The sequence below is a fragment of the Poecile atricapillus genome, chromosome Z, assembly GCF_030490865.1.
Source record: "Poecile atricapillus isolate bPoeAtr1 chromosome Z, bPoeAtr1.hap1, whole genome shotgun sequence".
Taxonomy (NCBI): domain Eukaryota; kingdom Metazoa; phylum Chordata; class Aves; order Passeriformes; family Paridae; genus Poecile; species Poecile atricapillus.
The window spans coordinates 28,682,698-29,176,155 of record NC_081289.1 but is presented as its reverse complement, the minus strand read 5'-3'; the positions used below and the strand labels follow the sequence as shown (position 1 = coordinate 29,176,155).

The following is a 493,458-nucleotide window of genomic DNA, read 5'->3' as shown; positions in this document are numbered from 1 at the left end:
GGGGTAGGAAACAGCAGCTGCCTGTCCCAGCTGCTCCTCAGCAGCCCCCCAGTGCTGCTCACATGCAGGCTCAGCCAGCTGAGGACACAAGCCAAGGGGATTCCAGGGAGCCCCAACCCAGCACGAGGAACTGAGCAGCCCCTGCTCTTACAGCCAGGGAGCTTTGAGACAAACCACTGCAGCAGGACCTGCCCTAGTGACAGAGGAAACAGAAAACAACCACGCAAGAATCACAGCTTCTCCTAGCTACTGGATCTGTTCACACTCTCCAAGCACAAATATCCAAATTTTTCCCATATGGAGTTTTATCTGGACTTTTCTCTCCCCTGGGTTTTGCAGCCAGTTCCTTTTTCATCCCCCTGCCCCCCTTGCTATTGCTTTGAGCCCCTAGGGAACACTTACAGTGCCAAGGGCTCCTCTTGCAAATCATTCAACTCCTCCAGCCTGCGTAGAAAGAGTCTCGAGGTGTCCTCTGTCCTCCAGATATACCCTGCCACCAGGTGACATCAGGGCATCAGCCGTGGGCGGGCACCTACACGGCAGGGGTGAAATGGGGGGAGCACTGTGAGACCAGAGATGTGCAGGCACAGCTCCAGCAAGGTCTGGAGGAGCAGCAGAGCCTCGGCACACTCCTGAGGGGTGATGTACCCCTTTCTGCAAGAAGGTTGTGGCTTCTCTGGAGCTTCTGGGGGGACATCTCTGGAGAAGCGAAGAGAAATGCAGAAATAACCTGCCCTTTGAGTGGTGCTGCTTCTTGGGAACACACGTATCTGCACGTGTCAGGGAAGGGAGGATTCCCTATCCCTCTCCTGGGCTGGTGAATGCCTGGAGGGGTTTCCAGTGAACTTCTTAGAGGTGCTGGAGGGGTGAAGACACACCTTACAGAGGGATGCATGCAGCTAGCCCAGTGTCAACAGGGCTGAGCCCGCTCAGGGGAGTCACAGGGAATGCTGCTGAGATACTGCCAGGGCTCAGGTGAAGCAGATGGGAAGGCAGGGGGAGAATGGGGAACCTTTGTGTTGCAGCCAGTCACTCCTGAGACCCAAGGTGTTGGGCTGAGGTAACAGCAAGGTCACAGCTGGGTACCAGTACCATTGTTACTGTGAGGGGCCCTCAGAGGTAGAGCTCAGCCCGTGCTCCAGCCCAACAAAACCGCATGCATGGTAATGCACGCTAATTTATACCGAGTCCCTGGTATCTCCCATGTGTTTTAATAGCCTGCTGTAACTGCCTAGAAGATCAGTGTCAGAGATGTGGAAGAAGTTGGTGGAGTCTCAGGATGAAAAGAGAAGGTCCAGAGTCCTGCAAAAAGGTGCTGGAAGATCATCCTCATCCTCAGCTGCAGCAGTGCCTCAGTCATGGCCTGTAACAGTCTGGCTGGAGCTATAACCACAAGGCTAACAAGCCTCAGGGGCTCTTGGCACTGGTGAAGCACCTTGCACTTACCCACTTCCCCTTGCTGAGTATCCACCTCACTACACAAGGTCAGGGCTGGCAGGACTGAATATAATCCCAGTGAATGGAGTGGCTACCATCGGGAGCATCAGAGCAACACAAGGGCAGAAGGAAACCAAAGTGTGGGGTTGTTTATGATGGATGGGATTTGTCTTTGGGTGAGGTTGCAGGAGGGGATTTTGGAGCAGCCATGCCAGAGGTGTGACTGCATGTGACCAAGAAGGGACAGTCTCTCACTGATGGGACAGACCCTGGCAGTGAACACCTGGCCAGCACTGCACTCACTGGTGCTGAGCAAGAGTCCCATAGCTGAGGCCTCTGACCTTTCAGATTGCTGAAGTTAGGCAAGAAAAATCCTTCAATTCTTAGCTTACATTAAAAAAAACCCAAACAATAAGGTCCTAGCCCTTGAGTGGGCACTGAGAAGCTGGGAAGTAAATCCTAGATGTAGATGAGAGGCTTTCAATCTAGCAGAGAAGGAGCAAACACACCTACATCCCCACACATTTAAGACAATCACACAGCTTTCAGAGGCTTGTGCAGTAATTTCTGGGCACAGGAAGGAGAACGGGGGCAGCATCGTGTTGGCATCCTCTCTTCCCTGTGATGACTAGAGCTTGTATACAAATGTGTGGAGATTGATTGCACTCATCCTCTTCTGACAGCAGAAGTGATTACTGTGGGCAGGGACCTGCTTGTGTGGATATAAAGAGGTGCAGCCTGCTGGCAGCAGACTCACTCCCATCCCCGCTGCTCATTCCCATGCCTCCATCTGCTGCAGACAGGTTTCCAGGGGCTCCCCCTCCCCTTCTGCCTTTTTCTATGTAGGTAAAGTTGCTGCAGAAATCAGCTGTAGAGCCCTCTACTCCTCTTTCCTGAAGCTTAAAAATTTACATATGTTCAGGCTGTTTGTTTTCAAAATACTCCCTTTGTTTTCCTGTTTTTCCAATGAAATCTCTCGTTTCCCTTTAACAAAAGTGGACTGTGGGAAAAAAATTTCCATAGTGTCACATGAAGATATTTTTTTTTTCCACTGACAAAACATGACAGAAACTCCCCAAAGGGCCCCACTTCTCATGTTCTTTCTTATCTCCCAGGATTATCAGTTCTCTCTCTCCATCCATCCTCTCTCTCTTCCCCTCACAAAGTGGGTGGTGTTTACTCTGCAGAGTTGTGGGTGCACAGCTTCTTTTCAGAGCAAGAGGCACCTGTTCCATGTTCGTGCCTGGCTGCCCCACCACATGGATGACAAGTCCTGCCTAGCGAATGAGTACCCAATCCCTGTCCCTCCCTACCCAGGCTTTTCTTCCCCAGAAAAGCCAGTGCCAACTTTTTTTGCCACAACAGTAGCCTTTTGATCCAGACCAGAGCTGACCAGAAACCAAGGTGTCCAGGTGGTAGCAGGAGTGCAGTCCTCATGGCCTCAAAGGAAAGCTCAGGAGCTTCATCACCTCTGGCCAGATTACATTCTGTTCCAAGGAATCACTTAAAAAACATCTCCAAGGTTTCTGACCCTATTTATGAGCTGGTGTAGCCATGGAAACAGTAGTTATGCCAGAAATAGCAGCTCACTTGAATGACAAAGAAAACACAAGTTTACAAGACAGTGATTTTTCCAGAGGCTGACTGAGCTCATGGGACTGTGGGAGGAAATCCCAGCTGAGGCACAGACTCAGGGATGCAGCTGATAAGGGCTGTGGTTGGTGTGGGCCACAAAAACTGTTGAAATGTGTCTCTGCAAGCTTGTGCCACAAGCTTGAGAGACTTTGTGCCTTATTGATAGAGATTTGTCACTTGCCACAAAGATACACCTACCTGGAAGTGAGCAGAGAATTGACCAGGCAGTAAAAATGTTGGTTTCCCTCCTGAAGACAGGCAGCCTACCAAGTGCCTCTGGATCCCTAGTGAGGGAACCATGGAAGGATCTGGATTTAGAATGGGATTGTCTACTGGTCTCACAGAAGATCAGTGAGGTTGTCATGTCAACAGTGTTTTGGTGAGAAACTCAGTGTAGTAAGGTGCCTGCAAATGAGAACACACATGCTATAATCCTTCTCCTGAAAGGCTGACCATGTTCCTAAGCCTCACATCGTTTGTGCTAGTGTAAAAAAGAGAAACAGATACAGGGGATAGAGCTTTCCCTGGCACAGATATTTGGTTGCTTGAATACATGCAAATCAGTCCATCAAAAATGCAGAGAAGAAGGCATGCTCGTGGAGAGTTTTATCATTTTCCTTCAGGAAATCTTACATAGTTATTTTGGTGTCAGGATTGTCATCTGTAACAGCCTGCAATAAATGGGGTGTGCTGACTTTGGGAATCTGTGCCTGCTGCTGGAAACAAAAGTTATGTTCAGTGTCACTGAACTCAGCTTGCAGAAGAGCCTGATCTTGATACTCATTTCCACTCATTCCCTGGAGGCTTCTCTGGCAATAGGGCAGAAATGAAAGAGGCTGAGGTCTATTTTTCCACAACCAGGGCTCAAGAGGAACATTTCCATGACCAACCTTTAGACAAGGGTCCTTTGAGGAAATAAAAATCAAGTGATAAGCTTTTGCTGAGCTATCAGCAATGGGCCTGTCTGTGCTACAAACTAGGTATTGGGGACATAACTAAGTCCTCCAGCCAAATGGTCATTGCCAAGCCTTTCTCAGGAAAAATGAAGTCCCTGCTTTTCTTATTCAGTCAAGGGCGCTCTACTCGTGTATGTCAGAACATCATTACAGGCTCCAGGCTTCCAGGCACAAATGCTTTAGGACATTCTGGGGCTTTTTATAGCAGATGATATAAAACCATGTAGTCTGTCCTACACTTCATTAGTCACCAGAGTTATATTTTCTTCTCAGCAGTGAGTCCGGCCGTTCTTGGAACAAATAACCATGTCTTAGCATCTCACACTCACGAGACTGTTATGTTAGCTGAAACCTTACAGAAACCTTTCCCTGATCATGGGCATAAATAAAAGGAAAACCAAAAGAATCCTCTCCTCTCCCTCTCTTTTTTTTTTTTTTTTTGATAGCTCTTTTCACCATCAGGTTTCAAGAGAGAGAACCACATCTTTATCGTTCATATTGGTAAATATAGAGGAGATGGTGGAGAGAAAGTTCACAGACCTGCAGATGAGACTCAGCCGTGCAGGCACCTGCTGAGGAGACTGATGTTCTTGGCCATGCAGCACAAAAAGCTCAGTTATTCCTAACTGCTTTGTGATTCATTGTTTCAGAGCATCCCCGTGCTCATGGCAAAGTTGTCCCAAGGGAAAGCAGTATCATTAGTGAGCATCCTCTCTGTGCACTAACTTTGTTTAATGTCTGCATCCAGGCTGTTGGTAATGACACAATAGCACTGACTTTGCGAGATCATTTTAAAAGGCATCCTTTCTTTCTTATTTTCACTCTGCCCACAATTAAGATATCTGCTTTTTCATTTACAAGATTATTTTTCTCCTGGATAAAATTCACAAAACAGGCTCAACATTTATATATTGAACCAAGACTTAGCATTTTTTCCTTTTTTATCAAACCCATGTAGGTAATCTGGTTATCTATGTACCTGCTTTAAATCAGAGCTTGTGGTTGCCCTTAAAAATGTACCTGAATCACAGGGTTTCCACAGTATCATCTCAAGGGTCTTATTCAGATTTTTCTTTTCTCATAATTGATTCCTTCTGTATGAATTGCATGCCATGTACCTGTGAACGGACATTAAATGGTACTCTAGCACTCTCTAAAATGATCATGCGTTGAACTAAACAGAGAAGTAATACTGCCTTTAAAATAAAAAAAAAAGTGTGTTTTTATTTAAATAGAAATCAGATATTTCCAGAGCTTTATTCAATTTTAAACAGTGAAGCAAATGATTCAGTGTCACTGGGCTAAGAAGAAACTACACACAAGTCAGCTCCAGATGTCTTCTTTCCTGACAGCTTCTTTTCTCATCTTCTTTCCTTTTTTTTTCCTTTTTGAATGATTGATTCTTTCTCCTTGGCAACCAGCAACCCAATAAAGGAAGGCTTTCCTAAACATTTTGGTAAAATGTTTCTTTCTTCTTCTTCTTAAGGGGGCACATATCTTCCCATGGCTTTCACACCATGCAACAGGCATTCTTCTTTCCTCCTCCTACCACATAAAAGCACTGCTGGGTAATCTCATTCAGTTCAGCCCTTTACCACCATTATTATGGTTTTTTTCATGTAACAGCTGAGGCTTTTAGAAAGAAATGATTGCTTCTGGGGAGCATCTCGCACTCTCCTTGGGAACATTTGACTAATGGGCAGAGGAGGCAGCTCTTCCTGCTCCATTATAGTGTCTCTTGGGTTGCTGCTCACCTCCTAGATACATGGATGCTAAATGCTCTAGCTGCCATGTGATAGCAGATCCCTGGTGGAAACAACTGTGGAAAGGGATGAAAGCTAGGGGATGAAAATCTGAATCAATTTTAAAAAAAATAACAAATCTTCTCCTTTTGTTGCTTAGGTGTACTGCTAGTACTAAGCCTTCTGTTTTTCCCTCAGGATCTTGCACAAGTGTACAGCTTAATGTTGTAATGTTTGTTTGGTTTTTTTTTTTATTTTTAATGACCTTTCCCTGTAAGACTCCAACAATTTTTTATTTAAATTTGGATTCTCTACACTCTTGTTTCCCACTGGAAGTACACACCTCTACAAAGTGCATCAAAGCTTCTTACTGGGAGGCTGCTAAAGATATTTCTGTGCCAAGGACCTGGAATTGCAGCTTGCTTTCTGGTCTGGTCAAACATCATAAACACACCATAGGAAAAATGAATTGTTTAGGAGTCATCAGTGCATGTGAAGCGTGCACATATTGCACAAAGGATGTTCTGACAGTTTTGTGTACACTAAGATTTATTTGTGGAACACTGACAGCTGATGGTGTACTTTGACTGTAATGCTGGAAGTTATTTCTACAAAGAAAAAGAAAATAAAGGCAAAGAAGAGAAAGAAAAAGGGGAATTTTGCCCCACTGTGAAGGGCAATGACGGGGTCCCATAGGAACATCCTCCTCTAGGACTCTCCAATGCTGCAGGTGATGGCAGTGAAAATGACCAGTATGATGATTTCTTGCCATGCTTCCCGTTAGCATGATACACTTTTCATCAAGACCCACTTAAACTCCTGTGGGTTATTTATGGGTGTGTTTCTGTTAGATCTGGGAGGAGACTGCTCATCATGTGCAAGTGTTGCACATCCATTGCTTGTTAATGTTCTGTGAATATATAAAACTGGATAATATTTACCGAGAATCTAAATAGCCATTGGCTCTTTTGTTGAACACCACGTTTGTTTTTCTCCTTTACACACTGAAATCTGCAATACAAGAGAAAAAGAAGGAGTGGGAGGAACAGCAATTCTCACACCAGTTCTTCCGCAAGAATCCACCATAATAACACTGTGGGGGTTTACGGAGGCAGGGCTGCGAGAGCAATAATATGTGAACAGCACAAGTGCAATAAAGGAAACACATTGCCACAGAGAGGCTGGTAATTATTGTCTCATGGCTTCCAGAGATGTTATATAGCTGCAAGCAGCATGTCCTGAGCTACAGGCAAAGCACAAAAGTACATGAGAGTTAGCCAGAGGCTGGACACAACCTGACTAGAAGCCATAAATTCCGGTATGAAATCAAGTTCCTTGTTGAGAGTAGTGTTTAGCACAGGAATGTCAGGGTGCAGCTGGCAAGGGAGATTTCCCAAGGTCAGCAGAGGAGGAGAGGATGCCACAGCTCTCCTAATTTAGTCCCAGCTTCAGCTCTGGCTGTTTCAGAGGAAAGTCACAACACAGGGAGGAATGCTTGAATAAATACCTCCTAACACCCTGCTTGGTGATCAGCTTAGAACTGAGATTTGATTACACTTGCTGAGATTTGACCTTACATAACCACCTGTTTTCTGAGAGGTCCTAAAATAATCCAGTCTCCTTTTAAATCCAGCTCTGGTGGGTGACTTCTTTAGGACACCTTCACCTGCAGAACACTGACTTCTGCCATGGTACCTCGTGAGGGATGGAGAGCAAAAGCTGATCTCCTGCATGCTAGGCTCTGGAGTGCAGGGGATGCAAAGAAGACACCCCTGCTCCCCGATGACAGGGATTGTCTTCCCTTCACAGGCCCTGTCCTCTCACTCACCCCCTCCCACCAGCTGAGCTTTCTCTCTCTCTCCTTCACTGAGCTGCTCTGTCCATCCTCAGCCTTTCTCAGGCTAGCCTCTGGAGGAAACTGGCTCTGTTTTGCCCCTACACTCACACTCCCAACCAAAATCCTTTTCCTTCCTCAGACTAGACTCTGAATGAAGCTGGCTCTGTTTTGCCCCTACCCTCTCATCCCCAATAAAATCCTTTTCCTTCCTCTATCTTCCTGTTTCCCTTGCTCTCTCAGAGGATTGTGAAGCGACATGTGAAGTCTTTGCACACCTTCAGGCTTGTGACAGGGGTTATGGGATTAGCACTTTAACAAGCCTGAAAGCTTCTTAGACAAGCATTAAATCTCCAATCTCTCCATCTTTCAAAGAAATCACTTCTGGAGGAGCTGGAGAGATGGAGCACACAGTCATGTTTCAGGGGTCAGCTCTTCACCCAGCTGAGAGCCCCCAAGCCCAGTGGCTAGGTGGTTTGAAGCGATTCGCATGGGATTTGGGAAACCCAGTTAAACCTTTACCAGGCGCTTTGCTTTAGCACCTCAAAGTGCCTTCTCTCTCCTTGCTCTCCACGCAGAATACTGACTCCCTTGCCTGGCATTTTATCTAGCCTCCATGTCTTTCCTCCCTTCCCACCCCAAGGCCTGCACACCCCTTTGCAGCACTTTAAAAGGGGTGAGTAGCACCAGGTAAGAAGAAAAGAGGCACCACCCCTCCTAGGCACAACAGGCTCAAACTTGCTGACTTTTAAAGCCAATCCTGGGGCAATTTGTGCCTGTGTTTTATTCAGAGGGGATGAATTCATGCTGCATTGGCCATATCACACTGTTCATCCCACTTAACTGAGAGTCAGAGAAGGCAGTGCTGGGATTACCAGAGCTGGGTGCACTTCGTGGTGCAGTGAATGCTCCCCTAGATGGCATGGAAAGGACTCATGTCTGAGCTCCCTGACCTGTCACCTTGCCCATTCCCATCCCCTCGTGACTGCCTCAGGAGCAGATTACCTCCTCCCATCTCTGCAGGGAAGAAGATCTCTGCATGTAGTGAAGGACAGCACCTGGGGACACCATCCAGGGGACACCCATGGCCAAAACTGACACTTATTTTGCAGCACCTGCTGACGTGAATTTGCTGAACCGTGAAGTTGTCTTCACAGCGTGTCACCTGTAGCTTTCCTGGAGACTGTAAAAAGCTTGAGGAGGAGGCAAAACTCATGACAGTGACAAGATTCAGCAACATTATTCATTAGAGAGAAATCAAACTTAGTAACACTATGTACCGAGTTCAGTGAAAATACAAATTAGTAGTTCCAAAACAAATCACTTTACAAGAGCAGCACTAAAAAGTAATACTCTGTTGAGCCTCCTAAAATTACAAAACTGGATCCCTACCTGGACTGAAATATCTTTTTATTTTTCCCCTCAGAGCTTCCAGCCTGGAAAATTTCAGCTCCAAATTAGACAGTTTTGGAGATTACAAGTAGGTGAAAATAAGAAATTCTAACAGGTGAAATTTTTCTGGATTAGTCACTTCTAAAGGTCATAAAGTAGTTCAGTTCCTCAAACGCAGTGACCTGTTCCACAGAAGAGGGAGATGGCATTTAGCAGCACAAAGCTGCAATGTACCACCACTGCAAAAAATTCAAATCCAGAAGTACTGGACTGGCAGCAATCCAAATTCAAATAGGAAAAAAATGCCTAATTTTTTTAATCTTACAATTTCAAAAAAAGTCAAGGTTTATTATTTCCCATAGGGTGCTACAGACATATATGACTGTTGGGAGTATAGGCTCTGTAGTTGAAGGATAAGCATTTATAATTTTGCATAAACTTTTTGAAATAAACTTAGACACTAGCAGTTGATTACAGCTATTAATGTGGTCTACTAATTGTACAATCAACTGTTATCAGTGGGGTAAAATTAAATAAGACTTAATCATAGTATTTTAAGTAAAAAATATAATTTTCCGACTAAGAACGTATTTGAAATTTTACCATATGTTTTGCAGTAAAGCAGGTACACTTTAGCTGTTGTCCCTGCCTCCTTCTGTCACAGAGAAAAGAGCTGGCTGGGGTTGGACAACGCCTGCCAAGAGATGATCTTCATGGCATGGCATCAGTTTGTCAAAGACGAAATACTCAGTGGTAGAGATTTGCTTTCAGCGATGTTCTGCTCCATTGTGGTTCAAACCTTTCCTTTCTTCCAGCAGAGCAGTGACGTGGTTCCCCAGCAGGATGCTGGATATTCTGACCCAAAGGATCTGGCTTCTGAGTTCCCATCTGCTTGGCACGGTGCGATTCCAACGTCTGCAGCTCCTTCTCACACTGCTTATCAATAGGAAAAAGAGGCACAGAGCAGTTACATGATGTCCCCACAATCACATACTGACTAACTTCTAATTTAGGAGTAAAATCTGTTTCCCCTGCATGCTAGGCAGATGAACCCATACATATGGGTACATCATATGAATATGGTGCACATACATATGGTGGCACACAATTACACATCCCTATACCTTTATGCATAGTTGTGGATAAATTGATCTTAATGTATGCACACATGCATTTAGAAATAGCGTGTAAAGAGCTACACAAAGGAACATGCAGTCTGGTGTTTCACTAAAAAGAAACCCACAAAAGAGAACAAGCTAATCTCGACTATGCCTCAGCAAGGATGATTGCAATAACACTATTTAAAATTGCACTGTATGGTCGCTAAGACCAAGGAAATTTCAAACCAAGCCATGAGTGAACAGTAACCTCAACCCACACCTCCTCCCAGCTCAACTGTGTTCAGTTTCTAAGCTGAAATCAGAGAATTAGTCCAGACAGCAAAGAAACCAAGACAAGAAGCTGATGTACAAGACACAGAGGCTTCCTCAAAGATTTCCATATTTAACATATCCAACTCTTCACAGTTTTCCCAGGCCAAGACTGCTTATATGAACAACATGAGCTGCCATAACATGGCACTGTAGTTGAAAGAATTTGTTCTGTCCTTTCCTCATCCCCATCTCACTCAGCCACTGGTGCTGGCATAAAGGTTTAGCCACATTTGTCTGTTACGAACAAGTACAGGTTTTGTCCATAATGAACAACTATCTGGGTTGAAAACTCACCAATATATACTTACACATTTGCTTACATGTTTTTTTTCCCCGGCACCATTTGAATTCATTTCAGTACTGTATTCAAGTCAGGTTCCTTGTGCTGGCTCAGGGGAAGGGTTAGTGTAGCAGTGAAAAAAAGTGGCAGAGAATAAAATCATTTTTCTTGATGTGAAACTAAATAATGGAAGCTTGAAATGTTTCTCAGGCTTTAGCCCCTGATAAATGGGAATCCATTGTCAGACAGACATATGCTCTGTTTTTCCCTTGAAATTTATGAGGTAAGAATCATTGTGCCACCCACAACCTAAATGAATGCAATATCTGGCTGGAAAAATCAGTCTCCCTCTTCTGAGATCTGAAGAAGACCCCCTTTCCTCAGTTGTTTACAACCTTTAAAAATTTGTGTCCAATAAACACTTTTAATGGATATGCGGATCCTGGGCAGTGAATGTAAGCCCATTGGCAATAGATATGCTTTGCTTATTTTGCTGCTGCAAATGCATTAAGAGCAGTCTATCAGTCATTGCAGGCCCAGATTTGTTGTTTGCAAACCGATGATCTAATTTGTTGTGCACTGAGGACTATGTACACGAAGGATGTATGTGACTGATGAACTAAGTGGGCACTCCATGAGGGGCGAAGAAAGAGGAAACCTGCTGATCTTTCAGAAAGTAAGCGGTGTAAAATCTTCTCGATCATTTAAACAACCCTGGGAAACGAGAGCTTTTTCTTCCTGAGGTAGCTGATCTTGGAACCTGCTCGTATGACAACGGCTTGGAGTTGGGAACAATAAGCAGATTAAGTGCAGCAGGTAGCAGGAAAAATGAGGTTCGTAACAACCTCCATATGCAATACTCCTTATATTCCCACGTTCGCGGCAATACACGACCCGATTCTCCGCATATTTTAATCGGTATAAATCAGCGCCAGTTTTTGAAACCGACCTTAATTACACCAGGAAAATAAACAAAATAAAAGCCTGGGGAGAAAAAACAAAGCTATCACCCCCTCGCTGCCAGGCACAGCAGCCCTCACCGAGAGCCCGCAGCCCGGCGAGCACTCTGGCCGGGCTGGGCTCGGCAGACAAAGCCCCGTGCACCTCAGCGCAGCAGGAGCGCGGCAGACAAAGCGGGGCAGGCGGCGGAGCGCCGCAGCATGCGGGGCCGCGCAGGGCTTCCTCTGCTGGTGGGCTGCTGCTGCCGCCGCGCTTTGCTCTTTTTTTCTTTTTTTTTTTTCTTTTTTTTTTTTTTCGCTGCGTGTGAGTGTTATTTTTTTTTTTTTTTTCCTCTCCTCACCAACTTCCTTCCTGCTCCAACTGCCAGAGCCCGAGGCTGAGCGCTGACAGCAGAGGAGGACCCCGGCCGCAGGCGCCGCTCCGCCGGTGAGTGCGAGGGGCGGGCGGGGGGCGCCGCGCAGGGACAGTGGAGCGGGAGCAGCCCCGGCTCCATCCCCGCCGGCGCCGCGCAACTTTGCGCCTTTGCCCGTGCCCGCTCTTGCCCGGGAAGACGGGCAGAGCCCTGCCTGCACCCGAGGGGGAAGTCAGGCTCGGCGCTGCGGTGGGGCGGAGGGGCAGGGGAAGAAGGGAAGAGGCCCCCGCGGACCCGGGCTGGCGGCGGCTGTGTCCCTGCCGAGTGGTACCCGGCGCTCCCCGGGCGATGGGCTGTCCCCGCACCCCGGGGCTTGGGGTGGGGAGGCCGGGGCTGGGGGCGCTGCTGAGTCCGGTGTGTTTCTCCCCCATCGCGGAAAATTACTTCCTCCCTGCTAAACCCTCTTCCTGGAGATAAGCCCTCGGCCAGGGGTTGGTTTGGATAAGTGATGGGCAGATGGAGGGCAAGTAAAGTGCTGTCCCTCTAACACCACTTTTTGTTCCCCGTGGAGGCATGGGGGGCCTGCCCTCCACCTTGTCACTGCCCCTTCCTGCTGCAGGTGCGAGGGCAGCTGTCCACCTACGGCGCAGGCAGAGCCCAGCTACGAGGCGCTCACCCCTCTCGCCAAGGCGTGATTCCTTCCTTGCCCCCTGCAGCCATCCCTCTCTAACAGGGATCCCTAACCCTGCCTTTGCCCTCTCCCTCTGTTTCACGGGTGCTGCCAGGCCTCAGGGGTGCAGGTGACTCAGGAGTGTGGGCTAGGGCTGCAGAAATGTGAGAAAAATGTGGCAGGGCAAGACGCCAGCCACACAGATTTCTCCTAGCATGGTATAATGAGTTAATTTTCTCATTTTATGAGGCTCTTGTTCTGGATGGGGGGGGGGGGGTCCATAATAGCCCTTGGCCTGGGCAGTAGCACAGAAACTCAGGAACCCCGACAGCAGCATGGTGTCTCTAGAGAGGCAGAGGTGCCTGAGCTCAGGAATGTGTCTCAGCTTGCAGAGGGGACCAGCTCTGGAGCTGGAGCAAGTAGGGGCAGGAGCTGCTGAAATGGGAGCTTTCCTCTTGGTCACCGCCTGCCTTGGAGTTTGGCAGGAAGGCAGCGTCAAGTCCACGGCTTGGGGAAAAATGCCAGAACTTGGTCTGATCGGTGCCATCCTGAGATGCCTGTGAGTCAGAGGTTGTTCATCCCAGACAGCCTGGCTGGTTCTGTTCCCTGCAGGATCTTGCTGTTGGCATGGCAGGTTGTCTGTCCACCTTTCTGGGAGGTTTTCGGAATCTAGAAGCGTTCCCCTTCAAGCGAGCCACCCCCGCGGGCTGGCAGGGACGGTCTCTGCAGCATGTGTGATGCAAAAGGAAGGTCTGAGGGATTCTGAGGGATGAGGAGCAAGCAGCTGGTCCAGTCCTGACTTTGCCTTTTCTCTGCATGTGGACAGAGATGCCTCTTTCCATCTCCTGTGTCTGACACTCTCCTGTGATAAAGGACAAGAGGTGGACATGGGAGGGTGGGAGTGGGCAGGCACCTCTGGTCTGTGCTTGTATTGGTGGCAGATGCAGCCTGGTATTGTGAGAGAGCTCAGGTCAGTGCTCAGACCTGCAGCTGGAGCAAGTGGAAGGCAAGACTCGGCAGTGGCTGTCATGGCTAATCACAGCCTCTTCCTGTGCTGAATGTGGAATGGCACTGAGGGGATTGTGAAGCTTTCTAAGGTGCTGTGCTGGGGCCACAGAGTGGTGGAGCACGTGTAATTGCTGCTTTCAGGAGGGAGCTTTTGGTTTCCTTTCTCCTGAGGACAAGTTCAAGGGATTTTCCTATGGGCCTTTCCTATGGTACTTGGGTACTTCACAGTCCTAGATCTGGGCATGAACTGAGCCAGGGTTATTCAGCTGCTGGGACCTGTTTTTTTTCCTATTTGTTTGGGTTGAGATTCCCTTTTATTTTCCATCTGTCCATTCTGCACTAGCTCCTCACTCACCACAAAATTGCAAAGTCGTCTTGCAATGGCCATTTCCAATTAGAATACCTGACTGAATCTTCTTGTTTGTGTGCTGCTCAGTCCTCTGTTCCTTTGCAACATGCCAATGTACCACTCCTTGATTATTTTTCTTCCCTGTACTGGAATTGCTCTGAGAGGTCTGCATACTGCTCAGAGTTGCCTGCCACCACTTGCTGATTCACCTTGAACAGTTGTTTTCTCTTTTTTTTTTAATTTTTTTTGGTGTTTCTTTTCTATTTTAATGAATGAAAAAACTATCCCATTAGCTTCCAGTTTAACTTTTGGGAGCAGGGGCAAATGTTAAGGCCACAGCTGCAGAGAAGGACAAATGACTTGTTTGGAAAATTTCAAATAAGCAAGCAAAAGGGGACTTTTTAGTAGGGACAGTCTCAAAGAAGGATAAGTGGAAGTGAACTGAATGATCTGAGTAGCTTGACCGAATCCTCTTGCTGCCAAAGAACAAGGAATGGTTTGGCCATTTGTGACAGCTGCCACTGTACCAGGGCACTGCTCTGGTTTTCAGCCTTTCTCTGAAGAGTGGGAAGGTGGCTAGGACCATGTGGCTGGCTCCTCGAGGCAGGCAGCTGACTAAGGGGCACCTGGCACAGCATTGCTTACCTCTCCTGCCTGTCTCCTGTTCCCCCATCCCATGCTCTGGCTGCCCATTGGTTGCTATTTCCCTGCCCTGGCTCCCATTTGGGATGCCACCCAAGCAGTTTGGCTGCCCTTGTGCCGTTCCTCGGTGTGTGACCCAGCCCTGCTGCCCTGCCTCTCCCCTCCGAGAAGCACCACTGGAGCGGCTCGGTTATGCGTGGCTGTTCTGGGGTCACCATCACTCTTCCTTCCTCGCTGGGAATGAGTCCTGATCGCTGTCTGAAGGGAGCTGATGGTGGGAGCACAGGGAATGCCAGCCGATAGACCACCCTGCCCGCTTCCTTGGGAGCTTCAGCTGACTTGCTGATCTGAGGAAGTGGCTGTCAGGTATTCGATCTTTCTGTGAAAGGTGGCTTTTAACCCATTATGAGAGGGTGAACGAAACATCTGTCCTTGGTTTTATTCGTGTTTCTCTGTGCTCCAGCGTGTGGCGGTGGCTCTTTGTGCGAGATTGCCGGAGAGCACCGAAGCCTTGTAGGATGGCTTGTAATTGCAGGGTTGCCGGCCACAACTGTGCTGCAGAGTGGCTGTAAATCACTCTGGTTTCAGCCTCTGCTCCTGCACCTCCTCCCTGGGAGGGAAGAATGGTGTAGGTCTGCGTGTGCGCGTGGTGCCTGCAGGGAGAGAGGAGCGGGGGTAGAGGGGGATTGTGTTTGAGCCAGAATATCAGCACAGCAGTGTCTGGATTGCAGCTGGTCACCGTCGCCATTTGCCTGTAGGAATCCCGCTGCCTTCGGCACTGGGTGGGTCCCTGCCTGTCAGGGGAACTGAGGCACGCTGTGCCCAGAGCGAGTGCCCCCAGGGACACTACTCCCACCCACAGCAATCTCATTGACTGCCCCCTCCTCTGTCACCCAGACCGAGTGACCATGACTGAGAAGACACAAGAACCTCATGTAGAGGATGATGATGATGAGCTGGATGGGAAACTCAACTACAAACCTCCTCCCCAGAAAACACTGCAGGAGCTGCAAGAGTTGGACAAGGATGATGAAAGCCTCGCTAAGTACAAGAAGTCCCTGCTGGGAGATGGACCTGTGGTAGTAGGTAGGCTGAGGGACGCTGATAGGGAGGGGATGGGGAGATGTGCTGCAACAGTGTGCTGTGGGGATGAGGCAAGGTTGCTTCAAAGATGAGGGATCTTGTTTGGCCAGGGACATGCACTGCTTGTGCAGGACTGGGGATGGACAGATGGAAAAGTGCATGTAAAAGGAGCACAGAAGATGCTATGGGTGTCAGGAGTTAGGAAGATTACTGGGGAGTGCTGGCATTGGAAGAGGATTTGTGGTGGGAGATGTATGGGTCTCAGAGGACTTTTGAGGGGTTAGGAACATGAAGGGGTCAGCCTATGCTGTGAGGTGGTCTTGTTGCTCAGAATGATCTTAAGAAGGAAGTTTTCTGTGGCGGAATGATCACCTCTAGGTATTGTGATGGAGGCCAGAGGGATCCATGTGGAAGGACTGTGTAGACATGGGGTCCTATTGTGCTAAGGAAGCCTGGCATTACTGGATGTTTCATGAAATGCAGTTTCTGCCTGGCAAGGCATCCCTGTTTCTTCAGTGTAATTCCCCTTCGATTGCATTTAATTTTGCAAGCTGACAGCTTCTCCCTGACTTTTCCTACCTGCAGACCCAACAGCTCCCAATGTGGTGGTCACCCGACTCACTCTGGTATGTGACTCTGCTCCAGGACCAATCACTATGGACCTTACAGGTAGGCACAGGCTCTGTCCTTCGTCACAGAGGGGAACAAGCCAAGGCCCTGGCATGCTCCAAGTTAAAATAGTTTGTCCTTGGGATGCTACAGTGGGTTTTAGAGGAGTTCTAAAGTCATCTTAGCCTTGTTTCTTATTTTAATATACACATATGAATAAAAAAGAAGGAGATGTAACAGAGGAAAATACTGAGGGTCTTTTTCTTCATCTAGACTGCTCTAGGAGCTCCTGGGTTTCTCTTGCCATCTCTGCTTGTTTCCTTTCAATGAGACTTCATGAGCACAAGGGATGTGCATACATTTGGGTAACAGGCTGTACTGAAACTTCAGAACCGAGCAATACTGCAGTTCCGGCTCCTGGGGACATGGGGAGAGAGCCTTATATGGGCTTTTCTGCAGAGAGAGGAAGCTGGGTCTGGAGGGGCAGAGAGGCTTCCTGTTTGCCCAAAACCACGCAGCTTTCCAAGCTGGGCAGGAGCTGTGAAACACACTCCTCTCACCCAAGCCAGGGCTGGGCGTGGATGGAGCGTACACACACTCCTGCATACACTCAGCAGCCAGTCTGTGCATAAACACCTTTATCTATATCTGCTCATACCTGTGTTTGTTTAGGCATTATCTTCTGTGGGCACAGATACATACGAACACCCAGGAATTTCTGTGTATTCGGTCTCACGACACAATCCTACACAGATGTCTGCATACTCATTTTACAGGTGTCATCCTTTGAAGGGATGCTCACCTCTGACAGCAACACCACCCCCATCTTCCTCCTGTGCCTGGTCTCTCCTCGCTGTGACACCTTTAGCTGACGGCTTGATCCTCTCCTTGCAGGTGACCTCGAAGCGCTCAAGAAAGAGACCTTCGTATTAAAGGAAGGGGTGGAATACAGAGTTAAGATCCACTTCAGAGTGAGTTGTTTTCCTGCAAATTGCTTCTTATCAGTGGCTAAGGCCAGTCAGTGGCAGTCTATCAGATAACTAGAGCCAGACAGCATGCGTGCCCAAAAGCTGAACGCTTGCAAAGCTCCCCTAGTTTCAGGTGTTGTTTTACCCAAGGGATGAGGTATTTCCAGGAAATCACTTCTGCTGGCTCACCCCTTGGAGGAAGCTGGTTTCTGTTTGCTCACACTGATAAACATCAAGTGGTTTAAAAGCCAGATGGGTAGTTTTGGCTGAGTTTGGTTTTGCTTTTCAGCCACTGGAAAATCTTTACTTCACACTAAGTGGAAATGAACAGGGAGGAGAAGAGAAGCAAGAATGGCTATTCATGAAATACTGATTCAGTCAGTATTACTGGGCTTCATGTACACATTACATTAAAAAGATGTAGTATTGTAGCATTTGGCTGAAGATACCTGAATTCTTCAGGTCATGATATACCGAAATGGGCTCACTTCTCCCTCACTCCCATTAATCAGTGTGTCAGCCATTTCTTCTGTTTACAGCTGAAAATGAAACTTGGCCACTCTGCAATGTGGCATCCAGCACAGAACTGGTCATCTCTGCCAGTGCTTGCTTCACAGCTAGGCTTGGAAGAGAAGTCAAAAAGGGAAGAAAAATAATTCTCCTGAGACAGACAAGGGAAAGTGTTAATATTGTGGGTTCTGTAGGGCAGATTTCCCTTTTTCTCTGAGGCTTGCTGTGTCAGAGATGAATGTCCCACAATGCTCTCCCCCAAGACACCTCCACCTCTCTTGTGCTCTGAAATATTTCCATCTGTATGTGTGCCTTGTTGACCAGAGATACCTGAAGCCAGACAGGTTATTCTAACTCCCTCAGTTCCATGGCTGGTAAGGGCTCGTACTGTGTGAATTCTACCCTGGGATGTAAAAGGATCTGTCCATCCTGTTTTCAGATTGAGTAGTGTCCACTGTGGGAGGGTGGTGTGTGCTGGAGGGGAGCAGCAGTGGATACATCCAAACTATCCATGGGAGATTTGAGAAAAGATTATGAAATCTGTCTCTCTGTCTTTTGAGAAGAAACTTTCCAGCTCCCCATGGAGCTTAGAGGGCACCTAAAGCTGTCCACCCGTGGGGGCTGAAGGAATGACTAGTTACCCATGTATGGTTTCCAATATTAAAATTATTAAATGGGAACTCCCTGCTTCACTTTTCTTTGTTCTCATCAGCATGTCTTGAGAACCTTAGTGATGTGCTCCAGTCAGCTTCAAAGTTGGGCACAGGATGGGGAAGTGCAGGAGATGCACAGAGGATGCTAAAGGTCTCCAGGTACCTATGGAGAAGTGTTAGGGACCTGTACAATGTGCCCTGTGCTGAGGCTCCCTTCTGTAGGGAGCCAAGATGAGTATGTCCCTGAGGAGAGGGAAAATCACCATGTACAAAAACTCCTCTCTTGACACTTCTGGTTACTTCCTGCAGGTAAACAGGGACATTGTGTCGGGACTGAAATACGTGCAGCACACCTACCGGACAGGGGTGAAGGGTGAGTAAGAGCCCTGCATGCCCTGCACAGCACTGCTCCTACTGTGTGTTCCATCTTCTCTAAGAAGTGTTCCTGCAGCTCTGGATGGGACAGAGGCTCCCTTGGTCCTGAGTCCCACCCTATGCTAACACTCAGGAGGTGACTTCTCAGCAGAGTGCTTCACCCAGGACAGCGGTTTCATGTTTTGTGCCAACTCAGTATGAGCCAGCTCTGGTACCTGTACACCACTGTCTGCAGCAGCCAGGTCTGCAGAGACTTCACTTAGTGCTTGCCACAGACTGCCTCTCCATACAGAGCACTTCTCCACCCCCTGTGCAGTGGCTCAGCCTGTGTGGAGCTTCCCACCCTCTGAAAGTTCCTCAGAAGCACTTGGTAAAATTCAGACCTGCTCTATGAAACTCCCCATTATGTGCAGGGCCCTGTATTTACCCAAGGGTTCTCCTCAGTGCTGCTCTGCTTGGAAAAGGCAGAGGAAAGCCCCGTTTTGCAAACACACACACCCCACGTGCATTTTCATGCTACCATCTCTAAGGCTTCAGCATCCTGTTCAGCACACATAACTGGTGTCTTCTCACCAGTAAAGAGAAGCAGTGGCAAATCAAAGTAGCTCTTGAGCCATATGCTGGTGTACTCACACCCTTCTAGCAGCCAGAATGTTCAGGTTCCTCCCAAATTTGTCTCAAACTGGGACAATCACATCACATGTGAGGGTGTACAAACTGAGTTGCCTGTTCACCTGCCCATCCCTCCATGTTGTCCATCCAGCTGTCCTTATGCTTCACTAACCTGCTTTTTGCACTGATTCTGCTCTCCTTTGCCGACATGGGCTGCTCTTTTCTCCCCCATCTCCTTTCTGCTCCTTTCCTCATTGCTTCCTCTCTCCCTTATCATTCCCATCTGAGAGGCTTATTCCCTGTGGATTGTTTTCTCCTAGTGGACAAAGCCACGTTCATGGTTGGCAGCTATGGGCCGCGGCCAGAGGAGTACGAGTTCCTGACACCTATTGAAGAGGCTCCTAAGGGTATGCTGGCTCGAGGCACCTATCACAACAAATCCTTCTTCACGGATGATGACAAGCATGACCATCTCACCTGGGAGTGGAACCTGTCCATCAAGAAGGAATGGACAGAATGAGTTCACCCAGTTTGCCTTCCCCCTTCCCATCCCCTTGCCTCCTGCACCAGTCTCCAGGTGGGCCATGCCCACCACTGCTCCTGCCTGCCAGCATGGCTGGCCACAGCCCTGGCAGCCCTTCCCTGGCTGCTGGGGCTCTGTGCCAGCCTCGGTCGATGCACAGCCCTGCAGGTGGCCTTTGCTGCTTCTTCCGATACACTGAAAACAGCCCAGTCGTTCTCACCGCCACCCCATCATGACACCACTTTGGGTTAAATTGGGAAGCATCTCCCTCCCTCTTCCCCAGTACTTCCTCCTGTTGTCCCCATCTGTCCTGTACCAACTCCAGTCCTGGAAGTGCCTTTTCGAGGAAACACGATCACCTGGCAGGGGCTGACTGGTCCCTGGAAAATCCCTATCTTGAGTTACACTTGCCATGTGCTCTGACTCATTGTAAAGGGTTATTTACCTCCCGCAATGGTCTCCTGGTCTGTATCTGGTGCCCTACCCTGTTAAAATCCATCCTTGTGCAGGCAAAGCCAGTCAGGGGGAATGCAGCTAGATGCCGTAACAAGACTTCAGTGTCTGAGAATAAAACCAGTTTCTTTCTTCTTTTCTGCATGAGTGTCACATTCTTTTCTAGAGCATGTTTCTCAGTGATGTGTATGTGAAGAATGCATTATAGGAAAAGGCTAAAGAGCATGTTTCAGCAGGGAAATAGCCCTCCTCCTTCAAAACATCAGCCTTATTCTATAAGCAAATTACTTCAGAACTATTTCCTTCAGGGATTTCATGAATCCTTTGAAGCCCAAGGCCTGGGCTGTGATGGGGGTAGACTCCAGGGGTAGACAGCCCCCACCTCTCATTCCAGATGGCAACTGTATGAGCCAGGGAGCTATAACATACCCTTCTCATGTTAAACACTTACCGTAGCAGCCACAGGGACATGCACAGGGACGCTTGCATGTCCCTGTGCATAGCCACAAGGACATGCAAGAGTTGCATGTCCCTGTGGCTAGCCTGCTGGCCAAGCACAAGGGAACATCAGCCTCCGGGATCCAGCAGCTGGAGATGGATGTTCTTAACCTGTCTAGGGTGTCTGGTCACAAGGGTGCAGGGCAGCTGCGATGTCAAGTGCTGTGGGTGAGGACACACCACCAGCAGTGTTGCTGCAGCTCTCCAAGGCTGATTCCTGCACAGCAGGGAGGGGCTTTCTCCAGCCAGTTATCTCAGGAGCTGAAGGCTTTGACCTGGACCAGCTGCTCTCTTCCCACCACCCCAGGAGAGGTTGTGGGTCCCCACAGCAGCTGACGTGTCTCTTGCTGAGGGGAGGACCGGAGCAGGGTGGTATGGCGAGGAGAAGGCAAGCTGGTACCATGGGCACATGCATCTTCCCGTGTCTCTTTGCTGTCCTGCTTACCAGATGCTCCCCAGCAGGATGTGCTGGAGGGAGTGACTTGGCGTCCCACAGTAAGTGAGCTTTCTTCCTGCCTTGGGGAAAGTCTGGGTCTGCTGCAGGGAGTCCTCCTTATCCAAGGTATGCTGCACAAACATTGCGTTGAACTCGCAGGAGAGGTGTGTGGGCGAGCTTGTAAGGTTGGGATGCTTGTGTGTGTGTTGGGGGGCTCCTCTTTGAGCTGCTCCTTGGGTACACTGCCCAACCCTGACCTTTGCTCTGCAGGCACAGCCAGCACTACTGAGAAACCTGTCCTGTTAAACAACGTTGCAGATGCTGAAGCCTTTGTCAGCGGTGCAGAAGTGGCAGTCATCGGGTTCTTCCAGGTGTGTTCACAGCACCTCCCCTCTGCCAGCTGTGAGCTCTGTCATCCCGCCCTGATGAGAGCATGGGCTTGGATGTGGTGTAAACACCTGCCAAAGGCAGCTCTTGTCCCAAAAGGTGCTGCGCCTGTGACAGGAATATGGAGGGATTTGGTGATGGGTCACAGAGAGAACACAGGGAACGTGCACAGGTCTGTGCATGGAAAAGGAGATGAAGCAAGGGAGGAAGATGAAGGAGGTTGTAGAAGCCCTGGAGCAGGAGAGAAGGAAATGCTGCAGGGGAAGTAACAAAGAAATGTGCATGGTAGAGGAACAGTGTTGGTGAGGAGTGAGTAGGAACATCAGTTATTTGCTGTAGTCAGCAAAGACAGAGTAAGGCACTGCCTGTGTGATAGGGATGAGGAAGCCAAGTCTCAGGGAAAAGTGATAGTGCAGGTCCGCTGAAGTCCACCAGGGTTTGGGCTCAGGCTGCAGCCTCTTTGTAGGGAGAACATAGGCATGGTCTCTGCCTCACTTCTTTGTTCCCCAGAGCAGACATCCTTGAGATCTGTCTCTTTTTACTAAATTCCACTGAATTCAAAGGTGAGTGACAGATCTGAGTCCTTTTCCTCCCCAAATGGCAAGAGTATTTTTCCTTAGAAAATAGAAGGAAAATATTTATTGAGCTACAGCACTGTAAAATGGAGGCTTCTTTAACAGGATCCTTATTACTTTTAAGGTCCTCAAATTGCACCTTTTCCCATGTTTTCTTTGAGCTCCGTTCTGCTCTCCTGTTGCCCACGCACTGCCTCATGTCAAAGAAGGCTTCAGAGCCTTCAAAAAGAGGTCCTTCTGCAAGCACTTTCCTCCTTCCGCCCTGTGCCTGGGGCTGGAGGGCAGCCTAGGGAGGGCAACATGCTCTTGGTATAGAGAGGCACCCCACAGAGTGAGGAGCGGTGGTGCTGCCTGTGCAGTGCGGGCAGCAACAAGTCTGTGAGCGCAGGAGGCTTGTGCCCCAGGGGCCTTGTAAGCGCTGATCACACAGCACCAGCCGCCTCCAGCTCGGCGCCCGCAGGCAGCTGGAGCTCCTCGGGGCTTGCTCTTGCAGCGCTGAAGCTGTGCAAAGCAGCCAGGCAGTCTGCACAGGCAGAATGGAAGTGCCGAGACACCTCCTTCCCCGGGGGTAGCTGGCTGGGCTTGAGGCAGAGCTGTACCCAGAGCCCCCTCCTGAGCTGCGGCACGGACACGGCTCCTTTTGTCTTGTGCCACGGTGACCGCCCTCCGCAGGATCGCATTCTTCAGAGCCAGACAGGACTCTGAAATCGCAGCTGCCGGCAGCACGAGGCAGCAGCCAGCGACATCTCGGGCATTCAGTGCCTGAGGCACGACAGGGCTGCATTTGAACGGTAGATAAAGACGTATATGTGCCATGAAGGCTTGGCTCTCGGCCTGAAAGTATATTCATCCAAATAAAGTCCACGTTCTCCGCTCACCATCAGTTATTTCTCTGCCGCAGCCTTTCAGTTCACTGCAGTACGTGGCTCGGCAAGCCTCCCGTGCAATGAGCACGGCCTCCCTGACTGGGAGCAGCACGCCGTGATGGAAACCTCGCACTGCTCCACAAACCCCGCGTGTCTCTGGGAAAGGGCTCGGCCTGATTAAACCCCAGGTTTCCCAGGAAAGCTCCAAAACTCAGCGAGATTATTCCCACCCTATGCTTTAGAGCTCTCAACAGGGCGATGTTGATGCACTGGCATTTCCAAAACAGGTCATGAGAGATGTTTTTCTTTGGAAGGAACAAAGAATTTTGTTTTCCATTCTCTCTGGGCTCATAAACAGCGGAGCTGACAGTTCAAACTAAAAAGAAAAACAAACCGATTTCCAAACAGAGACCATGTCTTGAGAATTTATATCCAATAAATAGAAGCATCAAAAATACATCACTGAAAAGTTGGGAATGGGAGTAGCAAGGAAGGCTTTAATACAGGCAAAGGCTAGTAGTAGTTAATACTCTGCAGGAAAGAGAATGGACCTCAAAATATTGAGAAATTGCACATTTTTATCCTTTAATACACCTAAATGAACTCCTTTTTTACAGGATGTTTGTATCCTTTTAAAAGGAGCCACAGTACTGATAATGCAAGGTGTTCAAAACTGTAACCCCCTGACTCTAGAATCAAGGTGGGCTTAAAAATTATGACGTTTATATATAGATTTTAAAAACACACTCTCTCTCTATATATATTTATAAATATAAATATACACACGTATATATATACATATACACAGACACACATAAATATATATATATATATGTATAAACGTGCTACACCAGTGTTCTGGGTTTGTTCCCTCCATTCTGAGTGCCCAGGGGCTCAGCACCATCCTGGCGGGTTCCCGGATCCCGGAGCATCCCGCCCGCACAGGCGGTGCCGCGGGGACCGAGCAGCCGGCAGGTGGCGCGCTCGCACCGGCCGGGGCCGGTGTCGGTGTCGGTGCCGGTGCCGGTGTCGGTGTCGGTGTCGGTGCCGGTGTCGGTGTCGGTGTCGGTGTCGGTGCCGGCGCCGGTGCCGGTGCGGCCCCAAGGGCCCCGTTCTGTCTCGACCCCTCATCCGCTCGGCCCCTGACCCTCCCTCCTGTGCCTCCGCAGGACCCGCAGAGCCCCGAAGCGGACGTGTTTCGCCGGGCGGCCGGACAGATGCCGGAGGTGTCTTTCGGGCTCAGCAGCAGCGCCGCCGTCCTGTCGCACTACGGCGCCTCGGAGAACACCGTGGCGGTGTTCCGCAGGGTGCGTGGGCCCGCGGCTCCCTCCCGGGAACGCTGCCAGGCAAAAACCCGCGTGTCCCGCATAAGGGTCTGGTTCCGGCTGCCCCAGCGCGCTGGTCTGGGTGGGACACACTGGGAGGAGTGCGTACAGCGGTAAAAAGCATAAAAGTTATCTCTCCTTAGGGCAAGCCAAAAAATAGGGTTGTCATTGGCAGTCAGGCTGCTTGCTCACCTCAAAGTACATCGCTCTTCTCGCCCCAAAGAGGGGTTTTGCTTTTCAATTGCAGAGTGCCTGTCGCTGAGACAAGGAGCGTTAATTATATCTGGTAAGATTCTCCTATTTAGGTGTTTGTCCTACGGATCTGGTTCAGCATTTTGCCCTGCAAAGAGCAATGCCTGTGTTTCTACATGACCTGCCCGGAGCTTGGCATGAACTTGGATGGGGTTTCTGTGGTTTTGGAAAGGGTCCTGAGACACATTAAAAGCGTCTAGAGCCCATGTTACAATGGATCAACACAGCAGACTTGATATCAAAACTTGGCAAGTGCCACTTCAGGCAGGCAAAGCTGTCTCCTAGGGTACAAAACTTTTCCATCATGACAGGAAACAGATCCAGACTAGGTCTCTGCAGTTAAGAGATGCTGTGCCACCCTACACTGTGGTTTGAAGACTCATTTCCTAAATATACTTTAGGCATTAGAAATCTTGCTTTGGAGCTTCTTAGGGATGGATGCTGCGCTAGGTCAGATCTCTGTTGACTCTAAGTGCAAGCAGCTCAATGTAGCCTCAGTGTAGCTATATCTGCTGAAATTTAGGGAGATGATACTGGGGAGAGCCACGTACTCATTACAAAAGTACCAAGAAAAGCTCAGAGCAAGTATTCTACTAGTTACATTAACTTCCTCATGTTGCCCCTCCTCACACAAGCATGGCAGCTGAAAACTGCAGAGGTAGGTGTGTCTAAAGAGGATCAGGGCCCCAGGCAGCACAAGATGTCCTAAAAGCCAGTGAAGTGTTGTGACACTAGACCTCTAAGTGCTTGAGGTGGGGAGAAATGGATAACATGGTCTAGGGAAACTAAATATGGCAGCTTGGCCAAGTTCTAGATCCTGCTTGTACAAAGATTGGACAGTTTGTTCTCTTTTTTCCCCTCATCATTTCCTGCACCATGTTTACAACTGATATTATCCAAATAATTAAAAAAGAATGATCTAAGAGTGAGCAATAGGTAGGCAGGTCCTTTTATTTAACCTTTTATTTGCTAGATGTTGCAATTTTAAGCAACACCCATTTCAATTTTTGTTCTTAGTCACTGTGGTTTTCTTCCAAAAATATTGAAAAGTTCCTTTGTTTTTGCATGTGGCAGATAGTGAGGATGACTGCAGTGGGAGACAGTTTGATAAAAGAAAGTGATTGGATTGTTGGAATTTGTATTATATTGAATATTCTTTGTTCGGAGCCAAGTTTTTGCAACTGAACTCTTGTTTAATATGGTGAAAAAAACAGCCAGGAAAATAATACACTAGTCAGGTTCAAATATGGTTGACAATTCCCTCGTCTGATTGTCAGTTTTTCTTAGATTATCAGACACATTATTTTTCCTTTTATCCGGTGCTGAATAATATGTAGGAGTAAGAGGTCAGAGATAAAAAGGAATTTTAAAAGAACGGATACAGGAACTTGGAATCAAATACTCATTTGAAGGATACAAAGATGCGTCACCAGGATAGAAGTGAATCAGAGGCATAAATTAATTTTTTCTTTGCCTTTGCAGTGTCTGAAACACTTACAATGCTTAGAAGTTTAAGCCGTAATTACAGTAGTAGGAGGGACTGTGTCAATTGGTGAGACTTCTTTGTATATAGGGGAAAGAAGCTGATTTTTTCTAGTAAGAAGTCCTGATAGACCTAAAAAGAACATAATTAACAGATGCTAACAACCTAATTATATGGAGTGATAAAGACATTTTGACTCGAGCTTCAACTATTACATGCAGACTATTTTTCAGCCTTATTTTCTTAAAAACATAAATGTTGAGTGCAGATTCAAGTTGTTATTATCCCCAAATGGAAATCAGATGCTTCCAGAAGCCCACAAAAGTCAAGAGAAGACTTTCTGTTGAGTCCAGGCTGCTTTAGATTGGTTCTCAAGGCCTGTCTGATCTCACCCACCCAGGTGTTGAACTGTCCTGATCTTATTTACTTGAGCAGAGCTGCCCTTTCATGTTATGTAGGAGGAAAACCTGTGAGAGGAATTGGGCCACACAGTCTGAAAATCACCAGCTTGTGTTGTCAGACAGGGCGGGTGACTGGTATCAAAGACCTTGCCAATGACCACAGAACAGCAAAAATGACTTTAGATGTCTGCAAACCACTGGAAAAACTAACACAAGAACTTTCAGAGGTTGCCCAGACGCAGAGAATAAAATCTGGGGTGTGCAGGTGGACTGCTCCTCAGTCCCTAGAACCTCATTCAACATGTATATCAATGGCTTTCAAATCCCAAACTTTGATCCTACTTCATGTCAGAGACCACTGTCCCCATGGTTTAACTCAGTCACATCCTGTGGTGGTACTGCACAGGAACTCTGCCCTTAAACTCTGGTGTACTGCTATCATTCAGTGGTTGCCTGCTTTTTTTCTGTTTATCAGGTCATGAAAATCTCAAAAAAATCGCATCATTTTGAGGGGATGAAGTGCGGGGAGATGTGTGGCAGGATGGATTTTTCTCTAAAGCTGAAATATGCTGGACTTAATTTTTTTTCTTTTTTCTTTTCTTTTTTTTTTTTCTTTCCTGCTGTACTGGAAGAAAAATCCTCTTTTTATTAGAGAGATTTCCTGCTTGCACAATGTTTCCAGGAATTCCATACTGGGTGATGCCAATGTTTATTACTTGTAGAAGAAACAGAATAAACAGATGAAGATTTTAAAAAGGGATGTAAAGCCAGTATTGATGTGAAGAGTTAGACTATTTAATGACTTCTCTCCACAATGCTTAGAACAGTTTGTCAGCTAATTCTCCCTGTCTCCAGTGCATTGAGAGCTGGTAGCATGGGGATGTCTGGAGTCCTGAGAGATTTCTGTTGTATCATGAGATTTTCTTGTCCTTGGGAGGCTGGAGAAGGATGGGAGATCCTTATCTCAAAGTGCAGGCTGGTCCCTGCAGGTTCTAGACCTCCAGAAGTGGTGATGGGAAGAGGTGGGGGTTGTGTAGTGGGGGACAGAGGATGGTGGTGTCCCAGGGGGTGGGTGTCACTGTGAGTGAGTGCAATCAGCACCTCTAGAGGAGCTCCTGGAGAGGACAGCTGTGACTGTAGGTGTCTTTGCCTGTCTTCAGGTGGACAATGACCGGCGGGATCTGGACATGAACAACGGAGATGTTGATGCCAAGAAGCTGACTCGCTTCGTTCGGATGAACGAGCTCCGCCTGGTGACAGAGTACAACCCTGTGGTAATTACCAGCTCCCTGCAGTCCTCACCCTTGCTCTCAGCCTTCCTCTCATGGTATCCTCTGGCCCCAGTTTGCATGCCCAGATGTGTGTGTGAGAGTTGCAGCGACGGTGTAGATGGGGTTGAGGAAGCCACATAACTCTTCACTGCTGCTCCACACGTGGACTGGAAGCAGATTTGCTGGGGCATGAGCGTGGTGGGAGACAAAGAAACTCATCACAGTTTGGTTTTCCAGTAAATTTGGGATGTTGAGGGGCAGAAAACTCCACTTCTTACTACTCTGCACGCAGTGCTGCTTCCTCCCATGGACATTGGCCGTACTGTGCCATGCCTGCAGAGCCAGCTCAGCCAGAATGCCCTCTCTTTGACAAGCCTTGAGAAACATGGAAGCTCAAATGACCTGCTCTCAGAAGGCAGGCTTTTCTGCATCACTCAGCACACAGGGCTCAATGTAAGCCCTGGTATTGGAATACATATTCAAGAGCGAGTTGGGAACTTCCCAGGCAAAATCTTTCCCATCCCTTCCATCCTTTCTCCAGAATTCATCAGTTCAACGACAACCACCACCACAAAAACAAACAAACAAACAAACAAACAAACAAACCAACCAACCAACCAACCAACCAACCAACCAACCACACACAAAATCAGGCTTAGAATGCTTCCATGTGGGCCATCTTCACTGGCTCACACATCTAACTGGCAGGGTCCCAGTGCTCCTCCCTGCTATAGAAGTTGACCAAGGATTTAGGTTCCTCTGAAATCCCAGCACTTCCTTGGTCTCATTGCTATGGAGTCAGTAGGTCTTAGAAGCCCCAGTTGCTGCATGGCTGAGACTTTATCATTGCTGATGGGGTATTTTGTGGCCTTCTGGACAGCTATAACAGTGCTGACCAGGCTCAGTTTATATCAGAGAAGAATGGCCCAACCTGTTGCAGAGCTATACCTTTTCAATATAAACTCAAGGATCACCTAAGAGAACAGATGCATTCAGTCAGTTCAGTCACAACCCACCAGTAGGAGAGTATTTTGTTTAGAAATTTAACATCTTTTCCCCCACAATGAAATATGGTAGGAGGTTGTTCTTTTTTCTGTAACCAAAAAAAGGAAAAAAAAAGTTTTTGTTTTTTCATCTTCAAAAAAATACATTTTGAATTCACAAAATATTTCTGGAGATTGTTATATCCTGCCCCACTGGCCTAACAGCCCTTTAAGAACATCCAAGTCACATCAGCAGGGATGATGTTCTCATCTTTGTAATTTCCCAGACCTTCTGAAACCTTGGAGCCCCTATTAGATCCTTTTGCATTTCATGGGACAATATCTCTTTGTTTAGGCATTTCTGTTGATGCTTTGGGTTCTCACTGCATGGTGTCCTGTTTGGCACCCAGGCTGTCTCACTCACTGAGAATTCCTCAGCTGTTCAGCTGGTCCCCTCCACCCTGACTGTCAGTACAGATGTTATTACAGTTTTTTTTCCCAGGCGCTCTGGAGCTCTATCAAGGTGCTGAAATTAACAGTGCCTCCTGCAGTCCCTGGCCCAAAACCCTCCCAGCTTCCCTAAGGTAGCTTGGTTTTTCATAAATATTTATTCCCAGAGCATGTGCTGTTTGCATCCAAAAATGCTGCAGGTCAGGAGATAATGGGATCACATGGCTCGCACCAAGTGCTGCCAAGAGTTTCTCTCCCCATCCTGGGGCCCTTACTGTTTCTCCCACATACTTTAGGCATTTTTAGGCAATGTTTACCCTGTGGGCTTTTCAGGAGAGTCAGCCCTGCTGATGAGCTCTGCTGATTGCTCTTACACAAGGCTGTGTGGACAAGCACACCTTTGTGTGGAGCTGCTGGAGGCACTGCTGCTCCCGCCGTGTCCGCTCTCACCCCAGCCTCGTCAAGGGGCTCGGTGCTGGCTGGCTTCACCCTCTCCTTCAGCCTCATTCTCTCCCATGAGGTCCTCTAATGTTTTCCAGCTTAGCTTGCAACCCCTCTGCTGTCCCCTGCCTCAGCTGCACACTGTCAGAAAAGAGAAGAGATGCAAAATATCTGATAAACATGAAGCAAACAGCAGAGTCCCATCTGCCAAGAGCTAGATGCTCTGTTATTCACGGCTCTTGCCAGCATGCACTCCCTGACCCCTTCCTTGTTACTGCTGGAGCATGTGGAAACTTTCTGCTCCCACTGGCGGGGAGCGGCACAGTGTGTGCCTCTGTGGTTTCGGTGGCACTAGGGAGGCAGCAGGTCTGGCCCCACTACTGTTTAATTTGAGGGAGAGGCTGCAGGCCTGCAGGAAGCAGGCGGAAGGAGAAGCGAGATGGCAAGTGAGCGAGTTCATGGAGATGGTGCTGTGGCTCCCTGGGCAGTGCCAGCCCTGCTTCCTTACAGAGGGCCAGTGTGTAGTGCCCCCTTGGCCCTTGCCCATGGTCTTCTCTCACTGTGGGACAGCAATTTTAACCCTCAGCACTCTGGAGTGTCCAGGCCATCAGGCTGCTGAAACTGTGGACTCATCCCCATCCTACATACAGTGTCACACTAAAGAAAGAAAATAAAGACAAGCACCAACCTTGACAGCACAAATCCTTCTCACTTTCATGCTCATATTTCAGACAGATGATGGACCTCAGTGATTTAGGACACCCTCATATTCAGTGTTTGCTGGCCTTGCTCTTCACATCCTTGCTCTAGTCTTCATCTTCCTGTACTCTGCCCTAATCCTACTCCCCTTGCCTAGTCACTAACTATCTTAAGGCAACTGATGGACCTTTGTGGTCTTCAGACTCTTGTCTGGGGAATAAGAAAAGCCAGGAGGTTAAGAGTTTCTGCAAAGAACCCAGATTTGATCCCCCCTGCTTTAAAGAAATCTGTCTCGCTTGTGATGCTGATTTGCAAAGAAACCACAGCTGAGCCATGTGGATTTAGATCCCTCTGACACTGCATCCAATGCCAATTGAGTGTTCTCAATCTTCTTTACCGTGTTTCTCTCTCTGTGCTGGGCAGACAGCAATAGGTGTGATGCAGAGTTCCTTCCAGTTTAACCTCCTCCTCATCACAGACAAGATGTCTCCAAAGCACCCTGAGCGAATGCGCAAGTTTCGGGCGGCGGCAGAGCTCTACAAGGGGAAGGTAAGTCCAAACAGAGAAAGAGGGGCTGTTAGGGAGGAAAAAACCCCAGTCATTTCTGCCGTGAATGGGGAGGGCATAATCTCCTCTGTAAATTATGAGATCAAAGGTCCAGTAGCAGGAAAAGGGGGTTTATCTGGATAATTAAATGGAAGGGTTGGTTCTGTTCACCTTTTGCCAGTTTGCCACCTGACAGGGGAATACACCCTCTGTATCCTGCCCGTCTGCTCTCTTGTTGAAATGTGGTGTGCTTTGTGGCTTTTAGTCCAGTTTTGTTCCTTTGTACTGAGAGATGACACACAGCTGCTGCTCTTCAGTCTGGCAACAGCTGTGCTCCACTGATGTGAGAGGTGAATTTGTATCTACAGCCTGCAGAATGACAAGGAGCCTTATATAAGTGACTAGACAACAAATAATGTCAGTGCTTCTTAGCCCTTGGACTTCTGCAAATGGCTATTTTAAAGGAGCTGCAAATTTACTGCTTAGATTTCCCACATTAAGGTGATGAGATAGATGAGGTGCTTCAGAGAAACTTTGCCTGAATCCCATCCCTCTGGGAACAAAGCTCCCCAAATAGTAAATCATGCTATGTCTGCTTCTCTGCCAGCAGCTGGATTACAGTGGAATTTTTGTCCGAGGAACAGAGGAATGAACTTGCAAGCAAAGGAGGATTGGGAGCAACAGAAAGGCATTTGTGGCAAGGAAGAGCAGCAGATGGGAGGGGGCAGAATATCACAGAAGTGGGAAGGATGAGCTGAGAGGCATAAGGAGGTCTTCCTCTGAGAAGTGTGGAGCTGGAAAGATTTGGGAACTGATAACTAAAATATCTGTATGCATCTGGTTTTAGTATTGAAGGAACAGATTAGAAATCAAGTATACCCTCACCTTGCAATCCAGGGACCACCTCAGAACCATGCAATCTCAAAAATCTTGAGACTTGCTTATGGCAGGACTACTTTGGAACCTTTACATCTTTCCTAACCAGTGGCAAGAAAATAGGCAGGAACTATGCATCAAAATCAAAAGGTCTCTTCAAAAATGTTTTGCTTTGATGAATAGGTAGTTATAAAACAAGATGCATTTATCTGTAAAATTCCATTTGTCTATTGTGAAATGTGTGTTAAAGTGACACCATTACCACTGCTCTCCATGAGAAGCCGAGTCTGATACAGGTCTCCACCTAGCAGCTATTTCTTCTAACACAATGCTGTTTGGCATCATTATCCTTTGCTGATGCAGCTGCATCTAGTTTTCATGTGACTTGCCTAGATCTGGGAAAATGGCTATAATTTTCCTAGAAATACTTCACAAAACATTGGATAAAATGTTTTACTGAAGTTCAGACAATTTATGAATTCTCAGCAAGCCAAATCTAGTTGGTTTTTTTTTATTTATTTGTGCAGGCAAGTTTCCAACAGAATCAGTCTACAAGTTTGCCAGAGTAAAATATAAACATTAAAGATGTGGGAATTTGACTAATTATTTCCACTTTACTGCTGTGATACTTGAGGACACAGAGATGAAGTGACTTAGAGTCGAACAAGTTGTTTTTCCCAAAGGAGTGGCACTCTGAGGGGTAAATTGTGTTTTGGACTGCCCTCCTAGAAAGCAGAGAGACAGTGCTAGGGTCCCTCTGTTTGAATTTTAGAAGTATCTGGATAGTAAGGAGTAAACAGAGTGATATGCCCACATAGGTTTGTCTCCATTTCTGTGTCATGTAGAAAGACCTGAATTAGTTTGGGTAACAGTGGCAGCCACTGCACAATACCATGAAAATCCTTACTGGCTCATTTTCCTGTGTGAAGTTACATGTTGTTGGAACTACCAAGTTAATTGAGTCTTGCTTCAAAATAAATATAAATTTATTTTTTTTTTGTCTTTTAGTGGCTTGCAGATTGTCAGAGAATAAATGCAAGATTCTTGACTTGAATTTTGTTCAGGATTACCAGTGAATAATTCCTGTCCTGTGGGATAGTGGTGAAGGGCTTGTTTGTGCTAAAGGGGTTGGTGCTACCAGTGGTTTGAGCAAGGAATCATTGCTGTGCAGTGCAGAGCTGTTCAGGCTCCCTGCATCCAGCACTGCTTCACAATGACTGCAGAGCCCCAGAGCAGAGTGGGGATACTTGGTGTGTATTGCAGCATTTCTACAGGCCAGTGCAGAGCACAGACAGAGCCTCAAAGGGGGTCCCAAGCAGGAGAAGGGGTACCGATCCTGCCACACATCTCTGCTGCACGCTGATGGAAGAGTAGTCCTTGCCATTGTCATCACATTGTCCATCATGGGAGGGAAAAGAGAAACTTGTTGCGTGGATGGAGAGATGAAGAGGAACTGCAGCTGCTGCTGAGAGACTAACCCCAAAAAGTGAAGAAAAACCATAGAATTGTGAAATAACTTAGGTTGGAAAACACGCCTAAGATGATTGAGTCCAACTGTTAATGGATCATTAGGAAGTGATTCATCTGCCAGTTTCTGGATTGTGGTCCTTTCACCTCTGGTTTATGATAATTTCACTTCTGCCTGAGGGGCAGCTGAGATTTTCAGCTGGAGGATCTATGAGGTAGGATGGTGAGGATTTTTATTTGAAAACAGTCTGAACTGCACCCAGAGCAACAGTGAGTGCCTGGAGGCATCTAGATTTTTCTAGATTTTATTGTGGAGCCTCAGTGCTATAAAATATTGGAGAGGAAAATGCAAATGGTAGATGACGCTAAGCCAGCAGAAGCTGACAACAATAAGAAGAAATATAGTCATTTTCTAGTACACTTTGAGAAACAATTGTGGGTGGATAACAGTGAACACTGTGGGTTCAGAGCACTGCAGCTGCAAGAGTAAATCCACCCTCCTTCTTGGATCTTCAATCAAATGTGTGCTTATTTGAGAAAGTACTGCCAAGAGTCCAGGCAAGGAAAAGAAATGCACTGGAAAGGAGATGTCAGGGTTTGCATTGCTGAGCCAAACTAGAATAGTCATATTCAGTTTTCTTTCCACAGTATCAGAGTATAACATGATGATTACAGCTGGTGTAACTCATGGGTGTTTGCAGAAGTCTCAATAAGATGATGTTTGGAATAACAAAAGCAGATTTTGTTGCAGCTGACATAATTTGTTTCCAATGTCAAAATGGTTTTGGTACGGATGCTTGTAAACTCCCTTTTAATTTAGATGTAGGTCCATTTGGAAATGCATTCTGAGAAACTTCTGGTGTCCTTCAGGAGTTCTTCCATGGAAATGAAAAGATGATGCCCTTTCTCTTGCAGTCATTCACACAATTTTTATTCTTCTTGTCAAATACTGATGGCTTCAGAACTAAAAGAGATGATATTTAAAGATGCCTCCTTTAGCCATAAACAGAGGAGCCTGTAAATATGGTCTTTTTATGTCACTTAATAGATATCTGCAGTAAAGTTGTTTTTATAGCTGTTTATTTTTTTTTAATTTGTGACTGATGTTTTTGTTTTACTTTAATGTACTGTGATGTAAGACATTACTCAAACATCAGAATCTGATCTTTTTGCTTATGCAAAACAGTGAACTGCAGCTCTCTGAAGTTTAAAGTCAAAACTGGATATAAGGCTTGACCATCCTTTCTGTTTTTCTTTGTTTGAAGAAAAACTAAGCAATGACAAATTGGTTTCTATCATTGCTATTTTCAATTAACTTTAATTTCTTGGGCAATAACATCATTCCATGTCTTAGTATCTACCAGGAACTCGATGTTCTAAAAGCACTGGGCTAGGAATCAATTTGTCAAGACACCAAGACAGTACCAGTGTGCAAAATTTATGGAAGGTGGTTTATTTCAAGTGACAGTGCACAGATAATATCATGTGTGAAGGGGACTTTTTTTTGTCAGGGGTTACTCACTCATGCAGGATATCCTTCACTGCCTGAAGAAGCAGATCTCTGAACACAGGCTAGAAGATTGCTACAAAATGAAAAAAAAACTCATGGAAATAATCTCAGAATTTAAAACACCCAACAAGCTATTGTACAGGCTAGTATGAAACGGAAAGTGAACTTTCTGTTTGGGATGGAACTAACTCATCTCTAGTGGTGACATTAGAGCTGCCATTATAAGTGTAATTTGTTTTTGATGAACTGTAGCTTTGGTCGGTCATCTGAGTAAAGGTTTTATGCTCTTTTCAATGAAGAAAGAGAAGGACAGGCATATGTTTCCTTCCCTTCTAAAATAGGTGGAATAAAGTGTCTGTCACTGTTTATTGTAGAGGTTACATAGATGACTGGCTGAGACAAGGCTAGGATCTGGATGGCAGAGGTTAGGCAATGTGAATCCTGCCTCATGGTCAATATAATTTTCCATGATTACTGCATTCATCCTTTATGATTGGAGCTGACTGGGAATCCCAGAACAAAATAAATTCCTCATGAGAAAACACCAGTTCCACGAGATGGCATCTGCCATGGAAACGTGCCAACTGAGAAACCGTCTTGGTTTTCAGCTGCTATGGAGATCAGCCTTCCAGTGCTTGTGGCCTCTGGGCCAACACATCCTACCTTCTGCCCCACAGGTGTGACCTCAAGACCACACAGGCCCTGGCAGGACTCCCGGAGCACAACCAGCATAGGGTGCATGATGAGCCCTTCTGCTGAAGGAGGACCCATCCCATGTCACAGACCTCCCAGGAATGCAGCATTCTCATTGGCATTAAGGTGTCTTCTTCTGAGCTACAGTGGCCAAATGCAATTGCTCTCTTTCCTGTATGTTTTGAATACAGGCAGAGAAGGAAACTTTGCTGTACTTTGGCACACTGTAACTCCGTGAGACAAATGGGAGTCATTAGAGAGATCCAAGTCAGTAACTCTGAACCATGATGATATCTCAGCCTTTCTAGCTGAAGGGCCAGTTTTTGTGTTTCTGTTTGCTCCTGTGAGGAAGAAGGAATTTGGTGTTCTAAACCTCAGCCTTTTTACTCTTTTATTCTTACTCTGTTCTTGGTATTCATGGATAAAATATGTACAGCTTTTTAGTTTTGGGTGTTTTAGCCAAGTCTGAAAGCTCAATGAAGTGAAGAATATTGACTAACATTTATTCATTTTACTATTTTAAAATGCTTTTCATCTGTTCTAAAGGTGGTGAATTTTGTACAGGAAGTAATGAAATACTTTTTTTTAAATTTTACTTAAATCACTTCTTCTTTAACATTTGCTTAAAAAAAATATTTTTGTCTAGTCAATCTCTTATAGAGAAACTCAAAAGCTGTTGAACTCACCATGAAAATGCAGTACCATTTACTGTACTGACACTCTGAAAGTGTTTCCCTCCAACACTGGCCTCTGTTCCCAACTTTCTAGTTGAAAAGAGAGCCCTAAAACATTACATACTGCTGTTCCATCTGAAAGCCTCTTAGATCATGTCCCTAGACCTGTGAACCTTAAATATGTGTTTTCTAGCTTGGTGTTTTATCCTGCAAAAAGATGAATTAAACACTCTAGGAGAAGTACCCCACAACCTCTCTGCTCACTAGCTTTTTGCTCTCGGGGCACAGTTGACATTTGAAAGAAAAATTATAACTGGTGAATATCACATATGCAGTGAAAATGTTGTTCCTGTTTCTGTATTTCACTATAAAACTGAAGTTAAACCTTACAGCTGCCTAACTATCCCTCCTTCCCATAGGCTGTTGCCTAGGAAAGTTTTCAGATGTATTTGTTTTTTATAGAATGTAAATTTAATAAGTAAAGAATTTAGGATTTATGAAGTTTATTTTTAGAGAAGAAAACAAGTTTGGAACTAACTGGAGTGTTCTTCATTGAAAAGAAAGAAAAACATGAGTCACAGCCTGGGAACTGGGCACATAATCTTCACATTACATTTCTCCTTTTTTAAAAAAAACTCTTTTCTTTTGTAAGTGAAGCCATAGCCTTGTCCGTAGGTACATTGGATATGCTAGGCCCAGCAGATTGCATAGGGTAAAAAGAATATAAAATGACATATGCTAGCTGGGTGTTTATTTCATTGACTTGGATCTCATCTGCTGAGGGATTCTATTTAATCAAGTCACTGATTAAGTTGTTTAACTGCTATATATTTATTTTCTTTTATAAATTTTATAATAATGTCTGTAGGTCATTCTCGTCCTGGGATATGCATGTGGAGCTTCTCTCCCCAGGCCTGAATGCTCCACTGAACTGGGCTGTATGGACATTGGTGTCTTGCCAACAGCTTCTGTTTCCCAAATCATTGCATCCTCATTTGTGCTCACTGCAGCTCACTTCAATAAGTCCTTTGGTTTTGGTACTCCCATGTTCTTATCCCTGCAGGCTCCTGATGCCCTGTACTTCCTTCCCACATTCTTGAGATTGAATTTGATTCTTCCCACAACAAAACCTCTTTTTACCCTGGGTCTTGCATGGATGTGAGCATCTTATCCAAATAACATGCAAGTAAAGGATTCAGCTTCTTTGACATTTGCTGTTAAGACAAAAGACATATTGTGTCCTAATCTATAAGACGAATAGAAGTGGAGACTGCCTTCCTGTCATTCTGTAGGTATGTTTTTAAAGAGGGTGAGAGAAGACATTTTGTTTGGTAGTGTAAGTCTGGACTTGATAAAATACAGTCAAATGCACTACATGGAGCTACTAGATAGTGGCCAAGGAAAGTGTTGTCTGAACAGAGTATGGATGGTTTTCTCAAACTCTTGATAAAAATATCATTGTTAATCTTCATATGACCACTGTTTGGGGATCTGTTCTTTGTCTCAGCTTCTGTTTTTCTCACATTTTATTTCCTATTTCTATCACAGATTCTCTTTATCCTGTTAGACAGCAATTTGAAGAGCAATGAGCGAGTATTGTCATACTTCCAGCTGAAGAAGTCCCAGCTGCCAGCTCTGGCTATATTCCACACACCAGATGATGAGCATGATCTGTTGACTGTGGATGAAATCTCCATTGAGCGTGTACAGGACTTCTGTAATCGTTTCCAACAAAGAATGCAAAAGGTAAAGGGGGTCCCGATGCTGTTGTTTACCAGGATCTTGAAGAAGATGACTTCAGTTCCTTGAACTCCTCCCCATCCCCATCACTTTCTCTTTCACGTACATTTCCACCTGAATAACAGAGAAGTGTTAGATTAAGGGCAGAGCAGAGATGGATGTCTTTGCAGAGCCTCTTTCTTCATTGACCTCTGCCTTCTAGTCTACAGCAAGAAGAATTCACTGATCTCTGCAGCTGTATGAAGGTCTCTGTGAAGCATTTATCTTTTGGGAACAGCATCTAGGGGGACAAAGTGAAGGGTGCTTTTGGATGCTGAGAAGGGATGTAGTGGATGGCAGCATATGAGAGCAGGTCAGGGAGACCAGTGGCATGGATAGGAATTAAATCTATCAGGAAGACTACAGAATAGAGTGTACAGATAGGGTCTTAGGACTCTACCAGAGGTCTCTTCTGGGAAAGGCACAATTAAATCTCCATGTTCATTCAATGTGAAAAGTTCTCTCTCTGTCAAAATTCATCCTCCTGTTGCACAGGGAGGCATTTGAGTTATTTTGTTTTCTTTATCCATATGCTGAGAAACCAAGTAATGTCAAAACTTATTTCATGCCTCTAATGTGTTTTAGAAAGAAGACAAATCCGAGGAGAAGCCCCTCAATGAAGAACTCTGATTCTCAGCCAAGAGGATGACTGTAGCCAGTGTCTGTTTCTGGTGTATGAGGAGTTCACTCTGCCCTGCAGCTCAGCACTTCCTGAGCCAAGTCAGTCATGGATTCCAATCACCATCCTATGTACATACATGCTGTCTGTCCTCTCCAGGAATCTCTTATCTCTTCTCATTTGTTGGCTCCAGATCTCTTTTTTGCAGTACTTCAGGACCTCTGGTATTGCCCTACAATATGTCTTTCTGTGCCACTCTGTTGAAGCAAAGGGTGGCTTCAACACCTCTGATATTAGTGAAATGTCAATAGTGAAATGGCAATATCAGAGGCAGAGCTAGTAGTTCCCAGGGATCTGTTTCCCTCATTCTTTTGGGTCTTGGTGCCGTGCTGAGATCCACTGTCAGCCCCTCCTGATACTACAAATAGATGTGTTGCTTGATTTCACATGAAATTTTCCATTTATTTTACTAAATAAAGCAGTAAGTGAATGGCCTGAACTTTTATGCAAATGTTATTTTCCACTCCCCTTGTCTTTCACTTAAGGACAAAGTCTCTGTATTTATGAGTGAATAAGCTCAAAAAACCTCCTTTCTCTGAGTTTAACCAATGCAGTACCTAACCAATCAGATTGGTTGCTAGGAATCATTCCCTGTGGAAATGACCCATTGTCAGTAGATATTTCCACCAGGATAGGAGATATCTGTGAAGCTTTGGGATCAGAACAGCACTAGGTAATCAGGTCTGAGATGGTGCAGCAAAAATGAATGAGCCTAAGATGTTGCAGTCAGAAATCTTACCCAGAAGAGGTTGTTGTTGATCAGAACAAGGCATGCTCTCACCATCTATACAGCCAGGGAAGAGAACTGTCTGCACCAGATGACCTCTTGAATGAGTGTGTGTACAGGTATAAAATATAAAATTATATGCCTGAATTCTGCTGGGTGCCCTTGTGGCTTTTATGCATTGAAAAAGACTAGAGAAGTACAGGATAGATGCTAAGAGCTGGAGGTTGAGCCCCAGAGAGGGGGGAAGGATCTAAGGTGTCAGAATACCTTGCTGCTTTTGCCCTGGGTATGGCTAGAGGTTGTACTGGACTGGAATGACTTGTGAATGAAGCAACTTTGTTGTTGATCTGTGTGAAGATGTGAGCACAGGGATCAGCACCTCTGGAGTACTGGGGAGCCAGTCCCATCCTAGACCTTGTCACACTACTGCTTTGAGGATAAGAGATGTCTCACCTCCCAGTGGCCCAGAACCCAGCCAGAGCAGACTCACACCTGCCTTCCAGAATCCTTATGTCAGTGATGTGTGATGCTTTTGAACTCCTGGTTTTATGCCAGTCCTAGAATGTGCAGGGCTGTATCTCCTGCCTGACCCTGCTCACTTTCCCTCAGTTGGAAAACTGCTCCTTTTTACAGCAATAGCTTGCTCCTCCCTAGGAAGGGTTTATTCCTTTCTCTGCAGTATAGAGGTAGAGAGGGCTGGTCTTCTGAGGAGACACCTGTGAGTAGTCTTTGTGCTGTAGGTGTTTCCAGTGTCATGCACATCTGTCTTTGGTCTAGACTGAAGAGTGTGAGGGCCCTGACCTGCTGCACGAATGCCTGAGGTCTGTGTCTCGGCCAGATGCAGAAATTGGGCACAGCTACGTGACTCTTTCTCAGTGCTGCAGGGAAAGAAAATAGGACACAAATGAAGCTCTGGTTCTGCAAACAAGCCTGGGAGTAAAAGCAGTGCCCCCAGTGACTGTGCTCACTGTGTACACAGCTAATTATAGGGATAACTTTTCAGGAGCTTCATTATGTACACTGGGGAGTTTAATTCCATCTGCACCTTACAGATCTCTGCATCTAACCAACAAACTTGGGAGCCACAAGCAAGTCACAGGAAAAGCCTCTTCTTCCTCCTCCAGCTGTTCTGCAGTACTTTGCAGGACTTAGCACAGACAGCCCTGGGGTGCTGCGCACAGATGTGGTGGCAGTGGAGTAAGGGGGTCTGCCTAAATCCCTGTGCTCAAAGGCTTCTGCAGTAAAGCTTTGGTGGGCTTAGCCACTGCAACAGGGCATTTGAGGTAGAAACCAGAGGCAGAATCATGTGTGTGGGTCAATCTCTTCTTTGTTTCAGTTTTGGGTTTTGTGCCCCATTGTGTCAGCTCTGAACTTGTGATGTATCTGGCCCAGATGTTTTGAGCTGTCTGGGGAGGCTGGTTTGGTTTGCAAATGGAGGAAATGCTAGATGCAAATTGACAGAGGGCAGGATGGAGAGGTTCCCTTTCACCTCAGCACTGCAGGCATACTGTGTACGAGAACCCCTGCTCTGCAGCAGCATCTGAACTCAAAGGACGTCCAGAATATCTAAGATGAAAGCTCAGTTTGCCTAGCAGGAAAGTGAAGCTGCAGAGGCCTGCCAGAGCTGCTGTCTTTACCCCAGGGAACAGGGAATTGGGTTGTGTTTTGGAAGATGAAATTACATAACCATTTTTGGTAAGAAAGGTTTGAAGTATCTCCAGAAGCAGAAGTTTACAGAGACCTGGAAGTTCAGTAAGGGGACTAACTATTTTTATTTATTTTATTCTTCTGAACCATTGTGTATGACATTAAGCAGCAAGGTTTTGCTTAGAGGTGAACTAGCCCTCATCTGCTGCAGGTTGAACCAAAATGTTTTATATGAAAATCGGTGCCTCAGCTTTGTCACTTCAGTCCCACTGCACACAGAGTTATGGATGTGGCTGTGAGGGCTGCTGAGCTGCAGAGAATCTGACTGCAGAAGGACTGAACAACCTTTGTACCTAACCTGAAGAAGAGGAGCAGGCACTGCATGTGAGTCTGCCTTGTCAGCATTGCTCCTGCTCTTGGCAGTGGCTGGGAGATGCTGAGAGGTCTCTGATTGCCAGCACAAAGGGAAGAGACATCTCCCAGGCCAGGCAGCCCTGGTGCCTTATGCATGCAGGGGTCAACCACCAACACAGCAAGGCAGGACTGAACTTCTTTCTTTCTTCTGGGGATCCTGCCAACTTTGAATAAAGAATTTTTTTAATCTCTCAGATATTTCCCAGAATAACTGTCACAGGATAAACTTTATGGTGCCTACGTCAGATCCCATCTCATGCACAGAAGTCCAGCACTGAGCTGGGCCTGAGTTCCCAGGATGAGGAGGAGATAGTGACAATTTAGAACAACATTTGGTAGGAACCATTGTCCTCCTTATCATAAATGGATGAAGGGCATGGCTGCCTGACACCTCTGTCCACAGAATCACAGAGTGAGTCTGGTGAAAGGGACCATAAGGGGTCATCTGGTCCAAGTCCCCTGCTCAAGCAGGGTCATCCCAGAGCACATGGCACAGAATTGTGTCCAGATGGTTCTTGAATATCTCCAGTGAAGGAGACTCCACAACCTCTATGGGCAATCTGTTCCAGTCCTTGGTCACCCACACCATAAAGAAATTCTTCCATATATTCAGATAAAACTTCCTGTGCATCACTTTCTGTCCGTTCCCTCTTGTCCTGTTGCTTGCTCCACTAAGAGCCTGGATCCATCCTCTTGACACACCCCCTTCAGATTACAGACATTGATGAAGTCCTCTTTCAGTCATCTCTTCTGGAAACTGAACAGGCCCTGCTCCCTCAGTCTTTCCTCATAAGAGAGATGCTCCAGTCCCCTAATAATCTTTGTTATCCTCTGCAGGACTCACTCCCGGAACTCCATGTCTCTCTTGTGCTGAGGGGCCAAGGGGAGTTCATCTGGAAGGAAGCTAAGCCAATAAATCTGGGCAGAAATACTAGAAACAAACTCTCTCTTGCTGGTGACAGATCACAGGACTTAGTCACTCCTAGTCACCTCCACACAGGATGGCTTCCTCTCAGTACCACGAATGGCAGCCCACGGGCTGGCAAAGAGGTGGGGACAGATGACACAGGAGGAGGAAATATTTTCTGAAGGATACAATTGGGATAGTGGTTTGCAGGACCGTGAAAGAGTAGGGCAAGGAAGAGCCAAAGGCTGTTTTGGGAGAAGGAGAGGACTGGCCCAAAGAGTGATGTGGCCAGCAACAGGTAAGGGTCAGTGAGGGAAGGTGCAGGGTGGATACCACAGAGAACTGATAATGATGGAGAAGAGAACACAGAAGTGTTTTTTTCTAAGGCTGTGAATCAAATACCTCTTTGACCCATTTTGGCTTAGTCACTAAGGAAACTTCAGAGGAACATTTTCTGTGGAAAAACCTGCAAAACCACAAGATGCACATTGAATAAAAGTGTACTTGTTCTCTCATTTGAATTTCTCCCTTCTCTGCTAAAATACCTGCAAATCCAGACAGGCAGGCCGGCTAGTGCTGTATGATCTGCTCAAAGCAGCAATTTTGTCTGGGTTAGAAGAAAGGCCCATGGATACCTGCATCCCTGCCTGCACCAGGCCTCCCCATATGGCAGCTATGCAGAGCTGCCCTCTGCCAGAGCACTGCATCCTCCTCCCCACACGCTCACCAGGGCTCAAGCTGTTGGATCCTCCATAGATCACAACAGCCCTGGAGAACCCCACATCCTGTCCACATCCTGGCTGAAATGCCAGCCCCATCCAGTCTCCAGCCTAAACACATGGGCTATGTGAGCACTCCAGGTTTTTCCCTATCCCCGTGTTATGAGTATTATATATTCTTCATGTCTCCCACCTTCCTCTGTTCCTAAGCCAGAGCCCACATTCCATCATCTTGTTAGGGATGTAATTCTATGCCACCCATGTCATGTGTTTTGTATGTCTACATCACCAGAATTATTTCTTGCCTTTTACCTAGTAGATGAAGCATTGGTGGTATTGCTATCTGTAACTTTCTCAGTCCAGCTTAATACAGCACATCATTACTTTTTACATTACCTAGTTTCTTTTGTTTGTGTGGGCAGCTGCAGACAAATGTTAAATCCTTGAGTGTTCTAATCAGCTATCAGAAGAGCAGGATGGGAACTTGGAGTTTTCCTGGTTTTTTGCTCTGTTGCTGTTAATTGCTGGAAGGAATAGTATAATCACCTCAAGAAAAAAGTATTCATCTGTTTTCTTCTTCACTAAATTATAGAAGGTTGTATGCCTGAAAGATTGTGTTTTAAAATACAGAGGTGGTACTTCCAATATAAATCTGTTGTGCTCAGAGTATTCTTTGGCATCTTGGAATTCAATGTGGGTGTTGATCCTGGATATAACATGACTTCCCATTCCAATCAAGACTTTATTTCCCTTGGCCAATTTTTTCTGTTCTTTGGCTGAGAAACAGAAGAGACAGACAGTAACTTACCCCAGCCTGTTGACAAAGGCTGTAGGTGGAGCTGGAGACAGACCCCAGATCCTCTTCATGCAGGTCTCCTGAATGTAAGCCATATGGCCACACTTTCCCTTCACCTTCCCTCTCCCTGTGACTCTCAATGGCTGTTTTCTTAAGTTGAAATGGCAGTATTTCACCATGAGTAAAAGGCTGTCTTGCTTGGTTGCTTGTCTGGCACAACTGATGCTGAACAGATCTGGATCATTGTTTTCCCTCCATCTCTCACTCTTTGCCAGTGAGACCTTTTCTCCTGGATGAACTGCTTTATTCTTTTGAGGTCTGATGGTGAATGCGGTTCCTTGCCAAGCAGTTGCCGTGCTTTTTTGGATCCCCGGTCATCTGGGGTCTCAGACCCCATCGCATAGGAATATTTTCACGTTTTTCACTCTGTTGAGATAATAGCAGTAGAGAAAATATTATGTTAAGCAGATACTAAGAATATACATTTGTTTCATCAATACTTTAATATTATTTTGAATAATTAGCAAATATTTAAATATTATTGTATTTAAAATATTTTATTACAGAGATATTAAGAAGGTACATTTACATAATCAAGAAGTATAAGTAGCAGGTGAGAAGAAAATGTGAATGAGCCCTCGCTTGGTACATTTAGTCATGGCAAGACAGTAGCAGAAAGGGAGGTATTGTTAAAGTGAAAGGCAGTTTCTTATGCTATAACTGAGGTAGTAATGCTTATATCAAATGACCAACAGTCTTTAAATGTTCATCAATCTTCTTTTCACAGACCTGTTCTGTCATCTGGTAGTCTGGATGCTGCCATGGTTATTGGGTCTTTCAGGTGCTTCCATCTTGTAGGTCTCTAGCATGGGAACAGCACATCTGTGGTGTCCCTGCTGTGACCGGATTGCTCACTGCCACAGGGACATAAAGCACTCTGAAAAGATGCACTGCTCCCACAGAGCAGCAGGCAGAAGCAGGGTGACCTGAGAATCACCCCGTTAAGGTTGATCCCAAACCAAGGTCTCTCTGCCTTGCAATCTGCAAGCACCTTGGAGGCTTGAGAGTACAAGGCACTCCACAGGTTCCCTCAGTCTGGCTCTCACTGCACCCTCCTCCTCCCTGCTGGCTCTCTGCCTCTGTGTGAGTGATGGGTCCTCTGACCCTGGTGTGATTTTCTTTTTTCCCATACCCATGCCCTGGAGGCAGCTCTGCCTCAAGCAGAACTCTGCTGCTCCCAGGGAAAAGTGCCTGCCTTAGCGCTTGTGCCCCAGGCACTCCCTTTTAAAAAGAACAAATATCCTATGCAAAAGGGGAGCAGAGAGAACCCACCAGGCACCCTCTGCCAGAGGGTGATGAAGAGAGACTTAAGCAACACAAGCAAATGGATTATCACTTTGGCTGGGGTCCCTGTTTGAAGGTTTCTGTTTGGTCTCTGAGTCCTTAGACTGGTATTTCAGTGGACTCCTTCCTGGCAAGTCTGGCTTTGCGATTTAGGACAATAGAACCCTTTTTCTTTTAATAATATAGATAACTGCATCCAGAACATTTCAAACTTGAGAAACTGCTTTACCAGCCTTTTACAAATAGGGTGGGATTCTTTCTTTGGCTGTTCCTATGGAAATCAGGTGGTCTGTGTGTCTGCTTGTCCTGTCTGCATTTTCAAATGATCAGACAAACCTGAATGTAAGGCAGTGGTCTCTAAGGTATTATGGTACTACTGGTTTGGTGAGATTATGCATTAGACAGAAGTGGAAAGTCCTCAAACTGCATGAATAGCTTTTTCATGTCAGGGGTACTGTAGTCTTGCTTGTAACATGCCCTCACATCCTTGCTGGGATCCTCAAGTCCCCCAGGACGAGCTGCTTGAGAGCTGCTCTTTGCTCCTTGCCTTCAATGGTACCAATGTGCCCTGACTCACTTCAGTGCCACCTTCTTGAAAATTCATGCAGTACTGTTTACTTCAGCTTAGTCTGGGTTTATCTGAGTGTCTGTCCTTAGGCTGGGAATCCACACAAACCCAAAGTTCCTGAAGTAGTTGGCTTCTATTTCTAGCCACGACAATCAGCCAAAGACTTGGTGCTGTTTTATTTAATATATTAAACTTATATTAAATATGCCTCTCTCAATTTCTCTGTGACAGAGATGTCACAGATGGGCAACATGAGTGGGAGGGGACTCTTTTTCTGGACAAGCACCATCCTCCTCTGCTTCTCCCCAAGCTCCACCATCCACTTAGAGAAATCCTAGGGAACCCATTCCCCAGGTCACGGACAAAAGCAGCAAAAGTTCCCACTAAGAACAGGGACAAGGGACATTCCTGAGGCCCAGTAGCTTTTCAGGGAGCTCACACAATTTGGCAGAATGAAGGACAACCACCAGGGAGGCAGGGATAGAGGCAGAAGAAAGCTTCAGCAATAAGACATCAGAAATCTTTTTCTCAGGAGCAACTTAAGGTAAACTTTGTGCCTCAGTGCTAAGTTTTGCATGGAGGAGTCAGAAACCCAATCTGAGATTTCAGGTGCTTGCTCTCAGGCAGGAGAGAAGGAGCTAAAGGTGAGGTCTCTGCTGTCATGCCAACCTTGCAGATCTCTCTCCAGTGGCAGTACAGAGCACCTCATAGCGCCCCTGCTGCCATTTTACTGATGGTGTTCCTTTCTGGAAGTGCAAACCCAGTGTGATAAATTATTATGTTCTTACTTAAGATCTTCCCAGCTAGGGTAATGATAGAGATTTCTGTTCAGCAATAGAGCTGAAGGCTCTATTGAAAAGGTTACTACTGGAGGCAGTAACAGATCATTGTTGGAGTGATGGCACAGAGAGTCCAGACAGGTCCAACAATGCAGAAGAGCTCCAGGGGCTGAAAAAGAAACTGAACTTGGGACATCTGTGTATCATTTGTCATCAGCAAGCCCCAGGCAGTGATGAAAGGGCCCTTGGCTGAGGGACATGCTCTTGCCGGACAGACCTCTTCTGTGGAGGGCTGAGGACAGGCACATAATCACACGTCACCCCCTTCTGCAGCTTGTTCAGCACTTGGCATAAACAGGACCTTAATCCTAATGAGATTCCTGGGCAACTCTAATGAAATGACTGTCCTGACTGCAGTCATTACTGTTCATTTCAGTTTTACACTCTGGTCTCAAAATAGACAAGGGTCTTTTTAGGAGATACTATGTCCTATTTATTGTGTAGTATTGCTATTTTATTTAATGGATCCTCCAGTAGGTTTGTTGGTTCCTCCTCCAGTTCATTAGTGAAGTGGCTATCAAGAAAGACAATCACCTGCCTCAAAGAGCTGAAGTGACAGACAGATGCTTGGCCAAGTAACACAGGGGAAGGTGTGTTCTTCAGACATGTACAGATATTTGGTATATAATATATGACCAGCAGAGATTCTCATTCAATGTCTGCTGTATGAAAATGTAAACAACATTGTCACTAATCTTACCAACCAGCCAGCAGGGTTCTAACTGCTTCTGTACCCAGTATGTGACTCATGCAGTGTATTTTCCTGATAAATCTACAGTAACATTTTCCAGTGAAGCCATGGCTGTAGGTGGGAGACAGTGAAAAAAAATCCCAAATAATCCCAAATAATCCAATTCAGTTGGTGCCAGGAAGTATTGTAAGCAGATCCTATTACTGGAACAGAGGAAAAAAAAACCCACATTAGTTAAAGCCCAGGAAGGACAAAAGTGTCTTTGTTGGCAAAAGTCTTTAAAGGAAGAGTCTACTGTGGAAAATAGTAGAATGCAACTTCTGTGATACATGTTGTAAGTAAAATGCGTGTTCTCATGTGATTTTTCGACATCTGTATTGTATCTTAAAATTACAACCTCAGTCATGTAAGTAGACAAAAAAGGACAGGTAATTTCAGCAGAAGACACCCCAGTCAGCTTTTTCTGAGCAAATGAGGGGGAATGTTGAATCCAAAACTTTCACCTCATGCCTGCAGCACTGGAGCCTTTCTCCTCTTGTACACCTGTCCTGGTTTTCCTCCCAGTGCCTGGCTAAAAGGATCACGAGACAAAATGGAAAGAGCTCAGAAAGAAACTTATTACCAAACAGATGACTTCCAAAGTTGCAGAACTACTTGAGGTGGGTTTGGATAAAGAGTTTTCCATACTGAGGACATCATAAGAGGTCTTTGTACTGCCTTCTGATACTTCATTTTGTAGTGATTATTGTTGGATATTGCAGCAACAATGAGCAATGCAAGACACTATAGAAAGGAAAGGTTATTTTATTTCAAACCACACTGATTTCACTCACTCAGACGAACACCTTCATAACCACATATTCATAGGCACCAGAAGGCATTTGTTCATACCATTCCATTTTCTTGCAATTCATGGGCTCTGGAGTTCTCGTTATGTCTCTGGTGTTTCTCTTAGTTTGGCCGCCAGACACTCATTTTAGATGCATTTTTTGCATCCTGCAGGAGTTGGCAGTAACTGTTGTCTTTTTTGCCTCCATCCTTTCCCAGCCCTGAGTATCATTAGAACTCATCCTCCTTTGTCTCCTCATCTAGGTGTCTTAGAGCTCAGTCTTGTTCTTTATCTTAGCACCAATACCTCCAGAGATCTAGTTTGTTTTTTTCTTTTATTAAGTCTTAGGTGTACTCTGCCCCTTGTTTCAGAATTCATCTGGTTTTAAACTGTGATTTGTTTTTTTTTTTTGTTTTTTTCCCAGTTTAGATATTCAGAGGATCTGTGTCTGGGATCTTAATGACCTGCTAATCCATCTGCCATCAATATGAGCTGTTCTTGTAGCCCTTCTTATGCCTTTCTTCCCAGTGCTTCCACACTCAGACATCTTCTTTGTTCTTCATTTATACTATTTCATTGTTTCTTTCATAATGTAAAGAAAATTGGGACCACAAATGTCAGATAGCTCTGGCAGAATGGTGGCTTTTGGAGTCCAGTGCCATTTTAGGAAGAAGGAAAAATTAATCTAAAAGGTCTGATTTATCACTGAATCATGGAATACACTATGTCAGAAGGGACCCATCAGGATCATTGAGTCCAACTCATGGCCCTAAGAAGAAAACCCCAGGAATTACACCATAAGCCTGAAAACATTGTCCAAACGTTTCTTGAATTCCTTTTCTCTTTCCTTCTCCTTTTAAAATTCTTTCCTTCTCTATTTGAACACAACATTTCTTAATAAAAATAATCAGTTGCCGAGTTTAATACAAATAAATGAAAAATATGTATCCAAAAAGCATGTAAACAGTGTGAAATGAATACTAAAGAAGGTCATCAAGTCAAATTATTTGACTATCATGTGATGTTAGGAACATTAATATAATTTGTAGTTACTCACAAGAAGATAAGAATAATCAGATTTCATACTTCAATAAATAAGAATGCCTTTCCTCTTGCCACAAACAGCATTTCACAATTAGCTGTGTATTGTGTATTTCCCTCCACTCCCTAACATTCCTTTGTACTCTATCTGATATTAAAAACAGAGGCTAAGACCAGAGGCTTGATGTGCCACAGAAGAAGTTACTTGCTTATTAAGACAACATTTATGATCCTTTAGATACTGAACTGAGATAGAACAAAGAAATGGATATAATACTACAGGGATGCTTGTAAATACTTCAGTGGCCTCCTGCATTCAAGACAAACAGAACATAAATGTTTCAATCTAATCTTGGCTTCACAAGGGTTGGCAGATTTGGGATATAAGATGTTATCCTAAGTATGTTGGTTAAAAAAAAAAAAATAAAAGCATTATTGTTATTTTTTTTTTATTTACCAGATGAATGAGAAGAATTAAACCACAGCTGCTTTCTTATCTCTTCCTATGTCTGTACAGGAAACAAGGCGGGTAAATCTCAACTGATCCCAAAAAACTAATCAGGTCAGGACATTTTTGTGTTCATGTGGTGAAGCAAGTGGGATGGGTGTGGAAAGAGAGATTTCTGTTCCATTTTCCCATAAAAGTGCAACCCAGAAGCATGCTCTGTTTATATAGACAAAGTTTGAACATTTTGCTTGCCCTGTTTTTAATTGGATTCTTGAAGTACAGGAAATGCAAGTTTCTTATATGGGTTATTTAATCTCTACAGAAGAGCCTCTGCCAATTTTTTCAGCATCCAAATAACATTAATATTATCCTGCCTCTTCTTTCCTTCCCGGACTGAAAGAGAAATATGCTGATCAGTGTATGTGGACATGTGTGGGTGGGTGGGGGTGAAGCCAAAGGAAGCAACAGAGTTAGCTCTTAGCCCTGAAATGTTTTGGTTGCTTTATTCAGTGAACTGAATAACCTTGGTCTGACTTCTGTGAAATTTTAGTCTTCTCTGCTCATGAACTTCCTATTACCAGCCAAACACAGCTGTTCTGGGAAGTCCTGGCCAAAAAGAGATAGTCTTTGAGGTAACTCAGTGATATCCCACGGAGTGTGCTGAGCATTGGAGTTGAAGGCTTGAGCCAGGCTCACTTTTTTCCAACAAGCAGAACTGGAGAGCAATGAGCTCCCATTAGGCTGCACTGCTGACTCCAAATGCTCCTGTATTCCTAGCCACACTGAGATTTTTCTAGGACACTGGGCTTTGTGTTGAAGCTTGACAGATTACAGGGAGTAACTTTGAGGATCACAGCTGCATAGAGGTTGTGTATGGACACTAATCTCTGAATTTCAGTAGATTAAATGAAATTTAATTTTGCCACCACAAACATAATATAGTGGCTAAAAACCTCCCCAGTTCTCCAACCAACCAACCAACCAACCAACCAACCAACCAACCAACCAACCAACCAACGAACCAGCTAACCCCCACAGCTCACCAACTACACACTTCTCTTTATGGTCATGATTAATGCAAAGACAGGCCTGAATTCTGTAAGTCAGAGCAAGTGGCAGAAGAATTATCGTCTCACCCTCTGAATTTGTTCAGGGAAGAAGGATCTGAGCCTATTAATGGTGTTTATTTTCAGTCCTGCTCCTTAGCCCTGGGATACTGGGCAACCATTTGTCCCAGAGCCCAGTGACATCCTTCAGGTTGGACATGCAGGTGTACTCCACATCCATGAGCAGGATAAAGTTACTGGAAGTTATTACATAAGATGGAAAGAGAATCTTATAAACTGCCCAAAATGTTGGAGGAAGCATGAAAGAAAATAGCTGTAAGATGGTGTGGGAACCTTCCTCACCCACAGAAGACTTGACACGACCTGTGACCTTCAGACAGTGGTTTTTACAACAGTTCTAAGACTATGTATAGATCCACATTGTTACAAACAATATGTATTTTCACACTGGAAACTTATTTTTTCAGAAAGTTGTAATGCTCGGGGCAAAACTTTCCTCAGGGAAAGGTCAAAACAGGATTCAAGAAAGGTGTTTTAATATTTTTGAAGAAAAAACCCCACCACTTACTTGTTGTGAAATTACTCTTTTTCCCCCACTCCATCATGGAAGTGGAAATTAGTCATTGCAGTTATTTTGAAAAAAAAAATATTTGATTGATATGAAACTAGATTTTCCTGTTTATGTGCTCTGTCTTTCTTTTAATCTTTGGAAAATTTTAAATCTAGTTTTGAAACTTTTTTTTCCCCATGTTCAACTAGCATTTGAACTAGTTTTAGTTTTAATTTTGAGTAGCTGAGTGAGTTTGCTGCCAGAGCTAACACACATTCAGATATGTATATCAAGTTCTTTAAATGTCTGAAATGTGTTCTGTTTATTTTTATTTCATAGTCTTTTGACTAGCTTCTGTGTTTAAAAAACATCTCCCTTTCTAAAGCTTAGTGTCAGTATGCTAGTTTTCAGCACGATTTATTCCATGAGGTTGTTGACTTTAATTATATTGTGGATACTCAAACACTCTTACTTAGTGGCTCAATTATTCTTGCTTCTTGGATCAGTTCCTAGGTATTACTTAGGACTAGATGGAAAAGTAAAAATAAAGTCTTGTTTTCTCATGTGCTGTAGAACTAGTTGTTCTAAGAAGCACTTGTTTATTATGTTGAGAAATCCCTTTGTAAGCCATAGACCATGTGCTGGTTGACTAACTTACATCCTGAAACACAGAAGCAAATTTGAAAAGGACTGTCCACATTGGTAAATCCAGTTACTTGATATTCTGGGCAACCTGGGTTTGGAAACCCTGCTCTGTTACAGAGCTGATAGGGTTTATTCCCTGACCAGAGTGCTCAGCAACTCTGCTGAAGCCTTCTTAGCATGAGCTGGACACTCAGTGAGGGACACATAGATGTGGATTATGGCTTTAAATACAGAGGCTGGAAATGGGACTTCTGCTAATCACGAGAGCTGTGGACTGTGAAACAGCCCCTGGGGGGTACTGGAAACAAAACCTGACTGCTAGTCCACTGTCCTGCTAGAAAGGCCTTGAGGTCAATGCAGGGATGGAGAAGCAATTCCCACAGGCTATGGTAAAAAGGTCTGTCATTTTGGGTGTGAGTGCAAATCCTATTGTCTTTTAGTCTTCATCTATAGCACTTCCCAGCAGAAATATTCCATGAAGGGAGTGACCTGGACTATGCAGAGGAATCCTGCTGAGGTGTCCCTCGTAACTTATCCAGTGGCACTGACAGATCGCCCATGTCATTGGCACACTCTCAGTAGACATCTCAGAATTAGTATTCTGTCCTCGCCTTTGTGATTGTTGGTTCATAGTCTTTTGTTTTGTTCCCCTCTTCCAGCTTATGAGCTTTTAATTTACAGCAGGATTCTTACTGCTAATCCTGAGGGCAGACCTTGCCTTCGCCCTATTGCATATTATTCTGTTCCTGTTAACGAAGATTTAAAGGTCATCCTTTTCATTCTGTATGAGCTCTCAGACTTCTTTTTCACTGCTGTTGACGTCTTGCTTTGTGTATTGACAAAATTCTTCAACAAGCATTAATTTTTAAAGCCAGTCATTAAGAGAAGTAAAATAAAGTAAAGTAAAGTAAAGTAAAGTAAAGTAAAGTAAAACTAGTCCCAAGAGAAATTCAGTCGGCAGTTTCTCACGATTTCTCCTTTCCACTGCTCAAGTTTTTGCCCCATTTGTGTGTTTCCTTACAACCTTACCATTTTTGTTTTAACACCTATTTTCTCCTACTTACCTAAGAGTTTGCCAGATGGCACTGGAGCCAGTGGTTTACCAGCATCCAGATAGATGAGGGTGACCAGATCTTCTGAGTCCTGATTTCTTTCAGGGTTCAGCATGTCATAGGACTGAAAACTTAGATGACTCTGAAGGGTGGTAGACAAGGGCAAGAAATGGCCTCCTGTTTGCACTACTTTTCAAAGGTGGTTCCTGATCACATGCCCTTTGTCTTGAGGAAAACTCAAGACTGCTCTTCTCAGGCTCTGAGGACCAACAGCTGCTTGTACAAGAACACAAGTAACATGGCACCTCATTGACACAGTGAAGTCTGAACCTTCCCCAAACTCACAGAGCACTATAGGAGCTAAAGACAAAGCCCTTGGACAGGAGCTTCTCCCTGTTCTCTGTCCAAAAAGTGATGGTTCTTTATCTCCATGATATGCTATCATTTTCATTTTGGGCCAGAAGCCCAAAGCCCAGTCCAGCAGTCATGTGTCCTGGGCTGCCCAGCACTGCTGTGAGTCTGATGTGAGCAGAGGGTCTCAGGGGTTTGGGTTTGTGTAAGCCAACTCTTTGCCTGGTACCATGTGGCACTTCTGGGGTTTCCCAGCTGACACCTTTTTAATGTGAGTTTTCAGTCTGATATTAGCCTACTGTTGAGAGGGGGATCAGTTATAAAAGCAGCATGACATGAGATGGAAGAAGGCTCCTGGCCTCCTGTTCCCTGTGGAAGAACAGGTGCCCTGGCTAGCACTGTAGCTTGAGATAGAGCACAGCCAGAAAAGGAGGGGGTGAAAGGTGGGGGGGGGTTCTTGCAACAAATAAGGAGTCTGGAGCTTGTTCTTGTATCTCTGTCCACTCACTGCTCCCAGGCACAGAAAGGCAACCTGGATGTGGCTGTGTCCCCACTAGCTGCTGGTGTGTGCTCTGGCTTTCTCCCTTTTGGCTCAGTTCTTTGATGTTGCTGGCTTCCTGGCTGTGGGCAGAAGGTGGTTCTGATGGTAGCCTGGGGGTGGATCAAGAGTTGGAGAGGGGAGGAGTCACTGATTGATGCTAATAAATAAAAGGTCCCTCTTCTTCAGTCCGGGGTCCAAGACGCCAAGAGAGCTGCCCCCTGAGACAAGAGCTGCAGACTGGCAGGGAAGCAACAGCTTAGTGAGTATGCAGGGACTGCCTTGCTTTTCCTGGACAGCTGCTTATTATTATTATTGCCTTGCTGGTGCTTCACTGCTGTAAAATGTTAGGAGTGTTTGCTGCAGCATGTATAGTGTTGTGATTTTCCACTCCAGCAGCAGACACATCAGGGCTGCTTCTCTGACCCCTCCTTTATTTGTGAGCCTACAGAGAATTCACTGGCATATGCCAGTTTTTCTAAGCTCCTTTCTATATTTCTAACCAGTGGATGCCGCAAGAAAGCAGAGGGATTGGGTTCACTGTGCTGCATGGTGTGCTACCCTCAGGGCAGCCCCGGTTGTTGAGTAGGGGAGATGTGTGCTGGGAAAGTATGGAGTGCAGGGGGAGTAGAAAGGAGTGCTTTTGCAAGAGGAAGCATTCCCCGAAAGAGATTTGTTGGTATAAGGCTGTGTAGCTGGCATGTTCATTCATCCCTTGAAAAATGTATTGCCTCTGTGGTGAAGAATGAAACATTTGGGTTAAAGTGGTGTTTGTGGCTGTTCTCCTGTGGTTGATGGCAGGGTATGTTCCAGGCATTCTGGGATCAGAGTCCTCTGAAATGGGAGCAGAGTCTTCTAGGGAGCAGAAAGCTCTGCCCTGAGTGAAGACAAATAAAGAGGGTTTGGCTCAAAAGTGTGTTGGAGTTTCCCACTGGGCAGCCTCACTTTCATTCCGAAGTACACCCAGCATCTTTCTCTCTGTGCCCCACTGCTTTCCCACTGGGGTCAGTCCTCCAGCCTCTCCCTCATGTTTTCCTTTCTTAGCAGCTACTGTACAAGATATTTGGGAAACCTATAAAATCCAAATTCAACAATAAGTCCAAAACTTCTAAGTTCTAAGAAATTAAAAGGATCCCAGAGCAGAGAATTTCCTTAAAGAGACTGGAGTAGCAAGGCACAGGGTGGCAGCAGCAAAGTCTCAGTTCCCTTTTGACCTTGTGTCTATAGCAAACTTATGGCTTTTCCCCAAGTTTTCCTCCTCATTTTAGGCTAAGCACTGAACAGGCAAGAAATTGATGTGTGTGGGGGGACCTTGATGATGCAGGACTGACCTGATCTCCACATGGGGTGGGATAACGGGGATGAAGAGCAATTCTTTCTCTTTGGTCTGAAGTTGAAGTCCCTGGTCAGTTTTTTCTTTCTCTCTCCTGAGACAGGAGGCTTCAGGAAAGGGTCATGAGTTTGGCATTGAAACAGTAAATTGCAAAGCTGAGTGATGTTCTTCCAATGAATTTCACTCCTCACTGATGAAGTGTTAGGCTCTGCCTATATGTTCCTGTAGTTCTTGGCTGTGTTACCTTCAGTGCAGCTTCACTGAGTGGCCTCTGAAGGTGACAGCAGTGACAACGGCACAGTGCTTTGGGGAGAATGGTCTGCACCAAAGTGCATTCACTTTGCATCCTGCCAGTGAGAAATCCTGCATATACACATAGACAAAACAGGCAGTAGTCATAGCTTGGATGAGACAAAAGAATGGTTCCTGTGCCCTAGGTTCATCCCCAGGCAGTGTGTGGGGACCCAGCCCCATCACCACCACTGCAGGACACCCACCCTCCCTCTCTCCCTCCCGTCTTCCCCTGCCTCTAGCAAACTCTTTCCTTTACACCCAGCAGGGATAGCCATCTCTGTAACTCCTTTTCTCTTTCACTGCTTTCTACTGTTTCAAGAGTTGGAGAGTGGATCACATGATGTTTTGTCCATCTCTGCTGCCCATGATATCAGATCCAGTCAAACTCTCAGGTATTAAAAGGCAAGGTAATTCTCTCTGAGACTGCTGGCCTTGAAGATTCATCCCAAAGGAAAAGCCTTGTATTGACATGCGACTTTGGTGCCCAGTGAGGCAAGGACTGCTAGGACTAGACCAGAGAGGGAAATGTTTGCCTCTGACTCCACCAAGATGCTGTCCTTTGGGATGTAAGAAGATCCTAGGGTCCGCACCACAGTGAGAGCCTTCAAGGATGGAATTCTGGGTGCTGCTGTCATCTCAATGCAAAAATCATAATCCTGCCAGCAGAGGGATTCTTTCAGGTTGTTACTCCTGAAGCAATAAAGTAGGAGATGAAAGGGGGCAGCAGGGCTGTATTCCTCCTCTGATAGCTGGCAGGTTGGCATTGCAGCAGAGGCCAGCTGGAGAGGGGGGGACTGAGTGGGACAGGAATGTTTGAAGCTTCAGGCTCAGAGTCTCCATCGGCAAAGCTGACAGAAGAGTTTGGGCTGGTTGTATCCACGCAGAGTACGATGAGAGGAAAGAGAGCAGATCAGAGGAAAAATCAGAAAAACAAACATTTATATTTGGGATCAACACACACCTCTGCCTTTGGGCCCCTGGCAGCCTGTGAAATTCCTTCCACTTGCCTAGGCCAGCTTTTCTGAGTGTGGAGTGCTAGTGACATGTTTGCCTCTGGATTATGTCCCCCAGCCCTGAACTAAGAGAGGAAGGGCGCATGCCCCTTCCTTCCCAAAACCTAATCCAGTCTGTTAATAGAGGATGTTCTGTAATAGATCCAAGAAGAATGTGTACCAGCTAGCTGTCATCTTGCCCAGGCTCTTTCACAAGCTCCCTCCTTTGCTCTGTTTTCATAATAAACGTTCTACTGCTAATTTTGCAGTCAGCCCAGGATCTCCAGCTGCCCTCAGTGAGAAGAGAGCAAAACACAGTGAGAAAGACAGAGTAAGAGATTCCTCCCTGCACTGGCACAATGCGCACTCTCGTCATCCTCACGCTCCTGGCTGTCTTGGTGATGGCTGCCACTTGCTATGGTAGGTGACCTTTATTACTGGATAGAATGAAAGCCCCAAACCTGTAGACATTTATGGGTCTGTTCAGATGTTTGTTATTTTACTTTCTGTCTTCTTTTCCCTTAACTTGATCTCTTGCCTGCTTTCCTGCCCCTGAGTCAGATCTTCCTAGTCCTGATCCAGAGCTGTTATCTCCAGTCATTGGAATTCACGGTCCAGGATGCTTCAACCCCGTCCTCTCTGTTTCAGCTCACCCCACAGACTGCTCCTCTTTTTGTCCCTTTTTTTTGTCTGGACAATGATAAGAGTGCTGATTCCTAATTATTCCTTACTAATTGGAAGATTTGCCTTTTTCCTTTTGTAATATCATCCCCTTTTTCCTGTGAAGCACACAGTTCCATATTGGTGAGATTAAGATGCTGCTTCATGCAAGAGTCAAGTGCACTTCACTGTGCTAATCCATTCTGTAAGAACACATGCAAGCTTTGAAGGTAAATTGGTATCCTATCCACTGTAGTGTCAGGAGCAGAAGGTGAGGAGCTAGGCTGGAGAATCAGGCTGGATGACCAAGCATGAGTCTGGAAGCACTGACTAAATCACCAGGTAGCTCTGTATTAAACTCCTGAGCCCTTTAAACTCCTCATTTAAATTCTAGGTCACACCACTGACCCCTTTCTCTTCCTTTTAAACGTGTGCCTTAAAACCTGGATTATCTGATTTCTTTGTGTGTTCTATTGATCTGAATATGAAATACTGAATCCCATCAATACAGTGTCATAATACATGTTTCATTCTTTCTTTCCACAGAGTCCCATGAGAGCATGGAGTCCCATGAGTATCTCAGTAAGATATTGCTTTACTATTTTATTGAATTTTAAGAGTGCTACAGACATGTCCAAGATCATTTACTTGTACTTCTACTAGGGATAAAATAGGTAGAACCACTGAGCCCAGGGAAAATGAATTTACTGAGTGCTGGAATTTCAGAATTAAAAGGGAAGAGTTAAAAGAAGACTTCACGTGTTTTGGCACAAGCTCATACTTCCATTTTGCATAGAATATAATAAGAATTGGAAAACAAAATTTGAGAACAGAGCTCAGGTCTCTGTTATGTGTACCAAAACCAGGTTAGATGACACTAAAAAAATAACATTGCTCAAAAATCTTTTGGATGAGCATGGAAAGATATACTGTAGAAGCCACATACAGAATTATTCTCCCCCAAGAACAAGGAGAGCCTTACTCTAAGCACCTTGGAAGCAGGCAGGGTATGTGAATAAGAGGGGTCCTCTGGCTGGAAGAGGGAGAGTGTCACAGGGAAGGCATGAAAAGGGTGGAGAGTCTCTCTTTGGAACAAGCAATATCGTGGAGAGGTTAGAAAACAGGTGAATTGATACTAAAAAGAAATTAGGACATCTGGAAGAAGAACAAAGCAAGTAGTCAGCAGCACAAAGGCACATATAGAAGCCAATATCAATGACATCAACAGACTTCTGAACTCTGCTATAGGACTGTAATGATTCTCAAAACAGTCAGAAGGGACTTTCAGGTCCCTCAGTCCAAAACTGCCTCACAGACTTCTCACTGACTGTCTAACCCTGGATGCAGAGAAACTTACTCAGGCCCTTCCTGTGAGCAATTGCACAATTTTTGTAGCTCTTCTGAGAGTTCTCAGATGTCCCATGGTCTGTGTAGCTTGGTGCCAGCCTCTTTTGGGCCTCTCCACTCACTCAGAGGGCTGTGGCAGCAAAATCACAGTAGCATTCCCCTGGGTGATTTGAATAAGAGCAGAGCAAGAGAAAGCCTGCACATGAACCAGCCGGTGGACAGGAGGGAATATTAAAAGGTCCTGGATTTCACTGTGCATGGGAGGGCAGACAAGGAGGTTGTTATAAAGGAGGAAACTAGCTTTTGTTGAAATCTGGCATTGAAAAAATGCCATTCTGAATAACCCCTTGCCTTCTCAGATCCCTTCCTCAACAGGCGAAGGGCCAGTGACTTCATACAGGCTGACACAAGACTAAGAGCCATCACTCAGGAGAGGTATGTCATGGCCTCAGGATGCTGAGGTTGAGAGTGGGAAGAGATTCTTCCTTGCCAAGCACAGGCTGGTACCAGGGGTGGCAGCGATGGTGACTTGTAAGAAGTCTCAGTCCCACTTTTAATGTGAAGTACCATTTAAATCCCCAATCCCAGGAAAAGCAAGAATTCAGATAATAGAGAGTGGGTCCTTTGATTTGGAGACATGTCACGTGCTGAGAAGACTGATTAATTTTTTTGAAGGAAGAACCAACAGAAGGAGAGAGAATGGGTGTGGGATGGTCCAAAAGAAAGCTCAGTTTGAGATCTCATTCTAGTCCTCAGATCTCATACAGAACTTGCATGACCTTTTCTAAATCAAAGGGCCATCTGAGGGCCTTCTTGCCTCATTTATAAAATACAGACATAACCAATTTCATGCCTTATTCAAGGCTTGTAAAAATAAAGACTGAAGCACAGAAATAATCTCATAGCAAGGCATAAGGCAAACCTTCTCCTCAGGACCTTTGCAGAATAATTCAGGTCTTTTTTCTATGCATATTTTTGGGAAAGAACTGAAGAGCTGAAGAGAGCAAGCCAGGGAAGGCTGCAAAGGGAGGACTCTTCCTCAAGATAAGGCAGGAGCTATTCTCCTCTCCCCACCACCTTTCTTAGCCCCTCAATAAAAGGTTGCCTGAAGGAGGCAAAACATTCCAGCTGTAGTCAGGTCACTCCCCAGGTGTGGTAAACACAGAAGCTGGTGTGCAAAGAACTCTGTAGCTGGATGACAGACTCCACTGGTGGATCCTTAATCCCAGAGGGGAGTTTCTGGACAGGAAAGGGCTGTAGACAGATATTTTAGATGACAGCACTTACCCCTCTTCTCTCCTTTACAGGATCAGAGAGCGTAGTAAGGCGCCCCAGGAGCATCAGAGGGAGCTCTGCGAGGACTACTACCCTTGTGAAATGTACGCTTTTCGCCATGGCTACGCTGCTGCTTACAAACACTATTTTGGGAGGAGGAGGACTAAGTAAAGGATGACCTGTCCCCGCCCTGGGGCCTGGAGTCCAGGGTATCCTCCCCAAAATCGCAATGGCTCTGAAACATACTCAGTTGCTTGTATTCCTGTATGTTATCCTGCCTGCTGCTTCTCTCCCATGTAGCCATGGATTCCTACGCTGTGTTAATTAGCGCTGAGCTGATGTAGCAGAGATCACAGAGAGGTTCAGGATGTGGGTGTTTACTACGAAATAAATCGCTGGTTTGATACTATCTTGTCATGACTCACAGTATTTTGGAAGGGGGGTATGCAATTTTCCATGAAGGAACTGAATTTATCATACATTCTGTTGCAGATTATGGGGAAAGCCACCATTGCCTTTCAAGCATATGGCTTTGGAAGAATCTATAATGTCCTTGTTCCAGGTTCTACAAGTGGCTTCTTTCAGAGGTCACTGGACAGTGTCAGCTCCCAGTCCTAAGACATCTAAAAACAGTGGGGTGTTCAGAATGCAGATGCACTTTTTGAGGATCAAATATTTCCTGAGTTGGACAAACAAAATCCAGAAGGCACCTACTTAATCTTGAAACAAAGTTAGGGTGAGAGTTGGTGACAGAAAAAGCCTGTAAATTGCTTTTTGTTTATCCAGCTACCATCAGGTCCTGATGTTAGGTGCTCCTTTAGAAAGGAGCGTGTGGTCCAAACTTAACCTGTATTTCCTTTTGCAATTCCCTTTCAAAACCCTTCCATTTGAAACTAGTCTGGTAGCACTTGAAAGCTGCAGAAATAAAGGCTGGAGAGGGGATCCTGGTGGTAAATAAACAGAAAAAAGAAATCCAATGTTTAGGGTCAGGCCCAACTTTGTTCAGGTAGAAAATTTTAATTTTACTGTTCACTAACGGTCTGAAATTGAGATGTGGTTTGCCCCTGTGCAGAAGTTACTGAGCACCTCCTGGACCTCTGAGGAGTGAGCATGGCTGTATTCTGCTCACCATCACCAGGGCCTGTCCCCAGGCCAAAAGGCACCAGTGCTGACATGGAATTCAATGCAGCCACAGCAGCTGGGACAACCCTTGGTGCGATTTGTGTAGGAGATATAACATCTATCTCAGCTCAACACAGATGGTTTCAACATTCACATCTCCAAGCTTACACAGACACCTGCAAATTATAGAAGTTGGAAAGATTCATGGCATGCAATCAAAGTCTGTGATGTATAAAGTATCAAATTGTTGACTAAGCTGTGAAATTAAGCCTGGAGCCAAATCTACCTGGCCCATTAGAAACATGCATCTTCTTCCAAAACAGGCTTCAAAGTTTTGCCAGCTTTGAAACTGAATTTTGGAAAGAAATGTGATTTATTTATTGAAAACACTTCTGATAGGAAACTCCACCCTGACAGTTTTGTCTAGAGGAAAAAGTGAGGCAGAAATAATTTAAGGAAAAAACCTGTACAGATCAGGTATATCCACACACACTGGTTCTCTGTGTTCTCAAGTAGGTGAATCTTGTGATCACCAACTGGAGCAAACTCACATATGCTAAAAACAACAGCTCTGCAGTGTCTGGGTTTGACTTGACACTGTGGCACCACCACAACAGAAGGCACAAGGTCTAGTGCTGTCTGGGTCTGTGTCCAGAAATATCCAGTGATTCCAATCCCCAGTTAACCAGTATAAATAATGAATAATACCAGAGATTTCTGTGGGATTTCATTAGCGTAAACAACAACCAAACAGATTTAAGAGATGACATGCTGGTTAGAAAGCTTGGGAAAAGATGGGAGGATAAATAAAGCTGTTTGGGTTACTAGAATTGTACATTTATATTATTTCAAGTATTCATCTGGAAGCATAACTTTCCTAGAATACCTATTATTTTTAGATGTTTATTTGCTTTTTAAATATTGCTCTTTTGCTGGATTAATATATATACAAGACCTTTTCCTGGACATCATCACTATATATATTCAGCTTTCCTGGACTGCAGAAAAGTTAATAGGGACAAAAGTTGGGGTTTATTTTAATCCTGCAAGCTAAAATTTAATCCTCTAAGCTAAAAGACAGTGTTTCTAAAATTGAGAAAATCCCTAATGGCTCTGATTTTCCTTGGGAGCCTCCTAAACTTTACTTCTGTAACCCTGCACATGGGTCTGAGGAGGCTGGATATGAGGTGGAGGAAGATTATGTCTCTGCTACCAGAAAGAATGAGCACACTTTATTTTAAAAAAACCCCATAAAACAGCTACCCAGACTTGGTCCCTTGGTCTGTTCAGCCAGGAAGAGACCTCATTGCAGTGTACCACATCCTCCTAAGGGGCAGTGGAGGGGCAGCACTGTTGGATATCAGGAAAAAGTTCTTCCCCCACAGAGGGTGTTTGGTCACTGAACAGGCTCCCCAGGGCAGTGGCCACAGCACCAGCCTGACAGAGCTCAGGGAATGTCTGGACAATGCTCTCAGGCACAGGGTGGGACTCTTGATGTGTCCTGTGCCAGGCCAGGAGCAGGACTTGATGATACTTGTGGGTCCCTTCCAACTCAGCTTATTCTGTCATTCTGTCGTTCCTATGCTGTTTGTGGGATGTGGCTTTGGTAACTTGGGTAGTGGGTTTGGGGAGTGTGGGGTTATTGACATGTAGTAGCCCATACAAGGCTCTTGTCGTACCAACTAACTTCAGCCACCCAGGTCCTGAAGCATAAAACACTTTTGGAGTCTAAATGTTTATTTGACTTTTAGACAAGAGAAGCCAATATTAAACTTCTGAATTACAAAGATTTCCAGGAGGAAAATATAAAGATCTTCCCTCAAACTGACTTCCAAAGTTCCTAAAAGTATAAAAATCTCATCTCTCTGAAGTGATTTGGTGACACTGTGAAACTGTCTGAAGAGCTACTGTGTTTGCCCTGATGCAAACTAATTTACAGGTTCCTTTACTCTCAGGGTAATGAGCCAAGGTGGGGTGGAGGAAATAGTCACCATTGTGTTCAGTCTCATTTGAGAAGCTCCACATGAGAAAGCACCATCATGTGAAAAGAATTGCTCTACTTCAGTGTGTGCTGGTCTCTCCCCTGGCTTTCCAGCATGACTGAATGGCTTTGAAGTTTGTAAGAAAAATTATTTTTTATATCCAGTTGTTTTTCTTCAACAGCCCCATTTAAACCTCAGATAAAATCTTCTGGAATTGCCCTGAGTCATGAGATGGATGCCAAAATGACTGCCAGGACCAAGTATCTCCTGGCCCAAAGGATGGGCTTTGTTTTGGAGCGCAGACACAGGAACACAAGCCAGATCCCTGATCTCTCCAAGAAATCACAGGATATAAACTGCTGCCCAAAAGCAAGCTCCGGAGAACTTCAATAACCTCCAGGAAAGCTCTGAGGTTAGGGAGAGTAGCTCAGCCAAAGAAGACATGAGGAGTCTGCTGGCACTGCTGATCGTGACGCTGGCCCTGGCAGCACTCTGCTGTTGTGAGAAAGGTAAGGGGACATCTTCCCAGGAAGGCTCTCAGAGTGCTGCTGAACCCTGCAGCCTTCTGTCAGCCTCCCTGCAAACTGGGAGAGACACGGAGTTTTGGGGGGGAGGAGATGAATCAGCAGTCATTTCACGACTTCAGATCTCTGTTGGAGAGAGAGTCATGGATGAGAGAGGGCTTGGGAACTGAGACCCGTCTTTTGCTGGGCATTTTCCTCCACTGGTCAATACCCACTCACCCCCACCTCAGTTGTATATTGAATTGCAGCAGAGAATTTGAACATTTTAATATGTTTAATATTTCAACTGGTTTATCATTTGGTCTCTCTCTAAATGGTGAATGTTAATAAAACCATTTTGGGAAAAACAGACCTTCTATGTAAGTGGGGGGAGCTGGATTTGGCCAGTCAGTGGTGGGATTCAGTTACAGGGGAGGACGACCCACAAGCATAGAAGGACTCACAAGCAGACTCCTTTCTGTCTGTCTGTCTGTCTTCTAGATCCCAAAGAACCCTCCGCATCTCTCAGCGCTGACAGTGAGTATATCATACTGACTGATGCTCAGCTCCATTCTCCCACATCTGCCCTCTTTCTTCCCTTTGACAGGTTTGAGGGCTGAACAAGAACCATGCTGAGTCCCTCTCTAACTCTTTCCTTTTCTGTCCCTAAGTCTGCAGTCCCTGAGGTGCTGGAGCACGTGCAGCAATGCAGAGCAGCACGCGAGCAGGTGACACGTGGGTGGCCAGTGTCCCTGTGCCAGCAAGGCCAGTATCCCTCAGGGCCGGCTGGTGCCAGAGGCTGCATCTCCACAACCCCTTAGCAGTGCCCTGGCAAGGCATGAGTGAGGCAGGTTGTTAGCAGCTGGATACACCTGCCTTCTGTGAAACAGAGTTGTGTTGGTGGAGTCTCCCTGCTCTGACCTGGCCTCAGAGACCTGCCCAGAGTGACTGCTGCATCCCCAGGCTGTTCTGAGAGCAGAAGCTCCCACATCTATGGATTGTGATGTCCCTGACAAATCCTGCAACAAGGAAACCTCTGAAAGAGAGAGTTTCCTTGGCTGCTCCTGAGGGCTGCAGTCCCTCCTGTGAGGTCACCTGGGATGCTGGGATTTGCACCTTGGGTTGTTCACAGCTTTTGCAGCAAGCTGATCCTGGCAGAAATCTGTACGGAAAATCCTTTTTGTTCTCTCGTGTCTCTCCTTTCTCACACTTTAAAGGATAACATTGCTGCTGAGAAGCATGAAAGCTGGTATTTTTCCAGTGAGCCAACACAAACACAAATTGGGAAAGAGAGAAAAAAAAAAAGTAAAGACTGTTCAGGGAAAGGTGGTTCTTTCTGACAACTCATTAACTGGAAGTTTCTGTGTAGTTAGTATTTTGATCCAGACTAAACCTCAGTTTGCCAGAGATGGGATACCTCCCACCTCCAAAGAGAAACACTGCCAGACACTCCATGATGACACAGGAAGGGACAAACCCCACCATCTCCCCACAGGCAGAGGTTTTAGAATATTTCTTCCCCCAGAGACAGCAACAATTTTCCAGTTTCCATGCTGAAATGTGTGTTGGTGTGCAGCTGCCTGTGTTGCTGCTGTACCAGCACCTGGGCACCTCTGCTGTTGTGAGACCACCCCATGGAGCGAGGTTGTGCTGTGCTGAGCCCTGGCTCGGGCTGGGAAGGGGCTGTACCTGGTGTTTGTGGGGTCTTTCACAGCACCAGGGTGTTGGCACAACAATAAATCAAAGGAGAAAAGGTGCACACATGATGTGTTAGTGGAGAGCAGGGACAAGTGCTCTCATGGCTGAAACACCTCTTATGCTCTCCAGGTCCTTAATGCTGGGATCTTTGCACATCTTGGGTGTATTTCTCACTGGGTGATGTTTACTGTCACTACTTTATAGTCTTCACCTTTCATGGAACTCTGTACATGTGAGCATTGGTATTTCTGCGTGCTGCCTGCTGCTCATGGCTCACCGGAGGTGCTTTAAGGTCTTCTGGTTGGTATCCCACATCATTCTTAGTCTGAGTCAAGACACAGAAAGGAAGCCAAGATTCTAAAATTAAGTAGGGCAGGGAGAGAGGGTGTCATTCTTCTAATTTTATTCTTATTCATAATTTATGCCTTCTGCACATTTGCTGTAGACACAGATTATGCTGTGCGATAAGGAAATTGAGTTTATGACAGAAAAAAAACCTTGCTTCATGAAGATGTGAAGGCTGCAGTGAGGAGGGAATTTTGAGTGGGCAGTGGGATGGGGAGAGTTGAACAGATCATTAGGAGAGTTTGTGGCATCATTTGCTTGTGAAGAAAGTAGATTCTAATTTTCAGAGGTTAGACTGGCCTGTGTGCTTCAGTGCTGCATCTCCAACCTGCTGTGTTCTCTCTTGACAGGCATCAAGATTAAAAGAGAAGTTGCCAATGCCTTTGTGAAGAGGAAGAAGAGATCCAGCCCTTACGAATGGTAACAACTGAGGAGCTGGGCTGTGAGCTGGACTCTGGGTCTGTTCTGAAGAGGGGATGGGAAGGCCATAGGGCATGACAAGGCATTAATTTGTTGTACAGCTATGTTATTTCATTCATGTATTGAAGGAAAAAGGTGGTAGGAGACATTCAGTTCAAAATGGTTCTTTTTTTTTCATTAAAACCCATTTGAAGGCTCATAGATGGACTCTAGTACTCCTCCCAGAGAGAAAGACAGCACTAACTGTGCTAGCCATGGAGACAGTGGGATACAAGTCAGAAGCTGCCCCAACCTACAGGGTCATCAGAACCAATTTTTAGAATAATGAAAATCATAGAGCCTTGGTCATTGCCTCTGGTTTCCCACAAAGGAAGCACAGCTTTGTTGCAGGAGTGAGGATAGGTCAGATTGGCTGTTCCTTCTGAAGCTGTAGAACATACGTTTACTTGTGCAGAAAGTAGACACAAAGGTTTGGAGAAATCCTAGTTATTTGAGAAATTTTCAGGTAATGCAAGGATGTTCTCCATATGTTTCCTGGAACAGGTTGTTAAGCTACTCTTTCCAATACAGAAATAAAGTAAAAATTCATGAGATAGTGTTGGGACTTCTGCGGTGGTGTGTACAGTCTTCAGGAAAGATTAACCAAACTTAGAAGAAGAACTGAGAATGACACCCAAAGTGTGCAGCTGAGACTAAAATATTTGGGCTTTCTTAGCCTGGCAAAAAGAACAGAAGAAAAAAACTACACGGGGATAGTGCTCCTGTCTACAACAGAAGTGAGGATAATTAGAGAAAAGTGTTTAAGCTAAAGGAAAATGATGGCTAGTGGGCAAAAATAAAGGTAAGAAGGAAGTAATAAAATAAATAAGTAAATAAGTAAGTAAATAAATAAATAAATAAATAAATTAATTCTGGGTAGTTGGGGAATGAGATTGAAGACAAAAAAAAAACAAAACCAAAACTCAAATCCTTACAGATTCTGTGATATCCTTTGCTGATAAAACCTCAAGAGCAAATTGATTTAAGTTGGGTTCAATCCTGTATTTCCCAGCACTGATTAAGTAGCCTATCCCTGTGTAAGCAGATATTTACGTCAGCATGACCAGCCCTCTTTTGGGTCACCCTGGAGGTCACTTCTTTCATGTCAGTGTCAGGTGTGTGAGTGGTCACCAGCTGCTTGGCTGAAACTGGAGAATGGCATTTCTGTCTTTGTCTGCTCCAGGTACTTCGAGTATTATAAAAGTCCGATGGAGCAGATGCATGAGCGCTGTGAAAACTACCCACCCTGTGACTATCTCTCTGACCAAGTGGGATTTGCCTTGGCCTACAACCGCTTCTTTGGGAGATACTGAGGATGGGAAGGCATCTCCACTTGTTTGGCTTGGAACACTCTGAACCCCACAGGAGAAGGAAGGCTGTGGTTGGGAAGGAAGGAAGGAAAGCACCTGGACCAGCATCTTCTTCTGCAGTCTCCCTAACCAGCTGGAACACCAAGGCAGGGATTATCCCACTTGTTGAGTTTTCATTAACTTTCTTCCTTTCATCAATAAAGTCTCTATTCAGACATCTTTTGTGGTATTTTGAGCTTCACCAGGAGACTCTGTCTTACTTCCTTCCACCTGAATCCCCAGCACACAATAGATGAAAAATGGTGATTACTTTCAAGATAACCACTGCATGCCTTAGAAACATCACTAGATCTCCTACCCTCTTCTGCAAAATACAGGAAGATTATGTAAGAAGAATGTCACAATGTGATGGATCTGATCCTGGAATGCTCACTATGAAGAAGGAAGAACACCTGTTCCAATTAGTGGGAAAGTTCAGTATTTTTATGCAGTATAATCACATTAAATATGCATTGCAGTAGGATAATTTTATAAAGATAGAAGTGTGCAAATACTCTTGCATAGATAGCAATCAGCTTCTGGTACACTCTTCTGATTACTCTGTCATAAACTTTGCCTGTATAGTAACAATAAATAAATCCCAAAAGGTGTGTTTAAGGAGTCCTTTTAGATGAGCCCTTGCATTTGTGTGTTGCTTTTCATGACTTTAAAAAAAAGGCCTTGAATTCTCTTAGTTTTTGGTTTTGTTTTTTTTTTTTTCAACCAGTTTCTAGTGAAACTAAAAATACTCAGCAGAACAGAAAAAAAAAACCAAAACCTCTTCTCCTCTGTTGCTTTTGTATTTATGCTGAAAACTGAAAGTATCTAAACAGCTAAAAAAAAAATATAAAAAAAGAAGAAAAGAAAGCTATAAGCATTATGAAATTTAAAAAAAGTTGGTTCAAGGATGGATTGAAATTGGGGCAGTTTTTTGTTTATTCAAGACAATTGGTAGCTAAATATATATATTATATATGGAATATACTACTAATATACTCTGTCAGCTTTCTTTCCCGGAGAGGTGGATGGCAGATCACACCTCCAAGGACGGGGACTGCTGATGCTCAGGAAACTTGCAGAGACCAAATCTCTCTGGTTACATGTAAGCTGGTGCAACCATCCCCAACTGCTAATTGCAATAAATACTGCTTATGTAAAGTGAGTTGGTGTGCTGCTTCTTTCTGTTCCTGTGTACAACCTCTACCTGTGGTAAAAGAGATGCCTGGAAGACACAGCCTGCTTTTGTGAGCCCTGAGGAGAAGGAACCCAGTGCACGAGGACTCCTTTTCCCCTGCCATGGCCCAGTGTGAATCAGAAACGATGACATTAAAAATTCAGGGCATAGGTTCAGCGCTCTGTGACACTGGGGAAGAGGAGGGCCAGGCTTTACCTGACTCACCATCTACTCAGATCAGCGTTTCTCTGAAAAGCCTTGTGCTGAGGTAAGGACACATGATAAGTGTGCAGAGATGGCTGCCAGTGTGAGCCTTGCATGGCAAGCTGCTGTGGCTTGCACTGGTGATGCTGATCTTGGCCAAGGAGAAGACAATTAATATCTCTTCTTGTCTTGGTCAAACACCTGTGACTGGTTCCTCTAGTGACATAAACTAATGGGGCTTCACGGCTCACAGAAAAACTCCTCTGAAGGCCGTCTAGTAAAAACTAAGAATGCTTTATTGAAAACAATGAAATTTTTGCTTGGAAAGATACTAGAGAGATTAGCATAATCCAAATATCCAGTGTACTAATAAAATAGGGCTTTTTGTTTTTGTTGTGTGGTTTTGTTAGCACAAAAAGTTTCCTGTCCGTATTTGCATTTTTCTGTTAGTTTTGTATTTTTTTTTCTCCCCCTTTCAGTAAATATTTTTTTCAGGCAAAAAAAGTTACACCCGGACGCCTCCATTATGTCATCTACTCTGTGTCATCAGATATCTTCGTGGGCGTGAGTCATTATGACCTTTGGAGATCTGAGCACTCAGATCACGTTACAAATTTACCGCTGAAATGGAGGAATTCGATTTTCCCTTGGTTGGTGCAGCGCTAAGCACCGCCACAAATCCTCTGCTGCCATCTCACGGCCGCTGCATTTGTTGTATTTAGCAATAACTTTGCTTACAACTCACAGAGTTACTTCTAAAGCGTTTGAAAATGCAAATTCCTTTCCTGCTGGTTCCCTTCATAAACATAAACATTCACTTACGGGTCAGAGGGGAAAAACGGGGATATCATTTTCAAATGGAATATATGCAGCTGAACTGACATTTTAGTGGGGGTGTTTATCATTATTGCCAAGCTCCCATGAGAGCCTGTCTTAGTTTAGGTCTCTTTTATCTCTACACAAACAGAGGTAGAGTTGTCTCTCAATAAATTCGTGAGCCCTCCTGTGGACTCACTTTTAGCAGTAAAACAACAACTTTCTGAAATACAGCCCAAGATAACAGAGAAATTCCAGGCTGGAGAAGTAGGTAGTCTGCATCCATCACTTAGTATAGCGCTTCATGGCATCATCTCATGTCACCAGGGACTGCAGATATTGTCAGCAGCAGCAACTGCTTTGAAAGGAGCCCAATATGAGACCTTTGTGCCACCTCCCACCCCTTTTCAGCAATATTTTGCAGACGCTATGTCCACAGGATCCAAGCAGCTTCACAAACGACCCCTATCTCAGGGAATCACTCCATGTCTGGAGGTGCCCTCCTCACCCAGCCTATCATTATCAGGCCATGGAAAATGGGCTTCACTTTTCTGTAGTCAGAACCAGAGCCTTGATAGTTCTTGGCTCTTTTTCCATACAGAAGAGTTATCAGAGGCCGTGGGGCTCTGTGGATGAATAACTCCCTGCCAGGGTTTGGAAGGTTGTCTAGAAAGCAGCTGCTAGAGAAGGGTTTGTCTCAGCACAGAATCTGAATCTCATTTTGCCTGTGCCCAATGGAAACAGTCCAACAAGGTTCCACTCTGCAGTGGTGTAAGAGTAGGATTGGCAGAACATGAGTAGAAACCAGGGGGTGATAAGGAGAAGGAGAGTTAGGTTATCGCTGCTTCCAGATGGGATCCCAACCTACCCTGCATTTCTGTGTTGGCTCTATCAGAGTCAACTTCTTTAAAAGGGGTTTTTAAACTCTTAACCAGAGAGTGGTCACCCTGATACATCCCTCCTCAGGAGAAGTGCCTTAGACGTCTCCAAGACATGGTTTTCTCCCTTTTTTGCAAGAGCAACACCAAGTACCTTGGAATTAAAAGAACTATCAAGGTGATGGACACTCATGACAGCTGAAGTTGGTGCAGCCAGACATTTCCTTATGGATTTTGGGCACATTTCTACCAGTAAATTGTCTGCTTGGATTGATTAATGACTTCTGAATTGCAGTGAGAATTTGGCAAATGATCTCTGGTTGAAGAACAGCCACCAAAACCTGAGTGCAAATTACAAACTGCAGAATTTTCTAGTTCAAAGAAAAACAGAAAGAAACAGGTGCAAAATACATTTCCTTAAAAAAAAATGTTCTATTCAGTCTCTTTGGTGGACTCTGGGAAGCTGGTGGCACTGGGTAGCCTCTTGTTGCTGATCTTCTCACAAATACTGGTAAAAGAGGTAAATATTGTTCTTTATTTGAAATAATGGAATTGCTTATATCACAATTTTTTTTGTTTTTTCATTTGAAACAGGTACTTTAAGGAGCTTTGGGTTCAATATTAACTTTTCTTCTTTCTGTTCCTCTGTTACATTTCTTACCTGTCTTAACTTGTTTTAGCTACTTGGTTGGAATTTCACTCTTGTTTGCAGCCAGATTACTTCATGGAGTGTTTGTGAGTAGGTCTCATGGAATCTTTCCTCTCCTTTTCCAGCCTGTCTAAATTGACCAATGCTCCTGGAGATTTCAATGCAGCACATCCATATCAAATAAGAGCTCTGACATCCTGACTAGTATTTGCCTGTGATTTGTGCACAGACAATAACCTGAGGTTGCTCAGGAAGGTCTTGCTAAAGATTTGTTACCCACCTTGCTTGCTCTGCCAAGAATAACAAAGAGGCAAGGAAAGGGTAAAAATTTGGCTTGCGTCCACAAAGATACACAAGACATTCACACTTCTGATAATAATCTTCATTTGCTTTCATGTTGCAGGCTATGTCTCCCACCCTGATGGATATGGCTCTGCATTCCTTTGATGACCAGTACCTGGGGTGCAGAGAGGAGATGATGGAAGAACTGGAGCAAGGAGACTATTTTCAAAAGGAAATAGCTGATAACAAGGACTACTTTCATCTCTGGAAGAAGGCTCAGGAGGTTTTGCTAAAGAGCCCTGTAGGTCTCCTGAGGGAAATGCGTGCCAGCCATGCCATAGTCCTCATGGCTTACACCATGAACTCCTCCTTGCACTCGCAGCTGAACCGGGCTACATCTACAGCAGGAATCTCTCCAGAGCACTACAGACACAAGTTCAGTTTTAAATATTTTCACTTCTACCTAACAACAATATCCAGATATTGAAGGAATGGCAGAGCAGTAGGGGGGAACATAAGTGCTACCAGGTGCACAGGGGTGTAAAGGACTTACATATCGAGGCCAAGGTAGGCAGCAGGGTGCGATTTGGCCATTTTACTTCTACCTCCCGCCTCAGGAGTGAAGCCCAGAAGTTTGGGAATGAAACTTTGTTCACTGTGACCACCTGCCTGGGAGCAGCTATGCAAGGCTTTTCTTATCACATATCTGAGAAGGAAGTCCTCATTCCCCCTTATGAGATATTTCTTGTCAAAAGCTTCTTTCAGACCTGGCAGGGCAACCGGCTGCATCTGCATTCTGTGGGGAACTCCAGCAAGTACCAGTGCCAGCTGGTGGAAGGTATTATATACAGGCTCTCGTGCAAAGGGGGCACAGTCTGGTCTCCACTGCCCCAGGCAGCCCCCAGCTGCACCTACATGGGGCCACACTCAAGGCCAAAGCTGTACCTTGCCTGCTGGGTTTGCCTACAAGAACTGCAAGACCCAGCTTTTACCTGTTTGCTGTGGAACCTGGGACAGCCCCCCAGCACAATAAAGATGAATAAACAGCAGGGCTCATGGTTTTTTGCAGCTCCCATTTATCCCATGTTTTGTTGCAAGGATATTTCAGGACTCATGCCTTTGGGTCCCCACCATTCTTGTTGGAAGAGTGGGTGAGATTTGCTTGAACCAAGTAATCTGTGCTGGTGTCTTGTAATGCTGCTTCAAGCCTCAGGACTATTCTAGGCTTTGGTCCACTACTACTCTGGCAAGCTACTACTTCTACACTTATCTCCGGCAAGCTGAGAGAAGTGTAAACAAAGCTACTGTCACTTTAGCAGTGACCTCTCTCCTGAGGCAGAAGGGAGAAAATGTATTCTTTGACAAAGAACACACTGAGTTTCCTGGTTATAGAGAGAACTCTATACTGGAATACCTCATGGGGCCTGTTTCACGTCCCTGCCTATCTGTGAGTCTACCACCAGCCCAGGACTCTTGCTTTTGTCACTTTATACAACAGTAGTGTATCAATGCAATATTTGAGCTCAAAACAAACATTTAGAAATGAGGGTTTGTGCCTCCAAAGCCAAAATAATAGAGTTGAGAAAATGACCTTCGTGGGCAAAGGCTGTGTTAGCAAAAGCAAAAAGCTTTAGGCAGTGAACAGAGGTCTAAATGACTGCTCTCTTTACTTTCTTTCAGCTTCAAGAAGCGAGAACAGTGGTTATACTGCACTCACCTCTGCCATTCTCCCTGGTGTGCTTGGAGTTTCCCTGTGCTTGGCCCACAGTCTCTGATTCTCTGGCTGCATCCATACATGTGCCCTTGAATAGCAAGAAGCCTATGGAGTTCCTGCTGCTACAGAAGGTTCAATCTTCCCTTTGCTTTCAGATGTAACTCTCCAGCCAAGACTGGAACATTCAGTCTGGTTCATCAAAACAGACATTCTCTGGACCCATTCAAGTAGGAAGAAAGTTCTATGGCCTTTCTGAAGACTAGATTAGGAGTAACCTGCACTGTAGACAGCTTTATTCTGAGGCATTCAGGAAAGACACACAGGGACTTTGGATTCCTTACAGATCTCTTAACATCTTTACTTTTAGTGAGAAATGAGAAAGTTCTGTCTGTGGGATGTAGAAGGCACCATGGCAATAAAGTCAAGTGGGTAACTGGGCAGCTGTGCATATGTCCTTTGAGTGCAGGGAAAGTTGGTGCCAAGATGTGCATGGAGGAGTCGGATTACTGTGCTGGCTGAAGAGACAGAGAAGTACATTAAGTTGTTCAGATTCTGGCAGACCCTGAACAGCCTTTCTTTGCACTCTTAAAACCAAGGTGGGCTAACACTTTTGGAGTGGTGTCTGACTCTGAAAAACAAACAAGAGGAGATCCAGAAGGCATTATTACAGGAGAATTACAGAGGAATAAAGGTGGATATATTTTTGGCTAGATTGTTACATTTCTGAAATCAATTATCCAAACTGCTAACTCACCTGACCCATTCTTCCCCAAGACATTAGTTGGAATAAAACATAGAAAAGTTTCTTGATAGTGTTTTCTGGGATCTTGGCAAGCAGCCAGCAAAATATGGTGTAAACAGCTATAAGTATGGATACTCTGATGGCTGCAGGAAGAATGACTTTGACCTGCAGTCTTCAAAGTAAGGGAAGTGCTGTAAATTAATTATTCTTACATTTTGGTGTTTTTTGGTAAATTTGTGTAAGACCTAATTGGTAAATTTGTATAAATCCCAGTAAGAAAACTACTTTACATCATCCTCAGAACTATAATCCTTCAATTTGTATATACTGGTGGGTCTACACAGAATTAATCTCTTGTTTTTGAGAGGCGGAAATAGATACAGCAAAAAAATAGATACAGACAAAGCAATTGAAGACTGAGTAATGCCACTTTTTTTCAGGCTACAGTCCCTTAAAAGTGATTTATATTAGTCAGTTAATACACAGACTAGGTGGCAAGCATCTCTTGATAGGTGGAAGCACAAAACATTCTCCTTGCTTGGGTGCCCATCATGATAGCATTTTGACTACTAAGAAAGTTATGTCCTTTAGCTTGCACCTACAAGTTCTCACAAGGCCAACTAGAGATAAAGTCCGGGGGCAGTGTGTGGCTCAGAGACTGCTCCTGATGTTGCCTTTGCTTGTGCCAGAGCCCTTTAAAGCTAGACTGGTTGCAGCAGACATGTTTCATCAGCTATTGCTGTGGAGAGATGTGTAGTCAGAAGTGTGCAAACAATTCTAACTTCCTGTCCCACTGTGTACTTCTAAAGATATTTTTTTTCAGAACTCAGTTCAACCATCTGCCTTTCCTTCCATTTCTTTCCCATGGCAAAAGGGGTGTGAAATTGTGTGAAATGGGAAAACTGATTTTAGCTTTCACTGCTGTTCAAAGCTGAGTCTGGGCCTCCACACCACTTCTTCTACTCTCATGGCATCAAAGACCTGGCAAATTGCAGCAAGGGAGGGTGACAGATGCTGCAGATCAAGTCTTTTCCTCCAATTTAATAGGCCTGAAATAACAGCTATTAACCTTCCTAAAAGACCCAGAGTAAAGCAGGAACAAAACTGCCTTCATATTGATCAAATTCTTTTCTGCCATGTTTCAAATGATGAGGGTTCTGGAAGAAAAGAATTTGCATCCACTGCAAACACTGAAGACCTGCAACCAGTTTCCAGAATGTGACACACAGGCAGTTGCCAGCCTGATCAATTCAATTCAGTTTAATATCACACAAAGTATTTCAGGACTACAGGGCATTCTCAGTGGAAAACACTCAGCAGTCACAACTAATTGATATTTCCAGAAATATAGCAGTTAAATCATTTAGTGTTCTTTTTCAGTTTATGTTCTCGTGCCCACAGCTCTGACAACAAGACAGTTTGGCACTCTGTATTCATTTGGGTTGAATACAGCAGCTCAGCTTTCAGGTGAAAACATGTTAACAATTGCAGAGCACTCATTTTATGCTTCATCTTATATTTTCATCTGAGAACTCAGCCATCCTCTATAGTGGAAGCAGTATTCCTGATTAAACCCTTGTGGGCTGCAGGTCCACCTTTCTAAGGACAAGAACATGAAAGATATCTAGCTTGGTTGAAGGCATATGTACAAGCTTATCTTACTGGAACAGACAAAGCCTGTTTTCACTGTCTGTGGTATCTATTTTTCTGTTTATGTGGGACTATTCAATTTTTCTTCTGTAATTTGCAGGCATACAAAAGCAGTCAATGCAAAAACTTGCTATTTCAAGGCATAGGTAAGTATTGATGTTTATATTTATAAACAATAGAAATTTATGAATCCCAGTAAGAAAACATAATCCTGCATCTATTCGAAGTGCTACACCTTTTATGTTCTGAGGACAGCAAGTAACACCATCCCCTTTCAGCCATGGCTGTAGGTGCCTGTGATGGCACCTCTGCTGCAGGCAGGAGGGATTTGTGCTGTGACCATTCTCTCCACGAACAGAAGGCTTTTGGAGGATCTAGCAATTGGGAACTAGCATTAAGTAAATTAAATTCTCTTAAAATTGGAAGGAAGGGAGAGGAGGAAGAAAATTAGATGAATCTGGGTAAACAGCGCACAATAGAATTAATGACTGACAGGCAGGCAGGCACAGGACACAGCTGAAGCCCAGCCTCTATATCCCTAACTCATCACATGCTGCTGGAAAACACCAGGCGAGCAGAGGGGAAACAGGCTGAAGTTACTATCCCATACACATTTCAACAGGAGCATTCAGACCAAACCAGGTAGGCAGTGTAAATGTTTAATTAGAAAAGTCTCTGTGGTAAATCTTCCTGGAGCTGGAGAAATCAAAATACAGAAATATATGTGGCCTGCCTAATTCTAGAAGGAAAATATTAAAAAAAAAAAAAAAAAAAAAAAAGTGTTAATGTGAGGAGTAAGAAGTAATTTTAGCATTAGGAGATATAAAATCTAGAGCAGCTATAAGAAGCTAGAAAGCTATAAGAAGTCTTCTCAAAACCTGTTTAGTATGTAAAATGTTTGTTAAAGTAAGTGCTATTCCTTCTAAAACAATTTGTCTTCTCAGTTTCTACTAATAAGGGAAAACAAATGACCTTACAACAAAACACCACTGGAGTGGAAAGGTTTTAGTATTACATTGAGTCAGAGAGCAACATCCCTGAGGCAGGACTGAGATGAAATCATAGTCTGCATTATCATGGCTTTATGTTTCCTGAAAATCACAAACCTGTACCATACATGTATTTTGCTCCCTGCAGCTTATATAAGATGTGTTAAAGAGCTTATTCTCTTGGCAGAGATACAAGGCAAGTGGCTGAAAGAAATACACAGTGCTGTGCAAAATATTGGGGGGAAAAAACTCTTTTCAGACTGGCTTGTATTTCAACACTGAGATTAAAACTTGGCAGGGGATTGTGGAAATCATTCTGGTTTTCTACTGTGACCTTGTGGGGGAGGGTGTGTTTAGTAAAATACAGCTGGGTCAGTGTCAGATGATTTGTAGCTAACAGATAGTGCAGGAACTACAAAGGACCAAAATGGCACAAAGTCATCTTTTTAAGAAGAAAAATCTGGGTAGTCCCCTACACACAGTTATTTGTAGCTCTAACTGTGATGTGGAGGCACCAACAGCAAGAAGAGGTTTATCTTAGAAAAATGCAAAGCACTGCACAAAAGTGGCCCAGATTTGCAATAAGAGGGCTGAGAATATAAAAAGTACCAACAAAGAAATGAGTCATCCTGCTCATTCATAGTTTGCCCCCATAGCAAAGATGTTTGCATTTAAGCTGAAATCATGCTAAAGCATTTTCACTTTGCAGTTGGTCATAGGCCAAAGGGAAGTGACAGTGTTGATTACAGAATCTTAGTGATGAGGAATAACTCCATGATCACTGTTAACTCGGTCTCTTTGGACTCTCTATGTTGGCACACAGTTTATGAAGAAATAAATATCAGGAAAGGAAATACAGTGAGAGATGTGTGCAGGGGGATATAGATTAGATGGGGTTATTACGGACGATTTTACTATTCACTATGAATTCCCAAGGGTGAGCTTCTCAGTATAAGTACAGAATGCTTATATAGTAACATTTTCTCTTGAATGTTAGAAGGAAAAAGCTATACTGTCATAAAATACCCTTATTGTGACACAAACCATATCTACCAATCATCATGGCTGCTGAAAAATTGGATGCCACTAAATGGAAAAAAATAAGCTAATACAAAAGAGTGCCTGGAACAACCCTTTAATCTTTAAGCCACATCTTTAATTTTGCTAATTAGAAGAGATTGTTTCATTTTTAGTAAACTAGATCAGCTTCTACCATCTTCAGTTTCCACGGTTCAGTTTCAATTTCAATCTTGCCAATAACCCACATCCATTTTACCAATCTGCTCGTTACATACTTGTTAGCTATTTTTGTTGCTCTGAGCATACCCAACGTCTTACAAGGTCCTTTTCCAGTCATTTGGCAAAAATCCAAAGCAACAATTAAGATTTCTACATTTACAAGCTGTGTCTTGGGATTTGACCTGCTCAGTATGAAAAGAACCAGTGGGGCAGAGACAAAGCACATTTCACTGCTCTTTAGGGGCTATGGTTCGGGGTGTTAAGAAAGTAAGAATTAAGAAATTTCTTTTCTCTCTTGAAGTAGCCTATTTATGAAGAATGGCATTGAGTGACCTCCTTTACCCAGATAATCCCAAGAGAAAGCAAGAACTGATCCATCTGCATCAGGAATTGCTTGACTGTATGTCCACAAATTTCCATGCAACAAACGAGCTGGTTGGAGTGCTGAATGAACACTTGGGCTGTGCTATTACCCCCATTGAGATGCGAGAGAGCGGTACAGTCAAGGAAAACTGTGAGATTATCATTCAAGTGATGAGTGAGATTCAGCATCAGGTGCAGAAGATTGATAGTGACATGAAGGAAAAGCTTGAGCCAGTGCTGTACCAGAAGCTATATGACATCAAAGAGCCTGAGCTGGAGAAAATTGCAATAGCCCAGAGAGTTTTTTCCATTATTTTTGGAGAAGCAACTTCAACAGCTGCAATGGTAGCAATCAAACTTCTTGGTTCCAATCATTTAACTCTCACTGTGAGCAAGCTCATCGGTCTCCTTGCTCAGATTGGGGCATCTGTTCTTGGGGGAGTTAGTATTACCATCATTGGGCTTGGCCTTGAAATGATTCTCCATGCCATCCTGGGAGCTGTGGAGAGGAGTCAGCTTCTGACAGCTGTGAGAAGCTACGAGAAGCACCTGGCTGAGTTTAAAGCAGCCTCAGAAAAGTACCAGCGTGCCATACATGAGGTAACTTCTTTGGTGAGACAGCAAGTTCAGTAAATAAAGCTGGAGTTCTCTCTTCTGCTGTGACAGCAGCTGCAGCAGCTATGCCTGCAGAAACCTTTTTGATTCATTATGACAAATGAACTACTGATGGCTTTTTATTTTCTTATTTCTGGCAGCAGAACAGTAACAATAACAATTCAGGAAACTGGCACTGAAATATATTAATAGAGAATTGTTTTACAGGTGTTTTGGGGGGGGCAATATTTCAAATACTTGGCACCTTAAGCTTATTTTCTGGGAAGCATTGTAGGTAACTTTGAACTGTAATTCATGTTAGAGACAGTAATACAGACTGCTGGACTGGTAGTGGTGAGGAGGTGTGTTTCTATATCAAATATGACAACACAATGAGAGAAAACAATTTCAACAAGGCAATTCATGACAGCATCTGGAGGCTTAATGAAGACATCCGTGTTTGCTAAACTCTTAGTATGGATTAGTGCTAAATCTGATAGACTGAATTCCCTGTTCATTACAAGGACTAGCTGAAGCATATTTAACTGCTATTTTCTGCCCTCCTAAGGAGCCAGCCAGAGATCTTCTTTAAATAAACTCTAATCCCAGTAGATTGGCAGGTAAAAGAAGCCTGGGCCTACATGCAAACACACACAACCTTGCTCCACAACTGAGAGAAACCAGCTGCTGTGTTCCTGGTGTGCCTGGCCATGAATAACTTTTTATGCTTTTAATGTTCTGCTCTTGCCAACCCACATGTAAAAACTTCTGTGCAAAGTTGCTGTTTTGTTGATCAAAGTGGGATTATACACAAGTGCCTGCAAGATTGCAGCCCTGTTGTACTAAATTGATTTTCAAGTGCTTTACTTAATCCCACCAATGTGGGACTGCCAAGAATGCTCAGATTCTGCATTTCACAATATGATACCAATTGTCCTTATTTTTCAGATTTTAAAATCAAAGCTGCAGGCAAGATCATTATTGTAGTGTCTTGCTCTGATTTGCTGTGGATTGTTTTTGCTTGATCTTAGAAAAAAGGTAATTTCAGAATTAATAAAAATGTACATGAGTATTGCAACCTCTCTTCTGTACTTGATTCATTTTTTTTTTTTGTCTGGAAACCAATCTTAAACGAAATAATAAAGAAGTATTAAAATCTTTGTTATACATGCAATTCATATTTTTTTTTTAATCCATGATAGACCAATCTAGTAGGGTTGTGCATAGGTTCCTTTTTTAGTACTTGCTTCCCCCATACTAAAACCATGTACAAATTCATACATGTTTGCTAATATTCAATATTAGCAATCTTAATTTACTAATAACTAGATAGTGCCTATGAAATAGAGATGGGTGAGATTCACAACCCTTGCATTCTGGGGTTTGGGGAGTTTGCTTGTTTGTTTTGTTGGGTTTTTATTCTCTGATTCTCACTTTAATATTTTCTGACTCCTCTTCCCTTTTATGCACAAAAGCCACTAGAGGGCAACGAAACTACTGGCACTCAACAGCTCTGCCAAGTTATCAGGGAGAAAGCCCAGGGTGGATGCCAGGGACTGAGAAACTGGGAGCTGCTACAGACTGGGCTATGTGTGTCAGGAAAGACACTTCAGCGGTGGCAAAAAGCACTGCCTTGCCTACATGAGGTATTGTGGCAGATAACTTGGTGACCTGAGGCATCATTTCTCCAAGATGTAACATCTCTTGTCTCCTGACACAAGTGGCACACAGTTTAGAGGTACTTGGGTAGAGACAAGAGACTGTGAATCAGTAGAACAGCAATATCTGTCTGTTGGAGAGGTAGGAGTTCCTGGCTTCTGTTTTCTATGTGCAAATGCACACTCTAAACTAGGAATTAAAATCAGCTCTTTGAGAGATTGCCAATCACTGCTGTATGAGACACCAGGACAAGGTGTCAAATAGAAACAAATCTGTTGTTTTTTTTTCAAGCAATTTCCCCACATGTTCTTGAACACAAATGCTAAGCAGTTCCAGGGGAAGTGAGGTACGCAATGAGGAAAACAGAGATAAACAATTGCTACTCACCTCTAGGTATATCCTTGTTCCTGGTGGACTTAAAGGAAAGCTGGCTTCCTCACAAGAGATTTAACTCCTGCTCTCTCTAATCCTTTGGCCAGTCTTACAGTTGGTGCTCCAAAGATGTCATAACCAGTCTGTTGATGCTTCCCCTCTAGATTCCTTCAAGCTGCCTCTCAGTTTGGCAGAAGTACCAAGTGGAAAATGTGGGAGGACTATAGTGCTCCAAATCAGCAGACACTGCTGGGAGAAAGTAGTCAGAGCTGAGGCAGTACCACTATCCCCACTGAGCCTGGTATTGCCAGGACAGTCAGAGCTGAGGCAGTACCACTATCCCCACTGAGCCTGGTATTGCCAGGACAGAAAGCCCCAAGCCTTGTGAGGAGCAGCTGATCTTCAAAGACTCAGCCATCCCCCTCTACAGTGACATGGCACCTGACAGGGATGTGTATGGCCACAACTTTCCATCACACCCTCTTGAGCATTCTGCCTTTGCTCAAACTGTTGTTCTGGACAAAGGATTTAGAATTAAAACTGTTATATATGTATTCAAAATAAGAACAGCCTGAAAAAAACCTGCAAACCAGCCCAAACCAGTCTAAGCTGCTTCCAAACTTATGTGGAAAACCAGTATGGTTGCAACTAAAATCTGCCCGGCTGAACATTCTTTCTGTGACAAGAATAATACACAGAGAACATGCCAAAGAGGCGCAAGGTGGGGATGACCATGCTGTGCATGCAGTTAGCAAGATTCCCTAGGCACTGAGAGCTCCTGAAGCCTTGGCTCTGAGGATGCCCCTTGACTGACTTAGTGTGCAGTTTGTGACTAAGCGCTGGCATTAATGTGATGCATAGCTTATAGTCTTTTACCCATCCTGCAATGATCCTTACAAATTAGCCGAGTCTATAACAACATTGTGTTGCATGGTATGTTCACCAGGAGCAGAGAGTCTAGAAATCCTGCCCAGAGATCTGACCACCTCTGCTCCCAGATGCCACCTGCACAAGGAAAAATTTCCTTCCTACATCTCCTCCCCAGCATGCTAGTTCTTTAAACCTGCACCCATATTTCATTGCTTGCACATTGACGTTTCCTGCATCTTCATCCTGGTTCTTCATGCGCTGTGGACTTTTGCCAGAAATTGTACTTTGGACAATGCCACGAAGCAACTCCCACCAAGCGTTCACCGGCCTCGCCAGTTCACCGCAGTGGGGGCTGTGGGAAGAGACAAGTAGCAGAGCAACTTCTGTGATCCCCGATGGCATCAAATTATCTCTCCCTTTCTCTTCGTACACATCTGAGCTTCCCGATGAACATCACCCAGTCACTTTTCCCCTGCAGTCCCCTGGCGGAGCAGCCGGCGCAGGATCCCAACAGCGGGACCCCGGTCCCGCTCGCAGGGGAGCAGCGCTGCCGTGAGGCCGAGCCTGCAGAAAACCACGGCACAGACCTCAGGCTGTGTGCAGCCCCTGCTCCCGCCGCGCTTTCCATTCATGCCACATGGCCAGAGCCTTCCCACATGCCCCTCGGCTCCAGCCTCTTTCAGGGCACGGGGGGCACTTGGGGGGATCTCCCCTGGAGAGCGGGAGGGAGCAGAGGCCGCGCTGGCCGTACGGGCGCACCCCGTCCGCACCGCCTGTGCCCACCCGCTCCCAGAACCCGCCGGGGCCGCCTGGGCGCTGCTGCATCGTCTCTAGCACCTCTAGCATCTCTATCTTCCCTATCCGTTCCCGTCTCTATCCCGCCTTCCCGCCGCCCCGCCCGGGTCCAACCATAGAGTCGGAGCCTCCGAGGGGGAGCGAGGGGCGGCGGAAGCATCGAGCTGGGGCCGGCGCTTCCGGAGCGCGGCTCCGCGCCGCCACTCGGTGCCGGTGCAAGATGGCGGCGGGGCGGCGGCGGGCGCGGGGCTGAGCGGGGCCGCTGCAGCCGGAGGGAGCCGGGCCCGGCCAGGCCCAGGGGTGAGGGGGCGCGGCGGGGCTGGGCTGCCAGGACAAGAGAGGCAAGGAGAAGGCGAGGAGAGTTCGCGCTGCCTCGTTTTCTTCTTCCTTCCATCGGGCGGGAGTAGGAGGCGGGGCTTTCTACCCCGTTTCCCCGTGGCCAAAAGAATAATGAATTTAGTGCGTGGTTTATTATGTTTTTTTGTTTTGTTTTTTTTTAATTCTCCTTCGGCCGTTGTCTTGTTGCTTTGAAACTCTTTAGTCTGAGTCCTTAGAAGATGTAACACCGAGATTTCGGAAGTTTGTTCTCTTTTCTTTTAGCCTTTAAATATTAGAAATAAGGGAAATACGAGGTGTTAATGTAATTCCTACCTCAGTTTGGTGAGCTCCCCACCTAAAGAAGCGATAGTGTCTTGCAAAATTAAAAACCAAACCCGCCAAAGTGTTTTGGCAGGGAAGTAGATTTGGAGGGGGAGGGAGAGAAGAAACATCCCTGGCTGTAGTTTGGACACTTATGTGGTCATCTGTAAGCTGAAGAAATTTGTAAAAACAGGGAATAATTTTTTTTCAGAATAATCCTACATTTGCTGGTACAGTGGGTGCTGAGGAAGGGAGGAGATTTGTGGGGAAACATTTGAAACAGGGAAAGGTGAAAACTGGAGGGCACCTAATGAGAATGAATGAGAAGCTAAACTCTGATACACTCTTAGAAAAATAGAATATGTGTTTCTCCCTGCCCTGTACCCCTCCATAGTGCAAGCACAAAGCTTCTTGGTTTGAGTTGTAGTGTGAATTATAACGAACTCATCAGTTAGTTTAAATTATAATCAACTAAAGTAGTAATAATTAGGTACTTAATTAAACAGTAGTACATTGTTGGAGTAGGGAAATTTTGATACAGGTGCTGAGCTCCTAGTCAGGTTTGAGGACCTTTAAGGTATTTGAGCTCTTTGTGGGAGTAACTTGCTGATAGAAGAGAAACAAGCATCCTCATGCTACCAGTGTGTAAGACCTGAAACCATGTCATCTTTTCCAGGTCCCTCCCTCTTTTTTAAGTTTTGTTTTTTGAGGCAGAAGAAAAAACATCAAAATGGGGCGGAGATCTACATCATCCACCAAGAGTGGGAAGTTTATGAATCCCACGGACCAGGCCCGTAAGTATCCATGAAAGCTAAGCAGGTGGGAATGGGGAGTGCCTAGAGGAGCAGATAAAAAGCTGTCTCTGAGGACAAGATCCTCATTTGTGGATCAGAACCGAGTTTCTCTAACTTGAATAATGTTATCTCAGTTTTGTCTGTTGAGGCTGCTTGCTTTCATGCTTTTGCTCCTCTGAAGTATTATAACCTCTTGTTTTTGCACTGGTTATCAGTGTTGGAAGGCCTTTGTACTTCGCTATTGGATAAACTGTAGGCCGCTTCCTGGGACAGTGTTAATCTGTCCCAGGCAGGAATTTGAGGACCATGTCAAATTTTGCAGGTTCTCTGGTTAGATGGGGGAGTTGTCTTACTGTTTTTTTTTCTACTTTTGGTAACATGCCAGGTGTTATCAATGCTTAGCAAATTAAGAAAATCCAGACTCCCACAGTGGATATGCTTTATTTCAGAGGCATTCTCAAAGCTTACATATTTTTAAAGTGTGTTGTCTGATGACTCTATTTCAGCTTCTGTGCAGCAATCTTTTCATGATTGCACCTATCACTATGACTTTGGTTGCCTGCTGTTCTTTTTTGTATGGAAAAAGCCCTGCTTCTGGAGACATGAAGACTGCAGTATCTCTTTTTTTCTTTTTTTTTTTTTTTCTGTATAAAAGACAAGAAATAGAAATCTATTTCATGCTATATTTCTCTCTCACTGGGAAGCTGAGTTACAGTAAGTCTTTGTAAAATGAGTGAGCTGTTGAGAAACAGCCCTAGTCTTGAGGAGGGAAGGGTTCTTCGATAATTTGATTTTGTCTTTCAAGTTTTTATTTTCTTTTTCTTTTTCCTTCTAGGGAAGGAAGCTCGGAAAAGGGAATTAAAGAAGGTAAACAAAGAGATTAGGGAACATTTAGTTGGCATTTCCTATACTGTGTATCATGTGTGTGTTTGTAAAGGGCCATGAATAGACTGTGGATATTTTGGTTAATATCCTAAGACAGACTTTGGAAATACCATGGTTAAAAAACCATTGAAATCCTGTTTGGAGTAAACATATCCCCAGCTGGTTTTTAACTTATAATTATTTTTGAAACATTGCTGGAAATACTTAGTAATTAAAAAGCCCCAAAACAACAAAGCAAAGAAGCAAGCAGCAAGCCAAATTAAAAAAAAAAAAAAAAAAATCAAAAAAATAAAACATCCAAGACTCACACACTTGATGTGCTTTACTGTATTTTATCAGTTAATTATTGTGTTGATTGTATGTGTCTTAGTTGGAGTGAAGGAATGATAGCAGCATTTGCAGTTTCCAAGGTAGTGAAATTAAAGTTACCAGAGGTTTTAACTACATTTGCTGTTCATTTGTGCCATGGTGAATGTTTTCAGGGCATTCTGAGGTGTGATTTTTTTGCTTCAGACTGGAAATACTGAGAAAGGGGTAACAGATGTTTTGTGTCTTTCTGCTGTGAAACTTTTCTATCTGCTTGATCTCTGATCTTAGAACAAAAAGCAACGGATGATGGTCCGAGCAGCTGTACTGAAGATGAAAGATCCGAAGCAGATTATCCGGGACATGGAAAAATTGGATGAGATGGGTGAGTGAGAAGTAGCTGGTGTTGGATTTAGGCAGTGGTTTAGGTAGATGCACAGTGTAGTTTTAACAGCCAATGGGGGAGACTGAACTAGAGTAATCTTTTTTTCCTTTCCTATTATAAGGGGGGGTTCTGTGAATATCTGGGGATTGATTATGATTTGAGGTGTTGTAGTGCCATCAAAGAGGACTTTTTTCCCCAGATGATGATCGATAAGAATAATGAGTAGTGTGTGTGTGTGTGTGCTGCTGATGTACAGTTCAAGGAGGGGATTGTCATAGGACTGAAAACTTCCTGAAAACAGGGATTGGAACTTGCTTTGAAACAGTTTCATTCATCATAGTTGTGCAGTAGAGTAATTTGCAAATTTTTTTTGTCACTTTTTTTGCTGCTTTGGATCAGAGTTTAACCCGGTACAGCAGCCACAACTTAATGAAAAGGTGCTGAAGGATAAACGCAAAAAGCTCCGTGAGACTTTTGAACGTATCTTGCGGCTCTATGAGAAGGAAAATCCTGACATCTATAAAGAACTACGCAAGTTGGAAGTGGAGTATGAGCAGAAGAGAGCACAGCTCAGCCAGTATTTTGATGCTGTCAAGGTAATGCTTACTGTATTTGAGTCTTGTAACTGTGGTAGGGTATTCTCTTTGCTCATAAGGTGTGACAGTTACAGAGGAAGCGAGATTTACATGAGTTCAGCATCATGTGGCCCATATGAAATATTAATTTGCTTAGTACCTCAAATTAGAGCATTTCAGTGAGGGCAGTGGTGATTGTCAGGTCACAGTTTGGGTCTGATACACTGATCTCATTCAACATGAAAGGAGGAAAGGGAAATTTGTGTTGCAAATCAACAATGTCAGCCTTTTGTTTTCTGTATTAAAGAGAGAGCAAGCCTGTGAGTGTGCAGTTGATACTTCTGTGAATTTCTGCTAAATCTCTTGCTGGAAGTAATGAGGATCCTTTGTAATTCCTTTAAAGATCTTTCTCTACTATTCCTCCCTACTGTGCTGGAGAACATAGTGCTGTGCAAGTGCAAGGATCTGTAAGATTTTTTTTTTCTCTCCTTTTTTTTTCTCCTTTCCTTTGGAACATGCAGCAATCTGTGACTTTAATACTTAAAAAAAAGCACAAAAGCACAGCCATACTTTTCTGCAGCCTCCTCATTTTGTAGACTAAAGGTCCAAAAGAAGATGGAAACCTGACTGAATTTTGACTGAAATACTAAAGCTTTTCATGGGTGCATGTGCTTTGGTTTGCATTGAAAGCTTTTACTGTTGACACTTTCCCAAATTTCTTTCATGGACTGCTGAAAGATAACACACCCTAAGAACAGACACATTTGACAAATGGAGGCAGGTTCCATATGTTCTGTACTTTGAAAAGTAATGAGTTTGTGCAGTAGCTTCTGTGGGAGTAACCCATTCTCTTTTTTCCACCGCTCCCTTCCAGAATGCTCAGCATGTTGAAGTGGAAAGTATCCCCTTACCAGATATGCCTCATGCTCCCTCCAACATCCTCATACAGGACATTCCCCTTCCAGGGGCTCAGCCACCTTCTATCCTCAAGAAGACATCAGCCTATGGGTAAGTGGAAAAAGAAACTTACAGGGGAAGTGAAAAGGAAGCACTCATATTATAGGAGAGGAGGTAGGGATAGAAGCAGAGGTAATATTGACTTGTAGAAGTCAGGAATTCTGTGCAAGTGAATTGTGCTTTCTTTTAACCAAAGCCCTTTCTAATCTTTCCCCACGATTGCAGATTTTTATTTAAATATCTTCGAGTTATACATTATGCCTTCTTGTTTTTGTCTTTTTCATATCGGGAAAACTTAGAGCCCTACTGTTTTGAACATAAATGCCCCTTAAATGGCCATATGTGTGTTCTTTTGTCCTGCTGGCATATGGTGTAAATGAGTAGTTCATATAAACTCCTAGTTTGCCTGGTTTTATTTTGTTGCTTTTTTTTTTTTCATTCTAGTGCTAGTTTTTTTTCTATTTCTTTCTGAATAGCCTTCTGTTTCCACTAACCCTGTGATTATTTCATTCTTCTGTGGTAGGATTCAATAGCTGATTTTTTTTAGTATTGTCTTCAGTTGCTTTCAGAGTGTCTTGGTTTGAAAGGACAGGTGTCTGCTAAGGAAGGCAGGAACCTCCCTTGAAATGGAAAAATGTAACCCCCCACTGCCTCTGAATTATTATAATCTTGAAATCAAGGGGCTCTCAGGCAAAGATATGGGAATAGGAATAACAGTTCTTTACTAGGAAAATTAAAATATAAAAATGCAGTAGTACAAAAAAAAAAAAAGCCAACAACTTCTGACAGAATCAGAATATAACCTGACACCTTGTTGGTCAGGCTTTTGATAGCAGTCTGATTAAATGATGGCTGCAGTCCTCCTGGAGCGGACAAATGTGGTTCTGTTGAAGCAGTGATTGTGTAGAAGGGTGTATTTTTCCTCCTCCTCTCGCTGGGTGGAGCATCTCACAATGGGATGATGTACTTTTATCAGTCAGGCAGTGAGTGACTCAATGGCCCATTAACAGAAGATATCCCCCTTGGAATTATGAGGGATGGGTCATGGAAGAGATAAAGAACACTGCCCCTTCTGGTTTTAACAGATGATAATAGAATACATACTTTTGGTTATATCTTGCTTTGCAACCCAAGACACAGAGGAGCTTTTATCTGATCTTCTGCAGTCATATCTCCATATGAGGTTGTAAACTCCTTGTGTCAAATACATACTTTTTAAATGTTCTTTTTTGGAAGGATTTTTGATGTTCCTTTTTAGAAGTCTGTATAAGCAGAGGTGAGAGAAGGCTAAATAATTCTACTAAAGGCATGTTTACTTTAATTGTGTTCCTACATTTCTCATTTCCTTTCTTATTTCCAGACCACCAGTTCGGTCCATTTCTGTGCTTCCTCCTCCGGGGCTTGGTGTTCCACGTTTACCTCCAGGCAGGAAGCCCCCTGGGCCTCCACCAGGGCCACCCCCACCTCAGGTCCTGCAGATGTATGGCCGTAAAGTGGGTTTCAACTTGGACGTGGCTCCTCGAAGGCGAGAGGAGGAGATTTCTTACAGTTCTGAAGGAGGTAAGGGCTTTCCTATTCCTCTCTGGGGTTTTCCTTGAACTCTGTTTTACTATGGATTGTACTGCTGTGAATACACTTTGCCCTTGACAGTGTTCTCTGGGCAATATGAGTGTTAGCACTATTTGAAGGATTCTTAGTAAGTCATTGCTCCTCTGAGCTAATTCAGATATATTCATAATAATATTCATTGCTACCAGATGTATTTTTAAATGCTGAAATTTAATTACATGTCTCAGGTACTTTTTTTTTACTAGGTTTCACAGACTAGATTTTTTTGGATGAACCCTTAAGTGCTGAAACATTGTTCATATTAACCTTTAAAAAACCTAATCCCTCTGGGAGTAATCTTCTGTTTAAAAAATCCATCAAATAAACACCCCCAACCCAAAACCTCTACAAAACTCACAACCAGCCCTGAGTGTGCATTTGCTAGGAGAACATATGTCCTCTTGTTCATACAGTTGTTGTATCATCCCTAGAAACTTTTGTGACTAGATGGATTAGCTTTATTTCATGCCAGAAAGCATCAAAATATTTCAATGGTGGGCAATTGCTGAATAGAAATGGATGAATGAGTTGCAGTAGCAGTTGCCTTCACTTTTTGCTGTGCAAATTAATCACCAGGTTAATATGAAATCTCACAGATTTTCCAAAATATCCTTTAAAAAGGATAAAAAGTAAAGGGATGACAGTTTGCCCATGCTTTTGCTAAGGGGAATGTTGTGACTGTAAACATACACCGGTGTGAAAGAATATTTTGTATTTGGAGTTCCTGCATTTCCTAATACTTTGCTTTCTGCAGGACAGCGAGGCCATGATGACGACATGTCCAGCACTAGTGAGGATGAAGGTTACCCTGAGGATATGGATCAAGATAAGCACGATGAGAGCAGCGATGACAGTGACAGCGATAGGTCAGATGCAGACAGTGAAGGAGAGGACTTCCTGCATCGCGATAATGACAAGGAGAGGGAAGGTGGTGAAGAAAAGAAATCAGGTATGAAGGGGAAATGAGAGACTAGGGGTTGATTTTTCTAAAGAAAAACACTATTTGATGGAGTTAAGGGTGTGTATTTAATTTATTTAGTCAACTATGTTCTAACTCACCTAAATTCCAGCTAAGGGATTTTTATTAATAAATGGGTCAGAAGGAGGCTCTCTAGAAGTGAAGCAACTTTCAGATAAACCTGTTTTCTTAAGAGATGTGTTGGCTTATAGCCACAAGCCATTTTTCACCTGAATCATTGCATTGATAATCATTGCACTGATTGCATCATCAGTAAGGTACCCTACAAAATTAAACCTCAGTGTAAAATATGCTCATTTTCTTGGGCGAGACCAGTTGGTAGAGAGTACTAGGTAAGCAAAACTTCCAACAATCAGAAAGACCTCTTATCTAAATAGCATCATTATGTTAGACTGATAAGCTATCCATACCAGGTATTGATGTAACTGTCTGTTTTTTCTTACTTTCTTCCCACCTCCTGTCATCCTTATCTGTACCCTGCTTTCCCCAGGTCACAGTGTTCGGTTTGCAGACATGCCTGGGAAGTCACGAAAAAAGAAAAAGAACATGAAAGAGCTGACTCCACTCCAGGCCATGATGTTACGAATGGCAGGTGAGTAAGGTGGATATAATATGTGGTGATATGCCATTAGGTTTCCAGTTAAGGTTTCTGTGGGCAGCTCACTTTGCACAGGTCTTATTTTATAGAGTAAATATTTGACGGTCATAATGGAGGCTCTGGTGAAAGTATCAGCTCTTGTCAGGTCTTTGGGTTATAGTTTGGTTTTTGCTCTTTTTTTTCTTTTTTTTTTTTTTTTTTTTTAGTTTTGTAGGTTTTTTAATTTTTTTTAAGTAATTGTGTGTTTTGCATAGGAGAGTTGAAGTTAGGAGTAGCAATTTACTGTTTTTTTCTTTGAAACCTTTTCTTGCTTAACTTTTAAACAGTTGTTCAAATGAAATACAAATCTCTTGGTGAAAGAGAAAGGGTAACATTGTCTGTGTGCTCAGCATATAACTTAGAAGGATTTATACTCCCTAAAAATACCCTTCTGCTGAGATAAGTTTACTAATAAAACAAACTTTGTTTTTTTAAAAAAGAAACTCCAGTATCTTTCAAAGCTGCAGGAGTTTCTTGGACATGGGGATTATATTTATTGTGGCACTGTGTCCCCAGCCCCCTATTGCCTCATCTCCCCACAAACTCCCTCAAGGCAGGGACTAAATAGCAGCAGTTTGGGTTGGCAGTACAAATTTCAGGTCCCAGAGGAGCACATAACTTCTTATTGTCAGAGCTCTCTCTAGAACAGCAATGATTTTTCTATTACTATTTTTATTTGTTTTGATTTTATGTTTAACAGTAAAAAGTGGTCAGATTTCTTCCCTTTGAAGTAAGGTTTGTATTTTGCTTCTTTTTATTCTGTGTACTTGGTTTTCTCTGATGTTCACAAAGATGTTATGAGTAGAGAAGTTTTATAAGTGTATCTCCATATCCAGGTCAGGAAATTCCAGAAGAAGGGAGAGAAGTGGAGGAATACTCAGAAGAAGAGGAGGAGGAGGAGGAGGACTCCGAGTCTGAAGAGACATCACAGCAACAGCAGCAGCAACAACTCAGTGAGGAAGCCCTTGCAGAGACTGGGTCTTCTACTGCGACTTCCCAGGCGCAGCAGCAGCAGCAGAGCGCACAGGCTGTGCCCCCAACTCAGATACAGGCACCTCCCATGCCTGGGCCTCCTCCGCTGGGACCACCTCCAGCCCCTCCACTGAGACCCCCAGGCCCACCCACCGGCCTTCCTCCTGGCCCTCCACCAGGTGAATACTTGATTTACTCTGCTTTGAAGGATGCAGGCTCTCAGTTTGGGAGTTTGGCAGCTGCAGAATGTGTTGCAGATGGAGTATATGTACCCAGTTACCCCAACCTGTCTACATCATCATTGCTATACCTTGCTTTTGATTGAGGCCTCAGGCTCCTGTAGCTGTAGCCTTCCTGATGGCTGTCTTTGTTAGAGCCAGTGTATGAAGTGGAGTAAAAGAGCAAAAGTACTTATTTTTAGGCCGGAGGAAAAATCGAAAGCCACAGAGAAAGGTTTTTGTCTTTCTAAATTCTGAAAACCTCAGCTCAGGAGCTGTTATCAGTTACTGCTTAATTATATAGGGAGGAACCCTTTTTCCATGATATGCTTGACTTTCATAAAGATGCTTTAGCTGTGTAACTGCTGCCTCTGCTTGAGATTTTTGGAAATTCTATTTAATATGTCAGGTATGCAATACAGCGTTCATTCATTGAAGATCTTTATTCTTAGCTGATGAGATAGTTGCTGGGATATATTTTCAACTGTGAATTAAAGTTCTTTTGTTTCATGAATGCTTTTAGGAGCTCCTCCATTCCTGAGACCTCCTGGGTTACCAGGCTTGCGTGGGCCTTTGCCTCGACTGCTGCCACCAGGTCCTCCCCCAGGGCGACCACCTGGTCCTCCCCCAGGCCCCCCACCAGGTCTGCCCCCAGGTCCTCCTCCACGTGGTCCTCCTCCTCGTCTGCCCCCTCCTGCCCCACCAGGTAAGGGCTTCTGTTTGTTTCAGTGCCAAGGCCCTTGTTGCTTTGTTTTTGCAGTCTTGGCTGGGGTGATCAAGTCAGTGAGGTGTAATTGGCTGCCAATTGGTCTTTGTTCCTATCTGTGGCTGCATTGTGCTATGTGTTGTTACATTATTCTGTGCAATAACAAATAAGTGCTGTGCATAGTTTGGTAGCAGGAAATCTGCCCTCAAAAAGGGAATTCCAGAGTTTTACCTTCTGCTCTGCTGGACTCTTTTTGAACAGACTCTGGGTGCTGTAATGATGCTCCACTAAATGAGTTGGAGATCCGAATATTTATTTTTTGTGCCCGGGTCAGGCATTTCTGATGACTCTGAAATTCCGGTGGGATGGATTGTCAAGAAACTTTATTCTCAGATTATAACTTTAAATTTAAAAGGGAGCAATAAACAAACTCCTGTGGCTTTTAGAGTCTGGAGAGCAGCATTTTCAACCCAGCATTTAGTGCAGATTTGAAAACTGTTGTTTTTTTTTTAAAGCCAGTGCTGCTGCATCTTGTTGGGGGTTGTTTCGTTTTGCTTTTTGTCCTTGACATTCTGAGCCTGTGCACTTCTTTGCTCAAATATTTTGAAATTCCCAGATGTGGAGACAGCTCATGCTTGCTTTTCTTGTTACAGGGATCCCTCCTCCTCGCCCAGGCATGTTACGGCCACCTCTGGTGCCTCCCTTAGGACCTGCCCCACCTGGGCTCTTTCCACCAGCTCCCATTCCAAATCCTGGTGTACTGAGCGCCCCCCCCAGCTTGATTCAGCGGCCCAAGGCGGATGACACCAGTGCGGCCACCATCGAGAAGAAAGCCACGGCCACCATCAGCGCCAAGCCGCAGATCACCAACCCCAAGGCGGAGATCACGCGCTTTGTGCCCACGGCCTTGCGAGTGCGCCGCGAGAATAAAGGGGCTTCCGCTGCCTCCCAGAGAAAACAAGATGATGAGCCTGCCCTCCCGTTAACCAAAGCTGCCCCTAAGGCTGGATCATCTGCCCCTATCTCTGTACAGACAAAGGATGATGTGTATGAAGCCTTCATGAAAGAAATGGAAGGTCTCCTGTGACCTGTCGTAGTCCTAGTCAGCTTTCCTGCCCCTCTGAACACGGATCACATCACTGTGGAGGGAGAAGAAGGGAAAGTCCTCCTGCAAGCAATGAAAGGAAAGGGCATGACTGGAAATAGTTCCCTACCCGCAGGTTAACTTGCCAGTGTGCTGTGAATAGAGACCGCTGCAGCTGAGGTGTGCCTGGGACCTCCTTTGAGAGCCACCATGTCCACTTGGTGAAAGGAAATCAGTAAAGAAGGCGATGCTGCTCCCCTCAAGTACTCCCCCTTCCGTGGAGGAAGATAATGATACTCTGGGAACAGGGGTGGCTATTCCCTGCCTGAATCCTTACACACCCTGAGTGCTCTGGTGAGGGTAGTGGAACAGGTTTTTAAGGAGCCAGAAAAGTGTTAGCAGCATTTCATACACAAATGGTTGTCCGGTTTTTATTTTCTGTACTGTTGTTGGGGTTTTTTTTTTTCTGTAAATATTTTATAATCATGTTTTTTTTAGTTGCAGTGAGCTTGATCAATCATCTTTCTTCCAGGGTAGTCAGGGAGGTAATTTGTTGCGTATACTGTACACTGGAATTTTGCACCCTATCCCCTTTATGATCATCTTGATGGATTTTTGTTGGCTGGGGAAACTTCATTTTGTCTTGTGAAAGACAATAAACGTTCAGTGTATCAAAATGCTGCTTTCCCTGTGATTTGTGTAAAACTAGCAGGCAGGTGGAGAGCGGGGAGGGTTCTTTGCTCACCTTGGGAGGCGATAGAGGCATTCAGAACCTCGGAAAAGTAAAGCGATAATCACGTTGTAAGTAATATATCCTTACTTTTCCCCACTAAACTTCTGCTGTATTCTTGTTTTTATCCCTTTTAACCTTTATTGATAGCTAGTCAAAGCATAAGTCCTGAAATACTACTAATTACAGAACAATTTATATACTCTTGATTAGGAGGTTTGCTTCATATCAAGCCTCAGATAACCACCGGGTGCATCATGGACAGGCTACCTTAAGTAAAAATTAGTACTCAATTTTAACGTCAAAAGATTGACTGGCAGATAATTTTACTTGTGGCTAATAATATTAAGATACCAGACTAGCAGATACCTCAAAGAATACATTTAGTTGGATTGTAAGTTTCAGGCTTAGCTAAATGCACTGTGTTTTGAGGTTAAATTTGCTATAAGGAGAAAAAGTTGCTAACTAACTAAACTTATACTTGAAAACTTTGAATCTGTTTCCACAAATTCTGAGCACAATCAAAAAGGTTTGCACAGAAGTATATCAGATACATGTATATATATATATATAATACTCTATACTAATCAGTTAATGTAAAATTTGCACGAACCCACCCACTAGTGCATATTCCCCGCCGACCTAATGCATATTGTGTGATGTAACTTTACACAATTCTTGAAACACTTAAGTTCTTTATTAAGCAACTTCTATTATAGAAGTTATCAGACGACATCAGTTATGTTTACAAAAGTTGAGAAGATCAGCCAGGAGACATAATTCAGCTTGTAAACACTAGTTACGGGTTTGATTATAGCAATACTGGAGTAGTTTGTCTCTAGAACCAGAGAAACGTCTCGTATTAGGTGTTCCTGCCTAGTTTCTACACACATCAGTAGTAGTGAGGTGTAAATGCTCCTACTGAAAGTAAAGCTTCTCTTTTATCATAGCAGCATGATACTTTTTAAAGTATCGCTGTAATACCATTTCTGAGGTTTAAAATACGGAATTATTTCTAAGCCGGCAGCGATGGCATTTAGCGGGTGTTTCCCCGCTTCCGGGGAGGCAGCTGCGCTCCTCCGTTCCCCGGGGGCGGGCAGGGAGGCGTTTCCCGGGGCCGGCCTTGCTCCCGGCGCGGGGCGGGCTACGAGCGGGGCCGGGGCCGGCAGCGGGGGCGGCTCCGCGGGAGCGGCGACCGCCGGCTCCCATTGGTCGGATTTGGATCCGCGCCGCCATTGGTCGGAGCGAGCCGGAGCGCGCCGCAGCCAATCAGAGAGCCAGGGGGCGCGCGCAGGGGCTATAAAAGCGGCCGCGCGCGGGGCGCAGGGACACGTGACAGCGTCAGCTCGGGCGGCGGCGGAGCGGCAGCGTCGGCAGCGATGTCCGGGCGCGGGAAGCAGGGCGGGAAGGCGCGCGCCAAGGCCAAGTCGCGCTCGTCGCGGGCCGGGCTGCAGTTCCCCGTGGGCCGCGTGCACCGGCTGCTGCGCAAGGGCAACTACGCGGAGCGCGTGGGCGCCGGCGCCCCGGTGTACCTGGCGGCCGTGCTGGAGTACCTGACGGCCGAGATCCTGGAGCTGGCGGGCAACGCGGCCCGCGACAACAAGAAGACGCGCATCATCCCCCGCCACCTGCAGCTCGCCATCCGCAACGACGAGGAGCTCAACAAGCTGCTGGGCAAGGTGACCATCGCGCAGGGCGGCGTGCTGCCCAACATCCAGGCCGTGCTGCTGCCCAAGAAGACCGACAGCCACAAGGCGAAAAGCAAGTGAAAAAAAATCCGAGGGGCGTCCCCGCCTCAAAAAGTAACCCAAAGGCTCTTTTCAGAGCCACCCACTTCCTCATAAAAGGAGCTGTACATCCTAGAAAAAAATTAAAACCCCCTACCGTTTCTTAAAAATCCAAAATAGAAAGTAAAACGAACAATCCCTCTCCCCAAACACCCCAAATCTTTTACCTTACCTGTTGAAAAAAATCCAAAACCAAACCACCCAAAATGCTTTGTATTTTAGTTCTTCAATTAAAATTTTGAAAAACGCACTGTGTATAGCAAGACGTAGATGACATACGCCTATTAAAATAAACACGATTTATTTAATGTGATATAAATCACTTTGTGCTAGTGGGGGCGAGAAAGAAAGTTTCATAAGACTGTAGGAAAGAGCCCACAGCCCCATCATGCCTCCCCTTTTTCAGCACGCTCCTATGTGAAGTTCAGGTAATTCCCTGATGTCTTTAAAAACAACCCTGCCCCCTCTAAACATCTACGAGACTTACAGATATTGTTGGAGGTGTTCTGTTTTGTTTCTTTGTTTTGTTGGTTTGGCTTTTTTTTGTTGTTGTATGCATTAAAATGCATTCTGGTTACTAATTCTTTGTATTAAAAATCTTGGAGCTGCTGAACTAATTTTCTGCCTCAAATCTGAAGGAGTTTGGGAATAATTGTTCATCAGAATGCACAGGCAATCTGAGGTGAAAAGGACTGTTGCCAGTTTTGAGTCTGTCTCACACGCATGCTAAGTATAAACCATAAATATGTTGAAACAGAAAACCTGCTATTATTGGTAAAAAAACATATTTTAACAATTTGAAAACATAAATAACTTGAGTCATAACATTGTCCAGAATTTTACTATCACCAGCAGTTACAACAGCAAGGGGTAAAAAGGTGTTTACAGGCCTTCTTCAAAATAGTGAGTTGTAGGCATTAATGAACATATCAGAGAATACTTTTAAATCTTTGTACTCTGAAAAACAATCTGCATTTGTTTTTAATTCAAGCTTGGTCTTGGAAAAATGCATCTGAAGACTGTCCCCCTCTCGCTTAGCAGCCAGTTGTTTCAGTGTAGCAGATACATCAAGACATGCCATTTTTAGTATTAATTCCAATGTAGGGATCAATTACTGTGGCTGGACAGTAAGAAAACTGAATATTTAGGAAACTGCTGTGAAAGAGGAAACCTAAATGATCACTTGAGCAGGTTTTATTATGTTCAGGTAGTGGGAAAATCAGCTGCAGCAGTGTCTCCTTAGACAATGATGACTCAGATTTTTGTCAATCCAGCTGTATCAAAATAAAAAACCTGATATATTATCAAACGATAGGACACTAGTTATCATTATTAACAAAAACTGGCCGTGATTTTATGTCACTTTATTTATTAAGGAAGTATTTCTGTAGCAGAGGACGAGGGAACCATGTCTGCTTTGTGTACACTGAGCAACACAGCACAAACTGCTAAGGCTGTAAAAAGTCACCTCCTTTGGTGGGACAAAAAGCCCTTCGCAGGACTTTAACCTGCTCCTCGCTTTGCCAGATAACGCACTAATTTAATATATCTCAATTATTTTGAAAGAGGTAAAGGATTTTGGACAAAGGAGCTAATTTCCAATCCATATGCAGTGCTCGAGATGAGCCTGTGTTACTTCCTCTTCTTTGAAATCAAATTGCGACTAAAATATCCATTTAAATCCACGATTTTCAGCTCAGATTAAGAGAAGACCCTTTAAAGAATATTAATTAATTACTCTGGAAATCTAGTTCCCCACATCGCGGTTTTTATTTAGAAGGAAAAACAAAAGTTTCTGTCTCCCGAGGTCTGTTCAGGTCCAGGACTCGGTGTTTATCGCCTCTTTTTTAGCTCACCCGTTGCCTCTTCGAAAGGAAACTTGGCCGAGGGGAACAAGAGTCTTTCTTTTCCACGCCGCTGCGAACCGGGGGGGGGTCGGTGGCGGAAATTCTGACAAAAACAGCCGTTTTTGGCTCCTAAGAAACACAAAATGAGCGGCGAGAAGGGACCTTTCTGCCGTGCAGCGGGGCGGGCTCTGCAAAGCACCAATCACCGCGCGGCTCCGCTCTATAAATACGAGGCGGCCGACTTGCTCCAGGCCCAGTGATTTCCCTGGATCGTGGACGAAGGCCGACACAATGTCGGAGACCGCGCCTGTTGCCGCTCCCGCAGTCTCTGCTCCCGGCGCCAAGGCCGCCGCCAAGAAGCCGAAGAAGGCGGCGAGCGGCTCCAAAGCCCGCAAGCCCGCGGGGCCCAGCGTCACCGAGCTCATCACCAAGGCCGTGTCCGCCTCCAAGGAGCGCAAGGGGCTCTCCCTCGCCGCGCTCAAGAAGGCGCTGGCCGCCGGCGGGTACGATGTGGAGAAGAACAACAGCCGCATCAAGCTCGGGCTCAAGAGCCTCGTCAGCAAGGGCACCCTGGTGCAGACCAAGGGCACCGGCGCCTCCGGCTCTTTCAAGCTGAACAAGAAGCCCGGCGAGACAAAAGAAAAAGCAACGAAGAAAAAGCCGGCGGCCAAGCCCAAGAAGCCGGCGGCTAAGAAGCCCGCCAGCGCTGCCAAGAAGCCCAAGAAGGCGGCGGCGGTGAAGAAGAGCCCCAAGAAGGCGAAGAAGCCGGCGGCTGCAGCTGCCAAGAAAGCGGCCAAGAGCCCCAAGAAAGCCGCAAAGGCAGGCCGCCCCAAGAAGGCAGCGAAGAGCCCGGCTAAGGCGAAGGCGGTGAAGCCCAAGGCAGCCAAGCCCAAGGCGGCCAAACCCAAAGCGGCCAAGGCAAAGAAGGCGGCGCCCAAAAAGAAGTAAGATGACCGAGAGAAATTGAGAGTCTACTCATTTAAATAAACCCAAAGGCTCTTTTAAGAGCCACCCACTTGCTCTCAAAAAGAGCTGAAACACTACGGTTGTACTCAGCCCAAATCACTTCAGCGATTTCGGTAGGGGAGTTTACACGGTGTTAATAAAGTTCAGATTTTCGGGTACGCGAGCGTTCGGTAACGCCCGCGTGGGAGATCGGGGCTTCCTTTAAAAGGAAACTTGTGGCTACGTGCAATTTGGGATCCCTGCGATAACAGCTGCGCCCGCCCCGCCCCCTGCTCACGGACCAGAGCGAGAAGAGGCGGCGTGGGTGGCCCGGCGAGCGCCCTTGGCTCCGGTGCCCGGGGGAGTTTAAAAAGTGCCGCCTTGGGCCGTGATTGGGCCCGCGCCGCCTCCCGCCAGGCCCCGCCCTGCAGGGCGGTGACCCCCCCGCTCCTCCGGCCCGGCCCGTCCGGGGAGCGAGCGCTGGCCCGCCGGGAACGCGCGGCACCCATCGGCCCTCCCTCCCTCACCCCCTCCCTCCCCTGGCTCACGGCCTTGGAGCCGGGGGAGGCGGGGAGGGGAATGGAGAGGGGATGGGGAAACGTGCGGGCCGTGCCACGGCCCTGTCCGGCGGCGGCTGCTGCGCGGCTCCGCTCCCGCAGTGGCGCGGCGGTGCAGGAAGGGCTGCGGCCCCACTCTCCGGTTCTCCCCGGCTCCCGGTAAACCTTCCAGTGTAAGTCACTGATGGCTCCCTTCTTTAACTTTGTGACAGTAGTGTTTTAAGCCCAAAACCCCTGCGTGTTAAGCAAATCTTTTCCTGTAACCTAATCGAGTCCGGAAACGTACGTGAATGATAACAACCAGCATTGATAAGGGGAACGTGGTAGGTTTGGGTACATGTGAGTAATGTAAAAAAAAAAAAACCAGAAAACATACAAGGCCGCCGCAAAAATTAAACCAAGACAGAAAAAAACCCCTTTTATTTTACTGCTGTAGTGCACTGAAAGTGAATGCTAGGTCTTCCAAAAAAAAGGAATTTAACCCTGAGAAAATTTAAACAATTTTACCTTCCCCACGGGACTTGCAATGGGACAAGTTGCTGCCGCTTTCAAGTCCCTTTTAAGATTAAACCAGATTACAGGATTTGAGCAGGTTGATATACCGCGCACATGCAAGGTTAGCTAGTTTAATAGCTATACTGAAACTTGCTACAAAAGACTTGATTTATTAACGTGCAAATGGGTTAAACTATTTACATACCTCCCCCACTGAAAGCACTGAGATTCAGCCCTTTTAATTGAAAAATGTGGTGGCTCTTAAAAGAGCCTTTGGGTTGAGAGTGACGGTCCGAGACGCCCTACTTGGAGCTGGTGTACTTGGTGACAGCCTTGGTGCCCTCGGACACGGCGTGCTTGGCCAGCTCGCCGGGCAGCAGCAGCCGCACGGCCGTCTGGATCTCCCGCGACGTGATGGTGGAGCGCTTGTTGTAGTGCGCCAGGCGCGACGCCTCGCCGGCGATGCGCTCGAAGATGTCGTTGACGAAGGAGTTCATGATGCCCATGGCCTTGGACGAGATGCCCGTGTCGGGGTGCACCTGCTTCAGCACCTTGTACACGTAGATGGAGTAGCTCTCCTTGCGGCTCTTCTTGCGCTTCTTGTCACCTTTCTTCTGCGTCTTGGTCACCGCCTTCTTGGAGCCCTTCTTGGGCGCGGGGGCGGACTTGGCCGGCTCGGGCATGGCTGCACTGCGCTGACTGCTCGCTCGCAGCGGAGTGCCGGCTAATGCGATTACTCCCCTATTTATAGGGACTTTATGCAAATCACTGGTATCAGAAATCAGCGCTTCCATTGGACGACAGCCGTAGTGACGTCATCCAGCGCACGGAGAGCTTTGCTATTGGTCCTTTTCAAAGCCCACGCTAGGATTGGTCGATGAGTCGAAGGCTATCAGCCAATCAGGACGAGCTCTTTTAATCCCAGCGTTCGGAGCCCGAGCGGCCGAGTCCGGCGCGGGGTCAGCCCGGAGCGCCCAGCCCCGCAGCAGCCGCAGGGTTTGGAACAACAAAATGTACTTATGGGCATTTCTAAGGGAAAAAAACCTCAAAACCAGAAACAAACAACTTGTGAGGGCATCTGCTACTCTTTTTTTTTCTTTTTTTCTACAAGAAGGAGCATACCTGCATGCTTCGTACAATACTCTGCATTTGTAACAGCCACAAGATAAATGTAAAAGAGAAAAAGATACATCCGGAAAAGATACAGAGAGTCTGGAATACAAACACTGTTAATCATGTTTAGAATTGAACCTCTTGGCCCATAGAGCATTCCTTGTTTTTCATCAATTTAAATGAGATGGAAGCTGTGAATTAATTTGTAACATGAAATGATTTGATTTCTCCTAAGATGCAATAAATATTGTAAGTATGTGTTTAAGTCAAAACCATGATAACCCTAAAAATTAAATGTGAATATTGTTCTGCAGTTTGAAATTATCATTAACCAGAAAATCAAGCTGTTTTCTTGTTAGTATCAGTTCATCCTACAAGAAGAAATGATGCTTTTTCCTTTTGAAAACTTCAAGGGTTATTCAAAGATTGGAATTACCTGGTATCAGAGGAGAAACGTTTCTTGTATAGGCCCATGCCACCTATCTGGCACAAGTGAAAAAAGAGATCTTAGTGAGCTGGTCTTGCTTCTGCTCTTTTTCTGCTCTCCTTTGCTGAGCAGGATAGATCCCCAAAGATCTCCAGCCTGTGTGCAAAATAATGGTGTCTGAAGGGAAGCAGACTGAGAAAGGGTGGGATGTTTTTCTTTCCCAGTGAGAGAGGCTTGCTTGAAGGTGCTGTGCATTTCTCCTAAACCGTGGAGGCAAAGCAGTGTTTGAAAAGAGCAGCTTAATGCTACCTCAGGTATCCTGCTGCTCTGTTTTCATATCTGCCCTCTCTCCACAGCACTGCGGCCTCTCATCCAGAACAGAGATATATGTTGGAGATTTAGATTCGTCTCTGAACATGATTTCATTTTCTATGGTGTAATTTTCTATGGGGAACACAGAGAAAAGAACCAAGAAGTCCCAGGTAAAGTTAAAGAACAACTTGGCAATCAAGAGGAGACAGCATATAGCAATAGGGTAAATCACAAATTTACTGATGATAAGACACATCTGTGTCCCATCTGTGGTTGGGATTTTTTGGGAAATTAAGTGCATGAACCTTAGAATCACATTTGAGAAGCTGGGTTGCAAGGCTGCAGGTAGATACTGTAGATGTTTTAGTTCTTGTGATGCCTAGAGAGGCTCCCTGCAACAGAAGCTGGACTGAATTAAAGGAATAAAGTAGGCATTTATTAAAGGGCCTTTAAAGGATAAACCTTGGCCAATATAATAGCCTGGCCAGGGCTACACCCAAGATGGACCCAAGATGGTCCCTGAGACATGAGATTTCACACTTTTATAAGTTTTCTTCCATTTACATATTTGGGTTAATTGTCCAGTTACAGCTTCAGGTTATGAAATCCCATCCTCCCAGATTGCTCTCCTCAATTCACTGTTGTTTGTACTCACTGGGCCTGAAGCTGGAACAGTGTCCTTGGTTCTCAGGCTGGAAAAGGATTGTTTTGTCTAACTCCCCTGTGAAGAGAACTTGCTAACATTTTATATGGAGTTCAGAGTTATATATCAGTGCAGTTCAGAATCTTGAAAATATGAAAACTGAAACTTAAGGCATAATTTGAGACTGAAATTTTAAGCATAATTGTAGGATTTGCTCCATACTTTGTCACCTGTAGCTGCAAGTTTTCTAGTTTTGTAAATTGTTGAGTGTTGTTATCAGCTGAAGACCCTTTAACTCCTTGGAGAAATACTAAATATATATGCGTCTTGGTTTTGGAAAACAGGTGTCTGCTAGGGAGGGCAGGAGCCTGCCTTGGAATGAAAATGTAGGCCCTCTCCCTACGAATTACCACGATTTTGAAATCAAAGGGCTTTCAGGCAGAGATCTGGGGATAGGAATAACAATTCTTTACTAGTATAACCAGGCAAACAAACAACAATAACTACAACATTAACAAGAAAGCAGAACCAGGGACCCTGTGACAGCCTTTTCGGCTGAGACAGGAGGGGATGGAGGAGAGGCTTTGTTTCACAAACCCCCTCGGGCAGTCAGTCCCGGTGCTCCTGCAGGGCTCCGAGGAACACTCAGCTGGAACAGCAGGAATGAGCAGAGATCCTGGGCTAGCGGCTGAGGTGTATCAGCAGCTCCACAGCGGTGCCTGGCACTGCCACACGTCCCAGCAGGACAGGGGTTGCGAGGCCACCAACAAAGAGGGAAGAAGGAGAAGCAGCAATTCCGTCTGGGTGATGGCGAAATTCCCTTCTCCCTGCAGCAACAGCTTCAGCAAAAAATGTTCTTCTCTGAAGCTGAAGAAGCCAGCAAAACTGTCCCTGCACTCCCTTTTTTCCTGCTCCCCCTCCTCCCTGGGCCCAGCCGATCTCTTTGTGTTTCTCAAGCACCCACCAAATACCCGCAGTCAGGTTCCTCCCCCCCCCCCCCCCCCCCCCGCAACTAATGGGTAAAAATTCCACAGGCGAGCCAGAGCTAAAGGAAGGACACCTAACCCTTAACAATATGTCATATTTCGACAGCAAAAAATAAGCGTACTAAAAAAGACCAAGGTGAAAGAAAAGAATAAACGAGGGGAGGAAGTCAATCATTTTTCAAAAAAAACCCGACTGAATATATGGACGCTTGAAGCTACAAAAGTTAATTAAAATGATGGAACTCATTAAAATGAATGCAGCTGTAGAACTACAGTAAATAAAAAATGCTTGTTTGTGATCAAAAAGTAATAGTAAGGAAAAAAAAAAAAACAAAACAGTGAAAGGAATAGTTCAACAGCTATTAATAAAGAATGAGACCATGAAAATGACCAAACCACTTTTTACATACCACGTTTTAACAGCACATGAAGTGTTACAGGTTTTTGTCATAGGTTGAGCATCAAGACACGTAAATCAGCACCTTTATCAACACATCAGTCTCATCACATGGTCCTAAACAAAGCTGCGTGATTATCGTCAAAGACATGGGACACGCAAAAGAATTTCCCCATGGCAAGAATTTTAAGTGCTGCCCTCACAGGGAATAAAAGGAAAAAAATCGGAGCCCATTACCCCCCTTTCTCACCCTTCGGTAGAAAAGGGTGCATTTACCGTAGCAGGGGGAGCACGAACCGCTCTCTTCCCCCACGCCTGACCGGGCCCTTTGTTGGGGCGCGGCTCTCCGGGCCCCGCCGCCGCCACGGGCCGATTTTTGCCGCAGTCCCGCGGCCGGCGGGCCCCGCTCGGCTCCCTGCGGGCAGCGAGAGCTCCTCGGGCGGGCGGAGCGCGGCGGGCCCGGGGTGACTCCGCCGGGAGCCGCTCCGGGCCCGGCCGCCTTTGGGCTCCCGGGGGCGGGGCCGGGCGCGAGCCGGGAGCGCGCGCGGCCCCGCGGGGAGAGAGGGCGGGAAAGCGGCGGCCCGCGGGGGGAAGGGCGCGCGCAGAGCCCGCCCCGGCGCAGTCCTCAACCAGGTCGGACCCACGGCAATAAAGGGAGGAGCAGGGGGAGAGAAGCGATACTGAGCAGTGCTCGATTGTAGCGGGATCATGTCTGGCAGGGGTAAGGGCGGCAAGGGGCTCGGCAAGGGCGGTGCTAAGCGGCACCGCAAGGTGCTCCGCGATAACATCCAGGGCATCACCAAGCCGGCCATCCGCCGCCTGGCTCGGCGCGGCGGCGTCAAGCGCATCTCGGGGCTCATCTACGAGGAGACGCGCGGCGTGCTGAAGGTGTTCCTGGAGAACGTGATCCGCGACGCCGTCACCTACACGGAGCACGCCAAGAGGAAGACGGTCACCGCCATGGACGTGGTGTACGCCCTCAAGCGCCAGGGCCGCACTCTGTACGGCTTCGGCGGCTAAACTCCATTGAAGCTCATACTGTCTGAAAACACCAAGGCTCTTTTCAGAGCCACCCATAAATCTCACAATAAGAGCTGTTTATTACTGGCTTATCTGTGTCTGTTATTAGGTTTTCGGAACATACAAAAAACAGTTGAAGTGCTAAGGGGGTAATAACTTATAAGACTACAAATAACAGTAAGACTGAGTAACTAGATGGCACCAGTGAATGTCAACCCAGTGCAGGTCGCATGGCGCACTGCATTTCTATGTTCTTAGATCCAGAAGCCTGACTAGGGATTGTGTAAATGCAGGGCTTTAGCTCTGGCGGTGATTGGACGGGAGTGCCTGAAATGACGTTATACTTTTTACTCCAATAGGAATGGAACAGTTATAATCCTCTCATTTGCATAACACCATTATAAATAGAGGGGGTAGGCGCCATTTTCGATGTTGTTGTGCCACGGAAGCACAACGTTAAGGATGCCTGAGCCGGCGAAATCTGCTCCAGCACCGAAGAAGGGCTCCAAGAAGGCTGTCACTAAGACTCAGAAGAAAGGTGATAAGAAGCGCAAGAGAGCAAGGAAAGAGAGCTACTCGATCTACGTGTACAAGGTGCTGAAGCAGGTGCACCCCGACACGGGCATCTCGTCCAAGGCCATGGGCATCATGAACTCCTTCGTCAACGACATCTTCGAGCGCATCGCCGGCGAGGCGTCGCGCCTGGCGCACTACAACAAGCGCTCCACCATCACGTCGCGGGAGATCCAGACGGCCGTGCGGCTGCTGCTGCCCGGCGAGCTGGCCAAGCACGCCGTGTCCGAGGGCACCAAGGCTGTCACCAAGTACACCAGCTCCAAGTAAAAGGATATTAAAATTAAAAACCAAACGGCTCTTTTAAGAGCCACCACACGTTCATAATAAGAGCTGTGATTGCAAATACGGTATGAGTTTTTATCATGTAGATTACATAATACAAGAAAAATTAAGTACCTCGTTCAAGGTACAAAACGTGGAGCAAGTCGAGGTTACTTGTTCTCTGCATTACTACCTTTAGCAATTACAAGCTCTAATAGTGAAATCTGTGTGTGGCTCTGAAAAGAGCCTTTGTTTTAAAACACTATAATCTTTAACGGTTTTAGTTTAACCGCCGAAGCCATAGAGAGTGCGGCCCTGGCGCTTGAGGGCGTACACCACGTCCATGGCGGTGACCGTCTTCCTCTTGGCGTGCTCCGTGTAGGTGACAGCGTCACGGATCACGTTCTCCAGGAACACCTTCAGCACGCCGCGCGTCTCCTCGTAGATGAGCCCCGAGATGCGCTTGACGCCGCCGCGCCGAGCCAGGCGGCGGATGGCCGGCTTGGTGATGCCCTGGATGTTATCGCGGAGCACCTTGCGGTGCCGCTTGGCGCCACCCTTGCCGAGCCCCTTGCCGCCCTTGCCCCTGCCAGACATCGCACCACCCACCAGAACTCTGCTCTGCGCGCCAGTGCCCGCCCCCAGCTGCACTTTATTCCCCGCGAGCCGACCTGGTTGAGGACTGCAGCAGCAGGCGGGGTCTCGCGTCCTCTCCCCGCCCACCGCCCCCCTGCTCCTCCTCTCGCGAGGCTTCCGGGGAGACTCGGCCCAGGCGCTTTCCTGGCCGTGCCCTCCCCCGCTCTCCGCCCCCTCCTCCTTCTGCTGCTCCCCTATCCCGGCCCGGCCGTGTCCCCGGGCCGTGCCGGCGCTCCGGGAGCTCTGGGTCTCGGCCGGTGCCAGGAGCAGGGGCTGCGGTGCCCTCTTCCGGCACCCCCTTCCCTTCCCCGCTGGTCTGCGGCAAAATCCTACCAATGCGGGCACTCGGCCGGCGCTCCCGCCCCTTCGCTGCTCTCTGCCCCCCTATCCCGGCTTCTGCTTTTCCTTTGGACGTTTCGAGTGTTCCTTTTTAATTTTTTTGGTTATTAGAATTTGGCTGCGTAGACATCTTCTTCGGGAAAAATTATATAATGTCTGCTAACCTTGTCCTATGCGACCTACAGCTTCTTTCTGTTACGTTGTTCTTTTTGTTTCAAATAAGAGGGGAAGGAAACGCTGAAGCCGTGTCGTAGCTAGACGATTTTCACTTTTTTTTTTTTTTCACTTTTTTTTTTTTAATGTAATGTCGAATTTCCCTAGAGATTATTAAAGCTCGAACAGTTCTGTGGCCTGTGGGTTTTTTATTTGGCTTCGTTTGTTTATGTGTTTCTTTGCCTGGAAACCCAAGTGCACTCCCGTGCTAACATGTACATTATTATCTGTCATACCTTATACCTATCTAGCATCATTTTAACTATTTCTAGGAAAGCTCAGAGCCTAGATGATTTTAAAAGAACAGATTGTAAGGAAGAATCAGCAACATTTTCTGGGAATGCTTCTGTGAAAAACGAGGTTCACATGTTTTTTTATAGAATTTTAAAGTTTAATAAAAAAGAGAATTAGGAGCTAATAATAAAGTATACAGATACAGCTGGGTGTCTCTGCATTCAGCCAAGAGAGTACACTTTATTAACAAAGGATTGTCCCTTAAAAACAGAACCTTAATACATATCCATAAATTCTCATACATGTTCATACATTCTTCTTAGGATCTTTGGTGTTCTTCTGTTTAGTTTTCTCTTGCCCCCTTCCCAATAGATCAGTCTTCTAGGTGCCATCGAGATTTACATTCCCTGATACCAGAAATGCAATAAATTCCTCCCCCAGAGCTCTGGTCACTGCTGTCTTCATCTGGATAAGATAGTTTACGAATGCAGGGGGGTCTCCAGCTATCTTTTTCAGTTTTTTAGTTATACAAACAAAAGTAGTTTTTGTTTTAATACTATGCCATAGCTCAACATATATGTATATTATACTACTATTTCTAAGTTTCATCAGTAACAGAAATAGAAGGAACTAGATTAATATAACAAGTTTTCTAACCTTATACATATAACATTCATTTTAATATTTGAGAAAAGCCAACAATATAATTAGTATCTATAACATTTCCTACTAGGGAAGTAGGAGACTTGTTCTTGTTCCGCACTGTAGTGGAAGCGAAGGACTATTTCAAGTTTCACACACACATTTTTCGGTTATCTCCTTCTTAAACATGCACCATTTAAAATAGGAACACCACTCACCTTTTTAACTGTCAATGCTAAACTACAGATCAATGTTCTAGTACTACCAAGTTTCCTGGATTAAGGCAGAGTTGCATAAACTAATAGCTTTTTCCTTTCTGACACAGATACTCTAATTTATATTGAGATTCAATTCAATTTCATGATTAAAAACATTTGGGACCGCTTGGCATTTTACGTAATAGCAAAAATTTTCACAAGTTTCTATTGATTTTTGGTAATAATAAATAATCTTTATAGTTAATAGAGGAATATTAGCATAGAAATAAGTCTTCAAGAAGTGTGAAAAGAAGAATTTCCCAAAGAACCTTTTAGGGTTTTTATTTTGGTGTGGTTTCTGTTTTAATTTGCATTTGGTCTTCATATTCTGAGAACTCATAGCATTATAAAAAATATTTTCAGTGGCAAATTTTATGCAACTTCTTTGAAAAAGAGAAGAAAAAGAATGTGCTGCCATAACAATGCCCTTATGCCCCAGCATCCTTAATTCTTACGATTGACTCTCACATTTTAGGCTAAGAAATTTATGTCCTTCCTTACCTCCTCTTGCTTATCCTGTCAAAAGCATGGCAGATACATGTTCAAAAAGGAATTTGCTGGCTTTTTTGTAAGATAGATTTATCCAAACCCAGGAACATAATGAAACAATTCTGGGTTTGGGTTCATTGGTTTGTTTACTTGCTTGTTTTAATATCTGTGGTTATCTTTTAGCTCTTTTTCTATTTCCCACTCCAGCAGACAACTTTGTTCAAAAGTCTTCAGCCTTCTTTTATGAAGCTGTAAGTCTACTGATAGAACCTATTTTATAACTTAGGCAACTGCGTGTTTTGGAATTGTGACTCCAGCACTTAGGGATGTATCATAGTTGAATTGATTTTTATTCTTCCCTAACATGAGGCCCTCTTGGCTTTCCTAATTGATCACTTTCTTACAAGCACCACTAGCCAACTTTTTACTTAATTCCTACATTTAAATTGAAGTCTTCTATGGGAAAGTGATTGATCCATTAGCATGTGTATGACACCTTCCAGTCACATGAGCCTGTTACATTTAGAAAGCAAAAAACAAAGGAGGATAAAAAGTACTCTTAAACATTATTTATAATGTTTTTAAAAAAACTGAACCAGCCCCACCTCCTAAACTGTTGAGGACAGAAAGTTTAAGGACTTGAAGTGTTCTTAAAATACAACATATACAGGTGCTTGCAAAATACTGTGTATTATGAAATACTTCTGATGTAGTCTTACAGCAATGCATTTCAGGGGCATTAAACTTAATTAATTTAAGAAAAAAATTATAAGGATGTTAAGAACTTCCTATTCTTCCCATTTAAAGATCCCAGTTACAGATAACAGCAAGGACTGGCCTGGAAATGCTGCTGACTCTCTTAGTTTTCAAACATTGGATGCAGTGCTGGGGGTGACACTTTTGTTCTGGAAAAATTTCTGTTGGCCTAGACTGAAAATACCAGAGGAGCCTGAGAGTGACAAGTGTTGGCAACACCTCCATTTCTCTTTGGTGTCTGCATAGTTACTGCTCTTAAAGTTTTAAATGCATCTCTCCTGGAAGTAGACTAGTCCATATCCATATAATGATGTTAATTTTTTCCAAAAACATTCCTTTTTTCCTAAAAACCAAACAACTACAAGCTGTCAGATGAGTCTGCCTGGGAGAACTGATGGGAAGATCAAAAGTGGCCCAAATAAGGAAAATAACATTCAATTTTAGCAAACAACATCACACTTAATTTAGGAAAAATGAGGGGAAGAAAACTTTTCTTAATTTTCTATTTGAAAAAGTAACTAACTTGAATTGCAGCTGGCCCTGTTTGTTATTTAGAAGTCTTCAATCTCAGTGTGATAATGATTTTTACAGAGCTAGTTGACTGCAGCAAAGCATTCAGAAATTCTCAAGTGCTATTTATCATTGCATTGGTGCAGTGGAGATCTTACCTGTTTTTCATATATTAGCAGTAGTCTGAATTAACTCAGGAAACATTCAGACCTCAGCACACTGAATTGACATCTAAAACACACAAAGATTTATGTTTGACTTTTGGCTGTTCCTGAAAAGCTATGTCTCAGAAACACTTCTTGTTTGTTTGTTTTGTTTATTTGTTTTTGGTTTTTTGTGTTTGGTTTTGTTTGGTTTTTTTTTGTCATGCTTCTTACATCATGCCTTAGGCTCTAGGTCCTTGTTTTCATTACAACATTGGCATACTGCCCTCAAATCAATGGGATCATATGGAACACTTACTGGAAAGTATATCATGTGCCCTCTGGATCAATTACTTTCCTATTGATGGCATCACAAGTTGAAGCTCTTACAGGCCAAAGTTTTGTATAGCATTAAAGATCTATCTTGATGGATAAGTGCTGTGCTTGGAATAGCATAAAAATAAAAATCCATGGGCAGAGAGAAAGAGGATACTCATAAATACATCAAGTATTCATGGCATGGGGATAGCATGCAGTGAAATGGAAGATCTGCAGAAACAGATTGTGATGAGCAAGAATAAAATGTGGAGAGAGAAGCAATAAGGACACAGACGATATATAATTGGGTATATTAATATCTCAACTACATTATCCTCCACATGAGAACAGAGGACAGCACCACAGAGTACAGACTTGGCTGATGTGTAAAGACAAAGTGATCAAACCCATTAAAAAAGCATCTTCACGTTAATGGAGTAGCAAAACCTCACAATGCTTAAGGGAAAAGAACATGAAGGACTGGGAAACAGATATGGAACTGAACATTGTCAATACATGTAAACTTGTGAAAGCATCACAGGTGACCCAGATGAGAAAGGTGAGGAGGAAGAAGTGTTGGGGTGTGGAGAGAGCCCACAGCAGGATGAGGGGCAGATGAGAGAGTTAACAGAAAGAAGAAGCCAGCAGGATTCTTGTGTGTCTGTGAGAAGAAGAAAAAGAAGATAAAGGTAGAGGAAAACAAGGAACATCTGTGCTGAGAAAAACACCATGGAAAAACAAAATCTATCTGTATTTTGGATTTTTGGGGATACTTTCTCAAAACAGCGCTGCCACCAATGGACTTGAGGGGTGGTGTGGTGATGGCAAATTAAATGGGGTGCACCATGGGGTCAGAAGGGTATAAAAATGCTGCGTATGGGCACAATAATGGCTTGGATGAAGTTTCTGACAGATCTGCTTTGTGTCACGTGTACTCTCACAGCAACATTGGGGCAGTGCCACGCTCACCTCAGCAGGTCTTTGGTGGCACCAGTGTCTCTGGAGCCAAACTTAAAAGCATCTTTAGGCTGTGATGCAGGGCACCATAGGTGGCACAGACGAAACCAGTGTGGAGTGAGCAAGGTTGGGGCATGGCTTTTACCACCCCAATGTCCCTGGAGCTGCAGGATTTGTTTTGCTGAACCCTATCAGTCATCACAGACTGGGGGCTGAGGCCCCCAGCCAGATGGGCTTGCATTTTTAATGTGCAAACTGGTTTAATTCAAGCTCAGTTTGCATTGTTTTTATATATCAATGTTCCTTTAGTTTGTTGTTTTTATTACTAAAAACTGGTATTGCCATAACAATTTAACTGACAACAGAGCTTTCCATCCTGTGTTACTCCACAGTATTATACAGGACATTTTCATTAACTGTTTTCTCCATATTCTCATGATATATTAAGTAGTTTAGCATTCATGGCTGGAGTGCTTACAGCATTAGGCCACAAGAGCTGACCAAAATAAAAGGTTTTTTTTAAAAGCTAATGTTGCTAATGTTCAACTAGCCCAAAGCAGAATGAAAAAGGTAAGGAAGGACCAAGGAAACAACTCCAAGAATTGAGGTAATGTCAGATGAAAAAAATCCCAAAAACCCCACAAAACCAAAGAAAGAGACAACTGACCAGAAGCTACTGATGAACCTGGGAGTTGAGTGCTGGGTAGCCTGAATGGGATTGAAGGTTAATTTTTGGTGTAGTGCTCACTCTGCAGATCCACCCAGCTCAAGCTGTAACCTGAGAACTGAAAAAAAGACAAATTGGAAACCTTTCATTTGGAAAATTAATCATTGTTGCATTAATCAGCAGGATCCTAGGATTAGACCCTGTTATTGCAGCCAATGTAATTAATTCCGTAATACGAGTAGCTGACAAAATACTTCATAATATATAATATAAAATCTTAATAAGTGTTCAAAGTGTTGTGACAACGTTGTTTGCACATCTACAACCTGACAGATGCTGATACCCAGCTCGAAGATGCAACAAAGACTTGAAAGTGGGAGAGAAGAGAGGCAATGATGCAGCAGGGCAGTTCTGACCAGGCCTGTAGGAGATCTGTGGCTGGCCAAGTTCAAACTCCACTGCTGCTGGTTACTGAAGGCTGTAACCAACAGGTGATTCAGATTGTGAAGAAGCCCACAAGAGGGATTTGCAGATGAAAACATGTTTAGGACCTCTCTTTGCACACTGGCTTGCATGGAAACCACTTTTACAAAATATTTACATTACAATAGTTAATTCATAATAGAAACTTCCTTTCATATGGGTATATATGTGTTCAGATTTTTTCAGAACCTAATAGCCATCAAGTAGGACAGATTCAAATGTTTTTCTTCTAGAAAGATGCTGTCATCAGACTTTTTATGTATTTGGATGAAATGAAGTATTTGCTAGTAGCTATCCTCTATTTTACCCATTGGACTGATAAGAAGATTCTTCTGAGCCATGATTTTAATTTGAGCCAGTTGATCCATGGAGGATGGCTGAAGGGCAAGCTACAGTCCTAGCCTAATACCTTGCTGAGCATCAAAAATCACCTGCAAAAGCATCTTGATTACCAATAGCAACTCTCAAGGCAATCCTCAGCTGGTCAGCACAGAGGTCTTGCTCACATCCAGCTTTGATGTGGCAGCATTCTTTTATCTCAGACTCCCCTGCAAAAAGCAAAGAAATGCAGCTGAACCTTGCTGGAACCTGAGGAACCTCCACTTTTATTCTCACTCAGATTTAGGGAATCTTGCACTTAGTCACCTGTGCCTACATGCCACCTGTTTCCTGTGTATTACACCCCAAAACTACTTCAGACTCAAGTTTATATAAGCCCTGAAAAAATAAAAAGCATTGCACATCTTTCTTTTTCAGCAGATGAAGTGTTAGGGTTTCATTAAAATTCAAGCATGTAAAACTCTCTGACTGAATCCAAATAATACTTAAATTAGTAAAACATTATGGGGTCTTCAAAAGACTGGAGGAAAATGACAAGAGATTAAGGCAAATAAAACCTGTTTCCCTGTCTCACTGCTCAAAAATAATTTGTTTCTTGAACATGAAAAAAAAATTTCTGATATTGCTGAAATCAAGTACTCTGACCAATAGCTTATTTAAGATACTAGATATCACGTAACTTCTAAATAAACTATTGATAAGTTATTTTACTTGATTTTTAATTTTTTTATTATAAGCAGATCCAAACATGTCCTGGTAAACATATCTTTGGCCATCTCAGTAAAATGAAATGAGCTAGCTTTCAGTAAAATTCATTTCTGCAATCCTGGTGGTAAGCTACGGGAATTAAAAAATCTGTTTGTAAAAATGCAAATCCTACATAAATGAACAAATCTGGGGAATGAAAAAATCACAGCAGAGACTTCCTAATTCCCAAAGCACTACTCCCGATTCCTTCCCCCCTCTTTTAACCCTCCGAGGTTCAGAAACAGAAAATGGCTGAAAGTGAGAAAAACAGAGGAAAGAAAATGGTGTCGAGGCACTGGATTGGTCAGATTTTGCTGCAGAGTCCAAGTTCCTGACACAGAAAAAGAAATATTCCTAAAATGAAGCTTATCAGCAATTAAGAGTAAATTAAGAGTCTTACAATCTTAGGCTTTCCAGGAGAAATATTTCCTCTAGGCATTTCTCAGTGGCTCTTTATTTCCTTGTTTAAATGAAGGTTGTGTCTAACTCAATCCAACCGCTTCTTAAAGCCACAGCTTTAAGATTTTACAGGTTTGTAGCATCGAAAAGCCAAAGGGACACAACTTGCAATAATTTAATGGAACAGCAGGCTCCTTAAATTACATAAAACTACCTGCAGTATTAATGGATATAAAGGTGCCAAAAAGTCAGAAATAATTTTAGAAAAGTACATTTCTCAGGCAACAACAGATCTATTTCCTAGGAGAGCAAAGGGGCGTGTGTGTGACTGAATTCACAGTCAGAGAGAAATCCGTTTTCCAGGTAGGTTCACAAAAATCAGAACACAATGAATAGGGAAGAGCCTCCATTTAAAAATTATTCTGGACACGCCACGTTTTAAAGCAGAGATACTTATTGGAAAGCACTTGGTCTGTGCTTTAACAAGCACAAATTCTTATTAAAAATAAATCTTTAACAAATCTTTTTGAGAGCCTCAGTAATGACAGAAAATTTATGCAAGCCAAAATCTCTAAAAACTAAAGATGCCACACGTGTGGTCCTAGACAAGACATCAGCAAGGAGCAGAGTACTTGGAAAAGGGACTCAGAATGAGAAAACTTCCTTACCTCCACCTTACATTCCATACAAACACCATCCCCTCCAACTTCAGAAATACATGCATCTCGGATATAAATAGTAATGCTTGAGATGGGCTGAAAATGTCCGCAGGACATCACTCACGACCAGGATTGATAAAACACTGAGAAAAACTACCGCCAGTGCTTCCAGGGAAGGCAGGAAAGGAGTTTTTGCGCCTTCAGGAACAAAGTAAATTCCACGCGCCCTCCCAAAAACAAGAGCGAGGGGAAATACAACGTTGCAGAATAAAGCAAAAAAACTGAAAAACGGTAGAGGAACAAAGGCAGAAAAACATTCACAATACACAAGAGGCATTTAGAGAGCGTTTAACAACTCAAATCATAAGAGCGGGATCCTACAAGTTTCTTCCCTTACGAAGAGTTTGAACAAATGATTTTAAGACATACGCTAAGAGGCAAAACCCACCCATCTTTTAAGCATTGTCCCTTTCACAACAGTAGATTGTTTCACAAATACAAAATTACATGAGAAAAACGACATAGAAAGCATTTACCCTGAAGGAAAACTGGTTTTAGCTAAAACCCAATAAAAGAACTGCACTGGTTTAGTGAAAGTCGAGATCTAAATCTTACAAAATAGGACAAACACTAAGCATTGTATGTTTAGTACTTACTTAACGCGGTAGATCTTGACTGCAAGGCCACCCAAAAAACTTCCTACCACTATTAAGGAATTTACAGCCCTTTAGCGACGTTGTGGTGGCTCTTAAAAGAGCCTTTGGGTTTTCGATGGTCTCAAATTTCCGCTAGCCAACAGCTTATGCGCGCTCGCCGCGGATGCGGCGGGCCAGCTGGATGTCCTTGGGCATGATGGTGACGCGCTTGGCGTGGATGGCGCACAGGTTGGTGTCCTCGAAGAGCCCCACCAGGTAGGCCTCGCTGGCCTCCTGCAGCGCCATGACGGCCGAGCTCTGGAAGCGCAGGTCCGTCTTGAAGTCCTGCGCGATCTCGCGCACCAGGCGCTGGAAGGGCAGCTTGCGGATCAGCAGCTCCGTCGACTTCTGGTAGCGCCGAATCTCACGCAGCGCCACCGTGCCGGGCCGGTAGCGGTGCGGCTTCTTCACGCCGCCCGTGGCCGGCGCACTCTTGCGGGCAGCCTTGGTGGCCAGCTGCTTGCGGGGCGCCTTCCCGCCCGTCGACTTACGCGCTGTCTGCTTCGTACGCGCCATGTTCCGCAGAAGAGCCCTGGCCGCGGACTGGTAGAACACTGCGCGGGCAGCGGCCACGGGACCGCTATTTATGGGCAGCAACGCGCTGTGATTGGCCAGCGCCAGGGGACGGCTGCCATTGGCCACGGGGCACAGTTTGAAAATCCCGCGCGCTGAGGGGAAGGGGGGGGGGGGCGGATGGGGACGGGCGGGAGCCGCTGCTGCTTCCCGCTCCGCATCGCCCCCTCCCTCCCAGCCTCCCTCCCAGCCTCCCTCTCAGCCTCCCTCCCTTCTCTCCCTCCCTCTCTCCCTCTCCCTCCCTCCCTCCACGGGTGAAGCCGCTCTCCCTTTTCTCTCATCCCTCAGCTCCGCTCTGCCGAGCGGGGCTGCTGACATCCCGGAGCACTCTCACAGCTGCAGCCCACTAGCAGACATGGAGTTCTTACTCTGGCTCCGCAGTAGTTTTCTCGCGGCCTCTGCCCGGGACGACCAAGATTTAACCCCCTTTATGTAAATGGCGTTTACCGAAATACAGCCTTCCTTGCGCGTCCCGAGCTACCTGAGCTTCGTTAAAGCCCTCATCTTCGCTTTTTTATATTTTTAATTTTTATTTTTTTTCTCCTAGAGTCTCATATTTACTTGTAATTTCCTATTGTGTTGTCGCTTAGGGATTTCTTCTGCCGCGGTTCCACATTATTGTAGTACAGCACTTCCTTATGAAATCTCTAGGACTTAAAGAATTATGCTGTTCTCTATACCATTTTGTATCTGCTGTGCTCGCTGCCATAGGTTTCACTAAACCGCGTCTTTTAATTATTACAGACTAATCCCCAGTTTTCCGGGTAAACAAGCCACTTTGGCTTACGGCCAAGTCACTTCAGAATGACATCTTCTATTTAAAGTGGGCAACAAACTGTCATTGTCAATAATTAGAACAAGTGCGCTAAAACGAAAAGAAACCTTTAATAGCTTTAAAACTCATTAGGCGCTTAACATGCTTTTTATAGACCTGTGGGACCAGCTGTCAGAAAAAGACAGACAAAACGACCCAAATCTTTCCGAATACTTAAGCAGGATAAACATTTTCCCCTCATCTTTTAACAGCATGTTCTAACCCAGGGACTACCAGACATAAGCATCACTCACCGAAAAGAATCAAGTGTGATCGACTCTTTTACTGAAAATGTGGGTGGCTCTTAAAAGAGCCTTTGGGTTGAGAGTGACGGTCCGAGACGCCCTACTTGGAGCTGGTGTACTTGGTGACAGCCTTGGTGCCCTCGGACACGGCGTGCTTGGCCAGCTCGCCGGGCAGCAGCAGCCGCACGGCCGTCTGGATCTCCCGCGACGTGATGGTGGAGCGCTTGTTGTAGTGCGCCAGGCGCGACGCCTCGCCGGCGATGCGCTCGAAGATGTCGTTGACGAAGGAGTTCATGATGCCCATGGCCTTGGACGAGATGCCCGTGTCGGGGTGCACCTGCTTCAGCACCTTGTACACGTAGATCGAGTAGCTCTCTTTCCTAGTCTTTCTACGCTTCTTGTCACCTTTCTTTTGAGTCTTGGTGACAGCCTTCTTGGAGCCCTTCTTGGGAGCAGGAGCGGATTTAGCTGGTTCCGGCATTTTAGGGGTCTGTCAATACCTGGCTGCCGCAGGAACGACGTAGGTACAAAAGCGGAGTCCCCCCCTTATTTATAGGGACGGTATGCAAATGAGATGACTCAATGCTGTCCTTTTCCATTGGACAACTCCTATCCGTGACGTCAAATAGACATCCTCTTCCATTGGTCGACTTTATCATCTGCATTCTCATTGGATAAATTCACAATCCTTGTCTGAACCAATCAGAAGTCCAAGCGAACCTCGGAAGGAAGGTATAAAAGGGCAGAGTGAAAGCTCTTAGAGCATTTATCCTTTTTCACGGCGCTTTCGTAACTTTTGTTCAGCTTTTTTGGCTCGCTCGGCTTCCTCTGCATTTCCAGCGATGTCCGGGCGCGGGAAGCAGGGCGGGAAGGCGCGCGCCAAGGCCAAGTCGCGCTCGTCGCGGGCCGGGCTGCAGTTCCCCGTGGGCCGCGTGCACCGGCTGCTGCGCAAGGGCAACTACGCGGAGCGCGTGGGCGCCGGCGCCCCGGTGTACCTGGCGGCCGTGCTGGAGTACCTGACGGCCGAGATCCTGGAGCTGGCGGGCAACGCGGCCCGCGACAACAAGAAGACGCGCATCATCCCCCGCCACCTGCAGCTCGCCATCCGCAACGACGAGGAGCTCAACAAGCTGCTGGGCAAGGTGACCATCGCGCAGGGCGGCGTGTTGCCCAACATCCAGGCCGTGCTGCTGCCCAAGAAGACCGACAGCCACAAGGCTAAAGCCAAGTAAATCTCATCTGACAAACAACCCAAAGGCTCTTTTCAGAGCCACCCACGTTTTCCTAGAAAGAGCAGGAACGCTTGAACCCCGGAATACGTGATATTTCAATGTACTTAGAAACTTGAAATCTCCCGGGGGGGGGGGGTGTGCTTCTAAAATGTTATGTATCTTTGCATTCTACCTTGGTGATCTGTAGCTTCCTGCCTTTTTTATCTTGGAAGTTACGGTACTTATGTAAGCGTGCGTCAGTTCCTCTTTTTGGAAAAAAAAAAAAAAATCTCAATAAAAGGTAGCGGTTGTGACTGATGAAGTCGGTCACCGCTGTGTGGATTAAGAAGAGATGTGAACTCTGCGAGGGTGCGCTCGCTACCTCCCGGCGCTTCCCGGGGGTGAAGCGCCTCTCACCCCGGGGGAGGGAGGAAGGACGGGGCGGGTTCGGGGCCTCCCCCGGCCAATCCGGCTGGAGCGCGCGGCCTTCAAACCTCGGGGGGACCGGGGCATCTCCCCGCGGGCCCGGCTGCCCTGGGATCCGGCTGGAAGAGGGGTTCCAGTGCCTTGTGAGCAGCCCTTGCTGTGGTTTTCTGCTTTCTGAGGTTCTCTTTTTTTCTCTTTTGCAACTCCGAGCTTCCGGGCAATAATAAGAAAAGCGTAAGTACTTCCCTGGGGGGCAGATCCGGAGGGTTTGCAAAAGGCAGCATCAGGTGAAAGAAGTGATGGTGACCGCAGTTTGCAGAACTGGCTCGTGTGAGAGCTCATGTAGAAGCAGTACGGAAAGTCACATGTACCCGGGGAAGGGAGTCATCGTGTACTAGTCTGGACTGGAAATGATGTTTTAATTCCTTCATCCTGACAGGCGTGAGTAATGTTTAAAAGCGCTCCTGCTGTTTTTCTGCAAACGTTTCCTTTGTTTATCCAGTATGGTCTCCTAGGTACTGCTGCCTTTGGCTTCGCTGAGCTATTCGATAACACTTTTTTGGATTTGGTAGCCTTAGCTGTCCTTTTTGGGGCCCTTGGTCGCTACGGCTGCCTGGGCCCGCTTGACTGCGGGAGCTCCTTGCACCCCGAGAACCGGGGCACGGCCTTGGCTATGGGAAAGCTGCGGTGGTTAAAGCTGCCGGCCACTGCACCCCTCTCCCTGGGGTGCCAGGGACTTAGAAATCACGACAATGCTCCAGGGGTCGGGATTTACAGGGAGGAGCTTCTCCGCCATTGGTGCCTCGGAGCGGCCGCACTGCTGGGAGACGGCGACAGCTCCCCTCTCTTTCCTCTGAACAGGTTAAATTCTGGGTTTTTCCCTTCCCCCCCACCACTGTAAAGAACACCCCGTCCCCTCCTTTGTTAGAATAGATGTAGGTAAATGACGCTTTAGGTTTTCTTTCCGTTCAGTAATGTTTTATGCTGAAAACTCCCCGAAGGGAAGGCAGGAATGCAACGCCGGGAGCCTCGGAACGAGGCTGCCTAAGGGCTGGGGAGGGGGTTTTCTTTGTTCTTTAAAATCCTCCCTTGAGAACGACGGTGAGGAAAACTCTGCTTTTTTGCCCTTTTTATTTTGTTTTGTTTTTTTCCTCTTTATTTTTTTTTTTTTTTTTTTTTTTCTTTTCAGTGTTCTGCCTCAGGAGGCGGAGGAGTGAGTCACTGGGGCGTTCTGTTAATGGAAAATGTTTTTCAAGCAGAGGGAGATAACGTGGGAGTGCCCGGCTGAAGTCTTGCTTGGAAACAAGATGAGAATCTCGGCTCTGTTTCTAAGCGGTGTATGATTCTTAAACAATTTCCAGTTTGAGTTGTTTTCCATTGGATGTGTTTGGTTGTTTTTTTTTTCTTTTTGTTTTTTTTTTTTTGTGTTTTTTTTTTTTTTCTTGTTTGTTATTTTGGCTTCTCTTTTCATTCCCAAAACAGGAAGAGGACTTTTTATTTTTTCCCCCCCCTCCTTTTTTTAATCATCTCTGTCCTGCTGAAAGAAATTGCACTAGGTATTAATCATCTACCATTCAAAGCTGGACTTTGAAGCAGCAGGAACTGCAGGGCTTTATTAGTAACTATTCTGAAATTTGAGGCTAGAATTAGGCTTAAAACACTTCAGGATTTATTTTTGTTTTGTTTTGTTTTTGTTTCATAATCTCAATTTTGCTGTATTTTGCATATTTGGTAAAATAACCTTCTATTGGTGTATATTTAGTAGAGAAGGAAGAGATTGCATGGGCCTGGAGAAGGGAATTGGTTTGTGCAAGGTTCTGATTGGGCCATTTGAAAATCCTGAAACAGAGGCCTCCCGGGTTTCATTTTTGCCCTTGAAAACACAGCGCGAGGAGGGAGCATTTCTTTTCAAGAGTAATGTTCATATTTCCTTCACAGGCACTTCAGTATTTATGTTCTGCTTCTCTTGGAAATTGCTTATTTTGGTTTTTTCCCTTATTTCTACCCCCTCTCCCCATGTTTTACAAATTATTTGAAAACACATGTATTTTAACAGTTTTCAAATAAGATATGGGTAGATTGCAATCTAGTATAAAGTGTTTGTTGATTTTCTGTTATGTTCGTCACTAAAAACTCGTTAAGCTCAGTAGTGTAATTTATTAAACTCACAATTTCATTCCCTGCCTTTCTAGCCATGTTTCCTTCTTGAGACCTCTCAAGCTTCCTTATACAGAGATTTTAAAATATTGTTGCATCCTCTATGCCACCAACAGGATTTTCATGATGGCTTTAAGTGTATTTTTGTTAGTACAGGAGAACTGATGAGTTCTGAATGCTAAATCCTCTTTTTCTTCACCTTTCTTCAGTTATGCCTGGAATGGTTTTTGTACAATTAATAAATTAATAGTGCATATCTGTGTTTCTCCTGATCACTCATTCACAATTAATGTAGAAAGGTCGTATGTTCTTCTACCTCTGGTAACTGCTTGCTATAATGAACACCTTCTCTGTCTGCATACCACAGTTAAATAAAAGATTTTTATACATTGAAATAGAAGAGAGAAATTTATTACATGACCTCTTTGAGTATGTGACAAATGAGAGTTCAAAGTGGTGGTTTTTTGAAAGCACAATATTTTATTTTGTTGCAGATGTGGAATTTCCCTTTCCAAATTTACTTTAATCTATCCAGCCAACCTGAATTCTCAAAAAGGAGGAAGGATTTAGATTTAAGAACGGTGCATCACAGATGCTTTTGGTCATGAAATAAACATTTAATATCATATGACCTTAATACACTTTTGAACCTTGAAGTCCACACAAAATATATTCTTATGCTGTAAAGTACCAGCCTTAACATAGGTAGTGCAGTCTCTCAGATTGCTTGCTCCCAAGTAAATGTTACTTAACCTGTAGTTACCCAATAGCATTTTGTTTTCCATAAAGCAGGGAGCGATAACATGCAAGACAATATTAAAAACAAAAAAACAAAATCAAATTATGCTCAGTTGCAGAAACATTCAGAAGGATGCTGAGAATCACGTCTAAAAAAAGTGACGTTATCAAAGAACATTTACTATTAGGCTTTGTCTTAGTAACCATAGAGTGCTGAAAAAATATCCTTGGATATTAATTTTCTCCCAGAAATCTTATTCATGTTGTTTTGGTTTGTTTTTTGCTGATTTGGTTTTGAGGTTTTTTTGTTTGAGTTTTTTTTTGTTTGTTTTATAAGAAGATTATCTATGCTTGATTTTTCTCTAGTGACCTGATTGAGGACAGGATAGAAATACTGTACCAACTCCCTTGGTAGCAAGCAGTCTTCCAAAATCTTGGGGGGAAGGTTTTAATTTTTTCTTTTTTTTTTTTTTTTTCATAAGAATTTGCTTTAGGCTAGAAATTTTATCAACAATGTAGGCAAGCTAGGTTATTTACCTAGCCCAAACGTGAATGGAATTTACAATGCTATCCCCAGGATGCTCCAGGCTTTTCCTTGTGAAACTTAAATGAAAATTTGCATCATCTGGTCTATGCAAAGGTTAAGTTTTAATAGTTGTTTTATTAAGTGACTCTCGAATTCCTTCACTGAAATTTTTAGTTTCTTTAGTATCTTTCTGCAACCTTACATAGCATACCCAAATAAAATACAGTTAGAACATCTTACAAATCTGGTGTTATTCTATATAAATAATTTGAATAACACCTTTAGTATTAGTGATTTACTTAAACACTTAAACCCAGACCTGCTTAGACACCAAAAGCCCTTTTTAAAGAATGAGTTACTGTTTATTTCTCTACAATACATAGCACAAGGTCAGCTTAGGCTTTGGTGAACATGTAAGAAATTTAATTGTCTCCATTGACACAGGTTTGAGAACATTGCTGCTGACCGGGATGTTTGGGTCAAAGCGGGAGCCAATTGCAGCTTCTACAGCTGTAGAACGGCGGTAGAAAACCGCGTTTGGTTGCACAAGAGATGCTTTGAGCGCGTCTGTCACGGGCAGGGGAGCGGATTGCCGTGGAGCCCAGCTAAAGGCCGGGCTGTTCTCCCTCTGTGCCATCGCTGCGGCTCGGCCGGGCGGAGCGGCGGCTCCATCGCTCCGGGGCCCGGCGGGGAGCGGGGCCGCAGCACCACCCGCCCGGGCTGCAGCAATTTCCAGCCAATCCTGCCCGGGAAACAGCTTCCCTCCCTCCTCCTCCTTCTCCTCTTCTTCCTTCTCCTCCTCCTCCTTCTCCCTCCCTTACCCTGTGGCTCGCTGTGGTTCCCTTCCCTGCTCGGCTTCCCCAGCCGCGCCCCCCGGTTATTTTCCTTTCCTTCACCCTCAGCCGAGGGAGGTGAATCTGCTGGGCCACAGGGCCATGGGTGACCAGCATCTCTCTCTGACTGCTCTGAAAACCAGCCTGTGCTTTTGGAATGCTTCTAGTGTTCTTTTTATCAAGTGCAAGCTGGTGGTTTTTGACCGCCGTTTATTTAATCCCGTGGCTGCTGCCCAGGCTAAAGGGGGAAAAAAAAACCCAACAAGCAAACAAAAGCAAAGGAAACCCTAAACAACCCACCACGAGACCAAAATAACCCAAGGAGCAGTTGGATTTGGGGATAACCAGCAAGACCTGCTGAGGGTTTCTGCATAAGGAGCAGTTGGGATGTTCCAGCTTGCTCTGCTAGAAAATATTATTTCGGTTCTGCAGGTTTCAAAGCTGAGAGAGCAATGGACCATCCTACCTGATAAAATACTTCTATCAGGAGCCCATGATCATTACATCCTTCCCTTCCTCGTGTCCATTCTGTCCTAAAAAACTTGATGCATGGCTGCATGGTACAGAAACACTGCCATAGTAACGAGGCTGATGCAAACAAACATTTTTTTTCCTCTCCAGGAGGCACCTCTGTGTATCACATCTTTGATTGTTTCAGGCCTCTGCACTCTGCATACAAATGACACCTCTTTTCTCATGTAGGGAGAGCTTTCAAATAGAAAATAAATCCTCTTCTTATAGAAGCTACAGGTTTTTCCTGTCATGGGATTCCTCTGTGGCCTTCACAAGTAGTTTCTGAGAGAATCATGAGAATAGCAGCACAAATCAGGGTGCTGGCAACTGGGAAGCCCAGGAAAAAATATCAGAAATGAAGCACTGGAATAGGAGCTTTTCTGAGGGTAAGTTTTTTGTTTGTTTGTTTGTGTTTTGGCTGGGGTTGGGGGAACTGGGGGGAGGGAAGGGTAGGGTCAGTGTTTTGCTTGGGAATGTTGGTTTTTGGGGAGGGGATTTTTTAGTTGTTTTGGGTTTGTTGTTTTTATTTTACCTTACGGAAAAACCAGACTTGATCCTCAGGACATGCATGTATTGGAACAGATTGGTTTATGAGCTATTTACCAGCAGTGTTAGGACTTGTGCAAGAAGCTGTGTAGTCCAGAACTGATTTCTGTGAGGAGATGGCACTGATTTCTTCTTTCCACACATCATCTTTCTGGTTTGAAAAAAGCCTACACAGTAAGGATCCATTTACTTAAGAAAATGAAAGAAAATGCCTATGAAATTCAGGCAGCATTTCTGATACCAGAAATTTTAGGTTGTAACTAATTTTATAATTAGATTAGACTTCACTAAGTTTGATAGATTTAACCACTGACCTCCTAGGTCAGATAAAGATAAGAAAGAACATCTTCAGTCAATAGTGGTCATTGTTCTGAAGGTGTCCTAGTATGCTTAGTAGATAAGCCACTTTGAGCATTAAATCACCTTTATCACTTTTCACAGAAATATCTTTACCTCTTGCAATAGTTTATTTAGAGGCCAGAAATGTGCACATTGTGCTGGGTGGAACTATTTCAAACAATGCTGCAATGGTACAAAGATACAAAATCTTGGTTTATTCTCTGTTTCTCTTCTGGGGGTTCTAGACATTAACTTTCACTGTAGTGCTTCTGAGCATTTAACACGTTTGTTTTATTTATTTGTGCTTTTCAAATGTGGGAAGACTTTTTTTTTTTTTTTTTTTAATTAGGATCAAACCAGAAGATGCAGTAAAGGTGGAAAATGGTGGTGAGACAGTTCTGAAGAGTGAGCTAGGAATCCGGCAAAAGAGGAGGACAGTTCAGTGAAAACTATGGTTGATAAAAAGTAAATAAATGAAAATTCTGAAGTCTATTGTTATTTAATGACACCCAAAACACCCAAAGATAGAGAGCCCAAAATGTTTGTGCAATACAGGCCATGGCAAGTTCCCTGTTGCATAACAGGAAAACAAATAATTATTTTGTTCCTCACCAAAAGGATGGTTGGATTTGCCATTTGATCACCCAAATCATTAGGATCCAGAAGTCTGAGTCCACATGTCTATGGGCAGTGAAGTTCCCCTTAATTCCTAATCCTGTGTGTGAGTGTAGACTGCTAATTGCTGAAGGACCTTGTAGCCACAAGAAATTCATACAGAATAGAAGCAGCAGTGCATAGTGTTAATAAGATCAATATTTAATTACTATATTTACATAGAAAAATTAATAAGAGGGAAAAAAAGTTATTACCTCATAAATGACTGGTAACTCTCTTTCTCCTGTGTGGTGTTGTTTTGGATTTTATGTTTGTTTATTTTCAGCTTAAATTGTCCTTTGTCTGTGTCTCTGAATTTGGGGATAACCAGCAAGATCCACTGAGGGTTTCTGCATAAACACATCAATGCATAAAAAGAGAATGCTTTTAAGCACCGTAGCTGAAAAGAACATATATTATTTTAATGTGATTTTTAATGCTCTGTCAGAGATGGACTCCACTGGGACTGGACATGTGATCAATGCTGGTGTCCAGCTTTGCCTAGAGGAGTGCAACTCTAAGGGTATCGGCTCTGGCCTTGAGCACACAGCTACCTGGATTAGTCCAGGTAAATGAGAATGAAAATTAGGATGAAGCAATTTAGGACGGAGCAATTGGCAGCAATTTAGACACATATTGAGGTGTGAAAGGTGTGATTTCCCTTTATTATGTGGGAATAACCACTGGCCATGCTGAGGGGCCTGTCCTCACTGTCCTGGATCGTGGGATGGGCAGGGATTGACAGCTTGGAGTCTCCATATCAGTAAGGGTGCACAAAGCCTTAATTTTGCTTGTACTGCAACTTTCAAAAATATTTTCTTTTTCTCTCCATGGAATTAGACAACTTCTGTAATGTCTAGTCATGTTGATCATCGCTCTTGGCAACAATCCATCTCTATTTTTAGCTGGGCTTGTACATTTCATATGATACTGCTCTGGGATGCTCATCTCCCTAGGAAGATGATGCAAAAAAAGATTATTCCTTTCTCTCACAAATATTTCATCTAAATCAAGTTGCACTATCATAAGCTTTTGCTTTAGGATATGAATCAAATCTGTATCTCAAATTTTCAGTATTTCCATCAGAATACTTTTAGCTGATTTAAAAAACACCACAGGGACTTCCTGAGTTAATATTAATTCTCCTAAGGGCATGAAACTACATGTGCTGGCAGATCCACTGAGAGATCAGTAACTCCTTCAGCTCAGCTAAGAGCTTTACTTAAAAGAAAAGCAGATCATTAAAGAAAAAACAAATTTGAAAAATCACATTATCTCAAGAGCCTCTTCATGGGGATGGTTGTCTTTTAGGAAGGACAGGAATGTTGGGAGAAATGTCAGGATGAGAGATTGAAAACAGATGGAGGGGGGAAGATAAGTGCTAAAATCTGCTGACACTCCTAGAGTGGGCAAAGAAGTGGAGTCATTGTCTCACTCATTCCTGCCATCCCCTGTCGCTGTTGGAGCAGATGTGACACAAAGCAGATCCATAAGAAACTTCATCCAAGATTTTATTGTGCCTGTACACAGCATTTTTATACCCTTCTGGCCTTATAGTGCACCCCATTTAATTTACCATCACCACACCACCCCTCAAGTCCATTGGCAGAAGCACTGTTTTGAGAAAGTATCCCCAAAAATCCAAAATACGGATAGATCTTGTTTTTCCATGGTGTTTTTCTCAGCACAGATGTTCCTTGTTTTCCTCTACCTTTATCTTCTTTTTCTTCTCACGGACACACAAGAATCCTGCTGGCTTCTTTTCTGTTAACTCTTCCATCTGACCCTCAGCCTGCTGTGGGCTCTCTCCAAAATGCCCCAACCTGTTCCTGCCCTGCAGTGTGCCCTGACTGCCTGCCCACATCAGGGGACTCAGCTCAGGGCTCTTCCAGCTAATGCAACCCAATCAGTAAAAGCTCTTCTCCTATTGTCTTGATTAACAGGAAAGGATGGATGGATGGATGGATGGATGGATAACAGATAAAACATTGTAGTCCACATACTCACTTATTGGTTCTGAGTAAAAAAAATAATCCATGTAGATGAACCACCAGGAGTGAAGGATGAACACTGGCCATTAAACATGAGACTGGCCATAAAAGATGTTATATAGAAAATGAAATGTTATTTCAGAATTCAGTGAATTCAAATTTCTTAGAACTCATTTTTTCTTTTCAATAACATTGAAAGGTTTGAGCTCCTGTAAACATGTTGTCTGCTCCTCCTTTTGGTTTAATTTTGTCTACTTTCAGAAGTGTCCTAATACTTCAATAATATACATGCTGTTACTTTATACCCACAGATGTAACAAAAGTAATACACAAATAAAGTATGCTGAAATATAAACATGAAAATTAAGCTACCTTGTGTGGAAAAGATAAATTTGGGTAAGCATTGCTAGGACAACCATGAAATATAGAATATTTCCTCAAATAACCCAAGCACACTCTAATGCATGAATCTATTCTGTGTACTTGTGTATTGCTGTCATATCTACAAAGTTTCTATGTAAAATCTGCCATAATGAAAATTCACTCTAAATAATCTGTGGGGTTTATTCCTTTGAAGGTAAGGTATTACTCAGGAACAAATTACACTGATACCTGTTGCAGTTCTTCATACGAGTTTGTCTTAAGAATACTCAAGAAGTAATGCACCCTTGATAATGGTAAAAACTTGATTATTTAAAGAGGTCTTACACAGAGAAGATCAAGAAAATATGACTTAAAAGTAAGCAAAGGCTTAATTTAATGGGGAAAATATTAACTGCAAAATAAGCACCACACGAAGAGATCTAGTAATCTAAAAAGCATCAAGAAATAGATTCTAAAAGAGATTGCAACTTTTTGGCAAAATGGCAATTAACACTGAGCAAGTTATGTGAACTGGGCATTTTGCAAGGCAGAATGACTATTCTCATTAAACCACATAAATAAAATTAAATTTTTTAATTGAATATTTTTCAAGAATATTAGCACCTATACATTTGAAATGAAATTAAAGCAAAGCTATAGAGCAGATGTGCCAAAAATAACTTGATTAAAACCAGATATGCCACATGAAAAGGGAAAAATAATTCGTACAGGAGTTCTGAAGAGACCAAAATATAGAATATTTTTATAGAATATTTCATCTGAATATAGATAGAAAGCCACACTCACTACTGCCAAGGAAAAGGTATGTGATGTCAAATACGAAGAGCAGTAATAGGCAGAGAATAATATGTTTAAAGGTATGGAGAAATTTTACTGAGTTCTCTACTGCATTCTATGTTGTAACCCATAAATGCAGTGACAGCGGGGGAGCAACTGCACATAAATCTTTTCTTTTCCCTTGAATACGTGGAATAATAAATATTGTGCAAAGACTGATTCTAAATGCATTGGTTTTGGCTGGGTTGGAATTATTTTTCTTCACAGTGGTTTTTATGGGGCTAACATAACCTTTTCACATTCAAGAAGAATTGTATGGTAACAGGCATCCATTGGAAATAGGGAAAAGAAGGGGACGATCAAACAAATTGGGAAATACCTGACCAGCAAAAAACCCTAAATCTGTGCACTGCACAGAAGTATAATTGACCAGAAGAAAACTCCTGCTAAGAAAGATGGTATATAGGAACTGTACGGGATAGCATTTACTTGACAATCCTTACAGAACAAAGTAAAAACACCTCAAATATATATTCATGGTAAATTTAAATAATAACTCAGAAAAAGTAAAAGTAGGTGTGCACATGAAAAGCTTGAAGGCTTCCAAGAGTCACTGCAGCATAATGGACTCGCAGGGCCAAGAGGAAACTCAGCACAAAGTAACACCTCCATCCCATTTTTTGTGTTCAAAAAGTGATATAATGTGAAGAAAGAAACGGCAAAAGTAAGGCTTTGTTATGCTTCACTAAAGAATAGGAATATGGAAATTATCAAAGACTTGCAACATCTTTAAAAGCGCAGACAGAATGCAGATTTTTTTCATGGGTACATCACAAAGAGGCACGAATAAGTTCCTTCGTGCCATAAACACAATGCCAAGTGATCATTAACACAGAGATGTGGGACACGGCAACGCTTCCCTTCACAGATAAAAATAATAATAATAAAAAAAAAAGGTGTCTCTTTCGGGGGGGAAAAAAAGAAAAAAATCGGAGCCCATTACCCCCCTTTCTCATCCTTCGGTAGAAAAGGGTGCATTTACCGTAGTAGCGGGAGCACGAGCCGCTCTCTCCCCAGCCTGGCCGGGCCCTTGCTGGGGCGCAACTCGATGGCGGCGGCGCAGTGCGGGCGGGACGCGGCTCTCCGGGCCCCGCCGCCGCCACGGGCCGATTTTTGCCGCAGTCCCGCGGCCGACAGGCCCCGCTCGGCTCCCTGCGGGCAGCGAGAGCTCCTCGGGCGGGCGGAGCGCGGCGGGCCCGGGGTGACTCCGCCGGGAGCCGCTCCGGGCCCGGCCGCCTTTGGGCTCCCGGGGGCGGGGCCGGGCGCGAGCCGGGAGCGCGCGCGGCCCCGCGGGGAGAGAGGGCGGGAAAGCGGCGGCCCGCGGGGGGAAGGGCGCGCGCAGAGCCCGCCCCGGCGCAGTCCTCAACCAGGTCGGACCCACGGCAATAAAGGGAGGAGCAGGGGGAGAGAAGCGACACTGAGCAGTGGTCGATTGTAGCAGGATCATGTCTGGCAGGGGTAAGGGCGGCAAGGGGCTCGGCAAGGGCGGCGCCAAGCGGCACCGCAAGGTGCTCCGCGATAACATCCAGGGCATCACCAAGCCGGCCATCCGCCGCCTGGCTCGGCGCGGCGGCGTCAAGCGCATCTCGGGGCTGATCTACGAGGAGACGCGCGGCGTGCTGAAGGTGTTCCTGGAGAACGTGATCCGCGACGCCGTCACCTACACGGAGCACGCCAAGAGAAAGACGGTGACTGCCATGGACGTGGTGTACGCCCTCAAGCGCCAGGGCCGCACTCTGTACGGCTTCGGCGGCTAAATTCTGTTCCAGTTATAACTTAACACATTTACAGCTCAAAGGCTCTTCTCAGAGCCACCCACAAATTTCAAAAAAAGAGCTTTATATCACTGTTAGCCTAGCAATTTTGCTATTATTTTCGAGGTCCTTGAAATATACAAAAAAATTTTGTTTCTCGAAACTGATAGCTGTTTCTCCCTACTTCATCCAAAGAAGAAGTAAAATAGCATTTGGGCAGGAGAGTGAATATCTCATCTTTAGTCACAGAACGAAACGGGGACAAGGGGTGTAGCGCTTCCCTGGGGGCTCACGGTGCTATAGGGAAATACTACCCGCCCAACACAGACCCTCTCTCCAAAGGGCAATGGAAGAGACACACAGGCCAGAAAAAACAGCGGGGGCTCATCGGGGGGAACTGCGGTTGCCGTAGCCGCTCTCGCCGCACCAGTTCTTCCGTGACATCCTGGACGGGGAAGGAAGCTCCCGAAATGGCGGCGCTCTCTCTGCCGTTCGGTGGGCGGGACAGAGCGGGAAGAAGAAACAGCCAAGAGCAGCCGGTACCGCCCTAACGACTGCACATCAAAGACGCTGCGAGCCCGCCGCTCCAAAGCCCTGCCCTCCTCCCCCGCCCTGCTTCTGGGGCTGCCTGTCCTCTATGGACCGCTCTCGCCTGCACCCAGCACAGCCCCTGACACCCCTCCTAGCGCCGGCTGCTTTGCACGGTGAACCTCACGATCACCAACACATCCGGGCTGCCGGGGACTGCCAGGGCCGGACACCGCGGCAGACCCGCACTCCCCCCAGTGACCCCGGAATCGGCACGGCCTCGGCACTGAGCAGTGCTCGGCACGGGCTGGGCTGCCCGTGCCCGCTCCGTCCTAACACAGAGACAACAGCTCTTCCCAGTGACCTTGTGGTGGCTCTTAAAAGAGCCTTTCGGTTTGAAGGAGAAGGGCAGGAGACACCTCAGGCGCGCTCGCCGCGGATGCGGCGGGCCAGCTGGATGTCCTTGGGCATGATGGTGACGCGCTTGGCGTGGATGGCGCACAGGTTGGTGTCCTCGAAGAGCCCCACCAGGTAGGCCTCGCTGGCCTCCTGCAGCGCCATGACGGCCGAGCTCTGGAAGCGCAGGTCCGTCTTGAAGTCCTGCGCGATCTCGCGCACCAGGCGCTGGAAGGGCAGCTTGCGGATCAGCAGCTCCGTCGACTTCTGGTAGCGCCGGATCTCGCGCAGCGCCACCGTGCCGGGCCGGTAGCGGTGCGGCTTCTTGACGCCGCCCGTGGCCGGCGCGCTCTTGCGGGCAGCCTTGGTGGCCAGCTGCTTGCGGGGCGCCTTCCCGCCCGTCGACTTACGCGCTGTCTGCTTCGTACGCGCCATACCCAACTGCTCCCAACAACCGGACCGAGAGAGTTGCAAGGCGGCTCTGCGAGCTCTATTTATTCCTGACGGCGACCCCGCCTCCCCACCGCTGATTGGCCACAGAAACGGAGAATTTAATTGGGTACTAAATGAAGTCGCTCCGAGCCAGTCTTCGCAAATAAATCTTGTAATGCTTCATTTTTTTTAGAGGAACATTAACATGTGTCAGTGTTTTACTAGTATCTCTTCTATTTCTAATATTTCATTTTTCCGAAGTTGTTTCCGAATGGTACTTGCAGCTTCGCATTTTAAGCAGTTTAATTACATATAATGCATTTATTGAAGGGAAAGACAATCCCCCTAAACCCCACAACAAACTAAACAAACAAACAAAAAAGACAAAAAAAGAAAAAAAAACAACACAAATGAAATAAACCCCCTCACCAAAACTACAAGAAAGCAGAACAGAAAAAAACAAGCCCAAGCAGAATAAAAAATCCCACCACTCGACTTTTCCCTTCAGGTTGCATACAAAGCACCCGATTCCTTTATTACTGCTTCCATAAAAATATACGATGGGAAAATAAAAGTAACCAGTATGTACAGCAAATAAGACAACAGTAAGCAAACCTACCTACAAACATGTCTTATCTGTTATTCTGTGAAAATTAAGTTCTATTTTATCTAACTTAAGTAGAAGAGTTATTAACTATGAGGAGTAGTTAATAAGTATAAACATCGCCTCGGAAGAAAGGGAAAACCAAGAGAAAAGGCTGCTTTGGACTAGGTATTATAGAGCAGGGCTCAGCATTAGAGGGGTTAACGCGCGATTTTCAAACCGTCCCCCTGAGCGCGGCCGTTTCCATCAGCCAATCATAGGCAGCCTTTGGATATAAATAAGAGCCGGGAGCCGTCTTTCCAGGCCACTGGTGTTGTTCTCTGCTCTTTGTTGTGGGTCACGGGGGGTGTTCGGTATGGCGCGTACGAAGCAGACAGCGCGTAAGTCGACGGGCGGGAAGGCGCCCCGCAAGCAGCTGGCTACCAAGGCTGCCCGCAAGAGCGCGCCGGCCACGGGCGGCGTCAAGAAGCCGCACCGCTACCGGCCCGGCACGGTGGCGCTGCGCGAGATCCGGCGCTACCAGAAGTCGACGGAGCTGCTGATCCGCAAGCTGCCCTTCCAGCGCCTGGTGCGCGAGATCGCGCAGGACTTCAAGACGGACCTGCGCTTCCAGAGCTCGGCCGTCATGGCGCTGCAGGAGGCCAGCGAGGCCTACCTGGTGGGGCTCTTCGAGGACACCAACCTGTGTGCCATCCACGCCAAGCGCGTCACCATCATGCCCAAGGACATCCAGCTGGCCCGCCGCATCCGCGGCGAGCGCGCCTGAGGTGTCTCCTGCCCTTCTCCTTCAAACCGAAAGGCTCTTTTAAGAGCCACCACAAGGTCACTGGGAAGAGCTGTTGTCTCTGTGTTAGGACGGAGCGGGCACGGGCAGCCCAGCCCGTGCCGAGCACTGCTCAGTGCCGAGGCCGTGCCGATTCCGGGGTCACTGGGGGGAGTGCGGGTCTGCCGCGGTGTCCGGCCCTGGCAGTCCCCGGCAGCCCGGATGTGTTGGTGATCGTGAGGTTCACCGTGCAAAGCAGCCGGCGCTAGGAGGGGTGTCAGGGGCTGTGCTGGGTGCAGGCGAGAGCGGTCCATAGAGGACAGGCAGCCCCAGAAGCAGGGCGGGGGAGGAGGGCAGGGCTTTGGAGCGGCGGGCTCGCAGCGTCTTTGATGTGCAGTCGTTAGGGCGGTACCGGCTGCTCTTGGCTGTTTCTTCTTCCCGCTCTGTCCCGCCCACCGAACGGCAGAGAGAGCGCCGCCATTTCGGGAGCTTCCTTCCCCGTCCAGGATGTCACGGAAGAACTGGTGCGGCGAGAGCGGCTACGGCAACCGCAGTTCCCCCCGATGTGCCCCCGCTGTTTTTTCTGGCCTGTGTATCCCTTCCATTGCCCTTCGGAGAGAGGGTCTGTGTTGAGCGGGTAGTGCTCCGTGGAGGGAAATGGGGAAATCAAGGATGTAACCAGCAGAAATTATTTCCCTATAGCACCGTGAGCCCCCAGGGAAGCGGTACACCCATTGTCCCAGTTTCGTTTTGCGAATAACGACGAGATATCCCCGACTACCCAAAAGCGACTATCCTTCTTTGGAAGGACTGGGGAGAATTAACTCTGGGCTTCTGGGGAACCAGGAGAAACAAAATGCTGTCCTGTTTTTCTAGAACCAGAAAGATCACATAAAAAGCAGCAAGGTAACAATTTAGCGACATAAAGCTCTTTTTTTGAAATTTGTGGGTGGCTCTGAAAAGAGCCTTTGTATTGTAAAAGCGCTGACCTATAGCTAAAACCAAGTTTAGCCGCCGAAGCCGTACAGAGTGCGGCCCTGGCGCTTGAGGGCATACACCACATCCATAGCGGTCACCGTCTTCCTCTTGGCGTGCTCCGTGTAGGTGACGGCGTCGCGGATCACGTTCTCCAGGAACACCTTCAGCACGCCGCGCGTCTCCTCGTAGATCAGCCCCGAGATGCGCTTGACGCCGCCGCGCCGAGCCAGGCGGCGGATGGCCGGCTTGGTGATACCCTGGATGTTATCGCGGAGCACCTTGCGGTGCCGCTTGGCGCCGCCCTTGCCAAGCCCCTTGCCGCCCTTGCCCCTACCAGACATTATCACGGCTAATGAAAACCAAACAGAGTATGCCGCGCCTCGTCGGCGCTCCTCTCTTTATTGCCGTGGGTCCGACCTGGTTGAAGACTGCAGCAGCAGGAGGCGGGGTCTCGTGCTCCTGCCCGCCTGTCCGTCTCCTCTTCCCCCCTCTCGCGCCGCTCCTCACGGACTTCTCGCGATACTTGGCCGAGGCGCTTTCCCGGCCGTGGCTCACTGGCGCGTGAGGTGGCTCTGCCCCTCCCGAGCGGGTCTGGGCTCGTCGCGCGCTTCTCGCGGTGACCGTATCACGGAACATTCTGAGAGAAGGGAAGGGTTCCACAAGGATCGTCGCGCTCAACCCTTGAGGGGTTGGCTCATACAGGGATTGAACGTACAATGTTGGCAATTTTAGCAGCGGGTTCTAACCAACTCAGTTTATGTCGGGCCGCGCTACACTGTCCCTGCCCGCTCTCAGCCCACTCGTCCCTTTGCTGCTTTCCCGTGCTGCCCATTGCTCCCTGCGCTGGACACAGTTTCACAGCAGCTCTGGGTCTCCGTCAGTAATAAGAGGGGGACCTGCGACCCTCGGTCCGCGTTTCGAGCTGCAGCGCCCCTTCCTCGTCCCTCCCGCGGCTCTGCGGCAAAATCCGACCAATGCCGGGGCTGGCTGGGCGCTGCCGCCCCTCCCCGCCGCTCCTCCACCTCCCGCCCGCGGGGAGCCCCACGGAGGAGCCTCTCTCGGGCAGCTCTGTCTTTGTTTGCTTCGGCCATGGCGGCTTCGCGTTTCCTTTGTCTGCCCGGACGCTCCCAGAGCTGCCTCTCCTCCGTGCGGCGGTGCTGGGGCCCGGGCACGGAGCGATCCGTGCTTTCCCGTTCGCACGGAGCGGCTGCAGGTCGGTGCGAGGGGAGCAGCGAGCCGGGCCCTGACCGCGGGGGCAGCGCTCAGAGAGGGGCTCCGGGGGGAAAGGTGTACCCAGGGAGGTTCGGAGGGGCCGCTGGAGGGTGCGGAAGGGAGCGTCCTTTGAGGCAGGCCCAGCCCCGCGGAGCTCGCTCCCGGCAGCCTCACAAGGGAGTGTCCGCAGCTGTACACCGAGATCCAGCGGGCGAGAGAAAACGTTCCGGATACCACAAACTGCTGGCTCTGTGACATGTGGATAATCAACGCGAGCCAAACAATTCTTATTCCAATGAGGAAGCCAGAAATTTTGCCGTGTGTTTCACACTTTTGCAGAAAACGGCGTCCATGCTGCTTACAGTATATATTGGACTGTATTTGTCAAGTGAATGAATAAACAGAGAGACATATGAGACTGTATTTCTAAATTAAATCTGTTAAGATTTTAAATATCACACAGAATAGAACTGATATGTCTAAAGTGCTTGCCAATTCTTATTTTATTAGTATATTAGAATTTATATGATTTTTATATATTTAAATTTAAATGGACATTTAAACATGTCTACCTTTATAAAATTTCATATCCTATAAAATTTGTGCAGTTATTAATTCAAATTTATTCTTTAATATAATGTAGAGAACCTTGGCAGCACCTCCAAAATATTTCTGGGAATAAAATATTCCCTAAATTCAGGAGGAAATGCAATTGAGATAGTCATGTGTTCAGTTACAGGTGCCAAAGAGGTATAAATCTTGTTATAAGTATCACTGTGAATTCCTTTTTCTTTCAAATTTAAAGAATTGCCACTCATATATATAGTATAAAGAGGAAAATATATCTTTAATTTAGATTAGGTTTGCTTTTTTGACTGAACAAAATGAACTAAGACTGTTTATTTACTAACTGGAAGATTTGTCTCTAGAGGACCTGCCAGGCTGGTGCTTAACATTCCCATTTGGCTCCACAAAGTGTGCTTTGTTCTTTGTATCTGAAAATCTGTGTCTTACTATGTTTCCTGAGGCAGTTATAAACAACATTCTGATTAATTAAAAAAGCCACGAGAAATGATGCAAAATCTTTTGGTATGTCAAAATAATAATTTATTCCTAAGGCCTCCTAAATGTGTAGTGGGCATCCTAGCATAAATTTTCCTTCCAGCAGTATAATCACTGCAAGACTTGGAAAATCCCCTTCCATTTCTGCCAGAGATGGGTGATGGAGAGGCTGAGACCAGTTGTTTCAAGTAAATTAAACAGCTGCAAAGCCCTTTCCTCAATAAGTGTAGTACATTAAGTATAATTTAACATCATGCCTTCTAGAAGGCTGCCTTGCCTATGCCTTGCTACGAGAGTGCACGGACACATTTCACAGGTGTGTCTGTTAGGGATGTATTCAGTTCTTTCATGGATCAGAGCATTTGCTTAGGCAAAAATAATTAAAAAAAGACAAGAAAGAAAATTTTGCTGCTGAATATAATCCCTAATAAAGCTGTTGATCTGAGATAATTATTTTGGATCAAAGATTAGTGCCGAATCTGCATGTTATAGATATTACATTTTCCTCAGGAATTTGGGCACACAGCACTGGGGGCTAAATGAGAAAGGAAATATTTGCAAAACTCAGCTCCATTAAAAATATATATATATATATATAAATCTGTGGCTTTTCAAGTGTGGATTAATTAGTACAGTTACCCCAGTTCCTCATTAAACTAAAATGAGGAAAATACATTTGTCTATTACAATAAGGCAACATCTCACCATGACTGCACAAGAGGGTATGTAATGAGTAAAAAAATCATTGCATCAGTATGATATAACCAACTTCAAAGCTGCTCATAGTTTTCTTGAGAGCTTAAGTGGCAATTTAAATCCATCTCTATATCTGCTACAACTGTCATAATAGGTATAATAATATGCAGACTAAAGTAATGTGAGAGCTGCTTAATAGGTACATTTTTGCTAGAGTTGCAAGTAATATAGATGAAAATGGGTAAAAAAGCTCTTCAAATTTTTAACTATGCAGTTTTTTGAGTCTTTTGATATATAGACTGACATTACTGAGTTATCCCCAAACGTAACTGTGATCTATAACATTTGAGGGACCTTGGTTGTGGGTTTGTTGTTTCTCTTTTCTTTTGTCACAAATTCTTTGTGATGTGAAGGTGCGTTGGAACCCAATGACACAGCTAAGGTACCACATGATATGGTTTTCCTCTTTCCTACTGCTTGTTGCATATGCAAACGAGATAAATTCATTTATTTAAGCTTGTTTGGCTACATTCCTTCAGCCACTGGAATTTGCTTGAAAGCGCTACCATATAATCCATCTGAATTTACCAGACTTTTACATTTCAGACCTCATCAGTGTTGATGGCATCACCAGGTTAGCCACTAGTGAAACCTCTGCTGGCTTAGACAAATCCAGGGAGTGTTAAGGAATGGATCTAAGTATCACAGAGGATGAAACTCCAGGTACTGAGGTGAGAAGACAAATGAGTACAATAAGTGTTTGGAATGAATTTTTGAAGCAAATAATGCATTTCTGGTCAGATGAGAGGAAAAATCGGGGGATATACTGGACTTAGCTCCACACTCAGAGGATGGGGTCCTCTCTTGTGCTACCAACTTTGACCTCCACATACCGGAGCTTGTCCAGAGAAATCTAACTACAGCTTAGATACCTCTACCCCCCTGGCCTTTCTCTGGAATTCCAGTGCTTTGATGTAGATACACACGGCCCAGAAAGCCCATCCTAATGTGGAGGAAGGTGATTCTCCTGTTCTACTCAACTCTCTTGATACCACACCTGGAGCGCTGCGTGCAGCTCTGTGATCTTCTGGCACGAGAAAGACATGAATCTGTCCAAGCAGGTCCAGAGAGGGCCACAAAAATGATCAGATCTAGGTCATCTCTCCCATGAAGAAAGGCTGAGAGAGCTGAGGTTGGTTGGCCAGGGGAAGAGCAGGCTCTGAGGAAACCCTGTTGCAGGCTTTCAGTACAGAAAGATTTCTCTTCAGGCCTGTGGGGAGAGGAGGAAGGACAATGATTTTCAACTGAAAGATATCAGTAAGGAGGTTTTTGCAAGGAGGTTTGTAGGACACTGAACAATGCTGTCTGGAGGAAACGTGGATGCCCCATCCCTAGAAGATGTCATCCCTAGAGTCAGGTGGGATGGGGCTTTTAGCAGCCTGGGCTAGTGAAAGGTAACCCTGCCCACAGCAGGGGTTTTGGACAAGATAATCTTTAATGGTCCCTTCCCACCCAAACCATTCTGAGACTGAAATTTTCTGACAAACACATATGTAGAAATCTCTTCTGGAAATTAGGTAAAGAAGGCTCATGCATTTTAAAATAAAATTTTAATTACCATTGCAGTTTTTAAAGAAGTGTAAGAGCCAGGAGATATTTAACTAGCAAATTATGATCAATAAAACAGCATACTAAAACCGCTACAACCCTAAACGTGTCCATTTACAAACAAAACCTTGAGACAGAGACACCATTGCTGTAGAAGAGTAGTCTGGTGCTCCAGCAACTCCCTTTTTATGTTTCTCTCCACAAATGATCCCTCATGCCCCACTTTGGCCATGGCTCAATGCTGCCTAAAAGGCCTCTCAGCTACAGCTTGGGGACGGTGAAGAGGCACAGTGGGAGCATTGCCTTCCCCCAAGCCCAGAGCACTCCTCCTCCTCTCCAGGGGATGCAAAGAGCAGAGATGAGACCAATCACCTCAATGCAGTGTGCTACAGACCATCAGATGAGGCTTCTGGGAATATCCAAGGAAAAAGGAATCAGCCAGTTTTTCTCATAGTTTATAATAATGAAGAAATTTGACGTTGTGCTCCTAGGTGATATTTGTGCCAACAATATAGAAAACACAGAATTATCTGCAATTAATTAATGCAACTAGAGGCGCAGTAATGAATAGTGAGAGAATTATGAGAAGAAAGTTTGAAAATGTTACTTAAAATGGGAATATACTACCCCTACAAGGTGTTCCTCAATGAAAGTGTTACACTGTTGCTTTAGAGTGCAGGTTTGACTACCTAGAGATGTAAACAAAATGCCATTTTTCCAAAAGCTTTCCTCATTTTATTAAGACATAAACTTAAGAACTACGGAACTTAGCATCTTTTAAAGGACAAAGGCCTTTAGAGGGAATGAAGAAAGCCTTTTTACATGGTTAGATGTAGCTATTATCTGGGGTTTAGGATGTTCTCCTGTTTATCTTCAAGCTGCAGAGCTTTTGCCACTCCCACCTGTGCTTTAGCCACCATTCTGTTTTCTAGATCATAACTAAAGCTGTGGGACCATGACAGCTGAGCAGAATCCTAAAGAACCACCTCTACTGAGCATTCCACTAATAATAAAAAAAACCACAATGAAAACACTAAGGCTCATTTAAAAACACAGGTCAGTAAGCAAATACATCAGTCCTCTTCAGTATAAACCAGATTTTAAAGCACTATAATACAAGTTCGAGTTAAACTTAGTACTATTGAAGACTCGGCACCAGAACGCCTTTGTAAAGAAAGCAACACAACTCTTTTCTGATTATGTGGGTGGCTCTGAAAAGAGCCTTTGGTTTAAAATGTTACATCGTGCAAAGTCTGAGAAGCTTTGCTCGCCAACTTATTTGCTTTTAGCTTTATGGCTCTCAGTCTTCTTGGGCAGCAGCACGGCCTGGATGTTGGGCAGCACGCCGCCCTGCGCGATGGTCACCTTGCCCAGCAGCTTGTTGAGCTCCTCGTCGTTGCGGATGGCGAGCTGCAGGTGGCGGGGGATGATGCGCGTCTTCTTGTTGTCGCGGGCCGCGTTGCCCGCCAGCTCCAAGATCTCGGCCGTCAGGTACTCCAGCACGGCCGCCATGTAGACGGGAGCTCCGGCACCCACCCGCTCCGCGTAGTTACCTTTTCGGAGAAGCCGGTGCACGCGGCCCACGGGGAACTGCAGCCCGGCCCGCGACGAGCGCGACTTAGCTTTAGCTCGGACTTTGCCTCCCTGTTTCCCGCGGCCGGACATGCTGGAAGCGCTGGATGCAGCACAGAACGCACAAAAGGCAGAGAACCGGGACACTCATACTGACGCAAGCGCTCCTCCCCTTTTATCGCTTCCCTGGGCGGGCTGAGCCCTCCGTGATTGGCTGCAACCGGGCTCTGCTGAAACAACCAATGAGCGGACGGATCGTACGGCGACCAATCAGCTGCCAGGACACGCCCACTATGGGATGGTCCAGTCACATTGCAAGGTGCGGAGACTGAAATTTGCATACGGCGTCTCTATAAATAGCGGGCGCTGCGGCCATTTTATGTGCTGAGCTTTCTCCCGGAGAAAAAACGCTTGCAAAATGCCCGAGCCGGCCAAGTCCGCCCCCGCGCCCAAGAAGGGCTCCAAGAAGGCGGTGACCAAGACGCAGAAGAAAGGCGACAAGAAGCGCAAGAAGAGCCGCAAGGAGAGCTACTCGATCTACGTGTACAAGGTGCTGAAGCAGGTGCACCCCGACACGGGCATCTCGTCCAAGGCCATGGGCATCATGAACTCCTTCGTCAACGACATCTTCGAGCGCATCGCCGGCGAGGCGTCGCGCCTGGCGCACTACAACAAGCGCTCCACCATCACGTCGCGGGAGATCCAGACGGCCGTGCGGCTGCTGCTGCCCGGCGAGCTGGCCAAGCACGCCGTGTCCGAGGGCACCAAGGCTGTCACCAAGTACACCAGCTCCAAGTAGGGCGTCTCGGACCGTCACTCTCAACCCAAAGGCTCTTTTAAGAGCCACCCACATATTCTATAAAAGAGCTTTAACACAGTACTGCTTCGGTTTCCTTGTGTATGGTAATTCATTTAGGAAATATAAGTAGAATTTTAAACAGAAGTTTAATCGGTTACTTAATCCTGCAATGATATCTATAAAATCTTGGAGTATTTTGCAATTTACAGGTAATTAATGCACTCACTATTCATAAATATAGAAGTTAAAATAGTTTTCCAAAGCACGGACACAATATTAAATCTTTTTACAGTAAAGGTGTGAGACAATACTTCATGGTTTGTTCCATAGAAATTAGGAGCTTCACAGTTGAATAAGCAAACATGCTTCAAGAAAATAAAAGGAAATTGTAATAAATTTCTTAAAGAGGCGGAGGGAAAAACAATTGACCCTCTTCACTTTTTGTATAGATATTTCGGAATTCTCTTTAGCTGAAACATTTTGCCTCGTATATGAAAAGACAGGGACTGGAGGACTGGGGGAAGGAGTTACACCACTGAGATGGGGCAGACTCTTTAAGGGTATGAGATCTCACGGAACGGGGGGACCCGGGAGCAGGGTTAGGCTCGGAGACAGGGCGGGCAGCGCTCCGAGCCCCCCCTCCGTTCCTCCCTCCTTCCTTCCCCTCCCCCCTCTTCCCCACCCCTTTCTCTGCAGCGCGGGCTTTTCCAAATTTCCCAGCGGCCCAATGAGCGGCCGGGGCCTCTCCCAGCAGCCACTGAGGCGGGTCCGGGCAGCCCCCGGTGCTGCTCGGGGCTCTGCGCCGCTCCGCCTCTGCGCTGCCGCCCGCGGGCTCCGGGACAGCCCCGGCCGAGCCCCGGCCCGCCAGACTGCGGGAGAGGAGCGCTGGCAGCTCCGACCCTCCTCCCGCCCCGACACTCGCCTCCTCGGAAATGTAGGTGGGTGAAATCACGCCGAAATTGAGAGCTGCCCCACGACAGCGATGGCAAGCGGGAAGGTCATTGCCAAGGAAGCGGAGGAGCCGTGCTGACAGTTCCCTGCTGCGGTCACTAAGAGGTGTGGCAGTCGCATCCGTGCTGTCAGGAATCGCGCTGATTTAGAGCAACGAAAGGAACCTCCACGCCCCAGAAAGGTACCCGCCCTTAAGCAGTCCCTTTAACATATACTCCCACTTGCGGTGCCATAAAAAAAAAAAAAAAAAAAAACAAACAAAAAAAAAACCAACCAAAAAGAAACCAAAAAACAAAACAGCCTTTAGTAAGCGTTTTCACAGGGAATGTAAACTTTTATTTTTCCAAGTCCTAGTGTAAAACCACGGCCGGAAGTTTAGCGTCCCATCCACTCCACAGACGAACGTCCCACACAGATAGTGGCGAATAGTTGGCTCTGCTGCAGGCACCGACCTCAGTGCCGGAGTGTATCAGCCCTTTTGGGGACAATAGTGGGTGGCTCTTAAAAGAGCCGTTGGGTTTAAAAGTATTTCCACTTCAACACTTCATTTCTTGGGAGCTGCCTTCTTTGCCTTGGCTGCTTTCGGCTTGGCCGCCTTGGGCTTGGCTGCTTTGGGCTTCACCGCCTTCGCCTTAGCCGGGCTCTTCGCTGCTGCCGCCGCTTTTTTGGGCTTGGCAGCCTTTGTCGCCTTCTTAGGGCTTTTCGCTGCTTTCTTGGCAGCTGCAGCCGCCGGCTTCTTGGCTTTCTTGGGGCTCTTCTTCACCGCCGCCGCCTTCTTGGGCTTCTTGGCAGCGCTGGCGGGCTTCTTAGCCGCCGGCTTCTTGGGCTTGGCAGCAGCCGTTCTCTTCTTAGGGGCTTTTTCCTTCACTTCCCCGGGTTTCTTGCTGAGGCGGAAGGAGCCGGAGGCGCCGGTGCCCTTGGTCTGCACCAGGGTGCCCTTGCTGACGAGGCTCTTGAGCCCCAGCTTGATGCGGCTGTTGTTCTTCTCCACATCGTAGCCGCCGGCGGCCAGCGCCTTCTTGAGCGCGGCGAGGGAGAGCCCCTTGCGCTCCTTGGAGGCGGACACGGCCTTGGTGATGAGCTCGGTGACGCTGGGCCCCGCGGGCTTGCGGGCTTTGGAGCCGCTCGCCGCCTTCTTCGGCTTCTTGGCGGCGGCCTTGGCGGCGGGGGCCGCGACAGCGGGAGCGGCGGCGGGAGCGGTCTCCGACATCGCTGCAGAGACTTCTTCCTAATCAAAAGAAAGTAATTGGGCTACAGTAACCCCGATGCCTGAATTTATAGCGAAGCGGTGATCTGTGATTGGTGCTTTGCAGAGCCCGCCTAACTGTTAGCCAGGAAGAGCTTTTCCTCCTCCGAGTCTGTGTTTCTTCGGAGTTATAAATTCATATTTTTCGTAAAACGGGCGCCGTAAAATCACCCCGGTTTCTTCGGAGAGTGAAGAGAAGACGGTGGACTTTCATTCGGGCAAGTTTCTTGCTGTTTGGACCACAGATGGCCGAGAAAAGCTGTTTTTAACCCCGCGTTGTGAAGCCAGAGAGACCCCGGGAACGGCAAACTTTTGTTTTTCCTTCTAAATTAAAATAAAACGCGTAGATAAAAAGTCTCCCCCGTACTGCAGGCTTACTCTTTGGGGGGTTTTCTTCGGATTAGGACAGAAACCGAGTGAGCAGCTAGAGTATTTTTGTCGTAAATTGATTTCAAAGACAAGGAAGTAACACAATTTCATGGCTGAGCTTTGAATATGGATAAAGATTCGGCTCTCTTAACCATATCTTTAACTATTAAGGATACAGTATTTCAACATATTTTCTTGTTTCGGGAAAGGAAGACACCTTCAGAGGAATATATATACTGTTGAAAAGTGTTTGGAACTTGCTAGTGTTATGCTTTTTTTTGTTGTTTATTTTTTTGTGTTATTTTGTTTTGGTTTTTTGTGTGGTGTTCTATAAGTGGATAGAAAGATTTTGACATTTTTACAAATAGTCTGTCTGTAAAATGAAGCTGTTAATGCCTAGTTAATGCCTAAAAATTCCAGATAAACTGCTGGTTTAACACTTTCTCGGTTATAATAGTGGATGCTATTCTTTATGACTTACAGAAACATCAGAGCAGACTCGGAGAGGAAAAATATCTTACAGGTATTGATACACTGGTATGTGTTATATACTGCTTAAACATTCATGGAGCCAGCTGAAACATCAGGGATCACACAATAAATAAAATAATGTGGAAATCTTGCCTTCATGAAGAGAATGCTTTAGTTTCAATATAACTTAAAATATTTGGACACTGACTGTTGTGGTTCTGTGTTTCGGTTGTGTGTTTGGGGTGGGATTTTTTGTTGCTGTTGGTTTTTTTTCCATAGGTTTCATATTCCTCCAATTCTTTTCTTTGGAGGAAAAGGAAAAAAATTCACTATTGAGGTTTTCATCCCAAGCCTAAGAATATTGAAATAATTTCAAGACAAAACTCATAAATCAGAGTCAGTTTTAATTATCATAATCCCACTTAATTATTGAGTCCCATAAACTGACAACAGAAATTAATTAAAATTTTTAAGGACTGTAGTGAATTGTTTAGGTTAATTTGTTATTAAATCAGAAAACAAAAGCCTCTATTTATTTATAATTAAAAAGCAGACAGATTTTTTTTCTCCTTGGTTTGAAAGAACAAGTTAAGATCAAACTTAATATTTTACCACAATGTACTTTGTAAAAATTTGTCATGCAAAATGTCAGCGGGCTATTTCAACAATGGAACATCTTTTCTGACCTGGATAAATCTGAGATTCAAGATGACATGAAGTATGTCACAAAGGGCCCTGACTTGTATTTTGGTACACTGAATGTTGAAGACACAATGAAGTTATACTTGACAGTATAAACAGCAGTTTTAATTTAAATGAGACAGATTAAAATGACAATGATACATTGAAATTACAGGTGAAAACAATAAACTGTGGCTCTTCCATATTCTCTTTTATTTCTATTTTCATTTTGTTGTGCTTGCATGCAGGTGAAGTAATAAATACTTTGAAGGGGAGGAATGGAAAGCAGAGATTGGAAAAAATTAGATTTGTCAGGACTCCACAGTAAAAAACAGACTGAAAGGCATATTGAAGTGGGCTGTGAAATCTGCCATGCTTCTCGTGAACATGACATTGATCCCACATAAACAACTAGACCAAGTCCAAAGTAGCTGCAGATTTTGAAAGTTCAGTGTGGCAAGTCCTGTGAACACTATGAATATGTTTCAAAGGTAAAAAAGTAGTAGGATGAGGGCACTATGCATATTTTCCAGTCTAGATGAACAAAGATAAAGCAGAATGTGACTAAGTGATGCAAAAGTGAGCCGGGAAGTGTTGCCATCTATCCGAGCCTGTTTAATGTGATGTACATTCTTCAGAGAATAAAGACTTAGGTTAATGTGCTTTAATCCCTGCAGCTTTGACAGTTTGGTGTTAGAGCTCTGGGACTGCTTTATTACGCTTGAAAGTGCTCGAGAAACTGGGATCAAGCGGGCGCGGGCAGCAGCCGCTCCTGCAGGAATGCAGCTGGAACCCCAGGGGTGCATCCTCCTCCCTCACTTCACTCATTTGGGCAAGGTTCCATTCAGGCTTGCTTTTAGTAAACCTGTTCTCAGCTCATCAGGAGAGGAGAGCTTTCCTTCCCTTCCCCCATAAACAGACCGGATAAAGGTCAGAGATAAAGACACAAGAAGAAAGCGATGGGAGATCTCAGATCTTGCTCCTTAAGTAGCGGTCATTGGAACCCCACCCGCAGCAGATAAGGATTGTTGTCCCTACTCTGTGCTAACTTTTAAAGGCATAGAAACGTTTCTGGATGGATTTTGGGTTTCTTTGTCCTTTTTTTTTTTTTTTTTTTTTTTTTTGTAAGAAAAGCATAAGAAGAAGATTGTGAAGGTTGTCATCTAAATTATTTCAAGGGTAGAATGTAGGAGTTCTCTCACTTTTAGCTCTGGGTGCATCGCTGTCAATCCTCGTGTTCCCTGTTCCCTATTTTGAGTTGCACTTCTGATTTTCCTTAGTAGCCTGAGACATTGGAAGTCTTGGCAGCTGGCCTCGGGCATTGTGTGTCAGCATCCTTTATTGTATCTTTCCTTAACCATCACACAGGCTCTTATCTGCACAGAGAATTATCCCTGGCCTACTTGGGAGAAGACAAAATGTTCCTGGTCTCACCATCCATTTCTGGGGAGGGCGATTTTTTTTTTTAATTTTTTTTTTTAAATTTTTTTGGTGTTAATAAAGAGAAGGAATTTAGAAATATGAGGAAGTGTGAAAAGGGGAGGCTTTTTAGAGGTTATTCTTGCTCTCTGGGCCAAGCAACGACATTTTCTAGTTAATTGGGTAAAAGAAACTTGTCAGGAGCTTTGAGCAATTTTCAAGTTTTCACTGCTGGAAAAAGCTGTTAAACGCAGCACTGAACCACAATGAAAATTCTCGTATTTTAGAGACTGATCATTACAAATAGCATTGACATTGCCCTGGGTGTTTTACTGATTAGAGAAAAAAGACAAAGCAAAGCAAGCATCTGAGCACATAATTTTTCAAATCAGTGGTAGATTAGGGAACAGTTTTTCAGCTAGACAGAGAAATTTTCTTTGTGTCAAAAAAATGACTTAAAAATAAAATAAAATTTGAAAGTGAGCTGGTAATAAAAAAATGCTTGCATTTTCTGTGTGAAGAGATGATATTTAAATGTGACTCATTTAATACTTAATTAAACAGCAAACATTTTTCAGTATTTTCCCTGATTTCCCTTCCAAGCAACCTGTACAATTGTAGTCTCTGTTTATCTCTCACTGAATGATATCTGTATCCTCTTACTGAGGAACTCAAACCAATTTTTGTGGTTCAAACTCATCCTCTTTAAATGTGCACCCAAAACATGGCCTTGTTCCCTTACACCACCACACACGTGCTTCCTTGCTCAGCTCTGTAGCTGCTAGGGCAGATTACTGAGGAACCTACAAAATGACAGAGTATTTTCTAATGTGGGGATCTTAAAAACCAAAAATAGTTCATATATAATGTAAGAATTCCTAAAAGTGCATAGTAGAGAAAATACATAAATTTTCTACTTGTAAAGAGAGAAGCTTCTCCAGGAGGAAAAACAGATTAGACATTAGACAAATAAAGGAAAATAAGACATTCAGACTGCTGGAGGAGAGCAATCCAGATAAGCTGATTAGACAAATTTAGCTGAAAGCCTACACTCACTTAAGTACAATTACTATAGTTAGGAAGGTGAAGATACAGAGAAATTGAAAACTTTTAACTGAAGCATGATGTCTTCTCCATAAATAATTTTGCAGTCACTCAACTAATCACTTTCAATATTAATAATAAAAACATAATAACAATAACTTTTCTCTAAAAAGACATTAGTCAGGTCATTGTCATGCTGAAACTATATTGACAATACTGATTCAGCAACTGCAAAGTTTATATGTAGGGAAGATTCAAGGTGTCAAAGAGTTTTCAGTAGTAAAGAAACCTGTATCTTTTTAGTTATACTTCAACTAAGTTAGCAAAAATATATGGACAGTTATTTCAACATTAGAACAATCAAATCTCCTAAAAAAATGTATCTCATCTTTTAATCTAACACCTAATGCAATAGGTCCTGGCCATGCTCCAAGAAGGATCAGCTTGAGCAGGGGGACACTAAAACCTTCATGGGGAGCATGTTAAAAAAATATGAATTCTTACATTTTAATTGAATTTCCTTTGTTTCAGTTTGTGCCCATTGCCTCTCTTCCTAGGCAGTACTAAGAAGACTGAATCTGTGTCTTCTATTCTCCCCACAGGATTTCTGAACACATTAATAAGACACTCCTCACGTGAGAGATGCTCCAGTCCCTTCAGCAATTTTGTGGCACTTGAGTGGTCCCACTGCAGTTCTGCTCATGTTTCTGTTGCCCTGAGAACGTCAGAAATGGACACAGCGCTCCAGTTTCGCTCACCAGTGCTGAGTGGAGGGAAACAATTATTTCCCTCGGTACCATTTGGCACATAGTCCTTCTCCAGGTTAATTTATGAATCTGTGTATAGATTAACCCTGAATGACACTCCCATGACTTTTTAAATTTTGGTAGTTCAATAGAGAAAGCTTCAAAAACCACTTTAACCTCTCACACAGTCCTTAGTTTCAAGGCTTGTCAAGATGAGTTTGAGCAGCCCTGATTTGGCTCGGTGCTCATGCTGTATATGACTGAAGGATTTGTTAAACCTAGTTAGAGTCTCAGCAAAACTTAAATTCCTACAGTTTTGAGTGATCAAAAGGTGACTGACTGATCAAAGAAGTGACTCTTCTACCGTTGGCTGCTAATGTTTGCCAACCAGCAAAAAAGGGCTGTGCATTTTAATGAATGACCCCCCAAATCTTCTCTTTTCCCCCATACAATGAGAGCATGAAGCATCAAAATATTCCTTCTGGCTTCTGAAAGCCTTTGGATCAGAGATTCTCTTCTAACCAAATTTGAATTCTCTCCATCCTTCCATGGGATTGAGAATTACTGTTAGTAGTAGCAGTAGTGTTAGAATGCTTAGGAACCTCATTTATGAGCAGGATTCTGTGTTATTTTATTCCACGGAGCAACTAACTTTGTATTGATTTCAGCTGAAGAAAAAGGGGAAGAAAGTGCAGAAAGATGAGGAAATATAGGTATCTACATGCAAAAATATGGATGTAACCCTACTTCTGTAACTTTTTGTAGCTTTTACAGAGTGCCCAAAAGGAACTGGACTGTGGTATTTGAGACTATGTGACATGCTGTCTATTCTCCCAGGTGCACAACTGAGTCAATTTTTATTTCTTTTTGTGATGGAGGTTGTAAATACTGATTCAGTCAGAAATGCAAATTGAACCAATGTCATCAGTATAGAAAAATTCTGTCCAACCCCTTCAGTGAGACCCAGGATGTACATGTTATTAAATGCCATTCTCTAAGATAGCAAAGGTAATTCCAGCCCTTCATTCTGAGTGGAGGGAAACAGGATGCTGAAAGTTTTCCTGGCACAATGTACTGCAGGGCCAGCTGTGCACCCAGCCTATGCAGCCTCTCCTACTCTTTAGGTATCTGAAGAGTATGGCCAAGACCTTAGTACAAAATCAGTCATTTTGGGTTACAGATCAATGCATTTCTCAGGTTACAGACTCAGCACACACTGAGGAAGGGACAACTCATTGATGCTGAGTTGTACTAATTACAAGGTCAAACAATTTCAGGGAAGATATGAATAAAAATTAAATTTTATATTACTCAAAACAGATATAAAGAAAGAAATGAAAACCATGTTTAATAGACTTTGATCAAAATTTAATTTAAGAACAGTTTCAGTACAGGGTGCAATATTCCTCTAGAACTTGATGATACACTACAGATTTTCTCTCAGTGTCATTTTGTTTCATTTTAGAAAAGTATTAGAAATGAAAGTAATAATCAGGAAAATTTGGTCTAGCAGAAACACTAACCCTTCCAGGGTCGAAATTTATAATTAAATGTTTATGTTTGTCAACTATAAAATTAAACTGCAGTCTCAATCAGCCTATGACTGCAGGGATCAGTCCTAGGCCTGGTATAATTTTATTTATGATCTGAATTAAAGTCTACAGAGCTTGTATGCAAATACTGTGAGTATCAACTCAGAAAAATAATTTAAATGGTTGAGGACATTTTATGTATTGAAAAATGCCAGATTAGAGACACTGTCTTCAAAGATGTGTTAGATTCTTCATCTGGAATAAACTGCATCAGTTTTACAAATACTAAGAAATATTGCAGAGCTAACAAGCACCTGAGTAGATTTGGATCTTCAGATTATAATTCTATGTTGATAATAAATCAAAACCAGTATTTTAGTAGAAAAGGATCACAATGAAGGCTTCTATAAGACAGGGGAAGATTATGTTCCTCTGTGGTCAGGAATGGTACACTCCTATTTGGAGTTTTAGGCCTAGTTTTTAGTTCCAAATTTCAAGTAATGAGAAGTGAACAGTAAGTCAATGCACAGAAGAGAGAAGCAGCGATTATCAGATGTCTAAAAATTCTTCCTTGATGAAAAGGCATGTATTATTGAAGTAGCCTGACTGAAGGAGAATGCTGAAAAACTGAAGTTTTCTCTTAAAAATTTGAAACACTGTGAGAAAGGAAGTAATTTTTCCTTATTATACATTGTAGAAAACAGAGGAACAGATGCTCTTTGCAGCAAGTTAGCAGTAAAGAAATAAATTCTAATATGGAGTAGAAAATATTTCAGGGAATGACAACAGTCTCCAAGAAACAGTGACTGAGTAAGTGTCAGAAATAAAATGGGTTCTGTTGACTTGATAGTGGATGAAGTGCAACAAAAATTGCTCATGTCTAGGTGTAGGTAATTATCATAGAACTGTTGATTAAAGAATATCTGTGTGGACAAAGGAGGAATGCTGTATGCAATATACTTGACATTTCATGATATTTTTGGAACCATCTCCCAAGCGTTCTTGTTTGGGATCAGAGGGACTGCAGGCAGGATCAGAAGGCTCTTAGATATTTGAAAATTGTCTGTAGCACAGGGCCAAAGGGTTATAGTTAACAACTTAGTGTCTGCAGAGAGCCAGGAATCAAACCAATGCTCCAGGGCTAGTATTATTTGGTGTTTTCTGGAACAACCTGGGTGGTGAGACAGAATGTACTCCTAGCTAGTGTGGATAGCACCAAGTGAAGAAGGCTAGACAGGGTCAAAAATAATACTGCCAGACAAAAGGGACGTTAATAAACTTGAGTTATGGGCCAACAAAAATCTCATGCAGTTTGTCAGAGAGAAGTGCCACTTTCTGCACATGAAGACATTTCCATTCTATTGCCTCAGCATAGTCCAGGTAATGACTGGTGTGACCTGGGCAGGACCTGGACATTGTGGTGACTTTCTTAACTGCTGTATCCTTAAAGGCAAGCTGCTTTATCCAGAGCATGACCATGAGTAAATCTCTGTAAGTGGCTGGGGTTTTCAACTGGAATTTTTCAGTTTTCCAGTCAAGTATGGCTGTAACAAAAACAGAGCACAGCAGCAATGTCTGGAGTCACTAACACAAGGCATATCACTATTTTTCAGAGTTGACTTCCCTCAGCAGTGCATAGCCCAAGACAATATTCAACAAATTCCTAAAAGGGCACTCACATTAGATTTGTGCTTGGAAAACTATGCCCCAGAGAGGCCATTTGTACAAGGCAGTACTTCAGTGTTTTTAAGTGCTTACAGCTCTATAGGTTGGTAGAGTTCAGCTGAAAAACTTACTGCCCAGAGCAGCTCTGCATGAGCCCAGGCAACAAGAGGAGCTACTCAGCCTCAGCGGTGCAAAACACGTGCTGTTTACAGCCCTTTCTGGATTCATCTTCTAGCTTAATCAAGGGACAGTACATCATGAGACCTGTGCTGCCTCAAGTGCCGGTTTAGGAAGAAGAGAAAGGGTCAGAGAGAAGCAAAGCTCCTGAGCAGCCGTGTCGGCTGGGGTTGCTGAGTAGCTGGTTTGCTGTTCACTGTGTCTCTACCAGGAGGCAGGAGCAGATTTCCATGGTGTTTTACTGAGCTCAGAGCTCCACAGGCCACCCTGGATCACTTACTAGTGCACTCTTTGGTGTGTTCCTCAGAGAAGCCCAGGAATGCTATGGCCAAGTGCAGAATTTGCTCAGCATTGGTGCCCTTGCTCCTCCTTACAGGTAACTGACCCTGTCCCTTCTCTCCCATATCCTATAAAAGCTTCATGTGAAGAACTGGGTATTTCATTAACATCCCAACACCCCAAACCTGATCTAGGAGTTCCTCCAGCCTCTTTTTCCTGGACCTCTTCAGCTATACCAGCAGTTCCAGCTGTCCAGTGAGCCTGCGAGATTTCAGCTTGTGCATGAGCGATGGTGGTGAGGCCCGTGCAAGCCTTCTTCACAGCAGTGACTCAGACAACACGCTCACAAGAGAGTTTTTTGGAAGATTTTGCCTCTCTGTGAATCATCTGATGTAGAAACCACGCTGTGTGAATGGCAAACTGTATCCTCAAAGGTCAGCCTAAGATGCTGGACCACGACAGAGATCTTTTCTTGATTTATCAGTCCCTGCGTAGTTTCTGAATTTGGCAGCAAGAAGGAAGCTGGAAACAGCCCAAACGAGGGCTACAGCCCAAACTCTTTTATCTCTGACCAGCTGGAGTGGTTAAATAAAAAGATGAGAATGGGTCTCTCCACCTCTGACTGTCTGAATTAGCAGGAAAAGGCAGGGAAAATACTAAATTAGTTATTAGTGTATCAGTCATTAAACTAAATCTATAAGAATTGTGCATTTTGCTTGGAAGTGTTTTCCACTTTTTTTTCTAAATGCCAAACTACCACACAGCATAAACCATTTCTGTACCTATGCTACTGCTAGAAGATTCCTTCCAAATGGTAAATCCACACATGCAAATATTGACTTATGTGCCTCGGTCTCAAAATCAGAGCTTTCTGTGCTTAAAAATTTTCTTACCAAAATGATGTTGGCTGCTCTATTTTGGTAAGCACAGCTTTCTGGCATGGCGTATGTGCTGAACTGAAGTTGGGGTATGTGGCCACTGGGATACAGGGAACAAAGACCACTGAGGTAGATTAAATAGCTTCAGGATTGCCAAAGAAGTCAGATCCTGTGCGATTTACAGTTCTGTGTAGAGGCAGGTCCCAGCTGATTGCATCCCGATGCTGTAGGAGTTGAATACTCTCCATCAAGATTCTTTCAGATATTACATGAGAAGGGTTTAACATTTAATTTCAAATTTTCCTGATGAGCATATTTGACTTACATTGTATTTGTAATTAGCAGAAGGATACTGTACTGAAATTGCAGCCAAGCATAACAAAGCATTTGCAATACACAGCTGAAAGACTGCAGAAGTGAAATTCTCATTACTCGTCTCTATATGCCCAATATTAATGCTGCCCCCCCTGCCCAGTCCCTGTGAAGGATGAAATGTTGGTTGAAACCATCTCAAGCCTGTTGCTATCTCCAAACTTTTCTATTTGTTCTCCAGTTTTTACAAGTTATATTGGGCTGATTCACATGCACACTGCCCATCCTCCCCACCCCTCATTTTCATCCGGCTTGCTCAGGAAGACTTTGGTCTCTGTTAATCATCGGAGGAAATCTGATGATTCACTGGTGCAGCTCTCTTGTCTAAAACCATGGTAACTCTTCAGCCTCCCTGATGTGTAAATAAGTGCAGTTTTCTTTACAGTGCCGTTTTTCTCCAGCTCATTGTGGCTGAGGCCTTCTCCTCTGAGCTCTCCTCTCTCGTGGGAATACTCTGGTCCATCAAAAGTGCTTTTTGATGAATTTATTTATTTCCTGCAGATGAGATCTGTGTTCTCAGATGTGATCACGTTCATCCTGGCAGATCACAAGAGCATGAACACAGTGCAAAGCAGGGATCTGTGCCTGTCTCACTCACAGAGGTCACGCTGCATTTCTGTTCTTCCTTTGAGAATGACAGAGAATATTTTGAGGAGGAAAGGAAGCACCAGCTGCCAGTGGGTGGAAAAAAAAGAATATGAAAACTTATCTGATGTTTACATAAAATTCAAAACTATTAGTTTGAAAGTATAAATGTATTTACAGAATTTTATTCATATATATTCTTAAAATACAATGACTGGCAATATTATTTTTTGTTAATGTTGACACAAATTCAAACCCTGAGGTACTAGTAGCATATAATGAATGATTTTTTTAAATTTTAACACTTCAAAAGAGTACATAGAAATTATGTTTGCCTTTCATACAAAAAAGGACAAGAGAAAACCAATATTTTTTACCTATAAGATTTCAGTTGTACGAGTTCAGGATGTTTTCACATGATGATATTTGGAACATCCTAAAACAAAGACCACTCCTGACTTTCACAGAAGATAATTCAGAATATCTTTTGTTTCCAGAATTGGAAGAGAAGGGAAAGGGAAAGGGAAAGGGAAAGGGAAATTGAAAAGCTTAATCTATAGTGAAAAGGAGAGTGATATTTTTTCCTAATCAAGGAGCAAAAATTTCAGTGTGTAGTTATAATACAGGTAATTTTGTAAAAAAAACCCTAAAATTACCCAACTGCAGTAACTCAAAATGAGCAAAATTAGCAGAAGTCACAAACTAATAGAACTTTAATAATATAAAGAAGATTATATTCCACCTTCTGGTCAGTATGTATTTACAGACAAAAAGGTGCTAATGTGAAATTGGAATATATAAGAAATGGGAGGTGGAAATCAAAATAAAGAAACCAACAAAATTAAATTTTGTGAAAACTTATTTAGAGTTTTTAAGAGATCTGAAATCATTAAAAATTCTGAAACAGCGTTTATATCACTTTGAATACAAATTAAGCAAAACTATTAACGAATATCATCATGAAAATTATGAGAATTTGAAAAAATTCACAACAAACCCTGCCAGTGAAACGAAACACAATAGGGGAACATACACAAATGGTTTATACAAATCTGAGGGGAGGGCTGGCAAAGCTTTCCAACTGTATAACACGAACATCGCTGGCATTTTTTGCGCGGGGGAGGTTTACTCTCTGTTTTACTTGCACCAGCAAGTAAAACAGCACCCTGGAGGGGCGCGGCGAACGAGGTTTCACCACCGGTGACGCGCGCAGGGAAAATGGCGGGAACCCCCCCCCCAACTCCGCTGTGCAGTTCTCAACCAGGTCGGACCGCAGCGCATAAAAGCGGCGGCGCGGGTGGCGCTGGCTCAGAGCGACAGCGGCAACAGCGGCTCCATCATGTCCGGCAGGGGCAAGGGCGGCAAGGGGCTCGGCAAGGGTGGCGCCAAGCGGCACCGCAAGGTGCTCCGCGATAACATCCAAGGCATCACCAAGCCGGCCATCCGCCGCCTGGCTCGGCGCGGCGGCGTCAAGCGCATCTCGGGGCTGATCTACGAGGAGACGCGCGGCGTGCTGAAGGTGTTCCTGGAGAACGTGATCCGCGACGCCGTCACCTACACGGAGCACGCCAAGAGGAAGACGGTGACCGCCATGGACGTGGTGTATGCCCTCAAGCGCCAGGGCCGCACTCTGTACGGCTTCGGCGGCTAAAGCCTTGTGCTCGTACCGGACCATCTGGACAAGAACCCAAAGGCTCTTTTAAGAGCCGCATACATAAGCTGGAAAAGAGCTGTGTTGCTTTAAAGTGAAGTGTTACCGCTTTAAATGCATAATTATTTTCTCACTCACTGCTAAGTCTCATCGTTAATACGTTGAAAGCCATTTTAACTAAAAATATAAAATGTAGAGTGCTGATAACAGCGTTTTATGTTCAGGGCTATGTAGGGGCAGTACTTAAGAAAGTACATAACTAAAAAAATAGTAAAACAACCTAAATATAGTTACCTCTTTAGTGCTGGCGGCTTACAGGCCATCTTAAGTGTTTCCCTGCGGAGATCTCTTCTGTGGGGGCATTTTCCCCCTCATTGTGTAAACAGTACAAGGAGATACCTATTTATATTTAAATTAATGTCGTTTGCAATTCACTGTGAGGAGTATCAGCTCCCTAAGTCCCTTCTCTGAATAAGTGATCCCCCTTGTCCTCTGAATGTGGAGTGTAGGAAATTGTCCACTATTTGTGATTTCGCTGTGTTTAAGGTTAGGGAATACACTTTTTAAATTTGGGGTGCCGGAGGTGTTCTCTGTACCTGGTGTCAGTTCCTCCCCTTCACCTGAAAGCCCTTCTGTGATCGGGCTCCAAAGGCAGCTCACCCGAAACAGGGAAATATTGCACACATATACAGTGAGGAAAGTGGAAATTTCAACTTACGCCTTGCTCTATGTCAGCAACAGCCTCAGGATACTTCGGAATGCTGAAAGGTTCAGTCGTTTGGAAACACTCTCTTGGATTAGAAAATTTTCATTTCCAATTAATTTTGACACCAAAGCATTTACCTTAGCAGATGAAAGTTACACTAAGTGGAATCCAGCCTTTCCCACCAAAAGTCGCTCACAATACACAACCCCATGCACCCCAGAGTAAAATCCAAGCCCCAAAATATTGTTATTGTTCCAATTTAGAAAAAAAATGTCAATCGGAGAAGCATAAATTTCCTACGCATTCAGCCCGGCATAATTGGCAATTTCTCATTTCCAGTTTGAACTTTTTATTCGTAAGGATATGATTTTTAAAGGAGGCTGTAAAAACTGAAAAGACAGAGACCACCCTTAGAACAAAAGCGGCGGGGCCGAGACCGGGGGGGCTCGGGCGGGGGCAGAGCGCTGGCAGCCGTTGGAGAAGGCGCGCGCTTTCCTGGCGGGCTTCTCCTGCTTTAAATAAACCAATAGGAGCGGCGCGTTGCTGGCAGCCAATCAGGGAGCGGGAACAGCCTATAAAAGGGGCCGCGGCAGCGGTCTGCTTCCATTTGTTCTCCTCGCTTCCGCGGTTTCTCTGCGTTTCTGGTTCGGTATGGCGCGCACGAAGCAGACAGCGCGTAAGTCGACGGGCGGGAAGGCGCCCCGCAAGCAGCTGGCCACCAAGGCTGCCCGCAAGAGCGCGCCGGCCACGGGCGGCGTCAAGAAGCCGCACCGCTACCGGCCCGGCACGGTGGCGCTGCGCGAGATCCGGCGCTACCAGAAGTCGACGGAGCTGCTGATCCGCAAGCTGCCCTTCCAGCGCCTGGTGCGCGAGATCGCGCAGGACTTCAAGACGGACCTGCGCTTCCAGAGCTCGGCCGTCATGGCGCTGCAGGAGGCCAGCGAGGCCTACCTGGTGGGGCTCTTCGAGGACACCAACCTGTGCGCCATCCACGCCAAGCGCGTCACCATCATGCCCAAGGACATCCAGCTGGCCCGCCGCATCCGCGGCGAGCGCGCCTGAAGAGTCTCCTGCCGCAGCTCTCTAGACCCAAAGGCTCTTTTAAGAGCCACTACATGCACAATAAAAAGAGCTGTGGCACTGCTTAAAATTTCGCCTCAAATTCACCCGTGCTTTGCAAAATAGTGAAGTAACTTAACACTAGATGAGGGTAGGAGACGAATCTTAGGTAAAGCAGCGTGATTAGAGAGCTTCAGGCAGGATGGAGGGGTTTATATCCGTGTGAGTGATGGATGTGACACAGTTCTGAGGGAAAAAGGGGTGGAGGGGGCTGACAGGGACATTCCAGTGTCTGGAGGAAATCTGCACTTTAAGCCCAGGCTGGCTGGTTCAAGGCAGAGCAGAAACTTCCTGTGTTAGTGTCAAACCGGGCTGACACAAATGGCCTTAAGAGGAGCTGCTGCCTTGCTTTGACAGTTCTTAACACCAGGGACAAGAATATCTTATCTCAAATCAGTCTTGATTATCTCAGTTTTGATACATATTGTTATACCTGGTCTCAAAACATAGGAGGACCATAGTGATGGCACAGGGTGCATAAGGCTTCTTGCAGCACAGATAAGTAATTGAAAAGGCCAAGAAACTGATTGAAAAGTACTGTAGACAGGAATAACTTACTAAGCTTTTCCAGATTTGTTACCATAATAATACAAAACTTGGGGGGAAAACATTTTGGGTTTGTGGGTTTTTTTGGGGGGTTTTAGTGTAGGTGTTTTTTGGTTTTACTTGTTTGTATTTTTTTTTTTTTTTTGTGGAATGGATGGATATTTTCAGTAAGTTTTATAAAAATCATGGAGCAAAAATTTATGTATTCTTGCATTAGTGGAAGTAAAAGTATTTGTCTTTGAACTTGTATTTCTCTGGTAATGATCTCCATATTTGATATATGCTGAGTTATCATTTCTCCAGCCAGTTACTTAGGATTCTTTATGAGTTTCTGGAAGGTCAGGTGTAAACACCTGCAGTTTTCAGCCTTCTAAGGACCCACCTTTGTTTGAATTCTTACTATGAAACAAGGACATTCTAACAAGAGTCTGAGAATCAAAATAGGAAGTTAAAAATTAAACCTGAGATTCATTAGTAGCTGATGTTTCTCCAGTTGTTTTTGGAACAATTTCCCTTTCTTCTCTCCATCTGCAAAAATTCACATCTGGTACTTGGGGTGCGACAGTCCTGAGGACTGGAGAGTGCTTGAAGGTTGCTGCTAGAAGACAAAGTGCCCACCTGTTGTCATTTTGGGCATTATTTGCCTGCTTTGAGATGCTGCACTACAGAACTACAGACCCCATCTGTCAGAGAAAGCTCTTGGGGGGCTGGGAAAAGCAAGCAGAAAGACTTGCTGAGTGTACCAATCAGACAGAATAAAGATTTCTTTTTGGGGGGGGGGGGGGGGCGGTTTCTGCCTTTCATCTGTTTTCTCCCTTCTTTTTGTCTTCCTCCCACATAATGGCCCCTGAATGATTTTATTGATCATCATGATTTGGTTTTTGGAACAAGGCTGGAATGGAAGGAAAGTTATATCTTGTAGCATGATGATTTCCCCTTGTCTTGATTAAGCAGCACAAGGTTATAAGAAACTTTGGACTAACAACCTGGAGAGAGAAGGAAATATTTCAGTAGGCCATAGAAATTCCATGTTCTCTGAAAAGTCAGAGAAAAGAATAAATGAAAGGATAACCTCAGTCTTCGTTCCTTCCTTCTGCTTCAGTTTTAATTGAGCATATTTAACACTAACTAGGAAAAATAAATTAGTAGAGAAACTCTGTATTATTTCTAACAAGTAGCACCACGTCAATGCTGTAAGATCCTACCCAGCCCCTTTTAGCAATTTTACTGGATGTCACTGGTTTGCAAACTGAGAAGAAAGAGAAGATATGAACAACTTGCCAGTCGTAATGAAGAATTTCCTCATTTGCTTTTGAGAGCAGATTCCACAGACTCCTATCTGGGCAGGCTCTTTATAGAGCCTGGGTGTGCACAATAAGCAGGCACCAGTGACCCCGGCCTCTTTATTTACAAGTGTAACACTTCTAAGGTTTTAGCCTTTTTAACCTTTGCTAACCTCAAATTTGGGCCCAGTTAGGAACTTTAAGTCAGTAATAAATTGCAAGTGTGTAGCAGCAAGTAGTATCAGGATGGAAGGTACTGAAGTTTTAGAGAGTAGACAGACATATTGTTAATTTTAATATTATAATAATGCAGTTCCTTTTAAATTACACTTAGGCACAGTCTCTGTACTCTTCCGGCAGGAGCACTACCACTGTATAAATTCTCACCCCTTACTCTACAAGTGGTAATGTACAAACAAAGGAATAAATGATAATAGAACAATTTCAACTAAAAGAGACTTAGAGTGATCATCTAGTACCAACTGTGAAACACTTTCTATTAATACACCATATAATATTGGAACTGCAGAAAAACATGCCAGATGGTGCTCAGGCAGAGGGGAGTGAGAAAGAGATGGATGCATCTGAAATAATTGAAATTTGGGAATGGAAGAAGAGCATATGAAAGTGTGTATACAGTTCTATAACATTTAAATATGTGTGTTTATATAGCTTTCATGCCTTCATCCCTATGCTATTAATATTTCTTGTATATACCATGTTTACCTCATGTGTATTGTTTCAGAAAAATAGCATATGAAATCCCTTTTGGGGCTCCCAACATGTTATACTCAAATACTTGAATTTTAATTTCTGAACAATTTGGCTGATAACATTTACAGAAGGGTTTTGGACAGTCCATTGTCAAGGACAGAAGAAAATACGTTGTGAGAGCAAAGAAGAAAAATCAATAGAAATCTCAATGCTTTATTTGTGAATTTGTAGAAAACATGACCTCTCTAAACTACTAAAACAATGACAGACTCTAAGACTTGGCACAACCAAAAATTGAACTAAAGGCCAACTGTAGTTTCCTGACTACAAAATTTTATTGAATTAATTAAATTTGGCTAAGTGTTGGCCTTTGATCTCCCAGTCCATGTTTCTCTCCTGACTCAGTTTTCTTGTCATCAGATACAAAACACTTATCTTTAATGCTCAAAACAATATAATCCTATTTCCTACGGGTCTCCCATTGGCTAAATCTGTCAAGTCTTCACAGCCACTTTCTTTTCTTCAGCTGATCTGGTCCCAAACAGAAGCCACAGAACTTCCTCTGTGCCGGTAATCTCCATGGATTGGGACAATAGAAGAGAGGTGGTCTGTCAGAAACAACCACTGGATTGTCTTTGCCCTCCCAGGTTCTTCTTGGTCATCTTCTCCAGCCTGTCCTCAGTCATATCACTCACACAGAAACACATACTACCAAAAGAAAAGGGAAAAAAAATCAATTAGACTAAATTATTGAATTTTTCAATTTTCAATCCTATCATCAAGTTTATAATCTTAGCACTTCTGTTTTAGTCACGTGATAGAGGTAGGGCTCTGAGATATCCAGTTACAATTTCAAGAGTACACCACAGTAAAAGCAACTATATAATGAAATAGTCAATAAAAAGCGGTGAAACTTGATGTTTTTGTTCCAATACTAACTCAGGTTATACATACCACAATGCTTTAAAATAAAACGGGGGCTATTCCAAGTAGCCTATTCCACAGAAAGTATCAAATTACGGGTGGGGGGAGGGAAGAGGGCTGGGGTAAAGTGTGGGCTGTCCGCCCTAGTAGTGCAATTTTTCATTTATCTGAACATTCATTTGCTCTGTGCATTGACTTATTCTGTGGTTCAATGGGCTTTAGCAAGCACCTCACTAAAACAGCACAAATCAGTGCCTAAACAACAAGCTACAGCTAAATGACTGAAATTATTAGTGTGCTTATGCTAGAATTCCAAAAATCTTGAAAAACTTTAGAATCACTGCCTTGTAAGAAAGTGTAAGAAAGCCTGTGTTTCAACTCTCTTGTGCAATGTAGCGGCTCTTAAAAGAGCCTTTAGGGTGTGGGCAAAATAATACAGGATCACTTGAAGTGAACCTGAGATCGGAAACTCCTCAGGCTCGCTCGCCGCGGATGCGGCGGGCCAGCTGGATGTCCTTGGGCATGATGGTGACGCGCTTGGCGTGGATGGCGCACAGGTTGGTGTCCTCGAAGAGCCCCACCAGGTAGGCCTCGCTGGCCTCCTGCAGCGCCATGACGGCCGAGCTCTGGAAGCGCAGGTCCGTCTTGAAGTCCTGCGCGATCTCGCGCACCAGACGCTGGAAGGGCAGCTTGCGGATCAGCAGCTCCGTCGACTTCTGGTAGCGCCGGATCTCGCGCAGCGCCACCGTGCCGGGCCGGTAGCGGTGCGGCTTCTTGACGCCGCCCGTGGCCGGCGCGCTCTTGCGGGCAGCCTTGGTGGCCAGCTGCTTGCGGGGCGCCTTCCCGCCCGTCGACTTACGCGCTGTCTGCTTCGTGCGCGCCATAGCGAACCAAGAACACAGTCCCTGGCAGAAAAAGAGAAATAACCGCCGCGGTAGCTGAACCGCCGGCATTTAAAGAACTGCCGCGTGTCTGATTGGCCCGCAAGCCGCGTCTCTGATTGGCCCCGAAGACGCGTCTCTGATTGGTCCGGAAGCCGCGTTGTCTGGTTGGTCCGGAAGCCGCGCGCTCTGATTGGCTGCCGTGGGATGCCAGCCGGGTCCGGGGGAGCTGAAGCTCTGCCGGAGCCTCTCGGCCCCGCTCCCATCGCTCGCAGGGCCCGGGGCGGGCCGGGAGCTCCGGACACAGCGCTCGTAACCCTCCTGCTTCTTCGGCTCTACATCTCTGCCGGCCTCCTGACAGATTGTAAACAGCGCAGAGGGTACAATTTAGCAGTTACTTGCACCTGGTTTTATTCTTTGTGTCCACAGTTGTTTCGGTTTGCTTTTTTTAAGTGATAGGCTGGTTACAAAGGAAGGAAAAGGTTCTTTCAGTGCGGTACAGAGCTCCTTACGTGACTAGGCACGTTATTCCCTGAGACACAAAGGACAGATGGATTGGTACCTTGAAACAGAGGCGCTCCAAAAAGTCCAGTAACACAAGTTCATAGCTATGATAAGTATGTACAAGGCCGTAGTGATTGAGGTAAATTTTTAAACTACTATTTTCACTTTTTCCCTGTTTTAATTTCTCCTGGAAATTCTGAATGAAAAGCTTTATATATCATCAGGAACATTGTGATTATGATGATAAAACTTAGGCCATTTTTCTTTTATGGTGAAAATGATTGCAGAAGATGATGGTATTAGTCTCCTGTTTAATTTTCCCTACGCACGAGGGAGTGAGAAAACCAGACGTGACCGCATATATTTGATATCATTGCTTACAAGTGCCAATTTTTTCAATTGTTTTTTATAAAGTTGAAATCAGTTTTTTCCTTGCAGTTGTGAACTACAAGAAAAATTTTCTTGAAGTGAGCCCCAGACTAGTGCTCTTCGTATGTGATCATAAAAAAAATATTAACACAACTTTATACTTTTTTAAATGTAGTTCTCAGTTTACAATTTGCTTTTATTGTCTAGTTCCCACCTAGCCCTTCCCTTACTTCCCCCTCCCCACCCGCCTCCTCAAATGATCACTAGAAAACCGCATTAGATTTACTCTTTTATTTTGAAAGCAAATAAATCCTGGACCAGCAAATGAAGGGGGTAAACTGAAATAAAAATCTGTTCAAGTTTCTCTATATCCAGTTAGAAGCAAAATTAAATAATCAAGACATAGAATAGCACTTAACTTCAGTGCTTAAACCAGCTAACATTGAAAAAAAAAAGCTTTATTTTTATTACAGAACAGCTGAAATGATAATTTTGAGAGAATTGGAACAGAAAGGAAATCCTCTACAGCAAACATGAATTTCCTGTAATCAGCAAAGTTCTACATTGCGAAGCACTCATGAAGACTTAGCAGCGTTACGTTGAATATTTTAGCAAAATAGTAAAATGGCGCCATGTTTGTCCCCATCCTTATGTTCGCAAAACTGTAATACAGCTCTTTTAACGGAGTAAGTGGGTGGCTCTTAAAAGAGCCTTTGGGTTCTTGTCCAGATGGTCCGGTACGAGCACAAGGCTTTAGCCGCCGAAGCCGTACAGAGTGCGGCCCTGGCGCTTGAGGGCGTACACCACGTCCATGGCGGTCACCGTCTTCCTCTTGGCGTGCTCCGTGTAGGTGACGGCGTCGCGGATCACGTTCTCCAGGAACACCTTCAGCACGCCGCGCGTCTCCTCGTAGATCAGCCCCGAGATGCGCTTGACGCCGCCGCGCCGAGCCAGGCGGCGGATGGCCGGCTTGGTGATGCCCTGGATATTATCGCGGAGCACCTTGCGGTGCCGCTTGGCGCCGCCCTTGCCGAGCCCCTTGCCGCCCTTGCCCCTGCCAGACATGATAGAGCCGCTACCGCTACCGCTGCCGCAATCGATCCCGCTACTGCTGCCGCTGCTGCCGCTGCCGCTGCCGCTCTGAGCCAGCACCTCCCGCGCCGCCGCCTTTATACGCTGCGATCCGACCTGGTTGAGAACTGCAGCGCAAAGGGGGCGGGGCTTTGCCCCGGCTCCCGCTCTCCCCCCGCTTTCATTCCCGCGTGTCCCGCGAGCCGAAAATATCGGGATTTTTGTGAATTTCCCTTCCCCGGGGCACAATGAGTTCGCTTTTTGGGTCGTTTCTCGTCTTTCAGATAGCAAGGACAGCGTGTTTGTTTTTTACAATGATTCTCTTTTGATATGTCGTGATCATTTAGAAGGAAAAGCTCATTCATAGAAAGTTACCTCACTTATTGATTCATTTAAATTATGCTCTGATTTGTTATTTTCAATGATGTATGTCTAATGTATTTCAGTTTAACCTGCTTGTAGGGATTTTCCTGTGTGGCTTCTCCGTTTACACAGTTACTGCACTTCTTTTCAATGGATAATCTTGCAGCAAATTCTGTCCAATCGGGTTTCCGAGAAATTCTACCCGTCCGTGGGTTTTTTTCACATCTTCATTTACCACCGTCTCTGAATGTTATCTCAAGGTGAATTTAGCACTACAAATATGCTGACTGAGATTTTACATGTTTCACTTTCATTATTTAAGGTAGAAGTATTCTTTTAGACGAATATTTTTATAGTATTTTCCTGTGCAGTGGTGGAATAGACAAGAGCATAACTATTTTTAGGGCTATTAAAAATTTAAATTCTTTAAAAGAAGGGTAGTTTTGCATTTCTCAGGCATTTATTAATTCTGGGTTTGCTCTCTCTATTGGAGGAAAATGTTATGAGATTTTGCTGTTGAAATCAAACAGTATTAATAAAAATTATTAAATAGTTTTCCACCTGAAAATTATCTGGAAGTATAAAAATATTTCCTGTGTTCGCTGTTTGCTGCCCTCTCATGGACAGCAAAAAAACCTCTCAGAAGTTTCTTGATTGCTTGATAGTGGTTTTTTTTCTTACTGGTTGGGCGGCTTTATGTAGTGTATGCTTTCATGAGGATGCAACAAAAGATTGAACAATAATAGATTCATCTTCCCGTAGACCAGACAGAGATGTTGCACCTGTCAGCAGAGAAATCACCGTTCAGTGGCCCCTCCCTCAATAATAAATTAAAATAATGGGATCTGTTACAAGTTCATTCTTTCTGGGTTTTGTTTTGTTTGGGTTTTTTTTCTCCAATGGAATAAAATAAAGGTAAAGCCTCATAATATAAATACTGCTCCACAATGAGCTGCTTCTGCCTAAGATCTCTCACTATATATATATTTCCTCTGTCTTTTGCTGTCTGTTTGGTTTGTAAAATATCAGAAACTATTTGGAAAAAGGATTTTGTTTTGTTAAATAATAGATACATGCTTGCTCATAGCATTAGCATTTTAACTCATGACAGAAATACACAACTAGTAAAGGGGAGCAAGTTTTGAGCTGGGTTCCTGCTCTTCTTTGCTCACAGCTGATTCTAAATTTTACATCAGATATCATCTTTTCTGTGAGGCCTGTGTGATAAAATTAAACTGTAACTTTAAGTCCATGGAATAATTTCCATTGGAAGAGACATTCAAAGATCATGCAGACTAACCTATGTGTTGCATTAAGGATATAGAAACTCGGCAGAAGATGAAGGGCCTTGCATTCCAGCTGGTCCTCAGACATCAGAGGGACTGGGTGCTGCTGGCCTTCATTTCTCATTTTTTGCAAATTCAGCACTGTAAGCCTGGTAGTGTCAAATAAGAATGAGCACAGCTCCACAAAGAGTGCAGCTTAACAATTCAGCTCTATAGATCTGGTTGCATTCAATAAGAACTTCTGTAATCACAGACTGGAGAATAGTGTAGGTTATTGAAGCAACAGAGCTACAAATTCAGAACTGACAGTGCTAAATGCACTATAATAGAGCTCCAACAAGAAAAATAATGTTGCATTACCCCAGATATTATTTTTATTATTACTATTGTTACTGTTGTTGTAGTAGAGATGGACAATGACACCTGTTTCTTCTTCTATCATAGCTTAATCTTTATTGCACACAGCTTATATTTATATGGTTATTAGAAAGCACTGTGTTTAATTAAAATTCATTAGGAGCACTGGTTGGTAATGGTGAGTGTACATGTTAATCAAAACTTTTCTCTCTAACAATGTTTACATACTTTTTCTACTGATTTTTATGGAACAGATTCCTTGTTATTACAGGCACACTTGTTTTTCTCCCTAATAATAGTTTGTTGTGTTAATGAACTTTTCATTTTCAAGATGTTTTTGCATGGGAACTTAACCAGGCTAGCTGCTGGCTATACTTAGCCAAAGTAACAAGGCCAGAACCATGATTTTACAAGGCCTTTCTTTTTTAAGGTTTTACCTATATGTGAATTATTATTATTATTATTATTATTATTATTATTACTATTACTATTACTATTACTACTACTATTACTGTTACTGTTACTATTGTTACTATTGTTACTATTGTTACTATTGCTACTATTATTATTATTATTATTATTATTATTATTATTATTATTATTATCTTACCAAGAAGGCCTGCCCAGCTGAGAGGATGGAGAAGAGAATAGCCTGTTGACTGACTCCAAGGTCATTCTGTCTTCCTTCAAACAGATTAAATTTCTACCCTCCTTATATACAACATGATCTTATCCCACTCTCTCTCTTATGTGAGGCATGATCTAGGTGGAGAATTGAGTAATATAATCATATATGTGATAGCACATACTTCGTAAAACTTATTAGCACATGCAGTAGCTTGAAATTTAAGATATTACTGACTTTATCAGTCAAAAGTTCCTTTTTTGGCCACGTGTTCTTCAAAGTTCATATCATGACTTTGTTCTCTTTGTGCTGTTCTTCTGAGCCAAAGCATGATCTTCTTATCTCCACAGGAGCTCCCCCTTCAACCCAATCATTCTCTCGTGAATCAACCATGCATCTCCCTGTGTGCACAGGTAACATAGGAGGTGCAGGACACAGACAGTGAGCTACAGCCCTTGCCTTGGCCCTTGCTTCTCATCTCATACCTATGAGCTGTAGGCAGGGACTTCTTTTACTAGACAAGTTTCAATGTCTGATGTAAGCCATAATCCTATTATTATTTTTTTTACATTTCAAATTTTCTGCTGGCAGCCCAATCCTGAAATAATTTAAAAAATGAATCCTGCAGTCACTGAGGTTTCACTGACATCTCAGCAGTTCATACAGGACTCATGAACAAAACTCCTGGCAATGGAAATGCAAAGAGATCAACAAAACACTATGTGCAAAATCATAGTCAGAATGCAACATAACTCCAAATCTAGAAATAATTGTCCAAAATTGAGTATGGAGAGTGAATGGGAATCCCAGGAGGATGACTGGTGACTTCATTATGCTTTGACAACATGTTATGTAGAGGATAGATCTCAAATTCCCTCAGAAAAAAGTACTTGATAACTCTGTGTCCAACAGTCCACAGGGTGCATTGTGATCTAGATAATAAAAAAGAAACTTGTGAAAGGAAAATTCTGTTGGGTAATCCTACTGTGTCAAAGGTGTCTAGTTGAAAAGTGGTTCTGTATCCAAATTCAAGCTAGTTCAAATCTGTACTGACATGCAAGCAGCAGAGAACAGGTCTGGTATTAATGCTGTTTATGTTACACTCTTCCAGAGTCATCGCTGGCTGTTCCTAGTACATTGTAGCTATTTCACCACTGAGCTCCTTCCTTTTGAGAACCTGAAAACTTAGTCCTGAAGTGTATATAAGTTACATTTTACAATGTATTTAGCCCAAGGTATTAGGAAGGACTTTTACTCTGCTTTATTCAGCTGTCATGGTTTAACCCCAGCCAGCAAGTAAGCACCATGCAGCTGTTCCCTCACTCATTCCCAGAGATGGAGGAGAAAATCAGAAAAATGAAAAAACTTTGTGGCTTGGGATAAGGACAGTTTAATTGGTGAAGCAAGAGCCATGCACACAAAAAAAGGAAAACAAGGAATGAATTAATATCTTCCCATGGGCAGGCAGGTTTTCAGGTACCTTCAGGAGAGAAGGGCTTTTTCAAGCGTAATTGTGACTTGGAAAGATAAAAGCCATCACCAGAATACTCCCCTCCCTTCTTCTTCCCCCCAGCTTTATCTGCTGTGCATGAAACTGTATGATTTGGAACATCTCTTTGGCCAACTAGGATCAGTTGTCCCAGCCGTGTCCCCTCCCATCTCCTTGTGCATTCCTGGACTCCCATGAGAGAGGTGCTGGGAGAAGCAGAAAAGGCCTTGGATCTGTGTAAGCACTGCTCAGCAATAGCTAAAACATCCCTGTCTTATCAACACTGTGTCCAGCAAAAATTTTTAATGTCTTAGTGCCTGAACTAATATAGTTTGCCTTCCATGGAGGTATAGCTTTTAATTTTCTCTATCAAACACAGAAGATTCCTTAATGAATTAGTGGAATAGCTTCACTTGCAATAAAACTCCACCTTTGATGTTTTTAAGACTTGAGTCCCTAAGGGAGCCTTATTATTGTTTTTGAAAGATGTGATGAAGCAGAATAAACCCTTTCACCTGACAAGAATTGCCATAAAAGATGTAGAGATATGCAAGAAGTATGGGAATAACATAACACACTAAGAGAGAATGAAGACACAAATAAACATATGTTTGACAATTACCTGGTTTTGTGGTAATCTGACAATTGTGAATAATGCTGATGAAAAATTCTGTAACCCCATCATAAAAAAGTATTCATCAGCAGAAAGTGATTTGTTATTCTGTGGGGAGTAACTTAAAGAGAATTCTTGACAGGTTACCATGTCTGTTCTGCTACATGTAGACCTTTATCTAATTCAGTGATTCATTTGTCATTATTGGAAGTTCATAGTTATTTTATATTGGCATTTACTAATTAAGTACAACTGTGAAATAAACAGCTGACCCTATGGAAGAGAAAACAAATGAAAGCAGGTCTTCCTTGTAATAACTTGCAATACTGAACCCTGTTTGGTTTTTGGTTTTTGTTTTGGTTTTTTTTTGTTTTGTTTGTTTGTTTTTACCTTCCTTCTTATTTTGGGGCAGCTAAGCATTTAATCATAAAGTATATAATTTTGGCTTTTGTCAATGTATGACTAGACACTAACCATGAGCACATAGCACACCTCAGCAAATATTGAGCACAGCTCATATATTTTCTTTTACCGGTATCATGATGGTAAACATGTTTGATGAAAAAAATTAACTACCATATCTCAAAAAAATGTGTCATTGAAGAGTGAGATGTGTTCCCTTTTCACTGCAATCATAAATCACACAATTGAACCTCAGTCCAGTAGGTTAGCTAGAAATCTAAACCATGATAGCAAAAGATATCTCCTGAGTTTTTCTTAGGATATCAATTTATGGTCAGAATAGGGATCTCCTTGTTAGCTAGGGAAGCCTGCTGAAGGTAATGTGGGGTTCTGAGGGATGCACAGTGATCAGACACCATGTCAGTGACTTGGTACTTTAACATAAGCTGTTTCTGAGGGAGAGTCAGTTCAGTGCACAGCTCTCCCTTAGCTGAGATGAGATGGATCTGCAGGGCTAGCAGTGCACAAGCTGAAGGGAAAGGTGGATGAGAGATGATGAATTAGGGTCACTGACTGACAAGTCAGTGGTGCAATTGGCATAAAGATGACATTACACTTATTTCCATGAGTATTCCCAGGCCACTCTTGCTCTCTGCCACTTCAGTCCCCTTTTCCAGTAGGTATCTATGCTACACAGCCCAACTCGGCTTTACAAGTTTAACAGGAATTTTTGGTTTGATTATAATTTTGTTCCTGTAATGGACAGGTGAATGGCAATGAACTGGAGCTTATATAGACAGCGCATTCAGTGTTCCTGCACACATTTACACTTTTTTTTTGTGTGGAACAATTTCTTACAATATTGAAGTTATATCTGTAGTGAAAGATTAACTTTGCTGGAAGTTTGTGCTCATTAACTGTTATAGATGCATATTATATTGTTGGCTTTTTGCAAATATTAAAATTAATGTTATGTGTATAAGGATGGAAAATTTTGTTGTATTAATATAGTTTTCTTTATTTTTGTTATTGATGAAACCTAGAAATAGTAGTATAATACACATATGTTAGGCTATGGCATAGTATTAAAATAAAAACTGCTTTTGTTTGTATAACCCAAAGACTGAGAAAAAAAAAATAACTAAAGAACCCCTGTGTCGCCCTGAAAACTCAGCTTCTGAGCTTGCTGACATGGTTTTCTAAGGACTTTCCCAGGACAGTAACTGTAAACATAGATATGTGTACATTCTTTCTGTTACACGTCTTGTGATGGACATCTCTCATGGCCAGTGCTGTGAGAAAGTGTTATCCTGACCATCCAATCCCTGGCTGTGGTCAGAAACCTATAAATCCTGGAGGGAAAAATAAACCTCTCTCTTCTCTTCACCACACCTCGACCTGTGTCCGTGTGATCTATTCATCTTCAGCGGCAACATCTGGTGACCTCGCCGTGTCTTGCACGTGACTGTTACAGGGTACTGTCTAGCCTGTGGCTATGGATGGTTTTGGGCTTCCTCTTACGGAGGGCCTGGTTTTGGAGATATGGCGTGCAGTGCATGATCAGAGAAGAACTGATGTTTCGTATGCTGACTTTCAGCAATTGTGTGAGTACGGGAAAACTGAGGGGTTTTTCCCTGTGGTTGAAGCGATTTTTTCGCAGTCAGCTTGGGACGCTGTAGGCGATTCCCTGATCGAGGCTCTGCTGGTCGATTATGAGCCCCGGCTGCTCCGGCTGCTCGGGATCTGGCGAAGGTGCGGCTTTCTGAGCTCGGGTCCCGAGGTCGGCTCCCCCGGGATCGCCGGGGCCCCTGGCGGGTTGAACGGGGCCTCCGCGGGACCGGTGGGCGTGACCCCCCCTCGGCCCGCGCCCCGGCGGTGGAAGCCCGGGGCGGGGTTGGATCCCTGCCGGCAGGCTGTCCGGGGCGCCGCGGACCCCGGGGGTGTAACCCCTCCTCGGCCCGCGCCCCGGCGGTGGAAGCCCGGGGCGGGGTCGCCGCCTCCGCGTGCCCTCCCGGCACAGACCGAAGGGGGGGTGCCTGAACGGGGGACGGCGCCGGCCCTGGGGGATGCCTCGGAGTCCGTCCCATGTCCGTGCTGCGGCTGGGCCGTGCCCTGCCCCGCGGTGGGGGACGGGCCGGGCCCGGGCCCCGTGCCGGATTCGTGGGGCGGGGGCACGGGTGCTGCGGGTGCTGCGGACGCCGGGCCGGGTTCTGCCGGTCCCGTGCTGCCGGATTCCCGTCCTGCGAGCCCGGGTTGTTCCCTGGCAGCGGAGCAGGACGGTGCCGCGGCTTCCCCGGCTGTGCCTCTACCAGCGCCCCGGTTCCCCCCCGCGCCAGGAGCGGGCTGTGCCGAGCTGCTTCCAACCCCCCCCGCCTCGGGTTCCCGGGCATGGCCCGAGCCTGCGGCTGGAGCCGGCCCTCCCCCGTCGCCTCCTGCGGCTGTGGCAGACCAAGGTCCTGAGCTGTTTACCACTGGCTCCGGTGGTGCTGCCGTGGGGGAGAAGGCGGTGGCCTTGACGGGCCAGGGATCCCAGGCTGCTGGAGCCTCTTCAGCTGGCCTGTGGACCTTGTCCTCCTGTAAAATGACTGTGCAGCTGAGCATATCAGGCATTCCATGTGCTTCCGAATGCTTTGGTCCAGTGGGTGAGGGCATGAGTGCTCTTCTTGTGGCATGGTTGAACACCACTGCTCAAGGCACCATTGTTCACCTCGGGGACGTTGATTCAGATTTCCTGGGGTGCATTTCTGCCATGGGTTCCACACTCACCCCTCCTGTTCCTAGATTTGCTCACCTTGTGCCTTTTGAGTCTTGTGTTCGCAGCGCTGAGAACCAGCTGCGGGGAGATGGTGGCTTCGGGTTCCCTGGACCTCCCTGGGTCACTGGACTGCTGTTCTGACAGCCAGGGATCATCCTGAACGGGTCTGCACCCAGTCCATCCTTGGTGAGATGCTGTCAGAGATTAGCTTCTGTGGGTTTTGACACTGGCATGGACATCACGATTGTCTGGTTTGCTGATGGACCCTTGGACCCGATGCTGAGACATTCAACACAAAGAACTTGAGACTGACTCTTTGTTCAGCAGATTCTGTTGTTCCTCTCTCATGATAGACTAGTCACCCTCCGTGACTGATGCAAGAACAGTTGGATCACAGTGATCTGGAGTTTCAACCAGTCCCTGGGACATTCCTGTTTTCTGTATCAAGAAGAAGTCTGGGAAATGGAGGCTGCTACAACACCTCCAGAAAGTTACTGCTATGATGGAAAGCATATGGATGTTGCAGGCTAGCATACCTTCACCTGCCATGTTTCCTGTTGATTTGCTAGTCCTCATTGTGTATCTGAAGGATTGTTCTTTGCAATTCCTTTGCATCCCGATGACAGACCGAAATTTGTCTTTTGGTGCCAGCTATCATTAATGCTGAGCCCACACAGAGATATCAATGGAGATTTTGCTATAAGGCATGCAAAATTTGCCGGCATTTGCCGATGATATGGGGCTCTAGCCCTCTCTGGAGTTTGCAAGCAGTTTCCTGCTGCTTGTCTCTACAACCTCCCTGAAATTATTTGAGGGTCAAAATAATTTTTGGGACAAACAGTCCCGCATTTGGAGGTGCAATTATTTTTTTTGCATTCAGTGCAGACACTGCATGAATGATGTCCAGATCTTAATGGACTTTCACATGGTTATGTCCTTATATGGGACTGACCACAACAGAACTGTCTCCCTTGTTTGGTCTATTAAAGGGGGACTCTGATTTAAAGTCACCTCTGACACTGACCCCACAGGCACAGTAGATGCTGGAGGAGGTTCTGCGAGCAGTTTCTGCTCCTCAAGTTTATTACATTAATCTTTGCTCCTCAAGTTTATTACATTAATCTTTCCATTGATGTTGCTGTTTTGTTTTTTAGAGTTTTTTTTAGAGAGTCATGAGGCTGGAACAGCCCAATTGATGGAATTACAGGCTGCTGTCATAGCATTTCATACGTTTTCCCAGGCACCTTTCAGTTTGGCCATGGATTTTGCTTCTGTGACCAAGTTGAGAGCCATCCACAAGCAGGTGTTGATGTTGGACATTTGTTTAATTTAATTTTTTTTGAGTTTTGTTGTTTTCCTGGTTTTTTTTTTTAAAAAAAAAAAAAAAAGTTTTTTTTTGTAATAACGAAAGGGTGAGATATCACCCTGAAATTACAGCCTTCTGATTGTATGGAGTATTGTATTTTTCTATTATTTATTATTTTGATTGTTTATAATGTTGCTAGTTTCTTTGTTCATTTTTCTTTTTTCTTTTCTTTTTATTGAACCAAAAAGGGTGAGATGTCGCCCTGAAAACTCAGCTTCTGAGCTTGCTGACATGGTTTTCTAAGGACTTTCCCAGGACAGTAACTGTAAACATAGATATGTGTACATTCTTTCTGTTACACGTCTTGTGATGGACATCTCTCATGGCCAGTGCTGTGAGAAAGTGTTATCCTGACCATCCAATCCCTGGCTGTGGTCAGAAACCTATAAATCCTGGAGGGAAAAATAAACCTCTCTCTTCTCTTCACCACACCTCGACCTGTGTCCGTGTGATCTATTCATCTTCAGCGGCAACACCCCTGCATTTGTAAACTATCTTATCCAGATGAAGACCGCCTGACCAGAGCTCTGGGGGAGGAATTTATTGCATTTCTGGTATCAGGGAATGTAAATCTCGATGGCGCCAAGAAGATTGATCTATTGGGAAGGGGGCAAGAGAAAACTAAACAGAAGAACACCAAAGATCCTAAGAAGAATGTATGAACATGTATGAGAATTTATGGATATGCAGTAGGGTCCTGTTTTTAAGGGACAATCCTTTGTCAGTAAGGTGTGCTCTCTTGTCTGAATGCAGAGACACACGGCCCTATCTGTATATTTCATTTTTTTCTCCTAATTGTCTTTTTTATTAAACTTTTAAATCCTATAAAAATTATGTGAACCTAATTTTTCGCATTAACAAAGCAAATCCCTACCCAGAGGCTGTGATCACCTCATACTGACAATAAGCCAATTCCTCATAGAGCAATTGCAGTAGAAATGTGCGCACAGCATCCTTTAAACGGAGACGGGAGAACTGCCAGTGAGCGGAGCGATACATTGTTACGTGTACAGAAAACAGCAAGTTTTTACGGTTCGAAGTGTGGAAAAATGAACACTCGGTAAAGAGCTGAGCGCAGCAGTTCCAGTGAGAGACTTTGAGCTCCGGAGGACCGCGTGCAACGCCAAGGCAGCTCCATACCTCGAACTGCTCGGACCCCGCTGGCCCCACGCTTTCTAGAGCGGGCGCAAAGCTACACTGGAAGGGAAAAAGCCGGAGGTGATGGGGGAGGCGGGGGAGAGATCGTAAGCGTCTTCCGCCACGTGAATGTAAAGAAAAAATCGGAGCGCCTTTTAACCCGACAATTGCCGGGCACTAGACAAGCCCAAGAGCTTTGGCCAATCTATGCGGAGCGCGGGCTTTTCGAAATGTGCCGGGCTCCGGGGGCGCTCCGAGGCGCTTCTCCGCCTCTCTCCCGGCTGACAGGAGATAAAACTGCGGGGAACCGCATCATCCCCACCCCCGTTCCCCCTCCCAAGAGCCGAGGAGCCCTGAGCAGTGCCTCAGTACCCCGAGGAGTTCCGCTCCGCAGCGATTTCCTGCGGCGAACGGGAAGGAATTTGCACCAACGCACGGGGGATTTTTTCACTTTTTTTTTTTTTTTCTTTTTTTTTTTTCTTTATGAGATATGCCGCGGTGAGCTCCGCTGCAATGCTGTTGTGCGCTGGAGAAAAACAAAGCAAAAAAATCTTACCGGGTTCACCTAAAAGCTACTGCAAAGAGAAAAAACAAAGTTTAAATTGAACACGCGTTACACAATGAAATGAAGTGAGTTCCAGCTCATTTTATGAAAACTTGGGTGGCTCTTAAAAGAGCCGTTGGGTTTATCTGCAAGGCAGATGGGTTTTTTCCGCACCATTTACTTCTTCTTGGGAGCTGCCTTCTTTGCTTTGGCTGCTTTCGGCTTGGCCGCCTTGGGCTTGGCTGCTTTGGGCTTCACCGCCTTCGCCTTAGCCGGGCTCTTCGCTGCTGCCGCCGCTTTTTTGGGCTTGGCAGCCTTTGTCGCCTTCTTAGGGCTCTTCGCTGCTTTCTTGACTGCGGCGGCCGCCGGCTTCTTGGCTTTCTTGGGGCTCTTCTTCGCCGTCACCGGCTTCTTGGGCTTCTTGGCAGCGCTGGCGGGCTTCTTAGCCGCCGGCTTCTTGGGCTTGGCCGCAGCAGCTTTTTTCTTAGGAGCCTTTTCCTTTACGTCTCCTGGCTTCTTGCTGAGACGGAAGGAGCCGGAGGCACCGGTGCCCTTGGTCTGCACCAGGACTCCCTTGCTGACGAGGCTCTTGATGCCCAGCTTGATGCGGCTGTTACTTTTTTCAACATCGTAGCCGCCGGCGGCCAGCGCCTTCTTGAGCGCGGCGAGGGAGAGCCCCTTGCGCTCCTTGGAGGCGGACACGGCCTTGGTGATAAGCTCGGTGACGCTGGGCCCCGCGGGCTTGCGGGCTTTGGAGCCGCTCGCCGCCTTCTTCGGCTTCTTGGCGGCGGGAGCTTTGGCCGGGGCCGGGGCGGCGGCGGCGACATCGGGCGCGGCGACGGGAGCGGTCTCGGCCATGGCGGCTCCGGGGCGATCCGAACGAACAATGGAAGCGGAGCCGCCGCCGCCCCCTTTTATAGCAGCGCCGCGCGCGCTGATTGGTGCGCGCCGCTCCGCTCCGCCGCCCGCCGCCGCGCCCGTTGTGTTTCTTCCAGCGCCAAAAAGGACTTTTTCTCTCCGAAATTTGCCGCCGATGCACCCCGTTTCTTTTCGGGAGGGAAGGGGGGAGTCCGTTCTACAAGTTAATGGAGTTTCCCGTTAGAAGGAGCAGAAACGAGGGAAATGCGACCGCTGAAACTCGGCGGCTGGCAGCCGCAGAGACCTCGGCGGAGAGAAACCTTCGGTTTAAATTTTAAATTAAAATTTTACCGTGAGCTAAATGGGCACAATTGGCACGAAATCTTGTTCTTTAGAAGGTTCTCTACAGAACAGGTAAAAAACCGGAGGGTTTGAACCCTTGGTCTCAGAGTAAATGGATATTAAATCCGAGGAAGTAACACAGTTTCAGCCCCTAGTCCCAGACGCTGTTGCAGAGCTGCCTCCCTCGGCTGAGCCGCTTCCCTCCGAAATCCGCCCGCTCGCCTCTGTTCAGCAGGCACTGCTGCCTTTCGGGGACAGGTTTGTGCTTTAGCAGCCTCTCTGAAAGCCGATGTACTTTCCTTACGCTTTGGTATTTCAGCGAAATAAAGCACCGACGTGCCCCCTCTCAAGACTGATGTTCCTGTCATTGGGTTCTCAATATAAATTTAATCATGTAGCTTTCGTCTGTTAAATTCGAAATCAGGATAAAGTAGATCTGCTTTTTTGTGTTAATATTTACAGTAATTGTTCAACTTTGCCTCTTAACTAATTAAAAATCATTGGGAAGCAGAAGCTGGAGTGTATTGAATTTTGAATTTTAGGGATAGTTAAACCTGAAAATTATTCTTTTGAGGGTATATTGAGTAGCCAGGACACTTAAAGCAAAACTGATTTCTCGGTTTCAATGAATGAATGTTGACTGTATAAGTTTTTATCTTTGATAACAGCATCTCGTGATTCACCACTTTGCTACTTTCACAGGAGAAGAACCTACACCTTACCGAGAGGATTCCTGCCCCGGGAAGTGGCAGCTCCATATTACAACAATGAATGGAATCTCTCTCTTTTTTTTTTTTCCTTTTTTTTTTTTTTTTTTCCTTTTTCTTCCTTTTCAATGCAATGTTGCTTCCATTCAAATTCCAAGCAGTTAACAGCCTGCCTGCAATAGTATTGTGTTTGTACCTTCCATATCCGGACTATCATCAGCTCCTAAAAATTTGGAGGCTACATTCAGAGCTAAAAGCAGGTGTGAAAGGGTGAATGAAATGTCGGTAAAACGGAGTCCCTTCTGTTTGACAGTGTGAAAATAAAGAAACACACTGACTTGTTCCTTTCTTATAACCCATGTTTAATTGAAAAATCTAAACTGCTGTGCTACAGTTAGAGGAAATACTAGATTTATTTTTGTAATTTGTAATACCTTTTTTTTTCTCTGCTTGAAAATAAATGTTGAAAAAGTACAGCTTAGTGAGGTCTCCCTTAGTAAACATCAAACAAAGGTCAATGTGTGTTTTGGATGATCTGGCCGCAATAACGAGCACATCAAAGCTGCACAATGTTGTATTGTTTCTTGATTAAATGCAGAAATGGGGAAATACATTTAATTCCCATTTTATCTCTTCTTATTTCCTGTAGTGGGGGAGGATTAAGGCTTTCTGACACAACTGAACACTATCAGAATGCTGAGAATATTTTTTTTTTTTTCTAATCTAGTAGTAGTAACCACATAGCCAAGGTTAGAGTTCAAAACCTCGCAGAGGCACCAGTGGTAAAATTCATACTTCTCTAGTCCCTTGATATTTGCATGTAAGTGGTTAGTTTGTGTCAAGGTGTTTACATTTAGTGGCAGCTTTTTGTCACCTCCCTGGGCTTGTACAAGAAATATTGTCTTCTTTATCAATCCTTGAAAGACTTGGTAATCCTTTTATTTCTTCCTACTTCTTTATGGCAGAAAGGAATTCTGAGATTCTTCAAAATATAAACAGGACATTAGTATTTCTGTTTATTTTCATTATTTTGATTGTATATGGATTTACTTAGAAACTGGAAGGTGTTTAGAGATTTGATTCTAGTCTCTCAAGCTTATCTTTCCTTCATGTAAGATATCACTGAGCCTTGGAGATAATCTCTACCCACTATGAGAGACTGATAGTATGGGGCAGTGGATGCTCCTAGGAAATGATCCATTATGAAATCCTATTTAGTGGAGACCGAAACAAAAGTCAGCATAAACTGGAAGACAGGAAGGGCAGACCTGAGTACTGATGCAAGTCAGAGATAATTTGCCTGACTTTTTTTCTTCAGCTGTGTTTTGCTTTTGGAAATTCAAGCATAATAGCCTGGAGTCATACAAGTATTTGTATTCTAACCAAGTAAATGGGTTTTAATTTATCAGCCACTGTAGAATAAACTTTATTTTTTCACAGCAAGTTGGTGCATTTACATATGTACAACAGAAAGGTTTGCCAAGGCTTTGATACTCCACCATTTTTCACGTAGAAGCTGTGTTTGGGTATCATCACTCTGTTCACCTTCCCCACATTTTTAAAATCAGGGATAGTCAATAGAAACACCGAAACATTTTAGTAAAATATCAATGCTTTCCTTCCAGGGAAAGAACATATTTATTAATTAGCACAGACCTTTACAGAAATTGTACTCAGAATTCTTTTTGAAGGATAATAGAGGGAAAAACAGAAAAAAAAAAACCATTGTGAAGTGGGCTCATGTTCTGCATCAAAATCCCACACAGGCTGTAAAGTAATTCTACTTTATGCAGAGTGCTTACAGAAGTTAGACATCTACCCTTGGTCCTGTTCCAAAGATGAATAGGGGAGGTAGTAACAAATGATTGGCATTAAAACACAGGAAAACAAATTTTAAAGCTGATGCCTAGCACAGGTGTTCTAATGTAAAATAAATAATGAATCCCTGCTCCTTATGCTTAAAAGAGTGATAGGCTGCCATTATTTTCGTCTGTGCCTACTGACATTTATTTTTCTAAATGACTAGTAAAGTCAAAATATCTGGTAACAAATGTTGATTTGGCATTTTCATTACCCCACCCTAAAGGTATAGCACTCAAATCCTTCACCAAGTGTTGTGCCTTCCATAATGGTGAGACTCGGAGCTCACAGGTAGTGCAGCAATCTTATTTTATTTATCTGATAATTTCTGGTATAGGCCAAGGCTCATGGTGAGATATGTACTTCAGAATGTTAAATAAGTCTGTATTCCACATTTGATAGACATATAAATTTTATTTATTTTTTTCGCATGCAATTGAACATGCCTGATTTTCAGGAAATAAAATAATTTCTAAATCACAGAAATGAAAATTCACACCATTCAAATACAGATGGAAACTGTATTTCAACTGTATTTCAACTGTATTTCAACTGTCTTTCAACTTTTGTCCACTAATGCTTTTGAGATGACAGAAATCCTCTTGCTCAGCATGCAGAAATACAAATGGATTGTATGTATCTGCACAAGCAGATAAAGTTTTCACACAGTGTAGTGAGGGAAGTCAAGGATGTTTACAAAATTTCTAACCTATGCAGATTTTTTTTCTTTTCTTCTGTATGGCAAAATCAGTTCATGGAGCTCCTCAGCTCCATTGATACCAGTGAACTGAATTTGTATTACTTTGTAACAGACCAGACTCTGGGGGTTCCTTTAGACCACACTCCAGGTCTTTCTGCCTGAATGGAATCTCTGCCTGAACGGAATGTTTCAAAATTTATTAAAGCAACGTTGTAGTTTTAGCAAAATGTATCTTGCATTGTAACATTAAAATATACAGGACTTTTTTTCCCTTCCAGATTCTGGTAAACTAACTCTGGAATATCAATTGTCCCATCTAAAAAAAAAGGCATATTCTTCCTTTATTTCTGATGTTCCTCTTATCTTAATACTGCTGCATTAAAATCTCTTTACTGATCATTCACAAAAGAGGAATATTTATTTTAAACCTAATGCTGTAAATTGCAGACGAATGAAGCAAAACTTCCAAGAGAACTTTAATATAGTTTTCAGCACCTGGAATTTTGAGTAAATAACCACAATTCAGGGAAAAGTGGGTCCCTGCTGCTTTGCAGTTTTTTGAAGATTTTAACTCTTGCACATAAAAGGAGATTGTCAGGTGGATTCTCCAGCATGCACTGAAGTAGATAAAAAGGGGGAAGATAACCAGATGGCTCATAAGTAAATGAAAATATTATTCAAGAAAGTGCTAAATAAAAATACAGTGAGCTTGAAAGCCTTTCTTTATAAGGCTCTACATATCTGTAAACATTTAGAGGCATAGAAAGGCCAGAGCAGCCATTTCACAGTGATTTTTGATGTTTCCTGCTGTTGGGAGGCATTTTGAGATTCAGTTTACAGCTGACATGATTACATTTCATGTATTCAGTGCTGGTCCTCACTGTGGAAATATAAAAAAAATCAACTAATTGTATTGTATTGTATTTTTAAAATACAAAAGAAAATAAATTCCACATAAAATAATATTTTCATGTTGATTTTTCTGAAATAAAAAAACCAAACCAAGCCAAAAATAAACCACGCAAAAAACCAAACACTCCCAAACCCTTCAGAAAAACACAACACCCCACAAAAAAACCACATCTAGGAAAACTTAAAAGGGGGAAATAAGAGAAACTGTAGGAAATTCTTTCAGAATTTTCATGACTAATTAAAAGAATACTTGCCAAGGTTAGCCTGAGGCTTTATAAATTAAGTTATTTGTTATTCTAGGATATTTAGATGCATTCACATGAAATTATGTTTAAAATGGTTCCAGGGCATATGTAGACCCAAAACCCATATCTAAAAAAAAGGATAAAGGCTAATGAAGTGGACATACACTTTTCTGGCAATTATTTTCACTGTTCCTGGTTAAGTTTCTTCAAAAGTACTGTCATAGAGGTTCCCAGTATATGGTACGCAGCGAAACAAGAACAAAGGATTAAGAAGATTTAGTGCTACTCACAAAGGGAAATGAAACAAAATCAAATCATGACATCAGTGTCCACTCCTGGAAAAAAAATAGTACACAAAATAAATAGGCTATTTATACCCAGATTTGACAGGCAAAAAAAAAAAAAAAAAAAAAAATTGTTCTATAGGTAGAACAACATAGTAAGGTAAAAAATACTCATTGTAAATGCGAAAGACCAAAAACAATAAGAAGACAAATATTTTTCAAACAGTTGTTCCATCTGGTAGAAAAAGTGATGTGACAACGTTAGAAGAAAATGGCATGAGGCGCATCAGGTGGTAGGAGAGAATAAGGCGAGGTTCAGGAAAACAACTGCTAACGCTTTTCGGGTACATTGCAATGGGAGAGAGCAGCAACAACACACGCTAAAGGCTCACGGAGTCGTCACAGCCGACCCGAGCCCAGCGGAAAGGCTGCAGCCCGAGGAGCAAAACTGGATATACAGAGCCCACATCGACTCGACCGCGGGGACCTGCTCAAAACTTTATAGACAGGTCAGGGGTCGCCGCCGCCAGGAGGGGAAGAAGCAGGGAAAAGCGTTTTCGGGAAAGCGAGGGACTGCGGAAGAGCGGAGCCGGCGGCGGGGCCCGGGGAGGAGGCGGCGAGCGGGGAAAGGGGCGGAGGCGCAGGCCCGGCCCCCGCCCGCCGAGCCCGCCCCTGCTCCCAACCAGGTCGGACCGCAGCGCATAAAGGCGGCGGCGCGGGCGGTGCTGGCTCAGAGCGGCAGCGATACCAGCAGCGGTTCCATCATGTCCGGCAGAGGCAAGGGCGGCAAGGGGCTCGGCAAGGGCGGCGCCAAGCGGCACCGCAAGGTGCTCCGCGATAATATCCAGGGCATCACCAAGCCGGCCATCCGCCGCCTGGCTCGGCGCGGCGGCGTCAAGCGCATCTCGGGGCTGATCTACGAGGAGACGCGCGGCGTGCTGAAGGTGTTCCTGGAGAACGTGATCCGCGACGCCGTCACCTACACGGAGCACGCCAAGAGGAAGACGGTGACCGCCATGGACGTGGTGTATGCCCTCAAGCGCCAGGGCCGCACTCTGTACGGCTTCGGCGGCTAAAGCCTTGTGCTCGTACCGGACCATCTGGACAAGAACCCAAAGGCTCTTTTAAGAGCCACCCACTTATTCCTTTAAAAGAGCTGTATTACAGTTCCATTAACACTGCAGCTGTCCTAACTGATCTTTCGGGCAGGTCGGGCTGCTGTTCCTCAGCGCCATTTTGGGGAGAGAAAAACCCACACAGGGCCAAAGAGTAAGCTATTCAGCCCCTGCCAAAATTCAGGGAAACTTACACACCGATAGTGCGCCACAGTATCGCTTTCTTTATTTCTCACCTGTGTCTGAAAAGAACGGGAGGCAAAACTGTAGGGCCTTGAGCAAAGCTGTGGAGGAAGCTCCCCACACTCCCTCGCGGGTGGCCGGGGCAGCGCAGGGCTGTGGCCAGGGGAGGGAGGGAGGGAGGGAGGGAGGGAGGGAGGGAGGGAAGGAAGGGAGGGAGGTTGGGTTCAGCGCCCGCGCGAACTCCAAAAGCCTTCGCAGGCCACGATTGGCTCCGGGACGTTCCGCGCTCTTCTCCCGCGCTCGGCTCCTTCCACAGCAGCTCCCCAGCACCGGGAACAGAGCGCTCCGATCGATCCCGGTCCAGGACGGCAACGCCGCCCAGCAAACCGGCCCGGGCTGCCCACAACACACCAAACTACACACAAGCTCCCCAAGACAAACACGGGCGCCCTTCCCCCTCTCCTCGCGACCGCCCAGCACCCGCTCCGCCGCCGCGTCTCAAGCTCTTTCTCGAGGTTGTGGGTGGCTCTGAAAAGAGCCTTTGGGTTTAGCCTCTGGGCGCGGGACGCTTCCCCCGCTTGCTTTACTTGCTCTTGGCCTTGTGGCTCTCAGTCTTCTTGGGCAGCAGCACGGCCTGGATGTTGGGCAGCACGCCGCCCTGCGCGATGGTCACCTTGCCCAGCAGCTTGTTGAGCTCCTCGTCGTTGCGGATGGCGAGCTGCAGGTGGCGGGGGATGATGCGCGTCTTCTTGTTGTCGCGGGCCGCGTTGCCCGCCAGCTCCAGGATCTCGGCCGTCAGGTACTCCAGCACGGCCGCCAGGTACACCGGGGCGCCGGCGCCCACGCGCTCCGCGTAGTTGCCCTTGCGCAGCAGCCGGTGCACGCGGCCCACGGGGAACTGCAGCCCGGCCCGCGACGAGCGCGACTTGGCCTTGGCGCGCGCCTTCCCGCCCTGCTTCCCGCGCCCGGACATCTCGCCTCGCTCGCTCGCTCGTTCGCTGCAAGCACAAACGCCCGCACCTCAGTGACCGCCCTCGGCCCTCCGCCCTTATATCCCCTCCCTTCGCGCCGACACCGCCTCCTCATAGGCCGAGGCGCCCAGCGGGGCACGCGCGGCCCAATGGCGCAGCGAATCTCACGCTGACCAATCGCGAGGGGCGCAGCGCCGAGAGGCTCCGCACGCGCTCTCCCCGCGGCCAATCACGGGCAGCGACAGCCGCGCCTCGGCTCCCGGCCCCGCCCACCAGGAGCGGTCGCTCTCCCCACCGCCGCACCCGCCGCTGCTGCTGCTGCCTGGACCGGCGGGACCGCGCTGCCCCGTCCCGGACCGTGTTTGCTCTCTCCCGTGTTTTATTGTGCTTTTAGAGGCCGCCAGGCTCCACACTGCGGATCGCCACGGCTGAGCCGAGGAAACAGAGGAAGAAACAGCCGGGAGTTGTTAGTGAGCAGGAAAAGAGGGACGGGTGGGACACTCAGGGTCTGACAAGCCAGCAATTCCCTCCCATGATTTTAGCGGGACGTTATTTAAACAGGTGTTCTTCACTTAAAATCTAAAATGTATCTAAACCTTTGCTTACAAGCTTTTACTCTTAGCCATACACCCTTGTTTCACAACGACTTCAAAAAGTTTACACATCAGTGACCTACCAATAATACACAACAGCTCTAACGGGTTTTCATTCTTGGGCTGACGTTACTTTACTTAATATCCCTTTTTAATTCTGTATCTTAAGTAGGAATTTTCAAGTACGACTTTTTCTCGTTACACTTTACATATTTCTGTGATAGTTCAACGTATCGAAACAAAAATATAAATACTTCCAAGGGAATATTTGTCCTTGCTATCCCTAAACAAATATATCCTGTAGAATAACAGAGAAATTTTCACACTAAAAAGGTGATAAAGTGACTTATTAAGGTAGATGTAATTATAAGCTTCCATAATGTAAATTAGTTTTAAGCTTTACGTGGTTAAAAAGTGATATTAAATTTTGTCAGATAATAACAAACCTAATTCCGCAAGCAGTTGCAATATGCGTTATGGCTTTAGACAAGAACAGCAAGCATTCAGTGAGCAGAACGGTTGAAAAGGGTAGGCGCTATCTCACAAGGGCGGGAACTTTAAAATTTGAATCCACCAATGAAACGGAGCACGTTCCCGTCAGCCTATCAGAGAAAGCACCGGTGCTATAAATACTCCCCGAAGCCAAGTAAGCGATCACTGCTGTTGGTGGTGCTTATCTGAGAGCTTGCTTCAGGAGCGATGGCGCGCACGAAGCAGACAGCGCGTAAGTCGACGGGCGGGAAGGCGCCCCGCAAGCAGCTGGCCACCAAGGCTGCCCGCAAGAGCGCGCCGGCCACGGGCGGCGTCAAGAAGCCGCACCGCTACCGGCCCGGCACGGTGGCGCTGCGCGAGATCCGGCGCTACCAGAAGTCGACGGAGCTGCTGATCCGCAAGCTGCCCTTCCAGCGCCTGGTGCGCGAGATCGCGCAGGACTTCAAGACGGACCTGCGCTTCCAGAGCTCGGCCGTCATGGCGCTGCAGGAGGCCAGCGAGGCCTACCTGGTGGGGCTCTTCGAGGACACCAACCTGTGCGCCATCCACGCCAAGCGCGTCACCATCATGCCCAAGGACATCCAGCTGGCCCGCCGCATCCGCGGCGAGCGCGCATAAGCTTTTGTCCGAACGCTACCATCTATTTTAAAGTATTTTAACGAACACAAAGGCTCTTTTAAGAGCCACTACATGCACGATAAAAAGAGCTGTAACGCTATTGTGTTTGCATTAGGTTTCAAGGGACACTAAAGAACTAAACTGAATAGGTGGGAAATAATGGGGCGGGTATAGTGTTGCTCTTTCTGTACTTCAATCATTGGGTATAAATGAAAGAAAGGCTTATGCTTTTCCCATTCATGGAAATATATTATTCTTTCTAAGCTGGAAAAAAGGATCGAAATAGTGTTAGGATCGGGCGAAATATCGGAGGAAAAATATGTACGTGCAACAAAGACATATCTATTTCTTTGTCAAACCCAGTACCCCACCCGTCCTTCTTTTCCTGCTCACTAACAACTCCCGGCTGTTTCTTCCTCTGTTTCCTCGGCTCAGCCGTGGCGATCCGCAGTGTGGAGCCTGGCGGCCTCTAAAAGCACAATAAAACACGGGAGAGAGCAAACACGGTCCGGGACGGGGCAGCGCGGTCCCGCCGGTCCAGGCAGCAGCAGCAGCGGCGGGTGCGGCGGTGGGGAGAGCGACCGCTCCTGGTGGGCGGGGCCGGGAGCCGAGGCGCGGCTGTCGCTGCCCGTGATTGGCCGCGGGGAGAGCGCGTGCGGAGCCTCTCGGCGCTGCGCCCCTCGCGATTGGTCAGCGTGAGATTCGCTGCGCCATTGGGCCGCGCGTGCCCCGCTGGGCGCCTCGGCCTATGAGGAGGCGGTGTCGGCGCGAAGGGAGGGGATATAAGGGCGGAGGGCCGAGGGCGGTCACTGAGGTGCGGGCGTTTGTGCTTGCAGCGAACGAGCGAGCGAGCGAGGCGAGATGTCCGGGCGCGGGAAGCAGGGCGGGAAGGCGCGCGCCAAGGCCAAGTCGCGCTCGTCGCGGGCCGGGCTGCAGTTCCCCGTGGGCCGCGTGCACCGGCTGCTGCGCAAGGGCAACTACGCGGAGCGCGTGGGCGCCGGCGCCCCGGTGTACCTGGCGGCCGTGCTGGAGTACCTGACGGCCGAGATCCTGGAGCTGGCGGGCAACGCGGCCCGCGACAACAAGAAGACGCGCATCATCCCCCGCCACCTGCAGCTCGCCATCCGCAACGACGAGGAGCTCAACAAGCTGCTGGGCAAGGTGACCATCGCGCAGGGCGGCGTGCTGCCCAACATCCAGGCCGTGCTGCTGCCCAAGAAGACTGAGAGCCACAAGGCCAAGAGCAAGTAAAGCAAGCGGGGGAAGCGTCCCGCGCCCAGAGGCTAAACCCAAAGGCTCTTTTCAGAGCCACCCACAACCTCGAGAAAGAGCTTGAGACGCGGCGGCGGAGCGGGTGCTGGGCGGTCGCGAGGAGAGGGGGAAGGGCGCCCGTGTTTGTCTTGGGGAGCTTGTGTGTAGTTTGGTGTGTTGTGGGCAGCCCGGGCCGGTTTGCTGGGCGGCGTTGCCGTCCTGGACCGGGATCGATCGGAGCGCTCTGTTCCCGGTGCTGGGGAGCTGCTGTGGAAGGAGCCGAGCGCGGGAGAAGAGCGCGGAACGTCCCGGAGCCAATCGTGGCCTGCGAAGGCTTTTGGAGTTCGCGCGGGCGCTGAACCCAACCTCCCTCCCTTCCTTCCCCCCCTCCCTCCATCCCCCCCCCCCCCTCCCTCCCTCCCTCCCTCCCCTGGCCACAGCCCTGCGCTGCCCCGGCCACCCGCGAGGAGTGTGGGGAGCTTCCTCCACAGCTTTGCTCAAGGCCCTACAGTTTTGCCTCCCGTTCTTTTCAGACACAGGTGAGAAATAAAGAAAGCGATACTGTGGCGCACTATCGGTGTGTAAGTTTCCCTGAATTTTGGCAGGGGCTGAATAGCTTACTCTTTGGCCCTGTGTGGGTTTTTCTCTCCCCAAAATGGCGCTGAGGAACAGCAGCCCGACCTGCCCGAAAGGTCAGTTAGAACAGCTGCAGTGTTAATGGAACTGTAATACAGCTCTTTTAACGGAATAAGTGGGTGGCTCTTAAAAGAGCCTTTGGGTTCTTGTCCAGATGGTCCGGTACGAGCACAAGGCTTTAGCCGCCGAAGCCGTACAGAGTGCGGCCCTGGCGCTTGAGGGCGTACACCACGTCCATGGCAGTCACCGTCTTCCTCTTGGCGTGCTCCGTGTAGGTGACGGCGTCGCGGATCACGTTCTCCAGGAACACCTTCAGCACGCCGCGCGTCTCCTCGTAGATCAGCCCCGAGATGCGCTTGACGCCGCCGCGCCGAGCCAGGCGGCGGATGGCCGGCTTGGTGATGCCCTGGATATTATCGCGGAGCACCTTGCGGTGCCGCTTGGCGCCGCCCTTGCCGAGCCCCTTGCCGCCCTTGCCTCTGCCGGACATGATGGAACCGCTGCTGGTATCGCTGCCGCTCTGAGCCAGCGCCGCCCGCGCCGCCGCCTTTATGCGCTGCGGTCCGACCTGGTTGGGAGCAGGGGCGGGCTCGGCGGGCGGGGGCCGGGCCTGCGCCTCCGCCCCTTTCCCCGCTCGCCGCCTCCTCCCCGGGCCCCGCCGCCGGCTCCGCTCCCGCCTCTGCCCCCCCCGCCTCGCTCGCTCTTCCGCAGCCCCTCGCTTTCCCGAAAACGCTTTTCCCTGCTCGCTCGCTCCCCTGTGGTCGCGGTGGGAATGTAGAAACACATTTTTTTCCCTGATGAGGCGGCAGTGTCCTTGCGTAGGGCCGTGGATGTCTTTCGGGCGCCGTGCTGACCATATATTGTTAGTTCTGTGGTTCCATTTAGGCATTCCATATAATGAGTAGCATCTGGTAGACGTAAGAATTCTTTGGTCAGTTTCACGACCTTAGGGTCGTATTTATCTTCTCTACCATGAAGCGTGAGGAAAATCATGGCCCAGCGTTCACTTCAGATCAAAAGGAAACGTTTGTTTTCCTCAAACATGGCTACGTCTGACTCTAAGAGTATTGTATGAGTGGCCGATTTACACAGGAATGTTTCAGCACTGAACTGTAGGCCCTTTATTTTCTCTCCTAGTGTTTCCAGTGTTTGCTTCCCATTCACCCTTTATTTTCTGCCTCTAGTGCTTGCTTCATGTTAAATTCTAGACATCGAGCTGATGCACAAAACCCATTATATTTCCATCAGATAATTACTTCTAACTGGGTAAAAATTATTAACATATACCACATGCACAACAAAAATATCTGTGCCAGCTGTGTTCATGTGTAACCCCATGTTTTCAAAATCTTGTCACAATCCTAAAGGGATACTTTTTCTTTCATGTAATATGTTTTCCTTCCACAAGGGTGTGTTGCAAGTGATGACATTTCTCTTTGTTATTCTGGTATAACTTCATGACTCTGAAAATCAGTCATTATGCCTTTTCCATCCATGCCTCATTTCTGTTGGCTATGCCTGCAGTCCTCCATTTGTAGTTCAGGACCCACTGTGCCTAGGAAGTTAACATAAATCCAATATGGAGAATTTGCTGTGCTCATCATGGCCAAATACACACATCATTACTCACACAGAGACAGGGGAAAGTCCTTGAAGGTGAAGGGCTCTGAAAGATCTCTGTGAACTCTGGCAACCCTTTTTCTCATTGTCTCTGGCATTTTTTTCTGCCTTAATCACAGTAACTCCAGGTCACAGGTTAAGTCTGAAAAAATGATGGGGTCTAAAAATATAATGGTGAAGTAATTGTTTCACAGCATCTTTAAGCTCAGATATTTTATATAAGAATGTCTTAGCCTAGCCCTGAAGACCTATGATTCTTTTTAATCACATCTTTTATACAACTTGCCATTCCCTCTGTTCCACATGTATTACCTTCATCTCTGCAGGAAAGAGTACTGAGTTCACTGTCTTTGCTGGTGGGCATTTTGTTCCATTTCATGCATGTTTTCCAGCAGCATTTTACAGGCACACACTGAAGACAGCTAACCACGTATTAATGGAATTCTCCAGTATGACAGGAATACAGCCCATAAAACAACGTGCCCATCACTCATTTGTCCATCTACTACTCCCACTCACCTATTCCTCAAGATTTTCATTTGTAATGCTAAAGCAAATCCAAAAACACGAAAAATGTTTTGTCTTGGGAAAGCAACTGCTACACAAAAAAAAAAAAAAAAAAAAAAAAAAATCCATTTGTGGCTCCCTATTTCATCCTTGTCCTACAACATCCCCTCTGACTCAATGAGTCTCTGGCCTATAAAGCACTAAAATCTAGAGGACCACTTTGATGAGATTATCAGCTATTATTCTTACCCTCTTTACTTACTAGACTCTGTCACAGGTATGATATTGGTCCAGAAAGAACTTTCCTGTTAATTACTCATTTCTTCAAGTGTTATAATTATGTCTCCAGCATGCAATTCAAAAAGAACAGAATCTCAAGGCTCATGTCCTGCTCATAACACCCCTTAATTTCTCTCCACTCTGGATCTCTACTGATATTCCTAACTTAAGAAAGAAATTCTTCTACTAGACTGTATATTTTTCTGACTTCTCCCAGCCTTATAGCTTTATTTGTAGCTTCTACTGGTCCCAATACTAGCCTAATAGAGCTGGTGTGTCCCTTTAGTTTGAAAGGACCATAACTGGATGACCCTGCTAACCAAGGGGAAGGTAGAAACAAAACCAAAACCAACCAAAAAGACCCAAACAAAACCATAAACTAAAGCTAAGACCATTTACCATGTAGGGAAATTAAGCACATGTGGTAAAATGAAAATAATATAAATCTAATCTCAAACAGACTTGAAGATAAAGAACCTGTTTTTTTCATTATTGTTAAACACAAACAAAAATTCCTGTATTCATCCACTGATGTGGCTGACAGTGATAACCCTTGAAAGCCTTTCTATGTACTCAAGCATGCCAAGACCTGCTTTCTTCCAAAGAATTAATAAAACAAGAATAGATTAAAATTTTTCTTCCGCTTAAGTTTTGCTTCTATTTCTTTTTTTTTCTTTCTTCCTTTATTTTTATACAAGTGATTTTTTTTTTTTTAATTAAAAAGACCATGTCTCAGATTTGGACTATTAACATTAGAATTACTCAAATGTTCCCTTTACTGATCACCAGGCCCCTTTCTCAACAGCTTCAAGTAATTTCAGCTATTAAGTTTCCTTGCACGTGTCTCACTGCAGTTTGAGCAAACCCAAACCCCAGCAGGTTTCTCTTTACTTACCACCTCTATACAGCTGGATGTCTGCTGATCCCTGCTCCTAGCTGCTCAGTGCTGGCCTTCTGTGCTAGTCTTGTTAACTATGAAATTAAATGTCAGATGTTGCAAACTATTAACCTGATCAGCATACAAAAGTTAAAGCTGTTACTTTATTCCCTATTTCAAAATCAAATCAACAAAATCTTTATGGCATTTTCGCTTCCAAAGCAGGAAAATACGTGTGCCAGAAAGAACAAGGTTTAGTTTAAATACATTCATTATGGAAGCAAATCTTTTCTGGGACCAAGGCAATTTGCAGGCAAAATAGATGAAGTATATTCTTCCTGAATGTGCCCAAACCATACACATATATATAGTCTCACAAGCCTCTGAAGCCAGATGCTTGACTTCTTCACTGTATGACAGCAGAAGTGACAAGCTGCTGACCTCATTAATATATTGCAGGGAAAATCAGGCAGCAGCCAGCACTTGCAGTGTCCCTGGCAATCCAGACAACACACTGACCTGAGGCAGAGCTACTCTGGCACCAGACCATGGATGGTAGAAGCATCAGCTACAGCACAACTCTTCAAAATCTTTTTGCTCCTTTCTATGGGAAAACAGCCTATACACTGAGCTCCCAAATGTTAACATGCAATACTCCTGCTCCAAAAAGGTGGCACAAACAGCCTTGTCTAGAGCCAGTGCCTGCTTCACCTTTACACCTCTGGCAAATAACAGGAAGGCAGCGCCACTTAAGGAGAGCACCTTCGTGTGGTGTGTTCCACAGCGCTCTGGCTCTTAGCCTCCAATGTGCCTACTGTCAGTGCCTGCGAGGCCAAGAAGTGAGTTGCCTGCCAACCCAAATTTACCTGGAAGGGTGTCACATCAGTGTCTGAGGTGTCAACAGCCAGGAAGAGAGCAGACTGCAGACCAGCTGTGCATGCACAATGTGTCCAAGGACGCTTTGTCCCTCCATCGGCTCCAAACACGTTTCTGGCTGGAGTGGGAAGTGACATTTAGATTCATCGCATCGCTCCCTCCCGCGTACCAGAAGTCACAGACAGCTCTGCCACACAAGCAGGAAAGTGTGGAGGGCAGAAAATACACAGAAGTTCTGCAGTGTTGAGGGGAGGAAGAGTGAGCTGCTCAGCATCACTGTGTTGTGAGCTGCTCACCAGTTGGAGCAGCCAGGATTCTGTGCTGATGGAGAGGATGCTATGAAAAGACATCGTGGTGTCCCCTTTCCTTGGTGGACTTCACTACTAAATGCAGGTCAAAGCTAGGCACTCTCAATTCAGGAAGAGACAATTTCTTTAGGGAGTCATAGCTGATGCAGCTTCTGTTAATTTTGCTCACCGTTCAGGGACAGTTTGTCTCAGGGCCTGAGGTGTCCCCAATCTCCCGTTGATGACAACATTCAAAGCATGCCAGGGTGGTCCAGAACACAATTTTTCAAGTGGCTTGGATTAGTTTTAGAAGACCAAATTACTCTGAGATATAAATAATTATATTCTTTGATATTTGACTGTGGACCTTTTAATTGTGTGTGAAAAAAGTAAAAAATGCATTAAGCTAATAAACACACACAGAGTAAAGAACAAAGTCCGTATGTTTTTCATCATTAGCTGCTCTCAGGAAGGTTTTGGCCCCCTCCATTTTTGCTGACTATTTTTTTTTTGTTTGTTTGTTTTCCCAGAAAGGATTTCCTTCCCAGTGCCTCCTAACTAGATCCAGGTTTCAGACTATGGATTTTCAATTGCCAAATTACATGCCAAGGCAATGAAGAAGGGAGGATACAACAGGTGCCCCAACCCTTAACCAAGGGTACGGGGAGGAGTGTACAACATTCCAGGAAGCTGAGTCTGGGGACAGTCATCTCTTGCCCTGCCCTACTTGTACTGCTCCCTATAGATGCTCACCCATCCCCTGAATTTTAAAAGGCTTTATATGACCTCATGATACTTCGGGGCCCTAGAAGTAGTAGCAGCAGACACATTAGTATTATGTAGGCAGAGGCTTGTTCTGCTGAGCTGCAACAAGTTTGTAGTTTGGTAGGTCTCACTTTAAAATTCCTTAGCTAAGTGTTAAAAGTTGCTAAACTGTGCTGGCTGGTTGGATCACACAAGTGTTATTACATTTGAAACTCAAATGAAAGATGATGTCACTGAGGGCAAGTAAGGCATGGGTGTAACACTGTAATAGGAGTGTAATCACGGCTGCAGGGTTGCAGGGAGCATTTATACCTTTTTCCTGTGGAACGTGTATGTGGGAATGCAGCACATAATGTAAAGGCCCTCACCTAAATCTCTCTGGAAATTGCCATCTGAAGCAAGGAGAGGGGCTCTGGTGTAATTGCTGTGCTTCCTCCAGCTGCCTAAGATTGACTGACCACAGCACTGAGCTACAGCTGGCAGAGCAGCCCAGGAGCCACATTTGTGTGGCTGGCTCATGCTAATGCCTCCCAACAAAATTGCTTGGGAACAGCTACTGTGCTACCTCTCCTTAACGCAGACATACCTAAATATAACCCACAGCTTATTTTCATAGGAACAAGTATTGGCAGGTCCTAAACTGCAGATGGGAACGCTTGATAGTTCTCAGGTGTAGTGCCAGCCCTTGGCTGTGGTTCCTCTGCTTCCTTGCTTATGGCAGGAGGTCTTAATAACTGCAAAAGTCGGAAAGATTTGGGTATCCAAAGGGAAGTAACTTGCAGGGAGGGCTCAGACTGCAGGTTTGTGATGAAGTGTGGCCTGCTGGGGTGCCCATAAGGTGAGAAGGATTGAAGTAATTCGGATGAAGTAGACCTTACAGTGGTGCCTTCTCCAGAAGTATCTCTGGAGATCCAGATATTACTTTCCTTCTCTTATTAAATAATGAATTCTGCCTTCCTCAAGTCTCACTGGGAAAACCAAACTGCATGTAACATTCTATGTAGTCTCTTCTCAATGATATTTTTCCAAAACATCCTACATGTGAAACAGGATTATATTTCTTCTTCACTTGCTCAGCTGGGGGTAAAACCACTTCTGCCTTTTAGGTAATCTTTCCCCACATTGTTTTCTCTGCCTGAGTACATCTGTTCATTCTTTTTTAACTATCTGTTCTGACTGCAGAGCAGCTCTTTTTAAAATTGCCAAATACACCTTAACTTTCCAAAATATAGTTATTGCATGTATTTCTTTCAAATAAAGAAGAATATGTGTTCCAAGCAGCAATTCTACATCAGTAAAGTTGGTTTATCTCTTCGATGCAAAGCCATAAAATAAAGAGAAAACATAGCTTCTCTGTCATTAAATTTCTGAAGTTAATTCAGTTTAACTTACTAGATTATAACTGGAGACCAGAAGCTGACATATATATGCTTAGTAGTCCTTTTTGGAAATGAGGAAAGGGCCTGCTGGGAGAAAAGCCAGGCAGAAAAATGGGATAGTGACCATTTTAGCCACCTCAATTTTGGCACCAGCAAATGTGAATGAAGACTCTGTGCAGCCACAAATGAGAGCTGGAATATTTACATCTCTTTCAGTGAAGATTACTGAAGTGAATGCATTCAAAATAACAAGAATAAGCAAAAAGGAAATTTTCATTTTGCTGACATGTCACTCACGGTCTATGCTTTTCCTGTGTCTATATGCAATGAAGCCCCTAGGCTACTGCTAAATTTCATATCTTCCCAGCAATTGCTACCTTCATACACTAAGCAGCCAAATCAATGGAAAGGTTCATTCATAGTTTTACATACAGAGAATAAAGGCTGCAAAACGTTTTACTTCCATTTGGCAGTATATGAAGGTATATCTGCAATACCCACATCCACACCATTTAATCCCTGTATCTTCACCTTGTGTTACACAGTGTTGCCAAACAGGATCTTGAAAGTCACAATTTGATTAGCTCTTCTCAATTATTTTCCGGTTAAAGCAATACAGAGCTCAGGTGCAGTTTTACTCAACCTTTTTTATGGTATTTTATATTTATGGGGTGGAGGTCACAATTTTTCACTTCACTGCATTTATTCACAATTTCACATTCCCTAAAACACAATTTTACAGCAAGCTAAATCTCTCATCTTATATATTTTAGCATTTATAAAAAAGCCCTAGTAAATGAAACCATGACACAAAAATAGAATTATAACTATATACTCATGCAGTCTGAATTACTGGTTGCTAACATGTACTTAAATACTGTATTCGGATATGTTATATCAGCCAATACAAAAGGACTTGGCTGTAGTGTAGTCTTTGTGATTCTTAAACAACTACAAAAGGCAATGGATAATATAGTTTTTTTTTTCCACAATCAGTTACAGATTAATGAAATATTAATCCAGAGCTCTGTTCTGTTCAGCATATTACACCATCTTCCAGCAGGTATCAGTATTGATTGAATCCTTCCTGGTTCTTTAGGAATGACCTACGGCCTACCTCTCCCCTTGTTAAAACTCAGGTTATCACAAAGTGCTCTAGTTTCTGTCATAAAAGTATTTCCTTATTCCAGTGATTGCTGTAAAATGCACATGTAATAATTCGGTGGGTTTTATTTAGAGTGAGAAGAGGATTCAGAATTTAGAGGCTTTAGCTAAACCTTTGTGTAGCCATATTGTGTGAGACACATTAAAAAATCCAAACAGTAACATGGTTTAAAATTCTACTACTTTTAGAGAAAATATAAAAGACGATAATATCATTTGGGAATGAAGAGCATGATTACTAAACTGCAATACTAGTCCTTGCAAATCTTAAATTACCAGAGATAAAGATAACTTCCATAAACAACAGAAGTTTAGGAGATTGCTTTCTTTTACAAAGCTGCAGTTTTGTAACCTAAGGTTTTAAATGACTATATACTTCAAAATAAAATGGAACACGGTAAGCAAATACCTTGATTTACTTAATAATCGGCAGAAAAATTCGTATGGAAAACAAACAAAAAGAAACCACCCCACATAGGGCAGCAGAGTAACTTTGCCTCCCTTGTACTGAATTTCCAGGAAGACAAAATAAACCAACTGTATGTTCATAAATCTCCAGATAATAACAAAATCGCTTATGTTTCTATAAAAAATGGAATAGGAGATTGTACGAGACACTATTTCACTAGACTTTAGCGTTTTAGTAGGTAAAACACATGGTCAAAGGAACCGGTTCTTAATCCATATTCAGAGCTGAAAAAGGAGTTTGTGTTACTTCCTCCTCTTCAAAATCAATTTAAACTTTCGAAATAGCTTCAAATCGTCAGATTTCAACTTCGACCCCAAGAAAACCCTCTAAAGAATAAGACTGAGTCGTTGCTGTGGCATTTATGTCAAAAGGAAATTTTTAATTTGCAAGGAAAAACAAAAGTTTCTCCCTTCAGAGGTCTCTCCAGCAGCAGCACACGGGATTTATCGCCTCTCCTTTAACTCAAATCGCGTGTTTGCCGCAGGAAACTCTCCCGAACGCAAGTACCTGCTCTTCTCCCCCCTCACCGGGGAAATCGGGCGATTTGGTGGCAGAAATTCCGAGGAAAATACACTTTTGTTAGTCCAAAGAAACACAAATCGAGCACACCGAAGGGCTCCCCGGCCGTGCAGCGGGGCGGGCTCTGCAAGCCACCAATCACCGCTCGGCTCCGCTCTAAAAATACGAGCATCTGACCCGGGCCAGCCCAATTGTGTTCGCCCGCTCCGCAGAGGAAGTCGCCGCGATGTCCGAGACCGCTCCCACCGCCGCCCCCGATGCGCCCGCGCCCGGCGCCAAGGCCGCCGCCAAGAAGCCGAAGAAGGCGGCGAGCGGCTCCAAAGCCCGCAAGCCCGCGGGGCCCAGCGTCACCGAGCTCATCACCAAGGCCGTGTCCGCCTCCAAGGAGCGCAAGGGGCTCTCCCTCGCCGCGCTCAAGAAGGCGCTGGCCGCCGGCGGCTACGATGTGGAGAAGAACAACAGCCGCATCAAGCTGGGGCTCAAGAGCCTCGTCAGCAAGGGCACCCTGGTGCAGACCAAGGGCACCGGCGCCTCCGGCTCTTTTCGTCTTAACAAGAAGCCCGGAGAAGTGAAAGAAAAAGCCCCCAAGAAGAGAACGGCTGCTGCCAAGCCCAAGAAGCCGGCGGCTAAGAAGCCCGCCAGCGCTGCCAAGAAGCCCAAGAAGGCGGCGGCGGTGAAGAAGAGCCCCAAGAAGGCGAAGAAGCCGGCGGCTGCAGCTGCCAAGAAAGCGGCCAAGAGCCCCAAGAAAGCCGCAAAGGCAGGCCGCCCCAAGAAGGCAGCGAAGAGCCCGGCTAAGGCGAAGGCGGTGAAGCCCAAGGCAGCCAAGCCCAAGGCGGCCAAACCCAAAGCGGCCAAGGCAAAGAAGGCGGCTCCCAAGAAGAAGTAAATTGTACCAGGAGAGTTTTGTTCTACATACTTTGTTATCCAACGGCTCTTTTAAGAGCCACCCACACTTTCCCTAAAGGAGCTGATGCACCGAGGTCGTCCGTAACCTGCAGCAAGGGTCCAGCAATTCGTAAGTCGTCAAGAGGTCAATTGTGTCTTGTGTTTTTTGTTCCCTAGGATTACCGAAAGAGAGCCTAAAGAACGCGGTAGAGCGCGGCGGCTTTAGGGAAGTGTAGACATTTGTTTTTCCTCCGGGTGATTACTTTGACTACCGAGAAACGATGTTTTGTAATGATTTGATATAAAAAAAAATCGGATGTATGTTTTTTTTAATATATATTTTGTAACAAAATAATGCAATTGCCAGGCACGCTACCACTGAGCCATGTCTAATCTATTGAATTATTTCTTATAAAGTATCTCCGTAAATGCCTTTGTCTGTTTGGGGGGAGGAGGGGAGGGTTTCTTTACAGACACAAAAATAGGCCTGATCTCTCCCAATCCTTTTGTTCCCAATGAGAAAGAGCTTTAAGTGTTGAAAAAGCCCGCCCTGCTCAAGGATTGGCCAGCGAAAATCCCGGCCCGCTTCCCTTCCCCCTCCCTTCCCCGGAAACGATTACGCCTCTTATCGCTGGAACTGTATCAGCCACTCGGAGGAGAAAGAGGCGGAAAAGGGGGGAGGGACAGGAACTCTCAACGAACAGAGTCCCCTATGTTCTCCGAAAGAACTTAAACGGAAAATATCTCATACCTGGAAGAACCTGCATGGGGAGGAGGACGTTTTGGCTCGACTTTGCTAACGAAAATATGAAAAACGTCGCTACTATATCCAACCAAAAAATAAAAAAAATAAGTTAAAACACGGGTTAAGTAGTTAATACGGAAGTGCTTTCACTGTTGTTTAGATAACTCAGCTCTCTTAGGACCTTGTGGGTGGCTCTGAAAAGAGCCTTTGGGTTTCTCTTGGTGAAAAGTCTGCAGCCTTTGTTCTTCGGTGCTCACTTGGCTTTAGCCTTGTGGCTGTCGGTCTTCTTGGGCAGCAGCACGGCCTGGATGTTGGGCAGCACGCCGCCCTGCGCGATGGTCACCTTGCCCAGCAGCTTGTTGAGCTCCTCGTCGTTGCGGATGGCGAGCTGCAGGTGGCGGGGGATGATGCGCGTCTTCTTGTTGTCGCGGGCCGCGTTGCCCGCCAGCTCCAGGATCTCGGCCGTCAGGTACTCCAGCACGGCCGCCAGGTACACCGGGGCGCCGGCGCCCACGCGCTCCGCGTAGTTGCCCTTGCGCAGCAGCCGGTGCACGCGGCCCACGGGGAACTGCAGCCCGGCCCGCGACGAGCGCGACTTGGCCTTGGCGCGCGCCTTCCCGCCCTGCTTCCCGCGCCCGGACATCTCGCCTCGCTCGCTCGCTCCCTGCGGACAGGAACGCACAGCACAGCGGAGCAGGCACTCGGCGCTCCCCCGCTCGGCTCTCGCTTTACTATCTCGTCCCTTCGCTGATAGGCTGAGAAGTAGGTCTTGTACGGGGAGCCAATGAGAAGGCGAATCCAATTCTGACCAATCAGACGCGACTGCTTGGGAACGATGACATCTTTTTCTGGACTGACCAATGAGAATGCGCGCGGTCAATGCTGCTCATTTGCATAGAGCAGCTATAAATACGTGGCGCACAGCCGTGCTCCTCACTTCGCCTCTGTGTTTATCTCCGAGCACTTCCGTGGTTTCGGGAGTCAAACCATTGCTGCCATGCCTGAGCCGGCCAAGTCCGCCCCCGCGCCCAAGAAGGGCTCTAAGAAGGCGGTGACCAAGACGCAGAAAAAAGGCGACAAGAAGCGCAAGAAGAGCCGCAAGGAGAGCTACTCCATCTACGTGTACAAGGTGCTGAAGCAGGTGCACCCCGACACGGGCATCTCGTCCAAGGCCATGGGCATCATGAACTCCTTCGTCAACGACATCTTCGAGCGCATCGCCGGCGAGGCGTCGCGCCTGGCGCACTACAACAAGCGCTCCACCATCACGTCGCGGGAGATCCAGACGGCCGTGCGGCTGCTGCTGCCCGGCGAGCTGGCCAAGCACGCCGTGTCCGAGGGCACCAAGGCTGTCACCAAGTACACCAGCTCCAAGTAAACGCCTGCTCAAAATACCCTTTAACCCAAAGGCTCTTTTAAGAGCCAGCCACTTTTTCAATAAAAGAGCTGTGCCGTCAAGTAAGAAACCTTAGAGTTATTGTGCAATCCTTAACTTACACGTTTTTTTTTTGTTTGGGGTTTATTCTAGTTTTTTAAGATTTTTTGGGTTTTACAAGCTGCCTAATTATTTTGTTAAAATTATTATTTTCATAAAATACTCTTTAGTTTACTGCATTAATGAACGTTTACAAACAAATATATTTGTGAGTGGTTTTATATTGCTGGGGGTATTGGGCTCTTTTTTAAGGTGATGCTTATTTTATGGTTTTCAGAATTTTCTAACGTTATATATAAGCAAAACCTTACTATTGCATGTTTCAATGTTTCATGTGTTGATGCAGATGTAGTTATAATACAGATATTTAGTTTTTTTATCAATATCAGTGTCTTCAGGGAATTAGCAGATGTAATGCGTTGTAACCGAAGGAGAGAAATCTTTCTGGAATTTTCTGGTAAGGACGGAATTGAAGTTCCTAGTGGATACTCATCCATTAATAAACAGCATTGGTATAGTAAGATCTACCACTTGATGGCGCTCAGCCTCTGGTTTTTGGGGGTTGGGATTATCTTCGCAGAAGTGAGAGATGAGTACAGCGCACTATAAAATAAGAGAATTTATGTAGCGACAAGTGACATTTACCTTAACCTCTTGCAAATAGCCCTGTGATAAATATAACTTAGAAGTACTTTCTAAAATCTCCTTTATCTTTCCCATTTGTCTTTATACTTCTATTGTAAATGTGATTTTTTTACAGTGACTTGCCTAACTTCTCCCCATGACTGCTTTATTTATTTGCTTTATCTTATTTGCTCTCCTTGCAAATAAGAAAATATGTGGAGATTATTTTTTTTTTACTTATCTGACTTTTTCTGCATTTATCTCTCACTAGCTGTAATAAAACCATTAAATACAAAGAAACTAGACCCTCTGGGCTGACTTTGTAAACTACCACTTTATTACATAGCTACTAATTAGGCTCAAACTGCAGGCCTTCTGCGTCACTCCCTGTCATTCTTGGATATTTACATACCACCATAGATGCAGATCAAAACCATTATCACTTTCAAACTGCGTCTGAATAATCCTAAATTTCCACTGTATATTCTGAACTTCTGAAAATACCTAATTCATACAGAGACCAGTGTTGCTGTGGGAGCAGACGAGAGACACAAAGCAGATCCATAAGAAACTTCATCCAAGATTTTATTGTGCCTGTACACAGCATTTTTATACCCTTCTGGCCATAGTGCACCCCGTTTAATTTGCCATCATCACACCACCCCTCAAGTCCCCTGGTGGAAGCACTGTTTTGAGAAAGTATCCCCAAAAATCCAAAATAGAGATGGATCTTGTTTTTTCATGTTTTTTTTTCTCAACACTGATGTTCTTTGTTTTCCTCTACCTTTATCTTCTTTTTCTTCTTCCCATGGACACACAAGAATCCTGCTGGCTTCTTCTTTCTGTTAACTCTTTCATCTGACCCATCTCAGCCACAGTTCCCCGTTTTCTTTGTATTTGAGCAGCAAACACAGCTGCCAAGGATTTCTGCAGGGCCCTTTGCAGAAATCCAGGCAAACAAGGGAGATACAAAACAAGATTTATAATCACCAGCAACATTGACAATCCGATTCTTAACCATGCTTTTAACCATACAGTGATGCCCCACCCTACAAAGAAACTACTTAACCATTCCCATTATTCATCCACCCATAAGTGAATAACTCTTTCTTTGAAGTCTAAACCACTCCTGTGACTTAATTTTTTTAAATCTTATGAATTCACAAACACAACATATCCTGATGTATGGTCTCAGCCAGTGTCATCCACATGCTCTGCTTTGGCTGTAGGACCATCCATCCTGTTCATTTTTGCACGCTCTAGGTAGGGCTTAATACAGAGAGCAGGAACCCAGCCAGGGCCATTGTCTGTCAAAACACAAACATATCCCCTTCCCCAAGTTATTAATTCCATGGGACCAGACCACACTCCAGTAAGTAAATCTTTAACCCACACCTTAATATTTCTACCAAAGTCTGCTTGTTTAGAATTCAGAGAGGAAAAATGATAGAAAATAGGAGACAACTGTGAATCAGGCAAGGGACTTTAAAAGTTTAAGACATAAACTGCCTTATCTAATCTCTCTTGAGGGGGTTCCTGTTGCATGCCCCCTTTCTCTTTTTCATTTTGGAGCTTAAGAATGCCATGAGCTGTTTCAGTGATTGCTTGGCCCGTAGAGGCATGCGGGATACCTGTAGAATGATCAATGCCCCAAGCACAGAAAACCATTTGCAGTTTTTGAGAAGCATAGGCTGGGCCATTATCTGTCTTTATGTGTGATGGAGCTCCTAAAATAGAAAAAGCATGACAAAAATGATGAATAGCATCACGAGCTGCTTCTCCTGTAAATGATGATGCAACCATTGCATGAAAGTGTCAATTGTGACATAAACCTACTTAAAACTACCAAATTCAGGTATTCTGGTAACTCATTGCAGCATTTACCTGTTGCAAATCACACAAAAGTCTCCATTTCCCTGATTTATTTCATTTATTTATTATTTATAAAAAAAAGGGGGTATTCCATGGGCTGAATGATTTTTCAGTATGTCCAGCTTGCAGCTGCTCTGCTACCAATTCTTGCAGGGCAGCAAGCTTTTCAATAGTGAGGTGCCACTGACTCACCCAGACAGACCATGTCAGGGCCTGGATGTTTAAGGCCCTGCATCCCAGTAGCCCCTGCTAAAAATATGTAGTGATTTTGACACCCCACTGAGATAAGCAATCTGCCCCCCCACAAATTATGTTGGGAACTAACAACGTAAGGCCTGATGTTAGGCTTGTTGGCCATCAGGGTGTTTTACATTAATCTCAATGGCAGACAGAGCACCTGTAGTTGAACCACCCCGTTCAATAATTCCAGAACCCTTTTGTGTAAGAGGCCACATCTGAGGCCAGTAAAGCTGTGAGATTATAGTTACATCTGCTCCTGTGTAAATCAAACCTGTTATTGTTATAGTCTCTGCATGATGTCCCTTGGCTGTGATGACACATGTTCTTTCCAGACATTTCTCTGGCGCTTTCTGAGTCCAAAATACTCGAGGTGCTCTTGTAGATCTAAAACCTCCAGTGCCACCACTCCGGTTCACTGTATTTGGAATACAACTCACAAAGGGAACAAGTTGAGCAATGCAAGTACCTTTCGGAATGATAACAGGGGGTTCACTAACAGATAAAATAGCATGAATTTGTCCCAGGTAATCAGCATCAATAATCCCTAAAAGTACATAAATACCTTTAATAATACTGCTTGATCTCCCTATCAAAAAAGCACTCAGCCTGCGTCCTATGGGACTATAGGCATCATGAGGAACTTTGCATATTTGTTTTATTGCAATACCTACTGTGTACACGGTGGGTATATCTATGTATTTACCTCTGTGGAGCCCCTTATGGCCCCTGAATATTGTCCACAAATTGACAGCTTTTCAGTGCTGGGAGAGCTTGTGGTTGTTGTCCCCCCACACTGCTTTGTGCTCTTCTTCCAGTTTCCCTGCAACAGCTTTCTGTTTGCATTGTTTAGTGTAGTATCCAGATTTACCACAGTGATTGCAAATAGTCTTACAGCTCAAATTTGTTTTAGCTTTCATCTTTTGCTCATTATTTTTTGGGCCTTGTGCCATTCCCCGTCCTTGCTCTTTGGGAGCAAAACATTTCTGTTTTGGAGGTGCCAACTCCATTGTTTTAATTACAGCACTGATGCCTATTTGTTGAGCCTGTGCCAAAACCAGAGGATCCCACTGGGCCTGTAACTGTGGGTCACCAAAAGGCCCAGTGCCCATCAAGGCATCAACTCCCACCCCATGACAGGGGTGTTGCTGTGGGAGTTGCATATTGTTTAAGGCAGCACTCTCGACTAACTCCCTCCACATATCTTGAAATATATCATACAGTACAGGTTCAAACAAAATCATAGCAAGGTGTCTTATATCATGTGGAGCAAGCCTATAAACATTAATAACATGAATCAATCGCATTACCTCAGGAGAATTAACACCAAATTGGGCGACCTTTGACAGAAGGGATCGAACAAATCCCCAGGAAAATGCTTTATGTGTATAATTCTGTCCTGTGTTAGGAGTTGCTTTGGGAGCAGGAAAGGCTGTGTGATCATTACTAACAACATCTGTATCAGCGCTCGGTGCATTGGTCGTTGCTGGCGCACCTAGTTTTTCTATTAAGTCCCCATTACACATCTCCATTGCCTTTTCCTTGACAGATTCCCAAAACTGGGCAGGGTCGAGCGGCATCACAGACACTTCACAAGGAGGTAAAGTCCAAGAAGCAGCAAGCTTAGATCTACTACAAGATTTCCGAGAGGCAGATCCACGCTTCTGGACAGAGTTTCTCATCTCTGGCAATTCATCATCTTCTCTGTCAGAATCAGGTAGCGGAGGAGAGACTCCCAACAGCTCCGTTCCTTCATCTGACTCAGAAGAGAGCGGGGGGGCAGACGGCCAGGCTTGTGTCTCTCCCAAGGTCAGCTCTGCTAACTGCCGGGCAGGAGGAAGGTATCTGCGCCTCGCATTTAACTCCTGCTGTGCAGGAGAAGGATACAGCGGTTGTACGCGGTCTCTCTGAGACAAATATCGGCGGGTATTGCTCCGTGGCCGCTCAGTCCCCGCATCAGCAGAGCCTGACGAATCCCCCACGGAAGCGACTCCCGCAGGCTGTCCCCCAGGGAGGGGCACAGCAGCAGACCGAACCTCAGCCATCTGTTGTTGCCCACCAGCTCCCGTGCCTTGCCCTGGCTGTCGTTCCACCTTCTGCTTCATCCTCCACTCTCTTAAAACATCATAAAGCTGTCTCCATGTCGTAGCTAAATTTACAGCTGCTTTGTCCCCTTGCGAGATCACATCCCACAGTCTGTCCCCAACGGCTTTCCACCATCTAACAGAAAAAGCTGTATTTACATCAGTGCCGAAATTTTGGGATTTAGCCCATAGTAACATGCTACGAAGAGCATCATCTGTAATTTTAATGTCTTTGCTTTGAAGCAAAGCTTTCCACGCAGACAAAACTGTGCTCTCTTCTCTTGATAAGTTCGAGCCCATTTTCCTCTAACTGATGGCTCACCTGGTAAATATGCCAGATGCCAGAGGCCTCACCGGTCTGTGCTCCCCGTGGCCCACTGGAGCTCCAATTCCGGATGCCAAATTCTCTGGGTCCGGAGCCCTTTGGCTGCTCCCCTCGCTGCTCTCTGGGTCCTGCAGGGCTCTGCTCCCCCCGTCCGTCCCCACGGGTCTGTTGTGTTCCACGTCACCAGACGCCGCTGTGGGAGCAGACACGACACAAAGCAGATCTGTAAGAAACTTCATCCAAGCCATTATTGTGCCTGCACACAGTGTTTTTTTACCCTTCAGACCCCATATTGCACCCCATTTAATTTGCCATCACCACACCACCCCTGAAGTCCATTGGTGGAAGCACTGTTTTGAGAAAGTATCCCCAAAAATCCAAAATACAGACCTTGTTTTTCCGTGGTGTTCCTTGCAGCACAGATGTTCTTTGTTTTCCTCTACCTTTATCTTCTTTCTCTTCTCACGGACACACTGGAATCCTGCTGGCTTCTTTCTTTTAACTCTTTCATCTGACCCTCAGCCTGCTGTGGGCCTTCTCCAGACCACAGAATCACAAAAGCAAACTTTCTAGTATTGACTTCCATATTCTTTGGTAGTACAGGTAATGAGACAGGCACCAGGTCTCATAAATCTGTCACCTATTACCTAATAAATGTTCATTTCAGTTTGAAGGGTTATGGGGACTTCTCAGACTGGATTTCAGATATCCAGTGGGAAGAGGCATTCTCCAAATGTAACTGGAATAGGAAAATGTTGTTTTGCTTGAAATGATGTTTTGAAATGAATCTTGAAATGGTGTTTTTCTATCTCTCCAAGTGCTTAAGTGCAAACTCTGAAACATAGGTTGCTTATTCTGAGTGCCTGTATATATCTAGTACCTTAAAAGACTAATAAACCATTGTGTATTCCAGTCTCTAGGCTTTTTCAAGTTTTCCTGGGTCACTACAAAAGCACAAAGTAGTGCTCATATTTTGACAGTTGAAGATGGTCACCAGAAGAATTTTTCTGTGGCTATTCTGTAAAATCAGTTGTGTAAAAATACCCCAGTGGAAACTACAGCTACCATGGGAAAGCCCTGCTGCCTGATTTAAAGTTTGAGCTCAGTGATGCCTTTTGGCTTCCCAGCTCATAAGTGTTTGTTTTGCCTTTCCTGTGTTTGTGTGCTCCATGCTGCACCCTTCATTAGAAGCTGTCACAGAAATTCAGAGGATTTTTTTAATAGATTGTTTCAGTGTGTGAAATTATTTCTAGGCCTATGAAACCCTTTCCTAAAAAGAAAACAAAATGTTGCTGATTGATTCTTTTAATTTCAGTATGAATGATAAGGCAATATTAGGGGGGTATAAAGTGACCACAGCATTTGACATCAGATCTGATTGTAACATAACTCATTTTTCTAACAGGGCTGAGAACAAAGTCCCTGAACTGACAAAGAGCTACTACCATGGAAAAATTTTGAACTTGTTTTCACCAGAGGTAAAAGTGGTAGGATTTAAAGCTCAGCAAAAAAAAAATCTTAAAAATTTCATACCACAATAGGATGAATATTCAAAACCACTAGTGCAACTACTGGGAGTAGAAAATCATATGAAAGCTTATTATTCCATAATTCATGTTCTTTACTGTTCTTTCCTATTTATTTCAGAGCAGTCCTCTTTGTAAAGACACCCTACCTAGATGACATCACCCAGCACCAGTAAGAGGGCATGGTGTTCAAATACATCACCCTGGTAGAGCAGGTATTATTGTTGCTGCCACCAAACCATGAAGGAACTAAGCAGATGCCCCCTCTAACAATTTTCCTGCCCTACGTTCCTCTTGGAAGATCAGTTTCCAATTCATTGAGTAAATAGTTTCTTTATCCAGTATGCAGAGCAGATAGAGCTGAGTGCCTTCAAAGAGGAACCCCCTATAGCAGATTGCAACCCAAATTATGTCTGTGACACCCATCACCCAATCCCCAAATCCAATAATTTCATTCTTGATGGTGGTCCCTTGACATCATATTGAGTTTTTTGGTCACAGGGCTGACCTCCTTCTGAAGTTATCTCATTATTTGGTTTGGTTCCCTGGCCCAGCTTTATTCTGCTTCTGTCTTGCCAGTTTCAGCTTGTTCTGTGTTTGTGATATTATTTTTATCAAAAAGTTTACACTGCCATCAGCTCATGTGCCCTAGGGCTCCAACTTGTTGATCATCCAGTGCAAAGTTATTAATCCAAACAATTCTCAGATTTGAGAAGTGCTTGAACACAATCTATAAACAGGCCCTTCATATTGTCTTTTAATCTACCTTCCATGTTTACCTTCAAAACATCTCTTGATTCACAACAGCTGAAATATGGGGAATATTCACACCTGGTAATACAAACATTTTTGTCAAAACCTTTTTTATTTTATCAGCACGCAACTTTTTGCATCTCAAATGATCAAAGTGACATTACAGTTAAATCTTTTTTTTTTATTATTTGTAGCAAATAACCAGAAAAAAAAAAAGAATACTTAAGAACAACACAACCAGTTACAAAAATTTCCCCTATTTTATTTTTACTAGAAAAAGAAAGTCAATATCACTCCTGGGAGAACATATATCTTCTCTAGACGAACATCCCCACAGTAAAATTTATGTTTATTCATCATGTTTAAAAAAGAAAACACTCTCTCTTTTTATTTCTGCAAAAGTGAAATACACCATCTGGGGAAACGTGTATCTGTATTCTCTAGTTAACTGAATGAACAGTGAATCAGAAATGAGAAACAGATGCCAAACACTTGGATCAAAAGGTGAAATCACAGACTCTGTAGCAATTTTCTCCTACTTCTTGGAGTTTTGTGGGATTTTTGAGGGTTTTTGATTTTGGTGGGGTTTTGTTTGGCTTTTTTTAATGCTTGTTTTGTTTTTATTAATGAAGTAAAGCAATATCTGCTCTCAAACCTGAAATAATTTCTTTTAATGGCCACAGAATATAATTACCTGACACCCAAAAGAAAATATTTCAGTGTTAGTTTCTCAGAGGCTTTCTTTCCCATTTTAAATAGGAGATATTATATTTGAAAACAATTACAGTTGCAGGAGAAAATATTAACTGCAGCTAGGGAAAAATATTTGGTCTTACACTCACCTTGATGTAATGTTTTTGGCCAGTGGTGAAAATCTGCCCAAGTTAGATAGTAAAAGAGAAAAATTGAGACTTCAGGTTCCAAAACTTGGTCTAAGGATTATGCCATTCACAGAACAACACAGCTCAAATGACACAAATATCTCACTGGAGGGCTGAAGGTAGATGGGAATGCAGCTGGGAACTTCTCTCTTCCCAGCTCACACACCTATGGGGAAGGAAGAATCATCACAGGGAGCAGAGGCAGCTCTTTCCTCAGGAACTGAGGTCACAGAGCTAGAGGCCTATGTAGGTGGAAAGGGTGTTTTCAGTTAGATTTCTTTCATGGCTACAAAGAACTGAATTATTTGACTGCAGTGCTATCAAAGAGGTTGTTCCAAAAGCATTCCTTGTCAAAAATTATAGAAGGTATCATTCAAAAAACTTCATACTTTCATTTTTAATTGAAAATCTCAGGAAGCAATTCTGAACATAATGCATTTTACAACTAGAAAATAAGTAGATTGAAAAGGGTTGCAGAACAGATCAGAATTTTAATCCCACATAAAAATCCACAGCCCTTTTGTGCTTGTACTCCTACTTATTTTACATTAGGATTTTTTTACTTGCAAAGGTCATAGGAAAATGGAAGAAATAATTCCTGAAAGAAGAAAGCACACATAGAGTGTTACATCTGAAATGTGAACTTCAAACAGATGAAAGGACATTGACCTCCTTTTGTGCAGTATCAGAACTGTGAAGAAATGCACACATCTCTGGTATTCAGCCTCTTTTCCTTTTGTGGCAAATAGCAGCCATGCAACAATAAACAATCTGAACACTCCACATGATCAAGTTTTGGTTGCTTTTAGTTTTTTTCCTTATGCTCTAGGGACACAGCAAGGTTATTCCAATTAGAAAAGAGGACAAAAATTGCCATGAGAATGGCATAACTCAAATCCTTCAACACATCAAAATACATGTTTAAACAGAGATGCCTCTGCCCGTGCTCCCTGCAGCAGCAGACTGGACAGATTTCATCACAGGCAGACCTGGGTGCCCAGACAGCTGAGCTGGCTCAGGATGCCAAATTTATCCTGGTCTGTTCTACTCTACATTCAGGGATTCAGGATTCATTTTGAAATCACTGTTAAAACCCCCATGAAAGAAGTGAAAAGGTCACATTTCACAGGCATATGCAGCTGCTGGAGTTTTAGCCTTAAGTGATACTTACATGTCACTCGAAACCTCATGAGATGTGTATGTGTTGTACTTCTGACTTACCACAGCAGCTCACGTTTCTCAGCAGGAAATGGCATGGGATAAAGAACAAGGGGAAACACCAGGAAACTGCAAAGGAGCTGGGATTAATTTACAGCATTTATCTGAACTGAATAATGTCTACTTTTCTGCTTCACCCTACAACCCTGACAATGGTAAAGTAAAAAATACTTTAACTGAAGGCTGGGGTGAAACTGAAGAGGAAACATCTTGTTCCTGGATTTAAAAATCCAGGGCCGTTCTCTATCCTTCCAGAAGATATCCAAGCCTTTTCATTGCCTTTCCCTGCTTCTCCCAGGGGCCACTTGCAGCTCAGGGTGTTGGTGGAAGCCACAGAGTAGCACAACCTGTTGAGCTCCAAAGCTGAAACACCCCCATTCCCACTGGGAAATCCTGCTCCATCCTGTTACCCCACCCTGCCATTTCCCCTTGAGAGGAATGATGGATTTGTCTTTACAAACAAGCTGCGGGTCTGCTGATAGATGAAACTAGCACTGAGAGATAAAAGGAACAATTAAGGGGATGGATTCCAATGATTGATGAATGGAAAAGGATTACAAAGCCTTGATAAACAAACTGTAGGTTTGCTAGTAAATGGAATTGGATATTGAAAGTTGAAAGAGACACTGGGGAAACACCATAAATTCCATAAGAATTAAAAATTAAGAGGGAGGGTTATACATTCGAGGGGAATTTTATGTATCAGGCATTCTGGGAAATCTGTACCTCTCAAGTACCTCAGCCAATGGGGAAAGAGAGAGGGACTTGTAGTTGGGAAATAAAGATAATTTAGAAATCGAGATAAAAAAACTGAGAGACCCCAGGGGAATGCCCCATGGCCTCTCCCTTTATTTGAATAAAGTAAAAGGACTCCTCTGTCGCCTTTTTGGACATAAACCTCTGGTGTTTGTGGATTAATTTTCCTGCCACCCTCCTCCCAGAGGCGCATTAGTCCTTAAATCACCATCCCTGATCCCAGGACAAGGAGCAGGAAAATATCAGCTTGTCAAGGCCTGACCAACAAATACAAAGGATTTCGTTGTTGCTGGAGAAATGATGGTTCCTGGTGGGAACCATCCACTCTGTTACTCACCTCCCACACTCCCCCACTGCTGTATTTATGCAGCAATGGGATAACTCAGCTTCAGCCCAGCTCTCCTCCTTAACGTGCCCAAATCAAACTCCAAAGATTAAATTGCAAAACGCACAACTAAGGGGAAAAAAAAAAAAAAAAAACAACCACAAATTCGTATGTGATTCCTTTATTTTAAGGCACAGCCGGGAGCCAGAGTGCATCCTGCTGTTCCAAACTGCGCTCAGACTCCTTCCCTCAAGCACAGGGGGTGGCAGGGGGAGAGGGAGGTGAGTGGGGGATGCGCCATCAGTGGGCAGCATTGGGGGGGTTGGTGATGCCCTGCCCAAAAATCTGTCCACTCAAAGTTGTTAAGTGCTCCCATTTTCACCTTCCTCTCCCAGTCTGGTGTTGCATAAACAAGTTATTGTCAAATATCCAGAAGGCCATCTGTGCAGATCAAAGGAGGCTGCCCGTGTTCACACCAGCTCTTTTAGGAAAGACATTTTCAAAGTTGTTCTGCTCTCTTAGCCCAATTTTGGTAAACCACATCTCTAAAGCATTTTCACAATAGTGTCTGGCTGCAAAATATACCTTTGAGGTCCTGCAGCCCTTCATAATTTAGACTTCACGTAGCCCTATCTTTATTTTCTGGCTTTATTTCCCACGTTTGTAACTCAATACTACAACTACATAATGACTAAGCACATTCTTTAGCAGAAAAAAATGAGGGGAATGACAACAATAATTGTTAATTACATATCTTTTCCTGACTATTACCACCGTACACTTAATACCAGAGAATTCTTTTGTAAGGAAAAGAAACCCACAAAATCGTTCTGTTGGAAGTTTCTTGAGATACAAACTGGAATTTTATTCCAGTCACACAACATAGAGATGATGCACACACGGTTTTTCTTAGAAGTCTTTCCCATTGTTTTCTAGAATCCAATATGCAGAGAACAATTTTATGTGGGACAAACATATGTAGACCTCCTTCCCCTGTGGAAGGGTGAGCTTATCGCTGCCTGTTTTAGGGAAATTAAATTCAGTGAACACCAGGTCACAGATGTTAGTCACATCTACTTTTCCCTATACTGGAGGATGGAGATGGGGAGAGACATGGTCATGTTGAAAACTGCTCCTGCTGCTGCAGCACCACAAGCTGCAAGGGAAAGACTCATGAAGCCAAGAAGCTGCTGGCTTCTGCAGCCATGAGCAATAAGGACAAATAAGCCAGGAGGAGCCCAAATAAAGCCAGAAGGAAATTGGAAGCCAGCAGGACAGCACCAGAGAATTAAAAGGAACACTGTGACCTGCTGTAATAGCAGCAGCTTTTCTAAGACTGACTCACTTTCTCCCAAAAACAAATGCCGGCTCGAAACTGCCCGTATCACAGGGAGAAGAGGGCGTGGATCCAGTGATCAGTGCCACAAAAACGAAATCGAAAGAGATTGTACTCTTTCCAGTGTAACGCAGTGACCATCACAGGTAATGTATTGGCACATCACATCAGGCCGCTCCTTGGGAACACTGGCAATTCATACCTGCCTGAAACCTTTCCCAGTGCTCGACAATCCTGCTAAGGAAAGCCGGTGGGACAGCTTCATGAGCGAGTGTTGAAAGGCACCAAAAGTGGAGCAATCAGGAGCCCGAGGCTAGGAACACGCCTTCTGTTGACAAACAATCTGTTCAAGGTCACTGCCAGAACCACGTTATACTATTTAGGGGATTAATTCTGCAAGTTTTACTTTTCCATTCACCCCTCTGAAACACGATGGTACAACAGTGACTACCTTCTCCTTAGTACTCTTAAAGGAAACAGGAACAACCCAGATTGCTAAAGAGTCTCTAATGTTCTCCTCTAACACGTACTGAACAGAGCACTTACAGCAAAGTCGGAGCTAGCTGACCAGGACAAGTGATATTCACACCACTATAAAACTCCTAGTTCACATTGTTAGCACATTGAAAATATCAATACATCAACCAAGAAAAAAAAATTAAGAAATCTAAAAAGGCATGAAATCACAAAAAATCAAGGTAAAAAAAACCTAGAGTTGTTTTAAGAAAAAGGAAACTAGCAGTAAACAGTCTCGGTCAAGAAACAGGGAGAAGGAAATACAGAAGAGCGAAATTAAAGACTTAAAGAAAATACAAACTTACGTATCTGTCTCCTTCCAGTAGAGAACTAAAACAGCAGTGACACAACCCTTTATGACGAATGTGGGCGGCTCTGAAAAGAGCCTTTGTTTTACGATGAGCCACAAAAAACATTTACTTGGCTTTAGCCTTGTGGCTGTCGGTCTTCTTGGGCAGCAGCACGGCCTGGATGTTGGGCAGCACGCCGCCCTGCGCGATGGTCACCTTGCCCAGCAGCTTGTTGAGCTCCTCGTCGTTGCGGATGGCGAGCTGCAGGTGGCGGGGGATGATGCGCGTCTTCTTGTTGTCGCGGGCCGCGTTGCCCGCCAGCTCCAGGATCTCGGCCGTCAGGTACTCCAGCACGGCCGCCAGGTACACCGGGGCGCCGGCGCCCACGCGCTCCGCGTAGTTGCCCTTGCGCAGCAGCCGGTGCACGCGGCCCACGGGGAACTGCAGCCCGGCCCGCGACGAGCGCGACTTGGCCTTGGCGCGCGCCTTCCCGCCCTGCTTCCCGCGCCCGGACATGGCAGCGATTTCAGCGGCACCGGCAGCAGCAACAACGAACTCAGGAAAGCCGGGAACACCGAACGAACGCTGAGCCAGAGCCCCGCCTGCTTTATATACAACTGGGCCGGAGCGGCAGCGCCCGTTCTGATTGGCCGCGAGAGAGAAATCGCTCCACGGCCAATGGGAGAGCGGCTCGGGTCGTGGCCAATAGCGAATCCCGGCGCCCCGCGCGGAGCCGAGGGCCAGCCAATCGCGATGCGGCGCTGCCGGCAGCGCTGCTATAAAGGCGGCTCCCGAGGCCGAGGCGCTGTCGTGAGCTGCTGGTCGCTGTGTCTGGAGCGAGTGAGGGATCTGTGGTTGCTGCCATGCCTGAGCCGGCCAAGTCCGCCCCCGCGCCCAAGAAGGGCTCTAAGAAGGCGGTGACCAAGACGCAGAAGAAAGGCGACAAGAAGCGCAAGAAGAGCCGCAAGGAGAGCTACTCGATCTACGTGTACAAGGTGCTGAAGCAGGTGCACCCCGACACGGGCATCTCGTCCAAGGCCATGGGCATCATGAACTCCTTCGTCAACGACATCTTCGAGCGCATCGCCGGCGAGGCGTCGCGCCTGGCGCACTACAACAAGCGCTCCACCATCACGTCGCGGGAGATCCAGACGGCCGTGCGGCTGCTGCTGCCCGGCGAGCTGGCCAAGCACGCCGTGTCCGAGGGCACCAAGGCTGTCACCAAGTACACCAGCTCCAAGTAGGCGCTTGCTGCGTCCTTCACCTGATATTTACAACCCAAAGGCTCTTTTAAGAGCCACCCACCTTCTCAGAAAAAGAGCTTTAATTTCTTTATTTCAGCAGAATTTTTTTTTCAGTGTATTCTGTGCCTTATAAATGACTGTTTATTCCCAAATATCGAAAACAACTTTAGTTAAGTAATGCAAATATAAGACCCTACTTTGATCCTATTAGGTTTTTTTTTAGGCTTGCATATTGTTTTCCTTACTGAGCCCTTCTATTTACTGATAAGCTTTCATTTTTCCTCTTATGTAGGAGTTGCTTCAATTGCCAGGCCTTTCAAGGGCACCTTCTCTGTGCCATCCACCTCCTATATACTGTAAATCAGCCAGTCCTGTCTGAAAGGAGGGACTTCAAAAAGTTTGGTGTTTTCCGCCCTCGGTTTCAACCGTGGCCTCTACCCTCTCATATCTCTCACAGACAGATACCATGTATTTCAAAGGTGCCTTCTTAAATTTATTTATAGGGAAATACTTTTTTCTCTTTTTAACCGTTTTATAGGTGTTCCCGATCTGAAAAATAAAATTTAAAACAAATGCCTTAAAATATTAATAGAGCATTTACCTATGAATTCATTTTATTAGTTGAACACTTTTAACAACTTGCTGACTACTTGAGAACTAAATAGCATAAAGTGATTTCTTAGTCCCTGCTGCCCCCTTATGGGTGTTCCCAGCTTTTTTTTTTTTTTACTAAGTCTCATTATACTGAGCTCCTGCATATTAAAAATTATTTTATAAACCCCTGTAAGGTTCTAAATTTCATTTGCATTAATCCTCGAGGCTTTGCAGACAGTAACGTGTTTCATGAACAGTAGGTGAGGGCTACAAAGTAAGGAATGAGAAAATGCAAAGTCTCAAGTATTACGGATTTTACATCCCTGTGACTGTGCCTGAAGACAGCTCTTAGCAAAGAGCAAGTACATAAACCACTGTGTCTGCAGTTACCCCGGGAGAAAAAGGTATGCACTTTAAAAATATACCTGGCTACAAAATAGAGGTAAAAGTCCTACAGTTCATCACAAGCCTTACTGTCTTACTTCAAACTATCAGGAAAAAGAAACCTAAAATTATAAGAGCTCAAAAATTATATATAGATACGTTCCCAGAAAATAAAGGCTCCCTCCTCTAACTACTGAAAACGTATTCATTCCATAGCAGTGCTACAGCTCCTTTAATTGTGCGTGTAGTGGCTCTTAAAAGAGCCTTTGGGTCCGTGTGAGTTGCCTTCGTGCCTGGCCGGGAAGGGCTGCGGCAGGAGACTCTTCAGGCGCGCTCGCCGCGGATGCGGCGGGCCAGCTGGATGTCCTTGGGCATGATGGTGACGCGCTTGGCGTGGATGGCGCACAGGTTGGTGTCCTCGAAGAGCCCCACCAGGTAGGCCTCGCTGGCCTCCTGCAGCGCCATGACGGCCGAGCTCTGGAAGCGCAGGTCCGTCTTGAAGTCCTGCGCGATCTCGCGCACCAGGCGCTGGAAGGGCAGCTTGCGGATCAGCAGCTCCGTCGACTTCTGGTAGCGCCGGATCTCGCGCAGCGCCACCGTGCCGGGCCGGTAGCGGTGCGGCTTCTTGACGCCGCCCGTGGCCGGCGCGCTCTTACGGGCAGCCTTGGTGGCCAGCTGCTTGCGGGGCGCCTTCCCGCCCGTCGACTTACGCGCTGTCTGCTTCGTGCGCGCCATGGCCCAGCCCCAGCACAAAGCCGATCGCCCCCAACACACCACACACTGCGCCAGCGGCCCCGCGCCCCCGACATTTATAACCCGCCGCCCGCTCCCATTGGCCGCCCGCGCGGCACCGCCCGCCTGCCATTGGACGCTTCGCTCGAGCCCGGGAAAAGGCCCCGCCTCCGGGCCGGGAAACGCGCCCCGTGCTCGCCCCGGCCCGGCCCCTTCCCGCAGCCCCTTGCCAGGCGGGGGAGGGGCGGCGGCACCGCAGCGAGCGCTACGGTGCGCTCCCGCTGCCCGAGCCCTCTTTCTTTGCAAAGCCGCTCCACCCGTGTCTCGGCCCGGCCTCGGCACCGCTGGCTAAAGCTGTCGCCGCCGCCGCCGGCCGCCTCCTTCCCCGAGGACTCGCGGCCCCTTCCCGCTCGGCAGCCGCGTTCGGTCGAGGGCCGCGGCAGAAAGGCGGAAGGCGCAGGCGGCGGCCGACTTTTGCCCGGCCAGGCCCAGCTTGCCCGGCTGCCGCCCCGGCCCGGTGGCAGCGGCGCGTCTGTGGGAGGGGCGCGTCTCGGTGAAGCGCGGGCTGCGAGGCGCGAGCGGCACCAATCAGCGGCGCGGCGGGAGACGCGTGAGGCGGCCGGGCCCGCCCGCGGGGAGGCTCCGCGCAGTCCTCACTCAGGTCGGACCGAGCGCGGCAGCGGCCCCGGCCCTGCCCGCCCGCCCCCAGCGCCGCCCGCTGCTCGGCGGCTGAGTCTGTGCGGAGCGGGGACAGAGACGGTGGGGGAGCGGACGAAAGCCGGGAAAGAGGCACGCTTGGGACCCTGTGCTTGGTGCTAGCGACTGTGTAGATCTGCATTTTGGGGACGAAAACGCAGAGCAGCGTTTCGCCTTTTTTCCCCCGGTCGCTTATGAAAACGCAATTTGCGGGTAATGAAGGGGAGCACGTATCCATCTCGGATCCTTTTGCTCCTAATTAAAGAACTGAAAAGTAAGGCCACAGGGTCGTCTGGAACTGCCTGTGCCTTTAATGCCTCCGACTGAGACTTCCGTTAGCGTAGCTCTACCGGAAAACACGACGTACCGGCGCTCAGAGCATTGGTTTTGGCCGTTAAGACCAGCGACAGCATTTCCTAAGCTGCTTCCCTTACACTGTAAACATACACGGAAAGAAGGTTCCTGAGACTTTTAAGAGAATTAAGGACGCTGTCAGGTTCGTTGAAGCAGATGCAGGACATAACCGTCTACCGCGAATACTGCAAAACCTACTTTCCTTGAGTTCTACGGTACCATTACAGCGCAGCTACACATTTCCCCCCGCCCTAGGCATCCCCTTCGGAAACAAAAAAAATAATGGGACAATAAATCGGACAGGTAAACACTCGCATCAGCATCAGCTCTTTTGCTGAGAAGGTGGGTGGCTCTTAAAAGAGCCTTTGGGTTGTAAATATCAGGTGAAGGACGCAGCAAGCGCCTACTTGGAGCTGGTGTACTTGGTGACAGCCTTGGTGCCCTCGGACACGGCGTGCTTGGCCAGCTCGCCGGGCAGCAGCAGCCGCACGGCCGTCTGGATCTCCCGCGACGTGATGGTGGAGCGCTTGTTGTAGTGCGCCAGGCGCGACGCCTCGCCGGCGATGCGCTCGAAGATGTCGTTGACGAAGGAGTTCATGATGCCCATGGCCTTGGACGAGATGCCCGTGTCGGGATGCACCTGCTTCAGCACCTTGTACACGTAGATCGAGTAGCTCTCCTTACGGCTCTTCTTGCGCTTCTTGTCACCTTTTTTCTGCGTCTTGGTCACCGCCTTCTTGGAGCCCTTCTTGGGCGCGGGGGCGGACTTGGCCGGCTCAGGCATGGCAGCAACCACAGGTCCCTCACTCGCTCCGAACACAGCGACCAGCAGCTCACGACAGCGCCTCGGCCTCGGGAGCCGCCTTTATAGCAGCGCTGCCGGCAGCGCCGCATCGCGATTGGCTGGCCCTCGGCTCCGCGCGGGGCGCCGGGATTCGCTATTGGCCACGACCCGAGCCGCTCTCCCATTGGCCGTGGAGCGACTTCTCTCTCGCGGCCAATCAGAACGGGCGCTGCCGCTCCGGCCCAGTTGTATATAAAGCAGGCGGGGCTCCGGCTCAGCGTTCGTTCGGTGTTCTCGGCTTTCCTGAGTTCGTTGTCGCTGCTGCCGGTGCCGCTGAAGTCGCTGCCATGTCCGGGCGCGGGAAGCAGGGCGGGAAGGCGCGCGCAAAGGCCAAGTCGCGCTCGTCGCGGGCCGGGCTGCAGTTCCCCGTGGGCCGCGTGCACCGGCTGCTGCGCAAGGGCAACTACGCGGAGCGCGTGGGCGCCGGCGCCCCGGTGTACCTGGCGGCCGTGCTGGAGTACCTGACGGCCGAGATCCTGGAGCTGGCGGGCAACGCGGCCCGCGACAACAAGAAGACGCGCATCATCCCCCGCCACCTGCAGCTCGCCATCCGCAACGACGAGGAGCTCAACAAGCTGCTGGGCAAGGTGACCATCGCGCAGGGCGGCGTGCTGCCCAACATCCAGGCCGTGCTGCTGCCCAAGAAGACCGACAGCCACAAGGCTAAAGCCAAGTGAGCACCGAAGAACAAAGGCTGCAGACTTTTCACAAAGACAAGCCCAAAGGCTCTTTTCAGAGCCACCCACTTCTTCCTGAAGGAGCTAAATTCCTATGAAATATCGCAAACAATACTATAAGTGTAATGGCTTCTGGGTTATTTGTTGTTAGCACCCCTCACTTTCACCATCATTCCTTTATACATGGTATCAGTAATTATTGTAGTAATTACCCTCTATATGGTGGCAAATTATATTTAAAAATATTGACCTTGTGTTAACTATTGGAAAGGGTATTTCTAAAGCTGCCATTATCCCCAACTCCTCACACTATAGTATAAATACACAAACTCATGATTTCAGCACTTTTAAAAGAGAATGTGGGTGGCTCTTAAAAGAGCCGTTGGGTTTAAATGCAGAGCAAGACTTCCTCAGCAGCTTTACTTCTTTTTAGGAGCCGCCTTCTTAGCCTTGGCCACTTTTGCCTTTGCAGCTTTTGGCTTGGCTGACTTGGGCTTCACCGCCTTCGCCTTAGCCGGGCTCTTCGCTACTGCCGCCACTTTCTTGGGCTTGACAGCCTTTGTTACTTTCTTTGGGCTCTTGGCCGCTTTCTTGGCCGCCGGCTTCTTGGCTTTCTTGGGACTCTTCGCTGTCACCACCTTCTTGGGCTTCTTGGCAGCGCTGGCGGGTTTCTTAGCCGCCGGCTTCTTGGGCTTAGCTGCAGTTTTCTTTTTGGGGGCTTTTTCCTTCACTTCCCCGGGTTTCTTGCTGAGGCGGAAGGAGCCGGAGGCGCCGGTGCCCTTGGTCTGCACCAGGGTGCCCTTGCTGACGAGGCTCTTGAGCCCCAGCTTGATGCGGCTGTTGTTCTTCTCCACATCGTAGCCGCCGGCGGCCAGCGCCTTCTTGAGCGCGGCGAGGGAGAGCCCCTTGCGCTCCTTGGAGGCGGACACGGCCTTGGTGATGAGCTCGGTGACGCTGGGCCCCGCGGGCTTGCGGGCTTTGGAGCCGCTCGCCGCCTTCTTCGGCTTCTTGACGGCAGCCTTGGCGGCGGGGGCCGGGGCGGCGGGCGCTGCCTCAGCAGCGGGAGCGGGCGCGCTCTCGGACATGGCGGCGCTGCGTGGACGCGGCTACGGCGGCACCGCCGGCGCCCCCTTTTATAGCAGCGCGGCGGGCGCTGATTGGTCCGCTCCGCCGCTCGCCCCGCCCCCTGCCCCGCTCCCCGCCGCCCGCCCTGTGTTTCTTCCCTGGCAAAAAAGTGGATTTTTCTTAAAATATCCTGGACCGCCGCACCCCCTTTCTGAGAATTCCTGTTGAGGACAGAGGATATTTCTGCCTTGCGGCGTTTCTTTGAACCGAGACTTGAAATGAGTTTCAGGCAAGTCAGTAATCTCCGAGTTTGGGGATTGCACGTAGAGCTGGAGCTTAAATTTTTTCTCTCTCCTTTTGAATTAAAACTTTGCTTCTGACACTACTGTCTCAGTGACATCGGATACACATTTCCGAGAGGGTTTTTCATCGAGGTGTTGAAAAATGGGGGTAATCTCGAGACCTTATCTTAGCGTAAATTAGCTTTGAAAAGATGCAAGTAACACAAGGTAGTCAGTTGGCTCTGTATCTGGGTTAGGAGCTGTTCTCCATAACGCGACTTCATCTCTTCAAAATAATGAAACTTTTGGACACAGTGTCCTATTTATCTCCAGCAGGACTTGGTAAAAAGTAGAAGAAAGACATTTTTTACCAGAAACTTTAACATGAAAAGCAGCCCTCTTAAATAATCAGCTATCTTTAAAGCCCCAGAATAACATATATAAGTTGCTTCTCTGTCCCCCTTGGTTTTCTATGCCTTTGTATTAATATTTTAATGAGCTGTATTCCAAATTTTTCCCCACAATGCTTCTTTTCTCACTGCACAGTAGGCAAACGTATTCATGTGTATGTTCTCATTTAAAGGTAGTGTTTATTTTTTTGCTTACTTTTACATTATTATTCAGGAATTTTGCCAGCCACAATCAGCAGTTTTACAAAAAGAAAAGCATGATAAAATCATGTTTTATTTAAAACTAAAAACATGTTTTTGTGATGAAAAACCAGTTGTAAAGCTGCAGGCATTTCTTTAATAAAATAATATCATTCAAGTGACTTAAGCAAACAATTTTCTCCTCAGAACTGCCGAGAGAGGCAATGGCATGGCTTTTTCCAATGTATGACAATTGTGATGTGGGATAAATTGAATACACATAAAAAGGATTTTTCTTGAGATGAGTTTGATAGCAACTGGACAGTAATGTTTGAATATTTGTAGGACAGTGTGGGAAAGAATCAGAGTCCTAGGTGATTGATTCATGTGATTATAAATGTAGTTTTTTGGCTTCTTTCAGTTTATCTTTTGATAATAAAATATCATACACTGTCTTGTGAAGTTTTGATGATGGTGGGGTCAGTTTTATGAACTTGTCAGTGGTACTAGATTATCTTGACTGGGGTGTACTTAACGACAGTCAAGAGATGTGGTGGCATTTCAGAGAGGCTTTTTTCGAGGGAGGACAACCAGCAGAATAACATCATATGGGAGAAGATAAAACCAGAAGATGGTGTGGATTTGTTTTTGTCCTGATGCTATATTCTGTGGTAGTTTCATCTCCTGAATCAACTGTGAATTTCAGTTGTCAACTACATTTGCACAAAAGTGAATCTCTTGGGAAGGACACACACCACTGGGGAGAGGTTTCTGGGTGATAATTCTGTAGCACACATATTTCCTTCAAATTCTGTATCTTAATACATTCTAATCACTTGGAGTCTCTAATTCCTTTACCTTTAAATTCTTTTGAACCTTTGCAAATGCATTTTCCTGAATTTAGGCTAGGCCTCTAGCTTACTTCCAAACACCTGATGTAGCAGCACATTCCTGGAGCAGTCCATGTGCTCTCCTATAAGCTACTTTTCCTGGTCTTCCAAAATTTTGACTACCTATCTGGACTTTTTAAATTTTGTTTTTCACAGCCAGAGACAGTTAATTTTAGGCTAAGCAAAGAAGGAAGTGGAAAGAGATCTTTTGAAGGCTTTCAGATAGAGGAGGGAGGAAGAAATAAGTTTAATTCCTTTAATTAATGGGTGAACTTAAAAAAAAAAAAGTAAATCATTGCTTCAAATATTATAATGTGCTCAGTAAAAACAAAATGATGTCTTTCTTCTATTTTCCCCTTTAAAAAAGTTGTCAAGCTAACAGACCATTTATTAAATACCAATTGGCCTTGGGCTGATTGATTGAAAGACCAGGAGCACAGATAGTGATTTCCTTGATCCTTCTGGTAACAGAACAGTTTTTAAATACAGTGGACAGAGATATTTGGAAGTGGTGGACCAGGAGAAAGCTTCCTTCTCCTTCTGAAAATATAACAAGTAGGACTGGCACCTTCTACAACAGGAATGAGGCCCTGGAAGTAGAAGGCCAGACAACTGATGAGGTGAGCCCTTCAGGGATATAGGGTCCCCCTAAGCCAACACCATTTGTACCCCACATCAAGACCTCCTCTGTCTTGAGGAAGAGTAATTGCAATCAGACACTCCCTTCTGCAGGGAGAGAAGGGCCTGGTATGTCAGCCTGACTGGTTTTCACACATCAGGCACAAAGAGTTAGAGTGACTGAAGTAACATCAGGCTGTCAGCAGTGGGGTTTAGCAGGGCTTCACCCTCACCCAGTTCTCTGTGTCTTCATTAGCAACTTGGATGCAGGGCTCAAAGGAATACTAAGCTGGCCATTGACACTAAGCTGGGAAGAGTTGTCAGCTCCCTCGAATTCAGAGAGGCCCTGTAGAGAGACCTTGGCAAATTAGAGACATGGGCAATCACAAACCATACGAAGTTTAATAAGGGCAAGTGCTGGAATCTGTACCTGAGACAGGACAATCCTGGTTGTGTTTACAGACTGAGGGATGTGAAGCTGGAGAGCAGTGCCATGGAAAAGGACCTGGGTATTCTGGTCGATGGCAAGTTGAACATGAGCCAGCAGTGCCCTGGATGCCAGGAGGGCCAATCCTGTCCTGGGGAGCATCAGGCACAGCATCACCAGCTGGGCAAGGGAGGGGATTGTCCCCTCTGCTATGCACTGGTTGGCCTCACCGCAAGAGCTGTGCACAGTTTTGGTACCAGAGTATAAAAAAGACATTAAGTGATTAGAGAGCATCTGTAGAAGGGCCACAAGGATGGTGAAGGGTCTGGAGGGGAAGCCATATGAGGAGCAACTGAGGTCACTTGGTCTGTTCAGCCTGGAGGAGACTGAGGGGAGACCACATCATCACAGTCTGCAGCTCCCTCAAGAGGGGAAGAGGAGAGGCAAGCACTGATCTCTTCACTCTTGTGACCAGTGACAGGACTCAAAGAAATGCCATGAAACTGAGTCAGGGGAGGCTTAGGTTGGATGTCAGGAAAAAAGCTTTTCACCCAGAGTGTTTGGACACTGGAGCAGGCTCCTCAGGGCAGTGGTCACAGCACCAGCCTGACAGAGCTCAAGAAGCATTTGGACAACACATTCAGGCACAGGGTGTGACTCCTGGGGTGTCCTGCACATGGCCAGTAGTTGGACTTGATGGTGCTGATGGGTCCCATCCAACTCAGCATATTTTATGATGCTATGATTCTATGAAATTTTTCCAAAGTTCAGTCAGGAATTCAAGAACTCCCTATTCTCCTATTCTGGTATGGATAGATGCTTTCAGGAAGGTCCTTCCTATGGTTCCTATGATTTGGTGCACTACGGAGTCACACCATGATTTGTGTTGGAAGGGTCCTTCAAAGATTATCTAAGCCATGTCATGGGCAAGGACATCTTTCACTAAACCAGGTTGCTCAAAGACTTATCCCGTGTGGCTTTGAAATCTTCCATTGAAGGCATTAACAACTTCTCTTGGCAACTTGTTCCAGTGTGTCCCACCACCTTCATAATGAAAAATTTCTTCCTTGGAACTTATCTAAATCTAACTTCTTTCACTTCTAAAACTTTCCCCTTTTCCTGTCACTGCAGGCCTTGGTGAAAAGTCTTTCTCTGTCTTATAAGTGCTCTTCAAGTATTGAAATGCCATACTAAGGTCTACCCAGAGCCTTGTCTTCTCCAGACCTAACATCCACCACTCTCCCAGCCTTTCCTCATGAGAGAGGTGTTCTTGCTCCCTGATCATTTTCATGGCCCTCCTGTGGACTTCCTCCAAGTCTTTCTTGTACTGGGGACCCCAGAGGTAGATGCAATACCAGAGGTGAGGTCTCATTAGTGGAGTGAATGAAGAGAATCACCTCCTTTAACCTGCTAGCTGTGCTTTTTTTTTATGCAGCCCAGGATACAACTGGCTTTCTGAGCAGCAAATGCACATTGCCACCTCATGTCCAAATACACCACCCATATCTCTGAATCTTTCTGTGCAGGGCTTCTTGTAATCAGTTCATCCTTCAGTCTGTACTGATATTTGGTATGGCCCTGACCTGAGTACAGGGCCATGCATTTGAGATTGTCAAGCTTCACAACGTCCACATGGGTCCATTTCTCAAGCCTGTCCAGGTCCCTCTTCATGGTATCCCTTCCCTCCAGTGAATCAATGGCACCACGGAGCACGGTGTTACCCACAAACTTATGGAGGGTGCACTCGATCCCACAATGTTATTGATGAAAATATTAAATGATATCTGTATTGTAACTACATCTGCTAATTCCCTGAAGACCCTGGGATGAATCCCCTTAGGTGCCATGGATTTGTGTATATTCAGGTTCCTCAGATGGTCTTGAACCTGATCTTTTCTTACAGTAGGGGAAGGACTTTGTTCCCCTGGTTTATGCCTTGAGTTTCACAGACTTAGGAGATGGGAAAGACAGACTGCCAGTGAAAAGTGAGGCAAAAAAATTTGTTGGGTACTTCAGTCTTCTCTATGCCAGTAGTCACTAAATCTCCTGTCTTTTTTATTTGGGGGCCCATTTTACTTGGTCCTCCTTTTCTGATCAGTGTACCTACAGAAGCCCTCATTATTCTTCACACCCCTTGCCCCATTCAGTTACAGAAGTACTTCAGCTTTTCCGATTCCATCCATACACACCTGGACAGCACCCTATATTCATCCCAGGATATGTATCCCTGCTTCCACTGCCTGTGCATTTACTTCTTGAATTTCAGTTTGACCACAAGGTCTTTACTCAGCCAGATTGGTCTTATATCTTCCTAGCCAGCTTTCTTACATGTGGGAATCAAGTGTACTGGCTCCATTGGACAAATGTCCTTAAATAACTTTCAGGCCTGTCCTTCTCCTTGATCCCTGAGGGCAGTTTCCAAGAGGTTTTCGTATCCTGTTTTCTTAAGCAACTGAATGTTTACTAAATTAAATATCTTGTCTCTCTGGTTTGCCTGGCCCATATCCCTCAAATCTGTGATAGGTCTGGACTCAGGCAGCAGCCCAGGTTACCACTATTTCTTGACATCTTTCATTAGTTATTTTTTGTTGGCAAGAACGGGTCAAGTAGTGCTTCTCTTTTGGTTGGACTTTTTTTCACCTGGAAAAAAAAATTGTCTTCAACATGCTCTAGGAGTCTCCTGGATAACTTGTGGCTTTCTGTCCCACATTTCCAGCAGATGTCAGGTTGACTGATGTTCCCCAACAGGAGCCTGTGAATATGATGGCACTTGTAGTTGAAGAAAGAAGCTTCATCAGCATCCTCCATCTTTTGTTTGAGTGGCCTGTGGTACATACCATCCATGAGGTTTCCTTTTATGGCTTGGCCTCTAGTTTTGCACCCAGAAGCTCTCAGCTGTCCATCACTGTTTTTCTAATACAGTTCTTTGCAATCAATCCACTTATTTACTTTTTTTTGGTTTTGTTTTTTTTTTACATAGAAGACAACCTGCCCCTGCCTTTCTTTCCTGATCCTTCTGAACAGTTTATAGCCATCAATTTCAGCCCTTCAGTCTTGTGATTAATCTCACTGAGTGACCTGTGACTGTGACTGACTTTCAGTGTTTGCTCAGGAGGATGTATGGAGACATCCAGCTCACAGATGCAGCTGAGGAGCAGGAATGCAGCCTAGATATGCACACTTCAAACAGCGTGATCAAGTCATGTGTGAAGCCTGTAGCTGCAAAGCCCCACTACCATGTTTTTCACCTGGGGCTGCCTAAGTCTGCACTGTAACTGCAATATTTTCTCAAACCCTTCCTGATGTTTGTGCTACGTGATACTTCATCCATGTTGTGCAGATAAATTCATTCTGACTTTTGGGTGCTTAAAAAAAAAAAAACTTCATAATTAAAGTCACAGAGTTACGGCAACTCAAACATGCCCTTGATGTAAATTGCAGACTTTGTGTGATTTGAAAGACATCTTTTGTCCATGCAGGATGGATTTTATTTAAAAACTGATTTATCAAGATATTCTAAACCATAATACATTGTTACATTAGTAAGAAAACTTAATGTCTCAATAGGGAAGAACTTATAATTACATACTATTCAGTTTACAGCAAAGGACTCCTCCCCGTGACAAAAGTTTTTGTATTTGTCAAGATTTAAAGGCCCCAGATGGAACAGCAATCTCTCAAAATAAAAAGTCCATGGGCAGAGTTAAGGTAGGCATTAGGAAGGAAATTTAAATATTACACAGATACAGCTTGCTTTTATTTTTTTTTAATTACCTTCTTACAAAAATACTCAGATTTCTTCAACAGTTTGATTTTAGTTCAAAGCAAGAGAGAAATATTTCCTAGATCATTCCAGACTGCAAAGTTGTTGATTACTTCTGAGCTCAGTTAAAGAATTTCAAGAATCAGTTCAGACCAATCAATCAATCCATTGAATTGCTATAAATGTTTTCTTAATATTTGATGCACAAGGTGGGTGGGGTAGGGACTGTGACAGTGACTGGCAGCAGCCACAACATCCTGGATCACTGAGCAAATCTGCTGGGATGGTGTTGGTATGGGGTTGAGCCGGGAAAGTGGAGCCAGTGGAGTCAGAGATTCACAGGCACAACATGGAGGGTAAAACCTGAGACTGGTTTCAACCTGGGGTTCAATACAACCCCAAAGTCAAAGTGTTAAAACCAGCAGGGGGAGTGCAGAGTGCCAAGTCTGAGAAAACTTGAAAAACACATCACCTTCAAATCTGGCAAAGGAAAAGGGAGAAGGAATGTCCAACCAACAAGAAGGCTATTTCCCTTATGGGAACAGAGTCCACTTGGATGCAAAGGTATGAGCAGAACTGCGATTAAATCTGCCCGTACACTGTTACTGTGATGAAATAAGCATTTTTGCTCTGCTCTTCTGGCTCAGGGTCAGATTTTCCAGCGTGTGAAACCAGCAATGGGGACCAGCTTCCCTACCAAATGTCATTCTGTGTTCAGGGAATCAGTTGTTCCATGAATCTGAAAGAACAGAAGAAAGTTAGGAGAGGAACAAAATGGTCAAATGTCTCTGTGGGCTGCTCCTGCAGGTAAGACAATATTTTACAAGAACAAAAATGTGTTAAAATCTCTGTCTGAAAAGTGCAAATGTTTCTCATTGTCTTTGCCATCCCCATTCCCTTGATATCATGTTGGTATATCCACCCTGAGCAATGCATTCAGCTTACTCATTTATAGCTCTTCACAGGATATTTTTCTATGATATTTTTCTAGAAGGAGGTCAGACTGTGTGGGCTCTTATGCTTCTGTCTCTTCCAGATGCAGTTTGATAAGTAACTCCCAAAGAAAAAGTGATTTATATTGCCTGGGTTGGTTTGGGATTGGTTTTCTATGGTGTGGTTTTTTATTGTTGTGGTGGTAAGGTTTCTTGGGGTTTTTTGGGAGGGTTTTTGTAGGGGGTTTTTGTTGTTCATGGGTATTTGTGTGCTGAGGGTTTTTTTTTATTTTGGTAGGTTTTGGGTTTTTTTTTACTTTTTGTTTTCATTTGTGCCTTCTGGTGGTGATCCCAGCTGTTACTGTCTTTTTACATGGAACTTAGTTTTTTTTCCCCATGCAAAAATATCTTAACCATCGGTGCCTATAAAGGAGAAGACTTTAACAGACAATCAGTGGCAGAGACATGACCCATCTGCAAAAATCCATCAAGAAGAATGTTTAAATTTAGATAATTTTCATCTCAAAAAAAGAAAAAAAAAAGCACTTCATACTGTCACTGAGAAGAAGAATTTTCTCCCCATCCTATGCCAAGGTATTTTCACCTTAAGAGACTGCATGAAACTGCTCTTGGAAAGCTAAAGATAACACAGACAATCTATTAGTGATAATTGATTGTTGGAGTCAGAGGCACAGAGTGTGCTCTTATCTCTGATACCTGGCTCTGACATCCAAGAAAGCACTGACTTTCTTGTAACACCTTGAAAACAACTGTTAAAGTTAAATAGAAAAACTAAGAGTGTAAGTGTGTAGATTAGAAAGTTTTCTTAAGTCACTGTGTGAAAGAGTTGAAGTTTGGATTTTAAATAGTTTAGAGAACAGAAGAAAAGATGGAGGATTTAGGGTGTTGTCTCTTGTCCTTTCTTCTTCATCTTCTTCTTCTAGAGGTTTTTGAGTAGTAGTGGGTGATTGGGTAGAGAGTGACTCTGTGCAGCACACAGGTGTTGGGTCATTGGGTCACTAAGAAAAATAATTTACTTGGCATCTGTTAATTGGGTAAACAGACATATAAAAGACCTTGAAGAAAATCTTTTTTAGCCATTTTTCACCCTTCTATCTTAGTGCACATGGCTCCTTGTACCTTGTATATATGTAATATAGATAAAAGAAGAATAAACAATGAAGTCTGAACAAGAGAAAACTGCCTCTCTCTCATCAATCTCAGTCCAAGGGGAAAAAGAACCCAACCATGAATGTCCTGTCAAGACAACTGATATGTTGATTAGGAGATGTTTGGCTTCATGGCCAAATCTATGCAGAGGTGAGGCGCTGACAGAAGGGGACGGGGTGGAATGTGCTCCTAAGCCTGCCTGTCCTCTCGCTGGGAGGAGGCTCTGGGCTGTGGAAAGGAACAGCACCTGGATTCCCTGTTGCTGCCTGCAGAGACTCCTCCGTGCCTCAAGGAGCGGAGCAACACAAAGAGCTCCGTGCTGTCCCTTCAGTGCGGGCTGTGCCGGAGGTTCCCTCCCGCTCTGGCCTCACATCTCTCCCATGGCTGTGCGAGTGCATGGGGCCCGAAGCTGCAGCTGCAGCCACCACAGAGAGGAGATGGACCAGCCCAGGAAAATGTAGATGGTGAAGGCAGGTGATGAGCAAGCAGATTGACAGTCAGGATCTACTGGGAGTCGGCTCTGAGCCTGACCACCACAGGTTCCCTTAAACGATTTCTCTTTTTGTGGCTGTTTCTCGTATGTATCATGCTCCACACATTTGGGCAGTGACAAACAGAGAGACAGGAAGGATCTTCCATACAGGATAGGACACTGCATTTATTTCAGCAGTTCCCACACTTAGAAAACTTCCACACACAATCACTTCTCACCCAACACCCAGAGAAGACAGAGACTTAGTACCAAGAGGAAAAGCATGGTCAGGTTTGCTGTCAGCCCCACAGCTGTCCCACCTGGACAGGATGGGCTAACCAGGGTGCAGCGGCTGGGGAAAGGAGCTTCTCCAGGACACGAGTGCACCTGTGGGACTGTGTACAGCTCCTCTGTTTCCACACACACCTCGGAACCCGTTAAGTGTTAATTTGGGTGCCGTAAGAATGACAGTTTGAGGGCTTCCTGCAGAGATTTAAGAAACAGAAAGTAAGTAACCCTCTCAAAACCGATACTTCTAGAAAGGAATATCCACACAAGACAAATAAGAATTCATCAAGGGAAGGTGTGTGGAATTAACATCCAGTCACTAAGCCGGGCAGGAGTGGAGAGAAGCTGGGAGGCGGCTGCAGGCAGAGCACTGGGGCCAGGGCAGAACAAGCCATGGCTTTGGGCAGAGCACTATTGCCAAGCTCCTGATTGCACTGGGCACCTCTGTGACCAGCTCTTCTTCCCAAGGCTGGCCTGGGGAGGGTCTGACCGCCCAGTGAACCTCAGGCAAGGAGGGCAGGGAGGGCAGCACCATGCTTGGAAAATGGGAACACGGAAATGCAGGAGACTTTCAGCTCTCGCTGTGCTGTTGCAGCTTGTGCAAGGTCAACTGAAGAAACACGGAATGAAACTGGCAAATCATGGCCTAGCAACTTGCACAGCACGTTCACTCCCACATCAAGAGGTGAGAGAAGACCTGATGCCTCTTTCCAAGTGCTCGGGAGTCCCAACACGGGGTACTTATTTCGGTGACCTCTTCACAGCTCATTGATGTGTTTCAGTACTCTGCTTTGTTCAGCACTCACATCCTCCACTTTCTAAAAGTTCCATAACATGCTTACCATTAAATGATATGCAAACATGCACACAGCATGTGTCTAACATACACATAGCTCTATGATCCGGAAGAAGACAGCGCACCCTGAAAAACAAATTAGATTTATACTCCCTGGCACCAGCATCATCGGGCACCCCCCAGACATACACGTTGCTCCTCGCCGCTGGTGCACACATCGCTCTGTGTATGGGGCTGCCATCGCTCTGCACCTCCCGAAACACTGCTCTCCTCCCAATGACATGGGCATCGTCCCGCTGCTCCCACACACACAACACTGCCCGCCAATTTACACACGTATCGCTTGGTTCCCCTAGGAAAGCACATCGCTCTGCACTGCTTTACAAACCGATCGTTCTGCTCCCGACGATGCATGCAGCTCATGACATCCTGTGTCTCTGAGCCGCCCTGCGCCGTCCTCCCCACACACCCCCCAGCCGCTGCCAAAGCACATTGCTCAGCGCCCTCAATCCACGTTAGCCTCGTGTCCTGACCCACAGAGCCCTCCGCATGCCGACACATGCATCGCTCTGCTCCCTGCGACATACAGTACCTCCTGAGGCCAGCAAAGACACGGATGGTTCTGCACCAGCTGACAAACATTGTTCAGCGCCTGATAGCGCATCCTTTTGGTCTTCCCCGACAGAGGGATCATTCTGATCCCCGAAGAACGGGCACAGCACTCTGCTGCTTCCCTCTACACGCGTCACTGTGCACCGGCTGACACACACTTCAGTCAGGGCCCCATGGGGCACGGATGTCTCCTCTCCTGATGACACATGTATCGTTCAGCTCATCAAACAGCAAGCAGCTTGCTTTGCCCTTCCCTGACACACACGCATCTCGGCACCCACGGAGGACACACACATCGCCTCACCCCTGCCTTCTCTGTTCCATGTGAAAAATGTTGCGTTTTGATACCCAGGAAACACAAATAGCCACGTACGCAGATCTGGGGTGACGGCGACTACATCTCTTTATAGCTCACAAGAACTCTCATTACTCAGCAGCCCCATCTCCTAAACCGCCCCACACCCGAACGGAGCATGTAGCTGGCAAGGGAAAACAATATCTGTCTCTGAGGATAACAAGGCTCTCACCAAATATATCACATATAAATAAGATGCTTCTGCACCCTGTGCAAGACCTCCAGGATCATCTTTTCAACAAGAGAGCTGATGCTATGCTGATCTGTATTTTGCTGTCCCGTTTGGATTTTTTTGGTTTTTTTTTTTGGAAAAGAGAGGTTACAGTATGAAAGCATTGTAAACTGTAAGGAAAGCGGGACGTGCACTGTTTGCAGTAAAAAGATCTGTTCTACATCTGCTTCAACTAAGAAGGGAACGCTTGTAATTTTCTTAAAAAAACCTGGGAGCCCAATTTTGGTGTATGCCCAGTTTGGGGGCCACGGGTTAGACGAGCAATTGCTGCTGTTGGTCTCAAAACGGCCTAAACAACTCTGTTCCTGACTGCTAGTATATGCTGTTTCCCCGTTGAGCTACGCAAATGGATGACAGTGTGAATCAGAGAGCACAGGCGGTTCCAACAACTCTGGGCTCTTATTTTTCAGTTATTCTGGAAAGGCTCTGAGATGGATACCCTCACTCCTTCCCCCCCATCAGTATGCTCTTTCCTGCCCGAACTGCACAGTCCTACACAGGCCGCTAGCATCGAGCACAGGGTCCCAAGCGTGCCTCTTTCCCGGCTTTCGTCCGCTCCCCCACCGTCTCTGTCCCCGCTCCGCAAAGACTCAGCCGCCGAGCAGCGGGCGGCGCTGGGGGCGGGCGGGCAGGGCCGGGGCCGCTGCCGCGCTCGGTTCGACCTGAGTGAGGACTGCGCGGAGCCTCCCCGCGGGCGGGCCCGGCCGCCTCACGCGTCTCCCGCCGCGCCGCTGATTGGTGCCGCTCGCGCCTCGCAGCCCGCGCTTCACCGAGACGCGCCCCCCCCACAGACGCGCCGCTGCCACCGGGCCGGGGCGGCAGCCGGGCAAGCTGGGCCGGGCCGGGCAAAAGTCGGCCGCCGCCTGCGCCTTCCGCCTTTCTGCCGCCGCCCTCGACCGAACGCGGCTGCCGAGCGGGAAGAGGCCGCGAGCCCTCGGGGAAGGAGGCGGCCGGCGGCGGCGGCGACAGCTTTAGCCAGCGGTGCCGAGGCCGGGCCGGGACGCGGCAGGAGCGGCTTTGCAAAGAAAGAGGGCTCGGGCAGCGGGAGCGCGCCGTAGCGCTCGCTGCGGTGCCGCCGCCCCTCCCCCGCCTGGCAAGGGGCTGCGGGAAGGGGCCGGGCCGGGGCGAGCACGGGGCGCGTTTCCCGGCCCGGAGGCGGGGCCTTTTCCCGGGCTCGAGCGAAGCGTCCAATGGCAGGCGGGCGGTGCCGCGCGGGCGGCCAATGGGAGCGGGCGGCGGGTTATAAATGTCGGGGGCGCGGGGCCGCTGGCGCAGTGTGCGGTGTGTTGTGGGCGATCGGCTTTGTGCTGGGGCTGGGCCATGGCGCGCACGAAGCAGACAGCGCGTAAGTCGACGGGCGGGAAGGCGCCCCGCAAGCAGCTGGCCACCAAGGCTGCCCGCAAGAGCGCGCCGGCCACGGGCGGCGTCAAGAAGCCGCACCGCTACCGGCCCGGCACGGTGGCGCTGCGCGAGATCCGGCGCTACCAGAAGTCGACGGAGCTGCTGATCCGCAAGCTGCCCTTCCAGCGCCTGGTGCGCGAGATCGCGCAGGACTTCAAGACGGACCTGCGCTTCCAGAGCTCGGCTGTCATGGCGCTGCAGGAGGCCAGCGAGGCCTACCTGGTGGGGCTCTTCGAGGACACCAACCTGTGCGCCATCCACGCCAAGCGCGTCACCATCATGCCCAAGGACATCCAGCTGGCCCGCCGCATCCGCGGCGAGCGCGCCTGAAGAGTCCTGCCGCAGCTCTCTAGACCCAAAGGCTCTTTTAAGAGCCACCACACGTACAGTTAAAGGAGCTGTAGCGCTGCTTTAAACGCCGGTTCACGAGGCTTGGAGGATGAGGGGGAAAGTTCAAAGTTTGCAGTGGGTTATTTCAAGCAGTTGTGTTGCAGTCATGTAAGCTGCATTATCAGAGTTGGTAAAACTTCCTGTAAATATGTTCTGAGTACAACACAACTGCAGTGAACATCGGGAAGTTTTAGATCATAAATTCTGGGACAACCTCAGATCATTCGTGCTGCCTTTACACTTGGCAGCTCTGTCGTTAGGCAATTTCAGAGATCTAACTGTTTTGCCATTAGTGTATAATATACATAACGGTTTTTCCCTATGATCAACCATGTGTGTGAGGAACTCTACAGCTCAACTCAATGTGCATGTACTGGCTTTAAAACACCCTTTACACTCAGGATGCTGACAACACACTGCCCGGATTTACCTCCAGACTCTCCTCCCCCACCCAAAACCATTCCACTTCCACGACAGTGCTACAGCTCCTTTAATTGTGCGTGTAGTGGCTCTTAAAAGAGCCTTTGGGTCCGTGTGAGTTGCCTTCGTACCTGGCCGGGAAGGGCTGCGGCAGGAGACTCTTCAAGCGCGCTCGCCGCGGATGCGGCGGGCCAGCTGGATGTCCTTGGGCATGATGGTGACGCGCTTGGCGTGGATGGCGCACAGGTTGGTGTCCTCGAAGAGCCCCACCAGGTAGGCCTCGCTGGCCTCCTGCAGCGCCATGACAGCCGAGCTCTGGAAGCGCAGGTCCGTCTTGAAGTCCTGCGCGATCTCGCGCACCAGGCGCTGGAAGGGCAGCTTGCGGATCAGCAGCTCCGTCGACTTCTGGTAGCGCCGGATCTCGCGCAGCGCCACCGTGCCGGGCCGGTAGCGGTGCGGCTTCTTGACGCCGCCCGTGGCCGGCGCGCTCTTGCGGGCAGCCTTGGTGGCCAGCTGCTTGCGGGGCGCCTTCCCGCCCGTCGACTTACGCGCTGTCTGCTTCGTGCGCGCCATGGCCCAGCCCCAGCACAAAGCCGATCGCCCACAACACACCGCACACTGCGCCAGCGGCCCCGCGCCCCCGACATTTATAACCCGCCGCCCGCTCCCATTGGCCGCCCGCGCGGCACCGCCCGCCTGCCATTGGACGCTTCGCTCGAGCCCGGGAAAAGGCCCCGCCTCCGGGCCGGGAAACGCGCCCCGTGCTCGCCCCGGCCCGGCCCCTTCCCGCAGCCCCTTGCCAGGCGGGGGAGGGGCGGCGGCACCGCAGCGAGCGCTACGGCGCGCTCCCGCTGCCCGAGCCCTCTTTCTTTGCAAAGCCGCTCCTGCCGCGTCCCGGCCCGGCCTCGGCACCGCTGGCTAAAGCTGTCGCCGCCGCCGCCGGCCGCCTCCTTCCCCGAGGGCTCGCGGCCCCTTCCCGCTCGGCAGCCGCGTTCGGTCGAGGGCGGCGGCAGAAAGGCGGAAGGCGCAGGCGGCGGCCGACTTTTGCCCGGCCCGGCCCAGCTTGCCCGGCTGCCGCCCCGGCCCGGTGGCAGCGGCGCGTCTGTGGGGGGGGCGCGTCTCGGTGAAGCGCGGGCTGCGAGGCGCGAGCGGCACCAATCAGAGGCGCGGCGGGAGGCGCGTGAGGCGGCCGGGCCCGCCCGCGGGGAGGCTCCGCGCAGTCCTCACTCAGGTCGGACCGAGCGCGGCAGCGGCCCCGGCCCTGCCCGCCCGCCCCCAGCGCCGCCCGCTGCTCGGCGGCTGAGTCTGTGCGGAGCGGGGACAGAGAGGTAAATGAAACCCGCGAAAATGCGACCCTGGGCACGCTGTGCTTGGCCCTGGATGTGATAGGACTACGGAGGTCGTAGGTAAGAACGTATGTTCTTCAGCTGCTTAAATTGAGCGACTACCGACATTTATTTGTTGTGTAACCCGCCGCCTCCGTACTGCACATACACTAAAATAGACTAATAGTTTAATAAAGGGGTAATGAACGTCCTCGGGAATCGTTGAAGGAGATGCAGGACATAACCGTTTACTGCAAACACTGTAAAACCGGCTTTCACTGACATTTACAGCACCATTACACCGCAGCTACACATTTCCCCCCCCCCCCCCCCCCCCCCAAGCCCCCTTCCGAAAACAAACGGGACAGGTAAACACTCGCATCAGCATCAGCTCTTTTGCTGAAAAGGTGGGTGGCTCTTAAAAGAGCCTTTGGGTTGTAAATATCAGGTGAAGGACGCAGCAAGCGCCTACTTGGAGCTGGTGTACTTGGTGACAGCCTTGGTGCCCTCGGACACGGCGTGCTTGGCCAGCTCGCCGGGCAGCAGCAGCCGCACGGCCGTCTGGATCTCCCGCGACGTGATGGTGGAGCGCTTGTTGTAGTGCGCCAGGCGCGACGCCTCGCCGGCGATGCGCTCGAAGATGTCGTTGACGAAGGAGTTCATGATGCCCATGGCCTTGGACGAGATGCCCGTGTCGGGGTGCACCTGCTTCAGCACCTTGTACACGTAGATGGAGTAGCTCTCCTTGCGGCTCTTACGTCGTTTCTTGTCGCCTTTCTTCTGCGTCTTGGTCACCGCCTTCTTGGAGCCCTTCTTGGGCGCGGGGGCGGACTTGGCCGGCTCAGGCATGGCAGCGAACGCTCTCAAAGCAACTGCAACAACGACTTCTCGGACAGAGAACTGACGATCCTTCTGAGCGCCCGCAGTTATAGGGCGGTTATGCAAATTAGGGTTTCCCGCGTGCTAAACTATTATTGGCTGAGGCCAGATATTGCAGCGATAGCGCTACGGCGTGCACCGCCATTGGTCAAATCTAGATCCGCGTAGCTATTGGCTGCTTCAGTCACGTTCTTGTCTTAGCCAATCGAAAGTCGTGCCTTCCGCTGAAAAGGTATATAAGGCTGAGCTCGGAAGTTGGGTGTATTGTTTGCGGCTCCCAACGTGAGCTTTTGAGTTGCAGCGATGTCCGGGCGCGGGAAGCAGGGCGGGAAGGCGCGCGCCAAGGCCAAGTCGCGCTCGTCGCGGGCCGGGCTGCAGTTCCCCGTGGGCCGCGTGCACCGGTTGCTGCGCAAGGGCAACTACGCGGAGCGCGTGGGCGCCGGCGCCCCGGTGTACCTGGCGGCCGTGCTGGAGTACCTGACGGCCGAGATCCTGGAGCTGGCGGGCAACGCGGCCCGCGACAACAAGAAGACGCGCATCATCCCCCGCCACCTGCAGCTCGCCATCCGCAACGACGAGGAGCTCAACAAGCTGCTGGGCAAGGTGACTATCGCGCAGGGCGGCGTGCTGCCCAATATCCAGGCCGTGCTGCTGCCCAAGAAGACCGACAGCCACAAGGCTAAAGCCAAGTGAGCACCAAAGAACAGGCTGCAGGCTTTCACCAAGATAAACCCAAAGGCTCTTTTAAGAGCCACCTACAATTTCAAAAAAAGAGCTTAGATTTCATTAAGGTGACAAAAACCCACGAGTTTTTAAAACATTTGGCTAACGTTTTAATAAGCTATTTGAGACGGAGCTCCGTGCACACAGATCACCAGTCTCACACCGCCTTCCTTCACTCTAGGGCGGGGCTGAAGCGGTCCCAGGAAGGAGCTCAGCCCTTCCGCAACCAATCCCTGCGCCTTGTGAGCATTTTGAAAGCCACCAAGGGGCTGCTCCCCTCCCCTACCAATTCAAGCGCCCCTCGAGCTGTTCCCGGACTCCACAGCACACTGACGAGCAGTCAGCCGTTCTCCCACGCACGTCCCTGCTTAAACCGCCCCCAAACAGCGGCAGCCACAGCATTTCAGCTCGTTTAAGAAAACGTGGGTGGCTCTTAACAGAGCCGTTTGGTTTAACTGCGGAGCAAGACTTCCTCAGGGAGGGGCTTATTTCTTCTTGGGCGCTGCCTTCTTCGCTTTGGCAGCTTTCGGCTTGGCTGACTTCGGCTTCACCACTTTTGCTTTAGCCGGGCTCTTTGCTGCTACCACCGCTTTCTTGGGCTTGACAGCCCTTGTCACCTTCTTGGGACTCTTGGCCGCTTTCCTGGCTGCCGGCTTAACTTTCTTGGGGCTCTTCTTAGCTGTCACCGCCTTCCTGGCAGTGCTGGCAGGCTTCTTAGCCGCCGGCTTCTTGGGCTTGGTTGCTGCAGTTTTTTCCTTCATAGGAGCCTTTTCCTTCACTTCCCCGGGTTTCTTGCTGAGGCGGAAGGAGCCGGAGGCGCCGGTGCCCTTGGTCTGCACCAGGGTGCCCTTGCTGATGAGGCTCTTGAGCCCCAGCTTGATGCGGCTGTTGTTCTTCTCCACATCGTAGCCGCCGGCGGCCAGCGCCTTCTTGAGCGCGGCGAGGGAGAGCCCCTTGCGCTCCTTGGAGGCGGACACGGCCTTGGTGATGAGCTCGGTGACGCTGGGCCCCGCGGGCTTGCGGGCTTTGGAGCCGCTCGCCGCCTTCTTCGGCTTCTTGGCGGCGGCCTTGGCGGCGGGAGCTTTGGCTGGGGCCGGGGCGCTCTCGGCCATGGCAGCTCGGGCGGCAGCGGCAGCCCCTCCGCGCCCCCTTTTATAGACGCGCGGCGGGCGCGGATTTGCTCCGCCCCTGCTCCGCTCCCCGCCCTGTTTTTCGTTCGGGTAGAATGGAATGGGTTTTTATCTGTCACGAAATCGTCATTTTTCTACACCTGTGAGGCCGCGTGAGCGGCTGTTTTTCACCTGTTGGTGTCTTGTCGCGAAAAGAGTTGTGTTTGAGTGGCTAGGGGACAAGAAATCCCGAGTTCTGCCACCCAACGGACCTCGAAAATTTATTTCGTAAATTAGAAATTCTCCTTTAAAGTTAAGTGAGCCAGAAAACTTAGTATTAATCTCCAGAGGGTCGATGTTACCTTAGACAAGAAAGCAAACAGACTCCCATTTTTTTAAATAAAACGGTTTCAAAGAGACTGAGGTAATACAAAGCTGTGCTGTGGCTTCTCCTACCGAGGTTTATATCTCTGGCTACTCTGAAAGACTCAGGCATATTTTTCTCCTGTACTTCCAAACATAAAGTTTCCAGGCGTTCCACACTTCTATGCATGAAGTGTTAGACAGCATATAATTTATCCCTCTCAGAATGGGCTGCCCTCTTTGAAACACTTTCCTATTGTTAACTCAGTGAAAGGCACCCCAATATCAGTGGAAAAATTTGGGACCTAAAGACCAAAGATTAAAAAGTTTGTGTTAGACCACAGAGCTTCATGAAAGTCTCTGGTGCATAAACAGACCACACTATAAGTAAATTACACAGTGCTAAATCTGTAACATCCATTCATATCACTTATGAACATGGGGAAAAAAAATTGACAGAGCTTGAGTCTGCAAGGGATGTGAGAGCACCGTTCTAATCATATTTTTGATCTGTAGCTGGAAAGAAAAATACAATTTTTGCTCACTGTTCTTTTGTTGTGTGACAGATCATGTCACAGCAGTTTCTGTACATAAAAGCTTTGGCTGCAGCACAAAGTGAGGCAAAGCTCTTGGTGGACCAGAGGTCATTACTCTAGTCACGCTCAAACTTATTTGATACATGTAGTAGTACATATTTCCCTGCAATGCAGACATAAAAAAGAACAGATAGGAAGGATCCTTACTTGGAGGAATTCTCCTTCCCTCCCTCTTATGCATTTACCCTCACAATTACAGTTAGCTTTGCTACCTCAGCTTGGAAGAGGGGAAAGCAAGAACAGCAGGATCTCAATGGTACTCCAGGCTGTCAGTCTCTGCATGCACTGTCAGTATGGACAGAGATCTCTGGTAGAGTAACAAGAATCTGCCAGCAAATCCTACAGAACAATTTATTTTTTGCAGGTGCTATCAATGTGAGCCAGCTCAGACTGCAAGAGATCAGATCTGAAAGCCCCTTAGAGCACTTCCCAGACAGCATGGAAAGTATAGATTACTATAACCAGTAACAAACGTCAATTAACTTGCAAAAATATATAGTAATACAAACCAAACTTAGTGCCTGCTGGCCAAGTAAAAAAAAAAAAAGCAAAATCAGTGTAGCTTTCCAATTACTGTATGTACTTTTCAATTATTGCACATCCCTTTTGTGATATTTGGCTCTAGGGAACAAAGCTGAGCACCCACCATAGATAACATTACAAGTCCTAGGAAGAGGACCTTACAAAGGTCCAGTGTTCAGCTGTTTGTACTCATACTGAGGAAAATTCTTCTTGAACTCTTTCTCCTATTCTTCCCCTTCTTTATGGCTTTTCTGCATGAACACCTAACTGCACTGCATTTCACATTACCATGACTTTCCCAAATATGTGAAGCCCATCTCTGTTTTGGAGATAGGAGAACTGAGAGACACAATTCTTAAAAATACAGTTGCTTGGATCCTCCTATTTTAGTCTGATTCATGTTTTCTACTCTTCTTCTGAGGCTCAGCTATAAGTGTTAATTCTCAGCATTTCCTGTCAGCAGAAAAAATGGTTCAGAGATGATTCATCTAATTTCATACAGAAAAAAAGCAAAACCAAACGCCAAAACACGTTCAAAATGCAATGAATTCCTCTACTCATTTTAACTTTCAACTTGGCACAAACCTCAGCTCCCTGCCATACACACACACAGAGGCAAGGCCGAGAAATCAGTCTGCAGGTGGGATCAGGATCAGGCCTGGAGAGGGGCTTTGGGCTCAGCCCCAGCTCCAGGCATTGGGTGCCTCCCTGGGGCAATGGGACCATGGCCAGGTTGTGGGGAACTTGAGACTGGCCCTATTTCTGTGTTGCTGTGGGGCTGATGGCTCCAGGGTGGCTGGAATGGGCTCCTGGGATCAGAACAGGGTTGGGGGAGCCCCAGGAAATGTTGGGCAGGGACAGGCAGAGCTGGTGGTGCCTTGACAGTACCCCTCCTTGGTGAAGCAGGAACTGTAAAAGACTCTCAAAGCTACTGGTTCAGCAGCTCTCTAGGTCCAGACAACAGGGAGCATTTTGGCCAAGCTGCATGCAGGTGTTTAATTACAGTCCTAGTGGAAAGAGAAGCAGATTTCAGTTATAACGAAACTCTACTGCCACTTGTACTTAACAGTGACATCGGATGTAGTCACCAGGTTTAGGTACAGGATGGCTGGAAATAAACAGTTCCTGCACCTCACTTTGGTGATTCCCAACTATTTTGCCATCAAACACATAAAAATGTGGGAATGGCTTGGCTGACCTTTTATAGGGCCCAGATCAGTCAGTTGCATCTGAAATACCCTTTCACCTTCATTTCAGCACCCTCACAAGGAAATCTCAAAATGCTTTGGACTAAGAGCAGCCAGCTTCAGTTTCCAAAAGGTTCTTCTAAAATAATAGCATTTCCATCTCATGCAACAGTCACAAAACCCAAAGGGGATGGTAGAAAGAGCAGTTTGTTCCACCTTTCAGCTGCTATCTGGAGAAAATCCCTTCCCACAGTTTTGGTTTGAGTGGCAATGTACAACCCTCCCTACCAGCTCCTGATGGGGACTCACATCTTTTCCCATCCCACTCTGAACCACAACATTCACACCACTTGAGCAGATTTATTTCCTCTGAGGCAGCTGGTCTTAAACTTCTGGCTGACCGCAGCCCTTGGGGTTCACCTGCTCCCCATTGATGCCCACCCTGGTCAAGCAGAGAACAACAACCTGCAACTCTCCCACTTTCTGCAGAGAAGCTGAGCTTCTGCAGGAAGATGAGATACCACCTCATAAAAACAAGCTCTGTGGCTCAGAAGAGGTGGTCAAGAATCCTTGAGGGGAGGAGGTTGGCCCCTGTCAACCTGGAGGGTGAGGATTGAAGATGACATTCCCTGCACTTTTCTGAGCAGACGTTGGGATGCAGAGCCGGCAGAGGAAAGGAGCAATTTGAACAGATGTCCAGCAGCTGAAATGCTGCCCTGAGCTAAGAGCAAAAACAGCTGCTGGTATCACTGCACCTGTGGAGACAGGGGAACCATGAATTTGGGCAAGCAGACATCTTCAGAGAAGAGCTAGAGGAGGAGGAATCAGTGGGTTGTTTTGCCACCTTATTTTTCAACATATGTAAGGTCTGTTATATAAAGTGCTTAGTTGTGGGATCCCGAATATATCCGTGTCTCTTGCTCCTTTTCCACTAACTCTTCTGGCAGTTTTGAACTGATGAACAGATTCCAATATGTTTTTTTTTTTAAATTACCTGCATTAAGCAATATTATTTCCATATTACTGACATCTATTCAAATGAGGATTCCTATGACAGCTGTCCAATCACTTCCATATTAATAATCTAAAAAAAACAAACCAAAAAACCAAAAAAACAAACAAACAAGAAAAAATCACACACAAAAAAAAAAAAAGGATAAAAAAAAACCCCAGCATCTTGTACCAGAAGCCTTACAAGGGAAAGAATTTTTTTGGCTTACAGAAACCTTTTATTTTCCAAGAAATAGAAAGAGAAGTATGGAGTATGATATACCCTTAAACATGGGAAAGTCTCAACCACCAATCTTGAAAAGGGCCAGAACAAGGGAATTTAAAATCATGACCTGATCAGTATTGTAAAAGCTGTGTCAGGTCAGAGAATAGCTTCAGGAAGCAAACACTCATCTGAAACTAAGGCCACCTACATTCACTGTTTGCTCTACCCAGGAGGCAATGAGAAAACTATTGGCTTCCTCCCTGCCTCTGTTTCCCTGCATATCAGGTGAGAACAGGAACCTCCAAAGTTCTTGAAAATGCTGTAGAACAGCAAGGAAGTGAATTGTCTGTATCTCCATGTCGAAATTCAGAGGTCCTGGATCCAAACTGATGTGAATTTTGAGTATACATCAGGAAATGCATCAGCCACCGTATGCTTCCCAAAATATAAAAGGTGGTAAGAAGTAGGGAGCCTGATTATTAATGCCTACTTGCAATCTACTGTGCTGTGGAGGAAAAGATTCCTACTGGGGAGCAGGTTTTAGGGAAAGACACTACTGTTTTCTAGACTCCCTCATGACCCATCACTGTGGGAAGACCCGCACAGAATGACTGAAGGAAATGTTTCAGGTGCAATGACTGGTGTCCACTAAAGCTGAAGGAAGAAGGATGCTCATTTTCAGACATCACTGTAAAGAGGCACAAAGTACAGCAATGCGTTTGCTTTTTGAAGTCAAATACAGTTCCCTGACTGCACCAGATTCAGGTAGGGGCTGACAGGAAGAGAACATATTCACCCTTTCTGCCCACTTCCAGTTCTCCAAGTCTGCAGATCTGCTTCCAGAGTGAAAACATTTTTCTAGACCTATACCAGCTCACTGCAAAATGCTGTCATCTGATCCAAACAATCACTAGATGTCTGATGTGCTGCAAATAAAAAAATATTACCCAGCCTAGAGGGGAGCCCTAGGACACTGCAAGAGATATTAGTCAAAATCTGATCTTGGTATCAAGAATGCAATTTGTCCTTAAAGGCAGAGTTCACAAACACTCTTGAAAGCAGGTTTGTCAAATACAGAAACTTGATTAATGATGGAATAAAGGCCATCCCAACAGCCATACATCTCCTGCTGAACACTGAGTTAAGTATGGACGCAAGCAGTGGTACCTGTATGACAAACATTTGGGAGGTACAGAAGGCCACACTGCATGCTCATAGCCAATGTCCATTTCTCTTTGGATCTAGATGAGATCCATCCCTCTCGTGCAACTGTTCTATAGTGTTCCCAAGTCTGGCTGATGTCATCAGGATCAGAAGGTACCTTAAAAATCCATGGGTGAGAAGGGCCTGTTATCAGAGGGGGCAGGCAGGGATGCACCACTGCCACATGCAGCATCTCCTGCTCACACTGCAGGACAGCAAGGGCTGCTTTAAGGGACCATCTCTGGCCCAGAGCAGTGTCTGTGGGACAGGATATTTGAAACTGGAACATAAACCTAGCAAACCTGTCCAACCTAGAGAGCCATGGAACGAGGCAGGAAAGGGATAAAGAATTGCTGTCTATAATTTGTCACATATTACAGAGCAGGTACCTGGAAGAGATGGACCGAACAAACTTTTGGGGATGCCTCTTTCTTTTCCTGGCTCTAGAGGGAGCTTCAGAGTGTGAATAAACTGACTGCATGTGAGAGGGCTGAAATTAGGTTAGATGCATCTCTATCTGAAGTTCAAGATAATAGTTTTTAGCTTTTTCTAGACTTCTTTAGGCCTCCATGTCTCTGTCATGTTTCTGTTGTGCCAGATGAGAGGGTTAGTCAATGTAATGACAGCCGCTTTTGAGGTTCCTAGGCAACCTCAGCCAGAATTTGACAAAGCAGTCAAGATTTCAAAGACACTGACTTGAAAGTTTCACAAAAATAAGTAGATTTTGTAGGTGAGAAGAATCCAGACTCCTTTATTTCAAGAGAAATGTTGCCTTGTGGACTCAGCCACCAAGTCCATTGGAAAAGAGACAAAAGAAGCCAGGTTACCTAATTTCTGCTTTGTACCAACCTAACAGGTTTCTTTACAGTTCTGGAAATATGTTAACAATTCTCTATTTTCTATAGTCCTGGAGGGGATGGGTAGCTAGACCACTCTGGTGTGGTGCTGCTGCTGCCACTGCTAAGATGGTGAACAGAGAAAAGTCCTCCAGCAGTTCTGGTCTCAGCAGAACCTGCGTGTGGCTGCACTGAATTATATCAGCTGTGCCACATCCTGGAGGCTCATGGGCTGAGTGGGGAGCTGCTCCTTTGCGCATCAGAGTCTAACACCACACAGCCTGCACTGAAACATGTAATTATAGCTGGAAAATGGCAGCGTAAGCTGGTCTGTTTAAATACATCGCAGAAATTCATTCTCTGCATCCAAACAAATGCTTGATCTCTGCAAACGCTGCTAACAGCGTTTTGACAAGGCAATTAAGGATGGTATTTTTGTTACATGGATGCTGCCTCACAAAGCAGGCACAGTCAGTGTGCCTGACTAATTTTCCGCTTAAATGGAACTAACAAGAGGTGTTCTCATCCCATAGGCTTTCCTGTTCCCCCCCACCCTGCTCTGCTTTCTTCAAACCCAGCTGAAGTCCCACATAGACCAGAGCCCAGAGCAGCCTGTCGTATTCTGGAATGCTTAAAACAAATTAATTTGGATCTACTGGTAAGATAACTAAGAGCTGATGCGGCCATTTGGCTCCAATTTGCTTTGTTTGTTTTAGTTTTGGCCACTTCTAGTTTCCACTGATTCTGAATTAATATTTTGCTTTGAAAAGTTAAGATTTGTCTTTGTTACAATTGAAAAAGAAAATAACAGAAAAAGAGACAGCTTTTAGCTCCAGGGTCCAGTAATTAAGGTTGAAAGTAATAAGCATGGCAGAAATCTCCTGTTAAAAAGACAGTATATAAAGTGCAAATTTACTCAAATTTTCTCAGTTATTTGATCAAAACAATGATAGTTAAGGAACTGTGTATTTGAAACTCCAGCTTCAAATGTTACACATTTGCATTCAAAAGTTACATCACAGTAGCTGCAGACAGCTTCAGGTCAAAGACTTCTGCCATTTATCCCTTCTGCTGGAGAGACCAGGAGCATAAAGAGCAGTCCTTTCTGCCAAAATCCACCGCAAGGAAGAGAGCTGAGGCAATAAAACATCCTTCCTTCCCTTTTCTGGTCACCTGCTACCACGGAGTGCCCTCAGGCATTTCAAGAGGATGTGGCTAGATGGGAAAGGGTGGAGCAGAAGTATCATTTTTGGCCAGGGCCATTGTGGAACACCTGCCGTGCCCTTTCCACCATCAAGCCCCAGGTCACCAGCAAAGAGGCAGCAGCAGCAGCAGAGGAGTTGGGTGAAAGTGTACAGCAGGCAGCATGGTCAGGCCTCCACCAGCTTGCAGAACTGCCCAGTGAGGGTCAGATCTACCCACACACCTGGAGAGCCCCGATAAGCTAAGATTCACTCCAAGCAGGCTCCTGGAACCTACTCGGTGACCCCGCAGACGTACTTACATCTGGGCAAGTGCACTAATGGCACTAGAAGCCCTTCAGTTCTTGGCAGGTGCTGAGAGAAGATACTTTTCTCCCATCCAGCTCCCATCTGCTCACCTTTGCTGGAGCAGGTCTTTCTGATTATCAGTGGGAGAGAAGACCAGCACTCTCACCAGAGGGATGTTTGTGGGAGCGCCAGCAGGGACAAGAACAGATAGCAAAATGCTGCGGTAGGGCCACTCCCTAGGAAACAATGTTTCTTTTTATAATACACATCTCTTTTCTAAAATCACATTGACATCTGTTGTTTCTCGTGTGAATTCCATGCTTTCTGGATATGCACCTTATTACAGGGGTGGATTATGGGGAAACATTCTCTTTAAATGGTGAAGGAGACCACAGATGATTCCTGTGAGAAACCATCCTTGGGTGAGACCAACATCTTGAGTGAAGTGCAGATCTTTCAGCGGGCATGAAAGCCTGTGAGGGAATAGTCTACGAAAAATTAATTATCTTCTGCCCCCAATCAGGTCCTCGCCCACAGACTGAGCATTGCAGGGGTTTCTGACAATATTTTGCAGTATATTGAAAGAGAACTGGGAAAGGAAGGAGAGCATCCAAAACTATGTCATCATCTTAAGCTCATTCTAGACCCTTTTTTTCATTTTCTTTGTTATTTAATTTTTCCCAAAACTCACTGTCCTAACAAGGACATATCTGCAGGCACAAATTCTAACACAGATGCAGTTGCATGGAAAAAAAGTGCCCTATTCTATTTGTGAGTGTGAGAAAAGAACTCTATCAACTGCATACCCTTGCCAAGGCAGATGGTCTCCAATTCAAGCCTACGCTTGCTAAAACAAAGGGAAGGGCTGAAGTACAGTTTCCTTCAGTGTCAAAGCTCACCTTCCTGTTAACGTGCAGTATGTACAAATTGTAACAGACCTGGACTGCATCTTCAAAATGGTGTCTTCTCTTTCCATGTCTGTGCCAGGCTGAAATAACTCTTCCATGCTATTTATTTTTTCATTCATGTTTCATCTCCTGTAGGTCCACCCCTGAAAAAGCATTTGACATACTATTTCACACCTATTTTAACATAATTGAATACTAAGTTGCCACTGAAATGCATAACCCTAGCCTTCTCCTCTCCTTGCTTGCTGCTTCTCAGTCTTGGCCCTTTTTACGGTCAGCTCCAGCAATTGTGTGGCTACACATCCCACAAATTCAACAGGAAAGCCTCACCACTCAGTGACAGCTAGATAGCTTTCAGATTAGATAAGCCAGGGGCAAAATCAGAGCTTCCCTGTCAACAAATAGTCCTGAAGAGTAAGAATCCACCTAACAAGAAAGTAGATGCTCCATCTTCAAGCACAGTTGTTCAAAAGAAATGTCCCCAGGACCACAGGCCCTGTGTCAATAAAGACACACACCATTTTGGACTACCACTGAGTGCCATCAAAAGAGTTATTTTTCCTGGCCCCATCAAAAGAATCTTTCTTTGATTAAAACTGGCCCTGGCTCAGCATGGAAGGCAGTGCCAGGAGTGGCACTTAGGCTGTTCCTCCCCAACACCTTCATCACTTCTTCCCTCTGGCCACATCTGTATGGCAGAACTGCCAGGTAACAACAGGCAGCAAAACAGGGGATGGAAATGATCCTTTCTTTCTGCTTATTGATTGCTGGGCAGGCACTTCAGGAAAACAAGAGGGCTGTTTCTCAATCATTTTGGTGCCTACGCTTAAGATACAGAGTAAAACCACAGGGTGATCACTCCTTTTGCAGTATGTTTTTATGTACTGGGAAGGAGAAGGGATGGGAATTCAGAGCAATGATCTTGCTGTGGGGCTGCTTCCCTTTTATGGATTTTCCCCAAAGAGCTAGGATTTTAAAAGTACACTGGCCTTGAATGGAGGAGTTGGCTGGCTGATAGCTCCCCTGGCTCTGGATGTGTAGTGGAGGGAAACTTAAGTCATCAAGCAATTGGCTGCTCCAGCACAGAGTAAAGTCAGTTACTATTTCAGGGAAAGGAAAGGCAACTGCTCCCTGCAGGGAATGTCTGCACTACCTCAGAGCCAGGAATAGGTTGTGATTTTTAAACTTTTTTTTCACCCTACAATTCAGGAAAAGCGAACACACAATGTTCATTCGCAGGGATCGTTTCCTGAACTTGATGTGTGCTCACTGTCCCACAGGTCACTTTCCAATGTGTCACATCCTCCTGCACAAGGGAGAGCAGGAAATGGCAAACTCCCAGTATGAGGCAAAGCATTCCCATCGCAGCAATTGGTCCACAGGAGCTATAAATTGGTCTCCTCCAGAAACAGATCAAAATTTGTCTTCTGGGAGAGTGGCTGGAAACTGAAGGTAAGTTTAAACCAGTAATTTTTGGAGTGTCTCTGAGTACTCTATTAGGAAAGTGTTTGCAAGTTTTTGACTTATATATACCTTTATTGTTGGGGAGATTTTTCTCTAAGAGCATGGGTTGGATTTTTTCTTTCCTTTGTACTGGCATTAATCAATAGCAAAAGATTTGCAACACTACATGGCCTATGCTCTGTATTGAATGATTGTTCTCATAATTCAGTGAGAGTTGCTGTTATTACCTGAAACAGTTCTCAGCAACTAAATCTTCAGAACAAATTGTTAAGAGGCTACAGGAGTTGACACATTTAATGATCATCATATTGATCTGTTAAGTTATTGATGATATGCTCATTGTTCATTTCAATGCTGGTATCCATTTAGATTAGTGTTAGTCCTTTTGCTTCCAGCTTTATTTCTAATTATAGTGTAAAAATAATAGGACACAGCCTCCAGCTGAGAGAAGTACAATTTACCAAGTGATTCAAATGACCCAATGACACCAAGACAAACTGGGGGCATTTCTGAAGGGCATGGGGGGCGTCTTAAAGAATCTGTGTGAGATGGATCAGGACAAGCCAGCAGAAGGGGGAAACAATGCAGTGAGAATTATTTATGAATACACTTCCGGATAGAAAGACTATTTATGGTACAAAGTTTTCGCCTCCTAAAACATGAGGATTCTGCAGAATGAAGCCCCAAGTATCCTAACTACATAGTGTAACTTTATGAGGGACCAGGCACCTGCAGTTCCCACAGCACAGAAGGCTTAGAAGTGAAAAGGTGCCTGCAGCAATGAATAGTTTTATTCAGTTGGCTTAGTGGCAGGGTCTTTCTGCTACAGAGACTCCTTTTGGCTGTGAGGGCATTATGGACTCCAAACAGCTTCTCAGCCCTATGGCTGGACCTAGCTAGGTGCAGAGGCATCACAGCTGTGTGCACAATGCGGTGTTGTGAAGCACAGAAACCCTGCTTCCACCATACAATCAGCTACATCACTCCTGTTGACTCTGTTGCCTCAGGTTCCCTGTAAGCAGGGTTAGGGTTGCTGGCTTCCTTTGTAAAGCATTTTGTAGCCCTAGGGAAACCTGAAAAAGTTTATTTTTTTCTGCCCTTGTGGCAAAGAACAGAGACAGCAAACAGAGATTGCATAGCACAGAAACACTGAAGATTTATCTTCTAGAAGTGAAGGCTCTCCTGCTATCTTGCTGGGGGAGGTTTTCCAGAGCCAGCAGTTTCCAAGCCTTTTCTATTCACAGGCCTCTGTATTTCCCCTGTTTTCCCATCCACAAGGGAGTGCACACTAAAAATGGGCCTGCTTTTCTGATGTGCTCTTCACGACTCTTTTAAACAAGGTTTGTAGGCCTCCCTGCCGCTGTAACTGGGTATTTATGACCACAGGTTAACTAAGCACCACAGAACCATGGCTCCCACCTTTGCTCATACACTGACACCAGGTTACAATAGGAAAAAAAAAAATGCTGCAGGGCATTGAGTTGCTGAAGTTTAAAAGGCATTAATAAGTTCCTCACCTTCTATATGGAAAATCCAGACATAGATTCCACTCAGCAGTTTCCCTCTGTCCTCCTTTGAAAGGAAATCACCGCTAAACAAAAACCTGGGATGATGGCTTTCACCTACTTGGAGTCTGACCTTTCTTGTGAAAGATGTCCCTCTATATTGCAGATCCTCTGAATCCCATCACGGGGGAAACAGATTAATTCTGGCAGCATTGCTCTTCTGGGCACTGAGCCGCCTAATCTCAGGGGAATTTCTGTCCCCAGGGTTTGAAGAGACATTTTGTGTCTTCACAAAGATAATGCTAACAGCACCTCTGGCCCCAGCCCTCAGGATATTTCAGTCTTTGCAGGGATTAAGGAAAACATTTTAAAGTTTCTCTGTCTGAAAGTTACAATGGAATACATAATTAAATGTACACATTCATATGGGTATGTGTGTGTACGTGAGTGCGCACGTGTGTGCAGAAGGAAAACCTTTCTTGTAGCTGGGTGAAGCAACAAAAATTTGGCTGAATGCCATCCCTGAAATGGTGGTCCAGGATGAGCATGTCTCCCGGGAGGTTTTTGACATAAATCCCAACCCACACTTTTCTTTTTCTGGACAGAAGCCATGGAGAGGAACAGTGCTGCCTTTCCACCAACACCAGACCCCACGCACCACTTCCACGTAGCCCTGCTGGATCAGAGACAGAGGCTGCGTGGCCAAATTGCTCACCTTCACAAGGCAGCTCGTAAACTCAACAAGCTCCGCAAGAGGTCCCTGATTGCCAATGTCAGCGGGAGCACCCTGACCGCTGCAGGAGCAGTCACAGCCATCCTGGGGCTGTCCCTGAGCCCGGCAACGCTGGGAGCCTCTCTCCTGGCCTCGGCTGTGGGCCTGGGCCTGGCCACAGCTGGAGGGGCCGTCAGCATCACTTCCGACCTCTCCTTAGTGCTCTGCAATTCCCGGGAGGTGAGGAAGGTGCAGGAAATTGCAATGACTTGTCGGAAGCAGATGAGGGAAATACTCGGCTGCCTGGAGTTCCTTCGCCGGGGGCAGGGCCCAGGCGACCCCACGCTGCGCCAGTCAGAGAAGAGGGCATCCATCTCACTCTACAACTCCGTCTGCTTCATGGTCTTCTGTGGCTCCCACAGCTTCCTCGTGCCAGAATACACAAAGGAGGTCACCAAAGTAAGCCAGGCTGTGCTGAAGGCCAAAATCCAGAAGCTGGCTGACAACCTTGAGACCTGCACCAGGGCAATGGATGAGGTCTGTGATCTTCTTGAGTCCAGAACAGAGCTTTCTCCCTGTACAAGGAGACTCAGCTTGGGTGCTAAAACTGCTGCCGAGATCCTGAGACCATCCTGAAACAGTGTTTGGCCCTTATTAAAACTGGGTTTGGAGACATTACATTATTAACTGTAACCATTAGCACCGCTACCTGTTTATTACAGTTCACGGTGTTGATGCCATGAGGTGGACGTTCTGCAACCCCCTGTTTCCCCAGCCATCTCCACTGCTCTGCTTCCCCAAGGCAGCAAAAAGAAGTAGGTCAGGAGGCTGATGAAATACTTGATGCTGACTGAACTTGGTTAGTAAACAGCTTATGAATCTGTGTGAGGTACAGAGGCTGGAGTACCCTAAAAAAGCCAGCAGCTGCCAATTTCCAGTAGAGAATCCCATTACCAAGGTACATCTGGAAATGCTGTAGAAAGAAGCAGCTCCAGATATGACAGACTGTATGGATAGTTCACCATCGCAGGGTGAAAGAGCAGGGCCAGAATTTATCCCTTATGAAGAAACTTCTCCAGACTGAGAACTGTGATGTTTGTATTCTATTTATTTACATAGAATGATTTTAAGGTTATGATATTGTATTTAAGAGTGTATATATATACATATATACATACATACATACATATATATGTGTGTGTGTGTGTATTTTTTTTTTAAGGAGGCCTCTGTTCTAAAGGAAAGCTGTTGTTTTTTTAGAGTAAAAGCAAGTCTGAAGCACGTGAGAGCAAGTTACCTGTTATTTTGCTGTGAGGGAGGGCAAATCCCTGAAGGAAAAGGAAAGCACAACCTGAATGCTGGCAGTTGTAAAATAGGTGAAACACAGTCAAACAGTGACAATAGATCTTAGGAGCCAAAAGAGAGAGGAGAAGAAGAGTGACCCTGGGATCAGAGTCTGCCTCAGGGCACTGGTGGAAGGAAGCAGTTGTATCTCCTGCAGCAGGAAGGGAAGCGTAGGTTGGTGTTACTGGTCTAAGCCGGAGCCCCACTGTGATGGGAGCACCCCTGGGAGGTGGAGGTGCCACTGTCCATATAGTCAAGCAGCCTATGAGACCCACAGTGCATCATCTGTGAGGAGGGAGGCAGCACTCCTGGAAAGCTACACATACTCCTAGCAGTGCTTCCCAGGGAAGGCTCCATATTAGTGAAACATATGCGGGTACTAATACTCAGGAGGGGTAGAGAGGAGTAGGATGATTCAGTGGCAGAGCCCCTACACAGCAGGAGCAAGGACTGGGACCCTGTTTCAAGTGACTGTTCTGCTAAATACACCCTCTTTGGTTTTGAGCCATCAGTACCTCAGTTTCCTGTCTAAAAATGGGAATAGTAGCACTTCCCTACCTCACAAGGATGTTTCTGGGATCATCCCACTGAGAAGTGCCCAAGCATGGTGATGATGGGGATCATGTCTACCTGAAAGAGGTACAAGGAAGAGACCCTGAAACTAGCTTGAGGCGACTAGAAGAATTAATGCAGAGGTAACTCCCTCCACAAGCATGCCCCAGTGGATAAGGGAAACTTCCCTGTGCAGACACAAATCCAAATAATTGGGGAAATCTACTCTGAAATTCTGTAACACTTACCAGACTCTTAGGGAGGGCAACACTCCATTTCATAAAGCTTGAACCCTTGTCCTTTTTGTCTTTTCTTTCCACGATATCAACATTTGTGTTAATATGTTGTAGGAAGAATAAAAGCTCTGGTTCCCCAGAGTGGGACTCAAATGCTTTTGATATCCCTGCCTGTTTGACAGAAATTAACAAGTACACTGCTGATTCGAATAAATGAATATGAAGCACTTTTGTGTCAGTGTCTCTCTGCACACCTGGAGGTGACGTGCTGTACATATTGTCCATCCTGTCACATTATGCACCCTTTATGAAATAGCTGACATTATATCTGCACTAAAATTCATATGCTTGGGATGCTCTCACCCTGCCCCTGACAAGGAAGACTGAGCTGTAACATGCAGTAGAGCTAGGAACATATTTGTTTAAAAGCCAAGTTTAAAAGCCGTGGAGTGACAATTTCTAAATCCAGTATAATCTTCAGTATCCTGTACTGAAAAGCACAAAAAAGGAATTACTACTTAGAAGCTGTATATTTATTTTATTGTGCATGAATGCTAAAATGGCAGTTTAGGACAGGAAAAAACTTTAATTCAAATACATCTATTGACAATAGGGAATTACACAAACTGGAATTTCACCAGAATAGAATTGCTCCACCCTGCTCCCCACTGAAACAGCACCATATTATACAGGCAAGGAGTTCAATAAAGAACCACAAGCAGTGACTTCCTGCCACATCCCTGACTCCATTTCCTGAGGCATCCCAGTGACCCTTACAGGGGTTCATGTCTACGTGCTGGCCAGGCTTAACCTTTAGCACTAATGATATACAGCAAGCTGATGGCACAGACTGCTGTAATTTTTGAAACATAAGGTAACAATGAGCATCTACACAGGGGTTTTTGGGAGTTTTTTGTGTTTTTTTTTTTTAATTTATCATTGCTCCTAAGCACAGTGGGATGCAGCAGTTTCATTTTTTCATTCATTTCACTCCTGCCCATGAATTGTTCCAGGTTTCCTCTTCTTTTTGTCACGCAGAGAGTTCCTTTGTATTTCCTCTCACTTTCTTCATTGTTCTGGCAGCAGAGGAAATGCCACGCTTGGAATCCAGGGACAGATGCTGAAGTATATCAGCATTTCCACTGAGAGCACGCCCAGACAGCTTTCCCAGAGAAAGCGAAGTCTGCTCAGAAATACAGCCATGAGTTTCATTTTGGAGCCAGCTCTGCCGTCCTTTTGAAGCCTGAACATCTAACCCTAACATTTCGTATGTTAGCCTTCTTTTCCCTAAAACAAAGGAACCTCACCTAACTGCAGGGTTGCCCTTCTGCAACCAGCACCAAGACTAGAGAACAGAGATGTTACGTCCAGACCAGATGGAAACCAATGACACAGAAACTTCCATCGTGGTGATATTTTGATGCTGCACTCCCTGGATGGTCATTAAATGCACACCCATTTTCACCTCTTATCCAGCTCTTGCACGTCTGAGTCACAACAGCAGCAATCAAGCGAGCTGGGAGAGTGTTTGCGTTTATTCTCAGCCTGTACTCTCTCATTTAATGATATGAGTTGCCACAGTTCCATTTATTTTGTATTTCCCTGCCCGAAATCCCACCCGCTCCGCTCGGCTCTCTCCCCGGAACTACAAATCCCGTCGCGCCCCGAGGAGGACTACAGCTCCCAGAGTGCTCTGCGCTGCACCGGCAGGAGACGGGCCAAGATGGCGGCAGGAGAGGAGGAAGGGTCGGCGGCGGAGCCGGAGCAGGAGCCGGCGGCGGAGGAGTCGCGGAGCTTCAAGGACTTGGTGAGGCTGGGCTAGAGCCGATTCTGTTTCCGGTGCTCTCTGCCCTGTCCCGAGGAGCATGAGGATGAGGCCGGGGGAGCTCCCGGTCGGCCCCGTGTCCCTGCGGGGCAGACACGTGTGGCGCTGGGCGGGCAGCGGTGCCGGGCCCGGGCAGGAGCTGCGGGCGCTCGGCCGCTGTCCCGCTGGGGTCGGCTTTGCTGCTCCCATCGCCGCTATCTTCAAGTTGTCTTAACTTGACATGTTGGTTTTGGTTTTGTATGGTCATGGGTCACCCCTGAGGTGAAAGATAGCTGTGTGTAAGGAGGGAAGTTCTTTGTGTAAACTAGCGTCAAACCGACCATATTCTTCCTGTGATAGTCATCTCTAACAGACTTTGAACAAATCCTATGAAGATACTGATGGAACTGGGGATCACTCTGAGCAGCCTGTCCTTTCGGAGAGTTGCCCTGGGGGCCTGCTGGGGTTTGTCTCTGCTAGAGACAAGTTGGCTCTGTTTCAGCATGCATTTAATTTAACTCTGATTTAATTTAGGTCTTTTTGGTGATGACTGTTTCCCTTTTTTCTTGTCACTAATGTCCAGGGAGTGACAGATGTCCTGTGTGAAGCTTGTGACCAGTTGGGATGGAAGGTGCCAACGAAGATCCAGATTGAGGCTATTCCAGTGGCTCTCCAAGGTGAGCAGTGTAATTCTTTGATCCTGAACTTGCGACTGCTCCAGGAGCTCTATGTGAACAAATTTTGCTGAGTGAGAAGGATCAGCGTGTGCCAGCTTCTTCGTTGTTGAGGATATCTGTCTAGAAGTAGTTTTCATATTCATTCTGTTTCCTTCCCAGGTGGAGCTTGGAATACTAGTTTATCCTATAACAGTGCCTGCAGTCACAAACTTTCACATGGGTATATTGTTCCTCTAGTGTTCTCTCTGTTGTGTAGTTCTGACACTCCATGTTAAATAGAATTCTTATTAATCATTTGAATTACTAGTCCACATTGATAATTTTGTTCCTGAAATACTCAGGGATACACAGGAAGATTCCAATAGGTTTTGGACTGTGCTGCTTCTGATAGAGACCGACATAGTGTGTGTGTGTGTGTGTGTGTGTGTGTGTGTGACTGAAAGTGAAGATGCCTTGACTGATTCTGTAGTGTATATAACTTGTTTTGCTGTGAGCAGGCAACTCTTTGAAATTAGATTTCTGAAGAGAGTAATAAATAAACCACAGTGACTTTCTATAAGCATTCTGGAATTACAAAAAATAAATTACTGAATTCAGCAGACATTTCTGCCTAGAGAAATTTATTTTTAAAAAGAAAAAAAAAACCAAAACACTCTCAGGGAGGAAAGGAGCGACATAGTGACAGAATGGGAACAAACTTCAGTATCTGCTCTCTCCTAGCATTTAACTTTTGTCAGATTCTTTTACTACACATATAAGATTTTCTTGGAAGAGTGAAAAAACAAGCACAAAGACTGCATTCCTGAGAAATTGTTTCCAGTGTAAAGTCTGTTGATAGCATCTTCTTGATTGTATGAGCTTAGGAGGTCATAATGAATTCTATTGATGAATTCCACCCGGTTGTCTGCAGTGTTTTGGGGAAAAAGACTTTCTGTCCTACCCTTCCTACTGCAAACTGGTTTAGATTACTCTCTTGATCAGTGGGACAATTGTGGCTTGTGAAATGTGAGTTTGGTAGTGCTGTTGTCCTGTAGTTTGTGTGACGGAAGTTTCAAACACTGCAGTTTGTTTCCTCCTAAGCCAGAAAACAGACAACATTTGAACTAGAATAGTGAGATGGAGTTATTAAGCTGTAAACTGATGTCAGATTTGAGACATAATAAAGTAAAATTTATTTTGAACCTAAGGTTTGTATGAAACCCTGTACGATATCAGAAATGTAACTAGAAAATTGACTCCTGAGACTGTAATCATTGTACAAATCAAACCACAGTCTAAAAATGCTTCAGAGAGATTCTGAAATTCTTTGGTTTGGTCCTTTGTTTTGTTTTGTTGGTTTTTTTTTTTTTTTTCCTTCTGTGTGTCTGCCTTTTTTTCTGTCCTTAGGGAATTCTTGTGTTTTGTTGCACAGTGCTTTAAAGTCTTCTTTCCCTGTTCTGGATGTGTAACAGTTTTTTGCCCCCTTGTTCCTTCTCGCAGGCAGAGACGTCATTGGACTGGCAGAAACTGGCTCTGGAAAAACAGGAGCCTTTGCTTTGCCAATTCTTCAAGCACTGCTGGAAACACCTCAGCGATTATTTGCTCTTGTCCTCACACCAACAAGGGAGCTGGCCTTTCAAATCTCAGAGCAGTTTGAAGCTCTTGGATCTTCCATCGGTGTTCAAACTAGTAAGTAGCTTTTATGGTATTGAACCAGTTTTTCTGAAAGCATTTGTCAGCTGGAGATTTTAAAGGTAAAAACAGAGGATTTGTATGAGGGGTTGAACAAAATGTGAGGAAAGCTTATGCTGCTTTCCTGGCAGAGATCTGGTATAAGGTTTGAGAAAAAAAAGACTGTATGGTGTTTCCTCTTGGAGTGGTCTACTGCTCTTCTGCATTCTGTGTCTAAATAGGTAAAGGTGGAAGTAGAAGAGAATGTTCTCAGTTGTGGGTTTGTGTCCAGTGAAATTGCTTAGACCTAGCTCCCTGCTATGGTGTGATGTAGTTTAATCTTCCTTTCAGACTGTCTCTATTGACTCTTTAGATAATCTCATAAAAAAAGCTTTGTGGGTATTTTTAGAATTCCTAGATTTTTGCAGCCGAGTCGAACTGCAAGGAATAGACTCTACCTGTAGCTCTTGAGCTGTGAAAATAAAATACTTGTGGCCAGTAAGGAATTAATTGTATGGCTTAAGAAGCCTAGGAAGGTCAGATATACTAAAATAAAGTAAATTCTCATAAAAATAAGTAGCTTTTCATTTGTACAGAATCACTGTGGGTGGTGGGCAGTAGGAGTGAACACTACAGTGCCAGTGCTGGTGCTGCACTGAGGGATTCACTGCACTCTGTTTGTCCTGCAGCGGTTATTGTGGGTGGAATTGATGCGATGTCGCAATCTCTGGCCTTAGCCAAGAAACCACATGTTATCATTGGTAAGTGGATGTGCTGGGGATGGGGAGTATGAGTGTTACCAAACTGCAGCTAACCAAAGAGAGGAGAGTACATTTTCATTTGTTTTTTATCCCAAGCTGTGAGTACTGGCTTGGTAATGTTTCTAAAGTATCCGCCAGTAACTTTGGTGCTACAAACTCATTCTAAAGCCTTCCTGCTAGACCTAGAGTGCTTTGGGCTTGTTTTTTCATTCTCCTCAAGTATTTAAAATGCTGGTCTCATCTTTCACAGTACAACTTGTCTACAGTCTTCTTTTTAGGACATTCTTCAAAGAGTCTTACTCCATTAGTCTTATTTCAAAACATTCTCTGAAGATACCTTATGAAAAAGTTATTCCCATAAAGCAATCTTTACTTTTCTTGGGCAAAGAATCCCATTTCTGGGATGGACAGCTCTCTTACCTGTTTGGATCTTTTCCTCTGCTTTCATTCTGAATTTGCTCTCATGATGCTGTTGCTAGCAACCCCTGGCCGTCTAGTTGATCATCTGGAGAACACAAAGGGCTTCAACTTACGAGCTCTGAAGTTCCTAGTGATGGATGAGGCTGACCGGATTCTTAACATGGATTTCGAGACAGAGGTAGGAATCTGCTAAAAGACAAGTTTGGAACACCAGATGAGTCCCATTAAAATCACTTCATATGGTCACATAATAAACACTGAGCTGTTCTATAGAAATTAATAGTAAATTGTAACTAAGATCTAATAATTATACAAAAGTCTGTGGTGGGATTAGAACAGAGCAGAGTGCTGCAGAGCATTGCCAAGACAGTAGGAGGCACTTTGTCTGTGGAGATCCTGATGTAAAATGTAGGTAGTGTAGAAAACAATCACGCACACATTCCTGCTGAAACATTGCCTGATATTTGCACTGCTGGACTTTTGGAGTTCACGCTTCCTAATTGTCAACAAGATATCAACCTACACCTTCCCTTTAGAAGAGAAAAAATTTGTTCCTACTCTATGTTTACACATGCCTTACTTTTCATGTGGATGATCTTTATATTTGTGGAAGGCTTGTGTCTTGCTTGCTTGTAGTATTTAGTATTTCCATATCCTTATTTTTTCACAGGTGGATAAGATATTAAAAGTGATTCCTCGAGACAGGAAGACATTCTTGTTTTCTGCCACCATGACCAAGAAGGTGGGAGCAGACTAATTTGTTTTAGTTCTCCTTCCATCAGGCTATCTTCTTGACTAGACTGTATTAATGTAATTTTCTGGTAAGATTTTTGTCCAACTAAATTTCATTGATCTTACCAGGTTCAAAAACTCCAGCGTGCTGCTCTGAAGAATCCTGTTAAATGTGCTGTTTCTTCCAAGTATCAGACAGTTGAAAAACTGCAACAGTACTACATTTTCATCCCCTCCAAATTCAAGGTAATGGCACTTCTGTTTCTTCACTCTTACTGCCTTTTCTTGTTCCCACACCTGTCCAATATCTTGTCATTTTCTGAGTCCTAGACTTAATGTTGCACATGTGATTATCTCTGGGGTTTTTTGAATTCTCTCTCTGTTTCTTGACAGGACAGCTACCTGGTTTATATCTTGAATGAACTGGCTGGTAACTCTTTCATGATATTCTGCAGTACATGTAACAATACTCAGAGGACTGCTCTACTGCTCCGCAACCTGGGCTTCACTGCCATTCCCCTCCATGGGCAGATGAGTCAGGTATGGGCATGACCCCACAGAATAGAGCAGGCAGTGGGCCTGAGGCTTGGGAAATGGGCTGCACCATACTGAGTCACTCCTGCCTTGCAGGAGGAGTATTTAACAGCTAGTGGACTGGACTGATCCATATAAATTTAACTAATGTGAATGCTGCCCCTGATCCTGTAATATTTAAAAAAGAAATTAGAGAAGTGAATTTTTTGAGTTGTTTCTCCCTCAGTTCTTTTGTGATGGTATTTTAACAAGAGCATTTTAACAAGAAACTAGAATGAGTGTTATTCTCGCATTCCCTTTTTGTCCTTTTTCCAGAATAAACGTTTGGGCTCTCTAAACAAGTTTAAGGCAAAGGCACGTTCTATTCTGCTGGCCACTGATGTTGCAAGCAGAGGTCTGGACATCCCACATGTGGATGTGGTGATAAACTTCGATATTCCTACACACTCTAAGGTAAGCCTGTCTGAGTGCCACTGAGAGCACAGATAGACAAAGAAGGTAGACAAAGGAACAGAGACATCTTTTCTCTGTTCTGCTGACTGAAGCCAAATTCATGATTCTGCACATTGAAAGGTGTAGTTCAGCCTCCTCTATTCAGTTGGTACCTCTGTTTGTATGGTCTCATGGCCTGGGTTGTAGAAGTGATCCTGTAAGTGAAGAGGGGAAGTGAGGAATGCTCTGTGTCTTTGCATTTCTGCTCAGACTGTATGTTTTGCCATTAAAGGGCTCTGAAAACAGTTTTAACATATTACTAGTTTCATGTAATCATCTCTGCCTGTGATTCAGGTCTGCCTTCATATTTTAAACTGTGTTTAAAAAAAAAGAAAAAAAATTAAATTCTCTCAGTATGACATTCAACAAACATTTGGTTAAATAAGGTGTCCTTAATATGTTTCACCTTCATGTCACAAAAGTACAGCAAAAGGAAAAGAAAGTAAGTTACCAACTCTCTGTTTTACAGAAAGTATGGTATGATCTGAGGGATGTGGCTGTTTCTTAGCTTAGTTCCAGAAAGCATACCATTAATGTGAACTTCAGGAATTGCTATTGCTGCTTACAGTGATTAAAGATACTGTGTCTTGCAAACAGAAGAGAGTGTGGCAGGTCTTTTGAAGACACTCATTTTGTAAAATCACAAAAGTAAGAAAAAAGAAAAAAAAAGGTTGGGGCAGCAGCTTGAATGGTGTTATTATGGTCTTTGTGCTTTTCTCTCTCATCTAACCCATAGAATAGATCCTTTCTTAGAATCCTTGCTCTGCAAATCCAGTATGGAGAAGGGACTATTTTAATTTCGACAAGTAGTATAAAACTTGGAAAACAGCCTAGAACCATACTGACCAAAGATGCTTGATAGATCAGACTCTTCTGAATAATTCTCAGTCACCTTCTCTTTCACTGTGCTTACCAGGTTTAATTCTACCTGTCAGAGTTTCTCTGGAAGATGCACTATGCAGAGCACTAGATCCCAAGACTGAAAATGCAGTCATGGGGTCACTGTAAATATTAGCTTTCCAATGAAGTGAAAGTGAGTATTAGCTTTCCAAGAAAGTGAGAGTGAAGACTTGGCAAAACTCATCTATTGCAACTTTTGTTCTGCAGTCTGGAATAATTTGAGTTTGTCTTCTTGTTTAGAAAGAGAAGAATTCTATTGTTAAAACCAAAGTTAGGCCTCCACTTACACCTCTTCTCAAAATCTGATGTTGCACACCCTCCTGAGCATTTAATCCTGGCAGTTCTTGACATTCTCTTGTTCTTTGCTAAAGAGAAAATATATAGGCTGATCTGCCCTAAGATCTGTTCTGTGTTTGGTGAACATAAGTTGTTGCTTATCAAGAAAATTCTTTCCAGGATTACATTCATCGAGTTGGGAGAACAGCTCGAGCTGGGAGATCTGGCAAATCTATCACCTTTGTCACACAGTAAGTGATAATATTTAACAGACTTACTCTTTCCAGCTGTGTTTCACAGCAGAAAATATCTGACCTTATCCTGGCTGAGACTAAAATACTGCTTTTCATTTTGAAGTTCCAGTTGGTTTTATTTAGTTAAAGGGGAGAGAATTCAAATCCCAGGGTGGGGAGGGAGGAAATAGATAAATTCTAGAAGCAGGCATTCATTGAGCAGAACTGTTTTAACTGGACCATACAATATATTTATATATTTTTAAAATATATAATGCAAGTTCAGTAACTGTGGAGGTGTTTCATAAACACTGAATTGTTTGTCTAAAAAGAAAGTCTTTGCCAAATACTTCGGAACAGATGAGCTGAATAAATCAGAGAAGCCATGCCAAACAGAATCATTTGGATGCAGCTGAGCTGCTTGTGAGACCATCAGCACAAACTAACAGTATCTGTGGGCTGGAGATAAGGGGTAAAGTCTGAGTGGTGGCAGCTGAGGCCCTCTCAGGAGGGCTGATTCAAGCTGGTGTCTTGTCTTTCCTCAGGTATGATGTAGAGCTGTTCCAGCGCATTGAACACCTGATTGGCAAGAAGCTGCCAGCATTCCCCATGCAAGAGGAAGAAGTTATGATGCTGACAGAGCGTGTGGCTGAGGCCCAGAGGTTTGCTCGAATGGTGGGTGCTGGCTTTTTTGACCATGTCCTCGCTGTTGTAGTCTGATTTTCTTCAGGTGCCTGGACTCTGGGTCAATCTGTTGATTGCTTTGCAGGAGCTGCGGGAGCAGGGAGAGAAGAAGCGATCTAGGAATGATGATGATGACACAGAAGAGGCTATTGGTGTCAGGAATAAGGTGGCAGGAGGGAAAAAGAAGAAAAGGAAAGCCTTCTAGTTTGGTATTTGAACAGACTTTTTTAATTTTTCTTTTTATGGCTATCTGAGCTATCAAAAACAGTCTACTAAGCCGCCTCCAGTGGATTTTTTTTCAGAACTACATATGAAATTTGGCAGTCCCTGAGGAAAAAAACTACTTTTCTTCTTCACCATCTACAGACTGAGCTTGGCCCATGTTGGTACCATGATACCAGTTTTCCTTTCAGGAACACACCATCAGAGACCATCACCTCTGGACCTGGAAGCAGCTGTGGTCTGGCCCTGTTCGTTCACTACGAAGCGCAGTGTGAGTGCAGCTTTTGCTCTGCTGCAGCCTGTCCCACTGTCCAATCTCACTGAGCATGTCTGGAGTCAGATCTGTCAGAAGAAAGAGAGGAAAAAATTAAAAAGAAGTGACTGAATTTTCACAGCACAGCTATGATGCCCTTGCCTTGGTGAAGGGATGTGTTACATTGAGAACTCAAAATATATTTTACTTAATGTTAAAGCTACCTGGTTTTCTTTATCTTGTTACTGACCTGTTCTGTTCATTTTGTGTATCAGCTCTGCCAGAAGGTTTTCTAGCAATCCTAGCAATTCAGATGTGACATCAATACCTTAGATTTGTCAGCTGAAGAGCGGTCCAACACAGAGAGAACGAGTTTCAGCAGGATGAAACTATTCACTGCTTGGAATTCGATCCAATATCTGTTGATGATTGACACCATCAAGGATAGGTCTGGGTTTTGGGTGGGGTTTTTGTGGCCGATTCTCGTAGTAGTTACATGTGAACACAAGAGGGGGCTATTTACGTGGCAAAGCAACTGACAAGCTGGGAGGTGCAGAAAAACAGGTGTCTTGGAAAGCTCTTTGTTTCCCTAGGCAGGGAACTTTGTTACTCTTAGGCAGAGTTCCATGCCGGATAAGTAGACTTTTGCAAGAATGAGATAAATTTACTTCATATAAAACCAGAAGGTTATTGCTGGTACTCATTGACAATAAAAATTTTCACACAGGATGTTCCTGCTTGTAGGCAGAGAAGAGTGAGAAGCTTCTGCATATGTAAATTTATTGAGAACATGAAAATTTAATGCCCAGTAGATCCATTCATGAACTGGATTTTATGCTACAGAAAAAACAATGTTCAGAATAGTCCTTTTGAGATCTAAATGGAAAATAGAAACTATTGCAGTAGTCAAGATGAGCACAATGGTTATTTCACACTGTCAGCATAAATCTAGTATCAACATGCATGCTAGTCAAAATGCTTTTACACTTTTGTTAGAGGCAGCACATTTTGCAAGGAAATGCCAGAAAACCTAGGTCTGTTTTTTCATGATGAACTGAGCTGGTCTTTGGAGCAAAATAAGTGCCAGTGTTCTCACTCCTTATTTATGTTGTAGCAGTTTAATTAAATCTCCCAAGTATCTTCAAGTCTGATATCTCTAAAATGGTCTTAAGTCAGTGGCAGATGGTAAGTGTACACATCCTGGGTATGTTCACTGCTAAGAGCACTTGTGTAAAGTAGAAAGTGTTTATCTTCTCTGGGTCCTAACACAGAGGGGCAAGAGTGAAAGCCCATAAATGAGAACATGTTAATTCTACGAGGCCCTTTGCTAGCAAACCACACAGGTAAGAGGAAACAGCCCTAGAATGCACCAGAGAGAGAACAAAACGAGTGATAATATGGGTGGAGAGGCAAATGCTTGTTCCCCATGGAGCAAAGGAACACTCCCAACTGTCCTGCTGTGTGCTTGAACAAAATTACTTATTCTTTGCAGGCAGAATTGGGTTGGTTCCAGTATCAGCAAAGGAAGCTTAAATTTCTCTGAGGGTACTGGATCCCTGGAAAACCTCTGGAGTGTTATTCCCAGCTATGTAATGGATGAGGTACAGAATCAGTCCTGAACCAATCTTGTAAAGTGATGTGAAGGGCACTTTGACTGCTGGAGGAGGTAGGGCAGAGTCATTCCTTTCAGAAGTAGGGAGGCTTGCTTTAATAGGTTGTTGGAGTCTGTAGCATCTCTGTGTCCTTCCTATGTGGAAGCCTGCAACACCAGAGGGGATGTTTTGTCCTTTGATGGAATCAAAGATTATCCCTCTTTTGCAGTAGTGAGGATACTGGTGGAGAAAAATAGAGCTGCTCCTTGAGCCTCTTTGAGAGGAGTGACTAGACAGCTGGCCACCTCCCTTGATTTGGAATGACAAGCTGTAGAAGCATTTGGCATTAGAAAAGCAAAGGTCTCACCACACCCACATTCTCACTGGTGCCTCACCTGCCACAGGTATGTGCATTCAGTTTCAACTAAAAATATCTCAACAGGTTGGAGGGGCAGGAAATAGTTTTTTATTGTGGCTACTCCTGAGGGGCTGGGTCAGTGGGTGTTTGTATAACTGAAGTGGAATAGGGAGTGTCTAGAGATGTATCTGGGCAAAACAGAATTTGCAGCCAGCCTAAAACAAAATCTCTAGCTGATCTAATGAAACACGAGGGGGAAAGAATGAAGTGAGACCTGTCTCTCTCTGAATAAATGTTCAGAAAAGACCAGCACTGGTATGTGTGTGGCTGCATACTTTCACGCAACTGCTGCCAGTGTGTTTGTTCAGTCAGGAGGGCTTTTGAGGGGCAGTTCTGAAGCACACCCTTGCACACACTTTCACACAGCAGGGAGCTGAGTGGAGGATTAACCTTAGCTGATGTAAGGTAGGATTGAGCTAACACAGTTTGTCATAGTTTTATGGTTGAAACTCAGGTGAAGTTTCAACGAAAGCTGTGTTCTCAAAAAATGTTTAGTGGGGATGTTTGCAGTTTGAAACAATTACACACTTCCAAAGCCCATAATGAGAAGGTGATTATTTATATATTTGTAATACATATTTTAAATTATGTTTTATGGTTTTGATTTTTAGTACTGCGTAGGTGAGTACTTGGGGCAGTAACAAATAGAGATAGAGTGTCTCATTCAGATGTTCTAGAGCTAACAGAAGTGGGTCAACCCTTATGAGGGGAGAAGTAAAATTAAACACGGATGTCAGTGCCGATAACTAACTTCAAGACAAGTGACAATAGGTGCAAAATAGTAGCAGTCCCTGCAGCCACCCCATGGTCCAGTACAGAAGCTGCACTGAACTGAAAAGGATTTGGCCATGTCAGTCCCCCAGTGTCATGCACCTCCTGCCCAGGGGCTGCAAGGAAAGGCATGGGCCAGAAAGCACAGCTGGGTACCAAAGTGGGCAATCCAGGGCCATTTTCTCTGGCAGCAGCCTGAGCCTAAATCTTCTAAAAGTAACGAGGCACACACAAACTGGTTCAAGGACCTACAGCCCACCTGTCCCCCTGCCCCCAGGAAGGTAGAGATAACTAAAGAGGGAGAGCTGAATCCCATGACTTTCTAGCAACGCCACTAATTTGTGCTAAGAGCCTCCATTTAGGAGGAATTCTCAGAAGTAATTAGCAATCAGGAATGCCTTAGTTTACAAATCAGGACTGAAGTTAGTAAAAATTCACAGTTTAACCAAGCACAGAAGGAAAATATCCAACATACTTTAAAGCTCCTAAACATGCCTAAGAAGGAATGGAATTCATTGCATGACCTGTGAAAGGCATTTACCAACCACTCTGGTGTTGTATAAATGTGAATTTGTGGTTTGCCTGCAATGACATGTAAGGAGCTTCTGTAAACACTCAAGTGAGCAATTAATTATTGTAAATGTTGCAAAGTAAATGCTGTAAAAATCCAGCTTTGGTGCCAGATGCAATTCATGTAGTCATCCTGAATTCTTACTCCTCTTTCTTAGGTACTTAGTAGATTTTTTTTGGGGGGGGAGGAACCCCAACAATTGTAAACACGGAGAATCAGAATATGAGTTTCTGACAGAATGCCAAGATTTGGAGTTAACTCCTGAACTTTAAAAAAAAAAAGGTTAAAAGATACTTTCTTAGTTTTCAGATGGCTTTTTCTCAAGGTCTGACTAGGAAAGCTCCTTTTGAATAACAACATTTAAAAGGGAGAACTAAGGAAGTTTTGTTCCTCTGGCACCTAAGAAATGGAAATGGTCACTTGATCTCTGGCCCAAGGATGAATACAGTCATGCCTCCAGTGCTGTATCTCTTCCTGAGCACCTTTCAAATACAGAAAGTTAGGATGATGACAATAACACTTTCTCTCTGCTTCCAAAGCCCCCCTGGGGCACCGGTGTTTGTCTTCCTGAGCATGGTAATCGAATATCTGTCATGTCTCATGGTAGGATGTGTGTTGGGCTGTGCCAAGGTCATGCCTACTTGTGCAATAGAAGACAGTGGCACTGTGCAGTTTTTAGATGTTGATATTGTAGGTCCTCAGGGAGGGGTGGATGCCTTTGGAGCATGTTCAACACTTTTTCAGGAAAGCACCTACAAGCCTGAAGCTGTGTTTCCTAGAGGTTAACACAGGGTAATTTTACATGCCCAAAGGGCAGAGAACTTTTTACCTTTGCCTTCTCTTCAGGAGGATACTCAGCATTGCAGAAATGTACATGCTGGTCTGTTGCCTCTCTCTACAATAAAGTTAGAGACAGGACTTGTGCAAAAAACTTATGCCTTCCATTGGGCTTGGTGCTTGTAAAGGTTCCTGAGGCAAGGGAAATGTAATGTGGGCTTCCTGTGCAAAAAGTAGGAAAAGATTTTTCTCATGTCTTGCAGACACCATTGCTTCTGTCTATCACTTCCTCCTCCTTTTTTGATATTTTCAAGAAAGGTGGGTTTTTTGGCATGTATTCCCATTTGGACTGAAGTTCCCCCTTAATCCTGCTCCAGTTTTCACTCACAAACATGCCTCTGTGTAAAGGAAAGCAAATAGCCAGACCTGCTCTGCAGGTTATCTGTGTGATATAGATGGAGGACTGCATGATAAGGGTGAACTGCTTTGGTTATGCAGGCTTCCAGAAAGAAAAGGACTCCTTTGTGTGGTTTTCACTGTACATTTGCTTCATCCCATGAATAAGGCTAAAGCATGAAATTTATTTCCTTTGATGTAGGAGAAAGTCTTTTGCACAATAAGAGTTGGAGTCACAACAGTACCTCCTTTCCTGCAGTAGCAATGTAAGGATCCACAGAATAAGCCTGGGAGAGAACGCATGGAGGCTCATTTGGTTTTCTTGAAAGCAACAGAAATTAAGGTATCCCAGAGTCATGCATGTAATTGCACATACTTGGTCTTCTGTCTTAACTGTAGCTCAGTTGAAGGGAATTTATAACAAGAAATACCCAGCCTGATCTGTCCTTGATGGCTTCTGTGCTTCATCAGCAGGGGAGTAATACTTCTTATCCTTCAATATGCATTCAGAATGATAGATTTGCCACAAGTGAGTGATTTCCTATTACTGCTGCTCATGTGCATGCTTACAGGCTTGTTAAGCCTTTACCCTGCTGCCTGCCAGAGGCTGTCTTTGGTCATTAAGGATTAGTCTTCTCCAAACACAATCACCAACATGGAGCAGACAGCCTAACAGACTCCTGACAAAGGAGCTTGCCATGCCTGTAGTTGCAGGTTTTGAGATGCTTCTTGGAGATCCTGCAGAGCTTTGAGATATTTTCCACTGGATACACCCAAGGGATAGATGTGTATCTTAGTCTTCCTCCACATATTGGTGAGAATTTCTTCAGTCTTTATCTAGGAATCTTGGAGTTGCCTTCCCAGTTTCAAAAAGAATTTAGATAAAAATGCAAACTTTTGAAAATTAAAAAATACTGTTCTCTCCAAAATGGATAACACAGTGAGGAATGGTCATAAAAGATCTGTGGAAGAAATGTCAGAAACAGATTTTTTACTATGTTCTCTCTGAGATCAAATTTAGACATAAGCACAGGCAGATGTGAGGTTATCTGGCTTGCTGTAGCCAGGCCTTCTCATCTTGGATGAGTTTGTTAGAGAGCTCTTCCTTGCAAAAAACCTGCTAGTGTTTTGTTTTGTGACCCTTTGGTTCTTCCAAAGCTGCCACTCAGATATGACTTCTATACTCCAATTGTACTGCTTCTATCTAGTTCAGAGGAGGACTTTTTGAAGATCCATTCTCTGTCTACCAGGCTATTCCCTCCTCTTCCAAGTGCCTCCACCTGGTCCATCTGATGGACAGTTTGTCATCAGTGTGGAAATTCCTTCTCCATCTAGGTTGCATTCAGCTGATGGTGGGGGGAATCACTGTCACTAGTCTTGCTCTTGTATTTGCACGGTCTGTGAGTATGTGACTGCTGTGGTTCTTTGAAAATCCTGTAGCAGAAAATTGTGTCTCTCTTGGGTTTACTAGAAGCAGGAAATGTAGGGGAAAACTTGACTAATGCTAGGGCCCTATTAGCCTCCTGTTGTTGATGAACTTGTGCAATGGCTAGGGAGCTTGCTGGAGGGCATGGTATCAGTTAAATCTTTGGTGAGTGCCTTTATCTCTGTATCTTACACATACAGTCAATAAGGCTTCCTTTTTTTCTTTTTTGCTTCTAACACAAGCAGCTCTTTGGAAAGCTAATTGCTCTGTTCTTTCTTGAAAAGGAAGGTGGAGCCCCTGAACTGGTGTGTCCTCTGCCAATCAGGATAAACAGATTGAAACCTTTGAGAGCTCTTCTCTTCTGTCATGTTCTTTAGTTTCCACTAGTTGGGCCAGGGCATCCTCAACTGGAAGTGTTTGGCTTTGTTAGCCCTTGTTTCTCTCGTCACCTGAGATCCACAGGACTGTGTATTAGCAATTTATATGGACAGCACACAAAATGTGCAGGTAGGGATGCTTTTGTGCCTCAAATGGCTTGTGGGTTAATGTCCAAAAATTTGCTGAAGTCTGGGGAAAAGACAGTGCTGTAAGTTATTGACACATGAAAATACAGGGATAGAGAGGAGGACTGATGGGTGGAGGGGCCCTCTTTTCCAGCAGGATAGTGAGATTGCATGAAACTGTTAAATCTCTTGGTGGGAAAAGACTTCTTACAAGTAGAGAACTGAAGCCATCCGTGGTTGGGTGACCTTGCTTTGAAGTGACTTCTGTGATCTAGATACTCATTTCCTCTGCCTTCATGATGGCAGGACAAATATGTAAATTTCTGCTTGCTTTGCCAAAGTGAAGCCATGAGCCTTAAAATGAATTCTCTATAGAGGGGAACAGTTTGAGCATCTATACTGCCCTGAGTTCTGCTTCAGCTGGAAGGCTTTTCTCCATGACTGATGTGGGTGGTGGGCTGAACCTCGCAGCAGAAACCAGAATTGCCTGATGTACAAGGTGCTGGTACACCAGAACAGGTGAGCCTGCCTGCTGTACGAGTCAGCGGAATCCCAGAGGCAGACTTTGCATCTTTCTTCTCTCCTGAATTGTCTCGCAGAATTGCATCATTACCCAGTCCACTCCCATCCTTTGATCAGACAAGGCTGACCAAAGGATTCCACTAACATTTGGAAGCATTCAGTGACTGGTGTCCTGGGACAGTGATGCCTGCAGCTGCATGAAGTTGGGAAACAACTCTTGTGTGACTGCTGAGGGAGAGGGAATCTCCCTGCACAGGCTGGGGTAGGGAAGCCCCTCCACCCACGAGTGCCTGGGTGCAGCCACCCTCCCTGCCTTCAGGCCTTTCCACATGGACTGACTTGTTCCTTTGACAGCACTGGCCAAGGGTTCCCTTCACATAATTAACTGACAATGATGTGCTTTGTTTCTTCAGCTGGCACAGACCTGCTGAGATCTTTCCCAGGCAAGATTTCCTCTTGCTCAGCATGTCCCAGAATGTGTTGCATTAGTAAGCTTCCATTATTTGATGGTTTTTTGGGACCTCCAAACTTCTCACACCCCCTTTAGCCTCTCTAACATGTTTGAATCCCTTCCTATGAAAGTCTCATCCCCTCTTCTAAGCACCTTCTGCATTCTCTCCTGCTTACTTTTCCCCAGCCTTCCCCACCAAATAGCCTGCAACCAGGTTCCTTCCACAGGGCTGGTTCTGTGCTTTGCTGTTCATAATGCATTGCAGTATGGTCCTGCAGGCTCTTCTCCTGTCTGTTTAACAGGTGTCTGCCCAAGATGTTTGCTTTCAGTTCTGTGTTGCTTTTGTTTTCCAGAGTGTAGGGAAGATGTGAGCAGCCTCAGTAGTTCCCACATGGCTCTCCCATCTTCATGGTATTTTGGGAAACACTTGTGTGCCTTGAAGCCTTTTGCCAGAGGAAGCCTCTCCAACCCCTGTGCAGGTAGAGATTCATTCACTGCATACCTGCAGGCATATCCCACCTCAGTTGTTACAGGACTGGCTGGAATCTGTGTTTCCAGGTGCTCTCACAGATACCAAACAAGTAGGTATATGACAGAAAATAATAGAGATCCTGTTGGGCTCTATGGGTGTCTTGTTAATTAATGTTAATCTTGTTAATTAATTAACACTGCTTGTTAGAAAGATATGGTCTATTTCTATTCAACAACTTGTTTCAACTCGTTACTTGTAGTAGTCAACTCTTTTTGACAAGTTACAAGAAGGATGGTTAGATTTAGGGCAAAACAATCAAAATTTTGTGTTGTCCTGCAAAATTGGCATACATCCTAACCAGTAATAATTACAACAGTGTCATTGTTCTGCTCTATGATTATAAATGAGTAGTTAAGAAAGTCAAATTTCAATTGGCCAGCAGAGGTTTTAACCATGCACACATCTAGATTAACCACTCTGGAGACTGGGGATTATCAGCTGTTACATAATAGCAGACTTTTTTTTTTAATTGGAACAGGACTGTTAACAGATGCTGCATTTGCTAAAGAAACCAGATTGTCATGTAATACATCCAGAATATGTGCTTTGTTTGGCAGAATCATGCATATGGATTGCTACTTTTCTTTGCCTTTACCTCTAGTGACAGCACGCTGCTGATCAGACAGGTGAATCATTAGAGGTTGGATTTAGTTCTTATTTGGGCTGTTAAGTAAGAACTGAAATTGGTTTGGTTCAGTTCTGGTTGAACACAGCTTCACATCTACAGTGTGTGCTCAGTCCTGACTGAGGGAAAGCTAACCCCATATACTGTAAAATCTCATGGTAACTTGAATCCCATGTGTATCACAGCTCTGTAATTTGATAAGCCCTTGGAGCAATAATATTGCTCAAATCCATAGCATATGTGGGTGGGATCCCTTCATTCACATACAGCATAAGCTTCTTTTTCCAAGTTAGTTCGTCCCACATAATGGGATGTGTTGTGTGCCAAGCAGAAGGTCCGTGCTAAAATTTGTAGTGAATCTTTTTGCCTTTTAAAATGTAGGCACAAAAGCACTGAATTTTCTCTGTAGGAAGGTGAATAAACCTTCCCACAAGTCCCAGAGAGTGAATAATGCATGCTTGTTGAAATGCAGCAGCACTACCTGGTGCCCAAAAACTGATGGGTGTTATCCTGGGTAAGGTCCTGTCTGCAGACAGGGATTCCTGCAATATATAGCTTTTTAAAGAGAGCTACTCGTGTTCCAGTTGGTATTTCATTACTGAAAACAAATGTCTGTTATAGCAGTTTGCTCATAATGAACAAGGAAGGGATTATCAGGCAATGCAACAATTTAGGAAGAGGAGAAGAACCTGCTGCAGAGAGGCAAAGCTTCTCTTTGGCTTATGCACACAACCAAGAGACATCCCTCATCTCTGATGCTTTCCTGGATTGCTCATACCATTAGCTGAAGCTGTGTTTGCATTTCTGAAGAGGTTAATTGGCAGTTAAACCTCCACTCAACCCTTCCCGGGGGTATGGCTGTCACTTAGAGTGCTGCTTTTGTTTACCAACCAAAAGAGCCAGGGCTGCTGGGTCTGGAGGGCAACGGGGAGTCCAGGGCTCCCATGGGAGGCTTGTCCATCACACCCAGCAGCCAGCTAAGTGGCCAGGAAAGAAGCACAGCCAGAAAGGGACTCCTTAGGTTGGAATTACTGGTCCAAATACAGAGACTCTCTTTCTCTTCATACTGCAAGCCAGAAGTTTTGTAAACCTCTATCTCAGCCAAGTCCTCTCCGTTTGGCTATTAATAATGACTGCACACCAGTGTTCTTCCCCCTAGCTCAGGGGAGCTCCTGGATTGTCAAGAAGTTTGGAAGAAAAATAATCAATGCCAGGGACATGGCAATCAGTTGTATTTTTTGTCTAGTTCAGACCTCCACCTTCTCCTAGCCCTGGGCACAATATCCAGTCTGGAAGTTCACATTTAACAGTTTAAAATTCTTTTCTAATCCAATATTGCTGCTTATTATTGTAAACATGTCAAGTATACAATATCTTTAGTGACCATAGCAAATGTGAGATAGCAGATATTTCCACAGGCTTATCTGAAATTAGGAGAGGAGTTAAATGAAGATGTGAGGTGAGACAAGGAAACTAACCCAGCAGCAGATCAAGAGTCATTTTGAGTTCTGACAGCTAGTCTGAATTTTCAGCGGAAATTTCCATCTGAACTTTCAGTGGAATAATAGACATTTGGTCAAATAAGTGAGGAAGAGTATCTATGTATGTGTGAGTGTTTAAGACTATATATTTGAGAGATTCTTTTTTCTTTGCATTAATCAGAAAACTTAATAATAGTAGGATTTTTATGCATTTTTCAGTTAACTTTCCCTTTGAGATTTCCACTCTTTATTGTGAAAGATTTAAAGGGAGAATAATTAAATGGATTACATTAGGCCTCCGCTTCAGTTCTTGAGTACTTAATCTCTCTGGCTAGGATACAAATCTGTGGCCTCAAGTGCTCTATCTTTAAAAAGTGGAGCCACTGAACTAGATAGCGTTTAAAGAGTGCACATCTTTTGGATCTGGTGTGACAAAGCAAAGACCTATTGCAGAGGAATAGGTAGATATGCTACATATCCTGCAGTGAATTTTCTATGGAAAACCATTTTCAGTGATGCTCCTGGCTTGCAATTGCCTGTTGTCTTTTCTCAACCTGCCTGACTAAGCCACTTCCACTCCTTGGGAGCTTTCTCCTGCTCTTCCCTCCCCTAGCGATCACTTCCACAAACAGCACCCTCACACCTTGCAAGTTCTGCATTTTTATCTTGTTTTAGTAGACACTGCAACCACAGAGGGCAGGCAGTGTGAGGCTGGGTGTGTCTGAGGGCGGGGTGTGTGTGCTTGCACACAGGTATGCGTGTGTTGGTGTGGGTACGTGCCTGCCGAAATCAGGTAGAAACTGCAGAAAGAGGCATCATTTTACAGAAGCCAACAGGAATGCTATCAGGCCTCTGAAACACACCCCTGTCGTTGGTATGTCCCTTAGGGAGCTCAGTGTCTCTGGTGATACTTGGGAGTTGGAGGTTTCATAAAGCATCAGGTGTGATTAGCAAGTAGGGTGGGAAGAAACTTGAGAGACCTTCCTACTGGTGCAACAACTGGTCACTTCTGGCAAATACTGCATCAAGAGAATCATTTAGGAAATGGGTTTTGGTGGGAGGCGTTAAGAACTGAAATGCAGTCCTGGGCCTCCAGTGAGGCAGTATCCAGGGATGCTTATGTGCCTGTGTTGTCCTTGAAGCTGGAAGAACAACCCACTCATCTTCATGTACACCATTACATTAGGAAGGAGACCTGCATGCATAATCTTGTGCCAAGTGAAAAGAGGGTGCTCAGCAATATGCCAGCCTTTTAAATGGAGGATACTGAGCTCTGTTGCCCAGCCAGCTCCATCCTCCACCCAGGATGAGTGTCCTAAGCCATCATCTGAGCTTCCCTTGCAGTGGTGGGACCCACTGCCATCTGTGCATGAGATGTCCAGGTTTTCAGGGCATACCATCCATCTACCTGTGCCAGAAACCAAGTGTTTGCCCAGGCTCCTGGGTTACCACAGGTAGGGGAGTCCTCAGGATTTGAGTGAAAAGGCATTTTTGTGCATGTTGGAAACATGGCCCTGGTCCTAGCCTGATAAAGCACACATCCTGCTTTTCATCTCTGAGCATTTGCAAGGTTATAGTGGGTTTTTTTGGCACATGCACACTGAGCTGAGGAAGGACTTCAGCATGGACCAAACTAGCACTCCCCAGATGGACGCTGACATCTGAGTGAGTCCTTGAGCGCTCCTGGAAGGTATCTGAGGAGTTTTATGATCATCTATAATCAGGGCAAAGCAATAAACTTTATCTTGAGTGAACTATCAAGCAGAAATGAGGCGTTGGCTTTATAAATCGTTTATACATAATCTGGTTATTATTACTCACTGGCATTTCTGCCAGGTAAGCACTGGCCTGGCACTTCTAGCAGTCTCCAGCTCTAACCCACAGGAACACAAATCATCTCCCCTAAAATCACAGAGACCCACAGATTGTAAGACCCATGGCTCCTGGGAGCAGGCACATGATGTCCCCAACTCCAGCTTTGCTGACAAGCCTCTAGCACTGCAGAAGAAACTCTTTCTCCCAGGATTGCAGCAAGACATCCTTCAGCAGGGCTAGCACCAGAGCATTGTGTGTTATCATGTTCTTTGCTTACATATTCCTGAAGCCTGACTCAGATTCCCACTGTCTAGCTCCAGGAGGTGACACTGGGATTTGTGACACTCAGAAGAACAAAAACTGCCTGCCCTGGGGACCTGCTCTAAACTGTAAGAAAGTGTTTGGGATCAATAGGCTGTGAATTTAATTACTTGGCCTTATCTTACAATTGTCCCTTACATTTTTCTCCCCTGATGCTCATTTCTGTCAAGAAAAATCGTAGCATTGATTAAAGGTTAGTCTACACACACTGACCAGAATTGCTGGCTTCTTCCCAGGCCGTGGTTCTGCAGTCAGCAGCAGATTTGTATGCAGGCATTTCATAGAGTCAATAAAATGGAATTTTCAATTGGAAAAAATTTTCAAGATCATCAAGGCCAACCAGATGTGTCTGATTAAACATATGTACATAACTATTTTTGATAATTTATCCAGGAGAGACAATATTGAGTTTTTGCCAGCTTTTATGCTGGCTGCATGGGGACACAGATCTGTACTTGCATGAAGAATCTTGTTGATAAAAAAAATAATCCAAAATCTGTCAATGTTTTTGTTTTTTCTTTTCTGATGAAATCTAAAAGGGAGGAGTGATTTATGTTGGATCTCAGCTTTTCTTTGTGCTATTATGGTGGTGTTTGACCCAGAGCAATAAAGAAGAATTTTCTGTATCATTGAGCAGGGCTGTTTTTGTGTGCAGTCTGATTCCCAGGAATGTTTCTTGGAAAAAATGGAAGCAGTCTCCTGCAGAACCTCTTACCCAAGTGACTGCTGGCAGGAGAAATCAGGTTCCAGGGCAGGATGGATGGCTGTCTCAGAATCTCCATTACCAGCAACCACCCATGAAAGAGGGAGCCCTAATCTGCCAGTGAGAACCTCAGCCAGTCTTTGCAACCCCACATCCCACAATGCGGAGTGGACAAGGAGGGAAAAGGGAAAACTACTCCAGACACTGTGGGCAAGGAATGCCCAAAGGAACACCATTAGTGGCCAGACAAGGGTACCAAAACCAGGACTGGGGAAAGCAAAAGCTCACTCCTCCTGGAGTGCTTTGCTGAGAGTCTCTCCATCATGTCCCAGCAGCTAAAGACGCAGCCAGACATCCCCTCTGTCCTAAATCATTACCCCAGTCTCGGAGTCAGTCTTTCTGGGAGTGAGCAAATGCAGGCCCTCCTGGATCTCCCCTGTCCTGTCTTCCTCTCTAGGGGTATGTTTTCAGATTCCTTGTTTACTGAGTGTTCCTAAAATGTTTGTTTATCTACAATACCCAGTCATACATATCAGGGCAACTTGCTGCTTTGGAAATGCATCAGCATAAAAGCAGATGAGGTTATTGTCATAAAGGAGGGCTGGAGCATTCTTTGCTGAACTGGTGAGTGGATGAGCACAGGAAACCTTCAGGAAACTACATCTATAGGAATGGCTCAGTTGTCATGAGTGAAATGTTAATCAGCATACTGTTGAAAGTCCTAAAGGAGGTGACAAATCTAACTATTTTTTTAAACTTGTTCACGGCTTTAAAAAGCACCGGTTTTGTTGTATGAAAAGGCTCTTCCTGGCAAAAGCGATCACAGTCACAGTTTCAGCGGTTCTCCACTTATTTCTGCCCATTCTTGCTTCAGCTTCTACATTTCTGGAGTATGAAAGACTGTGATACCTGTTCCCATGGAACAGGAGCAAGTCCAAGGCATCAATTCGGCACAGGTTCAGCAGGTATTCCAGAAGCTACCCCCTGGCCCTGGGTTTCCAGGTACCAGGCTGTTCACACCTGGGATCGCATGCAGAAGTGATCCTGTTTGCAGCATTGCAGAGCATCATGTTCCTAGTGGAGGACCAGGCAGTCCGTTTCCATAAGCAAGTTCTTCTCACCAATTAGGAATGCTGTAGCAGTTAATTCACAGGTTTGAAAGTTTCTGTTTATAGGATATACTCAATAACATTGATTTCAATACTTTGATAAGTCTTCTTGTCTTTTTAAAATCTTTTTAAAATTTAATAAATTTTTAAAATTTATTAAAATTGTCATTTTAATAGATCTCTGACTTTCCAAGTAAATGAAAGCCCTGTACCAGGAATTAGAGTGTTTAGGAGCCAGGAAGAGAAAGGGGTTGACCAAAACCTGCTCATTTAAAGAAGGGGAACCTCTTTGAGAGGAGGCAGCAATCAGCACAGAAAGCAAAGCATTGTTACATACCAGAAATGTTGATATTTTTCCTGAGACTGAAAATGGCAGGGAGCACGCAATTTGGAGGAACTGATAGCTGCAGGGACAAGTAAAGGCTCTGAAGGATGACAGAATTGTTTCTTTTGCAATTATTTTAGATAATATTTAGTTTTTGGTGCAACACTCTTCATTTCCATAGGAAAACTATTCAACACTTAGGGTCTTATAGTTTTTGGTAATCCTTGGATACATGCTTTCAAAGCCAGAATATGAGGGATTCAGGGACAGGACACCCAGGAGAAAGTCCACTATTATGCAAAGATCCCACATGTCCCTTTCCAGAAATGAAACCTCTTCCCTTGTCTTCTCTCCTGTCTAAGGCAATGGTGCCCTGAACTGGCTGGCTGAGGACCCATCATCTCTGTGCCAGGCTCTTTCCAAGAGTGTTTATACCTGAACTGATTTAAAGATGAAGAAAATGGATGGAGCAGGATGGGGTGGAGCTTGCTGTAATGTTAGCTCAGGATGACTGTGATAAGTACTGGCAGGGGGATGTTTTTCAGGGAGCAAGGCTGCTCTTATGTTATTAAGCTATCTGTTGTGCACAGGCAGCTAAGCAGAAGGAATGACACAAGCCTATTCACAGTGCAGCCAATATCACCAAACACAAACATGTTATTTAGACACATTCCAGAGTGCCATGCACCATCTCTCCCCAGGCATTTGCTTGCCCTATTACTTGTCTTAATAAAAGATGCTATCTCAGTCCGTGCACCTCCCAGACATGCCTCCTTCCCCACACCTGGCTGGGCTGAGGGGGCTGCAGCATTCTGCCATTTGCTGTGACACTGAAGCCAGTGGAGAAGGGCTGGTCCAGGGCACTGTGCACCACGGGGCACTCCCACCCCACAGCAGGGAGCAGAGTTAGGCAATGCCAGCAGCAAGAAGGGGCAGGGAGCAGAGCTGAGTCAGAGGGAGAGCCCAGCCCTCATCCTGTTGCCTGAGAACTGGGAGTTGTGGGTCAGACCCTGCTGCTGTCCCTGACTCTCCTTGTCAACCAGTCACTATCCCTCCTACTACCAGCAGCCAGCTTGCTTGTCCAGGGCTGCAATATGGCCAAAGCACAGTGTTGCCACCAACAACCTCCCACCTAAAGGAATTCCAACATTACCAGCATTTTGTGTTTAAATTATTTTGGAAATTTGCTATGCAATTCAGCTGTCAAGTGTAAAGATCTTATCATTCTCTTGTCTCCACCTCTCTTGGAAAGAAATGGGTACTTCTCAGGTGTGATTTAGCTTGTCTTGAAGCAGATCAACTGCAACTACCCTGGAAGTGCCCCTTTCTCTCCACCAAGTATAGTGACTCCACATGACTGCCTCCAGTGAAGAAGTCTGCTCTGTAGACACCTAGGAGTTAATTTGATTGTCCATACACTGCTGCCTAGGGTCATTTGGGATTTTCTGTGTTATTTAGCATGAACTAATGCTCCAGAAGGATTGATTTCCACTGCTCTTGTACCTCATATGCCATCCCTATAGTGTTCACTGAGTAACAGGTAACAGAGCTACAGCACCTCCAATTAACTATTTATCTATGCCGGTGTACCAGAATTAAGTCCTTACAGTGGAAGAGGAACCTACATATAAACTGGGCATCTCAGCACTGAAATAGCCACAGAGATGGAGCACTCAGTCCATTTGCTCTTACAAAGGTGATTTGAGATTCCAGGGATTAAATCCCAGGAAACTATTTGATCCAAAACATCTGCACAGGTTTGTCAGATCTGAGAGAGGAGGTATGGGAAATTCATGTGCTCCTGCAGTGGTCATTGGAAGTTGAGCAGGAGACACTGGGGCATCTCAAATGACACTATTCTAGTGTGCAAGCATCTAAAGTGAGGCCCCAGGCAATCCAGGCAACCACACCTGGGAGCATTTCAGTGTACACAGAAATAGGCACCTGCACCCAATCAGCTGGGACAGTCCTTCTGACCTTATGGCTGTTTGGGAGCTGAGACACTCAGTTCACATTTAGGTAATAACCATCAGACATCTAAATTTAGGTGCCTTTATCTGCAGGTTACATCCCATCCCTAAAGCGAGGTGACAGCCATCTCACCTTCCCGGTGTGATCACCAGGTTTGGACTCGCACATGTAGAGCAGTGGTGCCTCTCCACCTTCCTTGGCACAGCATGAGAGCCATGGACACCACGTCTCACTACAGTGAGTCAGCAGCCCTCCGGCTCCTAAATCACTTGGGATCATTTTTAAATGTAGTCCCATTAGCCTTCTGAAAGTACAGGTTATGTTTGATGAGTGACTCTCATGGATTTCTCAGGCATTCTGAGAAATGTCTGTGTTACTTATATCTTTTCTTCTTTTTTTCCACTGAAATAATTTGGCATGGTCTATTCCATGAGGTTTTGAGTGTCTGTGTAAATGTAGGGAAGTAGCTGGCAGTCCATAATGTGCTCTGACAAGATGCAGTGACCAGTGACCTTTGAAAGCTCCTTGGGATGCTTTACTAAGACAAGTTGGGTCCCACTGAGATGGTGCTAAGCTCCTCTCCACCACTACTTATTTTCTCTTCTCATTTTTCATAACTGCCTCCTTCTCGGAGGCAGGCTCCTAGGCTCATTAGCCCAGGACCTGCTTTAAAGTTTAGATTAGTTTAATGGAGAGAAACCTGGTATGTCCTTTCCTAAGAAGCCTCAGGATTTTACACTGAACTAAAAGTAGGAAGGACATGAAGAACTGTCTTAGGGCTCAGCATGGCCCACTCCACAGTGACTGCACTGAGTGTTGCCTTTCACTGGATGAGCCACTCATCCCTGCAGGTGCTCATGTACTTCTGTGGGGCATGAAAGAGAGGACTCCCTTGTACGAGTTTTGTGGCAATCTCCACACGTGAGATTCAGGAAGGATCAGCATACAGAAGTAAGCCAGAAGCCCTAAAACAAACAAAACTAACAAGCAGATAGATGAGACACCTGTGGGCACTTAGACCTCAGCACAGGCATATGCAACTGCTCTACCCCCACCCCTGGTTTTGGGAAGAAGCACAAACTTCATGAGGTGAGGGGGATTTTTAGGTTTGGGGTTGTGTGTAGGGACTGAGTGCTTCATGTGGATAGGTCTCGATGTCTAATTCCTTAATCAGGATAATGAAATACTCCCAGTGAGTAATATTTAAAATAACAAATGAAGTCATGAACACATTGGATATACGCGGGGATTTAGATGGGGTTGTGCTGATAGGTGTGTCTGGCCAGAGGCATAAAATGTAGAGCAAGGGGGAATTTGTCATTGCCTTTGCTCCATTAATCGTTTGGGCCAGCAATTTGGACAAAGTGACTCAGTGCTCGCGAGCAGGCAGAAGCGAGCCTTCGGAAAGCAAGGCTGCTCTGAGCGAGACACAAGGAAAGCTGCCCCTTTCAGGAAAGAAGCCGGTGGCTCTCACTGGCGCGGGTGGAAGAGTGGCACAAGCAGAGCAGACGCAGCACCTATCGAGAGCCCCGAGGAAACAAAACCATCTCTGGCTCCGGGCTTGCTCTGGCCACCTCGGGCCGGTTCTCACACCACAGCCTCCTCACCGCCTACTCAGCCAGCACATTACCTGGCGAGAAAGCAGGCAAAGAGACAAAAGGCTGGGAGCAGGGAGGGGACGCACGGCTATTCATAGCGGCGGTCCCCACCCTGGGGTGCCAGGAGTCAGCCAGGGGAGCAGCTTATCGGGTGTCCTTATCGGGTGCCCGAGTGAGCAGCGCTCGGCGCGGGCCCAGGGCTCCATCTCCACCCCGGCTCAGGGGTGAGTGCCCCGCTGACGTCAGGAGCCCTTACTTCATTTCCTGGCACAGGGGCCCAATTTTCACAGCCCTGTCCTGTGGGAGAGGAGAGGAGAGGCGGTGGAACTGGAATAGGCGTGCTCAGCCCCACCTCCTCAGCCCTCCAGCTGTTAAAGCTCCCAAGAAGGGCGAGCGCGGAGCTGCTGCTCGGCCGGGCTTGCGGGAGCGGAGGCGCCCGGTTCCTGGTGCGCTGGAAAAGTGCCTCTCCTAGACGGAGCCTCCCTGCCGCCTTCACCAGGCGGCACCCAGAAAGGTAATTCGAGGCGATGTTTTACGGGAGCCGGGGTGGGCCTGCCTCCTGCGGCTGGGTTGGGATGGCGTGCAGGACCATGGTTTGAGGGCGGCGAGCAGGGGCAGGGGATGGCACAGTGAGCTGGGAGTGCCTTCTGCCCTCGAGTCTAAGATGGGATTGCCAGCTGGAGCTGGGGAGACGCTCCCGGGAAACGATTTGAAGTTTGGGGGTGAATGGGTGTATTTTATGTACAAATATGAGTGGGAAAAGAGGGTCAAGGTGGAGGGGGAAGACTCCTCGCTGAAGCAAGAGCTGTGATTTGGGGTGTGCTCTATCAGCTACCACAGCACAAGCTCCCTCGCTCAGATTGCAAAGCCCCTTGGAATTCCTAGACAGTGCTGTAGGTGCTGGATGAGCAGACTCAGCTTTTGGGGAGCCACATTCACCCAGGAGACAGGGTGGATGCTCTTCATGCCTCATCAGTCTCACAGGACATCTGCCCTGGGAAAAAAGTGAATGCAGTAAAGATGGTTGCAAGTGGCCCAGTTCTCCAAGTTGGGAAGGTTATTTCCATCCCAGTTGTTCCTCTGGCCGTGCTGGGTGGCTGTGGCAAGCACCGCTTGCAGTCAGGACCCAAAGCTATGGGTGTGCTCCGTGCTGCCATGAGGTCACTCACGCTGGTCTCTGGGCTGTCCACGTGCCTCAACAGCGAGCATCAGTCTCTATCTGCCAGAGCTGTGAGCACATAAGTTAGTCTAATCAACAGTAAGTGTCCCTGGATAAAATTTTAGAATTTTCTCTCTAGATTTTCAGAAAGGTTCATTATTTATTACTCATAATTGTCCAGATAATCCAGCTATCCGTTCAAGAGATCATTAATCTCCAAAATTTTGTGTATATTGGTTGTGGAAACTCCTTTGTGTGTTACCCACTTATTCCGTTCTCTCCATGGGAGTTCAAAGTGCCTGCATATTTGAATAATTTGCATTTTATTGTAGCCAGCCTTTTGAAGAGCTGCACATCTTTTACACAGTGAGGGTAGAAGTTGGAAAAATATTTCCCCAACTCAGTTATAAGTAGGTCCATTGAAGCATATGGGGCTGAGAGTGAGTCAGTGATATTTTCACCCTTTGTTCATCCCTTGGTTAGATCAACTGCCATTTAGTAAAAACACAATCTGCACTCACTAAAATCTGCTGGAAGGGTTTGAGAACCAACTTCATAAGCTCAGTATGTTGTTCTGGAGCAGGAAAATCAAGGCAAATGGCATAGTGAGCACTGAAGCCTAAATTTTGCAAGCTTAATTTTTTCTTTACCTATTAGAAAGCCCCTGCTTTTCCAGTGTGGGTCACCATTAAGGACAGGTTTGCACATGTTTCATTGTGACATTGCATCTAAACTCCTCTTCTGATAGATCTTAGAGACTCAAGCCTAACTGAGGAATTTAGTATTTAGAAATCAGTACCTGGCCCCTGGGGTCGAAACTCTCTGGGTGCCTGCATAATGGGCCATGATGTGCCAAAGGCCCCCCACCTTGCTGCCTGAACAGCCCACTTAAGCTCTCTTATCCCCTGGGACACAGGCTTGCTCAGACAGCACTGAAATCCTTATGATGAGACAGCAGGAATGCGTTAGAGACCTTGACATCGTTGGCTTGCAGACTCCTCACGAAGTAACTCGGTGGTTACTTCTCACATAATGAACAGCATTGGCTCTGACATGTCAGGCCTCCAGTCAGTGCAAGGCAGTATCCTGGGAGGAGGCTGAGTTCTTTGAGACACTCCTTATTGCTACACTGCCGTGAAGAAGGAGGAATATGAGTTTGGGGCTAGTGGTTGGTGGCCTGTATTTGCTGTTGAATTTGGAGTGAGAAGGGCTGTGCTGGAGGCATCCGGGTTAGTTATCTGCAAGGTAAAAGGTGTTAAAGTTCCCCCTTCATTCATAACAGTCAAAAAAGCCAAAAGTGCTTCAGAGGATGTAAAAGGGGGAAAATTAACATAAAAGAGAACAACAAGTTTCCTGTGCTGCATTGTTCATCTCTGAATCTCCTTGGTACAAAGTACTGATGTTGTTTGAACTGGTCAGAACAGTGTAAACTGTTATGACTAACAGCTGCTCTTGTATCACAGAAGTGACAGGGCAGCTCAGTCTCTGCAGTGCAGGGCGCCAAGCAAGTGCCTGCTGCAGCACCTCACCTTCTCCCTGCTCCCCACTCGTAAAACATTGCACAACATCAGGCACAGTGCAGAGGACATGCAAGGTGAATTACCTCCTCCTGAGGAGCTTGGCTTGCCCTTGATGGAGAGCCGGTGCCAAACTATGAGGTGTCTCTGCTCCCACTGCCCCGTGTCCTTAGCGCTGTGGTGCCCTTGCCCAGTGAGGTGGGGATGGATGTCTGTCCTGCCTCTCCTTCCCCACTGTTGACAGTACTCAGATGGTTGACTTGACAGCCTGTGTTTTCTCTTTTTCTACAGCTTTGGAGGGGTTGTTCAAGAAGGCGAGAGGATGACGACGTCATCTCCCCCAGGCTGTGGCAGCATCGGTGCTGACTACCACCTGCTCTGTGACACAGAGAAGGCCTGGGGGATTGTCCTGGAGTCGCTGGCTGCAGCAGGCATCCTCATCACCATTTTCCTCATCTGCTCGCTCTTCTTCCTCATCTGTAAAGTCCAAGACAACAGCAAGCGGCACATGATCTCCGTCTATTTTTTCTTTCTTTTAGGCACACTCGGCGTTTTTGGTCTCACTTTTGCCTTTATCATTAAACTCAATGACAGGACTCGTCCCACTCGCTTCTTCCTATTTGGAGTCATCTTTGCTCTTTGCTTCTCGTGCCTCCTCACCCACGCCTGCAACCTCAACAAACTAGTGAGAGGAAGAAAGCCCTTCTCCTGGCGGGTGCTGCTGCTCTTCATTGTTTCCTTTGCCCTGGTACAAGTTGTGATCAGCATTGAGTACTTAGTCACCATGTTAGTAAACCAGAGAGAGGAATTCCTGAATATGGCTCGGGAGAGTACCAACAAGGACTTTGTCATGCTTCTGATCTACGTGCTCTTCCTCATGGCTCTGACCTTCTTGGTTTCCATGTTCACATTCTGTGGGTCATATAAAAGCTGGAAGAGGCACGGGGCGCACATCTTTGTCACTGTCCTATTCTCCATTGCCATTTGGATAGTGTGGATCACTATGCTCATAAAAGGCAACACGGTTTTAGGCAAAGAAATGTGGGATGATCCTGTTGTAGCCATTGCTCTGGTGTCCAATGGCTGGATTTTCCTGATAATGTATATTGTCCCCGAAATTTGTTTCCTCACTGCTCCTCTGAAGCTGGAGGACTACCCTCCAGAAAATGACTTTTGCCAACCCAGGTTCATAAAGCAGGCAACTGGAGTGGACAACCGTGCCTACACCCAGGATGAAATTGTGCAAGGTATGGTGAAGGGAATGACTCCACTGTCCCCGCACTCATGACCTAAAAGAGGTGGGAGAAACAAGAAAATATTTGAAGATGATAGATAAATTAGAGGCTAGGAAAAAGTTTGAGACTGATGAAACTTTAGAAATGCATATGAAAATTAATCTCCAGACATGAGGGAAATGAGTGAGGACCAATGCAAAAGCTAAAGATGTGTAGGAAGAGTGACTGAGTAGGAGACTTGCTGCATGTCAGGGCTGAAATATAATTCTTTATGACCCTGCTATGTCTGGCAAGTCCATGTTAAAAATCAGGAGGGGTTTTTTGTCTCTTAGTGATGCATCAGCTCTTCAGGCCTATCTAGGTTATACCTTGGAGGTTATTTATTCTGATCAGGTTCCCATATCCATGTAAGAATGAGTCCATAATCTGGAAAGGAGGCAAGGAGGTCTTGCTTTCCTGTATGAGACTTTTGCCTACTTGGACAAAGCAACATGTTTTATCAATTGAGGTTTCTCAAACTTGTGGGTAGGAGATGTGATTCCTCTGGCTGTGGATTTGCTACTGGTATCACATTCATCACCTGGAGTCAGACCCCCAGCTTTGTGAAAGAATAGCCAAGAAAGGCTGTGCTCTCCCAGGGAATACCGTGAAGGTGGTCTTGTGCATACAAGTGGGAGGGATTTGGCTGGTGGTGGTGACAGTAGCTGTGAGGCAACAGGAGGTGTCTAAACTCCAAGGCCACTTGTGTCCTGTTATTTGCAATACCATTCATTCCTGCTTTCAGAAGGAAGTATTTAATGGCCTCCACCTACGGATTTTAGCCCATTCCTGCCTGCACATTTCAGAGTTAAACCAGTCTTAAAGCAGCTGCTCATGTAGCCACAGACCCTCTGAGTCTCCCTTGATGTGGTGTTTCTAAGCTACTGTGTAATGCTAATGCACTAACTTTCCCCTGATTTTGTCTTTTGACACAGGAGACCTCAACTACTCCCCGTACGCTTCTCACTTTCAGATGAAGGTAAGTTCATGCCACCCATTTCACCACATGCAGGCTATAGGCTATTGTTCAGCTGCTGAAAGGAAGGGAGGGAGAAGGGGAAAAGACAGATGGACCTAGAGCTGGCTCTGTGAAGGCAGGCCCGTGCTTTGCATGGAGCCAAGTGATTCTGTGACATGTTCGCGAAGGTGCCTGTGGCTGGGAGGAAAGAAAGAGCTGTGACGTGTCCAGGGATATGGGAAGGCAAGAGGGGCCCACGGTAAAGAGGTTGTGGTTTTCAGTACTTTGGGATTTGGTGCCACCAAGTCCTCTCTTTGAGCACAGTTCCTACAGTAGACTGTGCCCTTTCCTCAGGAGTGTGCTTATTTCCTCAGCCTGTGCCCTGAGTGTGTTCCCACCAGCAGACACTGGAAGTTACAGTGCAGATCCAGAGCAGGCAGTCTGCATGTCCACCTGTCCATTCACCAGTCCTCCTCCAGACCACAGCCTAGCCAGGTCCAGTAGCTCACATCATGCTCCCACATGTCCTCTGCTGACGTGTGTCCATCACTAATTTGTTCAGCCAGGATCTTCTTTCGTAGCCTTATTGGTCACATTCTCAGGAAACCTTCAGCTCTGTTTCTCCCTTCCTTCCTTTGTTTTCTTCATAAGCCTTGTTTTATTACTTCTGTCCAGTTTTCAGAGGTAAAGACTTCTGTGTTTCCTTTTCAGGCCATTGAACCCCAGAATGATTTCTCCATCCCTCGCCCCAAGGCCCGGACAAGCCCTTACCATGACTACACTGGTGGGAAAAGCCCCATGTAGCAGCTCCACAGTGAGCAGAGACTAAGTGTCCCTCAGCAGAGGCATGGGGAGTGGGCCACGTGGTGACAAGTGAGATGATCCTGCAGGAGAGTCAACTCACACCAGCAAAAAGGGAGAGAGATCCTCTTTCCCCCACACAGGCACCTTTTTAGCTCCCTCTTATTCTTCAAACATAGCTTTCAGACACAGCCCTGGCCATCCTATCCGTGCTCACTCTGTCTCCATGGAATGAAGCTCCTCTCTTCTGATGGATGACCATCCTGGCCTGTTTTCAGCAGGAATGCTGGAGAAGCAGGGAGATCATCAGCTGGGTCTGTGACTGGCTTTGCCCCAGACAGGACTCGCTTTAATCAGCTCATAGGGATGCCTGCATCCCCCATGTGATGGGAGAAGAGGAAGGACCAGGAGCATCAGCCCTACACATTCCTTCCTCCTGCCCACCCACAAAGACGTCTCAGGTACTACTGAGGACATTTTATCTATCCACTGTTATTTTGTGCTCTCTCCCAGCCCTCCCTGGTTGTCCTCCAGAGATCAGTGGAGAGAAAGAGCATTCCTTTTTTCATCTTCATATTTGCTTCCAGCACCTTCCTCATCATCTAGGGACCATGCTGGAGATGGGGAAGAAAATTTAAAAACATAAAACCATCTACACCAATTTACCCTGACAATCCATGTTCTAACAGCTTCCTTTCCAGCTCTGGCTTCTACCCTTGTGCCCCAGCTGAGCTTCCCAAGGTGCCTGCCCCCCTGCAAACTCTGCCTCCACACCCCAGTCACTCCAGGCTGGGATCCCCAAAGACAAAGCCTCATCCATGTGGCTCCTTGCAACACCCTGGTGGGATATAATCCTGTGAGCCCTGGGTTTCGGCCTCTTCCTGAGCGTGTCTGTGACATTAGCACAAACATTTCCCAAGCAGCCAGATTACAGAGGGCAGACCCTCTTCCTCCCAGGCATGAGTGAGCAAAAGTGTGTGTGTGTGTGTGTGTGTGTGTGTGTGTGTGTGTGTGTGTGTGTGGTGTGTGGACTGCACCCTGGTGATGAGCAATGAGTCTGCAGAGCTGAATCATTCTGTAACCTGCTTTGCATTTGATAAATGGCTTTCCATGGTATTTCATGTATAACTACAGAGAGCTCTCCAAGTGGGTGTGTGTGGTACACTGGCGTCTGACACAGCTGTATATTTATTTAGTACTTTGTATATGGACTGTTTAATTAATAAAACCCCAAACTGCCTGACTACGAGAAACTGGTGTTCTTCCTTGGGAATGTGATTCCTGTAAAGGCTGGTGGGGTGACAGCAATATCTGTCCATGGGTTGGAGTGGGCCACCTGGGAGGTTGCACTTAGGGAAGAATGGCAGAGAGATGCTTCTTTGAAGCCGTAATTGTGGAGCAAAGATCAGCTGCTTGAGGGTGCAGAAGGGTTAGTAGCTTCTTTTTTGAATAAAGTTGATTCAATGTTAGGAGTGCTTAAGAAATGAGGAAATATAAATCCAAGCCACAGCAAGCAAATGCCAGAGGAAAGATGTGGACTTTTCATCCCTATACATGCCTGTATCTGCTGTGTCAATACTCCTGTATTTCTTCACTTGTCTCTTGTTGGGTACTTGCATGATCAAGAATAGTAAAGGAGCTTGTGGGTATGCAATTCAGTTTGTAAAAATATGTCTTTCTGATGTACTGAATTCATTTAATATTTTTTATTTGAAAGTAGGAACATAATCAAAGCAAAATCATATTGGTGAAGATGGTGATGATGATGATGATAATTTTTAAACTTCCTGCTAGTATGAGGCTATGATTTCCCTTTTTAGAGGATACTCTCCCATGAGATTCTACATGGTGTGTTATGCTACCACCTACCCTTATGCTCTTGGCAAGTGAACCTGTTCCTCAGGCACAGTGTTGTCCAGAATCAGGCAGCCTACATCTTCCCCACTCTGCCTACCAGCACTGAAGGGCAACACAAGGACACCCGAGGCTTCTGAATCCCTTGGCATGAGAAAGATCCCTCCTAAGGATTGATTTTGAAATGCATCACAGGATAACTTCCCTTTTTCTAGTAAATTTGAGGTGGAAATTATGCTAACCATCCCTCCTCTTCTCCCTTCCACCTGTACAGTCCACAGCTGTAATACAGAGAATGAGGGAGAAAACTCAAGGATGTTAGTGTAACATTGGAGAGCAGGCTGGGAAAAGGGTTTGTAAAGCAACTTGTTGACTTGCAGACTGAAGGGAGGAAGGATATGCTGGAAACAGTACCTAACTTTCAGGAAATTAACTTTTCAAGCAGATGTGGTGTCATTGATAACTATAGTATGTCGCAGGATGATTCAAAAATGTGTTGAAAGAGAGCCAGCACCTCTGCTTCAGTGGAGTCTGGTGGAGCAAAGGAAAAGGCTAGCAGGAGAAACAGGAGTGAAGTGTGCTCTTATTGTGTGTTTTCTATATCCCAGGCACTTACCAACTCCTTCACTAACTGCCACAGACCAGAAAGTAGCTCCCAATGTGCCTTGGCCCCAGAGGGCGGCAGAACTAGGAGGGATGAGACATCATATGCACTCCCATTGATTCAGAGCATTGCCATTTTCTCGATTATTTGGTTGTTAGTGTGCGTGCTGCTTGTCAGAGAATGAAAATCTCCTTCCATGGATTTAGCGTGCCTTTTAGAGTAATTTTTTTAAACCTCTGTAATGACACAAATACTAATCTGACCAGAGTTATTTTGCACTTGTTCGATATTAAGGCAGCTTTGTGTGAGAGCTCATTTAAATGCCAAAATAAATATGAGTTTCTGTGGAACTTGGCACTGCTGGGTAAGGGGTGCTGCTGCACTGCAGGTTTCTCACACCTCAGGAAAGACTTTTGGAAAAGCAGCAATTTCCTCTCTCCTTATAATTGAGCTTAAACAAAACCAGCTGGTCACTTAGTCACACACATGTCCCAGGGAAATCCTGAAGTGGTGGGGCCAGACAGACTAGACCCGAAAGGAACAAGTGTGTTGAGTGAGGCAGGATCCTCATGCTGATTTTTTCTGAAAACCTGCTCTCTGGGAGGTCTGTAAATCCAGTAAGGCTCATCCCTGCCCTCTCTCCTGCACAGGGCTCCCTCGGTGGTGGTGGTGGTGGTTGCAGGTGCTCTGACTTCAGAGCCCTCTGGTTTCCAGTCCCTCCTCTCCCTGTTCAGGGAGACCAGAGAGCCAGAAATGTACACATCAGAGAAGGGTTGGCACACAGCACACCTGGATTATGAAAGCAGCCGGGATTATCAGGAGGTAGGATAAACTGCTGAACTTTGGGTCAGGGGTGTCGTGGGAAAAGAACAAAGAAGGACAGAAACGCTGTTCGGTCCCAGGACCTTCAGGGTCACCATCCCATGGCCTTGCCGGGGCTGTAGGGCTCCACGTGCCTGGCCAGGAGTGAGCATGGAGGGTGCAATAAACTCTTGGGGCACAGACTCAGGTCAGTGGTGACACAACTTGGAACGGGGAGGAACCTCCCTGGGGTCACCTCCCAAAACGCTCCCTGCTGGTGCCAGTGCCACCGTCCCTTAACAAGATTTTTCTCTGAGAAGGATTCACCCTTCAAGTCCTGTAGCCCTTGCTGTGGCACAGGGGTCATGAGTCCCTCTTCCTCAGCTGGGGCCACTTTCTCCAGGCTCACAGGGCCAGGTGATCACTTTAGTCACATCTGCTCCCCAGGGAACAGAATCACAGGGCCACAACTTGGTTGTGGCAACTTTTGGTCCAAGTGTGTGTGTTGCTCCTTTGCCAAAGGTGACTGACTGTCCCACAGCAGGGCTGGCAGTACAGGTGGTGTGTCCAGTGCCCAATTACAGCAGCCACCTTCTCCCATACAAACCTTACACAGTAGGTTTATTCACACTGGACCAGAACCAGAGGTAGCTGAAGAGGAGAAATGCCTCCCATTTTCCCAGCCCTGCCAGAGGCAAAGTGACCAGCTGGGAGCAGTCTCCTTCAATTATCCCTGGCAGCTGCACTGCAGCCTGAGAGCAGCACCTAGAGGGCAACAACACTCGGGAGCAAGAGAGCATTCTGCCCACCCTACATTTCCACTTACACCCTGCTCTTACACACACACATACATTCCCCAGGGAGGGACTGATTTTGCAGCTTCTTAAAGACAAACATGAGATCTAAAAGCTGCCAGCATGAAAGTCGTGTGTAAGTAATACATGGGACACCTCTTGCTTTATTCTGCTCCAAGCAGAATATTCTGCTTCCTTTAAAGTGTAAGCTCACAGAACATGCAGGGAGCTGGTGGTTCTGAGAAGCCACAGAGTTCTTGCTTGTTTCCAAGGAACCTACATTTTAGTAGGTTTAGCAGTACTACAGAGTCACTCAAAGGTTTTGGTCAAATGGGACTTCTGGAGAGGTCCAGATCAGCTTCTGCCCTGAACAATGCTCATCTCAAAGACCAGTTTGAGGTAAGCTTTGAATGTCTCCAAAGGTAGAGATCACACAGCTTTTTGGGGTCTCTATGCTGGTGTCTGACTGCTCTCATTGGATTTTTTTTAAACCTATGTCTAATCAGAATTTCCCTTCTTACAACTTCTCTGTCATCCTTTGACCTTTCACTGCACTGTGCACCTCTGAGAGAAGTCTGGTCCCATCTGCTCTATAGCACCCATTTAGTTAATAGACAAGAGCACCTGGATCCCCCTTAGCCTTTCCTCTGATGACTAAGCAGGTCCCTCAGTCTTTCCCCCGGTGACACGGTCCAAGCAGCTTCCTCAATGTCTCAATGCCAGACTCTTGTTCCCCTTGATCAAGCTCTGAGTGAGACTCAAACTGGACACAGTACTCCAGACAGAGCCTCCTGAGCACTAAATAAAAGGGAATACCAATGCCCTCACCTTGCTGACTTCACCCTTACTCAGAGAGCCTGGTATGCGGTTGGTGTTCATTGCCATAAGTGTGCCTCGCTGGACAATGCCTTCTGCAGACTCATTTTCCCCAGCACCAGCTACTCCCTTTGCCCTGGAGGAGCTTGTGTGGTTATAAATAGAGGGGACTGAACAGTCCTGAACGTCCCTCTGTAAGGTAGGTGGTTTTTGACAGAAGCCAGAAATAGCACCCAAGGCCACTGAGCTGAGGGCTGTAGAGGCAGCTGCCTCTCCTAGGAGGAAGCCCTGGAGAAGGAAACCCAAGAGCATCTGCTCAAATTTGCCTGCTTTCTGGGGCTCTGAATGCAAAGTGGAGGTGTGCCTCAGCAGCAGCAAGCCCAGCCCCTGAGTACCACCTGGTGTGTGTCACTGGGGCTGGGCTGGGGTTGCTGCACGCAGTGGAGCTCTGGGGCACCCAGCCACGGGAGCCAGCTGCCTCTGCCCCAAGGCATCTCTGACACTGAGCACTGAGGGACTGTGGCCACCAGAGTGTCTGCTGGGGGTCCCTGCCCCACTCCAGCCACCTTGGTTCCTTTGGGCCTGGGACACGTCTTGTCCCCTCTCCCTACCTGCAGCACACTCACCCTTCTGCACCCAGTACTTTTCTATTTAGGATTCTTTCCCTCCCTTAAAGTCAACATGTGCTGCCACATACAGTTTCTACGGAAACTGCTGTTTGCTTTGCTTTTGCTATGGTGACGAGTGAAGCACCCTGCTAGATGTGAGTGCCATTTTCTGCAAAGACTTTCTGAAGTGCCAGGTATGGAGCAGGAGTTGCCCTCCTGTCTGACCAGGCTGATTTTATCTGTCTTTATCTCCAGAGACAGCCAGGGTTCTGCCCGGCTGAGGGGTTTCTCCCATCAAACAGACAACAGGTGCATTTGAGGAGAAAGCAAAAGCTGTGGCTTACAAAATGGGGATCTTGTTCTCTAACTAATTAGTCCAGAGCTGAAATAGAATACTGTGTCTCCAACATATGTCACTGTCTGCTGTTTCTCTCTCAAAACAGTCTGTAGTGAGGATCAAATGCTTGAGTATAGAGAAATGCTGAAATTTTTTGATGAGGTCTCTAATCATGGATGGAAAAAGGAGCTCAATATCCTCTGGTACTGCTCCTTGCTCAGTGTTGTAAGGAACTAGGTTTTCCTGCAAATCATCTCTTTACTGGTTTTGCCAGACTGAACAAACACACTGGAATCTCAGAAGTCAGGCACTGAGGTGCTTTTCAGTGTCACTTGATCATCCCAGGGCGCCCCTATAATCCAAAAAGCAGGCTGTTCCTGTTCCTGCAGGCACTCAGTTTTCAGCAGTGCTGAACCGCCCTCTCTCACTGGCTGTTTGCCACCTCCTCAGCCCCTACCCCAGCCACCCGAGACTGCTGCCAAGAGCGAAATGAATGAGGCACGCAGCATCCAAGAGTGATTCCAGCACCCACCTGCTACCCACGGCGCTCTCCAGAGCAGCGGGCCACGTCCCACCGCGCTACCTCCCGCAGGATTGAAAGCAACCCCCTCGAAAACAGCGAGGAGGCTGTGTTTAGGTTTCTGGTTCCTCAAAGGAAGCGGAGGCAGCGCCGGGAGGGTCGGCGGCAGGATTTGGAGCCCGCGGGCGGCTCCTCCTGGCGTTCCGGCAGCGGCCGCCGGGCGGTGCCCTCGGCCCGCGGCGGGAGGCGCCGCTCCCGGCTGGGGAAAGAAAGGCGAGGGGCTCCGGGAAAGCGGGCATGAACAGCCGCCTCTCGGCACTGCTCTGGGGCTGAACTGCCGGTAGCACTGTCGTTGTTATTGCTGTTGCTGTTGTTGACAGCGACAATAACGTTATTTCATGGCCTGACACTGAACTTCGGTAAAATTTGCAATTTTGCCACCATGAAATGATTTCTTTGACTCAGCATGTCACATTACTATTACTAACAATAATAATAATAATATTAATAATAATACAAAAAAAACCAAAAACAAGCACCTATAACTTTACAGCTGAAAAAAGAAAGCTTGTCCACTGTGATGTTCTGCTTGTTTTATGCAGCAGCACAGAGAGTTTGTCTCTGAACTCATTTTATTTTAGGCACAGTTTAGTTTGATTTCAACGAGCCTCTTCCTGACTGTCTGCACTTCAGCTGTTGGAGAGAAGTGGCTGCCTGCAGAGGCTGCTGCCGGTCTTTGGTGAGGTGTCTGTGGTCAAGGAAGATCAGCCAGCCCCCAGACCCTCCACTGCAGATTCCTGGCGCTTCACAAGGCTGCAAGAGATGGGCAATTGTTGGGGAGGGCAGCAATTGGGTGTGCTCTGGCAGAACGTCCAGGCAGAGTACGGGTCACCAGCTCTGCTCCCCATTCCGTGCAGCCTCCCAGATGGAGGCCACCAGCTTCTGGGCTTGCCTAGGTGGGACTATGCCAGTCAGAAAGCCAGGAGACCCCCAGTGTCAGTCTGTGGTATCTGGCAACAATGTGGACAAATCTATTACACAAAGAAGAATCAGGGTTTTGTCCTTTCTCCTCCTCACCCATCACCACCATCACCACTATGTCCAGAGACTGTGTTGTGGCTCTCCTTTGTTACATGCAGACTTCTGGGTTAAAATCAGCAAATGATTTGTGTGAGATGAGACATCCACAGAGCCAAGATTAAATGCCCAGCTCTTAAGCACAAGTCAGCTCACAAGCAGATGGATTCACTGATGCAAGGACGTGTGTGCTAAGCCAAGGTATGCTCAATTGTCCAGAGGACAGGCTGATGGAAGCACTGTGGGACAGTTGTAGTACTGTCCCAAATGACCTGAGAGCTGTCTGCTCCGTTTTTGCAGCATTGCAGTGCCACTGTCCCCCGCCTCTGCTACCCTGCTCCTGTCCCAGGAGGATATTTGCTCTACTGCCTGATGTGCCTTAGTGAACTCTCTGAAAGCCGAACAAAACCTGTCCTGTGTGAGGATGATGCCTTGAGAGGCTACCCAGAACGGAGGCTAGACAGTGTGAAAGGAATAAAGGAGGTATTTATTAAAAGGCCTTCAAAGGATACACCTTGGGTAGTACAAGAGCCTGGCTGAGGCTACGCCCAAGATGGATGACCGGTCACAAGTTTTCACACTTCTGTAAGTTTTGTTCCATTTACATATTGGGGTTAATTGTCCAATTAAAGCTCCAGGTTATGAAGTCACATCCTCTCAGATTGCTCTCCTCAATTCACTGTTGTTTATGCTTTTTGGGCCTGAAGCTGCAATGGCATTCTTGGTTCTCAGGCTGGAAAGGATTGTTTTGTCTAATTACACTGTCACTGAAGGGAACTTGCTAACATTTTATATGAAGGTCAGAGTTATATACCAATGCAGTACAGAATCTGGAAAATATGAAAGCCAAAACTTAAGGCATCAAGGATACAAAATCTGGAACCATCTCTGTTTCACCGTGACATAGGATCTTCAGCAGCCAGGCGGGGGCACTGCGGTATCTGCATCCACCGTGAGCGCACGGCTCCGTTCCTGCCGAGCTACCCAGAACACGCCAAGATACACCATGAACCATTTTTAACCTATTCAAAGCACTCGAGTGAGCTCACACCAGATCAGTAGTTCGTTTCTTGGTAGTGAAGACATTTTTCATCTGACAGCAATAGCTCTAAAGCCAGATTTACCGAGGTGTCTAGTCCTGCTTCTAGCTACAAGTGCTTTTTTCCAAATCCTCGGACAAGTGGGGTGGGCGGAGGGGAAAGTCCTGTCTCTGCAAGTTTCATTATGAGTTTTGCCCTTTTTTAAATATAATTTGTATTTATTGTCAATACTCTAAAAGTGGAATCAATTTTATGGAATGAATGAGGAAACACTGAAAGAAGCTGCATGCTCCTTTACAGGACTGTCTCTCCTGATTTCTCTTTCACAGTGCACTCTTCAAATGTAGTCAGCTTTTGGGGCATGCTCTGCCTCCAACTGTGCATATAATGCTCACACTGAAATTAATAGAAGCCTGGTGATACATTTGAAGTGAGAACATTGGGGACAAAAAGTTAAATTCTTACAGGTACAATCAATGGCAAAAGTTTCTTTGACTTTAGTTCTCACCTTAGAGACATCCATAGGTCTAAGTACATAAGGAATCATTTTTATGGGTATATGTATGTTAGCATAATCCTAAGAAATAAAAAAAAAACCTCCATGAACTTGGAAATATATAAGGATTTTAAAAGCATGTCTTTGTGGCCTCCCTCTTAACAGAGATTTGTTACTGTGTTTAACCCTACTGTCTCAGCCCCAGCCCTGCTCTGCAGAGTGGAGTATTGTTTGTGTTTGATGGGATCAGCACAATACACTTGGACAAGGTGCTGGCCACCCATTTGCACTGGTAACTTTAGATCTGCTATTCAGAAATTCTGCTGTCTTGTTTTTGATATGTCTTTTGAGTTGCTAAGAGTCCTTCAGAAAGTCTTCCACATACTTATCCTTCCATCATGCTAGCATGGTAGGGAAATGATACTTCCTACATTCAGGGCAGAAGGTGAATGTCAGATTTTCACCATGCCTAGCTGATTGCTCTTCCACATGGCCAGATGAATTGCTCTGTGTCTTTCAGAAAAGAAAGTCTGGGCTGCTTCCAGGCAAGGACTCTAACTACAGGAAGTGGTGGAGTCACCATTCCTCAAAGTGTTTAAAAAACAAGTAGAGATGGAATTTAATGATATGACTTAGTAGGTATGGTGGCGTTCAATCAAAGGTTGGACTTGGTGATCTCAGAGGTTGCTCCCACCAACATCTGGATTACAGGACAGAGGGGACCAAACAGGCAGGACAGCTCTTCTGAGCAGCAGCCTTACTCAGAAGGGACACTATTATCAAATTTAAGATCCCTTCCTGGAGGAGAATGTCCTCTCATCTAGCATTGCTCATCTACTTAAATGGAAGTCTCTGTAGGAAGAAATAAGGAGGGTCAAAATATCTGGATGTTCTCAGGGCACAAAGGAAGGGGATGTCTGGGGTAAGTCTTCAGACTCAGACTGTCCTGTTGTCCCTGGCACTCAATTGCAAACCAAGCACAGAAGCTCAGTTCAACCCACACTGGCAGCTGGACTTCAGGATCTCTGGACCTTCCACTCCAGCACTAATATTTGGCCTGTCCTGCCCTAGCAGCTAGATGAAGCAACTGCAGTTTCCCAGAACAAGCTGCTTGCCTGCCACTTTCTGCTGTGTAAAATCAACCAGCAGCATCTTGTTGCAGAGATTTCAAAAGAGGAAGGAAGTCATGGGTTAGCGGCACTTGGTCAAGGGTTTTTCTGGCTGCAGCTATGCCTGGCTGAAGCTCCTGATCCTTGTCTCATGAGCTGGACCAGATTTGCAGTCATGAGCAGACCTCAGGGGGAATGAGAGCATCTCCCAGTCGGGCAGAATGACCTCCTGTCTCCCTGGGCAGAAGAGCTGAGATGCAGCTCCCTGCACCCAAACCATCCATCCTCCCATTACACCATGGCCTCCTCCTTAGTGTCCATCTGTCACCCTGGCCAAGAGGAGGAGAAAAGCAGAGTGGAATGTAATCCTGTCACGTTGTGCTGACAGTGAGCATTCATCCTTTGCAGCTTCCTCTGAGCATCTGTAACGCTGCTTTTCCTGCCTCAGCTCCGTGCAGCTCTGCAGGTGAATTCCTGAAAGGGCTGTGAACTAACTGTGCTTTCTAAAGACCTGAAGAATGAGGACATTATTTACTTTGGTTGTCGATGGGCATCAAATGGTGTGAAAGAAATGTATGCCTCAACTCCATCACTATCTGGGACCAAAATAACAGATAAAAGGAGAAAATCTGTGGGAGTTATCATTATATGGAGTTGCCATGGAAATAGCATGAGAGAACTTGGAGGAGAGCTGACACACTATGTCTCCAGGAGGGCATAAATCTCCAGCTAGCCTCACTCCTTTTTTATCACATTAACAGGCAATTTTTTTGGCTTCAGCAAGGGGTGGGAAAACATCAAAGCACAGTTCTGACATTTTTTTCTATCTCTTGATTTCTCTGATGAAGACCTCCCTGACCCCTCAAGAAACAGAAAAGTGAACCTTAATGCTATTGGTAAGTTGCCCTAGAAACCATTTAATGATTTCAGTAAAATGGTAAGAGGGATGTCATTTTAAGCAGAAAATATTACTGACTTTTTGTGAAATCATATTAAAAAACCCCTTATTAAAAATGTACTATTCTAAGAGTTTTTTCAAATAAAAAATTATGCACTTCATTTAAAAGTTTTTTTAAATGCTGATTTCTAAGGAAAAGCATTACAATTTGAATGATATCTTTCAGGGAAAGTTGCTGCCTTGTGCCATTGCACTGTTCTGGGAAAGTCTGTTTTATTCTCTTCTTTCAATTGCCAAATCCCACTTTTAATCTATCTCATTCCCCCCGATCAGGACAGGACAACCAAGAGTGCTCATAGGTTATATCCTGAGACTTCACAAACACAGCTCTGAGGCATGATGTTGTACAGGGGTGGTGTTGTTACAGGGGGGACATCCTCCTGCTCACAAGTCCAGCTCTCCACCCTGCACCTCCTGGCAGGCCATGGGTCACTCCTCTGGTGGTCAGTCCCCACTCAGGACTGTCCCTGGTGGCTGTGGCAATCTGACCCAGAGCAAACCACCACTTGGGTGCTGGCATCCTCCTGCACCTGAGTGCAGGTGTGCAAGCATGAGCGAAGGAAACCCCTTCTGTTCACTAACAAAATCATTGTCCATGCCTATAAGGCCTCACATTTTGTTCTGCTGTATTACTGTTCCAATTTTGCAGAATTTTTTCCCAGGATATTGGTTTACCAACCCTATCTTCCACCCTTTCCTAGGGCTTAGGCTGCTACAGATTGTTACTGAGCACCTTTAGAGGGAAGGAACATTCAGCCTGCAGTCAGGCTGTACAGGGTAGAGGGTGGACACCCTGGAGCAGGGCAGCAGCAAAGCCTTCATATTTGTACCTGCTTCCTTTCAGCAGAGCCCAGAAGTGGAAAAGGAAAGATGCCTAGGACCCTCCAAAGAGACCTTATCCTCCCCACCCACCAGTACCAATGAGTGAGTACTGCAAGGGCAAGTGAGATGAAAGGAAGCAGAAGAAGAAGAGAGGAAGATAAAGAGGATGGTCCCCAAATGCTCCTCTAAGACTCAATTCAAGTTATTGACCCAGTTATTTCTCAGAGCACCATCTCACCGACTGAATTTACACCATACTTGTGACTCCACCTGCAACACCTGGAACCCCAAGAGATATAAAGGCCTACATTCTAAAAACCAGAATTGATAAAGCCATGGAGTTAATTTGTGTGGGGTGACAACTTTGGGCAAGGCTTCTTCTCTGGCTTATAGTTATCATGTTTGCCATAATGGCAGCAATTTCAAGTTTTTTTCCCTAAAGCTGTCTTAAAGAAAGCAAGGAAGGAAGGGTAAAGGAAGGTCTCTTTTGACACCTGCATTTCTAAGACAAAAGTCTTACAATTATCTAAGATCAAAACTTGTGTTAAGTTCTTGTTGATTGTTTTGTCTCTTTGCTCAGCATCAATTTAAGATAAAATTATACACATAATTTTATAAGTGCTATTTATAAAGCTGTGGATACATATTATGCATATTCTGTGCCAAAATGAATCCATTTTTACCCCTGTGAAATGACAAGTCCCAAACACTGAATAATTCCACAGGGGCTATTTTTAAGGCACTTGGTGCATTTGTTGCTGAGTAGCATCTCTCTGTCTATAGCCATGGGAATAGACACCATTTTTAGCTTCTCATAATTCAGGAGCTGGATTCAGTCCAGAGGAGTTTGTCACAACAATTTGAAAGGCTGTTTATGATAAACGGATTTGTGGATTATGGGATCAAACATTTCAGAAAACAATTGTGCTTACCTTCACATCAGGACTGCCTGGGGAGCTCGTATTCATCCCCTTGCTGCATGTCCCAGGAGCAGGAACTGCAGCCACAGGGAAACTCTCTGTTAGGGTGGCAGTTCCCAGGATATTTTCCTCACCTCCCTGGTGTGCCTGGTTGCAACTTGCTGCTTTCAGCAGAGTTATCTGGAAGCAGGTGCCTTCAGTATTGCTTCAGGATTGTTATTTTCATTTGTTTCTTTCCAAGGAAAGGGAAAACATTCAGAGCCGTTTCAAATGCTACTGCCTTAGCATCAGGAGTGGGAGTAACTTGAAAGGTGAAACAAAAATCCCTGTCTGTATCTGTAATTTTTTTGCTACATTATGTGCATTCTGGGCTTCCATTCAAAATAAATAAACAAAATTTTAAAGGCCAAAAACGAAATCATGTGCTTCAGAAATAAGCCTGCTTTTTTCTCTCTTATTCAGAAATAGCATCATCATGGTGAAAAATAGATGAACTCCTGTTGCCTGTTAACAAACCAGCTCTGTGGAGAGCTGTCTCCAGCCAAACGACTCCCCTGGCTCAGGATCTGGCCTTCATTCCTGGATTCAGAGACATGTCCTGTGCAGCCACTTAGAAGCTGATACAAACCACACCTGCACCTGAGAGACAAAGTGGGGAACAGGGCACTGCCTGCCCCCCATGTGAGCAGTGCCACTGCCATGCCCGGTGAGATGGGAGAGGTGTGGCACGAAGCCACACAGGGGTCAACACACAGGCAGAATAACAAATAACACCTGGGAGGAACAAAACCACACCTGGGCACCCTTTGTGCTTGAAACTGCACCCATTTTTTCCACCTCTACTTGCTCCAGGCCCTGCTACCCCATTTGGATCAAAACCTGCAGGACTGCTTTCATCATTTTGAAATCAGCTGGACAGGTTTCTAACTTGAGGGCGTTTCAGACCAGGTTCCCAAGATGTAGTATCTCATAAAACTGTCATTTCTGCTTCCATCCCTGCCTGGGGACAGGGAGGAGCGCTCAGAACAGTCCCAGCTGCACTTGCTGCCTTAGGATTTCGCCCCTCCAGGGAAGCAGCGCCAAAGATGTCCTCAGAGGAAGAGCATTGCTTTCCACAAAGGCGTATACCAAAATCTTGTGCAAAGCAGATGGCAACACAGCTGGAGGAGTCAGGCGGTGAATTTCCAGGGAGATCTTTGTTCCTTGGGCCCTGCTGTAGGGAGGAGACCTAGTCTGTCTCAAGGCAGGGCTGGAGAAGCTGGGAGGAATCTCTGGTTCCTCTTCTGTGATTAACTGTGCTGCAGCCATCACGACAAAAGCCCTATTGAAAGGGGCTTGTCAGTCTCCCCACCAACACCTACCAGGGCAAAGGGCCAGTTCAGGAGCTGCGGGGCACGAAGGACACTGCCTTCAACCCTCACACTGCCCTCCCCCGAGGGAACTCAACCAAGGCATCAACCTTCTCCTCCCTACAGCTCCACAGGGTTTCCTCTTCTCCTCCAGCCTGGGTTTCCCACACTTAGGTATCGGCGTGCAGGTGTGTCACGGTTTAACCCCAGCCAGCAAAGAGGCATCACACAACTGCTCGCTGATTTGCACACTCTGGTGGGATGGGGAAGAGAAGCGGAAAAATAAAAGTGAGAAAACTCGTGGGTTGAGATAGAGACAGTTTAATAGGTAAAGCAAAAGCCATGCAAACAAAGAAAACCAAGGAATTAGTTCACCACTTGCCGTGGGCAGGTAGGAGTTTCAGCCATTCCCAGGATGCCAGGGCCCCACCACAAGGAACAGTTCCCCAGCAAGAAAAATGACATTGCTCTGAACATCCTCCCTCCCTTCTTCCCCCCACTTTATATGCTGTGTGGCACCATATGGAATGGAGTATCAGCTGTGGCCAGTTGTCCCAGCTCTCTCCCCATCCCAGCTTCTTGTGCACCCCTGGCCTACTTGCACCAAGAAGCAGAAAAGATCATGGCTCTGTGTAGGCACTGCTCAGTAATAAATAGCAAAAGCTTCCCTGTATTATCAACATTGTTTTCAGCACAAATCCAAAGCACAGCCCCACACCAGCTACTATGAAGAAAATTAACTCTATCCCAGGCAAAACACACACAAAGTGGAAGAAAGGTACTGGAAAATGAGAGGCATGGTAATTACCCCAAAGAAACACCACTCCAGTCACTATCTCCTTCAAAGTACCCGGACTAAATAGTACTACAGATCATGAAAGATACTTCAATGAGCCAGCTCATGTTGATTTGGAAAGATGTTCCTTCACAAAGCTGAGTCATAAAGAAGATTGGGAAGGTCTACAATCAGTGATTAAACAGCCTAGAAAGATCTACCAGCAAGGGAGTGCCCAAAACTGTCATGCTGTACACTATCGTTTATTTCCATGCTTTGCTTTAACTAGAAAAGCTTCATTTATTTCATTTGTCTGGGTACAATACATTTCAAATTTCATATCTCCTTTTACTCACAGCAACATTCAATTTTATTGATCTTGTACTTCACAAGTTGTGTGGGAAGGTGTCTGAACTTTTTGTCTAATCAGGGAATTCACTTCAATTTGTTTTTTGGACTCCAATTAGGAAAGGCCTTAAATTAAACACTAGAGATATAAGAAAAAATGAGTAAGATTAGAAAACACTGGAAAAATACTCGAGAATAGTTGCTATGGTAATCATTCCCTGCCTTCATGTGCTGAAGGACACATTCCAAACACATACACCTCTTGGAACCCACCTAGCTTCCAAGTTCCAGTACGGGTGTGGGGGTGGTGCAGTTGCCCACATGGCACAGGCTGGGCTCTGCTGTCCCACCAAAAGGAGCCCCAGAATTAGGTCACGCTGCCAGGGTCACACTGCACACCCAGTGCAGATCAGAGTGCTGTAGCACATGGTACATTGCAGGATGTGGTTTCTGGGAGCTTTCACTTGCACTGGTACTTTTGAAAATCTGCACCTTAGATTCAGATCAACCCACTCTTCTCACAGGGACTGCACAGAAGATACATCTGAGACTTCCTTGGGACTTTGGGATCATCAAACTTCACACTCAGTCTAAGAATGGTGCAGCTCCTTTCACCCCAGTCCCTCAAATTTCTCTTCATGGGGGTGGGCAGCAGTGAGGGGTATGGGAGTGGCATGCACTCAATGCCCACCGAGGTGTAGGGTCTGGATGTAGAATTAAGCAGAGTCTCAGGAATCAAGCAGCATTTGCACTGACCCATCTTCTGCAGCAGCTCCCACGGAGGACTAGAAAATAGCATCTGCCGTCCTGAAGCCTGTCTTGTGCAATGGATTCTGCTGAGAGCAAAGCAGAGATTATGAATGAGCTGACAAAACCAGCCTGCTGTTGGCATAGACACCAAGCAGAGATGGAGTAGCTATGCTGGAAGTGTTTCATCCATTACTGTCAGAGAAGTCACTTTTACCACTGATCCTGCTCTAATAAATCATGTTGCCAAGCAGTTTTATAGAGGCGTTATACATCCAAAGCTACTTATGGTCCTGTTAAAAGAGATGCATTTCTTTTTTAGCTCAGTGTGGCTGAAATGCTGTCACAGAAGAAAGAGAGCTGCTGCTCAGAGAGCTATTCTAAAAGAAGTATTACTGTAATTACAATAGGGAGGGACGACGTGAGCTAGGAGCCACAGTCTTCCTCCTCTGACCCGTTGCCTTGGGGCAGCATTGCAAAACTGAAAATTTGTGACCATAAGCAAAATAGCTGCTCACACAGCCTTTGCCACGGGGATTGATGAAAATGGGGAAATAATGATGTTACTTCCTTATTCACCATAGATCACCCGTCCCCTCAAAGTGACTGGAGTATTATAAGTCTGGCAAGATGTATAAGGACAACTCAACCAATTAGCTCTTTTATAAAAGCTGTCGTCTTCTTAATGCAGTGTTAGATGTATTAAGGCATGTGTCTACAAAGTAAAGTATTTCTTTCTGAAGCTAACAAAGCTCTCATCCTAGCAGTCTTAAAACTTCAGTCTGCAAATGTTCACCCTGTGGCTGCACTCACTCTAGTGAATTATTCAGTGACTACAAAGCCAAACAATAGATCAAAGTGGCTGGTCGACACACACTACATATACATACATTTATACCCATATGCATGTACATATTTATATATATATATATAAATATATAGGGTTTGCCATGGTCAATACCAGCAGGAAAATACAAGCTTACGAAGGTTGTATATCCAACACAGCTAAATCTACATGGCACACGTATAATTCCCATTAAAATTAGGCTCTTAAATTTGGCTCTGCTTAAACGTAGCCTTTCCTGTGGCCATTCCTATCGCCATCATACCACTGCTTTGCACAGCACTGAGAGGGACCTGCCCAGCTGCTCACAAGCAGCAAGGGCACTCCTGTCTCTGGAAGGCAGAGATAATCCCCAGGGTCACTCCCCTGCTGAGCCTGTCCAGCCCAGCAGGCAGCAGTGGAGCTGTTCCACTGCACTGGCAAGTGAGGCAGTGGGAAAGGGGCCACGGGCAGCAATGCAGTGTCTGATGCACGATCCCACCACTTCCCAACAACCCAGCAAGGCAACCTCTGGCAGCCCTGAGGGGCCTCAGCACGGAGAAACATCCACTTTGCAGGTTCTACAGCATTGTCTTCTTAAATAAATACACAACAGACAATGCCACAGTGCCCTGTCAAACAGATGAAAAGCACCAAAATCTCTCAATTTCAGCATTCACTGGAGACAGAAAAGGACACTGCACAGGCTCAGAAGAGAAGCAAGGCAGTCTCTAGGCAATCTGCCGTGCTCTAATCTTTCAGAGAACAAACACTGCAGGGGATGGAGAAAATTGTTTTTGTTTTAACATCAGTTCAGGAGTCAATTGCATGTAACAGTGTCTGTGGCCATGCTGGCCTTGGGTCAAAACCAGAATGCACCTCTGACTTCTGGCCCCAGCACAAAGAGGTGGCTGGAAATCCTCCAATGTCAACAGCGACTATGGCTGTCCAAACAAACATTCACTTGCAGTGACAGAGGCATATCAAAAAGCTGACTGACCCAGCTGCCTAAGGAGCAGAGAGACAGCCTGCTGGAAATCCTCAGACAAAGAGTATTTCTACCCTTCCATAACCAAGGAAGGATGAAAGGATGCCACAGATAGTAACTTTACCTTATTTATAGAAAGCAACCTGACAAACACATGAGATAAAATCGACCTGGGTCCACCCAGCACAATAACAAAAATCCCTGGGCCACATTGTACTAGAGACAGGGAAATATTTAGAGGAGGTTTGAGCCCACAGTTGCACTGTTCCTGTAATCTTGTCTCAGGTGTCCACTACTGTCCATCACAGACACAGGACACCAAGCTAGATGGACCTCAATGGGACAAAATGTCTAATGTTTCTGGATCATAGATAATTTTGAAAATCAGTCATGAGTATTTGCCTGAACATTAATGAATTCACTGCCTGTGAGCCCCAGCCACAGGAACACATAATTTTCCTCAGGTGAGGGGGCCCCTTGTTTCTACATAACACAAATGCATTGCTCAAAGCCTCTCAATGACTGGAACAAATGAAGGAGATTATTTCATCTGCTTCTGTCTCTCACAGTCAGATAATGCAGGGCCACACCAGGATACCCAAAACAGTGATTTATTGGAAAAAGCATTATGACTATTTATAAATGCTGTGACATGATTAATACCCCAAACAGAAAGATAAACTGGTAGCCTACAGTCTAGCAAATCAACTACTCCCACTGAGTTCACAAAGTCAGTAATCAGCACAGAAGTTGTAAATCACAATATTAATTTTTATTTATTTCAAAACTGTAGAAAATGCAGACAAAACACAGGCATCTTTGTGTGTACAGAAAAGGCAATTCAATTTGCATAAGGCTTTGACATTATTTAACAATGTTTATGAAATCCTATCCTGCCTGCCTGATGCAAAAGGCCAGTAGCAGGGCTGCACAGGCAGAGCCGACAGATGTTTACTCTCACCGTTGAGTCTGAAGCTCCCACACTCTGTTCAGAGGGTATGCATTATATAAAAGAACCCCACCATGCTGCTGAGCTGTGCAGCTTTGTTTATACCAGGTTTATTACTGGCATCCCTAACATCTGAGATTTCACAAGATAAATTTTGGGAAATTGCAAGGTTTTGATCTTTGAAGAACATTCACCACAGGTCACCAGACTGTATCCACACAAGCCCCAAAACAAACCTGGGAAGGCATAGAAAGGACAATATTGTGCTGCTCCATTCCTCACCCACCCAGTTTAAAATAATCTGGGACATGAATGGTCCCTTTGGATTCAGGTGCAAGCTTAAAAGGGCATTTGCTGCTTCAAAAATTCCTTCAAAAGCCTATTTCTTTGTTCGTCTTGATTTCTCTTCTTATTCTTTATTCTTATCTCTTTATTCTGCACTGCAATCACTAACCACAGCCAATAGCTTTTCCCCATCACTGTTGTTTGGTTTTTTCTTAATTAAATTATATCTTTTTACCCATCCTGAACTAGCTGCTCTTGCACACAGGTGACTGAAACTCTCATGAAGTTCACAGCAAAGCTCTTATATGGCTCAGCAAGAGAGAAAAGGAAAGCACATCAAAACCTCAGGTTTTCTCCTTTAAATCTCCTGCTGAGATTTTTTTTCTCAGAAAGCAGGCGTACGTGCAACAGCTTGACCAGCCAGAAGCCACAATGCCATCTGACAAATGCCTCTTTCAGCTCCAGGGGAAAATGGCTTTTGGAAAGCACCTGGGCACTTCATCAGCAGAGGACCACGTCTTCTGGTGCAGGTAAGGAATTACACACACCCAGTAGCAGTGTGAGTGTTCCCACTGTGGGCATCCTGCTGCCTCCCTGGCAGAGCCAACACAGTTAAAATGCTGGTTTGATGCCTGACATTTCAACGTTGCCACTCTTCCTGAAACATGACCCACACTTGCTATTGTATTTGAAATTTCCAAAAGGCTACTCATTATTTGACTCATTATGAAAAGTCCCTGTTTTCCAGAACGGCCATGTTTTCCTTTTCCTCCTCTAAAGAAAACAGCTGGTCTGAGGAGCCCTTTGAAAACTGACATCTTTTAAGAAAAGTTTTTTAGATTGGCACCCATGGTAGCTTCACCGTATGTTCACCATTCTTCAAATGCACCCTCAGATCACAAGAAATAAGCATCTGCTTTCTTCCCAGCCTTGCATTTTCTCTAGTTCAATTAGATAACCACACACATTTCTGCTTTGGCCCTTGCATAGGCTAGTTTTAAAGAAATGTTGCACAAAAGTAATAGGAAGGTGAGGAAATAATCTTGAGGTCTCCAGGTCAAATTGTCCAGCTGCTAGCTGAGATGAAGACACATCACATGCCAAAACATCTCTCCTCAAACAGAAGAAAGCTGCAAACAGAACCTGGATCTTTCTCTGAATGGTATTTCTCAGACAGATGACAGAAGTGTTGATCTTCTGCACACTCTGAATTAATGTAAAGGACGTTTATTTTCACTTGGCTGTGTTGGCAGCAATGCCCGTGTCCCTTTAGATTGTTTGTGGAATGGCAAAGATAAAAGCAGCATTTTACAGCTGCAGCAAACTAAAGGAGATAAAAAAGTCTCTGTAGGCACTTTTGTCATGTTCCCCTACCCGTCTCAGGTGAGACTAATAGTCTGCCTACACTTGGACGTGACTCTTGTCAGGCACCAGTCAATTAAGTACTTTTGGCTTTCTCAGCACTGAACTCTGGAAGCACAAAGGAGATAAAAACAAGCCAAGGAGAGATCAAGAGAGTCTGTGTGGCTGAGGACCTGGTCTGGAATAAAGGAGCAGGACCATCAGGAGGGTCAGCAAGTGTTCTTCTAAAATTACTTTTATGGTCCATAAAAGAGTAAGGCATAGGCATGGAGAAAAGCAGTGATAGTTTTTTGCCTCTGCTGAATTATTAGTTTATTTTAAAGAGGACAGGGACAGTGTGGGGAGGTTATCAGTGCAAGGCAGCACCACAGGGAGCCAGATGTTCATTCCTTCACAAACCAGACCTCATTGCGGCGTCCGTAAGGCTTCATGGGGGGGTCATAGCCATTGCACAAGTAGAAATCCTTGCGGTATGTAGCATCACTCCCCAGAGCAGCCTGCAGCTTGGCAGCATAGCTGATGTAATCTGCCTCTTTGGCATAGCCACCAAACTGCCTGCAAAGGAACCAGAGAGGTGTTGAGCAGTCCTGGCAAGGCACAGAAGGAAGAGAAAGAGAACAATATATGGCCACAGTATATTTAGGCAGGCATTTTGATTCAGGCCCTGCCAACAGGCACTCATGCATGCACTGTTCATTGTGAAGCAGCACACTTCATCTGGGACAGATGAAGTCTCGTGGGTGACACAGCCAAGGTGCAGTCATTCATGGGGAGGCCCCACAGGCATCTCCCCAAACAGCCCCATGTATGCCAGCCAGCAGAATGGCCTTGCCCTGTGAATCAGCACCATATCAGAGAAACAACTTTCTAAAACATAAGGTTATCTCCAAGTCAGCTCAGCCCGCAGTCTTCACCAACGCTGTCAACAACCACGTTCACTGTGGTTTGAACAACCATCTGCTGGAAAGATCATGAAGGAAAGCCAAACTCTAGCTAGCCCAAGAAGGGGAGGTAGGAACAGACAATTGGTAATTATAGAACACAATGCTATTTAAAAGGGGTGGACTGAAATGGGTCTGGTTTCTGTAGACCTCACACTAACAGGAACCATTTGCACATCAGCCTGCACCTCACCACCCTCCCTCAGGGCCCACGTTTGAGACAAAACAGGCTGATATTGCAGAAGTGGCCCACACCCAGAGCAAAGGCCAAGCAGCAACTGAAGGCAAGAAAGAAGTCAGTTAGAGTCAGCCAAAATAGTTGAAGAAAGTAGGCAGGGGAACCTCCAAAGGGTAAAAACAAGGTGAAGAGCTTATTGCTATTGTGATGCTAGTTTGAGTCCAGGCTGTCAGTCAACAGCCCAAAACATTCAAAGACACAACAGCCAGACATTCAAAGGTGACTTGAAGCAATGCAGATGCTGCTTGTTTCCATGGCAGGCTCTGGTATGAGTCCATCTGAATGAGGCTTCAGTGGACAGTCTGATGTGAACTACACCAAAGAACATTCTTAATGACTATGAACAATCTGGAACCCAAAAAGTGGGAGAAACAATAGATTCATACAATAGAAATGGCACAGTATCTTTCAGGGCTAGCCTCCATGCTTGTTTACCCCATGGAAAAAAAATCCATATTCCAAATCAGTGCAGAATGACCAGGGGTAAGAAGTGACATAAAACACCTGTCTTCAGTCTAGAAACAATCCTCCATCTCCTTCTGCCACATGCACCCCTTGTACAGCAAGTCACCTGGTAAAACAAATACTGCTCCTCAGAGTGCCCTAAAGACCTCATCACATGAGACTGGAGATCCCGGGATGCATTCCTTACGTGGAATAAATGGTCATCCCCTGTCTTTCTTCAATCTTAATGCTTTCATCAGTAGGACAAGGAGGGTTGTCTTGAAACTGGCTTGGGATCCGCAGAGAGACTTTCACCTTCTGCTGAAAGGAGCCATCTTCAGCAGGAAAAGCAGTGATGGAGACAGGAGCAGTCATGCCCATTCCAACCCCTGAAGCAGACACACAGACGTAATTAAAGAAGTGTAGGCTCTCAGGAACCCACACAATTAATAGGGAATTCACAAAAGCTAATTTTAGTTTTGGAAAACTCCTCATATGACCAAACTCCTTGTCAGGAGTGGGCTCCTCTGCGGAAGCAGAACAGCCATCATTAGGCTTCTGCTTGGGCCAAGCTCTCTCTCCACACCAGAAGCCTGGGAAATAACTGTCCAAACTGACCTCTGGAATGCTTTTTATTAATGGTGCTGCTTTTGTGGTTCTATGAGACATTCTGTTCTTCTGACAGATCAGCTGTAAGACAGCAGGGTCTGTAGCTCCAGGGCAGGCCAGCAGCACATATAAATCTACATCAGCATTTAAATTAATACTATCTGCACTTAGTCGTGAGCCCACAGCCAATACTGGGTGACAGGAACTTTCTCTTAAAACCTTCCAAATGCTTCCAGACATCCTACAAGTTCCAGTGCCCCAAATCTCAGTGCTGTTACGGCTTTCAGCAGGACTGTCCATGCTGTCCACACTCCACGAACAGCATGTTTTTTTCCTACTCATTACCACCAAGAAGTACATGGCACTGAAGACCAGTTTTCTTCACTCTTCTTGCAGCATTAGGGAACCTCTAAACCTCATGATCAAGCAGCCATAAAAACAGCTGAAATCGAACCATCTGTCTCATTTATTTTCCTTTTATGTCATACCTGTGTTTGTGTCACATGTTACAGAAGGCACTCTTTCTCCTACAGCAGCAGCGATCATCACCTTTCCAAAAATGTTGCTGTAAACACCATTTCCCACTGCATCCACCTCCTACTCCTAAAGAGACTACACTAGTCCCTCTGCTTGATGCTGGAGAAAGGTGTTCAAGAACATGTATATGCCTCAGAATTACTCTGTAGTCTTCTCCTGCTATGAATGGTTAAAGTGTGCACACTTTTGTAAAATGAGAATTAGAAGCAATCACCTGGAAGCACTGCCATAAAACATTACAATATACCATTAAAAAATGAAGCTCATTGTTCATTACTCTTTCATGAATAAAAATAGCCAGATAAAATATCAAGGTCATAACTGTTATTTCACTGCCCACAAGGGCACATCATAGAACTGAAGTATCCCAGATATCCTGGATTTCATCAGTTACTGCTCACCCAGGGAGCTGTGATAGATACATGTCTGCCTGTCCTCATGTTATCCCAGCTGCAAGGTACCTCATTCCTGTTTAAGCAAATCATTTTTGAGATTTTACCCTGAAACAAAGATGGGTTATAAGCGGACTCACAGTATGAGTTGGCTGGGCACGGCTTAACCTGGTGCAAGTTCACTTTTCCCAGTGAGGGGCCATCCCCATCAAAGACTCCCAGTGCCAGGAGCCACAAGCCAGGCGGGCCTGCAGTGCCATTGCCTCCATCCATCCTGCTTTCACCAAGCCACAAACATCCGCCAAGCCCCGCGGGGCAGGCAGCATCTCTCACCCTTGTCGTTGCTTCCTCCGACGTACTTGAGGAGCTTGACTGCCCCTTCCTTCGAGGCTTCGTCGAACGCTTTTCCCACCAGCTCCACCGCCGCGAACCTGCCGCCCTCGCACGCCCTCTCCTCGTAGCTGACCTGATCCTGGGGAAGGAGATGGGAATGGAGGCGCTGCCAGGGGGAGCGCGCTGCCCGGGGCTGATAGCCGCTTTCCCCGGCAGCGCCTTAGGGCAGAACCGCCTGGGGAGCGGCGCCGGCTTCCCGCCCCGGCACAGACCTTCTCTCCCTTGCTCAGCAGGCGGTAGGGCCATGCCTCCACCGTGCTCAGCAGCGAGTTCTTCACCATGCCCAGCATGATGCCGCTGCTCGGTCCCCCTCGGCTCGGCTCGGCTCGGCCCCGCTCGGCTCGGCTCGGCCCCGCTCGGAGGAGGTGGGAGGGCCGCAGCCGCCCCGCCCGCAGCGCGGCCATCGCCCGCAGGGCGCGCCTGGGGCCGTCCGCGCCGCGGGGCCGGCGCTGTGCGAGGGCAGCGGGAGCGGCGGCCCCGGAGCTAAAGTGTGGAGGGCGCCGGGAAGTGTGAGGAGTCGTGAAGTGCGGCAACAGATGGGATTCATCTCTGGGAGACAGGAAATATGAGAGGGAATATGAAAGAAATGAAATACAGGAAAAGGGAAGTACAGGCAAAGTGTGTCATGCATAGCGCAGAAGGGCACCGTGCTCCTGGAATTGCAAAATCATAACCTCTTGTTTTTTCGGTCGTCTGTGGTTTGGGGCTGCTTTTTTTTTTTTTTTTTTTTTCTTTTATTAAGAGAATTAAACAGAACTAAAAAGGGACATAGTTGTTTTTTTAAGGAAGTGGTCTGTGTCACTGGATATTGTAAACTTTAGGTGAGGGGTAGATTTTAGACGTTCCTGATGACACTTGAACTCCTTCCACTGACCACCCAACTGGTCACCTCTGTTTAAAAGTTCTTTCCAGATCCTTTCCCAGAAATACATGTAAATGAGCGTAACAGAGAGCTTAGCTGGTTGCATTTATATGCATAGCAGACTTAGACAAATGTTTTTGTTGTATAAGCCATGTCAAAGAACAAGTGCCAGTTAGAGAAAGTTCCTTACCCAGGATCTTTTAAGAGGTTAGCAGAAGCAGAAATCAAATACCAGTCCCGGGGAATCAGTCCCATGAGTCAGACCAGTTTCCCCAGGCAGATGGGATAGAGGCATCTCAAGTTGCTCAGCTGGACTGCTGCCTCCTCAAATAGAAGATGAACAGTGCAGAAGTAGGCTGGCACATAACCTTCCTACATGCTTAAAGAGCAAAAAATAAAATTATAAAAGAAATAGGACACTAAAACTTTTCCATCTAGAGAGAGGGTCATGCAAAGGCAGGTTAAAGAAGCTGGCTGTTATCATCTGATCAAACAGTCTGTGTTCAGGTCAGGGAGCTGGGCTGGAGCCTGGCATGGGCTTTCACAGAGTGAATGACAGGGGCTGCTATCACTGCTGACAAGGTCACAGACTAGTAATTTATTAACCATTTATATTACCTGGTTTATTCACCATTATGCATGAAATTGCAGAATTGTAATATACACTGAATGCTGCAGCTTATTTATTCTCTTATACAGCAAATGGTGGCCTTCTCCATTGTGCTGAGGAGGTTTTGCAAGACTATAAACTTGCACGTATCAGTGTCGGAATACATGGGCTGGGTTAAACTGGGAATACATCTTGCCCTGTCCTCTGTCTCTGGCAGAAGCTGCTGGTGGACATCTAGGTATAAAGTTAAAGGATGCAATGGCATGGTCTGGCCACCCACCACCAGCCATCTGTAACTTGAGGGACTTAGGGAAGTCTCATCTTTCTATTTCAAGTAGTCTTGAATTTATACAACTTCAGGTTGCCTGATAAAATGCTGGTGTCTAAAATATGAACATGAAAGCTAACATTTATGTTGTACGCTTCCTTCAGATAGGCCAAAAAAAACCAGCAATCCCTACAGCTCCAAGCAAAGCACCCCTTGGAGGGATCAGCAGTCTGTGCAAGGATGCAGCTGTTGCTACAGCACAGCCTAGAAACTCTGAATGCAGAATAACAAGAAGTTAAGGGCCTTTCTCTCTTGTTATTCCTTGTAATTTATGTAAATATATTCTGGGATCAAAATGCTCTACATTTCCTGAGAAATTATGATGACAACTTCAACAAAGGCACAACTGTATCCTTTTATCAGCCTTTTCAGTCTTGATTTTTCCCTTCTCTGCCTAAGCAGTGTTTCAAATTCCCAAGCAAAAGCCAAAGAGAGCCAAATTTGAGTTTTGTTATTTTCTGAAAACCTGAACTCAGAGAATTTACATCAGGGAAATATTTATCAGATTGTCTCATACACTGCCCATACCTCCCCCACTCAACTAACTCCCAGGTTGCAGCTCAAATTCATACTGTGTTAATTCTTCTGGTCCATTCTGAAAGGTTTCATATGAAACTAGTTTTTTCCCCCTTTCCTTTTCGAGGTTATTATACTGTCACTGAATTTCTTTCCATAAACTCAGGCTTTGGGAATCCTTAAACAGCTAGTCTGCATCCTCACTGTGACTGGAGAGTGTTTGCAAAACAGCTGTCATGTCAGACACCTCCACAATCATTTAGACACAATCCATTCTTTATTTGTGTTCTCATAAATTGCTTCATCCAGACCTTAAAGACAACCTGTTTCTTCTCCTTTCTGGCTCTCCTTCTTGTGTTTCAACACATTTCATTGACACAGTTGACTGCAATGCTGAATGGAAATCTATGTATTGGATCAATCTTTAGAGACCTGAAGGGCTAGTGCACGCTATCATCCATTCCGTGTATAATTTGATTAATGCATTCTTTTTTATAACCAGCTTTATTGTCAGGAAGACATAGGCAAAGGCAAGCTGAAGGCAAAGTATTCTGGGTAATCCCTGAGGGACCAAAGTCTTTGGAGAGCCTGGTTGTTAATTTTCTACAGATATTAATTGTGCTAAAGGAGGTTGGAAAATGTCTGGAGGTCAGTGCTGGCATTTGGAGAAAATACTCTGTGAACTAGACACCAATTGAAATATTATCTGTGATTTTGGGGACTGAAGAGTCTCTTAAGCTATTTTGGAAAATCCTTCCAGACACCTGTCTTTGCCATTAGATATCTAAATAGTTTTTGGGGGGGAAAAAAACCAAACAAAAATCTCCTGGTTTTCATGGGTCTTGGCAAAAATCAGTTCAGTGTGTTTCAGAGTGCTGGAAATTCTGAATATATCTACTGAATAACACCATTCTGAGTGCACAGATACAGGTAGCTAGAAAAACACTCTTTGCAGAAGATGAATGTTTAAATTTGGTCCCTAGCAACTGATAGGTCTTCAGTGTTGAAGCATGATGTACAGACCAATGTTATCCAGCCCTACCCACCCTCTGAACATATGAACATGGGCAATAGGTTAAGGCTGTATTTTGAAACATAACTTCCTCTCCCTCTCCCTGCCCAGCTGGAAGTGCCAAGCACTAATCCATCTTTCTGCATTCATCAGTTGTTCAGCACTTTAGAAGTTCAAATTCCCCAGCTGTTTCAGATGGAGTGCTTTAAAAATAGTGCAGAGAGAGAGAAATTCACCTGATCTTTATAAAATGACCTTCCTCTGGTAAGCAGAAAGAATGCCTGTATAGACTAAAGGTATTCACGCTCAAGTAGATTGAGCTTGTCAACTCTTTTTTGCTTGAGACACAAAACAGCCATCATTAAAAAACAGGGTCAGTTTCACCTACTGACCTAGGTTTGAAAGGCAGCAACAAAATACAGAAGTTCTGGTCTCCTTAGCAAAGCTGACTTGTGTGTGTGCTTTACTTTTTTTCTCTCTAGCAGTGTCCCATTGAGAAAGACTTAAGCAGATGAAAAAAAAGTAATGATTTCCCCTTTTTTTCTGGTAGAGAATTAAGTGCTCTGAGGTCTCCTGCGAGCATATAACCTTCTGTGTGTCGGGAGTCTCCGCAGCTGAGTATTTCCACGCCTCTGGCTCTGCAGAGCATTCAGTCGAAGGGGAAGGACAGTTTTGCTGATGACATTGAGACGTTCATTCAATTCTTCCAGCCTTTTCCTTATCGACTGGACTTCCCTCACAAGGTTGTCCACAGCTGCAGAGACAGGGCGGAGACTACAAAGACAGTAATGTAGAAGAATAACTCAGTTTAGGGAGTGTTTGTGAGCATGCAAAGTAATTTACCATGACCTTTGTTTCTTGCTGGGCAAGATGATGAAAGAGTTGCAAGTAACCATTAAAAGATGCTTCAAAGCTGCCCTGTTCTTTGGTGATGGGAGTTCATCTGAGGGGCCCCATCTGAACCCTGGAAAGCACAAGCTTCAGGACCAGCATGAGCAACATGGTCTTTCCACCACCTTATTTTAGTTAGAAACAATTAACTAGGAGTACGCATGGAGGCTAGGCCAGTGATTCCCATGGAGTACTCTTAGTCCTCAACATTTCTAATGAACCAGTCTGTGTCCTTGGCAGCAAACTTGTAATTCAAAGCCCAGTACAGGATATATGGCTGGATAGTTTCATCACATCTTCCTGGACTAAAGTTAGAACTTTCCAAATACAAGACTTAATATCACCCCTCATAAATTGAGGCACCAATGAATTTCAGCACTCTCAGTGTGAATGTTGTGATTAATCCCGTGCTAGTAACAACAGCCACCATGCAGCCAGGGAGAAATCATTTGATGCCAAAGGCCAATGTATAATATATGAAGTATCCTCCTGAAACCCTGATTTGTACAGATACTGTGTGACCACCTGCCCAATGCTTTTTTATTCTTCTAGCCTTTTCTCTTCAACAGGTTCAATGTGTAACATTTGCAAACATTTTTTTTTTTCTTGTTCCTAAAGAGAACAATTAGTTATGGAAGACAGCCACTTTACTTGCTTTATGAATAATTCTGATTTAAGCAATATGAGGTTTCTAGTAATTCCCAGTACTCCCTTTTCCTCTCTTTCTTTCCCTGCCTTTCCTACTCTTTTTCTGGAAATATGAGATTGAAGTAAATTTTGTGAGTTTGTTCAACAGTTAATATCTCCTGTAATGCAAAAGGGGAATATGATGACATGAACTGGTGAATGAAGCTTTTTCAGATCTAGGTGTTAGAGCCTGAAACAAAAAAACCATCACAGACCAAACCAGATTCTTTTCCCTGACCTGTGGCCAAACCCATGTGTGGATCTGTAGAACAATTCATTTTTTCCAGCCTGTTCTCACAAGTTTGAGCTGCCAAGGGAAATTTCTTTAGGAAGAGTCTTGTAATACAGTGATGGCAGTTGAGAGTGTTTCACAATAAAGAGTTATCAGAGTATTCAGTTCACTGATCAGAGCTGGTAGCACAACAGGTACTCAGACAGTGTGTTTTATTCCCCCTCAGCTGAGAAATATGAAAATTCATCTTTAAGGGGATGAATCCTGCTCAAGGAAGGACACTCAGGAGAGGACTGAATCTCACCTCCAGATGAGAGAAATTACCTGGAGAACTCAGGCAGGAGAGCATGTGGGTTGTTCAGCAGGGTATGCTTCATTTGCCAGAAGATGTCGTTTCCCCATTTCTCAAGGGTTTGAGTAATGCTATAAACACCTTCTATGTTGACCTTGTCAGCTAGGTTAGCAGGATGTCCATGGAAGAGAGGAAAACAAATGTGTCAGCACAAGAAAATACAAGCCAGTACTCCAAGTTTGGTTCAATTCACCATCACAACTCAGTTGCAATGAAATGCCAGATATTAAATACATGGAGGATCTAAATTAAAAAGCAGTTAATTCTCTCTCACAGTGTAATTCTCTGCCTCTAGGTGACCAGGTTTTCTGCTGTCACTGGATACCCCAGCTCATTATTTCTAAAACCATATTTTTCTCCAGAAGTCTCAACAGCTACCCAGGAATCAAGAAAGAGCAGTCATGGATGACCACTGTCAAGGACAAAATAAGTGAATCTGCATCTCTGAATTACTGAACCGTGCTGAACCACCACTGTGACCTCCTACCGCCTTCTCTGTAGTTCCACTTCTGATGCTGGTCCAGAAAGTCCTCTTGAGATTTACTGCAGGGCAAAAGGATGAAGAGGAGGAAAAGAGGAAGAGTCACCATGATGACTGTTGTAGGATCTTGACTTCCCCCTGTCCCTGTGGAGACAAAAAGTCTTGCTAGGTGCTTTATTTATTTTTTCTTCTCTTTCTCCACTTCCTATCTGTCACCACAACACCAAATTTCTCTTTGGCAATGTTTTTATTTAAAATGTTGTTCAAGTTGCTCAGAATAGGTTTTACAGAAGCACAGGGACTTTTCTTTTTCACAAGTACAAACTTTACTTCCTTTTCAAGCAACAGAATGGTACTGAGATGCTTCATCAACCTGCAGCAGCTAGGGAAATAGCTTTGTTTCCTGTGTAGCTGTGTTTGGATAGTACCTCATAGCTACAATTTTTCTAGCAGTGTCAGGAGGAGGTACTTACAAAGTGTGAAAATCACTGCATCCCTACTTTGTATTTGGCAGAAACAAGGTAAACAACCATTAAACAATTTATCAAGTGTCTCACGGTGGCCAGAATAAAAAAAAAAAATGTTCTTCTTGATCTGATTCACTAACCAGTGGCAATACTAGACTGACAAAGCCTCAAAGGTAACCTCACTCCCCATGCACTATCTCCACCATGCCCTGGTGTCATGGGGTGAATTCCTGAGCAAAGCTGCAGAGTTGACAAGACATGTATATGAACTGATGTGAAGACTTACCTAACTTCTTGTTTTCTTACAAGTTTACCATCATTCCCAAGCCAAGGAAGACAACCCTAATCTACACGCCCTCCTGGGCAAGTACCTTCTCTAAACGTAAGAGGATAGATCAGTCTCTCCACAGCTTACTCATGCTGATTTGTTATTCTGTCCTAATAAATTAGTCCCTCAGTGTTGAATCTGGCATTTTAATTAAAAAAAAAAAAAGTGTCATGAACAGCTGTTCTGCTAGAAATTGGCTGAAAATATCCATTATGCACATATTGCACATAGCAAATAGAAAAAATGCATTGCCAGGTTCATGGGGTTTAGTGATGATTTCAGTCATCTGTAGTCACAGTGATGGAGGGGCTCATGTGAGAAGCAGGCACATCCAGAAAATCTGAATTATTCTCCTGTTCAGGTACTTGCATCAAAAGCCTAAGATCTCACTGCAAAATATGAGGACATTACATTTCTTTTTTAATATAATATAACCTTCATCTCCTGACCATCTGGGAAAAATTCAGTCACCTCAAAATCTACCAGAAGCTGTAGCAGATAAAGCAGTAAATAAATAATTCCTTTCACTTTGTGCCTTTCTTACTTTTGATCACTAGTGCATTTTAATTGCAACTGCATTTATTTTTCCACTATTTAAAGTATCAGTATGAATATAGCCATACTAATGGAAAATGTCATGATACTTTAAAAACATTATTTTCCATCTGTCAGGATGTAATTTGTATTTAGTATTCTTCATCTAATTGGAGTATTCATTTAAAGGAAAAATAAATTACCTTCTTCCTATCTCACACATGCATACACCTTTCCTTCCCACTAACTCAGAGCTGCCAAAATAAAGATCTTTAAGAAGGTCTGACAATATCACCAAGGCTCATAAGGAAAACTATGAAACTAGTTTGCATTGACACCATACCTCCCCCAGCTCTCAGTTTTTCCAGATAAATGTGCCAGCCTTTACAGCTTTTTTTTTTTTTTTCTTTCTTTCTCTTTCTTTGAATGACTATGCCCTGCACATGCCTTTTTAATCTTCCCTGATGGGAAAGGACTTACCAGACACCTATGTGTCTAATTGCAAATGATTTGAAAATGCTACCAACATCAAGGAGACAGTGTGGCTTCCAAGCTAATTGGAAAGACTTCCTGAAGAGATTGTCCATTCTTTATCTTTTCCACCTCCCACTTGTTTCAATACTCAGCTGGGATACTTTGATCTTTCTCTATTTGTTAAAAGTAGGGTGGTAATAAATTACACCTACATCTTATGCTGAAAATCCACCCTACTTGAGCTCCAACTTTTTAAAACATCAGGTGTCCAAATGAATCACAATACCCACATGTTGTATTTGCAGGGCCTCTCACAGACCAGTTTCTTTGTAGCTTTGCTCCCTGCATTCCCGCGGGTCTACTGTAATTTATTATCACAGTAAACATAAGGTTATAATCATCTTTGAAGCAGATTCTCATACCTCAGGCACACTGAAAATGAGCAATCTTCCCTCTCTTAGGAGGAATTGTAGACAGCAAGTGGATATTCACTAATGAAGTTCCTAGCTGAGAAAGTCTACGGGGTCATCTGTAACAGGAACCAGATCCCCAGGTGATTCAAATATGCCTTCTGCTCTTTTGCAGAGTTGCACTGGAAAGGACTATCAGGGTAGAACAGGGATGGACAAGCAGGGAGAACTCTCTCACATCCTTGGATGGAAACTCTTCCCTAAATTCAGAGAATAACAATATCAACATAATAGCTTTGTCATTGTTACTATTAATTGCAATAATATGGAGTGCTGTCAGAAAATTACATCACATTCTGCCCTTGGAGCAGGGTAGGCTCCGTGATTCACTGGACAATCCCTTCATCTGCAGGCAGTGAAGACCAACATATTTGTCTCATTATTAAACGGTCTTTTTTTTCATCTTTTAATCTTTTGATTCCTCACTTCAGCATGATAAAAGAGTTCAGCTAGCTTCATACCCTGAGCACAGCCCTTCTGGGATCAGCAGTTGTGCCATCCAAGCCAGAATCCCTGCCCCAAAGCAAAGAAGTACTGCCAGTATTTGAACTCCCATCACTGTCCCTCTCCTATTAACCCCTTTGGTTTCTTGTTGCTCCATTTCTGGTGCTCATCCCTCCTCACAGTGTAGTAGGTAATTGCAAGAAAGCCCTGAGGTTTCCTTGGTATCTGCCTCAGACTTTGACAATGGGGTTGAGCGTGATGACTGAAGTGCACCACTACTTGTGGCTTGTGCTGCCTGCCAGGGTATGGGGGATTTTCCCAGGTTACCTGCTTCTAGTACCAAACACAGCTTCATTTCAGAAAGCCCCTCTCCCCTGAAGCCTGAGAAGAACACACTCGTGCTATTGCAGACATGCGAGTTGTTGCTTTACGATGCAGAGCTTGCCTGCCCCTTGTACATCAACAGGGCTGGGAACCTTCCCCTGTACTTCTGGCTGCTCTAAACACATGCCCTCTCCTGAGTGCACCAGCATCCCAGGATGTTAGCTCAAGCCCATGCTTGCTTTGAGAAGAGGCTGCTGTTGATTAATCAATCCCTGCAGTGATACCTAAAATGAAGTTTTTTTCTGCATTTGAACCTTGAAATGCAAGTGGATTACATTCATGCTTTCCATTTGAGGTCTATTCTTCTCTCATAACTTTTTCAAGTTCCTTTTGAGCTACTTTCAGACTGAAGCAGAAGGTTGATTCTGGATTTTGTGTTGTTTGCAGGGAAATAAAATGCACTTGTAAGTGAATCAGGGAGTTTGATCTCAGGTAAATCATAAATACATAAAATGTAATTCTCACTTCAATGATAATGAGTATTTAAACATCAAAGTAGGTTTAAGATTCTCTATTTTTGTAAAGGATCTCAATAGAATATAAAGCTGTTTTTGCAGACTGTTGGAATTCCTCTCTATCTTTCTTTTCTTCTATCTCTTTTATTTCCATTGCAATATTTTAATATTTTGTACTACTTATACACACACAACTAAAAGTTCTGTTTAATGTATTACATTCAAGAAGGTTTAAGTTTTATAAACCAAACAGTTTCTTATTAAAAAAAAAAAAAAAGCATATTGTAGCTGCATACAATTTCTAATGCCAGTTCTGTAAGACTCCCAGCCTGGGATCTTGAAAGGTCTCTGAGCTTTTAGAGGAGAAAGCTGCCAAGCCTGTGAGTCCAGAACAATCAAGCTCTACTTGCAAAGCGGATGGCATTTGTTAGCTCTTCACGCAAAAAAAAAAAAAAAAAGAAAAAAAAAAGAAAAAAAAGAGAGAAACATTAGCATATGCTTGTAGAATTATGTAATAGTGGAAAGATCATGAAAAAGGCCAAAACTAATTTTAAAAATTGGATCCTACAATATTAACCCAGCCACAGTGATACAGCCAGCCGGCAGCCATAGTGGGGATAAAGAAGAAAAAGAAAAAAAAGGCATCTGGATGCAAAGCACACATTTGCTGCAATATATCTGTAAAGTACCGTTGGTCTTGGGGAGGTAATATTCACCTTCTGCCTATTCTCCAGGTGTGCCTGCTTTTTCAGGATATGTCTTATCTTCAACTCTCTCTTATTTAGTGCTTGGTCCTTCCTGTTAGGAAGTTTCCTCTCTCTCCTTAGATAGGCACTCACAGATCTAGCACTCTCCATGTCTGCCTGTCTGACAGTCTGCCTGACTCTAAGGATTTGCCTTCTCTTTCTTCCTCCCTACTTCTCTCATTCTACACACCCCTGTTCCCTGTAGGAACTGTAGGTAACAATCCTCCAGCTTCCATATCCATGCCAGTCTGCACATATTCCTTCCTCTCCTGGTTCTTCCCACAGGTGCCTTTAGAGTCCCCCAACACAGCCACCTCTTTCTGAGGTGTACAGATCTGTTCCCTCCAGAGGAAGAAACAAAACATTCCTGGGAAAGAAGGCAGAGAATTGTATACAAGCATTACCTTTGCTCTTGAGGCCAGTTCTTCTGTGATGAAACTTCCAAATCTCTGCCTCCTTGATCCTTTCTTCCCCTTACCACCCCCTCTGCATTTCAGTTTGCAACAAGTGACGTGTCCCTCTTCATTTCCCTGCTTTCCACATTTCCACAGTCTTTCCGTGAAGCCTCCTCCAGCTGTACCTCTCTTACCCCTCCCTCCCACTCCCAGCCCTGCAAACTAGCCATGTCTCCCCACACATGGGAGCCTTATGGGAAGGAAAGCCTGGACGATGGAGCCCTTCTCAAAAACACTATCTCCAAGGACACCCGTGTTATCTTTGCTCCCGGTTCTTTTGGGCAGCTCTCAACTGCTGGCTGTCTGGCACGGATGTATCACTTCTTGTACTAGTCACAGTTTCCACTATGCACTGCTTCTCTCTGGCTGCTTGAACCCTCCAGCCATCCAGTCATGAATTTGTTCACCACATTCTTCCTGCCTTTTAACTAACATGCCAATTAATTCCCTGCTGATTAGTTCATTCCTGAAGCACTCTGCCAAATCTATTTCTAGTGGAATAAACAAGGAGGGATGAACCGACTCAGTGTTGTTGTTTTTTTTTTTTCCCTTGACCCCCTCCCCCAGGTCTGCACTTGCCAAATCAAACAGGCTTTGGTCTGGTCAGTAATTAATAAAGAGATTTCCAAACAAATGCAAGGCGCTAAAGGGATGAATTTTGTGAAGCAGGGGGTAAACCCCTGACTCTGGTCCCATATCTGTGTCAAACTGATATTTTGCTGTGATCTGAGAAGATGTGCAGCTGCCACAGCCCGAAGTGCAGAATTGCTGCACACTTCACTCATGACTAGACCCATGGCACTGCTTGAGAGTGCCTTGGCCAAATCTGCATTCTTCTTGATATTACTTCTCCAGTATCAACTGGCAAGAACACCCTCTCTGCTTCCTGACCAGCCTATTCTTACTTAACTCAGTTTTCCACAGCCAAGATGCTGTACTACACAGTGAGAAAAAAGACACTTTTCTCACAGAGTGAAGTACTGCCCAGCCACTCAGAATAAAAGCAAACACTCAGAAGTAAGGAACCAGAGGATATGTGCAAGTGATACAGATAGAGCAGTTAAAAATGCAGTACTGTGATTGTAACAGGTGCTGGTGTAAACCAGTTGAGGTGCTGATTGTGAGGGAAGCTGAGTGGCTTTTAAGCACAGTCCATGAACATCAGCCAGCACTATCATTTAGTCAGCCACTTAAATTCAGTCAAGAAGAGAGAGGTTCAGCTGGAACCAGACTGGGGGATATCTGCTTCTCTGACACCAGAAGCATGTTGTTTTGGCCGCTCCTGCTACCCCAGTCCCACTGGCTCCGTGGCAGGGAAATTTCTGAGAAGACTGCCTTATTTATGGAGCCTTGCCACTGAAACAGCAGGAAGCTCATTTGCAAAGTTATAAAACACCAGTTTTTAAAGTCAACACACAATACACAGGCTTAACACAGACCAGCCTCTGGAGGAACTGGAAACATATTTTTTCAGGGCTCAAACAAGCAAACAAAATGTCCAGGCAACAGGCAAATAACCCAAACAATCATCTGCCTCCAGCTGTTCCCCATTCAGCATGTGGCAAACACAGTCCTGTTATGCCTTTACTTCTCCCTGCTAAGAGGATGCAAACTCCTGATGGTCAGTGTGAGACAGGGACACCAGCTTGAATGCTCCGAGCAAGAACCCCTCCATGGGGGCATAACACAGAGACACGGGGTGAGCAAACCTGGTAGCACCTCACAGCATGCATCGAGCTGGTGCTGGCAGACCCAGCTGCTCAGAGGGAAGAGAGCAATTCCCAGTGGCACATTAAGATGTATGCTTGCTGCCGGGCAGTTTGTGGGATTTTGCACCAGGTGCTGCCTTCCCTTTGGTATAACATATCCCCTTATTAGCTATTATCCCTCTATTCTTCATTGTGTCTCCAGCTCATAAAGTACTGGGCACTTCCCTCTGGGTTCTCAGCCACAGGGTGCCCAGTGTTGGCAGAACAACACTGAGACTAGAGACAGACCCATCAGGGGTTTGGCTGGGGCAACCCTCTGCAGTAACTCCCTGAACTAACACACCCCATGAAGGCAGCATGTGGGAACATTCCACAACCTCAGGTGCTGCACAGCTGAAACTTTTGCACAGTTCTGACCATCTTTTGGCCTTTCCTCATGCTAGGGTGAGCTGGTTTTGGTTTTACTGCATGGGTTCATTAGGAACTCCATGGCCATCTTCACTACTTAAAACTTCCTGAAGTGTGCTGTTTTGTACCTACTAGAAATGTTATTATCACTTTTTCTGGGTTTACTTGCCTTTATTTTTTCTTACTGTTATCCTTCACTGCTTGATTGTATTTATTTTGTTGTTTGAACAAGAATTTCCTATTTATTGCAATGTCTACTTCCATGGGACTACTGTGTCATGGAAGGACTCAGCCAAGCACAGGAGAAAAGAGGATGGTGTTCCTGACTTCCTGACCTCATCATGTAGCCACGCAGAATAGAAGGATGGGATGAATAGAACAGGTAAAAACATTAGCTTAGCACAAATAGGAATGCAAACGTGCAGGTTACTTCTTCCCTCTGGACACCTGGAAAAAGGCACAGCTGAGAACAGCTCCTGCCCCAGAAGCTCATCTGCTCTCTGCTGTGCCTTGATCTTCCAGCAGAGCTGTGTGTGCAATCACTCCATTGTGCAGCTCTGCAAGAGTGACCTTCTCTAGCTTGAGGACCTTAAATAGCAGTGTTTAATGTGGCTCCTTTCAGGGTCAAGGAGCAACCAACAGTTTAAGTGCCAGCAGGCTGGAAAAGGCTGTAGTCTCCGGCAGAAGGTGGAAAGAAGCAAGGGGTAGCACAGGCTTAACAATGATGAGGGGCTGGTGGCTGTGTATTTTCATGCTCTTTGGCTTGTAACATTTTTCCAAATGACCACGTTGTCTACACAAAGCTCTCAGACTTCCAAGCCTAATCCCAAGTATCTAATTTTTTAGCATCTGGCTTTTTCAAACTGCTTTGGAAAAAGCATAAATAAAATGAACAGTGACATTCACATAAATTAATGATCTATTTGCAACTTTTTGATTGATATTAGAACGCTTGACAGGTCCAATTTATATGCAAATCAGCTTACATTCACAGCGTAAAGAAGGAAAACTTTATTTCTCATGCTTTGCAAATCATTAAATCCTCTGAACATATTGCTTAGTCATATGTTCCTCAAAAGCATCAGTTTAAACACAAATCATTAGTCCTTGCAATCCATTAGCCTCACAGAGAACTCTGGGCTTGGAGAACAAGCCATTTTTGTGGGGACACATGAAATTAAGAGTGGGCTATGCTGCACCACTAATGTAAAAGCATAGCAAACTGTGGGCTTTTGCACTCTATGTGTGTGTGCCAGATGTTAGAAGATCACAAATGAGGACACCAGACTTCCCAGTTCCTGCTTTTGGCTGTTTTCTGCCATTCTTTTGCTCCCAGCACTAATTGGTACCAGAAGCATTTTCTTAGGAGGAGTCACTCTGCTGGACAGCTCTTTCCCTGTCTATCACAGGCTTTGCTAACTGAGACTTGAAAAGGATCCAGGATCTATCCTGTAAATATTTACATAGATACAGGAGCTTCACTGCTTTTAAATCAAAGCCTGGAGGACAGGAAATGGCATATGGAACAGAAAGACTCTGTACTCAGAAAGACCTGGAAGGGAAAGAATAACAACAACGGTGATGGCTTCTCCAGAGTTTCCCACCTGGGACTGCCCCCACAAGTGCTGTGTTCTCAGGAAGGTGTCTCTGACACCCTCTGACATCAGTGGAAAAAAAGCCTTCTGGTACCAAAAGATTTTGGATCAGAACTATTCTCTTTCCCGTTCACATCTGAAAAAAAAATCTCTTTTCACTAGCTAGACCACTTGGTGTCTCTCTTCTGCTCCTTATTTGTTGTTACTATTCCAGCAGTTCCAGGACAGACCTGGACATGAAAGAGTAAGTACATTATTTGCAGAAACAGCACCTGAAACAGGGGAAAGCAAGAGCAGCAGCAGATGCTGAGGAAACGTGATGTGCTCACTACCCAGGCAGAGACTCTTTTGATGTATTTAGCCAATACTCCTTTCTCTCATTCAGTGACAGAGGACGTTGATTTGTGAGTTCTCACACAAATCATGACTGTGAAGTGGCGGTGTTCGATGGCCCATGTGTGGGCGTGGGAATCAGGAAGCCAGAGCCTTGTGGCTTTGGGGAAGCCACAAAAAAACCCTCCTTGCTCAACTTCCCCATTGTGGGAAAGGGAGAGTTCACTTGTGCACTTACCTCGGAGGACTGTGCTGGTGATTGAGGACAGCTTCAGAAAAAAACCTGGCCGTCTTTTGTAATTAATCAACTACAAAAATAAAATAAAATAAAATAAAATAAAATAAAATAAAATAAAATAAAATAAAATAAAATATAAAATAAAATAGCAAAATAAAAAGGAAACAACGAGATTTCTTCCAACCAAAAGCTTTCCAAGAATGAAGGCATATATTTATAGCAACAGTAATTCAAAGGGACTGGCACTTTCTGTGCAAACCACCCCGGACGACAAGCCTATTTTCCATCTGTCTGTGCCCACACAGCCGTACAGGCTGTGGAGATCTGGGCTGGCCTCGGTCACGGCTCGCTGCCACCGGCCCGCCCCTCCCTGCAGGTCTCTGTCCCCCCGGACCATGAGGGACACGGAGGGCCTCGGCCCCTCACGCCGGGGAACTACAATTCCCAGCAGGCCGCGGGGAGGCGCGGGGCGGGGGGCGGTGCGCGAGCGCACTGCCGTGTCAAGCATGGCTACGGTGCTGTCCCGGGCGCTGAAGCTGCCGGGTAAGGGTTGCGCTCCCGCGGGACGGACCGAGCGCCGGCCGGGCCGGGCCGGGCAGGGGCAGCCGCGTCCAGGGCAGCCCTGATCGCGGGAGCCGCGGGTGCCGCTGCCTGAGCGCTGCGGGGCGCGTTGCCATAGTGATGTGGCGATGTGGGGTGAGGCCCGGGGGTGCGGGCGGTGAGGGGCGGCCGGCGGGCTCCGCGCGGGGCCCGTGGCCCTGGCAGGGACGCAGGGGCCGGGGCAGCGCCTCGGGGCTCGGAGGGCGTCGTGTGTGGTAGAGGGGGGCCTGGGCCGCGGGCCTGTGAGAGGACTGCGCGGGAGGAAGGGAAGCGCAAACCTCTCAGGTCTGCTCCTGCCGGGTTTTACCCCCTGAAGCCGGGCCAGGAGTTCGCTAAGTGCCAATGCAATTACCCAGGTAAATGTTTAAAGCCTGCCTGCCACCTTTGCACCTTCCAGCCAGAGATCTTAAGCGAGATGAAAAGATACTCGAGCATAAGGGGCTATTGTGTGTGGTGAGCAGCAGTCCAACAGCCATTCTCTTCAGTAAGGAGATTAAAAGGGAATTAAAACACCTTGCCAAACCAGATCTTGGGAGCATGCTAGTTGCTGTTGGAGGTACTGTAGACGGTGCCAATGCACCTGGCTGCATTAACTTCAAGGGAAAGTGCCTCGTTACTCTTCCTAACCGAGTCTTGCCTTTGGGACAGCCCTGGGGCAGAGACAGGGCCCAGCTGTGTGCTGCTGGGGAGGGCTCCTCCTTGGCACAGTGGTCCTGCACGGCCCCAGACTGTGAGGCTGCACTCAGTGGACTGATCATACTTTCTTCCTCCATCAGTCTGTGAAGGTCAAAGTAATGTTGTCAAGGTCCTTCCTGCCATCTTTTCATAACCCTTAGCAGGAGTCATCACTTTTCATTTATGTGGTGCCTGTTGAGTCTCATTCAAAGAAATTTTGTTTGCAAGTTGGTATCTTTCTGGTTTTATATGTATATATATATATACACATGTCTGTGTAAATGGGAAGGAATACATTACCATGAAGTCTGTTTAGGAAGAGTGCAAACTGGTAGGTGTAAGTGTGTGCGTTAGGGAGTGACTACTGGGGAACTGTGCAATAAGAAGTACAGCTCTCTTCTGAGAGTTTTGGAACCAGCATGATCTGTTTGATATCTGCTGTTGGGAAACACTGATTTGGAAAACATCATAACAAGCCTTGCAGCTGCACGTAAGAGAACAGTCCTTGCATCAATCCTTAGGTTAAATTGCAGAAATCATACCTTTCTTGTGTTTTTAATTATTGAAAAATGCAGCTTCCAACAGCAAAGAGAAAGCAGAGGGCCTATTGCTGTATCTGTTTTTCCTGCCACATCTCATTAAATTAATTAAAAATCAACATGCGGCAACTTATCTCCTCATGGGCTTAGAAATATGTCTGCAGTACCCAGTACCAGACTGGTGCCTGCCAACTGCCAGAAAAATAAATAGAACATGAAATTAGTACAACAGATACTAGAACCAGTGTGCCATCATTGGAATAATGTACTGAAAATCGCACTCTAGTTCTGAAGTCCAAAATCTGCTCTTTTCACTCCAAAGTGAGTGCAAAGAAAAGCCTTCCCAGTCAGCTTAAAACAGGAAAAATAAGGTTACAGTTAATATCTTTGAAGCCATCAGCACAAGAAATGAATATTTTATTATGACTGGGACCTCATTTCAACACAGATCACCTAATGGATGCCTTCTTTCCAGATCATGATCACACGATGATCATCTATTCTTCACTGAGAGGTCACATTCTTCTACTGCAATAGTTGCCTGTGTGAAAGTAGCATTTGGCAAATACATGGGGCATTTTCAAAGTCATAAAGCATGATTTAGAGACCTGCTGCCCTTGAAAGCCAATAGGTTGGGACATTTTCCCTCTACTCTGTCTTTGAAAGCCTCCATCATCAGTATTTGCTTTTTCTTCCAGCAGCTGCAAAAAAAAAAAAGAAAATCCAGGGTGATATGACCAGTTACTTGCTCTGATTGTAACCACAGGCCACTGAATGAGAACCTCTGTTTTATCAGGGGTGCTGTGGAAAAAATGGAACACAATTCAGAGCAGGTCAGAACAGAAGAGGCTTTGTTGACTCTACCTGTAGGAGGGAGGGAACACAGAGCAGTAGGGAAACTGACTTTGCTGGTACTAACTCCATACCTGTGAAGTGGATGCAAGGTTTATATACACTTGGAGTCTCTTTGGAAGACAGGTAACAAAGTGTGAGTTAAACAGACCTGTTACCTGCATAAGGCCACAGAACTGCAGCTTGCTTTAGCACACAGACTAATTTCTCATGAAGGCTACACAGCGGTTATCCTTTTGGGACATATGATGAGAGTTTAACCAAGAGGCCAGCTCAGATCTTAACATTTCCACTTCCACAATGGAAAACTGAAAACTGTATGTGTTCCTTGACAGCTGATTGCTTGCAACAGAGGCAGTTTTCACTTTCTGTTGATGGACAAACTCTTTTTTTCCAACCTGAGCCTTGTTGACCAGAAAGGAAGGAATTTGACTTCTGGAGCACTTAAAAATAAACCATCATTCTCTAAATGGTGTGAGACTGTCTCTGTTTTCACACTTTACTGATTTTTATGTTTGTGCTTTTCTGATGAAAAATCATCTGGGAGTGATTAGTGAAAGCCAGGTATGTTATTCTTCCTTCCCACAGCGAGTGACCTAAAATTCGGATGGAGAGTCATGTTCCTTCCGCTTTCTCTCCAGCCAGGTGAATCATGAGTTACATGTTTTCTGCACCACAGAACAGCCTTGGGAGGCTGAGCTGAGCACATGATTACCAGCATTCCATACACATTCCCAAAACACCTACATATTGGTTAAGGTTCTCTCTGAACAGTGGGAGTCCTCTGAGATGAGATACACAATTGGGTTTTACATGAGCTAGATGAGTGCTCCAGCAGCCCTTCTTAAATGGCAGTATCTTCTCTCCTTTTGATTTAAAAAAAAACAACCTGCAGGACACTTTATGCCTGAGTTTACTGTGTGATTGTGCCTTTGTTGCTGTGCCACATAGCCTTTTGAGGAAAGATAAGGCGAAGGAATGGCATTTCTGATTCCTACTCTGGCTTAGACATGAATTAGGACTGAGCAGCTCTCTGCTTTATAGCTCTGCTATAATTTTCCAGATTCTTAACTATGTAGATCATCAAAAGCTGTCATTGCTGTGTAGTAGCTGTTTTCTAGCCACTGATCAGTGGTTCTCAGTAGGACAGGTGTTCCTGTTACAGACTGGTTGACACCACTATCGATGTTGCTAGCGTATCAGTCCCTGCCAGTTCAAGGAGTGGGTGAGCCATATTTTCAAGGTCCTGTGTGTCTCCAGAAAGGGATCCAGAACAAAACTGGTCCAGATAAATTTAATTAATACCAGTGCTTTCAGTTGCATCAAGGATGAACAGCAGGTTCCAGTCTTTGGTTGACTGTTTGAAATTAAAATAATTAAACAAAACATAGTATATGTGAAGCATAAGTATTCTTTGAGTTGTTTTACTCACAAATCACCAGTTTCCAAAATCAGGAGCAGTCTAGTTAACATAGCTGTCGACTTTGACTTCCCAGGCTTAATACCATTTACTCTTGGGCCAGCCATGTTTGTTTTTCATGCCATTCTAACCTGACTTGAACTGGCACATCTGGATCTGTTGTGAGAAGCTGCAAGTACCCTGGTGGCAAGACCTCTTTGGAAGTTTTTGCTTTGACTGAGTAGCCTTTCAGTCACTTTTTAGCACAACCTATGGTATTAGACACCTGTGAAATTTACACTGCAACCTCTGAGCAGAGAGCTGTGTGCCACCAGGGTCGGCAGCCTTCTGTGCACTTACAGGATGGAGCCAAGGTTATCAAGACTTCTTGAAAAGCCCACATTTTGAGCATGTTTAGAGCAGACCTATGCTAAACAATGCAGTGTGTCACAGGGATACACCAGATCGACCCTCAGGAATGCAGCATCTCTTGGTTGGATGCTCTGCCTCCACAAGGAACTGCTTTTAGGAATCTATACATGCACCAGATTTTTGAGTCTTTTGTAGAAGCCCCTAATTCAAAAAGGAAGAGTCTGTCTTAGATATGGGAATGTGATGGGTTTTTTTTGTTTCCTTCTGTTCAATGTTAGTGAATTGTCCTGGCTGATCCACCTAGTGTGGGACATTCGGTTTTTAGTGCGATTGAAAGTTTTTCTTGAATCCTAAAACTAAAGCTGAATGCCACTCATAAGTGGTAGACAAAGGGAAAGTGAAGGTCCTTTTGTGGGGTGAAAAAGGAGGAAGGAATAAGATACATGTGCTGCAAAATACACTCTAGATGATGCAAAATAGGTGTGTTGCACTAGCTAGGTACTACAGTACATCTGAGTGTCTTTAACAGGAAAACCAGAAGTAAGGTATGCTATCTTACTCAGGAGGAATAATCATGAAAGCCCTAAAATTTTTGCTTTGTAAAGCCTTCCCATTATCTTAGTGTCCGAGAGGGGTTACAGTTTGTATATTTTTGCTTATTAGTTATGCCTTGCATGTAGCACTTCTGGAATCTTTGGGCACAAGCTAGTTCCTGTTTCAGATCAGCTTTAAACAAAAGGAAATGAAACAGATACCTGGGATAGCAAAGTCCCACCTTGGAATTGGAGAGAGAGAGAGAACCAGACTGAGACTCTGCAATCATCAGAGCACTGGCCATGGCTCCATGCCCAGCCTTGTGGCACAGGGCAGCTCCCTGAGACGTGACCCTCCACTCGTAGCTCAGGGCAGTGACTCTGCGTGATCTTCCCTGTCCCCATAAACAGATGGCACTGGGCTTACGCCAGGGTGTGTGACCAGCCTCTGCACCTGCCCTCACCACACTCCCTGCGGCTGTCTAGGGCTTGGGGGAAGTCATCTGTGTGCCAGGCATCTGCGCAGGAGACGCCTAAAGCTAAGATACTTTGCTGCACCATCACCTGAAGGGATCAGTACCGAGTTATCTATCTTGGCCAGGCTAAGCACAGACTGTTGGCTCTGATGGGAGCAGGAACAGAGCAGGTGCACTGTGGTTGCCTCAGGCAGGAGTTGGAGCATTCCCTCTTGCAGAACTGAGCCATGCAGAGAAGGTGCTGTCTGGAGGAACAGCCTGACTCCTCCAGACATCAGCATGTTACTGGTCCAAAGGGGCAAAATTACTTTCCCCTCATCTTCAGGGAGACTTCACGTTTCATCACCGATCAAGAAAGTATTAGAATTAAATCAGTCATGAATTCTATATAGACATATGCATACATGTACATATATGTATCCAAACACACATACACACCCCCCTTTACCTGAGGAAAATAAACTGTCAGCATTTTTTCTCCCACAGATGCTACTATGGAAAGAGAGACCCTATCATTTCTCTCACACTTCTCACTTGGATCCATGCAAATACAGACTACTCTGTCATCCCTTCTGTATCACTGTCTACTGCAGCCTTTTCTCCACTGAGATCCTGCAAAGACTCTTGCTTTATTGTCTGTCTCCATCTTTTTTTCTCAGGAAAGAAGAGCCCAGACCTTGGGGAATATGATCCCCTCACTCAGGCTGACAGTGATGAAAGTGAAGATGACCTTGTACTCAACATCCAGAAGAATGGGGGGGTCAAGAATGGGAAGAGCCCCCCTGAAGAGATACAGGACCCTGATTCTGATGTGGAGGTTGGGATGACAAAGCAGCACACGTCAGAGAGTGCACCCGAGGGTTATCCTGCAGAGACGGCTGGGAGTTTGGAGCAGAAGGCTGCTCCTTCGCTCATGCCATACCTGCGCACTGCAATCTTTTTGCTCACTGTGGTGATCTCCATGATTCTTGTGCTGGTGTGCGCATTTCTAATTCCCTGTCCCCCTAGAGACTTGCATAACACCTGGAACCGCAACCTAGGTCAGGGAGCAGGTGAGAAAGCCCCAGGAACGGCATCTGGCATGGGGGAGGTGGCAGCTCCCAGGCTGGGCATCAGTGGGAGAGACCTATCTAGGAGAGTCAGGTCAGAGCACAGACCCTTCCTCACCACTAGAGATGCTCCAAAATAATAGACAGGTGGCTGTGTCCTGCTCACTCTTGAAGCTGAGGCATATGAAATCGCATCCACAGATAACAGTGCCACAAAATTTTGTTTCTGCAAACATCAAAAATCATTTTGACTCTTCTTCCATCCTGCCTTTTTGTCTGGATGTAGTGCTGTGTTCCAGACGGAGATGGCCCAGCCCACTTTAAAATACAGTGCCTCCCTTTTTACAGCCTGGACTTTACCAGTACCTCCATGCTGTGGAGTGGAGTATGTGGTTGTGTTTGAGTGGAGAGGGATAGAAGTCTTTGTGTCTTCTAAGGAGCTTAACTAACATTATTCCATTGTCTTTTAGTCCTGCTTTAATCCGTATGTCAACATTTGAGATCTTTTATCCCATACAGGATAAACTGTATGAGTCACTGGTAACATTTCTAAAGTATCTCCCATTCTGGCTTTTGCAATAAAGTAACACTGTTTTGTGAAACAATTTCTGCCAGGTCTAGATATGTCTCTCCCTCCTTGCTTTCCACCCCTGGCTTCCAAATCTAAGCTTTTTGTAAGATATGTGGCTCCACATTGCCTCAGAAATTGAAGTGGGAAACATGAATCTTTTTTCTGTTAGCTCTTCCATTTTTCCTTTTCCTTTCTCTGACTTATATGCTACACTTCTGCCTTTCCATGCAATGAAAAATCTTACCATGGTGTGACTTCCTTAGCAGACTTTGTGAGGCTTGTCTACCCACACGTCTCATTTCTGGGCCAACTCTCCTCTCCCAGTGAGAAAAATGAACTGGGTGGCCTTTTTGACATGCTCTCTGTAATTGTTGCAGGTGGTGTGTTGTCCCCCCTGGAACTGTGTGATGTGAACGGTGATGGCCTCCCTGACATCCTCATTGTCTTCACTGCCTTGATGAATGCCAGTGTCATGGGTAAGCACTGCAGCTCCTTTCCATTCCTCTTAATGTGTCAGTATGGACCTTTGTATGTTTGTCTTACACACAGGGAGAGTTCTTGCCACTGCAAATCCACTGTGTTGCTCTTTTCAGAGTTCTTTAAAATTGCTGGTGTACTGTGTCTGTGGTTGGTCATGCTTAAAATTTTCATTACAAGCCTGTGCTTCTATACCTTTTGGTCAGCATCATCTGTTTGCCCTTACCTCATCTTGGGACAACTCTGTCTCTTTGTCCTGCATTTGTGCACACTTTGTTTTTAGAAACACCCTCACTTTGCTGCCTTTTTTTCCAGGTCACTCTGTATACTTGCTAGGCTCCAAATCACTGTTAATTCACAAATAATAGACTGCTGATGGGGAGGCTACTGCTCCCAGCTGTTCAGCAGGTATTGCCCTGCTTCCTCCTCCTGGCTGCTTTGCTTTCTTTGTTAGTCCTCCCACCCTCCAGGTAACATAGCAGAGCCTGCTGATACTGGCCACCGTTACACAGCGGCTGCCAAATCCTATTGAACTGGGCTTCTGAAGTCCTGCAGGTTCCCAGCTGCCTGCTGTACTGCCTCTGCCTATCCTGGCAGAGCCTGGTACCAGGTGAATCTATTCTGTCTCAGAGATATAGGAAGCAAGCATACCTTGCACTATCTGAAGAAAATTCTTTGAGCAAAATGCCTTGGCTCTTGAAAGAGGTAATGAAAATATTATTGGAGGATAGGGATAGCCACTCTTCTCCATGGCCCAAGCAAGGCCCTTGGTATTTCACAGCAAGTTCTATAAAAAGAAACCTATGAACATAGAGAAAACTGTAAAATAACTTAAAAAATGAGAGAGGAAGATATAAATGGAAGATCTATACGGTTGACATAAAGGCTGTATTCAGTTTATGTAGGTTATCCTTGCACTCTATATTTTTGCCATTGCATTGCTTTTATTTTTCATCCCAGATACACATAGAATCAGCACGCTCTGAATGAAACTAGTCATACCTAGCTGCATCCTGGGCTGTAGCTGTGCTGGAAGACAAAAACCAGACACTAAAACAGGTGTAAGCAGATCACAATCCATAACTCACATAGCTGGATATCAGCCCACCTGTAGCTTGTGCTTGGAGCATTCACACAGTGCCAAGTAGAGATAAGCTTGGAATAGGCACCCAGTGGAGTAATCTGGGACATTGTTAACTGTTTCTCCAGCTTGTACTCACAGCAGCTGTGAGCTGTATTCAGGAGTTAGTTGTTCTTGGTCCCTATCAATGTAACAAAGATAACTTGATCTGGGGCAACCCCTTAGCATTAGCCACATGATTTTCAGTTTGAGAAGAGAGTGAGTTTGATTTAGAGACTGAACTCAGCCTTGTATTTAGCCAGTGGCCTGTATATGCCCTTTGTGTCATCAGGTCACATGCTGTATGTGTTACTAGTAAGACAGAAGTTGACTGGGTCTGTTATTATTTTGAAATGTGTCGAAATTCATCTTAAACTGTGATATGAACATACTAGGGGGAAATTAATTACAATAACCACACTTATGTCTGAGGGTAGGCTGAGCTAAAAGTTAATCACATTTGGAATCAGAGCCAACAGTCAATTGAAACAGCATAAACTATTTTACAATTATTTTGTGCTAACTGCTGAATGGGAAAAAGAACACTGAGTTCCACCACTTGGTTGCATTCAGTCTGTTTTTCACAATAATGAAATTCCTTTTGAAAACAAAGGAAAAAGCTCTCTGACCACCAATCATTTTCTGTTGCTCCAGAATTATAAATAAGCCAGCGCTTAGAGGTGGCATCTGCCTTGGGAGTCTCTTAAGGTTTCCCCTTGATGCTAGCTGTTTTGTTGAGGGAGAGGGGACTAGAAGAATCAGTTTGATTTGACAGCAGTAAATTTCACAGAAGGAAGTAACCACAAGTGAGCACATTGTCCCCAGGAACTTGGTTCTCCTGCCCAACTGACCACATTTCTTGCTATGAGCTCAGGTCCAACCTCCATGATTTTCTGGGCTGTTGATTTTCAGCCCATCCTGTTTGGAGATCACTGTTAGACTCTGGAGCAGAGAAATGCAGCCATGAGATGACATTTGACCTTTGCTTCCAGGCACTGTGGATTTGTCTATCTTGAACCACTTAGCTTCAGGAGCTAGAGTCTGACACCAAGGGATTACATTCTGTCTTTCCTGCCTCTTCTAGGTGTCTCTAGACCCTCCGTAACTGTGGTGGCACTTTCTGGTATGAATGGCAGTACCTTGTGGTCCATCCAGCTTCCAGAGGAGACGCGAAGTGTGCAGTGCAATGGGCTGTCACTGGGGGCAGCTGCAGGGCCTGTCTGCCTTGTTACAGGAACATCAAAATTCCTCAGCCTTCTCAGTGCCTCCACAGGTAAAGTCAACTACCAGCATATTAGAAATATGTTACTGATTTTTTGTTTTCTTTAAAGGACTAATAAGCATGAATAATTTGGTTCTGGCACATCACAGTGGCCATTACTTTGTGACACACAGAAAGGAGTCAAAACACTAATGAGTTTCTAGTTACACAGGATAAGAGAATCCTAAACATTTCATCTCTGTTGCAACATCTTCATCCTACATCACAGAATATTTCAAAGTGTTGATCTTATTCTGTAGCATCTCCATGTTATAAAGAGTATGGAAAGTCTGTTCTCATTAGCATTGAGCTGCTGGTACAACTCAGGACCTACCTAACAGCGCTACAAAGATGAAGAGCATTCTTGGAGAAGTTACATAAGGATATACACGACATCCAGGAACCCTTGCAGCAGAATAGTTGAATTGATTAATGTGAATGAATATTGCATTTTTAATCACTTGTGCACCTTCATTCTCTGATTCCTGTTTGTTCTAACACATTAATTATATTGGCAGAAGTAGTCATAGGTAGTACAGGGTTGTTTTTGAAATCAACCGAAAGGTACCTTGAAGGCGGGTGACTTTGGGATGGAGGTGTGTGTTAATATTAGTTAGGTTTTAATGAACCCAGTTCATCCAGGGACAACGATTTCACCACAGTTGCTGGCTCAGCAACAAGACACCTTCTCCTATCTCCCCTGGCTGACAGGTGCTATGTGTTTATCAGCTGCAAAGTGCCATCAAAGTTCTCCCCACTTCACTCCACCCTTTGTTCCATGCCCCTTAGCAGGTGCTATGGTTGCAGATTGTGGGTGTGGGCAGTCATTGTGGAATAGGTTTCGGGCATGCCAATCACATTCTACCCAGGGAGCAGCAACTGTATTTTACCCTATAATTTCAGCACTGTTCCAACTTCTATTCAGGTGTGAATACAACTTCTCAAGTTTCCGCTAATTTTACCCCCAGCTATCTTCCCACACTTTTCAAATGCTTTTAGGGACCAGGTTACTTGTACAGTGTTTGCAGGTCAGGACCTAGAGCTGCCTCCTTTACCAGCAGTAGTTATGTACAAGTTTGGCCCTTGGTTTACTTTGTCATTCAGGAGCAAACTTTATCCTACAGAGCAGCAGCAGAAAAAGAACATTTTTAAAGATTGAAAAAGCAGAAGTGTTAGCAAAAGAATGATGAAAAAGTAAAAGCATCAGATTTAATTGTTGCCCTTTTTTTGGTGTTTATCTGCAAGTTTGCGCGTCTGGTTTTACTGTGTTTCCAGCTGGGTCCATGCTGGACTGCTGAACCATTTGACATCACGTCTGTTGACATGCTTTCACCCTGAGGTGGAGTAATGTTTGTCATGCTGGAGTGGTAATTTGCTGCTGGGAATTTAACTGAGATGCAGATTTGCACTCTGAATATCAGAACTGTCCATCTGTTTCCTTTCGTCACATCTACCTAGCCTTTACTGCTGGCTGAGGGAAACAACTGCTGTCCTGCAGAGCAGCACTCTCATTTAGGTTCTTCATCGTAAAATGAACCTTAAATATATATTCTCTGCTGCTTCAGAAATTGTTTAGGGCTCAGGTCTTTTAAAGAGATGCTAAGAAGGAAACACAGCAGGACTTGAGGCCTGACTCAAAGGCAGTATGAAGAAATGCTGGGATAAGAATTTTGCTTCCCACTGCAGTTTGTCTCAGTTTGTAGATGTGTCTTTCCCCTTCACACAGAATGGGACACATAATCTCTCTTATTCCCTTTTCAAGAAGGTTTTGTGGAACCCTCTAGGGATGCCCTCTGGTTCTCTAAGTACAGATCTCTTTTATCCTGTTCTTTCCACAGGCAAGACCATCTGGACACTGAATCCCATTCATCTCTCAAGTGGGATCCTGGCTGCACCAGCTGCAACTCTTCCAGATGTAGATGGAGATGGGATTAGGGATATTGTTATTCTGGCTCTCAAAGAGACACAGGTACAACATATCCCTACTTGAGGTTTTGAAGGACCTTTACTATTTGTGTAGAGGAAAAATTGACTGATGTGGAAGGACTGTAACTGGAGCTGCAAGAGCCCCTAATTTTCATTCCCTTGGATTTTGCAGAAAAGCACCCTTTTTCTTCCAGTAGGTCAGAGCAGTGAGATCAAACAATAATGACACTACCTGCATTCTTGACAGCTGGGAATGAACAGAAGGGTCATTATTTGCACCTGACTGAGACTTGAGAATTATCTGTTTCTGTTCAGTGAATGTGTGGTTTAGCAGCAGTGTAGGGATGGATCTCTGGTGAAAGGAGCATTTAGCTTATCCAAAAGAAAGAAATACTCATGTGATTAATTCAGATGCAGATTTCCTTTATGCTTATCCCTCCCCACAATTCTAACATCAATGTTGTTAGAAGAGCTCAGATTTTTGAAGTCCCTTTCATATTTGATGCATTTGTGTCAAGAGAAAAACAGGAATGTAAGATGCCCAGGAAGCATCTGAGCAAAGACAAAGCAAACACTATCTAGACCTTGCTGAGGGGGAAATGATCATGCTGTGGGGTTGGGAGAAGATTCTGAGTGCAGAGGTGCTTGAAAACACTGATAAAAATCTCTATCTCTCTCTTTGCAGCCTGATGTGTTTTTCATCTTGGTATCAGGAAAGAATGGAACTGCTTTGGGTGGGCCTGTCAAGTACAGTACCAATGGAGAAGGGAAAGTGATTGGCCCCCAAGTCCACATCACCAGCCGGGGAGCCATCTACATCCTGTTTGGTTTTGGTAAGATGCACCTTGCCTCTTCAGCACTTCACCTCCCTGAGAAAACATTTGTTTTACCTGAAATGGTCCAGAATGTCCCTGGGGCACTTCTGCCATGCTTTCTGCTGTAAAAGCTAGGAGGACAAAAGCACAGGTCTCACTGCCATGGTGTGGAAAAGTACAGGAGCACCAGTACCTGCTAGTCTCAAATACTTTGGAGTTTCCCAAAGGCACATCATGTCAGGGAAGTTCCAGCTCATGGTATTTCATTGCCTTCTACCACAGCTGCAGTGGTCCCAATCACTCTCTGTTCCACTAGGTTATCTTTTGCAGTTAGGACTCTTCATCTTTACTCTTCCTGGCAGGTAATGTTCAAGCAGTTGCCCTGAGGGATATCTTTACCCAAGCCAGAAACCGGGACAACTTTCCTGCAATGCTGCAGCAGGAGGAGCCAGAGTGGGAAAAGCGCAGATCTGTCAACCTGTCAGAGCTCATTGACATTTACAGGTAGAAGATGGACTTGTCATCTTGCTTCTTCTGGGAGAGGAAGGGAAGGGTAGGCACTTATTAGTACTCCTAGAGGTGGTTGCTTCTACTTCAATACTGTCCTTCTCTTCGTTGTCCAGTTGATAACTGGGGAATACTGTGAGGAACCCATAATTTCCCCCCTGTCTCTGGTTCTCCTAACCAAAGAAGTGCAGAGTATAATAAAAGGGAGTCCTTAGCTTCTTCTGCTCCTTGTTCTTTCTTCAGCCCCATATGCATTGCTGAAGGGAAAAAAGGGTGTTCCCAGTTAATGGAGTCTCTTTGGGAAGCTCAGTCTATGGGCCTGGATTTCTCAGCTCATTCTTCTTTACTGCCAAACTGTGAGACAGACCTCAAATGTGGAGCAAATGTGAACTCCTAACTTTGTGCTTTTTATAGTAAATCATGATGTTCAGAAGACTGCACATTTGAGTTTAGCTCACTTAACTGAGGAACCCACAGCACTGGGGAAAAGATGGACTTCTCCAGGACTCTAGGAATTGCCATGTGGACAGGCAGCTAGTGCCGAGATGTACAGATGCAAGCCTTGATCTCCCCTGTTTTCCATTTGTCCCAGTGGGGGTGTTGACTTTCTGCAGACAGTGAGGACACCTGACACAAACTGCAGCAACCTGCTCATCACAACCAAAGAGAGCTTGATCCTGCTGAGGGGACAGGACCTGGAGCGCCGCTGGACTCTGGAGCTGCAGAATATCAGCAGGTTACTTGCTGTGAACATTTTTCTGTCCTATTTCTTCCTGTACCATTTCCTGACTTTCAGTTCATGAGTTCCTTAGAAAGCAATTGACAGTAATTCTTCAAATCTGTAGAGGAATATAAGAACTGGAGGTTTGTGTTGTTGAGCTAAGTGAGGAGGGCAGGGGGCGCAAGAAACAGAGGACTGGAAACTTGAGCTGTGTGCTTGTGAGTGATCACAGATAAGTGTTTTGATTCAGGTACCCAACACTGAGGTCATGGGAATCATGTGGCATTGGAATTTAGTTGATTAGTGATGTGTGATTCAGCCCACCTGCTGTCCATGGCTTCAGTGGAGAGGATCAGTTACATTAGTCATGTTAAGAATTTAGAGCAGGTGAATGAATATGGCCCAGAGATCTTAATGTTCCTTGAAAGGTGAAAATGAGCATTCTGATGACAGTCAGGACACCATCTATACTAAATGTAAACCTTAAAATAATATTGTTCATCCTCTAATTTCACACATGGAAATTAAGTAATTTTCCAGATCTTTGGGTTGTTCATAACCAGCAATTTCAGGTTGCCCAGTATTTAATATTTGCAAAGGGCAGTTGGGCACAATTGAGGGAAATTGCATGGGAAACAATTCTTTGCTTAAGTATTGAGAATAAAGAAAACAGCTCTCAGCTCTGTGTTACCCTACTGTCAAGAGCATAAATGAGAAGAAAGCACTGGAACTTCACTAAAAAAAAAAAAAAAGGGGGTATTCAACTCTCTTTGATATTCAGGTAATGTCCAGATTCTTGAGGGCTGATGGGTGACATAAACCATGACTTTAGGAATAGGTTATGGCTAGTTGATCATGCTATGGGGAAAGGAAATGGGACTAGAAGAGTTTTGGGCCCAGAATCTGCAGACTTCTGAATGTGTTTGGCATCAAGTTTAAAGGGTAAGTATGTACTGACTAAACAAAGCCACTTCATAGGTGCTGTAGAATCAGTTATACACAAGAAATTTCTAAATGGATGCAGTAATAAATTGGAATATACCAATCCAGAAGGGTTGAAAACTTATTTGCCAGTATGGTTGAGGTTGGAAGGCACCTCTGGAGATTTCCTAATCCCACCTACCTGCTCAAGCAGACTCTAGACAAGCTAGAACAAATTACTCAGGGCTGTGTGCTGTCAGGTTTTAAATATCTCTGAGCACAGAGACTTCACAACGTCTCTGGACAGATAGTATTCAAGGCTGCTGCTTTTTCCCATTCCCTGACCTCCCAAGGGACAGAGTAAAATACACATAGAGGAGCTGTCAGATAATCATTGAAAAATAATGAAAGCAATTCTTGTTCTAGGCCACTGTGCTAAACTCCTGGACTACCTGTTTTCTCAGAGTTAAGGCAAAATGTACTACACTGAATGTATTGTGGGAAAGCATTTAACTAAGAGGTTTGTTTGGATTTTTATAGAACTTAAGTTCTACTTAAGCATCACAGGCTGGAGGACAAAGGCAGGTCAGGGATGTTAGCACAGAGTCAAACATACTGAATTCCTTGTTTGACAAAGCTTACAAAGCCAACTGTGAGCACCCCTTTTCCTGGGTAAACCTGCCCCAAGCATACCACTTCATCCAGGCAGACTGAGTCCAGACCTACGGGAATAATTTCTGAGAAAACCAACATGGCTACTGCAGATGTGCTTCATTTCCAGATAGCTTTTGACAAGATCCCTGGAAAACCATAAAGGAGAATCAGTAGTCATAAAACAAGGGTGAAGTTCAGAGACCATGAAATTGAGTAAGCAGTTGCAAATTGTGTTGTAAATGGATGTTTCAGATGAGAGAGGATTAATAGCAGGTTGCTGGGGGGATTACTGTTGGGCAGAATAATTACTAGCCTTCTGGTTCATTTGAGAAAGTGCCCAGGGGATTTTTCACTTGATTGGTAGCATCCGATATATTTGTGTGCATTCAGTTTGTGGGATCTGCCACTGACTGTAACCCATAAGGAACATGAGAAGAGACACCTTAGGAGATGTTTTGAGTTTGTGGTCATAGGATAGAGTTGCCTGCTACTTCCTTTTGCTACTGGAGAGCTTTCAAACTATAGGAGTGTCTCATACTGCGTTGAAAGCAACACCTGGTTGCCAAAGGTGTCTGTAAAACAAATGACATTGTTTGATGTTACAAATATAAAGTCAAGCTACTGCAGTACTGTGGTATTACTGTTCAGGAACCATTCTGTCATGCGTGTTTTAAAGAGGAAGATGGAAAAAAATTGGGAAAGTGGTCTGGAAAAAATGCTTTAGCATGGAAGATTTAAATTACAGAGTTTATATGATCAAAGAGAAGCCTGAGAGGTGAGTTCATAAGTGTGTGTAAGAAACAGAAGCTAACAGGCATAGCAAGAAGAAGTGCCTTGAAGCAATAGCCATTCATGTTCAAGAAAATGAAGATGCAGGAATGTTTCTTTGGGTGCAATTAATCACAAGGACTGACATGAGAAGTGATGAATTCATCTCATCGAAGATAAGGCAAAAGCAGCCCACTGATACTTGGTTAATTGGGTGATATACAGAAATCTGTAGTAAATAAGAGGAGGGAGGATATACTCTGATGATCTTGCCTTGCCATAAAATCTCTAGTTCTGTGAATTTTGTGGACTCAACTATGTTTATTTAGAATTGTATGTCTAGCTGTGGTGAATTGAAGGAAGACAGAGTCAAGGCTCAGAAAGCCAAAAGCAAGCAAGAAGGTTAAAAAACAGTTTTAATGAGAGATATTAATGTGTTATGACACCCAGAAGTTAGAGGATGAGAAGGGGCTTCATTTAACCTGCTTCAAGTCATAAAAAGACTTATAAACCTACCAGCAGTAAAAATACAAGGAATCATGGGCTGACATTAATGTTGAGTTTATTAAAATCCATTTCACACAGCTAAGGCAGCCTTGGACATCCACTTTCTGCAGAAGTCCAAGTGCCAATGCATTTTGGAAGGGCTGAGTAATTTAATATAATTATAGCAACAACAGTACAGGTTCTGATGCAAAGGAAAGAATGATAGAGTTGTGTACAGAGAGATAAACAGATGTCTTCGCAGCCCATCGGGGGATGACCCCCACATAGACAGCTCTGAAGAATGGCTGACAAGCACCATGGGCCACTTTACTATTTTAGTTCACTTTTCTGATCCAGCAGCAAATGATTCCTGACAGTCAGAATAGTTCTGAGTGGATGAAAGACCTTATTTAGCATGACAAATCCTGTCATTTTAAGAGGCAGAATGGAGGATGAAGGCAGCTATTCTGCCTCCCTCTGAAATGACTTTTTTCTACCATGAGGCTGAGTGTTTCTTTTTCCAAATTTACAGCCAGCCTGTACCAGGTTACTTTGGTGCTGACCAAACTCTGGACTTCATGTTGCAAGCACAGACTGGAGATGGGAACAAAAAGGTAAAACAGGTGAAGGCATGGAGGGCAGTGGTAGCACAGGAGTGGGGGAGGTTGGGTAAAAAAGCAACAAACATTTTCTGGTCCTTGCTTTTCCCCTCTCTTTGGCTGGTACTCATTACTGTGTGGCCACAGGCATGAAAGGGAACAGCACAGGCCATGCCTCTGCAAGGGGGCTCTGCATACCCATGCCTTGATACCGATTAATGCTCGATCTCTCCCTGCCTTGAGGTGGTGGTGGTAGATGGAAAATCTGGCCTCCCTGTTTGGAACCAGGAACTTCCATGGCAAAGGCAACAACTCGATGCACTCTCAGTCATGACTTTGGACAAGAAGTCTGTTTTTCTCTTCTGGGCTGATGAAACACAGCCTGTGTTACAAAGTTTGGTGAGCACACATCCTTTCTTCACTTTGAGGTTTCTCTGTGAAGCACATTCAGTCTCTGTCTTTTATTCCTATTGTCATTGAACTTGAACCTAACATATAAAAAGGCTGTCAGGAACACCTCTTACTTTGACATTCTGACTTCTCTGAGCCTGAACATAGGAGTTTTTATATGCAAATTCTTCATCATAGAGCTTTGTTGACAGAAATTTTGCACCCACAAACCCCAAAATTTGAGAATTTCATTTTTTCATGCAGCACTGAGGAGCTGTAACCGCATATTTGTTCCCAGCCCAGAGTGCTCCTTCTGTCCATGAAGGCACACAGTTTGGCACGGAGACTCAAACTTCCAGACTGTAGCTTTGCCCATTAAGCTGCATATGACAGAGCTAGATTTCAACCTTACCAAACAGAAGTTGTGGAGCAAATTCTGTTTTAGGGAAAAAAGGGTTTTAGGATTTAATCTTCATAAAACCCTAGTTTTTCATTCTCTGATCCATTTTAAAACAACTCAGTGTCAGAAAACTTTATTTTTTTGACAAAGCTAGACTCCCCTTTGCTAGCCAGTTTTTATGTTTTTGTCTCTTGCATTCCAACAGCAGCCTGGTCCCAGACCTGAGCGCCCAGGACTGCACCACCTCTATCTCCTCCATCCTGTTTTTCCTACAGTTCTTTTGGACCTCACCAATGCAACAGACAATGTCATTGCTTCAGCAGGTGAGTACAAATGGAGGAGATATACCTAGGCTAGAAATACGGAGAGAGAAGTAACTGTGAGAAACAATGGACTGTAGTTGTGCCTTTAAAGGTAGCACCTAAGGTCCACCACACATAGGACAACAGTGGGAAATAAGGTTCATCATCCTTCTGAAGGAGCATCCTGTCCACCCCCTACTTTGCAAATAAAAGACTCACAAGGTTTCTTACATGATTAACCAAGGAGAGATTTAAGTCTGATTTAATGCATGTTTTACATCAGAGAAGTTGTGTTGCTTTTCATGGAGCTATTTTTAATTTCATGCAGTGCATAAAAAATCACTGTAAAACTTTTCTCTCTCACTTCAGATACATTTTTGCTTTTGTTTGCCATCTCCTGCTCTTTGGGATAGGAGCTGTTCTGCTTCTTCCTCTTTCTTTTTGTAAGGGGGAGTCCAAAATATATAAGTGTGTTTTCAGGGAAAAGTAAATCTGGATTTGACATCTATACAGGACTGTACAGTCCCTGTTCAATTTCCTTGCTCTTTCTAAAGCAGTTCAGTGAATAACCAGACTCTTGTGCATGGTAGTATGGGATAAAAGATCGGTTCATCCAGAATGAGAGAAGTAGGCCAGGCAGCATAGAACAACTGCTGCATAGTAACATCTAGTTGAACTTGTATCAAAAACATAGTTCAGTCAAGAGCAAATAGAATATTATTTTTACAGGGGTTTTTTAGAAACTAGATTTCTGAGGTCTGTACAGATCATTCTGCAGTGGCTGGAGTCACCTGACTTGCCAGTGCTTTACAAATTTCTTATTTTATAGAGGTAAAGAATAGCTACTAACAGGTGTGGGAGGAAAGCTGAGAGTGAACTGTATTCTTGAAATATGTTCATATCCTATGTCAAGCTCAAAAGCATAACCTAGGACAAAATCTTTCCATTTCTGATCTGTAATTCACTTTTGCATGAAAAAAAAAGTTAAAATAATTTTCCCTTGTCAACTAAGTTACATGCAATTGTAAAGTTAGACTGAATATACTATCTAGTGGATGTTTTGACTGAGTAAGGGCTATAACATTTCTTTTGGAAGAAATGTAATGATTTGCCTCTCACCACTATTTTCTTGCCCTTTTCTGATGGACTAGTTGGAATTAATGATCTCCAAAAGGATGCATTTCACATCACTGTGACAACAACCGCAACCTCTGAAAAACAGCCAGGATTTCTCTCGGTCAGCAAGCTGGGCCTGAAGTGGGCCATGATGAGTCAAGGTCGAATGGTGTGGTTAAAGGACAGCAGCTCTCCAAAAATCAGCCGTGGAGAAGTGAGGCGATTTCTTGCCCGGATGAAATTTGCTGACTTTCCTCAGAAGGTGAGATTGTGCAGGAATCCCTAATGAAATTGAGGCCTTTGAAAACATCTGATCTCTTCCTTACAGACACAGTTAAGGTGCTCTTTGGGATGGAAGGAGACTGGTGGGATGCAAAGTGACTGTTTGCAAGATGACTGTCTGCCCCTTTGGGCATAAGCTGGACAGATTGTGAAGCAAAGATGTACTTAGGCAGTTGAACACAGCACAGGATCTTAGAAAGAAACAAGGATGATGATCATAAGAGACTGAGAGATTTGCTGAGAGGATCAGAGAGGTGGGACTAAGATCACTTTTTTGACGTGGGCAAACAAGGGTCCTCCATACAGTGGTGCCCAGGTTCTGTTGCTGACTTGTAAATTACTACTTTACCAGACTGGATGATAATAGATTTTGGCTTTAATGTTTGTTTGTCTTTCCTTCTTCAGCTCTAGCCTGGTGGTTCCTCAGATGTTGGTTGGACCTGTGGCCTGTATGGGGAATATAGGAAGCTGCTCTGTGTGTCTTCAGGAAAATGGCTATATAGAGGGAACGAGGGCTAAAAGCACTTCCCCTTTCTTCAGGTGTCTGGGGAAGGCTGCTGGAGGCAGGTTTGTCCTAGGCAGACCTGTTCTGTACTAGAGAAACCTTGTTCACCAACTCCCCCTCCATATGCTGTTCTTGCATGCTTCCTTCCAGGTAACACAGAAATGTGAATTTAGAGTTTATATACATATATATATAAAATCAGGGTTTATATATATATGTGTTAATTTATACAATATATGTATATTTTTTGTATGTTTAATTTATGAACGAGATTTAGGACACAACTTTTTATGTCCAAACAGTGTTCCCAAGCAGTCTAACAAGCTCTATGCCTAGAGTGGGCCATGATGAGTCAAGGCAAGTGGTATGGCTAAAGGACACCTTTAATCTTTTTATTTTTGGAGAGAAGCCTCTGGCTGCTGCAGGGTTAGTCTTACCTATGTCTCCTGTGCTGTCAGCTCTCTTGTCCATGCTGTTGCCAGACTCAAAAACAAGCTAGTTCTCTGGCTGAATTACCTGATCTAGAGAAAGGTGGTCTCCACAGCATTTGCCAGCCCCTTGCACTTGTGTCTTTCGTTCCCAGTTCCAAGTTCAGGACACCAAGTTAAGGCATATGTGGGTGATGTAGAAGTGAAAGGTTCACATCTTATTTCTCTCCATCCTTAAGGTTTCTATAAACCTAAATTGTCGCTGTAACATCACAGTGCAGTCCAGTGGGCAGAGTCCCCCTTTGCAAATGTATCACAGCCCCCTTGGGATAGAAATCCAGCAGATCCAGACTGTCACTGTAAAGGTCACTCAATCTTGTCACAGAAAAGCTGATTCTTACGCTGCTGCTACAGGGTTTAGAAGTTTAGAGAGAGACAGAACTAGAAAGCTTTTCTGTACATTTTAACCCTACTCTAAGCTCAATATTGCCATTCCCTTGCCAGCCCAGCCCTGTGTGCAGCTCCAGGAGGAACAAGCTACCCCTGGGACACATTTGTTTACAGTGTGTTAGGTGTTTTGAACTGTGTCCCAGAGTGTGCCATCATTCTCTGTTGTGTTTGAAGAGCATCTGTATGAATTTTCTTGTAGTAGAAAAGACCATGTAAAAGGGAACCACTTTAGTGCCCCAGTAGTTCCCCACAGTTTAGGGCAACAATATAGGAACTGCTTTCTTTGTATGCCATTCTATGGCCTTTGACATTAAACAGAGCCAGGTGAGACGAGGATTGCAAAGGACTCTTCTGTCTAGCATGTGCCCTTCCAGCCTCCCCACATTTCCCCATGAATTGTGAGGTGACAGCAGACTTTGACCCTCCTTCCAGATGGGCACATTAGCCATGTGTTTGCTGTCCTGGGCCCTTGACACCTCTCTTGGCTGTATCACCCTCTCCATCATCCCACATCTCTATATAAAGCTTCCAGGATAGCCCTTCAGATTTAGCTGCAAACCCCGAGGCTGGTCCTTGGGCCCTGATCTCCTAATGTCAGAGCCTGTGAACAGTTTGTATATGTTTAATGGTATTTTTGTGTAAATAGCTTTGTATATATTAGCACAACTGTAGCAATGGCTCTAGGCCTGGCATTTTCCTCCAGACAGGGTTTCGTGTTTATAATATGTAGTCAGTTAATAGAGCTGCATAATAGGACTGAAAGTGTGAGGACCAGTAATGTATGAGGGATTAAACAGGAGTGCCTCCTCCCTCCTGTCCAGCCACCACCTTGCTGGAAAAGGTGAATAGGCTATTACCTAAGTAATTACTCTTCTGAGATTCTTCCTGAGAGAACTGATATTCAAAAGCAGTGATGTTAGCTCCTCTTTAATGTGAATTCACCCTGGCCACATCCCCTCCCATGCCCCCACTGTGTATAAAGAGTCTGTCTGTATATTGTTGGAAAAATGTATTTGAACTGCAGTGAAGCAAAATAAATACTGTGGACAGCATCATGTGTCATGTGAACCAGTGTTTCATCTTTGAGAGATTACGAGTTTGCTTGGGGTTTTGATTCAGGGGTTGTTTGCAATATTTTTACAATGGACAAAAAGGAACAGATCAATAGAAGTAACATAAAAAGCAAAAGTCCTGCCAAATTCTTAAAGGTTGTGAAGAAACAGTAAACAGATGCATACAGCAAAGTACCTCAGAATGGGAGATTTTTGGGCAAAAAAAAGCAAGAAGGGAATATGTGGGAGTCATTACAGATGGGAAAGAGGAGGAGAGAGAGATGTCTGAAAGCTACCCCCTATTCTTACTGCAGCAGGACTTTTAATCTGGGGGCAGGGAGAATAGTTTGGGTCTGAAAATTAAGAATAAACAGGGTGTTCAGAGAGGGTGGCAGCTGATCAATATGAACACTGATTGTCTTCACCATAGCACTTAACTGGAGGCGTTGATGGAAGGTCAGTGTGACACTACCCAGCAGTGCAATTTGCCATCTGGATGGTACTGACTGTGTTCCCAAGTGCAATACTGGGATTAGGCCATCTGACTCAACTCTGAAAGTGCTTAGAGACAGCTGGCACCAGCATGTCCCTCCAGTTTCACCCTTGTCAGATGAGGGCACCTATCATACTGTATACGACCACAGAGGATCCCCAAACTTCTACTCTAGTTGCCCTGACCCAGTTCCCACCTCCTCTTCACTCCCTGTAGAGACAAGAAGAGCTCCACAAAACCTGCTAACAGTGGTGCCATTGCTTGGTTCAGAGCTCTTGTGCATCCCAAACCGCACTGCTCTGTCCCTGTACACTCATCCCTAACAGCGATCCTCCCCAATTGTCTGGCCCAAGACTTCATCCAGGTCCAGCTCTGGTTCCCGCTGTAGCATTTTCTGCTGCAGATCAGTGTAGAAGTCAACTCCTTCAGAAACTGAATGGAAGACCTTGCCTTTGGGCTCATAGTAGCTGCTTATTTGCTGTATGAAGCATTGGTGGTGCTGAGGGTGATCCTTGAGGGTCCCATCATATCCCTTGATGTGGTTCCTTTTGAACTCCAGTATCGTCTTGGTGTAGGTATTGAGAGTGGTGACAGCAGAGGCCATGCAGCAGGTGAAGGAGGCCCAGGCCATGCTGCGAGAGACACACAGAAGAAGCACATGCTGTGAAAAGCCATGTAGACTAAGGAACACTGTGATACACCCCAATTCTCCCTGATTTGCCAGGCAGAACCTACTGGGCACAGACACGAACTAGAGTGACTAAGGCTCATAACATTACAGTTCTTAGGGGTTATCCCACCACAAGGTTCTTCTTAGATCAGTGGGATAAATTTTGGTCATCCCTATGACAGGGAAGGGGGTGATACAGGGAAAAAGGCAGCAGGAACATCTGTAACTGGTCAGAGCAGGAGAGCACAGCTTAGAATCAAGTTCTGCATTGCAGGGCTGCTCGGTGTCTTACTGCCCATGAGGCTTGTCTACCTGAGCATAACCAAGTTGCCATCCTGGCATTTGATATCCATGGGTGGCACACAGCACTGGAGTGTTTAAGAATCGATGTGGTCAATACAGCATTGCAAATTGTATCTGCCCGTTCCATGGGCACCTGCAAGGCTCATGCAAGTGTTTTTCAAGTCAGGTATGTCGTGTCAGCTGTGCTTGGCTGGTTTATCCTTTAGAGGAAGGCACACTGACCCACTTGTTTTTCACACCTCCTCTTCCTGGCTCACAAGTGACACTGTGGTCTATTACCTGCTTTCCCTCCTTCCTGCATTTAGTACCATCTTAAGATGACCTTGGCCTCCAGTGCAGCTGCCATTATATGGCTGGGTCAGCACTGGAGAGGATGGTGTGACTGCTGGTTGGGGGCCGAGCTGTGCCAACACCTTTAGGCACATGTCTATGCTTGGTGTTGCAGGAATAGGCCCTTTGTCCCCACACTGGTTAGTGCAGATGTCAAACTAGCACCAGCAAAGCAACTTACTAAAACTGCAGAAAAACAAGGTGTGTTTGAGAGCATCATTGCAAGTGTGATACTGGCCTCTGCACACAGGGAAGAGTTGAGACCAAACAGGGCAAACCAGCAGAGAGGCAAGCCTAATTAGTCAGCAGGGCTGAAGGCAATTGTTTAGGTGTGACCCCATTGTTTTCCCAGTCCTTTGGTAGTTATTCATTTAAATATCTCAGCCACCATTTATTAAAACAGGGTGAGGCAAAGACAGATTAGTAGTAGGAGAACCATGGTACACACAGTCTTTGGAACACACAGAAGGTCAAGAAAGGAGGAGGAAGCGGGTGACATGGCTGAAGCTCTAATGGTGGGGGGATGAAGATGGCTTCTGAGCTCACATACTAGAATGCCCAGCCATAGTCCCACGTGTGCGGTCTCCAGTCCTCCGGTCCCAGATTAACTGTTGCCTGGAAGACTTGAGTGTACATCATGTGTGCCACCATCCCAAGGAGACCTGGACACAAAGGACAAAGCAAAGAAGTTACAGCAGGAGCCAGATCAGCATACTTCAGTCTTGAGTGGAAAAGCAGGCTGTCCAGTGCTGAGATTCCAAGACTACACTACTACACTTACCTGACAGCACTGAGGAGACAGCAGCAAAGGCATTGAGCTTCATCCCACAGACAGGATTGCCAGTATGCAGAATTTCCACCATCAGGAGGATGAAGCTGATGAGCAGCAAGCTGATGTACAGCATCTCTGATCCCAGTGACAGCCACAGGATTCCTGACAGGAATACAGGATGAAACCATGTTCAAGGAAGAGTACTCCCCTCTCTCAACCCAATCCTGAAAGGTTGTCCTTTGGATAGAAGGGAATGAAGGAAAACAGTAAACACCCAAAAGCAATCTCCCCAGCCTGTGAGCAAGGGATCAATGGATGCTGTAGAGGACAGAGTGCCTGTCATAGAGGATGTCTTGGCTCCTCTAGCATGGCAGAGCTGAGAGGAACCAAAATGCCCTCTGTAAAAAAGCCAGCATTATCCATAAACAGCAAGGAGGAAAGCAAAAGGAAAATGACAGGGGAAGCTGTTGACTATTAGCATAAAATCTAATGGTCAAAGATTTGCGTTGAACACACCTGAGCTCTAATCATGACAATGAAAGCAAACAACTTTTAACCTGGGACTCGGCTACTTAAGAGCTATATGGTGCATCCATGACTGTCTGGGACACGGCCTCTGAAATTTAGGAAGCCTCTTGCAAGCCTGTATTTCTCACTGAAACCCCAATTAAAATGAAAGTACATTCCTTGGGGGTGATATCCAGCCAGGGCAGTAACACTGACCACTCACCCTCCTTCTTGAACAGAGTGCAGGTACTTTCATGCTGGGATTTTGAGTGGGATTTAAGTGATACGAGAGGCCACAACTGAGCTGAGTTCTACAGCTGTGCAGTACGAATTGAAGGAGAATGAAGAAAGGCACTCTGTAATGCTGGGCTGTGGAAAAGCACAGGATTCACTGAGGAAGAAACATTAATCTGACAAATGAAGCAGCACTGTGAATACCACTGTTAGCAACTATTAATGGCTGAGAGGAGACATTCAGCTGGGGAAAAGGAGTGTGAAGAAAACCCTCATTAATGTGGCAATGACTTGAATACTCAACATCATTAGTGCCATAGAGTCACCTAGCTCTTTAGCAGAAATAGATGAGCTGCATTCCCTGTTTAAAGGAGCTGGCTTGCTTGCTGCAGCACCATCAAGAAGAATCTTTCATTAAAGGTCAGACTGTCAAAAGTATTCTGGAGGTTGCAGGCACCACACATATACAGAGACCTCTGCATCATTTCCCTCATGAGTCCAGGCTTCCCACTGATGATGTGTAACTTGGTCTTGTAATGTTGTCTGTGTATTGTGGAGCTGCTGTGCACACACCCAGCTCTGCCAGCCCATCCCACAATCAGCAGCCACACCACCTTGTCCGGTGCTAACCCAGCTACACAATGGCACCCACACCGGTCATGTTAAGATGATACCTTGTGCAGGAAGGGCTGAAAATGGCGCTTGCAAATCCCCAGCATTGATTACACCCTTGCTCTCAGGGTTTGAATGCTGACACAGGCTCCGCACCCCAGGCCTTTCCCTTCACATATGAACATCTTCTGAAACGACTTGCCTCCAGCTTCCAGCTCAGGGAATAGTCAGCAAGCCCACACCAATTGAAAAGCCTTCATTAAGTAGAATCTCCATAGCATATATACACTTACATCAAAGTATTTTGAAGCTATCCACAGGGTGATTTGAAACGTGACAATGACAGGAGGGGTGATCTCTCCTACCCAAATGTAGTTTTGTATTTAATGAGGCAGGGACTTCACCTTGAAAGCATAACTTTCAAATGTCCTGTTCACTTCCCACAAAGAGGTGATTCAGCTTCCAGATTCATCATATTAGACCCCAGAACTGAAGAACCGAGTTAACATGGTGTTAACTGTGTGGGAGGGATTGCCCTGAGGCTGCATCCATCCTCTTCCCCTTTACTACAGCAAGATGACAATCCCAGACCAGACAACTTATTACATCCCACTTCATACTGAAGGGAATATAAGATTTCTAGCACTGACGTCACAAATAACAGTGGCTTATGTGAACATCTGGGAGGAAAACTTTGTTCCTTTAGTCACCACAAGGACAGGATTTCATGCCTGGCTCTTTGGGGACTCACCTTGCTGTCCCCACACAGGCAAAATGTGGCATGCCCCCTGCCCCAAAGAGATGCACTGTACAGCTACAGTGGAATACAGGGATTTGCTCTTACCTCTCTCAGCTGGTGGCGAAAGCTCAATAAAGCTGCGGCATTTCTCTTCTGAAACACAAAACCAAAGCTTTTAGTTTATAAAACAATGCAGGGAACATAGGGGAAAAGAAAATATCTTCATCTCACTCTCCTTTCAGTGCATACATCCAGTCATCCCTGAATCTACCCATCAGACCTTCTCACCTCTGGTCTTTTTCTGACTATCTTTCCAGACTTTCACTGAGGTAAAGGACAAGAAGGCAATATTTGCCTGCAAAACTAGAAATGGCCTTTTCAGAAAAAAAGCTTCAGCAATTCATAAATCTTACTAGCCTCTGCTGAATATAAAAATCTGTTGCTACTCATTCAGAACATTACTGATGATCAGATCTATTAAGGGTGTAGCTTGTAACAGATTGCAGATCCACCACTTCTGCTGAATTCCCACACACCCTAATCTCAGAAGAGCATTTCTAGCACTGCTTCTCAAAGAAGAAAGCAAAAAAAAAGAACTTCACAAGTGAAATACTTTGTGAGAGAGATTCAAGTCCCCCTTATGTGGCAGAGACTCATACAGAAATATGGTCCTTGGTCCTCACATTTCAGGCATGTTATTTTAACAAATTGTATTAATATTTGCTTTGGCTTTTTATATTGGCCAGGCACAAACTACTGTCTCAGCTTAGGGTCCATCATTATTATCTGTACATTTCTGTCCCTGCATACTGCATTAGTGCATTTGCAGGTCCTCTCGTCCACTTGGCACAGTATTTTCTCCCAGACATTTCCGCTTCATGTAAGAATCTCATTTTCTTAATTTCTATCCCCAGTTCTAATCTTTTCAAATCTCCTGTGTTACTTCTGTCATCCACAGCTCTCAGGATGATACCCAGTTTAGTGCCATCTGCGGTTCTCATTAACTTGCAATTTGCTACTTCACCTAGAGCATTAATGAGGATATTCAGTAATGGCTCATCTAAACCGATCCTGAGATTAGCCTGAATAATGAAATCCTTTCTCCAGCTCAATTCAAACTCCTTTTGTTCAGAGTAGTCCCTTTTTTGTTGTTTTTATTGTCTATGCAGTTGCTTCAAAGATGCACAGTAGTGGGTGTGTTGTGCTTGATTTACAGGAAGCAGGAGACCCAGACTGACTGTGCTTCTGCCCCATGTTCTGCTGCAATCCAGATGTTACATACTTTCTGTGTTCCTTCAGGCACTGGGGTTATTCCAGGACTGCCCAGTGGACAGAAAAGTCGTTTAGAGAAATCAGTCGAGGGATGTAGTTTCATTCCCACAAGCATCATGGAAACACAACCCAACCCAAACCAGTCCTAAATAAACACATCTCCTTCCACAGCCCATCTGGAAATGCTCGTAACAAAAAGCAGCCCACTTGTTAGGACATGAGAGTTTCAAGCATTCCCTTCTGCTTCAACCCCTCCTTCTGTCTGCTTTTCTTCACCAGTTATTTATTTTCAAACTCTGACAGCAACAGAGATGAAAAATACTATAGTGGAAGGATGGCTTGGTTAAAGAAGGTGAGATGTTTGCACTTGGGCAGAGCTGAAGAGAGGGTGGTGGGCTTAGGGGAATGGCCCTGATGCAAGTGACTTTCATCACTCTACATTTAGATACAAATCTCTGTGTTGGCCACCTTCTGGATTAGTCCTGATCCTTGATGGGTGTGCCAGGCAGTAAAGGGCATCTGAGCACTGCAGAGCACCCACCTGTGCTGGCCTGGCACAGGTTCCAGCAGAAGGACTTGAGCAGGTCTGGGCAGCAACAAATCAAGGGTGAAGGGAAGCACTAAATGATTCTAATACAGGTTGCACAATCAGTCCCTGGCACTTCAGGATTTACAGTGCCAGTCCCGCATGGTCAAAAATCACAAATGAAACCTGTCACAATATCACAAAAACTAAGAACAAATACATATTTCAGCTCTAATCCTCAGGTGAATTTGCCTCCTAGCTTTAGTTCCTTTGGGTTCAGATCCCTCAGGTTCTCTCTGTAAGGTTTTCTCTTAATCTGTAAGGTAGTAAATCTCTTTCTCTGTTTTATTTTATTATTTTTTTAAGAAAAGCCCAATCTCTGTTTAATAACACAAAACTACTCTGTTTGCTGATTTAAGAAAACCGACTATTGTTTGTCCTCATAGTGATAGCTAAAAATTAACATCTGCATAAAATCACTGTACTTAAATTTCTGAGAGGACATGCACAAATTTACCCTGAGGAACATGAAGTAAGCTGTGTATAGGAATGGAGATACGGGGAAAGAGAACGGGAAAGGGAAAGGGAAAGGGGGGCTCATGGAAGTTCCCATCAGGATGAATAGTGCCATCATAAAGTCACAGCCACCACCACCATCACTTGCACTTCACAGCCCCTATTTCAGACCAAAGGGCACACTAGGGTCAACCATTCTCCATCCAATTCCCTGCTCTGTGAACATTCCAGTGAAGGACAGAAATATACTGACCACACCAGTGCATACGGCTGATACCATCTAGGAAAAGGAAGAAGACTTTTCTCCTAGGTGTTCTCAGCCTCCCACCTTTCAGTTTCAAACTTCTGTGGAGTAAATACAAGGCAATAAGTTGTGGCTGTCTGGGAAACACACTACCTGGTCCTTCCATGCTCTCTTCACAGGAAAGCCACATCCCTGTGTGGAAGTATCTGAAGGCAAAGCGGTCATCTCCAGTCTCCCAGCTGTAATGCACTGTGTCCTCAGATGAAACATTGCTTGTATCTTCATCAGATGGCATGGGGACACCCACGCACTGGGAGGCTTTGTTCTTCCCACACAAAGGCTTGGGTACTTTCTGGGTCCCAGTGCACCAGTAGCTGCCCAGCAAGGCAGTGGTGGAGAGGGTGAGGGCCAGCAGGTTCAGGATGACAGCCAGGAAAGTACGGCGCAATGGCAGTCCCTTCAGCAGCTCCATCTACAACACACAGACACGAGACACCGTCACACCCTCCAGTTGTCCCACACAGCCTTATGAATCCCACCTTTTCCCAGCATGCATCTGTGGGGAGGGGTTATGAGCACTCTGCCCTCCTCACAACATCCCAACAGCTCACCCAGCATGGAAGAACCATTTCTTGAAAGCCAGGGCAGTGGACCAATAGGTCAGCTTCAACCATTTCAAAGTATGCTGAATATCTGTACTGGGGAAGAGAGGGTGACATAGCAGGGCTGAGTGCATTGAAGTGTCTGAGCACATGAGCACATGAGCAAAATGAAAGGAACATCACATTCATCCATCTCAGAGATGAAAGGGAGAAACTGTTAACCAACTTCTCTGAATACCATGTGTTGCCTTTACATGAAATACAATGAATGCTCTCTCCAACTAAATGAGAAATCTTGCTGCCAAGTGTCCCAAAACATTTTTTCAAGCAGCTCATTACTGTACATAGGGAGGTAGAGAGTATAGTGATTTCTCAGTGGGGAAAGGCAGGAAAATGTTCCTATATTGCTGAAGGTCACACATCAAAGCAGTGACCGGCTCAGAGAGGACACCCAGCTGTCCAGACCTGGCATCTTAAGTACAAGCCATAGAGCAGCACCTTCCTTCCACCTGAGCTCTCATCTGCATGCACATCAGAAACTTGGTAGGGTGGTGGGATGGCAGTGTCTCTGCTTTCACACAAAGTGCCAAAGGTTTTGTTTCTTATAGGAGTGAATGTTGCCACATTCTTACTGATTTCATCTCATCATTACAAGTAATTGAGAAAGCAGTTTGTGAACCAGAGACTTTCTCACTCAGAGGGAAGACAAAGACTTTAAGGTTCCTGCAAAACCCTGCACTGACTCCTGTGAACCCCAAAATATCACTCCACAGATTGATTAGATGTCATCTACCCACACATCAACTTTCATGTAATCAATGCATGTCTCTTCCCACGTGGCACTCCCTTAGGTTTGGCACAACATCATCCAGATACTCCCACCCTTTCCTATTTATGACTCTGAAAATCTATTTACCCCTGAATAGATTCCATTTGCACAGACGCTGCCTACTGCTGGTCGTCTTCACTTAACTCCGGCTGACTCACCCAGCACTGAAGGCGTGAGAAAGACCCAGCATTCTGTGGACATCACTATAAATAAACAATACAAGACCCAGCTCTGCATTGTTTGTGACTGCACCACAGATAAAAGTGGTGCAGTTAGAATAATTTTTGCTGCTAACCAGCAAGTTTGGAAACATGGTCAACAAAGAGGGTGCTGAAGCTCCTCTTGAAAAGCAGGACCTTATTAGCATCTCATCACACTGAGAAAGCAGTGCCTGACCCTGAAAACCCTCATTGAAAGAAAGAAAATACTCAGTTCCTGAAATTTTCCTGTATTGTTTCATACTCTGGCTTCTTTTGTCTCTTCACCAGGACATTTCTTTCTAAACCATGTAGATGGTAATGTCTCAGTGATGCCATAACTAATGACTTTCATGATTTGAAGGTATGTTGAATATCACCATTTTCACAGAGTAGACACCTGCTAGGAAGAGTTTCTGGCTAAGATTAGTGGCATACTTCTCACTGAAAGTTTTTTTGGTGGAAAATTTGGCTTATGACTGAAAAGGAAATTACAGAAAAAATTCCTTTCTCAAATACATAATTTTTCACCTGAAAATTGAAAACTTCAGCACACAAAATTTTTGAGTTTTTCATCAATGCTTAATTATAAGATTTTCTGTCATCAGGTTTTGGGCTGCTAATGCTTTAATTTAACAAAAAATTCCACTCACAATATTTACAAAAATCATCTTTCTAATTTAAATCTTCAATAGTGGGAAAAAGATTCTCTCCAGTTGATTTATGACAGTAGTTGAAAGGCCGTATAATTTCAGGAAGAGTGTTAAGGAAAAGACATAAAAAATGCAAGAAACAAATGAGTCAGAGCAGGAAGTGGATCAAGGATGCAAAAGACATATGGAATGAGAAGCAAATCTGAACTACTTCCTGAAAACATTGTTAGAAAAGCTTCCCTCCACAAAAGCCAAGCACTTACTGATAATAGCCAACCATAATATCTAGATAGCCCCAAAAGGAATGATAGTTGAATTTACCTTAGCAGCAAGTCTTTGAAGTCCTGGTAATTTGGATGAAGAGCACAGAAGTGGGACTCACACTTTGTCTGCTGTTTTGTTCATCTCTATATCCTCCAAGAAACCAAATTGCTGCAAAATCCCTTCCTTCTTTGTCTGGTCCCCTCCTCCTTCGCCTCGCCAGTGATTATTAAATGCTATCCTTCTGATCAGCAGCTGTTTTGTGGAAAATGGTCATTTTGTAATCCACAATGCAATCACAGCACAGCTGTTCTGGGAGATTATATGGGAAGTGATTGGTGCTGTGGGTTGGGATTAAGTGCAGAAGAGTGACCTCTATTAACTGAGTAGAAAGTTTCTTTAAAACACTAAAAGATTCCAGCCATCCCCTTGTGGTAGCTCTTTGGGAGCTTGCATGGAGGAAGATGGCAGCTTTGGCCAATGCTACAGGGGAGGAGTGACCTTCGCTTGGACGCTGCCAGCCCCCTTGGCATCAGGTCACCCCTTGCACTGTGCACTGTCTCTGCAGAATGGCAAAGACCAAAAGCATCCCAGCCCTAGGGTACCTTCCTGGCCACACCTGATATAGTTGCAGAAAGGGCAGAATAAAAAAAATAAAAAAAAAAAAAAAAAAATTGAAAGAAGAAAGTTTCTTCAACTGCATCTGCTCTGAGGACTGGAGATTTCAGTCCCTGAAGAGGTATCAATGCAGCTCTCCCCACGGGCGCTGGAAATTTTGATGCCAAAAGAAGCCCCTTAGCAGAAGAGCTGCTGAGTGGCAGACTGACACCATGGCATCATTACCACAAAGGAGCTATTTGAAACAGCAACAAGTCAAGCCAATAGTCAAAGCATAGGAGAATGAGATAGATTGTCAGTGCCACTTGTAGTGGCAGCTTTTACCAAAATGTGAAGGTCACTGCAAATCCCAGGTGGTTCACCTTAGATGAATTTGGGAACCTAGTAAGAAGAGACAGATTCACATTCACACAAAGTCTGAGCTCTTGTCCTGAAAGTTTAAAGGTTCTCAAAATACTTGTTTGCCACCAAACCCATGAGAAGTAAGAACAACTTCACCTCTCATGAGAACGTACTAGATGCCATGGAGCAGAGCTCCACTGAATCAAACTGCAAGGGAGGGGAACGTCCCAAAGGAAGACACATCCTGTCTTCTCCACAAGCACTTTGCCCTGTGCCAAGAGGGAGAAGCTCGTACCATCACTGGGAGTGAAGGAGGCAGATTCCCTGCATGCTGCTCTGCCAAGACACAGGAAGCCAGTGGTCCATCCATCCTCATCCCCCATGTCCAACACCAGAGCCCAGAGTGCAGTGCAGGAACAGCTCTCAGTGACAGCACAGCCTGTGACAGCCTCACACAGCACGGGCAACAGACGGAGAAGTTCATGGTCCAGTACATGGGCTGTGCTATCCCAGGCTCCTGACCCTTCCTGCCCTGAGCAGAATGGGCAGCAGCTCAGTGGTTATTTTAATCCCAGTTGCTGTATAAACTCCTCTAATATAGATAAGCATTTCTAAGACGGACTAACTGAAAGCAATGCTAAATGTCCCTGTGCCCCATGGACTGCCTGCAGGTTTTTGATTAACAAAAAGGTTCTGTTTGGAACAGATGTACTTAATTTACTGAAGTAGGTAGAACAACAGCTGATGCCTTTTAAAAGAAGAGTGATTTGTTTTTTCTTTCTTCAGTCTGTCCACATCCAGACACCTTAAATTTAAGTTCTAAATGCTCAGTTAAAAAAAAAAAAGAAAAAAGAAAAAAGAAAAAAGCAAAAAGCCTGGTTTACAATCTCAGGAATAGATAAAGTCCTTCTCTACTGATAATCCTTAACACCTTCCTCATTTTAAGCTCAGTTAGAATATCATTAAAACCCAAGATTCTCTATCAGTTTCTAAAGCTGGGTTCATGGCATATATATCGATGAAGTTAAACTGAATTAGTTTTATATAGATAAGAATTCATGTTGGGAAATAAATTTATCAGAAATATGCTATGGTTAAAAAAATATATGCTTATAGCATATTTAATATTCTGAATAATGGCAGATATTTATCCTTCCAGAAGATGGCAATCTTTCTCTAGTCTTCTTTTCGGGTGTCTGCTGTTCACATGTATGCTGGGGGGAAGCAACACTGAAGTTTAGACTTCTATTCTGTCCCTTGAAATTCCTCCTCCCCTCCTATGTTTTTTTACATTTTTATGAGCACAAACTCTTTACCTTGACTCTGAAGTGGGGTTTGGGTCTGTGTCTTGGAGTTATCTGAGCCTGGGAACTCTTGAAATCACTGTGAAAAGGAAAAAAAAGAGGAATGATTGCAGGAGCTTAGCTTTTGCTCACCTTCTGCCCTGCATACCACTATTCTTCCTAACACTTTTCACAATATTTTGTCAAGTATCACATTAAATTTCCCAAGATTATTGCACACAACTCATAGAACACCAACAACAGAATATGTTTCCTAATGTTCAACAAACTCCCCTTCACAAAATTATGGAGATTTTATATGGTTTTGATTTGGATTTTAGTTGGTTGGCTGTTTTTTTTTAAATTTTCTATATTAACCTCACCTCAATGTGACCTAATATAGACACAAAAATCAAGCTGTATCTGTCTTTCACCCTGCTGTGCCTCCAGTTTTCTCCTCTTTGTATTTGTATCTGATATTTCCCACCATAATTTGGCTTGGCTAGAGTTTTTGGATGTCTCTTTCTCTTTGAACTCAGCAGCAGCCAGTCCCCGGTGGCTCGTTTAAAATTCGCCCATTGAAGTGAATGCCCATAGCAGTTGATTTCCTGTGCAATCAGCCAAATGCTTGACTTATAGAAACAAAACAAGGAAACAAAATGCAAAACCCCCCCAAAATCTTTGCACAGCACCACTGTGGAGATCGCCAGCTCTAAAAAAAACTGGGCGTTGACAAGTGATATATTTTCATCCTGGCTCTATCACCATCTACACCCCAGCTTGGGTGTATCCTGCCCCAAAGTGACAAACTCATGTCCCAGGGATGTTGGTGGAAAAGAAAGTCAAGGAGACCTTGCCAGATAGGGCCCAAAAATTGCAATAACTAACTGGTAGGTCTCAAGAGGCATACGACTCCCCGTAGCCCCCCATGCAGCGATCTTCCGGGAATATCAGGGACCATTTGCTGTCCTGACATTGGCTCTTCAGCTGACCTGAAGATGAAGGAGAGAAGGAAGGCTGGCTATTTACACCCATAGAGTCACTCTGTGAAAACTGGACAAAGACAGGCTCATACTCACCCCTCATTCCACACATTCCTCGCACATGACACTTCCCACCGCTCCTGTTTTTGCTGTTTTTACAGGAACACCATTCCGAGCCGCAGTCCCCTCCCTTACTGCCACGCAGAAAGCAGGATGTCTCCTGAGTGACAGTGACATGGAGAGAGCCAGACTTCTCAAACCCAGTGACAGACTGCAAATGCCAGATTTCTCCCTGAGCTCTGAATAATTCCACTCAGATTGTAACCTTTATTTAGCTGTTTGCATGATGCATTAACTCTTGCTCTGAAAATGACCTCACCAGGCGTTTTTTCTAGTCTAAGCACATTTAAAGGTGAATTCTGTTTTCAAAGATGATCAGCTTACATTGCTAGACACTGAGACCGTGGCAGAAATAAAGATTTAACTGGATTAAGTAAATGCATCTTAAAGATGGACACACAAGTCAGTCAGTTTGGACCTAACTACTTCTTTTTCTTTCTACTGCTTTTTTTTTTCTTGAAACAAGTCTTAGTTGGCTGGATTATTTTTCTAATCTTTATGGTTGTCAGCCACTCAAAAACCATGCAGAAAGCAGACATGAAAAGGAAAAAAATCAGATGCAGCAACAAAGACTTTGAGGACTCACTAAAGATTCTAGGTGTCTCAATTTCTGGATAGGAAATATAAGACTATATATTATATATAAGGCTAGGGGGTTGCTTTTTAGAGTATTTAAACTCTGGATGTATTCACCTGAGCACACAGAAAAAAAAAAAATAGCATTTATCTAATTTAGCTAACCATAAACTGCAGACAGATAAGAAAACCACAAATTTATGCATAGATCTATAAGGATATTAAAGAGGTGCCAGTCCAGAAAAGGGTCTGTACAAAACTCCAAGTAGATAAACGCTTACCTTATCCACCGCTCACTACTCCCATCTGCTTTTCTGAGGTGTCCAGTGAAATACTACAAGGTGATCATGGATTCGCCCCCATGTCTTTGTCTGACTGAACATGTAGTAGCCAAGAAATTCCATGAGATCTGACCAGATGCTTTGAAATGTACCAAGTCTGTCATTTTACTGATGGTTTAATTCTTTCTGAGCTCGCTAAATCATCACAGTAAGTTATATCAACCGCTAGTTTGGCAGGGCATCCACTTCTGCAGAATGAGCCTTTGTAATTTGGTAGTCCTCTCTATGAAAATTGTTGCTACTTTTAAATCTACCACTGACGAGATCTCAGTCTGTTACTACTCAGAATCACAAACACACAGACTCAATGACTACCACAGGCTCGTGGCATTTTTCATCAGCAGGAAGGACCATTGCAACAACATAGTCTCCTCTCAGATGCAACAGAACCCAAAGAACTTTAGATAATCATTTCTAGTGACACACAGCACTCCTACCAGAGATATAGCACATATTTTATACAACTAACTCATATTGACTGTGCAGCAGAATATGACTGAGAGCCCATCACATTCTTAGAAAAGTTATTCCAATGATTAATTAACCTCATTCTTAAAATTTTGCTCTTGCTCTGTAAGCAGTGTCTGCTTTAGTTTTCCAACATGACCAGGTTGCTCCAACACACAAATAAATACCCAGTGAAGTGATTTCCTAAAAATGTTATTGTAAGAGTCGCAAATCAATGCATTTCATTAGAGGCACACAGTGTGATCTAACCAGCTGGCTGGTGGCCCAAATTCCTAGTTCTGTACTTGGCTCTGACACATAATTTTCCCCTCCCATCGGCCAAGTCATTAGTGGTGCGTTTACACTGCAGTCAAAGCAGTGGCAGTGATGGGGAGTAAACATTCAGTGCTTGTTTTAATTGGGTGTTGCTAGGAATTTCACTCCAGCAACATGGAGCACAGTGCAGGGTACAAACCTAAGCCCAAAAACAGAGTAAACTGTGCTAAGTTCCACATTGCCATGTCTGGATTGATAGTTCAAAATAGCCCTTGTTTCTGTACACTGTGAAGTTGGGTCTTTGGAGTCATTCTGCAAATCTACAGCACAGGGGATCCTTGTTGATACTGGAGTCAGCGCAAAGACAGCAGGAGATATTCTGTTTCGGTGATGACAAGGTTCGAGGACCTAAAATTAATCTGTGCAAACAGTACTTCGCACATATGCAGGTGATCTTGGAGTCAAGGATATGTTTAATATGTTTTAAAACAAAAAAAAATAAAATTGAAACAATGCAGTTAAATTGCATTGCACTTTGGTTTCACTTATGGAAATGAGAAAGCCAAAGCAAATGTTCTCTGCTTTAATTTATTTTTTCCTACATTTCACTATGCTGAATCAGAATAAGCAGAGTTAGAGGAAGCCTACAAAGATTATCTAATCAGTCCATCTGAATCACTATGACCTTAGCACCCTGAAGAACTTCAAGCCTACTGTTAAATTTTTTTGCAAGGGAGATACAGCTCCATCCTGGAATAAAGCCCCTGGTAATACCTTTTTTTTCCCAATCAAATCACAACATAAACCAGAAAGCTTTTCCATCTCTGCTAAATGCCATGGTGTCTATTCCACATCTGATTGATTTATTTATTCACATGGATTGTCCTCTCAAGACCATTGGAGCTACATGGTTTATTAAAGTTCTACTCACATGCTAGTATTTGAGGAACCAGTGCCTCAAAGGAAACATCTGAGCTAGCAGGAAAGGTTTGGAAATCTAAAAGAGTGAGTAAGACAGAGAGTTAGCTTTTTTAAGGCAAGGCGTGGGAGGTGTTTTCGTTCTTTAGCTATTAAAAACTCCCTGCTTTGACAAGAAAAAAAAGGGGGAAGAGAAAACTGGGAGGGGAAGGATTAATGAATAAAGAGGCAGAATGGCAAGAGATGCAGCAGGCACGGTGGCCAGAAGGCACCGCGAGTTTCTCAGGCTGGGTTCCCTGACAGACCAGGGGTGGTAGCAAGTGCAGATCAGAGGAGTCAAGGTCTAATATGCTGTCTGAAGAGAATAATAAGACCAGCTTTCCTTACAGTGCTGGGCAGAGGGGTTTTGTTACAGTGGATGCTTTGAAAATAATCATGCTAGATATTACAATTGCACCTGTTATCTTTCTGGATGTCCTGGTAATTATCCAGGATTGAGGACATCTCCTTTTTTTCTCCCAATTTGATGTGGATTAGAGATTCCTTTCCATTCCTTTATGGCATTTTGGAGCTGTGGCTCAACAGTCCTGCTGCTGAATCCAATCTCCACTGCTCATGCCTCCCATGGCCTTGCATGCCGTAGGCAGCACGCTGAACCCTCCTGTGCACCAAGGAGGAGACAGGTCGGGCCAGGGCAATGGTGACACCAGTTTGGGGCCCTGGCCCATGCCTTGGAGGTCCAGTGGGAGCAGGGAGTGCCGGGAGCAGATGGTGTCACTGCCATGGGCATGGTGTGGATGGTGGATGCAGCACGTGTATGCTGTGCCTGGGGAGCTTCGGGGAACCCAGGCTTCCCTACAAGTCCTGAGGGAAAGGAGTGCCCCAGTTGCTGAAAACACAAAACCAAAATATTTTGGAGACAGCCAGCAGAGAAATTGGGCGTCTGCTTTTTCTCTACTGTTTTTTTTTTTTTTTTTTTGGTTGGCTTTCTTTCGGTTGTTTTGGTTTGGTTTTTTTTTTCTTTTTTCTCTCCTCCTCTCCCCCCACCTCCCTGTTTCCTCATAGCCAGGTTTCCGCATGCCTGGGCAACCCCAGTTCCATGCATGGGGCAAGGACATCAGTTCCCTAGGGTGACCCAGCCCTGGAAAGGAGGGGCCAGGTGCAGTGACAGCAGCTGGCCCAAGGGAGGCCAGAACGAGGTGACCCTGCAGCCACAGCCAGGGCCCTTTGTGCAAGTGCATTATAACCTGGGTCTTAAATCACGTGCTATTTTTTCCACCAGGCTCACAGTTTAAGAAAAAAAAGATAAACAACTGTCCTTTCTAGCCCCCATCATTTTTTTTCTGAGCAGGCCCAAGCTGCAATATCTCAAAAGCTCATTATTTAGCCAACTTTGCGGGGCCTTTGTCATAGATGGTAAAAGATCTGTTACAAACAGAAAAAGTGTAATTTATTTTAATGCAAGACATTGCTCAAAATGTGGTTTTTGTTTCTTTTTCAATAAAACGTAGTTAGGATTTTTTTTCTGAATATGGATAAACCAGAATATTCCCCTGCCAGCCTTGTTCTCGAGAAATAGCAGTCTTGACTGAAATTAAAAACAAAACCAAAAAGAGCTCTATAAAACCACTAAAGCAGACACGAGCTAGATGATATTGGTTTCAAGTCTGGCAAAGACAAAAGCAGCCAAAGCCAGATCTTGTGATGGAATGTGTCAAGTGACTGTTAAAATAAAGAGGCAACACTACCAGCAATGTCTGCTGTGTTCTGTGCACCCATTAATATGCTAATCTCAACGTTAGTCCTTCCCAGGTAGCCAAGGACTATTATTGCTGAGCCTTACAACTAAGCATTAAGCATTGTGGCTAAACAGCTTGACTGAACAAGAATTATTTGCCATCACCTAACAAGGTAAGCATGAAGTCAGGAAAACCCAGCTAGCATGTTACCACAGGCAGAACTTGAAGAAATTAGGTCAGTCAGAATGGAAAGAAAACTTCAGAAACCTCTTCCAAACAGTGAAAAGTAGTCTTCTGTGGTACAGTTTCTCATGGGAAGCAAAGGATGCAGACTGGATAATGCACTGGAAAATGTATTGCAGGCAAGAATCTTGCAGGAATTGGGCTAGGCTGGAATGTAAAATAATGGACTGGATGAGCTAGCAAGATTTTCCAATAATTTTTTTCTAATTTCCATGTTAAAAAACTATTGCCACTGTTTGCATTGCTTGAAATTCCTTCACACGAGTTACAGAATCTTTGAGTAAGGCAGAATATGAGGCTGGAGCAAGAGAGATGGGTGCATTTCCTGGATGACACAAAGGAGAAAAAAAAGGAAGTCTTCAGCCTGGAAGAGGCTGTGAAACTGGGAGACTGGATAGAGAAAAAAGGAGGGAACACAGCTCAGAGGGACTGCTCCCACCAGGCTGAAACATGGATGAGATACACTGAGGACACCATGGTGAAGATTTAGGGGCTAGGTCAGTGGTAAAGAGGGTGGCTTTGAGAGAGCAGAGACACTGCCTAAGCATGCTGCCATCATTCATGATCAGTCTTCAGCTCTGGGTAAGAAGTGGGAAGGCTCAGCTCCCGCTCTCTGTATGACTCTCCAATATTCGTTTTCACCGACAGATTTTTCAGTTATCAGAACATTTTGATTAGCGGCTTCTCTCCCACTCCTTGTCTTTAAAACAAGAATTTTCTGTTTTGCTTTGGTTTGAACTCAGATTTCAGACAGTTGGATTAAAACAAGACATTGAAGAGCTGGTCTTTCACTCCCATCCAGTGCTGGAAAATAAATATCCTCAATTACTCCCATCAGTCATGAAGCCTCACACACAGCTTTACCAATGCACTGCAATCCCGACTTTCAACATCCCTAGCATTTCAGTTCATGACTGGATGCAGTCACAGGTCAGCCACTCCCCTTTCAAAGCAGGTCACTGATCTGTGCTCGGCCCTTTACCACTTCTGGTAAATCTGTCTGTGTTGCAATCCTAAGGACGCCTTTGGGCTCTGCTAAGGGACACCTGAAGTCCAACCTTATTGAGCAATTCCCAGCTGGCCCAAGGACAGTTCAGTCAACCCTACTGTACTACATTTATTATTCCAGCCTTGGAACACCTCTAGGGCTAACACAGCAGACCAGGAAAACAGCTCCCTTTGCAATCATCATGCTCCAGGTTTGGTACAAAGGTGACGTGGGAAGTACAATTTTGCTAAGTTCCCAAATGAAACCATTCTTGAGTTTACTGGTGTTTCTTTCCACCCACAGTCTGTTACAGACCTTAAATGTGTGCTTCACAGCTTTGTTGGAACAGATCTGCTGTTCCCCTCTCTTCATCGATTAAAATGCATTTTTTAATTTTTGAATGACAAATTAAATCTATAGTGAACTTCCCCACAGACCTTCTTAGCCATTTTTACAGCTGGCTTAAACTCTGCACTGAAGATTCAGAGACTGTTGTTTCAAAAGCTCTTCTGAGGTCCTCAAGAGGCTTTGAGATGCTCTAGAACAGAAGAGCTGCTGATGTCTTTTCATTGCTGCTAAAGAAAAAACCTGTGGGTCGCAGATCAAATCTGGTAAGGCACAGGTTGTCCCAGACAGCACCAATTGCTGCCTTGGGCATGTATTCAGGAGAGCATAGGCAGGGGTGTCAGAGGAGCCATACATCCAATCTGGCTTTGTTTACCATATTTCCTAATGGGAAGATTCCTGTACTATCCCTTCTCCACCTTCCCAGGTGTTTGCTGGTGTCCTGACTCAGACACCGGGCTCACTAGCCCATAACCAAAATGTACAGGCATGGAAAGTGACCTGATGTCTTCAGGATCTTAGCCAGCTTATTCCACCACTGCTTGGAAAATAGCCATGGCTTGGGATGTCTATGTCCACCCCCAAAAAGCTTTTTCTGAGCCCAGAGCTTCTCTCAGCTACTAGGTGTTGTGTAGGTGCTGAGACTTCCCACAGAAGAGAGCAGCAGGGAATGCAGGGAGTGCCACTTCAATCTCCTACCCCAGAGGCAGATTTAATGGAGCTCTTTCCACAGAGCTTAGGGCTCCTAGCAGTGATGATGGAGAATGATTCTCTTTACAATTGTTTGGAGGTTCTCACGGAGACTTTTCCTGCAGTGGTCACACCTTTCAGGGACACAGATGCATCAGCTGGACACAGCAGATACTTGCTCTGACCCCAGGCACAGTATTCACCCTCAGGATTTCTCCAGTCCACAGCGGGGCTGTGGTTTCTCTTAAATCTCTGTCTTTTTAGGGTGACATCCAAGCATTCAAATGACTAGGAATTTCCTATTCCTAAACTGTCCCACTAGCTAACCAGCCTCACAGTTCAGAGTGTACACCCTGTTTCTAGATGGTCTTCACTGCCAGCCAGTGAGGTGACTTCTCTATTAGCAATCTAAGCAGTTCAAGACATGCACAAGCCCTGACAGGCAATTTTCCATGTTGTTCACATGCTCTGTGGCAAGTTTTGGCTTGTGGCAGGCAGTGTTCTCTGAACAGCAGGGGGGTACTCTCCTTACAGCAGGGCTGACTATGACAACATGGGTAAGGGCACTGCTGCTAACAGATTATTTGGGAAAGGCTACATTCTTTGGAGGAGAAGAAGCTTTATTCAGGTGGATGCTGTGCCATTTGCCCTCAGGTTCAGAGAACTGACCCTGGATCACTTTATTTACCAGTGTAGGTGTAACCTAGGTTTCAACAAGACCTTTTCTGCCAGCACTGTTTACAATTAGAAATCTATCTCTCAAGTGAAATATTTGTGCACTTTGATTAAGTCAGTTCCTAACTTTCTTTTACATAAACTACATTTTGAGCCCTTTCCAGTTTTTAGCATCCTTTGAGAACTTCAAACAGGGAAATAGAAGACAGTACTGCAGCATGATCTCACCAGCCAGGCCTGCACTGCAGGCCCTTCCCAGCTTGCCTTCCTCTTAGAAGCATAGCACAAGGCACAAGTCCTCTTGTCCTCACCTGTGACCCTCATGTTCAGGGTCAGGAATCTGATAGCTTTGTTCCAACTGGAGAATACACTGATCCCTGATATGAGCTCTCAGGGGACCAAAACTTTAGAGGGTGCCAAGTTATATTTCTACTGCTCAACTTGGACACAGAAGTTAGTGGGACTGAAAAAATTAAAATGTTGTCCCACCCGTTATTCCCCTCATACATTTCAGGATGACATTTTTCCTAATCTGTTGAGGTTTTTAGCCTGGAGACTTTTGATTCCCGTATCCTCTATAGTGGCACTGTGAAACAGGATACCGTCTCCAATCTCCCTGTCACATCCCAGTACACACTCTGCTATAGAAAGATAGTCACAGCATTTTTTTTTTTGTTCAAATGCACTTAAGAGATCCATCTGTGCAGTTTGAGCTGACCTTACTATTGTGGTCCTCCTCCCTGTTATTTATGTGATACGCAAATATGGCAGAAATTAAATTTTCCTGATAAATGAGTTCAGGAGATGATAAAAGATGACATCCACAGAAACCCCACTAGAAGCACTTTCTCATAAGAGGATCTCCCCTGGCAGGTGCTTTCTGAGGTCTAACCATCGACATGCTTTCCAGCCGTGCAGCAGGGCTGGTGTTGGTTATTTGCCTCTAGCCCTGCCACCCACAAGAAGGTTTCTGCATCACAGCCCACGGACTCTTACATGCCATAGTCTTGTTCATTCCATCACAAGGCAAAAATAGCTGCCACTCAGTCTCTCTTTGCCTCTGTGGCTGCAGCAAGGCTCCGTCATTTCTGTTCACAGGTCTGTTGGTACCGCCAAGCCAGGGAGCTACAAGTGAGGTGAGCACGTAGACAGTGTCACCCTGTCACCGCACCAGCTCTCCTTGGCTTAGGGATACACTGATGCAAGCTTTGCCCTGTTGCAAAACAAATTCTACCGAGTTTCAGCCTCACTGGCCCACAGGTGTGACACAGCTGTCACTGTGCCTCAGCACAAGTGTCACTGCCTTGCTAGGCAACCATCACAACATGGTAATGGCCTGTCAAAATACCACGGGAAGGTCACAAGGCTTAGTCTTGAATCTTTAGCAGCAAACTCCACTTCTTTTTTTGAGCTCTCCATGGTCAGGAAGGCCAGGAGACAGAGATTCTCTCCAGCAACCAATATTTGTGTGAGTAATAAAAAAACCCCAAAAAACAAAACCTCAGCCTGCTTTGCAAGCACAAATACAATTTGCAGCTATGAGCTTAATTTCCCAGCCTTCAGAAATTATTTTTCTCCATATCTGTCCCTTTTCTCCTCAAGGCAAATACTTCACTATCTGTACCATGGGCAAAGTTTTGGGGGCTAGGTTCAGCCCTCTTTAGCACACTGGAATCTTACTGTCGTTATTGTCAGTGCAAAGACTTCCCCCTCAAGTCTTGCCCCTGACTGGTAACCTCTGCTGGGGCACTTGGAGGGACAACTTTGCATTCAGCAGGGAGCAAGGTGGCATTGAGTGCTGAGCACTAGATAAAGCCAAGAAAGCAGGAGTCTCATTGTGCTAACCCTTATCTCCAGAAACACCTTTGACATGCACAATGTTTGTTCAAGGTGATTACCTGGGTGGAGAGGTTATTGTTGCATAAATTATTTACTTTTAAAACCACAGTTATTTGCCTCCACCCTTCCCACCACTGCCCTGTGTACCCCAGTACTAACACACCTTAGCATTTGGGAGCACTGGGAAGAACTGCAAAGAGCTCTAGGAAGACAGCTATGCCAGGATGCACCTGGCAAGAGACAGACATCCACTGGGACTAGCCATTAGCACAAAAAAAGCAAAAATAGTCACCTACCTCTGCTGTAAGAGCTATGAGGCAGTGTAGCCCCAGGGGAGCAGAGGGCACAGATGAAGGGAAGTAAGACCAAGCCTGGTGGAAAGGCATCAGTTCTTTTGCCTTTGCCTCTCTCTGCCACATCAGAGGCCAGGGTGAGTTTCAGTTAATCAACAGTGCTTGAGGACATGGTTTAGTGGTGAACATGCTGGTGGTGCTGGCTGGACAGTTGGGCTTGATGATCTTAGAGGTCTTTTCCAACTTTAATCATTCCATGATTCTGTGAAATAAACACAGTCTAGCAGGCCTCATGCACAACAGGGATGTGCTACCTCCCATCCCTGCAAGGTGAGGAGTATATCTAACTCTCTTCTTCTAATGCTCCGTCCATCTGAAACTCTCAGGACTGTTCCTTAACAGCTGCCTAAAGGAAGCAAGCAGTAGAATTGAATGCAAGGGCATAGGTTTGGATATACCAGTGACACAGCTGCACTGACAAGAAACACCTTCGAGCGCAGAGGAGAGATGGAAAATCAGCACCGGACTACTGGTTAGGAGCCTGTATTCCCTGAGGTCACTGGCAACACTCACATTGGGTTTTTGTGGTGCAGGGTCACTCCCATAGTCTTCATCCCAGACAAAGCAAGTTCATTTCCTGGCCTGCAGTATGTCCTGCTATGTCCAGTCCAGCACTGGAGACAGAACCGATCGGCTTCCATTACTGGGTTTCCCTTGGGAAGCTACTCTACAGACCAACAAAAGTCAGTCCTGATATTCAACTAAAAATTTCCTTTCTTTCCATTACACCAGATACTTTCTTCTGGATCTTCTTCCTTAAGCAGAATATTCCAGATGCCTCTGTCCTTCCAAGGCAAATTTTCATCACTGTGTATGCAAGCCCAGTTCCTCAGCAGAACTGCCTGTCCCAGCCCTGCCCTGCCTTGGTTCACCACCCTGTCAAAAGGAAGCACAGGACTTGCAATGCTGGGACCAAGACTCTGCTAGAGCAGTCTGTGGGAGTTGCAGCAGTGACCACATCCAGCTGCCACAGCAGGCAAGGAGGCTACAGTCCCAGTGGGACAGGACTGGTTACCTCCAGAGGCAAGTCAAGCTGCTCCTGATAACAGCATTGTGATCACCAGAAACAGAATAACTGAGATGCAAAGGTCAGCGTCATACATACAGAAATACTCCTTAAAGTATCAAAACTGAAGAGAACTATGAAAAGAAAATGGTTTTCTCTCAGGCCAATCATGCAGTCTGAAACAGGGACACAGATCTCTGTGATAGCCATGCTAGTGATGACTACTGCCTTTCAACATCACATGGATTTCCAAGGGCAGTGGTGGCTGATTATATTTCTGACCAGCATCTGGCAGGCTGGGTGGGGCCTGGCTTCTCAGCATTGCCATAGAGCAGATAACAGTAATAATCATCATCAGAAACAGCGTGGTTGGGTTTGTTTCCTCAGACTGTTAGAATAAGTTGTCAGTAAGAGTAATGAGCATTGTGCTTGTGTTTTATGCCGGTGCAAATTTAATTCCAGTGCTACAAAGGTATTTGTTTCCCTCTATGAGGCTATAGAGACACTAGCTCTAGGCACAAGTAGCCATATTCCCCAAAATATATGTTCCAGATGTTCTGTCTCACTAAAAGAACAATTCAAGATTGAGAAAAGAAAAAAAAAAAAATTATTCCCCACTTATTCCCCAGAGCTATTAACCCCTTTTTCCTTCAGCAGGCTTACCAGTGAAACAGTCATACTACATGAGTCAAACTGAGGCAGCACATAGGCTGAATATGGCCCAGATAGGTGCAGACTATTAAATTACGTTATATTTGTGGGGCAGCCTGGAAAGATAAATTGAGTCAGACAAGTACCTATAAAATCTGTCATGGTTAAGTCACTCTTGTTCAGCGGTTTATTGCCATCCTCTGAGCTATGACACATGAGCTGAAGAGTGCCTGTAGTGGTATGACGTGAAACAGAACAGCATAAATCACATTCTGCAATAGTTAACCTATCAAAAGGTGAATGGATGCCTTTAGTCTCTCTGGGACTGAGGATTAGAAAATTGAGATAGATCTATTACAATATATTCTTCCAGCTCTTAAGTGCATGTACATACACAATACATCAATCCTTTTCAGGACAGGGCTCACTTACTTTGAGAGTAAAAATTCAACAAGCAGCCACAAATGGTTTCCAAATTATGCTAACATAGAAGAATACAGCCTCTCTGGTCTGTTCAGATTTGCAATACAAGGAGGAACATCAAGGCAGATGTTTCCAGGCAAGGAAGCAAACAGTACCTTGGTGTGATGCCAGAAGTTAAGGTAGTTGGACCCATTCAGGTCACAGAGATCCAATGCAGGGTGAAACACCTGAGGCTATTGGTGAAAACTCCCAGAGGAAAGGCACAGTGAGCTGCTGGCCATTCTCAGGACATAAAAGCAGACAGATTCCCATAACAAACAGGACACCCCCCTAACTTTTTTTTTCTTTTTAAATTACTTTAGGGAAAAGGCACACCTGTGTCCTCTGTTCCAGACTACCAGTTCAATGATCTTTGTCCTATTAGTCATGACAGGGGCATTTATGACAGTGATGAGTGTGGTTGTAAGCACTCTAAAGCACTCCATGATGTAGTCATAGAAGAAAGCCTATACAGGCTAAGCAAACCCAGCTGTAACACTAAGCCTCTGTTCTGAGGTATTTAAAATTGAATTCCAAATTATCCAGCTTCCTGGCAAGCAGGGGTCAGATGACAGCAATTTACTCTAAGGGGGCAAGGAGGATCAAGAAATATGAAGTTTTATTCTTCAGTGGTGGAAGTCACTAGAAGCCTGGGTGAACTGTTCTACAGATAAAATGCAGCCCACAGGCCACTGGCTGGACCATTTGGACAAAGTCACTTGTGGAACCTACACAATGCTTCAGACAACTCATTTTAACTGTTGCTGGGTAAGTTTAACACTTCAGAAGAATAAAGCTCCCTTTTCTAATTGCTTCCAAAGTGTATATTTGGAGACCTCAAAACAAGGAAACCCCTAAACCCAAATAAAAATTCCCTTAAAGAGAAGAAAGTCTTGAAGTCTCACACTTGTAAAAGGATGTCATGGTCACTGGTTTCTTCACAGACTCCCCTCACAAAGCCTCCTTCTGCCTTGTCTGCAACAGAGTATTTAGACAGAAGGTTACATGGATTGGATTTCAAAGCAAGGAAGGTCAGAAGAGATCTTCCAGCTGTGAATGACCTCCAGATGTGGACTTTTCTTCTCCAGTCCTGAGGGAAGGGATGAAAATGCCTTTCATTAGTCTCATAAAATTAAATGGAAAAATATTGTCTACTGAGGAGGCTGGGCAGCAGAGAAGGTGGAGTCAGAAACTGGGCAGAATAGAATCGGGAAAAAGAGCAGGACCGCAGCTGAAATAGTTCAGGATGTGTATCATCATAAAAGCTGTAGTCTCTGAGGAGGAATTGGTCAAATCAATTAAACAATATGGCAGGCATCAGCAGTCCAGGCATTTGAAATGGAAAAGGCCAAATAAACCAAAACGTAGCTTTGTTTGCAGAGAGAATATTCTCTCCTTCCCCAGAGCTGTGACAGGATCTTAAACTGTGAAACACCTCCAGGGAAGCTGTGTCTAAGATGGCTTCTGGGTGAAACTGTGCTAAACCACAAACAACATGCTTCTCTTACCAGCACCCCGCAGTCCTGGACTTGTATCTAGTTATCCATTCTTCTGCAAAGATTGTCTATGGACAGCTTATACCTTCTCTCAGCTTATTCATGCAAAATTATTCTCCTTAACTGAAATTTGTCTCCAAGCAATGAATCTGTGCAAGCTGGAAAGACCAACATCCCTGGGGTCAAATTTTACTCTCAGTTATTTCTGCAAATGTACTACTCACAATTGCAAAAGCACAGAATCCAAACTTCATTGCTGATACAGAATTTGGTATTTCCTGCTTGGACAGGTGTGACTGTTTGGATCAGACAGCTAGATCGTATTTACTGCAAGGGAAGACTATGTCTCTTCTATATCCTAAATGTCTAAGGAATTCTACTGCCCTAGCAAAACTAATAGGGAAAAAAATGTTTTCCTCATTTTAAGTACATTACCACAATCTTTGCTTACTTTCATTCAAAAGTCCCTATTTCTGGAATATGGTATGTCCTAGCACACCAGTGCAAAGAACATTAGGAATGTCCTTAAGAGATGTCAGCTCTTCATCTGGAAGTTTGTTCTCTTTTCCAGCTCATCAGTTCACTTTCCATTTCTCCTGCAATATCTCACCAGTGGCCAAATAATAATGTGGGAAATCACCATAGAACAAAACCCCCAAAAAACAGCTTTACTAGAAGTGTAAGATGGCCTGTGCTATCCCAGACTGAAGAAGCAGTATCTCTTCTCTTGCAGCCACCTCACTCAGGAAAGAAGTATAAGAAACAGAGGAAATACAAACTGTATCCCAGTCTGCCTTCTCAGCTCACATCAGCCTGCCATTTAGGACACTTCTGATGCAGAGGTAACATCTCTGCTGCTCCATTTGACAAACTCCAAATTAATTATGCTGCATGGATGTGCCCAACCCCTTCATGGATTGCCTTCCACCAATGGTCTGTGGCAGAGTTCCATTATTCCTTGATGCCTATGTGGAAAAGTCCATAGCTTGTTTATTTTAAACCTGTTGCCTAACCAGTTTATCAGGTGCCATTAGGTTTTGTGATATGGTACTGCATGAATGTTAGTTCTTTGTTGACATTCTCCATACCATTTGTGATTCCCTTTCAGGCATCTCTTCTTCAAGATTAGCAATCTGTGTTTACCCAGAAACTATCTCCTACTTCTGATCATTGTTGATGTCCTCTCTTCTCTTACTAGTGTTTCTTTATGCTCTTCAGTGTAGTAACCAGAAGCACTCACAACTTTCAGACTTTCAGCAGACCATGAAGTACACAGAAGCATAATCATGTTCTTTGTTTCTTCTGTACTCATTCCTAACATTTCTTTTTGGCTTTTTGACCTCAACGGAGACTTGAGAAACTGTTTTCAGCAGCCTGTCTGCAATGAATCCAAGAAATTCTTTCTCTGCTGGTAGAAACTGACTAAGAGGCATTCAATACATCTGTACAGCCAGACTGTTTTCTTGCTAGTGGAACTCCCTTGCATTTGCAACGAATGAATTTCATCTACCAGGGAGAGCCCAGGCACTCACTGCTGGGAGATTTTCTGCAACCCTCTGCAGTCAGCTTTACGTTGCCTCTCTGGAATAGCTGTGTGACTCAAGTAAACTTGCTGCTCATGTTCCTGTCCAGACCATTACAAGTGTGTCGAATAACACTAGTGCTACCACAGAGCCCTCTGAGGTCCTTCTGATCAGCTCTTTGTCGAGACTGACTATTTGAAGTGCTCAGGTTGATGCTTGTTATTTTACTTATGATCCCATTTACAGAGCTCTCCATAGCCAGAGCTTGCCTCTGAGACTGGTCCAGTGCAAACGAGTGCCTGGCACCAGCCCTTACAGATGCAATGTGCTCAGACAACAGGTATGAGAGGCCACTCTTTGTGATAACTAGACCTAGTTGCTTTCATGGCCAAATCAAGAAAATCCAGGGGTGCGAGAAACTGAACTCAGACACTTGTTGGTGTCTGTGTTATTGAGTTTCAGGGCATCTGAGGGCTGCATAGGAAAACCAGGGTTACTGCACAAGGAAGGGTGGGGCTGCTCTCACCACTGGAGGATAGGGTGCAGATCTGCACCGTTCCAAAGCAACTCCTCGCCTCCATCCACCAAGAGTAGGATGGCTTAGAAACAGATCAGTGGGCCAAGTGTGAGCACAGCACACCCTCCGCATTCCTCTGCCAAACCACAGGCTCAGCCACGTTGTCACTCTGATATTCTCTTCTGAAATACCTCAGCTCTTCTTCATTCAGCCCCTCAGAATCCCCTAGTCAGGATTCCAAACTGCAAAATACGCCTTCTGCTCCTGACTTTGCAGCTGCCAATAACCTCATGGTCATGTGCCCCATGGTTTCAGGTGCCACACTGTCTCCAAGGTGAGAGGGGCCACCTTGGGGGAAAGCAAATAGGAAAGTATCCCAGGCATGAAAATGCCTCTGTGGTTCTCAAGACAGGAATTTCTCTCACACCCATCCCCTCCCTCTATTCCTCCACACTGCAGTTGCTGAACCAGCAGCAGCAACAGCGGGCAAGTTTAGTCACTCCAGCACCTGGGTATCGATTACACCTGAAGGTGGAAAACAAGCAATCAAAAACAAGGTGTCTGCTTTGCCAGAGGATTCTCCTCAACTCCCAGTCTGGGCCTGCTGCCAGTCTCACCCTGCTGTACTTCAGCATCCCAGCTCTTCCCATGACAGGTGTTTATTCAGGCAGAGGCATTTCACTTCACATGTCTTCAGCCTTCATGGAAGGCAGAGAATTTCCAGAGCTGCTTTTCTGAGCAGCATTGAGCAACCTAACACCACTGACAGCCAGGACCGGCAGAAAACAGAAGCCTCTTTGTGTTTGGGTCAAGCCCTCCCATTATTTGTTTCTGCCTGCTGACATTTCCCTAGACGGCAAAAGGATTTTTAAATTACACTGACAAGCTGGCCTTTCTTGTATTAAGAACTCAGCTTGCATGGTACCCAGCAAGTCATGGGCTGAGCAGCAGCCTGCCTTCAGAGACTGCTCTCCTGGGAAGCAAAACCTCCACACATCTCTGACTCAGAGCCTCTCAGCTTGGCAACTCTCTTCAGGCATTTTGGAAGGGACACAGTGCATACTCAGTGATCCATACTGGCGAGCAGCATCAGCTGCTGATGGGACAGAGTGCAATGGAGAACCACCAGTGGCCACTTGGATGACTATTGGGTGGGATCAGTTTCCAGCAAAGAGAAAGGGTGGAATTCTTGTCTCCAGCATGGCTACATATCCTGCTCCCCAAAAGGAGACAGCAGAGACAACAATAAAATCTCTCTGAGAAATGAAGATGCACATCAGCTACCAAAGACTTTGCAGCTTCCATTTGTCATTGCTGTTTCCATCCTGCTTTCACTCTGTAATCGCTTATTTTAGTGGCTGTGACACGCAAAGATCTCTCTTAACTTACAGAGCTTCACCATGCCCATTCTTTGTCCCATGGCATGGATATCACCTCTGCATGGAGCCATGAAGGTGACGGCACTGGACTGGAACAAGAGGATAGGAGGCAGCACAAGGAACCTCCATAAGCTGTGCAGCCCATAAACGTTCATTGCCTGATCAGAGCTGCTCCTGACACACGATGAGTCCATCCTTGCTGTAACATTTGGTGACTTCAGAGGACATCAATACCACCCTTCTCCTCCACCCTGACTGTGGACTTGATTTTTCTGAGCCTGAGAGAGTTACAGCCTCAGTCAGTGGCTGATCTGTTCCCAAGGGAAAGTCTCTTGAGAGCATCTCTTGCTCAAGGACTACCTTTGTAAACAATTTCATTTTCCTAAAACAGTTCTGTACAGCTGTGGTTAGTGTGTTTTCTCCTGTCCCACCAATGGGACAGAGAGGTGGTGTTCCCTTTACCGATCATGTTAAACCTGTAGTGTAATATCTGATAAAAAGCTGAAAAGTTCGGATAATAAAGGCTTTTCTGACCATCTTGTTCGGGTGCTCTGACTGAGTCAACCATTCTACTTAGTGTCCAACAGTGACACCCTCACCACTTCTCTTATAGACAAAAGGATTCTGCAGCCAGCCAGATGGAGCTGGTGGTGCTCTGGTGGGAATAGCTGTCCTGCAAGTGGTCCCTGAGTCAGAAGGGCCTCTTTCCTCACCATTGTAGAAAACATTTTAAGGAGTATAACCCGCCATAAGAGATGTAACACAAGTACCACACAGAAGCTCCTAACACATGTCTTGCTGCCTCTTTAGCTACAAAAACAGAAACAGGACATTGGAGTGCCCTATCAGCTGCCTGCCCCAACACACTCACAGCAGCACTGTGAGGAGGATCAGACCCTGCACTCCAAAGACTTTTGCCCTGTTCTTCTGGAAGTGATGAAGATGATGCCGTCCCTTGTTCCTCTATGCTTCACTTGACCCAAAAAACCCATCATTCATTCCAAACCTGGCCACCACAAAACTGTTGCTGCAGGTTTTTCAGCCTGTGCCTCATTTAGCTCAGTTTGACCCTCTGGTCCAATTTTTATGAGTATTATAAAGTATTCTCTTGCATATCATAGGAGATGTAACGCTTTTTTTCTCATCAAAGCAGTACCTACCGCTCTAGGGCAACACTTAAGCTTCAGCCCCAGGTTCAGAATCTGCATTTTTTCAGTTCACCTCCAAAATTGTTTATTCTTCACCCGTGAGGACTCTTTACCTGCATTATGTCTTTTGCTTCAATTCACTAATTCTCACTTTTTGTCATATATCTCACAGGGATGGAGGTGTTCAGACACACCTATCAAATCCAAGCAATCATTTTGTGACATCTGTCAAATCCAAGCAAACATTTTGTGACCATGGGATGTTTTGCTGCATTTTGTTCACACTCACAAAACATCACCCTTAATAAGCACACTTGAAATCCAAAAGCCCAGGCTTTTAATACTTTGTGCTTTCTAATCACCCTCTGAGCCTAGCAATGTGATGAGTGCTCCCTTTCTCCTTCCTCTTGCTGTCTCATTTTCTCCCCCATATTCCCAGCATGGAGCTGCGCAGGGACAAGACTCTGACTGACTGGTATGAAAAGTATCACAGACCATCCAGGCAATTCCTTAGTCCCACAGCATCATTTGTGACTACACTAGAGAGAGATCCATTGTAGGATTTAAGAGGAATCCTCTCAGAAATTAAAACCTTTAGCTTTCACTGTCATTACCACTGGTAGGGCATATCTGGGGGGGACATATGGCTGTTAGATCTGTGATTGTTGGAGGGACATCAACATCTGAAGAGCTCTAAATGATATGATCTGTGTTTTCTGCTACCACGCGGAAAGCTCTTCTCCAGCTCTCTCTCTTCTGTCCCTGTTGCTTCCAGCTTTGTTTCTCTTGCAAGTTCCAAAGGCTCACACCCTCTGAATAGCTAACTTTGAATTTATTTTCCCCCAGATAATAGGTTTGCATTTTTCCAGTTTGAATCTTGTGCTATTATTTCCTGCCCATATCCTGCCTCAAGCACGAGGGAGCCACACAAGCGGTGACTGTACATTACAAAAGCAGAAGGAATGGAGTCATGAAAATTTTTGTGTTTGTGAATGCACAAGGCACAGACAAGGAGTGGGTATGTATGAGGGGAAGCAAAATATCATTTAAGTTTCTTCTCAAAAGTCCAATCAAGAGCTGGCAAGCAGCAAGGGGGGCAGGGAACAAGGAAGGAGAGAGAGCTTAGTTAAATGTCCAGTCTTTGTGCTGTGGTGAGAGGTTTTCCCCGTCACAAATTCTCTCCTTACCACCAGTTTCTTGATGTGGTGGCACTGCTTCAATCCCTGATTCATTAATCAGAAAAACAGCCATGAAGTTGATTTAACTTGTTCTGGTTCTGTCCTGCTGCAAATGAACTCAGAAGCTGGCCCGTAGTGTGACATGAGTGGATGTTTCCTCTTTCAGAAGGGAACCATTGCTCTGCAGTCACAGAAATCATTTTCCTCTCTGCCAGGGAAGGAAAAAGCAAATATAGAGATTTTCCCCTCCCTCTTCCATGCAACGGCAACAGAAAGGAGAGGACTTCCCAGCCTCCTGCTAGCTGTCTGCACTTTGTTCAGGAACTTGGAGCTCAGAGGCGTTATCCTTATTGGCAGCACCACCCATGGCGTTCAGCCCTCTCTGTCCTGCCCTGACCTTGTCAATGTCTAGCTGTCTTTCCATCCCAGAGACACTTTCCTGTTTTGATGATGATGATGCATTGAGCTTGGTGTTCTCCCCCCTCCCATCAACCCTTCCCCTCAAAGGGAGACCAGTATAGGAAACCACTAGGAAGCCTTCCCTGTGCATTTCTTTACATTTAGTTGTGAAAGTGATCTGCCTGCTTGGTTGGTTAGTATGCCAGGTGTGGCATATTAACCTTCCAGTCTCTGCCATCTACATTCCCAGGCTAGCACTCTTCCTGCATATCTGTCGAGCCTGTGACGCCATAACATTACTTCCATATATGCATGCTGAGATTTAAAAAAAGCAAGATATTGTGGAGAGTGAGAAGCAAGTACAGAAGCCTCCACATGCCTTCCAAACCTTACCTCTGGCTGCAAAAGGAGATTCTACAACTTTCTCAGAACATCAACATCTGGCATAAGAACAAAGTCCAACAAGCCTTGAGTAGAACTAGCACATGCATACAGCACATGGGAGCAGCAGACAAATAGAAATATGTCCCATTATCAAACCTCAACCACAGTGCAAATGGCACCTTGCCCTTGCCTTGGCCTCTTAGCCAAGGTCCATTTCTATGGACAATCAACACAGTTACAGTCTAGGATGCAGGACAGGCAAACAGCTAATTTACTTTGTTGTCACTGAATGAAAAAACAGCAAGGCACTGTAAATTTAAGTAATTTCTTGGTGCTTGTAGGATTTGTTGCCTCTACTAATATGGCAAAACCTGTTGGTGAAGCAATCAGGACTGTGCAGTGCACAGTACAACAGTCACAGAAGAAAGAACTGAACCAGGAGCAGGAGAGAGCAATATAGAAAACCTCTTTGGTTGCCAGACTGCATAAGAAAGGCCTTCGTGTGCAGGTGGAGAACACCACCAACCACCAGCCCTTTGATGTGGAGTGGGAGAGGTTCTTGTGGAAAGTGACAGCTCAGATGGGTCTGCCAGAGCAGAGGTACCATTTGCACATAATAAGCAAATACCATCAGCTCAGCCATTTCCAAGGGAAAAAAGGAAGAGACTAAGATGGAGGTTAAAGGAAAATGAGATGGGGACTGCAGTTCTCCTGATGTTATAAAAGCAGGGGAAGACGACAACATTTCAGGTGGCTCTCACCACACCTTCTTTTACACCAGAGCACAGAAAAAAGTTATTTTTTGCAGGTTTGGGTCTCTGATCCTAGTTCCAGCCAGCTCATGCTGCTTCCTCCATGTGTTCAGAGCCTCAGCCAGAGGATCATATTCAACTTATCCAACAGCACCTAGGAAGCAAAAGCACCTTTGGGCTACCCATCCCTTGAGAACAAGTTCAAACCCTCCACCAGTCACAAATGGATTGCCGTGAACCAAGCCCACAGAATCTTCTGCAGCAACCACAGTGTGATTGTCAGACAGTCTGAGATGGAAGTCTACCCACCGCACAGCAGAATCATACCTCCCTTTCTGACATAAGAACAAACTAATGGGCATTTCCAAATGGGAGGACAAAACTAAATTCCAGCCACTATGAAACTATGGTAGGCATGATTTCCTTATCTTTCGTCCATGTCAATTTTTTTTATTCCTGTTAAGAAAAAAGGGAACTTCTGGGTCTTCTCATGATGTGATAAGTGAGGTGTGGGAAATGTATTCTGTCACAGATCCCAGTCATACTGCTGAAGTCCTGGAGGGAACTATTCCAATTTTTACCTGTTAAAGCTTTGTGACAAGCCATGCCTAAACAAATGCTATAAACCCAGTGCATTTTCTATTCAATACCTGTTTTGCTCTTTCCAAAGATCAGTCAGCCTGGCAGCCCTCAGTGATTTTGGAAAAATCATATGTAGATTTTTCTGTGGGTTTTGTTCATCATACAGTTCTAGAGTACTTAGGACAGAGATCATCCCTGACATAAAACAAAACTAAAAAAACACAAAACAAACAAAAAAACAAATAAAGCACAAACAAAACACAACAAAAGCACACACAAAAAAAAACCAAAACAAGAAAAAAAAACCCACAAAAAAATCAAATACGAAAACAACAACCCAACCCAAAAACTAAACTGTGCACAGGAAGAGTTACATCTGTTCAATGTTGACTGTAATCCACCCTTTTCTTGTACTATTGAGCTTGCAAAGTCAGCCACCCTAAGTACTGGACATCTAGCAGTCCTTGGAGGAACAGGAACATGACAAGACACATTAGAGAAATGACAAAAACCACAGAGGTGGGACTTCCAATATCTGCTTCCTCAAAACAGAGTGAAGCTATAAATAAGGGAACCACCGCCCTTTCCTCTCCTCAGTGGATGACTGCTCACATTTTAAGCCTTGCAGTCAGGTGTGACAAATGCAGTTTATCATACGTCTCTGAGATGTATCCGATGTCTCTGCAAATTATTGTATCACGTGGATAACCCCACAACACACACACAAACAGATCAGTTACACCACTACAGAGCAGTATGAAACTCGCTGGTTTCTATTTCTTTAAACCCACACACCAGCTGAGGCTCAACCCTGCCTTCCCTGTGTCATGACAAGTGTAGAAGTAGCGAACATCACATCACTTCCATTTGTCCTGCAACCAGCCAGCAAGATGATGCACAGAGTAAATAGCACATGTAAGAGAGAGGAACACTTTAGGTAGAGAGATATGTTGTTTAGACTGAGGGGGGCTTAATGTGCAATATGTGTTTGCAGATAGTTAGCCAGAAAAGCACATCCAAATAGCATATAGTTAAATTCTTGCCGAGAGCATCCCAGAGAGCATGGAAACTCAGTTACAGAACTTTCCCAAGAAAAAATGCAGAGACATCATGTATGGTCTATTTCTCCTGGCAACCCCAGTCTCTAAAAACAATCTGTTCTAGATATATTCTAGATCTGTTTCCAGCCAAGCCTGACCATGCCTCCCCCACTCCTAACTCCACACTCCATTTCCCAGTTCATATCCTCCATTCCTCCTTTGATCTGGGCTTGCAGAGGCTTAATGCTTGTCTTATCTAATGTCACTGTGGATACTCACCTCTAATGCCAAGGGCTACTGTTCACAGACAGTAGTAATGCCTGCAAATGTGTGGGGAATGGCAAAACAAGCAGAGTTACAGCAGCTACAAGCTGCTTGTTTGGGAAGAACTTCAGCAAAGGCATGGCACACGTGGGAAAGCTTCACCCTCTCATTGCCCGTGGAAATGCTAATCCAGACTCTCACATCTGAAATTCTCATGGCTTTGACCTGACCACCTCCAATTAACAAACTGCAGGCACTCAGAAAAGCCTGTGAAATGAGTGATGCTTAAATCAAGGGACACCATGAAGCATGGCATGGGAATCTTAGGTAATTCAGCCTTTGTGTGTCAAACCTGCAGCATGCTTAAGACTTTTGATCTCATGTTGAGACTTTTCATGTCATGGGTTTTCTATTACAACCTGCCTTGTGGAAACCACACACCATAAAGGAAGGAATTGCTACAGAAACATACAAATACCAGCCTCTTCTCTGGATGAGCAGGTAAGAGCTGGTTCTCCATCACACACACACAAAGACATATTGGGCTGACCCTTCATCCACAGAAACAGCTACAGAAAACATACTAAATCTTATCAACTTGAAAGTTTCTCCTTCCTTAAGCTACTGGTAGGAAGTTCTCTCACTTCTGCCCTTTCTCAGTATCCAGATGAAAAGTGGAAGTATCTCAACAAGCTACCAACATGCTAAATGGAAGCTGAACTCTCCCTGTCCTTATTGTACCTTGGCATGAGAAGGACACCCTCTCTTCCTTAAACCATGGTCTTGCTGACACACAGCATTGTTCCCAAACAGGAGCATCTATCCGCACTCTTGTTCACTTGGCACGTGCTGTTACCCCCTCTCATACTGGCTTGACAGGTCTGGCAGCAGGGATGAAGCCAGTGGTTGGCAGGGTACCAGTGCTCCTCCAGGGCCACGGTCACAGCCTGTGTGGCCTGTCCGGTTACTCTTCTCCTCTCTGCTGGCTGGGCACCAACACTTCCAGATGGAGAGCTAGAAAGCAATGCTCCTGTGGGGAAGCTGATGCTGCAGAACACCTCAGCCTCCCTGTGAAGCCTCTGATATCAGCCATTGCCTGTCACGGCCTCCCAGGTTAGAGGGCAGTTTGCACAAAACTAGTTTGCTCTCTCTGGACAAATAATGCTTTGCCAACCATGTCTCACTTCATACCCAGCCTCTTAGGGGGCTCCACTGTTGTTGTCCCACGTGAGTGTCTTTTTGATACAGGTGTTCCATCTGCGGGGTCCCAGTAAGCAATTCTGTGATTGCAGGCAGCTGCTCCCTGGCAGGTGGGCAGTCACTTGTGAACAGGTCTGGGGCACAGGATACTTCACCACAGCTGAACTCTGGTCGACACAGTTTGCTTTGGGAGCCTTCACTCTAGTATTTTGTATGGAGCTGAGCATCCCTCACTCCAATAAACTCTGCCAGGGGAACACAGCAGGGGAAATGGATGGTGCAGCTCAATGCAACTGCCAACTTCTACTGCAGGGTAAGCAAATAAACTTTCCTTTCCCTGAATATGGTATTCATATAAATCAACAAGAAACACATTCTAATTCACAGGTATTAAACACAGTTAGGCTTATTTTATCCTGGAGGAAAAAAGACTGCCTTTACTTTCCATGAGTGGAAAAATTCCCGTGGGATTGTCTTTGCCCACCATATGTGTCATCTTTGCTGCTGTTTTATCCATAGCTCTTTTTTAAGCAGGTTGCTATAGTCTAAAATTAGACCAGACACATATCAATAACAACAGACAGAAGGAATAATCTGAAAATCATCAAGATCTTTTAATCTGTGTAGATTTCAAAGAGAATCAGCTTTGTTTTTCAAATAAAGGCAATCCAGTGTCATCCTCATTAAAGTGGAAAAGGCCTTTGCCAGGTATTTTGTCAGTACCTGCTTATCTCTTGCAAAGGCAGGGTTGATTCCTTGCAGTAGTGGACAGCCAACTCTATCACAGTACGGATCGTATTTTAACACGGATGCTTTCCGACAAACTTCTTCCCCTTTCACCCACATCTCAAGAACATCCCTATTCAATCTTGCCTGTAGCATCTATGAGACAACTCCACCAGCCAATTCTCAGCAAATGTAAAGGATCTATTTTTAGAAGTCTTTAAGATGGCAAGAAATGCTGACCTCATAAAACTGTGACTAACAAGCTCCTTATTTCTTCTTCCCTGCCTGCTGTCTCTGTGGAAGCAAACCACCACTATCTGTCCAAATTACTCCAGAGTCACCACCAGGCCAGAGCTGCATTTTGAGCATCTCTATTCTTTGATATATTCCCCAACGTCTTGTCCATGCCAACCTCACAGGTCCAATTTGAATTCCCCCGTGCTGTCAGCCTCAGCGATTTCTCTCTATGCAGCACGGGGAGGGGACACGGTGACTCACCCAGCCCCGGGATCCCCCCTGCCAACCCACTGTTTGTTTGAGTGATTTTATTGTTGAAGCCCCGTTGCCACATTTGTAACTATACAATTTTTTTTTTTTTTTTATGACAACCAGAAGTTCAGTTTTATAAACAGATGCTGTTGTGGGCCTCTCTTACTCAGCTGGATCAGCGTCAGCCGTTTTTCCAGGCTGCGGTCTCTGTGCTGCACACTGAGTCAGAGGCAGCCCTGCACAGATTTCTTTGAATCGCTGGTTTCCTCCCAGAGACTCTTGACACCCTGCCAACAAAACAGGGCGTAGCTCATTAATTTTATTTTTTTTCCCTTCTCTTTAAAGGCAGTCTGATTCATAGTAACTCCTTTAAAACAGAGTGGAAAGACACCACCCTCCCACACCACCGGAGGAAACTTAAACCACCACAGGTCACTCCCCTTCACTCCAGCTCCGCACTCCAGGACATCGGCACTGCAGCCCAGCACGCTCCTTCTTCCACAGGTGCCAGCACCGGCCCCAGCCCACACGGTAAGAGCTGCTCTTGAAAATCCTCACCAACTTTTCTCCCTCAGTGGCTGCTCCCTTCTCCTAGCAGCACCAGTCTGCCCTTTTCCTCTGCTTCTTCACTTCTCTTCATCTTGGCACTCGAGCTGGCCATGGCACGCACCTTAATTTTCATCTTTCGCTTTGCAATCCAGCTGTGTTACGGGGCAAAGGGGCGCTGCAAGGTGCCCTGCTTGCAGCCTTGAAGTGCTGGCAGCAGCAATGTTATTTTCACCTCCAGGACACGTGCAACCTGGGCCAGCTCACGCTCAGGAGCTGCTCTGTGCTTTTGGAGTAGCATTGTTGACAAATGTGGAAAAATGCTTCCCTGGAATTAGGGCTGCAGGCTCAGTTTTTCTGGCGCTCAAATATTTCTGCTTGTCTCTCTCCCCTCCATAATTAGTTTGCCAAGCTCTAATTTAAAACAATAGCAATCATTCCAAGTGAAGACTGAGAGGCCCCAAAGGTGCATACTCTGGGTTATAATGGAGACAATCTCTCTTTTTCTAGGGGTTCTGGCTCCTGAGGCTGAAGCCAAACCCCAGTTCTCGAGCAAAGCCACGTGAAGGGTAGAAATGCGTGTTACACCTTCTGTGGCAGCACAGACAATGGAGTGGGGAGCACTGCGGGGCGAAGTGGGGGAGTGAGGGGAATTGCTAGGAGCACCATGGTCTGCTGGTAGGGTGTGTCAAGGAGATAGAGACACTGATGGGAAGTGTAGGATTCCAGAGACTAGCAACTCCTCCCTTTTCACCTGCCTTCTTCCGTGTAACTACCCCTTTCTTCTTTCCCTCCTCTTCTTCACCATTTCTCTTGTTTCATCTGTCTGCTATGATTTGCATCCTGCGGTCAAATCTGAACTATTTTTGAGGTCTGAGAAAGGGAGTGCAGCAAAGTCAGTTTGTTGGCACCACACTGGTTCCTGTTGCAGGAACTCAGCCTGCCCCTGCCCAGTTTCAAGGGTTTCAAAGAGTCTGAACAGTATTTAGCCCAATACGAACAGGAATGGGTGGGGCTCAGGCTAGGACTGTGGATAATTACTATATGAATGAACTAGAAGCTGAGCTGACTGTAACTTTTTAGAAATAGGATGGATTTTGTGAATTTTTAAGTCCCCTCTGGCCCTGTTGCTTGCAAGTCAGTCATACAGTGGTGCCTCCTGACTGAGAAATAAATGTGTTGGAGTGGTGGGGAAACTAACTGAGGCAGTGAGTGTTTCCAGGGCAGTCAGAGACCAGAATGGAAAGAAAACATTTCTGGAAGTTGTCATTTAATATGATTAACAATTAAATCATATTGATTTTAAAAAAATGCTGTGGCCACAGAACAACTTTCACTCAGAAGCTTTGAATACCTCAAGGCACCTCTGAGAGCAGATTTGCCCAGGAACTGCCCACTTGACATTTCTGGATGTAGTGGGATTCTTTTCTGAGCAAACACTCAAGGGAGGTGGGCATGAAAAGTGTGAAAACTTGGAGCCCTTTAGCTACTGTTCCTATGATAACTGAGATTTAAGCCAGCCAAATGCCTCTACCCAGTCCACCTGGTGACTGGTAGCACTGAGAGAGTGAGGGCTTGAAGGCAGCTTATTTCTATTTGCTCCCTTGGGGATTAGCATCAGAAAAGGATCAAAACTGAGGTACCTTACTAACACCGCAGTGCCTGGAAGTACCCCTGAAATGCAGCGCCTTCCCGGGAGGCCCTGCACACCCACCTAAGGAATTCCTGTCAGAAGGCTTCTGTGGCAGCTCTCCCAGCTGTGACTAACCACCCAAAGGCGTGACACACGGCCTGAGCCATCCATCCCTGCTGTCCCTGCGTGGCAGCGGGGATCTCCACTGGGCACACGCCATCCCGAGGGAGATGTCCGACAGCTACGCAGTCCAGCCACACCCAGGGACACACTAACGCAGGAGGGATTAATGCAGTGGGATTTTGCGGAGAAGCACCAAGTTTTGGAGTGGGTGCCTCACCTGCAGGGCTGCTAGTGCTCCCCTGGTGAGACCCTGCTGAGGACAGCGAGCCCTGGGCTTGTAAAACCGGCCCTTCTGGCCTAGCCGGTGGTCTTTCAATTTTGCAGTGTGGGAGCGATGCAAGTGCACGCAGGAATTACTGTTTGGTGGTCTGGGGTGGAGCAGAGGTTGTATTTTGAAACAGTTCTGGGAGATCTGCTGATAATAGCCAGCATGTTTTTGGTAAAAGACCCACCTCAGGGCCTTGCTTGTAATGAGAATGGGGAGATTTGCTGCAAGCACTAAATCTTCTATTCCTCACCCTCCCAGCCACAAGGCTCGCACACGGCACTCAGCCTGTTCCCTCTTCTGTTTCCTCAGAGCGAGGGAAAGCGGGAGGGAGCCTGCTTCCATAGCCCTGCCGGCTCCCGCGGGGCTTCACAGATCCCCCAATCCCCGGCTGGCTGCTGGGACACCCCTCCCATGGCAGGGCTCCCCTTGCTCACCCCCCAGCTCACTTAGTGCTCCCTTCGCTAAGTGCTGCATGGATGGCAAAGGAGGTGGTGGGCTGGAATTTGCCCTCAGATGCTCAAGTGCCCTGTAAGGCAAGAAATAGCATTACTTTGATCTCAACAGGTTCCTGTACCTGTACCTTTCCATAGGGAAATGACAGCACTGTCACCCAGCACAATATAAGGCAGGCTGCAAGGCATGGCACTCCTAATTTTTTTCCTTCCTTCTGTTTTCCAACAAAAAAATTAATGAGATAAAACTGAAAGATGAGGTTTATTTTCCCTTCCTTCAAGGCAGGGAGAAGTAAGAGGCCTGGAGCTGCTCTTTTACTCCTCTAAAAGGGAGGGCAAGGAAGGGGATTTCCAATCTTCACATCTGAAGATGGATGCTTAATACTTCATTGGTCTTTTCTGCTGAGGCAAAGCAGCATTCACAGAAAAGGAGGCTCTTGTCCATGGCCCTGCCAGGATTGATAACTAACTCATAGCCTAACACATAGTGGTGTAACAAGTGGCAGTGAACAGAAGTGCTGAAGCACATCTCAATTACGCCTGCATTGATCCTCTGTCAGGGCCAGTCCACATGCAGTCATCCCACAGCATGGCACAGGGTGCAGCAGCAGTTCCCCATATAAACTGCCCAGAGGGAAATCTGGAGGGCCTCTTAAGCTGCTTTCTGCCATTACACTGCAGGCAGAGCAGCAAAGGAGCACATCTCGGGGCTGCCATCTGGAGTGTGATTTCTTCAAACGCTGCTGGGAGAGTTTTGGAAAGTACCTCTTTAGCTACAACAGCTTGACAGTGAACAAAGGAAACTCTGGCCAAATTTGCAGCTTCATGCACCCTGCTCCTCCTGAACTGTTTTCAGGAGGGCAGAGAGTATCTGGAAGCTGCTCTCTTGGTAAGACCAAATATAGCCTGTGCCTTGTCATAGAAGGGAGGGACAGGTTAGGACAACTCAGCTCCAGAACCTACATTGCCCAAGGGAGTGACAAGTTTGCCAAGATCATAATTAAGATCTATCCCCTTTACCCTGTGAAAACTAGTCTGTAACAGAGGCATGGGGAGACACCCATGACGAGAGCCTGGGGACAGATCTGGGCTAGGTCATCCCCAGTCCTGCAGGAAACGCACTGAACTCTGAGCACTGGAGTGGCTGACACAGGTGAACAGTGACTCATGCTGAAGGCTTAGCTCTTGTGATGTGGGGCCACCTGGCAGTATGTTTGTATTTGAGGAAAACCAGGGTGAGGACCTTTGTTGTCCTCTTGCCCTCACAGGGCAGAGTCTGCTGAACAGGGGAGTTGTGAAAGCAGCCACCATGACTGGGTCCATTGTCCGCATTCTTCTCATTCCAGAGAGATATCTTCCCCGTGTGGGCTCCAGAAAGCCTCTGGGAAGGATAGTGACAGCCATGGGAGCAAGAGGGGGCAAAATGCTCAGAGGCTGGAGCAGGCTGGTCAGAGGATTGCTGAAGACCAGCTCCAGGAATGTGATCCATTGCTGAAGGAGATCTGGGCACATCCATGGGCTGTGACACCTTAGGCAGCTGAGCCAACCCACCTGCTAGCTGGCCTCCAGCGGCTGCAACTCAGCCAGCATGGTGTGCCCTCAGCAGCACAGCTCCTGATGCCTCCAAAGCCACATGTAACATGAGCCAGCTTATACCGTACTCACCACAGGTGTAAGGAGCTCTCTGAAAGCCAGATGAGGTATTTTACACCACAACCACCTTTATCCCATCCTGCACAGAGCACTGAGCAGCTCCAGGCTGCACAGCGTCCCCCTGTGTCTGCTTTATACACATGCTCCCCCAGTTCATCACTTATGCACTTTGGTTGAAAGAAGGAGCTTCCACACCGTTTTGCATTTGAATCCTGCACAGTCTTTTCCAAGCTTTCTTGCAGGAGCAAAGGCACCCTGAAAGCAAACTGACCCAAAAGCTAAGACTCTTTAGATGCCTGAGTGTCACTGACTTCAGTGTCTGTACTGGCATGTTCAGAGGTTTTGCAGTTTTGAGAGACAGATACAGTATAAGACACAACTTCTTTTTTAGAGTTACACTCTTTTGGAAAAGAAAAACAGGAATGTCTAGACAAAACTGTCTATGTAATACACAGGACTGCAGTTTTAATCCAAGAATGCAACCAAAACACAGCTGATGTGGACTTCACAGTCCTTCAACCTCTAAGGGCTGTTGCAAAGAGGAAAAGCAGGAAGTCCCAGCAGAAGTGATCTGTGTACTTTTGCTCATACCACTCTGTAACCTGAGCTTTCCTGTCAGAGCTGTCAAATAGTTTCTCCCACGTGGGCACTGCCAGTGTGGCACAGATAGATCCGTGCACCCATAAAGAAGTTGTGCACACACAGACACACACACACACACACAGAATTCACAGGGAACCCATGGATGCACTCCCATTCATAGAGGGAGCCACACAGAGCTGCAGATGCACACCCCTACACACAACACATCAACGCCCAGACTGTCAGTCCTCCCACAAACGTTTCTTGTGTATTTCAGAATCCTGTTGGAGCTCCTGCCAGCAACTCCAGTGCCTAATTAACCAACCCAGGGACCACCCAGCAGTGCTCCAAGGGATGAGATCGCCCCTCTGGATGTGCAGAGGAACACTTCTGTGCCTCCATTAGCTCTGGGGTCCCCTTCCCCACCCCTCCCTCTTACTAGATGCCCATCAGTCCCAGCCCTTCCTTGGTGTGCCTAGAGTGAGGAGTGATAGTGTTTTCCTCCAGCAGCGGCTGCTGGCTGCCTGCCAGGCCCCAGGCAGCTGTCTCTTCCCTTTCCAACTAGCAAGTGAGCATTGGAGTTTCAGTTGATGTTGTCACATGGCTGAGCGCTCGAGGGTGGTTTCTTCTGGAGAAAATTCCAGTTTCTCACTGTCTGCCCTAGGAGTTCTGATATTTCCCTGCTCTCACATGAATCATGAGCATGAGAGCTGGAAAACCCTTATGTGTCATCTTTTGTGACTCCCCTCTGCATCTCTTGGTCAGTGGAGGTTCATCACCAGGGGTGGATTCTTGAGGAATTTGTCAGATCCCATAAGACATTTTTCCCATGCTGGTGTTTCCCCTCTCCCTTGGGAAGGCAGTTCCACTCATCTCTTGGAGTCCACTCCACCAGGAAATGCTTCACAAGAACCAGACAAAATCTTCTATTTACTTTAACTTATTTTCAGCTGTAGCCCCTCAGGCTGGTCTACACTCTCCTTTTGGTTGACATTGATCTGCTGGTTTTACAACCTTGCTGTACCCCATGTGATCATCACAGCCACTACCCACATGTACGTGAAATCTCACTGCCATAAACCAGAGGCTCCAAAGGTCTCCGTGTGCCCACACACGCCTCATGCCCAACCCTTATCCCACACATGTGAAATCTCTTTCCAGAGGCACCAGCCTACTCATCCACATGTCTATAAAAAGCATCTAACTTGTAAATTGAGTCAGGCTGGTCTGCCAAAACCAGGCTGTCAACAGCAGTCCAGACATACAGTAGTTTGTGAAAGTCTGGAGTCAGCAAGGAGTCTGGATTCATCAGGATCTGAAGCAAGAGACAGAGCAAAGGGTAAATGCAAAAAGATTATTTCCTGTTGTTTAAAGCTGTCATGAGCTTTCTAGTAACAACGTGACATGTCCAAAGTCATCATGCCCCCAAAATACCAGAGAGATATTCACATTTTTACATCCTTCCAAATGGTTCTGGGCACAATGAGGACTGATGCTCATAGCCCACACAAGGACAAGGTGTGCACTTGTAGCAGGTCTAAGATGCAATGATGGCCTCAGCTCCATGGAAAGGCATATGTATAAATTCTGCAGAAGGTTTTATCCCACATTGAGGTTTCCCTTACTGGTAACAGTATGGCAGTGTTGCTATTTGTGGGTTGGCTTTGCACTGAGGAATGTGCTGGTAACGGAGGTGGAAGTTTGTGGCTGTCTCAAACAATACCAAACAGTTTTACTTTCTGTCCATTACTCTCCAGTTTTCTCCTCCCTTTCCAAGTGGCTTTGGCCCTGATTTGAATGACCAGTATTCCTGCTGGGATTCTGTGCCACTCAGACAATGGCCAAGTTCACATGCTTTCTCTAAATATTGGACCTCCTATTATCCCCATCAGAGACTGGGAGAGTCAGACCACAGGTGTGACTTACTGCTGCCTGCCTTATATTCTGTAGTGGCAGCTGGGAAAGGCAGAATTTCTTTTGTGTTAGTGGTTTTCAATCTATGGAGATTTTTGTTAACATTCTAACCAAAAGCATTTGTTTTTTCCCCAGAAGGCCATCTTTCCATTGTTGAGAAATCTAATGTATCAAAGTAAAGGGTCTTCAGCTGAAAAACTCACTTTGAAAGGAGTCAGAGGTCACCAGTGTGCACAGGCAGTGTGATTTAGATGTCCTCTGCTCCGTGGACACTCTAGGGAGCTACAGGATATTGGCTGGGTTCTCACCTCAGCCAGCATCTCTCACAGTATACTTCACCAGCTTAGCCTGGGAGAGGCAGTCCCAAGCAGGGACCTCAGTTCAGAGAGGAAGATGGAAATGGAAGTCAGATGAAGTACAACCATTAAGGAATACTTGAGATCTGAAATATTTCAAATTTAGTTGAGAGTGCCCTGATTTTTCACCCGAAACAACCCCATTGTTCCTGCAGAAAAATCCTGTACACTTACCCTCTAGTCCTTTCACCGCAATGCACTTTCTGTCAGAAGCAAAGAACCTCTACCTAATCCGGCTTACTCTCTTGAGTAATTCACTCCCTATATTTGAGAAACTATACCACTGGCCTTTATCGTATCTCCAAGTGGCACTTCACATTCCATCCTGATCCTTTGCTAAGAAGCAAACCAGGGGCAAGGACTCACTTCTCAGTATTGCCCTCAGACAGAAGGATCCAAAACACTTCAGTAGACAGAGGGGTGATATGGGTGGCAACAATCTGCCTGCATGAGAAGACTTTGTCTTAGTTTTCAATAGATAGTACCAGCCTGCTTGCACTTGAACTGGGGTGCAGCAGAGCTGTGTGTTGTTCTCCAGTATGTGTACTCCTGCATGGTCGGGGAAATAGTCTCTACACAACAAAGAGTCTGTCATGCTTCTCTGCAGGTTTTTTTTGTACTGAAGGCTCCTATGGTAATTCTTATTTGTGCTTACTGTTGGTGTGGCTTGTTATTTCTCTTCATCCATCACCCATGAAAAGGGAAGTCAGTCCACTGTTATCAGCACAAGATCTTCTCTTGACTCATGCGGGCTGCTGAGCAGGTGCATGACATTCACTTTCCCATCAGCCTGCCCTAGCTCAGTGGTCCTACTGTTATATCTCATTCCTTTGTTTCTTGGCTTAATCAGGCTCTCTCCTCTGAAATATACTTGGGGAAGATTCACAAATTGTTTGCTTGACTGGTTCTTGAGAAGCAGTCCTAAAACTGACAGTGTCCTGGGCACTCAGTCTTTCAGGGTTAAATTATTGTGGGGTTTGAGAGCTTTGGGGTGAGTCAGTGGAAAAAACTGGCGGCTCTAGGAAGGCTAAGACTGACTCATAGCCCAAGAAGAGCCTGAGGAACTCCAAATGCAGCTGCAGTTTAGGAAGGCAATGGAAGAAAAGGCATTTGCATGCAATTTTGTCCTATTGCTCCAGCAATGTGACCCCACCCTGTAGTGGAGAAAGATGTCTCACACTTAACAAATGGAAACGGTATCCTGTCAGTCCCTGACACTCTGCCAGTTTCTCTGTCTAATGGGAGGAAAAGTCCACACCATAGCATCAGAGACAGAAGTGAATCTATTTCAGTGCCATTCCTTCACCCACGGCTCCTCTGGGATCGTTCTCTCGTGTTTTATTTAACAGGCAGAGAGAGATGAAGAAAGGGGAAAGCAAATGAATACAGAGGGAGGCTTGTGCTTTAACTCACAAAGAATCAAAACTAAGCCGTGAGCACATATCCCCTGGGGGAGTTTGCATTTGATAGCGTGAGTATTCAGGGAGAGGTGCTGACGTTCTCAGGAAGTAGGTGCACTGAAAGCACCTGAACTAACACTGCGCTCCTGCAGTGCTAGAACAGGCAGAAAAAGCAAAGGGAATAAAGGATTTCAGTTTTTTCTTAGAGTATTGGTCAAAGTCCTGGGTGTGAGGTCATAATTTTGGGTTGGTTTCTTTTTTACATTGTAAAGTAACATTTATCCTTCATTTTCATTTCTGAATGCAAACAAAAGATGCATTTAAAAGAACTGTTCTAGTCTTTATGATGCCATGAAAGTAGGTTTTTTTTATCTTTCAAGTAGAAAGCTTTATTTGAAGGTCCTAAAAAATGATAAGGAAAAAAAAAGTGCTGAATGAGATTTTAAAGAGGCCATGGAAAGATACATTCATCTAAGAACGAAAAAAGTTTAGCTACTGTTCAGTAAAGGCAGATTTCAGAGCAGGCAAATTTGTCAGAGTTTTGTTTATGCTTGCCAGTACCCTATAGTGTAAAGAGCACTTGTTACAGTTTGTGTAAGAACCAAGGTTAAAAAACAAAATAATAATAATAATAAAAAAATAAAAAGAAAAAGAAAAACAAAGAAAGAAAACAAAAAGAGAAATAGTCAAAGGGACAGGAAGATTTGACTCAGGAGTTTGCTGCAGATATGGTACTTAGTCATGGCAACAGCAATAGTTCCTCAGTTTGAGTTGCAGTGGTGATATGGGTATCAGTTGCCATCCAGCATTTTGAAACCCTCGTTCCTTTTACAGTCCATGGAAAGAAGGGGCTTAACTCTTTGGTCAAGTATGTTCATGTGGTAGCCTGCATATACTGTTGAGAACCTGTCTTTTAGCAGTGCTGACATCCTAAGTGTATGTCACTACAGTCAGAGGGAAAGTCCTAAGGAGGCTGTGCTTTCTCCAAGATCATCACTACAGGTGGTACGGTGACAAGAGGGGTCACAGTCACAGGGCCATCCAGCCAAAATCAAGCTCTAGAGCATGAGTTTGCTAGGACACCCCAAAGCAGACAAGAAAACCTGGCCCACATTCAGCAAGTCAGGGCTTAGAGTTCTCCAGGTGAAGGAAACCCCATAGTAGACAAGATTTGCTGAGGAGATGGGACTAGTCACCAAACCTAATCTGTTTTACTAAAGAGTAGCGTTGTTTGGGTGGGAGCAGTGACATAAGAGAACTGGTTCCATGAGATCCTAAACTCAAGCAATTCTTCCTGGTCATCAGCTAATGCTGAACTGGCCAAAGTGCCACTGATGGAGAAGCCTGCCCTGCCCACTGTGGTTTGGGAAACTGTATCCAAAGGAGTGCCAGGAACAGCTGCAGCATTTTACAGGAATACACTCCCACTCATGGCCACAATGAGAGGAAAGAGAGTAGTGGAGTAGGTGGAGTCATCAAGTGAGAAAACCCACATGAACGGGACTTTACAAAGCCTTTTGTCACAGTTTGTGTGAAAGACATCATAAAGTATAAGTGTGTTGTTTCATGACAGTGTTGCTCACCCTGTACAAATGGTGACAGCATCAGACATTACCTGAGTCACCTGGACCAAAATAACTTGACAGCTAACATTAATCACATGCTTGATACTGCTCTTCAGTACCAGCACTACTGAGGGAAAAAGCAACACAACCCTGTCAAACTTTCTAGGAAGTTTACTGGTCACAGAGTGGATTCAGTAAATGCTTCTGCCTGAAGTACACTCACTTGATTTGTGTGAATTGTCTGCACTCATTCTCACAGCTTAGATTTGTTCCTTGTATTTCACATTTTCAAGTGAGAAGCCATCAGTCTTGACAAACCGTGTCATGCAAGCTTTCTAAAGAACATTTCCCTCTCTTTCCAATCACATGTTCATCAATGACAGGAAATCTTAAAAAAGTAAAAGTTTGCAGGGTACAGGGGTAAAAATACCCAAAACAAACTAAAGAGGAATTTGCATCACAACAGAATCTTGCTGCATTAATAAAGTGACCTGCATGCCTCAGGTTTTAAAAGGGAAACAGGCAGTTTTCATTTCAAACCTGGACATCTTCCCCAGCTCCAGAAAATGTCACAGCATTTCTGTTCTGGTTACTCTTCACTTAAAGGAGTGGTCTACAGAGTAGTGGCCACCCCTCTGGCTCATTCTCCACAACTACTCGACAGCTGAGGCACCAAGGAGCCCACAGTCCCCCATTCCATACCACCTGTCCATGACCCAGACCAGCTGGAAGAGGCTGAGACACCAGAGGAGAACAGGAAGAGAAAACTCTTTCCTGGCCTCTGTGAGTTCCATGGGCAAAAACTCCTCATCCTAGAACGCAGGCCTGGAGTATGACATTTTTACTTTACATTAACACACATCAATTTAAGCAACCTGTGTATATATTCAGGCTTTTTTTAAAATGCCCTCAAGTTATCTATCCATGCTCTACATCTCCTCCCATATTGGTTCCTTAATCTTCAGGCTCTATTTAACCTCTTGAGTAGATTTTGACAAACTTTTTAGAGGCTTTTTTTTGGTGATTCCACATTTCCAGGGTGAACCTCGGATCAGCCTGGGTTTTTGCATGTAAACAAAGCTTATGGTAATGCTGTTCTTTGACTCAGCCCTTCCCTTCATATCCTTCCTCTGTTCTTGCTCTCCCTCAGAGCTCTCAGTGTCGGTGACACCACCCAGAAGAGAGTCCCAAGATGTTGGTGCTACTGGCTGGTATCTTTGTGGTTCACATCGCCACTGTCATCATGCTCTTTGTCTCCACCATTGCCAACGTAAGTAGACTGCCCTGGACAAGACGTGGCTGTCATCTCCTGCAGTGGCAGCCAGCCTTAGATACGGTGGATCAGGGGGTGGGCGCTCAGGTGAGGATGAGGAACATCCCCTCACGGTCATGGCGAGAGATGAAACAGTGATGGGTGCGCTCAGGGAGCAGGAAGGCAGCCGGGACGGAACAGGAGGCAACCTCTGTCTGTCACCTCCCCAGAGCCAGCAGCACCTCAACACCCTTCATCAGGGAGGCTGCAGGTCGGGCCCGGGGGTTCGGCACTGTTCCCTCAGCCGGCGGCTGGGCTGTTCCTCCGTGCCACGGGGCGCGGCGGGGCCCGGGGAAATCTGGGCCGAGGGGGACCCCTGGCGGCACTGCCGGGGTCCCCGCGCCCCCCGCCCGCCGTCAGAGCGAATTTTGGGGGCCCCTCACACCCTCCTGGCCGGCCGTGACCCTCGGCCGTCTCGCACAGGAGGAGGGCCAGGAAGACCTGGGAGATTTCTACGTGGTGATTGGAACAGACTTCACGGTGTTTTGCTCAGACCAAATGACTCCTGGCACTGGAAGCCAGTGCCAAATCTCACCTGTCCAGGTGCTCACTGCAACCCACTCGTGCCGACATTTTTGAGCAGTTGGGCTACTTGTGCTCACTTTACAGTTTAGTCTGACAGAAGAGCAAAGAAGCTTTCCTGCCCCTTGACACAACCGTTCTATCCTGTTTCAGGTTTGGATGGTGAGTTCTTCCAACGTTGGAACGATCTCAACAGGACTCTGGCTGCTTTGCAACAGGACCTGCACTCAGCTGCCAGTTAGCAGTCAAGATGAGGGTAAGTTCCATCCGCACTTTTGTCGTGGTGAATCACGGGACATTGATGAGCAGTGCCAAGACTGAGTCCTGACCTTCGCCAATCTATTCTCTGTGTTTTGACAGCTTCCCTCAAAGCCGTGCAAGCCTTTATGATCCTCTCGATCATTTTCTCCGTTGTGGGGCTCGTCCTGTTCATTATCCAGCTGTTCACCCTGGAAAAAGGCAAACGTTTCTACATGACCGGAGCCGTCATGCTGGTTTGCTGTGAGTATGCACCTGCACACCCTGCCACGGCAACGTGTGCATCCCACTGCCTCTGTGAACACAAGTAGCCACATATGGTCATCAGGGGAGGTTGTCAGCCAGCTAAATGTTTCCAGTGGCCCAATTTTTGTTACAAAACAAAGCACTGGGGAATTGGAAAGTGTTGGGTTGGGATTTTTTTTTTCTGTATGTAATGAAAGTATTTCCGGATTTTCATTAAGAAATCCCAGTGGGTTTTGCAAAATACCTTTGAAAGACAATAAAAAGGATTCAAGTGTTTGGGGGGAGCAGGGGAATAAACAGTTAGACAGCTACTGCACATGGGATTCAACACGTAGCACCAAAATGTCGTCAGATCTTATTACTGATTTCCTCCTAACAAAGGTTTATTCCTCATGGCACCCACTAAACAAGCCCCAAGTGTCTTATGTCATCACAGCTGCAAAAGAAATCCTCCACAAATAAGCCTAATGGGCAGCAGCTCCTCTCTCATATGGCACAAGACATGCATTACAATCTCAGGGGACAGCAGTATTTCAGAAGTCTTGCGGCAATGCTGGTTTCTGTGCGCTTTCCAACTCTGTTTTCCTTCTTCCTTCCTACAGGGATGTGCATCCTTATTGCAGTCTCCATTTACACAGCTCGGCTCCCAGGCACGATGGTGTACTACACAAATCCTCACCATGGCTACTGCTTCATATTAGCCTGGATCTGCTTTTGCTTCAGTTTCATCATTGGCATCCTCTACCTTGTTCTTAGAAAAAAATAAGGCTGATGGGTGTCCAGGGGAGAGGGTTGGCTACTGGGAGTGGGGAAGAATTACTCTGCTGAGAGAACTGTTGGGCCAATAGACAAAAGCAGCCACCATCACCACCACTGCCACCACAGAAAAATCAATAACAAAGCTAGAATCCTCAGAAACTCCTTCGCCAAAGAGAGGGAGAAACAGCTCCTACTGATCTAGCACTTCTGGGGCTAGAAATCTGCAAGTGACCCAAAACAGCTCTTCTCCTTTTCTGCAAAGTTGTGCCATACCTTCACAAAGCTTCAAGCTCAGCAGGGATGACTAAAGGGCACCACAAAAACAAGGGCTGTATCTTTTTCCCTTCCTAGAGCCCTTCTCACTTACGTTTGAGTGTGCCTTGTGGGTTGGGCAATGAGGATTATGACCCCTTTATTTCTCCACTGATACAATGGGATGGGCCTTTTGTTACATTTTTAAATATATATATATATATATATATATATGCACATAAGTGAACATTAAAGACATTAAATTGAGGAAAAAATAGAAATCAGATTAATTTTGTATTAAAATATCTACAGAAATAAGGCAGAAAATTTTTTTGCTCTTCTGTTTTCTATTTGATATTCCCATGATTGAATAAGATGCAAGTAGGAGTGGCAAATATACAGGCATAGATGATGGAGAGAGAGGAAGACAGAGAGAGAAAGTGTAGGGATAAAGATATACAGGGGTTCTTAATTACAGAGGATGCAGTTGCTCAGTGGTACACATGCAGGGAAGGAACCATCTGTGTGTCTACACTAAAATAATCTGTTCAACTCCAGAACATGGTAACAGCACTGCTGCATCACAGATCCTTACTGAGACAAGTCCTTATCTGTAGGCAGGGTTTTTTTCCAACATTGTCACCTGGTATATGATATTGAGTGCCCCTCCTTGTGACAAAGCTCATCTCAAAAGCAGATAATGTAGATAATTAGCAGAGGAAATTTATTCCCTAATGAGAGATTAGGAGATGAAGCAGGGCTTTTGAGTTTTGCTCCTTGTTAAACAACCTTAGGCCAGCCACTTAAGCCAGTGCTTTTCATCTGCCAAATTCTTCCATAAAACTTGCTACCTCCCAGGGTTGCTGAGAGATTCTGAGTCCACTCTGTAGCACAAGGTCCCCTGTGAAAGGCTGGCATAGGAAAGTTAGGCATTGGTACTGCTACAACCCACAAATTTCTCTTAGTTTGAAGAAACTCAGTCACAAGAGGCATTTGTAAGAGATGAGGTCAAAATTTCCTGTGACTCCATTCACAACTAAAAGGTAGAGAGTATTAAAAAAACCATGTTAGTGCAGATTGTGCATGGATGCTATTTACCTCTCTCTCTCTTTCTGTTACATTTTCTTCTTACATAGACTTTATAAATTTGGTGGATATATTCTAGTACTGTATGTTGGTGTTTCATTAACAAAGGTTATTTCATATATAGTCATTGTAAATATTTTGAAATGGATATTTTTAACTTTGTGGGTATAAAAATAAAATCTGATTCCCTTTATAATAAAAGGTTTTGCTCTGGTTTTTTTTCCTCATTAGTGTTTCAGATATTTGTTAGCAGAAGTATTTGCTGTTCTTACTGAACTTACTTACCCCTTTAAGACAATGCAGAACTACCATGTTGTTTTGCTTTCCAGTATATGAGATTTCCTGTTCTGGAGGGAATGAGGAAGCAGAACAACTCTCAGAGCTCCTGTTTCAGGCTGCCTGCGAGCTCAGGCAGACAGTGTGAGCAGTGCTATCACTCAGTCTCAGCGCCAGGCTTTGCTTCACACTCAGGAAAGCAGGAAACATACTTTCTCACTCTGGCAGAATCTCATCTGTCCTGAAGCAAAATCACCAAGGTGTTTGTCTGGGTCTCATGAGTTGGTAAAGCCATTGCCTCTCTAGTGCTGTCTGGCCAAACACCTCTGCAGTTCTAGAGCTTGAACAAAGAGTCCAAAGCCCAGGACACTGGCAGATACCAGAAATCTTGGGGCACAAGCCTGTGAGCTGTGAAGTAAGGTAAGATCTAGCAAAAATCAGCTGTGTAGGAAATTTTCCTTTATCCATTTATCTACCACAGGGAGAGCTAAGACACATTAGTTAAGACAGAATGGTGACATGAATGTTTAGAAGCTGCAGTTTTACCAGAGGGGGACCTCTTACAGCAGGATGTGGGAAGGGCTCACAGTGTGTCATGGGTGGACACTTGTCCTGGTCTCAGGAGGTTCCAGGAGTCAGAATTATAGAATATGCTGAGTTAGAAGGAAGAAATCAGGATCTTTGAGTCCAGCTCCTGGCCCTGCACAGCCATTCCAAGCATCACACCATGTGCCTGAAAGCATTGTCCAAATGCTGCTTGAACTCTGCCAGGCTTGGTGCTGTGAGCCCTGCTTAGTGCTGTGGCCACTGGGTCCTGCTGTTCCTCATGCTCCTGGCACTCCTAGGAGTGCAGGGTAACCAAAGACCACTGTGGACAAGGCTAACACTGTCAGGTGAGACACAAGCCACCTGCTGAGATGGGAGTACTGAGGGATGCTCGCTGTACCTGGTGTAGTACAGATGTGACAGTGTGATACCTCACAGGATGATAAGGCAGTGCCAGCCTCGCTGGCATGACCAGGACAGATCATAGGCAATGGTCTCCATTTTTGAACAGCAGTCTCCAACAGCATTTGTGTCACCACAAACTGTTGTCATTGATAGCTTAGAAAGGATATGAAGGCTACTGGATACTCTAGGTAGCTTGGTTTGCCTGAAAAAATCACTTGGACTACTAAAGGTTCAGTATCCTAATGTACAGGTGGAAAAAGTCACTGAGTCCCCTGGCATCTGACAAACCTGGATAACTGCTCCCTGAAGTATAATTTATTCCAAATGAGACAGTCTTTTCTCCATGCTGAGGGGTAGCTCCTGCCACCATCTTCTGAATCCTGTTACATTAGGGGCTCACAGGCATGAAGTTGCATTTGGCACCACGAAGACAGAACACATCAAACAGAAAAGCAGATGACAACAAATATGGATCAATTACAAAACATAAGGAAGCAGAATAGGATAGGAGCAAATAGCACTATTGATTGTGTCATATGACAGATATTTGCTCAAAAAATCAACTTCAACACAGCCTGAAGTGTCACTGACCCAGTGCCACATGGACTGTGAGACGCAAAGTCATGTCATTCCTGCAAGAGCTATTACAGGGATTTCAGGGACCAAGCTTCACAAGGCCCAAGACCACAGCTGACTAGCATTTCACAGCAAGAGCAGAGTCCTTGAACTTGGAAGAGAAGTCTTTGAAAGAGGAGAAACAGAGAGGAAAAATTCCCATGCCTGAGGTTCAACTGCAGAGCAAAAGGATTTCCCCATCCTGGTCCTTTTCTGCAGGTCACTGCAAGGAGAAAGGTATTTGACACAGACAAACAGCTGACTAATTAAGGGCATTTGACTACAGCAGATCAGCTGCAGAAAGCACTAAGAATGAGGGACAGCTGAGGGGACAAGACCTTTTTGGACAAGAGACTTTCTTGCTCTGACCAGAAAGTTGCAGTGCGTAGCCTGGGAATAAGTAGTCCAATAACTGGTCACATTAAGGGGTTTGAAATTATCTCTACAAATTCATGGGTGTGTTGCAAATGCCACTGCAGACACCTTAGGGGAGAGCCCTGCTCTGTGAATGGCAGAAGCCCAAACCAGCCAAGCAAAGTAAGTGACTCCTGGCCTGATCAAAGGGTGATGACAGCACTGTGAACACAAAGGCAGCAGCACCTGCTGCATTTACAGAATGTGGCTGACTGCCAACACACCCAAAGCAGAAGAATGGCTTGATTCCCTTGCAGCAAAGACAACAGAGAAAAACCAAAACACCATCACCAGTAACAAAATACAAAAACCCCCAAACCAAACAAAACTAAATAAAAACCAAGTGTGCAAGGAATGGGGAGCTCATGGGAGGTATCAAAGATGATGCCAGTGTGATGTAAAGAACTACGGGTTGCTTCCAGCACTAGAATAACTCTTCACTGCTGGCATCCTGGGTGCAACTAGCCCAGGAATCTTTTTACAGAGGAAAGTAAGGTGAAATCAGCATGACATATCCCACTCAAAATATATCCATTCCAGGGGGCAGCCTAGAAATGTATGCTGTGGTTGTACTAGCTGTAATTAGAAGGCTGTCTAAACTTGTGATTATTTAAATTTGCAGCTCTGCCTGCTCAGATAATAAGAGCAGTCAGGGTACCAGTTGATTGTTGGAGGAACTGGGGAGGAATATTAATTGCAGACCCTCTGTTCCCACATTGCACAGTTGGTGAGGTGCATCACTGCAGGCAGCTCAGCTCTCCCAACATTGTCGGCACCACAGTATTGAATTAGATACACTATGATCTGATGCATGATGACAAATCTCATGTTGCACAATTCACTCAAAGAATGTGGGTATCTGGTATAAATATACACCTTGTCATCTGTTACAGTGCTTAGGAAACCTGATTGCCTTTCTGCTCAGCCTAGCATGGAAGGCGGTAGCTGGCAGCCTTCCTACATTCCACCCCCTCTCAGGCTTCTCATGTGCACCAGGTTAGCCAGAGACCAGAGGGGTCAAACCATAGCAGATGCCTCAAGGCAAACACAGAAAGCATGCTCCTCAGCAGAGATTTATGAGAAGCCAAAATGCTTCAACTGAACTCTCAGGCTAATTTCAGTATCAGGGTCTGGATGACAGAACTGGATCTGTCTAAAGGAAGAGGCAGTGCTGTGGAGCTCTGTCCTGTGAATATGGTAACTCATACAGATGACCTGGAGAACATAACACAGTTAGAGGTGCTGGAGAAGAGGGTTTTGGGGATGCTCCTGCCTCTGTCAGCCTCCCAGATAAATGTATAGGTGGACAGAAGACTAGCTTTTGGAGTTCACAGATGGATGGGAATTTTTATGCAGAGTTTTATGGGGCATCATAGATTATTTCTTTCTCTGGAAGCAACTACCAGAATAAAAGGTTCATTTCATTGATGTGTTTACTGAGAACTTTTTGTGCCTTCCTCTGGTGATAACATGGAGCTGGAGTAGCTGAGCTGTAATTTGGTGAGTAAGAGCACTTCCTAGGGCTTTGGGAGGATGGGGGAATGTACGGTTGTGTGAGACAGGAGCATCAGCCAAACGAGGCACTGTCTTGTTATCAGAGCCCAGAAATCACAAATGCACACACCAGGGCTGCTTGGCCAAGAAAGCAAAAGGTGCTGCAGTGGGCATGGCCTGTGAGGGGTGGGGTCAGCATGCCTCAGAGGGAGCTGTGAAAGAGGCTTCCATGTGCTTCTCACCCTGCAGCCATGACAGGTTTCCCCCATGCTCCTGGGGAATGCAGGGCTCCCTGGGAACTGCTGGCAGTCAAGTAGTCCTAGTGGTGTCCCTAAAAGGTGAGTCTGCTAAGCATTTTGGAGGTACATTTAGCAGCTCCCAGAACTGTGTCCAATGTTGTCACCATTTTCATTTACAGACTTGGAGAAGACAATCTCAATGCAGCTTGTGCATATTTTTAAGAGGGTTCTGTCTCTAAATGGCATTAGAAGCAGGAGATGCTTCATGTGCATCACACAGAGGATGATGCACTATGTACAGCAAGAAGCTTTGTGGCAAAGAAACCAGAACCCTGGCCCTTTGCATCCCAGCCCTGGAAAGGACTTGCAGGCTCTGCAAGAGAGCCAGGGGTGAGGAGGCAATGCAGAGGTCAAACACAGAGATAACGTACTCAGGATCACCCCTGGGTAGACTGGCAGTGATCAGATGCCATGAAGGAATGGGGCAGTAGAAAAAAGTGGGTTATCAGATTTAGGGACAGGAGGGAGAATGAGATGTACAGGAAGAACACTGCAGAGGAGGAAGACCATCACCACACTAGTGAGCTGGGGAGAACAAGCAATTTAGCGGGGAGGTGTACAGAATTTGGGACACCTGAGACCCACTGCCGTCATCTACCAAGCAGTCAGACCCTCGTCAGTCGGTGGGCTTGCTTCCCACTACCGTAGGCTCACGTTCACAGCTCTGCCAGAAGTTGTGGTGAGCTCTTGTAAACCACCCAGCACCGGCGGATGGACCCAGACATGCCCTCTCAGCCCATCGGTGGCTGAAAGCCCTGGTCCCCTGTGTTGTCACTAGAGGTCAGTGCAAGCCCAGCAAACGCCTCTGCTGAATTTACATTTCTATGTGCTACGGCCATCCCCAGCCAAAGACAATGCTGATTGATGGCAGTATAATTCAGAAATGGGAGCATGCCCCAGCCCCACTCGGCAGCCCTCAGATGAGCTCCCTGCTGGCCTGTGGCATGTCGTGAAAAAGAAAAATGCAGCATCTTGACCCACGTAAAAGGTGACATCATGGGAGTGTTTCTCACCAGTAAGAAACCTACAGGGCAAATGGAAATAGAGAAACTCTACAGGGGAATCAGCAAAAACTTTGGAATCATCAGTCTGAAACAGATGAACATGGCTCAATTTCCTTTGCCTACTGAGGGCTGTTTTGGGCTCAGGGAGGTAAATGGGTTTGCCCTTTTCTCCTGCTGTTAATGCCAACCCCTCTGCTATGTACAGGCAGAGAAACTGAGGCAAAGAAATAACATCGACCTGGGGGAAGCACCCTGGAAGGGGAGAATGGAGAAGGTGATGGGATGGCCTGAAGATAAAAACACTTCAGAGCTCAATAGTTCCTGCTTCAGGGGGCACCATTTCCATCTAACTCCACTCCCAGTGACTCTTAAGAAAAAAGGGTCTTTCTCAGTTTCACAAATAGCAAGCCTTAGGTCCCTAAAGACTGCAGCACATCAGTTGCTAAACTTGTATTAAGACAACAAGCTTTCAGGGGTGTGGTTTTAATCCCAATGATTTGCCAGTGAAATCTGTGGAAGCTGCAGAGGCTCGGCAAGGTCCATCAGTTTAAGTATCTCATTTCAAACACCCGAGACAGAAAAACTGGACAAAGGCACCCAGTAGAGACCTCAAAACCCTGCAACAGAGAGACAGAGAGAAGTCTCTTTTTTCTTTTTTTTTTTTTTTGGATATGTGTCTACCAGAAGATTTGCAATGACCTTGATGCAATAGGGGCAAAGTTTGTATTTGCAGTGCAGTAAATCTAGTGGTCCCTGTTGTATAATTGCTTGTCCGTAGAGAAGCATGACTATAATATATATCACAATGTCACTTAAGCCAACACATATGCTACAGATAAAACTACTACTTGTTCAGAGAATCCACAATCAGGAAAATGAGCCCATTCTTAACATTTTGCCAATTTCAACTGTGTTGCATATGTATTCAAATATCAGCAAAGCTTTTGTGCCACAGTAGAGTCAGATGTATTTGGAATTCAAGTGGAAAACACTACACAGCCCTGCTTGTGTCATGCCAGATGGAGCTAAGAGAACAAATCCATGTCCCTATGCTGAAAACTTACCCTTTTCCCCAGAATCACTGATTTCTTCATCTTCTTTCATCAGGAAGCTATCTCTGTGAGAAGGTGCAAGGAATGGGAAGCCACAGACCCTGAGCCCTTGCTTCTCCTCTCTTTCTCTGTCTGGAATTTCTATTTATAACAGCATTCTTCATATGCATGGATTTACTTCAATTTTCATAGTTCCACATCACCTACTTTACAAAAATCAAAAACATGGCTGCAAAGTCACCTCCAGCAGGTCTGGAAAGACAGATTTCTAGTATGAGTGAGAAATCATATTACCTCTGCTTTCTGGGTCTATGAAAACCTTATGTCTGATGGATTCCAACAAGCAAAACAAGGCTACTCTGAAGATTCCTACTTTCAAGACAGCCAGGCTAACAGGTAAGAAATAGGCACCACTTGACATTTTTTACCAAAAGGACCCTTCTCTCAGTCTGATCCCCAGCCCTTCCAGGGGTGGACTGACTCATGCATGTCTTGTCACACCCCCACCATACTGCTTCCCTGGGGACTGCATTCCTCTCGCTTCCCAGTGCTGCCACCTTCCAGAGCTCCCACTGGTATTCAAAGGGCAGAAGTCTGGCTTTAATCCTCAAAGCCATCAGCAATTATCTTGCATCACGTTTGCCACTTTTCTCTGTCACATGTGCACTCTTAGCTCCCACCAGTGTTGAAAGCTTCCAACAGCCCTTGCCTTTTCAAAGAGCACTGCAGACAGCCATTTACACTTTAAATAGACATTAAAATGAAGCCACCTGCATGCCTTCCAGTTCCCGAACTGCAGAGCAGAGCAATGGATAATGGAAGTGTACCAACACATCAACAGTTTCCACTAGCAACTGCTGCAGAATAGCTTGATATCAACTTCAAATATGGACAGGAAATGGCTTTTGATATAAAATATAAGTTTCAACCCCACAAGAGTCTCTAAAAATAAACATTTTGTTCCTACCCATCCTTGATTTGATACCAAATGGATTGTGGAAAGGGACCAAAGAAACAGAAATAATAATAGACGTACAGTTTTAATTAACTGATCCTATATTCTTCCCTTTTCTACTGGACCCCCTGCCTCACTCAGCACACAGAAGTGCTCTGTGGATGAGGCTATCCTCATTATTCACTCTTGTGGCCGGATTTATCTGCATGCCAGCAGCGCACTGCACAGCATACAGAACTCTGCTTCCTTTCTGAGCTTTTTAGTTTGCCTCATTATTATCACCATCAAGCTATTCCCAAACTCAAAAGGACTTTTGTCTTCCAGTCACCCCTGCAAAACCAAACCATTGTCACAGATATTTTAGAAACAGGGAAATTGATTCATAGGCAGATCGCAGCTAAATATCTGCAATGCTGACCATTAATTCTGGCCACCACACAGCTCATGGCCACTGCTGAAAAGTTAGGAGGGTGTGATGTGCTCAGCATCACATTCAGAGTCCATGGTTAAGGCAGAGAGGGAAGAGTGTATTCCTACAACCCAGTATAATGATCTCAGTACAGCAAGCTGTATTCATCTTCTTGCCTGCATAAAGAGGTTGAAGGAAGATTGCATGCCTCTCCTTAAGCCACCAGTCACCTCAGGTCAGGATTCCTGATCCGGGGAACACAAGGAAACCTCTCACCAGTGTAAAGCACATGGGTAACACAAGAACACAAAGACAAATGTCAGAAGGATCAATTAATCTTAGGTACCTCTGTCAAGAGGTATGTCATGTCATGTCATGTATAAAATATCTAAGCACTCAAAGTACAGCTCCCATAGGCTGCAGCTGCAGTGAGATCTGCAAAGCAGGACCCAAGGGCTGCTTTCAGCCCCTTTCCCTCCCTGCAGAAAGTCATGTCTGCATAGATCTGCTTTGAAACAATTGAGCACAAGCTCTGTCTTGGCTAAGGACCAAGTGCCACGCATTTGCATCCCAACTTTACGCCTTCTTGTGCATTAAGCCCATCCAGATGGTAGGGTGTATTTGAGGCTTAATGATCTGCTTTCCCTCCCCCCAGTATGGGTACAATAAATCACTGGCAAATCTTCCTGATGGTCTTTTAGAGGGAAGACAGATCAAACACATATCGTGAGTTTCAAAATACCAAGTCCTCAGGAAAATTATGGCCTGCAACATTGGTACAGAGCATGGATTCAACTGGATGACTTAAAATGCTTGAAACTAAGCTTTCCCTGCCAGTCCACCCTTCCCTAGTCCCTATGTCCTGCACTTTCTCCTTCACCAGGCAAAGATTTTGCCAGACTTGCCTTGTTTGCTGCACTCTTGGTCACGGCAGTTCCCTGCCTGCTTCAAAGAAACAATCTTTTAGCAACAACACTCAGACCAAAACTTTTGAACAATCACAAGAAGAGAAACTGGAGTTTGGTCTTTTGAAGGTTGGGCACTGCTCACCACAGAGACTGCTGGAGACCTGGCTTTCAGGGCAGAATTTTACACACCCAGGTCATGACTGGGAGATGTATGTGCTCATGACATGAGACCCAGGTGTGTCTTCTGCCTACAGAGCATGGCACAGGACACAGGGATCTGTTTACAAGACCAGACCTTAAATACCAGAGAGAGATCTTAAGGTATTATTGTATGTGGCTGCATAAAAAGCTTTTCTTGTTTGATGAGAGGGTAAAGTGGCACACACAATCTCGGCAAATGGCCACAGCAATCTGACTGCCCCCCACAACATCACACCAAAAGTTGTGGCAGAGGCAGGCATTCCTCTGAATTGTCCTGACAGCATTAAACAGCCTTAATGTGGAGGTACCTCTGTCTCCAGCCTGGGGATCTCCACCTCATTCTGTTCAAACTTTTCAATATCTGCAGGGACTAATATAAGGCTTTGTGTTTTGCAGTACTTACCTATTGCTACTGAGCTCTGACCTCTCCTAAAGCTGCTTCAACTCTGCCTGATCATTGAGGTTCCGTGTTGAAGGACCGTGTGCTCTTGTATTCATCCCAGTGAATTGTTTGAATGACAAAGCAATAATTCAGTTTCACACCAAACTTTATTGTGACATTTCCTGGGTAATCAAGTCTTTTTATCATCAAAAGACTGTTTTCCAGTGTGTAAAGTAGACTCTTAAGAAGAAATTCCCTGCTCCGGAGTTCACCGTGTTTTTGGCCGCTTAAATTGGATCTGACAAGTTAAATTATTTGTGTGCCTCAAGCTAACCATCTGCATGGGAGTAAGCATCAGGTACACCTTATATGTAGTACACTCCACAAAATATAAATTTATCCACATGTGCATTCAAACAAAATGTCAATGCTATTTCTCAAAGAATTTGGGAGCAAAGGCCAGGGGCCAGTGAAATAATTTTCAGCTTTTAAGTGACAGACAATGGAAGTGATCCAGTCTTGCATCTCCTAAGTACTGGCAGATTGGCCAGGATTTGGATGCTAACAAAGAGATTCAGTACATGGGACTGGTTTCAATTAATAAGCATGTGTCCATATGGCTCTGTGTGTGTATGTGTTTATACCGAGTGTTCTTTCCTGTCAATGGGTGTTGCATAAGTACAAGCATGCATGTGTGTGCCTGTGAAGACAGGTTCAGAGGTACTTCAAAAATGCCTAGTAGCAGAGGCAAAATTTGGTGTTGACAACCAGAACAAAAGGTTTCTTCCCTGGCAGGAAATCAGACCCCCATGGCAGCAGTGAAAGGACCAAACATGATATGCTGACCATGCAGGATCTGCCAGTCTGTTGGGGCAGAGTGGCCACAGATGGTTCTGGGACAAACCTCACCCAGAGAGACAGAAGGACCAAATACAACCAAACCTGCTCCTGGCAGGCACACCAGCCAGGCTGACCTGCTCTGTCTGCCATGCAGGGAGGCAGAGACTCACGGTGCCTACTGCTTTAAGTGGATGGTATCACTCTCTTTTTGCAGTGACAGATCCTGCCCTTCTGCTACTCTGGGCAGCCTGACCCCCAAGGAAATGTCCTGCTCTGACTCTGCCTGCAGCCAGCCCACCTGTATGCATGTCAGACCACACACATGCTTCGGATTTCTCAGCAAACCACACAGCTCTGTGTCTTGTCCACAGCACTTGCTTCTCCTGTATCTTTTCTTTCAAAAAACAATGTAGTTGTCAGATCAGTAGCTGTCAAACGGGTAGAAGGAGGAAGAGGCAAATGAGATAAAACACTTTGTACATGATAGGAAATTCATACCCAGCAATTTTAAAACAATTTGTGCATCCTTTAATTTAATTCTTTATTTCCCCCATACTGTCTCAGTTTCTTAAGTTAGAACTGTTTCTGCAAATGATAGGCTAATTCAAAATTATGATGTATTAATGAGGTTGATGGTGACCATACAGGAGCACAGACTCTGATAAGGCACTTACCCTGTTATTTTAGGGTTATCTTGACTTTTCAGCTTTATGTTTCTTTCCTCAGGATGCACTAATTTTGCATTGTTCTAACTAATGCTTACTCTAAGCTGGCACACCTTCATATCTGTTGTCAGTGCTTTAAGTACTCCCTCAAGCCCTTAACTTTTGGCGTCTTTTTGCTATGCAGAGATAATCTCCTGTGACAAATAACAATGAAAGACATAAAGGAATACACAAACAAATTCTTACTCCAGATTTATTTTTTTTTTAAACAGAAGCACTTGCAAGCATCTGAGTACCTCAGAAATACTCTCTGCACTTTGCATTAATTTTCCTGCCCAGCTCCACCCCCACTTCATTTCTCCACGTTTAAGTATACCTGGTATTATTATTTTTCCCTCACAATAATTCTAATTGTATAATTCACCTCTCAACCCCCAACCAGTGCTCAAACACAGTTTTAAAGGTTTTCATAAATCACAGTCTAGAGTATCCAGCAGTGCAATGACAGAGCTAAGTCCAAACATAAGCTTTTCAGAGAATCAATGTCGGAGAATGGGCCTGTCCTGCCACAACACAACCCCCAGAAGCATTTCTGAGGCCAAACCTCAACACCATGGAGCTTCATTGGACCGAAGAGCCTACACTGAGGATTCCCAACTGGAAGTAATGAAAAGTAAGGGTTCCCAAGGGTCTCAGAGCTGAGGGCTAAATGGGGAGAAGCCTACCAAGAGAGAAAAGGGCAGGAAAACAGTAGATGTTCAGCCACTCACTCTGCAATAGAAAACAGTGTTCTGCCAACTTCCTTTCAACAGGAGCACAATGACTGCTCGAGAACACCTCCATGAGCAAAAACCATATCACACGCCCCTGAGCTCTGCTCGGGAGTACCGGGGCAGTGCACAGCCAGTGACGTGAGACATGTTGGCCAAGAAGATAGGAGCAGAATGTTGGGATCTTGGACAAGTGAAGTGAGAAATAGCAAGAGGTATCTCAAAGCAGCAAAGCCAGGAATAAGACTGGGGACCAGAGCTGAGGAATGGCAAGAGGACTGGAGTGATTTATGGATGGGGTTAAATTCTAACCTTCATTTATTTTAAAAGCCTTTTTATTTCCTTTTGATGATGGGATGCAAATTACATGCCAAAATGAATATCCTAAGACAAGACACAACAGATGGATACCAACCAGGAGAGGAATAAGTGGAGACAATGAAGCAATTCTGGCCAGTCTGACAGATCGTGAACTCAGCAGCCTCCAACCCACCCATATCCATTCATAGGCACATCAAACTTTGTCCTTCAGGCTGTTTTAGTATTTCTAAGAAAATTTAATTCCTTGTCTTTTTTCTCATCAGCATTTTCACTATATATTTACTCCAAACCTTTAAAGGACCTGTTGCCCGAAGTCTCGTGACTGCCAGGAAAGAGGAAGGAAGTTTTGTAGATGAACCAAGGGAGAGGTCAGAAAACAAGCTTGGAATTCCTAAATAGCTGCACTTCTGTATCCACAGCAGCCCACACATGGCATGCCAGCAGTGCAATCTGACCTGCAAGTGAATGGGGAGTCCACGTGGCATCTAACACATCCATAGCTGGTTTGAAGCTATAAATTTTCAGGTTCCAGCCTGACACCATGCTGGGACTTATCAGGGGAAAAAAAAAGCAAGCAATTCTTCCATCCTGGTGATTCATTCTTCTGTGTCTCAGACATCACAGAGATGAAGCCAACCATACCTTTTCAAGCATTGTTTCCCTCAATTAAATAGAAACCTAGGCACCCACAGCAATGTCTGCTATCCTTTACAAAAGAGCTAACCATAGTAAATGCAAGTTTTCATCCTTGTAACATCTCTGAGGCCAGCACCAAGCATGTGATGGATTTACTTGGAGAGCATGAGGGACTTCAGATCTAAAAAATAGAAATCACTTAACTGAGTTGAAATCATTATCTTTATGGAAAGTAATACAAGCTGATAATTTTGGTAAGGATGACAAATTCACTTCTTCCAGCATAATTCATCCTAGAGAACCTGAGTGTACTCTCTGGATGCCAAACAGCAGCTACTATTAAATTTTTGCAAATGTCTTGACAAGCAATTAAAGTATCACAGCTCTTAGGCATTTCTTCATCTAAGAGTATGAAATAACCCAAATATGTGGTAGCATCAGTAACTTGCAAAGAGGGCAAGTACCCTCAGAAGACAAAACCGTGATGCACCTCCACTTGAAACAGCACTCTACCTTCAAGCTTTTAATGTGAAACCCAGGCACTAATAAAGACATCCACTCATTTTGCCTCAAATTTTAGTTGGACCAGGATGTCAAGAAAGGCATAACAGAATCAGAACTAGGAGCAGAGGGGCCAAAAACCTAGAGGAGTAAAGAGACTGTGCCATAAAAGAAATTATAACAATTGTCTTTGCTTAGTTTCAAGAGGCAATACATAAGTGGGGGCAGCAATAGATAAATATCAAAGGAAGCTGAAGGAAAAACTATTGCCTTGCAGGGAAATGGAAGGGGATACAATTACGAAAGGCAGGTAGAGTGAAATGTTTTCCACATGGCATCTAAATAATTTGTGGAACTTCTTGCTGGAAGATGTCATTCAGGTTAAGAATTTAGCAAAATACAGAGCAGGATTCATGCATCTTGTAATGGTTGGGAGTTTTTAGGAGCTTTGTGTGTATTGTAGGGTATAAAAACCAGATCCTAAGTGGCAGGGATTAAGCAGAAATATCCCTCCAGGAAGGTTATCCTTGAACAATGTCTTTTGTGATGCTCCCATTTCCCCTGAATTGCTACACACAAGCCAGAGGTAGCCTACCTCACCCTGATCTCATCTACAGGATCATTCCAGAGAAGTGTTATCACAGCTGAATGCATGCTATTTAATCCAAGCCCATTGGAAATGCCTGGCAGCATCTCAGGCTGCACTGTTAGGAGATCAATTATTACACCAATAAAAGGAATTAAAAGCTTTGTCAGAAAACCATCAGAAGTGTGACTGCCCTAAAACATACACAGGCCAAATTCTGTGTTGATGCTCAGCTGGAAGAGGGCCCTCCCCCCATCCCTGCCCCAATTCCATGCCACAGAGGAGGGAAGCAGATTACAAAGAGCAATTTCTCACAGTACCCCAGGTGAAAGTAGCACTTTCCCCCAGTTCCAGATATTGTTAGTCAGAAAAGTTCCTCCTGGGTTGATTTGCATTGACCTACAGAGACACATATGTGAATGCAGTTAAGTGTTGACCTCAATGTCACACAATAAGAGTAGCAGTCACAGCATAATGGCTTAAGGCTATTGCACAGTTTATTGAACACAGAGAGGCTCTGTCTGCCTGGTGGGAGCCAGGCTGGCAGCACTACAGTTGTTCCAGCAGCCCTTGGCTCCACAGCAGCTGGGAGAGCAGAGCTAAGGGTGACAAAGATCACGCTGAAGATAGGTACCAGGATTTTCTCATCAGTGTGAGAAAATGAGATCGTGCCTGCCTATGAGGGAAGAGAAGGAGGGAATGGATTTTTTTTCATGAATTGGATCCTGAAATTTTACTTCATGGGAAAGAAACATACATTCTCACAATGAGGCTACTATCTCCAAATATAAGGTAATTTGCCTTTAGGATGCAATTTACAGTTTACTTCTGCAGACTCCAGTAGAAAAACTCAGTTGCACACTAGCCCCTAATTTCAGAATTTGTATCTCATAAATCAGCACAGATTATCTCAGTGGCGGCAAATTGCTTAACTCAGTGCAGTCAGCTCCTTATAGGAGTCTGCAGTGTTTCACAAGACTTGTTCATCCCCCTCCTTGTCTGCCTTTCTCACATGTGCATGCTCACACTGAGGAGAACAAGTTTCCACCTCCAAGTGAAAGGTGACATTTCTTCAGGAGGGTTGTTCAGCAAATAAGCAATTTAATCTAGGCTTTCAGAGTTCTCCTCCAGTCCAGTGGCTTGACTTAGCTACCTATGGCTCTGTAGTGCTTCTAAGTCCTTTGTTCTATAGGGATTTGATTTTTATCCTCTCTTAGACTGGAAAAGAAAAAGCCTTTTTTTAGCATGCATCAGGGGCTGGCTAAGGAGACTAAAAAATGCAAAGACATCAGTTCAAACCAAGCCATATCATTGTGAAAATGCTAACAAGCCTGTGATAAGAAGGGAACTCTCTTGCTTTATACAAATTATTGGATCACAGAAGGGCCATCAAGTCCATCAACTTTGCACTGTGTCACAGACAGGATCCTAATGTCATTTACTGTATCACCCATAACTCTCCACCAAAGCTAGATCAGGCCCAGATCTGCTTGCCTTGCAATATCATACCATCATCAAATTGATTAACTATTCAATAGTCTCAGCTGCCTGGCAGGGCAGGTAATGACTATTATTGCTATTCAATGCAGGAGAGAAATTGTGGCTATGAAATCACTTAGCTTACAATCAAGACAGTGATCTGAGAACAGCCTGGCTCCCAGGTGTCCTCCTAACCCCTACAGCTTTCACTTAGCAACAAGATGAAGACTCAACCCATATCATAAGGAAATTTACACAAACTATCCGCCAGAGAAATTTCATAAATGACCGCAATAATCCTTTTACCCATTTATGTGCAAACTGACAGCATTTCAGTAATCAGATTGGGGTGGTGCCTGTCCAGAAAACAAGCAATCCAAATCTGCTGCAGTTCCCAACATGATGCTCCCACGGAGCATCAGGTTGACCCCAAGTCTGCAGCAAGTTCTTCTAGCTACTCCTTGGCTGGCCAAGCTGGACACACAGCATCATTCATATTCCATCCTGTAACCACCTAGCAAGGAGCTCACTTCCAGCACCCTGAAGAGACTGCATGGCCACCTTGCTCCCAAAAATAAGAGGGCATAAGTTTATCTGAACCTCTTGGAAACAGGTTTTTAAGATCCCCAGGTGTGAATGCACATGAACACACACACACTAAAGCTTACTGCATGTCCAATACCAAAAAGATCACATATGCCCTCTCAAGCAGTATTTGCTCTTTCCTCTTTACGTCAAACTTCCTGTCCTTCCAAGTTGACTCTTGCCTCTTCCTCACAAGGGACAGCTGCCTCCTTCCTCAGCTAGGAAAAAAGGAACTCATTGTTTCCGTCTGGATTTCCACTGCTTGCTGTCTTTCACCATTCAGTCCAGCACAAAAATCACTGCCCCAGTTATTCAGAAGATAGTTTATTTCAGAGGTTTCTGGGATGTGCCAGGAACACAGAGATGATAGATCCTTCATGACAGACATCTTGAGGGGAGTGTTTACATCATAATTGTCTGTATTCTATGATTTCTTACAGTAGAACAGCTTCTGTTCTCCAGATGGATTGGCAGAGATGACATCCATTGTGTCTTTTAGACTGTGGCTGTGTCAAAGTCTGACAATAGCATGAAGATGGTTTGGTTTTCAGAGGCATAAGGAGAGGTGATCCATAGCTTGATATTACAGGGATCAGCACACCTGGAGAGCAAGATGTGAGTCTAACCTAGGGAAACTGACTTCTGATCATGACACCAGAAGAGAAATCCCTCTGGTCTAACCAAGCACAGATAATCCTTTGTTTTCACGAGTCTGGGGAAACCAGCCAGACAGTGGTGCTGCTACAGAAGAGAAGGCTGAAGGAAAGGTGACATCTAGAAAATGCAGCAGAACTGCATGGCACTTCGTCTATCCTTCCTCTCCCCTTCTTTCACCACTTCCCCTCTTCTACTGCAGAGTCTCAGCCACCCTTAGAGAGTTGTTAAAAATTTGGCTCCAAGGTGGAGGTTTAAAAAGAAGGATTTTGGCAGAGTCAAAGTTTCAGTACTTAATAATTTGAAATTAATTCTAACTCAAAAACACTCCCTGGATTTTCTTTAACTGCACAGCAATAGCTTCCATCAGTTTCCACTGCCTGCAGAGTAAATATGGCACTTCTCAGGCCAAGCCAATTTTCCAAGTAAACATTACTGAAAAACTGAACAATATCACTCTTAATAGAAAGAATTGATGAAAATGTGTGGGAAAACTATTCTTAAAATGTTACACCAACATTTGCAAAATTCCCCCTTAAACACACACACACACAAAATGAGTCTTACAAATGACTGTATACATTTGGATAAAACTCAGAAAATGAAAACAAACTGTTCAGTGACCACCAGAGGGCTTTGCATATATGTGAGAAACGACTAGCTGAAACTGACTCCTTAATTCATGTCAAAATGACTGTGTATGTTGAATTCCAGGCAAGTCTCCCCATTCATTGCTTTTCCTCCCATGCAACTAAACAAACAAACAAAAATATGAAGAAACTGTTCTCAGTGGTTTTTCTTGGAGAAAATGCCCAGGAACATGTCCTGGTAGTATGGCTGCTGTCTCCATGCCTTCACAGTCAGGACAAGCCACCTCATCTTCAAAGACTGAATATCAGAAAACAAGAGAAATTTTAGAAAACATGAAGGGGTAGAGGGTAGAGCAGGAGGGAAATAAAGCAAATAAAAAGAAAAAAGAATGCTTGCTTGGAAGAGCATCAGTCATGCAATATGCACAGCATTTGTCAACAATTCTCAAGGGTGCTGTATGCAGATTCACCCATTCACCAGCTGGCTGGGGGGGAGACTGTGATCATAGATGCTCTGAATCTAAGAGAAGACATAAGTCATAGAATCATAGAATCATTTAGGTTGGAAAAAAACTCAAGATCTTTCCTCAGCACAGCAGCATTTAGACCCCATGCTGGATGCCAGCAGCAATAATCTCCATGCATAGCATACAGCTCCACTGGAAACAGTGGAATTGGTCTGGTTTCAGCAGGACCAACAGAAATAGCTCTTTTCCAGACCCAGGGGACACCTGCACTTTGCTGAAGCGAGTAATGTTATTTGGTCAGGTTCGGAGTAGCTTTTACATGACTCTTGCATCTTCCAAGGATACAAATTTACCCCCTGAAAAGCCCAAGGGATGTGTAACTAAATCAACTAATCTGAAGAAATAGAGAGTCATGCAGTAAGTACTACATGCTGCTTGGGAACCATGAGAAGATCAATGAGATGCTCCTAAGGGATTATGTCTTTTACCTCTCAGTGATTTTTGTGGTGATTCTGACACTCACTTAGAGAGGTGGCATCTAATCTTTAAACTGCTGACAACTGAGGTCTCAGGGTGAAACTCTGCCACATGCTGAACAGCAAATATCCTTACCGGTGCACATCCTACCAGCCGCTATGACTGAGGATGGTGAAGAGAGAACAAAACCATTGTGGGAATGGCCAGCAACCAGAAGCTCTACATTATCTGCTTAGTGAATGCTTAATGCTGTGCCTCCTCCCAACTTTTCCAACCAGAGCCATGCCCCTGTATCAGCTGGCAAGTGCCAAAATGTGGAGAATACATAGAGAAAGGGGAGAAGTTTGCATTCTCATATTACCTTAGGCACACATTTCTTTTCTGAATCTGATTTGTATCTAAATTACAGTTGCTGACCCTTAGATGTCCAGCAGTCCAGAGAATGTGAGATTGGTTTCCATTTCATAACTATCATTCATGTGAGTTGACTCCACTCTTCCTCATTTACTGCAAACTGTAGTACAGTCATCTAGAAATCTTGCCAGAACCCAGAAGTGGGCAAAGTTAAGGTACACACACTGCTACAAGTCTATAACCTGTGGGGCTACATGAATCAGCAGCACAGAGGAGTCTTCCAGTCTGATCTGCTTCAAAGCAAGTGTCTACCTATACTTCCAAGAAAGGATCGAAGACCCCACAAGGCAATAAACCCAGAAGGCATCCTGCATAGATAGCCAGCAGATTTCTATTCTTTGAATGATTCTAGCATAAAGTGTTTCCCAGTCTGTCCTGCTGATAAAGATAGTTCTTAAAACTGGACATGATGAAAGATGCCATCACAGAGAAAGTGCTATCTAGGATGCCCAAGGGGAGCACAATCAGTGTGTGTGAACACAGCATGTGTCACAGTGTATAAGCAAACAACAGCATTATGCTCATGAGCAATATCTCACTGAGAAGCCAAGAAGTATCTCCTGAAGTAGCCAAGCTTCAGTTATGCACACACAAGGGGCATGGAGATTCAAGGGGTATGGGGCATGCTTAGGACTGCATTTACCAGAGAGGACATTTTGGAAAACGTCCACATGACATAAATATTTAATTCCCTTTTTCAAATCTGAACAAGACTTGTGAGGTAACATTCATCACATTAATCTTAGGTCTCTAATAATTAGGCGTCTGGGCAAAACTATGCATTTGGGTTCCCTCTATAGCAAAAAAGGAAGAAACAGAAACAGCCGGAGGGCAGTTCATTTGGCCTGATCACAAAACAAACAAGAAGAGGGTGGTACTCTGTGCACACTCAGTGCTCTGTGAGATGGAGGTATTTCTTTTTACAGCATGACCTCACTAGATCATGCTGTTGATCTATGTTTCTCTCCCTGACTGCAAAAGGACCCAAAATGACAAACTGTGCTTAAATGCTTAACTTTTCGATGAGTACAGCTGAACAAGATGAATCCACCTTCCCTTTCTATCAGTGTGTTAAAATATTTCGCTATAAAAGAAACAGAAGCAGCTATTCTAGAGAAGAGGTTTCAAGAGATTCTAAGAGAAATCCTCCCTTTAGTGGTTTTGAAAATGAAATGAGAATAATAGCTATTTCAACTGTTCTGGCATGAAAAGGCGTTAACAGGCACCTTTTAAAGAACTCTGAGATGACAAGACTGATTTTCCAGAAGTAATTCTTCAGTTTCGTTTTGAAAATTCCCTGCAGAGGAAAAATCAGAAATCCTGCCTCTCATTCGCACTCACCAGGAAAGATGTCAAGAAGCCCATCAACTTTGGTAAAGCCAGAGCTTCCAAGCCCTAGAAAGTGAAAAACCTACAGCCATCACTATCACAGCACAAAGGCAACTCCTTAGGAGGAATTATTTTGTAAATCCACTGTTGAACTGGCCTTTTTGTTTGCATATGAGACATGGCAGGCACCTTGTAACAAGCAGGAAGAGTCAATAATAACTAATTTACCCTAAGGATGTGGGAGTAGTGGTCAGCAGGCTGAATTCAACCATGGAGGTCTCCAGGAGATCTCCAGGTACTAGAGATGCCACAGCAGCACTAGCAGAACAGAAGCAGACATAGGATGACCATATGTCCAAGCAGAACTAGTCTGCAGCTCCTGAGTACTCCTGGGTGCACCTATCCGTCTGCCATACAACTCTTTGGAAATTCTTGCTTTGCCTTCATTTTGTCAAAGAGAAAAGGCTTCTTGGTCGAAAGAGCACATCTATAATTATGGTAGCTAGAAGCAGGAACAGCCTAAAGGATGGCTGCTTGAAAGACTAAGTGAAAAATGCCTTTCAGCAACAAGCAAGATTTACCCTGGAAGGAAGAAACATATCCCTCTGGATGTTATCCCTGCAGCAAAGGTCGCACAGAAAGGGGTTAAAGAAAACCAGTCGTTCTCTATGTCAGGTACTGCCTCGGGGGCATGGCTGGGAGCCCGAGAGCAGAGGACAGGTGAAGGGGACAGCAGCACAGTGCTCCTCTAGTGCCACGTGTCCTGACTCCCAACAACCCGGGCTGAGATCTGGGCTAGGCTACCGTCTGCTCCTGACAGCGAGGCAGCCAAAGAGGCACCTAAAAGCAGTGCTTCAGTTGGGGTTGAACTCCACCCCCTGACAGCACCACCTCCCTCCTGTGTGACAAGGTTTGGTTCTCTCCGCAGGGGGATGTACCCAGATGTTTGTCACAAGCATAACGAAATGCCAGAAAAAAAAAAAAAAAACCCAAAAAAAAAAACACCAAAAAAACAAAAACCTTCCAACATCTCATGTTGTTATGGGAAAAGAGAGTGGTTATAGCTTTCTTTAGTTAGTCCTGGATTTTCTTGCGGATGACATTGGTTTTTAATGAGAAATGGATGTTTGCATGGCAAACTTCATACTCTTACCCTTCCACAACACATTCATGTGGATCCACTGTGCCACACATCTCCAGTCTAAACCTACATTCACTTCTGCCCCTGCACAGGCATCAAGGCAAATAAATGTTCTAGAAACATGGGGCCTCTTCCCTATGCCTTTTCAAAAGAGCATCTGACCTGAAGAGCCAAAGGCTGTTTTGCTTAAATATCCCTCTTCCTAGCAGTGCCCAGCACCTCTCCTGTGTCATTGCCCAGTCCACCCTACAACACAGAGCAGCTGAGTGTCCTTCAGAGAGGACACAAAGGATGTGTGAAAACACCTTCCTGGCTTCAACCTTTCAGCACCAGAGGTTTCTGCCTGTACCAAAAAGCCAACAGTCCTCACTTCACTCTCGTCCACCTACGTCCTAGAGAAAAACTCCATATGCTACTGCAGAGTTAGGACTGATATTGCATAGAAAGAAGAGTCAGAGAGAGAGCACACATGGCAAAACTCAGGTGCTGCTTCACTTTTCTAACAGCGAGCGAATAAAGCCGCTACAGAGCAGCCAGCGTGGCCAAGACAGGTGTCTCACAGCACAGTTGGGTGTGACCCATATCACGGGTCTTGCTGCAGCACCCTGCTGGCTGGGACAGTGTCTCCAGCCCCTGCCAGCGGAGGTGACAACAGGAAGGAAACCATGACAGACTGTCGTGTCCCCGCTCTGTCCCCATTCTCTCGTCCCTGAAATCCAACCTGCTGCATCCTGGGGGAAGCCCCATCTGCTTCTCATTCCAGACCATGTCATGTCATAATTATTCCTAATTATGGCTCATTTAGCTTGATAGGTACCAGATTGAGAAGGATGGCCTAGTGACAGAGAGCACCTTGGCCGGCGAGGCGCGGGCAGGGCAAGCGCGGAGCGGGGCTGACCGAAGGGACGGGAGCGGCACCGCCGGCCGGGGCCGCGCTCGGCTCCGCGCACCGCGCCCGGCAGGGGGCGCCCGCCGCCCCGGTCAGCCGCGCGCGGCCCCGGCGGCGGCGGAGGGAGGCGCGTGCGCCCCCCCCCCAGCCCCGCCTCGCGCTGAGGGGCGGCCCCGAGCCCCGGGCCGTCCCTCTGTTCCGCGCCACACCGGGGCCCCCCGGAGCCCCCCGGAGCCCCCCGGAGCGGCAGATCATGCTGCCGGTTGGATAACAGAGTCACAGCATATGCTGGGTTGGAAAGGGCCCACAAGGGTCATCGCCTCCAACTCTTGGCCTGCACAGCACCATCCCCGAGAGTCCCATCCTGTGCGTGAGAGCATTGTCCAGACGCTCCCTGAGCTCTGTCAGGCTGGTGCTGTGACCACTGCCCTGGGGAGCCTGTTCAGTGCCCAAACACCCTCTGGGGGAAGAACCTGTTTCTAATACCCAACCTAAACTTCCCCTGACACAGCTTCAGGCTATTCCCTTGTGTCCTGTCACATGGGTCACCACAGAGATCAGTGTGTGCCACTGTTCTTCCCCTCACAAGAAGTTGTAACTGCAGTGAGGTCTTTCCTCAGTCTCCTCCAGGCTGAACAGGCCAAGTGACCTCATCTGCTCCTCACACAGCTTCCCCTTAAGGTTCTTCACCATCTTGGCTGTCCTTGTTTGGATGATCTCTTAGTATTTTTTTATTGTGGTGCCCAAAACTGTGCACAGCTCTTGCGGTGAGGCCAACCAGTGCACAGCAGAGGGGACAATCCCCTCCCTTGCCCAGCTGGTGATGCTGTGCCTGATGCTCCCCAGGACAGGATTGGCCCTCCTGGCTTCCAGGGCACTGCTGGCTCATGTTCAACTTGCCATCGACCAGGATACCCAGGTCCCTGCTGGACCAGTACCATGGCACTGCTCTCCAGCTTCTCATCCCCCAGTCTGTATGTGCTATGATCAGGGTTGCCCCATCCCTGGGGCAGCAGTCCTGCACTGCAGAGGGTATTTGCAACTGGTCACTATAGAATTGACACTACAGAAAGAACGTTAGCCAGACACTGGTCAGGGTCACAACATGTTGGGGCTCACATGTTCTTCCATCCCCACTGAAGGCCTACACAAGTGGTTTTTAACAGGTGCATATTTGTCAACTTGCAGGAAAGCACTGCTGCCTGCTTTTCCACACAGAAACATCACCTGTGAACACCTGGACATGGGCAGCACCCTCACTGATGCACCATAAGACATGCTGAGTGCCAGGCAGCTGATCACCCATGACAGGTACTGGGAGTTGCATGTCTCCATCACAGACCCTGCCCACTCTCTTCCCCTCTGTGCATCAGCTGTAGGTCAAGGCTGACATGTCACCTGCTGACACGCAGGTCCAGCAACAAGTAAAGTGCAGGAAAGTACAAAAATGTCAGGTATGTTGACCAACAAGGTTGGTTTTCAAGGGACACTCACTGCTCCACGTCTCTGTGGCCTGTGCTTCAGTAGTCAGTGAAGAGGCAAAAGAAACTGTCCAGCAATAGTATCACTGTGACCTAGGCAAAGAGGCATTTTCACAAAACATGTTAGGTCAGGAGGAATGAGCCAGCACAGGGGCAAAACACGAAGAAATGGCATCCTCACATGCACTGCTTGATTTCTGGAAAAAAAAAAAACAAACAACAAACCCACAACTTTTTTGTTTGGGTCTGAGCTCCTGCAGCTAAAATAGCTGTTGAGTGAGCCAGGGCTCCACCGTAGTCAGCTGCAAGCTGCATCTCTGAGGTGATGCAGGCACTGTATCTGCAAAGCTGCTAGCCGTCCCCTCTGCCTGTTTGGCCTCCTCAGGAACCACCTCCCAAAAAGCCCACCAGGGCAACAGGCCTTCATTGCACCTGTCCTTCCAGCTTACAGCTGTTCTGCTGCAGGGGGATGGGATCAGATTCTGGAGGGAGAGAGGGAGGCAAAGCTACCTGCAATGCAATCAAGCTACTGCTGTGGGAAGAAGCCAGGCAGCAAAGGAAGGATGATTTACTGACACAAGCTAAGCCAATATAAACACTTATTATACAGGTGCCTGTGCTCTCAGATACTGCCTGACTTAATTCAATTGTTTTGTAACCCGATTTAGTTAAATCTGTATAAAACTGGTGTTTAAACGAGCCCAAACAGTGGTTAAAATGTTGTTAATAAAACATATCACCATAAAACAAATATATATTACAAAGGCTTCCTTTTTGCTGACAGGACATATACTTTCTCACTCTGTTTCTTTTTCCCTCTGTTCTTTTCTTTAGAGGTTGTGCATTCTGCTGTGCCCTGACTTTCTTTCTGTACTGCACAAAAATAGGGCTGTCTCCATTCAAAAGTCTGCAAGTCCACCTCTAGCATTTCTCACTCTTGTGTAAAGTAGAGCTGGGAAGACACTTATTTATTTTTATATAACCTTCAATAAGATTCAACCCAGAGCAATATTTTTAAGCAGATTTTAAGCAAAGTAGTTTATTCTGGATCCAGCCTGACCCTTTTCATTCTTTCCAAACTGACCTATCTTACAGTTTGGGGTTATTTAATTACTCTAAAAAGATGTTCCCATTTTTCTTGTTTTCAGCGAGGTCACTTTTTTTAGCAATGTTAATATTTTTTTGGTATTTTTAAGTCCTATTCCAAAAATCACCCAAATCAAAATTTATCTGTGTCCAAATTTAACTTTCAACTTGGCCCAAATGCCCAATTAGTTTGGTGTCCTCCACCAAAATCCCTTCATTTTTTAAACAAATGCATGACAGAATTATAAAAAACTTGGAAGACAAAATTACTGTACCCCTGGTAGAAGTCAACAACAATAAGAGTGGCGTAAGTCAACTTTTCCCTAGACACATCTCTTTTTGTGGTCTTTGATTAATTCAGAAGAGGAATTTTGGCAAGTGCTTCCAGGATCCAGCTGTTTGCACACCTGCATGATGCACTGGAGCAATTGTTCCCTCGGGGAGGCAGATGAGGGGTGGCTTCAGCAGCCACACTAAGCATCAGGAATTGTCAGTGATGAAAATGAAGAAAAAAGGGACACATTTGAAAAAAAGGTGGCGGGGGGATGGGAGACAGCAAACTTCATCTATCAGGTGGGCAGCTCTGAAGGAGTTAGGAGGGATATACAGAAGCAAAGTGGGCTGGGGCTGGTCTATGGAAGGGATAGGCGGCAGCCTCTGGACAGGTAGGGAAGCAGGAACCAGATCTCTGAGACAGCAGTGTGAGAGCTATTGCCTCTGGAAAGTAAAAGGGGCCAGAATGCTGAGCTGGGCTCAGTGACTGGAGGATGCACCCCTAAATGGAACTCTAGCTTGGTGGGCATTCACTCTCTGCTACTTCTACAGTCAAACTGCACCCAGAGGCAGCTGCCCTCTTGGCCAGAGAGCAGCCCAGTTCCCTACCCTATTTCCAGTGCCATGCAGTTCTGCTGATTTATACTCTAGAAGCCAGACAACCACGGAGAACAGACACACAGCATGTCAGTACATCAGAGGAGCCCAGCCAAGCCCCCACAGCCTCACATTGCTGTGTTCTGAAGAGCCCAGACCCTCCCCTGAGGAAAATGGTGTGCATACAAAATCTCGTGGGAGAGGTTGTCACCCACGCTCTCCCATCTGTCCCAAATTCTTGCTCTTTATCAGTCCTGTAGCCCCTTTCCACTGCAAGACAAAGCTGAAGACTGGCTGGGGTGACAGCACAGGGTTGTGCTTTAGGTTTGGCTCCTACAAGCTGTGTTAGGAAGGGAACTCTGCACCAAAGGACACATTCAGAGTAAGCCCTGTGTACATTTGGCAGGGATCGTAATACACAACCACCCAGCCCGGTGACATTGCTGGAGGCCTCAAGAGTAGACAGTCCAAGCCAGGATTCGTGGTTGTTTACCTTGACATCCATTTGGACACACTCCAAGTGTAGACAAGGGATTTAGATGCCCAGATTATTTGCCCTCATGGCAGCAATGCACAAATACAACTACTAGGAGGATTAGAGATATTCCATCTGCTTAAATTGCTCCCTTTTCCTGCCAGCTCTGATAACCACGATGATGGGGATTTAAGCCCCAGTGCTACTGACTGTGACTGGCACCAGTGTGATGATTATATTTCCCATGGGACCACCCTCCCAGTTCTGTGCAGTCCATCTCTGCTCATCTCATCACAGCAGTATCTTGTCTCTGCTTGTAGGGCCCCACTTCTCATTCCCCATCAACAGTCCCCAACAGCTCCCGTGCAAGGCGCTAGATAAAACTGTAGCAGAAGGATGGCTCTTGCCTCTTTATTTGGCTGTTTAAGCAAACGGAGGTAGTACAGATCATGAGAAAAAACAGCAGACAACAGAAGGAATTAGAGGAATTGTAGATCTTAGTTGTCTTCGCACAATTGCAAGTTCTTATGCTAGTTTTATTCATACTTTGAAATGTCACCTCTTTGGGCTGTGGCCAAAAATATTAACTCCCAGTCCACAGTGGAAAAATAGAGGCTTCAACTAAAAGTATCTTTACTTAGCTTGAACTAAACCATTTGTTATCAGTAATTGCTGCAAAATAAGAGGCAGTGTTCAGCCCTGCATCTTTGGAAGGAATTGCTAGAAGTAATTATGAGTTTTGAGTGCAATTGCATAATGGTTTAATCTCAAGCACTTTCCCTGGTGGTAGACAATTCTGTTGTTAAGCTGTGAATTCAGAGTGTATTTTAGCACACTGTATCATTTGGACCCAGAGAACAAAGTCTTCCACTACTTCTAGTGCTCAATATTGTGGTTCTGCTCCCCAGAAAGAAGGCAGCTCCCAAAGCATGCCCTTGTCTTGTGAACAGCGTTTTCCATGTATTCTGGGGGAATTCCACCAACTCTGAATCCATTAGAACCTTTTTCTAGCACAAGTTAGGGGTCTCCTAAACAAATAAAGAGACAGGTCAACCTGACTCATAATGGAGAGCAGCACAGAAAAGGAAACAGAAGAGACTGCTCTCCCTGGGAGGAAGCCACGTGTGTTTTGCCATCTTAAGCCTTCTAGGAGTGCACACACGGGGGTCTCATAATCTTCCCCTCTGACCCATCTCCTGGAGCGGGGCAATTGCAGTAGATTATGGGGAGTTAGTGATGGTGGGTGATGACTGCCTTTAGAGCATGTGCTCCCAAACTACCCAAGAGGAACAATTTGATTCATAGGAAACCCCTCCTTTTACTTTTTTCTTTCTGCAGCAGGCCCAACACTCATTAAGATTGGTTGTTAATTATCTGCACTCTTGTCATCCCACCTCAGTATCTCTGCTATGAAATGCAGCTTTTCTTCTTATTTCTGGCAGTCAAATGCAGTAAACCTGGGCATTCTCTCATGCTTTTGCATGTCCTAGCTTATCCTTTTGGAGGGTAAGAGGAGGCCTTCAGAGCTGTTCAAACCCCTGCTGCATTCAAATAAATTGCCTTTTCCTTTTTTCTTTTTTTTTTTTTTTTTTAAATCATCTAGAAAACACCGTTTGCCTTCTAGGACTGGCAGTTATTCTCACACACTCAGAAGCAACAAAACACAAACAGACTACATCCTTTGTAGTCAGCTTTAGCATGTAAGGGCAGAGGTACCCAAAGCTGTCCTTCAGGGACGGGGAGGGAAAGAATGGAGGGAAGCTGTGACTGGAGACTGTGCTCATAATAATTTTATCTGAAATGCAGCCCACAAATTCTGAGGGGGTGTAACATGATGGCCACCAACATAAGACCTTTTGCTAAGCTTTTCAAAAGGTTTTCACAAGCTGCAAGTCACCTGTGGACTGCAAGAGCGGAGCTGCAGTGGGACATACATTGTTTAGAGTGAACTGTAGCACATGGAAGGAAACAGGCAGCTGCACAGCATAGTGAGGACCATCTCCTCAGAGCTTGACTGCTCCTAGATCTCTTTCATTGGTTATGCAATTCAGCAACCAAGACTCTAATACACAAGTGCAACCCAGTGCTATGCAATGAAGCAAGCAAGCTGTAGTTGTAGGTTTCACAGCAGAGAATGCAAGGCATTGAATCTGCAGAGATGAAAATCATTGCTGTGAAAGCACATTTCATCACTTTCTTCCCATGAGTGGAAAAGCTTACACCTCCTTCCTTCTCACCCCCAATACCCTGGAAGACATTTAACTGCATTGTGTAACAGGGAAAATCTTCATCAGCAAGACATGTCCACAACAGCAGGACTTCTCCCTTGCCCTTGGGGAGAGCTTTGGGGCACAGGCAAAGGAACTTTGTATCACACAAAGCAAATTGCTGATTCAGAGTTAGAGTTGTCACAGAAAGCCATTAAATGACAAAGACCACAAATAAGAGGGAAGGATGGCAAAGAGTCAGTTTAGATGGAAGAACAATTTTGTGAGTTGTTTTGTGTTTGGGTTTTAAGAATAAGAGCGTTACACTTCCAGCATATGATGCACAGTAAGTGCTGAAGGGCCAAGCAGAGCAAAAAAAGGGAAAAGGCCCTGAAAACCTTCAACACATTATTGAAATACGAGAAGGAAAAGGTTTTGTTTCCATGGCAACATATCCTATGGTGCTTCTGCTGGAGCAGTCTACCAGAGAAAGAGGACTTTCCCTGTTAGGTATGCCAGTGAAGTGAAAGATAATTACAGAGACCTCTTTCCTCAATTGGGTGCATTTGTAATTTTTCTACTTGATATGTGTAAGCGCTCAGATGTTACAGAGCTCCTGGAAATGGATGTCTCCATAGATGACAGAATGAGCTCCGAGGGAAGTGTAGGTACCTATTGCAGACCAAATGTCTGAGAAGGTTTGGGTGCATTGTGGGTTTTTGCCCTTCCATGATGCTGTTTTGCTGTATGAATATGGCCTGAGGTGTCAACAGAAACTTAAGGGTTAAAATCGTTCTTGACTGCACATTTTGGAATAAGAAGTTGCAGATTTTCACCCAAGACAAGAGGACTTTGTTTCCAACTGTCACCTCCTATTTCTCGCATACATGTATGTCAAAGTTGAGGTGCTCCATGGCAGCTGTTTTACCATAGCAGCATGGCATGAAAGAATTCAAGAGAAAAAAAGAAAAGGAATATGACACAGGAGAAGGAACTGAAGAGCTGCAAAAAATACTGATATGAGAAGAACTGGAACAGGACTCCAAACATAGCTTTCACCCTCTTGCAAAGAGCATAATTTCTTAAAAATGATGAGCTGTAATATTAAACCTTTCTGTCTGTGGTATGATGATGCCCAGGAGCACAAAGAAAGCCAGTTATGCATTTTGTAATCCAAGCGGGTAAGAGAAAGATTTAGGTATTTGTATTTTGCAGAGGGGAGGCAAGAATGAATTGCAAAAGGTGAAAATACCTTGTCTCAAGTTGCAATGAAAGTTTGTGATAGAAGTGGTTGAACCTACAGCTCCTGACCTCCATCCAGATGTCTAATGATATAACTATCCCCAGAGTAATATCTCCAGGTGTTGAGTGGGAGAATTCTGCAGATGCAGCTCAGCTGCCAAGACCCAGCATAATCGTACAGATGGAATAAATATAGTCAGCACAACAGCTCCATGGTCATGGGAACATGACTCTGCCCACCATGGTTTCAGCAAAGATGACTTCTTCCCCAATTAGAAACAGCACTAACTAAACAAAATTTAAAAATAACAACAACAACAACAACAAAAAAAAAACAACACACAAACCCAAACAAACAAAAACACAAATAAAAAAATCCAAACCAAACCCAGCATTCTTCAGCCATAATAGCCTATTACACAGAGGAAGCAGGACGGCATTTACCAGCTGGAGGGAAGATATCACTACAGTGATCAACTCCATTGAGCTCACTTAGGGCAGCAACAACCACCTTGTCCTGTGTTTTAAGGACCAGACTATGAAAGGACATGCTGGGGAAAATTTCTATTGGGAGGGTCTGTCTGGTGTCCTCCTCATTTTGACTCTGACTAACTTTTGGGAAAAGAAATATGGAGTGGAGACTGAAGCGTGCCAATAGCTAGAGAAAAGAAGTACCCATACTCTCAGCTTCTGATGCCAGGATCAGCAGCAGGGGAACAGGTTACAAAACAGTGCTCCAAGTGAGCAATCTTAACACCTCTGGATCCTGAAGGGGAAAATCTACATAATTGTTAGGCCTGGAGAGTAGTACCCTTTCTTCACTCCAGGGAAGGAGCTGGCAGTAAATGCCAATCACAGCCTGAACTGGCAAAGTAGTTACAGAAAGCAAACCAAACAGAGACCGATAGCCATAGACAACATCCTCCTATCACCCTCTGCAGTTTTGCCTTGCAATGCTTTCCCTCCTCAGTGCTACAGACTGGTCTCCAGCTCTTCTTTCGTCCCACCTAATCCAATGCCACTGGCAGTGACAACTGCTAAACTCATGTTGCATTTTGTCCATTGCATTTTCATGTTCTGCTCCAGTCATCTATCATGGATTTATTTCTCTTGTACACTCTGGGGACACACAGGATTTATATATCTACATCGGTGCATCCATGAGACTCTGGCCTCCTCTAGCCTCATGTCACTACAGTCATTAACGATAACATCACATTAACAAAGAAGTAGATTTCTTTCTTTGATCAGGCTTTAGAAAAACAAGGTGGCCATTTAAGAAGAAGGCAATTGGATTTTGAGCCAAGCATGGTTTTTTTACTTCTCTTCCTTGCAGTACTCTTCATACAGAGAAAATCTTCAGGGTTTTTCTGCAGGACTCCTATGCAGCTCTGCAGAGCTGCCAGAAGGTGGTCCTGGAGAAGCATTTTCGGCAGCCCTTGGAAGGCTATAGGGGGGTTACAGTGACAGAAGGACACTCACAGCAAGTCAGAGTGCAGGTCTCTAGCATGCAGACTTGACAAGTGTGACAAGATTGAATATCCCGCAAGCAGTACAAAGAGCCTGTAAGTGATCAGCCTCACAGCTCAGATCTCCATGCTTAGGTATAGGTATCACGTCCTCCTGGGCTCAGATTAGTTCAACATACAGGACTCTGTAGGGACAAAGCAGCAGCTGGAAAAGGTCTGAGGAGAGATGGAGCACGGCTCCTCTGTGAACACACACACAGCATGGAGTCTCTCCCAGCCCAGCACTGAAGGCATCCCAACTGGCTGGATTCAAGACAATATGGCACTGTCATTCTCATCTATCCAGTACTAAATTATCCCTTTCCGTTCCTCCCTTTCCCTACAAAACTTCGAGAAGCATAAGGACCATCTGAATATCTGATGGCTTTATGTAGCTCATAGGCTTCTCAGAAGACAGAATGGATTCTCTAGGTCCATCTCATGCTAGAGATGCCCCTTGCACTGGATAAGCACCAGGAGTGGGAGTCAGAGTATAGCCTGGCACACAGCCTGCCCTAGGGAAAATATGGGTTTCATCAGCTCCTCTGCTAGAGGAGCTGCACCCAGCCCATAATCATCTCTCCCAGTACAAGCTGGTAAGTGGGCAGAATGCTCAGTACCTTCTCCCTACTGTGAGGACACCCTATCCACAGCTGTGCACCTAGGTAAAGTGCCAACAAATTATGGAGGCGAGGCAGAAAATCATTCCTACAGTTCCATTTGCAAGATAAATTATAGCATCTGCTTCTGAATTCAAACGAGAGCAATGCTGCAGCCTTTCTAACCTGCTGCTCTTGCTGCACGGTCGTCACCATTTTCTGGCTGTTCAGGGAGCTTCTGTGAAAGGGAAACACATTAACAGACCTCAGGCAGCTATTAGCAGATGCTTGTCTGGATTGCAATAGAGATCAGGACTTGTGTGGTTGCCCACAGCCTCAGAAAAATGGTCAAGGTCTGAAATAAGGTGACAGAGATGATAGATCTGCTCACACCTAGCAGTGCTGAAGGATCAGCAGTCAGGTATAGGAAGCAAAACAGGAAACCATAGTCTCTCCGGCCTCCCATTAGCAAGCATAGTAGAAATGGTACTAATGTGCCAAGGAAAAGTGACTCAAATATGTTTTTCCTGTGTCATATCCTCAAGCTGGGAAATCCTCTTTGTGTACCTGCCATGCATTGCCGGAATGCACCAGGCATTAAAGTCCCTTAAGTCACAAAATCTTTGTCAATATTTTGACGTGGGCTGGGATTAGGCTATGGCTTGCCTATACATGGCTGACAGAGGCACAGGCTAGCATATCTCCTTTGCAGTATATGTCTGTCTCTTGCTCTTTCTTCTGTACCCTCCTTTCCAGTAACACAGCTGCTAATTCACTGTGAAACCTGTGAGTTTCTCACCTACAATTTATTCCTACTGGAAAAAAGTAGGAAACAAGATGCTATTCCCCTTCATAGGGATAATAATTCCCAGGGTATGTGCCTGATGAGCTAGTATCTCTCAGAAGACAGACAAGTGGAGAATCAGTCCAGCCCTCCATGGTAAACACGCTTTCAGAGTCTGACACCTCTGCTCTGACTTGGATATCTCTAAGAGTAGTATGAATTGTACTTTCAAGTTCCCCATGTCTGTGTCTTGGCTGCTGGAGTTACAGAAGATGTGTCCCCCCTTTCCTCAGCAAATTATTGGATTAACCTCTCTGATGCACAAGGATGATACAAGAACTGCCATGTGGGCTGAGGCCTGTTGTGATAAGTCGTGGTTCACACCAGGCTTTCAGTTGTGCCTAAGCCGCTCTGGCAGAGCTGCCCAGTGCTGGCCCTCTCATGGTCAGTGTCTCCTGCCAGGAAGGAGTAGAGAGACAGCAGCCAGTGCTGCCTTGCTGCAGGGCACTCCTCGTGGCGCTCCTGCTGCCACTGGCCTTCCCTCCAAGAGCCCATCTGCTCATCTTCCTCCCTCCCTCTCATTTTATGCAAAGCAGCTCATTAGTCCGATTAGCAGCCAAGCACCATTTCTGATTGTTCATCAGTGATTCCTTTGTTGCCCTCCATCACTCCTGTTGAGCCTCATTAGTGCTGCTAGGAAGCAGAGGAGCTGTTGGGATATTTATAGGAAGGGTGGGGTGTTCTTCAGGCTTTACTGCTGTCTAATGTCCCTTCTTCATTCACAACCTCTTCTCTTACCCCAGCCTTCCTTCAAAAGCCTTCTCTTAGTATCGAGCTCATCCAGAGGGTACACAGAGACAGGAAAGGACTAGTCTGATGGTTTTGAGTCAGGGAAGTAAGAAAGCTAGAGGTATGCAGAGGCTCAGTCCTGGGTCAGGAGTGTACGAACCTACACAGGACACAGTACCTGGACCAGGGGTTCGAGTCTGTGCCCTCGAGCACACACACATCAGGTGGGGTATCTGTAGCAGCCCACAAGTGAATCCAAAGGGATCATCATGTGCACACAGCATTGTTGGGGAGGTATATGCCCCAGCTACAAGCCCAGCTTGGCCATGCAGCACCTGTGTCAGGGGCTGGGTGCGAATGCATTTATATGCAGGACACCCACTTCTCTGCCTCTAAGCCGATGGAGAGCTGTACCATGCTCCCAACAGCTCCAGAGGGAGCAACTGCCTTGGTTACTTATAAAAATCTTCTTTCATGCAGCACTTAATTATGGAGGCAACTAGACAAAGGCTAATCATTCATTCTAATACAGGGGAGAATAATCATTCTGACAGCAGTAGATACTTGGCTTCTTTGGGAGGAGAACAGAGTGTGAGGAGGAGGAGGAGGCTGAAGAAAAACTACAGGACAGGGAAAGGAGGAGAAAGGAGGAACAAAATCCTAAATCAGTTACCCAGTACAGACATCTTTATGACTTCATAAATGGAATATGCTTAGTGTCGGCAATCTTTTCCAGCATCACGAGGACACCTCTCCCTAGTCCAAGCCTGAGGCCCTGATCATGCCAGAAGTCAAATCAGGTGACATTTTAATATTACTTTTCATCTCAAGATTGCATCTTCCTTCCAAAGGGTCCCAAAGTGTTTTTATAACCTTTCTAGGCACGTAATTCATGTCTTGTGGCACTGAAATAGAGTATATTCCTGAGAACGATGAGCCACCTCCACCACTGTGCAGGAATTTTGGACAGAAAGCAGTGACAGCTTCTGAGTCCCTCTTAAACCATGGGGTGTGCATATGCATGTGTGTGAGGAGGGGGATTTCAAGGCAGCAGAATGCAATTGCAGGGTATGGAAGCTGGCCAGGAGCTCTAGCCAAATCCTCAGTTAATACGTAAGTTAGCACCAGGGAGCTGTAAGAAACAGTTGATGATGTAAGAAACTGGTGAGCCAGAATGTGACAATCCTCCCTCTGCCTTCCTGATGGGTCACGCCTTTACAAGTGGTCAGACCTCTGTGTGGTTGGGGATGGCTCTTGAAAAGTTGCAAACTGTGGTCCTGACATGGGTAGTCAGTCCTGATTAATCACATAAAAATATGGTACTAATCCAAGTGTCTTGGACAAAATCCAGGTTTGGGAAATGGCATCACACATTTCTCCATTCCCCATTTTGGGCTTCAAGCAAGTGCAATGACTTTTCCCTTCAGAGCAGTGCCTTGCTGGGAACAGAGATGGCTCTGTTCCGCTCTGCTTCTCCCAGAGAGCCTGAGTGTCTGCTCTGTGCCCACAGCTGGCATGGGTGAAATGGATCCCCTGTTCAAGACAGTGTATCTATCAGGCTGTGTTATGCCCAGTGCTGTTCTGCACTGTGGCTGGTGAAATACTGCCCTGTACTGCCCACTGTGATGAGTCTTCCTTACTCCCCACCAGGGATGCTGCTAGCTAACAGACATGAGGCAGGGTTGGCCTTCCCTCTCTGGGAAGTGCTACTCTGCTTTGTCCAGAAGACCTCACAGGAAATCAGCATCCTCAACACATAATGAGCAAAAGGCATGTGAGGATTAAACAGAGCCCTCTGTCCCATAAATCTGTCAGGAACTGGCCCTTCCCTTCCTCAGCCAGTGGCTGGCTGCAGTAAAGCCCAAAGCTGTTGGGGAGCATCTGCACTCCTACACAAACAGAGCTGTCTCTCTGGCTCACTTTGTAGCAGGAACATTGCTTTCCCTGCCCTCTGCAGCTGCAGGCCATCATGCATACAGTATTATGTTTGTATCTCCTCTGCCTTCCTTGCTGCTGTAGCTCTCCACTCCCAGCTAATTTGACTGCTCTGGTTATGAAGAATCATGGTGTCTAGGCACCAGGAGTAATGCTTAGCATGATATTACCATTTTCATATCCCAGGGCTGTGCAAACATTAACTAACGCTAACTCTAATTAGCTGCAACTCACTGGAAAGTAGGTAAGCTTGATATTAACCCCATTTTTATATCTGGTGACACTGAGACTCAGAAGGCTCAAGTTACTTGTCTCTGCTATGGAGGTGAGTTCAGCTAAAGTACCAGGATAAAAATGGGAAAATATGTTTTCCAGGCTGTTTCACCACTCTGAGGGGTATCCTGGCCTCCCAGACAGAGTGCATTTGACCCAGACATATCTCAGGAGCTGAGCACAGGATACCTCAGCCCTGCCATGCCACAAGTTCCCCCACAAGCTCGCGTGCTATGCTCAAGCAGCTGAGAATCCCTCCCTTGTCTGGTGTGGCTCTCGTGTGCTGCCATCTCCCCTAGAGCACCCAGCTGGCAAATGCAGTGCCATCAGGGCCCAAGGAGGTTTCCCAAAGACATAGTCATGCAGCGCAGTAGAGCAGAGACTTCCCCTTTCTCCCATTTGCCCATGTGAAAGTTGTTGAATGAAATGGCAAAAGACTGGACTATCAGGGCTAGAAGCTGTATTAGGAGTGGAAAATTGTGCTCTGAAGTCCTGCCATGGTCCAGTTAGCAAATGCTGGAGAATGAATGCAGTTGCTAAATGCTACAATTCTTTCTAAACAGAGTATGGCTCTTGTGAAGGGACATTTTATTTTTAGATATTTCGTTCTTCTCCACTAAAATCCAAAGTTATCTAGAATTAGCATTTCTCACTCAGGAAAAGAGTCAGAGAAGTCCTTCCTTCTTCCTCCATTCTTGCTCCTCTGCCTCATAGCAGACCTTTCAGCAAGGTCATCAGAAGTACTGTCTGATGAGCACTCCTCAAGATTGTTTTAGGAGAGGTTCCCCATGAGACAACTGCTAACTCATGCAATTTGTTTGTCTCAAAATTCCCCCAAGCCACTTCTATTAGCAGTAACCCTCACCTTCACACTTCCCTGGTTCACCACACCCTGGTGCTGTAGCTTCCTGCCCAGAGGTGGCTGCATATTCCTTGAGGATGCATCCACTCCTGCTCCCTCCACTGCATTGCTTGGAGGGGAGCCTGAGCTTTTAGCTGAACTGTCCTCATATTTGCAGCACAAGAAGTTAGGGTTCTCTCCTTTACACACACCCTCAGTGTGGAAGTTTCCCTGATTAGTGTCGCATTTATAAGGACAAAAAAGGTTGGGAAAATATCACAGTTAAGGTGATTGCTGAAAATACCTTTGCCAATGCAAGGAATAGGTGGGAGAAGGTGTCAAGGGTAGCACTGGCTGAAGGTGTTGATTCCTGAGTGGAACACAATGCTACTGTACAGTCTTTTTCCTTTGTACCATTTTGCTACCATATAAAATCTAGATGCATGCAGCTCTGAGATATGGTAGGCAGTTTTGGTCCCTGCTTCCCAGGAGGGCAGTGTGGAGTCAGAGAAGGCAACTAAAATGGCCAAGGGTTGGAGCAATCACTGTGGAAGGAGAGGGCAAAATGGCTTGTCATTGCTTTGAGAGGATACTAGGAATCTTTACAGAATCCCCAAGTCTGGTAGGTAAGGTGACAACTGAACTGCTGCTCACCAAATGTCACGGTGCTGGTGGGGTACACAGTAAAGGCACCGCTGAGAGCAATCAGGCTCCCATGCTGTTCCAAAATACTGTCTCCCACTGCCACCATAGAGCACTGAGAGCTGAGTTATGGGGACCACTGTTCTGACTCAGTGGGTCATTACTTTTTCTGTCACACCTATATCATGTGCACTGGGTGTGCTTTCACACCAAGCCCAGACGATATGGAGACATACCACACAAATGAAAACCTGACGGTGTCCAGTCCCTGTAAACCACCTGCCACCTCCAACCCAGTCACACCTCAGTGTACACAGCAGGAAAGCAGCAGAACAGGCAGGAGCCAGGCACCCTTCAAGCCCTGACTCCTTTATACAGCCACCAAAGTGCTCCAGTGTTAGCTACAGTTGTAATCTCACACAGCGGGACTTGTGCTTGAAGCCGACAGGGCTGTGGCTGAGCAGGAGGAATAAAGAAGCCGTTTCATGTTCAGGTGGTGTCCCCACTCTCCCTGTGAAAATGGGGTGGGGGGAAAGGTGCATAGAGACTTCAGATACTGTTGTTACCCAGGCACCCTGAGGTGCTTAAGGGCAGAAGGAAGGATGAAATTGCAGTCACTTCCAGTGTCCCTGGGAAGATGAGCTTTTGGGTCCAGCCAGTAGCCACAAGCCACCTGGCAACTGAGATTAAGTTTTTTCTTGTTGTTACTGCACTAGCCCAACCCTTTTTTCCTCACTAAATATATTCAATAAGCAGTGCTCAGTCTGACAGATGTCTTGCAGCTCACACATGAGTTAGAGCCAGAGTTTACAGGGAAATGAAGACAAAGAAGGATTTATATAATCTGTAGAATTTCTCTCCATTCATAGCCTGCCTTCTTAATATTCCCTGCAAACCTTTGCCTCAGGACTACAGCCTTGCATCAGGGCTTGTTCATTCAACATAGTATGTATAGTCTTTGATGGCAGAAGACATCATATGTGGGAACAGGTGGTAGAGAAAGAAAGAAGCAGAGGAGGAGAGAAAATTATCCCTCCTTCAGTTACATTCTTTGTGGAGAGGAAAGCAGTGTCAAATTGAGGAGCTTTAAGAATTAATTTAACCACAGGCTTTGGAGCACACACACCTACCTTCACAAAGCTGCATGTGAATATTCTGTATTTCTTTTGCAGAACATCTTTTAGGGTTTAGCTCACACTGACTCCTTTGCTAGGAACTGGAATGCTCTGCTCTTGCACAAATCTCAGCTAATGCAGCAGAGTTGAATGAGAGACCTTACAGGGGAGATGATTTTATTCTAAACCCCTGATTTCATTCACACTCATTCTTTCATGTCCGCATCTTCTCAGGCACCAATGGGTGTGTGCCAATGTGCTCCAGCCAGGAATCCTTCCAAAGACAAGAGGGCAGGGGCCATGATATAATGTGTCACCACATCTCTAGAGTTCATCTCAGGCAGGTGGCCAGGCTGGGTTTGGATCTATCTTTTGTTCACTTTAAGGATTCACACTGATTGTGATCTCTTGTCTCCTCATCTGATTCCACCTTTCAGAATTATTAGGAAATATTCTCTTTAGTTGCCTTACCTGGATATCTATAATGGTTCTAGGCTTGTCCTTTATCTTACCTCTTAATGGCTTCATTCTGTCTTCTGCATCATTCCCAGTCTGGGTGTTTTGAGAAGCTGCAAGATGTGGTGTGATCTTGATGATCTTCTAGCTTAGGTGTGATCAACAGCTGTCATTCCTGTTCTTCTGCAATGTCCTCTGGTGCTGTTCATGCCAATCCATTCAACTCTCGATGTTTCTGTTAGATCTCTACGGTATCTCTGGCTGAGGCATAGTCACAGCCCACACACCTTCCATCACTATGCCTGGAAGATCCTATCATAGAAGACAGACATTTTAAATGCATGGCATATTTAGCTGAAGTAAAGCTATTTCACTCATTGGTGATTCTTGTGTCTGTAAGAAGTTCTGACTGCATGGTAACCTGCTACAGAGTTCAGCAATGTGACCTCAGTTAACAAGAGACATGTGCATGTGTAGAAAACCTGTCCCTTGGCTGGCTGGGCTATATCTGGACTATAGGCCAGAGTAATTAGGAAGAGCGGGAAGGGGGAAGGGGGGAAAGGGTGAATCCATATTTGGGCAAGTAAAACAATCTGACAGGCTGATTTATTTTCTCTTTGGACAGCTAGGCTGAGCCATGGCAGAGTGAGACATCTTGCTAGTGAGGCTGGGAAAGGTTTCTGGTGAATTCAGTTTCCCAGAACTACATCATTTTTGTCATTTGCCACTCAGGTCCCCTGGGCTTAATCAGAGCTCCATTCCCCAGAGTGGTGTCCCAGCAGGCATCCAGTAGCTTCTCATTACAGATAAATTCAGGAGCATGCTGTGAGGGACTAAAAGAGGTGCATATTTACTGACGCACTTGGGTGCCTAGGAGTTTCTGAAGATATCAGTATGACCCTGGCAGGCACCTACATACTGTTGTAAGTCTCCCAAGGACTTACCCTGCACACAGTAGAAGCTGAGAGCAAGAATGAGATCACCACAGCTTCTTTCCATCCCTGCACCCTATCCAGTAGCTGGAGCTGCACTGGCAGTCATGGCAGTGCAGAGGTGAGACCACTGACTTCAGGAAAAGATGGTTTTATTCCTCCACTCCTTAGGACAAGTGCCTAACAGGCCAGGATATCTGGGACAAGTTTACTTGTATTGGATTTGGGTTCTTAAGCAGAGCCTCACATTGATGGCCCAGAGTTGCCATGTGCTGCATGCAGCTCCTCTTCCTGAATACACAGCTCCTGTGCTCAGCCCCCAGCACTTCCCAGCAATTCAAAATACTGAACCAGATCTGGACTGAAACCAGTGGTGGTTGTATGCAAGAGATTTTTAGAAGAATGTGCTGTCAAATGGGAATGTGATTACCACTTGCAGATGCTTTTGCTTGTATTTTAGCAGAGAAAAGAAGTCAGTGTTTGTGGCAATGCTTCAAAGTTGCATAAAATGTTGATGGATTTGTGATGATGATGATGATTACTATTATATTTTTTCTGGGTTTTTCAGATGACATTACAGTTAAGGCTACAGTATCTGTAAGACAGTGAGGTGAAGTAAGGTCGCTGACTCTGCCTGAGCAAGATCTAAATGACCCCCTAAGTTTCTTCCTACCTGAATCTACAGGTTTACCACCAAAACATAGTGGTTGTTTTCAGTTTTAGAAGAATTACTCTCTGAGTACTGAATTTATCACATGTATGAGAGAGTGATTTCTTTCTTTCTCTGCAGTAGCAATCCCTAAAAAATAATTTAAATCATCTCACTCAAAATAACATTTAACCTGGAAGACATGTAGGGGAACACACATGAAAAATAAACTTAGATTCACAAACAAAAATAAATCAAAACCAGCAGCACCCAGGAATTTAAAGCAGTTTTGAGGCTTTTTATAGAGTTGAGAACAAGTTAGCTCCCTTGTAATCACTAGAATGATAGGAGATGGCTGAAATGGATCAAATACAATTCAGCTCTTTTGTAGGCAGTGAACCTTTATCACTCCACCTACTCTCTCTGTTCACTATCACTGAGAGGAAATATATGGATTTTCCCTAGATAAGGAGAAGGGGTAACATTAGGGAACAGAGGATATGAGTAAAAAGGCTGAAATAATTACATTTACAGCTAAGATCTCCTGGGAAGTATGGCAATGCAGAACTGATCTTATTCTGACTGTCCTAACTTCTGTCAATGAGGAGCTTTGGGCAGGTGTCCTGCTCTGTATAGGAATAAATAGGAATATCAGAGCAGCTGTGGCACTGAGGTTAGTGCCTGGTCATCACAGTCAGTCACAAAAGCATTGCTCAGTTTAGGGTCTGCAGGATGCTTCACCAAACTGTTACCAACTTATGACACCATTGTAATGTGGCATTAGAAGAGGTTAGATAGAGCCTAAGTGCTGTCATTGTTGTGGATTTCTGCATTAAATTGTAATTTGTTAAACAAAATTCCCAGGTGATCCAAGGAGGCAGCATCCTTGCTTCCTCAGAGAAGGCCTAAAAAGGGTTCAGACGTCTAGCAGGAAAATGAATAAGCTCTGCAAATATTTAGAGCATGTAAGCAGAACACATCAAAGATACCTGAAGCTCTGCAACTTTGTGATCTGCATCCTATCTTGAGCTATGTCTGTCTCCAGAGATGTAGAGAAAGATGGAAAAGGAAGAAAATTCAGAAGAAAAGAGGAGTAAAGCCTTTCTAAGTCCTGACAACTGCAGAAACATTGAATATAAGCCTGACACAAGATAAATACAACAGAAACAGAGACTGAGTTCCCTTAAATTTGATAAGACAATGGAATATAGTTATGTACTCATATTTCAAAGCTCTTTCCTCTCTTCAGAAATGCACCTATTTAGTTACAGATATGTTTATCAAGCTTCTAACATACTACTGACCAGTGTTCAAACATTTCAGTGGTGAAGGTGAGACTAGAGATAAAATGAGTGCTGGATCTTGGCTGGATACCTTGCCAAAGATCCAGAAGGCTGGACATGATTTCAACACTTTAAAATCAGAATACTGCATGCAGGCACAGCTGCTCTCAGTCACCCCATCTTGGTTACAGATCCCACCATGGTTACAGAATATGTCACCCAGTTGTGGAGAGATGTTACTTTTCTGGAATAGCTTCATGTCCACAGAAATTAATCCCAAATTCATGTTGCAAATGGTGTCTCCAACCCTGAAGCAGTGATCAGTAGAACGGCAGCAACACTACAAAGACTGTCAGGGTGTTATGCATTGTAGGACAAAGAGATTCTGGGCATCAGAAAGGGACAAAGTCTTCCTGGAACAACAGACACTGTGGGCTCTTCAATATCCACTCAGAACAGAGCAGCTCTGCTTTTACACTTCACTTGGAAGGTAGAATACATAACCCAAAAATGGAAGCTGAAAGCATCTGAGATTCCAGATAGAATGATATTTTCCAAAACTATATGTAGCCTGCTATGCTAACTATGCGCTTGCTCAGCCAGAACTTGCAATTTAAATATGTTGAAATGGGCTAAGAACTGGGACAGGGAAAGAAACCAAGAAACCGATCTCCAGCTGGTTTTTCCCATCTTGGACAGCACCCAGCACTGAAGGACTCTAATCTGGATTATTAGACTTTGTTCCCCAAGCCTTTGACCATTACATTTTGGTAAAAATCCCAAATAAATAGCCAAGTGCTACTGCAAAGAAAAGGTTAGATAAGCAGCATGTAATGTCATCTGGAATTTGTCAGAGGAACCAGAAACAACCTCTATAGCACTGAAAAAAACATGAGGGTCTCTGTTCACATCTTTTTCAGAACTGCAGTGGCCCAAGCTCAGGTGTGATCCACATAGGGTGGCTACCCACTTAATTTTCTTTGAAAGGTCCACATCCACACATTGATTAGGACAGATCTCCCTCTGTTACATACGCAAAAACAAGTCAGAAAGGCATATCTCTGTGCCAGGACACTGGAAGTTTTAAAGTATTACAGATGTGTACAGAGAGAAATGCTGGGAAACAGAATTTGAGCAAAACATTTGCAGAGTCTATATGATTAGCTCTGGGTTGTGGAAAGGATGGAAAGGGACTCCCTTATGGGGATTTGTTGTCATCTCAAGGTGTGTAGTGCATGCCAAGGCTGGGATAGAGTGAGGCTTATTGCAGCTCCCATGAACTTAATGATCAGCTATGGAGAAAAATTAATGGCACAACAAGGGGATTCTCCTCTGCCTGTGGATTTTGTTAGCTTCAAACCTCTCTGAAAAATGAAAAAAAAGCTAAAGGAGATTGTCTATCAAAGCTGAGCAGGGAGAGGCTTTTGACTCATATAATGTATTAACTCCAGATTTGCACAGCAGCCTGTTGCACTCTGAGAGTACCGCTGGGCAAGGAGAGAAAATTCTGTTCTGGAGATGATTTAAATACTTGTAATTCTATTGGAAGTGGGATGTCCAATTTGGAACAAACCCTCAATTTTCACAGGAAGATAGGTCTTAGCTTTGAGCAAGCCAACCAGTAGGCTGCCAATAGACCAAGAAATCCTTTCTCTGTACAAGTGAAAGGTGATCTTCTGCTCAGCTGGGCACAAGAGAAGAAAGGGATATCTCCCAGAGAGGCCAGAAACCAGACAAACTGTATGCCTGACCTGGCAGGCGGCCTCCATGAGGACACCCACTAAGATCAAAACTGCTCCATGGTCCTCCAAACTGAAGGATCGTGAAAGCAGAGAAACCAGTCTGACACAGCAGGACGTTTTTAGCAGTAAGGACCTACTGAGTAAGGAAGCCTCATAAGCCAGCCCACTGAAATTTTCTGAGGACTGGCTAGGGCATTAGCAGTCCAATCTGTGTCTAGGAAAAATCAAATGTTCTCTCTCACACAACAAGCTGGTTCAATCCCATTTCAAACAGCACAAACAACTAAGCATTCTTGGTTGTCCATTTACGTGACCCATTTTCTAATGGTGGCCAAGGGGTTCTGGCAGCACTATAAACTGCAGTAAAATTTAAAGGCCTCCCTACCCTCAGCCTCTCCATGGCCATGAGCATTCTATAAAATCCTAGATAGATTAAATTAGATAGACAGTATGAAGAACAAGTTAATCGTTGGTGTCACCCAGATTGGTACATCTCACTGCTTAATTAACCAGTAAGTCACCACAAGTAGCAAACCTTGCCCTTCATAATAATTGTAATAGATGGGGAAAATTTGCCTTGAGGGGCTACCAGAGAGCATACAGAAGTACTAGCTCAGCCCCTCTCCCTCCTGATGTTGCACTTGCCTGGGTAGTGGACAAGATGATGATCTAAAGGTGTCTTCTGTGAGCACAGCCCACACAAGAAGGAAGCCTGGAGACACCACCGAATGAGGCTGGAAGCACTGCCCCATGACAGCAGTAGAGACACTGGTGATGCAAAGAGCATGCCAAGGGGAGCACAGTGCTGGCCCAGAATTTCTCTCTCCCCACCTTTCTCACCTGGGCCAGCCATGGTGCTGGGCTCCTCTGGCACAGCTGAAGGCTGCAGTTCTGTTTTGGGTCACAGGCAGGGTTCTGAGAGCCATAAAGCGTAGAGCTCCAGGGACACTGCAGCAGCAAAAGACATGCCAAGGGGAGCACAGCACTGCAACTAGCACTGCTCCCTCCCCACCTTCCTCGTCTGGGAGGATGAGTCACAGTGTTGGTGACCACAGCCTCAGCCATGGCTGCCAGTGAGTTTCAGGTAAGAAAAACTGGGGATATTTAGCCTGGAGAAGAGTAAACTCAGGGAAGATCTTATCACTCTCTACAACCATCTGAAAGGAGGCTGTAGCCAGGTGGGGGGGGGCAGACTTTTCTCCCAAGTAGCAAGCAATAGGGCAAAAGGAAACACTCTCAAGTTAAGACAGAGGATGTTTAGATTGGAATTTTTTTTTTCCCTTGTTATATTAGGAGAAATTTCTTCACCAACAGAGTTGTCAAGCCCTAACAGCTTGCCTAGAAAAGCAGGGGAGTCACAATCCCTGGAGGCATTTATAAAACGTGGATGAAGCAGTTGAACTTACTTGGTTTAGTGGTGGACTACCTTGGTAGTACTGGGTTAACAGATGGACTTTATCTGAAAAGTCCTTTCCAATCTAAATTCTCTGATTCTGTATTCTGCGATTCCTGATAGCTTCTCCCCATGTGGCAAGGCAGACCAGCCCCCCTTTCTGCTTTTTCAGTGGCTTTTAACACCTAATTAATTAGTACTCAAGGCAGAGTTTTATGTAAATTTTATTTAAATCCCAATCAGTGCTCTCATTTCCTTGCAGAATTATTTTTACCATAGCATCAGCACTCAGGTGGGCAAGGAACAAAACTACCTGGGGAGCAGAACCCTATGTGCCCAGCCTGACAAGGAGACTGGGAGCACCAAGACCACAGGAGAGGCTGCCAGATGGAACAGAGACATTTCCAGCATGCAAGCCAGTGTTGAGGGGAAGGAATAGGAGCAGTTATGGTTTTGGGGCACTGACAAACTCTGGCAAGATTTGAAGCAAGCAAATGTTGACCAGGGAGCTGACCATGAAGTGCTGTCTCCTGAAGACTTAGCACCCCTCCAGTGGGGAACGACCTAACACACAGGGATGCTGATGCTACAGCCACCAAAGGGATGCTGAGAGCAAATCTAAAAACCAGTCTCAGTCTAGGGGTAGTGTTTTTAGCCTATTTTCAAAAGCAGGGAGTGTCACAGCAGACACCTCAGTGGAACCTGAGCATCGTTGCTGCAGCTGACAGGTGTGGGACTGAGCCTGCCGGGATTAGTCCCTCTGCTACCAAGGTTTGGTGGAGATCCAAGGCTGAGGATCAAAGTGCTGCCACCCCTCTCCAGCCTATGGAGAAAGAAAAGATTCTTTAGCATCTTCCACTAGGCCATTAGTCTGGGACAAGGTGCTTCAGATCACAAAGAGGAACCAGTCACTAACCTGTGACATAACCACAGAGAAAAGGTAGGAGGATCTAGCAAGGAAGACCCAGATTGCTTCAGATGGGGAAAGTGAGCTTATCCAGGTGATCCAGAAGCAGAAAATGAGTTAATGTGGTAGGATCCCCTGTTCAGCAGCACAGGACAGCTGCTTCTTTTTCATGACTGCTGTTTCACAATTTCCATGGGAATGCTTCCTCTTCATGCTGCTTACATTCCCCTTTTCCCTGAGGCAACCGTGGTTCACTGAGGTCAGAAAACAGTAAAAACCTGGTCTACAGTGCAGTCTGTGGAGTGCAGATTTTCAGCCACCATGTATGACCCTCCACAGGGGAGCCAGCTTTGGAATGTCTTTTTATCTCATCTTGTTCTGATTTTTTAGCAGCAGCCAGGAGACTGAGTCAATGCAAGTGGCTGTGCCTTGTGCTGGATAGAGTCATGTTGTTAATCCTCTATGCCAATCCTTCAATAGCTCTCACTGTGCTACTCAACTCTTCAGAAATCTATCAATATCTCATCTTTGGTTTCTATCTCACAAATCCTTCTCCTGTCTGGATAATTATAGTTTATTTCTTAGGGGAAATGGAAGGAAAGGATTTGCACTGGAGTCATGGTTAGCATCTACTACCCAGAAAAAAAAGGATTCTGCCACTCATGGCAAAAAGGCTCAAAGGCAGTATATACTCTCTTAGTGGGAGAAACAAAAACACATGCCTACTACCAATTTCTAGACATCTGTGGACTGGGGAAAGTCACTTATCACCACTGAAATCATTAGAGAGGGGAGGATGCAGTATCAGTGGACAAACTTCATATTAATGCCATCAACCATCAATGATTAAGACTTGGAAAATCCAGAGTAAGTCTCTCCTAGAGTCCCTTACAGTCACAGTCCATGCACAGAGAGTGTGTGTGAAACAGCTTTGGGGACACTGGAATAATTCCAATGTGATATTAGTCAGTGTCTAATACTGCTTCATAACCAATTAGGTTTATTAATTTTCCCTGCCACCCAGAGCATTTTGTGTGATGGCAGACAGATGTTCGCCAAGTGTTTGCAGACTGGCTTAGCTAATACTTTTGATAACCTGAACCTGTGGAGCAGATGCGTTAACAGATTCTGACATGATGCCATTAGTTTTGCCACCGATGGCAGGGAGGGAAGAGGGGGGAAGAAAGAGAAGAACAAATAAACAAATGTTAAAATAGAGAGAAGAAGAAATCCTAATTTATAGGCTTCCTTCTTCTCCCCAGAACATGCAGTCCAGGCTCTGGCAGACAGTGTTCCCATCTGCGCCATTCCTAGGGCAAGGGAGCAGATTCCTCAACTGGCTCCATCCTGCCAAAATCCCCTCCTTCCCTCTCCACCTTTACCCCTTCCTTTGAAGTGTGATTGCATAGATTTCCATCTGGCTTCATGAACATGCACACATACTTTGAGACCAGAGCAAGGAGGGTGCTCAAGATACAGAGACAGGGAAAGTGCATCGCAAAAGGCAGATAGTGGGTAATACAGAAACTGTCCCTTTTCTCTTCCTTCCAATGAGTCAACACAATGAGTCTGTTGTGTAAAACATATGCTGCTTGTACATTTGCATAAAATGAGGCAGCAAGATCTAGGATCATTTATTAAGGGGCTGAATTCAAGCCTTATTTTTAATTTCAAGCTTACTCTCTACTCATAATTAGGCCTCTAGTCAGCCATTGAACCTCTGTCTGTATGCTTTTCCTTACCCTTAAGAGAGGATTAAACCTTCTACCTAAGGAGTTGTAAAGAACTGATTCTACATCCATAAAACCCTGTGCTTTACACCAGTGAAGAGATAAACAAATAGTTTACATCTGAGCAAGATCCAAAACAGACTCAGTGAGCCTTCCAAAATATGACAGAGAAAACCCACATCAAAAGATTCCTTCACCTTTCTCACTGGAAGTTAACACCACAGGCAGAGGCAAAGCAGGGGAAACAGAAGAGAATGACAAGCCAGCACCTTTGCCAACAGACACCATCACCATGCTGGAGATGAGTTCAGGAAGCTGATGACAGCTGCCCTTTTCCCAGAGAAGCTCAACAAATGCAGCAGCCTGGCATCAATTTGCAGCCTTTTTATACCGTCTGGTGACACGTTTTACAAATTAAACTCATGAGACCTATGGACTCATTACTGGCTCAAATACAGCTCCCTTCAGATAAAGTATGACCTCTTCTGCAGGAATATTGTGTGGAAAACTGCAGCGACTCTGCGTATGTGTCATTTGACCAGATGTTCATCACACCAATCAATGTTTCCCTAAGCCCATACACCATCAGATTTCAAATCCATCCTCTTACAGTAACGAGCATTTTGATGGAAACCAGCAGATATTTACTGAAAGGGACAGAGAGATTAACACCATGTCATGCCTCAGCAAGTACTGCTGTTCCCACTCGCTAGGCACACATATTTGCCTCCCCTCAAAGACAGTGGGGCAGAAATCATCCCCACCAAAACATCCTTTTCCTCCATGGGAAGACTGCACCATAACCAAAACCAGTACTGGGGTATTGGGTGAGCTTTTGTGAAGGCTTTTTCTTTGCCTTTCATGAGAACGTTGCCTGGACCATTTCCCCCCTTTCTGGGAAGTTAAGTTCCCTCATTTATCAAGGGATCATTATTCCCAGCTTGTACAGCTTTGCGCAGGCTTTCATGAAAACAGGACGGCAATTTAAGGTACATCTGATTTATACATTATCAAAGAGGAAGTCACTTAGTCAGGAAAATTATGTAAGCCTGCGTGTGTCTAAATACTCCATCTCCATTATACAGAAGTGGCAGGCAGTGTCCTTCCCAGTGAGAGATTCAGCCGCTCTGGGATTAGCACAGTTTGCCTGCGTAAAACATGATCAGCCCAGCGAGGCGAAAGCAAAGACCTCATGGCTCTGGCCCCCCTCTGCCACGCATCAGGCAGCTCAGTTTGTCTGTTTTAACTTATTCCAGCAGTAATCCTAAAATCAGGGCAACAATTACTTAAGGCAGAGTTCTTTCAGATGCAGGGGAGACTTGCATAGAAAGAGCCTGCATTCCTATAGGCCATGAATTCCAAACCTTCCCTTGTCTAGCATAAATTATATGAAATCACCAATGTTAGAAGATATAATGTAGAGGAACAGAAGATTATTCAGAAGGGCATGGCTGATTGCTGATTTATTAGCATTTAGCTTCATGGTGTCAGTCAAGCAAGAGTGTCTGGGGAGGGGAGAAGAAGGCCATGACCATGTTCTCCAGCCAGCTTTGAGGCCTAATCTTCACAGAAAGAACTATGTTCCTCAAGAAATGCCCCTATAGAGACTACAAAGACAGGGACTACAGAGAGCCTTGAGAGTTTTCTTTTTTCATGGAAGCAGGCTGATCTGAAAAAGAGGAGTCTTTGTACAAGCCTTTGGAAACATGGTGCATCACAGCTACTGTGGATTAGAGCTCTTGGCTCTAGTCCTCCCCTAATATATTGCACTGGGTCGGGTTGTCTGGCACAGCACAGACACTCTCCTGCCTCTTGGCTCCATATACCCTGTTATTTCCCTTTTATTCTGCCCCTGGCAGAGACATCACTACAGAGAGAGAGAACAAATTATTTGTTCCTGTACTGGCAAGGATCTGGAGGGAAAAGTAGTGGCAAACAATTGCATCTTCCCAGATGACTAGTCAAAATTCTCTTTCCCAGTCAGGAGTACAAACCCTGTTATCATCTCAAGGATGGTGTGGGATGTCCCCTGTTACTTCATTACTCCCTCCAGAATATGCCACTCTAAGATCACCAAGGTACCCTTACAGTACTGGTGGACTGGCCACAGGGCAATTAAGACTTCCTTGATGGCAGCTTGAGAATAATCCATCTTGGAGATTGTAGGAGAGGTAGCCTCTCAGGAAGCACCCCAACGTAGCCAACTATTTTGCACAACAGATTGTGAAAAAGCTAGAACAAAAGCTCTAGAGAGCAATGGAACTCCAGTGGACACCTGTTGTCCATACAACATCAGGAAGGCAATTTGCCACCATTGTGCAGGGAAAATCCAATTTTATCTAGCCATGAAAGCACAAAAAGCAGAGCATACTGTGCTGAATAAACAGCACTTTTTTTTTTTTTTCATGGGTAAACTTAGGTCTGAATTCATCTTGTTTATGTGAGCTGGTGGGTCTGGGGTCACACAAGACCAGAGCCACTTGCAATAGCCCCACTTACAATTCACCTGAAATTTGACTTTCAGTTCACCTGGAACTCAGTGCTCAAAGGATGCAGTGGCAGCAGGCCCCCTGGGTGGCTCTGCAAGTGTCTGTATCAATCCTGCTCTTACACAGAATATGCCAGAGAGGGTAGCAGGCCAGAGGTACTGAAACATTAGTCTTCTGGCAGTGTTTCCCTTGCATGGTGCTTGGAAGGAGACAGAAGAGTCTCTACTGTGATACTTCTCCCCAGGTGTAATGTCTTACAATAAACACCATCAGCAGTTCACCCACACAGAAAGCTGTAACTCTGTTCAACCAACCATTTGCGTTACCCTCCTACACCACAGGAGAAAAAACACATCTCCTTCCAACCCTTTCATGATTACAGACACATCTGCACTGCAACATACAGGTGCAACTGCTACCCATGCAGGAACATCCCTACTGACTTAAAACTAGGTTATGTGTGTGACAGTCTAACCCCAACAGTGAGTCCTCCTGCATCAGCAGCCAAAGGCCACCAGGCCACCACAGCTGGGATCTGTGGCAACACCTGCACCAACTATGATATGGGCAGATAGAAAATTAGCTTCTTTACCAGGTGAGTGATACAGATTGCTATTGCATCTCAGCTGGGGTGCTCTCCCCAGCCCAGCTACAAACCCTTTGTGTGGACATGTATTTCATTGTAGGCCTACCTAGACATGCTGCTTTCTGTTTACGATGTGATTGGCATTAACACATAACTCCTTGTTTAGCATCTTCATGATAGGCCCTGGTACTAACTGCTGATTTACAAGGAGTCTTGGAGGGCTTGACCAGGAAAACCTGCTTTTCTCATGCCAGGCTATTGCAGAGGGCACGTAGTCATCCTTACCTGATTCTAGGCCATAGTGGCATCTGCCCTGAGTCAGGAAGCAGGTGACCAGAAGATACTTAACTAAGGCTACGATCAAGAGTTGTTCAAGTAGACTTCTTCCTGTCAACCAGCTGGACTCAAATGGCATTTAAACTCTACAGCCTCCAGTTTAGGGCTTGGTGTCACTATTATTAGCTCTAAGAAGTCTCTACAGCGGTTTGCTTTATCAGTTATTTGATCTCTAACAGATTTGTTCCATAGTTAAATAAACTTTTTACCAGTGAGATCCTTACCTGTGCCAGGATGGTAAAATGCTTCCAAGTTCATAGCTGGTAGCCTCAGGAGTTAACTTTCCTCAGGGAAAACAAGAAATGTATGACAGGAAGATTCCATAAACCTTAAAATAGACAATATTTATAATTATGAAAATTGTAGGTTTCACAGTGATTACACACATAACTTTGAAAAGTGATCAGGAGTCGCTCAAAGAAAATTAAATCTGCCCATTTGGATACAGTCAAACCATACTTATTTTAAAGCTTTTGCAGCCAGGACATGGTCATCTTGTAACCTCATCCAAACCATACTGCTCTTTCAGGCTGCAGTGCATTGGGAGGTTTACTGCATTTTTCAACTAAATCTATACTAAATCAGCTTGTGAAGAACCAGCAAAGCACCCCCCCAGCCCTGGCATCCAGCAGTCTCTGGCTATCTGCTATGGTTCTCATCTTGATTTGGCAAGAGGAAGGAGTCACATGCCTGTTCTCCAGATAAATCCAGGTTTTCAAGGGGATCCAGCAGGTTTTTGAAATAAATATTGCCCAGAGCCTCATCAATTGCACTAAGTACAAAACTGATAAAACCCAGAATTCAAAGCTTGCAAAAAACCTGTGCCTGAGGACTATCAGAATTTTTATATTTTTTTTTTCTCTTGAGTTATTTGGGCTGCAGCAGGAACTTATTAGTTGATCTTTTAATAGGTGACATTTCTGGGAGCATTTGCTCCAATTTGAGAGGTAATTTGTATCAGCTGTTCTGGTTCCTGTTCCGTGACTCTTTTCCCCTCCCCTGCAGCGGGCACCTGAGCCGGCAGCTTTTATATGTGTGCTCTGAGTTAACATGAGAGTGAAAAGGGTCACTTTTATGCAGGATGAGAAAAATGTTTAACACCACGGGATTCTGACAATGTCTGTACTTGTGCCTTTACCAATGTAAAGAGCCAGACCTGAACATACCTTCTGCAGAAAGGGGTACTGAATTGCATCTCTCTTTTCATTTAAAGACAGGGAGAATATTTTAAACTTTCAACGGTTTAATTGTCAGTGCCCTAAAATGATACTCATTTGGATGGCCTACATCGTTTGTTCTTTGCGCCATTTACCTAACTGTTTGCACTTAACAATTTGGATAGCTGTCAGTGCTGCTGCTCCCAGTGCTTGCAGTAAACACATCCTGAAATTTGAAAACCCAGGTTAACGTTGGACATTCAGTAAGAAGACCTTGCAGGTTTAGTTAAGCCAAGTGAACATCTTCCCCAGAAGTTTAAAGGTTTACATATAGATACAAGATATGAGTGAAGGAGTTGCTAGATCCAGATGCTCCCTACATCCACTCCCTTGTGCTGAGTCTCTACCCAAGACCCAGCCCAAACTACTTTCCTGCTGGGTTCCCATTGGAGCCCACATAGCCTCAATGGCCAGAGTGACCCACTTCAGCTAGGCATCTGTTGGTAATCTCTCCCAGGCCTGAAGAAACTTCTCCTAGCATGAATCAGACTGGAGGCTATGGATAAATTGCACCTATGGACACCACAAACAGATTTTATGTATGAGAGTTGTAGGGCCCACTTAAATCAGGGAGCATAATGTTCTCAAAGGACTCAAGAGTGAGCTTGGTGCAACAACTCCTTCCTGGCAAGTCTCACAGGTCTGACCTCAATATTCTGTGCTCAGGAGAGCAGCCGAGAGCTTCCTGTAGATGTCAGAGTGACCTTATAGAAGTGAGGCAGTGCCTGGATGCAGGACCAGCTCCTTCTGAGGTTTGGTCCCACACTCATCTGCTTGCCCCAGCCTCAGCCATGAGGGAAACAGCACTGCATTGTCAGGCTCCATTTGGAAGGAAAAACCAGCAGTAATAGCCCATGACTTAGAGATTTGGGCAAAACAAGAGCTAGGCTCCAGCTTGCTCTGTCAAGCAGTCTGTATTGCCCAAGATTATTTTCATGCCAAACATTTATTTAAATCTATTTCAAGTAAATCTGGAAGTCAGTACTAGGAAGAGATTGTGCTAGTGAAATGCTCTTTTTTGGGGTAAGGATGTGGATTCAGTGTTTGTACTCAGATTTGTAGTAAAGCCACAGCAGGTTTTTGGCATCTAAGAGTTGTATGGATTTCCTCTGTATAGGATCACTGGAGGAATCACTGCAGTTGGCAGAGATGATCCATACATCACCTGCATATCCCAGCAGTATTCACACTTAAGAAAATCCTAAAGCTCCTTTGAACTTCACATTTTCTCCCTTTAGGTCTTTAAGCTGGGTCAGCTCAGCTTTTATTACCAGTACAGCTGGGTCACAGCACATCCACCTGCTAAAAAGCCACACCCTCCCCTAGTTTCTCACGTGCAGGTTTTGCCACTCATGACAAGACCTGGGCACTCACATACAGCAGGAGCAGCCTCACCCAGACAAATGTGTGTGCCCCTGGATGGAAGCAATTACTCACACAGGCACCCAAAGGCTGCACTTGGGCACACTTCTATGGGTGCAGCTCAGGAAGACTAAGAAATCACTATGCTCCAGACCTGGCAGCAGAGCAGCATCATTGGCACTCCCTAGCACAGCTCTGCTAATATAAATCAGCTTAGATAAATATTCCCAAACAACTCAAGATGTGTTTCCCCCACCCAGGAGCAGGCTAGGCAGCCAGCATGCACAGTTACAGCAGCAAATGAGACAGCTTGGGAAGAGCGGCCAGTAGCCACCAATAACAGTTTCTCCAGCCACCAAATGCCCAGTAGCAGCCTTCCTCTCTTCTCTGCTTCCCAAGCACCTAACAACACTTTGCACATCCCAGAGCAAACTCTCAGTGCCAAACACAGCTCCAGAGGCAGCAGTTACCCCCAGGGTATGGGAATGTAGGAGACTGCACCAATGAAAAAACCCCAGAACAAGACAATTTCAGAAGGGCATTAGTTGATGGGTTCCCTACTGCTTCCCTTAACACGTGCCACCTCTCTGAGGTGATTAATACCCCCACCCACACTATTTCTACAAAGGAACTGCCAGGGAGAACCACATAAAGAGAGAAGCAATGAGGCTTTGTCTCACCTGTGAATCAGTTATACCTTTCATGGCCTGAAAAGGGCTGGAAGGACTTGAGATGATCATGTGATTTAAATGCCTTTCGCCAGCAGGACAAATGTCGTCTGTAGTTGTTGCTGTGATGATAAAGAATCCCAGAAGGGGTTTTGTATACTCTGTGGGTTGTACAGTTGGTATTGAAAAGTTAACAGCATTAAGTGTAATGGATTATTTGAGTATGAAATATTCTTAGTCATAGTCAGAAGAAGAGCTGAGCAAACATTTACCATGAAAAAATATAAGCGTTTGGTGTTCTATTGTTTTTTCTTTCCCTTCCTCCATCCCTATGAAATTTGTCTGTTTGGCAGCCAAGAATAGTTTTTTTAGCAGAGTTTAGACATGAGGTGAGAGGCTCTGTGTGTGTGTGTGTGTGTGTGTGTGTGTGTGTGTGCGCACGCGCGCACGCGCATGAAGAAAAGAAACATGAGGAAGAGCTGCCTGAAGCATAGCTAAGCTCTGCTACTAGCTGTCACCTTGGTCTGCTCCAGTGATGCAGAGCAAGAATTTGGGTCTGTTCCCAGACACCTGGGTCCAACTCTGAGGTCTGCCACAGACCTCCTGAGAGACTTTACAAGAGACAAGCATATCCACTAATCATGCCAAGCATGTGTTCTAGCGCTTGTTCAAAGCAAGTGTTGGGGAAAGAGGCTGCAGCATATGGGCTCAGTGAGAAAAGCTTGCTCCTGAGTTATCCCAGTTGTGGATCTGCTAGGAGGCAGGGGAGCTTCACCCACCCCAGGCCAGCTGCTAAGTGTCCATGTGCACCCAGGAATGTTTGCAGATTGTGTTGATGCTCTGTGAAGGTCAGAACTGCCTCCACCTGTGTCTGCTGCTGGGAATTGCTAAAGCAAAGCTGTAGCCTAGAAGGTTGAATGTACAGCAGCCCACAGTAAAATTTGCCAAATCAGATGCCTATAACAGATAAGTTATGCAGGCAATGTGCCAGAGATACTTTAAAACCTGTCTCTTGCATGGACATAAACATTTCAATTAATAGCTCTATGGGTAAAAGTGGAGATTGGAACACCTTTGCTAGGGGAAGTTAAAGTGTTTTGCAAATTTCTGTGTGAGCCACACCAAGAGTGGAGCAGGCTACGTGTTTTGTTAGGTCATTTATCAATCAAGTGAAGTCTACCAAAATTTACTTCATGGGTCTATTTTCCAGAGAAAAAGCCATGTTTTCTTCAAAGGTCTGTTTTCCTTCCTCCTTGTTTCTATAACATTTACGATGCAGACTAGCTAATTTTGTCCTGTCAGTGGCTGTTCAGCTTTCCCACCTCCAGCTAATTTGTGGGGGCTTTTTTCACAATTCACTTTATAAGGGTCTCTTTGTTCTTGTCTAAGGTGATCTCATTCTTATACAAATGGAACAGCTTGAGGCAGAATGATATCTTTCCTCAATTAATTTAGAAATTAAATTTGCCACCACAAATCAATATTTTCTACTTGTGGCCAACTTCAAGACATATGGACTAAAGACCTTTCATCTGTTTAGCATCTCAGATGATACAGAGCCAGCATGGTGCTCTGAGCCACATAGCTCTGTGCCTGGGAGAGAATTGCTGTACAGAACACCATTATCTAATATCATAGTACAGCCTCACATAACACTCTTGTATCACATAACACTGTCATATCTTCAGCACAGTCCACTGCGGGACAAAACACATGTATCTGCTTGCTCATTGCAGCCAGCAGCCTTTCCTCTCTTGGCTGGAGACGCTGTCTACTGTGGGCAAGAGCTGCAGCAGGCTGGAATGCCCTCAAGTAGCTTAAACTTGGGATGCTTCTCCCAGAACTGCACAAAGGGAGTAATTAAAAGGCCTGGTTCAGACAAGTAATTTCTGGTCTGGCAGAATCTGGACATTAAGATAAAGGAAGATCTGCTGAACTCGACAAATCTGTTCTTACTGACCATGTTTTTTCACTGTCATCTTGAAATGAGAAGAGAGATTCCTCTCTGGACCTGGCACAGTGAAGGAAAATCACTCATTTTCCCTGCTTATACTGGGAGAGTCCAACAGTGGCTATGGTGAGCAAAAAACAGTGTCTTGTCTTGTTTCTGTTTTAGTAAATCATGTTTAATTTTTCAAGCTGTTTAATTTAATCAGGGAGGCTAAAAAAAAGAAAAACACAACCACATTAAATAAATAAATAGATATTAAATAAATAAATAAATAGATTTAAACATCCCAGTGGGAAGACACATGGGTAAACCTCCCCTCCTGCATACCTCCTGGCTGGGAAAACAGCAGCCTTCACTCCCTGTGACACACACAGCCCCTTTCCAATACTTTGGCACCACCTTGCAAAGGGGCTGGGTTTGTCAGTCAGGGTTCCCACATGGAGCAGTGGTGCCTCTTAGGTGCTGGGCTCTGATAGAAACAGCAGAATACACACTCTGCGGGCACAAAGGGGCTCTTAGGGGTGCACATCCGTTTCTAGTAGAAATCACAGCTGTGCATGGGCCCTGACAGCCCTATCCTTGTGGTTGGGGCTGTGGCCCCACCCTGTCCTTTCTGACTTAGCTGTAAGTATCAGGTCATGCAAATAGCAGTGATTGAAGGAATGCATCCTGGCCTGGGCATATCTATCTAATCCAGACTGAGACAGAGTGTCTCTTCATTGGAGACAGGCCCAGAGAAAGGCAGGATTACTAAAGATTTTAGTGTGCTCTTTCACCCAAGGGATGTTATTGCTAGGAGCTGTGCATTTCCTGTTGCAAGATCTTAAAGCTTTTATTTTTTTATCACATCTCATGAAGTTTCCATCACCCACTCCTCTGTGCGAAGATGAAAACTGTTATTGTCCCCATTTCAGAGTTGGAGAAACTCAGGCATGAAGGGCTTAACTTAAAGCCACCTTTCTAAATGGATACAGGAGGCTTTGGCAGAGTCCTGCAAAGAGCCTGGCTCTCTGGCTTTACAATTTTAGCCTAATACCGTTTTTCCCCTCCTCTACATGGCCCTGACAGTCCTGTGAGAAATGTTATGTAAATACAGGTTGTAGCTGTTGATGTAAATCACTGTAAATCAGTAGCAGACATCAAAAGCATAAAACTGATGCTTCTTTCCTAACGAATGGGTATTTCATACACCTGACATTGCTGACAGTCGTATCTCCCTGCCAGCCTGCTTCTATCCCTTGCTCTCAGTGTAACCAGAGGCAGTGCTGCCCCATCTCTGCACCCAGCCATGCCAGCCATGCTCAGCCTTGCTGCAGAGAAATATCCTTTAAAAAGCTGCTCCTTCCCATTCAGCTATCTCAGATGCATCACAGAATAAAGGTCTTTACTGCATTTACTCCATCCACTCATCAAAAGCTGATCTCAGCCCTACTTCAGGATGAAGTCCCTTGCTCACATCCCTCCACCCCTTCCACTGGTGCACTGGTGCATCTCCCTTTGCATCAGTGCTATTTCCTGCAGGTTCACCACAGGGCTGCTCAGACCCTGTAGGCATGGGCAGGGAGGAGGAGGCAAACCAGGGTAAGCCACCTTGGCAGCCAAAGCACAGATAGTCCACTGTTGTCTTTCCAACAGCATGCGTCTGAGCCAGAACCCACTAAACAAAAGGGAAGTCTCCCCTAACCTGAAGATATTCTGGATTGGGGCCCACCATCAGATACATCAGTGACCAGCAACTGCAACAACAAAAGTCAAAACGCTTGCCAATAGTCAACATCAGATTTCTTAATATTATCAATGGATGAGTTGGTGACCCCAGGGAGCATTCAGCATTTCCCATCATGGCACCCTGGGTCCATGCAGGGCTTGCAGGTGCTGCTGCTCCTCTCAGCTCTGTAGTGCTCCAGAATGGAGCAGTGCTTGCTGGGGAAGCCAGCATCCTCACGAAGCAATGCCTCATTCACATTGCACGACCACCCCTTGGGCTCAGAAAGCTGATTGTCTCCAGCCAGCTGTACTGATATTTCAGTCCAGAAACCTTGGCAGCACTGACCGAAAGGGTGAGTAGCTGGTGTGAAACCTCCCTGAACCTGTGCCGGATTCAGAGCCTGCTTCTCAAGAAGGGGCGAGGAGGGGCAGAGCAGAGGGAACACGTCATACACAGCCTGGGAGAAAACACAGCGCGAGTCCCAGGCAGCTGGGTTGCCATGGCTGAATAAGCTAAATCTGGACGATGGTGTGTGGTGAGAATAAGTGCGTCAGTACCCAGCAGAATAGGAAAGCTGTCCAGGTAGATCTCTTCTTTTTCAGGCTGCACTACGTGGCTTTGCTCCATTGACTTGCAGGACAGAAATCTTTGATTTTTGAAGCTGATTATCTGGCTAAGAGATGACGGGGAAGAGAAGAGCAGTAGCTCTCAGCCCCCAGTAACCTATCTAGGGAGTGAATGAAAGTGACAAAAACCTGCCAGCACACTGCCTACACATGAAGAAATTCTGTTTCCAGTCCCCCGGGGGAGACTTCTCCTGAAAATCCCTTTCCTGGGAGAAAAAAGGAATAAAATTAAAAATCACTCCGTGTGTGTCTGTATGTGATTTTTCTGCTTGACTTAGACCTATACAAACAACGACACTGTAACAGTCACCGCATTTGTGTCAAAGGAATGGGACAGCCTTGCAGCTCTGTGCTGTGACAGACTGGGACCTGGGATGACCCTGGAGCAGGGCGGTACCTGCAGCTCCGACCGCCCCACACGCTGTGGGCGCGCTGAGAGATGACAGCTTTAATTGCTAACTGCAGGAACGGGGAGCATGGAGGCAGAGGTGCAAAGGAAATGCAGGAGGAGGCCATGCGTGGGATCTCCCCATCCCGCACACGTCCCATCCCTGCCTCTTTTCCTAGACCGAGGAGAGAGGAGTGGAAAATGCAACGGGAGGAGAATGGCATGTATTTCTCCTTGAGACACACTCCCCCTTGCAGCACTAGGTGCAATTTACATATGAATGCTGCGGTGTTCTTCAGAAGCAAGAATTAAGAGAACAAAAGAGTGCAGGAAGTAAGGGTAAGGGAAAGGGAAAAAAGACAAGACAGAAACTGGAGGTGGTGACAGGCACCCAGAGGCAAGGTTACAACTCAGTTATTCAGTGTTGTCCCTGCTGACATGCACTCCAAGGGTATAATTTAAGAGTTACCTTCCTACGCTTTGTCCCCATCCTGCCTGGCCCCCTGATCTGTTCTGCCCTGACTTCTGATACACTCGTGCATCATCCTGACCATCTTTATAGAGTGGACACAGCAGGCTGAGCTTTCCCGGCCCAAGGAGAACTTCTCTTACTGCTGGAGCCCTCCCTCCTCTGTATGGCATGCTTTCTTTGCATGTGACTGACAGCCACATGTACACTGAGTGGTGACAAAATTGAAGGGACTTGGAGAAACAAATTCAAACAGTGCCTATACATTGAGGATCTCCAAGGTCAACGTTGGCAAGCACACAGGTTAAGGTCCAAAATCCCAGTGAGGCACACACAAATCACAATACATGAAGTCAGAATTTTATTTGACAGAAAATAAAAGAACATGGTTGTGCAAGTGTACGTATTTGATTAGAGCGTTCTGTAAAAGTAGTTACTGGCAAAACAGGATTTCTACATTAACAGAAAATCATGTCTTTATTCAATCTCTTAAGTTACTCAACATCCTCAAATTGCTCAACTCTCAATTTCAGTAAGCAGGGACTACAAACCCAGGAATTCTTCTGACAAAGGGGTCCTTCAAAATCCAGAAGGCTGTCCAATCATAATTTTAAGACTGTTGCAGCCAGAATGATTGAGTAAATATAAGAGTGGTAGGGAAAGAAAGTGTGAGATCATGTATGAAAGACAGATAGCTCCACTTTCTCACACAGGGAGTGAGCAGAACTATACCTGTCCTTTAGTTTTGTGGGAAGTGGAGCTGAGGTTCCTGCTACTGGGTTTGGACCAGCTTGCCTTCTTGTCAATCTCCTTTTCTTCTCCTTCTCTCTATTTTGCTATGTGCAAGCCTTGTATTTTTATGGAAAACTTACATTGCTTCTTATGGAGTCTTTTTAGATTTGTATGCCTCAACAAGGAGGTTAAGAGCTTTGCCCAGGGCATTACTGGCAGAGAATAAAAGGCTGCTGTTATTCCTGGGCTGAGTCAGATGTAGTGGTAAATAGATTTTTCTCCTGGAGACAGAAAGGAGGTGTCAGGGAGTCATTACCTTGATATCCCAGCCAGAGCAGGTTCACCAAGTGCTAACAGCTCTTCCAAACTCTCTCTGGGTACTGGGAATTGTCCAGAGAAGGTAATTGTATTACCAAGCCTGGAAGGAGAACTGCCTGATGATGTATTTATATCCCATGCCCGTAAGAGATATTGGAATCCCTGGGCTGCAAAGAGGGTGTCAAATTTATTCAGAAGCATTTGAGATTAACTACAGATCAAGCCCATGTACTCTTTATTGCTAGCAGCTCCTTCCCTACTCACCCTTGGCCGTGGCTGGGCAAACCCTGGCGTTAAACCCTTGCACTATCAGATCAGACCTTCTGGTGGAGACAACACGGCTGTGAGCCAGTGGGTCTGGACAAAAGGTGGGAGCTCAGCAATGCACGTGGCCCTGGGCTCCTTCTGTGTTTGCCTGAGCTCTGGCACATGCAAAGTGTGTCTTCAAGGTGATGCAAAGCCTGAAGGCTGTAGAACCAGGAGGCTGCAGAACCAAAGAAAGCATGGGAGGGGGGGGGGAGAAAAAGCAAAAAATTATCAGCTGGAAACTTTAATTTCAATTATAAAATCATTTTGTGTGTTAGTAGCCCATCTGTGGTCATTTTCATAAGGTTTCTAAAACATAGGTTCAGTCAAGAGTGTGTTTGCAGAACCAGCAACATTTAAATGAGTCCTGAAGAAGACGTGATAAGGGAGATTTCAGACCCTCTGTAGTCATGATTTACATGAGAAACTTGATTCCAGGAATCACACACATCCAACAAGAGAACAAAGATCTATTATGTGACCTACCTATCCAGTCTAATCAGTGCAAATGCAGAATGAAATTAATTACAGTTAGAAATTTAAATGAATATGCCAGTGTTTCTCAAGAAATAGAATGTCTCAATTACTTAAACATTTAAAAATCATGTTTTCAGTTCCCTTTTTTTTTTTTAATTTAATTTAATTTTCCAGTTTTGGTCTCTTTTTTATAGCTTTAAAATAAGTTATGATGATGTCAGCATGTCTAATCTTCACATCGTAAATAATATGAATAAAGTAGTCAAGAAGAATCTCTAAAGAAAAAACTTTTCAAATGCAATTCCGGCAATTTCTGCATTTTTTTTTTTTCCCATATATAAGTTTTCTTATCTCACACTCTCCAAAAAGGAATTTTACAAAATCCATTCAGCTTTTATCCAGGGGATAGCAAAACGACAAAGAAACGAACCCCACAACCGTTGGAATGAAGAAGTTTTCAGCCAGGCATTTCTGCCTAGCCTCGCACACCGCAGTGTCTTCTGGATGAGTGACAAGCCACAAATTATCTATGGAAATCACCTGCCAAGTCATCTCAAATGAAGTGTGCGCGGAAACCACGATGTGCTCGCTCTTGAGCGATTCACAGAGTCACCTCTGCCGGGCGCGGTGTGTGTGTGCCCGGCTGCAGCGGGGGAGCTGCCGGCCCGCACCGAGAGCCTCGCCGCCGAACGGGGCCCGGGAGGGACGGCGGGGCTCGCACGGGCGGAGTGCGGGCATCACAGCCTCGCCCACTCCCTCCTCACGGCCCCGTCTCTTCCCACCACCCAGTGCCGTGGGTTTCCAAGAAAGTCATTCAGTCCATTGCAGTCAATTAATCAGAGCGAGTCGCACACCCCGTCTACTGTCACAAGCCATTGGGAAGAGTTTCTGTAATCCTGCCTTTGAACTCCGCGGTTATTGCCGTTTACAATGGGTTTATTAGAGGCTTAATTGAATCGGTCCTGCTCGCGCTGCTCATTGCTAACTCGGCGGCCATTAGCGGCTGCTAATGAGGGAATCCAGAGGATTACTGCATCAATTATCAGGTTGGGTTGGGACCGCAGGGGCAGCCCACTGCGAGCTCCCGTGAATTCAGCTGGCAAGTGTGGCAGAGCGAGCGTGCGGGAAGCCGATGCGCTCAGAGGCTCCGACATCCCGGAGGAGCATCCAGTGCTTCATCCCCATGTGCTGAGCCTCAGCCCCCCGGCCTGTCATCCTCATCCTGCGGCCGGCGTGCTGGTCAGGGAAGGACCAGCACACCCCTCTGCCACCAGAGGAAGAAACATCTGCTTAAAGGGAAACCACCAAGAGGAAGTATTCAAAGCCATGGGAAAATATGTCAGATGACCATATTCTTTCAAAAATAGACTTACTGTTTGCTAGAAATGGCTGGTGGGGCCTTGTTTCAACAACCAGTCAGGAAAGAATATTGCTGTGAAACAACACCGTGTGCACTGCAGTGTGCACATCCTTACACATAATTCAGACAGGTAAGCATCCTCATATTGGGTTCCCCCCATCTTCGGAGAAAGGGGGAACTCTCCCCTAGGAGAGACAGGCTGTGTTTGGAGGAGAGGGAGGGAAGCAGTAATGATCTCCCACATTAGGAGGAGGATGCTACATGTAGCCAGGACCTCACAGCAGGAAGGAGGCATCAGTCACAAACTGCCTCGCTGAGCATCAGCTCTCTCTAATCCCCGAAGGGGAGCAGGGGGCCTGACCCTGCCTGGCTGTGAACAAGTGCTGGGGATGCAGCACGGGTCGGCTGGTCTGTGCCTGCCAGGACCACAGGATGCTGGCTGCCCATCTGCTGCCTTGCTACACTGCCAAGTGAAAACAGGGAGAGATATTTTTTTCCTTTTTCTTTTTTTTCATTATTTTTCCTCTCCCATCTCCCTTCCCCACAGCTCATTTTTCTTCTGTGTTTCAGATAAGAGCGTTCATGAGCAGAGTTAATCATCTTCAGCGGAGGTGAATATGGGGTGTTGGGTTGCGGCAGGCACTCTTGTGCTTGAGACAGCTCCTTTGCTGCTCCTCCATGCTGATGTGCAGCCCAAGGAACCCTGCACGTGGAGCTGCTGTGGAGCTGGAGGCAGGCTGCAAAGTGCCTGTGCTCCAGCCGCTGATCCCTCATGCCATGGGAGGCAGAAAGCAGGTCCAGCAGCCTAATGCATATGGGGAAAGGAAGGGAAGAGGGGACTAGTGAGGGAAAGAGCAAGGAGGTGATCATGAAGTGGGAAGAAGATGACACCAGAGGGATAAAGCATTCCTTTTGGGGAGCCCTACAGAAACTGAGAAACTGGTGGTCCTTTTTGCATCGGGCATTTTCAAATGCTGTGACAGATTTTAAAAGAAATTATGGTGTGGAAAGTCAAGCTCTTCTTCTCCAGCACCACAAACTCATTCCCTTCTCTTTTCCCATCTTGCAGTTGTATCAGGAGACCTCTTTTGAAAGGTTGCCTGAGTGGGAGAGATTAACACACAAACACATCCTCTGCATGCTCCTGAGCTGGAGTAATACAGTAATTGGGGATGCCAAACAATTTCTGGCTGGAAGACAAAAAGGCAAGTGAAGAGGATGGCCAACCAACCAACCACCAATAAAAGGACCACCTTCAAACAGTTGTGCCAGTGAAGGGAAGACTCGAGTAAAACGATGGGGGAGTGAATTTCCAGGCAATCTCTTGCTTCTTCACACAAACCCGAGGAGTCACAACATAAAGGGTGGAAGTTTTGCTTCTGCTCTGAGGGGTGCCAAAGCTAAGTAAACCCTGACAGGCAGGAGGGCAAAAGCAGGGGCCACTGGAAAGAGGAGCTTGCTGGCAGCAGGAAGAACAAGAAATTATCAAATCTGGATCAAAATGACACTGGGAGAAAGGGAGAAAAACCCTCTTGCTGAAAAACCCTCTTGGTAGCCTAATCATTAGCTCTCCCGAGTGGTGGAGGGGGAGGGAGTCTGCCGAAGGAACCGGTGGGACGATTACTTGGGGACCTGAGGAGCTAACAAGAGCAGTTATTTCCATTTCAAATGGAAAGGCAAGAGGAGATCAAACACATTTCACAGTAATGATCCGGAGCCTTTCCCTGAACACTGAGCCACACAAACGCTCAGGGTAATTGGAGCTACATGTAGCTAAGATGGAGAAGCTGAAATCTGCTCAAGGGGTCTGAAAGGTGGGGGGGAAACGTCCACAAAGCAAACAAAGATAAAATCCCAACCTGCAACAAACAAACAGTTCTGCACTGGGCTCCCCACCCTCCAAATCGCCTACCACATGTGATCCATATGCATCAAGTGCTCTGCAAAATGACACCACCCTCCTCTTCCTGCGGCTCTCCAGAATCCATGGACACCTATTCCCAATCCCATGGGTGAATGAGCCTGTGAAAAAAAATTAAAAACTGGTAGTAAATAAATATTTGTTTTAAGCCTCAGTTTCAGATAATTATGGAATAAGAATGTCAGTAGAGCATGAGATGGGCTTGAGATCTTTTTGCTTATTCATCCATTTTCTAAAAAGATTAAGGTGACTTCTGTTTAGAACTAGTGAGGAATACTGATCAATTGCTAACTGCTTTAAAGACCCTGATCTCCTGCTGAGACTGCATTTAGCTATTAAGTGGTAGTTTGATATGGTCCCATTCTTCCAGCCTGGAAACCAGACTGAGACCCACCAGCCTATTTCACAGGGAGACATCTGTTGTCACTATCATCATTTCATTGGGGTGAAAAAGAATGTCAGTTCCAAGGTCATAAACACTGACTACCTTACCAGCTCCAGATTTATAAATGCCCATCTAAGAGCAAATCCAAGTCCCCATCCCATTCTAGCAGTGCAAAAACCCTAAGACAAGGGAGAAGTGTTTCTGTGTTGTAAAAAGTATGAAGGTCGCTAAGCTTTATTTAACATCAAGTTTAGCATGTTTATTTATTAAATTAATCCAATTTTAGTTGAAAATGTGTGTCCCAGGTTAGAAACAATTGCCTTATGGACAAGAGCATCCACAATGGTATCCAGCACCCAAAAAACTCTAAGCCCATCATCCTCCTCCTCGTCCACAGCCACCTTGGCCAACCTGTGTCAGAAAACTAGGACTTTTCACTCTGGCAGCAGAGCCAGGGGCACCTTTGTAGAGAGGATTAAGAGCAGTCTGCAGAGCATGGAGTCTTTCTCCTGTTGGAGGCAGAAGCCCGCATTCTTCCTGCTGTACCCATCACTTAACTTATGCACAGCAGAAGGAAGAAGAGGAAAAGCAGTTTCTAAGGTAACGGCGCACCCAGCGCTTTGGGCTGTGCAGAAGAGAGCCAGCTGCTGCAAACAGCTGGGAGGCACTGGGCAGCGTGCAGGTGAGTGCTGTCCCTGGCAAGAAGCCCCATGCAGCACTGGGAAAGCATGATGCCACACTGAACCAGCTGAAGGAAAGGCCCTGTGTGAGCTGTGCTCAAGTAACCCCACGCTGTGGGGACAAGGAGGTGGGTCAGTGAGTTGCTGGGCTCCCTGAATGCAGGTGCAAGGAAACCCTCTTGGAGCATGCCAGTGTGGAGACGGATGGCAAATCCCACAGTTTCCTCCCTCCTCCAACCAGGTTTTGAAGGCTGTTCATTGTCTCTGCCACCTGTCTCCTTTCCCACAATCCTACGTGGAATATTTGCCTCCCAAGAGATACTTTTAACCCTTGTAGCCTGTCCTTTGCAATGCAGGTCATCAGCATCAGCAGTCCTGGCTGGAAGAGTCTCCTTTAGCATCTGCAGCATATAGACGTGTGTGTATGTGTGCAGGCTAGATCCAGGTATGAACCCTGTGTGTGCATGTGTGTGTGTGCGTGTGTTCAGGGTAAATAGAGGTACACAACTCACATAGGCTCTGTGGCAGTGAGTGAAAGCCCAGACACTTATTTCTGAGCTCATTTTGTAAAATACAGTCAGCAGAGCCTCTGCCTGTGCAGTACATGGGAGCACCTCAGCCAGCTGGCAGCCCCACCTTGTGCTGCAGCCAGCACCAACGCAGTCTTGCTTGATATTGAAACCATTACTCTTCACCATTCCCTCACCCTGTGCTGCCTCTTCATCCCTCAAGAAGCTTGGTGCTAAAATTATATACCCGAATAATTATTCTGTGGCTTGAAAACAATCTTCCTCCCTCACCACCCTTTTCTTTGACATGTATGTTTAATATCAAATTATTTATAACCCAGCCTCGCGGTCAAGCTTTTAATAAAAGAGCTGCCAGAGACTTTTAAAAGCATCGTATTCACTCGACTAGCCACATTATGCTGAGTAAGGGCTGCAGGGCTTTAGCAGAAGGAGCCTTGCTGCTGAAAATCCCCCCAGTCCATGTGTGCACGTGTTTTGCTCAGTCACACTTTCTCTTGTTCTCTCCATGTCATTTTTTCTGTCTCTCCTTCTCCCTTCGGCCATCTAGATCTGCAGTCTCTGCCTGGCCATCATGTAACACTGCCTGTACTGATGTCTACAAATAAAAGAATGATTAAGAAGGGATTCTTCAATGCCACATGGATTTTTCCTTCCCTAGGATTACACATAACCAAAGAGAGGTCAAAAATGAAGGACTGGATCCTTTAAACCTCCCTCCTTCCTTCCTCAGCTTTATCTGCTTCCTTTGACTGCACTAACCTTTTCCTTCTCTAAAAGTATATATGCACGTATACATATTCCTCTCCCCCTTCAGCATGAAATATTGATGAATTCTGCTCCCCTAAATGAAGGTTTGTTGCAGAAGAAGCCTGCAGTTCATCTCCAGCAGGAGGAATGCAAATGTGTTGAAATCCTAGGAGGGATAGGACAGCAAAATACAAGGGCTGCTGCAGCAGCTGCCAGATCATGTTTGATTCTGTGCACGGGCACAGACAGTAGCAGGGCAGGAAAGCTGCCCCGAGCAGTGCCGACCCTCCTGGTTCCCCAAGCAAGAGGCAAAAACATGCTGCCCAAGTAGGGAGCTTATTTACACAGAAATTATGCCTTGAATTATAAGGGAGGTCCAAGCTACTGTTAGCACAGATGTAAATCTGTGGCTAGTGAAACTAAAAGGGAGTTATTCCAGATTTACACTCCCATCAGGGGGGTTTATACATGTAGTTTTCCACAGTGCCTTCTGCCATCCCAGGCATCGCTGCACATGTCCAACTTCCATGGGCTCTGGCAGGAATAAAGCATACATAACAATTTGGTAATCAGTCCCCTCCGGGTCTGATGTAAAAGACTCGCCCCCAGGGGATCTGAGCACTTGGAAGAAGAAAACCAACAACAACCCATAACATTTCGGGAGCTGTGCTTTTCTTTGCATCCTCCGAGGAACAAAGCAATGATGCCTGTTAGTCTGTGTATGTAATTGGACTCCGAGTGCTAAGTGAGGAACATCAAAGAGGTGAGGATTGCTAACAGACCTCCAAGTGAAGCACTGTGGCTGTTCCTGAGCATTTTGCATTCAGGTAGGAAGAGATGGAGATACAAGGGCTTGAACACCACTGCATACAGGGGTTCCAAACCACAGCACTTTCCCAAAAGAGCTACTGACCCCTTTCTAAATGCTCTATCAACCCCTGCATCTGACAAGGCAACCTATATTCTCCAGAAGGGGCAGAATGGTCAGGGTCAGGCAAGATGACAGTGAGAAAAGGCACATGTGAGAAGAGGTCAGGTGCCAAGAGTCTTTTCTCAGTCTTCCAAGTCACTGAAACACCCTGTTTTTCCCCCAGTCATAAAGTCATAGGGTGGTTTGTGTTGGAAGAGTTGGCTTGAAGATCATCTAGTTCCAACCCCTTGCTATGAGCAGGGACACATTCCACTAGACCAGGTTGCTCAAAGTTCCAACCAGCTTGGCCCTGAGCACTTCCAGGGATGTGAAACAGGGAGGTATGAAAGCTTCTCCTGCTACAGAGAAGAGTATAAAAAGAAGCTCTAATACTTGGAATTAGTGCTGCACTGGCACCTCTAAACCTCACTGTCATCTGCATTACCTTCATTTTGGAGTGATTAAAGACCTTGGAAAATCCCCTTTGAAAGTCCCTCAGCCAGAAGCCAATCCCAGTGAAGCCAAACATGAGCAACATCAGCCAACCTGAGGCTTGCCTGATGCTTGCTGCATACCTCAAGCGACCCTACCAAACTCACTGCCACACTACCTGCCCCAAGAGCCACAGCTTCTTTGCCAACCTGGCAGACCCTTGCTGAAGCCAGACATACTGGAAGATTTATGAGCTCTTCTCAGCATCACACACTCCCTGGTCACAGCCAGCCCAGGGACAGAACCATAAATCCCATTTCACAGATGAGAGGAGTGATGCACAGAGAGGCTGACTATTTCACAGTCAAATCTCCCATCCAGATCCCTGCTACCTTGGTTCCCCAGCCCTTCCCAAATCCTTTGGAGCATCCCAGACCCTTTTCAATGTGCTGCTCCCACACTACCACTTGTGGTAACGGTGATGGAGGGTGCCCACTGCTCCCCCTCCTTCTCCTCTGTGTACTGGCAGCTGAATGTGTTATTTTTGTCCCCAGTTCAGAGGCAGTTTCATGCATCCCACTGTGTGGCTTATCTTCTGCAATTAGCACTTTCCGCCATATCTGATAGGAGAGAAGGGCTCAGCTGCCCCTGATTAATTGCCAAGTATTTGCTTTCTTTTCCACTTCTGTGGCCTGGAATTAATTAGTTTATCCCTCTTATTCCTTTCATGGGCCAGAGCGTTCTCCTTTTTTTGTGCAATTATATATAATAGCAATGCTTGAAATCCCCTGGGGAACAGTTGAGAGAGGCTCTCAATGGGGAGGAAAGGAGCCTGAAAGCAATGAGATTACTAAAGGTCATATGTCCTACAGCTTCCCTGCGGTCTTAAAATATATATTATCCTCTGACTCCAGCACAAATTCCTTCCCTGCACCACCTACCTCGCTGACTTATCCAGGTTTTTCAGTTAGTTAATGTCTGAACAGCAGGAAAAGATTGCAGACCTAAATCCCAAGTGTGAACAGGAGATGTAAAAGAACAGCCCCCCCTTGACTGGACACCTTCAGGTGTTGCAGAAAACACAGACCTCAGAGCCCAGCAGGAACAATCTCACAATGCTTGCCTGGCCACTATAAGGTACACGGCAATAGGAACACTAATTTAAAGGAGATGCTACAGTGCAGATACAGCTAAGCAGTCTCACAGTCTGGCTGAGGAGGATGACTCCTGTGGCTCACTCAAAAGCCAACCAACAGCACACTGCTTACTTGGGGGAAAGGAGAACAGAAGATACCCTTGAGCAAGACCATGTCCAGTTCCTCCCTTGCAAATGCAGGTGGCAATGACACCACTGTTCACATCCCAGTCTGTTTTCCTGAACATTAAATTAGGAGTAAATGAGTGTGAAAGTTCTGTTACTGAAAGCAAGCCTTGATCCTTTGGCCAAAAAGGGAAGACTATTTTTTGATAATTTTTAATTGAGTATCCCCAAGCCAGGTCTTGTCTAGACACTGCAGCCCTTGGAGAACAGTATGTGGGGCAGTCCTCTATCTGGCATGAGGAAAAATCAAGGCATCTGGGAAGAGGTGAGGCAGAATTTCATCTAATTCCTGAACTGTTGACAGTAGATCCATCTAAGGTCTTATTTATGGAGGTTTTTGGACCCATAATTGTTATCTGCCTTCTTATCTTGTTCACACCCATTATTAGACAATGCGCTCTTTACAGTCCACTCCATTTGAGTTGCTTCACTTACTGCATTTCTTTTAAAGCTGGTGTCAGATGGCTGCGTTTGACCCAACACAGCCTGAGTTTCAGGAGGCTTTTTGGGTGTCAAGATTCCTGTGCATTAAAATTTTCATGCTATCTCACTTGAAGATAAGGAACCATGATGCAGCCAAGATGCTGCCCCCAGTTCTCAGGCTGTCAGGATGACTGGTTTCACCTAGCATAGGGAGGGAGGAGGGGATTCCAAGACAACCAAAAATTAGGCAAGTACTTGTTTTCCCACCACAATACCTGCAGAGCTAAAGCTGTTCAGTTTTGAGTCAGAGAACAAATATCAGGTTGGCTTTTATGGGTGCAAAAGAGAAGGGATGATCAGGTAAGAAAGTGTACCTAAGACCCTGGTACCCTGTTCTTTGGATTGACATTTCTTTTCTGCCAGCTCTGCTGCCTCTTCTCTCTACCTTTGGCTGTCTTAATTATAAGAAATGGCCAGTTGTCTCCCCTACAATCCTTTTGGGCAGACTAGAGGTGATAAACCTGTGGAAGGTGAAGCCTGTGCATAGCCTGAGCTGCAAATCAAGAAGTGGCTGAGAACTGCAGCCGGGTGACACGGCATCTCCTACAGCTCTCCTCCCGCCCCTTTCTCTCCTTTTCCCTATCCTGACTTACAGCTCTGACAGTTCTGCATCATGGAGTCCTCTGAAGTGGCTCTGCAGGCAGGGTGTGAACGGAGTACAGACATGCCTGGGGATCTGCAGCTGCACAGAGATACCTGTGTGTGCCAGGGAGGGGGAAATGGGTCAGGGGCTGGCCTCACACAAGGTGTGGAGCTAGGAAATGTAACCATGCTAGGCAAATTACACACACACTTATACATCCCTATCATTTGAATCATGGACTGCACCCTTCAGTATACACTGCATGCTCCAGAGAGCATCTGCTGAGCAAAAGGCATTAACATACAAAAAGGAGGGAGCTTGCTTTAAAGCAGCTGTATATATCCATCCAGAGTGTGTGCTGCAGTCAGTGAGCTGTTTCAGGTGAAATGGTTGTGTCTTTCTCCTTGGGAAGGCACCTCACTGAGCACTGCTGGGCTCTCCCTCAATTCAGCATGGTGTTGGGGCAGCAGCCATTTCTTTGCGCTCATATTCAAAAGGACAAAAAGCATTCACGCTTGTTTCTCATCCATTTGTTTCTCGAGAGGACAAGGTGAGGTAGTTTTTTGCCTTACTCTAGAGGAAGTTTTTCTAATGCTGTGGGGCAGAGCTGGAGAAGATGTGCCTGTTTGGGGAGAGCAAGTTTTGCCAGTGGTCTGTTGAGGGGTCTAATACAGCCTCAGTTCCACAGGGACCTATGGGTTGCAGTCTCCAGCAGCAGGCACAGAGGAGACCCTTTTGGCTCTCCATATGAATTCCCATTTATACATGAAGACCTCAGATGTGTGTTCTGGTTCTGTTCCTCCAACACCTTCATCCCCCAGCCATGCTCTGCTGGTGTAAAATGGTCAGTCTGCCTTTTCTTGGGCAGTGCTACAGTCGTTTCACACCTCCCAAACCTCTAAAACTCTTTCCTTTATAATTAGGGATGTAACTGACTTCATACTAAGAACTCTTAAATGGCAGGACTGCAAAACTGAGGAGGCTCTTCATCCCCCCAACTCTCCCCCACCCATCACAGCATCTGCAATGTGATTCATGCACATGCACCAAGCAACATTATTTTTTTTTACCTTACAGTAATCCACAGCTTCACTAAGGTGGCACTCACAGAAGTGACTTAAAAGCAAACCCATAAAGGTCTCTCTTAATTACTTGGTAAAACATTTCATTTTCTATCTCTTTGTTTCACATTTGTGAGTAACAACAGACAGGGAAGGTGTGCAACATACTGGCTTTGAATGACACGGGTAGCCAAGTGCCTGCTCATGACAGTTCATTCAGGTTTGCAGAAGCAGAGCACAGAAGCACATGCATTCCTGCCTGCCCAGCTCTGAAACAGCATTTGCTGTTGCTGAGTGCCTGTACAAACCAAGCATTTTACAGCAGCAAACATTTTTTCAGCCTCATTTGAATGCAAAGCTGCCATCATTACACACATAAAGTAAGCGTGCAATAGCCTCACAAGACCCCCAGCGGTGACAGAGTTCATTCCCCAACTTCCTAACAGCAAAGTCCTGCAATTTCAGTGTCAAACACTGCTCAAAAAGAAGGTTAGAATCTCATTAGATCCTGGTTTGTTGCTACACACTGTCTACCGCAGATTCACCCTACTGGCTTCCATATAAAGTGTTGTTTTTGCTTACTTCTATATGTCTTCACTGGGTTTCCAGACATTATTAAGCATCTGACACAATCCATCCCAGAGGTAGCTGCATTTAGTTGTGGCTGAATGATTGCTGAATGTATGTAGTCTGCAAAGCAATGTGTGATTCTTCAAGATGTCAGTCATCTTCATTAACATAAATAAGATACATTTCATTTTAGTCACTCCAAAATCATTGAGTCATTTATTGATGTCTCAGTAATTTATGAGCTCTGCATCTTTGCTGGAAACCCACCAGTGTGACTGGTTGTAGGAAGAAATGGCCACAGTACAGAGATAGATCTCTGTCTGACTGAAGTTTAGCTATTTCTTCCATGGGCCAAAGGGTGACACAGACTGGGTTGATAACACTTGCGAGCCTCTCACCTGCGGTTCATACAGTTAGTGACAAAATGCCTCTCTATTGGGCAGTGAAAAATGGTCACCTCATGTTCCTGTTGGTGTTGTGACTTATGGGCATCCAAAAACTGAATCCAATTCCCCTTTTTGCTGGCAACTTTAGCCCAGAAGGCAAAGGACTCACTAGAACAGAGAACGAACTTCCTTTTCCAAGAGATGGTCAGCCAAGAGAGGTGCACATTATCTTTGCTGTGCTGCAGCTGGAGCTTTTATCTGGGGGGGTGATGAAAGGGAAACGTGAGTCTCCCGGGGTGTCAGTCAAGCACTCTCATCAGTCTAATTTCAGTCAAATTTTATCAGGCAAGAGAACTGAGTGGGTTCAGATGAGCTCTGGAGAGGCATCCAGATCCTCTGCTGACAAGACAAATCAAAATGGGATGCCAGCTTGTCACAGTTCAGAGAGAAGAGGAGCCCTGCATCCTCAACATCATTTCAACAGCCCTCAGCTCAATGGTGGGATGGAGGATTTATCAAAAAAACAGGTCCAGATTCAGCATTTCTCACACTGGCCTCCTTCTGCCACATGTTTCAGATCCTGTCTACTCAGAAATGCCCAGAAAGTGTGACTATGAAGCCAAAGAGGAGAAGGGTGGAGAAGTCATGGCCTGTATGAGAGTCAGCCAAGCTAAATGTGATGCTGGGTGTGCACACAGTCATTCCAGCCCTGGCTATGAGTCTTCCCTGGGTCAGGAGGAGGAGAGCAGGACAGGTAGGATGCCCAGAGCCCACACTGACATTTCTCACTTCCCCATAATCTCACCTCTGTCACCTCACTTCTGGGAGAGAGGCAACTTTAAAAAGAGGTTTTATCAATCCCACCAAAGGGGGAAAGAAAAGGATCCCAAAGTGTAAATAAACTTATGTGCTTTAGTTCACTTATCTTAACCTTATTTGTTCCCTTTTCCTTCTGCTTCTATCATGTTTTCTTCTCTCCTGCCTCTCTTACTTTCCCCTCTCATCCCATTCTGCCTCTTCCAGTCTTCTTCCTCATGTTTTCTCCTTGGAATTCCCATAGGGATCCTGCTCTGTTCAGCGGCCAACAAAAACATCTGTCTCCTTTAAACTCTACTTTTAAACAGGTGTCATCAGTGTTTCAGTGACCAGTCAGAGGTACTTTGGCATCTTTTCCACCAGATTTCTCTGTGCCATACCACCTCTTCCACACAGCCCACAGGAGCCAGTAACATACCCAGGCACCCTTGGCCCTGCAGCAGAGGGAGGAGATGGCCCTGTCCTCACTGTATGTTGTGGCTTTAAAGCACTAGTTAAGAAAATCACTACAAAACTTTTTAATTTCTTGTTGTGAGACATGGATTAGGAGAAGGGCAAAACAGACTTAAAACTTAAAAGGAATAAAGAAAGTTAATTAACAAAATGACAAGGATAAGAAACCAGAATAAAACCTCCAGAAACCCTTTTCCTTCACCACCCAACCATTCCCTTGTCTAATTGACAACATAGACACAAAACTTGGTGGTTAAAGCAGTCCCAACTATACAGTAGCTTTTTCATCAGTCTTTGTAGAGAAAAAAGAAGTTCTCTTTTGTCATTCTATAGAGAGTTTTTCACAAGAAAACTGTTTTCTCATGGTTTTCTATTTTTCTGATGCCAGCTGCCCAGAAAACTCTGCCATCAGTCTTCTTCTCCCATTTCACACCACTCTGAGAAGTGTTCATGGGCCCTGCATTCAAGGGGTGTAATTTTAAGGTGTAATTTAAAGGCAAAAGTTCTCTTCATTTATCTCTGTGATCATTTCTGGGAACAGAAGTTTTCTCTTTTCTTCTTAGGGGCTACAAGTCTTCAGCAACTCTCACGTCTCTGTTTCTGTTACAGCATCTCATAGGATCACAACTACTTCACCATTTGCTCAGCTTCATCAATGAATTACTTTTGCTCAGCTCTGCGCTTTGAAATACTCCATTCCCCCCAAAATACTCTTTCATGAATTAAGGGATTTTTTTTCAGAACATTATTGTCCATCTCCATAGCTTTAACAAAAAAATATTTCAGCTTATTAAGGCATCTCCTTATTTTCTTCTCATCTGAAGCTTAATTCCTTTCTTCACTGGCTTTGATAGTTTCTGGTGTCTCTTTACATGTTGATCACTCTCTCTCTTCCCCTCTCTCTGGAAAAACGATTAATCTGCAAGTCTCATCTGGGTGGTGAAAGGGTTAAAACCTGGCTCAAGCCGCACCAGGTGTTCATGGTGCCAGGTTTCAGCTCAGCAGCACCCAGAGCCGGAGGGCAGGGGGGACCCTGGGAAAAGCTTCAGCCACTCCAAGGGCTTTCTGGGAGGCTGCAGCAGAGCCTGGCCTGGCCTGGGCTCGGGGGAATTCCCACAGGCTCCATCCCCAGCCCGGGAGCTGTGGCAGGCCCAGCCCAGCCTGAGAAGAGGAAACCCCGCAGGCTCCATCCCCCTCCTGGGAGCCGCAGCAGGCCAAGCCCAGCCCCTGCCAGGCCCCGTGTCCTGGGCAGGGGACAGGAGCCAGCTGGAGTTCTGCTACATTTCAAAGCCGGAAAGCAAGAGAGCAAGGAAATTCCCGGCTTAGGTTTTAAAGGGTGGTGTTCACAGGTTGATCTCACATTTCAGTGGTCAAAACTACTGTCAGTTTTCAGAAATGGCCAGTTATTGGCCAGGAGAAAGAACTCCCATCAATCTCCAGCAGCCTTAATTTCTGTGTGTGTTTCTTACTTTTTTTTTTTCCCTCTAAATGCCAATCTGTCACACTGTAGAACTGCATCCCAGCTGGGGATGATGCATTTTAGAAAGCATCCTTAAGGGCCATTGACACAGGGTGGTCCTTCCCTTCAGAACTGTGCCTGTGTGGATGACCCATGTGCAGGTTACAGATGCTCAGCTGCTGCCCAATCTTGTAACTGGAAGCCATCAGGAGCCCTGACTTAACATAGAGGGATTTATATCCCAAAATTAAAAGACCTTGCTCATCCTTCCTCCCACCTGAATGTCACCTCTTGGGATGCAAAACCAAAGCTTGAGGTTGGAATTTGTCAATTCTGCATTTGTCAACTTGTCACCCGGGAATGTTAATGATCTTCCTGCATGGCCCAGAGCCCTCAGAGGTAAAATATCTCATGTGGAACATTAGGACTTCCATTGATTTACTTTTATTGCTTCCAGGCAGCAACGTTCTCTTGGTTTTAACCAGTAAATTGTATTTTCCAAAGGGTTTTTAATCTACCTATCTGTTGCATGCCAATGGGATGCTGATGCTGTAGCCGGGTGGGCTCACACACAGGTGGAAAGACACGTGTGGTAAATATCAGTGGGGCCTTTTGTGGAGGAAGCCATGTGACTGCAACTATCAGTACAGTTTTCAATACAGTTAAGTCATGCAGCACAGTGGGTCCAGGTGACTGCAGCAGATCACTCTGCAGAAGTCCAGCTGCCAGCTGAGCCATCCGTGGCTTTTGAATCAATGCTTCTCTGCAAGCTACCTGCCCTGCTAACCCCAGTGGCACTTCAGTTACATCTGGTGGCACTGGAGCAACAGCACAGCAAGCCTGCCTGTATCAGGCTTCTCTGGCCAGTGGAAAAGCTGTGCAGATGCACTTTCATGGTGATGATAACTGAGATGTTTTATCTCCCATCTGTCACGAGCTATTAGCATCCACACAATTAGTTATTACAGCCCAGCGATCAGCAGTAACAGAAGATGCTGCGGTATCTCTACTGCACATTAATACCTGCCCTTAGTCAAATAAAGCAACCCCTCTGCGTGAAAATAATGTATGATATATCACACTGCCAGATGAGTTTTCACAGGCATCTGAAAGGCAGAAATGCAAGCAGAGCACATGCACAGGGCCCAGCACAGGAACATTAAATTGTTAAAGGCATGTCTACACTTGTCACATGGGACACTTCTCTGAATCCAGGCATTATTGCTTTCTGGGTATCTTCTCTCCTCACAAGATGTACTGAAACTGTTCCTCACTGAGCACAATACAGAAGTCAGAGCTGAAATTTGAAAGCTGAGACAATTGTCTAAATGCAAAAGACAATAAATCTATACCAAGTCAAAAGGCAAGAACCATCTTAGGATAGCTGGAAAAAGGTATCTCTAGGCCAATGTCCAGATGGGAATCCAGACCAATCCCTGCTGAGCTGCTACCATAGCTCTTCGGTACTTGGAACATTTTGTTTTAATTTTCTAGTTTGCTCTTAGTGTAATTTTTAAATTACCCCTTTAAACCCCGTGGAACAGGTTCCACTGAGACTTCTCAGATTTCTTGACACATTTAGGAGTCCACCCTTAGGTCTTAGGGTGAAAATAATGTCTGCCAAAGCTGCCAGGGCTTCAGGAGGAGGTTGGAATCTGCACCCAGGTCTCATGCCATGCCCAGTACCCAGCAGCAGGGTCTCTTGCAGATACCACTTGCAAAGATGAAGCACCTGGCCTCAGGACTGTGGCTTCTTCCCTTCTTCTGCCAATATGTTTAGAGGTGCAGAGGAGAGAAACCCCTGCCATCCATGTTAACAGTGACTCAATGTGTTATTTCTGGCAGTTATTCCACAAGATTTCTTTTTCTACATTAAAATTCAAGAGCCCAGGAAGGCAGCTCAGGGCTAGACTGCAGGATGCTAAATCCTGTAATTCAGAGAAATACATAAACGTGTAACAAAACACAGATAAAAAAAAATAAAAAGGCTACACTATTCTTATTGTGAAAACCTTTCAAGGGTCCAGGATATTATTTAAAAACAGAAACACAATAACCCAAACCTCCAAGGACTATGCAGTCTTATGATTCACTGATGCATCTTCCTAGGTGTGGCGTTTAAAGCTGTGTGCCTGTGACTATCACTGCTGCACTGCGTGCGTGTCCTGACACAGAGGACAGACACCCATGTCCCTGCCCCCTGGGGCTGGACTGCACCCCAGGGACTCAGTTGCCTGAGCCCTGGAGAGAAGAGCGGGTGCTGAGGATGGCGAGCTCCTCTCTGAGTCACGGCCCTGCCCCAGGGTGACTCAGCTGAGGGGGACACAGCCCTTTACTTTCTGTTTGTTCATTTCTCAGCCACTTCCCAGGTGAGACAATTGCTCCCTGAAAAGCTACGGAGGGTGCAAAGCTCACAGCAGTCATTCAAAACCTGGGGTCTAGTGGAAGACAGTAGGGCCAGCGTTGCACTTGGTTTAAGATATGAGGTGAGCCTCTGATGGCCAACAAGGGCACTGTGGAGTACAGTGTATGTACTTCCCACAAGATCCCTGGGCATGCAAGGCACTATGGAAATGCCAGGCACCCTTGGCCCTATTTCTCCACAGCCTGGTCACTCCATCCCTTCTTTACAGCTTGCAAAGGGAACATCTCTCTGCCACTTTTACTGACCCCTCTACACTGGCAGTCAGCTTGCAGAGCTTAGCCTGTAAATGCATTTTACCTTCTACCCCCAGGCAGTCCATCACATTCCCCATATCTCTCCCAGCTGCCCTTACTATGTGCCAGCACATCCCTGGGGGTCCCCTTGGGTGACTACTGCCCCTGACATGGAGATGTCTCCTGTTTTTGCAGCTTTCCTGCCTCTGTCTTCTCCTCCCTGGAACCCCAAACCAGCCTCTACACGGCCTCCTCAAGGCCTGGAAGGGGTGGCTGGGTTTGGGGAAAGTACACAGGTGGGTGGCTGCAGAAAGAGACACACGGAGAGAAAACAAAGCTCCTGGAAGAGAGATGTAATAAGAAGGGAACCCCTCCCACAGATTTGTGGAAGGTCAGAGGTGCCAGTAAGTTGTAGAAAACCTTGAAGAAGTGGCAGTGGTTTGCTGTTGTTGCCCAGGCACCTTAGACAGACAAGCCAGGTCCATTGCACAGGAGATCATGCGCAGGAGAAAGCATTGCTGTAGGCACAGCAAGGTATGCACATGACGAGTGAGACTTCAGGAGATCTGGATTTGGGGCTCAGCCTCAAGGCTTTGGTGCTTTACAGTGTGGCTCTGGCTGCCAGCTCTTCTGCTTGCTCATTCTTGTGCCCAATTTTTTCTCTCTCCCTGTGTCTTACTTTTCTGCTTTTCTTTTCAAGTAGCAGCTTCACTGTGGCTTGGCCAGGGCTGGAGCTCCAACTGAGACCACAGGGCCAAGGAGCAGAGAGCACAGTGGTGGAGACAGGTGGTGGCTCCACATGGTGGAGAAGACTTTGTGGTGGGGGCAAGGGTAGGGAAAAGGAAAAGCTGGAGGGAAGGAGAGGATGAAGTGTAGGAGTGGAACAAGTTGAATGAGAAATCAGAGGAGAAAGAGACCTGGCCATTCAGCTGGGCACCACACACTTTACAACTCTGAGTGGCTCCTCTGTGTCTGAAATGTTTTGGTTAATGCTTAGGAAATAAAATATCTGAAAGCTTTTTTTTTTTTTTTTTTCTGTTAATAACAGTCATCTATTTATAGGCTGTAAATTATACACCATGAATGTTACTCAGAGACAAGACATTATTTTGCTGCCAACAGGGAAAAGGGAAGGAAAGGGGAAAAAAATCAGACAGAGAGAAGGGAGAGAGAGGGAAAAAGGCACACAGAGAGAAAATGAGGAAGCTGTGAGCGTCTGACCCCCTGCATCCCATGAATCTACAGCAAAGCACACGTTGTATGCAGCAGGGATGACACTGAAAAGAAGAAGAGAAGCATGTGGAGCCAGCTGCAGAAGCCCAATTCTTCTTGTCCTTCCTGTCATAGAGGAAACATGTGGGACCATTTCTGAATGAGTTGGACCATTTTCTAGTGCTTCTTTTGAGTGCCAGGATAAAGCGCCATGAAAAAATTTTGCACAGGAGCTGATTTTGCACAGGCCTGTGGAATTTGACAGCCTCCTGTCTGTTGCAGACACAAGTGCATGGGCCACTTTCCAGGCTTTCCTGGCCCCTTGACAGCAATTTGAGCGCTTCAGAAAAACACTTTACCATCCCCCTCCCTTTTCAGCCCCTTCTGGTTTCTCCCCCAGATCCTCTCCCTCCTTTTGCAATCACATGTGCACAGATTCATCTGCCAGAGTTAGAAACCAAATCACACTGTCTCCCTTTGCAATCAATAGAATTAGGGAGAAAGGGTAATTTGCCTACTTGATCTCCCCATTAGTTATGAGATGGCCCTACAATATTTAATTCAGTATAATATTTAAGTATCTAACACTAGATGAGACAAGTTTAGGCTTTGTGAGAAATCAAACAAATTGTTTCCATCAAACTTGCTGAGTACAGGATGAAAACATTCAGGAGTAATCCTGGACCCTAGCAGAATAAGAATTATTTATTTTTAATGCAATTGCTGATAAATTTTTTCATGAATACTTGGGCTTCAGAAAGCATCGCAGAAGATCTAACAAAACTTCCTCATTTTCTAAAGCTTACTGACCTTTTTCTTTGGCTCCCTAAGCTTCATCACTTAATTGTTCCTTTCTTTTCACTTCCTCACTTCTCATCTAGATTTCATACTATTTTTATAACTCCATTCCTTTTGATTTTATACACTGGAAAAAGAATAAGAGGTTTTGGCCCAGCTTGCCTATAGGATTAAAAACTTTTTAATCCCCAATATCTATCCTATATGATCAAAAGCAAAACCTGCAATGTGAAACCCACTCATTTTACAGCCCCACCATAGAAAGAACCATATGTGCACCCTGCTGGCACTAAAAACATACCCTTGGGCAGCAGCCCACTGCAAAGTATCTGAGGGATGTCAAAGTCCAGGTATGGACCAGAATCAGACGCTACTCCTTATGCAGCCTTGAGTGCAAGGAGCACATGTGGAGGCATGCAACACTGAGATCCAGACTCAGCTCACCACTTTTCTCTGGTGTTTAGTAACTGAGGGCACATGTTCAACACATTATGCAGCCAGGGCTCCCCTGTGTTTCAGTGAGGTCAACATGGAGAACTGGAAAAGGATAAAGATCTGTTTGACAGCCTACTGAATCATGAACAATTGAGCAGTGGGTGGCTGAGTAACTGGTGGGGTGCTGTTTGGCATTGTTTCAAACCACATGTTGCTCACAAGCAAGGAGAAATTTAAGTCAGTAATTTGCAGAGCAAAAACCTCAAAGTGGTACTCTAAGCTGCTAGCTAGGAGAGATAGCACACACGTGTGAGGTGGTGCTGTGCTCAGTGCCGTGTAATGAAATCTGTGAGCTCCCTGGAAACTCCAGCAAATGGGAGCAACAACATTACAGTGCTTGGCATTGAGAGCTGCCATTGCCAGCGATGCCTTGAGAGGCTAGACAGAGTTAAAAGGATCAAGGAGGTATTTATTAAAAGGCCTTCAAAGGATACACCTTGCGCAGTACAAGAGCCTGGCCAGGGCTACAGCCAAGATGGGCCCAAGATGGTCACAAGATGGATGACCAGTCATGAGTTTTCACACTTTTATAAGTCTTGGTTCATTTACATTTTGGGGTTAATTGTCCAACCACAGCGTCAGGTTATGAAGTCTTATCCTCCTTGTTTGCTCTCTTCAATTCACTCTTGTTTATGCTTTTTGGACCTGAAGCTGCAACAGTGTCCTTGGTTCTCAGGCTGGAAAAGGATTGTTTTGTCTAACTCCCCTGTGAAGAGAACTTGCTAACACTTTATATGAAGTTTAGAGTTACACACCAAGGCAGCATAGAATCTGAAAAATATAAAAGCTAAAACTTAAGGCATCACAAGCCATCCTAGAATACTCTCCTACAGAGCAATCCTTTTCATGATGAGTGCCTGTTTGGTGACCTGTGTGCAAAGACACTTCCTAGTTCCACTTAAAAGGGCACAGGAAAAACATCCTAGATGAATCCAAGGGTAACTCTCATGCAGCCTAGTACAGAGATATCTAAGCAAACTTTTAGCGAATGGTTACATCATACAGAGTCACATAAATGTGTTCAGAGGTATTGCCTTTTGCCCTGGGCGTATAATGTGATATAGACCATTCAGCTGAGATGCCATGTCACTGAATTGCCTTTTCATCCCAGCAGCGGGTCTTTCCACAGCTAGGAGAAGACATCCATGAAGGCAGTGATGTGTGGGCAGGGAACCTACAAAGCAAATGCTGCTGCCAAATAAATAGAAACTCAGATCTCCAGAGTTTCTAGTTTGGCCTGGAGGACAAGTCAACCAGCAGAATGTATCAGCATAGGTACTCCTCATCTGAGCTCCAGGGAACATCTTTACCTAAGCACAGTGCATCCGTACCCCTCAAGCTCTGATCCTGCCAGACCTCAAATGCAAGCAACATGAAAGAATATCCCACAGTTGCTGATGAATTAGTACATGCTGCCTTCTCTCCAAATCAGTGCTAAAGCTAAATCTGTCTGCATCACATTAAAGAGCTCTGCTCCCTTCCCAAACCCTGACGTATGAAACCTCACCTCATTTCTATCCCCTGAAGCTCAGAACTGATCCTGGACCAGTGCTCCCAGCAAGCCAGCTGGCATCCTGTACCCTTGTCAGGGTCTCACAGCCAACCTGTATTTTCACTGGTGCAGTAAATCAGAACTGAGCAGTCTCCTGATCTGAGCCTTGCAGGGCATAAGCAGTCCAGTTTCCAGAGCTACTGTCTGTAGCCTCTGCTCTCATGCCCTTCCCATGCCTCTTGTCTCTGTGCCACACAGCCAAGCCATAGCTGCCATTCCAATGGCAGATACCTGCCAGGAAAACCCAGCAGGGATCAAGTTCTGCCAAATCACATCTGCTTCTTTGTCCTGGTTTCCCCCAGCTCATCTATTATTTCAATTAACTGAAATCACGACAGCTATTCCAGTCCTATGTAGGCAGGGCAGATCCCTTCACTGTTTTTTCTTTTTTTAAAATGAGTATTGTTTTGGGGTGGAGGTGGAGGGAATGGTGCTTAAGTGAAAAAGTCTGAATCTGTAGCATAAAATCTCATCTCATCTCAGCCTAAAAGAAGAAGCAGATTGATGGAAAGTAGCACCATAATGTGAAAGAACAAATAGGGTGAAGATGCTGCCAGATGGGAAAGTGAATCCTCCCTGGTTCTATGAGTATAGCTATTGTTGGTGGTGCATGTACCACAGCAAGTAAACTTTAATCTTAGCTGCAGCTATCACCAAATTATGCCATGGTCTATAAGAAGCAGCAAAATATTGTACCCAAATGATCTGGGGGCTTGGAAAATCCTTTGCTTGCCTCACTCAGCAGATCCCAGCTTAATACCTCTGTCCTTACACCAGTGATTTTAGCAGCATGATGAGTGAAGGGGACTGGAGGGATATTTCTTCCTTGTGCACCCCGTTTCCCCCTCTCTAACAGCTGGAACTTTCTTGCAACTGGGAGCAGTGGCTCTGCAGAAGGCAAGGTGGTTTCTACGTGGGTGAGATTGTTGTTGTGAGGGCTCCAAAGAAGAAGAAAAATCTCCTTTGTTACTAAGCAGGGATCTGAAGGCCATTGTCAGGGGAGAAGCAGAAGAATTTCCGTAAAAGGAAGAATTATTCTGCCTGCAGCCAAACCACCTGGACTCTAATCTTGTCAGATCTCACAGCAGCAGCAGGACTGGTCAGCAAGGGGAGACAGGGTGTTGCAGTGATGCAGGGAAGAAGGGAGGGAACTTCTTATCCTGTGCAGACAGTAAATACATTATCCCTGTGGATTTAAACTTTTTTTTCTTTCATGACCAAAAAAAGAAGAGTCTTTTATGATACAGATGTGAAGTGTGCATCACATGATGTCTAATCTGACTTTCTCATCTAATTCCAATAGGAGCATTTAGATTATGCTGCATTACTTTTCCTCTTTCCAGTTTCTTTCATCATTCACCTAAGCTGCTCTAACCAGTTGGGAGCCCCAGAACTGTTTGAATAACTGTGTGTGAACAATTTCCTTCTGTTGCAAGCAACATAAGGCCCCTGGAAACAAAGTGACCCTTTGCCTGATCAGCAAGAGGGGTACCAGGACATTAAAGCAGAAATGGACATGACAAAGGAGAAGGGACTTAGAGTACAGGGTCTCTGTCCATCAGTCCAACACCAGAGCCAACAACACGGATCACTGTGGACTGCAAGGAGAAAGAGGCACCCCCAGATCCCAGCCCCTTTTTCTGCATTACCCAGGGATTACCTCAGGCAGCTCATCTCCTTGCTTGATCTCTGAACTGTGCCCACCATAGATGGCAAAGCTGCAGAGGCTGACACAGCGGAGGCATCCTCCAATGTCCTTGAAGTCCCTGGGTCAGAGCTAATGTCTGGGTTAAGTGCACCCACAGCAACTTTCCCTTGGCTCAGCTGAGTCGGTGTTGAATTCTCTCCACATGATGGCTGTTTAAATTCACTGTAAGACAAGTAGGAGGAAAAGAATGGATCAGGGGAAGGAAAGAACCAACTCTTGTCCTGCTGCTCTTTGGCCAGTAAAGTGATAAAGCAGAAAAGAGAGAGGAGGCTTTTCCTCTGCTGTATTAAGAAGCTGAAAATTGAAGAGCAAATGAAAAGTATATTTGAAGATAGCACAAATCCTTGATAAAGCCTCTCTGAAACTTGATGAAAAATTTCAGTGTGCATTAGGAAAGTTGGGATTTGCTAAAGGATAAATCCATCAGACAGCACAAACTGAGGAGAAGAGACAGAGACAGATGGTTTGTTTGGGCTCCCTGGTGTGGCATAGGGGTGCAGAATGAGCATTAACCTCTGTTGGCCTGTTGGTCAGGAATGGAGCACTAGCATGGAGGTCAAGCATGCAGGGTCTTCAGCCTCTGCTTGGCCTCTTGTGCCATTTGAAGAGACATTTGAGGAGACAGCCCCAGCATGCTGGCACCACAGATGCAGAAGGTTCTGGGGCAGTCATGAGCTTAGCATGGTCCCTGCCTTGCCTTGCTCTCTGTCCACATCCCTGCCACAGGGACAAGCTGTGGACAGCACAGGCAAGCAGCACACTTGATGGCTCCCTGCCTCATCAGGAAAGCAGAATAGCATGAGCTGCTGTGGGCCACAAAAATCCAGAATAGTTTCAGATGTGGTGATGAGGTCTTTGGGAGGAGATATTAATCCAGTCACTAATCTCACTCTTGGTTTTCTCCAGTGTCTCCTACAGGAGAGCAAGCAGAAGCACTCTGACTAGCTTTCCAAAAGTGCACTAATACTATCTCCCCAAATAGGAAAAGATATGGCCTAAATTTCCTACCTGCTCTTCAAAGATTTCTCTTGCCCCCTTTGCATTTCCAACAAATTAATTCCCTTGGAGCAGGCCTGTAATTAAGAAACTGTACAGAGAACTTTGTCATGAGGTAAATACAGATCGTGGTGTCTGGAGACAGAAATTCTCTGAATGAAGATTAATTAAGCAGAGCTCCTGTCCCAGTCTATCTGACAGTGGGGAAGCAGCGTTTGAACATGGGAGAGAAGGGTCAATGCTCCCCCCACTCTGCACATCTGGCACCATCCACTCAGAAACCATCATTCATGGAAGCCTTCAGAGGATACAAATGGTTTCTCTGTTCCCAGGCTTTTTGTTTAGGCAGAGCTGTTACTAAGACTGCTCCTACAGCAGCAGGGAAAAAGGGCAGAGAAAACATGCTTATTCTTGAACAGAGAGAGCCACATCTATTTGCCTCATGTGCATTTCCTTCCCAGAGGGGACATGGACAGGAACTGATGTTTGCAATCCACACAGTGTTTAGTGGGAAGGCAGGTCCAAGAGAGGCAATAGGACTCAGCTATGCCTCTTCCTGGCAGATCATCCTGGAAACAGATGTTTTGCCTTAGGAGTTTGTGCTCTTCAGTGCCCACCAGGCAGCAGCAACCTGACTGCAAAGGCCTGAGTCAGTGAAGGGAGCAGGGAAGAATAAAGAATAAAGCTTTGCTTTACAAGTTGAATGGAAAAAGAAAATATCCCAAAAAAGCCCACAGAGGTCACAGCACATAAAGCAAAGGAATGGCAGGAGAGATGATCCAGACCACATCCCAGAAACTGTGTTAAAGCAGCAAGAAGAACAAAGGCTGAGGAAAGACGTACTAAGTATCCAGCACTACAATCAATTAAATGTAGCCAAAGAAAAAAGGTCAAGGAAAGACAGGCAAGAGAACAGCAGTTCCTGGTGGCCAGTGAGATTTGGAGAGAGTGCTCAACCTTTAACCAAGGGACTTATCTGCATAGCTCCCATTAAAGGGCAGATGTGGACAGGAGCACACTACCACAAACAGGAAGGCTCCTCTGCCTCCATCTTGCACAGCCACATGAGCTGTTCCCATGCATTTCATATGAACCATACCAGAATTTCTTTTATCAATTCAGCCAGCAGCACTGGCAAAGGTGAGCAAAAAAAAGTGTGTTTTTCAAAAAAACTGTGTGTTTTTCACAGTGATCCCATCACTCACCACTCACCGGAAAGTGGCATGGGTTTTGTAGCTCTCAGCAGCAGATTTTAAACAGAGAAGGGAAGGGATCATGTCTGATCACCCAGCCCTTCCCACAGGCAGTGAATAACAGGAGCATACAGCTCTTGAGAACAATCTTAGAAAACCTCCTGCTTCTGCATATTAACTTGTTCTTTTAGCAACAGGGACAATGCCTGCACTTCGTGTAACAAGTTTGGCCCTTGGGACATTTAATGACAGAATTCTAGAAAGCTGGATCACCTGGCTGGGAAGGCATGGGCACTTCAGGGAACACCAGGTCTCATCTGGGATACAAATGGCTTCAAGTAAATTCTTGGCCCAAGCTGGTGACTGGAATGCTGCTGACATTCCCAGGAAGGAAAGAAATAAAAAATGTATTATGAGAAGGTGAAGAAAGCCTTTGATGCTCAGTTTATTGGGAGGCATAATATGATATATGAGAGATTTAGCCAGCATTATCAAGTATTGGAGGAGACTGTCAAGTCCTTCAGAAGAGTGCTGCAGAGCTGTTCAGGATATTTCCAGAGAATTTCTAAGAGGAATCAGCAGGCCTAAGAGACAGGGAATAATGGGCTATTCCTTCCGATTTAAATACACACCGACCTTGGCAAAAACCAAAAAAAAGCTACAGGATGAGGAAAGAAACAGGAAGCTTTGGAAGGTAGGATGTGCAGTGGAGAAAGAAGCAGATAGGTTGACCCAGCTGCAGTTGAGTGAAAAGGACCAGACACACACACACAAAAACCAAAAAAACAACCCCAACCCAACTTCAGACACAAAGAAAGAAACAACAGAAAACATTCTGAATATCTCCCTGAACTCATGCCCTGTATTTTCATGCACAAAATTCAGGAGATCAAAGAAAGCAGGGGCTCTGTTTCACCAGCAAGGACATAATTAATAGAGGCTGTATTTGGTACCAAAAGCCCCTGTGGTGTGCAGGGTAACCCCTCACACCACAGAAACCCTAAGACTTCAGATGTTATGATGAAACCCTAAAGGCAGTTGCAGTTTGGAGTGCCAGGAGGCACAGGAGAGACAAGCAAAAACCCCTAGAGCCCACAGCCCCAAGACTGGCCCAGTCTTCCATAAAAACTCTCAACAGGGGCAGGGCAAAGTGAATTTTTTTCCCTGACAAGTGTTCCTTTGTGGTCAGCATTTCCCTGCTCTGTACTACTTGCAGCTTGGCAGGGGATATTTTGCCCACAAAGCTTTGCTTAGGAGGCAAAGGCTCTCATTTTAAAATGAGAGCAACAGAAGCAGCAGAAGATGCACTTCTGATGTGGGGAAGGGGGTAGATGCCCAGGTGTGATTAATGCCATACAATTTTTGGTGTCTAAGCACAGATGAAAGCATAACATAGCAAATGGAGCTAGAATTGCTTGCAGTCAAAGGAGAGACATCTACTTTTACATTGTGATTCTTTGATCTTTTTGAGATAGATACATAAGGATGAGATAAATCATGCCCTTCCTTTCCCACGGATATAAGGGGAGCCTGGCACTGTGGTAGGCAGTTTTCATAAAAGAGAAAAACTTGCTCCCCACATCTAGAGAGCTTTTAAAATTTTCAGTTACCCACATAAATGTACAACTGGCCTGGCAATGAAAAGCAGTGAGGACACCAGTGACACAAGCCCAGTGCTAAAACCCATCTATCTGGGGAAGATGCTCTTCTTGCTGCAGGTGCAGGAGCACTGCCTCCCCAGGGGAAGACCATGGGGCTGCCTTGGCCTTCACTCAAGAGATCAAGACTTTGCTCAAAAGGCAAAGTGCCCTCCTCCCAAGGCCCAGCATGGCTCCAGCAAAAGGACAGCTATGGAAAGCAGAGGATCACCACCCACACACCCTGTAGACAAAGCCCCAGAGTCTCAGAACCACCACAACCTTCACTGGAAGAGGCAAGAGACAAGCAGTTATCATTTCCTTTACAAGATGAATGTTTGTCTATTCCATCACTTGAGGCAGCCTCCATGCCAAGCAGGAGCTAACGCTCTGCTCTGCCCAGCCCCATTTTCTCATTTCTCCCTTTTTCTGGGTCTACTTGCCTTGGCTCAGGAAGGTCATGGCTGTCTCTGTAGCTGGGAATATGGAAAAACAGCACAGCCAGAAGGGCAATTACAGGGGACACTTGCCTTTTTGGTTGGCAGCTAAGTGCAGGGTAGGGGAGCTGTGCCACAAACTGTGCCCAAGAAGTACTTCATGGAGAAACTAAGAAGACACTCTTAAAAGAATATTATAACCTGTTCTGGAGGGACCCAAAGAGGTCTTTGTTTAATAGGCAGCACACACAAGTGAACAGTGACAACTCAGGAGCTCCTGCCCTCCTCTACATAATGAATGAATTTTGCTGGTTTCCAGGGAGAGGTATTTGTGTCTTAATGTTCAGAATGTAATGTTTAGGGAGAGGTGCAGAGCAGCCTTCTCCCCCTGGTGCTTCAGCATTGCTGTCTGAGGGAAGCCAGTCTGCTCCACCTCTGGCATCTCCTCAGACACTGCCAACAGGAGCAACATTTAGCTCCAGCTGCAGAAGGCCGCTAGTTTTGTATGCACATAAGCACGTGTGCTGACCATGTGAAAAAGCTTACAAAGCTGGAAAACAATAATTTCCCTATTTGCATAACTTTCTTCTTCATCTTCTATTCAAACATAAGAGCCTGGACAGTGGCTGCAAGCAAGAGAATCCAGTCAGAATCTGGAGAGCTGCAGAGGTCCATTAGGGCTGAAGGAATATTTTACAGCTAGGCAAGGGGGGTGTGTGCAGTTTTGTCTCTCAGGAGGAGAGATACAAGCTGTGTTTCTTTGCATAAAGGCATCCATGGGGATTCTCCACAAATGGTATACATTGGACAATTCTGGCCTTCACTAGTTCTATCAGTAAACTTCAGTTCCACTTTCGTTCCTCAAGCCTGAGAGTGTAGGACATACCAAAATTTCCCATGTGCACAGGAGAGGTTTGGGATGAAGAAGAAGGAGCAGCGAAGGAGCAGAGCTGGCAGAGGCTTGAGCCTATTTGAGCTCACAGTAGCAAGTGGATTTTGCTGGAACATTGTGGGACACCCAAGAGAGAGAAATGGAACTGCTGGGCTCCCTGAAGAGCCTGTGCATTGAAAGATTGGACAAAAAGTCCACATGGCTCCTTTTTTGCCAAGTGTTCCAGCACTGGAGACATACCAGCACCATGCTGCAAAAGCACAGCACTGAAAGCTGCAGCCATCCAGAAAAATAGAGAAACCAGGCTGTCACTGAGACTGGCCATTTGGGGACAATTGCACATCCCTTTTCAAGAGATAGTCCACTCAACACTAACAGGAGCAGACACACTCCAAAACGTCAAAAACCTGGATGCACACAGGGAAATTAGGAGCCTGAAATTAGGAGTGAAGAGCAAGGGGACAGAAGGACTCTGACAATGGCCAGGAACCGAGGGCATTGCATGTGCCACATGGGTCTGGAAACGCAGAATCTTCCACCTCTTCCCTGACAACAACACAGCTTCTTTCCTCTGCCCCAGCCTCACCTCGTACCTAGCCTCATCCTGGGATCTCCTGTGCCTGACACAGATGATTACATGGTCTGAGACTTGTCATGGGATCCCAGAAATTGAGAGAAAGGCTCCTAGGCTGTGCTCTGGCCAATGGACCCCCTGCCTCTTTAAAGTTCCAGTTATGGCCTTCACAAGTCCAGGATGTGGTGCTGATTCTGACTGCTGGAGGAGTTGTTCCTCAGCTGGCTGGTGAAGAACTCTGCATGAGCTTAGCACAATGAACCTGCAACAAAGCCCAGACCAAGGAATGTGGAGGAGGATGCAGTTTCTCTCTTAGCTATAGACACCCCAAAGTTGTGATGTACTATTGTTCTGGCCTCAAAAACATATGGCAAGATCTCCATCTGTTTGGGTCCTGGTCAGACCTTGACATGCTCTGGTAAAAGTTTTACTCTGAAAGTATGGTTTTGTTTTATTTTTCTGTTTTTTGGGAGGGCAATGAAACTGCAAAATATGAGGAAAGAGTGGAAAAACATGTTCAGCAAGAACAGTACAAGCACTGCATGAGTGTGTCCCAGGAGCACTAGTGGAGAAGAAAGCAAAACGTGACACATCATCTATTCCATCAAGATCCAACGCAGTGTCCCTCCAGTGCCAGCACTGAACATAAAATCCACTTTCCCTCCAAAAAGCAGCCTAATTGATGCACAGGAGTGTGAGCACATTACCATGGGGGAAGTGCAGTGAGTCTGTGTGTGTACAGGCAGGAAGGTGATCCTGTGGAAATGGGGACAAGAGGTGGTGGGCAGTGGGCAGGGATCAGTGTCCTTCAGCAGGGCACTGGAGGGGAGAAGGGGTCAGGGGGGTTGGCACACTGTGGAGAGAGGCATCTGCAAGGCACTGCACAACTCACTGAGCACTCAAGTTTCTGAGTGCTCAACAGCCAAAGCACTTGATGGGAGCTGTTATTTAAACAATCCAGTTGTTAATAAGTGGAACCTTTTAGTCCTAATTGATGAAGAACCACAAGCCTGCAAGCCTCCCAGAGCTCTTCAATTATAGATATTGCCCCAGAACTGCTGGGAATGACTGAGCTGGTTTGTGAGCTGCCACAGAGCTGCTCATGTCCATCACTTCATACAGCTCTGACAGTGCCCTGGTTTGTCAGTGCTGCCATGATTGCACCTTCCTTTATATACTCTGCAGAGGGAGATTTGCCTACAGCCAATCAAAGGCTCTGAACTCTGAAGAATAAGAGCTTTTCGTGCAGTTGTCCACTGCAGGCTTCCACCCCACCTCCCACCTGTCAGCTCAATGGCTCTGATGGAGCCTGTCTGACTAACACACACTTTTTAGCCAAACTACTGTTAAGAATTTCCAGGTTTTTTCCTATATCTCCCATAATTTCATTAATCTTTTCCCACGTGTGGAGTGCTGGACAAGCCCAGAGATGCTTTGTTTCCACACCCAAACTGAGCCAGGTCAGCATGGTCAGAGCCCAGGTACTTACTGCCTTTAGCCAGGCTGAGGAGCTCCTTCTCCCTTGACTTTTCTCTCTGCTGCAAGATACGACCACTGTAAACTACCTTCCTGTTTGTAGCCATGAGTAAAAAGCACGCAGACAGGGACCACTGAGAGGTGGGAGTGAACTCTTCCCACCTTGCAATATATTTGATGAGTCAGCACACAGTTAGGTATAGGAATTCATCCAAGAGTGAGAGGAATGATGGATTTGTCTTTACAAGCAAGCTGCGGGTCTGCTGATAGATGAAACTAGCACTGAGATATAAAAGAAACAATGGGATGGATTCCAATGATTGATGAATGGAAAAAGATTACAAAGCCTTTATAAACAAACTGTAGGTTTGCTGGTAAATGAAATTGGATATTGAAAGGTGAAAGAGACACTGGGGAAACACCATAAATTCCATAAGAATTAAAAATTAAGAGGAAGGGTTATATATTAGAGGGGAATCTTAGGTATCAGGCGTTCTGGGAAATCTGTACCTCTCAAGTACCTCAGCCAATGGGGAAAGAGAGAGGGACATTAGGATAAAAAGGAGGCTGTGCCCTTCAAAAATTGAGAGACCCCAGGGGAATGCCTCATGGCCTCTCCCTTTATTTGAATAAAGTAAAAGGACTCCTCTGTCTCCTTTTTGGACATAAACCTCTGGTGTTTGTGGATTAATTTTCCTGACAAGAGGCAGCAACATCTTCTGAAGGCTCTGAAATCCTCTGGTTCACCGTTTGGAAAACCTCTGGCTCTGCCAAATTAAACATTCAGAATGTTATAAATGCAAAGGCAATTTCAGGATAAAAATAAAAAGAGAAATTTATTAATAAACAACCAAGAACAAACAACGAGAAAAAACCACAATAAAATGGTCAGCGCAGTGCTGGGTGGATAGGGTCTACACCGGAGGTGTAGGGTTCCCAAATCCACGTTTGAGTGTTCTCAAGCTTGGGGTTTTATAGAGATTTTAAGTCCTCAGGCTAGAATTCCAAGCAGGCTCCATTCACCAAGTGTCCTTGATTGTCCGGTGAATGGATTTCCTGGCATGGAAAAATAGAACTAACCAGTGTCCGGACAGAGTCTCCTCATATGTAAAGAGACTCTGTATGTATTTCAATTTGTGTCATCAAGGCAAAGTGGTGTGATCCGGGGCCGGTGCCGATGGGTATCTCGGCAGAGTCTTTCCCTTTGTTTCCTTTGATTGCTTCTCCAACGCTGGTTTGACAGGTGGGGTGTTCAGGTCTGGCGACGACTACTATTTCGGGGCTTGTCTTTTGTCGACCTGATTGTTTCCCAACAGAGATCTGCAGGGGCGTTGTTCAGGTCCGGAGATGGATATCTCCTCCGAGCCAGTTCTTTTGTTTTCCTGATGGCCCTCAACCTGTCTATTTTCTGAGCTGATGTTCGTTATCTGGGTGTTGGCTGCAATCTGTTGCTTCTGGGAGGAAACTCCCGGCCAGACTTGGAGAAGGGTTTTTTTTTTACATTTTGGATTTTATATTATTACAACACATACATATCTTATTTATACTTTTACGAATTTTTATTTACAGATTAATTTATTACAAGAATGTTAAGGTCCCTTCCAACCCAAACCATCCTGTGTTTCTGTGAAAGTGGCTAAGAGATAACTACCCTCTGGATACCAAAAGAAAAAAAAACAAAACAAAACAAAAAAAACCCCAAAACAATCATGCTAGCCTGGATACAGCTGCTGGACTCAAAGGCAGGACTCTGGAAGCCAAGATGAGGAGCAACGCAGCAGCCAATCGCTTTTATAAACAAATATTTAACATGCCCGAGTCCCATCCTTGGATTTATCCAATTGGGTACACTCCTGCCAAACAGCAAGAGCCTCATGAATCAGTTTTCTAACAAAAACATAGTGGCAAAAAATTCTTCATGAAGCCCCAAATCCCTGCACATTCTAAGTGTCTAAGAGACTTTAAGAGAGTCTACAACGCAAGCAAAGTCTCAAGGGTAGAAATCATCTAATGGTTTTAAATCCATGACTTGGACCCTCCTCTTTCTGCATAAGGAATTAAGTTTCCTGTCTTCTGGTACAGCTGTGTGCCTTCGCTTTCAGACCTCTCATTTGTAACCCATGAAGATAAAAGAAGGATTAGAGGGAAGAGGGAATTCTGAGGTGGTAAAACAGAGTCTGAGCTGCTTCTCCACAGGCAGCCTATTCATTCTGTTGCCAGTGTCTTGCAAGGACTTCAGCTGTCTGCTCCTGAAGCCACCTAGACATGAATAAGCATCGTGGGGAAGGGAATGCTACTTATTCATGCTTTGTTATGCATTTCTAGACTCAAAAGTAAGCCACACTCTGGCCAGGAGCCACAATGCCTCTTCCGGAGCAATCTCCATGTGTATGAGCTGCCAGCCCAGCCCGAGTGGCCGGACCCCCCAAGGAAAAGGCAGTTCAAGGCATGCTGGCAAGAGACATCCTGCAAGGCAGGGCGTGAGGAGGGCTGAGCTCTGCAGGTCACAGCTGCTGCCTGTGTGGAAGGCAGAGCTGATGGTGATCACCTCTGAGACGTTCAAAGGGCACATGGGCACACACATGGCCCTTTCTCTGCTAGTGTCAGACCTTTTTCTCCACAGTCACGACTGGTTTACCTCCTCCAGTCTGTTCAGAACTCCTCAGTAAAGCTTTTATCTCTCCTGCAGACCCTTTCTTCCTGGGTTAGCGCTTTCTTCCCTGACTTTCAAGCTTTTCTTTCTGTGAGAACTGTTCAGGATAACTATTCTGCCATGGGCAGCGGGGGTGTTAGTAGCTTCAACAGACTTAATCAACCACTAACAGTATTCAGGACAGACTGTAAAAATACTTTTGCACATTTTCCTGCCAGGGCCTTCCTATTGTTTCCATATGCAAGAAACATGCAGTAACATGCTCTTACTGGCATAGTGGGAGAGCATACTGAATGAAATCCACACACTCCTTCCCATCCTCTGAGGTTTACATCTTGGGTCTTGCTGCACTGTGCACAGTTCCCCTCGTGTCTGTAGGCCAAGGGAATACCAGGCTGATATATCTCCTTCTATAATTATCAGCATAATGTCCATCAAGTTTGGCTTCTCCACATCTGCTTCTTCCAAACCAGGAATCAGCCTTTATAGCAAGCAATTTTGAAAAATTAAAAAAGGAAAACATAAAAAAACCCCACACAACATGGAAGCCCTATTGTCTTGGTTCTAGAAGACATGTGTCTGTTAGGGAGGGCAAGAGCCTCCTTTGGAACGAAAGAATGTAGACCTCTTCTTTCCAAATTATTATAATTTTGAAATCAAGGGGCCTTTAGGCAGAGATCTGGGGATAGGAATAACAGTTCTTTACTAGTATAACCAGGCAAACAACAATAACTACAGCATTAACAAGAACACAGAACCAGGGGCCCCGGGACAGCCTTCTCGGCTGAGACAGGAGGGGACGGAGGAGAGGCTTTGCTTCACAAACCCCCTTGGGCAGTCAGTCCCGGTGCTCCTGCAGGGCTCCGAGGAACACTCAGCTGGAACAGCAGGAATGAGCAGAGATCCTGGGCTGGTGGATGAGGTGTATCAGCAGCTCCACAGCGGTGCCTGGCACTGCCACACGTCCCAGCAGGACAGGGGGTGCGAGGCCACCAACAAAGAGGGAAGAAGGAGAAGAAGCAGCAGCTCCGTCTGGGTGATGGCGAAATTCCCTTCTCTCTACCGCAGCAGCTCTGCCCCCCAGAAAAAAGAATGTCTTTCTCCGAAGCCGAAGAAAGCCCACTAAAACTGTCCCCACCCTCCTTTCCTGCCCCCTTCCTCCCTGGGCCCCGCCACTCTTTGTCTTTTGTCGAGCATCCACTAAGTACCCACAGTTAGGTTGTCTCCGCAGCTAATGGGTAAAAATTCCATGGGCAAGCCAGATCAACAACAAAAAAAAAAGACACCTAACCTCCAACACTATCTACTCCGAATTTTTTCTCATACTAAAATGTTACATCAAATATTAAACTTTTAAATTATACACAAACACATACTACTTTAACTATATACATATGTACATGCAGATACAGATACAAGCACAGTGTTATGGGTAGTTCACCTTAAAACCAGGTCCCCCTTGGGGTATGCACCAGGTTTCTCTATCTTTTTGCATCACCCACCAAGTGCAACTCGGTCTTTGAGTAAAGACAACCCCATGGATTGGATTGTCTTTGCTGGAGGCAGAATTAACTCAAACAGTTTTTCCCAGCATACCTCTCATATGTACCACTGGAACCTTATCTCCATCTGTCGTTTTAAAGGGCTCAGATTGGGCAGGGCCTGCTCGGTTAGTGGAACCTCGGGTGTTCACTAACCATGTGGCTTTTGTTAAGTTAATCTCCCAGTTCTTGAAAGTTCCCCCACCCAGTGCCTTCAAGCTGGTTTTAAGCAGGCCATTGCACCATTCAACTTTTCCAGCAGCAGGTGCATGGTAGGGGATATGGTACACCCACTCGATGCCATGTTCCCTAGCTCAGCTGTTTATAAGGCTGTTCTTGAAATGAGTCCCATTGTCTGACTCAATCCTCTCAGGGGTGCCATGCCTCCAAAGGACCTGCTTTTCAAGTCCCAGGATGGTGTTATGGGCAGTAGCATGAGGCACAGGGTAGGTTTCCAACCATCCAGTGGTGGCTTCTACCATGGTGAGCACGTAGCGCTTGCCTTGGCGGGTTTGGGGCAGTGTGATGTAGTCAATCTGCCAGGCTTCCCCATACCTATATTTGGACCAACGCCCACCGTACCATAGCGGCTTTAACCGCTTGGCCTGCTTGATTGTGGCACACGTCTCGCAGACATGGATAACCTGAGAAATACTGTCTGTGGATAGGTCTACTTCTCGGTTTCATGCTTACTTATAGGTGGCATCTCTACTCTGATGACCTGAGGCATCATGGGCCCATTGAGCTAGATACAACTCTCTCTTGTGTTGCCAATCTAAGTCTATTTTTGACACCTTTATCTTTGCAGTCTGATCCACCTGCTCATTGTTTTGGTGCTCTTTATTAGCCTTACTTTTGGGGACATGGGCATCTACATGACAGACCTTCACAGGCAGTTTCTCTACCCTGGTGGCGATGTCTTTCCACTTATCAGCAGCCCAGATTGGCTTTCCTCTGCGTTGCCAGTTGGCCTTTTTCTACTTTTCCAGCCATTCCTACGGAGCATTGGCTACTATCCATGAATCAGTGTAGAGGTAGAGCTTTGGCCACTTCTCTCTTTCAGCAATGCCCAAGGCCAGTTGAACAGCTTTGAGTTCAGCAAGTTGGCTTGATCCACTTTCTTCTTCAGTGGCCTCTGTGACCTGTCGTGTGGGGCTCCATACGGCTGCTTTCCACTTCTGGTTCATCCCTATGATGTGACAGGAACCATCAGTGAACAGAGCGTAGCGTGTTTCTTCTGCTGGCAGCTGGTTGTACGGTGGAGCTTCTTCAGCCCGTGTCACTTGTTCCTGCTCCTCTTCATCAGTGAGATCAAAGTTTTCATCTTCCGGCCAGTTTGTAATTATCTCCAAAACCCCAGGGCAATTTGGGTTTCCAATATGGGCGCTCTGCATGATGAAGGCGATCCACTTGCTCCATGTAGCGTCGGTGGCGTGGTGGGTAGCAGGAACCTTTCTTTTAAACATCCACCCCAGCATTGATAGTCGGGGTGCCAGGAGGAGTTGTGCTTCTGTGCCAATCACTTCTGAGGCAGCTTGAACTCCTTCATAGGCAGCTAAGATTTCCTTCTCTGTGGGAGTGTAGTTGGCTTCGGACCCTCTGTAGCTTCGGCTCCAGAATCCCAGTGGTCGGCCTCGAGTGTCCCCAGGCACTTTCTGCCAAAGGCTCCAGGACAAACCATTGTTCCCGGCTGCAGAGTAGAGCACATTCTTAACCTCTGGTCCTGTTCTGACTGGGCCAAGGGCTACTGCATGAGCGATCTCCTGCTTGATCTGAGCAAAGGCTTGCTGCTGTTCAGGGCCCCAGTGGAAATCATTCTTTTTTTGGGTAACCATGTAGAGGGGGCTCACGATCTGGCTGTACTCAGGAATGTGCATCTTCCAAAAACCTATGGCACCTAGGAAAGCTTGTGTTTCCTTCTTGCTGGTGGGAGGAGACATTGCAGTGATCTTATTGATGACTTCAGTGGGAATCTGACGCCGTCTATCTTGCCACTTTACTCTCAGGAGCTGGATCTCTCAAGCAGGTCCTTTGACTTTGTTCTTCTTGATGGAAAAGCTGGCTTCCAGCAGAATCTGGATGATCTTTTCTCCTTTCTCAAATACTTCCACTGCCATGTTCCCCCACACAATGATGTCATCAATGTACTGCAGATGTTTTGGAGCCTCACTCTTTTCCAGGGCAGCTTGGATCAGTCTATGGCAGATGGTGGGGCTGTGCTTCCACCCCTGGGGCAGTCGGTTCCAGGTGTATTGCATTCTCCTCCACGTGAAGGCAAACTGAGGCCTGCATTCTGCTGCCAGGGGGATGGAGAAAAATGCATTAGCAATGTCAATAGTGGCATACCACTTTGCTGCTTTGGACTCCAGCTCGTACTGGAGCTCCAGCATGTCCGGCACGGCAGCGCTCAGAGGTGGAGTCACTTCATTCAATGCACGATAGTCCACAGTCAATCTCCATTCTCTGTCAGACTTGCACACAGGCCAGATGGGGCTGTTGAAGGGTGAGTGGGTTTTGCTGACCACCCCTTGGCTCTCCAGCTCTCGGATCATCTTGTGGATGGGGATCACAGCACCTCGATTTGTCCTATACTGTCGGCGGTGCACCGTCGAGGTGGCAATTGGTACTCGCTGTTCTTCCACTTTCAGGAGTCCTACTGCAGATGGGTTCTCTGATAGTCCAGGCAAGGTGTTCAATTGCTTAATGTCCTCTGCCTCCACAGCAGGTATTCTAAAAGCCCACCTGAGTCCCTTTGGGTCTTTGTAATAGCCATTCCAAAGGAAGTCTATGCCCAGAATACACGGGGCCTTGGGGCTGGTCACAATGGGATGTTTCTGCCACTCCTTCCCAGTCAGGCTCACCTTAGCTTCTAACAGAGTCAACTGCTGCGATCCCCCCGTCACCCCAGCAATGGAAACAGGTTCTGCCCCCACATGTCCTGATGGCATTAGGGTACACTGTGCACCAGTATCAACTAAAGCTTCATATTTTTGTGGCTCTGATGTGCCAGGCCATTGGATCCACACCGTCTAAAAGACCCGGTTTTCTCGTGCCTCTTTCTGGCTAGCAGTAGGGCCCTTCTAACACTGGTCATCCTCTCCTCCCTGGGCATACATGTTAGAGGTTCCTTCAAGGGGATCATCCTCTTTTCTGTAATATCTGGCAGTTTGGTCACGGGAGGTTGAGGCTACCTTCACTTTAGTGGAACCTTTCTGGTTAATGGTTCCCTCCCTGAGTTGACGCACTCATGCTGCCAGGGCAGAAGTGGGTTTCCCATCCCACTTTCCCATGTCTTCCCCATGGTCACGTAGAAAGAACCACAGCTCAGCTCGTGGGGTGTACCCTCTCTCTCTAGCTGGGGGATGCTGGGCTTGGAGTTTTGGGCTTGTGACTCACACTGGTGCCATATGGGAACTGCTCTTCCTCATCTCTTCCCTCATTTCCCTCATCTCCTCTTTGAGTTCTTTAGTCACAGCAGAAATCCGAGCCTGCTGCGGGCCATGGACTATACTGTCGAAATTTCTAAGCCTGATGGCGACAGAACCCACCGTCTCTCGGCTGTTATCAGCATTAATCATCGTAACGAAGGTGGTGTATTCACTTGGCCCTAGATTTGCCAGACTCCACAACATCTGCCCAGTGCACCTGACTTTGTCAGGGTCATTATCATGCTGTCCATCCCTCCCAAAAAGGACCTCTAATATTGCCACTTCTCTCAGCTGTTGGATCCCTTCCTCAATGGTTTTCCAGTCCCTTCTATGATAGTGCTCTTCTATTCTCTCTCTGTGGACAAACTTCTCTCTAACACTCATCAAGAGCCGCTCCCAGAGAGAAAGGGGTCCTGGCTCCCTGATGAATATTTGATTCACACCTGAGTCCTGGGTCAAGGGTCCTACATTCTTTGCCTCACCACCATCCAGCTGCACGCCTGTACCCATAAGGTCCCAGACCTGAAGTAACCAGGTTCTATAAGCCTCACTCCCCCGCCTCACAATGTCTTTTTGCAAGTTACGGAGACTGTCATATGTCAGAGACTCAGTGATGATTTCAACTTCTGGCTCCCCTGTGGGTTGTGAGGGCCCTCCTTTCTTATCCTTATCAACAGGGTGTTGTGATTTCATCTTCGACTTCCTCGTTTCTACAGGGGCAACAGCTGATGGCTGTGACTGCCCTTGTGGTTCAGCTGGAACCTGGACGGTTGTAACATGTGTGGGTTCCACTGCTGCACCATCAGACTCTCCCTCTTTGGGCAGGGGGAGGGTTTCTCAGCAGCTGAGGAAATGCACTCCTTTAGCATCTCATGTATCTCCCTCACCAGAACTCCTACCCACTCTGGGTGGTTCATTTCTGAGGTGGGCTGTGGGGCAGGGGCAGGCTCTAGAGCAGCACCCCCTGTCTCTGGAGCTGTGCCAGGCTCTGGGGCAGCACCCCCTGTCTCTGGGGCTGTGCCAGGCTCTGGGGCAGCACTCCCTGTCTCTGGGGCTGTGCCAGGTTCTGGAGCAGCACCCCCTGTCTCTGGGGCTGTGCCAGGCTCTGGGGCAGCACTCCCTATCTCTGGGGCTGTGCCAGGTTCTGGAGCAGCACCCCCTGTCTCTGGGGCTGTGCCAGGCTCTGGAGCAGCATCCCCTGCCTCTTTCCCTTTGTCTCTGAGGGCTAAGTAGAACAGGCCTATCAGCAACACCAGCCACTGTATGATGTCATTAGCATTCAGAGAAGATTTTAATCCTTTGAAAACTGGTGGGGTAGGCCCAAGGAACTGGGTGAAAGGTTGGGAGAAAATTTCCCCAGCTGTCTTTTTCTCCCAGTATGTACCATTATTAAAGTAACCCGAAAACCATCCAGTTACTGTGTGATAGCTCTGAATCCATGTGCCCGCCGTCCAGAGGATGTTAAACATCCATGAATTCCTCACCTTATCA

At 45.4% G+C, this 493,458-nt stretch overlaps 48 protein-coding genes and 3 long non-coding RNA genes across 72 annotated transcripts; 29 read left to right on the top strand and 22 right to left on the bottom strand.

The window, feature by feature from the left end:
• The first annotated feature begins 11,948 nt into the window (after positions 1-11,948).
• Positions 11,949-20,611, top strand: LOC131573455 (rho GDP-dissociation inhibitor 2). 2 transcript variants are annotated; one of them, XM_058827434.1, is made up of 6 exons: positions 11,949-12,095; positions 15,588-15,776; positions 16,359-16,442; positions 17,277-17,353; positions 18,823-18,886; positions 19,821-20,611. In XM_058827434.1, the coding sequence occupies exons 2-6, from the start codon at positions 15,599-15,601 to the stop codon at positions 20,018-20,020; spliced, it is 603 nt and encodes a 200-aa protein (XP_058683417.1). In that variant the 5' UTR covers positions 11,949-12,095; positions 15,588-15,598; the 3' UTR covers positions 20,021-20,611. The 2 variants fall into 2 exon arrangements, with proteins under 2 accessions (XP_058683417.1, XP_058683418.1); XM_058827435.1 differs by lacking the exon at positions 11,949-12,095 and adding an exon at positions 14,809-15,056.
• Positions 20,612-21,348: 737 nt separating this feature from the next.
• On the top strand, positions 21,349-39,197 carry LOC131573197 (endoplasmic reticulum resident protein 27-like). The gene is made up of 7 exons (XM_058826918.1): positions 21,349-21,469; positions 21,681-21,781; positions 24,408-24,545; positions 27,860-27,973; positions 30,967-31,092; positions 37,858-38,055; positions 38,674-39,197. Exons 1-7 carry the CDS (start codon positions 21,349-21,351, stop codon positions 38,716-38,718), a joined length of 843 nt encoding a protein of 280 aa, XP_058682901.1. The 3' UTR covers positions 38,719-39,197.
• A 14,873-nt stretch (positions 39,198-54,070) lies between these two features.
• Positions 54,071-60,250, top strand: LOC131573666 (matrix Gla protein-like). The gene is made up of 5 exons (XM_058827844.1): positions 54,071-54,202; positions 56,829-56,979; positions 57,766-57,801; positions 58,926-59,001; positions 59,874-60,250. Exons 2-5 carry the CDS (start codon positions 56,919-56,921, stop codon positions 60,010-60,012), a joined length of 312 nt encoding a protein of 103 aa, XP_058683827.1. The 5' UTR covers positions 54,071-54,202; positions 56,829-56,918; the 3' UTR covers positions 60,013-60,250.
• Positions 60,251-63,144: 2,894 nt separating this feature from the next.
• On the top strand, positions 63,145-68,455 carry LOC131572778 (osteocalcin-like). Its single transcript, XM_058826110.1, has 4 exons — positions 63,145-63,454; positions 63,950-63,985; positions 65,842-65,911; positions 67,134-68,455. Exons 1-4 carry the CDS (start codon positions 63,388-63,390, stop codon positions 67,261-67,263), a joined length of 303 nt encoding a protein of 100 aa, XP_058682093.1. The 5' UTR covers positions 63,145-63,387; the 3' UTR covers positions 67,264-68,455.
• A 3,324-nt stretch (positions 68,456-71,779) lies between these two features.
• Positions 71,780-79,673, top strand: LOC131573610 (single-pass membrane and coiled-coil domain-containing protein 3-like). 8 transcript variants are annotated; one of them, XM_058827728.1, is made up of 4 exons: positions 71,780-71,869; positions 72,983-73,147; positions 75,509-75,554; positions 77,941-79,673. In XM_058827728.1, exon 4 carries the CDS (start codon positions 77,955-77,957, stop codon positions 78,630-78,632), a length of 678 nt encoding a protein of 225 aa, XP_058683711.1. In that variant the 5' UTR covers positions 71,780-71,869; positions 72,983-73,147; positions 75,509-75,554; positions 77,941-77,954; the 3' UTR covers positions 78,633-79,673. The 8 variants fall into 8 exon arrangements, with proteins under 8 accessions (XP_058683711.1, XP_058683707.1, XP_058683710.1 ...); XM_058827724.1 differs by having other exon boundaries at positions 77,938-79,673; XM_058827727.1 differs by lacking the exon at positions 72,983-73,147 and having other exon boundaries at positions 71,853-71,869; positions 77,938-79,673.
• Positions 79,674-82,461: 2,788 nt separating this feature from the next.
• Positions 82,462-93,711, top strand: LOC131573199 (WW domain-binding protein 11). Its single transcript, XM_058826920.1, has 12 exons — positions 82,462-82,589; positions 83,605-83,722; positions 84,558-84,589; positions 85,205-85,298; positions 85,698-85,894; positions 86,748-86,881; positions 88,191-88,390; positions 89,193-89,387; positions 89,908-90,009; positions 90,891-91,205; positions 91,768-91,950; positions 92,604-93,711. The coding sequence occupies exons 2-12, from the start codon at positions 83,659-83,661 to the stop codon at positions 93,035-93,037; spliced, it is 1,950 nt and encodes a 649-aa protein (XP_058682903.1). The 5' UTR covers positions 82,462-82,589; positions 83,605-83,658; the 3' UTR covers positions 93,038-93,711.
• Positions 93,712-95,085: 1,374 nt separating this feature from the next.
• Positions 95,086-95,661, top strand: LOC131573112 (histone H2A). The gene has a single exon (XM_058826712.1). The coding sequence runs from the start codon at positions 95,144-95,146 to the stop codon at positions 95,531-95,533; it is 390 nt and encodes a 129-aa protein (XP_058682695.1). The 5' UTR covers positions 95,086-95,143; the 3' UTR covers positions 95,534-95,661.
• A 1,037-nt stretch (positions 95,662-96,698) lies between these two features.
• On the top strand, positions 96,699-98,551 carry LOC131573110 (histone H1). Its single transcript, XM_058826710.1, has one exon. The coding sequence runs from the start codon at positions 97,690-97,692 to the stop codon at positions 98,344-98,346; it is 657 nt and encodes a 218-aa protein (XP_058682693.1). The 5' UTR covers positions 96,699-97,689; the 3' UTR covers positions 98,347-98,551.
• A 697-nt stretch (positions 98,552-99,248) lies between these two features.
• Positions 99,249-100,127, bottom strand: LOC131573111 (histone H2B 1/2/3/4/6). Its single transcript, XM_058826711.1, has one exon. It carries the CDS (start codon positions 100,076-100,078, stop codon positions 99,698-99,700), a length of 381 nt encoding a protein of 126 aa, XP_058682694.1. The 5' UTR covers positions 100,079-100,127; the 3' UTR covers positions 99,249-99,697.
• Positions 100,128-103,293: 3,166 nt separating this feature from the next.
• Positions 103,294-104,400, top strand: LOC131572806 (histone H4). The gene has a single exon (XM_058826173.1). It carries the CDS (start codon positions 103,982-103,984, stop codon positions 104,291-104,293), a length of 312 nt encoding a protein of 103 aa, XP_058682156.1. The 5' UTR covers positions 103,294-103,981; the 3' UTR covers positions 104,294-104,400.
• A 98-nt stretch (positions 104,401-104,498) lies between these two features.
• LOC131573076 (histone H2B 7) lies at positions 104,499-105,180 on the top strand. The gene has a single exon (XM_058826671.1). It carries the CDS (start codon positions 104,723-104,725, stop codon positions 105,134-105,136), a length of 414 nt encoding a protein of 137 aa, XP_058682654.1. The 5' UTR covers positions 104,499-104,722; the 3' UTR covers positions 105,137-105,180.
• A 227-nt stretch (positions 105,181-105,407) lies between these two features.
• Positions 105,408-106,147, bottom strand: LOC131573099 (histone H4). The gene has a single exon (XM_058826697.1). The coding sequence runs from the start codon at positions 105,725-105,727 to the stop codon at positions 105,416-105,418; it is 312 nt and encodes a 103-aa protein (XP_058682680.1). The 5' UTR covers positions 105,728-106,147; the 3' UTR covers positions 105,408-105,415.
• Positions 106,148-109,068: 2,921 nt separating this feature from the next.
• LOC131573101 (uncharacterized) lies at positions 109,069-114,446 on the bottom strand. 4 transcript variants are annotated; one of them, XR_009276126.1, is made up of 3 exons: positions 113,261-114,446; positions 112,206-112,322; positions 109,069-111,409 (listed from the first exon to the last, which is right to left on the bottom strand). It is a non-coding gene; the product is annotated as an uncharacterized LOC131573101 (long non-coding RNA). The 4 variants fall into 4 exon arrangements; XR_009276128.1 differs by having other exon boundaries at positions 109,069-111,433; positions 112,227-112,322; XR_009276125.1 differs by having other exon boundaries at positions 112,227-112,322.
• Positions 114,447-116,051: 1,605 nt separating this feature from the next.
• On the bottom strand, positions 116,052-116,778 carry LOC131573088 (histone H2B 8). Its single transcript, XM_058826684.1, has one exon. It carries the CDS (start codon positions 116,724-116,726, stop codon positions 116,346-116,348), a length of 381 nt encoding a protein of 126 aa, XP_058682667.1. The 5' UTR covers positions 116,727-116,778; the 3' UTR covers positions 116,052-116,345.
• Positions 116,779-116,990: 212 nt separating this feature from the next.
• Positions 116,991-117,802, top strand: LOC131573080 (histone H2A-IV). Its single transcript, XM_058826675.1, has one exon. The coding sequence runs from the start codon at positions 117,088-117,090 to the stop codon at positions 117,475-117,477; it is 390 nt and encodes a 129-aa protein (XP_058682658.1). The 5' UTR covers positions 116,991-117,087; the 3' UTR covers positions 117,478-117,802.
• A 10,750-nt stretch (positions 117,803-128,552) lies between these two features.
• Positions 128,553-129,246, top strand: LOC131573095 (histone H4). The gene has a single exon (XM_058826692.1). It carries the CDS (start codon positions 128,846-128,848, stop codon positions 129,155-129,157), a length of 312 nt encoding a protein of 103 aa, XP_058682675.1. The 5' UTR covers positions 128,553-128,845; the 3' UTR covers positions 129,158-129,246.
• A 1,988-nt stretch (positions 129,247-131,234) lies between these two features.
• LOC131573079 (histone H3) lies at positions 131,235-132,465 on the top strand. The gene has a single exon (XM_058826674.1). It carries the CDS (start codon positions 131,470-131,472, stop codon positions 131,878-131,880), a length of 411 nt encoding a protein of 136 aa, XP_058682657.1. The 5' UTR covers positions 131,235-131,469; the 3' UTR covers positions 131,881-132,465.
• Positions 132,466-132,782: 317 nt separating this feature from the next.
• LOC131573096 (histone H4) lies at positions 132,783-133,232 on the bottom strand. Its single transcript, XM_058826694.1, has one exon. It carries the CDS (start codon positions 133,194-133,196, stop codon positions 132,885-132,887), a length of 312 nt encoding a protein of 103 aa, XP_058682677.1. The 5' UTR covers positions 133,197-133,232; the 3' UTR covers positions 132,783-132,884.
• Positions 133,233-138,457: 5,225 nt separating this feature from the next.
• Positions 138,458-139,204, bottom strand: LOC131573085 (histone H2A.J). The gene has a single exon (XM_058826681.1). It carries the CDS (start codon positions 139,096-139,098, stop codon positions 138,709-138,711), a length of 390 nt encoding a protein of 129 aa, XP_058682664.1. The 5' UTR covers positions 139,099-139,204; the 3' UTR covers positions 138,458-138,708.
• Positions 139,205-139,408: 204 nt separating this feature from the next.
• LOC131573090 (histone H2B 1/2/3/4/6) lies at positions 139,409-139,886 on the top strand. Its single transcript, XM_058826687.1, has one exon. It carries the CDS (start codon positions 139,424-139,426, stop codon positions 139,802-139,804), a length of 381 nt encoding a protein of 126 aa, XP_058682670.1. The 5' UTR covers positions 139,409-139,423; the 3' UTR covers positions 139,805-139,886.
• Positions 139,887-141,076: 1,190 nt separating this feature from the next.
• LOC131573072 (histone H1.10) lies at positions 141,077-143,086 on the bottom strand. The gene has a single exon (XM_058826666.1). It carries the CDS (start codon positions 141,963-141,965, stop codon positions 141,300-141,302), a length of 666 nt encoding a protein of 221 aa, XP_058682649.1. The 5' UTR covers positions 141,966-143,086; the 3' UTR covers positions 141,077-141,299.
• A 10,456-nt stretch (positions 143,087-153,542) lies between these two features.
• LOC131573097 (histone H4) lies at positions 153,543-154,038 on the top strand. The gene has a single exon (XM_058826695.1). It carries the CDS (start codon positions 153,559-153,561, stop codon positions 153,868-153,870), a length of 312 nt encoding a protein of 103 aa, XP_058682678.1. The 5' UTR covers positions 153,543-153,558; the 3' UTR covers positions 153,871-154,038.
• Positions 154,039-155,207: 1,169 nt separating this feature from the next.
• Positions 155,208-155,715, top strand: LOC131573078 (histone H3). Its single transcript, XM_058826673.1, has one exon. It carries the CDS (start codon positions 155,228-155,230, stop codon positions 155,636-155,638), a length of 411 nt encoding a protein of 136 aa, XP_058682656.1. The 5' UTR covers positions 155,208-155,227; the 3' UTR covers positions 155,639-155,715.
• Positions 155,716-158,570: 2,855 nt separating this feature from the next.
• On the bottom strand, positions 158,571-160,063 carry LOC131573077 (histone H3). Its single transcript, XM_058826672.1, has 2 exons — positions 159,619-160,063; positions 158,571-158,946 (listed from the first exon to the last, which is right to left on the bottom strand). Exon 1 carries the CDS (start codon positions 160,044-160,046, stop codon positions 159,636-159,638), a length of 411 nt encoding a protein of 136 aa, XP_058682655.1. The 5' UTR covers positions 160,047-160,063; the 3' UTR covers positions 158,571-158,946; positions 159,619-159,635.
• Positions 160,064-161,196: 1,133 nt separating this feature from the next.
• On the bottom strand, positions 161,197-162,051 carry LOC131573094 (histone H4). Its single transcript, XM_058826691.1, has one exon. The coding sequence runs from the start codon at positions 161,979-161,981 to the stop codon at positions 161,670-161,672; it is 312 nt and encodes a 103-aa protein (XP_058682674.1). The 5' UTR covers positions 161,982-162,051; the 3' UTR covers positions 161,197-161,669.
• A 10,955-nt stretch (positions 162,052-173,006) lies between these two features.
• Positions 173,007-173,802, bottom strand: LOC131573071 (histone H1.03). Its single transcript, XM_058826665.1, has one exon. It carries the CDS (start codon positions 173,780-173,782, stop codon positions 173,102-173,104), a length of 681 nt encoding a protein of 226 aa, XP_058682648.1. The 5' UTR covers positions 173,783-173,802; the 3' UTR covers positions 173,007-173,101.
• A 579-nt stretch (positions 173,803-174,381) lies between these two features.
• On the top strand, positions 174,382-182,896 carry LOC131572559 (uncharacterized). The gene is made up of 6 exons (XM_058825808.1): positions 174,382-174,386; positions 179,569-179,907; positions 180,743-180,929; positions 181,219-181,449; positions 181,496-181,571; positions 182,389-182,896. Exons 2-6 carry the CDS (start codon positions 179,597-179,599, stop codon positions 182,802-182,804), a joined length of 1,221 nt encoding a protein of 406 aa, XP_058681791.1. The 5' UTR covers positions 174,382-174,386; positions 179,569-179,596; the 3' UTR covers positions 182,805-182,896.
• LOC131573083 (histone H2A type 2-C) lies at positions 180,323-181,136 on the bottom strand. The gene has a single exon (XM_058826679.1). The coding sequence runs from the start codon at positions 181,101-181,103 to the stop codon at positions 180,714-180,716; it is 390 nt and encodes a 129-aa protein (XP_058682662.1). The 5' UTR covers positions 181,104-181,136; the 3' UTR covers positions 180,323-180,713.
• Positions 182,897-183,632: 736 nt separating the features above from the next.
• On the top strand, positions 183,633-184,432 carry LOC131573084 (histone H2A type 2-C). The gene has a single exon (XM_058826680.1). The coding sequence runs from the start codon at positions 183,666-183,668 to the stop codon at positions 184,053-184,055; it is 390 nt and encodes a 129-aa protein (XP_058682663.1). The 5' UTR covers positions 183,633-183,665; the 3' UTR covers positions 184,056-184,432.
• A 349-nt stretch (positions 184,433-184,781) lies between these two features.
• Positions 184,782-185,274, bottom strand: LOC131573098 (histone H4). The gene has a single exon (XM_058826696.1). It carries the CDS (start codon positions 185,179-185,181, stop codon positions 184,870-184,872), a length of 312 nt encoding a protein of 103 aa, XP_058682679.1. The 5' UTR covers positions 185,182-185,274; the 3' UTR covers positions 184,782-184,869.
• Positions 185,275-193,314: 8,040 nt separating this feature from the next.
• LOC131573074 (histone H1.01) lies at positions 193,315-195,106 on the top strand. Its single transcript, XM_058826668.1, has one exon. The coding sequence runs from the start codon at positions 193,660-193,662 to the stop codon at positions 194,317-194,319; it is 660 nt and encodes a 219-aa protein (XP_058682651.1). The 5' UTR covers positions 193,315-193,659; the 3' UTR covers positions 194,320-195,106.
• A 62-nt stretch (positions 195,107-195,168) lies between these two features.
• On the bottom strand, positions 195,169-195,856 carry LOC131573082 (histone H2A-IV). The gene has a single exon (XM_058826677.1). It carries the CDS (start codon positions 195,704-195,706, stop codon positions 195,317-195,319), a length of 390 nt encoding a protein of 129 aa, XP_058682660.1. The 5' UTR covers positions 195,707-195,856; the 3' UTR covers positions 195,169-195,316.
• Positions 195,857-195,910: 54 nt separating this feature from the next.
• On the top strand, positions 195,911-200,876 carry LOC131573089 (histone H2B 1/2/3/4/6). The gene is made up of 2 exons (XM_058826685.1): positions 195,911-196,521; positions 200,781-200,876. The coding sequence occupies exon 1, from the start codon at positions 196,061-196,063 to the stop codon at positions 196,439-196,441; it is 381 nt and encodes a 126-aa protein (XP_058682668.1). The 5' UTR covers positions 195,911-196,060; the 3' UTR covers positions 196,442-196,521; positions 200,781-200,876.
• Positions 197,722-200,770, bottom strand: LOC131573102 (uncharacterized). The gene is made up of 3 exons (XR_009276129.1): positions 199,506-200,770; positions 198,754-198,849; positions 197,722-198,059 (listed from the first exon to the last, which is right to left on the bottom strand). It is a non-coding gene; the product is annotated as an uncharacterized LOC131573102 (long non-coding RNA).
• Positions 200,877-209,347: 8,471 nt separating the features above from the next.
• On the bottom strand, positions 209,348-209,851 carry LOC131573081 (histone H2A-IV). Its single transcript, XM_058826676.1, has one exon. The coding sequence runs from the start codon at positions 209,755-209,757 to the stop codon at positions 209,368-209,370; it is 390 nt and encodes a 129-aa protein (XP_058682659.1). The 5' UTR covers positions 209,758-209,851; the 3' UTR covers positions 209,348-209,367.
• Positions 209,852-209,962: 111 nt separating this feature from the next.
• Positions 209,963-210,541, top strand: LOC131573091 (histone H2B 1/2/3/4/6). The gene has a single exon (XM_058826688.1). The coding sequence runs from the start codon at positions 210,105-210,107 to the stop codon at positions 210,483-210,485; it is 381 nt and encodes a 126-aa protein (XP_058682671.1). The 5' UTR covers positions 209,963-210,104; the 3' UTR covers positions 210,486-210,541.
• A 3,019-nt stretch (positions 210,542-213,560) lies between these two features.
• Positions 213,561-214,210, bottom strand: LOC131573093 (histone H2B 1/2/3/4/6). Its single transcript, XM_058826690.1, has one exon. It carries the CDS (start codon positions 214,027-214,029, stop codon positions 213,649-213,651), a length of 381 nt encoding a protein of 126 aa, XP_058682673.1. The 5' UTR covers positions 214,030-214,210; the 3' UTR covers positions 213,561-213,648.
• A 151-nt stretch (positions 214,211-214,361) lies between these two features.
• Positions 214,362-214,797, top strand: LOC131573086 (histone H2A-IV). The gene has a single exon (XM_058826682.1). The coding sequence runs from the start codon at positions 214,377-214,379 to the stop codon at positions 214,764-214,766; it is 390 nt and encodes a 129-aa protein (XP_058682665.1). The 5' UTR covers positions 214,362-214,376; the 3' UTR covers positions 214,767-214,797.
• Positions 214,798-215,183: 386 nt separating this feature from the next.
• LOC131573073 (histone H1.11L-like) lies at positions 215,184-215,866 on the bottom strand. Its single transcript, XM_058826667.1, has one exon. It carries the CDS (start codon positions 215,849-215,851, stop codon positions 215,186-215,188), a length of 666 nt encoding a protein of 221 aa, XP_058682650.1. The 5' UTR covers positions 215,852-215,866; the 3' UTR covers positions 215,184-215,185.
• Positions 215,867-228,522: 12,656 nt separating this feature from the next.
• Positions 228,523-228,988, top strand: LOC131573100 (histone H3). Its single transcript, XM_058826698.1, has one exon. It carries the CDS (start codon positions 228,578-228,580, stop codon positions 228,986-228,988), a length of 411 nt encoding a protein of 136 aa, XP_058682681.1. The 5' UTR covers positions 228,523-228,577.
• Positions 228,989-231,129: 2,141 nt separating this feature from the next.
• On the bottom strand, positions 231,130-231,695 carry LOC131573092 (histone H2B 5). Its single transcript, XM_058826689.1, has one exon. The coding sequence runs from the start codon at positions 231,640-231,642 to the stop codon at positions 231,262-231,264; it is 381 nt and encodes a 126-aa protein (XP_058682672.1). The 5' UTR covers positions 231,643-231,695; the 3' UTR covers positions 231,130-231,261.
• A 280-nt stretch (positions 231,696-231,975) lies between these two features.
• Positions 231,976-232,365, top strand: LOC131573087 (histone H2A-IV). Its single transcript, XM_058826683.1, has one exon. It carries the CDS (start codon positions 231,976-231,978, stop codon positions 232,363-232,365), a length of 390 nt encoding a protein of 129 aa, XP_058682666.1.
• A 167-nt stretch (positions 232,366-232,532) lies between these two features.
• LOC131573075 (histone H1.11L-like) lies at positions 232,533-233,516 on the bottom strand. Its single transcript, XM_058826669.1, has one exon. It carries the CDS (start codon positions 233,505-233,507, stop codon positions 232,881-232,883), a length of 627 nt encoding a protein of 208 aa, XP_058682652.1. The 5' UTR covers positions 233,508-233,516; the 3' UTR covers positions 232,533-232,880.
• A 9,623-nt stretch (positions 233,517-243,139) lies between these two features.
• LOC131573694 (apolipoprotein L domain-containing protein 1-like) lies at positions 243,140-247,865 on the top strand. Its single transcript, XM_058827892.1, has 2 exons — positions 243,140-243,277; positions 245,400-247,865. Exon 2 carries the CDS (start codon positions 245,405-245,407, stop codon positions 246,140-246,142), a length of 738 nt encoding a protein of 245 aa, XP_058683875.1. The 5' UTR covers positions 243,140-243,277; positions 245,400-245,404; the 3' UTR covers positions 246,143-247,865.
• Positions 247,866-249,314: 1,449 nt separating this feature from the next.
• On the top strand, positions 249,315-258,633 carry LOC131573360 (probable ATP-dependent RNA helicase DDX47). 2 transcript variants are annotated; one of them, XM_058827254.1, is made up of 13 exons: positions 249,315-249,445; positions 250,026-250,119; positions 251,599-251,787; positions 252,459-252,530; positions 253,010-253,128; positions 253,621-253,692; positions 253,812-253,928; positions 254,076-254,222; positions 254,532-254,669; positions 256,065-256,135; positions 256,663-256,792; positions 256,887-257,010; positions 257,215-258,632. In XM_058827254.1, the coding sequence occupies exons 1-12, from the start codon at positions 249,362-249,364 to the stop codon at positions 257,004-257,006; spliced, it is 1,353 nt and encodes a 450-aa protein (XP_058683237.1). In that variant the 5' UTR covers positions 249,315-249,361; the 3' UTR covers positions 257,007-257,010; positions 257,215-258,632. The 2 variants fall into 2 exon arrangements, with proteins under 2 accessions (XP_058683237.1, XP_058683236.1); XM_058827253.1 differs by having other exon boundaries at positions 256,887-258,633.
• Positions 258,634-275,469: 16,836 nt separating this feature from the next.
• Positions 275,470-282,233, top strand: LOC131573755 (retinoic acid-induced protein 3-like). Its single transcript, XM_058827982.1, has 4 exons — positions 275,470-275,697; positions 278,151-279,106; positions 280,069-280,112; positions 280,803-282,233. Exons 2-4 carry the CDS (start codon positions 278,182-278,184, stop codon positions 280,893-280,895), a joined length of 1,062 nt encoding a protein of 353 aa, XP_058683965.1. The 5' UTR covers positions 275,470-275,697; positions 278,151-278,181; the 3' UTR covers positions 280,896-282,233.
• Positions 282,234-299,428: 17,195 nt separating this feature from the next.
• Positions 299,429-305,192, bottom strand: LOC131573282 (heme-binding protein 1). Its single transcript, XM_058827082.1, has 4 exons — positions 305,041-305,192; positions 304,769-304,907; positions 303,106-303,286; positions 299,429-301,829 (listed from the first exon to the last, which is right to left on the bottom strand). Exons 1-4 carry the CDS (start codon positions 305,116-305,118, stop codon positions 301,658-301,660), a joined length of 570 nt encoding a protein of 189 aa, XP_058683065.1. The 5' UTR covers positions 305,119-305,192; the 3' UTR covers positions 299,429-301,657.
• Positions 305,193-306,606: 1,414 nt separating this feature from the next.
• On the bottom strand, positions 306,607-315,682 carry LOC131573864 (uncharacterized). Its single transcript, XR_009276276.1, has 5 exons — positions 315,506-315,682; positions 313,025-313,272; positions 310,806-310,943; positions 310,291-310,420; positions 306,607-308,930 (listed from the first exon to the last, which is right to left on the bottom strand). It is a non-coding gene; the product is annotated as an uncharacterized LOC131573864 (long non-coding RNA).
• Positions 315,683-320,315: 4,633 nt separating this feature from the next.
• On the top strand, positions 320,316-342,299 carry LOC131573372 (protein FAM234B). Of its 2 annotated transcripts, none has more exons than XM_058827275.1 (13): positions 320,316-320,382; positions 325,945-326,337; positions 327,283-327,381; positions 329,587-329,775; positions 331,602-331,732; positions 332,375-332,522; positions 332,867-333,008; positions 333,604-333,747; positions 337,094-337,175; positions 337,404-337,559; positions 338,159-338,273; positions 339,404-339,630; positions 340,056-342,299. In XM_058827275.1, exons 1-13 carry the CDS (start codon positions 320,346-320,348, stop codon positions 340,059-340,061), a joined length of 1,869 nt encoding a protein of 622 aa, XP_058683258.1. In that variant the 5' UTR covers positions 320,316-320,345; the 3' UTR covers positions 340,062-342,299. The 2 variants fall into 2 exon arrangements, with proteins under 2 accessions (XP_058683258.1, XP_058683257.1); XM_058827274.1 differs by having other exon boundaries at positions 338,156-338,273.
• Positions 342,300-342,388: 89 nt separating this feature from the next.
• LOC131572846 (germ cell-specific gene 1 protein-like) lies at positions 342,389-356,394 on the bottom strand. 9 transcript variants are annotated; one of them, XM_058826234.1, is made up of 10 exons: positions 356,049-356,394; positions 354,122-354,188; positions 352,788-352,844; positions 351,906-352,100; positions 349,915-350,001; positions 349,457-349,775; positions 346,851-346,898; positions 344,663-344,815; positions 344,432-344,543; positions 342,389-343,210 (listed from the first exon to the last, which is right to left on the bottom strand). In XM_058826234.1, exons 5-10 carry the CDS (start codon positions 349,975-349,977, stop codon positions 342,898-342,900), a joined length of 1,008 nt encoding a protein of 335 aa, XP_058682217.1. In that variant the 5' UTR covers positions 349,978-350,001; positions 351,906-352,100; positions 352,788-352,844; positions 354,122-354,188; positions 356,049-356,394; the 3' UTR covers positions 342,389-342,897. The 9 variants fall into 9 exon arrangements, with proteins under 9 accessions (XP_058682217.1, XP_058682216.1, XP_058682218.1 ...); XM_058826233.1 differs by lacking the exon at positions 356,049-356,394 and adding an exon at positions 355,168-355,312; XM_058826235.1 differs by lacking the exon at positions 356,049-356,394 and adding an exon at positions 355,168-355,312 and having other exon boundaries at positions 349,915-349,996.
• A 23,786-nt stretch (positions 356,395-380,180) lies between these two features.
• LOC131573754 (epithelial membrane protein 1-like) lies at positions 380,181-393,867 on the top strand. Its single transcript, XM_058827981.1, has 5 exons — positions 380,181-380,348; positions 391,460-391,579; positions 392,297-392,399; positions 392,504-392,644; positions 393,250-393,867. The coding sequence occupies exons 2-5, from the start codon at positions 391,502-391,504 to the stop codon at positions 393,411-393,413; spliced, it is 486 nt and encodes a 161-aa protein (XP_058683964.1). The 5' UTR covers positions 380,181-380,348; positions 391,460-391,501; the 3' UTR covers positions 393,414-393,867.
• The last annotated feature ends 99,591 nt before the right edge of the window (positions 393,868-493,458 follow it).

Excerpts from the sequence above, each read along its gene's own strand:
- LOC131573096 (XM_058826694.1), bottom strand. The coding sequence starts at position 133,196 with ATGTCTGGTAGGGGCAAGGGCGGCAAGGGGCTTGGCAAGGGCGGCGCC.
- LOC131573091 (XM_058826688.1), top strand. The coding sequence starts at position 210,105 with ATGCCTGAGCCGGCCAAGTCCGCCCCCGCGCCCAAGAAGGGCTCTAAG.
- LOC131573282 (XM_058827082.1), bottom strand. The coding sequence starts at position 305,118 with ATGCTGGGCATGGTGAAGAACTCGCTGCTGAGCACGGTGGAGGCATGG. Across the intron at positions 304,908-305,040 it reads TGCTGAGCAAGGGAGAGAAG|GATCAGGTCAGCTACGAGGA; the intron begins GTCTGTGCCGGG and ends CTCCTTCCCCAG. Across the intron at positions 301,830-303,105 it reads GGGATGACCATTTATTCCAC|GCAGTTTGGTGGCTATGCCA; the intron begins GTAAGGAATGCA and ends GTTCCTTTGCAG.
- LOC131573610 (XM_058827728.1), top strand. The coding sequence starts at position 77,955 with ATGGCATTGAGTGACCTCCTTTACCCAGATAATCCCAAGAGAAAGCAA.
- LOC131573084 (XM_058826680.1), top strand. The coding sequence starts at position 183,666 with ATGTCCGGGCGCGGGAAGCAGGGCGGGAAGGCGCGCGCCAAGGCCAAG.
- LOC131573666 (XM_058827844.1), top strand. The coding sequence starts at position 56,919 with ATGCGCACTCTCGTCATCCTCACGCTCCTGGCTGTCTTGGTGATGGCT. Across the intron at positions 57,802-58,925 it reads GGAGTCCCATGAGTATCTCA|ATCCCTTCCTCAACAGGCGA; the intron begins GTAAGATATTGC and ends TTGCCTTCTCAG. Across the intron at positions 59,002-59,873 it reads AGAGCCATCACTCAGGAGAG|GATCAGAGAGCGTAGTAAGG; the intron begins GTATGTCATGGC and ends TCTCCTTTACAG.
- LOC131573086 (XM_058826682.1), top strand. The coding sequence starts at position 214,377 with ATGTCCGGGCGCGGGAAGCAGGGCGGGAAGGCGCGCGCAAAGGCCAAG.
- LOC131573076 (XM_058826671.1), top strand. The coding sequence starts at position 104,723 with ATGTTGTTGTGCCACGGAAGCACAACGTTAAGGATGCCTGAGCCGGCG.
- LOC131573072 (XM_058826666.1), bottom strand. The coding sequence starts at position 141,965 with ATGTCGGAGACCGCTCCCGCCGCCGCTCCCGCTGTCGCGGCCCCCGCC.
- LOC131573360 (XM_058827253.1), top strand. The coding sequence starts at position 249,362 with ATGGCGGCAGGAGAGGAGGAAGGGTCGGCGGCGGAGCCGGAGCAGGAG. Across the intron at positions 249,446-250,025 it reads CGCGGAGCTTCAAGGACTTG|GGAGTGACAGATGTCCTGTG; the intron begins GTGAGGCTGGGC and ends ACTAATGTCCAG. Across the intron at positions 256,136-256,662 it reads TCTATCACCTTTGTCACACA|GTATGATGTAGAGCTGTTCC; the intron begins GTAAGTGATAAT and ends GTCTTTCCTCAG.
- LOC131573755 (XM_058827982.1), top strand. The coding sequence starts at position 278,182 with ATGACGACGTCATCTCCCCCAGGCTGTGGCAGCATCGGTGCTGACTAC. Across the intron at positions 279,107-280,068 it reads CCAGGATGAAATTGTGCAAG|GAGACCTCAACTACTCCCCG; the intron begins GTATGGTGAAGG and ends CTTTTGACACAG. Across the intron at positions 280,113-280,802 it reads CTTCTCACTTTCAGATGAAG|GCCATTGAACCCCAGAATGA; the intron begins GTAAGTTCATGC and ends TTTCCTTTTCAG.
- LOC131572778 (XM_058826110.1), top strand. The coding sequence starts at position 63,388 with ATGAGGAGTCTGCTGGCACTGCTGATCGTGACGCTGGCCCTGGCAGCA. Across the intron at positions 63,986-65,841 it reads CGCATCTCTCAGCGCTGACA|GCATCAAGATTAAAAGAGAA; the intron begins GTGAGTATATCA and ends CTCTCTTGACAG. Across the intron at positions 65,912-67,133 it reads AGATCCAGCCCTTACGAATG|GTACTTCGAGTATTATAAAA; the intron begins GTAACAACTGAG and ends TGTCTGCTCCAG.
- LOC131573694 (XM_058827892.1), top strand. The coding sequence starts at position 245,405 with ATGGAGAGGAACAGTGCTGCCTTTCCACCAACACCAGACCCCACGCAC.
- LOC131573078 (XM_058826673.1), top strand. The coding sequence starts at position 155,228 with ATGGCGCGCACGAAGCAGACAGCGCGTAAGTCGACGGGCGGGAAGGCG.
- LOC131573199 (XM_058826920.1), top strand. The coding sequence starts at position 83,659 with ATGGGGCGGAGATCTACATCATCCACCAAGAGTGGGAAGTTTATGAAT. Across the intron at positions 84,590-85,204 it reads GGAAAAGGGAATTAAAGAAG|AACAAAAAGCAACGGATGAT; the intron begins GTAAACAAAGAG and ends CTCTGATCTTAG. Across the intron at positions 86,882-88,190 it reads AAGAAGACATCAGCCTATGG|ACCACCAGTTCGGTCCATTT; the intron begins GTAAGTGGAAAA and ends TCTTATTTCCAG.
- LOC131573098 (XM_058826696.1), bottom strand. The coding sequence starts at position 185,181 with ATGTCCGGCAGAGGCAAGGGCGGCAAGGGGCTCGGCAAGGGCGGCGCC.
- LOC131573074 (XM_058826668.1), top strand. The coding sequence starts at position 193,660 with ATGTCCGAGACCGCTCCCACCGCCGCCCCCGATGCGCCCGCGCCCGGC.
- LOC131573071 (XM_058826665.1), bottom strand. The coding sequence starts at position 173,782 with ATGGCCGAGACCGCTCCCGTCGCCGCGCCCGATGTCGCCGCCGCCGCC.
- LOC131573197 (XM_058826918.1), top strand. The coding sequence starts at position 21,349 with ATGGCGAGGAGAAGGCAAGCTGGTACCATGGGCACATGCATCTTCCCG. Across the intron at positions 27,974-30,966 it reads TGACAGAGTACAACCCTGTG|ACAGCAATAGGTGTGATGCA; the intron begins GTAATTACCAGC and ends TGTGCTGGGCAG. Across the intron at positions 38,056-38,673 it reads TCCAACAAAGAATGCAAAAG|AAAGAAGACAAATCCGAGGA; the intron begins GTAAAGGGGGTC and ends AATGTGTTTTAG.
- LOC131573088 (XM_058826684.1), bottom strand. The coding sequence starts at position 116,726 with ATGCCGGAACCAGCTAAATCCGCTCCTGCTCCCAAGAAGGGCTCCAAG.
- LOC131573094 (XM_058826691.1), bottom strand. The coding sequence starts at position 161,981 with ATGTCTGGCAGGGGCAAGGGCGGCAAGGGGCTCGGCAAGGGCGGCGCC.
- LOC131572559 (XM_058825808.1), top strand. The coding sequence starts at position 179,597 with ATGTCCGGCAGAGGCAAGGGCGGCAAGGGGCTCGGCAAGGGCGGCGCC. Across the intron at positions 179,908-180,742 it reads CTGTACGGCTTCGGCGGCTA|TCTTCTTGGGCAGCAGCACG; the intron begins AAGCCTTGTGCT and ends TGTGGCTCTCAG. Across the intron at positions 181,450-181,495 it reads CGGCGGGACCGCGCTGCCCC|AGGCCGCCAGGCTCCACACT; the intron begins GTCCCGGACCGT and ends TTGTGCTTTTAG.
- LOC131573754 (XM_058827981.1), top strand. The coding sequence starts at position 391,502 with ATGTTGGTGCTACTGGCTGGTATCTTTGTGGTTCACATCGCCACTGTC. Across the intron at positions 392,400-392,503 it reads AGTTAGCAGTCAAGATGAGG|CTTCCCTCAAAGCCGTGCAA; the intron begins GTAAGTTCCATC and ends GTGTTTTGACAG. Across the intron at positions 392,645-393,249 it reads AGCCGTCATGCTGGTTTGCT|GGATGTGCATCCTTATTGCA; the intron begins GTGAGTATGCAC and ends TCCTTCCTACAG.
- LOC131573092 (XM_058826689.1), bottom strand. The coding sequence starts at position 231,642 with ATGCCTGAGCCGGCCAAGTCCGCCCCCGCGCCCAAGAAGGGCTCCAAG.
- LOC131572846 (XM_058826234.1), bottom strand. The coding sequence starts at position 349,977 with ATGGTTGAAGCTGACCTATTGGTCCACTGCCCTGGCTTTCAAGAAATG. Across the intron at positions 349,776-349,914 it reads AAATGGTTCTTCCATGCTGG|ATGGAGCTGCTGAAGGGACT; the intron begins GTGAGCTGTTGG and ends TGTGTGTTGTAG. Across the intron at positions 343,211-344,431 it reads GACTATGGCTGGGCATTCTA|CATGGCCTGGGCCTCCTTCA; the intron begins GTATGTGAGCTC and ends TGTCTCTCGCAG.
- LOC131573090 (XM_058826687.1), top strand. The coding sequence starts at position 139,424 with ATGCCCGAGCCGGCCAAGTCCGCCCCCGCGCCCAAGAAGGGCTCCAAG.
- LOC131573095 (XM_058826692.1), top strand. The coding sequence starts at position 128,846 with ATGTCTGGCAGGGGTAAGGGCGGCAAGGGGCTCGGCAAGGGCGGCGCC.
- LOC131573099 (XM_058826697.1), bottom strand. The coding sequence starts at position 105,727 with ATGTCTGGCAGGGGCAAGGGCGGCAAGGGGCTCGGCAAGGGTGGCGCC.
- LOC131573087 (XM_058826683.1), top strand. The coding sequence starts at position 231,976 with ATGTCCGGGCGCGGGAAGCAGGGCGGGAAGGCGCGCGCCAAGGCCAAG.
- LOC131573080 (XM_058826675.1), top strand. The coding sequence starts at position 117,088 with ATGTCCGGGCGCGGGAAGCAGGGCGGGAAGGCGCGCGCCAAGGCCAAG.
- LOC131573110 (XM_058826710.1), top strand. The coding sequence starts at position 97,690 with ATGTCGGAGACCGCGCCTGTTGCCGCTCCCGCAGTCTCTGCTCCCGGC.
- LOC131573100 (XM_058826698.1), top strand. The coding sequence starts at position 228,578 with ATGGCGCGCACGAAGCAGACAGCGCGTAAGTCGACGGGCGGGAAGGCG.
- LOC131572806 (XM_058826173.1), top strand. The coding sequence starts at position 103,982 with ATGTCTGGCAGGGGTAAGGGCGGCAAGGGGCTCGGCAAGGGCGGTGCT.
- LOC131573075 (XM_058826669.1), bottom strand. The coding sequence starts at position 233,507 with ATGGCCGAGAGCGCCCCGGCCCCAGCCAAAGCTCCCGCCGCCAAGGCC.
- LOC131573097 (XM_058826695.1), top strand. The coding sequence starts at position 153,559 with ATGTCCGGCAGGGGCAAGGGCGGCAAGGGGCTCGGCAAGGGTGGCGCC.
- LOC131573372 (XM_058827274.1), top strand. The coding sequence starts at position 320,346 with ATGGCTACGGTGCTGTCCCGGGCGCTGAAGCTGCCGG. Across the intron at positions 320,383-325,944 it reads CCGGGCGCTGAAGCTGCCGG|GAAAGAAGAGCCCAGACCTT; the intron begins GTAAGGGTTGCG and ends TTTTTTTCTCAG. Across the intron at positions 332,523-332,866 it reads CTACATCCTGTTTGGTTTTG|GTAATGTTCAAGCAGTTGCC; the intron begins GTAAGATGCACC and ends TCTTCCTGGCAG.
- LOC131573455 (XM_058827434.1), top strand. The coding sequence starts at position 15,599 with ATGACTGAGAAGACACAAGAACCTCATGTAGAGGATGATGATGATGAG. Across the intron at positions 15,777-16,358 it reads AGATGGACCTGTGGTAGTAG|ACCCAACAGCTCCCAATGTG; the intron begins GTAGGCTGAGGG and ends TCCTACCTGCAG. Across the intron at positions 17,354-18,822 it reads GAGTTAAGATCCACTTCAGA|GTAAACAGGGACATTGTGTC; the intron begins GTGAGTTGTTTT and ends TACTTCCTGCAG.
- LOC131573093 (XM_058826690.1), bottom strand. The coding sequence starts at position 214,029 with ATGCCTGAGCCGGCCAAGTCCGCCCCCGCGCCCAAGAAGGGCTCCAAG.
- LOC131573081 (XM_058826676.1), bottom strand. The coding sequence starts at position 209,757 with ATGTCCGGGCGCGGGAAGCAGGGCGGGAAGGCGCGCGCCAAGGCCAAG.
- LOC131573111 (XM_058826711.1), bottom strand. The coding sequence starts at position 100,078 with ATGCCCGAGCCGGCCAAGTCCGCCCCCGCGCCCAAGAAGGGCTCCAAG.
- LOC131573079 (XM_058826674.1), top strand. The coding sequence starts at position 131,470 with ATGGCGCGTACGAAGCAGACAGCGCGTAAGTCGACGGGCGGGAAGGCG.
- LOC131573085 (XM_058826681.1), bottom strand. The coding sequence starts at position 139,098 with ATGTCCGGCCGCGGGAAACAGGGAGGCAAAGTCCGAGCTAAAGCTAAG.
- LOC131573077 (XM_058826672.1), bottom strand. The coding sequence starts at position 160,046 with ATGGCGCGCACGAAGCAGACAGCGCGTAAGTCGACGGGCGGGAAGGCG.
- LOC131573082 (XM_058826677.1), bottom strand. The coding sequence starts at position 195,706 with ATGTCCGGGCGCGGGAAGCAGGGCGGGAAGGCGCGCGCCAAGGCCAAG.
- LOC131573112 (XM_058826712.1), top strand. The coding sequence starts at position 95,144 with ATGTCCGGGCGCGGGAAGCAGGGCGGGAAGGCGCGCGCCAAGGCCAAG.
- LOC131573089 (XM_058826685.1), top strand. The coding sequence starts at position 196,061 with ATGCCTGAGCCGGCCAAGTCCGCCCCCGCGCCCAAGAAGGGCTCTAAG.
- LOC131573083 (XM_058826679.1), bottom strand. The coding sequence starts at position 181,103 with ATGTCCGGGCGCGGGAAGCAGGGCGGGAAGGCGCGCGCCAAGGCCAAG.
- LOC131573073 (XM_058826667.1), bottom strand. The coding sequence starts at position 215,851 with ATGTCCGAGAGCGCGCCCGCTCCCGCTGCTGAGGCAGCGCCCGCCGCC.